The 524,155-nt window shown below is 33.0% G+C and overlaps 2 protein-coding genes across 2 annotated transcripts; both read left to right on the forward strand.

Moving 5' to 3' along the window:
- The first annotated feature begins 5,477 nt into the window (after positions 1–5,477).
- LOC126880548 (neuronal calcium sensor 2) lies at positions 5,478–442,641 on the forward strand. The gene is made up of 5 exons (XM_050644479.1): positions 5,478–5,788; positions 252,406–252,541; positions 350,633–350,776; positions 406,601–406,729; positions 440,569–442,641. Exons 2-5 carry the CDS (start codon positions 252,431–252,433, stop codon positions 440,743–440,745), a joined length of 561 nt encoding a protein of 186 aa, XP_050500436.1. The 5' UTR covers positions 5,478–5,788; positions 252,406–252,430; the 3' UTR covers positions 440,746–442,641.
- A 23,701-nt stretch (positions 442,642–466,342) lies between these two features.
- On the forward strand, positions 466,343–518,466 carry LOC126880547 (neurocalcin homolog). The gene is made up of 4 exons (XM_050644478.1): positions 466,343–469,662; positions 481,181–481,308; positions 483,111–483,418; positions 497,551–518,466. Exons 2-4 carry the CDS (start codon positions 481,239–481,241, stop codon positions 497,743–497,745), a joined length of 573 nt encoding a protein of 190 aa, XP_050500435.1. The 5' UTR covers positions 466,343–469,662; positions 481,181–481,238; the 3' UTR covers positions 497,746–518,466.
- Positions 518,467–524,155: the final 5,689 nt, after the last annotated feature.

Raw genomic sequence — 524,155 nt, forward strand, 5'->3', positions numbered from 1 at the left:
TACCGAGTTTCTTGGTATATATATTTTGTATTTGTCATTTAGTTTATTATTTTTAACAAAGTTATTTGCTGCTGATGCAGATTGAAATATTATTCCTAATTTGTTTTTACCTTTTTCTTTAACCTCTAAAACATCTTTAAGTTTTAATTGAAAAATATCTTTAGCAATTTTTAGATGATTATAGCGACCTACAGCATGCTCTTTTTCAATTCCTTCAATAATTACAATAAATGGCCCTATAGCAGAATTATTATAACTTAAATTAGTTAAAAAAGTCTCCGTTTTATTATTTGTATCTTTTTGTTCGGTTTTTTTATTCGTATCCATTAAGTTCATATCAACATCTTGACTATTAAAACCAGCAAAACCTTCAAGGTCAGGAGGGACTGTCCCCCCGGAATCCTCGGTCATTATTAATTACCTTAAATATTTTATACTCTTATCTAAGCGTGTTAAATACAAATGAAATTTAAGAATATAAATGTAATATACCAATAATATTAAAAAAGAAAAGGTTTATTAACAGAGGAAAGGTTAGTAGATCTCACCACAGGTTTCAAATTTGCCTCCTGATGCGAATCACATCCGTCACCTTTCACTGCCACCGAAAGAATCCTTCGTCTAATTTACTAACCGTTGCACGTCATCCGCGTCATAGCCTGTGACGTCGCATGATACCAACACGAAATATTTGGCGGTAGGTGTGTTCCTTTTTAGAATCATTTTGCCGAGTACACTGGAATTACAGCCACTAGACATATTTTATTATATACGCGTAGAAATAATATTTGAAGATTTCTATTAATGTTAACCTAAAGAAATACACAATAATATGTTTCATTTAATTTGTATAAATGGATTATATAGCGTTTTTATGAAGCACATTTGTTCGGAACACACTGTAACTGTAGTCGAACGAAGGTGACATTTTAGAATAAATTGGTAACATTTATTTGACAATTGCGGCGATGACACTTCATATTTGTTTATATTCTTTGTTATAAGTATCTGTTCTATTATATTTACTGTTTTTATTATTTACTTTACTATAAAAAGATCTCCTACTGTAAGAATATAAATTTCAAATAATTTTATCACGACTTGGGATAATCGAGGTATCTGACAACTTTTTTAGTTGTTATTGTAGACATATAAAAAGAAACCTATCGGCTTCTCCCAAGAGTTCGGAGCCGTTTTTTAACAATTATTAACAATGCAGTGCAAAAACGCTTGCACTGCAAATCTTAAAAGATTATAACTTAATTCTTGTTCTCTATTTCTTAAGTTTTTATTTATTTACATTGAATATTAATTTGTTTTGTTGTATAATCCACGTTTACAATAATTATGTGATCTATTCGATTTAAAATGGATTCAGGATTTTTTTATACTTTGGCAACTATGTCAACTTAGATCTCTGGCGTAGATAATGACGTGCAACGCTAAGTAAATTAGACGGACTGTACATAACTTGAAAGATTTAGCAACTAAACGCCATACTGTCTGTGTACGCATGCGCGTAGTATTATGAAATTTTACTCTCAATCGCGCCTAAAGAAGTATAACTTCAAAAAGAAGTATATCAAATACAGTTTTTGTACCAATCGTAACATTCGGATGTAAAAGTTGGACGCTCACTACCAGACTAAAGAAGAAACTGCAAAACCTTGCAATGAAGTATCTAAGAAGACTTCTAGGTGTGACCAGAATGGACAGAATACGGAATTAGGAAATAAGATAACGAAGTCCAACCAATAGAGAAGAAAATCGAAGATGCTAAGCTGAGATGATATGGCCACATGCTTAGGATGGATAAGGAAAGAACAATGAAACAAGTTTGGGAAGGGAGAAGAAAGTTGACAAGATCAAGGGAGCCCATGAAGACATGGGACGATGAAATCCTAGACAAGAGAAGAGTCACTAAAGAGCAAGCGAAGAACATGACAAGCAACAAGAAGAATTGAAGGAAGTTTGTATACGAAGCATAACAAGAGACTACACCCAACATCTTACGGTAGAAAGGTTAAACATTAAGAAATTACTGCGAAATATGGGTTTTTTATAATTATCTCGGTCAATTATTTGTGTATTTTAATTTAAAAACACAAAACTTAAATGAATTGTAAGGATCTATACAACTTTTATTTCAAACATTTTTCTCTAAAATGTATAAAAAAAAAATTTTATAGACAAAAATAAGTTTTTCACCCTTTATGATTGTTAAAAAAAAACAAAGCAAAATTAGCTGTACGTCTTCACGGATGTTTCATCAGTTACCCCTCAAATACCTTTTTGAACCTTCAAGTACGTGTGATTTTTACGTGAAATCAATTAGTCGAGGAAATGAAGCATTTTGGCTCGCAATTTTTTCGTCCAGCATGGATTTACTTAAATTTTTCACAGAAGATAGGGAATAGTCCAAGGATCATTTTCTATATCATGTCGCTGTACGCTAAAACCTTGGGGGTGGTTGCCACCCCATCTCGGGGGTGGGAATTTTTTATTAAATTTTAACCATGTAAATCGGTGTTAAACGTAATTCTAAGCAAAAAATGTATTTTACATTTTTTTCGTAAAACTAATATTTTTCGAGTTATTCGCGGTTGAAAGTAACAGTTTTTCGACAAAAAAATCCACTTTTTTAGAGAGTTTTTTGAGAATAACTCGAAAAATCTGCATTTTCGCATTCAAAAGGCCTAATTTTAGAAAAATTGGAGTTTAAAGGAAAATTGATTTTTTGCAATTTCGTATTTTTCACCATTTTTTTCAAAATATCTCCGAAAATACTAAAGATACTAAAAAAATGATAGACTACTAAATTGTAGCTTTTTTCATAGCTAAAATTTCTTTGTGCATAGATTTTCATTACAGTGAGATAGCGAGATATAGCTGTTTAAAATACATATCTATTTACGAGCAAACACCCCCTTATCGAGCCCTTTAAACCCACACCAATGAAAAACTAAGGGATCTTACGGATATTAATTTAGACAATCTTATAGTTCTTTAAAAATCCTACAAAATCATTTTTGAAAAAACTTTTTACCGCCAAAAATAAAGAAGCTATGATTATAAAACGATTTTTTTTTTTTCGAAAAATTCGAATAGTCCACTTATAGAGCATTTTCAATGCATATAATACCACAGAACTACATTGGGGTGCAAAATTAACCGGACACCTTAAAAATGGGCCTTTTTTGATGTCTCGAATTTCCTAAACTTGTTGTCAGATTTAAGTGATTTTTTAATATGTTATAGTCTTATTCTTTAACAATATCGATGTAATAATATTGTTGCTAAACAGGTAAATTTTCATTGTATACCGGGTGTACCAATAAAACTCTGTTTTTTTCTCAAATTTCGCATCACCCTGTGGAATATTCTAGCATTTCTAAAATACTCAAATTAAAACCCAACTATAGCCTCATGTTTTCTGAACATTCTGTTTTTTGCTTCATTCGCTTATGTTGGACCGTAAAAAAGTTAGGTACTTTAACAATTAGCCATGTTTTTCGTCAAAACATGGTGTTTTTAAATGAGTGCAAACTTTAAGGGGTAATTCTACATGAAAAAATAATGACAGTTTGCTTTATAAACCTATGTCCGCAAATGCTTCGTTTCTGAAATAGAGGGTGTTGAAGATGTTCTTACAAACTCAAGATTTATTTATTGCTTTAAAACCGGTTGAGATATGCAAATGAAATTTGGTGGGTTTTAAGACGTAGTTATTATACATTTTTTGACATACAAGTAAGAATTTAATATTCACCATTGGCGCGCATACGGGTAATATGAGCCGTCATATTACCCGTAGGCGCGCCAATGGTGAATATTAAATTCTTAATCGTATGTCAAAAAATGCACAATAACTGGTTCTTAAAACCTACCAAATTTCATTTGCATATATCAACCGGGTTTTGAGATATAAATAAATCGTCAGTGTTTAAGAAAAAGTTCAACACCCCCTATCTCGGAAACGAAGCATTTGCGGACATACCGTTTATAAAGCAAACTGTCATTATTTTTTCATGCAGAATTACCCCTTAAAGTTTGCCATACTGATTTAAAAACACCCTGTTTTGATGAAAAACATGGCTAGTTGTTAAAGCACCTAACTTTTTTATGGTTAAACGTAAGCGAATGAATCAAGAAACAAAATGTTGAGAAAACATGAGGCTATAGTTGGATTTTAATTTCAGTATTTTATTAGTGCTAGAATATTCCACAGGGTGATGCGAAATTTGAGAAAAAAACACAGTGTAATTGGTACACCCGGTATACAATGAAAATTTAGCTGTTTAGCAACAACACTATTGCAGCGATATTGTTAACGAATAGGGCTACAACATATTATAAAAATCACTGAAATCGGACGACAGGTTTAGGAAATTCGAGACATCAAAAAAGACCCATTTTTAAGGTGTCCGATTAATTTTGCACCCCAGTGTAGTTCGTATACTGGAAGATAACTAAAAACTATTAATTTGTATTTGTATTTGTACATATTTGTAAATTCGTATTTTTCTGTAAATAGATGTTTTTGTATTTCTTTAATTATACTTTTTTTCTGTATAGATCTATTAAATTATCTACTTATAAAAATTGCAATGTTATTAAGGGTGGTTTTTAAGGATTGAAATATGATATTATTTCCTTTAGCATAAAACAATCATTATTTAACCAATCAAAACCAAATTTTATCCATATTAAAGTTTACAATATTTGTATATAATTTTTGACAATAAGGGGTAGTTTATACCCCTAAAAATAATCAACGCCCTTGAGCATGATATAGAATATGAAGTACAGGGTGAGATGATCCTAATTTCAAATTTTTATGTAAGTAAATCGATTCAAGCCGAAATTATTATTTTAGGATAAGTCAATTTTTATATATAACTCGAACAAGGGTAGTTGTAAGGGTTGAAATATTATGATATTATATCTTAAAGCATAAAACAATGATTACGTAACTAATAAGAATGAAATGTTGACAATATTAAAGTTTAAAATGTTATTTTATAATTTTTTACAATTAGGGGTAGTTTTCACCCTTAAAAACCAAAAGCGTACAACGGCTGAATATAGAAAATGAACTAGAGGGTGAAATGAGCCTAATTCCAGATTTTTGTACAAATCGATGCTGAACGAAAAAATTGCGAGGTTTTGCCATTTTTTCAGTTTCATTTCCTCGACTAAATGATTTTTTCACAGATAGACTGGTCTAATAACAAATAATATCACATTTGTGGTGATTATTTTCCTTATATGCAACAAGAACTGTTCATGGAAAGAAAGTAAACGGGGCCTTCAGCAGGATTCGAAGAATAGAATAGAGCCCCAACACCGAACCGAACACAGAACACAACAATGATGGAGAAAATCCAGTAGGCGCGCGCGGCGTACCTCGCCTGCCTGCCAATATTGATCTTCGCTTGTTCGGCGTTCTCGACCACCTCAGGACCAGTCAAAGGACAGCGTCAGCAGAGTAGCCAACTGCGATACGCATACACACTCACCGGACCAACATAACAACAACATTACCGCGAATATTTTCCCGCAATGCTGCTGACAACCGTGTGCTTTTCCGCCAGCAGCTTTTGAGCATTTTTTCGCTGGAACTTGAGTGCGTGTCGAGGCGCTTGTGGTGTTGAGTTTGCTAAACCGGCGGATTTTGGACAATTTTTGACAGTGCAACAGTTGAACCCGAACTGGATCTTAGTGCCGTTCAGCGACACCGAAGAGGTTTTTGTGGTTTCGGCTCGGCACAGCTTTTAAAGTTTCTCTGGTAACTTATTTTTGTTGTCGACATTCGTGTTCTTTTTACGCTTAAATTTTTTATCGATTTCAAATGATTTATTTATAATTTTTTGTTGCTAAACATTACTAACGATTTAATGATCGTGATTTTTAATTTATTAATTCATAAATAAATATATGCTAATGAAAATGGATCAAGTCGGGACCAAAATCTATTGTCCAAAAACTATTATCATTACTACTAGCTCTATTTTGTTTTTCAGTTTACTATGTATTTCCATCTATATCGATAACAAAATAAATCAGTAAATGTGTCAAAGTATTTGATTTATTGGAAAAAACTAAAAATTTGATAAAAAATAAAAAAGACTAAACAAAACAAACATAGAACAGTCAGTGTCTATTGGAGAATAGTGAAATTAATGGATTTTTTAAAGGCCTACATCGATAATACAGTTTACCTATATACCTTTTATATTCAATACACGCAGTGCTATGATATACTGTATTATTTTTTTAATTGTGCATACATGCGCAAAACCCTGTAATCGGCGCTATGTCGAGAATAAAGTAATTTTGTCGTTTTTTATTTATATTTTCGTATTGGTTACAAGACAAGAAACATGGAATTAGTACAGATAAAGAAGCAGAAAAATAAACTCCGCTCGGTACTGGTACTGTGATAAATCCACGTATCTGAATTTTTTTTAGCTATTATAGGCCAACATAAAGAAAAGCTTTACGTTTTATACAGATATTTCTGCACCTTTTTTTAATTATCAACAATTTATTGTAAAAAATGCCATTTTTTCTATTTTTTGCGTACCATCAAAAGCTTAATATTTGAGATAAAATTATAAAGCCTTATCCTTTAAAAAATAAAAAAGCTTTAAAATGGCGATTGCTAAAAGTTGTAAAATTAATTTGTTGCTAAGAAAACTGCAGAATAAGGCAAAATCGTTAATTGTTTATAACTATACACTGCAGCTAAAATCGTTAATTGTTTATAACTATACACTGCAGCTTATATCAAATACCTATTCCATTTAAAAACCACATGAGTCATTGACTAATGTTGTTTCTGCGCGGATGCCAGTGTATGTGGCCTGACGTTTGACTACATGCAAAATCTTCAACTACCACTTATTTCTGTGTAGGAGACTTTTATTTACGTCATGTGACCTACAACGTCTTTGGAATTCATAATATTCAAAACGATCGAGGGGTAGGTTTTACACCTACTATGAGAGTCAAGCCCGAAATGGCCCCTATGCATTCGCTTCATTTCTTATGGATTATATCTTATATCAAGTCTGAAGAATATTTTTGAATTTAACAAGTGGTAGCCTAAACATTATAAAAAATCATCTTTGTCTACCGACTCAAAGCGCAGAAAACGAGAAAGGGATAGACAAATCACTTTCTAGATTTCAAAAAGTATCGGAAAATATTGATGGCTTTGTCACTAACAACTTTCAAATTAAAATACATGATAGAATTGCATTTTTACCATCAGTTCTGGCCTATCCGAATGGCAAAGTAAAATAAATTGAAGATATACGCAAGTTAATGGGCTACATACCAGAGGAAAAAGATCATTTTTTGAAGAGATTATGTAGTGGCCTAATTCTGATGCAATTAATGATAATTAACAATGCTGTTACTGTTGAAAAAGACAATAAAACTTCCAAAGAAGAATAATGGACTCAAGAAAAAAAAATTGCAAAAAATGTGTGATAAATAATGTACAAGATTGTCAAATAGTATATTAAAAATTATTTTAAAGCATTTTTCCCACGGCGCTTTAAAAACAGTTCTTTGCGATTAACTCAAAACTATAATCTCTGACTAATGTTGTTTTTGAAATGGTCGATTGAATTCGTTTAAAAGTTATTTTATTTGTTTATTAGAGAGGGCTGTACCGTCGCTCCCGTTAGCAAAATTATTCCGATTCGATTTTTTTGCACAAACTTACTCAAAAAGAGGTCCTTATAACAAATCCACAGGGTGCCAGGCGGTGCCGTGGTCGAAAAATTGCTTAAACGATTTTTGAAAAATTGTTTAAATAATTTTTTTAAACGAATTCACAAAATTTTTTTTTTCATTTAGAACAAATTTTTTTTAGATATCATTCTGATCTCTTGGTCTCTTGTCATTTTCTCTAAAATTGATTGTTGTAGAGTTATACGCGATTTAAAATTTGAAAAATGCAAAAATGGTCATTTTAAGGCTTAATAACTCGATTAAAAATTATATTATGAAAGTCAGAAAGTGATCAAATCAAAGTTTAAAATCCCTCCTTCAAGATCCTGAAGAAGTTTTTGTCATTATTTTATTACAAACCTGTTATTTTTATTTATTAACAATTAGCGCTATTTAATCATAATTTTTAATGGAGTTATTAAGCCTTGAAAATTGCTATTTTCGCATTTTTCAAACTTTAAATTACGTATAACTCGACACAAATTTTAAAAATCAGAAAATTTATTCTTCGAAGTGAAAAAATTATTTTTGTGAATTTGTTTAAAAAAATTGTTTTAACAATTTTTCGACCAAGGTACCCCCTGGAACCCTGTGGATTTGTTATAAGGACCTCTTTTTGAGTAAGTTCGTGCAAAAAAATATAATCGAAATAATTTCGCTTACAGGGGCGACGATACAGCCTGTACTATAGCGCTAATTGTTAATAATTAAAAATAACAGCGCTATAATAAAATAATAACAAAAATTTCTTCAGGATCTTGAAGGAGGGGTTTTAATCTTTGATCTGGTCACTTTTTGATTGTCATAATAATAATTTTTAATTGAGTTATTAAGCCTTAAAAATGGCCATTTTTGCATTTTTCAAATTTTAAATCGCGTATAACTCGACAACAATCAGTTTTAGAGAAAAATGACACAAACCTTTTTTGCTCAAAATGACCCAAGTTATCTAAAAAAAAAAAAAAAAAAAATTGTTCGAAACGAAAAATTTATTTTTGTGAATTTGTTTAAAAAAATTGTTCAATTTTTGGACCACGGCATGGCACCGCCTGGCACACTGTGGATTTGTTACAAGGACCTCTAAGTTTGTGCAAAAAAAAAACGAATCGGGGGGCGACGGTACAACCCCATCTATATTCCGGAGACCTTTTTCTTGGAATGACATTAGTCAGAATTTAATGAAGATACGGTAATTATTTTCTAATTAATATTGCTGTATGAACATAAAGCATTTAAAGAATAAAACTAAAGGTGGTGTTCAATATGACCACCTGGTCCTTGGAAACAGAAATCCATTCTGAATGAAAATTCATCTAAGGCTTTTCTAATCATTTCCAGAGAAATTAGTGCTATCTCTTTTGTAATTCTTTTAGTTTTTAGATAGTCTGTGACCAATTTACATACACGTTGCTGTTTAAATATCCCCATAAAAAATAATCTAGAGGTGTCAAAACTGGTGATCTTGCTGGACATTCGATAGCTCCTCCACTTGCAATCCAACGATCTTTAAATGTATTTTCGAAAAACTAACGGACGCTTCGAAGGCAATGATTAGGTGCTCCGTCTTGCTGAAACCAAATGGATCTATTCACGAGATGAGGATTTATATCATCAGGAAAGAGTCTGGCTAATTCTGGAATTCACTCTAATTCTAAAAATGCCCAGTATTCTTCAGCTGTTATGGTTCTATCTGCCATGTTCTATGTGCCTCCACCATCCAATGCGGATTTTCATCTGACCAGTATCTGCAGTTTTGTTTATTCATCGTGCCTATTATATGGAAAGTAGACTCATCGGAAAAATGGATTTAGTTAAAAAAAATTAGGATTAATGTTACGTCCATTTATAGACAAAGAGGCAGCGCTGAAAAATCTCTTTGAATTTACTAAAGCTAAATTTTTCACAGTTGATTACTGTGATTGTGTAGAGAAACATACTGCGGTCGGTCAAGCGAAACGTAGAACAGGGGTAACTGAGAGGGTATCAAAGTTGCTTTCCTACGAAGGTAATTATTTCCATTTACTAAGGCTGAAAATCAGTACACACATTCTAAATTAAATATAAATAAAAGTTATTATAGTCGGTCAGCTGTATGACGGGACAGAGCCGGTCGGTCGGCCCCAATAGTCGATTGAGGAAATGAAGCATTTTGGCTCGCAATTTTTTCGTCCAGCATGGATTTATTTGAAATTTTCATAGAAGGTAGGGAATAGTCCAAGGATCATTTTATATATCATGCCGCTATCATACACTAAAACCTTGGGGGTGGTTGCCACCCCATCTCGGGGGTGGGAATTTTTTATTGCATTTTAACCATGTAATTCGATGGAAAAAGTGATTCTAAGAACAAAATGTTTGTTACATTTTCTTCGTAAAACTAATATTTTTCGAGTTATTTGCGCTTGAAAATAACAGTTTTTCGACGAAAACATCGACTTTTTTAGAGGGTTTTTTGAGAATACCTCGAAAAATATGCATGATATCGAAATTGTATCTTTTAGTAACACAAACCAAATTCTTTTCCTCTAATATCTTTAAGACCAATACAAACCGAGATACGGCATGTTAAAGGTTAGCTTTTTTACTCAAACGCATAATTTGAAATATTCAAAGCCAAATAATGGAAAAAATTTGCATTTTTTGAGGAAAACTTAAATAATCTTTTTTCAAGTACACAATTAGACCTTTCAAGAAAAAATAATAAAAAGTTTCTAGAATGAAAATTAAGCGACTTATAATCAAAAAAATGTCGGTACCTGCTTTTCTCTACGAAAAAATCAGTGAAAACAACCCCCTAACTACCTTCCTAATTCAAAATTGGTCTTCACCTTTCTGTAGTTCCTTTTATATTATATTATATTATTAATACACTCAAGGAGTTTGACCTATTTAATATGCCTTTTTTGAAAAAATTGGAGTTTAAAGAAAAATTGATTTTTTGCAATTTGGTATTTTTCACCTTTTACTTCAAAATATCTCCGAAAATACTGAAGATACGAACAAAATTATAAACTACTAAATTGTAGCTTTTTTAATGACTAAAATTACCCTGTGCATAGATTTTCATTACAGTGAATAGTTAGCCAGATATAGCTGTTTTTTCGTCAAAAAGTCGATTTTTTCGTCGAAAACCTGTTATTTTCACGCGCGAATAACTCGAAAAATATTAGTTTTACGAAGAAAATGTAAAAAACATTTTTTTCTTAGAACCACTTTTTCCATCGAAATACATGGTTAAAATGTAATAAAAAATTCCCACCACCGAGATGGGGTGGCAACCACCCCCCAAGGTTTTAGCGTATGATAGCGGCTTGATATAGAAAATGATCCTTGGACTATTCCCTACCTTCTGTGAAAATTTCAAATAGATCCATGCTGGACGAAAAAATTGCGAGCCAAAATGCTTCATTTCCTCAATCGACTATTGGGGCCGACCGACCGGCTCTGTCCCGTCATACAGCTGACCGACTATAATAACTTTTATTTATATTTGATTTAGAATGTGTGTACTGATTTTCAGCCTTAGTAAATGGAAATAATTACCTTCATAGGAAAGCAACTTTGATACCCTCTCAGTAACCCCTGTTCTACGTTTCGCTTGACCGACCGCAGTATGTTTCTCTACACACTCACAGTAATCAACTGTGAAAAATCTAGCTTTAGTAAATTCAACCTATTAACAAATCTATTAACATTATATCACAGAACTCCATTCTGCCATCTGGATCGTCTTCATTCAGTTTCTGTGCCAATTCTGCTTTATAGGGATGCCATTTTTTTTATTAAGTATATACGAACAGTTGTTTGACTGATTTGATTTTCGGCTGCAATTATTCTAGTAGCCTTATGAATGAGGACCTTCAACTATAGACAAAAAATGTCAATTTTTGTTTCCTCGGCAATAAAAAACTGTAACATAAGATTATAAAATATATGGGTGGTCCTATTATTTAAAAATACGCACATTATCTGTATACAGTGTGGGCCAAAAAAAAACAGTCCATCTCGATATTTTGCAGTAGTTATTAGATTTTAAGGAAATGCCGAAACAGGTCGATTTTTTATCTAAAAGGGACACATTTTTACGGTACATACATCTGTCATTTGTCAACCCCCTCCCTTCCACTTCCCTATCCCTTATTTTTAAATAGGGAATAGGGGTCGTGTGCTAGCTCATTTGAAAGGTTATTCAATTCTCTATTCAGTAATACTAACATTCACATAATTATTTATACAGGGGCCAAGAAAAATTATTTTGAATTAAATGAATTGACACAAAAAAAATAATGTATGTAATTTATTTAACTCAAAATACATTCTACTGCTGACAGAAAACAGAAAAAAAGTTTATTTCATAAATAAACATTGTTTGTTGCTTAAATTAAATATTCAACATACCAAGAGGCAGATGGGTGGCAGCTTGAACATTGAAATTAATCAAAAAGCAACGTTTATTTATCAAAAATCATTTTTTTCTGATTTGTGACAGCAGTAGAATGTATTTTGAATTAAATAAATTACACACATTGTTCTTTTTGTGTCAATGAATTTAATTAAAATATTTTTTTCTTGGACACCCTGTATAAATAATTATGTTAATGTTTATATTACTGAATAGAGAATTAAATAATCTTTCAAATGAGCTAGCACGCGACTCCTATTCCCTATTTAAAAATAAGGGGCGAGGGAAGTGGAAGGGAGGGGGTTGACAAATGACAGATGTAGGTATGTAACATAAAAATGTGTCCCGCTTAAATCAAAAATACACCTGTTTCGGCATTTTTTTAAAATCTAATAACTACTGCCAAATATTGAGGTGGATTGTTTTCTTTGGCCCACACTGTATATTTCAGAAACTGTACATTTGTCAATGTCGAAAATATAAAATTTTAAATAGCTGGTATATCTAATATACGTAACCAACATTTTGTTACTTATCATACAGATATCTTTGTCACAGGTATCTTTGTTGATATACTTTTTGCACGCGCTGTATGTAACGGAGAATATTTTGAATAACGATAAATCGGTTACTGCGACAAATTTGTACTTGTTTGATCCAAGCAAGATCCAAACAAGATCCAAAAAAACAATTTATTTATTCATTCTATATTTATAAGTTGGTGTGAAAACAGTGCCATATAATAAATAACCGACAATATGAAAGAGTGGTAGAATGGAGTAATGTTTGTGTTACCGATATTACGCCAAACCGACCTATATTACGTCAAACTGACCTTGATTTTCCGTTAATTTGAAAAAATTGATGCTTTCGTCAAGTAATTGATGTAACTGTTGGGGATATGTGGAATAGTAATTTTTGTGTAAATAAAACAATAGAAATCGGTCTGCCAATGTGAATAACAATTATCATGTCCAACTATCTCTCTGTTGATATAATCATTTAATATATACATTGGCATATTTTTTGCTGTCTCTTAGAAGATGGTTGAATTTTTGTTTTAGTTTAAAATTTTAAAAGATAATAAAGCTACTACGTTAGTTACTAATACGTTACTGCGTATCACCTGTTGACTGTACTGTTGTCTATATCCCAACAGAGCAATTCCAAGTCCTCAACAATTCAAAGGAAATAAGTTTGAAAATACTGAAACACGCTGAAACCGTGATGCCCAATTGTACTTGTACAAACAATATTGCTGAGGTACCAAGAAATTTAGAAAAGAAGTCGGAAGTAGTTGAAAATCTTACAAAAAAATGCTCGAACCCTTGAAGATCAGTTAATGATAGTTTTGACAATTTTGAAAACAAATACATTCTGTTCATATTTTTAATGTCATCAAAAACTAGGAGGAGATGCTGAGAGACGAGCGGAATTTTGTTATAGAATTTTAGAGATGACAGACAATTTTTAAAAGCGATATTTTTTATATACCTAATTCCACGAATATACGACCCTCTTGGATTATCGCGACAACGATTATTTTGCTGTACAAAATATGAAAAACGAAAGTAAATTGCAAATTATATTGTTGTTTATTGGAGTAATTATTAGAGCAAAATACTTTCGTACTTCTTATGTTGCACACTAAAATATTCGTTGTCGCGATAATCCAAAACAGTCATATATTCGTGGAATACACCATAGCGATGATTGTCCATTTTTAAGTTAATGAATCAAATTATCAAAATTATAGAATTTTGAAAATTCGCATCTAAAATCCAAAATTGGTTCTACCCAAAAATTACAGATAGTAAAGCATTAAAAATACGAATTATTAAAGATTGGGCAAAAATACCGCCACGTGTTCTAGCTAATGTTAGACGAGAATTTTACAATCGAAATTAACATAAATTATTTTTTATTCATTTTAAATTAATCACGATTTTTAAGTAATCACGATACCAGTATTTTTATAGAAAGTAATAGGATAATAGAAAGAATAAAGATATTTCGGTAGGGTCTCCCAAGTAGCACCGAACGGATTTATTAAGTCTTTTAAGGATGCTTTAAAACTGTAGAATAAAACTAAAATTAAAACCAATTGGTTTTTAAGTATACCTTAAGGTTGCAATAAAACCGCTTTCAGCATAAAAGGGCCCACACTGAAAGAGGTCAATAAAACCAAAAATAAAAACCTTCATAAAAATTTAATTTCTTAAGCAACTGGTTTTAAAGCTTCTGTGAAGGTGCTTTTAAAACCATGTTAAAAGACACTTTAAGTGCAGGCAGTTTTATAGAAAACTTAAAAAGGTTTCTTAAATGGATACTTTTAAAGACAATTTACTATATTAAATGCTTCTTTAAACCCATATACTCCATATAGGCCAACAAATTTTTACATGTGTTATGATAGGTAGATACGTATTTGTAACCGTAATAAAAAGTACTTGGTTATTTCGGACTGTCAAGGTAGAAAAACACTTGCGCACCCAACTTTATTGATAATGTTAACAAAAATAGGTCTAAATAACTCACGCGCCCTAAAATTTCTGACTTTTTGAAATTAAAAAATAATAATAGTAAAACAATTTAAATCCGAAAAATATTAATTTAAAAGAAAAATAATTCTATCTACAATTTTAATGTTTTAATGTTATCTATTACGGCTTTCAGCATCTCCAGAAAGCAATATGGCCGGAAACCAAATAAAACTATTTAGTCTACCGACAGAGAATTGTTAAGATCAAATGGTTTTATTTTATACCTTTCCAAGAGCATGTATCCTACATAAAAGCAAGGTTGCCTTGTAATTAAAACCGTTTAGTTTTAATGCTGCTGTCAATAATGCCACTTGGTTTTAATGTGAATCTAACCTTAAAATGGAGGCGCCGTAGTGCTGTGTGTGTTGTATTCTTTGAAAAATAAGCCGTAATGACCAGGGCCTAGATTCCGTGCACTGTAAGATATCTACATGTCGCTTTCAATCGATATTTGAATATCAAAATATATGAATTTTTAGCTTTAACTGAATTATTTTCTAGTTTTGCTCTAGTTTATCAATTAGAGTATAACGTATCAAAACTAGAAAATAATTCAATTAAAGCTAAAAATTCAAATATTTTGATATTCAAATATCGATAGAAAGCGACATGTAGATATCTACAGTGTACGGAATCTAGGCCCTGTTCGTTTATATTTTAAGTACTTGCGACGTATTTCTTCCATACTAACTGTACTTCCACTTTTTACAACACACTACACCACTGTTTCGCTCTAAAACAAATGGCCGACCATTTTGGACATGAAAGAAGAGGGGATGAGTTTAGTTTTATTGTTTCTAACAAGAAGCAGTCTTCACGATAACCAAATTGATTCAGTTAAGAGCGTTTGGTTTTAATATAGCCTAATAATTGCTTTTAAGAAAGCAACTTTAAAGAAAACTAAAAAAATAGTTTTAAGGCATATATGTTTACTGACATAATAGTCTTGAGATCAAGTAGGTTTTAATATGTTTTTTTAGTCATATTAGGAGAATCTTTAAAACTGCAATGAAACTAAAAGGTCACAAACTAGAATCTAACAAAACCAAACAGTCCGGAAGCTCTTCATAAAACTGATTGGTTTTAAAGTGAAACTGATTAGTTTAAACCATTTTAAAACTACAATAAGACAAATTTTCTGTTGAGATTAATTAGTCTTATTTGATACTCTTATTAGATACTTTAAAACTAGTGACAAATGCTTAACAGTTTTAAAGTTCTGGCAGTATATGTGCAAGGTAACTTTAAAACCATTATCTTCTTATTTACCACAATAAAACCTTTATAAACCTTAAATAAAATTAAAATGTTTTTATTGTGCTTATAAACAATTGGGAAATGAACAACACATGACATGACAACACAATTTTTATCACAGAAGCTATGCAACATGCTCCATTGTTGTGCTTGGATCCGTTGTAAGGAATTAAGGCTTGGACTCTTTATCAACCATCAATGAAGAAACTGGAGGCATTTGAAATGGAGTACAGGGGCATTTCTTGAACAACGATACACGATACGGTTTTACTAGGAAACATTTAAGAAGACGAATTTTCTAGCATACAAATGAAATATTTCGGTCCTTACTCTGTCACTCTCTACTTGAACCCATATAAATTTTATTAGATTCAGCTCGTTGTGATTATGTAAACGTGTAACGTTGTTTAAAAAACAATTTCATCAATTACGTATTTTTTCATGTTTAATTCATATCATGCTGTTGTCGAATATATGTTTTAGTTTTATTGGATTCTATTTTAGTCGAGGAAATGAAACTGAAAAAATTTCAAAACCTCGCAATTTTTTCGTCCAGCATCGATTTATACAAAAATTTGGGATTAGGCTAATTTCACCCTCTAGTTTATTTTCTATATTGAGCCGTTGTACTAGGCTAGCGGCAGGCACCCCCAAAATGACCCAAAATATGAGTCACCTCTCAACATCCAAACGTACTAATATTTTTACAGATGCGCCCTGGTCTATAAGCGCTTTCGACAAAATTGATATAATCATCGGAGCTAATGGTCAATGTACTTATATAAAAAGAAGTACCACTACTTAGGGTCGTGTGAGTGACGTTATGTTAAACATTAGAAATTCTAAGTGTATTACAATGTGTAAATTAAATGCTTCAGTTGTCTCTTGTGCAACCCTGGATCAGGAAAAAAAGAAAAAACACGAAAACAGACACTAAAACGTTACAAACACATACAATTTTGTTCATGGCGTGGATTTTTTCAGCCAATCATTACGGTCGAGGAGAAATAGTTGAATCTCTAACCCTAACCACAACCTCTCTCTTGGTATAAAAGTAAGAATGCTGCGATGCTACGTCTTCTTTGATCTTTTTTGATCGCCAACATTCTCTACGGTTAGGCACATCAAGGAGAAGAAGTTGAAGCTTTCATGTTGTTTTTCTAATATTTTTATATCTCCCCATTGTTCTGACAGCCACAATTCCTTCGCGTCTTTGATTTTTTGTTTGACGTTCGCGATTGTTTGATACGAATTCAATATTCAAGGAACCTAACATCATCTAACATTAACTGAATAAACATCATAATGTGTATAGTCCAGGGCGCATCTGTTTTAAGATGGACGTTGAGAGGTGACTCATATTTTTTTGCAGAAATTGCTTGGAATTAACTCATATAATAATAATTGAGTTGTTCTCCCACCCAGAAAGGTCCGGAACATTGTTTAAATAATCAAAATGTCAAAAAATGAAGGAAAAATTCGACTTTTTTCTTCGTTTTTTGATTATAACTTTCAAAATATTCACGTCCGAGAAAAGTTGCACTAAAATAAAAGTTGCAAAATTAAATTTCCTACAGTACAGAATTGGTTAAAAATTTTAATAATAGTCTCCGTTGTTGCAAAATAGCAAGAATTGCGAAAAAAGATAAAAAACAAGTAGCCGCAATTTACGTTTTTCACCCATTTATGCTACACTTAAGACCTTCATATTTTACACAAAAAAACTTTATGATATAGTCAAACAATGCTTTAAATTTGATTAAGATCGGTTCAAAATATTTTGCAATCCATTTTCGCAAAAAAATTCATTTTTTCAAAATGTTGCAGGACTGAAAATAAATCAGATAGCAAGTTGACATTTTTTTACATATAGAAAAATACTGCACCTTTCATTTGCAATTTGTAAAATTAAAATCGATTAACTACTATGGCTCCAGGAATTTTTTTAAATAAACAATAATTTTTGGTGCTACGCGCAGGACAGCGGTGTTCGATTCACACAAGTTGATTTCCACCAAAATGTCTTCCAAGGAGTTGGGAGAGGCCTATGTCCAAACGTGGACGATAGAAGGCTAAGAAGAAGAAGAAGTCTTCCAATCTTTATCTAATATGTATATTATTTTCTTACTCTATATTTTGCTGTATTTTAATATTTTATTTCCACAAAAATCAAACTAATTTGATTATTGTTTGTGAAATATTGTTTAAACAATTGCATATGTTTAAAAATAATAAAATTTTATTCTATAAGTTAAAATATATGAACAAAGAAAGTTTTTGCTAAAAAAAGTGTTTTATCCAAGGACAGAGTATGTGTTTTATTTTGCAATAAACAAATTTATTTATTTATATCGAAATGTACTAAAAATTAAAATGTATCAATCATTATCAAAGGTCATTGGAATGCCCAATCGGACCAAACTATCCGCTGTCCTGCGCGTAGCACCAAAAATTAATGTTTATTTAAAAAAAATTCCTGACGCCGTGGTGGTTAACCGATTTTAATTTTGCAAATTGCAACTGAAAGGTACAGTATTCTTCTATGTGTAAAAAAAATTCAACTTATTGTCTGCTTTATTTTCAGTCCTGCAACATTTTGAAAAAATGAATTTTTTTTGCGAAAGCTGGATTGCAAAATTTATTTTGCAAAATCTTTTCACCCGATCTTAATGAAATTCACAGTATTGTTTTATTATGTTATAAAGTTTTTCTGGGTAAAATATGAAGGCCTCATAGACTAAGAGCCGCTATAGGTGAAATTTCTTAATCATTTTAGGTACGATTAGACAAGGCGAAAACGGCGGGTTCGAAGGGAAAAATATTCTCATGCGATTTTTTTGCATAATCACATTCGTGAAACATCCCAGAATAAGGTTCAAGAAGTCGCCCAAGTGAAAAGTGGGCCAATTTTTTTTTAACAATTTTTTTTTAATCAAATTGCAAGTATCAATATTTTTGGCCCGAGCAATTTTTTCTTTAATTTTTTGGACCATTCTGGACAAAAAAGGTCTCATAATTTTTCTCTAAAGTTGATCGTTTTCGACTTATAAGCAATTTAAAATTGAAAAAAACGAAAAATGGCGATTTTCAAGGCTTAATAACTCGGTTAGAAGTTATTATTATGAAAGTCAATATATGACTAAATCAAAGTTTGAAGCCCCCCCCCCCCCCTACAAGATCCTGAAGAAATTTTTGTCATTATTTTATGACTAAGCTGTTATTTTTAAGTAATAATAATAAGCGCCATTCACGTGTGCGGGGCTGTAAATGCTGAGTGCGAGAGAGAAGCTATTCCAGCAGTCCAATTGTGCATCTTACTCGCACTCTCATTTACAGCAGCGTCAATACGATACAACCACTCATTGTTATTAATTAAAAATAACAGCTTAGTAAATTAATGAAACAGATTTCTTCAGGATCATGTAACGGCGACTTTAAACTTTGATTTAGTCACTTTCTGACTTTCATAATAATAATTTTTGACCGAGTTATTAAGCCTTAAAAATGGCCATTTTCGCGTTTTTCAAATTTTAACTTGCTTCTAACTCCAAAAAGATCAACTTTAGAGAAAAATTATAAGAGACCTTTTTTGTCCAGAATGGTCCAAAAAATCTAAAAAAAAATTAGTCCGGGCCAAAATATTGATTTTTGCAATTTGATTAAAAAAAAATTGTTAAAAAAAATTGGCACACTTTTCTCGTGGGCGACTTCTTGAACCTTATTCTGGGATGTCTCACGAATGTGATTATGCAAAAATATCTCATGGGAATATTTTTCCCAAAGAACCCGCCGTTTCCGCCTTGTCTAGATGGAACCCTATAACTTAAATAGTAGAACCTAAAAGAAAACGAATGAACACTGTGCCGTCACTTTTCAGTGGCACATGCGTCGACAGTGGTGCATCAAACTTTCCACTTATAGACGGGATAAATAAATTAAAAGTTACCCTCCCTTACTAACAGAATAAATTTTTTTTATTTTTTAAAGTTCTATGTGATTAACACATAGGATTCAGCGTAATTTTAACCCACCACCCCCTTTTCCCGACCCCCACCATCAAAAACTTAACTTTTCGTTCTTTTTGGTGGGATTCAATCAATTTTAAAATTTCAAAAAATTCACACGCATAGCTGAGGCTTTTATAAAACATGACTATTTTTTATAGACCCATAGGTAGAGTGTACATAACCTCAGAAAATTAAAAGAAATTTTTTTTTCAAAAAAGCGTATAACTTTTTTTTGAGGAACAGCTGCAGGTCTAATTTTTTCTTAATCTTGTGTGTTTTATCAAACACTGTATTGTTAATTTTTTTCCGTAAGACCTTCAAATATCCGAAAAACTGTTTTTTGGGGTTTTGGGGGATTTTCCCTATTTTATAGACTTCATAATATATCAAATCAATTTTGTTTTTATAGGTTATATGTAACTTGAAATAACTGAGTCCTTTAGAATATTTAAAAATCAGAAAAACACGTTCAAACCCCCCAAAACCCCCTTAAAAACAGTTTTTTGGATTTTTGAAGGTGACCAGCGTTACAGAAAAATCTGGAAAAAATTAGAAATATAATGTTTGATAAAATACACAAGGCTAAGAAAAAATTAGATCTGCAGCTATCCCCAAAAAAAGTTATATACTTTTTTCCAAAAAAAATTTTTTTTAATTTTTTGAGGTTATGTACACTCAACCTACAGGTCTATAAAAAATAGACGTGTTTTATAAAAGCCTTAACTATGCGTTTGAATTTTTTGAAATTTTAAAATTGATTATATCCCACCAAAAAAAAACAAAATCGAAAAATAAAGTTTTTGATGGTGGGGGCAGGGAGAAGGGGGTGGTGGGTTAAAATTACAATGAATCTTATGTATTAATCACATAGAACTTAAAAAAATTAAAAAAAAATTCTGGTAATGAGGGAGGGTATTTTTTAATTTATGTATCCCGTCCATAGGTGGAAAGTTTGATGCGCCGCTGTAGACGCATGTGCCACTGAAAAGTGACGGCACAGTGCCCAAACGTTTTCTTTTAGGTTCTACTATTTAAGTTATACGCTGTGAGCTCGTACGTAGAGGGGATATTTACAAATTCGCGAGCGCCAGTAGTGACAAGTCTGTAAACCTTTACCGGAAATTTGACATAAATGTCAAAGTAATTAATTTAAAATTAAAATTAAAAACATTAATTATAAAAAATATTAGTTGGTCAAAGCTGTGGTATATATTTGTACCTTAAATATACTTACGTTTTAAATACTGAATTTAAGTTTTTTTAATGTTCCGTAATATGTAATTATAAATCAATCTATCAATCTTAGCACCATCTACACGATAATTGTGAAAGTATCCGAAGTAAGAAATTCATATTTTATCAATAGAACGTCAAAATGATTAGCAAAATCTTAAAAAAATCGATTACAATTTAGTTAATTTTTTGCGTTGTAAATATTAAACAATTAAATAATAAATTTAAAAAACCATACTGAAGTAAAAACTTCTTTTGTATATTGGTATAAAAAGTTTTATTAAAAAACATAAAAGTCCTCCAAAAGGATTTGCAAAACGTTTTCAATCTGAATCAGATCATCCTCAGTGCGTTCTGCTTCACAAAAGAAACTAGCAACTTATTTAGAAAGGTTACATCGATATAAATGGTTTACATAACAATTAAGTGATATTTGTAGCGACTCCAAGTCGATGTTACAAGATGAAATGCCAACTGGAGTTGGTCTGTGTCCATTGAACTGGCAAGAACCACGAGTTCTTAACGAGCAGGGAACCATGTTACCCTTTGAGCACTCCTAGCACATTTCATCTTGTAACATCGACTTGGAGTCGCTACAAATATCACTTAATTGTTATGTAAACCATTTATATCGATGTAACCTTTCTAAATAAGTTGCTAGTTTCTTTTGTGAAGCAGAACGCACTGAGGATGATCTGATTCAGATTGAAAACGTTTTGCAAATCCTTTTGGAGGACTTTTATGTTTTTTAATAAAACTTTTTATACCAATATACAAAAGAAGTTTTTACTTCAGTATGGTTTTTTAACTATGGTATACAGCCAGCTACGGGGACTTTCCCATTGATTTTGATTTTAATAAATTTAAAAGTTACCGGTGAAAGTTGAATTAGTAACCGCTAGGAGCGACACCAGCGAATCTCAGAGCGTATAGGGTCCCGTCGTGCCTAAAATGATTAAGAAATTTCACCTATAGCGGCTCTTAGTCTATCAGTGGAACATAAATGGTTGAAAAACGTAAAATGCGAATACTTGTTTTTTATGTTTTTTTTGCAATTATTGCTGCAACAAGGGTGACAATGTTTAAAATATTTAACTAATCCTATATTGTAGAAAATTTAATTACGCAACTTTTATGTCAGTGCAACTTTTCTCGGAAATGAATACTTTTAAAGTTATAATCAAGAAACGAAGAAAAAAAAATCGAATTTTTCCTTCATTTTTTGACATTTTGATTATTTACACAATGTTCCGTACCTTTTTGAATGGGAGGATAACTTAATTATTATGATATGAGTTATTTTCAAGCAATTTCTGCAAAAAAATACGAGTCACCTCTCAACGTCCAAATGTACTAATATTTTTACAGATGCGCGCACCCTGGTCTAGTAATATCAACATCATAATCAATCTAACATTAACTAAAAGAAAAACAAGAATTCTTAGTTTTGTTAATAAGCAAGGAAATAAACAAATAAAATAAGGAAGAAATGCTCAATAACTGAAATAGAATAAATAATATTACACAGATGTGTAAAAAATACGATTCTTTTCGATTCGATTTCGAAATTTTATTTGGTGCTTTATTTTAAATGCGAAACAAATCGAAGAGAACATGGCAGGAAAATCAAGCTGTGCAGAATAAAATTTATGTTGAAATTCAGATCTCGTTTTAATATACAGATATACTTGCAAAGAAAAAATATTCCCGCATTATTTAAGGAACCACTTACAGTTTTCCGCGTTTTTTACTTTGTCAGCTCTTCGAAATTCGTCTGTGAAACTTTCACTAATAACATCTTTATTCTTTTCACGTTGATTAGGACGTAGTTGACTGAGAAGGAGTAAATATTCTCGCTTTTTTGCCTTTCGATTGCAAAAATTCCCCTAACGTATTCTTTCCTTAATATATTCTTCTTTTTTGCGACATAATTCACTGTCAAAATTATCGTTCCTTACTTGTTATTAATGAAGACATTATCATGCATAATGGGCGCTAGGTAGAAGCATTTAGAAAATGAACTAAAAATGATTTTTTTATTGAAATTTTAATTGTTAAACATCAAATACACTTCTCCAAAAAATTAACGAACTGCTTGAATTTTTTATTTTTTTTATTTATTTATTAAACACCAATAAGATGCTTAAGAGCATTACAATCTGATCAAATAATGTGATCAATGAGCAACTTATTTCTAACCTAAATTACTACTAAAAAACTTAAGACTAAGGACAAACTCGATAGTACCCCTTAGGTTCTGTTAATATACAGTAATCCCTCGTTATCCGCGGACTCATCAACCGCGGTTTCATTTATCCGCGGTTGCGATATCTGTTGAATCATTAATGAGAATGTTTTATTATTTTTACATATTTTTTATAATTTGACCAGTCGCGTTAAATTACTCATGATACGCCACTGGCGCTTGTTCTTAGTAGTAATACTATGGCAATTAGTTTATAGTTTGGAAGGTTTAAAATACCGGCGAATGTAGACGCAGATCTCAGCGTCTTCATTTTTGTTGATATGATAATACTATTTCACAGATAAATATGCAATTTCATCATATTTCTTTCTATGTACTAATATACGTATCCAAATTGGGATTATATGTCATAATATGACATACAATATTATTTTTCTTTGGATCGTCGATCCCTCGCCAACCACGGTTTCACCAACCACACCTTTCTCTTCGGAACGTAACCCCCGTGGTTGAAGAGGGATTACTGTATTGCACAAATGTTAACTTGTACCATCACTTGCACCGTGTGCACTATTTTTCACTTAACTAACTCGAAGGGTTTCTTCCTCTTGAGTCTTCTAGCTAGATCCGTGTTGTCGAGGAGCTGGATGGCCTCAACATTGACGTGTTGAAGAAGTCGTTGTTTGTGACTCTTGGCAAATTTTTCTATGGTCTTGTTAACAGTATCCATGTCTAAGTCCCTATGAAGGTCACTGTTCCTATAGTACCATGGAGCGTTGACAATGCTCCTTAGCACTTTGTTTTGGAATCGTTGAATGATAATTAAATTTGTATTGCTAGCGCAGCCCCATAGCTGGATGCCAAATGTCCATATAGGTTTTATAATCTGCTTATACAAAAGTATTTTATTGTAGATCGAGAGAGTGGATTGTCTTCCCAATAGCCAATACATTTTTTTATACTTCATGTTAAGCTGTTCTTGTTTCTTTTTAACATGGGCCCTCCAGCGTAGCCTAGCGTCTAGTGTAATACCCAAATACTTTGCGGTATCGGCATATGGTATCTGAGTATTATTTACGTTAACAGGAATGTATTGATTTTTCTTGTTTGTAACTGCTTGAATAAATCAATTTTATTTGTAAACAGGCAACTATTATGCGAGTTATTGAGAAAAAAACAGCCGTCAATAAAGAAGTTCACCTGGTGTACGTAGACTTACAAAAAGTATATCACAGTGTGCCCCTCAGCAAACTATGGTCAACCTTACATCAAACCAGCATTAAACATGGTCTTATCAAAGCAGTCCAAAGTCTGTATAATGGAACGACTGCAAAAATTAAAACTGGATCAAGGATGTCTGAGGGATTTAAGGTCACGAAAGGATTGAAGCAGGGTTGTTGTATTTCGCCTACCCTTTTTAAAATTTATCTGGAACAAGCACTCTGGAAAACAAAATGTAATGGCATGGGAATCCCTCTCAATGACGAGACAACCCTATACACTTTATTTTTCGCTCATGACCAAATTCTGATTGCTCAGGATCATGACGACTTGAGTTAGATGACGCGGAAGCTAATAGAAGAATGTAACAAATGGGGTCTCGAAGTCAACATTATAGAAAACTGAAGCCATGTGTATTGGTGGGACAAAGCAGTCCATTACATTAGACGATGGGGTAGAAATTAAACACTGTGATGAATACAAGTACCTGGGCATGAAGATAACTCAAGATGGAACACTCGAGTCTGTTGACTAACAAGTGGGAAGTTGAAGAGTCAAGTGGGACAAAGCAATATTAGCCTAATAAAATAAAAAAAAGTCAAAATGTAAATTCGTACAGGTTAAAACAAATTTTATATCAAAGTTTAGGTGGGTACAAAAGATATTTTCAAGAAAGTATCCAAATCATACAAGGGGATCATTGTTTAAATAATTAAAAAGGGGTCATTTTTGCAAAAAAAAATACTTTTTTAACTGCTGAGGTAATCCACTTATCGATGATGGTCTATCGGATTTTTTTCTGCAAAGTTGAAGAGAAACTCTTTCACAAAAGACTTACTAAATTAAATTTGACCCCCTATTTATTTAAATAATTGTATATAAATCTTTAAAAACAAATTTGCAAAAAAATATTTTTACCGTTTTAAATAAGCACTATAAAATATCTTTTTTTATAGACTAAGTTGCGATATGTTACCAGTATTAAGCAAAAAAAAATTGGTCCAAAAATATTTAATATTTTTTGAGATATTCAATTTGTTTATTAAATGTTACTATATTTTCAATTGCAAAAACGCGGTTGTTGCCAAAGAAATATTCACCTGCTTAAGATCTCATTATTTTTATTTTTATGTATGTTTTCGATAAATGTAGTGATAAATTCAAATTTCAGTTAAACTCCCCCCTAAAATGGCATTTGAAAATTATTCAAATTTGTTTATAATTTGTTTTTTAATAACGTCGCGGGGATTAAGTATTGTGAAATGCCGTTTCGATAATTGGGTTCCTGGGAATTTTTTACTAATTAACAAAATTTTTTTGTCGTCTTTTCTTCTTCTTTTTTTCTTGGAGTTATATCATTTCGGGCCCTTTTAGGGTTAAATTTTATTAAGAATGTCGAATCTCTGAGTTGTAGATTCTAGACCTAAAAATATTAAGATTTAACTAAAATCTCTTAAATAAAATGTGGCTACTTACTGAGTTACAGGGTGTTTTATTTAAAAATTATTTTTACCAAGTACTTTAAAACTATTTGACGTATCCTTTTCATACTTGGCAGAAAGTGTAGCTATTATACACCCTACTGAATTGTGGTTAATAAACGTTTCTAGCTAGTGCCAGAGGCGTACGACAGGGGATAAGGGATGATTGACCCTTCCCAAATTCTACGCCACTGAGTGAATTACTATTTTAGCGGAATTTTTCGATTCTCCAATACTTTGTATGTAAATAACTTTATTGGTATCGATAAAGTCATCAGTTTGAGAGATATTGGAAGTTTAAAATTAATGAATGAATGAATCAAAATAACTATGCCGTTTCATTTTTAACGGCCAATATCTCGAAAACTAATGACTTAATCGTTACCAGTAAAGAGTATATTATTTACATAGAAAGTATTAGAGAATCGAAAAATTTCACTAAAATAGTAATTCCCTCAGTGGCGTAGAATTTGGGAAGGGTCAACCATTAACTATCCCCTGTCGTACGCCTCTGGTAGTAGCTAGAAACTTTTGTTTATCACAATTTAGTAGACTGTATAGTATCCACACTTTCTGCCAAGTATGATAAGGATACGTCAAATAGTTTGAAAGTACTTGGTAAAAATAATTTTTAAATTTTTAAATAAAACACCCTGTAACTCAGTAAGTAGCCACATTTTATTTAAGTGATTTTAGACCAATCTTAATATTTTTAGGTCTAGAATCTACAACTTAGAGATTCAACATTATTAATTAAACTTAACCCTAAAAGGGCCCGTAGTAATATAACTCCAAGAAAAAAAAAGAAGAGAAAAAAAGACAAAAAAAATTGTTAATTAGTGAAAAATTCCCAGGAATCCAATTATCGAAACGGTATTTCAAAATGCTTAATCCCCGCGACGTTATTAAAAAAACAAATTATAAACAAATTTTAATAATTTTCAAATTCCATTTTAGGGGGAAGTTTAATTGAAATTTGAATTTATCGGTACATTTATCGAAAATATACAAAAAAATAAAAATAATAAGATTTAATACAGGTGAATACTTCTTTGGAAACAACCGCGTTTTTGCAATTGAAAATAGAGTAACATTTAATATACAAATTCAATATCTCAAAAAATGTTAAATATTTTTCGACCAATTTTTTTTTGTTAATACTGATAACATAGTGCAACTTCTCCTGTAAAATAAGGTATTTTATAGTGCTTATTTAAAACGCTAAAAATAATTTTTTGCAAATTTGTTTTTAAAGATTTATGTATAATTATTTAAATAAATAGGGGGTCAAATTTAATTTTGTAAGTCTTATTTGAAAAATTTACCCTTCAACTTTGCAGAAAATAATCCTACATACCTTCATTAGTTATTGAATGACCTCGGCAGTTAAAAAAGTAAGTTTTTTTTGCAAAAATGACCCCTTTTTAATTATTTAAACAATGATCCCCTTGTATAATTTGGATACTTTCTTGAAAATATCTTTTGTACCCACCTAAACTTTGATATAAAATTTGTTTCAACCTGTACGAATTTACATTTTGATTTACATGTAGTGTAATTTTATTTTACTAGACTATATCTAAAACGAACAAACAACTCATATACAATACTATACTTAAAAGTGTAATCACATATGGCAGTGAAGTTTGGCCACTGAAACAAAGAACAGAGAAAAGGTTGCTAGTAACAGAAATGGACTTCTGGAGAAGAGCAGCAGGCAAATCAAGTAGAGATCTGATACCAAACGAGAGAATACGAGAAATGATGGGAGTCACACAGACAATAATTGATTACATAAAAACAAAACAACTAGTATGGTACGGCCATGTACAGAGAATGCCAGATGACAGGATCCCTAAACAGATTTTGGCATGGACACCGCAAGGAAGAAGAACAAGAGGAAGGCCAAGAAGAAGCTGGATGGAGCGAATTGAAAAAGAACTAGAGGAAAGAGAAATCGCTCCAGGTCTATGGTCAATAGTGATGAGCGAGACTGGTCTTGGTCTTGCGGTCTTGGTCTTGTTCTTGCAGCAAGACCAAGACCAAGACCAAGACCGCCTTTTGGTTGCACGACCAAGACCAAGCTTGCAAGAACAAGACCAAGACCAAGACCGAACCTTGCAAGGCCACGCAAGACCAAGACCAACCTGCAAGACTCTTGCACTTTTTTGAAAAAAATTGGTTTTTATTATTTAACTTTATTTTTTTAGTTCAATAATATATACTGACATTGTAAGAAACCTTAAACAATATCGAATTTTTTAAATACATAATATTTTGGTTATATTTTTAAGTCGTTTTGATTAAGTCAAACGGTTTGCATTTTCTCAACCTTCAAAGTGTCCAGAAGGCAAGTTTTCAAACGGCGATAGTTCAAGGACAATTGAAATTACTTGTAAGGCAAAAAAATGTAATTATAGATAGGGTAATCCATTTAAAAAAAATGCAATTAAAAACGGTTTTTATGTACCAGTAGTTTTCGCTTTTTTGTCTAATAAAAATACTGACACTTATTTCAATTCTTTTCGCATAATCGAGGAAAAATGTAGGTCGTTAAATTTAAAATTAATACAAAAAATATCATAATAGATTTTGAAAAGGGATTCACAATGCTGTGAAAGCATTGTGGCCTGAATAAAAAATAACTGGTTGTCGATTGTAATGTGTCAAGCTTGGTATCGCAAAATCCAAAGCTTAGGTTCAGTTTCTGAATAATGACAAAAATTCCGATACTGGGAAATTTTTAAAATAATTTTTTGGATTAATTTTTTACAATCAACGAAAGTTGGAAGTTGAATTATTTGTGAAAATCCCGGATGACAAACGCGTAAAGAATTTTACTGATTTCATAGTTGAAAACTATTTGGAAGAATCTAGGTTTTCCCCAGAAAGGGCCAGTACTACAAATAGTATGTGCCGCACTTGAAATGCATGCGCATCATTTCAGTGTGTTTTAAATTCTAGTTTTTACTACCCACATCCGAATATTTTCAACTTTTTAAATGTCATAATGGGTATTCAATCCAAAAATATGTGCAAAGAAAAAGTGCGAATAACTCGTGTTACGAGAGCAATGTAGTTTAAATAAAATTAAAGAACTGCAAGATAACAAATTACAGAATTAAGCGTTTATAACTCCCCATTAGGTTTAGTTATTATGTTATAGTATTAGGTCTATAAATAGGTATGGTAAATATGTACGTATTTACTAAAAAGTATGTTTTAGTTAGTTTATAAAAAAGTTAATTATATTAAATAATGATTAAATAGAGTAAAAAATGTTTGATTTTTGTGTTCTCTTAAAAAAATTTAATTTATGTTCTTAAATTTGACCCTCGTAGGATAAATACTACAGTGTTCGAGTGAAAGGAGCAGATCGTTATCTGTTAACAACTATAAACCGTTTATCCCTTTTCGTAAAATCCGTGAATTGAAGGTCCCCGACCATTTGTGGCACCTTTAGAGAAGCTCTTTTTCTTTAACATTTTATTAAAATACAGGGGCAATAAACAATAATCCAGACTCAAGACGTAGTCTGAAGGCAGGCGGCAGGATGCAAAACACAACGCGACACAACCGAAGGCCGGCAATTGCAACAAGGGTTGAAAATGCAGGTTTTTCCTACTGATAAACACTACCATTATAAAAATATACTCTAATCTCTTTATATAGAGAGAAATAATTAGGTCATTAGGTGAACGTATAATGTTAAAATTGGTATCCGTTTGAAACTACATTCTACATTCTGTTAAAATTTTAAAGCAAAAAATATAGTTTCATTCTTCACATCTTTATTTATTTCAATGTACATTTTATTCGAAATTGTTTGGTTCAAATTATTACTACCAAAAAAGCAAGACCAGCAAGACTCTTGCAGCAAGACCAAGAACAAGACCGGCTAGTGCAAGACCAAGACCAAGACCAAGACTGCCTTTAAGCTGCAAGACCAAGACCAAGCTTGTAAGAACAAGACCAAGACCAAGACTAGCCTGGTCTTGGTCTTGTTCTTGTTTTGCTCATCACTAATGGTCAAACAGAGAAGAATGGCGGTTAGGAGTCGGAAGGCGTTGGAAAACGCTGTAAACCGATAGTAGTAGTAATATTAGTAGAAGTAGTAGTAATAGTAGTATTTGTAAACAGGCAAAGAATAAAAATGAAACTTACCCAGATTTATTCTAGATTTTATTAGAAATTATAGCAATTTGTCAACCATCATCAGGTTGAAGTGCAACAGAAAAAAAAACGGAACATTCTAAGAAAATGATAGAAAGTAAAGAAAAGTAAACTAAAATATGAAAAAAGTTCTAATAACGAGTGTTTCCACCTCTACTACGTATAACAGCCTCACGCATCGTCGGCCCATACTTAAAATTAATTGCCGTGTTTTATTTTCGGAATGGGACGTTTCGGCGTCGCCGTTTCGGCGTCGGCCATTTCGGCGCCTGCCGGTTCGGCGCCCGCCGATTCGGCGCCCGCCGATTCGGCGCCGGCTGATTCGGCGACAGATACTTTGGCAAAGTGAGAGAGAAAAAAAATAGTTGTTAATGTATGATAGTCTGAAATTTTCTTTAACAAAAAATGTAGAGTCAGGAGAACAATTTTCGACATTTTAATTTTAGAAGATGTAAAATAATACCCGAAAGTTAGGTTTGGACCGAAGGGTTAGGTCTTCCTCCTTTGAAAATTGTACTGTATAATATATAATATATATAATATATTAATTTTTTAATTAATTATGTGCAATTAAATAGCTTACATTTACAAAAGTTGGAAAAAATAACATTTAATATATTTTTTTAGTGTGGTATAGATATAAATCAAGAGCCTCTTAAATTTCTAAAAAAGTAACGTAGGTATAATCTAATGTCTTACTAATAGACTCCAATGTAGGTATTTAGTCAACTAAAATAAAATCTCTGACGCCGAAATGGCCGACGCCGAAACGGCCTACGCCGAAACGGCTCTACGCCCAAACGGCCACGCCGAAATGGCCACGCCGAAACGGCGACGCCGAAATGTCCTAGACCCTTTTATTTTGGCCTAGTTTCCTCCAAATCTCGATCAGCCTCTTTCCCACTTCCTGTAAGTTGTTTGTTTGGATCGGTGTCGGTCTTAATCACTTACCACGGATATTCCTGAGATTTTAGATCGGATTTAAGTCTTGGCTACGTGCTGGGCCTTTCCAAAGTGTTAATTTCTATTTCTTCTAGATTCTAGATAATTTCTGACTGTCTGTGCAACGTGAAGTCTGGCATTATCTTGCCATAGTAAGTTGTCGCGGATATAAACGGTACTACATGTTGCTCCGGGATCTCGAATATGCAGGTAGGTACCTTTCAGCTCTAAGAGTTCCATTTTGTATGACCACTAGGTCCGTACGTGTGGTCAAAGATATAACGCCCCACACCATAATGGATCCTTCACCAAATAATGTGGTGTGAGAAGTTACACTGAGCGTATTATCGTTCTTTGGGTCGTGAACTTTGTATTCTACGTTATTATCAGGTTTTGATGCGTGAAATATTGGAAATCTTATTTTTCTACAACCACTATTCAAAATGCACTTTTCTGCTCAGTTTTATGTTAACAAAGTTGATATTTTCTCACAGTATAAAATATATGACATTTGTGCGCAGAAAAGTGACGTTTCTGTGCCGGAAAGTTCTTTTCTGCACAGTAGACTACCACATTCTGAGTAACGTTATACAGGGTGTAACAAAAATACAGATCATAAATTAAGTCACATATTCTGGGACCCAAAATAGTTCGAATAAACCTAACTTACCTTAGTACAAATATGCACAGAAAAAAAGTTATAGCCCTTTGAAGTTACAAAATAAAAATCGATTTTTTCGAATATATCGAAAACTATTAGAGATTTTTTATCGAAAATAGATATGTGGCATTCTTATGACAGGATCATCTTAAAGAAAAATTATAGTTCGATTTGTGCTCCCCATAAAAATTGTATGGGGGTTTTGTTCCCTTAAACCCCCCAAACTTTTCTGTACGTTTCAATTAAATTATTATTGTGATACTATTAGTTAAATTCAATATTTTTAAAACTTTTTTGGCTCTTCGTATTTTTTCGATAAGGCAGTTTTTATCGAGTTGCAGCTTCTTTTTTAATATGTTTACATAAAAATTTTATGGGTGTTTTGTTCCTTTAAACCCCCCAAATGTTTGTGTACGCTCCAATTAAACTATTACTGCGATACCATTAGTTAAACAAAATGTTTTTAAAACTTTTTTGCCTCTTTGTATTTTTTCGAGAAGGCACCTTTTATCGAGATATGGCTTCTTTTTTAATACGGTTCAAAATGTACCTAAAAATGTAAATCATACAATAATTTTTCATATTATTACCAAGTATCCATAATCATACTTAACCATATACAAATATGTGGTGGATTTGACAAATATTCAAAATATCTCGATAAAAACTGACTTTTCGAAAAAGTACTAAGAGCCAAAAAAGTTTTAGAAATATTGTGTTTAAGTAATGGTACTACAATAATAATTTAATTGGAACGTACACAAAAGTTTGGGGAGTTTAAAGGAACTAAACCTCCATAAAATTTTTATAGGGTGTCCAAATTTCCCTATAATTTTTTCTTGAGATGCTACTGTCATAAGAATGTTATATGTCCATTTTCAATAAAAAAACTTTAATAGTTTTCGATATATTGAAAAAAATCGATTTTCATTTTGTAACTTCAAAGGGTTGTAACTTTTTTTATATGCACATTTGTACTAAGGTAAGTTAGGTTCAATCAAACTATTTTTGGTCCCAGAATATGTGGTTAAATTTATGACCTGTATTTTCGTTACACCCTGTATATATTCTGTTTACATCTGTGGTTAAAGTGTAGACAAATATAACCTCTAAGACAATTATTATACTTAATTATCGAATAGAAATTAAATTTTGGATGTTACAACTGTTTTATTTTACAATTTTATTCTTAATAAATATTTTTTCTACGGCCGTGCTAAAAGAGCCACTTTCACGCACGCATTTCGTTTCCGAAAGTTGCACTTTCCTGCACGGCGTGCGTGAAAGTAAATTTTCCCGCACGTCGTGCGCGAAAGTAAAATACCTTGTAATATGGCATTATAGACCAGTAAGGATCTGTTTTTAGGTGAATGTGTGAGGTGGCATTCAGATTTTTGCGGATAAAGTTAGGTGATAACTTCGTTAATAATAATTGATTTATGCTCCTTCTCAAATATGCCCGGAACATTAATAAAAAAAATAAAATATTTAAAAATTTCAAAAAAATTCGTTTTTTTTTTTCTACTTTTTTTGCTTATAACTTTAAGGGCTGCACTCCACTTGCGATTGTAGTCGCGGCGACTAAAAAATCGCTGTCGCAGAAAATCTGGTGGGTGTGATGGGTGCCTCCATTTTCATTTTGGAACAAAGTCGTATAGGAATAAAACAAAGATAATTACATTTTCTATCAGATGCGATTGGTTAAAAATGCCTTAATTTATCACCCTTGCTGCAAAATAGCTATAAATATAAAATAAGGGGGCAAAACAAGCCTGTCCTTATTCAATGATTTTCCATCACTTGGAACCTTCCTAATTCGCTTAGAAAATTTTGTAATGTGCTAAAACCGTACACCAAATTTCATTAAAATTGACTAGATTTTGAATAATAATTTTGCAATCTAAACTTTTTTTAAAAAATTAAAATTTTTTAAAATCTTGCACAACAAAAACTAGAACATACAAAGATTTGTCAATTTTTTTACATATAAAGAAGCACTCCACCTACCTAATGCACTTTACAGAATTGAAATCGGATTGTTTAAGCAGCCTCAGCAATGTTTTAAAGTTATAAACAATTTTTTGGTTTATAAACAAATTAGTCCTGTGGCCAGGAGGGAGTGCTACGGGCTCCTTTATTTAGATGGACTTACCCAAAATTTTTATGTATTTTTTGATCCGTAGAACACTAATTTTTTGGGTAACAGTTGATCCGGATGTCGATAAGATTGTTATAAACAAAGAACTTGAGGAATTACATAACATCGATTTTTCGCAAAATAAAACATTTTTTTGTATTTCTTGGGTAATTCTAAGCAAAAATTGTTCTTACAAGTTTTTTCGTAGGATGCATAGTTTTCGAGATAAACGCAGTGGATTTTTCAAAAATTCGAAAAATTGCAATTTTTGAACGCGAATAACTTTTGATTAAAAAATAAAATAGCAATTCTGCTGACAGCATTTGAAAGTTTAAGTCAAATTATACCGGTTTTAATTATTTGGATTGCTAAAAATTAATTTTTTTTATTATTAAACAAAGCTATTTGTTTATAAGCCAAAAAATTGTTTATAAGTTTTAAAAATTGCTGAGGCCCCTTAAATAATCCGATTTTAATTCTGTAAAGTGTATTAGATAGGTAGAGCACCTCTTTATATGTAAAAAAAATAGACAACTTCTAAATGGTCTACTTTTTGTTCATAAAGATTTTAAAAAATTTGAACTTTTTTAAAAACATTTAGATTGCAAATTTATTATGCAAAATCTATTAGGTCGATTTTAAAGAAAATTGGTACACGGTTTAAGTATGTTACAAAGAATTTCCTAAGCGAATTACTAAGGTTCTAAGTGCCACCAAAGTGGTTAAAAACATTGAATAACAACAGGCGTATCTTGCCCCCTTATTTTGTATTTATTGCTATATTGCAGAAAAGGTAATACGTTAAGACATTTTCGACCAGTCGTATATCATACAAAATTCAATTATCTTTATTTTATTTCTCTACAACTTTGTTCCAAAACGAATCGTTTTAAAGTTATAAGCAAAGAAAGCAGAAAAAAATCGACGTTTTTCAAAATTTTTAAATATTTAAATTTTTTAATAATGTTCCGGGCATATTTGAGAAGGAGCATAAGTCAATTATTATTGCTGAAGGTGTCACCTAACTTTATCTGCAAAAATCCGAATGCCACCTTTCACATCCAAAATTAGACGTTTTTTCACAGATCCTTACTGGTGTATTATAATATATTATAATACATGCAATAAACAAATATTTAGATATTATTTACTAATTTATTTCAAATTTATCTTATTGTGTTCATGTTTTAATGAAATTAGCGCGATTATTTCATTCATAGGAGATTCTGACCAATACAAAGCTACAGAAATAAAAATTAAACTGATAATTTTTGATAATATCCCGTCGTCAAGTAAATTACGTCAGATGCCCTTCGTTGCTACGAAAAAATACATTTAGGGCCGGTTGTTCGAACGCTAATCAACCATGATCATTATCAAATATTTAATTACTGTCAATGTCAACTTTGTTTGGGTTGCTGAAAACATAATTAATTACAATTATGAGATTTATTATTAATTATGTTAATAATTATTGTTATATTAATTGATTATAGTCTCAGAATTGTAATTAATTATGTTTTAGCAACCCAAACAAAGTTGACATTGACAGTAATTAATTATTTGATAATGATCATTGTTGATTAGCGTTCGAACAACCGGCCCTTTGTGACATTAATGACAATTAATGTTAAAAATTATAAAAGTGATGACTTTCAACCGTCAAATATTTATAACAATTGTGTGTTTAATTGTACTAATTTGTACTTACATAAATAAATTACAATAAACTTTTGGTTTTGAACAGTTTTATTCATGAAATAATCGCAACAAATTGCACTCGATCTCTAAAATTATTATCGAATTTTAGAGCTATTGTGCAATTACTACTGATAATTCGATGAAATAAAATTATTTTGGCAAGATATTTAAAAGTCAGATCAGTAGACAATTACAATGGTTTGGAATCGTCGTCGTGGTAACCCATTATATTGAAAGTTTGGTTTTGACAACCTTGTCAAAGAATTAATTTGTGTACTTTCACTTCTAAATAAAAAATGATATAACTCTATTTTTTGTGGCTTTTTTCCAAACGTACGGCCCTAGAAAAAATATTGTTCCTAACTCATGCGGAAAGTGTTCCCCGCACTCGACTGTTTGCCCGAACTCCGCTATCGCGTCGTTCGGGTCAACGGCAGTCTCGTGCGTGAAAGTATTACTTTCCGCACTAGTTAGGAAAATAACTATTATAATTATCAATTAACCAATAAGGATTAAGCAACCCCACCAAGATACGTCGAATAAAGTAGGTTTGGTGTAAATCCGTGACTGCATAAATATAACGTCAAATGTGACATTATTTTGTAATAATTATTTAAAATAGTTTAAATTCAAACAAATTAAGGTAGTGCATAAATTTTTTAACTGATTTCTGTGTAATTTGTTTCGGTATAAGGAATTTAAATTGATTAGTATTAATTAAACAGTTTAAAATTTATAGGTTATTGTTATAATAAATCTTCGATTGGAAATTGTGATTTTTAGTTTTAGCAAAATATGTGGTTGTAGAAAAAGTATAGTGTGTAACACGTACAGAAAGGTAATTTCTCACTCGTTTGAATTGCGCGCAACTTTTCAAACTCGTGAGAAATTAGTACCTTTCTGCACTTGTTACACAATATACTATGTATTTTAAACGAAACTAAACATTATTATGTAATACAACAAAAATATGCAAGTTGCCTAAATAAATTCAAAATAAGTTGGAATAAAATAATTATTTAAATATAAATTAATAAGTATGTGACGGTTATAACGTTACAACATATCAAAACGTTACTTATTTAAAAAATACTCCTTGTAGTTAAAAAAGTTAAGTTCGCCAAAATTAATCATCAAAATAATTATACCTAGAACTTTTTTGTCGACTTTTTTGCAAGCTCTGTACCACGAAGACAATGTTAATAAACCCTAAAAATACTTGCGCAATATTTACTCGTGAATAATACACATTTTCCTCGAGCGGAATTTCCACGAGGACCCTCTACGATAAAAGAGCTCTTATTGTGGTCATGGAAGGGCTTTCCTTAACAAAGGAAACTAGCTCGGTCATCATACAAATATAGTGTTAATCCAAATGATACTGCGCGGTGGTTTATGCGAAAAGCGTATTTTACTCGTTTCCTGAAATTTTATTTTGTTTTTTTAATATATGACGAGAAAACGTGATTCATATTGTTCGGAAGCTATTTTCTTGTGACATTTTAATATTATTTAAAGTAGGAGGAGGAAAGTATGCTAAATTTGCAGTTACTCGAACGTTATGGGGACCTACTGGGTTGTGAAGAGTAGGTCCTAAAGCCAAAAAAAGTTAGGTTAAGTTTTCCATAAAGTGGGGGAATTTTCCATTTCCAACAATCATTTTGGTGTTTGGTGTCATTCGATAGGTTTTTCAAAAATATTGAATACGTGTATTTTTCAGTATTTCGATCTGATGTTCATTTCGCAAAATATCGCGGGGTTCGTATTTAAAATTATAAAGGACCTCGCAGAAACCTTATGGGAAATGGCTTTCTGTCAAATGCTCTGAAACGTTGGGTACTGGTAGTCCTTGATGTGTAGAACAAAAGACGCAATGGGCGCATAGCTCCAAAAAATCATGGTTTTAAGATATAAGCCTCTGAAGTTATAAGTACAGTGAGGACGTTTGAGTTGGAATAAATTCGTTTTCTCGAGAATGGGCGACTCTGGAGATAAATTACAAGTCAGGTCGATTTTTATTTTTAAATTATAATTTTTTGGCATATATATCATACTAGTGACGTCATCCATCTGGGCGTGATAGCGCAATCGATGATTTTCTTTAAATAAGAATAGGGGGTCGTGTGATAGCTCATTTGAAAGGTTAATCAATTCTATATTCAATAATATAAACATTAATATAAATATTTATATAGGGTGCCCAAAAATTTTTTTTTAATTAAATTAATTGAGAGAAAAAGAAAAATGTATAAATATAATTTATTTAATTCGAAATACATTTTACTGTTGTTCGAAAACAGGGAAAAATGTTTATTTGATAAATAAATATTGTTTTTCGCTTAAATTCAATATTAAAGGTGCCACCCACCTGCCTTTTAGCAGTTTGAACATTTAATTTAAGCGAAAAGCAATGTATATTTTTCAAATTAACATTTTTTCTATTTTTTGACAGCAGTAAAATGTATTTCGAATTAAATAAATTATATACATTCTTCTTTTTGTCTCAATTAGTTTAATTAAAAAAAAAATTGGGCACCCTGTATAAATAATTATGTTAATGTTTATATTAGTGAATAGAGAATTAAATAACCTTTCAAATGAGCTATCACACGACCCCTTTCGCTTAAATTAAATGTTCAAACTGCTTAGAGGCAGGTGGGTGGCAGCTTTAATATTGAATTTAAGCGAGAAACAATATTTATTTATCAAATAAACATTTTTTCCTGGTTTCGGACAACAGTAAAATGTATTTCGAATTAAATAAATTATATACATTCTTCTTTTTGTCTCAATTAATTTAATTCAAAAACATTTTTTGTGCACCCCGTATAAATAATATTGTTAATGTTTATATTATTGAATAGAGAATTTAATAACCTTTCAAATGAGCTATCACACGACCCCTATTCTTATTTAAAAAAATCACAATTCAAAAAATTACAATTTAAAAATAAAAATCGACCTGATCTGTAATTTATCTCCAGAGTCGCCCATTCTCGAGGAAATGAATTTTTTTAGTAAGTCTATATTTTATTTTTAATACGTTATGTAGAAGTAACTTCAGTTCGCCAATATCTAGAATATAACATTTATAAATTTCCGCGCAGTTGAATAACATCCGCCTCCATGATATTCATCGATATTTTATGTAGGTATATATTTTAGGTAGATGGTACCTTTTTTACCTATTATATCCGTTTAGTCAATAGTTACCTTAGAAACTCGCATGACAAGGCTGTGTGTATAGACCGATTATCGTCATATTGTATTTTTAGACTTATTTTCAGATATTGTATTCGTTTTAAAAGCAGGAAAATTCATTGAAAGCAAAATAGGTGTATGTATATTATAAAATAATCAAAGAAATATCGTATTTCGAAAATCACATAGATTTAATATTAGTTCAAATACAGAAAGTTTGATATTCGGGCAGTGAACGTTTCATCTAAAATAACAAACATGATAGTATATTCCTAAAATACAAGGACTATCCAGAAATTTCGTTACGTTTTGATCTGTATCCTCTGAGGGGCGGGACTAGCGCGGTCATCTTAGCATATTGGCGTTCCTCCGTTCAGTAGCTGTCCAGCCGTGCTAGCGCGAAGTCACTGTCTCTTCTCGTTATTTTACAACAGCTGTTTGAAATGTGTGCCGCGATCGAAAATCCCGCTAGTTGTGAGGTGCGATAATACAGTTCTTGTTGGCTAAAAACAACAAACCAATTGAAATTTGTGATCACTGAAGGTGGAGTGCGTCAATGGTGTATTAAATTCAAAAATGGCCGAAACAGTGTGCACGATGAAGATCGAAGTGGACGGCCAAATATTGTGACTGATGAACTTGTCTCTTGTATTCAAGTGGGATGTTTTTCCTCATCCGCCGTTTAGTCCGGATCTTGCACCTAGTGACTACCACCTGTTTTGAGCAATGAAGACCTGGCTTGCAACGCAGCGCTTTGATGACGATGTGCAGCTACGGGACGGCGTTGAATACCTGGTTTAAGTCTCAGGCGGCAGAATTTTATGACAATAGTATTTCAAAGCTATATGCCAGTATATGCTATATGCTATAAGCTCTTTCAAATGTCTATAATACATCTTTTTGTTGTACTTGTGTTTTTTTTCTATTCCAAAACGTAACATACTTTCTGGATAGCCTGCGTATTTTAATGTGCAAGTAGAAATTTCCAAGTACTTATATACTGTTTACACACTGCCACATGAAAGATATTTCTTCTGTTCTGCGTACTTCTCTATGATTGTAGCTATATTTAAAATGAAATAAAACGTTTTTCATGAAACCAGAAAATGAGGAAAAAAGAATCATTGACAGTAAGAATCAACTTGTCCCCGATTCTTAAGGCGCGTTTTCACGGTACACTTTGGATGATCATCCTGGATGAATCATCCAAAGTGAAAAATAAATGAATCGTGTAAACTTTTAATCATCGAAAATGATCATTCAAAATGAATATTGAACGAAGTTGAACCGAGTTCTACTTTTGTTCACTTTAGAGGATGCATCGCGGATGAATCATCCAAAGTGAACCATGTAAACATGCTTTTATTGCTGTGATTCATCGGCAGTGACTAGTGAAAGGCGGCAACAGGTCCACGTGGATGTTTATTGGCGCCTTTAAAGTGCGTAGTTGTTGTGTTTGTACGTTTTTAGATAGTTTTTTAACATGTTGATCTTCTGTAGACCATTCCTTTAACAATCACGTTGACGCCCCCATTTTTAGCGTCGATTTATCCACGGCTTACCCACCAACGTCGTTTTTTTCTAATCTTCTGTTTTTCAAGTACATGTCTAAGTTAATTTAAAAGACATTCACTTATTATGCCAATTCCAGCACGTACAGCTTCAGTCGGCACCATTTGTAAGTGAACAGACTAATTCAGTCTTGGTGATCCATGTAAACGATAATTACTTTCATCGTCGCAATCACTTTGGATGATTCATCCTAGATGATCATCCAAAGTGTACCGTGAAAACGCGCCTTTACTCTACGTACTGCTTGAGTATGAAATAAAAAAAACATTTTGGTCAATAACAGTTCGCTGAGCATTTGCGGACTTTTTGAAGTTGAGTAGGTACATGTCATTAATTTGATACTTCTCAACTCAACCCATTTTCCTAGATAAATGTCATTACGAGAGGTTTCACCTTATACTAAATATAAATGCTATGATCGCGTATGATAAGCATAAAAGGCATTATTATCCAATATAACTTTCATTTTGTACATCTAAGTAGTCTTCTTTTCTTCTTGCAGTGCTCTATCCTCAGTGAATGTTAAGGCGCGTTTTCACGGTACACTTTGGATGATCATCCCGGATGAATCATCCAAAGTGAAAAATAAATGAATCGTGTAAACTATTAATCATCGAAAATGATCATCCAAAATGAATATTGAACGAAGTTGAACCGAGTTCTACTTTTGTTCACTTTAGGGGATGCATCGCGGATGAATCATCTAAAGTGAACCATGTAAACATGCATTTGTTGATGTGATTCATCGGCAGTGACTAGTGAACGGCGGCAACAGGTCCACGTGGTTGTTTATTGTCGCATTTAAAGTGCGTAGTTGTTGTGTTTGTACGTTGTGTTTTGTTCTTAGATGGTTTTTTAACATGGCTTGATCTTTTGTAGACCATTCCTTTAAGAAACACGTTGACGCCCCATTTTGTAGCGTCGAATTATCCACGGCCTTACCCACCAACGTCGTTTTTTTCTAATCTTCTGTTTTTCAAGTGCATGTCTAAGTTCATTTAAAATATATTCACTTATTATGCCAATTCCAGCACGTACAACTTCAGTCGGCGCCATTTGTAAGTGAACAGACTAGGTCAGTCTTGGCGATCCATGTAAACGATAATTACTTTCATCGTCGTAATCACTTTGGATGATTCATCCGGGATGATCATCCAAAGTGTACCGTGAAAACGGGCCTTTAGCAATTACTCTAGCCCACAAAATCTTATCCACGGCTTCCCTGAATAATTTTAAAGAAAGTTCTTCCACGAAATACGTTGTCGACCTGGTCCCCCGTTTTCTTTCACTTTGCCCTGCATAATAAGTTGAAGAATATGATAGTTTTGGTTTTAGCATTCTAAAAATGATAATTTTTTTGTTGTCTCGTTAAAAGTAGTTGTTGTTGACCTATTCTTTGCTGTTCTTTTTGTTTGTTTGTTTTTGATTTAATACGATAATTTATAAAGTACCTAATGGATATATAATACATATTTATGTTTCACTATTTTACAAAAAAATGCGCAAATGTTCAAGCTTAAATTTGATGATTCGCCAAATGTACTCAAATGTGCTAATCTATATTGGGAGATATAATGGAAATTGGAAAACTACGTGATTATGTGTCAATCTAAATTGACTTCCACGAATAATTGGAAATAAAAATATTACAAACTGCGATATAGTATCGAAATGCCTCGCAACATTACAGGAATGGTGTGAGGTACTGAATTCGCTCTGCAGAGATTCACTTCTGACACATTCGGAATAGGAAACACACAACACAAAAATTCCTACTATACCTCACACTATTAACTGATTAAATCAACTTAATTTTTAATTAAAAAAGAAGAATTATTAGAAATAGTGGAAGTGTATACGAATCTCATAAAATTTTGTGGAGTTTATTTCTACAAAATATTGTTATTTTGTACAATAAATAATTTTCTCATTTGAAGAAAAATATGTAGTATGATTTTGAATAAATGTTAAAAATAAGCTATTAAATACTTGCAATGTTTGTTTTATTTTTATTTACACTTAGTTTACACAACGACGATTACTAGAATATTTAAGATGAGATCAGCATTTATACTATTCAAATCGTCATTAGAAATATAGAAACTAAAAGCAGGCATAAAATAAAATCTCTAAGTCTATGAGAATACAAAGTATACAAAGAACTAAATATTTATTAGGGATGTCATTGACCAATTATTTCGAAAAACTTTGTGAAGCTTTCGACCAAAATATTTGTGAAGAGGAGCTTTTTCTACTTAATGTAAAAGTTGAGCAAACACTAAAAACAATAATGACGAAAAAACGATATAAATAAAGATAACGATTGATTTTAATTACTATATTTTTTTTCAGGTAAGTGAATTGATTATAGCATCAATCGATAACTACTTAGCAGTAAGTATTATATTTTATATACCAGTAAATTTCACGGTTTATAAAACTTTGTTTAATTAATTAGTGGTTACTTAGTAAACAGTAAGACCTAGTAAACAGCAATATGTATCATCTATAGCAACTTTTACAATTATCATGTAATTAATTATCAATTATTATTAATTTAAAATGTTTGTTCTTCTTCCTTCCATGGTTTAGCAATTTGTTGCATGTTCCCGTATAAAAGGGTACCACCCCCCGTTAAGATAGGCAAAATGCCCTCACTCTCAGAATTTAATTTTTTTAATTTTTTTACGTTCTTTGGAATTAAAAAATGAGATAACTCGAATTTTTAGCTCGCCACCCCCCTTACCCCTCCCCCCATAGCCAAAAACGTAAATTTTTAGATTTAATTTTTGTTAGTTGGGTTGCAATTGATTTAAAAATTTCAAAAAATTCACACATGTAGCTGAGGCTTTTACAAAATATGTCCATTTTTTATGGACCCTTAGGTCGAGTGTACATAACCTCAAATTTTTTTTAATTTTTTTAAAACTATAACTTTTTTTTCGAGGGTGCTGCAGGTCCAATTTTTTTTGCATTTTGTGTATTTTATCAAAAGCTGTCTCTCTGATTTTTTCAGATTTTTCCGTCAGGTGCGCGATCTTGAAAAATCCGGAAAACTGTTTTTTAGGGGGGGTTTTGGGGATTTTCTCCATTTTATAGACTGCTACATAGATCAACTCAAGGTTTTGTTAATAGATGATGTATAATTTGAAATAACTGAGTATATTAGGTTATTCAAAAATTGGGCGAAACATTTTTAAAGCCCCCAAAAACCATGTTTGTTTAAAGTTTTGTAAGGATTTTTGCGGGTCTAATTACATGTTTTGAGGTCGATACAGCCTGAAATTTTTTTAAATTTTTTTTACGGTCTATATGATTTTAAAAAATTATAATTCACAGCAAATTTTAGCCCACTTCCCCTATTCCCCCTCCCCCACAGACAAAAATGTCAATTTTTCGATTTTATTTTTTTTTAAGTTGGTTTGCAATTAAATTATAAATGTTGTTCTGAAGCTATTTCTTTGTGGCATTTTTGTAATTAACTATTCTAAATGGGAAATAAGCCACAATTTAACTAAAAAATTATTTGATTTTCCATCTGTAATGCGATAGAGAGAATTCGATAATCTGTGAAGCACTGAAAAAATGGTTTGGACAGGGTTGGAAAAAACCCGGGTTTTTTTTTAAAGCCCAACCCGACGGGTTTTTTTTTGGGTTTTTTAGGGTTTTTTCGGGTTTTTTTGGGGATTTTCAGTTTTTTATTTAGATTTGATATATAGTTTCTGCTCTATCAAGTTTTACAAAAATTATGAATTTTATTGCAAAAATAATAAAATAACAAAATATGCTTACAAAATAAAGCAACTTGACATAAATAAATACATTTGGCATCACTGGCCATCAGTGCATCAGCACCTGCACTACGTCATTTGCCTCCACGCCAACAGCCGGATAATGGGGAATCACTGATATTTCTTCGGGGATTTATTTATATTATTTATTCAACCATTTCACCTTTTTGCAAATACTATGGATCCCAAATACATGGGAAGGCGACTTACAGGGGAAGAAGAGGAAACAGTCGAACAATGGGTTGCATCGAATCTTTCTGATGAGTTTTTGGCAGTGATGTTATCATTCAAGATTAAGGATACAGATATGTTCCCCGCAACACTTTTCAAAGAAGAACTTGTCAAAAAATTCTCAACAAAGAAATGGTGGAAGCTGATATCAATAAAAAATAAAAAAACAAATAAAATACCAGATGAATTTTGTATTTATATGTTATCTTTGTTCTCATGTCCAGCTTCATCTGCATCTATTGAGCGGATTTTTTCTTCATATGGATTAATATGGACTAAGCTTCGCAACAGATTTGGTGCCGATAGAGCTGCAAACTTGGTAAAAATATATAATCATTTAAGAACCGAGTCCTCGTCCTCGACCGAGTTTAACGAATAACGATTGGGAATTGGGAATGTGACAAAAATACAGATTCTGATTTTCCTAATATGCTTTGCTGATGCTTTGTTTAACAAGAAACTTGTTTATTTTTTTAACTTGTTTTATTAGTTTAGTTTCAGTTTCTCTCGTTTTGTATTCATCTACTACTTACTTCATGGTATTTATGCTAGTTTTTGTTTTTATTCAGAAATAAATATATGTATATGATGTTATCAATGATGTTCATTCAACTGAAAATTTGCTATTTTTGAAAAAACCCCAAAAAACCCAATAATAGTGGGTTTTATCAATTGAAAAAACCCGAAAAGGTTTTAAGATAAGATAAGATGGGGAAATTCTATGCCAACCCTGGTTTGGGACGATCTATATAAATAAGTCAGATTAAATTACATTATTAGAAGATTTTTTTATCAAGCAACATTTTTGTTTAATTTATTAATATTTTTTATTTTGACAACGACGTCCGTGGTGGACATCGAAACGTTAATAAAATCATTTTTTAGTGGCTTATTTCGCATTTAGAATAGTTAGTAATTATTAAATTATAAATTACAAAAAATTTACACTCACAGCTAAGGCTTTTACAGAACATCTATTTTTATGGACCCGAAGGTCGAGTGTACATATTATAACCTCATTTTTTTTGTTTTTTAATAGGTACGTATAACTTTTTTGGCGATGGCTGCTAATTTTTTTTGTGTTTTGTGTATTTTACAAACCATCTACGTTTGGCTCATAATGCAAATAGGCCACGCTGTATGCTTGTCCCGTTAGGTAAATTATTCCGATTAATTTTTTTGCACAAACTTACTCAAAAACTGGTCTTTATAACAAATCCACAAGGTGCCAGGCAGTACCGCGGTCGGAAAATTGTTTAAACATTTTTTTAAACGAATTAAAAAAATCAATTTTTTCACTTCGGACAAATTTGTTTTAGATTCTCTGGATCAAGCTGAGCAAAAAAGGTATCTTGTGATTTTTCTATAAAATTGACTGTTGTCGACTTACATGCAATTTCAAATTTGAAAAACGCGAAAATGGCCATTTTGGCCATAATGGATCGATTAAAAATTATTATTATGAAAGTCATAAAGTGACCAACTCAAAGTTTAAAGCCCCCCCTGCAATAGCTTAAAGAAATTTTTGTCATTATTTTATTACTATTATTTTTAATAATTAAAAATGAGCGCTAAGCATGTATTGAAGCGGCCGTCCGCGAGAGAAATATGTACAATATTCATTGGACGTTTTAAAAAAATGTCGATTGGAAGTCAAAAATACGTTTTAAAAAAATAAAAAAGGAATTTTGAGCTTATATTGTACACTCGACCTATACGGGTCTATAAAAAATAGATATGTTTTGTAGACGCCTCATAAAAATTTTAAATTAATTGCAACCTTAAACAAAAACAAAATAGAAAAATTGACGGTTTTGTGGGGGCAGGGGGAGGGGGTGGTGGGCTAAAAATGCGATTAGTCTTATTTTTTAATCACATATAACGTAAAAAAATGAAGAAAAAACTATTCAGGCTGTATCGATCTCAAAAAATATCATTAAGCCCGCAAAAACCCTTATATAACTTAAAAAACATGGTTTTTGGGGGGTTACAAGGTGTTTTGTCCAATTTTTGATACTCCTAAAATACTCATTTATTTCAAATTATACATAATCTATTAACAAAACCTTGAGTTGATCTATGTTGCAGTCAATAAAATGGAGAAAATCCCTATAAACCCCCTAAAAAACAGTTTTCCGGATTTTTCAAGATGGCGCACCTGACGGAAAAATCTGAAAAAATCAGAGAGATGGCTTTTGATAAAATATACAAAATCCAAAAAAAATGGACCTGCAGCCTCCTCAAAAAAAGTTATAGGTTTTAAAAAAGTTAAAAAAAAATTTTGAGGTTATGTACACTCGACCTAAGGGTCCATAAAAAATGACATGTTTTGTAAAAGCCTCAGCTACACGTGTGACTTTTTTGAAATTTTTAAATCAATTGCAACCCAACTAAAAAAAATTAAATCTAAAAATCTTCGTTAATGGCTGTGGGGGAGGGGCAAGGGGGTGGCGAGCTAAAAATCCGCGTTATCTCATTTTTTAATTGCCCAGAACGTAAAAAAAATTAAAAAAATTGAATTCGGAGAGTGAGGGAATTTTGCCTATCTTGGGGGTACCCTTTGGTCCCATCTTTTCAAGAAGCGTCCTTACACTCATTTCTTTTTGTACTGTTTGTACATACTTGTTTGAAAAATACAGATAACCGCAAAATTGCGGTCACGCACATGATAAAGGAGGAAGAAGATGACACCTGACGAACATAATGGATCATGTCGGTTGAAAATAATTATTTTCGTATTCAGACCATTCAATATTACTGAATAAAATGATATTGTTTGAATGTTCTGGTGCCTATAATTAAGGTTCAACAGTGGTTATACAGGGTGGTGAATTGGAAAACGGGCCATAGGAAACTCAATGTAAAATTCTAAACTGTTGAATTCCTGCTTCCCTAATTATTCTACATCAAAAGACGAAACTATTTGTACAGGATTGAAATCTTTATTGAAAACAATTGTTAAAATTGTTCTACGAATTAAACACATTCCAAAATTTTGTAAAATATAATAAATTTTATCAAAGTATTTGCCAAATTTAGGCCACACACATTGCAAGAATGTGTATAGCTTGCCCTCGGTCACAATGAAATTATTATATTAAGAATATTTTGAACTGTCAATATTTTTATTTTATCGTTTTTATTGTTTAAAAAACAATAAAGTCGAAAAGATGTCCTCATTTGAGGAGAACGTAGTAATAATAAAGATGTTTTATTCAGTCAATAGTTTGCGTACTGAAATAGTAACGTGTGGCCGTACTTTTACGCACTTACTTAGGTATGGCAAATGTATTCTATTTTTCAAAATTTTGGACTCTGTTTAAATCGTAGAACAATTTTAACTTTTGTTTTTAATGCAGATTTTAATCCTCTACAAATAGTTTCTCATGCCCGCTTTCCAATTCACCACCCGGTATATGACCTTTTAATAATTTCAACAACTTCTGCTACCTAGAACAAAGGTTCTGCAATTTTACATTAGTATCACAATTTTCAACATCAAAATATGATACGTTGTTGTCTCATACGATGCCGGTGTCCAAATCAGATGGTTGATCCTTTGATCCGCTCTCTTGGAATGGTTCGTCGTCATTTGATGCATCATGTACATGCTCTGCAAGCTCTTCTAATTCATATTCGGTTAATTTTCTTTTCCTGACCGTTTTTTATGACTAATGGGACACGGATATCCATTCAAAATTACAAGTGGGATGCATGCTTTTCAACAAAATGGTTTTTTGGGGGCTTGAACGTGTTTCGCCAAATTTGTGAATGTCTAAAAGGACTCAGTTACTTCAAATTATATATCCATCCATCTAATGTCGCTACAGCCCAAACCGGACCTTGGCCTCCTTCAGCAAGCTTCTCCAATCATCTCGGTTTACTGCTGTTGTTTTCCATGAACGCGTTTTTAGAAGGTTTTTGGCAACCTCATCTACTTCGTCTTCCCAACTGTTTTTTGGTCTTCCAACAGTTATTTTTCCTTGCATTCTTGCAATTAACAATTTTCTGGGGATTCTATTTTCATGCATGCGGACCACGTGTCCTGCCCACCGTAATGTCTGCAGTTTGGCGTATTGTGCTAGAGTTGGTTCGCTATATTGTTCGTATATTTCTTTATTATACCTAATTCGCCAGTTGTTATTTTCACTTATTGAGTCCAGTATCCTACGTAATATTTTTCTTTCAAACACGTCCAATGCATTAGCAGATTTCTGTGTCACAACCCATGTTTCACAACCATAACTTACTATGGGCCTGATTATTGTTTTATAGACCCGAAGTTTTGTTTTTTCGTGTACGTCTCACGATTTGAATATTAGTCCATTCTTTCACGGTTTTTGCCCTAAATTTTAAAGAACCGCTTGGATTGACATGAAATTTGGCATACGTATAGCTTACATGTCAAAGAAAAAAGTGATATTGTGCCGATGTGTGCTTTTGCCCTGGGGGTGACTTTCACCCCCTGTTGGGGGTGAAAAAATATAAGTCCAAAATAAGTCAGGAAATGGGTAAACTGACTAATTTTAAGTAACTTTTGTTCTATAGAGCTTTTTCGCTAAGTCAACACTTTTCGAGTTATTTGCGAGTGAATATGTACATTTTTCAACAAAATAACCACATTTTTAGACGGTTTTTCGCAAATACTCAAAAAGTAAGTATTTTGTCGAAAAAAACGTCCTTAGCAAAAATATAGCCTATAAAAAAGTAAAAAAAATGGTGTACACGTTAGGTCTCTGGATCTCGTAGAACCAGAGTTATAGCCAATGAAAAATAGATTCATATTCACCAAATTTCAAATAGAATATTTCGACGTGAAATATCCAAAAAATTAAGCACTTTTTGGGAAAAACCCATTATAACTTTTTTAAAGTATTTAAAAAAAGCTTTATTTCTGTTTTTACAAAAAGTTTATAGCATTAAATTTAAGCAAGTTACGCTCAAAATAAAGTTGGTTCCTTTTTGTTTTTGCAAAAAAAAGTCGGGAAGACCACCCCCTAATTAGCAACTTAAATGAAATTAATCGTTACCGCTCCACAAATTATTTTACTTATGTTGTGTTTATATGATCTGTAAGTTTCATCGATTTAAAGTGCTTATTTTTGAAAAAATTTGGTTTCAAAGTAAAATTTTTAAAAATTTAAATTTTGAAAAATATGCTTTTTTTCAAAATAACTTAAAAATTGTTAGAGATACCAAAAATCTCGAAAAACAAAAAAAGTCAGATTTGCTTTTCTGAATATCATGTATTTTTTTGTTTTTCTGTTAGACAAAAATTTATTGAGATTTGGTGTTTCTAAATTTGCATACATTCGTGATCAGTGACTCGTTCAACCCATTTTAACTACAGCCCTTTCAATAATAAGGACTTTGAACCGATGAAGCTTACAGATCATATAAACAATATATACACGAGTCAAGAAACTTGTGAAGTCGTAACGATTAAGTTCATTTAAGATACTAATTAGGGGGTGATTTTCTCGATTTTTTTACCAAAACCGAAAGGGACTAACTTTATTTTGAGCGTAACTTGTTTAATTTTGATGCTAGAATTTCTTTTTTTTTATAAAACAAAATGAAGCTTTTTTTAAACACTTTAAATAAGTTGTAATGAGTTTTCCTCTCCTCGAAATGTGCTTCATTTTTGGTTATTTCACGTTAAAGTATTCCATTTGGAATTTGACGAATATGAACCTATTTTTCATTAGCTATAACTCTGCTTCTACTAGGTGTAGAGACGTGACATATACACCATTTTTTAAAAATTTTTACAGGCTATATTTTTGCTAAGAATGTTTTTTCGACAAAATACTTACTGTTTGAGTTATTTGCGAAAAACCGTCTAAAAGCGTGGTTGTTTTGTTGAAAAAATGAACATATTCACTGCTAAATAACTCGAAAAGTATTGACTTAGTGAAAAAACTGTATAGAACGAAAGTTACTTAAAATTAGCCAGTTTATCCATTTCCTGACTTTCTTTGGACGAATATTTTTTCACCCCCAAGAGGGGGTGAAAACCACCCCCAGGGCAAAGGCACATATCGGCACAATATCACTTTTTTTCTTTGACTTGTTAGCTATGTGTATGCCATATTTCATGTCAATCCAAGCGGTTCTTTAAAATTTAGAGGTTTTGCAATATTTTACCGTTAAAGAACGGACTATATGTGACCCATCGCGAAATAGGCTTTATTTGCCAACGTAAGCCTTCTATTTATTTCCGGTTCTTCTTCATTGTTTGCGACCAGGTCAATTCGTAAGTACGTGAATCATAAATTATATATAATGTATAAAAACTCCTTTGATTTGATCTATTTTGAAGTCTATAAAATGGAAAAAATGCCCAAAATCCCTTAAAAAAAGTTTTACGGGTTCTGAAAAAAAATCTGGAAAAATCAAAGATGTAATGTTTCATAAAATACAGAAAATAAAAGAAAAATTAGACCTGTTTCCAGCTACAAAAAAAAAGTTATCGTACGTTTTTTTCTAAAAAAATGAATTTTTAGGTTATGAACAATTAACCTACGGGTCTATAAAAAATTAGCGTGTGAATTTTTTGAAATTTTTAAATGGGTTGCATTCCACTTAAAAACATTAAAAAATGAAAATGGCGTTTTTGGTTGGTGGCGTGGGGGAGGGAGTGGTTGGTTAAAATTGCGCTGAGTCTTACTTTTTAATAACATAGAACGTAAAAAAATGAAATTCTGGGAGTGAGGGCAAAAAATTCTTCCAGTTAAATACTTCTTGTCAGCGTATCCTTCATTTCAATTTGCTGATAAACATGCGACGTCAAGCAAGTTTCCAAATATTTCTCTAAGTTATCGCCTTCCTTATGGCTATCTTATTATCAGTCTAGACATTACTTGTAAAAGCCCTGAAGCTGTCCGTACAAATATTGATTAATTCAAGCTCCCGTTTCTAATTTACCCACTATTGCGTAAAAACTCCAATATAAATCGTGTAAATAAGTCTCAAGAAATTATTAGGATCGAATAAACAAGACGCAAATCACAATACATATTAATGAACACAAAAATTGCCTAAAGTATCCTCAAATTAGTACCCGTCTGTGTTTACACAAACAGTGACGCATTTACGAAAAATCGATATAAAAAATTAGAATTTATTAGTAAATGAGAATGTTTCTGTCTCTTCTAATTGAGTCGATATTATTCTGATTAATGACGAATGTCAAGAAATCATTGTTCGCATCGATATACAGGGTGGTTTTAAAGTAACAAATAAATTTCGTTAGCTATCAAACACAACCAAAATGAAGAATTGAAAAATCGCTGGAGATTAAAGAATCCACCCTAGGTATATTCATAGACATTGAGGGAGTTTAGCGTTTGCTAAAACATTCCCAACCATCACCCAACAGCTCAATGTCAGGAATATCCCCCTGGCCATGAGCGAATGGCTATTTAATATGCTCTCCAATAGAGCAATATGGCATGGTTACATCTCCAATACGCATGGTTACGATTGGATGTCCACAGGGGGAGTTTTGGATACCCTGGTTGACCAACTCAGCAAGAACAGTTTCTACACGATAGTCCTATGCAGACGACAGTCTTGCAAAGCGGTAAGTTTGAGAACACACTATGTGAGAGATTACAAGTTGCTCTCAGACTAATAGAAACTAGTGATGTAACGAATGTCATTTTTTGAACATTCGCGAATACGAATGCGAATATCTGCTACCGACATTCGCGAATGCGGATGCGAATGCGAATATTCAGTTTTTTTTTTAATTTGTTTCTATTTTTGTAATGTTTCCTACATTTATAATGAAAAGTTAATTGATATTTAGTGTAAATCAATCTGAATCTTAAGCTTTATTACATAATACCAAATAATAAAAAAAGTGAAGGCTGATAATGTGATTATACAAGTTCTATCTATCTATTGCCCTTCATTTGTCTAAAGTTAAACGTAGGCCTCCCCCTTATTTTTCCACTCTTCTCGATTCAGTGCTAATGCTGTCGATCTGGTTCCTGCGTATCTTTTTAGGTCATCCGACCATCTCGTCTGTGGTCTGCCCCTTCTTCTTTTGTAGTCCCAAGGTCTACAGTGAGTTATTGCTTCATTTCATCTTCCGTCTCTTTGTCTGCTGTTGTGTCCTGCATATTTCCATTTGAGAGTAGCTGCATGTTTGAGGTTAAGTTGCCTTTTCTTAATAAAAAAAAGATGAGAAGTGAATAGATTTTGATTTTATTAACCTAATATTAGCTTAAAATTATTTTTTTTCTGGTTTTCATATTCGCAAAACATTCGCACAAATTTCGCGAATGCGGATGCGAATGCGAATATGCCAAAACATGCGAATATTCGCGAATGCGAATGCGAATACGAATATTCGTTACATCACTAATAGAAACATGGTGTAGTTCTAGACTAAGTTCTCTGAAGAGGTGAAATACCTTGGTATCACCCTTGACAGGAAGTTAACAAGGAAACCTCACTCAGATAGTAGAGCTAAAAGAGCATATATATTGCCTATGAACAGTGTCGGCAAACGGTCAGACGCACTTGGGGCCTTTCGCCCAGGGTGGTCGCCTGGATCTACACTACTGTAATTAGGTCAATGCTAAATTACGGAGCTATTGCTTCGGTACCAAAAGTGCTACAGACAACAGCGATCAACAAACTAAACCATATTCAGCAGATCGTTTGCCTAAATATAACAGGTGCCATGAAAACAACACCAACAGCTGCAATGGAGTTGCTCATTGGCATCACCCCTTTAGACATATACATATATCAAAGAGGTGGCGTTGTTGACGATGATGCGATTGCGCTCAGCTGGTGTAAACCTAGGTGTAGGAATGCGAGAATTGAGCTGTCGTTTCTGGCGGGGTGAGCTGGAGGCACTACCGCTGCTACATGCAGACTATGGAGGCAACTCGATTAAACCTACGTTTGTCTTCTACAAACCCTACAAAATCAAAACAAGACAACATAGGGAGTCAAGCGTGGCAAATGCATATTGTATCTACATCGATGGCTCCAAAATAGAAGAAGGCTCAGGATGCGGGATATACTCCAGATCACTGAACCTTAGTATAAAATGGGGTATGGGCAAAAATGCCAGCGCAGTTCAGACTGAACTGGCTGGTATATCCATAGCGCTAAACATACCCGGAAAGATATAGATGGTAAAACCATAATAATCGGCACATACAGTAGACAACTCCTGCTAACCCTGAATAGACCACGTGTCATATCACGGCTAGCAATGGAGTGACATGAGTCACTAGCCCAAGCTTCAGATGGTAACAACATCATGTTTAGGTGGGTTAAAGGACACAACGGAAATAAAGGCAACCGCATTGCTGACCAGTTAGCTAGGAAAGCAGCCGACCTAAGAATCTTAGGACCTGGTGATCTTTTTGGCTGGTCAACTGCAACAATCACGGAAATTGTCAAATGTCACTCCCACACGCAAATTGTAAAAAGATGGGAAGTAGGGCCAGGATGTAGGCTTGCCAAGGTAGCACTAAGGAACCTTGGGAAGTCAGCATCAGAAAAGTACTTGAGAATGACCAGGAAAAACCTACGCTTGGCAGTTGGGTTTTTAACTCTTAAGCAAACACCTCCACATACTGGGGCTAGTAGACTGTGCAGGAAGTGTGAACGAGATGACGAAACTACCGAGCATACCCTATGTGAATGTCCGGAGTTATCGTCAATATGAGAGTATGCGTTCGGTGAGCCTTGGCCTACACCTGGCGAGATAGGGGAGATGTCCCCTGGCGATTTGTCCACCTTCCTGGAATGGCAGCATGGACAATGAGCTAAGGACGACAACCCTCTGGGAGGATACACAATCGGTCAATTGTGGCCTAAGTACCGTGGGACTTTACTCGCCCTCCCTACTCTACTGATACAGAGAAGTCTCAAGAAATTATTAGGATCTAATAAACAAGACGCAAATCACAATACATACATATTAATGAACACAAAAATTGCCTAAAGTATCCTCAAATTAATATCTGTCTGTGTTTGCACAAACACTGACGCATTTACAAAAATCGGTACAAAAAACTAGAATTTATTAGTAAATGAGAGTGTTTCTATCTCTTCTAATTGAGTCGATATCATTCTGATTGACGACGAATGTCAAGAAATCGTTTCAAGTGGTTCGCATCAATATAGAGGTTAGTTTTGAAGTAACAAATAAATTTAGTTAGCTATCAAACACAACCGAATGATTTTTACGAATGTCTGACAGAAATTCTTGGATTTTAGAATATTTTAAAATAAATGTTCGTAATATTGAAGGTTTAATATACGGGGTTTAATTGTGGATAAAAAAACATTTGAAAATTTATTTAGTTAGAATTTTTTAAATCTTTTCTTGGTTATTGCATTGTCTCCAGCTGAGTGAAGGCGGCTTTGGTCCCATAGCAAAGCTTTTTACAAACAAAGTCCCATAGCAACGTCTTTTTCAAACAAAAGAGGTTTTGGACGCTGTCCGATTTTATTCTTTGCTTGTCACATTAAACGACATATTTAGCCAGTATTTTTAATTAATCCAAACGAGTGGATCCCTACACAGAATAGTGATAATAGGTCTGCTCACCGTGGCTGTTCCAACCCTGTAACAAAGTTACAGTCAACTCTCCACCCTCAAATCGAAGGGAGCAGCCCAATTCGTTGGTCCTTCGAGCCGGATATTTTTTAATTGGGCATTCCATAAACATGGTTTCTGACTTAAGGTTAGAAGGAGCCATAAATCTTTCAATAATTCTACTCAAGTATATAAATCGGTCATCAGAAAGCCTTCTTCTTCTTCAACTGCCCTGTCCGTTGCGAACGTTGGCTATTAACATGGCAATTCTGATCTTGTTTGCGGCACTTCTGAATAGTTCGACTGATGTGAACCCAAACCACTTCCGCGGATTTTGGAGCCATGAGTGTCTTCTCCTGCCTGGCCCTCGCCTACTGTATATTTTCCCCTGGACAATCAAGTTTCCCCTAGATAAAGTTTCTTTTGTTTAATTGTGCTCACGATTTCTTTCTCTTTCTTTCTCTCTCAGAAAGCCTAAGTATGTGAATCTACCCACCACTTCACAGGTAGAGTTACTAACAGTGAATTGGGGACTGTTAGGTGTTGATCCATCATTTTGTTTTTTTTTTATTTGTTTGTAGGCTCGTATTTTGTGAGGCATTTGAGAAAGTGCCATAATATGTGAGGATTGGTTAAAGATGTTTCCTCTGTTGAGTCTTCTGGCGTCTCTAACCGCTTTTCCAAGACTATGTTGAAAAGGAGGCATGCCAGCGCTTCTCCCTGCTGCAGTACATGTGTTTGAAACGCTTGTGATTGTCTTGTGATTCACCCTGTATTTCTACTTTAATTTTTTTTTCCGAATTATAGACCGTACCAGTCTTATTAGTTTATCGGGCATGTAGAATTCGTCCATGGATTCATACAATTTACTGCATAGCACACTATCATAGGCTGATTTCATATTGCTGAAGAGCTGGTGGGTATCGATATTGATTTTTTTTGGTTTTTTTGGTATCTGCCTCATCACAAAAAATCTGGGTAGTTTCGATTCTGGTTCTGTTCGATTGACCAGACCTAAAACTACTTTGATATTCACCAAGAAGGTCCACTGAGTACGCACTTTTGCGAGCATATAGGAAAACTATTCTATTATTAACAATAAAATATAGTTGCTACAAAAAAAGAAACAGGTTTTTGATGGCAGCACATAAAAATATTTAAAATTCATTATTGCTTGTGCATCACTAATTTTTCTTCATTTTGTTGGCCTGTGTAATAATTGTTAAACCTAATATCATTTTATTATTATTTCATTCGGGTGCCTTCAAACGATAAAAATGACAGAATTCAATTTAAACCCAAAGAAATGTACTCAACTGTCAATCAAAGATAACTATCCCGATGACACATTTCAGATAACAAAGATGAAAATTTCACATTCGTTTCACGTCACACGCTGACACGTTCGACGCACGTCAAGGTATTATACGTATAATTTCAATAAAAATTGTTGAGTATAAAATTCAATCATCGACCTTATTCTTGTAGTTGCATTCATATATTTAGACCAGGGCATTTCGAACAAAAAACACCGGAATACATCGATTCTTAAATACAGTACCTTTCGACTGGCAACTTTTTGCATTGTGTTTAGGATAATGTCCTGATTCTTCTTCTTCATGTACCATGTCCTTTCAGAACGTTGGTTACCATCATAGCTATCTTAATTTTATTCACTGCCACCCTAAATAGCATGCTTGTATCAACATCATACCAATCTCGCAAGTTCTTCAACCATGAGGTTCTTCTTCGTCCTGGACTGCGTTTGCCTGCTATTTTTCCTTGCATGATATTTTGTAGCAACCTATATTTGGGACCTCTCATTACATGTCCGACATACTCAAGCTTTCTCTGCTTGATGATTTTTATGATCTCTAGACGGTTTTATATGCTTTTGTTTACTTATTACGAGTATTTTGGTTTTCCGTATGTTCAGATCCAGACCTGCCTCCCTACAACTCTCAACGACACTATCACGTAGTGTTTGTAGATCTTTTGACTAGAAGCTAGGAGTACTGTATCGTCCGCATATCGAAAATTCTTAATGACTTCACCGTTCACAAGTATTCCTTCTTGTTTTTCAGAAAGTGCTTTTCTGAAAATTCTTTCGGAGTAAACGTTGAAAAGCAGGGGTGACAAGAGGCATCCCTGCCGTACTCCTCTTTTAATATTAAGAGCCTGTGATTCCACACCATATACTAAAACTGATGTTGTTTGATTGCAATATAAATTTGCAATTATTAGAAGATCTCTGCCGTCCAAGCCAGTGTCTTTTAGAGCTTCGATCAATATAGAGTGCTTAACACGATCAAATGCTTTTTGGAAGTCAATAAAACAACAGTATGTCTACAGATATATCTCGACATCTTTGAGCAAGTACATTCATTCCAAACACTGCCTCTCTCGTTCCAAACCCGTTACGGAAACCAAACTGTGTGTCATCCAGGTATTCCTCGCATTTATTGTAGATAAGACCATGTATTACCTTCAGAAAAATTTTCAATAAGTGGTTTAACAAACTGATGGTTCTATAATCAGCAGGTTTTTGCTGTTATCTTCTTAGGTAGAGCTATAAACAGTGAATTAGACCAACCATTAGGTAGTTGTCCGCTGGTATAAATTGTATTGAAAACCGAATTTATAGCCTCTAAAACATTGCTATCATTTGTCCTGATTGTAGATAAAAAATAATAAAATAATAAAATATTCTTCCGCTATAACTTTTCCCATTCGTCATTCATTTTCAAACAAATTAAGTCAAAACATAAAGAGAAACGTACGCCGATGTGTGTAGTGTGTAGTATATATGAAACCAACAGGAAAGAGAAAATGTTTATATAATACGTACAGGATGATGAGAGGGAGGACCACTATAAAAATATACTGATAGAACAAAGACTAGAATCCAGCATTGATGGAGACGAACAAAAAACTATGATCACAGAGGAGGAAAAAATAGTCATAAGCTGAAGGACCATCATAAGTTGAAGAACAATAAAGCTGGAGGACCGGGAGTAACTGTGGCGGAGCTGATGAAAATATGGAACAGAGAAATTAAGAAGAATGATATGCCGAATATTGGAATATTGGAAGCGATCACAACCTAGTACTTAGAAAAATCAGAATAGAGCTACAAAGAAACATAAAAGAAGACCCTGTTGAATGTGAGACAAGAATAAAGGTAGAACAGCGACGAGACTTGTCAACACGATATCTATACCAGAGAAGACTGCAAAAAGTACTGAATGAAAACTACATTACACCGGATGAAGACATCGGAGAAAGTTGGAGGAAGATTAGAGATAATATCAAAATGGCAGCAACTGAAGCACTTGGAGAACGTAAGATAAGTAAACATATACGAAAGAAAAGGAGAACTCCATGGTTCTGTGAAGAAATAAAAATAAAATGCCAAGAAAAAAAGAAAATCTACCTAGAATATAAGTCCAAAAGAACGAGACAAACATATGAAGAATATAAAAGAGTACGAAATGAATTAAACTCAATAGTAAGAAGGAAGAAAACAGAACATTGGGAAGCATTTTCAAAAGAGATGGAGCACGACTTTTATGGGATGCAAAAGGAAATGTGGAAAATGATAAGAGGTCAAAGAGCAGAGATGAAGGAATTGATAGAAGTAAAACATATTGATACAAATACATGGACAACTTACCTAAAAAACCTTTATCAAACAGCTAATCACAAAGAACTGGAAACACCAGGATTAGAATCGGATGAGAAAACAGAAATTAAAGAGGAAGATATATATAAAGAACGCCTTAAAAAAGATGAAAAATCGAAAAGCTCCTGGGAAAGATGGAATAGCTAATGAACTTTTAAAATACGGAGGAGATAGACTTCACAAAGAACTGGATATCCTTATAAGTAAAATAATAAATACAGGAAGAATTCCAGAAGAATGGAGAACCACTCAAATAATAGTGTTATTTAAGAAAGGTGATAGGGCAGACCCCAGTAACTATAGAGGGATAAATTTACTGAGCACTATACTGAAACTCACAACGAAAATACTTATGGAGAAAATAATGGCGTGCATAAATATATCGGATGAACAACAAGGATTTAGAAGTGGAAGATCATGTAATGATGCAGTTTTTGTGATAAGGCAAATAGCGGAGAAATCATTAGAATATAACAAACCAGCCTTTTTCTGTTTCATAGACCTAGAGAAAGCGTTTGATAGAATCCAATTAAAAGATGTGATACACCTACTATATGAGAAAAATTTACCACTGGATATCATAAAACTGATAGAAAACATATAAGAAATAAAATAGAAATGAAAGTGAATGGAATAATAACAGAACCCATAGAAACAACCACAGGAATCAGGCAAGGAGATTCACTAAGCCCTCTACTGTTTAACATAATATTGGATGCAATAATAAAACAAGTGAAGAAAAAAAGAGGGTACAAAATGGGCAATATGGAGATAAAAATACTCTGTTACGCTGATGACACCGTGTTAGTAGCAGAGTGCGAAGACGACCTACAAAGATTATTGCACGAGTTCAACATTAACGCAAAAGAAATGAATATGAAAATATCAGCCCAAAAAACAAAAAGCTTAGTAATTGCCAAATAACCAATCATATGCAAATTGGTGTTAGACAATCAAATTATACAACAAGTAATGACTTTCAAATATCTGGGAATTAATCTAGACCAGGGCCCATCTGTAAAAATATTAGTACATTTGGACGTTGAGAGGTGACTCAAATTTTTTTGCAGAAATTGCTTGAAAATAAATCAAATAATAATGAGTTATCCTCCCTCTCAAAAAGGTCCGGAACATTGTTTAAAAAATCAATATGTCAAAAAATTAAGGAAAAATTCGATTTTTTCTTCGTTTTTTGATTATAACTTTAAAAGTATTTATTTCCGAGAAAAGTTGTACTAACATAAAAGTTGCGTAATTAAATTTCCTATAATATAGAATTAGTTACAAATTTAAAAAATAGTCACCCTTGTTGCAAAATAGCAATAATTGCGAAAAAATCATACAAAAACAAGTATTCGCATTTTACGTTTTTCAACCATTTATGCTACACTTAGGACCTTCATATTTCACCCAGAAAAACTTTATGATACACTAAAACAACACTAATAATTTCATTAAGATCGGTTCAATAGATTTTGCAAAATAAATTTAGCAATCTAGCTTTCGCAAAAAAAAAATCATTTTTTCAAAATATTACAGGACTGAAAATAAAGCAGATAGCAAGTTGACATTTTTTTTTGCGTATAGAACTGCAATGTACCTTTCATTTGCAATTTTGCAAAATTAAAGTCGATTAACACCACGGCGTCAGAAATTTTTTTAAATAAACATTAATTATTGGTGCTACGCGCAGGACTGCGGAATGTTTGCTCTGATTGGGCATTCCAATGACCTTTGATAATGATTGATACATTTTAATTTTTATTACATTTCGATATAAATAAATAAATTTGTTTATTGCAAAATAAAAACACATACTCTATCCTTTGAAATAACACTTTTATTAGCAAAAACTTTCTTTGTTCATATATTTTAACTTAGAGAATAAAAGTTTATTATTTTTAAACATAAGCAATTGTTTAAACAATATTTCAAAAACAATAATAAAATTAGTTTGATTTTTGTGGAATTAAAATATTAAAATACAACAAAATATAGAGTAAGAAAATAATATATTAGATAAGATTGGAAGAAATTTTGGTGGAAATCAACTTGTGTGAATCGAACACCGCTGTCCTGCGCGTAGCACCAAAAATTAATGTATATTTAAAAAATTTCCTGACTCCGTGGTAATTAATCGATGTTAATTTTTTAAATTGCAAATGAAAGGTACAGTACTCTTCTATAAGCAAAAAAAATTTCAACCTGCTACCTGCTTTATTTTCAGTCGTGTAACATTTTAAAAAAATGAATTTTTTTTGCGAAAGCTGGATTGCAAAATTTATTTTGCATGATCTATTGCACCGATCTTAATGAAATTTACAGTGTTGTTTTACTGTATCATAAAGTTTTTCTGGGTGAAATATGAAGGTCCTAAGTTTAGCATAAATGGTTGAAAAACGTAAAATGCAAATACTTGTTTTTGTATGGTTTTTTCACAATTATTGCTATTTTTCAACTAGGGTGACTATTTTTAAAATTTTTAACTAATCCTATGCTGTAGGAAATTTAATTATGCAACTTTTATGTCAGTACAACTTTTCTCTGAAATGAATAGTTTTAAAGTTATAATCAAAAAACGAAGAAAAAAGTTGAATTTTTCCTTCATTTTTTGACATTTTGATTATTTAAACAATGTTCCGGACCTTTTTGAGAGGGAGGATAACTCAAATATTATTATTTAATCTATTTTCAAGCAATTTCTACAAAAAAATTTGAGTCACCTCTCAACGTCCATCTCAAAACAGATGCGCCCTGGACTAATCTATCAGCCGACAACAATATCGAAGAAGAGGTAAAAGACCAAATAATTAAAGCCAGTAGAACGGCCGGATTCCTAAACGACACCATTTGGAAAAACAAACACCTAAGATTGGAAACAAAGGCCCGAATATATGTCAGTTATTAGGCCAGTTATGACTTACACGGCCGAAACAAGACCAGATATAAGCAAAACACGAAGACTACAGAATAGGGTAAGAAGTGAGGAATTCTGACGCATATGTGGGGTAGACAATATAAATACCTGGGTAAAGAACAGAAAAGAAGAGTGGAATGAGCACATAAGCAGGATGTCTGAATCAAGGATAGTAAGAATAGCCAGGGACAAGTCACCGTTAGGCAGGAGAAGTATAGGATGCCCAAGGAAAAGATGGAATGACAAAGGGGCAGAATGAAAGGCACCGTTGAAGAAAAACAGGCAGTACTGCCTATATAAAAGAAGAAGAAGATATGCCGAATCATGGAAAGAGCAATAAATGGAGAGGACATTCCTAAGCAATGGCAGGAAACCTAATATAACATCGATATATAAGAAAGGAATTAGAAAAGAATGCGAAACTACCGGGGGAATAAGCGTCATCGCTACAATGGGAAGACAGTACGGCAGGATATGTCATCTGGAGTTTTCCGCACGAAATTGATACAAACAGATTACTCGGGTGGTTTTTGGGTTCGCTGAACACGAATACATTATCAGAACCGATCTCCGGAGCACCTGGTACGTGCATAGCAGTAACTCTGAGCAATATAGGTACGGTCGGTTCTGATTGCTTATTCATGATCAGTGACCCCAAAAACCCCCGAATAACAAAATATTGCCTTTAATATAGTGATTTTAACGTGTTTATGCACTTTTGGATGCATTTTATGCAGTTATGTATAATACAAGTCTATGCACCAACAGCTGACAAACCAGATGAAGAAATTGAGCAATTCTACAGCGAAATTAAACAAATTCTCCGGAGCACAAAAAAACATGAAGCTACAATTATTATGGGAGACTTCAACTCAAAAGTTGGTGCCGAAATCACACAAGATATAACCGGAAAGTATGGACTTGGAGAAAGGAACGAAAGAGGACAAAGACTAATACAGTTCTGCCAAGAAGAGAAATGCATTATAGCAAATACTTTGTTTCAGCAACCTAAAAGACGACTATATACCTGGAAATCTCCAGCTGATCAAGAGGGAAAGATAGTCAGAAATCAAATTGACTACATTATCATTAATAGAAGGTTTAGAAACAGTATTACATCTGCAAAAACATACCCAAGTGCAGACGCAGCAACTAACCATAATCTGCTCTGTGCTGGATTCAAACTAAAACTAAAAAGAATAAAAGCCCCCACAACGCAAAAGAAACATAATACTCGACTCCTAAGAAATGCCGTAATAGCAGATGAGTTCGGAAATAAGATAAATCGTGAGATTAAAAAACAGTTAGAAAGATCTGAACAAGAAAATATCTGTCAAAATCTAGATGTCATGAATTCCGCCATGGTCACCATAGCAAACGAAGTTTTGAAACCAGAAAAAGACCCAATAAAGAAAAAGGATTGGATGACCGATAAAATACTAGACCTTATTCAACAAAGAAGAAATTGGAAAAACAAAGACGAGATTCGGTATAGAGAGATATATCGACAAATAAGATACGAGGTTAAGCGAGCAAAAGAGGACTGGATGGAACAAAGATGTCGTGAAATGGAAGAACTACAAAGAAAACATGACGAGTTTAATATACATAAAAAGCTTAAAGAAATTACCTACACTCAGAGAAAAAGAACTCCTCACTTTATGAGAAACTCGAAAGGTAACATAATTCTCGACTTGGATGAAAAAAAGGAAGAATGGACTGACTATATAAAAGAGCTCTTCCTGGATACGAGACCACCACTTAACACCACAAAGTATACGAATACTGGTCCTAGCATTTTAAAAGCGGAAGTAGAGAAAGCCATCAAACAGAGCAAAAATGGGAAATCTCCAGGCCCTGACCAAATACCATCAGACTGGCTCAAACTTCTGGATGACGACAATGTCTCACAATTAACAAACATTTATAACCATATATACGAGACTGGAATGATGCCACAGATATGGTTGGAGTCTACATTTATTCCACTCCCAAAAAAACCTAATACATCATCATGTAAAGACTTTAGACTAATTAGTCTCGTGAGCCACTCTTTCAAGCTACTTCTTAAGATAATTCTTAATAGAGTCAAGCAGAAATGTGAAGAGACAATGGGAAACAAACAATTCGGTTTCAGAGAAGGATTGGGAACAAGGGAAGCTTTGTTCTCAATGTTAACATTACTTCAACGATCATGGGAAGTACAGAAACCAATTTACGTCTGCTTTATAGATTTTGAGAAGGCGTTTGATAGAGTTCAACATGATAGGTTGTTTGAATATCTAGAAATGATTGGAATAGATGATAAAGATCTGAGACTTTTACAACATCTATATTGGAATCAAGAAGCTTCTATTCTGGTAGACGGCAAAGAAACAGACAAAATTTGCAGTCAGAGAGGTGTCAGACAGGGTTGTGTGTTATCCCCAACTTTGTTTAACGTATACTCAGAAATAATTTTTAATGAAGCCTTGGAAGGACAATGTGGAGTTCGAATCGGGGGAGAAACTATTAACAACATCAGATATGCAGACGACACCGCGATCATGGCTGAAAATATCGAAGATCTTTAATTTCTTATTGATCAAGTCACTAGAGAATGCTCCAATAACGGACTTAACATAAATGCAACAAAGACAAAGTTACTTGTGGTTAGTAAACAAGACGTCGGCCCTATGCAACTAATTGTCAGTGATGAGTCAATAACAAAAGTTAACCATTTTAAATACCTAGGATGTTGGATAAACGAGACACTAAATCCGGATGAAGAAATTAAAACTCGTATAGAAATTGCAAGAGGAGCATTTATGAAACTTAGATCTATTCTGAGTAACTCTCAGCTGAATTTACAACTAAGAATCAAGTTCCTAAAATGTTATGTGTATCCTGTATTACTATATGGATGTGAAACCTGGATCATGAAGGTTAACATGATGAACAAATTAGAAGCCTTTGAGATGTGGTCGTATCGTAGAATGCTCAGAATATCTTGGGTTCAACGCATTTCAAACAGAGAAGTCTTAAACAGAGTAGGTCAAGGCGAAGGTGATTTAATGAAGATGATAAAAAAGAGAAAACTTGAATATCTGGGGCATATAATGAGAGGTAGCAGATAAGGATGCTGCAGTTAATACTCAATGGAAAGATCGACGGAAAAAGAGGAATTGGTCGAAACAAAAATTCATGGCTCCGAAACCTTCGTCAATGGACTGGCTTATCAGCAGATCAATTGTTACATGCCGCACAAGATCGAGAACGATATCGGCAAATTGTTATGGAAGCTACCCACGCCTAAAAATTTGGGCACGGTACTTAAAGAAGAAGAAGATGTATTTCCATTTATTTTTCAATTGTAGACGTTTTTCCTGACGTCATCCCGAACACAATGCAAAAAGTTGTAAGTCGATAGTGGTAGGGGAGCAAAGTATGCTAAATTTGCAGTCACTGGAGCGTTATGGGGACCTATTGGATTGTGATTATTAGGTCCTAAAACAAAAAGTTAAGTAAAATTTTCAATTTTAGTGGGGACTTTCCATTTTTTAATTTAATTTTCCATTTCCAGCAATCGTTTTTCCCGATTATAGTATTTCCCGAATAAAAGTTGCTTATTTTTACGTAAAGAATCCAAATCGGCAATAAAAATTTGGGGGTCTTATTTAAGATTTTAAAGTAACCCCCACCCCACCTCCGTGGGGGGTCGTGTTTGGTACCATTCGATAGATTTTTCGAAAACATTTTGAAAGTGTATTATGCAGTTTTCCGATCTGATGTTCATTTTGCGAAATATCACGGGGTTTGTATTTAAAACTTTAAATTTACCCCCCACCCCTCTCCGAGAGGGGTCCTGTTTAGTACCATTCGATAGATTTTTGAAAAATATTGAAGACGTATTTTTTAGTTTTTCGATCTGATGTTCATTTCGCGCAATATTCGCTTTTTTTTGTGAAACTTTTTGACCCACCCATTTCCTTACGCCCCGCTCAAATCCTCATATTTTTTAAATATACCCTCTTTTGCATGTACATACTTAACTTACCTTATCTTAATCTGACAATTTCGAGTATTTTTAAGGATAGATTTTTTTTTCGGGCCCCCCTTAACGAATTTCCCTGTGTTAAGAGCCAATATATGGTAGAGGTACATCTGCAGGGTACCAAGTTTCTCTCCATATGATAGTCTGACACGCTCGAGTAACTGCAAAAATCCCCGCTTGGGCTCCCCTACCCTAGGGACGTTATGGAGTCAGTATCTAAAAATCGACTGATTTTTTCCTAAATCCCCTGGTCTAATTACACTTTTTAGCATTCCATTGATTTCGAAAATAAAACAACGCAATTTCGATTTACATAGATCTCCCTCCCATCAACACAGTTTTTCAGAGACAGCCACATATTTATTGATATATCTGCTCTGGGCGAAAGGATAAAAATTCAACATAAATATATCTGGCGAATGAAAGCTTTATGCTTTTGAATTTTGTGATATATATCAAATGCTGCGGATTTAACGAGATTGATCCGATTATTGGTGGGTTTCATTTTTCAACTCTAGAGCACTCGTCGATCTCTTCTCTCTCGTGAGAGGTCGGTGGGTTAAATCTCTTTAGAATCGGATGAGATTATTATTGCGCGTTCAAAATGAAACACTATATAGCTATAGTTGATCCATTTTATCTTTGCCCAAACGTCATGATTCATTTTTAAACAACTTGAATCAAAACATTAAGTGCAACGTACGTCGATGTGTAACATCATTGATATGTACTGTCAATGTAATAATTAGGAAATGTCTATTATCCCGGTGAACGTATTTTATAAAGTTATTTTATTGAAGTGTCTAATATTTTTTCACAAATGCAAATAGACCAGATAACACGACAAATACGCTAATGTCATTGTCATTGAAAATTGTAAATGTCAAAATTCATAGTAAACAAGGTATCAAAGACATGCCGTATTGTTTATCTTTGTTTAAATTATTGTGATTTCTATGGACAAACGGCTTAATGTTGCGATACTAGGTTCAGTGGGTAAAAAGAGACCTCATATAAAAAGTAATTCGTGAATAATTTCATGCATGGGCAAAGGTAGAGTAACAGAACTAATAACACTACGTACACTAATAACAGAACGTACTATATTGTGGGTTAACCCATTATAGACCAGCGTCCTATTTGAAGGACATTGCAAATTTCATTTTTTTTTTCAACCCTCAAAATTTGATTAGATATTTACCATATTCATATACTTACTTTCAGCTGTAGTAAACTGAATTATTATATAAAATCAATGGGAAAGCCTTAATAGTTGGCTGTATACTGTGTATACCATAGTTTGAAAAACTCATACAGAAGTAAAAACTTCAAATTGTATTCTGGTATAAAATTGTTTATAAAAACTATCTAAAAAGTCGTCCAAATGGATTGCAAAACGTTTTCGTTCTAATTCAGAACATATTCAGTGCATTCTGCAGAGTAGTTTGAAACGGAGTTGGTCTGTGCCCATTGAACTGGCAAGTACCTAGCATTTTCGAGCAGGGAAGCAGGTTGCCCTTTAGGCATGTATTCTATTATATCTAACAACATCGACTTGTTAGTCTAAGAGCTAGTGAACCCTCCGACTAACGGTCGTCCTGTAAGGCTAGAAATTTTTCTAGTGATAATTCATAGCACACCAAGGCTAAAAACCATGACATGACCTGGCAGGCATCAGCGGTGCACGTGTATCTACCAGGTGAATCGAAAAGTGCAAATTTAGGGGGTAAAATAAACTTTCTCCTGTAAGGTTTTGTCTGTTCTCCTGTATGTGTTTGAGTAAGTCATTTAGAAGAAATGTGTACAATGACAGGCGATTCTGAAGAGCATAAGACTTTGCCAGGCGTGGGGAAAGATTAGGGGTTTTTCCTAAAATTATTCTTTTTGCATCGAACAATTTTTTTTTTTAGGTTTTTTGAATCATTCCAAACAGAAAAGGTTTTTAGTGATTTTTCTTTTCCCCTTTGTTTTTTTAATTGCTATTCAAGCGGGCGCGACACTGTAGTATAAGTGAGGACGTTTCAGTTTGCATAAATTCATTATCTCGAGAATGGACAAATTTCAAGAGAAATCCTCAGACAAGTCGATTTTTATTTTTAAATTAGAACTTTTTGGCATATATATAATACTAGTGACGTCATCCATCTGAGCGTGATGACGTAATCGATGATTTTTTTTAAATGAGAGTAGGGGTTGTGTGATAGCTCATTTGAAATGTTATTTAATTCTCTATTCACTAATATAAACATTAACATAATTATTTATAAAGGGTGTACAAAAATATTTTTTTTATTAAATTAACTTTGATTAAATTTGACAAATATAAGAAAATTTTTTTGTGTACACCCTGTATAAATAAATATGTTAATGTTTATATTACTAAATAGAGAATTAAATAACCTTTCAAATGAGCTATCACACAACCTCTACTCTTATTTAAAAAAATCATCGATTACGTCATCACGCCCAGGTGGATGACGTCACTAGTATTATATATATGCCAAAATGTCCTAATTCAAAAATAAAAATCGACCTGTCTGAGGATTTTTCTTGAAATTTGCCCATTCTCGAGATAATGAATTTATGCAAACTCAAACGTCCTCACTTATACTACAGTGTCGCGCCCGCTTGATTAGTAATTAAACAAACAAAGGGGTTTTTGATATTTTATTGCAAAAAACTCTTCGGGATTTCATCAATCAATGTTTACAGAATATCTACGTACCTTGGCAACATTGAAATTTTTAGATAAATGTCCGATTTAGGGTTAAAATGGCCGATTTCGCAATTTTCAAAATTTTCAATCGCTTATATAACAAAAACTATTAACTTAAGAGAAAAATCACTAAAGACTTTTTCTGTTTGGAATGATTCAAAAAAGCTAAAAAAAATTGTTCGATGCAAAAAGAATAATTTTTATTAACAACCCGTAATCTTTCCCCTCGCCTGGCAAGGTCTTATGCTCTTCAGAATCGCCTGTCATTGTACACATTTCTTCTAAATGACTTACTCAAACACATACTTAAATTTAAATCTTACAGGAGAAAGTTTATTTTACTCCCTAAATTTGCACTTTTCGATTCACTTGGTAGATACACGTGCACCGCTGAGGCCTGCCAGGTCATGGTTTTTAGCCTTGGTGTGCTATGAATTATCACTAGACAAATTTCTAGCCTTACAGGACGACCGTTAGTCGGAGGGTTCACTAGCTCTTAGACTATGTAGTCAACATATTCTATTAATATATAATACATGTTACCTAATGTATAATATATGTTACAATGTTAAACCATATATTATGGGGTTACCACTTTAAATAGTGTGCTAGTTTCAAACTACTCTGCAGAATGCACTGAAGATGTTCTGAATTAGAACGAAAACGTTTTGCAATCCATTTGGATGACTTCTTAGATAGTTTTAATAAACAATTTTATACCAGAATACAATTTGAAGTTTTTACTTCTGTATGAGTTGTTTGAATTATTATAGTTATTGTTGTATTAGGGCCGGCGTAGCTCAGGCGGTAGTATGCTTGACTCGCATGCTGGTAGGCCGGGGTTCGAAACCCAGAGCCGGCGAGGACAGCTAGACATTTTTAAAAATGTCTGTCCCTGAATAAAATGAATACCTTGTTGCCTTGGCCTTGTTACCTTCGTTGTATACCGTAGGCCCTAGGTATAGCAGACTACCCTGCTATAATCCCAAAGCCGCGTCAGTGGTATAAAAGGGGAGACTATTATTATTATTGTTGTTACCAATTATATTACCAATATCAACATTGGGACAAAGGGTGCCTAACCTCCGTCAGATAGGCATGAGGCCTTACTCCCAAATTTAAATTTTTTGAAGTTATACTTCTTTACCGGCGATAGAGGGTGATTTTTTTATATGTTAAAACCTATCAGCCCGGCGCATGCGCATTATAACTTTGTTCTGATTGGATGTTCAAATGACATGTCAAAAATTATCCGATATGGCAGCTGTGGTTTGGAGGTAAAGGTAAAGGTAAACAAATGTATAATATATTAGTTTTATTGTTGTGAGGACAGAAACAAAAAAGTTTATAATATTGTAGTGACTTTTAAATAGTTTTTAAAAGCAACAGGTACGTAATGATTGTTAATGTATCATGGGTATAAACCTACCTATTTGATCTGCCAAAATACATAGTATGTAATACTTTTATTTATATAATTTGATTACCATCAAAATTTCTATCAATATTCACCTAATATATTGTTTTTTCACTCTATGTTTTGTTGTATTTTTTCAATTCTAAATCATTTCAATTCAAAATTAAAATAATTTGATCAATTTTCAAAATATCAAAATATCACAAGTTTAATCCGTTTAGTTAGTCGATCTTCGTAAATAATGACACATAGTGTCCGTGGCTAAGCGGAGAAGGCGAATGAATTCCAATACCAACCGCTCTTATCAGCGCTGGTTCGAGTCCCAATAGAAACTTTCTTTTTTGTTTTTTTTAATACATTTTATGATTGTAAGTATTAGTGTTACCCAAGTGCAAGACCAAGACGAGACTTAGAGAGTCTTGGTCTTGGTCTTGCGACAGTACACCTGGTCTTGGTCTTGGTATTGCGCTCCAGGTCTTGGTCTTGGTCTTGCAGCAAGAGTCTTGCAAGTCTCGCAGTTGCCCATTAGCCTATTACATATCTTAGAACTAGAACAACGTAACAGGGTAGGTCAATTTTAAGCTTTAATATCACAGCCATAGTAAAGACCAACCAAATTAATAAATATCTAAACAACTGACACCGGGTGGGGTTTGAACCTACGATCTAAGCGATCCGTGTCTATATTCCAACTAACCAAAGTTTATTAGGAACTTACGTATTTTTTCGAGTATTTGCCATTGACAATGTGTGATTTAAAAAGAATTCAATTCAGTCACAGATGTGCACAATATGAAGGGTCAGATGGAAAAAGGATGAATGTCCATTTTTGGTCATTTTGAGATTGTTGTGCAATCTGGTAGCTTAGAAAGGATACTTTCAACCTGTGAATAGACAAGGGGAAATAAATATGATAATCGTCTTAAAATCACGTCACAAGATTCGACACAAGGGGTAAAAACAATGAATATGTAACTTTATTTCTCATTTTACCGAAAATGCTTGCAGATAGACATTCATCGTTCTTTCCCCTGGCCCTTCATATGTTAACGCCAGTTCTCATTTTGGTACCGAATACCAAACTGAGAATAATACACTTCTCCAAGAAATAAAGGCACCTCCTTAAAAATGTGTCATTTTTGATGTCTCGAATTTCCTAAACCTGTTGTCTGATTTAAGTGATTTTTTAATATTATATAGCCTTATTCGTTAACAATATCGTTGGAATAATATTGTTGCTAGAAGTTAAATTGTCGTTGTATAGGTACCCGATAACTTATCGGTACTAATGAGTGTACCAATCAAACTGTGTTTTTTTCTCAAAGTTAGCATCATCGTGTGGAATATTCTAGCATTTATAAAATACTGAAATTAAAACCAAACTACAGTCTGATATTTTTTTAACATTTTGTTTTTTCATTCGCTAATGTTGGATAACAGTAAAGTTGGGTATTTTAACAACTGGCCATGTTTTTCATCAATACAGGGTGTTTTTAAATAAGTATGGCAAATTTTAAGGGGTAATTCTAAACAAACGGGTCGTTTAACCCGTATGCGCGCTAATGGTGAATATTAAATTCTTAATTGTATGTCAAAATGCGTAATAACTACCTCTTAAAACCCACCAAATTTCATTTGCATATATCAACCGGTTTTAGAGCAATAAATCGTCAGTTTGTAAGAAAAATTTTAACACCCCCTATTTCGGAAACGAAGCATTTGCGAACATACACTTATAAAGCAAACTGTCAAATTATTTTTCGTGCAGAATTGCCCCTTAAAGTTTGCCATACTTATTTAAAAACAACCTGTATTGACGAAAAACATGGCTAGTTGAAAAAGTACCTAACTTTTTATTATCCAACATAAGCGAATAAATCAAAAAAACAAAATGTTAAGAAAATAGGAGGCTATAGTTGGGTTTTAATTTCAATATTTTATAAATGCTAGAATATTCCACAGGGTGATGCGAACTTTGAGAAAAAAATACAGTTTGATTGGTACACCCGGTGTACAATGACAAATTTACCTGTCTAGAAACAATATTATGACAGCGATATTTATACAGAATAAGGCTATATTATTATCAAACATTGAAATCAAATAAATAAAAAATCAAATTATCAACCACTTAAATCGAACAAGTAATAATAATAATAATAAGTTTAGGAAATTTGAGAGACCAAAAATGACCCGTTTCTTGGAATAGTGTATATCAACCAAAGAGCATAACAAAAGAACAGTCGATTGATAAAACAAATGACCAATTTAATTTAACTACCTACAGAAAAAACTGCTATAAATGGCCTTTTGTTTTCAATGTATTTCACTGTAAATATTTCTTTGTTGAATGCCTCGTAGACTAAATTTTTGGGTATTTGGTTACACGGTATTATATAGCCGGCACGGCATTATCTGTTATAGTCTGTCTCCTTATCGTAATCACACTCAGCAGAAAAAATATACATAATAGTCTTATTATTCTATATCTATCGATATGATTTTTGTGTGTTTAAATTCGTAGAAAACTAATTAAGGAAAAAAATGAACTACTTATTGTAGGTATATTTTTTATCAGCATATGACATATTTTTAAAAAGTTTTGATACATTATAGGTCTGGATCCAGCGTATGGAAAAAAAATTGATTAATACCAAGCTGAAAATTTGTTAATAGCTTAACGGTGTCTAGTCGGATAAACTTTGATATATGGGAACACTGGAACAGGTTAAAAATTTGGAACGGTCAGACCACGAAAACGGCACATTTATTTTGTCCGACAGAATAGACTTGAACTCTCCGAACAGAGATTAAACTCTCATGCAAAAATCAGACTGCTGTTTATCACCTGTCATAATTCCTGTCACTTGACATATTCTACATGTTCCACTCATTAAAACGCCCATTTGGTGATAAATAGCAGTCTGATCTTTGCATGAGAGTTTAATCTCTGTTCGGAGAGTTTAAGTCTGTTCTGTCGGACAAAATACATGTGCCGTTTTCGTGTTCTGACCGTTAAAAATTTTTAACCTGTTCCACAATTAAAACTTCCCCTGTTCCAGTGTTCCCATATATCAAAGTTTGTCCGACTAGACACCCTTAAGCTATTAACAAACTTTCAGCTTGCTATTAATCAACTTTTGTTCATACGCGGGATCCAGACCTATTAATTTATGAATGGAGGGCGGCTATTCTCAAAACCTGAACAATTAATTTCAGAGCGAAGAATTTATGTTTGTTTATGATATTGTTCGTAAGGCGCATAAGTCCAATTTTACAAATTTTTTTACTTCTCATAGAGTACCTACCTAAGAATATACTCGAACTAATATACTTCATAAAACGACCCCCATTTCTAATTGCAAGGCGCAAGAGTCTTGCAGGCTTAGTCTTGTTCTTGCTCAAATCTTGCACGGTAAGTCTTGGTCTTGGTCTTGTTCAAATTAGGCGGTCTTGGTCTTGGTCTTAGTCTTGCGAAAACGCAAGAACAAGACCAAGACTGATTTTGGGCAACACTAGTAAGTATATTTATTATATAATTGTATTTTCAGAAAATACGTATTTAGTTAAAAAAATTTTCGACAATTAATGTTCAGACATCATTTGTGGCTTGTTTAATGTGTTTGTGTGTGTTTTATTTTTTTATTATTTTAATTTTTGGCACTGTTTTAATAAAAATGTTTGAGAAGTAGTAAGTATAAATTAGTTTATTATTTAAACAAAATATATATAAAAAGTATATTAATTTCGTTGAAATCATAATAATAGAAGTATAACTTCTTACGTGCGTACAAAGTACACACACATTAATTATTTATATGGGAAATAAGCCACAATTAAAATGAAAAAACTACACACACATTCTTTTTTTCATTTTGTTACGTTCTATCTCTATACGATTAAAAAATAAATCTCCCACACACTAAAAGTCCATCACCATTATTCGTCCTCCCACTCCCAAAACGTCATTTTTTTTGTTTTTGTTTTTTTTTTTCGGTGGGTTGTTAATTCTGTGGATTAAAAATTTTTATATAACTTTTTTGGAGGTGGTCGCAATTTTTTTTATTTTGTGTATTTTATCAGAAAATATGTTTCTTGATTTTTTTTCAGATTTTTCCGTAAGGTACACTACCTGCATATCCCAAAACCTTTAAAAAAAAACCAGTTTTTCAGGTTTTTAAAGGTTTTGGGATATTTTCTCCATTTTATAGACTTCAAAATGGATCAAGTCAAGGTTTTTTTATAGGTTGTATATGATTTGAAATATCCGAGTTTTTTAGGACATTCAAACATTTGGCGAAACACCTTTAAACCCCCTAAAAACATGTGTTTCAGTTTTAGTCGGCCACTGTCTCCTACCCTCTTGAACGCCATTTTTTCGTTTTTTATTGATTTTTTTCTATGAGTTTCAATCAATTTAAAAATTTCAAAAAATTTACACGCATAGTTTGAGGCTTTTATAAAACTTTACTTTCTATTACCAGAGAACGGCACTTCTCGCCAGTGGCGCACAATACCCCTACATTGAAAATTGGGGCAAATTCCATCTTAAAGTTAAGGAAAAGACTCGCCATCCATATGCCAACTCTCTATTTTGGTCCAAGGGTGTGGATTTTACGGCCCTTCCCATTTAGGGTCTCTTTTTCGTTCTCGTCCCCATTTTTTATAGACCCGTAGGTTGAGTGTACATAACCTAAAAATACATTTTTCTTTTTTGAAAAAAAAATGTATAACTTTTTTTGGAGATTGCTGCTCTTCGCGCATGCGAGCGCCAAAAAATTGATGCCTTTGAGATGTGGTGCTGGAGAAGAATGTTGCGCGTACCTGGGATAGCTCATAGGACAAACGTTTCCATTCTAAACCGACTCGAGATTAAAAAAAGGCTGCCCACAATATGTCTGCAACGGATTCTGCAATTCTTAGGTCACGTGGTTCGCAGAGTTGACGACAGTTTGGAGAGATTAATTGTTTCTGGAAACGTTCCGGGGAGAAGATCAAGAGGACGATCACCAACTAGATGGTCCGACCAAATAAAGAATTCGAAGCTCTTAGAGCAGCTGAAGATAGAGACAAATGGAAAAACACGTTAGGGATATTGGAAGAAATCACGATCCTCAGTAATAGGTCTGGATCCCGCGTATGAAAAAAAAGTTGATTAATAGCAAGCTGAAAATTTGTTAATAGCTTAAGGGTGTCTAGTCGGACAAACTTTGATATATGGGAACACTGGAACAGGGGCAGTTTTAATTGTGGAACAGGCTAAAAATTCGGAACGGTCAGACCACGAAAACGGCACATTTATTTTGTCCGACAGAACACACTTAAACTCTCCGAACAGAGATTAAACCCTCATGCAAAAATCAGACTGCTATTTATCACCAAATGGGCGTGTAAATGGGCGTGTTAATGAGTGGAACATGTAGAATATGTCAAATGACAGGAATTATGACAGGTGATAAATAGCAGTCTGATTTTTGCATGAGAGTTTAATATCTGTTCGGAGAGTTTAAGTCTGTTCTGTCGGACAAAATAAATGTGCCGTTTTCGTGGTCTAACCGTTCCAAATTTTTAACCTGTTCCACAATTAAAACTGCCCCTGTTCCAGTGTTCCCATATATCAAAGTTTATCCGACTAGACACCCTTAAGCTATTAACAAATTTTCAGCTTGCTATTAATCAACTTTTTTTTCATACGCGGGATCCAGACCTATAATGGGGAAACGCCAAGCGAGAGATCAGGGCCCGGATTACGTACACTCGATACGCATCGTATCCGCCATGTTTCCCCATAGTGCCTTACGGGAAAACATGGCGGATACGATTCGTATCGAGTGTTCGTAATCCCTATGCAGGTTTAATTTTTTTAAATCTGTGTATTTTATCAAAAAAACTGTTTTTTGGTGGTTTTAGGGGATTTTCTCCATTTTATAGACTTCAAAATAGACCAGATTAAAGTTTTTTATAGGTTATAAATAATTTGAAGTAAATTAGTCCTTTAGGACATTCAAGAATTGAGGGCGAAACACCTTTAAACCCCCAAAAAACCATGTTCTTCAAAACAAATTTTCAAAGTGAATTTTTTCGACTCAGTATTTATTGTTTAAGTACAGTGGAACTCCGATAAGTCGGCCCCCGATAACCCGGAAGTCCGGCTAACCCGGACCGATTTTCATCAGACAAACATTTCAACTATAAAAATGTATGTAATATAATATTTGAGAGATAATGTGTATTTATGTAATTTGAACTATACGATGACTCATGGCACACGGCGGCAGAGCGACGTTCATTGACTCGGATTATTGGAAACAACAGGCACCTGTATTCCTTTATTTATTTCAAACTGTCTTAGCATTATTTAAAAAAGACTAAAAGACTATGTAAAAAATTATTTTTTAAACAATGGTCTTAGTCTTCACTGTTCTTAAATAACATAACATCGTTCCAATTGTGACCGTATTGTGTGTAGTACAGTCGTATTGTTCGCTTCCGTTCTGTAATCGTGCTTCAGATAGGTTTGTGTTTGCGTGCTTTTTTTGTCTACGTAATGGCAACAAAACGTAAAAATGTTGTAGTGACAATGGAAAAGAAACTAGAAGCATTAGGTAGGATTGATAAAGACGAATCTTTAAAACAATTGCAGCATTATATGGTGTCGAAGAATTTTGTTTCAAAATGATAACAAAAGACAGTTTGGACAATCGGGGCAAAGCTAATAAAGCTTAAAATGAGACTCTCAGGCTGAACTGCTTATCCCTTTCAGTCACCATGTTTGTTTAAACGAACATCAACTTTTAAGCTCCAACGATAGCTAATTCCCATTTTTTCGTTGAATCACCGTGATCGTCTCAACGAACATCGTATCTGTACGTTGTACTAGGCATAATAATGTTTACGGGCGAAATTTGTTATTTATAAATTTTTAAAGAAATCATATATACATATTTCAACCTCCAAGTTTTAAATTTTTATCTTTGCCAACAAAAACTCATGTCTGAAAGGGTTATGTTGAAGAGACTGCGGGATCGTACAGCACGCAACCGGCAGACGAAATTTACACAACCGAAACTGACTGAGTTTTTTACCAAGAAATGAACAATACTCTATACAATATACAACTATACGTAATTTAGATGTGTACTGTGCATATATATTTCATGTTATTTCAATTATAACGGAGTTTATCTGTAAGTATACCGTATTTTATTCATTTTTACCATATTCTCCCGCTAACCCGGATTTTCGATAACCCGGATCGGCCGCGGTCCCGATTAATCCGAGTTATCGAGGTTCCACTGTACTTCAATTATTTATGAACTCATTCACCATTGTCACGTGATCAATAATCTATTTGACACAAACAGTATTAATTCGTAACCTATAGCTCTCCATTGTACTGCATCATTCCCACGATAACTTGTCGCTGTCGCTATAACCATTACGAGGCCATATAGTTTCCATTAATACGTTTTGCAAATTCCTCTAATATATTCCATAGGATTGAATTAGTTGTTATCTTTATAGTCCAGGAGCCAGCTTGATCATTGTGGCCTTTTCAATTGTGATGGTTTTCACATTTTCCGAGTTATTCAGAACCTTTACCAAAAATTCTTCCGCTTTAAGATTTTCTTGAATATATTAGTCCGAGTAATCTATAAATCAAATTTGAAGAAAATTAAACTAACGAATAAAATATCAAATGAATAAAATCAAAAGATTACGACACTTATATTATAAATATATATTATATTAATATATATTATATTAATATAATAAATTATAATTATATATATAATATAATATATTAAATAATATTACTTATATTATAAATTATTACTTAGGACTACTTATTTTGAAATACTTACTACATATTTATAAAATAAAGTAATACTTGCATTTTTTTATATTCTAAAAAGAAACTTAGTTTTTCATGTATTTTTCTCATTTAGTACAAAAAATTGAAGTAAAATTTAAATGGAATGAAAAGAATCTGCGCGTACTTTTTCGCTGCGAGCCGATCTTGCGCCTCAGAGCGCGCTATTACAATAACGATATTTTGGCAAAAATAAACATACGAACATTTTCCCAAGCTCAAAATATTCCTTTTGACTCCTTTTATCATTACTGTTAATTATTCAAGTATAAATGTTTTTTGCTCTTTGCTTAAAACCCTTATAAACCAATTATTTTACAATATTTTTAAGAAAATTACAACTTTAAACGGGTATAATGTTAACACAAATAAAGATACAATAATTAAAAATATTTTGTTATAAAGTCTATAAAAGGTTTGTTCCAACACGACCGAGAACCGTCACGAAACGGTAACGCTCCTGCGCAGTAAACAAAATCCGTTCCAACAAAAATATGATCGTCATCGGATCGTCCTTCCCACTGTTCCAACAAGAATTGTGATCTTTCGGTGACGGTTTCGTGATGATCATTTCAGTAATCGGGCAAATGCATGTGCTGGTTGGATTCACTGGCGCACTAGGATTTTAATTCTTTAAATTTTTTGAGCCTTTGATCGACTAAAAGCACACAAGCTGTCGCCAAAAAAATGACAAATATATGATAATGATAGATAAATCAGTTATCAGTCAGATAACCGTTCCAACATCGGTTTCCAAATTACCGTCATGGGACGATAACTGAGCGATACAATTACGAACATGCGCACAACAAACGGTACAAGTAGTTTCGTGACGGTTTCTGCACCGTCCAAAAGTCCATGTTGGAACAAACCTAAAGTAAACTTTAAAATGAGACTTTGTAAAGCTCATTTCCATGCGTCCAAGCCGAGTTAGAATTTGTAAAAGCTTCGAGAAATACTTATTTTGCACTTATTTTACAATATATTGAGTTCTAATTATTCGATTAAAGTTTAAAAAAAAAGAAATAAAGTATTAAACGCCATTTTCTTTATTTTTATTCAAGGAACAAATTTTATTTGAAAATTTTTTATAACTCTTTTAGTTTACGAGCTAGATCCTTATAAAGAATTAAATTGTTTATAACAATTGTTTGACCACTCGGATCGAAATCCACCCTCGAAATTCGTAATCAGCAGCCAAAAATACATTAAAAGAACTTTGGTAGACCATCAGAATTGAAAAGGCCACGATAGCCCCTAGACTATATAATATAGAGTCCAGTTCGTAATTCGCCATTTATATACAGTTTGGGTTATTTAGAAACTTAGTTAAAATAATTCAGAATCCATTATGCAGATATGAGATGGATATAATTTGAATTCCATAGGGGAAGAATTTACTAATTAATCCTTACCTCAATGTTTTGGAAAGTTGAGTGGAAAATCTATAATAGGCCTGGATCACGCGTACCAAAAAAAGTTGATTAATAGCAAGCTGAAAATTTGTTAATAGCTTAACGGTGTCTAGTCGGACAAACTTTGAAGTATGGGAACACTGGAACAGGGGAAGTTTTAATTATGGAACAGGTTAAAAATTTTGAACGCCATACTACGAAAATGTCCCATGTATTTTGTCGGACAGAACTTCCAATTGATTTCTTAAGCTTTCATTAAGGTACTAGTACACTTTAGAAGACCAAAAATAATCATTTTTTTCAAGAATTTTTTTCCCAGTACCTTTATTAAAAATGAACCTAAAACTTTTTACATATTATATTAATATCCAACTCTTAGAGAGTACAAAAAATATATATTTTTTCATTCATACACGTACACTAATATTGTACATTGTACAGGGCGCTAAACTCGAGGCCTCGAAAAATGATGGCGGACAGTTAATCTCAGGATTGGGATATCTGAAACAAAAAAATCGTACTGCATTTGAAAAAGAAAGGTTTCTTACGTGACAATTTACCACAATTTGGCCAAAAAATAAAAAATAAATATTTTTTAACCATGAAAAACTGAAGAAAAACGTGCGGTTTTTTCACAAAAATTTTTCAAATTTTCGTAAAATCTTTTTTTTTGCGAAATTTTTCCTTTTTGCGAAATTGTTCCCTAAAAATTTCGCAAACCTTTTTTGTTTCAGAGATCCCAATCCTGAGATTAACTGTCCGCCATCGGAACTAGTTTTTTTCGAGGCCTCGACTTTGGTGCCCTCTACAATATTAGTGTACGTGCATAAATGAAAAAAGATATGTTTTTTGTGTTCTCTAAGAGTTAGATGTTAATATATAAAAAGTTGTATGTTCATTTTTAATAAAGGTTCTGAGAAAAAAATCTTGAAAAAATGCTTATTTTTGGTCTTAAGTGTACTAGTACCTTAAAATCTCATGCAAAAATCAGGCTGCTATTTATCACTTGTCATAATTCCTGTCATTTGACATGTTCTACGTGTCGGTCTTATTAAAATGCACAGTTGGTGATAAATACCAGTCTGATTTTTGCACCAGAGTTTAACGAAAGGGTAACAAATCAATTGGAAGTTCTGTCCGATAAAATACGTGGGATGTTTTCGTAGTATGTATGACGTTCCAAATTTTTAACCTGTTCCACAACTAAAACTCCCCCTGTTCCAGTGTTCCCATACATCAAAGTTTGTCCGACTAGATACCGTTAAGCTATTAACAAAATTTCAGCTTGCTATTAATCAAATTTTTTTAGTACGCTGGATCCAGGCCTATAAGTCCGCTTATAGTGAGATCAAACTTCGATAAAAGTTACGACTAAGGGATTGGTTGAGCAGGCTTGCAATTTTATTCAAACTATTGTCGGTTTTTTGTAGGTTTCTGGACAAAAAACGTAGTCATTTGAGTTTATTATGATTACCAGCAGCTGTTACAGGTGTAATGATCGTATTTTTACAGAAAATATTCTAAAAATAAAAGCATTACGACGGTAGGCGCAAGATCTTGGTTCAATGCTTTTTAAATGCATTCATTTTTTTTCGAATACTGAGAAAATTAATAAGTATTTCTGAAAACTTTAAACGCAGACTGGGCCTCGATGTTTGACCCTTCGCTTCATTATCGAACGTATTCGCTTCGCATCTGTTTAGTATACGAAACGAATACGTTCGATAACGAAGCGAAGGGTCAAAAATCGAGGCCCTGAAAGATTACTTTATTACCGAGGGTCGAAAGTGCCTGAAAACTTCTATAATGTTTATTTTAATAAGTTAGATTTTTGCATCAGAATTTAATGAAAGGGTAACAAATCAATTGGAAGTTCTGTCCGATAAAATACTTGGGACGTTTTCGTAGTATGACGTTCCAAATTTTTAATCTGTTCCACAAATTAAAACCAGTTCCGGTGTTCCCATACATCAAAGTTTGTCCGACTAGATATCGTTAAGCTATTAACAAAATTTCAGCTTGCTATTAATCAACTTTTTTTTAGTACGCGGGATCCAGGCCTATAAGTCCGCTTATAGTGAGATCAAACTTCGATAAAAGTTATGATTAAGGGATTAGTTGAGCAGGCTTGCAATTTTATTGGAATTATTGTCGGTGTTTTGTAGGTTTCTGGACAAAAAACCTACTCATTTGAGTTTATTATGATTACCAGCAGCTGTTACAGGTGTAATGATCGTATTTTTACAGAAATTATTCTAAAAATAAAAGCATTACCACGGTTGGCGCAAGATCTTGGTTCAATGCTATTTAAATGCATTCATTTTTTTTAATCGTGAGAAAACTAAGTATTTTTGAAAAATATAAACGCAGAATGAAAGATTACATTATTACCGAGGGTCGAAAGTGCCTGAAAACTCTATAATGTTTATTTTAATAAGTTAGAGGAGTGAAAAAAAAAAAGAGAAAATTTAGTGTGATTTTTAATTTCAATGGTTCACTAACCTTTCGGTAAGTATGTCGAAAATAAGACACCCTTCAGGGCACAGAATGTGATAATGAAACAGCTTTCGGATAGGTGGTAAAAAACAGTGATATGGAAATTGATGAGATGAATTTCAAAATGCAGGCTCGACGATTAGCCATACAAAAACCTTTATAAAAAGAAAAATACTTCTAAGGTTGTTAAAAAAATAATTAAACTTACTACAGATTGCGGTTTTTTTACTAATAAAACTCTATAAATTTACTCGTGGGCCATGTTGGCTTGCTGAACTAAGAATCACCAATTAAAAATCAGCTAACATTAACATTCCAAAGGGAGTACAGCTGAGTTACCAATGACAGCTCAGTTACTAGAGGTATTAAACCAATGATTTCATTTCATTTTCATGCATTAACATAATTACCCAGATATTTTTAATTATAGGGAGAGATTTTAATTATAGGGGAAAATTTTAAGTTCAGGAAAAATGAAACGCTACATAGTGTCAAGCACTGTTAAAACAAAATATTAGTTTGATCAAATCTTGTGCAACAGTCATAAAATCCACGGACTAAACTGAAAAACTTTTATTTCACCTTTTTAACGATTCCGAAAAAGTCAATCATGTATTTTTAAACTTAATAAAAAAGAGAAACGAGAAATATTTTCTCGGCATAGTGAAAATATCAACGGAAGCATTAAATATGTAATTGAATTGATAAACAAGGTTTTCGAATTAGGGTCTAAATCACTATATCTCTGAAAGCGAATCAAAGGGAGACGCTTGCTAAGCTTCTCCCTTTCTAATGTTACGGACTCTAATTTGAGAATTAAATTTAGTTAGTTTCTAATTTTCTACTAGAACTTTGTCGACAAGTTGGTAATTAAATGAGGACTCTAAACAGTCACATTTGCTTCAATAGACGGAATCGTCAATAAAATCTCTAGGGACTTGATTCAAAATTGTTCAAGAGGAGACTATTTCTTATTAATTTTCCAATTTGGGAAAATTCTCTGAATAGGGACAATCTAAGGACGAGTATAAAATTGTATAAAAACGGAATTAAAAAGTTTACACTATAAACGTTTTGATTTTGTGAGTGATTTTACCAGGAATATAATACAATAAAGAGTTTATTTTAATGTTTCAACACCCGAAAATTATTTATTTAATTAACAAAATGTAACAAAAAACACCATTCATTTTTACATCTACCAGCAATAAATGTTCAACAAAACATAAGACTAGAATACGATTCCGATGTACACTCACATTGTACCTCGTCCTCGAGGTTTATATATTTTATAGCTGAATTATAAACAATTCTTGTACACAAAATGAAATTTCACCAGTTGAATGTAATGGTCGTATCATCATCAACTGTGTATGTGTAATAATAGAATACTTTCCTCGTACTTTTAATATCACATCGCCACATAATGTTTTAATATAACCGGAGCTACCACCCGTCGGGTAATTGGTGCGGTGGCGGTAAACAATAAATACGCGATCAATAATACACTTCCCATTCCCAACATACATCCAGGTTGTTCGGTGTTTTTGATATGTAGCAAAATTGAAAAGCGCACGGCTCTCCCAGAGAATTTATATATATTTACTTTGGGAAATTTATCCCTCTCAACTCAGGAAATAGAGGTCCTTCGGCATTCGGATATGATGTATTGAACGTGTTAATTGATTTAATTTTTGAGTATGTTTAACAAAAGAAGCGGGGACATTTGTAATTTGAGGTCATTTCCATATATTCAAGCTGTGATTCGGAATGGATTTTTGCATTCGGCTCTTGTAAATGACAATTTTTCTACGTTAACTTTGTTCTGTATAAGGTAAAATTTTTTATTTCTACTCTTATACAGTATGTCCAAATGTCCATGGATGCTGAGAGGGTGTTCAAAAGGAGAAATTTTATTATTTTTAGCGAAAAATGTCGTTCTTGTTCAAGGAGTTAATTGTTGAGTTAAAGGCAATTTTATTAAGATTATGTATTCTAAGAATAAGAGGTAAATTTCAAAAGATTCAGTTGTGAACATACACGCACCATCAGTGGAAAAGAGTGCAGAAATGAAAGAGGAAATTTATGGTGATTTGGAGCACTTCCCATAAAATTAAATATACTTGTGTTTCTGTGTTTATAGTACGTACTTGTGAACAGGTAAAATTATGGGTTCATATGAAACAACACTCTCACCAAAGAAAACAAAAAAAATCTTTCGCAGCTTTCGCAACAACAACAATACGAGATGTCTTCAAATTACCGGCAGGATTAGAATACATACTGAAGAAATATGGAACTGGATTAAAGTACATAGAATGTTCAATAACAAAAACACTGGAAAAGAGACCACTACACTGTTACGGTCATGTTTAAATAACTATCAAGGTCATAGGTGGCCAAAAAGGGTGTCTAATGGAAAACTTTATAAAGAAGACAGAGACATCTATGTGACGGAAAGCATATATAGGGAATGTGATGATGGAGAGAGATTTCAGAGAAGACAACTGAGATTATTGAAACGGCGAATTCATAATGGGAAAATGCCGAAGAAGAAGAAGAGAACTAATGTGTTTTTTCATTAATTCTAAGCCAAAGGAATATATTATGACAAACTGGATATTTATTTAACTTTATATAACTGTTATTTAGGAAATATTATATACTAATATTCCGAAAACATCATTTTATTACCTCTATCTATTTAGCAACATGTGTTTCATGTAAAGCATAACATTTCCAAACTTCTTAATAATTTGTTTACACAAAAAAGCAGACTTAGAATCTCGGAGATGATCTGAAATTTTCCCGAGTTTATTTCTGGACGAATCTCACTCACTAATTTTATGGATGTTATTAATTCATTTCGACTAATAAACAAAATGATAATAAGCTCATTTATCGCTAATTATGACTTGACGGAAAATAAACTCTGCACGTTCTATAAATAAAGAAAAGGAAAGTGTTGTATTTATGTTCTGATCACCGACGATTTTGTAGAAGTGTCTGGTGTTTTCTGGTTACGGCAATCTAGAAATGTATGCTTGCCTTCTGGATCTGGTTGATTGACCTTTTCATTATGACGTCTTCTTCGTCAGGTTTCCTTCATTTATAGCAGTAATTGCTATGTTAAACTTATTAGGTAGTATTCAACGCCTAACAAAAATATTTGATGACATACATACATGGTGTTTCATTAATAATTGTCCATATAGCAACTGGAGAAACCTTAGCACAAAATACGAAGATTTAACCTAAAACACTTAAATAAAATGTGGTTCCTTACTGAGTTACAGGGTGTTTTATCTAAAAATTTAAAAACTATTTTTGCTCAACATTTTAAAACTATTCGACGTATCCTTTTCATACTTGGCAGAAAGTGCCACTACTATACACTTTACTAAATTGTGATAAACAAACGTTTCTAGCTACTACCAGAGGCGTACGACAGGGGATAGTAAATGGTTGACCCTTCTCAAATTCTACGCCACTGGAAGCATTACTGTTTTAGTGCAGTTTCTAGATTGCCCAATACTTTCTACGTAAATAATATACTCTTCATTGGTAACGATAAAGTCATTAGTTTTCGAGATATTTGAAGATAAATATGAAACGGCACAGTTATTTTGATTACATTATGATATGATTCATATCATTAAAATTTAAAAATTATTTGTACCCAGTACTTTAAAACTATTTTACGTATCCTTATCATACTTGGCAGAAAGTGTAAGTACTGTACACCCTACTAAATTAAGATAAATAAACGTTTCTAGCTACTACCAGAGGCGTACGACAGGGGATAGTGGCTGGTTGAGCCTTCCCAAATTCTACGTCACTGACAAAATTGCTATTTTAGTGTATTTTTTTGATTTTCCAATCCTTTCTATGTAAATAATATAGTCTTCTTTCGTTACGATAAAATGATTAGTTTTCAAGATATTTGAAATTAAAAATGAATCGACACAATACATTAATCAAAATAACCGTATGGTTTCATTTTTAACTTGAAAGATCTTGAAATCTAATGACTTTATCGTTACGAATAAAGAGTACACTATTTTTATAGAAAATATTGGAGAATCCAAAAATTGAACTAAAGTAGCAATTCCGCCAGTGGCGTAGAATTTGGAAAGGGTCAACCATTCACTTTCCCCCGTCGTACGCCTCTGGTAATAGCCAGAAGCGTTTGTTTAATATAATTTAGCAGTTTGTACAGTACCTATACTTCCTGCCAAGTATGAAAAGTATACGTCGAATAGTTTTAAAATGCTGAGCAAAAATAGTTTTTAAATTTTTAGGTAAAACACCCTGTAACTCAGTAAGGAACCACATTTTATTTAAGTGTTTTAGGTTAAATCTTCGTATTTTGTGCTAACGTTTCTCCAGTTACTATATGGACAATTATTAATGAAACACCCTGTATGTGTTTAAGCGGAGTAATACCAAGAACATGTTTGAAGTCGACCATCAGCTTAGTGAGCCATATTTTAAAATTATTTTTGCTAAGAAAAAATCAGCCGTACAGTTTGGTTTTCGGAATGCAGTGGGTACGAGAGAGGCTCTCTTTAGTATACAAGTGCTATTTTAACGATGTAGAGACGTAAATTGCGATATTTATGCATGCTTCATTGATTACCATAAAGCATTCGATACAGTAAAGCACTACAAGCTGATGAGATATTAACCAATATTGGAATATGATGCCACAAAGAAACAGCTTTAGAACAATATAACGAAGAATGTATCAATAACATAAGATACGCACACGACGCGGTGGTATTCGCTGACAGTTCTGAAACCCTCCAGGGGTTAATGAACAGAATCACAGAAGTAAGTCAGGATATGGACTTTCAACATTAAGAAGAAACAGCAATTTGGACGAATCAATGTGCACGATCAACAACCTACCTTGGTACAAACGTCAATGAAAATTGGACCATTCCTAGAATTTAAATTTAGGATAGAGAAAGCAATATCTGCATTTCAAAACATGGCTAATCTATCAGGGTTGAAAAAAACATGTTTTTTTTTATTTTATACAAAACAAACGTTTTTTTTTGTTTTAAACGGTTTTTTTTTTGTTTTAAACATGTTTTATTTTTCGTTTTTATATTACGTGTTTTAAACAAATAAAACGTAGAAAAAAACATTGTTTAAATCATATTTCTTAAAATGAGAAGGATCTGTTTGAGGAATTAGGCAGCACAGATACATATATAATAACTTATGGCTGTTCAGCCCATATTATGAACTTACTCGCCCACGATATAGAAGTGCCAGGAATAAAGAACACTGTCAAAAAATTGCAAATATTTCAGAAATGTATATTTTGCTAGAGCAAAATTCCGAGAAGCTGGTGATTCTGCTCTTGTATTGCATTAGGATGTTCGTTGGAATACTTTATCGGAATGCTTAGAAAGTTAGTTGAAAAACTGGCCAATATTATTTCACATTTGCTCTAAACAATAGAATAAGTATTAAAAAAATTGGAAAAAAATACTTTGTAAAAGGTATAATTTTTTTTATTAAAATCTCTTAAAAGTGCTACATCACATGGCAACCAGGATAATGCCCTGAGGTAATGTATTGAAATTTCCCAACACGTGGGATCCAAATTGAGTTGTTTACATTTCAATGACTTAATGGCAACTGAATGCGAAATGAGTGATGTTTCGGAAAAAACCCCTTTTTTCAGAAACATCACTCATTTCGCATTCAGTTGCCATTAAGTCATTGAAATGTAAACAACTCAATTTGGATCCCACGTGTTGGGAAATTTCAATACATTACCTCAGGGCATTATCATGGTTGCCATGTGACCATCACAGGGCTTTTTATTGAAGTATGCAATTTTAAGGCATCTATATTAATGTAAAGGGTTTTTACCCGGATATTTTTCTTTTGTGGCTCAGCTAGCATCCAGTTTATCTAACACTGATGATGATTTTTTATAAAAATCGAAAACGTTTTGTTGTGATGTAGCTCTTTTAAGGGATTTTAATAAAAAAAAATTTATACTTTTTACAAAGGATTTTTTTCCAATTTTGTGATTGATTGTATACAGCCAACTACAGGAAAAACATTTTCTTTTCCTTGTGGATTTTTTAGAATAAGTATTGATAAAGATGTAACAAAGCTTGTAAATGATACAAAGTTAAAGGCAAATGCCAAAGACTAGGTATTTATAAAAATTAAAGTAAATTGCAGTGCAGGGACAAAGTCCAAACAAATACTTGCACTAAAGGAGAGGCTACAGAGATATGGCTAGAACTTCTGGAAGCATTCGAGACTAAACATGCAAATGGCGAATTTTTGGTAAATGATATGAATAAAGTAAAGGAGCTTATGAAATGGCTTTGATCCTCGCTCATTTCTTGACAAGTTTGGTTGCTCATCGCTTTAGTGGAAATAAATTTAGTCAAGAGCAAATAAAAACTGGTACGGAATATGTAGAAACTTCACTTCACATCCAGAAGCATTGCCAATTATTATTAATTACCAGGCAAAGTGTGTACCCTTTAATCCATATATATTTTCTAAACATCTAATGTACAACCATTGGCATGGTGGCGTTCTATGGTCATACAACATAAAAAAACTCTTCTTATCATACGCTTTAGTCAATTCCAAACTATGTAACCAGCTAGGCAATGTCAAAGCTGCTAAGTTGGTTTCAATTTTTAAAGATTCTATAAGTGATCACGTGGCTGATAAAATTGATGACTTAGATTACAAGATTACTATGAGACTAAAACAATTTGAGAAAATTATTAACTCTCGTATGCAAAATGTTTTGAGTTTTCCAATTTTTGTTGTGTTCCCATTATTAATAAATAAAAATATATTTGTTACAAAATCTGTATAATAATATGTATAAGATTTTTTTTCATATTTATGTATTATTCACAAAAAAAAAAATAAAAAAAAACGCTTGTTTAATTTACGTGTTTTAAACATGTTTAAAACAGTTGTTTAAAACAAAATGTTTAAAACAAAACAACCCTGTAATCTATTTTATATTTATTATTAATATTATTTATCTACATAGCATGATTTATCAATACCCATTAAAATCAAGTTACTACGATGTTATATCTTTCCTAGTGTTGTTATTTCCTCACCTGCAGGAAAATTGAGTCTTTCGCGATGTGGCTTTATCCTCGAATCCTGAAGATATCTTATACCGACCACGTTACTAATTAGGGTGTTTTATTAAGAAATACCCAAAAAAACAGAGCTGTTAACCTCAACAAAAATGGCCAAAATCGAATACTTCGGTCACATCATAAAAAACAGCGAGAGATATGAACTGCTGCAACTAATCTTACAGGAAAAAGTAGAAGGAAACGATGCTGTCCTGGCTGAAAAAATCTACGTACCCGGTTCAACACAACAACCACATATCTTTTCAGAGCAGCAGTATGCAAAGTACAGATTGCCATGATGGTCGCCAACATATGAAACGGATAAGCACTACAAAAAGAAGAAGAACCTTACTAGAGATAAAAAAAACCAAACATGAAGTAAAAACCACTTCTATGTAATTGGAATAATTATTAAAAATTTTAAAAATCCCAATGGATTGAAAAAATGTGTCCAATAACGTTTTCGGACCTATCGGTCCATCATCAGTGAATTCGAATACTTGCTAAATAGCCCCAGAACCAAACAATGGTTGAAATTATAATTCAATCTACATTATGTTATAGTGATATTGAACAGGCTAGACGCCGATGTTAAAAGATATAACCTCCGGGAACATGGTGAAAGGTTACATCTTTTAACATCGGCGTTTAGCTTGTTCAATATCACTACAACATAATGTAGATCGAATTATAATTTCAACCATTGTTTGGTTTGGGGCTATTTAGCAAGTATTCGAATTCACTGATGATGGACCGATAGGTCCGAAAACGTTCTTAATTGGACACATTTTTTCAATCCATTGGGATTTTTAAAATTTTTAATAAATATACCAATTACATAGAAGTGGTTTTTACTTCATGTTTGAGTTTTTTTAACTATATATACAGCCAACCTAGGGAACTACCCTTTTTAGATTACTAGATAAAATATATTTCTAAAGAGTTTAAATGAGCTTCAACCAAACTACTCTTTTAAATATCTCAACCAGGGCATTCTGCTCTTCTTGATCTTGATATTTATTATAGATAAGTATCAAGATATATATCAGATCAGGATATATATCAGTGGATATATATTTTTGCGCCCTGCACCCTGTAGATACAACCGTAATGTTAATTTTATAATTTTATTTTGATTTCTTTGACCATAGGATTTTAGTTATTCTACTCTACATTGCAGGGATCAGGGATCATAATTTATTGAATCACTTCATCTTTTAAATTTAAACAAATAAACATTTTATTTAAATTTAAAATAGGTTACAAAAAGCAAAGAAAGGAACTTACCTTTTCTAGTGCACTAATATTTTTTCCTTTAGCGAGTACGAACGGCAAAGGCAAACTAACTTAACGCTGTAAAGGATAAACGGATAATGCTGCGGGCCGGCGGGCGGGTCGAAGCTTGTAGGATCATGAAAAGTATCTATTTCTCAGGTCCTGAGTAAGTATCTAAGATACTTTTTTGTATCTAAGATACTTTTTTGTATCTAAGATACTTTTTTGTATCTAAGATACTTTTAGTATCTAAAGATACTTTTAAAGATAAAAGATACTAGATACTTTAAGAAGTATCTAAAGTAAAAGTAACTTTTAAATGAACCAAAAAGTATCTTAAATAAAAGTATCTAAGATACTTTTAGTATCTTAGATACTTTTTTTATCTTTTTACTAAAGATACTTTCAGCTCTGTGCTCTAGTTTCTTCTTTTTTGTTTGTGTTTTCACATTTCTCGTCTTCTCTATGTGACCCAAATTAATATTGAAAGGGTACCTCTTATTAAGATAGGCAAAATGCTCTTAACCTCAGAATGAATTCATTTTTTTATATTTTTTTTACATTCCAAGTAAAATAGTTATTTTCCTAACTAGTGCGGAAAGTCATACTTTTCCGCACGCGATTGCAGTTTGCCGAACGACGCGAAGCAGAGTTCGGCAAGCAGTCGAGTGCGGAAAAGAGACTTTCCGCAAGAGTTAGGAACAATATTTTTTCTACGAGCGTTTAAAAAATGACCAAATCTTAATCAATTAATTGAATTAATATGAAAATACACAAATTAATTCTTCGACAAGGTTGTCAAAACTAAACTTTCAATATAATTGGTTACCATTACGACGATCTTGGTTTCCATGACGATTCAAAACCACTGTTATTGTCTACTGATTTGACTTTCGAATATTATGTCAATAGTTATTTATGTACCAAGTCAGTAAAGTTACTCTTTATGGAACGAGTCTGATATTATGAGCAGAGCGAGCCTAGCGAGCGAGGCTAATAACAGACGAGTTCGATAAAGAGTCTTTACTGACGTGGTGCATACAAAATTTTATCGCCAACAATTTGATATTGGTTTTAACACTTTCTTACAATTTACAATTTAAAAACTTTTTAAATTTTAGACGTCATAATAATTTCATGACAGTGATGACACATAACTTTTACAAGATGGCCGCTTTCGATTTTTAATCGATAGTTATCAATATTGAATAATTACTAAATCGGTAAAGTTTTAATTAATTTTATATGAATATAATTACAAAATACTACAGAATTTTCCTTTTTGACATAATCTATAATTGATAATATCGCCAATTGTGTACAATATTTTTAATAATTAAAGTAAATAAATTTTAAGTTCACTCAAATACTCGCCATTCGATTACTGCCATCGACCACTTACATTCAATCTCTAACGCGAGAATTTTACTGCCACCGTTGCATTTGGTTGTCTTTTTAAAGACAGATATGCTATGATTTTTGTGGCGGATATTCTTAAGTTGGGTTGATTTCATGTAATCAAATTAACTATCTTTTAGTAAAGTCGTCCCAGGAACGCAACTCATCAATATTGGCAATATCATTTTAAAGTCTTCTACTTTAAAATGTATAATACATGTCTGAATTGCCGCTATAAATGAGTTAGATTAAATAAATTATTAGAAGAATTTTTTACTAAGCAACAACATGTTTGTTTAATTTATTATTATTTTGTATTTTGACAACGACACCCAACTTGGGTGTCGAAACGTTAATAAAATCATTTTTTTGGGTAAAATTGTGGCTTATTTCCCATTGAAAATAGTTGATTATACAAATGCCACAAGGAAATATCTTCAGAACAACAATAATGAGCAATAAATTACAGCAAAAGTTTTGACATTTTTGTGGTTTGAAAGAAGTTAGAATTTTTAAATATCAAAGTTCTGAAAATTGTAAAATAGAAATGAATTCCAGTGACGAAGAGTTACAGTTTTTTTATTTGTTTATCGTTGATAAAATATTGTATGAAACTGTGCGTGAAGTACTTTTTGCGAACTTACGCGATGTATAGCACTCGCGCCGCTGTCGCTCGTGCTCTAAACATCGCCTGCGTTCGCAAAAAGCATACTTCACGAACTGTTTCATAAATAACTATTTCCGTATCATATTTAAAAACAAACAAATTTAAGAAAATTGCAATATGCAGTTGTAACTTTTAAAACTAAGCATAAAAGCCTTCTTTCTTCTTATTCAAATAAACTTACGTCTCACATACATAGATTTCAAAGATTTAGGCGGCCAAAATTATTTTTGGGGTAATTTTGGTTCTACGTTCAATTAAATTAAAGGAAAAGTAAATATTTTCTACAACAAACATATTTTATCATGTTAAAAAAAAAACAGTATAGTTACAAAACACAAATGAATGAAAACTCGAATTAACAATAAAAAAATATATTAATAATCATTATCTTCCAGTTCAGACGCCTCCACTGACTCTGTGTTTGGGTCAGCAGGTAATAAAAGTTCAATCGTTTCAGATAGAAATGCTTTGCGTGAAGGTTTTTTTATTTGGCTCGAGCAACTAATGAAGGGATCTGAACTCAATAAAAGTCTATAATATATATCTAAGTTACACTCTTCCCTAGAAAACTTTCTTGCAAAATTTAACCGGTATGATCGGAAATGCTTGTTCCGGGCTTCTGCAGCTTCTTCTGATAGCTGTCCTATTGGAAGTAGCGAACTTTTTATGATTTGGCTTCCATGTATCAATAGCTTGTGCATGGTTGGCGTCATTGGGTGCCAGCCATACAGTTCCACGTACAATTTTGCTGTTTCGTACGCATACGTATCATATATTTCAGCATCTATTTTGTGACCACTTGAAATAGTTTCTAAAATAACCTTGAATCTGTAAATCAGATCAAAGCTAATACCTGTAATGTCTGAAGCCAATTCTGGGTTTTCAAAAAATCTGCGGCTTGTGTTGCCATCATTGGTGTTGCCAAAGTTGGCCTTTGGCTGTCAACGAGTAGTCCGGTTTCATTCCGAAACCTCTCCTGAATTTCCGACTTCTTTTGAGCTTCTAATGCCTTTTCTTCTTCACTTTTTCTTTCCCTGTATTTTTTAACAGGTAGTTTATATGCAAGGTGTATAATACTTTCAAAAATACGAATCCGCGCGTGTAATATTGACAAACCAAATTCTAAAGCTTGAGTGTTTACAGTATTTTTCATTGACAAATCATTAAACTTCTTCGAGGTAGCTCCACAAATGTAGCACTGCGATGTTGACTTTGTGTCTGTGGCTGCGTTGCACACCTTACCGTCAATCATACTCATTTTGAGTTGGTGCCCGAACGAAAACTCTTCTTCATTTAACGTAACAACTGTATAGTTCAGTTGTTTAATAGACTCCTGCACATATTTTATTTCTTCTTTAGTTACATCCGTTGTTTCTTTCACAAATCTAAATCGAATTGGCCGGCAAAACTTTGACGAAGAAGGGGTTGGATTTTGCCATATAATTTTACTGCCGTTTTTTCCACAAACAATGCGCAAAGGTACAAAGGAACTCATAAAAATGTTTGCATCTGAATCAGTATCATTATTGAAACTTTGTTTAAATTTGGATTGTTGGGCACCGTCACAACCCCATTTGCAAATTATCATTAAAGACTTCCTCTCTTGCTCGTTAAGTCGAATTAGCACATCTTCTAGGTATTTTGATAATCGTGTTACGGTTAGATCCATTAGGCACTGTAGGTTACTCTCTGCGCAGGTAGACGTAATTTTTAGGGATTCTTTCGGCGGATAGCACTCTTGTTTAGCTTTCAAAACAAGATCATAGCAAGGGAAATGTTTTGGATTTGTTGCTCTTACTATCTCATACTGCCGTCTTGATAGATCAGCTTCAACTAACATCTTGAGTGCTTGCAGAGGCGTCAATGGAGGTAGCTCATCCTTGTCGCAAACTTTACTGTAGGCTTTTCTATATTTACTGGCCCGTGTTGGTGAGTTCGTAATATCTTTAAGCAATTTTGAGGCGGTCCTATGTCCTGTTGTCTGCAACACAGATTTAGCAGCGTGGACAATAACTTCATTACCTACGGAGGCTCTTATTTCTTCCGTTTTCCTTCGTTTACTACGCTCACTTAATTCCCCAAAAGACTTGGGTGGTCGACCTTGAGTGGTCGACCTTGAGTGAAGGCTGTTTCAATGGGAATCTCGAATGTTCCCTCTAACCACGATTGGTTTTTTTTTAGGAAAACATCTAGGTGTTTATTCGATTTTGCCCATCGTTGCTTAATTTGTGATTTTATATTAGAATATCTTTGTTTGAAGACATCTTTAGCCTCTTGGTTGTGCCCATAACGCATTAGGAGAAAATTCTCATAATAGTCAAGTTTTTCATTTAATGTTGGTAAATTTTGACTTTGTAGTTGGTCAAATATATATTGACGAGTCACTACTTTAGTACCCGATGCAGTAGGTAGACCTGAAACAAATGAAAAACTAGTTTGATACAAAATAACGCAAACTCAATATTTTGAAATATTTGACATAGAGCATTTCAAAAGGGCTTAACTCAAAAAAGCGCGAATTTGCGCGGCTGTTTTTTATAGAATTACTTAGTTACATATGTCAAGTATATATTATAATAAAAATTATGACAGGGACGGACTAAGAAGTACTTTAAAACAGTTATTGAATATAAATTTATGTAAAAAAATACATTATGAACAGGGTGATGTTTGTCGTGTTCAAAATTAATGATAGATAATGTGAACTGAGTTATTGTGTTTTCAAAAACAATAGTTCTTACCTGTATTATCGTAATCCATCACAATTAAAACGAAACAATTAGCTTGAAATGAATAATGCACTTAAGAAAGTTATAAGTTTAGGAGAGCGTCGAAAACTAACACATACACACTCGTTCACTGTCGAATTCGAATGACCGCAGGCCAACTCCTGCGCTTCGGTCGTGAGTGGAGGGGATGATATATCGTAGCTGCAACTGTTGGCTCACCGGAACGGTTGATAGCTTACCGTTATTTCGACTTTTTAAAAATGACTTTTGGCCGCCTAAATGGCTAAAATCTATGTATGTGCGTCTGTAGCCCCAATGAAATTGCCTTGGGATATTTATTAAGACTTTTAATAAATCCCTGGTAGACTCAACCGAGTTTTTATTTTTAGATATTATAATACACTCTTGAGTTCGTTTTTCATTTAAAAACAAGTAGTTTCGGGAATTGCGTTAGTATCTTATTCCAGTAGGAAATTGTAAAGAAAATGGGAAATGCGGAGATGGAGAAATTAATCTAATAAGAAAGGAACGTTTAGAATACCAACGATTGAAATCGGAGATGTAATGCCGTTAGGAGAACGCTCTGATAAAAGGAAATATTCAAGCATGCTTACCGTTTTGATCTGTAATGGAGTAATCCAATTAGGTAGCTCTAGGTGAAAGTCGGTACAAAGTTTAAACGCGAGTACAATATTTCCTAGGTTTCTTCGGGATATGTTGGAAATATGCTGTATTCCGTATGTGTATTCTAATGGGAAATTAATGTAAAATTTTTATGCTATGACCCAACATGAGTAATTAGGCTATGGGGTCTCTGGACCACAATAGTATTTTTTCCCAGATCTAGGGATTTTTCCCTATATGTGATATACAGGGTGTTTCATTGGGAAAGTAACATACGTTAACTGTAGAAAGAGGACACTTAGGCGGTCTCAAAAATACCATACTTAATGGGTCTTACTCCATTAATAATAAAGATACTGGGTGTTTTATCTATTTTGCCATTTTCTTAATTGGTTCATAACTTTTTAACCACACTATATATTTATTTTATATTTGGCACGCAAATATCATTTAAGGTGTACAATAAACTAATTTATTTACGATTGTAAAAAATCCAGGTCCGGATTAAAAAATATTGGAAAAATGTTCCGACCCAAAAACAACACCCTGTACATTAAATTTTTATAAAATAGATTTTTCAGTTGAAAAGAGGATGAAAAACTAAATTTAGTGGTATACTTTGAATTTTCAGCAAAATGATTTTTCTGGTCAAATTTTGAATTTGAATTCTGAAATTATGTGAATTGCGAGAGCTCTAAGTAGAAAAAAGTTGAAATACAGCTTACAACTTGTCAATCGCACTACATATTGATTTTATAATTAACACGCGAATATTCTTTTAGGTGTCCAATCAATTAATTTATTTACAATTATAAAAAATCCAGGTCCGGATTAAAAAATATTGTATAAATATTCCGACCCAAAAAAATACCCTGTATATTAAAATTTTTTCAAATGGATTTTGCATTTGAAAAGAATATGAAAAACTAAATTTAGTGGTATACTTTGAATTTTCGGCAAAATTATTTTTCTGGTAAAATTTTGAACTTGAATTCGGAAATTATGTGCATTGCGAAACTCCAAGTAAAATAAATTAAAATATGACTTAATTTTAATTAATACCATTATTTAATCTAAATTGGTAAAATATTAACATTTGCACACATAACAATAATTTTTTATGGTGGTAATTTTGAATAAGTGCTTCAGTTTTGAATAGTTATTATACTGCAAATTTTCGCTGTTTGTTATAATTTTTAGATACTTTGTTGATTAAATTGATGTATTCTTTATTGACCCCTTATTATTTATTCATTATTTAAAGATGAATATTCGCCATAAACTATTTGTCACACATAATTAAAAAACACTGAAATGTTAACATTTTACCAATTTAGATTAAATAATGGTATTAATTAAAATTAAGTCGCATTTTAATTTTTTCTGCTTAGAGCTCTCACAATTGACATAATTTCAGAATTCAAATTCAAAGTATACCACTAAATTTAGTTTTTCATCATCTTTCCAAATGCAAAATCCATTTAAAAAAAATTTAATATACAGGGTATTTTTTTGGGTCGGAACATTTATACAGTATTTTTTAATACGGACCTGGATTTTTTATAAAATTTTAAGTAAATTAATTGATTGGGTACCTAAAAGAATATTCGCGTGTTAAATATAAAATCAATATACAGTGCGGTTGACAAGTTGTAAGCTGTATTTCAATTTTTTTCTACTTAGAGCTCTCGCAATTCACATAATTTCAGAATTCAAACTCAAAATTTGACCAGAAAAATCATTTTGCCGAAAACTCAAAGTATACCACCAAATTTAGTTTTTCATCCTCTTTTCAACTGAAAAATCGATTTTAAAAAAATTTAATGTACAGGGTGTTGTTTTTGGGTCGGAACATTTTTCCAATATTTTTTAATCCGGACCTGGATTTTCTACAATTGTAAATGAATTAATTTATTGTACACCTTAAATGATATTTGCGTGCCAAATATAAAATAAATATACAGTGTGGTTAAAAAGTTATGAACCAATAAAGAAAATGGCAAAATAGATAAAACACCCAGTATCTTTGTTATTAATGGAGTAAGACCCATTAAGTATGGTATTTTTGAGATCGCCTAAGTGTCCTATTTCTACAGTTAACGTATGTTACTTTCCCAATGAAACACCCTGTATAATTTGAAGTAACTGATTCCTTTAAGACACTGAAAAATTAGGCGAAGCATTTTTGTTGAATAGAATTTTAACAGAATAGAATTTTAAGAGTGATAGCTCAGTGGCTATAATTCTTGTTTGATTATTTTTCTAACTACATAGGTACTATACATTGGTACGACGTACGACTTATGGTATTAAGTGGACTACAAATTTTTAGTCTGTTATTTTGTAAACTGCTATCACGGAGACCGATTGCAAGATTGTTGGGGGACACTTCAAGACCTTTAGATATTTTTCACTATGGTTCATTTTTTAAAAGTAAAATTTATTTATTAAGGAGTAAACTTAAACGACAGATTCGCACCCAATAATGCCACTAAAAAAATCACGGTTCTTAGACATTACTACGGTTGCCTAAATCGACTAACCAATGAACATTAAGGGTGCGATTACGTCACGAGAGTGTACTGTCATTTGAATCGTAATATGATTTTTTTCGAATCCTGAGAAAACCAAGTATTTTAGAAAAATTTAAACGCAGGATGAAAGATTACATTATTACTGAGGGCGGAAAGCCCCTTAGAATAAACAAGCAGTTTCTATTGAATGAAATATTTGAAATTAAATATCACACTTCTCTTTTATTTTCAACCCAGTATTTATTAAAACAAACATTATAGAAGTTTTCAGGGACTTTCGGCCCTCGGTAATAATGTAGTCTTTCATTCTGAGTTTAAATTTTTCAAAAATATTTATTAGTTTTCTCAGAATTAGAAAAAAATTAATACAATTAAAACAAAAATGAATAACCATTTTCAATTTCGTTGCAAAACGAAAATACAGCCGAACCATATTCTAGTCCAATCAGAGAGTGCAGCAAGCACCTCTACCGGCTTCGAAACTTATTAGTCTCTCATCAGGAGGCACATATGCTGCTCTCCCCGATCCAACCAAAACAAACCCCAGCGTGCAGTACCGGTACCATTAGAGTGAAAACTTAGTCTTGTTGTAGCAGTTGCCGCTAGGGCATCTATGCCATTTCGTTCGTTGCAGTCCGGTACTGCACGCTGGGGTTTGTTTTGGTTGGATCGGGGAGAGCAGCATATGTGCCTCCTGATGAGAGACTAATAAGTTTCGAAACCGGTAGAGGTGCTTGATGCACTCTCTGATTGGACTAGAATATTGTTCGGCTGTGCTTTCCTTTTGCAACGAAATTGAAAATGGTTATTCATTTTTGATTTACATTTACTCTGATTGGAGTACAAATGGAACCATCATCATCATCAATGGTGCTACAGCCCTATGAAAGAGCCTCGACCTTCCCAAGTCTATTACGCCAGTCAGTCCTATCCATTGCCAACCGTTGCCAGTTTGCTGCGCCTATTTTTCTCCCATCCTCATCTACACCATCTTTCCATCTAAGTTTTGGCCTACCCCTATTTCTACTTTCCAAAGGTTGTGACATAAGGATTCTTCTAGGAGGGTTGTTATGCTGTGATCTTGCTAGATGTCCTGCATATCTTAGTCGTCCTATTCTTATAAGAGATACTACGTCTTTTCCACCAAATATATGTTTATATCTGTGGTATACCTCGTAGTTGTACCTCCTCCAAATACCATTTTCACAGATGCCACCGAATATGCCTCTCAGGATCCTTCGTTCAAATATAAGCAGAAGGTTTTCATCTGCCTTGGAGATGGTCCATGTCTCCGATCCATATGTCAACACTGGTTGTATAAGGGTTTTGTATATGGTTATTTTTGTTTTTTGGCTTAAGTTTCTGCTTCTCATATGTCTACTCAGTCCAAAATAGCATTTGTTCGCTAGGATTATCCTTCGCTTGATTTCTTCTGTCATGACGTTTTCCTTGGTGATCAGGGAGCCTAAGTATGTGAATTTGTCCACCACTTCAAAGGTAGAGTTATCAACAGAGAATTGGTGACCGATGTTTATGGCTCTATTGTTGGGTGTTGATGCCACCATCTTAGTTTTCTCCTCGTTTACTGTCAGGCCCATATTTTTTGAGGCATTTGAGAAGGTGGTATACATTTCTTCTAGTTTGCGTGTTGTGCGGGCAACTAGGTCCACGTCATCGGCATATGCCAAAATTTGGGATGATTTATTAAAAATATTTCCTCTGTTGTCTATTCGGGCATCTCTGACCGCCTTTTCCAGAGCTATGTTGAAGAGGAGACACGCCAGCGCATCTCCCTGTCGCAGCCCAATATTCGTTTCAAACGTCTGTGATTGTTCGCCCTGTATTTCGACTTTGCAAACGACTTTACGCATTGTAGCCTTAACCAATCTTATCAGTTTGTCAGGGATGTGGAATTCATCCATGGCTTCATACAATTTATTTCTTAGGACGCTATCATAGGCCGATTTAAAATCTACGAAAAGATGGTATGTGTCGATATTGAATTAATTGGTTTTTTCCAGTATTTGTCTTAGCACAAAGATCTGGTCTGTTGTTGATCGACCAGGCCTAAAACCACTTTGATATTCTCCAAGAAGCTCCTCTGAATATGCACTTAGGCGACCATATAAGATGCTCGAAAATATTTTGTAAGCTGTATTAAGGAGGGTTATTCCCCTATAGTTTCTACATTCCAATTGATCACCCTTTTTGTGAAGCGGGCAAACGATTCCAAGACACCACTCTTCCGGGATTTGTTCCTCATTCCAGGCTCTTAGTATTATTTTATATATTTGATTAGTCAGGGTAGCACCTCCATATTTAATAAGTTCCGCGGATATACCATCACTTCCTGGAGATTTATTATTTCTTAGGTGTTTTATTACATCCCGTACTTCTTGAATTGATGGAGGCTCTAATGATGTATTGTTGGTTGCTCTTGGGTTCGGTTGATTTGGATCTTCTACTTCGATGGTAAGTAGTTCTTTATAGTGTTCTCGTAAGGTAAGGGAACCATTCTCGTTGGAACTTTACCGCGCTGAGCAGATGGGACGTGAATTGTAAATTGCAGAATTCCCTTATCTTCCTTAGTCTGAGCATCCGTATGGCTTGCATATTGTAGAAGCCTCGGAGGTGTAACCAGAGAAGGTTCCCATTGTTTTCATTCTGTAGTGGTGTGCATTATGTTGTTTTATATGCCATTAGAGTGAAAACTTAATCTTGACAATTAAAACACATTGAGAATTTTGACATGCGTCAAAATTTTGCATTAACTCAATGTAAAATTCTAAACTGTTGAATTCCAGCTTCCCTAATTATTTTACATCAAAAGACATTAGAAACTATTTGTAGAGGATTGAAATCTGTATTGAAAACAACCGTTAAAATTGGTCTACGTAATTAAACATATTCCAAAATTTTGTAAAAATGTAATACATTTTAGTTTTCAGCCCAAACTTAGGCCACACACAATGCAATAATGTTCACATTTTTGAACTGTCAATATTTTTATTTTATCATCTATTGTTTAAAAACAATACAGTTGACAAGATACCTTCAGTTGCGGAGAAAGTTTAATAATAAAAAATTTTTATTCAGTCAATGGTGTGAGCACTGTCAGTTAAATAGCAACGTGTGGCCTAACTTTTACACGCATACCTATTGTGGCAAATGTATATTTTTCAAAATTTTTGAATGCATTTAAATCGTAGAACAATTTTAACTTTTGATTTTAATACAGATTTTAATTCTCTACAAGTATTCTCTCATGACTTTTGATGTAAAATAATTAGGGAAGCAGGAATTCAACAATTTAGAATTTTACATTGAGTTTCCTATGGCCCTTTTTACGATTCACCACCCGGTATAAGATAAAATGTGTACTATTTGTCTTATTATTTCATAATAACACAAATAATACACATATATACACAATAACACACATTCAATGATCGAAAATCATTTAAAAGTATGGGAATGTGAACTCTTGTGACGTAAAGTCAAAAATATAAGTCTCCCCACCACCGTCGGTCAAGGCAACCGTAATAAAGTCTAATAACTGTCTAAAAAAATAACCAAATCCATCTTCTTTTTTTGGTTGATCATGTCGGTCTTCGATGGTAATTCATAAATATTATATTATACTAATATGTCGCTAAAAAGTTCTAAAAACAACAAACTGTTTTTTAAATAAACGCAGACTAAAATTCTAAAAATTAAGGAAATATGGCAGAAACACAAAAAAGCGGCGATATAACTTAATTAACCTATGAATTTTAAATGTCATTAGTGTCAAAATTTCATAAATATCAATAGTGACAAATTTTTATAATTTAGTGGAGTAAACTTGCCTGTGGTTGGACCAATTACAAACAAGCATTACGGCGCGAAAGATGCTGTAGCAAATTTTACTCCATTCTCAGAGCGCGCGATGTTAATACAACTGAAAGATAAGAAGAACATAATAAACATCATACAAGTGTACGCTCCTACAGCAGACAAAGACGAAGAGGAAATAGAACAATTCTATAATAACTTAGAAGAGGTGATGAGAACAACAAAGAGACAACACATTAACATAGTAATGGGCGATCTGAACGCCGAGGTAGGTCAGGGTAAAGTTGGAGAAAATGTCGGTGAATACGGCTTAGGTAATAGAAATGAAAGGGGTGATCGTTTAGTTCAGTTTTGTCAAAGCGAAGATTTAATAATAACTAATACATTATTTAAATTACCCCCAAGGAGACTGTATACGTGGATGTCACCTCAACACACACAAGAAAAAGTAATCAGAAACCAAATAGATTACATAATGGTGACAAAAAGATACCGTAATGCCGTGAAATCTACTAAAACTTACCCTGGAACTGATATCGGTTCGGATCATAATCCAGTAGTATCTGTGTTAGAAGCTAGACCAAAGAAAATGAGAAAAACCATCATCCCAGCGTTAGACTTAAGTCAGCTTAAAAGTGAACACCGACGACAAACAGTGCGCGAAGAAATCAACACCGGCCTCAGTGTAGCAGAAAACCAAATCTGCAGAACAGACAACATAGATGAAAAACTGAAGTATATAAACACTATAATAAGAACTACGGGAAAGAAACACCTAACCGAATCTCCAAAGAAACATAAGGTGTGGATGACACGAGACATACTAGAACTAATGGATGAAAGACGCAAATTGAAGAATAATTCAGAAAAATACAGAGAGGTTGATAAGAACATAAAGCAAATAATAAAGAAGGCCAAAGAATCATGGATTAAAGAACAATGTGTAGAAATGGAAGACTATGAAAGAAAGTATGACACATTCAATATACATAAAAAAGTAAAAGAACTTACAGGAACCCAAAGAAGACATCAAATAAGTTTGCTTAAGGACAAAGACGGAAATATTATTATAGACTTAACAGAAAAAATTAATAGATGAAGTGAATACATAAGAGAATTGTTTGAGGACAACAGAAATAACATTGACAAGGTAAATGGTGAAACAGGGCCTGAAATCCTAAAATGTGAAGTAGAAATGGCACTTAGAAGTTCCAAAACTGGAAAGACAAATGGACCCGATGAGGTTCCTACTGAATTACTAAAGCTCTTGAATGATGAATCAATAGGTATAATATTGCACTTATTTAACACAGTATACAATACTGGTATTATACCTCAAGAGTGGCTGCTGTCTACATTCGTTACACTGCCAAAGAAATCTAATGCAAAAGAATGTTCAGAACATGGAACAATACCTTTAATGAGCCATCTACTAAAGATATTTCTAAAAATCATCCACAGGTTTATCAAAAGTTGGAGTCAGATATTAGTAATACACAGACGGGGTTCAGAAAAGGACTAGGTACTCGAGAAGCTCTCTTCGGTTTGAATGTTCTTACAAAAAGATGCCCAGACGTTAATCAAGAAGTACATGCATGTTTTATCGATTTTGAAAAAGCGTTTGACAGAGTACGCCACGATAGGCTAAGAGACATTCTTGAAAAAGAAAAGACATAGATAATAAAGTTCTGTGAATAATTCTCAACTTATATTGGAATCAGAAAGCTAACATCAAAATAGAAAACGAGGTATCAAAAGCAATAGAAATAGAGGTATCAAAAGCAATAGAAATACGTAGAGGAGTAAGACAGGGATGCATTTTGTCACCACTGCTATTTAATGTATATAGTGAAAGCATCTGTCAGGAAGCCCTTTTGCAAGCAAATGAAGGAATCGTAATCAATGGAGAGGTTGTAAATAATATTCGATACGCAGACGACACTGTACTAGTTGCAAGAACAGTAGAAGAATTACAACGATTACTTACAAACATAAATATTGCTTGCAACAATTATGGCATAAACATTAATATCAAAAAAACCAAGTATATGGTCTTCAGTAAAATCATGACACAACCAGCACATATTAGTATAAACGGCATTCAAGTTGAAAAAGTATCAAGTTATAAATACTTAGGAACTTTAATAAACGAAACTGGAGACCAAAACAATGAAATAAAAAGACGTATCGAAATTTCCAGGGCCACCTTCATAAAGATGAGAAAATTCTTTTGCAACAGAGATATAAGCATCCCTCTACGATTAAGAATGCTAAGAGGCTACGTATTTAACACGCCGTATTTAATACGGTGTAGAGGCCTGGACTCTCAAACAGAACAACATAAAAAATATTGAAAGTTTCGAGATGTGGTGCTACCGTCGAATGCTGAAGATAAGTTGGGTTGAAAGAATCACAAATCTTGAAGTAATACGAAGGATAGGAAGAGACCCAGAAATTTTGTTAACGATAAAACGAAGAAAACTCGAGTATTTGGGTCGCCTGATGAGAGGTCATAAATACGCATTACTTCAAAATATAATGCAAGGAAAAATAGAAGGAAAACGGAATCCAGGCCGTAGAAGAATGTCGTGGATGCGGAATTTGAGAGAGTGGTTTGGCTGCACCACTAATGAACTTTTTAGGTCAGCTGTAAACAAAGTCAGGGTAGCCTTGATGATTTCCAATCTCCGATAGGAGTGGCACAAGAAGAAGAAGAATTACGGCGCGGTAAATTTGAATTACTCCTCCTATTTAAAAAACGAGGTGTAGTTTCTAAGTAGAGTAATTTCTAAGTGACGCGAATCTTGTTGTATACACTGTCATCATTAAGCTATAACTATGGCTGCGCATTATAAACATCTGCATAAAATTAGAATTTGGTGAAATATAAATTTAATCCAAAATAAACTAAAGGATTTATTACCTCTTAAATCACTCTAGAATTAAATTAGTAGTTAGTCTATTCGTTAGATTAAGCGAAGCAAACTATCATTTATTTTCCCGTAATAAACTTAACTTAAACTGGATTTCAGAAAATAGTATTTTCAAAAATAGCAAAAAATTCGTTTGAAAAATGAAAAAAATCTCCGTAAGAAAGATTTAAATTATGAGAGTCTGAGCTCTGAGATGGGACTTGAAAGCTGGACATTGAAGAAAAACACACAATAAGCTATAGTCATTTAAAATGTGGAGTTACAAAAGGATGCTTAAACAGCATGGACACAGAAGAATACAAACACGGAAGTATTGCAAGAAATGGGCACAGAATACGAAATAATAAATACACTAAAAATAACAAAGTTACAATGGGTCTATGAAATAAAAAGAAGTATTTGCTTTTACTTCCTCGTATTTAAGTATTTACTTAATAGTAATTGAATAAAGCATTAAAGAAATGACTTTATTCAATTAGTATTAAGTAAATACTTAAATACTTGTCAGTAGAGAGTTATTGCCAACGTCTTTTAAGTCGGCCTGTAATAAAATATCCTTTATTTTGACATATAAGCATGCGCAGTATTGCGTCTTTTATTTTTGTCCTTTAATGTATTTAATATGCCGCCTGCATTTAAGGAAAATTAGAGGACACCCTTCTTTTAATAAAAGTTCCTTTATTTTGACATAACGTGTGAAAAATGTGAAGAAAGGTCTAACTTCACTTGTATTTTGAATTTATCTTGTCACTTCTTTGGATTGATAATATTTATCTATTGTGGAATTGATATTTGATTTTGATTAAACTTTCATCATTAAAGTAGTATGTTGGGTTTTATTTATTAAAAATAACACTAAGTAATATTCTCAGATATAGATTATTGATGTTTTGACCCAAAGGAATATAAAAAAGAACATTTTATTGAAGCTTGAGTGATTACAAAAAGTTGTAAAAAGGAATATTATGTAAATAATTTTTAAAGTGTTACTAATTACAATGATCAGACATAGAATATCATTAACTCATTTATACTCAATATATTTTACATTTTTGTATAGAAATAAATATTTATTATAGATATAAGAGGTAATTTCGATAAATTTTAATGAAGGTTAGGATTTGTTAAAATTCTAGATTCAAAATAGAGTTCAATTCAACAGATATATATATATATATATATATATATATATATATATATATATATATATATACGGAATTCTGAGGTTATTGGGATATGCAGCGGTGAAATAAGTGTACTCTTTTAACTAAGTTTCAAGCTTTCGAAAATGTTTATTTTCATCATCAGGAATAACTGAAATAAAGTGCTACTGTTAGTACAGCATCCTCGAAAACATATAGTACAAGGTGTAAAGGTTTAAAAACTTACGTTATTGAGATTTGCTTTCCGTGGATGTTATACTCACAGGTGACAAATTCACGCACCACTCATTGATTGAGTCAAATATTAAAAAATACATGGTGTAAAAGACCAAATTGACAAATTATTTTCTACACTAACACATAAGAAAAAGACAATTAAAAAGATTTACATGCCACGTGTGCCGGCAAGTGTGAAATGTGAGGTTAGAAGTCAATGTCATTCCTGGACATACGCAAATGACACCACTTCTTCTTTTTTCTTTGTCTTATGTAGTACTAATACTTTAAGAATACACATCCAAAAATTTACCAGAGTTTTGTTTGAAGTTAAAAAACCAAAATTATAAATAATTTACATTTCAATGTACTGAAAGCTGGAAACTTTACAATGAATCAGTTGATAAGACATCATTGAAATGAGGATAGTTGTCCAAACATAATAGATATGAGTAAATAGAGCTTAATTGATTTATGTCACTCCTTTTGTTCATTGCATTAGAATTCTGCGAAATGAAAGCCATCTCTAAGAACAGTCTTTTAGTATAGTTGGATTCAGAAGCTAAAACTCTGACCGATTCGTAATTCATTTTGTGATGTTCTTTATTAACATGTTCGGCAAGAGCAGATCTTTCAGGATATAATCTGCTATCACTGCGGTGACTAACTAAACGACTACCTAAATTGCGTGCGGTTTGTCCAACATATACCAAATTACAGTTGTTACAGGGAATCTGGTAGACAACGTTAGAACAATCCCTAATGTCACTCTTGTCCTTAACCTTTGAAAATATAGATCTTGAAGTTAAAGATGTTTTAAAGGCTATTTTCAAGTTAGGGATGTCTTTAAACAGTCTAGCCAGTCTGGGTGTTATGCCTTTAACGTATTTTAAAGAAGTATATAAACAATTGGCATTTTGTTCTCCGCTTGTAACAGTAATTTGCAACTCATTATTATGGCGTATTATGTCAGGGGTCAAACTGAATAATATCTTGGTGACTAGGTGTCTTGGATAAGAGTTGTCGATAAAAAGGTTAGACAGGATTCTCAGGTTCTTCTGATGGCAAGAAGGATCACTGATAGCTATGATTCTAGCCTTCATTTGCTTAATTAAATTGATTTTTATTGAGTGTCGATGATATGACCAATAGTTAAGAAAACGTCCAGAACTATGAGGTTTTCTATGCCAGTCAATTCTCAGGGAGTTGTTATGGGTTCTAATGAACCGGGTATCAAGAAAGGGGACTGAGCATAGATCATCCTCATGTTCAATTGTGAACTGTAATAGAGGGTCATAACTATTGAATACTTGCAAAATTTCAGCTGATCTATTGCTAGGAATAGCGAGGATTAAGTCATCCACATACTTTTTAACAAAAGGAATATAGAAGGACAATTCTGGGATCACCATATCCAGTAAATGATCCATCACATAACAGGCCAGAATGGGAGAGATAGTACCTCCCATAGGAGTCCCTTGTGTTTGTCTAAACACAGTATTATTAAATGTGAAGTAGGTGTTGTTAAAAAGAAAGGAAATGAGTTTTTTGAAAGATTCCAAGCTAATATTGCAATGAGAACTAATAAAATTCCAATTGTTTTCAACAGCTATTAAGGCTGCATCTAGATGTACATTAGTGAACAAAGAGACTACATCCAGACTGATAATAACATAGCCTTCAGGTAACTGATAGTTGTTAAAGCTGTTAAAGACATCAAAAGAACTTTTTACGTCATATTCATTAGAGACATATGCATTGGTCAAAATCTCAGTCAAAAAAGATGCTAATAAATTAGTAGGTGAACCAATGCATGCAACAATGGGACGTACCGAAAGCTGTGGTTTATGAATCTTAGGTAAAGCGTAAAATTTGGGTATGACACCCTTATACCCTGTTAATTTTTTCTTTGTATCATCATCTATTTGTCCCGAACTGCATAATTCCTTGATGAGGTTATTGCATTTAGTTTGAACAGTATTAGTTGGATCTCTGTTCAATCTCTCATATATATTATCAGAATTTAGCAATTCGAGACATAAATCTAAGTATCTCTGCTTCTCCAGAACTACAGTTACATTACATTTGTCAGAAGGCATGACAATAATGTTAGTGTTTTCACTAAGAAACTTACGAGTTTTATGTAACATAGCTCTGTAGAAGTTAAAGCCACTCTTACTGTTATTTTTATGTACATAATCAGTAATGATGTACGTAGATTTAGCTACTAGTACGTCCCTCAGTTGTGCATCCGTGACAGAGTGCATAATTGTTTCAACGTCAGCCAACATATCCCTGATAGGGATATCTTTCCCTACAATAGGTTCTATACTGAACTTTGGACCCAAAGACAAAAATCTAGAAATATCATCGGGTAAAGTTACATTGGAAAGGTTCTTAATCCAACCCGGTTTTGTCTTTAGTTTCAAGTTCAGTTCTTGATTAAATAATCTATTATATTTGTTAGTATTTACTAATTTGGTTTTATGAAAAGTTTTGTTATATAAAACTTGTTGTTTACTAGAAAAGTTGTTAAAAATGAATTCAGAAGTAAAGTCAATGATGTCTCTTTTGAGTTTAGATAAATTAGACTCTAAATTGTGAATGACTTTAATGCAATTAGAAATTTCTAAATTCAAAATTCTGTTTTCTAACCTGGTAAATTGTAAAGCATCCTTGTTCCACTGGATGTCCTGTCTTTGTAATAATTTTGTGATGGATGAAGTGGAGTGTATGATGTGTGTAGGTGAAATGTTTGATGATCTACATCTTAATAAAAAACATCTTTTATTGTATTCTCTTGCCAATTTTTGTTTAGTCTTTGACCAATCCTTGAGTGCCCGTACAGCGAGGTCACCATAGCGATATGCGATGTTCTGATAGAATCCCATGCCTTAAAAAGAAAAGGAAAAGAAGTCTTTGCTGACAACGTAGAAAACGGAATTCTGAGGTTATTGGGATATGCAGCGGTGAAATAAGTGTACTCTTTTAACTAAGTTTCAAGCTTTCGAAAATGTTTATTTTCATCATCAGGAATAACTGAAATAAAGTGCTACTGTTAGTACAGCATCCTCGAAAACATATAGTACAAGGTGTAAAGGTTTAAAAACTTACGTTATTGAGATTTGCTTTCCGTGGATGTTATACTCACAGGTGACAAATTCACGCACCACTCATTGATTGAGTCAAATATTAAAAAATACATGGTGTAAAAGACCAAATTGACAAATTATTTTCTACACTAACACATAAGAAAAAGACAATTAAAAAGATTTACATGCCACGTGTGCCGGCAAGTGTGAAATGTGAGGTTAGAAGTCAATGTCATTCCTGGACATACGCAAATGACACCACTTCTTCTTTTTTCTTTGTCTTATGTAGTACTAATACTTTAAGAATACACATCCAAAAATTTACCAGAGTTTTGTTTGAAGTTAAAAAACCAATTGTATTCTTAAAGTATTAGTACTACATAAGACAAAGAAAAAAGAAGAAGTGGTGTCATTTGCGTATGTCCAGGAATGACATTGACTTCTAACCTCACATTTCACACTTGCCGGCACACGTGGCATGTAAATCTTTTTAATTGTCTTTTTCTTATGTGTTAGTGTAGAAAATAATTTGTCAATTTGGTCTTTTACACCATGTATTTTTTAATATTTGACTCAATCAATGAGTGGTGCGTGAATTTGTCACCTGTGAGTATAACATCCACGGAAAGCAAATCTCAATAACGTAAGTTTTTAAACCTTTACACCTTGTACTATATGTTTTCGAGGATGCTGTACTAACAGTAGCACTTTATTTCAGTTATTCCTGATGATGAAAATAAACATTTTCGAAAGCTTGAAACTTAGTTAAAAGAGTACACTTATTTCACCGCTGCATATCCCAATAACCTCAGAATTCCGTTTTCTACGTTGTCAGCAAAGACTTCTTTTCCTTTTCTTTTTAAGGCATGGGATTCTATCAGAACATCGCATATCGCTATGGTGACCTCGCTGTACGGGCACTCAAGGATTGGTCAAAGACTAAACAAAAATTGGCAAGAGAATACAATAAAAGATGTTTTTTATTAAGATGTAGATCATCAAACATTTCACCTACACACATCATACACTCCACTTCATCCATCACAAAATTATTACAAAGACAGGACATCCAGTGGAACAAGGATGCTTTACAATTTACCAGGTTAGAAAACAGAATTTTGAATTTAGAAATTTCTAATTGCATTAAAGTCATTCACAATTTAGAGTCTAATTTATCTAAACTCAAAAGAGACATCATTGACTTTACTTCTGAATTCATTTTTAACAACTTTTCTAGTAAACAACAAGTTTTATATAACAAAACTTTTCATAAAACCAAATTAGTAAATACTAACAAATATAATAGATTATTTAATCAAGAACTGAACTTGAAACTAAAGACAAAACCGGGTTGGATTAAGAACCTTTCCAATGTAACTTTACCCGATGATATTTCTAGATTTTTGTCTTTGGGTCCAAAGTTCAGTATAGAACCTATTGTAGGGAAAGATATCCCTATCAGGGATATGTTGGCTGACGTTGAAACAATTATGCACTCTGTCACGGATGCACAACTGAGGGACGTACTAGTAGCTAAATCTACGTACATCATTACTGATTATGTACATAAAAATAACAGTAAGAGTGGCTTTAACTTCTACAGAGCTATGTTACATAAAACTCGTAAGTTTCTTAGTGAAAACACTAACATTATTGTCATGCCTTCTGACAAATGTAATGTAACTGTAGTTCTGGAGAAGCAGAGATACTTAGATTTATGTCTCGAATTGCTAAATTCTGATAATATATATGAGAGATTGAACAGAGATCCAACTAATACTGTTCAAACTAAATGCAATAACCTCATCAAGGAATTATGCAGTTCGGGACAAATAGATGATGATACAAAGAAAAAATTAACAGGGTATAAGGGTGTCATACCCAAATTTTACGCTTTACCTAAGATTCATAAACCACAGCTTTCGGTACGTCCCATTGTTGCATGCATTGGTTCACCTACTAATTTATTAGCATCTTTTTTGACTGAGATTTTGACCAATGCATATGTCTCTAATGAATATGACGTAAAAAGTTCTTTTGATGTCTTTAACAGCTTTAACAACTATCAGTTACCTGAAGGCTATGTTATTATCAGTCTGGATGTAGTCTCTTTGTTCACTAATGTACATCTAGATGCAGCCTTAATAGCTGTTGAAAACAATTGGAATTTTATTAGTTCTCATTGCAATATTAGCTTGGAATCTTTCAAAAAACTCATTTCCTTTCTTTTTAACAACACCTACTTCACATTTAATAATACTGTGTTTAGACAAACACAAGGGACTCCTATGGGAGGTACTATCTCTCCCATTCTGGCCTGTTATGTGATGGATCATTTACTGGATATGGTGATCCCAGAATTGTCCTTCTATATTCCTTTTGTTAAAAAGTATGTGGATGACTTAATCCTCGCTATTCCTAGCAATAGATCAGCTGAAATTTTGCAAGTATTCAATAGTTATGACCCTCTATTACAGTTCACAATTGAACATGAGGATGATCTATGCTCAGTCCCCTTTCTTGATACCCGGTTCATTAGAACCCATAACAACTCCCTGAGAATTGACTGGCATAGAAAACCTCATAGTTCTGGACGTTTTCTTAACTATTGGTCATATCATCGACACTCAATAAAAATCAATTTAATTAAGCAAATGAAGGCTAGAATCATAGCTATCAGTGATCCTTCTTGCCATCAGAAGAACCTGAGAATCCTGTCTAACCTTTTTATCGACAACTCTTATCCAAGACACCTAGTCACCAAGATATTATTCAGTTTGACCCCTGACATAATACGCCATAATAATGAGTTGCAAATTACTGTTACAAGCGGAGAACAAAATGCCAATTGTTTATATACTTCTTTAAAATACGTTAAAGGCATAACACCCAGACTGGCTAGACTGTTTAAAGACATCCCTAACTTGAAAATAGCCTTTAAAACATCTTTAACTTCAAGATCTATATTTTCAAAGGTTAAGGACAAGAGTGACATTAGGGATTGTTCTAACGTTGTCTACCAGATTCCCTGTAACAACTGTAATTTGGTATATGTTGGACAAACCGCACGCAATTTAGGTAGTCGTTTAGTTAGTCACCGCAGTGATAGCAGATTATATCCTGAAAGATCTGCTCTTGCCGAACATGTTAATAAAGAACATCACAAAATGAATTACGAATCGGTCAGAGTTTTAGCTTCTGAATCCAACTATACTAAAAGACTGTTCTTAGAGATGGCTTTCATTTCGCAGAATTCTAATGCAATGAACAAAAGGAGTGACATAAATCAATTAAGCTCTATTTACTCATATCTATTATGTTTGGACAACTATCCTCATTTCAATGATGTCTTATCAACTGATTCATTGTAAAGTTTCCAGCTTTCAGTACATTGAAATGTAAATTATTTATAATTTTGGTTTTTTAACTTCAAACAAAACTCTGGTAAATTTTTGGATGTGTATTCTTAAAGTATTAGTACTACATAAGACAAAGAAAAAAGAAGAAGTGGTGTCATTTGCGTATGTCCAGGAATGACATTGACTTCTAACCTCACATTTCACACTTGCCGGCACACGTGGCATGTAAATCTTTTTAATTGTCTTTTTCTTATGTGTTAGTGTAGAAAATAATTTGTCAATTTGGTCTTTTACACCATGTATTTTTTAATATTTGACTCAATCAATGAGTGGTGCGTGAATTTGTCACCTGTGAGTATAACATCCACGGAAAGCAAATCTCAATAACGTAAGTTTTTAAACCTTTACACCTTGTACTATATGTTTTCGAGGATGCTGTACTAACAGTAGCACTTTATTTCAGTTATTCCTGATGATGAAAATAAACATTTTCGAAAGCTTGAAACTTAGTTAAAAGAGTACACTTATTTCACCGCTGCATATCCCAATAACCTCAGAATTCCGTTTTCTACGTTGTCAGCAAAGACTTCTTTTCCTTTTATATATATATATATATATATATATATATATATATATATATATATATATATATATATATATATATATATCCTCTTAACATTGCGGACTCGGTATTAAGGTTTTGACCATACACAACGGACTCGAGCGATTTACGGCCTCAATATACGGAGTCCGTAATTTTTTTCATGTATTTCTTTTAACTGGTTGTCATTTTCTACCAAAGTTTTGTTGAATGAGAAACTAGAGAGCTCTACCTACAAAACAAAAATGTTACAAATCTTGTTGGTGTCTTAGAATTCCTGTAAATCTTAAAACAAAATGAGTCCGTAACGTCGCTTATAGTTCAGCCATTTGCCGTTGGAGGTCGCTTTTATGTGTATATTCAATGTGTATATCCTTCATGTGTTAAACTATAATACGACATTATGGCCTCAACTTAGCTGGCAACACTGTTGCTTGAATATTGAATCATTCTATCCCGCATATTTTACAATCGTCTTGCTTACAGGTGATTTACTGGTATTGTTCATTTTTATGTGTTAGAAAATGTATTGAATTGCATTAGGTATATTTTATTTTATTAATAGTCATACGCGAGGATATTTTGTTTCACAGAAATCTTCCACGATTCTTTAAATTTTCATTAACACATGTATTAAGGTAGGTATGTATATATGTTTGTAATTCAGAATATAACTATCGCTGTTACATAAATAAAAATAAATATTGTTTTCGCCCATTCTAAAAAAATGTGAAAACGTTGAATTTATGCATGTCTGTCTGTCTGTCTATAAACACAACTTCTTCCCGTCATTAGACCAGATAGAAGGATAATAAATGAGGCTAAATGCAATGTTGAATGAAAGCTTATAACCTAAGGATGGTATTAATCAATCAATCAGCCAATCGCGTCCACTGCTGGACGTAGGCCTCCCTCAGTTCTTTACAGTATTCTCTACACTGGGCCTCTTATACCCAGTTTCCTGCAATGTCGTCGGTCCATCTAGTCGGTGGTCGTCCTCGACTTCTTTTATAGTTTCTGTGCCTCCATTCCATGATTCGTTGTGTCCACCGTCCATCTTGTGTTCTAGCTAAGTGCCCTGCCCAGTTCCACTTAAGCGTCGTATCGTTTTCGATGACGTCTTGAACTCCTGATCTTTGCCTGATTTGTTGGTTTGTTATGTGGTCTCGAAGGCTCACGTTCAGCATTGCACGTTCCATGGCTCGTTGTGTGACTCTGATGTTATTTGCTGATTTTTGCGTCAGTGCTAAAGTCTCTGCTTCATAAGTTTGTACTGGCAAAACACATTGGTTATAAACCTTTCGCTTAATACACCTAGGAATTGAGCTTTTTAGAATATGGCTTACTTTGCAAAATGCTGCCCATGTAAGGCCTAATCGCCTCTGTGTGGATAGTATTAAATGTGGTAAATTTGCCCTTGCACTTCCGGTTTTATAGTTACAACCGGAAGTACTGTTATAAAGTCACCGAAATAGTCCACGCGATATATTATTCGACGCACCTTAGCAAGATGAGAACAAATTAATATATACTTCCGGTTTCATGCCTGTCCGTCCGTCAGTCTGTCTGTCGGCGAATATAACTCCTCCGTTATTAAAATAAATAGAGTGACAAATGAGGTGTCGAATGGGAATTTCTAACCCAAAAATTTTATTAGAGGTATATTAGAAATTTGATTTCCGACTTCCGGTTTTACAGTTGAAACCGGAAATATTGTTTTAAAATCGCTGAAATAGTACAAGCGAAATATTAGTTGACAGGCCTTAGCAAGACGAAAACTAATATATACTTCCGGTTTCATGCATGTTTGTCCGTCCGTAAACACAACTTCTTCGTCATTATACTAGGTAGAATGACAAATGAGGTGTCAAAAGAAAGTTTATAACCAAGGAAGGTACTAAAGGGGGTAGAAATTTGACCAAGGATTTCTGGTTTTAGAAATGAAACCGAAAATACTGCTTTAACATCGTCAGAATAGTACAAGCCATATATTATTCGACGCGCCTTAGTAAGACGAGAACAAATATATATTTCCGGTTTCGTGACTGTCTGTCCGCGAATATAACTCTTCCGTTATTAATACCGATAGAATGACAAATGAGATATCGAATGAAAGCTTGTAACCCAAGGGTGGTATTAAAGATGAGAAATTTGACGCCCGACTTTCGGATTTAGAGTTGGAAGCGGAAGTACCATTTTAAAGTCACCTAAATAGTATAAGCGATATATTATTCGGCGTGCCTTAGCAAGATGAAAACCAATGTATATTTTTGATTCTTACATCATTTCCGATTAAATAATTCTAACCGGAAAGTGCCATATTATAGTTGCAGAAATAGTACATTGTGACATAGCAATCGAAGCGTATTGAAAAGTCGAGCATGAATTTTTAGTTCAGGTTTGGAAGTCATTTCAGGTTAAACAGTTATGACCGAAAGTTTAGTAAAAATTTCTCAAAATTAGTGAAATCGTATATCAATCGACGGACGCAAAGTTACACGAATAGTTCAAATATCGACTTCCGGTTCTACTTTCGGTCACTTTGGATGAAAACCTAGGATTTACGAATTCCAATTACTTGTTTTGAATAGTAAGAAGAATAATCGCAAAAACACTATTGGACAGATAAATGAGTAATGAGATTAGACACATATGCAGAATAAACAACATCAAAGAATGAGTGCAAAAAAGAAGAAGAGAATGGAATAGGCTTACCAGTAAAATGTAAGAAGACAGAATAGTTAGAATAATACGGGATAAATAGCATTTCAAAAAGAAGCACATATCTACCACGAAAGAGACGAGATGATAATATTTCATTTGAGTAGGAGGCACAGCCGAAGAAAAACAGGCATTTTGCCTATTAGGTAAATGACGGATTTGCTTGAAAATATGGATTTAGGTTCCTTTTCCCCTTTACTTCAGTTTTGGACGTGAGCCCAGGGTTGCTTTTACTTGAAGGGTGAAAGCCACCCCTTCTCAAAAATGGATAAACTGACTAATTCTAAGCAACTTTTGTTTTATTGGATCTTTTCACGTTTAAGATAATACTTTTTCAGTTATTTGCGAGTGAAACTGTCCATGTTTCAACAAAAAAAAACACAAATTTATAGACGGTTTTTCACAAATAACTCAAAAAGTAAGTATTTTATCCAAAAAAATATTCTTAGCAAAAATGTAGCTTATAAAATCATGAAAAAATAGAATATGAATTAAGTCTGTAAACCCCGTAGAAGCAGAGTTATGAAAAGTAGGTTCTTAGTCGTCAAATTCCAAATTGAATATGTCAACGTTAAATAACCAAAAAATTAAGGACTTTTCAGGGAAAACTCATCAAAATTTTTTAAAAGTGTTTAATAAAAGCTTTGTTTTTGATTTTTATAACAGTTTTTAGCACCAAAATTAAGCAAGTGACGCGACGCTCAAAATAAAGTTGTTCCCTTTTAGTGGAGTCACTGAAGGTGGATATGAGCTATTACCTCCGATTTCGTTGAACCTCCATCGATTTGTATGAAAATTTGTGAGTAGTTAGAGGATATCTCAAGGAACAAAGGTGACATGGTGCCAACTTGCGCTTTTACCCTGGGGTGGATGTCACCCCTTCTCGGGGGTGAAAATTATTTTATTCAAAATAACCCCATAATTCGATAGAGGAACAAATTCTAAGCAACATTTGTTATATAAAGTTATTAAAATAAATGTAAACTTTTTGAGTTATTAAAGATCATAGATTTTAATTTTTCTTGAGAAAAATACATGTTTTTAACCGATTTTTCATCAATAGCTCAAAAACTATAAGATTTTGCAAAAAAGTTATTATTACCAATATTGAAGCTAATAAAAAACGGAATAAACTCCTTACTAGAAAAACCTTTTAGTGTTAACTAAAAGTGAGTTATAGGTAATTGAATGTATATTTTTTTCGGCGAGTAAAAAATCTAAGTGTTCAAGCTGAAATAACGGAAAAATGATGCATTTTATAACATAAACTTATTAAACATTTGTCAAAGTACTTAAAAATATCTATCAAATGAGCCCCGAACATGTTGATGGCATTAAAATTTATGCTCCAAAATTTTTTCAAAATTTATCTTTTAAAAATGTTTCCAAAAAATGTTATGTTTTTTTTAATACCTCCGTCCACTTTTACGATATCATGTTCACCTAAAAACCGTTTGAAAGTTAGTTTGAAGGGCTATTTCACCACGTAAAACTTAATCTTTTATACCTCTTACTTTTTTAAAATAAAAGGTTAATTCAAGATTTAAACGTTTCTATCTCGGCTATTTTTTACCCTATAGAAATAGTAAAATATTTGACAGAAAAAACTAAAATTTGGTTCTATATAAAATTATATCTTTTTTTCAAAAATATGCATTCTAAACCGGTCAAAATTATTGAAATCATTACTTATGCTAATATAAAGAATTTCTTGTAAGGATTATTATAAATTTTAATTTTTGTGGAAATGGATTTTTTTTTTAAATTCCAAGGGGTTCTCTTATTTTCATAATAACTTGCTTAATTTTGACGCTATTAACTTATTCTTAAGCTCATTTGATAGGTATTGCGAAGTATTTTGACAAATATTTAGCAGGTATATTTTATACATTGCATCGTTTTCCCGTTATTTAAGCTTGAATACTTAGATTTGACTACTCGTCGAAACATGTATGATCTTTAAGTTTCACCCACCGGTTCAAAGTGCTTATTTTTGAAAAGATAAAATAAAAAAACAAACTGATAAAATAAAAAAACAAACTTCGAAATGTTGAAAAAAAATGCTTTTTTTTAAAAATTATATTAAAAAGTGTTAGTCATAAGAAAGGAAAAATTTAGAAAAGTAAATAAAAGTTTTGAGTTTTCTGCATATTTTCCCAAAAAGTGCTTCATTTTTTGGTTATTTCACGTTGAAATACTCGATTTGTAATTTGAGTCTACAGACTTCATGAATGTACCGTTTTCTATTTTTTATAAGCTATATATTTGCTAATATTATTTTTTTTACAAATTATTTAGTTGTTGAGTTATTTACGAAAAACCGTCTAAAATCGTGGTTCTTTTCGTTGAAAAATTAACATTTTCACTCACAAATAACTGAAAAGTATTAACTTAGAGCAAAAATTCTATAGCACAAGAGTTGCTTAAAATTTGCTAATTTATCCATTTCCGTACATTTTTTGAACGTACGTTTTTTCGCCTACAAGATTTCATCTCCCAAGTAAAAGCAACCAATGGCACAAGTTCAGAAGTAAAGTTGAGTACTTATAAGAGGAACCTATATCCAAATTTTTGTGAAATTTTATCGCCGTATTTCACGTTAATTCATCGCCGTATTTCATTTTACTGACCTATATACAGGTTGTCCCGAAAAGATTGGTCATAAATTATACCACACATTCTGGAGTCAAAAATAGTTCGATTAAACCTAACTTACCTTAGCACAAATGTGCTCATAAAAAGTTACAGCCCTTTGAAGTTACAAAATGAAAATCGATTTTTTTCAATATATCGAAAACTATTAAAGATTTTTTATTGAAAGTGGACATGTATCATTCTTATGGCAGGATCATCTTAAAACAAAATTATAGTGAGATTTGTCCACCCCATAAAAATTTTATGGGGGTTTTGATCCCTTAAACGGCCCCCCAAACTTTTGTGTACGTTCCAATTAATTCATTATTAGTTAAACACAACGTTTTTAAAACGTTTTTTGCCTTTTAGTATTTTTTCGATAAGCGAGTTTTTATCGAGATGCGGCTTCGTTTTAATGTATTTACATAAATATTTTATGGGAGTTTTGTACCTTTAAACCCCCCAAATGTTTGTGTACGTTCCAATTAAACTATTATTGTGGTACCATTAGTTAAACACAGTGTTTTTAAAACTTTTTTGCCCTTAGTCTTTTTTTGATAAGTCACCTTTTATCGAGATGTGGCTTCTTTTTTTAAAATATACCTAAAAATGTAAATTATTGTAACAAATGTAAATATAGTAACAAATTTTCAGATTATTAACAGGTCTCTATAATCGTACTTAGACATATACAAATATGTGGTGGATTCGATAAATATTCAAAATATCTCGATAAACACTGGATTATCAAAAAAGTCTTACGAGGCAAAAATTTTTTAAAAACAGTGTGTTTAACTAATGGTGCCACACTAATAATTGGAACGTACACAAAAGTTTGGGGGGTTTAGGGGAACAAACCCCCCATAAAATTTTTATGGGGTACACAAATTTTACTATATTTTTTATTTAAGATGCTGCTGCCATAAGAATGCCACATGTCCATTTTCAATGAAAAATCTCTAAGAGTTTTCGATATATGAAAAAAAATTTATTTTCATTTTGCAACTTCAAAGGGCTGTAACTTTTTTTGTGTGCTTTATTTATATAGGTAAGTGAGGTTCAATCAACCTATTTTTGACCCCAGAATCTGTGGTATAATTTATGACCAATCTTTTTGGGACACCCTGTATAAAAAATAAATTTAATAAAAATTCAAGAAATTTGCTTTCTAGGTGTATATTAACTACGAATCTAATTATATTCTATATTACCTAATTATCTAATATAAAGTTAGATTCTATATATTTATGTATTATCGTTGAGAAATTAAACGAATGAACAACGTGAAATATTAAAAAAGTATTACATTGACCCAACCAAAATTATTATATTTCTTTCAATACATATTATCGTGTTCAGATTATTTTTAGAAGTCATTAAAATATTTTACCAGTAAAGTTATAAGCGTTTGTTTAAAAATACAGACTATTAAATTATTATACTTTTGTCGATTTTAAAACCATATGTTCCGATTTCATGTATCCCATTACTTAAACAATCGCGAAATAGGAAATAACTTCGTTGAAATCACAAAGGGGAAACCCCAAATTATCTAAATACACAGTGAGCGAATTGACAACACTGTTTGAGTCTATAATGTTGTGTATATGAGGCCGCAACACCACAATACTGTTTAAAATTATACTCATGAGGCTGCAAAAGTAAGAAATCGTAATGAGTTTATAATGATAACGGAACCAAAAAGACAAGTATATATTAATTTTCATCTTATCAAAATAGAAATTTGGGCATTAAGAATGTTTTGTCACTAGATTAAATATATTAGATTATTAAAATATTATATACACCTCTAAATAGGAGAGGCTGTACGGTTGCGGTATGGATTGAGTCCTTAAGAATAGTAGGATGTAATATATATATATATATATATATATATATATATATATATATATATATATATATATATATATATATATATATATAGGTATAAAGGTTCAAGTATTTATTTTTGAAAATTTAATCTTTTATAGATTAGAATCTATAAAGTTTTTAATCACAAGTATTAATACACTTTCATTTTCATGCCATCTTCTTCTTTTGGTTCCTATCCGTTTCGAATGTTGGAAATCATATTAGCAATCATAACCTTGCTAGCTGCGATTTGAAACAGTTCCATTGATATTCTCCCTCTACTGGGTCTTCGCTTACCTTTGACTGTACCTTGCAATATGTACTGCAGCAGGGAGTAACGGTGCTGATTTCTCATATGTGTCCCAGATACTGCAGTTTTATGCGTTTAATGGTAAACACAATCTCCAATTCTTTCCTCATTCCTCCTTGTTCGTGATCCATTTCATGCCATCAGTATTTGTTAATTTAAACACTGCCAAAAAAATTAATAAAAAACCACCATAAAGCTTAATTCTTCTATTAGGTATATTTTTGTCTATCAGGAAGTTTATCTGACAGATTAGATATTAGAGATCTTTTCATTTCCAGATAACTAATTATTGGGAAGTTTATATAACAGTATCCTTAGTATCTATCTTTTCAGCTCCCTATAACTAGTTAACGGGAAGTTTGTCTCTGTCAGATATCTGTTAGTATCTAATCTGTCAGATAAACTTCCTGATAACTAGTTATCCAGAGGTAAAAAGAGAGGGCCACAATGGATCGTAATGAACATATTTTAAACGATAAAAGATCAAACACCAATAGCATGTATATATTTATAAATTTAATGTTTAAAACCTGCTAATGATCATAAAATACTTAATATCAGTCATCAATATAATATTTATATTTATTTATACATTTATTAACAAACTGCAGTCCAATAAAAATAAAATTAGTTTAAGCTCTTTAAATGTCAAACAATATTTTTAAACAAACACACACAATTTAGTTGCACTAGATTGGCTCCTGGTTGAAAATGTACTGCCACAGCTTCTAATATATCAATATCAACAGCACACTCATTTTCCAGTATTTCAACGTTTTCTCTATTATCTACTGCAATATTATAATGTAGAACTGAACAAGCTGATATTATTCTTTGAACAAAAGGTAACTTGCATCTCATTACATATGTTAAAATGGGAAATCTCTTCAAAATACCAAATGTCCTTTCAATAACAATTCTTGAAGGGATTTGTGATTGATTATAAAACACAACTTCTGTCTGAATATTCTGCAATTGTGTCATTAGGTAGTTGTAGTTGAGGACTGGATATCCAATATTCCCTAATAATATATTCTCCAGAAATTCCCCATTATTTATACCCATAATGCAAAAGTATTTAAAAACTCCTAAAATAGTATTTCCAATTGCACTTCCATATTATTGAACAATGAGTATTATGGGTAGGGCTTCCAATCCCGCAGCCTGAGTTCAATCTCGGTATTTGCGGGACTACGAATTTTCAATCCCGCGGGATCTCGGTATTTGCGGGATCCCGCATAATGAAAATAGTCATATTTATATAAGGCAAATAAAACAGTAAATTATTCAACTAACTCCACATTTATTTAAGTATTACTATTAGTATGAGATTAAAACTGTTTTTTCTTCACAAAAAACAGTAACAAATACTGCAAAACAAAAAATCTATCTTCTTCAAAAAATACACCAACGAAATTTTAAAAATCAACCAAAAAACCCATTTTCAACTGAAAATTAATGTAGTTTACTAATTTAGTTGCTATATTACTTAGCTATAAGAAGTTATTAGTATTTAGCTAAAGCTTTCAATTAAAAATGTTTGCAAAGGAAACACAACATATTGGATGGTATGAATAAAAATGGAGTATAAACTCCGAGTACGTTCTCATGAGTATGAGAATAAAGTAAAAGTTTATACTACATTTCATATGAATAAAAATATGTTGATGTGATGAGTTTCTACTCACCGTACCTAAGAGTAGATACTACCGCGTGGAGTATGTACTTACTCTAAAATTTGGAGTATAAACTACATTCTCATTTTTATTCATACGAACCAATATCTAAATCAAAACTGTCATCTGCCAAAATCCTGTGTATTTTAGACACAATATAGCCAGCAGCAGAAAATGTCCTTTCGGCTTCCATACGTCGACGGCATTCCTTTTTAGGCTTTATATGTAAATGAAAGATATTTTCCCATTGACTCCCAAGATTCATAGAGAGTCATTTCTATTTTAATAATGGACTCAAGTGTATTAGCTCGAGATGGCGACGGGCAAATAAATATTACATGCTGACGATATGGTTAACTCTAACTCCTGTTGCAATGTAAGATCAAGATCGGAACCCGATGATGGAACCTCTACATTGTTTCAAGTGCTTCTTACTTGATCAGCCTCTTCGTCATCATTGCTCTCAGATGAATTTAAAAGGCTGAAGTTCATTCCAGTTACAAAATCATTAATTTCTTTTCGAAGTAAACTTTTCGGTGGGAGATGAAAAGTTTCATCGTCACACTACGCTTGGTAACTACGAGGCTTTTGGAGATAAATCAGTAGTGCAGTCACATTTATACGTCGCGTCGTTGTAAAATATGGCGCAAAGACAAAGCTAATTCTGAAGCTAACCTTGAATAATTTTTTCCAGTTTTCTAATAATTTTGAGCAGCAGCAATGTACACTTTTTTCAGTCCCGCAAATCCCGCGGATCCTGTAATCCCGCATCACGCGGGATTGGAGAATGACACGGGATCCCGCAATACCGAGATCTCGGTATTGCGGGATTGGAAGCCCTAATTATGGGATATATTATGTTGTTCTCTAAATATCTTTAAATGACAAAATAATTAAATTTAACGTTTTACTCTTTTCAATTATCTTATTTTAATTTTTATCAACAAATGGAATTTTATAGGTTATTTTTATATTTACAAAAATATTTCATGTCCATTTGTCAAAATAAAAGATTCTTTAACTGCGTTAGCAATACCACTCTTTTAGACCCGTCATATATTTGTCCTTTATTAAAGTATCCTCTAATAAAGGATCCTTTATTTGCCGGTGGCAATAACTCTCTAGTAAAAGCAAATACTTCTTTTTATTCAATATTTACATGTAATCTGCCGGATAAACTTCCCGATAACTATTTATTTGGAGGTGAAAAGACTGGGCCTAAACCTAGATTTAGGGAAGGTGGTGGCAAATCTAGCCCAATTTAGAACAAAAACTGGATTTTTTAGTCGAAATTCTTTATGGGATAGTGCAAATATGTAGTACTAATCCCGTTATATGGTAGCAAGGTTTATGTACATCGCAGCCACTTATGCCAATTGCCTCCCGAATTTTAAATGAACCTCCATATTCCGCCTCTTCAGAAAGAAACTGGTCTTTACACGGCCTCATATATACCAGAGATGTAGAAAAAGTATGTACTCGTTACAAAGTACTCGTTACTTACGAATACCGAAAGTAACGATTACTATACAAAGAGGCAAATCGTTACTTTGAATACTTTGATTACTCTGATTACTTCGTACTAATCGTATCAGAGCGAGTAACGACTATTGTATCTACTTTGATTACTTCGTACCAATCGTATCAGAGCTAGTAACGACTATTGTATCTACAACCAGTACAGTTGATTACTTTCTACCAACCGTATCGCAGCGAGTAACGGACGGGACCGGTATTTTACGAGTGTTATCGAATATCGTTATCGGGATGAAGCGTTTTAAGGGTGTGAGGGTGAGGACTGAGAAATACGATTTTCGATATGATTACCGGTACCTACTCAAATACAAAAGTAACAAAAGTAATCATAGTAATCAAATCATTTTTATCCCTTAAACAGATCGGTGAAGGTCGTTGTTTAATCGGAATACCTCTATACAAAATACCTACCTACTAAGAAATACGATTCTCGATATGATTACCGGTACTGAAATACAAAACTAACAAATAGGTCTGGATCCCGCGTATGCAAAAAAAGTTGATTAATAGAAATCTGAAAATTTGTTAATAGCTTAAGGGTGTCTAGTCGGACAAACTTTGATATATGGGAACACTGGAACAGGGGAAGTTTTAATTGTGGAACAGGTTTAAAATTTGGAACGGTCAGACCACGAAAACGTCACATGTATTTTGTCCGACAGGACTTCCAATTGATTTGTTACCCTTTCATTAAACTCTCATGCAAAAATCAGACTGCTATTTATCACCTGTCATTTGACATATTCTACGTGTTCCACTCATTATAATTCCCATTTGGTGATAAATAGCAGCCTGATTTTTGCATGAGAGTTTAATGAAAGGGTAACAAATCAATTGTAAGTTCTGTCGGACAAAATACATGTGACGTTTTCGTGGTCTGACCGTTCCAAATTTTTAACCTGTTCCACAATTAAAACTTCCCCTGTTCCAGTGTTCCTATATATCAAAGTTTGTCCGACTAGACACCCTTAAGCTATTAACAAATATTCAGTTTGCTATTAATCATTTTTTTTATACGCGGGATCCAGACCTAAAAGGTAATCATAGTAATCAAATCATTTTTATCCCTTAAACAGATTAGTGAAGGTCGAATGATTACCGGTACTGGTACACAAATACAACAGTAACAAAAGTAATCATAGTAATCAAAGTAACGAATACTGTAAATAATTACTTTATACAAAAGTAATGATTTGTAACGAATACTCGAAAGTAAATATAATCAACACCACTACCAAGCAGATGAAGCTGCGGTCTATATCTACAGTGGCCGGTAAGCATTTTGCCACATATAAGAGCAAATTGTAACTATTTCCTGCGTAGGATCTGGCGGCCATTTTTATTTATAAACAATTAAGTGTCAAAAAATGGCATTTTTCCCTTTTTTTTTCAAATCAATGGAAAGCAGTGAAGCTTATGGTTTTCTTAGTACAAATGTCTTTGAGATTATGGAAAAAGCTTTAAAATGACGTATTACAAAGTTTGATATACTCATTTATTGTTAATATAATTGCGAAAAAAGGTCGGCATTGCAAAAAAATTAATTTCGCAATTTCTATTGTAAAAATTAGTATACAGCTTTGAAATTTTTGTCATATAAGGGTTCTTTGGTGCTTAATATGTGATAAAAATTTCAAAGCGATTCATTCAATTGTTTAAATTTTATTCAAATTGTTTATCCCAGAGAGCATTTTTTTTGCAATAACGTAAGTCAGAAAAAAATGACGTTAGAACCATTCCACAGGTGTCAAATGAAAGTGCATGAGCTATGTTTTCAACTTAGTTTAAAAAAAGCGAATAAAACATGTATTTATTAGTAATAAATAATTATGCAAAAGTATCATAAATCTTTCCTTATAAATTTTTTATTTTTTTACATAAGAAATTATACATATTTATTACAATTTTTTATGAATTATGATATAAATAAAATTACTTGGTAGTTGTGCACTTAAAACAGGGTAAAAAAGTTAATTTTTTTGGAAAAAGTTATCCAAAAAGTTTATAAGGAAAGATTTACGATACTTTTGCATAATTATTTATTACTAATAAATGCATTTTTTATTCGCTTTTTTTAAACCAATTTGAAAACATAGCTCATGCTCTTCCATTTGACACCTGTGGAATGGTTCTAACATCATTTTTTTCTGACTTATACTATTGCAAAAAAAATGCTCTCTGAGATAAACAATTCGAATAAAATTTAAACAATGGAATGAATCGCTTTGAAATTTTTATCACATATTAAGCACCAAAGAACCCTCATTTGACAAAAATTTCAAACCTGTACACTAATTTTTACAACAGTTATTGCGAAAATCATTTTTTTTTTGCAACCCCGACCTTTTTTCGCAATTATATTAACAATAAATGAGTATATCAAACTTTGTAATATGTCATTTTAAAGCTTTTTCCCTAATCTCAAAGATATTTGTACTAAAAAACTCATAAGTTTCACTGTTTTCCATTGATTTGAAAAAAAAAGGGGAAAATGTCATTTTTTGACAGTTAATTGTTTATAAATAAAAATGGCCGCCAGATCCTACGCAGGAAATAGTTACAATTTGTTCCTATAGGTATTACTTGTCGAAAAAACGCTTCAGTACCCTGGCTGCTGAAGTGTCACGAACAGGGTATATTTTTGTCTTATTACCCTGGCCTATTACGATACTAGACCAGATCCACTTTTAAAAGAGACTGACAAAAATCATGTTGTTTGTGTTATCCGTTCAGGATGGTGAAGCGGAGAACGAGTCTGAATCAGATGCTTGGTCTGAAGATTCAGATTCAGACTCAGATAAAAATATATCACTGAGCAATTTGGTTAAATTATAATGTGCTTTCTACCTTTGAAGTTTCAGTTTTGACACTTACAATTAAAGTCTCTTAGTTTAACTACACTTAAATCTCAATTAAAAAATATTTTCAAATTTTCCCATTTTTTCCAATTTTTCCAATGGTCTGGAAAAAACGGAAAAAAACCTGTTTTTTCCCAATTTTTCCTGTTTTTTTCCGATAGGTTAATTCTCTAAGCACGACGTCGATGTAAGATCGTCTTGGCTGAGACCGATCTCGAGATCGGTCTTGGGTACTGACTATAAATACGGGGCTTAGAGAGATATTCTCCACTACTTACGTATACTTATTCTGACGGATATGCGTAAACATAAAATCTAATGTTGCGATTTAATAAATCTTAATTGATTTTAGTTGTACACGAACTATACATTTTAATTACTTTTTTTTATTTCAGGTAAGCGAATTGATTATAGCAGCAATCAATAACCACTTAGTAGTAAGTATGATATATTATAAATGTATCACTAAATACAACTTTTTATGTATGGCTTGTTCAACAGTACAGTCGTAAAAATGAAAGAATACCCATGAACGAACATATAAAACACGCTGTATTTTCCTGTCACCGTGTCACAAAGAAAATTGTCCAGTGCAAGTACATGTAACAATAATTATTACATGTACTTGCGCTGGCCAATTTTTTGTGTGACACGGTGACAGGAAAATACAGCGTGTTTTATATGTTCGTTCATGGGTATTCTTTCATTTTCCCTACTGTAAATGGTTTGAATTCAATTAGTGCGGTCGTAAATATTATTAAATTTATCTGACCTGGCCCATTGTTAAGACCCACCCGGAGCGATAAGCCACCGAGGTAGACAGAGTTGGTCTTTTGCAATTAACACTGACTAGGCGGTACTCCCATAATAAAGCCTAAAATAAATTTTACCTGAAACCGGGCGTTTTATACTATTATCGGTTAATCCGGGCTGTTTATAGTGGTAACTAATTGAACTTAACCATTTACTGTTTAACATACCATAAGTATTTACATATTTTTTTCAATTTTTCAATTTAACAAACATTAGTTCGTCGACGATTATTCTTACATAAAACTATATGAAGATAATAAACTGTTATTCTATAATAATTTTAAGAATTATTATGTTACTTACCAATAATTTAACAATTATGTTTCGTCTCTCCACACTTATTTTTTTCTTTCGGTGTTTTATTAATTATTTCGTTTCTTATTTAGTTTAATTAACATGCGTGTTTGTCTTTAGTATACGGAACTAATACGGTCGTGTGGACACCCCCCTAATATACGTTTATTCGGCCTGCACACCAGGCGCGGATCTAGAAATTCATAATAAGGGGGTCAGACTTACCTCAAATATTATATTTTCCAGATTTAGCCATACCTACGACTCACACTTACTCTAACGATAAAATACACTGTATTTATAATCCCAGATACCTACAGTATCAAAAAGATTGAGCTCTGATGGGACTCTTTCCGTATTACCAAGCCGTAGTTGCAAGTAAAATAAAACGGAATACTCATAAATACAAATACATTTAAATCATTATGAATATACACAATTTTAAATAAGAAGTGACAAATGTGACAAAAATCTTTATCTAAGATTGGGAATAATATAACAATAAAGACAAATATAATGGTTGTTACAAGCTGTGAATAAAGTAACTATAAACCAGATTTACGGAAAGCAATACATAACGCTACACAATTTGTGATACCGGGAACAGTTTGGTTTAACAATAAACATAAAGAAAACAAAACTAAGTTATCCTAGTTTATTTAAGCAAACTTACGGTTATCAGTAAGAAATGTAAAGTCATAACAAGAATCCAGATAAAAAATGAAGATATTGAACAAGTAGACAAAATGAAATACTTAGGAGTCTGGATTAAGGAAAATATAAATACGCAATCAGAAATTTAATCAAGAATAGACCAATCAAGAGCAGCCTTTTTGAAGATAAGGAAATTGCTCAGTATGAGCATTGTTTATCTACACAATACAATGGTCTAGTTATACAGTGGTATGAGTAACCAAAGACTCAAACTGCAACTCCTATATCGAGGGGGAAAATGTCCACTCTATTCTTCTTTTAAGGTACTGAAGCTTGGACTGCTAATGTTGACATAATGAGAAAGTTGAAGACTTTTGAGACGTGCCTTTTTAGAAAAATTTTGAAAATACCATGGACTGATCATATTATGAACGAAACTGTAAGATAGCCACGGGATTAACCACATAAGCTGGAATTGCCTTGACTGTCCCGACTCTAATGTCTTTGGAAATTTGTATTCACTTTCGGGAACCCAAGGATTAGTTAGGACACGATATTTTTAGTCGTCACTGGACTTCTCGTTACCCACAAAGCAACCGATATCGTTATAATTAGTGGCTGCCGAATCTGTATCACACGTAACTGATTCTGGTGAAAATACATTTACACCAATACTACAGTTTCCGACAGCTGACGTTAACGTAGGCCTACTATCACCATCGGCAACATTAGTAGACGGAGGACTTACTTGAGAACGTGGCTTCTTTATGAACTGCATTATGTCGGTTTGAATCTTTCGTTTGAACATATTCACTATTAATAATTAATGAATAATTATTAGTCAACGCTAGCAAACACAATTCACGACTATTAATCTCACTGGTCACTTTTTTCCAGCTGGAGGTATAAAGATTAACGTTTCTACCCTCAATGAGTAGGTACGCGCCCCTGGGTTATCTAGTAAAATTCAAATGTTTATCTTTATTGTACCTACCGCAAATTTGAAACGTGACTTTTCATGAGATAAGGTTTATACCCAGTGTAATGTATTTGCATTTTAAGATATCATTTCTGTTATTCTTTGAATTGAGAAAAATATTTCCGTTGTTTATGGCTCCATCGGTACACAAACAAATACGCCTTCAATTTATTTTTCAGAAAAGGCTGTTTTTATTAGATTTTATTGCTTCTTTCAATAATTCTTTGGAAGCGGTTGTCGTTTAATTTAGTGTACTACTGATGGCTTAAAGTTTAGAGTTGACAGAAAAAAATAATAAATAATAAAAACATACTTATAGACTAAATACAATAGGGGGTCTATAGACCCTTTGACCCCCCCCTGTATCGGCGCCTGCTGCACACTACACACAGTTTTATATATTACGCCACTCAAGTGCAAGAACGGATTCCACAGCCCTGCGAGCTGGAGAGAAAAAGAAGAAGGTAGCGTAAAATCATAATTTTCATACACACTATTCAAATACATTTTAACTACTTATTTCGACATAAAATATAAAACCAGCACCGCTTTAAATAAATATTTGACAGATGTAAACTCTTTTAGTTGTTTAATTAAACTTGTACATAATATGATATGAGTAAAGAAGAATGGACAAGATAAGAAAAAATTTAAGAAGTGAATATACTAAGAAGAATCTTAAATTCACTTTTGACGGAGTAGTCAGAGACAATTTGGAAATGTTTATCTATAATGGGTGTTTATCTAATAAGGATATTAGCTGTAATCTTTAAGAAATATAAAAAATGCTTGTAAAAGGACAGTGGACTGACAGAGTAAAAAATTTAGGATCAGAACATCTAACGCCAAAAAAACAGTGAGAAGAGGAACATGTTAAAATTCATTGCTGATTATATTTAGAATGACACAGTTAATAAACGAGCGAAACCGTTATATTATATAGGGTGCTGTAATCTTGAGGGAGACAGTGTCACAAATAAAGAAGTCTGGCGAAGACTTTCAAAAAAACACAACTGAATAATGAAATCAAGACGACAACTACAATACAGTGACCGAGTGATGAGAGGAACAAAATACCAACTTCTACAGAATTTTTGTGCAAGGAGATATTTTAGGAAAGGGTGGCATTGGAAGGCGATGAATGTGATAGCTGAACAAGCTGAGGGAGTAGTTTAATAGCAGTTTTTAGAGAAGTTGTAAGGAGAATACAAATAGTCATGATGATCGGCAACCTTCGGAAGAAGACGGCACCTTAAGAAGAATCTTGAAAGTCGATATTAATATTGTTTTACCGTTACAATTGTATCGATTGTTGATCTACCTTTTATGAAACTAGTTTTATATTCACTATTTCATTTTCGTATATGCTAAGCTTGTTCTTTCTTAGGGACAATATTCTGTAATTTTTATTTGACATATTGTTCATCTTTTGGACGAATTCGATTCGAGTTTTTTTACGTATTTTTGTCCCACACCGTATAAGAAATACACTAAAGAAATGTAAATTAGAAAAATATTCTCTAAAATGATCATTTCGTTTCTCAACATAAATTATTACGGACTTTTTCGAATCTTTTTGATGCGATGCTTACTTTTTCTTCTCTGACGTGCATTTCACACCGTGAGACAAGCCGGAAATTTCATTTTTCATATCAGACGTTGCAAATGCCATATCTTATTTCTTATCCTCATTATTCTCCGTCGAGCATCTTCCACAGATACTTGAAAATCGAAATACTCACCTATTTCTCTACTCTACGTTTTAGCCAGTCAACAAGCATGTTTTTGTGGCGCAGGATATTTTCTTGAGCTGCAAGAACGCTATAACGCGGAAAATACAAAGTTCTACGAAAAAGTAGAAACAAAAATGTTTATTAGCACTTTTTGTGTAGAATGAACGGTTCTCTCAGTTATAATGTTTGAAGCGACCGGAGATTTTGAATCATTTTGCCGCATATGTCTACATATAATAATTATCTATAAAGCTGTAACTGTGGTACTTAGGCAAAACCCGATATGTCAAAAAATTTTAATGCCAATATGTACATTCAGGGATAAAGAATATGATGACAAAACCCTACATGGCTAAACGCATCCATGTAACCAGTACCTACATGATAAAATTAGTTTCCGATATGTCCACTATTACAACAACACCACGAACTTTTAAACTCATCTGCTGCAAAATCACGGTTTTTGACATATTGGGTTTTGCCTTATAGGTCTGGATCCCGCGTATGAAAAAAATGTTGATTAATAGCAAGCTGAAAATTTGTTAATAGCTTAAGGGTGTCTAGTCGGATAAACTTTGATATATGGGAACACTGGAACAGGAGCAGTTTTAATTGTGGAACAGGTTAAAAATTTGGAACGGTCAGACCACGAAAACGGCACATTTATTTTGTCCGACAGAATAGACTTAAACTCTCCGAACAGAGATTAAACTCTCATGCAAAAAGCAGACTGCTATTTATCACCTGTCATAATTCCTGTCATTTGACATATTCTACATGTTCCACTCATTAAAACGCCCATTTGGTGATAAATAGCAGTCTGAATTTTGCATGAGAGTTTAACCTCTGTTCGGAGAGTTTAAGTCTGTTCTGTCGGACAAAATACATGTGCCGTTTTCGTAGTCTGACCGTTCCAAATTTTTAACCTGTTCCACAATTAAAACTGCCCCTGTTCCAGTGTTCCCATATATCAAAGTTTATCCGACTAGACACCCTTAAGCTATTAACAAATTTTCAGCTTGCTATTAATCAACTTCTTTTTCATACGCGGGATCCAGACCTATTAGCACCACAGTGATAAATTAAACGTTGCGCGATTTTTGTCATTTTTTTATGATTCTTTACAAACGGAAATAAGATCAATAAAATTTATCACTTCCATTGACCATTCGCTATTTAATTTCCATTGATAGAACTTAATTTTCAAAACCTATAACATAAAATTTAGATTTTCAGTTTGGCAGCCAATATGGGGTATTTGAAATATGCCTAAAAACGCTGAATTTAAACTTTCACATTACAAATATGATCTCACGTCACGGGAAATGTCTCCACGAAAAAGACGTTGGGTGGAATTTGTAGTAGTTCAGAGAAATAAGGAAAAAAATATCCTGTTGGCGACACAACCCCCTCCAGGCCGAAACCAAATTTTTTGAGTAGTATGGACATCTATAATAATAACCTATATGTTTCCTGCAGCCGATTTTGATGATATACATAGTTATAAACAAATAAAAAAAATTTTTTTAATGACTATTCGTGTATTGTTCCCGCGAATGCATATGTCTGCAAATTTTCATTCATTTGCATTGGAGAAAAGGCAGTCAAATTAACGTCAGAAGATTTGACGCAAACTATTGAACTAAATAAAAGCGTTTAATGAAGATCAAAAAACGGTAAATTTTCGCTTTTTTCGTCTATTACCAAAAAGTAAAGCATTTTAAACAAATTTGAGAGTAAGAAACTCATAAATCGTATAAAAAACTTCAATATGGCGTTCGCTAAATATATCTATCCTTATTGGTTGCTTAGAAAATTGCAAAATAAATCATAAATTTTGAGTTTTTATAAATATTCATAACTTATGTAAAAATTAACTTAGAACCTTCTTATTAAAGGGAATGCTGAGACTTCGGGTGCTTAAATCATACCCTAAATTTCAAAGTAATTAGTCAAATACTTTAAAAGTTATTTAATTTGTTTATCCCAAATTAATTTTTTTTGCAACACTGTAAGTCAGAAAATGATGAAGATACAGTAATATTTTGGAGAGTATGAAAGAAGAAAATTTACACTATTAATTGAATTTAAAAAAAATGCCAAAAAATAATTCCAAATATTGCAAAATTATTTTGCAAGAACATGTGAATTAAAAAGGCTAACTTCGTCCCTAATTATCCTAGGGCAATTGTTTTTTTTAAATGTGTATAAAAATTTAGTCTTTCTAAATATGAAAAAATAATTTTTCTACGGGTAACGGTTAAAAAGTTAACGGTTAAAAAAATTGTTTATAAGTAACCAAAAAATCGAGATGTTTTGCAAAATAATTTTACAGTGTTTAAATTTACTGTTTGCCATTTTTTTTTAATTAAGTTAATAGTATAAATGTTCTCCTTTCATAAACTGTCCGAAGTATTAATGTAAGCACATAATTTTCTGACTTATAGTGTTGCAAAAAAATGAATTTGGGATAAACAAATTAAATAACTTTTAAACTATTTGACCAATTGATTTTAGATTTAAAATATAAGTTAAGCACAAGAAGTCTAAGCATTCCGTATAATAAGAAGGTTCTAACTTAATTTTTACATAAGTTATGAACATTTATAAAATCTCAAAATTTTTGATTTATTTTGCAATTTTATAAGCAACAAATAAGGATCGACATATTCAGCGAACGCCATATTGACGTTTTTATATGATTTATGAGTTTCTTATTCTCTTTGTTTAGAATGCTTCACTTTTTAGTAATAGACGAAAAGAGCGAAAATTTACCGTTTTTTGATTTTCAGTTGTTTATAACTAGGTATACCATTAAAATCGGCTGCAGGAAACATATTATAGGTTATTAATATAGATGTCCATACTACTCAAAAATTTTGTTTTCTGCCTGGAGGGGGATGTGTTACGAGAAAAATCTTATTTCTCTGGACTATAGCTAAAGTTGGGTAATTTCGAAAAACGTACTTGTGTAATCAAAAAGAAGCAGTTTTAAACGTTTAAATTTGATGTTATAGGTATAGGTTTTGAAGATACGGCTCTTAAAATGAAAATTCCATAGTGACCGGTCAGTGGAGGTAATAAATTTTATTGATCCCATGAGAATTTAAAAAAATGGCAAAAATCGCGCAACCTTTATTTATTTTACAGCTTTATAGAAACTGACTTCTTGTACGACAAAATGCAAAAATTGCATACGAAAACTGCACTCCTCGCCTTTAAAAAAACATTTTGATTTTTGTCGATAGGACACTCAGATCAACAGATATCGAATTTTTACCGCCGAGTTGATACACATTTTATTTACAAAATTGATTTTGTGCCCGTAACTGACATTCGATCGGATAACTCAGTGCGACTAGCGGCTGACTCGCACTTCACTTCGCCGTGAGGTATGTGAGTTCAAGCCCAAGCCAGGCCATCGGAAAAACAAAAAGGCTAACGCGTCAGTATAAAATTCTAAATATGAATCTGGCGCTTAGACTGGAATATGCGGGCATCTGATCGGAATATGAGGGAGCAGTACGGCAAGGGATAGGGGCTTGCGGCTCGGTGATACTCTCCCATAGATCCCTACCGGAAGGGCGTTGACGTCTAAAAATACCGGTGTATATGTATAACTGACATTCAAAATCGCCGGTCGCTTTAAGCGTTGTTTATGATAGAACGGTTCATTCTACGTAAAAAGTGCTCATAAACATTTTTGTTCAAATCAATTATCTCAGCTACATTTTTTGTTGGAAACATTTTTTTCTACGGCGCACAGATTTCTGGTAAATCGATATTTTCCGTTTTCCTCCCTATGAGGCAGGGCTTTTGTAGAAGCCCGGGGTAGGATTTGGCAAACTTTTTTGTGGTTCCACAATTGACATTCTCAGCAAAATTTAAACTTTTCGTATGATTTTTAGACGTCTTATCTCTGATGACTAGACTATTAGAACAATAAGTAAGATATTGCGAGCGATCTATCTAGGAGAGCACATTCTGAGCACGTACATAATTAAAGCGTTAACCTGTATAATCCTGACACGTCAGCTTGAACATTTCCACACCGTTGTTGCCATATATCGAAACTAACCTACGAAACGAAATTCATATTTTTTATTAATACCATTTTATTAGTATTCAATGCATACACGAAACTTTTTATTTGGAATAAATCCATCTCTGTAATACACGCAAGATCCTTTGACCTTATCAGATGTAAATGACATCAAAGAAGATGCCGAATTTCGCTCAGGGACTTTTATCCTACCTCCCACGTCCTTGTCTACTTTCTCGAGGACCTTCAAAGAATCAAGAAACAGCAGGGGGAAGGTCAGCAGTTGACAACCGCTCGGGAATTTCTTTTTGCCGAAAACATGCTTGATATCAATTCGAGATGAGAGGGAGATCGGGTCAAAGGCTGGTATTTAATTTTTGGCGTTTACCCTAACGCGGAGATGATAATATTCACAATAATACACTGTTAAAATATTATAATACTATAGATATACGTTTCGATTCAATTCGAGTCTCTTATCATACTCTTACACGTGTTTCTGGGTCTACGTGTCATCAGAGAGGCTTGTAGAAGACTGAATTAAACCAGAACGCACCACCTCTGGTTGGAAATTATAGTGAAACTAGTAATGACGGAGGATCCAATCAATTGTCATAATATATAGGCACTTAACTGAATTTTTTCTGCTGCATATACATATATTTGACCATATATTAGATTTTAACATTAAAACGACCTCTTTAAAACGTTAAAAACTTGACATTTTAAATAATTTCTTTACTGATGGACAAACTTTGATAATTTGTCAACGTTTTTCATGCCTGCCTTGCTTTTGGGCTTCTCATTACGCTATCTGTAAATATTTTTTCTACGGCCGTGCTAAAACAGCCACTTTTTCTACAACCACTATTTAAAGTGCACTTTTCTGCACAGTTTTATGTTAACAAAGTTGATATTTTCTCACAGTATAAGATTTATGACATTAGTGTGCAGAAAAGTGACATTTCTGTGGCGGAAAGTTCTTTTCTGCACAGTACCATTACATTCCACAATAAAATCATAGATATAATTATAACATGTTTAGATGAAATGGTTTTATTTAAGATATTAGATTTGATAGTGCTTTTCAAAAAAGAACCGATTCAACTCATGCCCGAGAAACTGCAAAATTTACTACTTTAACACATTATTTTTGAACCCATTTGGTATTTTACAAATGACTACCTCATTCTGAGTAACGTTATTATATTCTGTTTACATCTGTGGTTAAAGTGTAAACAAATTTATATAACCTGTAAAACAATTATTATACTTAATTATCGAATAGAAATTAAATTATGGATGTTACCACTGTTTTAATATAATTAATCCTTATTGGATAATTTATCAATTATCCAATAAGGATTTAGCAACCTCAGCAAGATACGTCGAATGAAGTAGGTCTGGTGGAAATCCGTGAATGCATACTAGCCCAGTAAATGAACGGGAAATTCGGCGATACCGTGTAATTTTCAGGGGCAACTCCGAATTGCATGAAAATTTGGGTATAGGTTCTACTTACCCTCCACTTCAAAGTTGAAATTGTGCCGTTGGTTGCTTTTACTTGGGGGGTGACAATCACCCCTTCTCGGGGGTGAAAAAACAAGTTCAAGATAAGACCGGAAATGGATAAATTGAGTGTTTTTAAGCAACTTTTGTTCTATAGAGTTTTTTACAAGTCAATACTTTTCGAGTTATTTGCCATTGAAAATGTTGATTTTTCGACAAAAAAACTACGTCTTCAGACGGTTTTTTGCAAACAACTCAAAAAGTAAATATTTTATCGAAAAAAATATCCTCAGCAAAAGTGTAGCTTATAAAAAACTCAAAAAAATGGTGTATCAGTAAAGTATATCAATCAAATAAAAACAAAGTTGTAGCTCATGAAAAATACGTTCTTATTCGTCTAATTCCAAATCGAATATTTCAAGGTGAAATCACCGAAAAATTAAGCACTTTTCGGGAAAAACCCATTTAAACTTTTTTAAAGTGTTTATAAAAAGCTTTGTTTTAATTGTTAAACAAAAGTTTTAGCATTAAAAATAAGCGAGTTACGCTCAAAATAAAGTTGGCCCTCTTTTTTTTGTAAATAATCATGAAAATCTCGCCGTGTTTAGCTCCCCAAATGAAATTAATCGCTACCGCTTTACAAACAATTTACTTACCTATCTATTTTTTATATGATCTGTCAGTCTGACCGGTTTAAAGAGTTTATTATTGAAAGGGTTATAAGAGAAATATAGGAGAAAGCTTGAATGGGTCACTAATCACGAGTGTATGCAAATTTTGAACAGCCATATCTTAACCAATTTTTGACTTACGGAGAAACAAAATGAAACTAGCATATTTATAATAGCAAAACCTACATTTTTTTACTCTTTAAGATTTTTCTTATCACTAATACTTTTTAAGTTATTTTGAAAAAATAAAATTTTTCAAAAAATTTTAGAAATTTTTTTTACTATAAAACCAAATGTTTTCAAAAATAAGCACTTCAAACCAATCAAACTTACATATCATATAAAAAATACACATACAGTTAAAATAGATGGTAAAGCCAAACGATTAATTTCATTTAGGGTGCTAAATAGAGGGACGTTTTCACGATTTTTTTTACCAAAAAAAAAGGGGCCAAATTTTTTTCAGTGTAACTCGTTTATTTTTGATGTTGTAAACTTTTGTAAAAAACAACTAATAAGCTTTTTTTCGATACTTTAAAAATGTTAATATGGTTTTCCTGAAAAACGCTTCTTTCTTCGATGATTTCGCGTTGAATTATTCGATTTGGAATTAGACGAATAAGAACGTATTTTTCATGAGCTACAACTTTGCTTCTACTCAATTTGTAGACTTTACTGGTACACCATTTTTTCGTTTTTTTATAGGCTACACTTTTGCTAAAAATATTTTTTTCGATAAAATATTTACTTTTTGAGTTATTTGGGAAAAACGGTCTGAAAACGTAGTTTTTTTTGTCGAAAAATCAACATTTTAAATCGCGAATAACTCGAAAAGTATTGATTTACGTAAAAAACTTTATATAACAAAAGGTGCTTAAAATAAGTCAATTTATCCATTTCCGGCCTTATTTTAAACACGCGTTTTTCACCCCCCGAGAAGGGGTAAATGTCACCCCCCAAGTAAAAGCAACCAACGGCACAAATTCAACTTTGAAGTGGAGGGTAAGTAGAACCTAAATCCAAATTTTCATGCAATTCGGAGTTGCCCCTGGAAATTACACTCCAAAACGGTCATTTATTGGGCTATACATATAACGTCAAATGTGACAATATTTTATACTTACTTAAGCCGTCCTCTTGTACACCTGGTTCCAAAAAAAACTGATACGACTCTTGAAGCGTATTTTGTAGAAAATTGAGCAGTGTATTTTGAAGAATAAATACTTAATATTTACATACTGTCAATGTCACTGCCAAATCTTAAAATTTGTCAGATAGCTTATTCTGTTCCACGGTTATTAGACTTTATTATTAATCTTTATTATTAATACTTTCTCCGCAACTGAGAGTATCTTATCAACTGGGTTTTTTTTTAACAATAGATGATAAAATAAAAATATTGACAGTTCAAAAATGTGAACATTATTGCATTGTGTGTGGCCTAAGTTTGGGCTGAAAACTGAAATGTTACATTTTTACAAAATGTAACATTTGTAATGAATGTAACTGAAATGAAAAATTACATTTTTACAAAATTTTGGAATATGTTTAATTACGTAGACCAATTTTAACAGTTGTTTTCAATACAGATTTCAATCCTCTACAAATAGTTTCTAATGTCTTCTGATGTCAAATAATTAGGGAAGCTGGAATTTAACAGTTTAGAATTTTACATTGAGTTAATGCAAAATTGTGACGCATGTCAAAATTCTCAATGTATTTTAATTGTATTCATTTTCTTCGAATCCTGAGAAAACTAATAACTATTTTTGAAAAATTTAAACTCAGAATGAAAGACTACATTATTACCGAGGGCTGAAAGTCCCTGAAAACTTCTATAATATTTATTTTAATAAGTTACAGGGCTGAATTGAATATTAATTTGTTTTGTTGTATAATCCACGTTTACAATAATTATGTGATCTATTTGATGTAAAAAGTATCATTTAGATAGTTAATATAAAAGTTTAGATAGATTTAAAATAATATAAACATTTAGACCTTAATAATTAGTACAATTTATGAATTAACATAATAGTAATCAGTTGTTTGTTGTTTGTTTATTTTATTATTTGTATGTCATAATAAATGTCAGATCAATCAAATACACTGCTCAACATGATCAAATCTTACTAAGAGTCGTATCAGTTTTTTTAGGAACCGGCTGTACCTTATGGCGCCGAAGAAATTATTTTGTAATTTATTTAAAATAGTTTAAATTCAAACAAATTAAGGCAGTGCATTAATTTTTTAACTGATTTCTGTGTAATTTGTTTAGGTATACGGAATTTAAATTGATTAGTATTAATTAAATACAGTTTAAAATTTATAATTTATTATTATAATAAATCGTCGTTTGGAAATTGTGATTTTAATTTTTAGCAAAACCTGTGGTTGTAGAAAAAGTATAGTGTGTAACACGTGCAGAAGGTAATTTCTCACTCGTTCGAATTGCGGTACGAGCGCAAGCGAGTTTTCAAACTCGTGAGAAATTAGTACCTTTCTGCACTTGTTGCACAATATACTATTCCCGCACGCATTTCGTTTCCGAAAGTCGCACTTTCCCGCACGGCGTGCGGGAAAGTAGAATACCTTGAAATATGGCATTATAATATATTATAACACATGCAAAAAACAAATATTTAGATATTACTTACTAATTATTTATTTCAAATTTATCTTATTGTGTTCATGTTTTAATGAAATTAACGCGATTATTTCATTCATAGGAGATTCTGACCAATAGAAAGCTACAGAAATAAAAATTAAACTGATAATTTTTGATAATTTCCCGTCGTCAAGTAGATTAGATGCTCAGATGCCCTTCGTTGCTATGAAAAAATACATTCAGTGACATTAATGACAATTAATGTTTTAAAAATTATAAAAGTGATGACTTTCAACCGTCAAAGATTTATAACAACTGTGTGTTTAATTGTACTAATTTGTACTTACATAAATAAAATACAATAAAATTTTGGTTTTGAACAGTTTTATTCATGAAATAATCGCAACAAATTGCACTCGATCTCTAAAATTAATATAGAATTTTAGAGCTCTTGTGCAATTACTACTGATAATTCGTTGAAATAGAATTATTTTGACATAATATTCAAAAGTCAAATCAGTAGGCAATCACAATGGTTTTGAATCGTCGTAATGGAAACCAATATCGTCGTCATGGTAACCAATTTTATTGAAAGTTTCGTTTTGACAACCTTGTCGAAGAACGTATTTTGCGTATTTTCACTCCTAAATAAAAATTGATATATGTAACTCTATTTGTTGTGGCTTTTTTCCAAACGTACGGCCCTAGAAAAAATATTGTTCCTAACTCATGCGGAAAGTGTCTTCCCCGCACTCGACTGCTTGCCCGAACTCCGCTATCGCGTCGTTCGGGTCAACGAAAGTCTCGTGCGGGAAAGTATCACTTTCCGCACTAGTTAGGAAAACAACTACATTTTTTTACCAAAATTAGTATTTTTCTGATTTTTTCTTTGTTTGTTTCATAAGTTTGTCTTCTGTATAATACGAGATACTAAAATGCTAAGTTAGCACATATTTTATTATTTTGTATTTTTAAATTTTTTGTTGTATTTGTTTTTTATTTTAAGTAAATGAAACTTCTTAATTTACATTACCCGCTACTTGCAAAACATTTTATGCGAAGTTAATTTTTTGAAATATTTGTTTGACGTAATAAAAACATAATTCCTTCAAAAAGGTCCCGGGCCCTGAAAATTGTAAATAAATTTTAAGCTGAAACTTGATAACTACTCTTGAAGGATCCTTTTAAGTTAATTAATTTTGTATTCCCCTTTTCAGAAATCATCTGCCTTAATTTTGTGACAAATTTAATGCTAAATACCGTGTTTCAGTAACAAGCTGTATATATTATAGCCAGAGTGGTTCTGTATCATAAACAAGAATAAAAAAACCGCTAAACGCCTTAAGAGGAAACAGTAGCGATCAACAGGTGGCGAAAACGCGTTCCAAGATTGCGGCTGTAATTATGAATATTTTTTCGAGATATTTGGCACACGTATTCGTAATATAATAAAGAATGGCGGTACAGAGCCCAATTTGAAAAATATATTATTATGTGGAAATTACCGCCATTAAGAAGCACAACAAAATACACTTTCTTCAAATAAATTTTTTTATCCGATGCCTAGATTTTGTGTCATTTTGGAACTACTAATGAAATAAAAAATAAAGTAGTTCCAAAATGACACAAAATCTAGGCATCGGATAAAAAAGTTTATTTGAAGAAAGTGTATTTTTTTGTTCTTCTTAATGGCGGTACAGGCTCGTTTTTTTAATATTGTATTTAATTACAGAGCAATTTCCACATATTAATATATTTTTCAAATTGGGCTCTGTACCGCCATTCTTTATTATATTACGAATACGTGTGCCAAACATTTCGAAAAAATATTCAAATTACAGCCGCAATCTTGGAACGCGTTTTTGCTACCTGTTGATCGCTACTGTATCACCTTAAAAATGAGTGGCGCATACAATATTCCAGCTACAAAAGATCTGATATGAATATTACGTGGCGCGAAAATGTATTTTCATTTTGATGTAAAACAAAATTATAGTTTTATTTTAAAAGATTTTTTCATAATATTTGCTAAATTTGAAGTAAATGCGCCACAAAAGAGTAACTTTGATACAGTTTGAATTTTGAAACTCTTTTGTGGCGCGTTTACTTCAAATTTAGCAAATATTATGGAAAAATCTTTTAAAATAAAACTAGAATTTTGTTTTACATCAAAATGAAAATACATTTTCGCCACGTAATATTTATATCAGATCTTTTGTAGCTGGAATATTGTATGCGCCACCGGTTTTTTATTCTTGTATCAGGAGTTTTTCAAAGTTATTTATAAATTAAATGTATGAAGTTGAATGCAATGTTCCTCTATTACTCGTTAAGCTTTATAAATGGTGACCTTTGTTGCATTATCTCCCAAATGATCTAGTGTCCATCGAATGTACACTAGATTTTTTTCTATTCGAAATAGATTGAAAAAAAATCTTCGAAAATTTAAAACAGATCAAATTTAGCGTCGTAATCACTGCAACTACATAAACCATTTCGGGAATAATCGTTAATTGGATTATACTTTTGTAGCTTAATAACTTCTAAAAGGCTTAACCGATTTTGATCAGTAAACATGAGTTTGAAACGTATTTACCAGTAGTATCTGATATATCTAAGGTCAAGTATGATAACTGAAGCTATTACAGGAATTATTGAGCTTGAGAAACCGTTTTTTCCGTAGGAAATAGATTTGATCATACTTATGAAGCCTATAACTTAAAAATTCGAATTTTCCCGGATATGACGTATACACCGTTAGATTCGTCTAGAGTCCTTCTACAAACGCTCAGCTATTGGCGCAATTCGTAGGTTGAAATTTTGAGGAATTGTCAAAAAACCAAAATTTTCAAAGTATAGTTTTTTAGTTTTTCGGCTATACTGTGTATGTCTGATCCTGGCTGCTTAGACACCATTTGAAAGCTTAACTCAACACTATTGATTTGGTGTATTTGCGGTTCTCCTGTCTCTTCTTAATCCGAAGATATATACCCCCAAAAAATATGCCGTTTTGTACCTACCAAGTCCTATAGCTGGCTTATGGGTGATCAAAAGTCACAAACTACACCGGTTCTGAATCGGCCCTGACGCCCTCTTCAAACCTAGAAAAAAAAATTCAAATCGGTTTAACTTTTAAACACACATACACACATCGCGTGTAGGGGGGTGTTGGTGTGCGCCACTGGCGAGAACTGCCGTTCTCTGCTAATAAATTTGAAATTGATAATAAACTTTTTTGAGCATTATATAATTTTTTTTGCTATTGAAACACTGATGTGCCCTTCGCTCCACCATGGAGGTATACGATTTACATACACATAAAAATTTTGAATTTTCCTGACTTTGAACCGCAGCCTGGACCAACAAAGAAAATTAATAAACAATATTTATTAATATAAACAATTTTTATTTTCCACAAATTGAAAAGGCTCAGATGCAGAATTCACCATTATAATAAAATTAAAATGGTAAATAGGTTATTTAAATCTGAAACTTTTCTTGTTGAAAGTTCTTTCTGGTACATCCTTAATCTGCGACTTTTACAATTTATAAGACCGCACTTCAGTCTTTTATACACTCCTTCACCACCTCCCTCTATTTCCTTCTGTCCAATGCTAGTTCTTTCCATCTCTCAATGTTACTTTTCTTCAAGTCTTCATACACACTGTCCTTCCATCTTTTCCTTGGCCTGCCTTTCCTCCTCTTTTGTATTGGTCTTCGTGAGAGTACTATTTTTGGCATTCGTTTATTTCCCATTCTCTCGATGTGCCCCAAGTATCGTATTCTCTGTGCTTTGATCGTCGTCGTGATCGTTGACTCTTGATATAGTTCTTCCAATTCTTTTTTGGTTCTTCTCCACTGACCTTCTATTTTCACACCTCCATATACATATACATATTGCTCTTTGCATTTTTCTCGACGACGACGACGAATATAGAAAACAAAAAGGACTCTAGTATATGCAATAACATTCCGTTTTCATTCGTCTAGGAAAAGGACAGAAAGAAACTTCCTAGTACTCAAATCTGAGTAAAGATAGAAAAGCAAAAGATGGTTTTGCTTGTTTTTGATTCAGAGGGATGCACAATCGCTGGACAGCTGTTTCCACCATTGCAGGCTTCCTCAACAGCGCTAGCGTGCACACCTTAGAGGTCAACAAGCAAAACCATCTTTTACTTTTTTTTGGCCACCCTGTATAAATAATTGTTAATATTTATATAAGTGAATAGAGAATTGAATAACCTTTCGAATGATCCATCACACGACCTCTATTCTCATTTAAAAAGAATCATCGATTGCGTCGACGTCACTAGTATGATATACAGGGTGTCCCAGACTAACTTACCCACGCTATATCTCTTAAACGAATAGAGATTTTCGAATGGGACAAAAGGTGATATATTCTACTTGTATTACACTTTAATATGGCGTACAAAAAAATCATCCCCTAAATAATCATCCCTTAGTTACAACCCCTAACTTTAATTTTTTTAATAGCATCTTGTATATTTTTTTATAGTTTTGGATGTGGTCTTCTATCGTCTATTCAACACATTTTCTAAAAATAAAATCGGTTCGTAAATAACCAAGAAAATATCAGTTTAGTTTTGTTAATTATGTGTCCCCGACTAAGTTATCAAGGCTATATTTCATAAACGAATAGAGATTTTCGAATGGGACAAAAACTGATCTATTACATTTGTAATACACTTTAATATGGCGTAGAAAAAAATATCCCCTAAATATTCATCCCTTAGTTACAACCCCTAACTTTATGTTTTTTAAATAGCACCCTGTAAGTTAGGGATCAATATTTAGGGGATGAATTTTTTCTACGCCATATGAAAGTGTATTATTACAAATGAAATAGATCAGTTTTTGTGTCATTCGAAAATCTCTATTCGTTTAAGAAATATAGCCTGGAAAAATTAGTCTGGGACACACAATTTAATAAAAATAAACTGATAGTTTCTAGGTTATTTACGAACCGATTTTATTTTCAAATAATGTGTTGAATAGACGATAAAATACCACATTCAAAACTATAAAAAATATACAGGGTGCTATTAAAAAAATAAAAGTTAGGGGTTGTACCTAAGGGATGATTATTTAGGGGATGATTTTTTTGTACGCCATATTAAAGTGTATTATAAGTAGAATATATCACCTTTTGTCTAATTCGAAAATCTCTATTAAGAGATATAGCGTGGGTAAATTAGTCTGGGACACCCTGTATATCCAAAAAAATTATAATTTAAAAATAAAAATCGACCTGATTCGGAATTTATCTCCAAAGTCGCCCATTCTTGAGAAAATAACTGATTTATTCCAACTCAAACGTCCTCACTGTATAACTTCAGAGGTTTATATCTTAAAACCATAATATTTTTTAGCTATGGGCCCATTGAGTATTTTGTTCTAAACATCAAAAGGACTACCAGAATCTAAAGTTTCTGGCTGCATTTGACAAAGAGCCACTTCCCATAAGGTTTCTCCGGGGTCCTTTTCAAAATTCAAAATTTTTCAAGTTTCAAAAATTGGAAAAAAGTCAAAAACTTAGTTTTTTTTAGGTATAACTTTTTTATTTTCCATTTTACGATAAAAAGTAATAGGGATAAAGGTGTAGACAATTCAGTTTGCTACAAATAATATCACATAAAATTTTCTGTGGGGTTGCTAGTTTACGAGATAGAGCGCTAGAACTCTTTACACCCCTTTTTCCAAGATGGTGTCAGAAGGACAAGGGTGGCAATCGCACAAATTTGAACTGAAGCTTATACTTTCCCTTCCAGCACATCAAAAATATAAAATGCTTCCTCTCAAAAATGGATGCTAACAATATATTCTATTCTTGCGCTGAACATTATTATTATTATCAAAATTCTAGCTTATCGACTGTTGTCATTTATGTTGTCATTTACGATATGATGCTATTATACTATTTATACTTCACAAGTTTCCTGACTTCTTTGTCTGTAAATCGACGTATACCGCAGTTTCCTCTAATCTCATATTTCTGAATCTACGTGAAAACTCTACTAAAATTTGACATCTACAGACAAAGCGTTCTACAGACAAGTTATAAATATTAAATCGATACTAAGTAGGTATATATCAGCAAGCATTTATATCCATTCGAACATCATATTATTACGACGACGACGGTTCGTTATTGATTTAAGTTTACAAATAGAAACAATCAAGAGAAAACACATACAATTTGCTTGACGCAGACATGTACGGTTAGGACGTAAACCAATCATTATCACGGGATAAAAATAAATTATAATTTCACTTAAAATTATACTTTACAATGATTACCGTAAGAAGCCTATATTATTAAAGGTATTTTTGTTGTGCAGTTAAGTTAAAGGATGCGACTAATTGATGGTATGTTGTTTATGTAACTATTACCGCTATAATAAAATTCACTACAAAATCAAGGTATAATGTGCAATAATAAAATTCACTACAAAATCAAGGTATAATGTGCAAAGTAGAGTAAACGCAAGACCAATATCAAATATTTTAGGAACCTGACCGACAAGTCACCAAAAAGGTTCAAAAACGAAAAAAATTTAATATAACTAAATATAGTCAACACCACTTCAGCTTTTCTATTATTCCCTATAGTCCAGAAACCACTGCGCATCCGCTAGGAAAAATATTCCGATTCGGATTTTTTGCACAATTTTATCCAAAAAGGACCCCTTGTAACAAATTTGCATGTTGCCAGGACCAAAAGTGGGTCAAAAATTTTTTAAACGTTTTTTTTTTTGTTTTTTTCCCAACATTATTATTTTTGCATGAAACAAAGTTTTTTTAGGTTTCTTGGATCATTACAAACAGAAAAGGTCTTTAGTGACTTTTCTCTAAAGTGGATAGTTTTTGACATATAAGCGATTAAAAATTGAAAAATTGCGAAGTCGGCCATTTTTAACCTTCAAAACTATGTGAAAAACTTAAAATTTGAATGTTGCCAAGGTAGGTAGATATTCTTTAAACATCAATTGATGAAATCCCGAAGAGTTTTTTGCAATACTGTATTCAAAACTCCTTTGTTTTTTAATTTCTAATCACGCGTTTGCGACACTATTTTCCACGGTTGTGTTTACAGTATGGTGCAAATGAAAGAAATAAATTCTTCATTTCGTAAACCAGCGACTTTAAGGAAAAAACCTGAAACAGGTCGATTTTTATTTTTAAGTTATGATATTGTAGCATTTATGGTATACTAGTGACATCATCCATCTGGGCGTGATGACGTAATCGATGATTTTTTTAATGAGAATAGGGATCGTGTGGTAGCTTATTTGAAATGTTCTTCAATTCTCTATTCAGTAATGTAAACATTTACATAATTATTTATACAGGGTGTCCAAAAAATTTTTATTAAATTAAATTACATATTTGACAAAAAAAGAATGTTTATATTACTGAATAGAGAATTGAAGAACCTTTCAAATGAGCTAGCACACGACCCCTATTCTCATTTAAAAAAATCATCGATTACGTCATCACGCCCAGATGTATGACGTCACTAGTATGTATACCATATATGCCACAATATCCTAACTTAAAAATAAAAATCGACCTGTTTCGGGGTTTTGCCTTAAAGTCGCCGGTTTACGAAATAACGAATTTATTCCTTTCATTTGCACCATACTGTCGGTGGAAAATAGTGTCGCGCACGCTTGATTAGCAATTAAAAAACAAAGGAGTTTTGAATATTGTATTGCAAAAAACTCTTCGGGATTTCATCAGTCGATGTTTAAAGAATATCTACCTACCTTGGCAACATTCAAATTTTCAGTTTTTCACATAGTTTTTGAGGGTTAAAAATGGCCGATTTCGCAATTTTTCAATTTTTAATCGCTTATATGCCAAAAACTATCCACTTTAGAGAAATGTCACTAAAGACCTTTTCTGTTTGGAATGATTCAAAAAACATAAAAAAAAATTGTTACATGCAAAAAAAATTAGGAAAAAAACAAAAAAAAAAACGTTTAAAAAATTTTTGACCCACTTTTGGTCCTGGCAACATGCACATTTTGTTAACCTTCCGATGACCAACCTTGTTTTGTTACACGGATGACCAAGGGGGGGAAAAATGACCCCAGGTCAAAAATGTCAAAAATGACAAATAAGAAAAAAATAAAGTTTTTTTTTTAATTTTTAATTTTTTTTTTGGTATGGACTTTATGTCATTCAGCCAGTCACAAAATGAGTATTAGTGTCATGTGTAGTGTGTATTTGAGTAAGTGTCTTCTTACTTTGCAAAGTCGACGTCATTAGCGTAAAACTACTTGTAATTACACATAATAGACGCTATTTTACTAAACAACAACTTCAGAATATATTTTTTATTCGTAAAATATAGGGAATTTTTTTATTTCAAAATATGAGGATATCTAGAATGATATTAAAGTCAAATAAAAAAATAATGAGTTAAAAATTAAAAATACTTTTGAATTTATTAAAGAAAAACATACGCTGGGGTCACAATTTCCCCCGCTTGGTCATCCGAAGGTTAAAAGGGGTCCTTTTTGAGTAAGATTGTGCAAAAAATCCGAATCGGAATATTTTTCCTAGCGGATGCGCAGTGGCTTTCTGGCCTACTAATCATGTGCATGAATTTTTTTTGATAAATCGGCCTGTATAGCCGTCTATCGATATTAACAGTTCTGTCTGATCTGATACATCCAGTGTATCATATTGTCTTAAAGAAACTCGATATTGAGCAAGCCTAAAAGTGAAACTGATACAAAATTGATTGTTTGCTATAGCTAAGTATATCCGTTTTCGTTAAAGTCACAATACAAGATCAACAAACCCTTTTAGTGTTAAGAAAACGAAATAGCTGAAATTTAATATGACACTCTAAGTGTAAATATTGCTCAATATGACAGTAGTAAATTTCCGCTGTTCAGTAATGGTGTTCTTTAACAATTTTCTTTTGGAGTATTTACTTGTATTTTGTATCATTTATATTGTAATATATAATTGTAGATACTATTTTGACTTCCAGTGTGGGTATCCAAATGACAAGTCATTTTGTTTAAAAAAAATTAAAAGATCCTATAGTCGAGGAAATGAAGCATTTTGGCTCGCAATTTTTTCGTCCACTATGGATTTACTTGAAATTTTCACAGAAGGTAGGGAATAGTCCAAGGATCATTTTCTATATCATGCCGCTGTACGCTAAAACCTTGCCACCCCATCTCGGTGGCGGGAATTTTTTATTACTTTTTAACCATGTAAATCGATGTAAAAAGTAATTCTAAGAAAAAAGTGTGTTTTACATTTTCTTCGTAAAACTAATATTTTTCGAGTTATTCGCGCTTGAAAGTAACAGTTTTTCGATCAAAAAATCGACTTTTTTAAAGGGTTTTTGAGAATACCTCGAAAAATATGCATTTAATCAAAAAAAAACTGTAGATATCAAAATGTATCTTTTAGTAACACAAACCAAATTATTTTTCTGTAATATCTTTAAGACCAATACAAACCGAGATACGGCATGTTAAAAGTTAGCTTTTTTCGTCAAATGCATTTTTCGAGGAAAACTTAAATAATATTTTTTCAAGTATACAGTTAGGCATTTTAAAAAATAATAATTAAAAGTTTCTAGCCTGAAAATTAAGCGACTTATGATCTAAAAAAAGGTCGCTACCTGCTTTTCTCTATGAAAAAATTAGTGAAAACAACCCCCTAACTACCCTCCTAATTAAAAGTTGGTCTTCACTTTTCTGTAATTCATTTTATATTTGTATTATCAATACACCCAAGAAGTTTGACCTATTGAAAAGGGCTAATTTTAGAAAAATTTTAGTTTAAAGAAAAATTAATTTTTTGGAATTTCTCATTTTTTACCTTTTACTTCAAAATATCTCCGAAAATACAGGAGATACGAAAAAAATAATACACTACTAAATTGTAGCTTTTTTAATAAGTAAAATTCCCTTTTGCATAGATTTTCATTACAGTGCAATAGTTAGCGAGATATAGCTATTTAAAACCTCTATTTACGAGCAAACACCCCCTTATTCGAGCCCTTTAAACCCACCCTAATTAAAAACTAAGGGATCTTACGGAATTTGGTTTACACAGTCTTATAACTCTTCAAAACTCCTACAAAGTCATTTTTGAAGAAACTTTTTATCGCCAAAAATGAAGAAGCTATGTTTATAAAACGAATTTATTTTTTTGAAAAATTCGGATAGTCCGCTTATGGATAATTTTCAATGTATGTATAATACCACAGAAAAGATTCGTATACTGGAAGATGACTTGAAAACTATTTGTATTTGCACATATTTGTAAATTCGTATTTTTGTGTAAATAAATGTTTTTGTAATTCTTTAATTCTACTTCCTTTTCTGTATAATCTATTAAAATATCTACTTGTAAAAACTGTAATGTTATTAAGGGTGGTTTTTAAGGGTTGAAATATTATGGTATTATATCCTAAAGTATAAAACAATCATTATTTAACCAATCAAAACCAAATTTTACCCATATTAAAGTTTACAATGTTTTTATATAATTTTTGACAATAAGGGGTAGTTTACACCCCTAAAAATAATCAACGCCCTTAAGCATGATATAGAATAGGAAGTACAGGGTGAGATTATCCTAATCCCAAATTTTTATGTAAATCGATGCAAGCCGAAATTATTCTTTTAGGATAAGTAAATTTTTTATATATAGCTCCAACAAGGGTGGTTTTACGGGTTGAAATATTATGAAAGTATATCTTAAAGCATAAAACAATCATTATGTAACTAATAAGAACCAAATATTGACAATAATAAAGTTTAAAATGTTATTTTATAATTTTTTACAATTAGGGGTAGTTTTCGCCCTTAAAAAACCAAAAGCGTACAACGGCTCAATATAGAAAATGAACTAGAGGGTATAGTAAGCCTTATTCAAAATTTTTGTACAAATCGATGCTGGACGAAAAAATTGCGAGGTTTTGCAATTTTTTCAGTTTCATTTCCTCGACTAACATTTTTGTTAAAAAAATACGTGTTTACCATTGATTCGAAAACCCAATGCGCTATTTACTATAAAGAAGGGTTATATCAAAAGATTTATATTTCAAAAGAATCTTTGGCCTTCGGCTTAAATGGGGCTGATGATTTTATGTCTACCGTAGTGTCTTCCGGTATTTTTGTATACCTTTTAAAACTAGGAAACTAGGACATAATTACGAGGTAGTTATTGTGTTAAAGGGAAATTATTTTAAATATTTTCCGTGAAAAAAGATCACATAGGTACCTACATACATGAGAAAATCTACTCTTTATTAATGGGTTATTGATTGAAATATTTCAGTACTTTTTATATACACGTTATGGTACCTGGTAGCCAACAATAAAAAATAAAATGCAAAGCTGGTGAATTCGAGGACTGAAGAAATACTAAAAATGAAAATGGAGGTGAATATAAATAAAACAAAAACAATGATAGTTAATCAAAAAACAATAAGTAGATTAAATGTAACGAAACAATATTAGAAAAATATCAATATACGAATATCTGAGAAAAAAATAGAGAAAATAAATCTACACGTTTATACTACTCAACAATTACTTAATACAACAATAATAGGACACAAAGATATATGTATAAATGGAAGTCAAGAGAAAAATTCACAATACGATAACATTGTCAATAATAACTTACGCAAGCGAAAATTGTGACAATTCGCAAAAAACAAAGAATCAAAAATCAACGCAATCGAAATAAACATTTTAGAAAAATATACAGAAGAACAAAATGGGCAGGATCACAAATGAAGATATCAGATAAATGGCAAAGCAGAAACATATTAGTGTAAAGAGAAGTAAATGTTCTGGTTCGGACATATTCATAGAATGAAACCAGAGGCAAATATTAGAATTGGGAAGTAGAAGGAAAATGAGAAGGGGAAGACCCAGAAGGAAATGGATAGATCGGATGGATGAAATAGGAAGGAATAAAGTGAAAACTATTGAAAAATTAAGAGGAAACAGTAGCGATCAACAGGTAGCCAAAACGCGTTCCAAGATTGCGGCTATAATTTTGAATATTTTTTCGAGATATTTGGCACACGTATTCGTAATATAATAAAGAATGGCGGTACAGAGCCCAATTTGAAATAATATATTAATATGTGGAAATCACTCTGTAATTAAATACAATATTAAAAAACGAGCCTGTACCGCCATTAAGAAGAATAAAAAAATACACTTTCTTCAAATAAACTTTTTTATCCGATGCCTAGATTTTGTGTCATTTTGGAACTACTAATGAAATAAAACATTTTATTAGTTAGAAAATGACACAAAATCTAGGTATCGGATAAAAAAGTTTATTTGAAGAAAGTGTATTTTTTGTTCTTCTTAATGGCGGTACAGGCTCGTTTTTTTAATATTTTATTTAATTAAATAGTAATTTCCACATATTAATATATTTTTCAAATTGGGCTCTGTACCGCCATCCTTTATTATATTACGAATATGTGTGCCAAATATCTCGAAAAAATATTCAAAATTACAGCCGCAATCTTGGAACGCGTTTTTGCTACCTGTTGATAGCTACTGTATCACCTTAAGAGAAAACAGTAGCGATCAACAGGTAGCGAAAACGCGTTCCAAGATTGCGGCTGTAATTTTGAATATTTTTTCGAGATATTTGGCACACGTATTCGTAATATAATAAAGAACGGCGGTACAGAGCCTAATTTGAAAAATATATTAATATGTGGACATTACTCTGTAATTAAATACAATATTTAAAAAACGAGCCTGTACCGCTATTAAGAAGAACAAAAAATACACTTTCTTCAAATAAACTTTTTTATCCGATGCCTAGATTTTGTGTCATTTTGGAACTACTAAATTTTTTTATTTCATTAGTATGTAGTTCCAAAATGACACAAAATCTAGGCATCGGATAAAAAAGTTTATTTGAAGAAAGTGTATTTTTTTGTTCTTCTTAATAGCGGTACAGGCTCGTTTTTTTTAATATTGTATTTAATTACAGAGTAATTTCCACATATTAATATATTTTTCAAATTGGGCTCTGTACCGCCATTCTTTATTATATTACGAATACGTGTGCCAAATATCTCGAAAAAATATTCAAAATTATAGCCGAAATCTTGGAACGCGTTTTGGCTACCTGTTGATCGCTACTGTATCACCTTAAAGTCAGTGACTAAAAATAGAAGTGCATGGAACAATTAGTAAAGGAAGAATGGGAATCTCAATGCGACGCCCGAGAGGTCAAAAGGATATGATAACAAGAAGATATTTTGAAAATGAACTTTCTTCTTAGCCTTCTATCGTCCATTTTTGAACATAAGCATCTACAACTCAAAACGTTAGTAAGAAATTATTTATTTTTTAAATTGCAGTGTAATTCCAAAAGACGTTGATACTATAGACTCTAGGAGAAAACAGGTTTTTAATAAATATTATAGTAGAGGAGGAAAGTATGCTAAATGTGCAGTCACTCGAGCGTTATGGGGACCTATTGGGTTGTGAAGATTAGGTCCCAAAACCAAAAAAAGTTAAGTTTTCCATTGTCTTTTTAATTTCAATTTTTTAATTTAATTTTCAATTTCCCACAATCGTTTTTTCCGATTATAGTGCCATCTATCCATAAATCGAAAAAATGTCTCGAATAAAAGTTACTTATTTTTACGTAATGAATCCAAATCTGCAATAAAAAAATAAGGGGTCCTATTTAAGATTATAAAGTAACCCCCCAGCCCACCTCCGTGGGAGGTCGTTTTTGGTGACATTCGATAGATTTTTCAAAAATATTGAATAAGTGTATTTTTCCGTTTTTCGATCTGATGTTTATTTCGCGAAATATCACGGGGTTTGTATTTAAAATTTTAAATTTACCCCCCACCCCTCTCCGTGGGTAGTCGTGTTTGGTATCATTCGATAGATTTTTGAAACATATTGTGCAGGTATTTTTTAGTTTTTCGATCTGTCGTTCATTTCGCGAAATTTTCGCTTTTTTCTTGTGAAACTTATTCGCCTATTTCCTTACGCCCCGCTCAAATCGCCAGATTTTTTAAATATACACAGTTTTGCATGTGACCTTCTCTTATCCATACCTTCTCTTAATCTGACGATTTCGAGTTTTTCTAAGAATAGATTTTTTTTCGGACCCTCCTTAACGAATTCCTCTGTATTAAGAGCCAATATATTGTAGAGGTACATTTACAGAGTACAAGGTTTCTCCCCATGTGATAATCTGACACGCTCGAGTAACTGCAAAAATCCCCGCTTGGGCTCCCCTACCATAATGTTTTATAGTTTCTCTTGGTTATCCTATTTTTAAATAATCTGTGGAGGTATAAATTCGCTCAACGATTTTTATAATATAACCATCTCAAAGGAGAATGTAAACATAGAAACATCGGTTGTAAACCCAGCAGGCAGGTATTTTAATTAATGGAACGTTTACAAACTTTTAGCATGCTTCAAAGTAACAAAATAGTTTCGAAATACCGAATTCTAAAAATGTAAATACCAATAAAGTTTTTGTGGGCATAAACTCATTGTGAAATCTTAAAAATATTTCTTTCATGAATTATTGACGTTCTTATATTAGGAGCGCAAAATTTTGGGACAATGCTTTTTAAATGCATTATTTTTTTTCGAATCTTGAGAAAACTAATAAGTATTATGTACTTCATTATTACTGAGGGCCGAACGTACCTGAAAACTTCAATAATGTTTATTTCAATATGTTCAGGGCAGTGGCGTAGCTGACAGGCCCGCAGGGCCCGCAAGGCGGGGGGGGGGGCGACGTTAGGAGGGGCCCCTTAAAGCCTTCAAGCTTAATACTTCTACTTTCTTTAAATTGGGGACCAAAACATATTTTTCTAATAAGCATCAAAATAGGGAATTTGGGAGGAAGTAATGAAGAGGGAAATTGACGTACCTAATAACTCTTACTCTTTCTGGGTGTAATTTAGCGATTCGTGGACATGTTGGTAGTTTAGATGAAAGTGAATCCCAAAAAGTTAATTTTTGTCGATGGTTCTTTTACTAGCTAAATATGATCCTGTTTTAGCTAAATTTACCGATAAAAACAATAACTTAAACAAATTACATGAGCCCCCAAATACAAAACGAAGTTATAAATTTACTGGCTTAAGAAACTGAAAACAAAGTGATTAATTTAATTTAAAAAAGTTGTTTTTATTCAATAATAATTCTTGATGCCACTCAAGATATTTCCAAAGACGATCAGCTTAGTTTTATTTTCCGGTATGTAAAAATAGCAGAAGTTGTTTGGGATTTATTCGCATATTAGACCAAAGTGCAGAAGGTACTGTAAATGTGTACTGTAAATTTTAAAATTTATACAATCAAAGCACCTTTCCGTATACAATTGATGAGGAAAGGGGTATGGTGGGGCAAGTGTTATGAGCGGTGTAGATGTATGTTACCGTTAAAACCCGATTTCAGTTAAAACCCGAATTTACTAGGAAAAACTAGTTTTAACTACGCGCTTTAGACAATAATTCTAGTTTTAACTAGTCAAAACTACATTAGACTGCTAAATTCAGTTAAAACTGGAAATCTTCAACAAATTTCAATATTATGTACCTGCTGAAGACATTTTTGACATAATTGAAGCTATTGCTATTGGTTATGGAGGTTGGGATAGGTTGAAGACTAAAACCGCCAGAAAATACGCAAAAATAACAGTTGATATGTTCAATAATTTTATATTAATGTGTGAAACCTGCCAACGGAAGAAGAGTAGAGCGAAGAGGGGTCTTGTGTCGAAACCTACATTGCAATCAAAAATGAATAGTCGCTGTTAGGTAGATTTGATCGACATGCAATCACAAAAGGATCACGGGTACAAGTTTATTATGGTTTATTAAGACCATTTAACAAAATTTGTTTTGTTGAGACCATTACAACGTAAGAGGGCGGAAGAAGTTGTTTATCAATTTTATTAACGGATATATTCTTGACTTTTGGCGCACCATGCATTTGGCCGAGAGTTCGGTAATGCAGTTATAAATGAGGTAATGTTATACTGGCCTGAGAAAAAATTAGTTGATGGAAAACCAAGGCACAGAGTCAGAGTCAAGGTTCAGTCGAGCGAGCTAACCAAGATATCAAGAAAATGTTAGCAGCCTGGATGCAAGACAATAATACAACAACGTAGTCAAAAAGATTTGAGTTTTTTATGTTTACGATCTTGTCCAGAGTATTTTACGTTTTGGAGAAATTATTTTCAAACAACCGGGATAGCAAATTATTTACCGAGTTTTCGTTGAATCTGGAAATTACTGAAAAGTTTAGTAAAAACTAGTTTTGACTGAAATATGCTTAGTCTCAACTAGAATTAACTGAAAATATTTGATAGTACCTAAAAGTTTTCACTAGTTAAAACTAGAATTGTCTAAAACCCACAGTTAAAACTAGTTTTTTCTAGTAAATTCGGGTTTTAACTGAAATCGGGTTTCTACTGTAACATATACAGGGTGTCCGGAAAAGATTGGTCATAAATTATACCACAGATTGTGGGGTCAAAAATAGGTTGATTAAACCTCACTTACCTATATACAATAGTGCACACAAAAAAAGTTACAGCCCTTTGAAGTTACAAAATGAAAATCGATTTTTTTTAATATATTGAAAACTCCTAGAGGTTTTTTATTGAAAATGGACATGGGAAATTTTTATCGTAGCAACATCTTAAAAAAAAATTATAGTGAAATTTGTGTACCCCATAAAAATTTTATGGGGGTTTTGTTCCCTTAAACCCCCCTAAACTTTTATGTACGTTCTAATTAAATTATTATTGTGGCACCATTAGTTAACAAAATATTTTTAAAACTTTTTTGCCTCTTAGTACTTTTTTGATAAGCCAGTGTTTATCGAGATATTTTGAATATTTGTCGAATCCACCACCTATTTGTATATGGTTAAGTATGATTATAGACACCTGTTAATAATCTGAAAATTTATTTATAACTTAAATTTTTTGGTATATTTTGAAAAAGAAGCCACATCTCGATAAAAGTTGACTTATCAAAAAAAAGACTAAGAGACAAAAAAGTTTTAAAAACACTGTGTTTAACATATGGTACCACAACAATAGTATAATTGGAACGTACATAAACATTTGGGGGGTTTAAAGGAACAAAACCCCCATAAATTTTTTATGTAAATATAGCAAAAAAGTAGCCGCATCTCGATAAAAACTGGCTTATCGAAAAAATACTAAGAGGCAAAAAAGTTTTAGAAACGTTGTGTTCAACTAATGATACCACAATAATGAATGAATTGGAACGTACACAAAGGTTTGGGGGGGTTCAAAGGAACAAAATCCCCATAAATTTTTTATGGGGTGGACAAATTTCACTATAATTTTGTTTTAAAGTGGGCCTGCCATAAGAATGATACATGCCCGTTTTCAATAAAAAATCTTTGAGAGTTTTCGATATATTGAAAAAAATCGATTTTCATTTTGTAACTTCAAAGGGCTGTAACTTTTTTTATGAGGACATTTGTACGAAGGTAAGTTAGGTTCAACCGAACTATTTTTGACCCCAGAATGTGTGGTATAATTTATGACCATTCTTTTCGGGACACCCTGTATATTACCACTATTCAGGCGTACCGGGTGATCAGTTAAGGGTAGCGAGCGGCCATATCTCATAAGATATTGGTCGTATAGAATTGAGAAAAAAAAAATCATGGTAAAAGTCGCCAAGAGAAATTGCTGGAAATTATTTTCGAGTTTATCAAACGTCCGCTAGAGGGCGTAACAACCAACACAAAGTAGAAAAATGGGATTTTTATAGAATTTTGTCCAATGAAAGTTTATCGATGATATCATTTTCATATTAACAGACCATTTCCCTACATTTTTTGTCTAAAACGTTTTGTTCTATCTATCAAAATAAAGCGGTGGGGGAAGTTCAATTGTTTTTTTAAACAAACCAAGATTTCTTCCGTTTCTTTTGACCGATTTTAGAAAACTTAGGCTCATATGAAAGAGCATAATTTGCACTACAAAACTCTTATTTGGTTTTTAATTTTTGACGTTTTCTGTCGCCGCTAGATGGCGTTAACTGAAATGGTAGCAAATTTTTGAGTTTTTTTCAAAAAAAACAAATGTAATGATATATTAATTTTTATATATTTTAAAAGAGGATAAATTTCTCTATAATTTAATGAAAATAATTTATTATCTACCTTTTTTTGAACCGTTGATATTGACCAAAATATAATTTTATTACATTAAAAAATGGCACGCCACTGTTTTTTATCAAAATAAAAATCAGTTTTGTAATCTCTTATTAGTTGCTAACAAAAAGAAACTCTTGACTTTTTTTCGTTAGACAAACGGTTTTGGATTGAAAAAATAAAATAGGTTTACATACTGATAATTATAAGGTTCAAAATTATTTTTAAATATTACATCTCACAATAATAAAATTATTACCTATTATTTTTATCATTAATAATTATTTAATTAGCGAGAGAATGCATTAGTTCATAATTTATTAATAATAATTATTATTATTTCATAAATTAAATTAAAAATCAAACTTAACTAACATCGCATTTAAGCGAAGCAGGCCATGATCTACGAAACTGAAAATAAAATGAAAGAAAACACCAAATTGTCAATCACGCTGATATTTATTTTGACAGTTCCTGCCATTGACATCTAATTTAATGTTATGTAAAAAGTATTTTTACAACAAATCATGCCTTTTACGAATGAAGAAGCCTTTGATATGTTGAGAATTTATTTTCAATGTTTTGAAAATGCGGCGATTGCTTCTAGGCAGTATGCACTGCGTTATCCCCTCCGTAGACGGCATTCGAGAATGGTTTTTCGTCGTTTAGCCTTACGTTTAAGGCAACATGGCCAAGTGCAACCAACTCCAACTTTGAGAAGAAATCGTAGAGTAAGAAGAGAAGATAACATTATAAATGTGTTGGCTTATATTCATGCAGACCCCCATTTAAGCATAAGAGAGATCTCCAGATATTTAGGAATATCCTATGGCTCAGTGCAAAAAATATTAATGGATTTTAAAATGCATCCGTATCACGTCGTGATTCATCAATCCTTAAAAGAGACTGACTTTGAACGTAGGCTCGATTACAGCTACTGGCTTAGAGACTTCATTAGGGAAAACCGTCTTATTTTGTCACAAATATTATGGACAGATGAAGCATCGTTTAGCAGTAATGGCAAGGTAAATCTGCATAACATGCATTACTGGTCGGACACTAATCCACACTGGTTACGTGAAGATTATCAGCAGGGTCGATGGAGCGTTAACGTCTGGTGCGGTGTTATTAATGGTACTATTATCGGTCCGCACATATTTAATGGCAATCTAACCGGTGACATGTATTTGAACTTTTTATTGAACGATTTACCAGGACTCTTAGAAAACGTGCCTTTAGAAGTAAGAAGAAACATGTGGTTTCAACAAGACGGATGCCCGGCACATTATTCTCGAAATGTGCAAGATTTTATGAACAGGCATTTTCCTAACCGTTGGATTGGTAGAGGCAGCCTATTTTTCTGGCCACCACGGTCCCCTGATTTAACCTGCCTTGATTTTTATCTATGGGGCCGAATAAAGGATTTAGTGTATAAAACTCGACCAACTACTCGAGAAGACATGATAGTCCGAATTCAAAACGCGATAAATATTATACCAAGAGCGGAAATTGAGGCAGCTGTCAACTCCACCCAGAACAGATTGGACCAGTGCATTCAAAATAACGGACAACATTTTGAACATTTACGACAAAATTATTAATTTAGTTTTAACGTTTATTTTTAAAGTTCTGTGTTCTTGTTTTTAGTGTTACTGCTCTTGCTGTTGTTGGACAGTTTTATTAAGATTTTTTTCCAAATATGTAAATTAGTATGTTTCGAGATATGGGCGCCCCATGTAAACATATCTTATTTTTTCAATCCAAAACCGTTTGTCTAACGAAAAAAAGTCAAGAGGTTCTTTTTGTTAGCAACTCATAAGAGATTATGAAACTGATTTTTATTTTGATAAAAAACAGTGGCGTGACATTTTTTAATGTAATAAAATTATATTTTGGTCAATATCAACGGTTCAAAAAAAGGTAGATAATAAATTATTTTCATTAAATTATAGAGAAATTTATCCTCTTTTAAAATATATAAAAATTAATATATCATTACATTTGTTTTTTTTGAAAAAAGCTCAAAAATTTGCTACCATTTCAGTTAACGCCATCTAGCGGCGACAGCAAACGTCAAAAATTAAAAACCAAATAAGCGTTTTGTAGTGCAAATTATGCTCTTTTATATGAGCCTAAGTTTGCTAAAATCGGTCAAAAGAAACGGAAGAAATCTTGGTTTGTTTAAAAAAACAATTGAACTTCTCCCACCGCTTTATTTTGATAGATAGAACAAAACGTTTTAGACAAAAAATGTAGGGAAATGGTCTGTTAATATGAAAATGATATCATCGATAAACTTTCATTAGACAAAATTCTATGAAAATCGCATTTTTCTACTATGTGTTGGTTGTTACGCCCTCTAGCGGACGTTTGACAAACTCGAAAATAATTTCCAGCAATTTCTCTTGGCGACTTTTATCATGATTTTTTTTTCTCAATTCTATACGACCAATATCTTATGAGATATGGCCGCTCGCTACCCTTAACTGATCACCCGGTACAAAGGCGCATAACTGTGTTCATTTTGCATCCCATAATCTGAACCTAGTGTTAAATGATGCCTTTGCTGGTGTACAGGAGTTTTTTTACGATATAATTAAGAGATTATATGTTTTTTGTGCAAGTATTAAAAGATGGGATGTACTATGTACTATTATGACTTTGAATTTATCGCGTTTACAAACACGTAAAAAGGTTATGTGAAACCCGGTGGTCATCTAGGCATGATGCTGTTATGGCTTTGCGTCGAGCTTTCTGACAATTAATGAAATCTTTAACGAAAATTTCACTGCTATCAAAAAACTGAAAAATTAGAAGCTAATGCATTATTAGAGCATATGAATAATTTTTAATTTGCGGTTAACATTACTATTCAATCTAAAATACTTAATAACTTTATTCATCTAACATCAAAACTTTTGCAATCTAAAACGGCAGAGTTAACCTTTAACTTTTTGAAAAAACTCGTGATAATCTTCGAGAAATGAGAAATTCGTTTTCCGAAATTCTATCAGAAGCAGCAGGAATAGCAGAATATTGGGGATTATACAGGAATTTAAAAATAAATGGATAAAACGTATAAAACAATTTATGATGAGCTCAGCTGCGACGAAAAAATAACTTGTAGCAAAAAAGTTTTGAAGTTAATGTTTTCAATCTAAATTTAGATATAGTATTGCGACAACTTACTAATAGGTTTGTCGGATTAAGAGACATGAAGGTATATATGTTTTCATGTCTATTCCCAAAAACTCTATTAACACTAACTGATGAAGACTTATTAAAGAAAGGCCAAATATTGTTATTTACACATATTTTAGTAATTATACTGTTATCATTTGTCGTTATGTTTATAGTACGGGGGCCCACAAAAATTGTCGCGGGGAGGCCTCGCAATCTTCAGCTACGCCACTGGTTCAGGGGTGAAAAAGAAGAGAAAATTGAGCGTGATTTTTAATTTCAAATATCTCATTTAAAATAAACTTTTTGTTTATTCTAAGAGACTTTCAGCCCTCGGTAATAATGTAATTTTTCATTCTGCGTTAAAATTTTTCAAAAATATTGATTAGTTTTTTTTAGAATTTTGCGCCTACTCTCTTATTATTTAAAGTGACAAATACAAATGTACAGCCACAAATTTTATTTTAACGTTAACGTTTGACGTTTCGATTTCAACTTCGAAAACATTTCATAGCTTTTTTTTCGTTAACAAGTTTTTTTAACCACTATCCAAGTTTCATCACAAACAGTTTAATTAGATTTCGATTAGTGAGCAGCAGCTGCCTCTAATCCAATAACAATACCCTCTAACCCTGAATAGACCCTTTTATTTGCTCGTTTTGTGCAAAAAATTGATTTTATATTCACATTGTGGACCACTTTCTCCGCACAATAACATATGAACCCAATATGTTGCCACGGCATTACTTCGATAAGACATAAAACAAAGGGAAAACCCCTAAATCTTCCCCTAAATTCCAAAATTTCCTTCTTTGTTTCCACTTTTTCGTTCCCTAGGTAATATATAAAGCCAAGTTTCTATAGAGAAATATGGAATCCCGATACTACACTAAACAAACTGAAAATTGAAATCTATAAATCACGCAAGAGGTTTTTCTTTTTTTGTTTTATAAAAATACGGAGGTAGATTTTTTGGGAATCTAAAGACGGTTTCTCAGAAGGAAGCTTATTATGAACGTGGCAATATGTGGTATCTTATTATTTAGTTTATTTCACATGAATTCGTATTTTGATGAAAACTGTTTTTTATATGCCTGTATCCCACACACAAAAAAAATTAATCAACAGCAAGCTGAAAATTTGTAAATAGCAAAACGGTTTCTAGTCGGACAAACTTTAATGTACGGGAACACTGGAACAGGGGAAGATTTAATTGTGGAACAGGTTACAGGTTTCGAACATCAGACTAAGAAAGCGTCCCTTGTATTTTGTTTACAGAACTTCCAATTGATTTGTTACCCTTTCATTAAACTCTCATGCAAAAATCAGCCTGCTATTTACCACCAATATAATTCCTGTCATTTTATATGTTCTACGTGTCGGACTTATTAAAATGCCCAACATATTTGTCCGACAAACATTTTTTCATATATTATATAAAGTTTGCTGTTGAATAAACTTAAAAACAACCTGCTAGTTTTCAGAATCATAAATTTCCATAATTAAAATCACGTTCCACAATTAAAACTTCCCCTGTTCCAGTATTCCCATACACAAAAATTTGTCCGACTAGACACCGTTAAACTATTAACAAATGTTCAGCTTACTACTATTCAACTTTATTTTGGTACGCGGGATTCAGGCCTATTATACTTTTTTGCACGATTGATCATTTTTGACTGTTTACCGTGACAGATTTTACGTCAGTAGGTGACATTTACTAGCAACTCGACGGTAAGTAATCCAACTCGACGGTAAGTACTCCAACTCGACGCGACGGTAAGTAATTCACTTACCGTCGAGTTAAAAAATCTCTTAATTTTAATTTATTTTTTGAAAGAATAAAGAAAACTAACGAATTATTTATTAATATTGAAACTTATGGTACAATTTGTTAAATTATTTTGCAGAATTTCTAAATATGGAACTTTATCGTCTGGTTTATTAACGACTGTAAAAGTACGCTGGATGTTCGTTTTTGTATTGGGTACTTTTACAATCATTAAACCATCGGTTTGTTGGATGTCATTCATAGTAATATTATGTAATTCTTCTCTTCTACAGGCACCAGATATTCCCAATATCATTGCGACCTACAAATTATGAAAAAATCTTCATTAGAGAATTTCTTTTACCTAAACTAGCTTATATTACCTTGTGAACTAGAAATTCTTCATCCGGTGCTTCCATCAGAAATTTTTCAAATTGCTCCCGTGTAAAAATGCTGGCTTTCTTAGGCCTATAGCCAACATTTTTTCTCTTCAAATACGCGATCAAAGTCGAAAACTTGGAAATATCAATGCCATCATAAAGAAAAACGGTGGATTTAATCATTGAATATTCTGCCCAGAGGCTTCCAGGAGCTTTCAACTGCATATGTCTTTGAACGAAATATGCCAATAGAGTCTTTTCTTCGATTCTTAAATTCTTGCCATCGCACCATTTTTTAAAACTTTGGTAGGTATTTTGATAACGGATTTTGGATTTTTAGGGAACTTGCACATTTTTTTTTGTTACATAATAATGTTCAGTTTTGTTTAAAAATGAGATTTCCAAAATTTCACGCTTCAAAAACTCGTAATAACTTAGAAATACATATTTAAAGTCTTCTGCGGTATAAAATAGTTCATACGACCCGTGACGTCACATAGTTTTACATTAGTTATTATTATGGTTATATTTCGCTGTGTCTAGGTACACTCTAACGTGTACGCAAATAAAAAAGTTAGGTACACGCGAATTAAACTTGATCAAGCCAGTGACTGTAATTTTGGTACATGCTATTTTGATATGTTTAGTGTTTGTTTGATAGAAAAATACTTGTTAAGGGAAGGGAAGCAGAACTATTTAGATGTTTCAAACTTAATTGTAATAAATCAATGTATATATAAAAGTATATATTTAGGTTAGCAAAATAAATATATGTATTTAGTTGATATGACACCTACAAAATATTGCTAAAATAAGTTTTATACGTAAGTTAATTATTATAATCAACTATTCTAAATGGGAAATAAGCCACAATTTAACTAAAAAATTTATTTTATTAACGTTTCGACGTCCAAATCGGATGTCATTGTCAAAATACAAAAATTAGTCAGATTAAATAAATTATTAGAAAAATTTTTTACTAAGCAACACCATTTTTGTTTAATTTAATAATATTTTGTATTTTGACAACGACGTCCGATTTAGACGTCGAAACGTTAATAAAATTATTTTTTGGTTAAATTGTGGCTTAGTTCCCATTTAGAATAGTTGATTACAAAAATGCCACAAGGATAATAGCTTCAGAACAAGTTAGTTATTATTGTGAAAGCTTTAGGCCTTCTTTTTATTTTAATCTTTTACGGTAATACATACTATTTCATTTGTAACATATATATTAATTTATAGTCTCTTATCTTTTTCGTACTGTTTTAAAATGTTCTTAAACTCATTAAAAGAACTAAATAATTGTCCACACTCCGTAGTTAATTTAAAAACAAATACTAAACAAATAAAAAATAAGAAATCACTGACACTCTAACTTTTTTATTTGCGTACACGGTAACGTATACCTAGACACAACCTTATATTTAGGTATATTCTTCTTCTCCTTCTTTAGTTTATTGGCCTCCACCTACTTGGGTATTTGGCAAGCTCATCGTCGTGGAATAAGTCAAAAATATTTATATTCTAATGACATTTATCGTATGTCATTGTAATAATATATACCAGTTTGTTAAAATTGTAGTTTTATACTATTTTTGAAGGAAAGGAACAAAGGTTTACTATTGAAAATAAAACCATTTTGTAAAAGTACGAATTTTTCTATGAATAGTTCAAACGATCAAAAACACTTGTAACGTCACATAAATGTATTTTCTACTGACGTTTATAACGTCTAATTTAAAATTCTGTTTACTTTATTGGAAAAATGTAAATGTAAAGCCAAGTGACGTCACGAAGCGTTTTGGACCACCTGTTTTAATTTGAATTTTTAATCGTCTTTAGGGGCCAAACGAAAGACAAACAAAACTTTTTTATCTTTGATACATGTTTTAAATTATGTTGTGTTGTGATTTATAACATTTTTTTCGAATTTAAAAATTTATGCAAGTTCCCTATTGCGGAACACCCTTCTTCCCAAGCCCGTTCAATTTCTTCAAATTCACTTTCGCTCATATTTTAATTTATAATAATCAAAATTGTACTTAAAATTATTGACAACTAAATAAAAACTTAATTCTCCATTGTTGTTATGCACCCTAGTTACTACCTAACAACCAAAGTATCTATCTTGATAAAATGAATGAAACTAGTCAATATGACGAAAATGTTTAATTTTATAATTTATAATGGTATCAATCGTGCAAAAAACGTTATAAGCATGTCGAACGTTAAGGGTAACCGATCTCAGACAATAAGCCCATGGTCAGGGGGCATCCCCCCACCGACAATGTAACTATATATTGTCATCCAAAGTATACAAAATGTAATTTGCTCCCCCCTAAAAATTTTTATATGGGCACCCATCCAAAAACCAGCTTAGAGCTGATATTATATGACATACAATATAGTAAAAAAATAAAAACAGAATTGCAAATTACAACGAATTACTTTGCAAAACATTCGAATCATAATTTGCCTTGTTTAGGACGAATGTCGACATTTATTTAAAATCGGTATTGTATCGGCAAAGTTAACTTTTTAACTACTTTTTGTTTAAGTTTTACATGATTAATTTTTAGGGACTAAACAAAATAAAAATGTTCTGTATCTCATGAAAAATAAATACAATTTACGAAACGAATTCCAAAAACAAAACAAAGCTGTAGGAAAAAGAGGAGGAAAATTCTAATTGTGTTTTCCTCTGAACTGAGCTGAGAGCTTTTAAAATTAGTTTTCTTCTCGCGCGTGATGAAAATACCAGAAAGAATATAAAATTCCGTTGTTTAAGTTAAAAAATAAAATTTTATTACTAGAAGTGTTTTATTTATGTGCTGTATTTAACGGTGCATATTTACGCGTTCACGACCGAAACTACCAATATATTATATGTGCAGTGTGTCCCGGACAAAAAAGATTATAATACGAGGCTTGTTTTTTTTAGTTTTGCATATAGCCGCTTAGAGGGCGCCACCAATAAAACCTTCCAGCACAAATGTAACCCCAATAAATATATTGCTCGAAAATGTTCTCGGCTAAGATCCATTTTTCGACCGACTTCCTAATTTTAAAAATTCACTGTATCTACACGACTTGTTTATGTAGCATCACATCAGTCAACTATTTCCCGCTGGTATTGCGAATTTCAACGTGGTCGTCCAGTCCCAGCGACGAATCCAGGCCAGGTCCACCCAAAACAGCAGTCACACAACAAAACATTGATGCGGTTCGTCAGCTAATTAAGGATGACGTCAGCTAATTAAGTAACATACCGGGAGATAGAGGCATCTTTGGGAATTGCAAAGACCTTAATCCAAAAGAACATAAAGAACTGGGTGTTACGACGTTGGTTTCCCGTTAGATCCCTCATTTGCTCACAGAAAAGCGAAAAGCGGTTCGTGTCAATTGGTGTCGAAAAATGTTGGGACGTTTTAACAAAGGAAACTCAAGAAACGTTTATTAGCATTGTTAGTGGCGATGAATCTGGATTTACTCCTACATACCGGATAATAAACGCCAATCCGCTTTGTGGATGTTTCACGATGAAGAAATCCCAACAAAAGTGATCCGTTCTCGAAGTGTGTCAAAGAAAACGGTCGCAACTTCTATGTCAAAATCTAGTTTTGTGTTTACGAGAATAACCGTTTGTTTACGAGAAGTTATGGAGAAACTCCGAAAAAGCAACGCACAACGGCGAATCATCCTGCATCAGGACAGTGCAATTGTTCACAATGACCAAAAAACAATAGAGTTTTTGGAACTTCAAAACATCGAATTGTTAAACCATCCACCGTATAGCCCCGACCTAAATCCCAACGACTTCTTCACGTTCCCAAAGATCAAAAATTCAATGATTTCGCGGCGATTCCAGTCGTCAGAAGAAGCCATTGATGTCTTTAAAAAAATGATATTGTAGGTGTAAACTGAAAACTGGAATAACTGTTTTATCAATTGGTTTGAACGTATGCAAAAGTGTATCAATCTTGGTGGGACGTATTTTGAAAAGCAATAGAGTATGTACTGTAAGCCTATATTTTGTCTTTAAGGCGTAATGCAAAACCAAAAAGACAACCATCGTACTACTGGATAGCCGTTACTGCGTGCAAGTTAAAAAAAAACATATTTTTTATAATCTGTGCTTCGAAACAAAAACAACAGCTATACAACTGGTTAAAAATAATGAGATTGGATAAAAGTCATGGGCAAATTGCAGAATAGGTTTAATAGAAATTTAAAAAAAGAAACGCAAAGCCGTGAGCCCACGGAATGTGGAGCAATGCTCTTCGCCAGTTCACAGTGGCAAAGAGAAATAGAACATTTTCCTTTTCACTATGTCTTTACCGTTTAAGCCAAACCATTTACACTCCGATGATTTGGAATATGAGATTTCAATCAGGGACGTTGAGGTTCCATCAACGATTGAAGGTAAGGTAGAAATTCTTAGAGGACTGCTGGCACAGGAGACTGGAAATAGGAGTTTCTTTGACATAAAAGTGGAACTTCCTTTCAAGGACGACTATAGTGCTGCTAGTAGCACCTTAACACAATTAAGCGGGACAGTCGATAAATTTTCTGGTGCAGCAAGTACTCCAGCCTATCAAGAGCTTTCCGATCGTCTCCCTTTCAGGAAGGATTTATCGCCTAAATGCAACAACTGAAGACGAAAACAAATTGAAAAAGGAACTACGCAGTAAGCTTCTCCTTCTAGAAGACTCTTTAGTTGAAATGTCACCTCAATCTTTAACAGAATCCCTACTTCGACATCGGGGAGGTAAACGTTTATTACGGCAAAAGCTGGAAGGCAGTCTTTCCAAAACTGGACTGAGCTTGTTACAGCACTTCGAAGTACTTACCTACCAGAAGACTACGAAAGGAACTTTTGGGAACAAATAAGGACAACTAAACAAGGTCTCAGAGAACCAGTTAGTACCTTTATTGCTAATTTTGAAGCTCTATTTCACCAGCTTTCTACCAAAGTGCCAGAAGAAACTATGGTCGCAGAGATCAGACGTGGTCTCTTGCCAGATTATGTAAAGGCATTAGTCTTGCATGATGTTCCAACAGTGGCAGAGTTAGTTAAGTACAACCGTAAAGTCGAGTCAGCCCTCTCTCTTACTTCTTCGACATCACAGCAGAATATCTTTCCCAAAAAACAACGTGAAACTAATTCCATGCAAGTAACGTGCTGGAATTGTGGAAGAATAGGACACTCTTACTCTACTTGCCGATCGCAGAGAGTTTTGTTTTGGGTGTGGAGAACAAGGTGTCGTGAAAAGTAACTGCACTTTCTGTTCAAAAAACGAACAGTCTGGCATCAACAGCAACACGTCAGAAGATCCTTCTTCCAACAGGGAACCACAGGAAAAAGGAAAGAACATCCCTGGAAAATGTTTCCAGAAAAATTCAGAATCCTAAACAATCCACATACCAATAACGTACCTAAATCTTCTTTGCCTATACCTAATACTTCTTTACCGAAATTGCCTAAATTTGATGTTAATTTATCTGTATCTTCAAAAGACAATTTATCTCCTATATCTTTAGAAACAAATATATCTTCCAATGCAAATTTCGCAGATAGTCATTATCATCATCCAGCCTTCTGCATCCAAAGTTGAACATACGCCTCCCTTAATTTCTTCCAGTTCTGTCGGTCTTGGGCTTCCTGCCCTCAGCAACCCTTTTGACGTCATCTGTCCATCGTGTAGGTGGTCTACCTCTACTTCTTCTGTCTGCTGAAAAACACTGAAATACTGAAAGAAAAAGAGAGCAAGGTTGGCGCGCCACGTTACTGTGAAATTAATGAATATTTACTGTTTAATAAATTCACTCGACCTATCCCAAAATGTGGTCCGACCATTCCGATTAAGCGTGTATCCTCGAGTATCGAGTATTTGCTTTAGTTTAATCTGTTTTACGCCACCAGTGCTGCCTGGCGGTCAAAATTTTAGTAAGTTGGTTAACGCATACAATAAAAATTCCAGCACAACTTTGTTGGACCACTCCATAGTGTAAGTACCATGGCACTGATCGTACCAGCCCCTAACCGCATCGGAAGTGTTAGAATTGTAAGTACCTGCTGTGTATCATCTTCTGACTTTTTTTGAACCGTGTTGATTTATCGACAAATGACGAAAACACGAATATTGAGGGAAAACACGGTATTTCGGGTTGCGTTGGTTCCCGTCTTTAGCTTTTGTCTTTTTCTATTTTTCTTCCTCAACTGTAAACCGATGAAGAGCGCTGTATCACGTTCCTTTGGATCGCGGCTTAAGGATGAACTGAATTAGACTAATTATGGAAGGCCTGATATTGGTAAATCGGTCAATAGACATAATGGGAATAAGCGAAATCAGATGGACGAACTCTGGGGAATATAACACTAGTGATCATCACATATATTATTCAGGTAATCCCAGCGGAAGACACGAAACTGGAGTGGGTATTATATTAAATTAAGAAACTGCCAGACGTGTTAAACACTTTGTACCCATGTTGGAAAGAATGCTCCTCCTTAAACTTAACATCTACTCAATTATTATAGGCCCCTATATAGCTGACTATAATGGATTATCCAACATCTTAAAAAACCTTCTTAAAAAGAATTTAACTGTCATTATGGGTGATTATAATGCCAAGATTGGTAGAGGATAATCGGGAGAATTCATAGGACAGTTTGGGCTTGGATAAAGAAATTAGCGAGGAGACCGATTGGGTGGGTTTGTAGCAGAAGAAGAGTTTGGGACAGTTACTTCAAACTCCCATATAGATCATATACATAGTAATCACCTCAAAATACTCCAGGTCGCGTAGTAAGAATTCAAATAGAATCGCATTATGATTAATACAAGATACCAGATAACATCAGTCAATACACACTTAGGTGACTCGGGAGCCGATATCAAGTCTGACCATAGCCCACTGATTGGTAAAATTAGTCTCAAGATAAAGAAGATTCGACATGAAAGACCAACACAAAAAGAGTGTAAAATAGTATATACAGACATCATAAAAAACACGGTTATACAAATAAAGTAAATTTTGATATTGAAAAGTTGCATAGAGTTTAACAAAACTCTAGAGAAATTTCTGAAATCATAAAAAGTGAAGAAAAATCGTGTGAAAAAATGTACAACATTGTTTATGTTGCACTACAGCGATTGCAACATAAACGCGATTCATTCAATATGCACAAAAAAGTTACAGAAGCTGCAAGCTTATACAAGCCTAGAAAAGTGGTAGGAGATAACCCTTGAAAGAAATATATGGACGTAATTTTTGCAGATGAAGGACAGAATACCATTGAAGATAAGGCAGAATACATATCACTGATAATTGGTCCTTCACTATTTATAAAAAGGTTAGTGTGTGGTTTATATCTCTCTCCCTTTGAGTTGTTTCAGTAATTTTTAAGCTCCTTAGTATTTGCTCGTTGTCGTATCTTCTCTTCTTTCTTCTGCATATTGTGCCTGCCTTTTTTCATTTTTCTTAAAATCTTTTGCTCCTTTCTCGTGTTCTTCTTTGAATACACTGCACATGTAACTAGTTCATTTCTTGCTTGTTTACATTCTTTGTCACAAAAAAAAGTTCATTAATAGCAAGCTGAAAATTTGTTAATAGCTTAACGGTGTCTAGTCGGACAAACTTTGATGTATGGGAACACTGAAACAGGGGAAGTTTTAATTGTGGAACAGTTTAAAAATTTGGAACGTCAGATTACGAAAACGTCCCATGTATTTTGTCGGACAGCACATCCAATTGATTTGTTACCCTTTCATTAAACTCTCATGCAAAAATCAGACTGCTATAACTAACCAACATGATTCCTGTCATTTGACATGTTCTTCGTGTTCCACTCATTAAAATGCCCAGTTGGTGATAAGCACCAGCCTGATTTTTGCATGAGAGTTTAATGAAATGGTAACAAATCAATTGGAAGGTCTGTCCGACAAAATACATGGAACGTTTTAGTAGTTTGACGTTCCAAATTTTTAACCTGTTCCACAATTAAAACTTCCCCTGTTCCAGTATTCCCATACATCAAAGTTTGTCTGACTAGACACCGTTAAGCTATTAACAAATTTTCAACTTGCTATTAATCAACTTTTTTTTGGTACGCGGGATCCAGGTCTAATAGTTTTATATATTTGTACGTCTTGTTATAGTCCAGGGCGTATCTGTTTTGAGATGGACGTTGAGAGGTGACTCAAATTTTTTTGCAGAGATTGCTTGAAAATAAATCAAATAATAATATTTGAGTTATCCTCCCTCTCAAAAAGGTCCGGAACATTGTTTAAATAATCAAAATGTCAAAAATTAAAGGAAAAATTCAAATTTTTTCTTCGTTTTTTGATTATAACTTTAAAAGTATTCATTTCCAAGAAAAGTTGTGCTGACATAAAAGTTGCGTAATTAAATTTCCTACAATATAGAATTAGCTAAAAATTTTAAAAATAGTCACCCAAGTTGCAAAATAGCAATAATTGCGAAAAAACCATACAAAAACAAGTATTCGCATTTTACGTTTTTCAACCATTTATGCTACACTTAGGACCTTCATATTTCACCTAGAAAAACTTTATGATACAGTAATATAATACTGTAAATTTCATTAAGATCGGTTCAATAAATTTGGCAAAATAAATTTTGCAATCCAGCTTTCGCAAACAAAATTCATTTTTTCAAAATGTTACAGGACTGAAAATAAAGCAGATAGCAAGTTGAATTTTTTTTTGCTTATATAAGCGTACTGTACCTTTCATTTGCAATTTTCAAAATTAAAATCTATTAATTACCATGGCGTCAGAAAATTTTTGAAATAAACAATAATTTTTGGTGCTGCGCGCAGGACAGCGGTGTTCGATTCACACAAGTTGATTTCCACCAAAATTTCTTCCAATCTTTATCTAATATATTATTTTCTTACTCTATATTTTGTTGTATTTTAATATTTTAATTCCACAAAAATCAAACTAATTTTATTATTGTTTGTGAAATATTGTTTAAACAATTGCATATGTTTAAAAATAATAAACTTTTATTATTTAAGTTAAAATATATGAACAAAGAAAGTTTTTGCTAATAAAAGTGTTATTTCAAAAGTTAGAGGATGTGTTTTTATTTTGCAATAAACAAATTTATTTATTTATATCGAAATGTGATGTAAATTAAAATGTCATCATCATCATTCTCTTTGTAATGTAAATTAAAATGTATCAATCATTATCAAAGGTCATTGGAATGCCCAATCAGAGCAAACTATCCGCTGTCCTGCGCGTAGCACCAATAATTAATGTTTATTTAAAAAAATTCCTGACGCCGAGGTGTTAATCGATTTTAATTTTTCAAAATTGCAGATGAAAGGTACACTTCTATGTGCAAAAAAATGTTCAACTTGCTATCTGCTTTATTTTCAGTCCTGTAACATTTTGAAAAAATGAATTTTTTTTACGAAAGCTGGATTGCAAAATCTATTGAACCGATCTTAATGAAATTTAGAGTATTGTTTTATTGTATCATAGAGTTTTTCAGAGTGAAACATGAAGGTCCTAAGTGTAGCATAAATGGTTGAAAAACGTAGAATGCGAATACTTGTTTTTGTATGTTTTTTTCACAATTATTGCTATTTTGCAACAAGGGTGACTATTTTTTAAATTTTTAACCAATTCTGTATTATAGGAAATTTAATTACGCAACTTTTACGTCAGTACAACTTTTCTCGGAAATGAATAGTTTTAAAGTTATAATCAAAAAACCAAGAAAAAAATCGAATTTTTCCTTAATTTTTTAACATTTTGATTATTTAAACAATGTTCCGGACCTTTTTGAGAGGGAGGATAACTCAAATATTATTATTTGATTTATTTTGAAGCAATTTCTGCAAAAAAATTTGAGTCACCTCTCAACGTCCAAATGTACTAATATTTTTACAGATGCGTCCTGGTCTATTAGTTGTCTCGATTTTATAAGGTTTTGAAGGGCATAAAGACATCTGTTGCCGGTTTGTATCCTATTGTTTATTTCTTGTGATCCGTTATTGTTTTCAGTTATTGTTGTTCAAAGATTCTTAAAATCTCTAACGCGCTCAAAGTTAAAGTCATCGATGGTGATGTTCTGACCGATCTTGTCTCTGTATTGGTTATTGCGGATAATATACATTCTAGAGTACAAGGTTATTCTAGAGTAAAATTTATTAAAAACAAGAATTATTATTGCATATCTTAATTTGGAGACGTACGTTATAACAAAATGCAGAAAATATTTTTGGTGTAAGAATAAACATTTTAAACTACATATTTACAAAAACGAGTGACTGCTTTGTTTGTTATTCTTAAAAAGATTTATGCTCTGTTAATAAAAGAAGTTGTTATTAAAGTATCAATTGTTTTGTTCTGTTTTAATTTTAAAATACGACGAAACGTAAATTGACTGCATTGAAAATAGCTCACAGAACTGCCGAACTTATTTTTTATTGGGAGTATCAGATGATAAAAGGTTTAAAAATATAAAATATTGTAGTGTATAAAACTCAATTTATCTTCAATTATTAGCATTTGGATTTCGTAATTTTTCTTGATTCTATAATTCTTGGTAAACCTTGTTTTGTCATTCTTTTTATTGCTGTTTCGAATGCCTTGAGGTAAGTTTGGTTTTATTCTCTCCGTGAGGTAGCAGTAATTATGAATGATGTGTCCAAGACTCTTTGCAGAAGAATAGATCACATGCCATAAGTCAGTTAAAAAAATATCCGTAGGGGCGCTTACATCGAGGTTTGGTATTAAATCATAACCTCATATTATTCAGATATACATTTCAATACATTTTTGTGGATTTTCAGCCATAGTTCCACAGAGTTTAAAATTTGTGAAATTAGTGAGTTACCTATGCTGTACCTGTGCTTTGTCAATAAATAACTATTTTTTTTTATTTTCTGTTTCATAGTTAACCAATATCATAACACAAATTAAATCTTGTTTAAGACTTATATTTTCCATTTTTCTGAATGGAAAAAAAGCAAAAACCATCTTTTGCTTTTATATTTTCCAAGTTTAAAATAAATTAGTTGATAAATAGTAAGGAGTCCCAAGTCCCAAAATATTATAGTATGTGAAACTAATAAAAAATAAATGCTGTCCCACCAGGAATTCAATTGATCAATAAATATGTAGATCTATACCTAAATAGCAAAATAATTTTCACAAAGTGTTACTTATTCTATTTTTAAAATTATTATATTATATTATATTTATATTATATTATTTATATTTTATTATATTTATATTTATATTTATATTTATATTTATATTTATATTTATATTTATATTTATATTTATATTTATATTTATATTTATATTTATATTTATATTTATATTTATATTTATATTTATATTTATATTTATATTTATATTATATCATATATTATATTGCATTTTATTTTATTAACAACATCAGAATATGCCGACGACACCGCGGTCATGGCTGACGAAGATCTTCAATTCCTTATAGATCGAATCACTAGAGAATGCTCCAATAACGGACTTAGCATAAATACAACAAAAGCAAAGTTACTTGTGGTTAGCAAACAAGACGTCGGTCCTATGCAACTAATTGTCAGTAATGAACCGATAATAAAAGGTTAACCATTTTAAATACCTAGGATGTTGGATAAACGAGACACTAAATCCGGATGAAGAAATTAAAACTCGTATAGAAATTGCAAGAGGAGCATTTATGAAACTTAGATCTACTCTGAGCAACTCTCAGATGAATTTACAACTAAGAATCAAGTTCCGAAAATGTTATGTGTATCCTGTATTACTATATGGATGTGAAACCTGGATCATGAAGGTTAACATGATGAACAAATTAGAAGCCTTCGAGATGTGGTCATATCGTAGAATGCTCAGAATATCTTGGGTTCAACGCATTTCAAACAGAGAAGTCTTAAACAGAGTAGGTCAAGGCGAAGGTGACTTAATCAAGATAATAAAAAAGAGAAAACCTGAATATCTCGGGCATATAATGTGAGGTAGCAGATACAGGATGCTGCAGTTAATAGTCAATGGAAATATCGACGGAAAAAGTGGAATTGGTAGGAAGAAATATTCATGGCTCCGAAACCTTCGTCAATGGACTGGCTTATCAGCTGATCAACTATTACATGCCGCACAAGATCAAGAACTATATCCGCAAACTGTCATGGAAGCTGCCCACGCCTAAAATTTGGGCACTGTACTTAAAGAAGATGAAGTAGAAGTATTTTATTTTTTTTTGCCAATCCTATCATATTTTCAACAATGATTCTACGATTGGCAATGGCCCTTGTTTTTATGATTTCTTCTTCTGTTAACTCAGCTATTTTTTTTAATGAAAGTATATTTAAATGTGTTCCCTTTTCCTCTAAAATATCTGATATATCAAAACCCCTGTCCGCTAAAACATCTCCTTCTTCAATAATTCCTAAAATTCCGCATTCTACTGTAATTTTTCTATCTGAAATTCTGCCTCCATAAACATCAGATACATTAGGTATATAATTTTTACTTTTTCAGAACATGTTGTCAGTATTTTAAAGGTATTGGTTCCATAATAATATGAATAGGTTGCCTGTTGTATAATAAGGTCATTGCTTTGGTCTATTGGAATTTCGGTACGGTACAGGCAGTCCAGAATAATTTTGTACTGGTCTTCTGAAGACACAAAATTGCAAGACAACTAAGAAACGAGTACCAAAGAATGTAAATAAATGGCAGAATAAAATAAGGTTATGTTTTAATACCAAACCCTGACGCCAGCGCCACCTACATGCATGTGATCTATTATTCGTAGAGAATGCCGGAACTACTATGTTCAAGGACTAACTCCAGACTGTCCCGTTCCTTAAGTGCTATAAAAAGCTCTATGTCGATGACCATTTTATTGATAAGACTCATAGTCTCAGATACGATATAAGGTCGATTTGCACCGATCTGTTTAATGCATAAATATTATTGGATATGTAATTTAGCATGTTAACACTTACAAAAAACAAGGGTTGCCCGGTCTAATCTTGTTCTACCTATAATTAATTAATAGTTAAAAAATGACATTGTTTTTGTAAATTTAAGAAAAATTTCGACCCGGGCAGATATAATTTCAGATTTTTAAGGTCATTCTAAACAAAAAAGGTCTTTCGTATTTTTTTTCTTAAGTTGATCGTTTTCTAGTTATAAACAATTTAAAACTGAAAAAAGAACGAAAGATGACGATTTTCAAGGCTCAAAAACGTAAGCATAAAATATCATTTTTGAAATTACGAAGTACCTAAACCTTATTCTAGTTCAAACCTTATTCTATCAGTTCTTGATAAGTCTTTTGGACTTATTTCATTGTGAAATATTGTTTTTTAATTGTTAATGCCCGTCTTCCCATGAGAAATTTTTCTCATTAACAATTAAAAAAATATGTTTTAGAATAAAACATTAAAATTCATATCGAGACCTGATAGAAAAAGGTTTGAACTTGAATTTATGTACTTGATGATTACAAAAATGATATTTTTTACTTGTGTTTTTGAGCCTTGAAAATTGTCATTAGACTAAGAGCCGCTATAGGTGAAAATTCTTGAATCATTTTAGGCACGACGGGACCCTATAACTTAAATAGTAGAACCTAAAAGAAAACGTTTGAACACTGTGCCGTCACTTTTCAGTGGCACATGCGTCTACAGTGGCGCATCAAACTTTCCACTTATGGACGGGATACATAAATTAAAAAATACCCTCCCTAATTACCAGAATTTAATTTTTTTCATTTTTTTAAGTTTTATGTGATTAAGACATAAGATTCATCGTAATTTTAACCCACCACCCCCTTCTCCCTGCCCCCACCATCAAAAACTTTATTTTTCGATTTTATTTTTTTTTTTTTTGGTGGGATGCAATCAATTTTAAAATTTCAAAAAATTTACACGCATAGTTAAGGGTTTTATAAAACACGTCTATTTTTATAGACCTGTAGGTTGAGTGTACATAACCTCAAAAAAATTTTTAAATTTTTTTTTGAAAAAAAGTATAAACCTAACTTTTTTTTGGGGATAGCTGCAGATCTAATTTTTTCTTAGTCTTGTGTATTTTATCAAACACTATATTTCTAATTTTTTTCAGATTTTTCTGTAACGTTGGTCACCTTCAAAAATCCAAAAAAACTGTTTTTTAAAGGGGTTTTGGGGGGTTTGAACGTGTTTTCTGATTTTTAAATATTCTAAAGAACTCAGTTACTTCAAGTTACATATAACCTATAAAAACAAAATTGATTTGATATATTATGAAGTCTATAAAATAGGGAAAATCCCCGAAAACCCCCCAAAAAACAGTTTTTTTGAATTTTTGAAGGTGGGGAGACTTACGGAAAAATCTGAAAAAAATTTAAAATATAGTGTTTGATAAAACACACAAGATTAAGAAAAAATTAAACCGGCAGCTATTCCTCAAAAAAAGTTATACGCTTTTTTGAAAAAAAAAAAATTCTTTTAATTTTTTGAGGTTTTGTACACTCTACCTATGGGTCTATAAATAATAGGCATGTTTTATAAAAGCCTCAACTATGCGTGTGAATTTTTTTAAATTTTAAAATTGATTGCATCCCAATAAAAAAAAATAAAAACGAAAAATGAAGTTTTTGATGGTGGGGGCAGGGGGAAGGGGGTGGTGGGTTAAAATCACGATGAATCCTATGTGTTAATCACATAGAACTTAAAAAAATAAAAAAAATTTAATTCTGTTAGTAAGTTCTGTTAACTTTTAATTTATTTATCCCGTCCTAAGTGGAAAGTTTGATGCGCCACTGTCGACGCATGTGCCACTGAAAAGTGACGGCACAGTGTTCAAACGTTTTCTTTTAAGGTTCTACTATTTAAGTTATAGGGTCCCATCGTGCCTAAAATGATTAAGAAATTTCACCTATAGCGGCTCTTAGTCTCTTTCGTTATTTTTTCAGTTTTAAATTGTTTATAACTTGAACACGATCAATTTTAGAGAAAAATTACAAAAAAAGACCTTTTTTGTTTAGAATTACCCAAAAAATCTGATATAATATCTGCCCGAGTCGATTTTTTTGTAAATTCATAAAAAAATGTCATTTTTTCATTATTAATTAACCCTCCGTTAGTCGCTATCGGTGTCATACACCGACGACAGAATTATTCATTCGGGATTTACAAAATAACTGTTTTTTTCTATCGCCACTTTCTGTACCTCTTCCTATCAACTAACCTCGTGTTAGTGTACATTCTTACCTACTTGGGTACAGTTGTGCGAGTTTTATAGCTATTTTCGGTGCAAGACTCCGTAGCGACTAACGGTGTGGTTATTACTTTATTGGCATAACTTGCAGTTCAGGTAAAGATTTAGCATTTTATTATTGCATTTTATCGGTAAGTTTTGGTCAAGTCTTATTTATAGATGTCCTTTGAAGCCGAACAAAAACGTTGGAATGGAATTATGGGAAATGGTTCTAATTGTCGGTCTCTGACACCGTAGCGACTCTTGATGCTCCGTTTATCCTAGCGACTAACGGAGGGTTAATTATAATTAGAACAAGATTAGATCGTTGTTCTGAAGCTATTTTCTTTGGTATTTTTGCGATTAACTAGTTTTGATGGGTAATTAACTAATTAACCATAATTAACTACCGAGTTCTACTCGGTAGAACGCAGTAGGATGTGGTTACCCATACTAAAAGAGGAAGTCAATAGAAAGAAAATACCTGGATTAGTAAGTCAATAACATATCGAGTTAGTACATATTTTATATTTTAGTATTGTTGATATATCTATGTATTATTAATATTATTTATAATTTAAAATAACATATTGTACATATTAAGGTCAGAATTTGGTATTAGTTTTGAGAGTAAACTAAAGTGAGACTTAATACTTACGATGTCAGGATAGTATTACGAGGTTTTTTCCTGGTTTTCCCTCGTGATTTACTATGGAATCTCTAGCGCGAGAATTTTACTGTCACCATTGCATGTGGTTGTCTTTTTAAAGATAGATCACATGTTTGATTTTTTTTTGTGACGGATATTCTTGAGTTGGGGTTGATTTCATGTAATCGAATGAACTATCTTTCAGTAAAGTCGTCCCAGGAACGCAACTCATAAATATTGGCAATATAATTTTAAAGTCTTATACTTTAAAATGTATAATATGTCTGAATTGCCGATATAAATGAGTCAGATTAAATAAATTATTAGAAGAATTTTTTTACTAAGCAACAACATTTTTGTTTAATTCATTAATATTTTTTGTATTTTGACAACGACACCCGATTTGGGCGTCGAAACGTTAATAAAATCATTTTTTAGAAAAATTGTGGCTTATTTCCCATCAAAACTAGTTAATTAAGATTAGATCGGGCAACTCTTGTTTTTTGTAATTGTTAACATGCTAAATTACATATCCAATAGTTTTTATCCATTAAACAGATCGGTGCAAATCGACCTTATATCGGATCCTCTACTGTCATTAACCTGGAGAAATATTACTTGCTGCTTTCTCCGAACAAAGATCAAAATGGTGCAATCTCCTGGAAAACGTGATCGTAACACAAAATAGTAGACCTTGTTAAAAACCATTTTAGAACCTTAGCCAAGACCCCACTGAAAGAGCTAACAGTTTATTAAAACTCCCATCTTCTTACAAATGGGAAAGCACATGGAAGAACAAAGAAGGAAAAACTATAAATGAGAGAGCATGGAACTAATCAGTTCTACAAATCCCTGGTATTAGCTATTTACGTGAATCAACGACGTTATTACTGAAAGATCTGGGGTAACTACAGTCTCAAAAAAGGTTCAACAACCAAGACTGCTCCAGCGGTAACCGGGGCGACCAGACGTGATAACGAAGAAATATGTGAAAGGTGAGGTATCGGAATGTCCTTCGACATACTTGAAAGGAGACAGTTATCGTGGTTCGGACATATGGCGAGAATGAGCGAAGGTAGAACTGTAAAGAGGCAGGCCAGCAAGAACGCGGATATTGGAAAGGCTTGCGCAAAAAGAAATATTGAGTGGAGAGAGGCAGAGACACTAGCTACTGACTGAAAGGCATAGAGACGTCTGATTTCTCCACTCACCTCGACACCGTAAGGTATAAGAGGACGTCTTAAGTAAGTACCAAGACTACAATGGTCACGTCAGATGTAGAAATTAGTACTGTGTAGGACGAAGGATAGAGCTGTTAGAGCTGTTAGAAGTTGAGGACAAGAGGTAGAAGAAAATCAAGGAGATGAAAGGACTGTGTGACAGACCAGATGAGAGGGAAAGGCAAATGAAGAAGACATGATGGACAGAAATGAGTGGTCTAGAAGAGTAAGGAATAGTGACATGTGAAAATGGAAAAGCTGAGCAAGAAGGTTGTTTTGGTTGCCCTAATACTTCTGTCTCTGTTGGAATTTTCTTTCACCCTCTTTGCAATTTGTTGTATAATTTAGGTTTAAAGTCATTTCCATTCTTGTATCCACTCTTTAACACGTTGACGGACAGAACGTCTATAGACGTCTCATTTCCATTGATGTAATGTGACAGAACGTCTAGACGACATTTTTAAAATAACGAGTTGTGACAAAAAATCGGTGTAAAAAATGTCACATTACATGTACAGTTACTTATAAAATGTGACACGACGACGTCCATGGTGGTCGTCCACATGTTTACAAAATCTTTTAAAAAACTCATTGTTTCCATAAACTATAAGCCGTAGTTTTCTATTCAACTTTGCAAAATACATAATATAGTGTCACAACACTTGCTTAAACATTTGACGCACTGTCCATCGACGTAAATAACATTTTCAGAATTTCCTAGTTCCTTGTTCAGAATTCCCTAGTTCTCAAATTTGTCTTGTTCTTTCTTCTTAAAGTCTTGACTGTTCTTGTATTTCTAATGTATTTTTAGTTTTGTTTGTGCCCACCTTTAGCGTACTGTTTTTGTTTTTGTCTTTCAATATTGAAAGAAAAATAGGGTTTATTATAAAAATACAGCTCTTCGTTATTTTGTAGTAATCTAGCACACTTCAAGTAAGTATATTTTTTTGACTTAAATAGAGGTAAATCTAGTTTATTCCGAATAACTTTTATTGAAAATATTTTTGTATACTTATGTTAAACCGAAACATTGGTAACGTACAAATTTTGTACACCCTGTATAATCAAGCTTGTAGGTTCGCGTTCTCGAAACAATTTCATTAAGTGAAACGTGTTGATTTAAATGGAACGATGTTTGGGTTTATTAATGTTATTAACAGAGCCGAAATTATTCCTGGCAAAATATGCCTAACATAACTTAGGTGAAACAATTCGTTATTACAATTTTGCAGTGACGTAACAAGAATATTTACATTTATATTATATGTTACTAAAAGTTATAGTTTGTTGTATATATTGGTAATACACTAGTTCCAACATTATTTTCATCCTGTATTCCTTCTCTCAATAATTGTTGTACCCAGCTCTTTATATTCTCAGTTTCGATATTGTAGGTTTCTTCTCTACATTCCCTCCTCTATATCCTATTTAAACGATGTTCGAGGTGTTTCTACTGATAGGAGCCAATTCTGTAATTTTTTCTTCTAATCTAAGAAAGATCCAAAGTAAGCGCGGTCCTGGTAGAAGTAGAATATCCTGGCTGAAAAATCAAAGACTATAGTACGGAAAATCGACTACATCAGTGCTGCTGTCAATATGGTCACGATAGCAAATATGGTAGCCAACATGATATCCAACAAACGCTAACGGTCATGAAACTAGAAGAAAAATAAGTTCTTCTAATGTCTTGAATCATCTCTATTGTCATATTCATATCATACTACATAATCGAATACTTACTTTTTTTTGCTTTACATAATCGAATACATCGGAGTTCATGTTCATGATGTAATGTTTATTTTAATTCATTTAAAGTTTTCTAAAACTAAAACACATTGTCCTTATACATAGCTCGGCTCTTTTTTCGGAAGTCTTTCAAGAATACACTGGAACTCTGGCGACGCCGACGTCGGGACAGCCGCAAACAAGGGCGTAATATTGGCCCCTCCTTAAGAGATGTTTCCACCTGGAACATCTTTGTCAGCACTGGAACTGGATGCTTTTATCGGCAACTGAATACTCTTTTAGAACTCCGTTGTACAAACGAGACAAGGGACGGTTTTCGCTCCGTATCGGAAACCATGCGAATTGCAACCGACTAGAACCTGGACTTCGGTGTCTTAAAACATTTCCTCCACTATATTTCGGACAGCCTTCCAATCCAATTGGCGGCACTCTAGCTTTGGCATGGCTAATTTTTGCGCGTTGGACTCCAGCACGTGCTCCATCAATTGAAGTAATGTTTCCCATACATCTGGGTAGGTGGGTTAGTCATGGCTAGTATCTTTTGTTATCAGATAGAAAAGGTAACGTGTTGTTGGAATTTCAAAGCTTTTCCGGGAACTGGTAATTGGCACTGAAGGTCCGCAACCGGCTTTATCGAAATGCCTCCCACTTTTTCAGGTAAATATTTTCATACAAGAAATGCCTCCCAGGTACAATCGAAATGCCTCCGTTTCGTTTAGGCTGATATTTTGTCTATTTTTAATCTCTGTATATTGACACAATGTTGCCAAATCATAATTTAAATAGGTACTATCTATCTATTTTGATTTTTCTAATTCTTAATGCAGTGTACATAAAATATATTAACATTAATATTTCACAGTACGACATATTTCTTTTTAGAAAAGAAAATTGTTACCCGACATTGGGCTGAGCACTCTTCATCCTTGCAAAGAACCACAAACCCATGCGAAAGTTTTCATTCCAAGTATAATTCTTCTTTCTACTGCCCTATTCCTAACATTAATAATTTTATTGATATAATTTTAGATTTTCAAATAAAATACCTACATTAAAATGTCTGTTTCGACACCAAAAAATAATTGTTACGGAAAGTACAGAAAAAATAAATTTTCTTATAAATGAAAAAAAAATTAGAATTAAGAGAATGTAAAATAAATAGATTATAATTTGTCAAAGTAGTATCATATAAATTTAAGAAAAATATTTCGTAATTTTATATTTCTATACACATTTTGTAATATTTTCCAAATAAGTTTTTTTGTGATGTTATTTTTAATAAATATATAAAATACTTATTATGTTTTTGTAATGAAAATAAAATAAATTAAATAACAAAATACCAATTTTGCCAAAAATTTACAAAGGGACGAAGATGTGGCAACGTCTCACCTTCAGATAAGGATTAGAAGCATGTAATTTATTTAGAGCTTGGGAGGCAATTCGTATATGACCATTTTAGCGACAGGTAAGAAACCCTTCTTCGGGAGGCATTTCATATGCGCCCTCTGCAACTCGATCAAACTTCCTTCGAAAGATGGATGCCAATCTTTGAGCATCTTTAATACTGGCCGGAATGGTGTGGGCCAATACTACTAGATTTTATTTTTCTCCATTGGTATCACCATGTCTTACTTTACCTCTATATGCCTCTTTTTCCTCAAACATGAGGTCACGTACTTCTTGGGCCTGGTTTCCTTCCACTTCTTCATCTACGTCGTGGTCTCTTTCGAATGGCACCAGCCAGTTATGGTGTAACATTATCGGGTTTTCCCTTGGAATCTTGCTTATTCGGTAGATGACATCGTCAATCTTCTTCATTATGAAGTACGGACCCTGCCAGAACTGCTACAACTTAAGAGAGCTATTGTTTCGCTTTTTTAGATTTAGAGCCAGACTTTGTCATTCTTCCTAAAAGTCACTTCTCGACTTGGGTATCGTACCGTTTCTTCATTCTATCGCTAGCGATATGAAGATGGAAACGGACCGACCCTTGTGTGTATCGTCCATTCTTCATTTGTAATTCATTTACATGATCTTCACTAGCTTCTTCTCCAGGTCGAGATCCAAACTCTAGATCACAAGGTAGTCGCATTACGCAAATAGGAATTTTATTAGAAAAGGGAAAAACTGTTAATATGCAAATATTAAACAAGATAAATGGTTGTATTGAAACGACAGCGTGTCAGATCCTAGTGATGTAGAATGCATAAGTAATGAATTCTTGACTTTCCTGAGATGTTCAATTAAAGACATTCGTATACTGTTGAGTATAAATCCATTCAAAAAATATTCTTTGAAATTATGTATCGATCTACATAAATCCGGAAACTCAAGATGAAATTATTTGAGTCGATCAAACAAAGCTTTGGACAACGATTGTTGCAGTTTCATTGCATTAATGCAGTTTGAACACATTAAATAACGGTATTATTAGTACATTCTTTCACGGTTTTTGCTGTAAATTTTAAAGAACCGCTTGTATAGACATGAAATTTGGCATAGGCATAGCTAACATGTCAAACAAAAAAAGTGATATGGTGCCGATGTGTGCTTTTGCCCTAGGGGTGAGTTTCACCCCATCTCGGGGGTGAAAAAATATATGTCCAAGATAAGTCCGCAAATGGATAAACTGACTAATTCTAAGCAACTTTTGTTCTATAGAGTTTTTGTTCATGTAAGTGAATATGTTCATTTTTCAACAAAATAACAACGTTTTTAGACGGTTTTTCGCAAATAACTCAAAAGGTAGGCATTTTGTCGAAAAAAATATTCTTACCACAACTATAACCTATAAAAAATTGAAAAAAACGGTGTATATATTAGGTCTCTATACCTAGCAAAAGCAGAGTTATAGCTAAAGAAAAATAGGTTCATATTCAAAAAATTCCAAATAGAATAATTCAATGTGAAATATCCAAATAATGAAGCATTCTTGGGGAAAACACATTACAACTTTTTTAAAGTGTTTAAAAAAAGCTTTATTTTTGTTTTTATAAAAAAAATTTCTAGCATCAAATGTAACCAAATTACGCTCAAAATAAAGTAGATACCTTTTGTTTTGGCAAAAAAATCAGGAAGATCACCCCCAATTAGCAACTTAATTGAAATTAATCGTTACCTCTTCACAAGTTACTTTACTTATGTTGTGTTCATTATAATCTGTAAGTTTCATCGATTCAAAGTGCTTATTTTTGAAAAAATTTAGTTTTAGAGTAAAATTTTTAAAAATTTTAATTTAAAAAATGCTTTTTTTTTCAAAATAACTTAAAAATTGTTAGAGATACCAAAAATCTTAAACAATAAAAAAAGTCTTTTTTAAATATTATGTATTTTTTTGTTTTTCTGTAAGACAAAAATTGTTTAAGATTCGGTGTTTCTAAATTTGCATACACTCGTGATAAGTGACTCGTTCAAGCCCTTTTAAGTACAGCTCTTTCAAAAATAAGGACTTTGAATCGATGAAACTTGCAGATCATATTATGATCAATACATACGCGAGTAAAAAACTTGTGAAGTGGTAACAATTAAGTTCATTTGAAATGCTAATTAGGGGGTGATTTTCCCGATTTCTTACCAAAAAAAAGGACTAACTTTATTTTGAGCGTAACGTGTTTACTTTTGATGCTAAAATTTTTTTTTAAAAGACAAAAATAAGCATTTTTTAAACACTTTAAAAAAGGTAAAACGAGTTTTCCCCAACAAAGTGCTTTGTTTTTTTAGGTTATGGTACGTTAAAATATTTGATTTGGAATTTGACGAATATGAACCTATTTTTCATTAGCTATAACTCTGCTTCTACCAGGTATAGTGACCTAATGTACACCATGTTTTTCACTTTTTTACGTGCTATATTTTTGATGAGAATTTTTTTTTCGGCAAAATACTTACTTTTTGAATTATTTGCGAAAAACCGTCTAAAAACGTGGTTATTTTGTTGAAAAATGAACATGCAAATAACTCGAAAAGTATTAACTTGGTGAAAAAGCTTTATAGAACAAAAGTTGCTTAGAATTAGTCATTTTATCCATTTCCGGACTTATTTGGAACATATATTTTTCACCCCTAGGGCAAAAGCACACATCGGCACAATATCAGTTTTTTTCTTTGACTTGTTAGCTATGTGTATGCCAAATGTGATGTCAATCCAAGCTGTTCTTTAAAATTTAGAGGTTTTGCAATATTTTACCTTTAAAGAACGTACTATATACAGGTGTAACAAAAATACAGGTCATAAATTTAATCACATATTCTGGGACCAAAATAGTTTGATTGAACAAAAATCGATTTTTTCCAATATATCGAAAACTATTTGAGATATTTTATCGAAAATGGACATGTGGCATTCTTATAGCAGTAGTATCCTAACAAAAAATTATAGTGAATTTTAGACACCCCATAAAAGTTTTATGGGGGTTTTGTTCCTTTAAACCCCTCCCAAACTTTTGTGTACGTTCCAATTTAATTATTATTTTAGTACCATTAGTTAAACACAATGTTTTACAAACTTTTTTGACTCTTAGTACTTTTTCGAAAAGTCGAGTTTTTATCGAGATATTTTGAATATTTGTCAAATCCACCACATATTTGTATATGGTTAACTACGATTATGGAGACAGTAATAATATGAAAATTTATTTATGATTTTCATTTTTAGGTATATTTTGAACCATATTAAAAAAGAAGCCACATCTCGATAAAAGGTGCCTTATCGTAAAAATACAAAGAGGCAAAAAAGTTTTAAAAACACTGTGTTTAACTAATGGTACCGCAGTAACAGTTTAATTGGAACGTACACAAACATTTGGGGGGTTTAAAGGAACAAAACCCCCATAAAATTTTTATGTAAACATATTAAAAAAGAAGCCGCAACTCGATAAAAACTGCCTGATCGAAAAAATATTAAGAGCCAAAAAAGTTTTAAAAATATTTAAGTTAACTAATGGTATCACAATAATAATTTAATTGGAACGTACACAAAAGTTTGGGGGGGTTTAAGGGAACAAAACCCCCATGAAATTTTTATGGGGTGCACAAATTTCACTATAATTTTTCTTTAAGATGTTCCTGCCATAAGATTGCCACATGTCCATTTTCGTTAAAAAATCTTTAATAGTTTTCGATATATTTGAAAAAATCGATTTTCATTTTGTAACTTCAAAAGGCTATAACTTTTTTTTATGTACACATTAGTACTAAGGTAAGTTAGGTTCATTCGAACTATTTTTATTCCCAGAATATGTGATTTAATTTATGACCTGTATTTTTGTTACACCCTGTATATTTCCCATCAATATAATTTTTTTATAAGAAACGTTTTATTTCGGCAGTTTTATTGTGGGTTAAGCCCACTGCTTTTTAATATAATAATGGACGAAATAATAGAAGCAGTGCGTAAAGGTTATGGTTACAGAATGGGGAACAAAGAAATCCAAATATTATGTTATGCAGACGACGCCGCAATAATCGCCGAGACAGAAGACGATCTCCAAAGATTAACACACACCTTCAATACAACAGCCAAGAAATAAAATATAATATCAGCATAAAAAACCAAATGTATGACAACATCTAAATACACACTACGATGTAAAATCGAAATTGATGGGAAAATAATTAAGCAGGAAGCAAGGTTCAGATATCTGGGAATAGATATAACCAGTTACGGAGATGTTGAAGAGGAAGTACGACAACAAAGCTTAAAAGCAAGTAAAGCGGCGGGGACTCTTAACGACACAATCTGGAAGAACGAACACCTAAGACAAGACACAAAAGCAAGAATCTATAAAGCAGCAATTGGACCTATATTGACATACACGGGGGAGACAAGACCTGACATATCTAAAACGAGACGACTACTAGAAACAACAGAGATGAAAATACTTCGACGAATATCAGGGAAAAGTCTGTTGGATAGGGAGAGAAGCGAAAACATAAGAAGATCATGCAATGTAGAAGACATAAATGGATGGGTGACAAAACGGAAACAGGAGTGGAACGAACACATTAGTAGAATGGCAGAGGATAGGATAGTACGAATAGCACGAGATAAGTCACCAAATGGACGAAGAAGTATTGGCAGACCAAGAAAAAGGTGGTGCGATAACCTAAACCATTTAGGAGGCTAATATTGAAGAAGAAACAGGCTTTAAAGCCTACATACAAGAAGGACGAAGAAGAAGTTTCATCGTAAAATAATCAATCAATTATGATCTAATTCTTCAGTTAAGTGCCCATTAGTCGTAAGAATTAATATAATAAACACTAGACTACACCTTTAAACATACAGATTATTGCCAGTAATAACCCTAAACCTAGATATTTTTATACAGTTTTCCATTTCCCATTCATTGCTTTTAGTCGAATTACAGAAAATTACCTCTAGTTAACGATGAGCCGAACATAACTGGACCTTTAGTGTCCAATAAACCATGATTAATCACTAATCTCCTACAAAGGGGCCGTCTAATCATGCAATACACGGAGCATTATTCCGGAAACTAGACCATATAGATATTTGTTGTGATTTAAAATGATACGAGGATCGTTCGGAAACTACAGAAAGCACACGCAAGTTTTTTTCGACAACATTTTCATTAGAGTTCGTCCATGATAGTTAGGTCAGTACGCAGTCCCACTGTTATCTGACCATATACAGGGTGTCCAGAAACTCTACCGACAAACGAAGACAGGAGATTCCTCAGATAATTTTAGGACAATTTAACCCAATTCACCTAGTCCGAAAATGCTTCCTAAGGAAGCTAGAGCTCTTTGAAGATGGCGTCATGTAATTAGTTTTTCTTAAATACCTCCAGAACGCTTCTACTTAGAAAAATGAAAATTGGTGTACATAGTTACTTTCCAGAAATGAATCGATTCCATCCATTACGAATTTCAAGTACCGGTCATAGGCGTCCTTTTTGGGTAGGGCAACGGTTATTTTATCGCCTAACTTTTTTGTCTTTAATTTTTAAGCATTTTTGACTCTGAATTATTAAATTGTGAGGTATTCTAGTACTAAAAGGTACTCTTACTTTAAGTCGATAGGATACACCGTTTTCTAGAAAAATCGATTTGAAAATTTTTCGTTCTTTGAATTTCAAAAAAGAAGATTAAAAAAAAATTATTTGGAAAGATGAAAACTGGTACATTTATTTATATTCCAGAGATTAATCGATTTCATTAATGGCGAATTTCTAGTTCCGGTCATAGGCGTCTGTTTTGGGTAGGTCAACAGTCATTTTATAGCATAACTTTATTATCTTTAATTTTTAAGTATTTTTGACACTAGATTATTCAATTATGAGAAATTCGAGTACTAAAAGTTACTCTTGCTTTAAGTTGGTAAAATACATCGTTTTTTTTTTTATTTTTTTCAACTTTTTTTTTTCAAATTCCCAAAACCAAAAACTTTCAAATCGATTTTTCTAGAAAACGGTGTGTCCTACCGACTTAAAGTAAGAGTACCTTTTAGTACTAGAATACCTTTCAATTTAATAATCCAGTATCCAAAAATGCTTAAAAGTTAAAGACAAAAAAGTTAGGCGATAAAATAACCGTTGCCCTACCCAAAACGGGCGCCTATGACCGGTACAAGAAATTCGCAATAGATGGAATCGACTCATTTCTGGAAAGTAAATATGTATACAAATTTTCGTTTTTCTAAATGGAAGCGTTCTGGAGGTATTTAAGAAAAACTAATTACATGGCGCCATCTTCAAAGAGCTCTAGCTCCCTTAGGAAGCATTTTCGGACTAGGAGAATTGGGTTAAATTGTCTTAAAATTATCTGAGGAATCTCCTGTCTTCGTTTGTCGGTAGAGTTTCTGGACACCCTGTATAATAATGATATCTCTCCATACAGTAGAACCCCGATTATCCGTGCTCCTCGGGACTCGGGACCGGACGTTGCCACGGATAATTGAAATGCACGGATAATCCAAACATTTATTTCTCACATATAATACATATATGTACGTATATATATATATATATATATATATATATATATATATATATATATATATATATATATATATACATATGGTTCAAGTGGAAATCGGTGGGACTGCGCATTTTATCAATGAAATTCGATATGTCTCAGATACTCCAGAAGCCGCTAACGATAAAATTTTTTAACATCGCATTAATCATTGTAAATTAGTGGACGGATATTAGTACAGTGAAAATAATAAGACGAGAACTGGACGATAATGATTATAAAGAATAAATTTTAAAGTTTTTTCTCCTTTAATGGCAAAAAAGCAAAGCTCATTAGCAGAATCCAATTCAAAATTATTTTGCAATCATATTTGAAACATTATTTGGTTGAAAAATCTCATTTTTGTTGGCACAAAAATATATTAATTTGTCTGGACTAAATTACAGTTCTGTTCATCTTAAAAAGGATATGTTACTATCAACATTCACACAGTGTTGCCAAACTGAATTTTGTTATTTTGGGTGTAAATTTTTTCCACCGATCTCCGAGGGTACACCATAAAAAGATAACAGAAAAAATAAATCTTTCATTAAGAGTCTCATTCTCGGCGTATAGGGTTTAAGTCGAGTGATTTACGGTGACGCTACTTTGATAAAACCGCAATTTGAGTAATAGAAAGTCATAGCACGGATAATTCGCCGCCCGGATAATCCGCACACGGATAATCAGGGTTCTACTGTATATGTATTATCATACAATAGAGCAAAGAGAGCCGCAGGTTGCCTGAATGAAACAATATGGAGAAATAAAAATACCGGAATTGAAATGAAAGAAAGAATTTTCAAAACTGTCATCGGACCAATCATGACATACGTGGCAGAAACATGATCCACGATCTGACAGAAAGCAAAAAGATGTTAGAAACAGCAGAGTTGAATACCACTCGAAAATCCGATGGTAAGACATGGACAGAGCTAAGGTGGAGAATGTTGATAACTGGGTAAGAAGCAGAAGAGTAGAATGGAACAATTACATAGCCAAATAATAACACATAAAGTAGTAAGGAAGACCACGAAACCATGAAACGACAACTTACTAGATGCACATTAAAAAAACAGACAGAGTCTCGTCTAAACAAAAAGAAGAAGAAGAAATTTCAGTCAAATTCACTCGCCATGTTATTGGAAGACGATGGAAGCAGCAAAAGTTCCTATGCTGCCGGGACATAAATTTGAAATTAAGAACGAAAGTATTAGGTGCTATGTTTTCTCCGTACTACTGCACGGCATGGAAGCTTGGACACTGAAAAAGATAAACATCAAAAACATTGAGGCATTCGAGATGTGGTGCTACAGGAGAATGTGGAAAATACCATGGACAGATAGAGTGACAAATCAAGATGTTTTGCTGAAGATGGGGAAGGAATGTGAAGTCATAAAAACAATACAAATGAGAAAACTCAAATATCTAGGCCGCATAATGAGAGGCGAAAAGTACTCCCTGCTAAGACTCATAATCCAAGGAAAAATCTCGGGAAAAAGAAATGTGGGACGTAGAAGGATTTCCTGGTTGCGAAATTTAAGGGAGTGGTACGGGTGCAGTTCAATACAATTGTTCAGAGCTGCAACCAACAAAGTTAAAATTGCTCTGATGGTAGCCAACCTCCGATAGGAGACAGTACTGCAAGTAGAAGAAGGAAGCACAGGGCCGGATTTAAGGGGTGGCAGGCTGGGCAGCTGCCTGGGGCCCCCACAAAGCCTCAAACGGAAAAATAGCAGCAAATTATTCACATAGAATTATTTTTCTTTTATACAAACACTTGTGCCGTCCACTCTCTAAATTTAGTTGCAAAAGCTGCAGCTGAGTGTTGTTCTGCTGCTACAGCATTATCTGATTTCTTAAAAGAACTATATGTATTTTCACTTCCTCTACATATAGATACAACTTGTTAATCAAATGTTTAAAAGCTGCATCTTTAAGCGACAGCAACGCAGACCGTGGCAGAAATATTATTGTTCCTAAAAGAGTAAATACTACTAGATGGTTAGCCAGAAGTAATACCGCAAAAGCACTAGTTAAAGATTATAATCAGACTAAAATAGACTTATCCAAAATTTCAGAAGAAACAATTTAAAACTCGTAGCGATACAAATTGTTTGTATATTCGAATGTGCTTACTGTAAAAAGGAATATTTGCAATATTTTGGAATGAAATCTTAGAGAAAACAAACAGTCCAAGTCGTATTCTTCAAGATCCAAATATTGCCCTTAATTCAGGAGTGGCAGCACTTAGATCACAGTTATACAGAATTTATACAGTCAAGACGTGACAATTTCAAAACATATGAGACGCGAGGCGCGATGGTACGCGGAAGTCAAGACTATTCGACACATAGAAAATGACTACGGAATATTCGACTGACTCCACTGGATTATGGAACATCTCAAGAGACTGAAATGCCAACGTCAGAGAAATTTAGGACTCATTTTATCGCTATTATAGATCACCTCATTACCTCTTTAAGTCAGAAGCTTTCTGCATATAAATGCATTCATTCCAATTTTGGATTTTTACATCATTTAGATATATTTTGGTCATGCATATAATATGTACAATATTTTGGCCATGTTATGCGACACCCAGAGAGATATAATGTACTTCATTTAATAATACAAGGCAAGGTAGACGGAAGAAGAGAGGACGGTCGAAGAAGAACGTCATGGCTTAAAAACCTGACAGAATGGTTTAACACAGGGGTTCCCAAACTGGGGGGCGTAAGGACATGTCAGGGGGGCGCGAGACAAGTCGAAAATTAAATTAAATTCAGGTGCCTACCTAGTCTTTCTAAAATTCTAAATTAACCATGATGTTTAGAAAATTAAAACAAACCAGTGTAACATCTGACTTTACTACATAAATTTGAAATCGAAGGCTTGAATGAATGGAATGTGAGCCGTTCAATGTGGGAATAGCGCGCATAATTTGACAACCGAGCGTTTCCAAGCACTGCCTCCCTCCTTTCCTCCTAACCGCCAGACGCAGGCCAGCTAACCGCAGACACAGTCTTATCAATTGTGACTGTGACTCAGTGTTTGAGATACCTTGGCGTAGCCTGCACTTGTTTTTGCATTATAAAAGCGTACGTGTTGTGAAATTTTAATTGTGATAGTTGACTTTTATTGATTTCGTTGATTTGAGTGAGGGAAGATAATTGTAGTCAAGATGAGCTCAGCAAAGAAACGCAAGTATAATGATGATTATATCAAATATGGGTTTATTTGTATGCTAAAGATAATGTCGAACATGCTCAGTGTGTAATTTGCTACGAAGTATTAAGTAATGATGCAATGAGACCTAATCGTCTTGAAAGACATTTGTCATCCAAACATAACCCTTTTAAGGACAAACCAAAGGAATTTTTTGCTACAAAATCTGAAAATTTAAAACGCATGAAGTTAGATAGTACTGGTTCTACTGCTCAGTCATCTGAAAAAGTTCTTGAAGCTTCATATGAGCTATCACTTCTGATTGCTAAAGAAAAGAAGAGCCATATTATTGGAGAGACGCTTGTTAAACCGTGTTTGTTAAAGGCAGCTGATATTATTCTTGGAACGCAGAGTAAGCAAAAGTTATCTCAAATACGTCTTTCTGACAATACCGTGAAACGTCGCATTGATGATATGGCCGAAGACATACAAAACCAGGTAGTTGATGCAGTAAAACAATCGCCATATTTTGCTATTCAGCTAGACGAGAGTACCGACATAGCACAATGTTCTCAGTTAATTGTTTATGTTCGGTATGTTGAAAATGATAGAGTGAAAGAGGAGCTACTCTTTTCTACAGAGTTGGAGACCACGACAAAAGCTATTGATGTTATGAAAGCAGTGTCAGACTTTTTTGACAAACAGGAAATCTCTTGGCAAAAACTAATCGGTGTATGTACGGATGGCGCGCCTTCAATGCTTGGTTCTCGCTCAGGATTTGTACAATTAGTAAGAGAGAAAAATGCTGATGTGACTGGGATACATTGTGTTATACATCGACAAGCCTTGGCAGCAAAAGAACTCTTTCAAATGAATGCAATGCTGTCTTAAAGTTGTGTATTAAAGTAGTGAATTACATAAAAAAAACAGTGCGTTGAATACTCGACTGTTTAAAACTATTTGTGAAGATTTAGGAAGTGATCACAAAACACTGCTATTTCATACAGAAGTACGATGGTTCTCAAAAGGAAACATGTTAGCAAGATTATTTGACCTTCGAGATGAAGTAATCACCTTCTTGGAACAGCAAAAGCAAAATGAACTAAGCGTGGCCTTCAAAAAAAGTTGTACCCAAGTAATATTGGCTTATTTGTCAGACATCTTTGACTCGTTGAACAGCCTTAACTTAAAACTGCAGGGTGGAGACTCAAATATAGTTACTCATCGTGATGCGATTAATATGTATATTGAGAAACTGCAACTTTGGAGGCGTAAAATATCAGCAAACCCCTGCAATTATTCGAGTTTTCCTAAAGTAGAGTCAATGTCAGAAGAAACACGCTTCAGAGATATTTATGAAGGATCAAGTTTGAAAATCCAAATATCAAACCATTTGGAGAGCCTAATTGAAGAGTTCCAGAAATACTTTCCAAACACTTGTGACGATAGTATTTTCAGAATGTCAACCGACCCATTCCATGTCAACATAGACTCCTTGCCTGAATCACTTCAAGAAGATGCTTTGCAAATAAAACACGATTCCTCTGCCAAATACAACTTTAATATAATGGACAAACCTTCATTTTGGTTAAAATATTTCAAAGTGTATCCTAATGTATCACGGGAAGCTCTTCGTTTATATTTGCCTTTTTCAAGTACCTATTTGTGCGAAAAAGCATTTTCAACACTTGTGGCAATTAAAACAAAGTATCGAAATAAACTTGATGCTGCTAGTGACTTGCGTTGTGCACTTACTAAAACTCAGCCACGAATAGGCATACTAGTAAAGAAAATGCAAGCCCATCCATCTCATTAACCAACCTAATCTATTTTTTCTTTTATTAATAATTTTTGTATTTTATTAAAACTGATATTGTGGCAGTATGTATATATAAATAAATGTTTTGTTTTTTATGTAACACTTATTTGATTTTGTTTTGTTCCCAGGCATATACAATTTATTGTTAAGGGGTGGGGGGCGCGAGAAACTTTCATTTCAACAAAAGGGGGCGTGGTACAAAAAAGTTTGGGAACCCCTGGTTTAACAGATCCTCTACATCCCTTTTTCGAGCTGCCGTGAACAAAATTACTATAGCCAATTTGATAGCCAATGCTCGATAATTAAGCACGGCGCATGAAGAAGAAGACATCATTTAGCTTCAGAGCTATCAGAGGTACTGATATCTGTAGCAATGGTTTAGATGAAATCCTAGGTGTCGAACTAATACAATTTGTAGAATTTTCCAAAGAGCTCATTAAATATAAGCAAAGAACTTTAAATGTACCGATTGCTAGAAGAAAAGAATGTGAATGATGCGTTTCCAAATGTTGAGGTGATACTTCGCTTATATTTTTCTGATACCAACTAACTGTAGTGGGGAGAGGTAATTCTCAAAACTTAGGTTAATTAAAAATTTACTTCGGTCTATGATGGGCCAAGAGCCTTTGAATCATCTCTCTATAATGAGTATTGAACACGATGTCTTAAAGCAGTAAGACATGTCAGACATATTCAAGGAATGTTCAAGTAAAAATCAAGTATATTCAAATGGGAAATAAGCCACAATTTTACCTAAAAATGATTTTATTAACGTTTCGACTCCCAAGTCGGGTGTCGTTGTCAAAATACAAAATAATATTAAATAAACAAAAATGTTGTTGCTTAGTAAAAAATTCTTCTAATAATTTATTTAATCTGACTCATTTATATCGGCAATTCAGACACGTATTATACATTTTAAAGTAGACGACTTTAAAAATGGTATTGCCAATATTGATGAGTTGCGTTCCTGGGACGACTTTACTAAAAGATAGTTCATTCGATTACATGAAATCAATCGCAACTCAAGAATAGCCGCCACAAAAAAATCATAGCATGTGATCTGTCTTTAAAAAGACAACCAAATGCAACGGTGGTACTGAAATTCTCGCGTTAGAGATTCCATAGTAAATCACGAGGGAAAACCAGGAAAAACCTCGTGATACTATCCCGATATCGCAAGTATTTGGGTTTACATTTAGTGTACTCTCAAAACTAATACCAAATTCTGACTTGATATTTTAAATTTTAAATAATACTAAAATACTAAATATGTACTAACTCGATATGTTACTGATTTACTAATTGTGGTATTTTCTTTCTATTGACTTCCTCCTTTGAATGATTCAGAATCAAAAATTCCTCCACATCTGACTTGTGTCGCAAATTCCTCGGTAGAATGCAGTAGGATGTGGTTACCCATACTAAAGGAGGAAGTCAATAGAAAGAAAATACCACAATTAGTAAATCAGTAACATATCGAGTTAGTACATATTTAGTATTTTAGTATTATTTAAAATTTAAAATATCAAGTCAGAATTTGGTATTAGTTTTGAGAGTAAACTAAATGTAAACCCAAATACTTGCGATATCGGGATAGTATCACGAGGTTTTTCCTGGTTTTCCCTCGTGATTTACTATGGAATCTCTAACGCGAGAATTTCAGTACCACCGTTGCATTTGGTTGTCTTTTTAAAGACCGATCACATGCTATGATTTTTTTGTGGCGGCTATTCTTGAGTTGGGATTGATTTCATGTAATCGAATGAACTATCTTTTAGTAAAGTCGTCCCAGGAACGCAACTCATCAATATTGGCAATATCATTTTTAAAGTCGTCTACTTTAAAATGTATAATACGTGTCTGAATTGCCGATATAAATGAGTCAGATTAAATAAATTATTAGAAGAATTTTTTACTAAGCAACAACATTTTTGTTTATTTAGTATTATTTTGTATTTTGACAACGACACCCGACTTGGGCGTCGAAACGTTAATAAAATCATTTTTAGGTAAAATTGTGGCTTATTTCCCATTTGAATATACTTGATTATAAAAATGCCCCAAGAAAATAGCTTCAGAACAACTTCAAGTAAAAAATCTCGAAAAGTATCCGGACTTCAACCCTACATCCTACTGTTTATTTTTAATATTTTACTGTAACAAATTTTAATTTTAAATTTTACTGTATTTAAAAATATAGATAGTTATAAAAATAGATCAACATTTTTTTAATGGTAGGACGTAGGGCCCCCACAACAATTCTGCCCAGGGGCCTCCACTGACTTAAATCCGGCTCTGAGGAAGCAGACACTTTTTAATGATAATTTGTTATTGCCTACAGGGGAATCCATACTAAATAAGAGTATAGCTCCTCATGACTCACCCTGTATATCAGCACCCCATGGTCTAAATTGCAAGAAAAATAAAAAATCTTCTCGAAGTGAATCGTTAGTGAACTTGGAATTGCTTAAACTGAAATTATCGCACCTGTCACAATGGAATGGCCGATATGTAACGAGTCACGAGTCGATTTACGAGTCAGAGGTATTATAGTGGCGGGCGACGAGATTCCGTCACGACGTCGGCGACGTCCTGCGGAGGAGTTTTGAACCTTCGAAAAGGTATTCGTGTTTAGAATACGTAAAACGAATCGATCACGTTTCACATAAATAATTCATAGAATTACACCAATTTTGAGGCTTGATATCGAGGTATAGGTGGATTTTCTATACAGGCGGCAAATGCGCCCCACCGACGCTAGTGAAATTGCCGTCTCAAATCGTAGAATTATCAAATTGTTCTTTAGATAGAACGACTTTTGCTTTACTCATTAATACGACGTCATTTTTTATTCTTTGAATACCATTTGAACAGCATCTTGAATAGCTAGGTATCAAATTTTTTGTGTTAGTCCTGTCGCCAGGGGGAGTACAACGGCCTCCTTAATTCAGATGGACTTACCCAAGTTTTTTTATGTATTTTGACCCGTAGAACACGAATTTTTTGGGCAACAGTTGATCCGGATGTCGATAAGATTGTTATAAACAAAGAACTTGAGGAATGTTATAACAGCGATTTTTCGCAAAACAAACTTTTTTTGTATTTTTTGGGTGATTCTCAGCAAAAAATGGTCTTACAAGTTTTTTCGTAGAATGCATAGTTTTCGAGATAAACGCGGTTGAACTTTCAAAAAATCGAAAAATTGCAATTTTTGAACCCGAATAACTTTTGATTAAAAAATAAAATAGCAATTCTGCTTACTGCATTTGAAAGTTCAAGTCAAATTCTATCGGCTTCGATTATTTGCATTACTAAAAATTAAGTTTTTATTTTATAAACAAAGCCATAAACACATAGTGTTTCCCGTGCCCAATTCATGCGTTTTAATGTACGTAATCTACGTAGAAATTCTGTATGCGCGGCTACTAGTTCGATTTCAAATGAGAAATGCATTGAAAACATCATTCAATCACTATGTGTTTATAGCTTTGTTTGACAATAAAAAAATTAATTTTTAGCAATGAAAGTAATCAAAACCGATAGAATTTGACTTGAACTTTCAAATGCGGTAAGCAGAATTGCTATTTTATTTTTCATTCAAAAGTTATTCGGGTTCAAAAATTGCAATTTTTCGATTTTTTGAAAGTTCAACCGCGTTTATGTCGAAAACTATGCATCCTACGAAAAAACATGTAAGAACATTTTTTGCTTAGAATGACCCAAAAAATACAAAAAAATGTTTTGTTTTGCGAAAAATCGCTGTTACGTGATTCCTCAAGTTCTTTGTTTATAACAATCTTATCGACATCCGGATCGACTGTTACCCAAAAAATTCCTGTTCTACGGGTCAAAATACATAAAAAAAACTTGGGTTTGAATCTGAATTAAGGAGGCCGTTGTACCCCCACTGGCGACAGGACTATGTCTGTTATGGAGATTTTCGACTTTTGTTTGTGTTTTCTAGAACTTGAAAAACAAAAACAAGAAACAAACCCAAATCATTTGTTTCCATCAAGCGGGCTACATTATGATCGAGTTTTGTTCCTTTTTCGGCCCTTTGTCACTGGTTATCACAAAAATCGTTAAACAAAATATTGTACTAATTAAAAAAAAAAACCGAAGAGCGTCTATGCTAATTTTGCAGACGGGACCTTATGCCCTGACGCCGGGACCGACTCCACGAGCTTCAGTATGACGCGGCTACGCTCTGCGACCAGTGGTATCTTGTGCGTATTCATACCGATAATAATAATATAGTACTTATGGATAATCTATCATTTCAACAAAAAGTTGCTTTGATATTGGCATTGCGCCGTCGACGAAGGCTTAAAAAGCAACGAAAATGGTGGATTCATCCTTCACTAGTACATAGAAAGACAGAGGGAAAATTTGTTCTTTTACACAACAAACTAAAAGAATATCCTGATAAGTTCTTTGAGTATTACAGGATGTCATTGTCTTCTTTCAATTTTTTACTACGTGAAATAGAAGATGTTATAAGAAAACAGGACACAACAGGAAAGTACATCATGTGAAACCTCATTTAAAAGCTTTTGAAATACTGATTACAAAAATGTATAATACTTTAATCCTTTTTGAAAGCGTAGGTTCAAAATTTCGATCGAATTCTATTTAAATGCATTCATTTTTTTCGAATCCTGAGAAATAAGTCATCATCATCATCACTGGCTCGACTGCCCTTTCTGGGTCTTGGCCTGTTCCAGGATTCTTCTCCACTCTGATCTGTTTCGTACTTTTTTTTCTCCAGTTTTTTATTTTTAAGGTTATTATATCATTTTCTATTTGTTCTAAATATCTCAGCTTCGGTCTTCCTCTTGTTCTTTTTCCTACTGGCATCTGTTTGAATATTTTGTTTGGTATTTCGCCTTCTTCCATTCTTTCTACATGTCCCATCCAACGCAGCCGTCCTATTTTAATAAATGTTATGATATCCGGATCCTGGTATATTTTGTATAGTTCAAAGTTGTACCTTCTTCGCCAAATTCCGTTTTCTTTTGTGCCCTTATATATGTGTCGCAAGATTTTTCTTTCAAAGGTGGCTAGCAATGTTTCCTCTCTTTTAGTGAGTGTCCAGGTTTCTGAGCCGTATGTGAGTACCGGTCTTATTAAGGGTTTGTATATTTGGCATTTTGTTTTCTATGCGACGTTATCTGATCTTAGTTGCCGAATTAAGCCATGGTAACTTTTATTGGCAATAAATATTCGCCTCTTCACTTCCTCTGCTACGTTATTATCAGACGTGACTAGGGATCCCAAGTATGTAAAGTTTTTTACCCCCTCAATGTTGTATTCTCCTATTGTTATATTTTGTGGCTGCCTTATTCCTGTGTTTTTACTTACCTGCATATATTTTGTTTTGTTCTGGTTGATTTTAAGGCCACTATTTTGTGCAGCTCGTTCTATTTGATTGAATGCCTCTATCATTTCTCTTCTTGATCTTGCGATTATGTCAACATCATCTGCAAATGCTAGTATTTGCACGCTTTTATTTAATTATTTTATTAAATATTACAGTATTATCGAGGGTCAAAAGCCCCTGAGAACTTCTATCATGTTTATTTTAATAAGTCACAGGGGTGAAAAAAAAGAGAAAATATAGTCTGATTTTTAATTTCAAATATATCATTCAAATGAAACTTCTTGTTTATTCTAAGGACTTTCAGCCCTCCTTATTAATGTATATTTCATTCTGCGTATAAATTTTTCAAAAATACTTATTGGTTTTCTCAGGATTTGAAAAAAAAAATGAATGCGTTTAAAAAGACTTCGATCGAAATTTTGCGCCTACGGTCTCAAATACGATTAAAGTATTATCCATTTTTGTAATCAGTATTTCAAAAGCTTTTAAATGAGGTGTCACATGATGTATTTCCCATTTAAAAAAAAGAATGTGTGTGTACTTTGTACGCACGTAAGAAGTTATACTTCTATTATATGATTATATGATTATAAACGAAATTAATATACTTTTTATTTATATTTTATTTAAATATTAAATTAATTTATACTTAATACTTCTCAAACATTTTTATTAAAACAGTGCCAAAAATTAAAATAATAAAAAAATAAAACACACACAAACACATTAAAAATGCCACAAATGATTTCTGAACATTAATTGTCGGAAAAATTTTTAACTAAATACGTATTTTCTGAAAATAAAATTATATAATAAATATACTTACAATCATAAAATGTATAAAAAAAAATAAAAGTTTCTATTGGGATTCGAACCAACTTACCACGCGGCTGGTATTTGCGTTGTATTGGGATTCACCCGCATTAAAACTGCACCACAGAGGCAGCTTGTCATTATGTGCGAAGATCGTCTAACTAAACAGATTAACCTTTTGACATTTTTAACTTATGTAAATCAAATTATTTTGATTTTGAATTGAAATGATTTAGAATTGAAAAAATATAACAAAACATAGGGTAAGAAGACAATATATTAGGTGAATATTGATAGAAATTTGATGGTAATCAAATTATGTAAAAAAAAGTATTACATACTACTTATGTATTTTGGTAGGTTCAAGGTAGGTATCGGAGCCCGTATAACGACTAATAAATTTCGCAATCACTTGCGTCGTGCAAAGTGGCTATGTTCAAATATCATAACAAAATTTGATCAACTATTTATAAAACACTTACCAGTGAAATATTCTTTAGCTTTGAATAAGCGAGATCTGCGGCACTCATACTAGGCACAGTTTGATGAGCTTTCACATTGGCATGCAACAATCATCTCTTCTATGTAAATAAGTCCAAAAATATAATATGAAAACTATTTAAAAAGGCAGTATAACCATTAACTAACTTTTTGTTTGTTGTTTCTCTTCCTACAAATTTTAAAACGCAACAAGCATACATTATAACCAAACCATGCACAGTCCCACAGCTGTGCCACAGCTGCCATATTGGATAATTTTTGTCATGTCATTTGAACATCCAATCAGAACAAAGTTATAATGCGCATGCGCCCGGTCGCTAGGTTTTCCCATATAAAATTTCACCGTCATTACGCCCGTAAAGAAGTATAACTTCAAAAATCAAAGTTATGCCTGTCACTTGAAGAGGGATCGCGTAAAGTTCGAAATATTGATGCTATAATATACTATGATTATTTTAAAAATCGACCTGTCACAGCGTTTTGCTTATGTGCTAAAATAAATAAGTTAGTAAGGGGGGTAACACTTATTCCAGCGCACTGTATGTACCTATTACATTTTATATTTGATTATCATAAATGCATAACCAATAAAATACTTACAAATTAAAAGCTATTAAAAGGTAATTAAAAGGATTACGATGCCCGGGATTCAATTCGATTATCTAAATATTTTGATCCTCCTTAATTTAGATATATGGGACTCAATTTACCTACGTCCCTGTAAATTACTGTAAAAATAGGTCTGGACTTATCCATCTGCGACATGACCTTGACGACGCGTCTTTTACCGATCTTGAGCGATAGTTTACAGCATCGTGGAGCCGCCCAGTATTATCGCTGTTGGTTTCATTTATCACTCTTCATCTTACCGCTACTGCTAGCGTCAATTTTGCGCCCGTGAAGCCGTAGCCTTAGGACTGCCACATTTGTCAACATAGCCGTCTTTGGTATTTTTAGTGTACGTCTGTGCAGCTACATTTCAAAGTTCAATTTCTACCTTCAAACGTTTGTCTATGCTTCGACACCGTATAAGAGGACTGACCAAAGTTAACGTTTACTAGATGGAAACTCAGTTATCATTTCTCGAAATTTAGTACCTAGAATTTTGGTATTTTACTATATCAACATTCGATCTTCTCTGCTTTTTCCTCACGATTCTCCCTGAAAAACATAACCTCAATTAAGCAGTGCAATCACAATTCCATCAAAATTTATTAGAAACGTGTATAATCAGGGCCTTAACTTAACCTTAGCTCAGTCAGCAATTAGTATCGGTAAACAATAAAGTACGCTTCTCGCTTGCTCAAAGGATTTTGATCAAATGTTCTATAAACAAAGCTGGGGAACTAAGTAAAATATATGTAGCTGTGTTGTAGTTAACTGAAGCATCCGGAAACTATAGTAAATACAGCAGATAATTAAATTATTCGCATTTGTAAGCATATATAAATGTTTGGTATAAACAGTAAAATTATTTTACTAGTTAATTAGAATACGGTAATAACGTAGAAGAGATACGAGTTTGCTATTAAACGAATTTATACAATCAGCAATTCACTTTTCTATCAACTTTGATTACGAATAAACTAATCAAGCTACCACTTATAACTTCAGATACAAGGTACACAATAACTAAGTATTATTTTTATGAGGATGTCACATATTTGAAGAAGTTGCATATTTATTCTTGTCCCATTGTCGTTTAATCTTCCATGTTCTGATTTTACTGTACCTTCTCTCCTATTTTCCTGTTTTCTAACCTTATCGATAAAGCTTTTATAACTGAAAAACAACTCGGCACATGAAAAAACACGACGAAAACGTCCTAGTGAGTAGGAAATAAGGTGAAACAATCGGCGGAAATTTAAATCCAAAAAACCTCTCGCCATTTTCGCTGTGAGTACACAAACTGTTTCCAACCAATTGCTACTCTGAGAAACTTTTTAGGGTACCATTATTTTGCAACCTGTTTGAAATTATCGCTAAAGTAAGGTATCATTTTCTTCGATTGGTCAAAACCCCAAACCCCAGTACAGGAATTTAATTAATCTCTACGCTTATGTTAATCTCAAAGCCGATGCCGCACTGCAGAAAGATTGGTAGGATGGTGGATGGTAGATACCTGCCTGGCGACCATCCAGCTACTTATACCACAAATAACAAAACGACGACGGTAGCCGAAGTGGCCTCCCACTACCATCTAATCATCCGGTGGTTCGCCAGGCCAAATCAGTCGTGTTTGATATTCCGGGTAGCCTGGCTATGGAGGAAAGCGTAATAAGTGTTGTGTATAAAAGAAGGGCCATTTGGGACCCAGCAGACCCACTATTTGACGAAACATGGCTTATAATATATATTTTATTTATTCTTTGCGCTATTTGGGATGTTCTGACGCGCTTGAGTAACAACAAAAATCCCCGCTTGTGCTCCCCTACGCTCACACGCTCATACTCATACACTCGTACGCCAATTTCTAATCCGAATGTTCGCACGATTCGATTGGATATTGGAGAGAACTGAATAATTTTAAATGCCCACCAATTAAATATTTATATGTAAATATGGATAGGGTGAGAAAGGAGAAAGTCTTAAAATCTTTAATACTGAAAGAGAATTGCTTGACTTGGTGAAGTTAAGAAAAATGGGATACATGGGTCGTATCCTGAGAGGGAAAAGCTATGCAATCCCTAAACTGATTATCCAGGGAAAGATTGAGGGCAAGATAGGTGTAGGTCGTGGCTGTGGAATATAAAAAACTGGGCAGGCATAAATAACACTGGCGAGCTCTGTCATGGCGCGAAGGATAGACGGCTGGCCTTGTGGCTCGGGGAAAAAAAGATTTATCTCGGGATTGTGACAAATCCAGGTATCTCAATTTTTTAGTTATTAAGTATGCCTATATTAAAACCTATACGTTTTCTGTAGATATTTCGGCGCCTTTTTTAGTTATTAACAATTTAGTGTGTTGGAAAGGGTCGATAATAAATTAATAACACTTATATGAATAAAAAATATGTAATATAAACCTGAGTATAATAGTTCGTTTTTATCGCATTCTTACGAGTATTCGGTCAACTTCGGAATGCTGTAAAACCCAGATAAATTAAAGAAATTAAACGAAAACCTAATGAACACTATTCTTTGAAAAACCTTCTATTCTATAGTCCGTCTAGAATCTAGAAAGTATCCGGAATTTTATATTTTTCGTAATTTTAATAGATTTCCTTTCTGTAACATTTTAAGCCAAAAGTAATGAATGCATCAAGTGGGCTGTGCCGATAGGTTATGGACAAAATCGCATGACAACACCATCTGTCAAATATTGTTGTTTGTAAACAGACGTTAAGATTTGTGAAATAATGTCGCAAGTAGAAAAAAGAAAAAGTGGTGGAATATTTGTATAGACAGGGTGTCCGAAACGTTAAAAAATTAGTGCAATTGACTGAACTCGGAAAAGTGCAGTGTATGAGACAATAAAGAAGATAAAAAATGGCATAGATATGAGACATAGAACAGTTTCGGGTAGACCGCGTAAGATTCGCGGAAACAATTTAAATGCTTTAGTGGCTTTAGGACGACAAAATCTGCGTCTAGGGTTTCAAAAATTAGCGAACAGATTTGGAAATCAACGAAGAATAAAAGTGTGCCCGGAAACTGTCCGCATGTCACTGAAAAAGCAAGACTACATATCAAGGAATCCAAAAAAATTCCCTACAATGACACCTCTGCAAAGGCAACGAAGAATAGATTTTTGTCAACGTTTTCGAGAAGATAATTTTATAAGGTCCTTATATCTGACGAAAGTTGTTTCCAGCTTGGTGCAAATCATCTAAAAGTCCTATCAAGATAAATTGTTACCGTTAAAATTTCCAAATTTCCCACTAAAATAATGGTTTGGAGAGCAATATCTCAGCGTGATGCTACACCTCTCTGTATAGTTAATGGTACTGTTGATAGTGCGGCATATTGTGACATCCTAAATGGTTTTCTTCTTGAAACGGCTTAAGTTTTATATCCAGAGGGGTGGTGTTTTCAGCAAGATAATGCAAGATGCCATACATTTGCTTATACTCAAGCTTGGATGCAAGAAAACGAATTGGCAACAATTCCGTGGCCAGCTGCATCTCCAGATCTTAGACCCATTGAAAACATATGGGGACTGATGAAGATTGAAGTGCAACGAGCAGTGCCACGAGATAAATAAGGGTTGATTCGGTCAGTTTTACAGGCCTGGAACACCATTACCGAAAAGTATGGCCTTGGTCTAGTTTCGGGTGTACCTGGACGTTTAGTTAAGTGTTTAGATTTAAATAGAGGTTGTAGATGTAAATGAGATGAATTATTTGTTGAAATTTTTTATTTCAAGTGATAGAAATAAATACCGTAAAATTATAATTCTGTTTTCTTTTTTCCGGATACTTTCTAGACGGACTATATATTATTGCTTTAATGTCATTTTATTGTAAAATGATTAGAAAAAAATTTATAAGGTTCGAAAGAAAATGTGTTCAGTTTCATTTGGTTTATATAACAATTTAACTTGCTACACATTATATTTTATAAAATTTTCTTTACCCTAGTCTAGGGTTGCTAATTTATAAAATATATCTCGATAACCATTTGGTTCCTTTTACCCAATATGACGGCCGGAATGGCGATCCCACACATTTGACCCCCCCTCCCCAACACATCAATGCATGCCAAGGCGTAGCATGTAACATTTCAGGACTATTTATTATATTATTAATAAAAATGAATTTGTTTTCAACTCCTACTTAAAATAGGCATTTCATTAAAGGTGGCGTGTTATTTAAATACAAAATGTGAACACGCACGTTTGTATAAATAAATATCTGTTTGGATCAAATTTTAAATACTCATACTTTACAATCCTTTTTAATAGGCCTGGATCCCGTGTACCAAAAAAAGTTAATAAATAGGAAGCTGAAAATTTGTTAATAGCTTAACGGTGTCTAGTTAGACAAACTTTGATGTACGGGAACACTGGAACAGGCGAAGTTTTAATTGTGGAAAAGGTTAAAAATTTGGAACATCAGACTATGTACGTCTGTACATAGTCTATGTAAAACGTCCCATGTATTTTGTCGAACAGAACTTCCAGTTGATATGTTGCCCTTTCATTAAACTCTCATGCAAAAATCAGACTGCTATTTATCATCAACATAATTCTTGTCATTTGACATGTTCCACGTTCCACGTGTGGGACTTATTAAAATGCCCAGTTGGTGATAAACACCAGTCTGGTTTTTTCATCTGAATTTAATGAAAGGGCAACAAATCAACTGGAAGTTCTGTCCGACAAAATACATGGGACGTTTTCGTGGTCTGACGTTCCAAATTTTTAACCTGTTCCACAATTAAAACTTCCCCTGTTCCAGTGTTCCCATATATCACAGTGTGTCCGAGTAGACACCGTTAAGCTATTAACAAATTTTCAGTTTGCTATTAATCAACTTTTTTTTGGTACGCGGTATCCAGGCCTATAACCTCATATTGTTGTATTTTATTTTTTTATATACTAAAAAATAAATGTTAAATCAATAACACTTATCTGGTATTTGATAAATGATGTACTATGTATAGTATTATTCTTGCACAAATTGTTATACAAGATGTGTAATCAGTAAAATTTACAAATTTTAACCGCATTTGCCAAAGTAAATCATAACGCATAAAAATGTATGTCTATATACCATTTTTAATCTTAATGGATTAGATAGAGGCTTATTATACAACAATTCTTACTGCATTTTTACATTATTGATTTCGTATGCATTTCACTGTGTTGGCTGCCATTCTTTCTACATGTCCCAACCATCTGATCCTTTGCGACTTGACCAACCTGGTGATGGTAGGTTATTTGTTCAAAGCCATTAACTCGTTGTTGGTTCTTCTCTCCCACCCGTCTTCTGTCTTCTTTCCTCCGAATATATATCTTAATATTTTCTTTTCCCATCTTTCTATAGAGATCCTTGGACAATGTATGTATAAGAAGGATAATTATATTATTCCAAAAAATACTCTCCCTTCTTAAAAGAAATCTATTTTGAATTCATTTAGGTCCTTAAACTGCCAAATTGTTTATTCCCTAGGAAGGAAATGAAAATATCAAAACCTCGCAATTTTTTCGTCCAGCATCGATTTGTACAAAAATTTGGGATTAGCCTCATTTCACCTTCTTGTTCATTTTCTATATTGAGCCGGTGTACACTTTTGGTTTTATAAGGGTGGAAACTACCCCTAATTGTAAAAAATTATAAAATAATATTTTAAACTTTAATATTGTCAATGTTTGGTACTTATTAGTTAGATAATGATTGTTTTATGCTTTAAGATATAATATCATAATATTTCAACCCTTAAAACACCCCTTGTTGGAGCTATATATAAAAAATTTACTTATCCTAAAAAATAATTTTGGCTTGCATCGATTTACATAAAAATTTGGGATTAGGATCATCCCACCCTGCACGTCATATTCTATTCTATATCATGCTCAAGGGCGTTGATTATTTTTAGGGGTGTAAACTACCCCTTATTGTCAAAAATTATATAAAAACATTGTAAATTTAATATGGGTAAAATTTGGTTTTGATTGGTTAAATAATGATTGTTTTATGCTTTAGGATATAATATCATAATATTTCAACCCTTAAAAACTACTCTTAATAACAATGCAATTTTTATAAGTAGATAATTTAATAGATCTAGACAGAAAAAAGTAGAATTAAGAATTACAAAAACATTTATTTACACAAAAATACGAATTTACAAATATGTACAAATTAATACAAATACGAACCGGTTTTTTAGTCATCTTCTAGTATACGAACCGGTTCTGTGGTATTATATACAAAGAAAATGTTCTATAAGCGGACTATTCGAATTTTTCGAAAAAAAAAATTCGTTTTATAAACATAGCTCCTTCAATTTTGGCGATAAAAAGTTTTTTCAAAAATTATTTTGTATGATTTTTGAAGATCTATAAGACTGTGGAAATTAAATTCCGTAAGATCCCTTATTTTTTAATTGGGGTGGGTTTAAAGGGCTCGAATAAGGGGGTATTTGCTCGTAAATAAAGGTTTTAAACAGCTATATCTCGCTAACTATTTACTGTAATGAAAATTTGTGCACAAAAAAATTTTAGTTATTAAAAAAGCTACAATTTAGTAATCTATAATTTTTTTCGTATCTCCAGTATTTTCGGAGATATTTTGAAGAAAAAGGTGAAAAATACAAAATTGCAAAAATCAATTTTTCTTTAAACTCCAATTTTTCTAAAATTAGCACTTTTGAATAGGTCAAACTTTTTGGGTGTATTGATAATACTAATATAAAAGCAATTACAGAAAGGTGAAGACCAATTTTTAATTAGCAGGGTAGTTAGGGGGTTATTTTCTCTGATTTTTTCGTAGAGAAAAGCAGGTACCGACCTTTTTTGATCATAAGTCGCTCAATTTTATGCCAGAAACTTTTTATTTTTTTTTAAAGGTCTAATTGTATACTTGAAAAAAGTTAATTTAAGATTTCCTCGAAAAATTCAAAGTTTTTCCGTTATTTGGCTTTGAATATTTCAAATTATGCATTTGACGAAAAAAGCTAACCTTTAACATGCCGTATCTCGGTTTGTATTGGTCGTAAAGATATTATAGAAAAAGAATTTGATTTGTGTGTGTTACTAAAAAAAAAAACAATTTTGATATCTACAATTTTTTTTTATTAAATGCACAGTTTTCCAGTTATTCTCAAAAACCCTCTAAAAAAATCAATTTTTTCGTGGAAGAACTGTTACTTTCAACAGCGAATAACTCGAAAAATATTAGTTTTACGAAGAAAATGTAAAAAACATTTTTTTCTTAGAATTACTTTTTACATCGATTTACATGGTTAAAATGCATTAAAAAATTCCCACCCCCCGAGATGGGGTGGCAACCACCCCCAAGGTTTTAGCGTACAGCGGCATGATATAGAAAATGATCCTTGGACTATTCCCTACCTTCTGTGAACATTTCAAGTAAATTCATGCTGGACGAAAAAATTGCGAACTAAAATGCTTCATTTGCTGGACTACATCTTGTCTCAAATCTACAAACAACATAGTCCAGAAAAACTTTACCTTCGTAACAAGTTGTCTGTATCTCCTTTAAAAAGATTTCGCAATTTAGTCTATTTCTCAATATTATTGCCAAGATTTTATATAGTGGAGTCACTGAAGGTTTTCACCTCCGATTTCGTTGAACCTTCATAGATTTTCATGAAAATTGGTGAGTAGTTAGAAGATACTTCAAGGAACAAAGGTGACATGATGCAAACTTGCGCTTTTACCCTGGGGGTGGATGCCACCCCTTCTCGGGTGAACTTTTTTTTATTAAAAATAATACCAGAAATCGATAGAGGGGCAACTTCTAAGCAAAATTTATTATATAAAGTTATTAACATAAATCAATACTTTTTGAGTTATTAAATATCAAAGATTTTATTTTTTCTTAAAAAAATGCATGTTTTAAAGCTGTTTTTCACGTATTCATCAAAAACTATAAGCTTTTGTAAAAAAGCTATTATTACCAAAATTAAAGATAATAAAAAATTTAATACACTCCCCACTTAAAGAACTAAGCTAATGTTATTTCAAAGTGAGTTATGGGTAATTGAATGTATATTTTTTTCGACGAGTACTCAAATCTAAGTATTCAAGCTTACATAACGGGAAAACGATGCATTTTATAGAATATACTTGTTAAGCACTTGCCAAAGTACTTCGGAATACCTATCAAATGAGCTCCAGTAGAAGTTAATAGCATCAAAATTAAGCAAGTTATGATGAAATTAAGAGAACCCTTTCGGTTTTTTAGGAAAAAGTGAAAAATAAAACATCACCATTTCCACAAAAATTAATATTTGCAGTAATCCTCACAAGAATTTCTTTAGGTTAACATAGTTAATGATTTCAACAATTTTGACCGGTTTAGAATGCATATTTTTGAGAAAGAAGGTATAATTTACAAAAATTAGAATTTTTTAAATTATCGTACTTTTCATTTTCTTTTGATAATAACTCCAAAAATACTCAATATACGTAAAAAATGATATATAACTAAATTTTAGATTCTGCAGTTCCAAATACTTTATCCATTTTACTATTTCCGTAGAATAAAAAATAACCGAGATAGAAACGTTTAAAATTTCAATTTTCCTGCGAGAACCATGTAACCGGGGCCATTTAACCTTTTATTTTTAAAAACGTAAGAGGTTTAAAAGACTAATTTCGACGTTTTTTAATAGCTCTTAGAATCAACTTTTAACTAGTTTTTAGGTGAACCTGTTATCTTAAAAATTAACGGAGTTATTTACAAAAAAAACAATAGGTAACATTTTTTGGAAAAAATTTTATAAGATACATTGTGAAACATTTTTGGTGAATAAATTTTAATGCTATCAACTTGTTCTAGGGCTTATTTGATAGATATTTCTATGAACTTTGACAAATGTTTAATAAGTTTATGTTATAAAATGCATCATTTTCCTGGTATTTAACCTTGAATACTTAGATTTTTGTACTCGACGAAAGTAATATACATTCAATTACCTATAACTCACTTTTAGTTAACATTGAAAGGATTTTCTAGTAAGGAGTTTATTTGATTTTTTATTAGCATCAATTTTAATAATAATAACTTGTTTCTAAAAACTTATAGTTTTTGAGTTATTTATGAAAAATCGGTTAAAAACATGCATTTTTCTCACGAAAAATAAAAATCTTTGATCTTTAATACCTCAAAAAGTATGATTTATTTTAATAACTTTATGTAACAAATTTTGCTTATAATTTGTCCCTCTATCGAATTGTGGGGTTATTTTTAATAAAATAATTTTCACCCCCGAGGAGGGGTGGCATCCACCCCCAGGGTAAAAGCGCAAGTTGGCACCATGTCACCTTTGTTCCTTGAGATATCCTCTAACCACTCACCAATTTTCATACAAATCGATGGAGGTTCAACGAAATCGGAGGTAATAGCTCATATCCACCTTCAGTGACTGCACTAATATAGGTATACGGTATCTAGTAAGACTATACCTCTATAGTTGTCAGGCTTTAGTTTGTCTCCTTCATTATGCAGCAGGCGTGTGCCACTATTAGTTGATATATCCTTGTCTGCGGTCGATATCCACAAAACTTGATTATTTCTATGCATAAATATGTCGTTTTCTCAATGACTTCTAATATTTTTAATTTCTGGTATTGCTGTCCCCACATCGTCCTCTGCAGGCTGCCTTTCAACTATCTCATCTTCTTTAACTGCCCAGTTGACTATTGCTTCGCGCTCTATAGTCCAGAGAAATAAGGTTTTTCTCGTGACACATCCCCCTCCAGGCCGAAACCAAATTTTTTGAGTAGTATGGACATCTATATTATTAACCTATATGTTTCCTGCAGCCGATTTTGATGATATACATAGTTATAAACAAATGAAGATCAAAAAACGGTAAATTAAAACGGTAAATTATCGCTTTTTTCGTCTATTACCAAAAAGTTAAGCACTTTAAACAAATTTGAGAGTAAGAAACTCATAAATCGTATAAAAAACTTCAATATGGCATTCGCTGAATATGTCCAACCTTATTGGTTGCTTAGAAAATTGCAAAATAAATCATAAATATTGAGTTTTTATAAATATTCGTAACTTAGGTAAAAATTAACTTAGAATCTTCTTATTACGCGGAATGCCGAAACTTCTTGTACTTAAATTATATTTTAAATTTCAAAGCAATTGGTCAAATAGTTTAAAAGTTATTTAATTTATTTTTCCCAAATTCATTTTTTTTGCAACACTATAAGTCAGAAAATTATGAGATTACAATAATACTTCGGACAGTTTATTAAAGAAGAACATTTATACTATTACCTTAATTAAAAATAAATGACAAAAAATAATTTTAAACAGCGTAAAATTATTTTGCAAAAACATGTCCATTTTTTGCTTACTTATAAACAATTAGAATAACTTTTTAACCGTTACCCGTAGAAAAATTATTTTTTCATATTTAGAAAGACTGAATTTTTATACACATTTAGAAAGAAAAACAACTGTTCTAGGACATTTAGGGACAAAGTTAGCCCCCCCATTTTTTAATTCACATGTTTTTGCAAAATTATTTTGCAATATCTATAATTATTTTTTGTCATTTTTTTTTAAATTAAATTAATACTGTAAATTTTCTTCTTTCATAAACTATCCAAAATATTACTGTAACTTCATCATTTTCTGACTTACAGTGTTGCAAAAAAAATTAATTTTGGATAAACAAATTAAATAACTTTTAAACTATTTGACCAATTGCTTTGGAATTTAGGGTGTAATTTAAGCACCATAAGTGTCAGCATTCCATGTAATAAGAAGGTTCTAAGTTAATTTTTACATAAGTTATGAATATTTATAAAAACTCAAAATGTATGATTTATGTGGCAATTTTCTAAGTAACCAATAAGGATAGACATATTCAGCGAACGCCATATTGAAGTTTTTTATACGGTTTATGAGTTTATTACTCTCAAATTTGTTTAAAATGCCCAATTTTTTAGTAAGAGACGAAAAAAGCGAAAATTTACCGTTTTTTGATCTTCATTTGTTTATAACTATGTATATCATCAAAATCGGCTGCAGGAAACATATAGGTTATTATTATAGATGACCATATTACTCGAAAAATTTGGTTTCAGCCTGGAGGGGGATGTGTCACCAACACGATATTTTTTTTCCTTATTTCTCTGAACTATCTACCTCACCATTTAATAAACCTTCGAATTGTTTTTCAACTCCCACATTATTTCTACCGTATTAGAGGCTGTCCATTAATCACGTGAGGCGTTCCATAAAAAATCACGAAACATCACAAGGGAGAGGGGGTCTAGTAATAATATCACGTGTATTTATTTTTTAAGGAAAATGCCCGAAACTCAACTGAAAAATGGCGTTACATGTATTTATTTTTTCGTCAAATGCACACAAAAATCGAAAGTGGCATGGTGTGACTGATAAAAAAAATCATTTCTCATTCTTATATTATATAAACCAACAACACATTAATTTTCTTTGGTTCCACCCAAATTTCTGTAGCGACAACGGGATACTTTACATGGTAATTATTTTAAGTGTCTAAAATAAGAAAGGACTCTTACGATTTCTTTTGTTTTGAATGCACCACCAGATGTTTCCACTTAGGAATACTGGTCAGGACTCTGCCATCTTCGATATCTGATAAATTGGTAAAGTGGTGGGAGTTATTCTGTTGTTTTGGCACTGAATATCTACGAATCTATGTAAGAATCGGAGGCACATTTCTTCTTGGATCTTAACAATAGAGTATTTGACATATTCAAACATATGTTTATTGTTACAAAATTTTGTACAGGGTTATCAAAATATTATACTATTCTATTAACAAACTCAATATTTTAGCTCATGTATCAATACTTACCATATCTCCAAAACTATTTACTGCCGCACTTGAAGACATCTTTAAATCATTAAATTGGGAAACAAAGGGACTCTCGATAAATGGAAAGTATTTAAACCACCTAAGATATGCAGATGACGTGGTACTAATAGCCGACAGCTGGAAAGAACTGAAGGTGATGATCGATGAGCTTCATAGAGAATCCTTAAAAAAAGGACTAAAAATGAACTTGAGCAAAACTAAGCTAATGTCTAACAAAGATGATCAACCAACGATAACCATCCAAGGAACAAAAGTGGAACATGTAAAAGAATATATATATCTAGGTCAGAATATCAAGGTAAACAAAGAAAATCAAACTACCGAAATAAGCAGACGAGTAAGAATGGGCTGCATTCGGAAAACTCTCATATATACTAAAAGACAAAAAGATACCACAATACCTTCGAACCAAAGTGTTCGATTCTTGTATCCTTCCCGTTCTCACTTACGGAGCTCAAACCTGGACATTCACAAAAATGAACATGGACAAGATTAGAAAAACTCAAAGAGCCATGGAACGACAGATGCTTGGTATCTCACTAATAGATCGGCAAACAAACGAAGCAACCCGAAACAAAACAAAAGTAAGGGATGCCGTGGAACAAGCGGCTAAATTAAAATGGAAATGGGCTGGACACAACGAACGTCTCGAAAATGGTAGATGGAGCAAGGAAGTTGGAAACTGGCGACCGTACGAAGCGAAGAGACCAAGAGGAAGACCTCAAATGCGCTGGAGCGATGACATCAGAAGAGTCGCAGGACCAATGTGGAAACGCCTCACACACAACAGAGATGAATGGCGAGAAATGGGAGAGGCCTTTATTCGACATTTCGAATAGAAAAAAGGCTATAAAAAAAAATCAATACTTCAAAAGTATTGCCCATGCCCTACACAACTTTGTCGAGCATGATCTAGAGCAAAGAGCAATATTTATCTTTACAAATGCACCTGGTATAAGCGCGTTCAATCGCGTTGAGAGAAGAATGGCGCCTTTCAGCCGGGAATTATCTGGGACTTACACTTTCGCATGATTCTTATGAAACCCATTTGGATGAACAAGCGAGAACAAAAGATCATGACCTTGATAAAAAGAACTTTCAGAACGCTGGTGCAGTTCTCTCAGAAGTATGGAGTAATATGGTTATTGAAGGCCATGGCGTCGTAGCAGAGTATGTCAAGCCAGATAACATTGTTGAAAGTTTTATTCCAGATCTGTCTTCCCAGCAGTGGTATAGCGAGCATGTGTGAGAAAGTCAATATTAGTTTTAGGTATATAATATGCGGAGTTCTATACGATTCATTCTTTCGGAACGCTTCGTTATACCTCCTTACCCGATTTTGCAGTCGTCCGGTGGCCTATATATTCCAGAGCCTCAAGAGCATGATAACAAGATCCATCATGCTCCATTTCTTCTGCGACGGTCTCTCGAAATTACTCCAAGGTATGAAGGCTTCGGCAAATTGATTTATGACCTGTATTGCCCTAGCCTGCAGGAGGATCATCAGATACTTTTTAAAGAACATGTCAGCGGTGTGCACTGGACTTCTGTATAAAGAAAAAAGCTAAAGCGCATGTGAATACTTGTCACAAGCAACTGAATCTGAGCAATAACACTCTAGAGATGCACAATGTTCGTCCTTCCTGCATCCTCACGCGACGATCGAACGGTAGATCGAGAGAGATTCTCTAAATAGTGCGCGAAAATAATGACGCCGCGCCGAGTGGCTTGATGAAATTGATGTTGATCTTCAACAAAGCACTGTGCCAACAACTGATTTGCTAGATGTTTATCCAGTTATTGGTGTTGAAGAAAGTCTTGCCCATTAGTGATCCGAGGATACCGTACATTAAATAATTTTTATGTCTAATACTTTTAGTATTTAATACTAATTTAGTACAAAAATGTTTTTCGAATTTTTTTCATTATTTTTGTCAGTCAAAAACAACCTGCAATCTTTCTGTATACCTCTAAACGTTATTATTGTAGTCTTTAATTTTTTATAAAAAAATTAGATGATACTTATCTACCTACTATTATTACGTGTATTTTATAGATATTAAAAAATAGATTTTTTGTATATCCTAAAAAATACACGTGATATAAGGGGGGGGGGTAAGTCTTAAACCTCACCATGTATCACCAATGGGGAGGGGGGATTAAAAATGCCAAAAAAACATCACGTGATTAATGGACGGCCCCTTACTAATTAAATTTCCGGTTTGCCTCCCATGTAACTAAAGCAGTGACTTCGGTAATCTTTATCCATCTTCCTAACTTCTTGATAGAACAACCCCATCTCCTTGTTTTTTAAATTTCCTTCTATCTCTTTTAATTTCAACTCTTTTTCTTTTTACACAGAGCGTGCAGTTTCCCTCGAATTATTCTATATTTTTGTTTGTTATAACCTCTGTTATCTGTTATTAATTGTTGTCTGGTCTTCTTCTTTGTCTTTGCTGTTGCGTGATAAAATTTTATTGTGCTCCATTTTGTATTTTCTCTAATAAATAGTTAGTACTCTTTGTAAAAGCTTTTTTGAATCATTGTTAAAACTCCCACTTTTATTACAGATAATAAATAGCCTCAGATTTTCTTGCAACCAGTATCCTATGGTAATAACATCTCTCTCTTTGTTAGGACGTTCTTTATGTGCGTCCTATTGTTAGCTTGTGATATTATTATTATTATCTCAACAACATGTTCATCCACCATCTTGAAAGTTTTCTTGAAAAAAAAATTCCTTCTTCTTCTTCTTCCTTCTTGTATGTAGGATTTAAAGCCTGTTTCTTCTTCAATATTAGCCTCCTAAATTGTTTAGGTTATCGCACCATCTTTTTCTTGGTCTGCCAATACTTCTTCATCCATTTGGTGACTTATCTCTTGCTATTCGTACTATCCTATCCTCTGCCATTCTACTAATGTGTTCGTTCTACTCCTGTTTCCGTTTTGTCACCCATCCATTTATGTCTTCTATATTGCATGATCTTCTTATGTTTTCGCTTCTCTCCCTATCCAACAGACTTTTCCCTGATATTCGTTGAGTATTTTCATCTCTGTTGTTTCTAGTAGTCGTCTCGTTTTAGATGTGTCAGGCCTTGTCTCCGCCGTGTATGTTAATATAGGTCTAATTGCTGCTTTATAGATTCTTGCTTTTGTGTCTTGTCTTGGCGTTTGTTCTTCCAGATTGCCAGATTGTGTCATTAAGAGATCTCGCCGCTTTACTTGCTTTTAAGCTTTGTTGTCGTACTTTCTCTTCAACATCTCCGTAACTGGTTATATCTATTCCCAGATATCTAAACCTTGCTTCCTGCTTTATTATTTTCCCATCAATTTAGATTTTACATCGTAGTGGGTATTTAGATGTTGTCATTTGTTTTTTTCTGCTGATATTATCATATTGTATTTCTTGGCTGTTTTATTGAAGATGTGTGTTAAAAAAATCCCTAAGGATAAATTATCGTGCTATAATATTTAAAATAAATAGTAAAAATCAATGTATTGCTTTTCGATTAACGTACAAACCTTGCCTTTGGTTTCATCTTGGGTGAGCAATAAAGATATCTGATTTTTTCCGTGCAAAATCTTATTCACGTGCTATTTTCGCTTCCCCAAAATAAATGTCTGTGAAAACGCCGTTATAAATCATTTCAACCTTACTAATGTTTATTTTAGCGCCAAAAGCGTCGACAGGCGCTTGAACGTACACAGTTTTGCGAAAAGTTGTTTTCGTTAAATTGAGTTTTCCATTAATTACGAACACAATACCTTACCAAGCACACATTCAAAAGAAAATTCATACGGATATAGGCTTTGCGAGAATGACAACTCTACTCCAGTCAATAAGAGCAAAAATAGAATAATATTCTACCCCCGATTTCTATCCTCTATGCATGGATTTTGATGAAATATTGGAAATAGGCTCTACTTACATTCTAATTAAAAGTTCACCCTATGCCGATATAAATGCGTATTATTTTTTAGGGGTGAAAACTACCCCTTTTTGCCAAAATTGAATAAAACTAGTTGTAATAGGGGAGCGGCAGCAACCCCTAAAATGTTATAACGACCACGAAAATCAACTTTCAGGTGAATGACTGATTTTGTCATTATTTATGTTTTCGAGTTCGCTGAATCCGAATATAAAATTTATTTTTATCTAAAATTGGTGGAACATGTTCAAAAATCAAATTTTATGTAAAAATGCGAAAAATCAATTTAGATGATTTTTCAACTTTAACTCGCTGTATCTTTGGTTGCTGTAAATATTTCCTTTCGAAAATTTTATTGTATTATCTTTGAAGTATTTAATTAACAATGATATTTGTCCGAGATGTTTAAACAAATTAAAAGAGGAGTTGTTAATTTTTAGACATTTTGTCGTCAGATTTCGTTAGTTATGTTTACTTAAAAAAGTGGGGTGACAAAATTTTTAGTTTATAATTTTAGCCAACACAGCCGTAAAACATAAGTCATGAAGAAGTTTTCTGGAAAATTTCTTTATCATTTTATAGACAAGTGGCACTCCAAAAAAAAACACGCTTATTTCTCGAGATACTGACCACGGTCTGGTGAATGGCTAATCTTGGTCATACTTTATGTTTCTGATGGTGCTGAAAACGAAAATGAGGTTTATTTTGAATTTTAAGTGGGGGAGCATTGTCAAAATCGCAATTTTACCCTAAAAATAAAAAAATGAAATCACGTGTTTCTTAAAATTAAAAGTTGATCATTTTTTTTTTCTATAAAACATTTTGTTTTTTGTACTCTATATTTTAACATAAACTTGATTAAAAAGCTAAATTTTAAATGTTGTCACTCAACTGTTGCGATTAAACTTTGCAATTCAGGAATCTTCACCTTTTACTTTAAAAAATTCATAACTTTTATTATAATAAGACTAAAAGATTGAAACAGGCCCCACACTGTGAACTTGAAACACGTTATTATCTAATTTAATATAGCTTCAACTTTTTTTGTTGGAATATCTTCTACAACTCAAAAGTAGACAATACAAGACAAAATTTAAATCCGCTAAGCGTCCCTTTTTGAAAAAACGATTTTTTCTAAAAAATATATAAATTTCTGAAATGTTTGAAGAATTTCTTGAACCCTCCCGCATATCCTCCACCCGTTGCATTTTTTTTTAATTTGCAAACTAGTGGATAAAAGAAAAAATTAGGTATGTATTTGTTTATACAGGGTGGGCCAAAGAAAAGAGTCGACTTCGATATTTGGCAGTAGTTATTAGATTTTAAGGAAATGCCGAAACAGGTAGATTTTTATTTTTAAATTACAATTTTTTGACACATATTTCATATTAGTGACGTCATCTATCTGGGCGTGATGACGTAATCGATGATTTTTTAAATGAGAATAGGGGTCGTGTGGTAGCTCATTTGAAAGGGTGTTCAATTCTCGATTCAGTAATACAAACAATAATATCATTATTTATACATGGTGGCCAAAAAAAATTTTTTTGAATTAAATTAACGCAAAAAGAAGAATGTATGTAATTTATTTAACTCAAAATACATTTTATTGCTGTCGAAAAATAAAAGAAAGATGTTTATTGGGCAAATAAACATTGCTGTTCGCTTAAATTAAATATTACAACTGTCAAAAGAGGTAGGTGGGAGGCTGTTTGTGATTTAATTTAAGCGAAAAAAAAAATGTTTATTTGTGAAATAAACATTTTTTTCTATTTTCTGACAGCAGTACAATGTATTTTGAGTTAAATAAATTAACAGTACATTCTTCTTTTTTCGTCAATTAATTAATTCAAACAATATTTTTTTCTCACCCTGTATAAATAATGATATCAATGTTTACATTACTGAATAGAGAATTGAACACCCTTTCAAATGTGCTGCCACACGACCCCTATTTCCATTTAAAAAAATCATCGATTACGTCATCACGCTCTGGTGGATGACGTCACTAGTATGAAATATATGCGAAAAAATTGCAATATAAAAATAAAACTCGATCTGTTTCGGCATTTTTTTTTAAATCGAAAACTACTGCCAAATATCGAGGTGGACTCTTTTCTTTGGCCCACCCTGTATTTATATATTGCTGTGTTCATGTACTATTAATATAGAAGTTTAAATAAACGTTTCTTTCATTTTTCAAACGATTACAACGATAGTTATTGCAAAATATTTATGTAAAATGTTACTTTTCATAAATTTATATTTTTTTTAGAAAAAATCGATTTTTTCAAAAAGGGACGCTTAGCGGATTTAAAAATTAATAAATGAATATAGTTTCTGTCCTTGTGGGATCGGTACTCACCGGAGGGACCGCAGACGTTCGGATACAATTAGCGTCTCTTTGCAAAGACAATGACGTCGACTTTGCAAAGTAACAAGACACTTACTCAACACACACACTACACATGACACTAGGTACCTAACTGTTCAAAATTACCTTACCTACCATGCCAATGGCCATTAGTTGTCAAGGCATTAGCTAAATAAAAAAAAAATTGTCTTGTATTGTCTATTTTTGAGTTGTAGAAGATATCAACAAAAAAAGTTGAAGCTATATTAAATTAGATAATAACGTGTTTTAAGCTCACCGTGCCCATTGTCATCAGAAAGGTGAGAAATATATACTATAAAAATTTCAGAAAATTTTTTTAAAATAGATCAGAGTTGTAGCGAGTTGAACGCAAACAAACGTTATTTCATTTTTTTCCATTTTTAGGGTAAAGTTGTGATTTTGACAATGTTTCCTCACATAAAATTTAAAATAAAACTCATTTTCGTTTTCAGCCCCATCAAAAACATAAAGTATAACCAAAAATTTGCCATTTACCACACCGTGGTCAGTATCTCGAGAAATAAGCGTTTTTTTGGGAGAGTGCCACAACTTTTTTCCTATTGCATATTTTGACTTGAAATTTTCCAGAAAACTTCTTCATGACTTATGACTTATGTTTTCCTGCTGTGTTGGCTAAAATTATAAACTAAAATGTTTGTCACCCCACTTTTTTAAGTAAACATGTAACTAACGAAATCTGACCAGACGACAAAATGTTTAAAAATTAACAACTCCTCTTTTAATTTTTTTAAACATTTCGGACAAATTTCATTGTGATCTAAATACTTCAAAGATGATACAGTAAAATTTTCAAAAGGAAATATTTACAGCGCCCAAAGATACAGCGAGTTAAATCTGAAAAATCATCAAAATTGATATTTCGCATTAATGCTTAAAATTTTATTTTTGAACATGTTCCACCAATTCTAGATAAAAATAAACTTCATATTCGGATTCAGCGACCTCGAAAACATACAGAATGACCAAAATTTGCCATTCACCTATCATAGTCGCCTTTTCGATTTCTAAGCCTCAAATTAGGGGTGTGCCGCTCGCCTATAATGTAAATCAAATTACTGTATACGCTTTAATAGCTGTTAATTAAGTTAAATGAAGGTCTTTTTATACTTTAAGACATTATTGTTGGTTGGCTAAATAATTTAACCCTTATAAACGCTTATAAATTTGTCAGAGGTTAGAGCACTGTGTAACATTACAAAAAAGCTCGATCTTTCTATAGGTGCATGACGCGCTGCATCCTTTTTTTGCAATTTCTAAAAGTTATTTCTAGTAAATCCTACGACGCAGGTGATTTATACATTTTTGTGGGCTGCAAATATCCATTAGCATTATGCCATCCCCAATCCCCAATCAGTTGGATTGAGAGGTTTATCGCCTAGCCAAATTTGAATTTGATAATAAACTCTTAATATGCTCGTCCAAAGCATCTAATGTAGACACGAGTGACGCCAATTTTACAGCATTGCTTTTTATCAGCAGTTTTGAAAAGTAAGTACTCAGTATATCTAGATTCCATTCACTTATGCTCCAAAATTAAGAGCCAAGTTTTTGGTTTTCTTTTGCAATCACTCCAGTCATTTTAAAGATACAATATCCATTCAAAAACCATTTTAAAGCAAGTTTGAAGGATTATAAAACCACATTGATCACATAAATTAAAATCTTTAATTTTAAAAGGTAACGGATTAAGGGGTGCAAGATATGTTATCAACCTAACTTAAAGTAGTGATATCTCTAGAACATAACATAATAGGTCTGGATCCCGCGTATGAAAAAAAAGTTGATTAATAGCAAGCTGAAAATTTGTTAATAGCTTAAGGGTGTCTAGTCGGATAAACTTTGATATATGGGAACACTGTAACAGGGGCAGTTTTAATTGTGGAACAGGTTAAAAATTTGGAACGGTCAGACCACGAAAACGGCACATGTATTTTGTCCGACAAAACAGACTTAAACTCTTCGAACAGAGATTAAACTCTCATGCAAAAAGCAGACTGTTATTTATCACCAAATGGGCGTTTTAATGAGTGGAACATGTAGAATATGTCAAATGACAGGAATTATGACAGGTGATAAATAGCAGTCTGATTTTTGCATGACAGTTTAATCTCTGTTCGGAGAGTTTAAGTCTGTTCTGTCGGACAAAATAAATGTGCCGTTTTCGTGGTGTGACCGTTCCAGTTTTTTAACCTGTTCCACAATTAAAACTGCCCCTGTTCCAGTGTTCCCATTTATCAAAGTTTATCCGACTAGACACTCTTAAGTTAATAACAAATTTTCAGCTTGCTATTAATCAACTTTTTTCTCATACGCGGGATCCAGACCTATAACAGAAAAACATTAAAATTGTTGTCAAAAAAACCCTACGTTTTTGAACTGATTCGATTTTTCGTATCTCTATTCATTTTCGAGTTACACGAGATTTAGAAAATTTAAAAATGCGCTCTATAATTTGAACTTTTTTTTTCAAAAACAAGGAATTTAAAACAGTCCAACTTTTTGAGCATAGAAATAACATTAAAAATAAATGGTATTGTAGAGGGAATACGATGTACAATGTACATATTTTGAATTCTGGTGGAGGCGAGCTTAAATGTACTGCTCATTTTTTCTTAAGGCCGGCCGTTGTATGAAAGAGAGGTCCCCAAATGCCGGCGCAACAGAGAGAAAAGATTCTTTCCCGAGAGATGCTGCCTCTATCGGAGAAATAACGCAATAGATATCTAAGCGAGGCCGCAAACGGCAGAATTTTTAGTAAGTCGATAGTTTAGTTAAGTACAGAGAGTATGCAGGTGCGGCCTCGCTAAGATGACTCGAAATCGTTTTATATATCAGGTGCGAACTTTTAATTTTTTAGTAGGCGGTTTAAGGACGGGGTCTCGCTGAAAATTTTACTTGGATAAATACTGTGCTCGTATCTCGTGGTAAAATCTAAACCAAAAGTATTGGAGAAATCTATTTTAGTCCATGTGGTGAGACCGCTCCCGTCTGGGAAAATTTCTGATTCGGTTTCTTTGTGGATTCCTATTCAAACATGTCCCCTCTAAACAAATCTGAAGGGTGCCGGGCGGAATTTTTGGGCAGAAACTGTTTAAACAATTTTTATAAACAAATAGAAAAGATCACGTTTTTTTGCCCCGGAACATATATTTTTAAGTTTAGTGGGTCATTCTAAACAAGAAAGGTATCTTGTAATTTTTTTCAAAAATTGATAGTTTTCGAGTTATAGGCGATTTAAAATCTGAAAAGTGCGAAAATGCTCATTTACGAGGCCTAAAAACTCATATTTAAATTAGAACTTTTGAGGTTGCCAGATTCTTAAATTGAAGTTTAAACATTCAGCTTGAAGATTCTAAAGAGTGATTGTGTCTAACCCTAATTTAAACCGTCGTGTTTTAATTGTTAAATATACATGTCCATCCGATTTTTTTGTCGGTGCGGCGCGCTCTATTTCAAAAATCTCCAGTTTTCCTCCAAAAAATATTTTTTCTAGATTTTTTGGGACATTTTAAATAAAATAAGTTTCTTGACATTTTTCTCAAAAGTTAACAGTTTTAAAGTTATAAGCGATTTAAAATCCAAAAATGCGTTTTGGCATTTTTCGGATTTAAATCGCTTATAACTTTAAAACCATTAACTTTGGAGAAAAATGTCAAGAAACTTATTTTATTTAGAATATCACAAAAAATCTAGAAAAAATATTATTTGGAGGAAACTAGAAGATTTTTGAAATAGAGCTCGCCGTACCGGCAAAAAAATCGGATAAACATGCATATAACAACTAAAAAAAAACGGTATAAATTAAGGTTAGACGCGATCACTCATATGTGGACCATATAGAACAATTTGGTGTTGCAGGAAAACTTTTACTTCGGATGTCTGGGTTAGGCCTTTTTTGGACCAATTATAACATACTACCTCCGTAACTTTGGAACCGTTCATTTTAGAAGGGTTATGCATAGGACCTTTTTTGTTTCAAATTTAATGTAGAACAATTTTGTATAGAAGGTTGTTCCTGCTAAATCGCATAGTTTTAGAAATATTGACGAAAAACGTAAAAATCTACGAATTTACCGATTTCTCCCCCCTCTCCCCCCCAAACCCGACGCTCAAAATGGTGTGACTTTTTTCTGAACATTATGTGGACCATATAGAACAATTTGGTGTTGGAGGATAACTTTCACTTTGGATGTCTGGGTATGGGTCTAACTATACCATACTATATTCCCTAAAATAAAATGTTTCATCATAACGGCTGACCTGAGTAAAAATCACTTATTTATAAGTTAAATTTGAATTATAGGCTTGGATCTCGCGTACAAAAAAGAAGTTGATTAATAACAAGCTGAAAATTTTTAACTTAACTGTGTCTAGTCGGACAAACTTTGATGTACGGGAACACTGAAACAGGCGAAGCTTTAATTGTGGAACAGGTTAAAAATTTGGAACATCAGACTACGAAAACGTTCCATGTATTTTGTCTGACAGAACTTCCAACTGATTTGTTACGATTTCATTAAACTCTTATGCAAAAATCAGACTGGTATTATCACCAACTGGGCATTTTAATAAGTTTAACACGAAGAACATGTCAAATGGCAGGAATTATATTTTTGATAAATAGCAATATGATTTTTGCATGAGAGTTTAATGAAACAGTAACAAATCAATTGGAAGTTCTGTTCGAAAAAATACATGGAGCGTTTTCGTAATCTGACGTTCCAAATTTTTAAACTGTTCTACAATTAAAACTTCTCCTATTCTTCTCCTGAAAAAACTTCTCCTGAAAACTTAGTGAAAACAGAGAAAATTTAGTGAATTGCAAATATTTAATTCAAAAGAAACTTTTTATTTATTCTAAGGGACTGTCGGCCCTCGGCAATAACGTTTTCTTTCATTCTGCGTTTAATTTTTTTAAAAATACTTATTAGTTTTCTCAGTATTCGAAAAAAATGAACACATTTAAAACACAGAAAAATTTTGAGAGGCGACATTTTGCGTCTTTCCCCTTAAATTTTTTTGCAACATGAATGAAGCACCCTGTGTATTAAATTAAAAATATACATTCAAGTAAATAAACAATAATATTTTGTTATATCAAAGTTTTCAAACAAATTTTATATAGGGTGTCTGCATAACTAGCAACCATATGGTTTCATATTAATTTTATTAATTATTAATTTTAATTATTATTAATACATTATTAATTTTACGGGAAAAGGTAATACCCAAGTTAAATACATAATCATAATTCATAGAGTATGTGTTTACTTAAGGGTAATTATCATTAGAGTAAAAGATTCACTTTATAGGAATAAAACTGCTAAGTTGCGTTATGGGTACTAATTTATGTTTCTAGTCGTCAAGGAGTGTGATTTGATGTTTGATTTTCATATGGCAAGCGTAATTCAATCTATCTACATACTTCAAAGAAAAAAATTAGGAAGGGACAATAAAATGTAATATATTTTAGACGGAGTACGTTCAACATTTCAGGACGGGAATAATAATCATTTTTTCAGTAATAACACAATATTTGATTTTTGAGATTTCTCTAGCTGTTCATGAAATAAATAAAATTGTATATAAAAATGATTATCTCATTTAAAATAAATATTTCTTATTTACCAATCCTTCGGTTTGGCGCCCCATTGGGGTTACGCACGCGTGCACCGCACGCGTTGCACGCCCGGTTACGGGGCCCTGATATTATTCCAAGTACGCAATAATGAACCACCCGCATCCCTCAAAACGGTATTACTCTCTATACAGTACCGAAATTTCCAAAGGAAAGTTTCAAACGGGCCATACCGCTCCTGAATTTTGCACATGTATATAATATTTTTCGTAGCGCCATCTTATACATAATGGCTACATTAACAGAGCTTAGATTCTTACAGATTCCTATACTGTATTCGTATTATATGTCGAATATTTACGTTTCACATGCCAATTTCTATTAATTTCAGAAAGTTATTTTAAAAGTACACCACGCAAAAAGTACTTTATTAATTCACATTTTTTTAACGTTATATCCTTCCATTACTTCTACTGTAGTGCTAAACGGAATTTTATCATGAAATTCATTTAAATACTTAAGTAATTTAGATATAAACGCTCTTATATTTATTGAGAAAAAAGCAAAACTTTCACATTTTTTTATAAACAATACACAACAGGTAGGATAACAAAAATATGGCTGGAACTAGCGACATATATTGTTAGTAGGTTAAGCATTTTTCGGTATACATATATGCTCTAGATTATGAGTGGTGTACTTTATAAAGGTGATGGGATCGGCTATACTTATAACATTACCAATGGCCGGCCTTAAAATATGTGAGTGAACAATCTATTCTGCACCGTATCTCGCTTACTTTGAATGCAATCTACATTTAACAGAACTCTTTTCAACCACTACAAAAAGTGTTGGTAGCATTATACCCGTAAAATCGATCATTCACAAAAAAGTCCCTTTTCACCTACTATATCTCGCTTTGTGTTGCAACTAGAAGATTTGTGAAGAAACGAATTTTTGTTTTTCATAACCTACAAAAATATTTTTGGTGTCCGAAAAGGTGTCATTTTTCAACGAAAATGGCAAATTTTCAATCACGAATTACTCGAAAAGTATTGAGTTTAAAAAAATTTTACATTTTTCGCTTTAAATTAGGCCTTTTAATGACCCGGGGTTATTTGGACCCAAAAATTCTACCTCCAAGATGATGGTACCAAGGAGATGGGAACCACCTCCAAAATAAAAGCATATTTTGGCATAGAGCAGATTTTGTTTCTTGAGCTATTTCCTAGGACGGAATTCGGAGCAAAATACCCTCATTGACTGCACTAACAGTTTCTTTTGAATCTACGGAAAGTTGTTTTCGTTAAATTGAGTTTTCTCCATTAATTAGGAACACAACACCTTACCAAGCACACATTCAAAAGAAAATTCATACGGATATAGGCTTTTCGAGAATGGCACATCAGTGTGGCGGCTAATTTTCACCCTTCTGAGGTCACGTTTGTTTTGAAGTGCTCCCTGGCGAAACAAAAACTAAGCCGATCTCGCAATTTAACTTTTCCAATTTGTTTTCCTTTACCTATAAGACCAGGTAAAGTAATTTCCAAGTTAAATTCAATTTTGGAAAACACTTTGATATTTGAATTAATTAATTGTTAACATAAACATATTTCGATAAACGTAATAGTCTGGGCAAATTATCGAAAAAAGGGCTATTTTTGTGAAAAGTTATATACCAGGTATTTTATTGCTGGAATCGAATCTTAAGATTGCATATTAGTAATATAGGTATGCAAACTCTGCAGAAAGTGCACTTTTTTTTAAATATTGCTCTGTAAATCCGAAGATGTTTTAAACCAAAAACTCCCAAATAAAAGTTCATCGTAATTTAATTCTGCACAGAGATTTTTTCCAACAAGATCTTTAATTTTTAACTAAAATTTTAGGGAAGTAATTATTTATTAATAATTAAATAACTCAGCGACATATAAACTTCTTTGTAGCAGAATATATTTCCGAAAGCCGGCGACAATCTAACAAATAGTTTAGCAACAATTAACTTGTTAATTAAATATTTACGGTCGCAATAATAACCAGAATAATAATGATACACCAGTGTACTTTTTAAGAATCAAAGAGCTTCATAACTGGAAATCTCCTGGACCAGACGGAGTTCAGAACTTCTGGCTTAAAAAGTTTTGGAGTATTCATGAGTGCTTATCAAAATTAATTAATCATGTTATTTCTAATCCGCAGGAAATACCATCATTTCTAACTCAGGGAACTACTTATTTAATACCCAAGGATCAAAATAACACCCAAGATCCATCCAAGTACCGCCCAATTACTTGTCTTCCAACTTTGTATAAATTGATCACATCCTGTGTAACACGGCGTATCTACCAACACTGTGCTCTAAACAATATCATAGAGCCTCAACAGAAAGGATGCGCTAAGGGTTCCATGGGTTGCAAAGAACAACTTATCATCGACTCAGTCATTTCTAACCAGGCATTCACTAAAAAAAGGAACATTTTTACTGCTTTTATTGACTATAAAAAGGCCTTTGATTCAGTTCCACATGAATGGCTAATATGTAGATATATTGAAAATATACAAAGTCGATGATAACATAGTGACCTTTTTAAGGCATATAATGAGAGATTGGAAGACTAAAATTCACCTCCAAATACCTGGTGAAAACAATATCGAAACCGAAATCGCAATCAACCGGGGCCTGTTTCAAGGAGACTCGTTGAGTCCATTGTGGTTCTGTTTAGCTTTGAACCCCCTTTCCCAGCTATTAAACTCCACTGACTCAGGTTTTAGCATTAAAAAACAATAATACTGTGGTAGCGAAGCTCAATCATCTGTTGTATATGGATGATTTGAAATTAATGGCTTCCACTGGAGAACACCTAGAAGAGATGCTAAAAACTGTAGAAACATTCTCTAATGATATTAGTATGCAGTTCGGTCTAGACAAGTGCCGTGTTTTGAATATCGTCAGAGGAAAGGTACAGCCCGGTGGATTCGATATGCAAAATAGCCAGAACATCGAGGCCGTGGGCGATAACGATATGTACAAATATCTTGGAGTAAAGCAGGTGCGGAAAATTGACCATAAGCAAATGAAAACTGAGATAACTACTGAGTTTATAAGAAGGGTAAACAGCTGCTTCGTTCACAGCTTAACAGTAAAAATTTGTTTAAGGCACTAAACACCTACGCTTGTTCCGCGCTTAGCTATTCATTTGGTATTGTTAAGTGAACAAAAACGGATATAGAAAATCTTCAGCGAAAAGTACGAACACACCTCACAAAGGCACAAAAACACCACCCTAAAAGTGCAGTAGAACGAACGACATTACCCCGGTATTTAGGAGGAAGAGGACTTATGGATATAGGTGAGCAATTAAATAAACAGATTGCTAAGTTAAGAACTTACTTTCAGATGCAGGCTGAGACATCTACTCTACACCGCGCAATTTGCGCAGTGGATGACACAACACCGATCAAACTGAGGGAACCAGAGATACGCATAAACCACCTTACTAAGGACGAAAAACTGCGCACCTGGATGGGTAAACCTCTGCACGGGCGACATCCCAATGAGGTCAGCCAAGACTATGTCGACAATACAGCGTCGAACTATTGGTTGACATCAGGAAAGATGTTCCCTGAAACGGAGGGTTCATTACTGGCCATTCCGGATCAGGTTATACCAACCAGAAATTACCTGAAATATATCGTCAAAGACCCTCAGGTTCAAAACGACAGATGCCGATATGGATGTCAAACCCAAGAAACCATCCAACATATTACAGGGGGCTGCCAGGCATTTAATGCAACTGAATACAAGGAACGGCATGACGCAGTGGGAAAAATCCTTCATCAAGAGATAGCTATCAAGCTGGGACTTCTCCAAACGGACCATCTCCCATATTATCAATACGTTCCTGAGAGTATGCTTGAGGATGGCAACTACAAGCTATACTGGGACCGCACTGTGCTCACAGACCAAACAGTGGCACATAATAGACCAGATCTCGTACTAGTAATAAATTAACAAGACAAACAACACTAATTGATGTGGCGATATCTATCAACAATAATCTACGTAGTAAATTTACTGAAAAGATCGCCAAGTATAGTGATCTGGAAATTCAAATACGGAGACAATGGAGAATGAAAAGTACCCAGACAATACCGATTATTATGTCTACTACTGGAGTCATTCCGAAGACCCTCCTCGAAAGCATAAAAAAACTGGGTCTCAATGAACAAAGCTGTACTACTCGCGACGGCCAGAAGCGTACGAAAATTTTTGGGAGATACACCTGCATTCCAAGTCACCTAGGGCTCGATAACGCGGAAAGAGTCCCACCAGAGCTCAATCATTTTGATACCTTAGGTATCTGGGATGAGTCAGTTTTTTCCCTTAGAGGGAGTGTGAGCCGTATGGCTAAATCTGATGATACACCAGAATAACTATGATTTTCGTATAATAAGGCACTATACCTATCTAAAGTACTTTACAGAATTGAAATTGGATAATTTGAGCGGCCTCAACAATGTTTTAAAGTTATAAACAATTTTTTGGTTTATAAACAAAAAATATATTATCTCTGCAACTTTGATTAGGATTTGCTGCAAGTAATTTTAAGGTAAATTCTATTTTGGAAAACACTTCGATATTTGAATTAATTAATTGTTAACGTAAACATATTTCGATAAACGTAATCGATTTTATGAATTACGCCATGACAGTTGAATCGTCAAGATTCTTCCTTAATTCCTTTTAATGAAAATTTTAATAAAGGTACCAATAAATAAAACCAACTATCCTTTGAGGGTGTTACAGACAGTGCCGGATTTACCACTAGGCCGACTAGGCCGCGGCCTAGGGCCGCAAGCAAAAGGGGCCGCAGCGTTTTGTAAAAAACCTTTTTTGGTAAAAAAAATGTGTAAAAAAAGCCGTGTCCGAATATGGACACGGCTTTCCGCATTCTACTATGCATGATGACATCTAATGCATCTGGAGAAAGATCATTCAGCGTGTTGAAAAGAATCAAAAATTGACGAAGATTCTAGATTGTCTAGTTTGGTTAGTTTTGTTTCAAATGCTAAGAGCTTTTTCAAGCTTTAAACTTTCAGGCCATCGGTACATAATACTCAAATATTTTACGGCTATCCCAATTTTTACGGCTATTCTGTCTTTACACGGCAAATTTCGTGTAGTAAAATTCTCACTGGTATGGATATATAAATATTACTACTTGACATTGTCATCATTAACTTTAAAGATATGCCTTTTGAATGTTCTTGGATAACTGTTACTTGTATAATTGCAAATTATTAATTCAGTGATTGTAATAATTTATATACTGTACAACAAAAACTAATACTCAATCGAGAAAAGAGAAAAAGTGTTAAAGTGATTTTTTAATAATATATTGTTACTAGGGAACACTTACAATTTGTGAACATCTTTAACAATATAATACTTGGATCACAGAATATATCCTGGATCGTCCATAAATAACAAACAATTCACTTTTTATTAAGTTCACGTCTTGAATCAATTATTTATGAAATACACTATCAATATTATTTAATCAACAACTCTAAATATTCCCGATGCCACGTCAAATATTTAAAATTGTCACTGTCTTGTCATCATATTCTATTTGACTCAGTGCGTTGTATGACAAAGATAGCGATTGTTCGATTTGGAAAATATCACCACGGACGTAGTGTCCATTTTTTTCAAATTATGAAAAAAGTAATAAATATTTTTAAAAAATTTAAACGCAGAATGAAAGACTAAATTATTATCGAGGGCCGAAAGTCCCTTAGAATAAATAAAAAGTTTATTTTTAAAGAGATATTTGAAATTAAAAATCAAACGACATTTTCTCTTAGTTTTTCACTCCCGTAACTTATTAAAGTAAACATTACAGAAGTTTTCAGGGACTTTAGGCCCTCGGTAAGAAGGTAATCTTTCATTCTGCGTTTAAATTTTTGAAAAATACTTATTAGTTTTCTCAGGATTTGAAAAAAATGAATCCCATTTAAAAAGCATTAGAGCCGAAACTACGTACCCATCCCCTTAAAAAAGCTAGAAAAGTGAGTGTTTAGAGTGTAGATATGAGATTTATTATGAGTATGGAGTGGAGTGAGTGTCAATGTTAATCACTAATCCAACTTTATCCAAATTAAGAACATGACATTGACGTTTTTCAGTATAAGAGAATAATGTGACAATTTAACGATCTAAAAGTTTTTCTTAATATCTTTATTTTTCAGTAACGTAGCCTATTTGCTTGTTCTTTTACTTATAATGTCTTTTCAACTCTGCTTTTTTAGTCTTTTGCTGTCATCTGTATCTACTTTTCCCCCGGATGAAACAAATAATAACAAATGCTATTTAATTTTAACAAGGCAGAGGCGCAAAATGTCGCCTGACAAAATGTTCAATGTGATTTACCAATGTACCTACTTTTTGTAGTACCAATAATGTACCAATTTTCAAAAGTAAAATTAAAATAAACGTTATGTATTAATATTATGTGCTTTATGCTTTAATTACATAATCCTGAAGTTATCGGGGGCCGCTCGGGGTAATTTGGCCTAGGGCCGCAAGTATCCTAAATCCGGCACTGGTTACAGAAGAGCAATTAAATATTCATTAATTATACTTAATGTTCGTGTTGGAATAAAAAACTATTTACGGTGATATTAAAATACAAATACTGAAAGAAAATAGATTAATTTGGGTGAACTCTAGTTAAAAAAGTGAAATAAAACATTGAATATCATAGATACATTTAATTATAAATCATTAAAACGTACAAAGTTCAATTATGCGACGTGACCAAAGATATAAAAACAAATATTTTAAAGCAATTTGATCAGGAATATATAAAAATTAAAGAAAATAATAAAGTCTTAAAATACCGAATTGAAATTATTTGTTTTAAAGTCAATATTATGAAAATTTTAATGTAAAATGAATAATGTTAAATTGTTTTCATTTATTTGTATTTTTAGTAGTAAGTGTTATCACCTCTAGTCCTTATGCAAGCTTTAATTTGGGTAAACATGCTCCTAATCAAATTGTTAATATTTTATTGTTGTACTTTGTTCCATTTTTCAAGAGCAGCTTTTACTAGCCATGCGGTGTTTTGTGGATTATCCGGGCGAGCTATAATTTTTGTTTAAGCATATATCACAAACGCTCTATAGGGTTAAGGTCGGGTGAGTGAGCAGGCCACCCCATAACAGTGACATCTTCTGCTTCAAGAAAGCTTGTAGTCAATCTGCTAGTATGTGGAAGTATACCATAATGCATGAAAATTAAATGTTCTCCCATTGCACCTCTTCAGAGCCTAACTACAGATTCTAGAATCAAATCAACTTATCTGCGAGCTGTTAAAGTTGGTTGGATGAAAATTAAATGAGTTTCCACCGATCATAATGCCTTCCCAGAACATGACACATCCTCTTTTGTATCTGTGACCAAATCTGTCAGTTTCAGTTCTTGCTGGTCTTCCTCGCCCTCTAAGCACGCGAATTTCTTGGTCATCTGTTTTGAAACAAATCTTGGTTTCGTCTGAAAATAGCACATTTTGCCAATTTTCAATTTTTCTGTTTTGGTGTTGTAGATACCAATTTAGGCGATTAATCTTGAGCTGTCTGAATAAATCGGGAACCCATAACTGTTTCCTGCTATATAATCCTTCACCACGAATCTCTAGAGATCGAAGAACGGCCAAATTGTCTTGGGCCTTTGGATTGATAGATCGCTTAGACGTGTGGTTACCGTCCATTGTATACCTCTTGTGTAGGAGTCTCGTTTGGAGAGGTTAAAAAAATGTTTAAAGTTGTGTTCCATTCATCCGATTCCATTATTACTCTCGCAGTATTGATGTGGTCTTTGCAAGAGGATTCTGGTCTAAAGCCTGCTTAATTATAGTCCAGGAACTGAAGCTTTTCACCTCGCAATTTTTACAGAATAGGTCGATTTGCTTGAAAATTTGAGAATAAGTAGTGGATAGTCCAAGGATCAAAATATATATGATGCCGAAAGGCGCTTTTACCATGGGGGTGGTTGCCACCCCATCTCGGGGGTGAAATTTTTTTATTATATTTTGACCGCAAAAGTTGATAAAAACATTCATTCTAAGCAAAAAATGTTCTATACATTTTTTTGATAAAATTAATAGTTTTCGATTTATTCGCTATAGTTCAGAGAAATAAGGAAAAAAAATATCGTGTTGGTGACACAACCCCCTCCAGGCCGAAACCAAATTTTTCGAGTAATATGGTCATCTATAATAATAACCTAGATGTTTCCTGCAGCCGATTTTTATGATATACATAGTTATAAACAAATGAAGATCAAAAAACGGTAAATTTTCGCTTTTTTCGTCTACTACTAAAAAATTGGGCATTTTAAACAAATTTCAGAGTAATAAACTCATAAACCGTAAAAAAAAACTTCAATATGGCGTTCGCTGAATATGTCTATCCTTATTGGTTGCTTAGAAAATTGCCAAATAAATCATAAATTTTGAGTTTTTATAAATATTCATAACTTATTTAAAAATGAACTTAGAACCTTCTTATTACACGAAATTCTGAGACTTATGGTGCTTAAATCATACCCTAAATTTCAAAGCAATTGGTCAAACAGTTTAAAAGTTATTTAATTTGTTTATCCAAAATTAATTTTTTTTTGCAACACTGTAAGTCAGAAAATGATGAAGTTACAGTAATATTTTGGATAGTTTATGAAAGAAGAAAATTTACACTATTTATTTAAATTAAAAAAAAAATGACAAAAAATAATTATAAATATTGCAAAAAACATGTGAATTAAAAAATGGGGGGGCTAACTTTGTCCCTAAATGTCCTAGAACAGTTGTTTTTCTTTCTAATTGTGTATAAAAATTCAGTCTTTCTAAATGTGAAAAAATAATTTTTCTACGGGTAACGGTTAAAAAGTTATTCTAATTGTTTATAAGTAAGAAAAAAATCGACATGTTTTTGCAAAATAATTTTACACTGTTTAAAATTATTTTTTGTCATTTATTTTTAATTAAGGTAATAGTATAAATGTTCTTCTTTCATAAACTGTCTGAAGTATTATTGTAACCTCGTAATTTTCTGACTTATATTGTTGCAAAAAAATGAATTTGGGATAAACAAACTAAATAACTTTTAAACTATTCGACCAATTGCTTTGAAATTTAAAATATAATTTAAGTACAAAAAGTCTCGGCATTCCGTGTAAAAAGAAGATTCTAAGTTAATTTTTACCTAAGTTATGAATATTTATAAAAACTCAAAATTTATTATTTATTTTGCAATTTTCTAAGCAACCAATAAGGATGGACATATTCAGCGAATGCCATATTGAAGTTTTTTATACGATTTATGAGTTTCTTACTCTCAAATTTGTTTAAAGTGCTTAACTTTTTGGTAATAGACGAAAAAAGCGATAATTTGCCTTTTTTCGATCTTCATTTGTTTATAACTATGTATATCATCAAAATCGGCTGCAGGAAACATATAGGTTAATAATATAGATGTCCATACTACTCAAAAAATTTGGTTTCGGCCTGGAGGGCGATGTGTCACGGGAAAAATCTTATTTCTCTGGACTACTAACGAAAGTGTTAGTTTTATATCTAAGAAATCAATGTTTTTCGGTATAGGTACTCATTTACAATTCACTCAATTTGTGCCGCAGAAAAAAATTTTTCAAACCAAGTTCTTGGAAATTAAATAATCTACAATTTCATATTGAACCATTTTTTCGTATCACTGATGCTAATCTTTCTATTCTGAAGAAAATGACATTTTTTACCAAACTACAAAAATTCGTTATTCGCTTTTAACTCCAGTTTTTTTAAAACTGTGTGTGTGTGTGTGTGTGTGTGTGTGTGTGTGTGTGTGTGTGTGTGTTTTATGTTTTATTGGCACTGGTTTTCACAACCAACTGGCCAGTCAATTTCATAATTGTTTTTAGACTATAACTTATCACTAACTCTGGGGAGTAATGTGTAGTGTGTGTGTGTGTTGAGTAAGTGTCTTGTTACTTTGCAAAGTCGACATCATTGTCTTTGCAAAGAGACGCTAATTGTATCCGAACGTCTGCGGTCCCTCCGGTGAATACCGATCCCACAAGGACAGAAACTATTTTCATTTATTAATTTATGATAAACGAAAAATTTCTAACCCTGGTGAGATTCGAACTCACGACCTTTTCGGTTTTTTCGATCCATAGGCAGGCGCTCTTACCACTGAGCCACGGAGGGGTTTTTTTTAAACTAATCATTATAAGCCAGTCAAACGTCTAGAATCTATTAATAATACATAAATAAAGAAGAATGAATGAGACCAATGATTAAAAACACCTCTAGCTTACATTATTATGCTTCCAATTGGATTTCCCCTTTTTTTAAAATTATTGATTTTTTAACCGTAACTTTTTAATTTTTTATCTTAGAAAGTGATAAAGAATTTTATAGGTTTTTATGAGATCTATAAGGCTATTAATATTACATCTTTTTAAAATCCTCAGTCTCAAAAAGAGGTGACTTTGAAAGGGTTGGTAAAGGTGGTTTTTGCATGTTATTACAAGTTTTAATTTTCAATAGCTCACTCAATTTTTGCCGTAAGAAAAATTTTTGCAAACCATGTTCTTGGGAATTAAATAAACTACAATTTCATATTTAAACATTTTTTCGTATCTCTGATGCTAATCTTTCTATTCCGAAGAAAAGGGCATTTTTTACTAAACTACAAAAATTAATTATTCGCTTTTAACTCCATTTTATTAAAAACTAATACTTTTAAGCCGGTCAAACTTCTAGAAGCTATTAATAATACATAAATAAAGAAGGTCAAATAGGGTCAATGACTAATGTTAATTAGGCTGGTGATAAGGGGGTTGTTTCCGATAAATTTTTTGCTGAAAAAAAATAGGGACTGACATTCTTTTCATTATAAGTTACTTAATTTTTGAGCTAGAGACTTTTTTTTATTTCTAGAGATAGATATTTTTAAATATGTACTTTAAATTAGTTTCAACGAGTTATCCTCGAAAAATGCATAGTTTTCCCGTCGTTTGACTTTGAATCTACAATATTTAGCATTTGACGAAGAAGAACTAACATATAAAAAAGTATAGCTCGATTACTATTGGTTGTAAATAAAATTTAAAAACCAGATTTGTATATTTTTTTAAAATACATTTTATTAAGCAAAGTTGTTTTGATAAAACGAAAACTTTTTGAGTTATTAGTAGAAAACTGATTAAAAACATTGATTTTTTCGATATAAAACTAACACTTTCGATAGCGAATAAATGGAAAAGTATTGATTTTATCAAAAAAATGTATAGAACGTTTTTTGCTTAGAATAAATGTTTTTACCAACTTTTGCGGTCTAAATATAATAAAAAATTTCCACCCCCAGATGGGGTGGCAACCACCCCCATGGTAAAAGCGCCTTTCGACATCATAATATAGATTTTGATCCTTGGACTATCCACTACTTATTCTCAAATGTTCAAGCAAATCGATCCATTCTGTAAAAATTGTGAGGTTGTGTTCTATTGCAAGCTTCATTACTTTGACTGTTAGCTCAATATTCTACTTTGTAACCAAGGTTAGTCCTCTCCAATTTTTACAGTGTTAGATTGACCTTTTTTTTAAGCTTAATAATGTTACCTTTCTTCCAGCCCACTGGAATGCAGTTTGTTTTCCACACCTCTCGGATTATGGGGCAAAAGTTCATAAGTTAGATGAGGATCAGTTTTTAGTATTTTGTCAGGAACATTGTCGATTTCCGGAGACTTGTTTCTCAGAGATTTGATAGCTTTTGTTGAGTAAAGTAAATTTAGAGGTCAAAATAATTTTTTAATGGACAATTTTATTGGATATTATTATTTCGTTATTTACTGAACATGTAAATACATTTTTAAATCCCTCTAAAACATTCTGCTCAACTTCTAGCACTAAATCTTGCTAAAGCAACAAAGTTTAAACACAAACTGTAGAAACGAGAAGTACGTGACGGAATACTTTAATGGCCAATTTGGAATTTAAGACACTTTTCGCTAACAAGTTCGACTCTGTATGTAATGTCACTACATGCATTCCCGCAGTTCCGTAATTTATTGCTTTTGTCTTTAAGCGGCTGTAATTACATTAAGAGCTAATTAAGGGGATTTTGTAATGAAATGGTGACCGAAAACTGGATTTACTGGCAGTAATTTTTTAAAAGGCCATATAGAAAACACGGCGTGAAACTATGTAAATACATCCTAGAGAAACTACTTTGCAATATACGGAGTAGAACAAGTTTTTGCACTGTTTCTTTGCTAATTAGAAAAGTTACAACTCTTGCATATCTTAAAATATAAACTTTATAATTTTAAGCTGGAATTATAATCTCATCAACGTGCGCAGCAGCATTTTTAACTAAAAACTAATTTTTTCTGCAGCCGTCCTGGAAACTTAAACTATATGATTTATTAAATTTTTTCTTTTGAAAGTTCCACTTTACACACATCGTACCCGAAGCAATTATTTTCGGGGTGATTTTTTTCCCTTTTGGAACGATTTTGAGTACGCATGTTTTGTCCGATTTAGTAGATATTTTAGTTATTTTTCCAGGATTCTTGAGCTATCTTTTATGAGTAGAGCTGTAGCTCCAGGTTCATAAAGGTATCTTAAATTCCACGTGCAAATTTTCAAATCATTGTTTTTATTTGGTTTGTGAGTTCCTCGTAGGTTAAACAGTCTGGCTTCTTTCTTTAGAGCTTTCATAATATGGGTTTTTTACAGGATTAGATAGTTAGTCCAATGCTAAACACCCTTTCGGAGGACCATTTCCCCCATTCGCGTTAGTTCCGATCCAACTTTCCACCCGGGTTGTTTACCGGATCTCCAATTGGGGTTGTTCGATTTCACAGGGGGCACCATCGTGAAGGTGAGTAGAAGAGGCTAATGGAGTAAACTGGAACTAACCCCATGTTTTCGCATTCCTTTCGAATTACACTCCACTTCCACCCCCTTCTTTCATTAATTAGTTTAAAATCTAACAGCTCTGATTGGAGTCTTTAATTTTTTACAAAGCCGTATCCTTTTTCTGTCTTTATGCCCTTCAAAACCTTATAAAATCAAAACAACTAACAAGACGTACGAAGATACAAATGTATAAAACAATCATACGACCCGTTGTGATGTATGGAAGCGAAACGTGGACGATAACAAAGGCAAACGAAGAGAGACTACTTGTTTGGGAAAGAAAAATCCTAAGAATGATCTTTGGGCCTGTGCTGGATGAAGCATCAGGACAATATATATGATGAGAACTAAAAACTTTACCCAGACGCCAACATCATAAAAGAAATAAAGTCCAGAAGACTCCAATGGGCAGGATACCTCAGAAGACATTCTGACCAAAGAACGGTAAGACTGGTATGGGAGGAAGTTCCAACTGGAAGAAGACCACGCGAACGCCCTCGACTTCGGTGGCGAGATAATATAGCAGGAGACCTGAAAGTTATGGGCGTGGAGAATTGGATTGAGGTTGCTCAAGATAGAGAAGAATGGAAGCATGTTGTCGAGTCGGCTAAAACCCACGAAGGGTTGTAACGCCACGGAGTAGTAGTAGTCCATTGAAATGTTACATTTAGGGTTGCGTTTCTTAGAGGAGTCAATTTTATTTTTTTAATATGTAGGGGGGTTCAGTAGAAGCTTAAGTTAAAGTTTTTGGGGTCGCTGCCCTTGTCCCCCGGCCGCCATCTGTAAAAAAGGGGTGCAAAGGGATTTCGCGCTGTATCTCCTAAACCAGCAACCATACAGAAAATTTAATTACACATAAAATATAGCAAATTAAATTTTATACAATTTTATATGTATGACTTTTTATCCTCAAGTGACCAACAAAAAAGTTATAAACAAAAATAAGAGAAAATTTTGTAAGAAGTTTCCTTTTGGATGTTATAACTTTTTTCCGTTCATTTTACAATAAAATAGCATCATAGCGATTTTATAGAGGATTTTTCGACGAACAATTTCCATCATAAAGTTGTTTAATTTTATTTACCTATCTAGGTTTTACAGCGCTCCAAACTTGACCAGATTGTCGAATTCTTGTAGGAATACAATAAAAACAAAACCTTGGGCTTACTTTTCTATCTAAATATTTATTTATTGTGATTTTAACATTCCTATGCTATTATTAAGCTATTTTCGACCCTTTTCCCGGCGCCCTATGAGGTAGAATCTGGAGGCGCGTTTTTTGTGTGGTATCCCCAACAGGCCTAATCCACGGACAATTTCTAGACAAAATAATATTATTTATTATTATATGTTGAAAAAGATCTATCATAGTTATTATTTTTTCACTTTTTTTTCGATGGTCCAGGCTGCGAGTCAAGATCTGAATCAGTATCCGAGGTGAATTTTTGTGGTATAATGAGAGTTAGAGTTGGCGTCATTGTCGGTAATTCATCTTAGACCAGGGCGCATTTGTAAAAATATTAGTACATTTGGACGTTGAGAGGTGACTCAAATTTTTTTTTTCAGAAATTGCTTGAAAATAACTCAAATAATAATATTTGAGTTATCCTCCCTCTCAAAAAGATCCGGAACATTGTTTAAATAATCAAAATGTCAAAAAATTTAGGAAAAACTCGATTTTTTCTTGGTTTTATGAATATAACTTTAAAAGTATTAATTTCCGAGAAACGTTGTACTAACATAAAAGTTGCGTAATTAAATTGCTTATAATATAGAATTGGTTAAAAATTTAAAAAATAGTCACCCTTGTTGCAAAATAGCAATAATTGCGAAAAAACCATACAAAAACAAGTATTCGCATTTTACGTTTTTCAACCATTTATGCTACATGTAGAAATTTATATTTTACCCAGAAAAACTTTATGATATAGTAAAATAGTACTTTAAATTTCATCAAGATCGGTTCACTAGATTTTGCAAAATAAATTTTTCAATCCAGCTTTCCCAAAAAAAATCATTTTTTCAAAATGTTACAGGACTGAAAATAAAGCAGATAGCAAGTTTAATTTTTTTGCGTATAGAAGTATACTGTACCTTTCATCTGCAATTTGCAAAATTAAAATTGATTAACTACCACGGCGTCAGGAATTTTTTTAAATAAACATTAATTATTGGTTCTACGCGCAGGACAGCGGATAGTTTGCTCTGATTAGGCATTCCAATGACCTTTGATAATGATTGATACATTTTAATTTTTATTACATTTCGATATAAATAAATAAATTTGTTTATTGCAAAATAAAAACACATACTCTATCTTTTGAAATAACACTTTTTTAGCAAAAATTTTCTTTGTTCATATATTTTAACTTAGAAACTAAAAGTTTATTATTTTTAAACATATGCAATTGTTTAAACAATATTTCACAAACAATAATAAAATTAGTTTGATTTTTGTGGAATTAAAATATTAAAATATAACAAAGTATAGAGTAAGAACATAATATATTAGATAAACATTGGAAGACATTTTGGTGGAAATCAACTTGTGTGAATCGAACATCGCTGTCCTGCGCGAGCACCAAAAATTAATGATTATTTAAAAAATTTCCTGATGCCGTGGTAACTAATCGATTTTAATTTCGCAAATTGCAAATGAAAGGTACAGTACACTGCTATAAGCAAAAAAAATTCAACTGGTTATCTGCTTTATTTTCAGTCCTGCAGCATTTAAAAAAATGAATTTTTTTTACGAAAGCTGGATTGCAAAATTTATTCTGCAAAATCTATTAAACCGATCTTAATGAAATTTACAGTGTTGTTTTACTATATCATAAAGTTTTTCTGGGTAAAATAAAAGGTCCTACGTGTAGCATAAATTGTTGAAAAACGTAAAATGCGAATACTTGTTTTTGTATGGTTTTTTCGCAATTATTGCTATTTTGTAACAAGGGTGACTATTTTTTAAATTGTTAACCAATTCTATATTGTAGGAAATTTAATTACGCAACTTTTATATTAGTACAACTTTTCTCGAAAATGAATACTTTTAAAGTTATATTCAAAAAACGAAGAAAAAAATCGAATTGTCCCTTCATTTTTTGACATTTTGATTATTTAAACAATGTTCCGGACCTTTTTGAGAGGGAGGATAACTCAAATATTATTATTTGAGTTATTTTCAACCAATTTCTGCAAAAAAATTTGAGTCACCTCTCAACGTCCATCTCAAAACAGATGCGCCCTGGACTATCTACCAATTCATTTTCTTCAATAATAATGTTGATATGTCCACGATGTTGTTGCAACTTTCACCACCACAATAGAGGCACACTGCTGAACATTTTTGAGGTCTGCTTTTCGGCAACCACATGCACTTCCAGTTTCCATTGCACCTGCTAAAGATGAATTTCATAAGCTCGGGGGTACTGGAGGCTTGGAAGTTTGGATTGGTATCCAAAATTTTCCATGCTTTTTTCAGCCCCATTTTTATGGATCACAATGTTTACGGAGCCATGACTAAATCTGGTGATACACTTGGAGTACACCCGTGGAAACGGGCTGCATCTTGTGTTGGAGGAAGTGAGAAGAGACTAAATACATTTTTTGTCACTGTTTTAGCGAATCGTTTGTATCTCAGAGTTTCCAGAGATTCGTCTTTATTTCCGCCATTTAAAGAGACGAAAAACGTTCGCCGACAACAGTGAGTAAAAATGGCTCGACTTTCCCACTGACAAATAACACAAGCCTACATTTTTATTTTCATGAAAAAGTGTTTTAAGTTTGATAGGTGTCCTATAGTAAATAGGATGTGCTGATCACGAATTTGTGCTTAGTTTTTTTCCAGCACGTCAGGTTTTCAAGAAAAGTGTGTTTGAAATTTTTCATAGAAACTGCCAAAAATACTGATTAAAAATATTTATTGAAACTTTATTTAATACAAAGTTACGCTGCAAAATTGAGTTATTTATACACAAACAATGCAGTATAACCTACGTTATACAATCGTTGGTTTTTTTGAAAAAAATCGTTTTTCTTTTTCCTTGAAAACTGCGTTTTGTAGTTTTCTTCCCTCTTTAAGGTCCAGAAGTAATCAGCCATAATTATTATTTCCCATCTTCCTTGGTAATGTCTTTCCATCTCCTTTATATGTTGATGGAATCTCTCTCCCTGCTCTTCTTCTGTCAACGTGGGAATCCAGAAAATGAAGCTTGACACTCATATTGCATCCCAGTTTTTATAATTTTCGACCATGTTGGCTACAATTTGTTTATAGTTTGGGGACTTGTTGTTTCCAAGGAAACAGTCTACGACTGCTACGAAAGAACTTCATGCTTCAGATTGATCCTGGGCCATTGTATTCTGGAACAATCAGTCCGATTTTAAGGTTCGAATTTCAGGGCCTACAAAAATTCCTTCTTAAAGTTTAGCTTAATGCAGAAAATTTGTCGCTCGTTATTTAAAGCAGTCAACTTATTTATTTAAAGCTTTGACAAACTACTTCATCAATTCTAACTTTATGTGAAGAGGAGGAAAAGGAACTCATTGGGTCAACTAGAGTATCACGCTGCACATTTTTTGTGGCCATTCTTTCTTAACGTAAGCTAAATATTTCGTGCTCGTGCTCCCACTCACACAAAAAACACGGATACTTTGTGAATCCAGACTTCTGACTCAAAAGCATGGATATTATTTTGAGATCTGATAGAGATGCCAACAATATCCGTTATAATTTATTTTATTTCAGAACAGCTGAAGGTTCTCATATTATGTTTCTTTGAGATGCACAGAGTGAGCAACAGGTACTGAGGCATAAGTATTACCATTGTGCAACAAGACACCCTTCATACTTCTCTTAGAACAATCAATAAATAACCGCCATGATATGGAATCGTAATCAGCACCCAGTTTCTCGACTACTTCAGGAATATTAATACAATACACCAGTGAGCCTGATAAAAATAGCTTGATAAAAATATTCCACGAAATCTTTTTCGCGATGCCTATACCACGAAAACGTGGTACCTGGAGCCAATACATTTTTATCCTTCAGTCGTGATTCTTAGATTTGTGCAGCATCCTTCGATAGGCCCAAGTCTCTCACTAAGTCATTTAGTTCAGCTTGGATGAACTTTGGAGGTTGTTCTATATCTTGAATATTGAATTCGTCTTCATCGGATTTTTCGTTTTAAATTTCATCTGATGATTGCTGTTGGATGGTGTGAAGAAAAGGTGGGGGAATGAGGAATTCAATTTACGAGATATCAGTGAGGTACTTGTTTGCGCTAGTATATAATATCTCAAGGTTTTTTTTAATTTTTTGAAACATTTTGACTTAATGGGCAGTGTTGCTATTCAAATAAAATTCACATATTGTATTAAAATATTTTCTATCGATCTATCAAGTATTTTAAAGACATAATTTTAATGCAATACAAAATATCAATAAGGTACTTGTTTGAGCTAGTACATAATATCTCACAGGATTTTTTAATTTTGTGAAAAATTTTGACGTGATGGGCTTAAACCGAATTCATATTCAGAATTAGCTAAGGACACTTGTCAAACTGAAAATACCAAAAATCATGTCGGCCTGTGTAATCTTCCCTAGAGGTTTCTTACAAATAAAATAACCACCACTCATGATGCGCTCTTACAAAAAAACACAAAATGCTTATTTAATCACAAAAATATAAATTTTACCAACAAGACTCTCAATAGTATTATCTATAAAACTCAAAATACTTTTCAACAATTTTTAATACGACTGCATGTGGACAAATAGGTAGCACAACTGTAAGAATAAGTTAAGTAGAGGGGGACCGACTGCTGTGCCACCTAGGATAAATTATAATAATAAAAGTAATAGCAAGCAGATATTCAGTTCGGTACGGAAGAAAAATAACCTAACTGCAAATTTTGTCAGTTCCTGTTTATTGCGCAATTAACTTTTAAAATACTATGTAAAGATGATACAAAGAGACCGAACTGTAAAAATGTGTTAAGCCACTATAGGGTAGTTGCGTCGATACTGAAACACGCGCTATGTAGACCTTGTTTCAGATGCATAATGACGCAACTGTAGATAGGGTTGAAAATGGGGCGATTAAATTAAGATAATGAAATTCGAATCAATATCGATGAAAATAAAAGCCATCGTTTTCAAAAAACAAACGCCATACCGATGCTCCTGGACGATTACTCTTCATTTAATCCCTATTTTAAATATTTAAAAATCGTTTTTTTTTGTTCTTCTGAAGAATTTTGCATTTTTCGGTTGCGTCATTCTTCTTCTGGACTGGCGACTTTGTCCTCAAACAACTTCTTGAGCCTTTTCTATATATGCTTAGCGTTCTAAGTTTTATAGTGGGGAGAAAGGTCACAAATAGATTAATAATAGCATAGGAATGTTAAAATCTTAATAAATTGTATGAATAAAAAAATATTAATATAGAAAAGTAAGGGTAACATTTTGTTTTTATTGTATCCCTATGAGCATTCGAGAATCTGGTTAAGTTTGGAGCGCTGTAAAACCTAGATAAATAAATAGAATTAAACACCTTTATAGTCGAAATTGTTCGCTGAAAAACCCTCTACAAAATTGCTATATTGATATTTTATTGTATAATGAACTGCAAAAAAGTTATAACCTCCAAAATGAAAATTTTGGAAAACGAAAAAATTTTTACTTATTTTTGTTTATATCTTTTTTGTTGGTCACTTGACGATAAAAAGTAATAGAAACAAAATTGTAGAAAATTTAATTTGCTACATTTTATGTTTTATTAGATTTTCCGCAGGGTTGGTAGTTTACGAGATAAACCGCGAAACCCCTTTGCACCCCTTTTCCAAGATGGCGGCCGCGGGACAAGGATGGCGACCCCAAAAACTTGAACTTAAGCTTCTACTGATCCCCCTTACATATTAAAAAAAATAAAATTGACTCCTCTAACAAATGCAAGGTATGGTCTAAAAAATGTAACATTTTAATGGACTATTAGTAGTAGTATCCTTTTTCATATCGGGTTTCATTGCCAGACTCCACTAATGCCTGATCCAAGTGTATTATTGAAGATGACGTCTATCTTATTTTTTGAACGGTTGTCAAGTCAAATCTCAGTTATTCCTGCCTTCCATACTTGGTGGAGGTGCGCGTTTAAACATCACGTAACATATTTTGACTGAAAGCTACTATCTTAACCTTTCACTATGCATAAAATATTCGCCATTACATGGCTGTTTTTTAAAACTAAAGATGTTTTTAACAGAGCACAATCTGTGGGAGTATGGAACTGGGAGGAACAACAAATCAAGTTGAACCCCATTATCAACATTTGTGAAGTTTGCCCAGTGAAGTTTGTAATTGTTATTGGAGATGTTAATTCAGTCGTGAAGCTTGCATCGTATCTACACGATAAATCACAAAATACCATTTTGTAAGATATTCATAGTATTATAACAACGACCCTTCAAAACACAAAATACACATTGACTTATTTGAATTTAATGATGCGTCAAATATTTATGTACAAGAATTTTTATCTCTGTTAACCATGTCGGTGGTCGTTACATGATCAGTGTTTTATTATTGTTTGTAAATATAGAATGACGCAAATAAATTTTAAATTGATCATTACAATTTCAGATTTCTTCTTGCGATAACAATGACAATGTATGTATTGTGACAGTGAATAAGCTGTCCAATTTTAGTCAGCGTTTATAGTTTTTATATCGGGACATATATAGAAATATTTGCATGGTAATAGTGTTTAGAATGCTCTAAATTAGGCCAGTATAGAAAAAAAAAATGAGCTGAAAAAATCTTATACAAGGTTTTTGAAGATTCTAATGTCCAAAACTTTGGAATTTTCTAATATTTCATTTTTTTATTGATTTTTAAACGCTTTTCTTTACTTCAATACTTTGCATCAAATCTTTATACGTTAATTTGACTGACTTTTCTTGAATGCAAATGAATGAAAATTTGCAGACATATGCATTCGTGGGAACAATACACGAAGAGTCAATACATTTTTTTCCTGTTTATTAATTGTTTAAATAAAAAAAAACGATTTTAATGGAAAATGCTTAAATTCTGTTTTTTACAATGTAGAAACTTGAAACTTTTTACGTTAATTGTTTACGTTATGTTTAGAAATAAACAATAAAGTTTAAAATTTTGAACGCTCATATATTTGTTCATATATAAATAGGCGTTTATTAGTGTCAAATTTCAATACGATACGAAACAAAACTTCAACCAAAACTCGAATTCAAAAAATTCGTGTTTTTATCGTAGTCTTAGAAAAAACCACCGGTAGAGACGTTTTGTGCTACAATTAACATTAGAATTCGTTTTGTCGTATTAATTAATTAAACGCTTTTCTTTAGTTCAATCGTTTGGGTCAAATCTTTGGACGTTAATTTGACTGCCTTTTCTTCAATGCAAATGACTAAAAATTTGCAGACATATGCATTCGCGGGAACAATACACGAATAGTTAATAAAACATTTTTTTCTTTATTAATTGTTTAAGTAAAAAAATGATTTTAACAGAAAATGCTTAAATTCTCTTGTTTTTTACAATAAAGAAACTTGAAACTTTTACAGATTGTAGCTAATTATATGAACTATACATAATTTCACTTTTTACGTTAATTGTTTACATTATGCTTTATAAATAAACAATAAAGTTTTAAATTTTTTGCCGATTCCGACTACTTTTCATGTTTGTACATCATATGTTTTATACATATTTTAATAAACATGACGTTATATTTTAATGTTTGAAAAGTGTAAGACTAAAAAGCAAAAAATTAAAAAATTTGAAAAAATATTTTTAAGAAACGCTTTTCTTTAGTTACGAGTGACTAAAATTAAACATAAAAAAATCAACCAAAAAGCAAAAAATAAAAAAAATTGAAAAAATCTAACACATTCGTTAAAGAAAAGCGTGGGGCAAAAACCGTTTATTCGATGAAGACGCGCCACGCTTTTCTTTGACGAATGTGCTAGATTTTTTCAATTTTTTTTATTTTTTGCTTTTTAGTTGATTTTTGGATTGAGGAACTGTTTAATGATGAAAGGCCCGCGCTTGAAATTAACGAAGTAGTTACAGGACCTGACATAACTATGGACGAAATTGAACAAGCAATAAGATTAGCAAAGACCAGAAAAGCGACGGGACCAGACGAAATACCGAATGAAATAATAAAGCTCTTCGAAAATTCAGGTAAAAGATCTCTCCTTCATCTTTTTAATAAAGTTTATCAAACTGGCTATATACCAACGGATTGGCTGCTGTCGACTTTTGTGACGATACCTAAAAAAGCAAACGCGAAAAGATGTAGTGACTACCGAACCATTAGCTTGATGAGTCATGTTTTAAAGATATTTCTACGAATTTTGCACTCTAGGATGTACCAAAAAATAGAAGAACAGCTTGGTGATACACAGTTTGGATTCCGCAATAACCTTGGGACCAGAGAAGCACTGTTTAGTATTCAGGTTATGGTACAGAGATGCAGAGATGTCGGACATCCGGTTTATATGTGTTTCATTGACTTTGAGAAGGCCTTTGATCGGGTAAAACATACGGAAATGATTGCTATTCTTCAGAAAGTGGGTATTGATGATAAAGACCTACGCATTATCAAAAATCTTTACTGGCATCAACGTGCAAACATCAGGATTGGCTGGGACACGTCTGAAGAACTTCAAATACGAAGAGGAGTAAGGCAGGGCTGCATTTTGTCCCCACTAATATTTAACATCTATTCTGAGTTTGTTTTCAATAAAGCAGTGGATAATGCTCAATGTGGTATCAAAATGAATGGCGTCAATATTAATAATTTGAGATATGCGGATGACACGGTGTTAATTGCGAGCAATTATTAAGAACTTCAACATCTGATTAATAGGATTACCACAACGTGTGATGAATATGGACTCAAGCTAAACACCGCAAAGACCAAGGTGATGGTTGTCAGTAAGACGCCAATACAACCGGAAGTAGTAACAGCTTATGGTGAACAATTAGAAAGAACTAACAGTATCACCTACCTTGGTTGTAATCTAAATGAGAACTGGGACATGAGCAAAGAAATTAGAATACGTATAGAGAAGGCCAGAGCTGCATTCTTTAAGATAAAGAAACTTTTATGTGGAAACAACATTACTTTGAATCTTAAAATTAGATTAGTGAGATGTTATGTGTTCTCTACTCTTTTGTACGGTATCGAAGGTTGGACTTTAACAGATACTCTTCTCAAGAAATTGGAAGCCTTTGAAATTTGGGTATACCGAAGAATCCTACGAATAAGTTGGGTGGATAGAGTTCGTAACGAAGTTGTTTTGCACCGGATGGGAAAAGTCACAGAAGTCGTCAGAACAGTTAAAAATCGAAAACTTGAATATTTTGGCCATGTTATGCGACACCCAGAGAGATATAATATACTCCATTTAATAATACAAGGCAAGGTAGACGGAAGAAGAGGGCCAGGTCGAAGAAGAACGTCATGGCTTAAAAACCTGAGAGAATGGTATAACAGATCCTCTGCATCCCTTTTCCGAGCTGCCGTTAACAAAATTACTATAGCCAATTTGATAGCCAACGTTCGATAATCGAGCACGGCACATGAAGAAGAAGAAGTTGATTTTTTTATAATATGTTTAATTTTAGTCACTCGTAACTAAAGAAAAGCGTTTCTTAAAAATATTTTTTTCATATTTTTTTATATAATTTATAAGCTCTTCTGAATAGTTAAACATAATTTTGCTTTAGTTCTGATGAATACTAAATAAATCTTAAAACCAGATAAACGATATGCAAAAAAAATGATTTAATCTCTTAATTTTCGAGCAGCATCTTTTAGTTCTCGAAGTGTAATAGGGGGATTATTTCGCTTCTTGATGCATGTTTTGAGAATATCTCAAACATGTTCCACGATGTTCATGTCGGAGGAAATCTAGGGCTACTGTAATGTGGATATTCCTTGTTCTTCCAGAAAATTTTGCACTGCTGCTCTTCGATGAGGAGGTGCGTTGTCATGCATAAACCCAAATCCATCAAATACTGCCCCTTGGAATAGACGCACTACATGATTTAAAACTTCCTCGATGTATATAGCCCCAGTGACTCTCCTCTCCAGAACTTCTCAGAACTCATAATACCACCCCAAACCATAATACTCCCACCTTCAAATAAGGCACGCGGTTGGGCTGTTTCTAGTCGGGCTTGTCGTCCTGGGGCCCTCCAAACCAGTGTTCTTCGCGAATCAGAAACCAAGCCAATTTTTGATTTATCAGAGAACATCGCGATATTCCAGTTATTACCATGATGTACCATTTCTCTAGCCAGTCTAGCCCATTGCAACCTTGCCATTTTGTGTTGGTAGGTTAGTTTGGGAACACGTAAGGGTTTTCTACGATACAAATTCACCGCACTTAGTATGCGTGTTTTGTTTGCCGTGAAATATTCTGTTCTTGAAGCCTAGCAATTTCTCTGGATATACCACTTGTAGATTCCAGACGATTCTGGTCTTGTGCTGCTGTTGTACATCGACTTCTGCCACTTCTGGGGAGATCCTTCACGTCATTTGTATCGTCGTTTTTTTTTAATTTTCGATACAGCACTTTGAGTAACATGAACAATATTCGCGATATCACTTTCAATAAAGCCCTTAAAATTTAAATGTGATCAAATCAAATGTGATAAATAAAGATTGAAATAATCTAAATACGCTAATCAGTTGAATGTTTGAAAAATTCTAGATACAATGAATATCAACAACAGTTTTAAAATCACCATAGACGTAGATATATTATTTGTATGTATTCCAAACCTTTGGACATGTGTGTAAAAGGTATACGAGGGACAGCTGATGACAAATCCGTGAAGCTGACTTTGCTTTGTTTTTTTTTATCAATCATAACGAGTGAAAAAAACCTAATTTGGTATGGGGATGAACATGGGAAAGACCATTCAGTACACGGTCGGAGAATAACGGGGCAGCGATTTATCAATTCTAAATAGCTGGTCGGTTTGGCTTTTAATTCAATAGGTTAAAACCCGATTGGTCTCCAGGCAATATCTTTTGGCCACCAACTTAGTCTTCAGATCAGTTCTCAGTAGACTGTCTTTTGCAAGCAAGCAAGCAATTTGATTTAACCCAGCCTGTGAGATATGTTCCCCCCTTAGAAAAAGACATTCGGGTGTAACAATTCATTGGAGCGGGGTGTATTAACCCGTGTATTACAGGAGTCACTCCACCTCGCTCCAATGCTCCAGACCATCTCTTTCTCCCTATAGCACTCTGATGCGCTATAAGGGCACAACTATCAGCCAAATGCTCTTCACGTGGGAATTCTGGGTAAGGAGTTCAACGTAGTGCCTTAATCGATTGCAAAATTCAGGCCAGCGTGAAGAGCTTTATTCCTGTTATCCTCTAATGACTTATCCGCGAACTAAAATTGCTTGCTCAGGCCCCAAGTCACTGAACCGAGCTGGGCGTGGTTCAGTGACTTGGTGCTAAAGGGTGACTGTTTTCTGTTACAGCGATCGCTCCTTTTATGTTATTCCGGCAACCCATTCCCTCGCCTTCGTTGGTAGTAGTGGAAAATAGTGGGAAAGCGCATCGCTGGTGCGTTGGTGACGCGAAGCGGATGCGCTACCGTTACAAAATTAACAGGAAAATTTCTCTAATTGTACAAAAAATTCTTAGACTGTTTTTTTTTAAACAAGCACACACTATATATTCTTATTTTTTTTGCAGGTGTTAGACCTTCAAGGTCTGAACCATGGGGTGTTTCGGTAGTAAGGACAAATTGTCCAAGGAGGACATGGATTTTCTTAAATCGCACACTAGATATGACGAGAGCACAATTAAAGAATGGTATAAAGGCTTTAAGGTAAGATTTTTTATATTGCTACATAATAGTAAACTTGCATAAAATTTTAAATTCGAAAAAAAGGTTATAAATCACAACAGAACATAATTTAAAACGTTTCAAACGTGTATCAAAGATAAAAAAGTTTTTTTGTCTTTTTTTTGGCCCCTAAAGACAATTAAAAATTCAAATTATAGCAGGCAGCCCAAAACGCGTCGTGACGTCATCCGGTTATATGTTTACATTCTGCACCAACAAAGTAAACAAAATTGTATATAATTTTAAACTAGACATTATAAACGTCAGTAGAAAATACAGTTATGTGACGTCACAAGTGTTTTTGATCGTTTGAACTATTCATAGAAAACTTGTACTTTTACAAAATGGTTTTTATTTTCCATAGTAAACCTTCTTTCCTTTCCTTCAAAAACTGTATCAAACTACAATCTCAACAAACTGGTATATATTATTACAATGACATACGATAAATGTCATTAGAATATAAATGTTTTTCCCTTATTCCGCGACGATGAGCTGGCCAAATACCCAAGTAGGTGGAGGCCAATAAACTAAAGAAGGAGAAGAAGAATATACCTAAATATAACCATGATCATAACTATATAATAAAACCATGTGGCGTCACGGGTCGTTTGAACTATTTTATACCGCAGAAGACTTTAAATTGGTATTTCCAAGTTATTACGAGTTTTTAAAGCGTGAAATTTTGGAAATCTCATTTTTAAACAAAACTGAACATTATTATGTAATAAAAAAAATGTGCAAGTTCTATATTGTATTCACAACATAAATAATAGTTATTTATGTACCAAGACAGTAAAGTGACTCTTTATCGAACGAGTCTTGATATTACGAGAAGAGCGAGCGTAGCGAGCGATGCGAGTAACAGACGAGGTCGATAAAGAGTCTTTACTGACGTGGTGCATATAAAATTTTATCTCCAACATAATTTAATTGGAAATAAACTTGGAATTTGAACTCGCACCTTAAAGTTGACTACGTAAGAGTTTGGGCTCTGTAATAATTTAAAAATTATATAAAATTTATAAATAAATTGAATAAAAACCTGTCGTTTATTTAACTTCTTTAAAATCTCAATATAACACTACACATTTTTTTTAATTTGATTAACTTCATTATTTCATAAAATTAATCATCTTTAATTTTAATAATCCCTGAATGAACAACTGGAAAATGAAGTACTAAAAGCTTGACAGCTTGGATAATGCCAAAATATATTTTATCTACAATTTCACTTTCTACAATAATTTGATATTGGTTTTAACACTTACTTGCAATTTACAATTTAAGAACTTTTTAAAATTTAGACGTCATAATAATTTCATGACAGTGATGACAGATAACTTTTGCAGTATGGCCGCTTTCGATTTTTAATCGATAGTTATCAGTATTGAATAATTACTAAATCGGTAAAGTTTTGATTTATTTTATATTAATATATTTACAAAATACTACAGAATTTCACTTTTTGACATAAATTTAATTGTTGATAACGCAAATGGTGTACAATATTTTTAGTAATTAAGTAAATAAATTTTAAGTTCACTCAAATTCTCGCCATTCGATTACTGCCATCGACCTCTTACATTCAATCTGGGTTAATTTGATTAATCGCGGCAGGTAAAGTAAAATTCTTCTTTCAGTACAATAAAGTGTTACTTTACTGCCGCAAATGAGGGAAGTGAGTACAATAATGAATGACTTTAGTGAGGGTTGGCGATAATATATATTTTTTAAAGTAATCACAATGTTTATCGAATTTTGGAAATACTCGGCAACATCTATGATTAGAACGTTTTAAATTAAATTGATACTATATTTGAAACATGGTATAAAGTATAAAGGAATGTTTTTAACACAACAATTTGTTTATTTGAAAATATTGGACACAATATATAAACACAAATTAAAGTTACTAACTAGATAAACCTTGTTGGCGTAAATAACGTTTCAGTTGGCGCATTTTATCGCTTTAATTGAATAATGAACTTTTGTATACATTGGAATCGGCACTAACTCAATTATAAAGTTTTTGTACATCATGTATTCGAACTACCATGGGAAAAAGAATAAATATATACCTATGATGACCATACCAGAGACTTGCATTTGAAAAATTCTTCGTTTTGGCTGATGAATGTGTAGACCTTGAACATGGCCGAACCATCTTAACCTATGCTCTCTAATTTTGGCATAAGTTGGTGCCACCCGTAGACTTACTCTGGTATACTCATTCCTTATCCTTTTTGGACATTCTACACGTTCAACTAAGCTATCTTATTTCCGCTACATGCATTATTCTTTTTAACTGCCCAACAGTCAGTTCCGTACATCATAGTTTGTCTTATGACAGTTTTATAGAATTTTTTCTCCTGTTCTGGATCTTCCCTTATATAAGCAATTGAAGTAGGTCGTATCTCTCACCATGCATGACATGCCCAAGTTATTGCCGCGTTAGTGTTTTGATGATTTCCATTATTTTGTTAACACTTCTCATGACTTGGTTATTCGTTACATTCTCGGTCTATGATATCTTCAGGATTCTTTTATATACAAGGTGTTTGGTAAAGAATGGGCCATAGCTCAACCTTAGATTAAAATAGTTCGATTTAAGCTAACTTACCTTAGTACAAAAGCTGACAATAACCGAATTACAGGGTGTTAAAGTTAAACTTTTATTTTATTTATTCTTGAATATTTCCTAACAGGTATGGAATAATAACACGAAATTTGGTAAGCGGGGGTTTTTTTAGACAAAAAATATAAATTCGCCACGAAAAATGATGTATTATCCAGAGGGCGCCACATACGCCTTTCAGAGCTCATTTAATAGGTTCAATTTTTTTATTACTTACTCTATATCTTTTTTGAATCAAAACTTTTATTCTCTTAATATTTTTACTTAAAAAGGTACATTAGATTCATCTCACTAAACTCAACCGTTTTCGAGATAAACGCATTTTAAGTCTGCGAGGCAACATAATTTTTTGCATAATATCATTGTAGCTACACCCGAAAAATAACTTAAAATCATAAAAGTTTCCAAAAATGTATCGCAAATTTCTTTAAATGGAGTTTGCGATGCAATGACATAAATATGAGAACTGGCACAATTATTATGGTTTCAAGTTGATTTTTGGGGTGTAACTACAATGATATTAAGCAAAAAAATTATGTTGTATCGCAGATTTAAAATGCGTCTATCTCGAAAAGAGTTGAGTTTAGCGAGATGAATGTAGTATACCTTTTTTAAATAAAAATATTAAGAGAATAAAAATTTTGACTCAAAAAGTATATAGAGTGGGGGATAAAAAAATTGACCGTGTTAAACGAGCGTTGAAAGATGTATGTGGCGCTATCTGGGTAATACATCATTTTTGGTGGCGAATTTAGATTTCTCATCTCAACTTTGACGTCATTTATTGCATCTGTCGATAAGATGTGAGTTAGTATCTCACCTTTTTTTATTGCATCTTTGGCCAGCTCATCCACTTTCTCATTACCCAGTATACCGGCATGCCCTTTTACCCATATAAATACTACTTCCACTTTAGACAAATTATTTTTTATATTACATAAAATTTTTGATTTGTATGAACTAAAATCAGTATTTTCAATTGAATATATTGCAGATCTGGAGTCTGTTATTATCACAGCTTTTTCAATATTATTCTCTTTGATCCATTCTAGAGCTTTTTCGATGGCTATAATCTCAGCTGTAAAAATACTACTAATACTAGATAATTTGTAATTATTATGCTGATGGGTATTTTGCACATACATAGCACATCCTACTCCTGTTTGATTTTTAGAACCGTCTGTATAAATTACTGTGTAATCCACAAAGTCGCTCAGTATAGATTTTACTAAAATATTATTTAAATGATTTGATTCTGTATATTTAGGAATTATGATTCTGGGTTTTTTTATCAAAGTTTTATACGGAAATGTTTGTTCGTTCTTTTTTCTATTACAACTCTGATTTCTTTGGAGAAATCGCTTGTGTGATAAATTATTATTGTACCAAGATAGTTGTAGTTTTCTACCTGTTGAAAAGTTGTTCAATAGTTGCTCAAAAGTTGCAAGAAATATTGGTTATGAACCAGGAGCGTCATTTGAAATTTTGATTGGAGGGGGGGCAAGCATTATATATACAATACATTATAGATGATGTAATGACGAAAATTGATGTATTTTTTGTAAATTTCAGTCATTTTCAGGGCCAGGGGGGCAAGTGCCCCCCCTGCCCCTATTAAATGACGCCCCTGTTATGAACACTCGTGTTTGGTTCTGTAGTAACTTTCAGCCATTTCCAAATTTCCAGTCCAAGTCAAAAATTCATCAGCATATCACAAAATTGATTACCGAATTTACTACAGAAATTATTTTTTTTTGGGATCTCGTCTTACATTGTATTAAGCATCTCGTGGAAAATAAACTACAAACTATAAAACAGTTCAAAATCCTTTTCACAATACAATTTCTTTATCACGCCAACTTTACAGACCTGGATCCCGCGTCCAAAAAAAAGTTGATTAATAGCAAGCTGAAAATTTGTTAATAGCTTAACTGTGTCTAGTCGGACAGACTTTGATGTATGGGAACACTGGAACAGGGAAAGTTTTAATTGTGGAACAGGTTAAAAATTTGGAACGTCAGACTACGAAAACATTCCATGTATTTTGTCGGACAGAACTTCCAATTGATTTGTTACCATTTCATTAAACCCTCATGCAAAAATCAGACTGGTGTTTATCACCAACTGGGCATTTTAATGAGTGAAACACGAAGAACATGTCAAATGACAGGAACCATGTTGGTTAGTAATAACAGTCTGATTTTTGCATGAGAGTTTAATGAAAGTTCCGAAAATGTTTTGTCCGACAAAATACCTCTGGCGTTTTCGTAATCTGACGTTCCAAATTTTTAAACTGTTCCACAATTAAAACTTCCCCTGTTCCAGTGTTCCCGTACATCAAAGTTTGTCCGACTAGACACCGTTAAGTTATTAACAAATTTTCAGCTTGCTATTAATCAACTTTTTTTTGGTACGCGGGATCCAGGTCTATTAAGTTTGAAAAAAGTTTAATAAGAAAGTTCGATTTTTAGTTTGTCGTAGCCTATTATAATAGTATCGATTAACTGACCTCAAACATGAAAAAGTTCCTCATTTTTATCTCGAAATCAAACTAATTTGACCATTAACATGTTAATCCTGTCCTACAACTACCAATTAAATAACAATATGGGCCGTTATTCATTTTTGCCGTAACTACTTTTCTGATATTATTGTACTATTTATAATATGAACAAAATTTTCGTGCATAAGGTTGATGTAATAGCCGGTTTTAACGTATCTGTCATCGAATATTTAGTTTTTTGGTAAAATAATAATAACAAACAATTAACTTGTCATAAGTTGAATCAAAATTATAGGTTGTTTGAGGAAAACGTGTTGCTAAAAGATAAGAAAATATTGACAAAGGATATTGCACTTAAGGTTGATTGCGTTAGTCATTTTCTATTCGCCAGATTTGGCTGCTTCTGACTCGTATCCATCATAAATCATCTTTGATAAACCAGACAGCTTAACTAACTATGGTTTTATTGTTTGTAGCATTTATATATATTATCGGCTTACAACGTTCTCCGTCTTCCGATACCCGTTCGCCATTCCTCTCTGTCCACACATTGATCTACTTGTAGACCTCTTTCATCCATGGCTTTGTTTATTCCTGCCTGTCAACTTTTCCTCGGTCTACCTCTTCTTCTTCTACCTTGCGGTCTCTAGTTTTGTACTTGTTTTGGGATTCTGTCTTCGTGCATTCTTTGTACGTGTACGTGACCAAACCATCGTAGTTGTATTTCGTTGATTTCGTCATTTATTGTATGTATGACCTTCATTATTTCTCGTATCCGTTCATTGGTAACATGTTCTCTTCTTGATCTTCCTGTAGCTCTTCTCCAGAAATCGATTTCGGTGACCTTCTAACATTTGTTTTGATTTTTCCTTCATAGACCATACTTCGCAGCTGTATGTTATAATGCTTTTCACTACGGCGTTATAGATCTTTTTCTTGTTTTGGTTGTTTATCTGCTTGTCCCAGAGTACTGAGTTTAGGAGCGTAATTGCTTTCCTGTCCTGAGTATTTCGTTCTTTAATGGACCCGTCCAGTGTTCCATCATTCGGGATTTTCATACCCAGGTATTTATATTCGTTACATTTACTGATTGTTTCTGCTCCTTCTAGTATCAAGTCCTGCTGCGTTCCACCGATATTTATATATTTGGTTTTTCGTATGTTGATCTCTACTCCCCATTTCCTGTATTCCTCTATTAGCTTTCTTGTCATGTAACAAATATCATCGTAGTCTTGTGCATTAGTATTTGGTCGCCTACGAAACAAAGAGTATATTATAGTGTATGGTCATTTAGTGGGAGTCCCATGTTCTTGCATTTCCGTTTCCAATTTTTAAGAGCTTGTTCCAAATATATTTTAAATAGTGTTGGAGAGAGGAAGCATCCTTGTTTGAGCCCTTCATTTGTCAGAAATCCTTCGGTGAGTTTGTTTCATTGTTTAATTCTCGTGGTCGTGTTATAAAATTTTTTAATTATTTTTATGATTTCTATGTTTATATTTGTATTCTTCATTGCCTCCCATAACTTTACCAAAGGTACACTGTCGTATGCCTTTTTCAGATCAATATATACGAAATGAATCTCTTGGTTAACCGCTGTTTTCTTTTCCATGACTTGTGTGATTGCAAAAAGGTGATCAATTGTAGATCTTCTGGCTCTAAATCCTGCTTGTTCTTCTGCTTCTATTTCTTTGTATTCGTCTTCTGTGTGTGTGTCGGTTTTTTAAGATGCTTCCGTATATTTTGCTGATTGTTGGGGTAACGGAAATACCCCTGTAGTTATCACATTGTTTTCGATCTCATATTTTTGTATATTGCTGACATATACGATAATTTCCATTCTTGTGGGACTTCTTTGTTGTCGATGCATCTTTGTAGTAGTTTCCTTATCAACTCAGCTGGGATCCCCCAGGTCCTGGTGCTTTACCGTTTTTTAGTTCGGTACATACTTTCTTTATTTTATTGGTGGAAAGCCTTATTAGAGATCCTGTTACTCCTACTGTGTCCTGGGATGGTTCTGATGTTTCGAATTCCTTTCTTTTTTCTATCAGTAGGTCGCTGAATACTCCTTTCACTCATTCGGTGATATTGCAGTTTGTAGTATTTGATCTACTTTAATCGGGACCTGAGGATGCTGTGTAAATTTTAGACAGCGAAACCGGTCGTCAATTGCAAATAAAAGATTTTGAGAACGTCTTTCTTTCATTACTAAATTAGTATGAACTCACACGTGCAACTCATTCATTATTCTTTTGGATTGAATTTGGGGTTACTATGCAAATCTTATTTTGAATGATGACTTTTACATTTCATTTATAATAGTGTACCGATAATTCGTACCAATTTTTAGCGCTAAGCATTGATTAAAAACTACTACATCGTGTTGTAGGTGAATGTAGAATCAATGCTTTAAGTGCATTTTTGTAACCTTCTCCCTATTTTTTGGGCCAACTTGACCGGGCTATTATTAGGCAATTTAGACTGATAATGACCCTTTTGGAAATTTTTGGAAGACCTCCGTAAATTAAATCAACAAAGTTTTTTCAACGGACGCTCTTTGTTTTCTTCTTCTTTTTAGTTATAGTACAGTGAAATAAGCAAAATAATAAGTTCGAGGCCGTGGCAAATGCAGATACCTGAAAATTTTTGGTTATTACAGGCCTATATTTATAAAGAAAGCCTATACGTTCTCTGCAAATATTTCGGCGTCTTTTTTAATTATTAACAATTTACTGTGAAAAAACGTAATTTTTTCGATTTTTTGTTTACCATTGAAAAGCTTAATATTTGATGAATCGATCTGAAATTTTGAGGATTTATTGGGTACCACAATACCACAATTTTAGGAGCAATAACAAATATTTAGTTTGATTTTTACAATACTTATACACAATTAACGATTTTACCATTTTTTGCAGTTTTCGAAGCAACAAATTACTTTTACAACTTTTTTACGTTTTAAAAGATAAAGTTGTGTAATTTTACCTTACGTATTAAGATTTTTAATGGTAAACAAAATATCGAAACAATGGCATTTTTTGCACTAAATTGTTAATAATTAAAAAATACCCCGGAATCTGCAGAAAACGATAAATACTTAGCCTTCAAAAGAAAAACGAAAATTTTGGAAAAAAGGTGATTTATTTCTGAACGTAGTCGATACACTTGACCCAGCGACGCTTCACTTTCTGTAAGGAGGTATGCAGAGTAGGCTTTTTCAAGTTTGGAAACAAAAAGAAGTCGTACAGGGCCAAATCTGGAGAATATATTAGATGGAACAGCAGTTTGTAGCCCAATTCGACTAATTTGGCCATGACGATGGCGAAGGTGTGAGCTGGGAACGTTGTCATGGTGGATGAGTATTTTTTCTTTCCCAATTGGGGCTGTTCTTTTCTGAAATTAGGCGCCGAATCGGGCCAATAATGCGGCATAGTAAAGCCCTGTGATCGTTTTGCCCTTTTCCAGGAAGTGGATATAGATCACACCTTGTGAATCCCAGAAAATGGTGGCCATCATTTTTCCGAGCGATTAGACAGACTTCGTCCTCCTCGGAGCACGTTAGCAGGGTGAGGTTCACGGTGTCGACTGCTCCCTGGTCTCTGGTGGGTACCATTGGAACCATGTTTCGTCGACGGTTATGAAACAACGTAGAAACACATTTGGATTACCCTTAAACAGCATCAGGAATTGCTCTGAAGTGGTCTCATGGTTACGTTGATTGTTCGGAGTTAAAAATACAGCTTCTTTATGCCCAAAATTTCATGCAGGTTATGAACAATGAGATCTTTTGAGATGCTTACAGTCTCAGCTATCTCATTCACCTTCAGTCGGCGGTCTGCCAATACGAAGTTGTGGAGTTCTTTCACGTTAACCTCAGTGGTAGCCTTTTCGGGACACCTGTGAGTGACTTATCAAAAACCGACGTGCCACTACGTTGAAACTCGTTAAACCAATTTTTGACGGTTTCCATCCAAGGAGAAAAATCACCGTTTACAGCAATCAAGCGCTTTTTGATTTCGCTGTGGGAATTCCCTTCTAAAAACAAGAGTCGAATCACCGACTAATATCATCACCGACTTTTTTCATTTTTCTAAAATGCCCAAACACGTCCGCTTACACACGCGTTCAAAACAAAACTATGAGTCCAGATTTGGCTGTTATTTTGGCACAGGCCATCTACAAGAATGTATTACACGTTGATGGTAGATTTCTCTTGCGATAGTGGCGCCATCGGGCGGAGGGGCTAGGTACTTATCGGACCACCGTATATGTAGGTTTTCTTCATATAATAACTAAAAGAAACATCAGATACCTGGATTTGTCACAGTCCCTAGAGAAATCTTATTTCCTCGAGTTATTATCTTTTCTCCGTAATTAACTGCCTTGTTTCATTAGAATTTTTAGTTCCTTTCCTTTTGTCAGTGATTACAGAAATATTATGTCAAGTCTCTAGTGGCTTGTTAGTATCGATAACACATCAATTGAAAAACATCGACATCTTTAGTTTTTGTCCACCAAGTAAAACAACATTGGCACATTGTAAGCATTAAGTAACGCATACGAAAAATACCTTGTAAAATTGCCAAGCGTGCAATAATCTAGTTAATTTCCTTTTTATTTTCACTTAATATTCACACCGAGTTCCAAATCTAAGTGTGATATAATTTTATTGCACAACCTGACATATACACGCCAAGTCTTACAAATAAGAATTACACCCGTTCTATACGTGAATATGTACGAGTAAAAACTTGAAAGTCAAATTATGCAAATATGGATGTATTACCATATTTCAAGACCTGAATACGATATTAGGGTTTAAGGGTACGAGTTATTTTTTTTTGTTTGTGAGTGTTGAATTGGTGTTGTTTTTCAGAGTAGAGGTAATCTTAATTTTAAGACAGACAAAAAACAAAATTGCCTAAATTTACAAGGGTAAAGGTAATTTATCAGGTATAGTCCGTTCTTTAACGGTAAAATATTGCAAAACCTCTAAGTTTTAAAGAACCGCTTGTATTGACATGCAATTTGGCATACACATAGCTAACAAGTCAAAGAAAAAAAGTGATATTGTGCCGATATGTGCTTTTGCCTTGGGGGTGGTTTTCACCCCCTCTTGAGGGTGAAAAAATATCCGTCCAAAGAAAGTCAGGAAATGGGTAAACTGGCTAATTTTAAGTAACTTTTGTTCTATAGAGTTTTTTCACTAAGTCAATACTTTTCGAGATATTTGGCAGTGAATATGTTCATTTTTTCAACAAAATAACCACGCTTTTAGACGGTTTTTCTCAAATAACTCAAATAGTAAGTATTTTGTCGAAAAAACATTTAGAGCAAAAATATAGCCTATAGAAATTTAAAAAGATGGTGTATATATCACGTCTCTACACCTAGTAGAAGCCGAGTTATAGCTAATGAAAAATAGGTTCATATTCGTCAAATTCCAAATGGAATACTTTAACTTTTTTTCGTAAAATTAATAATAAAAAAGGTTCCCATATGTTTCCAACTCAAGTAGACACGCTGTATATTATGTGATTGATAAATTTCATTAAATAGCTTTGCCAGGACATCGATGTACTCATGCTCTATTATCTTAACCATGTCGATAAGCAGTTGATCTGACCCAGGGCATTTTACGTTTCGTGTGTTCTTTAATGCATACAGTACTTCTTCTATTGTAATTTCTTCACGTATTTCTTTTTCTTCTAACGATATGTATTGTAGTGATGTTGAAAAAGTAACTATTCGTTACAAAGCACTCGTTACTTACGAATACCGAAAGTAACGATTTCTATACAGAGAGGCAAATCGTTACTTTTATTACTCTGATTACTTCGTTACTTCGTACCAATCGTATCAGAGCGAGTAACGACTATTGTATCTACTTTGATTACTCTGATTACTTCGTACTTCGTGAATGTCGTTATTATATCGGAATGCCTATACAAAATACCTACCTACTGAGAAGTACGATTCTCGATATGATTACCGGTACTCAAATACAAAAGTAATCATAGTAGTCAAATCATTTCTATCTCTTAAACAGATTGGTGAAGGTCGTTGTTATATCGGAATACCTATACAGACCTACCTACTGAGAAATACGATTCTCGACATGATTACCGGTACTCAAATACAAAAGTAACAAAAGTAATCATAGTAATCACATCATTTTTATCCCTTAAACAGATCGGTGAAGGTCGTTGTTATATCAGAATACCTATACAAAGTACCTACCTACTGAGAAATACGATTCTCGATATGATTACCGGTACTCAAATAAAAAAGTAATCATAGTAATCAAATCATTTTTATCCCTTAAACAAATCGGTGAAGGTCGTTGTTATATCGGAATACCTATACAAAATACCTATCTACTGAGAAATACGATTCTCGATATGATTACCGGTACTGAAATACAAAAGTTATCATAGTAATCAAAGTAACGAATACTGTAAATGATTACTTTATAAAAAATACCTATCTACTGAGAAATACGATTTTCGATATGATTACCGGTACTCAAATACAGAAGTAACAAAAGTAATCATAGTAATTAAAGTAACGAATACTGTAAAGGATTACTTTATACAAAAGTAACGATTTGTAACGAATACTCGAAAGTAACTATAATCAACATCACTAATGTATTGTAGGTTTCCTCTTCCGCCTTTTAACAGTTCTTCGATATGTTCTTTCCATTTGGTTTAGAATGAGGCTCTTGCTCTCTAGGTTTATTTTGTATTTTGTTTGGTCTTGCTTTTTATTTCATCTTCTGAAATTAATTAATTCTATTATTTTTTTTTTCATTCCATTTTTTGGGTCAATCAGTTCTGGCTGGGATTTTCATTTTTGATTCAGAGGCTTTCCTTTTTATTTGAAAGAACTATTAGTATAGAACTAAATGATACATTATTTAGCAGTATAATACCAATCGATGCTTCGCTCAGTTTAATATTGATAATGTAAATATTTTTAATATAATCTACCTCACATATTTATTTTACATGTACTTTAAAAAAATGACAGACAATCGATCATTTATTTTAAATCAGCAATAAGTATATTTTTCTAAAAAGCTGTTTAGTTTTCGTTTATTATTAGATTTTATTTATTATTCGAAATCCATTTTTAAACCTGCATATTCCATACAATAATTAATTAAACAAAGTCTTTTACTTGTTCTTAACAATGTAATTTTGTACATAACCTAACAATAAGACTACACACAGAAAGTTGGGGGCCAATGTGTCAAACGAAACTGCAACTAACGTTGGTAGCCAATTGTTCTACATCAGACTAGTTGTCTCAGGTTTAGGTACGTGTTATCTTGATCGCAAAGTAAAAATGAGTTTTGGAAGGGACAAGTGCTGGCCTCTACAGATTTTGCCCATAACTTATATAGATGATTAACATTAGTAAAAAAAGTTATTTTGCGTTTAGTTCTTTATTCCTCGTACAGAGAAAGACACATTTAATGAAATACTAAACAAAACGTTTGCATTTTAAACTAAATTGCTCAAGGCTTAAAATTTGTTTTGTTCTTTTAGACACAGTGACGATCTGATGCTCTACATTTGTCGCCTGTCACAAAAGTTTCTGGTTTTTCTTCTTGCGCTGTCTTTACATTTAGAACTTCCCTTTTTTCGTACAAGAACACAAGGAATAGAAATCCACTAATATCTCGACTTAACAAGAAGACAATGAGATTTCATCCACCTTTCTTCTATTTCCTTCTCTTCTGAGCTACAGTGCTAAGTGAAGTTCCCTTCTCAAGTTGCTATGCCACTGGTAGGAAAATAATTTCTACTTTCATAAATCCTACCGAGTAACTTTCCCGAGCAAATTCCCCAGAAATCCCGGGTATAATGCATTCAAAAGATGTATAGAAATTTCGAAGTTGCAAGTTGTTTTTAGGCAGCAAGCCAGCGTAACTTGCGTATTTCTTGTGAAAAAGGATCTTGTCCTTGTCCACGCATTTATTGTTGAGAGTTTTCAAATCTCGCGTATTTTATATAATTATTGTTTGCCTAGCTTATAGTTTAAAAGCTACACGTTTCACAAAGGGTTATTATTAAATAAGTTTAATGTAACAGTGCTCTCGTGTGGTGTGTCGCGGATTAGTGTAAATTGGACATTAAATCGGCAGTTTAAATATAAGAACTTTACGTTAAAGCTTTGAGCAGATCTTAATGTAGTTATAGTAACAATGTAGGTGATTAAATTAAATATTTGTTATTGCTTGTATTCTTTATTTCCCTCGTTAGTGGGTGTCCTTCTAAGTGTAATTTATTACATTGCTGAATACGCTATAAATGGTAATAATATCGCCATCCTAATTTATTATTTATCTTTCTAGATTTTTGTTGAACAAATCTTTCATTTATCTTTGCCATTTTTGATGGTCATTTGACTGGATTTTGAACCTTTTTTCTGCAAGTGAAATCTCACTTTATTTCTTCAATTATTTATTCCTCGTATAGGGAAAGACCCATTTAACGAAATACTAAATAAAAAAATGTTTCAATTTTAAACTAAATTGCTCAAGGCTTAAAATTTGTTTTGTCCTTTCAGACTTCAGTGACGATCTGATGCTCGACATTTTGTGCCTGTCGCAAAAAGTTTCCGGTTTTTCTTCTTGCGCTGTCTTTACATTTAGAACATCCCCTTTTTTCGTTCAAGAACGCAAGGAATAGTAATCCAATAATATCTCGATTTAACAAGAACACAATGAAATTTCATGCACCTTCCTTCTGTTTCCTTCTCTTCTGAGCTTCTGACAAAGCTACGATTTCTAATTGAAGTTCCCTTTTCAAGCTGTCATCAGCGTCGGCATGTCTCGTTCGTCTCTGCGAGAGTGCTTTTGTTAGGAGAGACAAAAGGGCCTATTCCAGAATATATCTCTCGCCATTATATTTTCTCTCACAATAAATAACACAATTACCATGCGTCGCGCATTGAGAAAGGTGACAATGCAATGGCGTTCGTGACAATGCGATACGGCGTTTAACTTGAAAGGTAAGCGGAGAGAAAAATGGCCCTTGGTCGATTTTAGGTCTGTCCAATGGCAATATCAATAAAGCTATTCGCTAAATTTATCGTTACAGATCCTAGATAAAATTATTCTATTGTTACCATATGAATACGAAATTAACTACTTAGTTGTTATTTATGCAACAACGTTTTGAGTTAAGTTAAAATACCTTTGGCAGATAACTGTCTCGATAACTTTTAACGTTAATTCCGTCAACCCTTTCCCTTCCACTTCCCCCACCCCTTATTTTTAAATAGGGAATAGGGGTCGTGTGCTAGCTCATTTGAAAGGTTATTCAATTCTCTATTCAGTAATATCAACACTAACATCATTATTTATATAGAGTGTCCAAGAAAAAAATATTTTAATTAAATTAATTGACACAAAAAGAAGAATGTATGTAATTTATTTAATTCAAAATACATTCTATTGCTGTCACAAAACAGAAAAAAATGTTTTTTGCTTAATTTCAATGTTCAAGCTGCCACCCATCTGCTTCTTAGTAGGTTGAATATTGAATTTAAGCAATAATGTTTATTTATCAAATAAACATTTTTTCTGTTTTCTGTCCGCAGTAGAATGTATTCTGAGTTAAATAAATTACAGACATTCTTCTTTTTTATCAATTAATTTAATTCAAAATAATTTTTCTTGGACACCCTGTGTAAATGATTATGTCAATGTTGATATTACTGAATAGAGAATTGAATAACCTTTCAAATGAGCTAGCACACGACCACTATTCCCTATTTCAAAATAAGGGATGGGGGAAGTGGAAGGGAGGGGGTTGACAAATGACAGATATATGTACCATAAAAATATGTCCCCCTTAGATCAAAAATTGACCTGTTTTTTATTTCCTTAAAACCTGATAAATACTGCCAAATATAGAGGTGGACTCTTTTCTTTGGCCCACTCTGTATATATATATAGGGTGAGGCAGATAACTGGCCTATTAGAAATATCTCGAGAACTAAATGCAACAGAATCATGAAAATTGGAGTAAAGGGGTTTTGAAGGATGATCTATTAAATGAAAATATTTTCATCTCTTTTGCTTATAACTTCGTTTTTTTTAATGGAACACCCTGTATATTTTTACATTTATGGATTCTCTTCGATGTCTTCTTTCTTAAAATATGAGGTTTTGTAATATTATACAGGGTATTTTAAAAGATAATTACGTTTTTTTATTAATTTCGTAGCAACATTCACACCCTGTAGAATTGTAGTAGTTTGACATCTAAAACTCTACTTACGTTCAAATGAGTTTTAATATACTCTACTATTGTTAAGAATAATTAGTATAGCTAAATTTTTAATTTTAGTATACAGGGTTGGTCGAAACTCGGAATGAGTATTTTCTGATTTTTCTTAAATGGAACACCCTGTATTTTTGTATTGTAATGAATTTATATTTTATGGTACTTTTTTATTTCTTAAGCATTCCCTATACCTAACTGCTTTAATTTGCGAGTTATTGGTGATTCAAGCTAAATATTAATTGCAACAAAAAATACGTAAAATTGATTAGGTTGGCCGTGAAAATACTCAATTACAAATATTTTTCAGAAATAAATACATATTAATCCATACTGGTCCTTAAAATTACCAATAATGGTTTAGCTATCAAAATACCTACGTAGTTAAGATTGTTGGTGCGATTAACAATTAAGCACAAATTAAAACAGTTAGGTATAGGAAATGCTTAAGAAATAAAAAGGACCATAAAATATCATTTCATTACAATACAAGAATACAGGGTGTTCCATTTAAGAAAACTCAGAAAATACGCATTCCGAGTTTCGACCAACTCTGTATACTACTACAATTCTACAAGGTGTTAATTTTGCTACGAAATTAATAAAAAAAACTTAATTATCTTTTAAAATACCCTGTATAAGATTACAAAACCTCATTTTAAGAAAGAAGACATCGAAGAGAATCCAAAAATGTAAAAATATACAGGGTGTTCCATTTAAAAAACGAAGTTATAAGCAACTTCCGGTATAACCGGAAGTTGCAAAGAGATGAAAATATTTTCATTTAATAGATCATCCTTCAAAACCCCTTTATTCCAATTTTCATGATTCTGTTGCCTTTAGTTCTTGAGATATTTCTAATAGGCCCTTTATTTGCCTCACCCTGTACAGTACTGCATATATTAAACTCTTATTATTTTATACTGTAAAGAAGCCACTTTGTGTAAAACATGCCAATATCATTAAATATAGTATACTGAAGGTATTATTAGTTTTATATTTCAAATAAAAAAATGTTCAAATAGCTTTTTTATCGAGTAGAAAACCATTTGCTAATAAACTTCGCACTTTAATTATATCGATTGAAACGAACATTATACGCTTTACTATTTTTTTTTGTGGCGTTCCATTTTTCCCTGACATTTCAGTTACCCTCAAATTTTAACTCATTTTCATATTAAAACTAGCGCTTTCCGCAAATTGCATATTTTAAAGGTCGACTAACGTTGGCTAGTGCTGCACTATTACATTTTGCATAGAATTTGGTTAGATACACACGTAGCTACACGGTGATTTATTAAGAATCCAATAATAGAAGCGGCTATAGGAATACAAAAGGCCAATTTGTTTCTAATAAGCCTTCCGGGCATATAAATTAACGTACTCCGGTGCACTTGATGGAGTTGCGTCTTTATTTCAGATTTGCTAATTTCCGATTAAATGTTCAGAATGCTAGAAGAGCTATTAGTCCAGGGTAATAAGGTTTTTTCCATGACACTTCAACAGCCAGGGCACTGAAGCGTTTTTTTCCACAGGTAATACCTATAAGAACAAATTGTAACTATTTCCTGCGTAGGATCTGGCGGCCATTTTTATTTATAAACAATTTAGTGTCAAAAAACTGCATTTTTTCCTTTTTTTTTTTTCAAATTAATGGAAAACAGTAAGACATGGTTTTCTTAGTACAAATACTTTCGAGACAATGGAAAAAGCTTTAAAATGACGTATTACAAAGTATAATACTCATTTATTTTTAATATAATTGCGAAAAAAGGGCGAAATTTCAAAAAAAATTAATTTCTCAATAACTATTGTAAAAATAACTGTACAGCTTTGAAATTTTTGTCAAATGAGGGTTATTTGGTGCTTAATATATGACAAGAATTTCAAAGCGATTCATTAAATTCTTTAGATTTTATTCAAATTGTTTATCCCAGAGAGCTTTTCTTTGCAATAACATAAGTCAGAAAAAAATAATGTTAGAACCATCCTATAGGAGTGAAATGAAAGAGCATGAGCTAAATTTTTAAATTGGTTTAAAAAAAGTAAATAAAAAATGCATTTATTCTTCTTCTTTGAGTGCCTCTCCTATCGGAGATTGGATATCATTAGGGCGATTCTAATTTTATTTACTGCTGTTTTGAACAATTCGTTAGTGGTACAGCCAAACCACTCTCTCAAATTTCTCATCCAGGACATTCTTCTACGGTCTGGATTTCTTCGTCCTTGGATTTTTCCTTGCATTATATTTTGTAGGAATGTGTACTTTTGTCCCCTCATCAGGTGGCCTAAGTATTCAAGTTTTCTCTTTTTTATATTCAGTAGAACTTCTGGCTCGTTATTTATTCTGCGTATTACTTCTTCATTTGTAATTTTATCCACCCAACTTATTCTTAGTATACGGCGCCGGCGGTAGCACCACATCTCAAAACTTTCAAGATTTTTAATATTCCTCTGTTTAAGAGTCCATGACTCAACACCGTAGAGCAAAGTACTGAATACATAGCATTTTAACATTCTAGTTCGTAGATGAATACTAATATCACGATTACAAAATAATTTTTTCATTTTTATAAAAGTAGACCTGGCAATTTCAATACGTCTTTTTATCTCGTGATTTTGGTCACCTGTTTCATTGATAAGGGTTCCCAAGTATTTGTATTCGTTTACTTTTTCAAGTTGGGTACCGTTTATTGTGATACTAGTGTCATTTATTGGATTCTTACTGAAGGTCATATATTTGGTTTTTTTGACGTTCATCCTTATGCCGTAGTTATTACATATCTCATTCATACTTTCAACTAGATGTTGTAGATGTTGCGCTGTTCTTGCCATTATCACAGTATCGTCAGCATATCGAATGTTATTGATAACTTCTCCATTGACTATTATCCCTTCGTTTGCATATGAGAGAGCTTCTTGGCATATTTGTTCGCTGTAGATATTAAACAAGAACGGTGACAATATACAACCCTGTCGTACCTCTCTACGTATTTCTATTTCGTCCGATGTTTGGTCTTCTATTTTTATATTAGCTCGCTGATTCCAGTACAGATTTAATATTATTTGTATGTCTCTGGTGTCAATGTTCTTACTCTTCAGGATTTCTTTGAGTTTACTGTGGCGTACTTTGTCAAAGGCCTTTTCAAAGTGTATAAAGCAGGCGTGTACCTCTTGGTTAACATCTAGGCATCTCTGTGTTAGAACGTTCAAGGCAAAGAGAGCATCCCTTGTACCTAATCCTTTTCTGAATCCCATCTGTGTATCGTTAATATCGATTTCTAGTTTTTGATAGATTCGGTTGTGGATGACTCTAAGAAATATTTTAAGCAGGTGACTCATCAAGGAGATTGTTCGATGATCTGAACATTGCATTGCCTTAGTTTTCTTCGGTATGGTGACAAACGTAGACAGCAACCATTCTTGCGGTATTATACCAGTACTGTATATTGTATTGAATATATGCAATATTATGGTTACGGATTTATCATTCAAAAGCTTCAGCAGTTCTGTAGGGATTTCATCAGGTCCGTTTGCTTTTCCATTTTTAGCGTTTCTTATTGCGTATTCTACTTCTTCTTTCAATATGTCTGGCCCAGTTGCATTGATTATCTGAGTTAAGTTGTTTCTATCGTCTTCAAATAATTCATTCAGGTATTCTGTCCATCTTTTTATTTTATTCTCTAGATCTACAATAAGATTTCCATCTTTGTCTTTAAGTTTACCTATTTGGCATTTCTTTATGCTTCCTGTTATCTCTTTTACTTTTTTGTGCATATTGAACGCATCGTACTTTTTCTCATAGGTTTCCATTTCTTCCCACTGTTCTTTAATCCACGCCTCTTTGGCTTCTTTTATTCTCTTTTTTATGTGTTTGTTTATTTCTTTGTATTTGTCTAGGTAATTCTTCATCTTTCTTCTTTGTTCCATCAAGTCTAGTATGTCCTGTGTCATCCACCCCTTGTTCTTTGTTGTCGTTTTTGTCAGATGTTTCTTTCCTGCTGTTTGTATAGCTGTATTTATGTACTTTAATTTTTGGTTAACGTTATCTGTATGCATTTATTAGTATTAAATAATTATGCAAAGGTATGGTCAATTTTTCCTTATACACTTTTTATTTTTTTTTATATAATAAATTGTATTTATTACAATTTGCCATCAATTGTCATATACATATCATTACTTGGTAGTTGTGCACCTAAAACACGGTAAAAAATAGATTTTTTTTGAAAATTTATTCAAAAAGTTTATAAGGAAAAATTGACGATACTTCTGCATACTTATTAATGTATTACTAATACATAAGTGCATTTTTATTCACTTTTTAAACCAATTTGAAAGTTTAGCTCATGCTCTTTCATTTGACACCAATAGAATGGTCCTAAAGTCATTTCTTTCTGACTTATGTTATTGCAAAAAAAGCTCTCTGGGATAAACAATTTGAATAAAATTTAAACAATTAAATGAATCGCCTTGTCACAAATTTTTATCACATATTAAGCACCAAAGAAACCTCATTTGACAAAAATTTCAAAGCTGTACACTTATTTTTTACAATAGTTATTGCGAAATTAACTCTTTTGCAATTTCGACCTTTTTTCGCAATTATATTAACAATAAATGAGTACATATTATATCAAAATTTGTAATATGCCATTTTAAAGCTTTTTCCATTCTCTTAAAGATGTTTGTACTAAGAAAACCATAAGTCTTACTTTTTTCCATTAATTTGAAAAAAAGGGAAAAAAGGCCGTTTTTGACACTAAATTGTTTATAAATAAAAATGGCCGCCCATTCGCGCTTAGCTTGCCATACTTAATTCACAATAAAGAAGGAAATTTCCCTGATTAATTTGGAGAAATTCGTAGTCATTTGCCGCCGCCGGCATATTCCATTTTATTTTCATCGGGATACGTTTCATTTCTCTCATCCAGTAGAGCACTTTTCTGAAATTAAGCACGCCCAAAGGCACACACAGCCTGCTGCGAGTCTATAACTATCGAAGAAGTAAAATGGTTAAAGATAATGATAACTACGTTCAACACACATAGCCATTGGGTAGGATAGGGATTTGTCGATTTCGCTCAGCTCGCCAATTCGACAGGGTTCGGAAGGCTTCGGAATACGTTTAGCGCGCCTATTCCGATGGTTACCACACAGAGAATAAACTAGTGGATTTCTGTTCGGTCTTTTATACTGTCGGAGACGATATATGACAAAAGTATACTATCGTCACACAAGGGACATCCACAACACTCCCCATTTATACTCAATGTATAAAAAAGAACAGTCAATAGGTACCAAACTATCGAACATCACATTAGAAAATAATGAAATCATCATGCCCTGCGACCATTACACATACCTAGGAATCGTTTTTGACACAACGGGGAAAGATGATGAAGAAATAAAGAGAAGAATAAAACAATCCAGAAAAACAACAGGTTGTCTAAACAGCGTACTGTGGAGTAATGAAATAGGAAAAAGAAGAAAACACAATATCTACGAATCTCTTATTAATAGCAGTCTATTGTACGGAGCAGAAACTTGGCGGATAACCGAAAACAACAGAAGAAAACTGGAGGCAGTAGAAATGGACGCTTTTAGAAGATCAGTAGGAGTGTCACGCAGAGAGATAATACGTAATGATGAGATAAGACAGCGAATGGGGGTTGACGGCTCTCTAACAACAGACATAGAAAGAAAACAGCTGCTATGGTACGGACACGTCCAGAGGATGGATAACTCAAGACTTCCTAAAATAATTATGCAGTGGATACCACCAAACCGCAGAAAGAGAGGAAGACCCAAGAAATCTTGGAGAGAGGGAGTAACGAAGGCGATGAGCGCAAGAGATCTTAGAGAGGGCCAATGGGATGATAGAGTGTCATGGAAATTAGGCATCGGACAACGTCGCAAGACGTTTTAAAACCGATTTATATATATATATATATATATATATATATATATATATATATATACATATATATATATATATATATATATATATATATATATATATATATATATATATATATAAAGGAAAGGATCAATGGGAAAGCAGCTGAATAATGTAGCCAAGAGTACTCTTTTTTTCAAATATCAGATATTTCGGTATTTATTTGATACCATCATCAGTGATAGCTAAAAGATTGTTTTGGTGAGCTACATTACAAAATATAAATTGAAAATTTCGACTTACAAAATTGAGAATGTGGCTATGTTGTTAAAAAATATGTAGAATTTTGTAAGTCGAAATTTTCAATTTATATTTTGTAATGTAGCTCACCAAAACAATCTTTTAGCTATCACTGATGATGGTATCAAATAAATACCGAAATATCTGATATTTGAAAAAAAGAGTACTCTTGGCTCCATTATTCAGCTGCTTTCCCATTGATCCTTTCCTTTGTGTATTCAATTGTTCAGCTGTGATCAAGACTTGGATATATATATATATATATATATATATATATATATATATATATATATATATAAAACATAACAGAACAAAGGATTAGGGGAACTATAATAGCAATACTAAATTTCTAGTTGAAAACTTCCATTTCCATCTCTCAACGTGGAATATCTTGAGCAATTGTTTCGCTCTTAGCTTGCCATACTTAATTCACAATAAAGAAGGAATTTTCCCTGATTAATTTGGAGAAATTCGTAGTCATTTGCCGCCGCCGGCATATTCCATTTCATTTTCATTCTGGGAAAACACGTTTTTCCTTTCAGAGGAGGTTACTTATCAAACTGACATAATATGTAGAATAGATATTTGCAAGACTTATATGATAAATTTGAACTACATATTTTCTTTATTCCTTCCTGTTACAGCTTGTGTAACGTATCGATAATAGTATATTGTACAACAAGAGAAAAAAAAAGACATATTTCTCACGAGCGCAGAAGTTTGTTGGCACGAGCCGAGGCACGAGGCGAGTGCCGCAAATCAAGCGAGAGAGAAATATGTCATTTTCTCTCGTGTTGTACACTGTACTTTTTCTATGGATGCGTTTTTGTCAAGAGTTCAAATTTCAAAATTAAATAATTTAAGTGGCTTTAGGTACATTATATGCCTAAATTGAAATAAAATACATATATACACATAGGTATTTAATATTCTTAATATTTATATACTTTATTTATTTAAAATTATAATTCACAGTTGAATAGTCTTAAAAGGTAATTTTTTGATAAGTTTTGACAAGTTTGAACACATTTTGTTTGACATAAATAATTGTGTTTGTATTGTGCATTTTACCATGGAAATGGCGATCCTATGTATGTAAACCGGCGGTGAACCCGTGAGAAAAAATATTTCTCACTGCAATGGCCGACTTTTCTCACTGCCTGAGAAATTGTTCGTTTTGATTGTATGTAAGTAGTGAGAGAAATTGCACATTGTATAGCATCCATAGAAAAAACATATTTCTTTCTGAATACCGCTCTGTACATATGTTTTCTCGGTACTCATATTTCTTTTTTAAATACGTCTCTGTAATATATTATATGTAAATTTATCTTCACCGCAAAAATGATCGATTTTCGTTAAATGTTCAAGTTTTTACCTCCGAGACCGTTTCATAATAATGGGCGCCTAACCATCGCGACTGTCGCCCCAAAATCAAACAATTGAAATGATCCTCTGACACATTCGTATAAAAAATTAGACATTTTTTTATTTATCTAATTCTCAAAATGCTAGTTTGTACGTGAGTACTGTAGGTTAAAATTCCTTTTGTGGAAATAAAGAAACAATTCTAGCCATACATCTGTATTTTTTATCGTTCTATTTTTACTAAATGGTTCTTCAATAGTCAGTCATAAAAACATTTTATTACTTTTTGTAATTAAGTTTGGTTCTCTTATGTTGAGGACAAGGACATCCACAATATTCCCAATTTATATTCAATTTATAAAACACAATAGGACAAAGCATTAGGGGAACTATAATACTAATACTAAATTTCTAGTTGAAAACTTCCATTTCCATCTCTCAACGTGAGCAATTGTTTCGCGCTTAGCTTGCCATACTTAATTCACAATAAAGAAGGAAATTTCCCTGATTAATTTGGAGAAATTCGTAGTCATTTGCCGCCACCGGCATATTCCATTTCATTTTCATCGGGATACGTTTCATTTCTCTCATCCAGTAGAGCACTTTTCCGAAATTAAGCACGCCCAAAGGCACACAGCCTGCTCCGAGTCTATAATGGAGACGATCGAAGAAGTAAATTGGCGAACTCCTAAATTCGGGTCAAATTAAATCTACCCCTTTGGGTTGTCGGGACCTGTCCGTTTAGGGGACATAAAAAATATGAACATGAGCTTTCTCATATTATTATTATCCTGGATGCGATATTTTTCTCTGAAATATAATATAATGCTGTAATTTGTAATTAAACGTAACTTGTTTGTTATGTTTATGTTGATTTTGTTCATTTGTTAACTTTCTGTTTTGTTTTACTATTTTTCTTTTAAAAATAGTTGCCGTTTATTCTTCTGTTAAATAAATATTCTATTTAGAATAAAGTAAAGAATATTTCATTTTGAAATCTACATTAATTGCATTTTTAAATACAACTGGCCTTTATTGAAGATCCACGATTTCTTATACACCCATTGACATGGCTGGTAGAGCTTCACGATACGATACAATATCGATACTTTTTAAGTATTGGGTATTGTATTGGTTATGCCAATGAAGTATCGTATCGTATATCGATATCGGCAATATTTTCCTATAAAAATATCGTATCGATACGATATCGATACAATACTCGATAAAATGTCGTACTCGATAAAAATGATTTACGTTTTATAGTTATGGAGCTAGTTATATGTTATAGTTATGTTTAAATTTAACGCAAACGTTAAAAATAACTTCGGTAATTCATCACACGGCTGAATGTCATCATTAACTTTAAAGAGATGGGTTTTGAATGTTCTTGGATAACTGTTATTTGTATAATTGCAAATTATTAATTCAGTTAATAAATGTGATAATGTTTTCACTAACTATGTATTCAGTGATTGTAATAATTTATATGTACAACAAAAACTAATACTCGATCGAGAAAAGAATAAAAGTGTTAAAGTGATTTTTTAATAATATATTGTTACTGTGGAACGCTTACAATTTTGAACATCTTTAACAAAAAAAGTACTTGGATCACAGAATATATTCTGATGTATTCTCTGCTTGGATCTTCCATAAATAATAAACAATAAATAACTTTTTATTAAGTTCACGTCTTAAATCAATTATTTATCAAATACACTATCAATATTATTTAATCAACAACTCGAACTTATTCCCGATGCCATGTCAAATATTTAAAAATGTCACTATCTTGTCATCGTATTCTATTTGACTCAGTGAATTGTATGACAAAGATAGCGAATGTTCGATTTGGAAAATATCACCACGGACATGGTGTCCATTTTTTTCGAATCCTGAAAAAACTAATAAATATTTTTTAAAAATTTAAACGCAGAATGAAAGTCTGAATTATTATCGAGGGCCGAAAGTCCCTTAGAATAAATAAAAAGTTTCTTTTGAATGAGATATTTTAAATTAAAAATCACACTACATTTTCGCTTCGTTTATCACTCCTGTAACTTATTAAAATAAACATTACAGAAGTTTTCAGGGACTTTCGGCCCTCGGTAAGAACGTAATCTTTCATTCTGCGTTTAAATTTTTCAAAAATACTTATTAGTTTTATCAGGATTCGAAAAAAATGAATCCGCATTTGAAAAGCATTGCATCGGAAAATACGTACCCATCCCCTTAAAGAACATATTTTATTCGTTAGTACCAGCGCTGCTTCAGAAAAATGCCGCTCGACTGGTACGGACGTCGCACGTGGCGTCGCTTGGACACACAAAATATCCCTAGCCAACCGAGATAAAACTGTAAAAATACTACTATATGATTTCCACCATAATAAAATATTTATCTCTGGTCCAGGTCTTGGAGATTGCAAGTAGTTTTCAATTTCCTTTTCAAAAACATCGATATCATCTGATGATTTTAAAAATAAAATATCGAAATTAATTGACTATTGGGTTCATAGTCCTTCTCACTCGCACCAATGGAGAGCATACTTGCTTGTGGATCTTATAACTATTTTTTCTTCTTTACTTGCCATCTCCGCGACGAAGGTTGGCAATTATCATTGCTATTCTCACTTTTGATTTCACTACAGCCCGAAAGAGTACAGTTGAGCTGCATCCAAACCATTCTCTGAGATTTCTCAGCCAGGACATTTTTCTCCTACCTATGCTGCGCCTTCCTTGAATCTTTCCCTGCATAATTAATTTTAGGAGTTCATATCTGTCACCACGTGTTAAATTATTATAAATTAACTCTTATAATGTTTTAACTTTATAATAGGCCTTGCAGCACTCTCGTGGCTTTTATTTTTTTTCTCAACATCGATATTCTCGATAATATGGAGGCAATCGTATCGACAATACAAGAGTTTTGTATTGATTTCAGATAATGAGTATCGTATCGACATTAATATTGCTAAGTATGTATTTTATCGGTATCGTACTGATTTTCTATAAGATATAACTACAATATCGATATTTTTATCGAATATCGTGAAGCTCTAATGCCTGAGCATCATTCTTATGAGCTGATCGATGTCCTGTTGGGGTATCTCATTCCAGGCTACTGCAATCTCGTGAGTAAGACCTGATAAAGTTTGTGGACGGAGATGCAAATTCAAGAGTCTGCGACCTATCATGTTCCAATCGTGTTCACTTGAAGACAGATCAGGCGATCGTCGTGGCCAAGGTAAATGGTTGATGTGAAGTGGATCCATGAAGGCACTAACGATTGTCTGGTAACATGTGGTCTGGCATTGTCTTGCTGAAAAATAGGGTTTTGGTTGGTGTAAAGCTATGGAATAATATGGTGATCCACTACCTACCTGAATAGAGCGTCGCGTCGTCGGGCTGAAGTTTTGCCTCCGCTACCATAAGTTGGTCCTTCCGGAAATTTCTCTTATCAATAGACTTAAATCGCTCGTATAATAGCAATGTCCTACTAATTTCACAATCTTAGTATAGGTAGCAATAGACGCAGAGAGACTGCGCAGTAAAATCTCTAAATTGAAGAATGTCACCGAAGAGCAACAGCATCAATATTTAGCATTATATTAACCTTGAAACGCAAAAGGCGATAGACTACCCCAGCTAATTGAAATAATATTCGAAAATAATACTTCAACCAACTTATCGTTCACCCCAGCCTAGCTCAGTCTCTCAGGGTGTGTGTTCGTCTTGTCCTAATCTTAGAAATGAACCATGAAAATTTAGAATAAAGCAAACAAAACATATACTTTAACCAATCATGTTTATTGTTCAATAAAGATACAGGGTGTTTCATTGGGAAACGGAAATACTTTAATGGTGAATAGAGGTCACCAAGGCGGTTCTAGGTATACTAAATTTTTTGCCCTACGGACTTTTATATCTGAGTTACAGGGTGTTTTATCGATTTTGCTCATTTCTTTCCTAAGCCATAACTTTAGAACCACCCTGTATATTTTTTTAATATTTGGTACACGTATCTCTCATTCAAAACCCAAACGACCGACATACTAACCACAAGAAAAATCCAGGTCCGTATTAACAAAAAATTATAAAATAATTGTGACCTTAAAACAACACCCTGTATATTGAAATTTTGAAAATCTGTTTCCGTATTTGAAAAGCGCACAAAAAACTAAGTCTAATAGTTGGCTTCGATTTTTCGGCCAGACAACTTTTTGACTTTAATTTTGAAATTATATGGAATTTTTTTAAGAACTCCACATTAAAAAGCAGGTATTAGTAACTTTTTATTATAAATTATTAAATTTATTTAATAAATACTCATTTTAAAATGAATCAATATTTATTTACCACATTGAAAAGACCCAATTATTAATCACAAGAAAAATCCAGGTCCGGATTAACAAAAAAAAAATAATTGTGACCTTGAAACAACACCCTCTATATTGACATTTTCAAAAATTGTTTGCACATTTGAAAATACCACAAAAATCCGAGTTTATAGATTCACTTTGATTTTTTGTGCAAAAATTTATTAACTTTAATGTTGAATTAAATACATTAAAATTTATAAGAACCCTGACATTAATAAGCAGGTTTTTAAAGCACTTTTATTAATAAATCATTCAAGTTAATGAATAAATACTAATTTTAAAAATAATCAGTTATTATTTAAAGCATTAGAAGGACTTCTTACTAATCACAAGAAAGGTCCAGGTCCGTATTAACAACAAAATACAAAGTAATTCTGACGTTGAAAAAACACCCTGTATATTGAAATTTTTAAAATACGTTTGCACACCTGAAGAGACCACGAAAAACTAAGTTAAATGTCCTACTTTAATTTTTTGTGCAGACAATTTAATGACATTATGTACTTTTGAAATTATATCGAGATTTTTATTATGAGTTCCCAGAGTTCTTAATAATTTCGACATAATTTCAAAATTAAATTCATTAAATTGCCTGGCCAAAAAATTGAAGCTAACGATTAAACTTAGTTTTTTGTGCTCTTTTCATACCTATATGCAAACGGATTTTGAAAATTTCAATATACAGGGTGTTGTTTTAAGGTTACAATTACTTTATATTGTTTTGTTAATCCGGACCTGGATTTATGTTGTGATTTGTAAGTGGGTCATTCGAATGTCGTAAATAAGTATTGATTATTTTTAAAATGGGTATTTATTCAATAACTTTAATAATTTATTGTTAAAAGTGCTTTAAAAATCTGCTTTTTAATTTCAGTGTTCTTAAAATTATCAATATATTTAATTTCAAAATTAAAGTCATTAAATTTCCTTCACGAAAAATTAAATCAAACCGATAAACTCAGATTTTTGTGGTCTTCTCAAATGGGCAAACAAATTTTGAAAATTTCAATATACAGGGTGTTGTTTAAAGATCACAATTATTTTATTTTTTTTTTGTTAATCTGGTCCTGGATTTTTCTTGTGATTAATAATTGGGTCGTTCCAATGTGGTAAATAAGTATTGATTAATTTTAAAATAAGTATTTATTCAATAGCTTTAATAATTTATAATTAAAAGTTAATAATACCTTCTTCCTAATGTCAGAGTTTATAAAAAATTCAATATAATTTTAAAATTAAAGTCTTAAAATTGTCTGGCCGAAAAATTAAAGCGAACGATTAGACTTAGTTTTTTGTGCTCTTTTCAAATATGCAAACAGGTTTTCAGAATTTCAATATACAGGGTGTTGTTTTAAGGTCACAATTACTTTATAATTTTTTGTTAATCCGGACCTGGATTTTTCTTGTGTTTAGTACGTCGGTCGTTTGGGTTTTAGATGAGACACATGTGTACCAAATATCAAAAAAATATACAGGGTGGTTCTAAAGTTATGGCTTAGGAAAGAAATTGGCAAAATCGATCAAACACCCTCTAACTCGGTTATAAAAGTCGGTAGGGCAAAAAATGTAGTACACCTAGAACCGCCTCGGTGACCTCTATTCACAATTAAAGTATTTCCGTTTCCCAATGAAACACCCTGTATAATAAAAATGTGACTTATTAAGTGCGTTAACATATATATTCAAATTCTTGCCAAAAACTAACAATTCTGGATTATACTTATGGCTTTTGGTATCTGATAGTAACTTCTTGATGTCGAATGGTACTGCTGTTGACTTCTTGTAGACCTGGGCAGATGTTCGGCCCTAGGCCCCTGCAGCTGAAGATGTTGGGTGCTGTAGTCTGGATGTCATGGTCTCATTCTTCGCCTTAAAGTTGCATCACCGGTGATGTGTGAGGCTTAGGTTCCCAAAGAGGGAAAGGTTGATTTCTTTCCAAAAACTGTAAGATAAAGACACATATCAATCATCAAGAAGAAAAACCAAAAACAAGTCTTTGCCAAACAATCGTAAAAAGTAGTTATTGGCAAAGGAATAAAATAAAATTAATACTGACGGGACTAGTCAAATAATTTGATTACTAAACGTGCATATATGTAAATTAAAAAGATATATTTAAAACTAAAATATCAGAACACATGCTTTGACATTGGAGGTTAGGTATAAGAAAAAATTATTATAAAAAGCTGTTATAAGAAACTAGATATGCATGGAATATAATGAGGAATATAATGATTGTAATAATTAGAATTTTTAGTATTCTTACCCAAGAGAAAGGTCGTCTACTGAATAAAAATGATTTATTTCCAAGCTCCCTTGGCTTTTATGAGTTTACCACCACCATTTTGAGAATTGAGAGACGAAGTGTCACTATCATGACAGTAGGGCGTAGGAGGTGGCAGGCATGTTCCGTATTAAAAGACAGATATCTACACAGTAAGAATATACAGAGAGAGTCTGTAATTTGGAATAAATTCAATATCTCAAATACTAATTGTTCTTTTGAAAAATGCTCAGACCCGTCGATTAGTATTTCAAATTGTCCTTTTTGACATACAATAATAATGTATACAGGGTGTCCCAATTTAGAGATATGACGTCATCGTTGATTTTCTTAAATGGCAACACTGTCATTTTGATAGCTATTTTAATAGTGTGTGTAAAGTTATACACAACTGCAAAATATCAAATTTTTATTCTCAACCATTTACAAGATAATAGAAAATAACAAAGTTATGTCTGTACTTTAAAATAAATCAATAATTAAAATACTAATTGTTTTTTTGAAAAATGCTCAGACCCGTCGATTAGTATTTCAAATTTTCATTTTTGGCATACAATAATAATGTATACAGGGTATCCCAATTTAGAGATATGACGTCATCGTTGATTTTCTTAAATGGCAACACTGTCATTTTGATTGTTATTTTGATAGGGTGTGTAAAGTTATACACAACTGCAAAATTTCAAATTTTTGTTCCCTATCATTTACAAGATAATAAAAAATAACAAACTTATGAAAAACAAGTAATCAAATAATAATTGAATTTAATTATTTCAAATAAGCAAATGCTCATAACGTTGCCCATTGACAATTTGACAATAATTGAGGGCAACATTATGAGTATTTGCTTAATTGAAATAATTAAATTCAATTATTATTTGATTACTTGTTTTTCATAACTTTGTTATTTTTTATTATCTTGTAAATGATAGGGAACAAAATTTGAAATTTTGCAGTTGTGTATAACTTTACACACCCTATCAAAATAACTATCAAAATGACAGTATTGCCATTTAAGAAAATCAACGAAGACGTCATATCTCTAAATTGGGACACCCTGTATACATTATGATTGTATGTCAAAATTGACAGTTTGAAATACTAATCGACGGGTCAGCATTTTTCAAAAAAACAATTATTATTTTAATTATTGAATTTATTCCAAATTACAGATAAAACTTTGTTATTTTCTATTATCTTTTAAAGGGTAGAGAATAAAAATTTGATATTTTGCAGTTGTGTATAACTTTACACACCCTATCAAAATAGCTATCAAAATGACAGTGCTGCCATTTAAGAAAATCAACGATGACGTCATATCTCTAAATTGGGACGCCCTGTATACATTATAATTATATGTCAAAAAGGACAATTTGAAATACTAATCGACGAGTCTGAGCAGTTGTCAAAGAAGCAATTAGTATTTGAAACGGTTGAAAAGTTTACATACCTGGGAGTAGAAATATATGCCGACGGATCAGAAGATGGAGAAATAAGGAAGAGAATAACGCAGGCAAACAGAGCTTATTTTGCCCTCTCCCATATATTTCGGTCAAAAAGTGTCCACCGAAATACAAAGATGAGAATCTATAAAACCTTAATTCGACCAATAACATGCTATGGCAGTGAAGTCTGGGTGCTGAAAGAAACATCCAAAAACAAACTCGACACATTCGAAAGGAAAGTACTTAAGAGAATATTAGGACCTGTGAGGGAAAACGGAATCTTCAGAAGTCGATACAACAACGAGCTTTATCAACTTTATAAGGAAACGCCCCTGTCAGACTTCATTAGATTACAAAGATTGCAATGGGCCGGACATGTGATAAGAATGGGAGAGGATAGGCTACCAAAACGAGCACTGAATGCTAGAATGCAAGGAAAGAGACCGGTTGGGAAGCCACGAAAGCGCTGGGAAGACACAGTAAACAGCGACGCACAAGCCCTTTTAGGAGTCCGTGTATGGAGAAGAGCAGCCACAGACAGGCAAGGGTGGAGGCAAAAAATAAAGGAGGCCAAGGCTCAATTTGGACTGTAGTGCCGTGGAAGAAGAGAAGAGAAGAAGAATTAGTATTTGAGATATTGAATTTATTCCAAATTACAGACTCTCTCTGTATATGAAGTACGTTCCTTATGATGATTTAGATTTTAGATGAAAATAGAGATAGGAAATAGAGGATAATAAAAGAGGGCGCCAACGAGTTTTTAACGAAGAAAACAGGTAAAACAAATGGAAGAAAATGATTGTTAATGAAATATTAAAGAAAATAAAGTAAAATAATTATTTAAAAATAAAATATCAAATATTTGTAACGTTACAACCTTCAAATCAAAGCACGAAATGTTTTTTAAAGAAATATATTATAGTTCAACTCTAATTTTTTACGTTTATGTGCCATAATTTCAAAATTACTATAATTTTTTAATAGTGTCATAAACTAGATTCTAGTTTTACAATATTAATATCTTGGCCCGTTACCAAGAACTACTTAATTTTATTTGCACATCGTCGCTTAATCATCACATTAATACTTAAAAACATAACCGTTCTGCTTTATGGGATAGATGGGGATGATGGTCCCTCTTTTTACGGCCGTTGGGGATGCTGGCAGCCTGCAATAATCCGTAATTTATGGCCTCGTGATATTTAACAGTGTAATCAATTTAGTTTTTGCTGGCGTCAAAGAAGCTCTAAAAATATGATTTCCGTGTATAAAGTGTGATATAATCGAGATTATTTTTCATCTTGGAAAAGTATGAAATGTAATTAGACTGAACAATCTCGCTCTAAACTAGAAACTGTCAGAAAATTCGCTGATGTTTTAAATTCTGATGTAAAATGCGAGACGATTGCAGTATCATGAAATGTTTTTCTAAATCCAATATAATTAGACGAGTTTTTTAAAATGTCACATCTGTAGTTACATTACTCTTAGGAAGGAGAATATGTGAAAGATAAGAAGGAGCCTCCTCAAGGAATGGGATCCAAATTTGGATTAGGTTGAGGAACAAATTTTGTAAATGTCGGAGTGCCGGGTTGCTAAATTCCTAGGCAGAATTCCACGATTAGTAAGTGAATAACATATCGAGAATACATCATTTGCAATCAACTAGTCTAAATGGGAAATAAACCACAATTTTTCTAAAAAATGATTTTATTAACGTTTCGACGTCCACATCGGATGTCGTTGTCAAAATACAAAATATTAATAAATTAAACAAAAATGTTGTTGCTTACAGCTAGACAACTGCTAAGCTAAATGATCTTTCAACAGCCATAGCCCGTAATATTCGGTTCGTAAAGTGCCAATTCGTTTAGAAACAGATTCTGAAACTAATTCCAAATTCCCTTAATCTATTTATGTGGAGAGATCATTTAGCAGTTGTCTAGCTGTAACATGTTGTGGATGGAAAGTCTGTAGATGTAAATAACGTTTATCTGCTGAGTTCCTGCACCTGGGAAATCCTGAAACTGATCTTCTTGTCTATCCTCCACTTTCTCTATACCTTCTAAAAGCACTTGAAACGCTGGATTGGTGGATTTCCATAACATCAGCAAGATATTGCTGCGATCGGTCATCTCTAATTAAAGCTACAATTTGGACTGCTCGTTCTGACGTTATAAACTTACGTGCAGAGAAATCGGCCCACTTAAAAATTTGGCCATTTTTGATGTCTCATATTTCCCAAACCTGTTGGCCGATTTAGGTGAATTTTTAACAGGCTATAGCCTGATTCTTTAACAATACCACTGTAATAATATTGTTGCTAAAAAGTTAAATTTTCATTGTCTACTGGGTGTACCAATCAAACTGTGTTTTTTTCTCAAAGTTCGCATCACCCTGTGGAATATTCTAGCATTTATAAAATACTGAAACTAGAACCCAACTATAGCCTCATGTTTTCTCAACATTCTGTTTTTTGAATCATTCGTTTGTGTTGGATAATAAAAAAGTTAGGTACTTTAACAACTAGACATGTTCTTTATCAATACACGGTGTTTCTAAATAAGTGCAACAAACTTTAAGGGATAATTCTGCATGAAAAAATAATAACAGTTGGCTTGATAAACGTATGTCCGCTAATAGCCTAATAAAATAAAAAAAAGTCAAAATGTAAATTCGTACAGGTTGAAACAAATTTTATATCAAAGTTTAGGTGGGTACAAAAGATATTTTCAAGAAAGTATCCAAATCATACAAGGGGATCATTGTTTAAATAATTAAAAAGGGGTCATTTTTGCAAAAAAAATATTTTTTTAACTGCTGAGGTCATTCAATTACTAATGAAGGTCAGCAGGATTACTTTCTGTAAAGTTGAAGGGCAAATCTTTCACATAAGACTTACTAAATTAAATTTGACCCCCTATTTATTTAAATAATTGTATATAAAACTTTAAAAACAAATTTGCAAAAAATTATTTTTAGCGTTTTAAATAAACACTATAAAATATCTTTTTTTATAGACAAAGTTGCGCTATGTTACTAGTATGAAGCAAAAAAAAATTGGTCGAAAAATATTTAATATTTTTTGAGATATTGAATTTGTTTATTAAATGTTACTATATTTTCAATTGCAAAAACGCGGTTGTTGCCAAAAAAATATTCACCTGAATAAGATCTGAATATTTTGATTTTTATCTATATTTTCGATAAATGTATTGATAAATTCAAATTTCAACGAAACTCCCCCCTAAAATGGCATTTAAAAATTATTCAAATTTGTTTATAATTTGTTTTTTTTTAATAACGTCGCAGGGACTAAGTATTTTGAAATGTCGTTTCGATAATTGGGTTCCTGGGAATTTTTTACTAATTAACAAAATTTTTTTGACGTTTTTTCTTCTTCTTTTTTTTCTTGGAGTTATATTACTACGGGCCCTTTTAGGGTTAAATTTCATTAAGAATGTCGAATCTCTGAGTTGTAGATTCTAGATCTAAAAATATTAAGATTTAACTAAAATCTCTTAAATAAAATGTGGCTACTTACTGAGTTACAGGGTGTTTTACTTAAAAATTTAAAAATTATTGTTACCAAGTACTTTAAAACTATTTGACCTATCCTTATCATACTCGCCAGAAAGTGTGGATATTATACACCCTACTAAATTGTGATTAGTAAACGTTTCTAGCTAGTGCCAGAGGCGTACGACAGGGGATAGTGAATGATTAACCCTTCCCAAATTCTACGCCACTGGGTGAATTACTATTTTAGCGAAATTTTTCGATTTTGCGAAGTACTTTGTATGTAAATAACTTTATTGGTATCGATAAAGTCATCAGTTTGCGAGATATTGGAAGTTTAAAATGAATGAATGAATGAATCACAATAACTATGCCGTTTCATGTTTAACGTCCAATATCTCGAAAACTAATGACTTAATTGTTGCCAGTAGAGAGTATGTTATTTACATATAAAGTATTGGAGAATCAAAAAATTTCGCTAAAATAGTAATTCCCTCAGTGGCGTAGAATTTGGGAAGGGTTAATCATTAACTATCCTCTGTCGTACGCCTCTGGTAGTAGCTAGAAACTTTTATTTATCACAATTTAGTAGACTGTAGAGTACCCACACTTTCTGCCAAGTATGATAAGGATACGTCAAATAGTTTGAAAGTACTTGGTAAAAATAATTTTTAAATTTTTAAATAAAACACCCTATAACTCAGTAAGTAGCCACATTTTATTTAAGTGATTTTAGACCAATCTTAATATTTTTAGGTCTAGAATCTACAACTTAGAGATTCAACATTCTTAATGAAATTTAACCCTAAAAAGGCCCGTAGTAATATAACTCCAAGAAAAAAAAGAAGAGGAAAAAAGACAAAAAAATTTGTTAATTAGTGAAAAATTCCCAGGAACCCAATTATCGAAACGGCATTTCAAAATATTTAACCCCCGCGACGTTATTAAAAAAACAAATTATAAACAAATTTGAATAATGTTTAAATGCCATTTTAGGGGGAAGTTTAATTGAAATATGAATGTATCAATACATTTATCGAAAATATACATAAAAATAAAAATAATATGATTTAATACAGGTGAATCTTTCTTTGGCAACAACCGCGTTTTTGCAAATGAAAATAGATTAACATTTAATAAACAAATTCAATATCACAAAAAATATTAAATATTTTTGGACCAATTTTTTTTCTTTTAATACTGATAACATAGCGCAACTTCTTCTGGAAAATAATATAATTTATAGTGCTTAGTTAAAACGCTAAAAATAATTTTTTGCAAATTTGCTTTTAAAGTTTTATGTATAATTATTTAAATAAATAGGGGGTCAAATTTAATTTAGTAAGTCTTATGTGAAATACTTGCCCTTCAACTTTGCAGAAATCAATCCTGTAGACCTTCATTAGTAATTGAATGACCTCAGCAGTCAAAAAAGTAATTTTTTTGCAAAAATGACCCCTTTTTAATTATTTAAACAATGATCCCCTTGTATGATTTGGATACTTTCTTGAAAATATCTTTTGTACCCACCTAAACTTTGATATAAAATTTGTTTCAACCTGTACGAATTTACATTTTGATTTACATGTAGTGTAATTTTATTTTACTAGACTATGTTTCGTTTCCGAGATACGGGTTGTTGAATTTTTTCTTACAAACTAACGATTTATTGTATTGCTTTAAAACCGGTTGAGATATGCTAATGAAATTTGGTGGGTTTTAAGACGTAGTTATTGTTCATTTTTTGACATACAATTAAGAATTTAATATTCACCATTAGTGCTCATACGTGTAATATGACCGATCATATTACCTATAGGCACGCTAATGGTGAATATAAAATTCTTAATTTTATGTCAAAAAAATCTGCAATAACCTCTTTTTTTTTTTTTTTTTTTTTTTTTTTTTTTTTTTTTTTTTTTTTTTTTTTTGGCTTGGACTATGGTCATTCAGCCAGTCTCAATCAAAAGTAAATGTATTAAAGATATTGCCAATTAGTGAAACTTGGTTATTATAATATTATTACAATTTTTTACTTCTTATTTACCTACTCATTACAGCTAATGTACATACTATGTTAATAAATATAAATATATTATATTACTTAATGTTTATCAAGAACACATAGTGTATACATTTTACAAATAAAAATATTAATCTTAATATTAAAATAAATGCATTCTTTTTTGTATTTTATTTTAGTTTTTTTTTGTTTTGTTTTTTGTTTTGTTTTTTTTTTGTCACCACGATAGGATGTCAACCCGGTTCATCCCCGCGGAGGTTTAAATCCTCTTAGTGATTTTTTCTTTAATATATATATTTTTTTAATTATTATTTTTTTTTTATTCTTTTTTGTTTCATGTTTTTAGTTTTTTTTAATTAATTTTTTTTTTAATTTTTTTTTCTTTTTATTTTTTTTTATATTTTTTTAAACATATTTTACAAATACTTATAACTAATTACAATAATATTTTACTATCCGACAAGAAAGATACCAAACAGTCAAAAATTTTCTTTTTATTCAGTGACAGAATAAAGAGAATATTTACAGCGAGTGGGATGTTCTGGTCTATAATTCTTTTAATTAGGTGATTGGTTAGGTGTTTATGCTTTTTGCATTCAAAAAATATGTGGTTCAAGTCACTTTTAACCTCACAATCTTGACAAATATTCGAATCTAATATGTTTATTTTAAATAAATGTGCGGGATAACATGCATGTCCAAATCTAATTCTACTTATAGTGGATATGTATTTGCGAGGGAGGGTGAAATTCTTATACCAAGGTTTTTCTGGAATAATCGGTTGTATCAAACTGTATTGTGTTGTTGAAATGTTACAGTATCTTTCCCAGTGTGTTTTCCAGCTCTTCATCTGTTCAGTTCTTAAACAAGCAAAAGCATCTAGAATGCAGGGCTGATATTTGGTTACTGTTCCATGGATGAGGGAATTTTTAGCTAATTGGTCTACATGCTCATTATGTGTAAGTCCTGAATGTGCTTTGATCCACATAAGTTTTATTTTTGGGGTGTGTTTATTAATTTCAAATAAGATTTTTTTATTAAAAAAATGTATGGATTAGAAGTACTACAAGGTAGGTGAGGTGTTTGAATAGCAGTAAGCACAGATAATGAATCAGATAAAATTACTGCGGAATTATAGGATGCCAACTTGAAATAAATTAAAGCCTCATATACCGCCGCAGCCTCGGCAGTAAAAATGGAGAAATTTGAGGGCAGTTTAAACATTTTTTCTATAAATTTATCTGGAATATAAAAGGCACAACCAGTACCATTTGAACTTTTGGATGCATCTGTATAAATACAAACAGATTTTGACCAATTTGTAAGGTAGTTGTTTAAAACAATACTGTTTAATAAAGAGTGCTCATGATAACTGGGTTGTATAATATCTACTTGATTTAGTAACTCAAAGAAATCTTCGAAATCTATCACTTTATTTGCAACTGCAAGTTCAGTATTATTATCCGCAGTGTTTCGAAATGCGTCACATAACGGTGGCGAATTTTTGTGAGCCCAATATTTATTTGTTAAATCAAAATAATTTAAAGTACTAATTTCTTTATATAAACAAGTGTTGTAACATCGGATCTTAAGAAGAAATTTTTGACTGAGATATTCCCTTCTGAATTTAGTCGGCGGTTCCATTGTTTCAACATAGAGTGGTTCAATAGGGGTAGATCTCATAGCACCTATGCAACAGCGCAATACTGTGTTTAGAAAAACATCTATGCGACCTAAAATATTTTTACTAGCCGATCCATACAGTACTGAGCCATAATCTATAATAGATCTGATATATGAACGATAAAATAAAAGACATGTTTCAACATCTGCACTCCACCAAGTTTTTGCAATTGATTTAAGAAAATTTAGTGCTTTACTGCATCTATCAAGCATAAAATCAACGTGCAGTTTCCAGGTCAATTTGGTATCCAGAATCATACCCAGATATTTTACTGATTTACAAACAGGAAAGTAATCATCATTTAATTGTATTTGTTCTCTTTGAGGTAGATTGTGTCTAGTGAATATACAAATGTTAGACTTGTTGTTTGCTAACTTAAAACCATTTTTTTTTAACCACTCACGGCAATGTTCATGGATATTTTCCAATGTGTTTAAGCCATCATTATATTTTTTAGATTCAGTATAAATACAAAAGTCATCAGCATATTGTATTATATTAAACGAAATATTGTCGATACTAATATTATGAAAATCAGCTGTGTAAAGATTAAATAGAAAAGGACTTAAAACTGACTCCTGTGGGAGACCTGAGCTATTAAAACGTGGTCCAATGAGTTTATTATTTTCAACCCTGATATATATTTTCCTGTTTTTGTAGAAATTGACAATATTTTGAGCTAGAAGAGAAAGTATTTCGAATCGATGAATCATTTTGTCTTTTAGCATATCTAAATTAACACAGTCATATGCACCTTCAATATCCAAACATAACATTGGTACATATGTATTTCGAGAATATGCATTTTGAATATGAGTTACAATAGTAGCGAGGGCATCCATAGTACCACATCCTTGTCTGTAGCCGTACTGAGAATTTGGAAGTAGTTTTTTCTCATTTATCCACCATTCAAGTCTTACTTTCAGTATCCTTTCTAAAAGTTTGAGAATACAAGACATAAGTGAAATTGGTCTGTATGATTGTGCCAGATTCGGATCTTTGTTTGGTTTTAAAATTGGAATGACAATGACTTCTTTAAATTCTTCCGTACCTGCATATAGGACTTCATTAAATATTTCCAATAAAAGGTCTTTAGCGATTGCAGGAAGCATATTAATCATAGGGTACTTAATATGGTCATAGCCAGGACTTGTGCTAGGACGATTATTTAAGGTATAACTTAGTTCAGTTAGTCTAATAGGTTGAAATAAAAAATGATTTTTGTCAGTATCGATTTTCTTAGATTCATTAGGCATAGATGTTGCTGTTGGTGGGGCTATTTTGTCAAAAAACTCTTCTATCCAATCAACAATAACCTCTTAAAGCAATAACCTCTTAAAACCTAATAAATTTCATTTGCATATTTCAACTGGTTTTAAAGCAATAAATAAATCGTCAGTTTGTAAGAAAAAATCCAACATCCCGTACCTCGGAAACGAAAGATTTGCGGACATACGTTTATAAAGAAAACTGTCATTATTTTTTCATGCAGAATTACCCCTTAAAGTTTGTCGCACTTGTTTAGAAACACCGTGTATTGATGAAGAACATGTCTAGTTGTTAACGTATCTAACTTTTTTATTATCCAGCATAAACGAATGAATCAAAAAGCAGAATGTTAAGAAAACCTGATGCTATAGTAGGGTTTTAATTTCAGTATTTTATAAATGCTAGAATATTCCACAGGGTGATTCAAAATTTGAGAAAAAAACACAGTTCGATTGGTACACCCGGTATACAATGAAAATTTACCTTTTTAGCAACAATATATTATTACAGTGGTATTGTTAAAGAATCAGGCTATAACATGTTCAAAAAATCACTTAAATCGGCTAACAGGTTTAGGAAATATGAGATATCAAAAATGACCAAATTTTTAAGTGGGCCGATTTCTATGCACGTAAGTTTATTACTCATTTTTTGTAAGAGCGCACTTTCCCATTGAAAACTCAAGCAGACATAGTACACAGATCAAATTGTCGAACACAAATAAATGTCAGAAATAAGTATTCTCCTTTAACAACGTTTTGTTAACTGTTTTTTTATTTCGGCAAAAACACGCTTCAATTTGAAATGTTATGGGTTTGTAGATACCTAAAAGAGACGATAGACGAGCATTTAGTATGGTATAACTAGATCCAAACCCAGAAATCTAAAGTGAAAGTTATCCTCCAACACCAAATTGTTCTATATGGTCCACATAATGTTCAGAAAAAAGTCACACCATTTTGAGCGTCGGGTTTGGGGGAAAGAGGGGGGAGAAATCGGTAAATTCATAGTTTTTTTTTCGTCAATATTTCTAAAACTATGCGGTTTAGCATGAACAACCTTCTATACAAAAATGTTAAACATTAAATTTGAAACAAAAACGCTGGACGGAAGGGCCGCCCGAGAACTTTATCGTACCGATATATTATCGTTATCGTACTAGATACTGGCATTCTATAAAAATAACAAAGTTACTCGTTATTTTGATATTTTAGAAACACCTTGTATACTTAAAAATATTTTATGGTTCTACGCATCATTAATTCCTGCATTTGAGAGAATGTTCGGGGACACACTATAGATTATTGCATACCTAAATCAATAGACTATTAGTCATATTTTCATTTCAAATTAATTCATTTTTCTGAGAAATTAATAGTTTACAATATTTGTATTTTACTGCATGGATTTTAATGAAATTTTGGGAGTAGCCCAAAGCCCAATCTCCTAATTCAAAGTCTATCCTATATACTATATACTATGGCGCTTTTATCATGGGGGCGGTTCCCACCACTTCTCGGGGATAGAACATTTTTATTTTCGAACTGCATGGAGCAAAAGGAAGAATTTTAAGAAAAGTTAAAAATGCGCTCTATAATTTGATCTTATTTTTTTCACCCGTCCAACTGTTTGAAAATAGAAATAACACTATATTAAGAGGTATTGCAAAAGAAAAACAATGCATTTAAATTCTGGTGGATGATGGGTTAAATGTATGTACTTCTTATTTTTCCTTAAAGTACATTAGTCATATATTCTTTTGCACCATATCTCGCTTAGTTTGAATGTAACCGACATTTTAACGGTGCTCGTTTTAAATGCCTTTTCAAACACTACAAAAGCATGAGTACTTTGGGCATGCACCAAAAAAACAAACTCTTTTTACCTACCATATCTCTTTTTGTATTATAAATAGAAAATTTACGAAGGAACGAATCTCTTTATTATTTATAATCTAAAAAAATTTATATACTGTTTTTAGTTTGATGCATAGTTTTTAAGGTATTCACAAAAAACCGTCCGAAAACGTGTCATTTTTAAATGAAAATGGCCAATTTTCAACTACATAACTCAAAAAGTATTGAGTTCTCAAAAAAAAGTATAGATCAGTTTTTGCTTAAAAATAGGTTCTCTAGCCACCTCCATGCTTATTTTGACCAACAAATTTTCCACCCCCTTGAAGGGGTGGGAATTGCCCCAAGATAAAAGCGCCATATTATATAGGGTAGATTTTGTTTCTTGAGCTATTCCCTACTTACTGTGAAAATATCAAGTACATCGATGTAGTAGGATGCAATTCGGAGCCAAATACCCTCATTGACTGCCCTATAATAATGCTCTGCTATGATCGCGTGAGAGGGGACATACACAAGATTCTAGCAAAATTTCTATTTTCTGTAACTTTCGAGTTTTTGAGCTACAGTAACGAGTTTTATGACATTGGAAAGGTAATTTTGTATTCTTTCAAAATATGTAAAAACATACAGGGTGTATCTAAAAAATTAAGATTTTCTTTTCATTTCCGGTTCAACCGGAAGCCATATTGTGGATAAAATTTATTGAACTAATAGATAATAAAGTACTCTGTATGTCTGCCAAATTTCAAATTATAGTTTCTATTACAGAGGAAGTTACGGGCACTCGAATATTTTTTTATAAAAAATTTATAACTCCCCTCCTATGAGGAGATAAGAAATCTGACTAATGTTATTGAATTAACCGATAAGATATCAAAACCTTATCAAAAAATAAAAAAATTCCTTGGAGCCATTTTTGAGAAAATCTAGTTCAAAGTTATGTCAAATTTTGACCCCTTAAATATAGGCAACCCATAACTTTTTCTGAAAAACGATAATATTCTTGTTATAGGCCCATCTTTAGGCTATATAAATGTTTTTTCAAATTAAATTTATCTTAAACAAGTTTTTAGATTGGTAGGGAAATGTATCGGGTGGGAGGTCGGCCATGCTGGCCGCCATTTTGGATTTGGAAATGTCAAATTCCGTATTTCTATTCACCTATCGATAAGCTAACTTTATGTTAAATTTCATTCGTTTCGGTCAAAATTTGCAAAAATGGGCCCCAAATAACCCCCCTATTTCGGCCCCCCTTTGAGAGGTTTTTTTCAAAAGCTTAGTTTCTCGACAAAATTCTCTTAAACTTATTCATACCAAATTTCATCGAAATCGGTCCGGTAGTTTTTGCTGGGCGGTGGCGACATACGTACGTACATACGTACGTACATACGTACGTACAGACATACGTACAGACATACGTACATACTTCCGACATGTTTTTTTATTTGCTTTTTACACTCAGGGGGACTCAAAACGTCAAAAAAAAGTGAAATCTGAAAAAAAAATTTTTGCACGTTCCTATAACTTTATCTATTATACTCATACTACGTATGTAGTACGATAAAGTAAAAAGGCTCTATGCATAATCCTTTTAAAATGAACGGTTCCAAAGTTACGGAGGTTGTACAGTACAATTGGTCCAAAAAAGGCCTAACCCAGACATTAAAAGTAAAAGTTTTCCTACAACACCAAATTGTTCTATATGGTCCAGATATTGTTCAGTAAAAAGTTACACCGTCTTGAGCGTCCGGTTTTGGGGGGGAGATGGGGGAGAAATCGGTCTATTAGTAGTTTTTTTATGTCTTTCGTCAATATTTCTAAAAATATGCTTTAGCGTAAACAATGTTCTATATAAAAATGTTCTACATCAAATTTAAAACAAAAAAGGTCCTATACATAATTGTTATAAAATCAACGATTCCAGAGTTACGGAGGGTGAAAGTGGAGGCTTTCGATACTTTTTATATTTTTTGGGCAATTTATAATATTTTTACTGATTGAAAGAAATTTTCTTTAATAGGATTTGCTATTTCAGTGGCCGAAGGTATGTTAGTGATAAGCCCTTGAAGAAACGTCAACCTCACCACCCAAAATCATCATTAATTGCCCAAAAAATATAAAGAGTATCGAAAACCTCCACATTTCACCCTCCGTAACTCTGGAACCGTTGATTTTATAACAATTATGTATAGGTACATTTTTGTTTTAGATTTTATGTAGAACGTTTTTGTATAGAACATTGTTTACGCTTAAACATAGTTTTACGAAAAACGTAAAGAAACTACTAATTTACCGACTTCTCCCCCATCTCCCCCCAAACAGGACGCTCAAAATGGTGTAACTTTTTACTGAACAATATGTGGACCATGTAGAACAATTTGGTGTTGGAGGAAAACTTTTACTTTGGATGTCTGGGTTAGGCCTTTTTTTGGACCAATTATACTATAATACCTCCGTAACTTTGGAACCGTTCATTTTAGAAGGATTATGTATAGGACCTTTTTTATTTCAAATTTAATGTAGAACATTTTTGTATAGAAGGTTGTTCATGCTAAACCTCATAGTTTTAGAAATATAGACGAAAAACGTAAAAAACTACGAATTTACCTACTTCTCCCCCCTCTCCCCCAAACCCGACGCTCAAAAAGGTGTGATTTTTTCTGAACATTATATGGACCATATAGAACAATTTGGTGTTGGAGGATAACTTTCACTTTGGATGTCTGGGTTATGTCATTTTGTGAATCAATTGTATCATACTAATTATAACATTCTGCTAAAAATTAAAAATTATTTTTAAACTTTTTTTCCGTTTCAAAAATTATGCGATACTTTTTGCGTTTAGTGTATTTTAGTTGGGAATCAAGTTTATTTGACGTTTCGATTTCCACTGGGAAAAAATTTCCGAAATGGAGATCGAAACGTGAAATAAACTTTTTCAAGCTTGTGGCTTACTCCCAAGTAAAATAGTAAATTGTATAATATGCTACTACTACTTTCAGAACAATATTTAATATCAACACTGCGCACAACCGTTAGAAATATATAACGTACCTCTAATAAGGGGCGCACTACCACGGTGGCGGTGGTTTTAAAAGCCCGATACCCTTCTAAAGTGTCCAAAATTAAATTAGAATTGTGCCTTTGCGAGCGATTCCCTAAACGTCCCGTAGACTGAGATCTCTAGCCTCAGTTATCTATGCTTGAGCGAAAACCGTCCTTAAATAAACCACAAGCCTTAATAAGGTACACGTTCAGCGCTTTTACTTTAATTAGGGAAAGTCTGTCCCAGAACGTCGATTTAACATTAGTTCGCCATTATTCGAGAATAAAGGCCACAGGCTTGCAGCAATTTATAAGGAAATAACGGAATTTTAGTGTGTTAAACGACTCCTAGATGGTCAGTAGGCTTCGCAATATACCTACATATTATTACTGAAAAATGATTGTATAATATACAAATACAAGAATAAAAAACCGCTAAACGCCGTAAAAATGAGTGGCGCATAAATACAATATTCCAGCTACAAAAGAGCTGATATGAGTATTACGTGGCGCGAAAACCACAACATCATACCAAAATTCCAATACGGATTCCAGTCAGGTAAATTTACTCAACATGCATTAATAGATTTCACAACTAAAGTTACTCAAACCATCAACGATGGTTCATTCGCCATAGCTACATTCCTGGATGTGCAGAAGGCTTTCGATCAGGTCTGGCACGACGGACGTGTTCGGAAACTTCTGGACATCGGGCTACCATTACAATTTACCAAAATTGTACAATCATACCTCCACAACCGAACTGTCAGAGTAAAAGTAAGCGATCAAAAGTCTACCCCCTTCACTCCACAAGCTGGAGTTCCCCAGGGTTCAGTCCTAGCACCACTGTTGTCACCATCTACAACAGCGATATCACAAACCAAAATATCCCAGGCACTCGGCTGTTTCTCTATGCAGACGACACGGCTCTACTCACGACAACCTCTCGATACAACCCATTACTCATCCACAGAAGAGCCCAGGCTCTGTTGGACGTGGTCGGGGACTGGTGTTGTAAGTGGAGAGTCACGCTGAACGTGAACAAAACAACAACAATTGTGTTTCGCGCCCCTTCTGTGTCACAAAGAATCATAAAAAATGAAGACGACCAATATCCACTGAGATTGTTGGGAGAAAGGCTTGTTCTTAGCCCGACTGCGACCTACTTGGGAGTACTGTTCACCAGGACTCTTAACTGGGACGCAGATCTAAAGGCAACTTTGGATAGGGTGAGGAACAGGGCCAGACTTCTCAACCCTCTCTCTGGACGAATTGGCAAGACACACAAGAAGACTCTCATACACACTTACAAGACCTTTATTCGACCCGTCATTGAGTACAAATCATGCCTCTAATCTCTTTGCGCTAGAGCAAAAAAAAGAGAGGTTGTTGCGAGTGGAACGTAGAATCTTGCGTAGATGCAACTACGAGCACTGGAGATATCCCTCAAACGAAATCCATAACATCTCAAACATCCCCAAAATCACTGAGAGAATAAACTCTCTGAACAGGAACTTCACAATCAAAGTAATCAACGGTCCCCCCTCCGACACACAAGAATCTCTCAAATGTTCCTGTTCATCTTCCGGCCACGTATTCTACCGAAAGCCCAAACGCAAAAAGATTCATCTACCGTCTGCTCTAATGCAAACATGCATTGACGAACTCCCAGTAGAATACGAAAACATCCTCGAGGCTACCCCGTTAGCCTTCCGTGCCCACCTATAACACATCCTCTTCCCTATCCCGAACAGGGAGAAGTTGGTTTTTTGCGGTTTCCCAACTTCATTGCACAATTATACCTGTTCGTCCCAAGAAAATAGCCGCAACTATTTTCAGCACTCGAACGCTCACTGTCCACGATGCGCTCAAAAGCCACCTCCTGACCGCCGACGAGGGACGCAGGTTCGCCTGTCGTTGTACAAGGGTTTCTAGGGAGACTAGTCGAGAGCAAAGCACGGACAGTACACGTAAATGTCTATGGAACCAACAACAACTCCATCAAACTTTCTTCTCTGTTGCCTTTTTAGCCTTCTGGACACCACCGTCCGGCATAACCCAGGAAACCAGAAACACCAGGACACGACACTTGCCCCAGTGTGTTTTTCGGACTGTTTGCTTTTGCGGCCACATTTTACATTCACTACAAACCCTGAAGAGGACTAAATCCTAAACGGGGACACTCATTGATAGCATTTCTACATAGCAATTTATTCTATACACGCAAATCAAACAATGAGAAGAAGGCGCGAAAATGTATTTTCATTTTTATGGAAAATAAAATTCTAGTTTTATTTTGAAAGGTTTTTCCATAATATTTGCTAAATTTGAAGTAAAGCGCGCCACAAAAGAGTAACTTTGATACAGTTTGCATTTTGAGGCTCTTTTGTGGCGCGTTTTACTTCAAATTCAGCAAATATTATTGAAAAAATCTTACAAAATAAAATTAAAATTTTATTTTCCATCAAAATGAAAATACATTTTCGCGCCACGTAATATTCATATCAGCTCTTTTGTAGCTGGAATATTGTATGCGCCACTCACTTTTACGGCGTTTAGCGGTTTTTTATTCTTGTATCAGTTTTTTATAGTTAGGTTGTTAAGTTTTTTATAAATTAAATGTATGAAGTTGAATGTAATGTTTCTTGATTACATGTTAAGCATTATAAATGGTCGCCTTTGTCGCATTCTCTCCCAAATGATCTAGTAGTTACGACACCAGACTTGTGATAAGATAATCCGAGTTCATATCCCAGCCATCCTAATAATTATGGCCGGCAAATGAACTTGGATTGCACGATCAATCTTAGCGTCGTAACCACTACAATTACATAAACCATTTCGGCGATAATGGTTAAATGGATTATACTTTTGGAGCTCTATTACTTCTGAACGGCTTAACCGATTTGGATCATTAAACATGAGTTTGAAACGTATTGACAAGTATTATCTGATGCATCCAAGGTCAAGTATGATAACTGAAGGTATTACACGAATTATTGAACTTAAAAAACCGTTTTTCCCGTAAGAAATAGATTTGATCGTACTTATGAAGCCTATAACTTAAAAATTCGAATTTTCCCATATATGAGGTATACACACCGTTAGACGCGTCTAGAGTCCTACAAACGCTCAGTTATTGGCGTAATTCGTAGGTTGAAATTTTGAGTAATTGTCAAAAACCAAAATTTTCAAAGTTTAGTTTTTCAGTTTTTCGGCTATACTGAGCCCTGTGTATGTCTGATCCTAACCACTTAGGCACCATTTGAAAGCTTAACTCAACGCTATTGATTTGGTGTATTTGCGGTTTTCCTGTCTCTACTTGAACCTTGTCTCCCATTTAACAAAGCAGTCTGATGTTCACGTTCACAATACGCGATACTCTCACTATTTACGAACAAATCGCTCTAGATTGCGTCTTTCAGATAAAAATTGTCTTAATTATAACTACTACAATATTTTACCAAAAGATATTAAACAGCTAAGCTGTAACAGTTTCAAAAAAGTAATAAAAAGGTATCTGTTGAAACATTGCTTTTATTGCTCGGAAGAATATATGACTCATTGCAGAACATCTACTGAAATGCTTACCGTGACACAAAATATTTTTTGTTAATCTATATTCTTGTTTGTGATACATATTTATAAGTTGTGTTTTATATTTCTGTTTTATATACCTTGTGATTTTATATACCTTGTAATTTTTATATTCCTTATTTTGACTTTGTAATTTTGACTTGCTACAAACAATTTTTTTTTGTAAAGTAGTTAAATAAATCTATCTATCTATCTATCTAACCTAAGATATATACGCCCAAAAAATATGCAATTTTGCATCTACCAAGCCCTATAGCTGGCTTATGGGTGGCCAAAAGTCACAAACTACACCGGTTCTGAATCGGCCCTGACCCCCCTCTTGAAACACAGAAAACAAATTCAGTCGGTGTAACTTTTCCACACACATACATACATAGGTACATATCCACAAACATTTTCCCCTTTTTAAATAAAAATTGAGTCATACTTCTGAGGTCGGTAACTTTTGAATGATATAACCGATTTTCAAAATTTGACATGCGTTGGAAAGGTAATGATCAGTACTATCAGAAGCCGCACAGACCGGAGGTAAATTATTGAAATTTTTATGAGTTTTGGGGACGAGAACGAAAAACAGACCCTAAATGGGAAGGGCCGTAAAATCCACATCCTTGGACCAAAATAGAGATTTGACATATGGATGGGCGAGTCTTTTCCTAAATTTTAAGATGGGATTTGGTCCGATTTTCAATTCAGTCAGATTTAGAAAAATCGAAAACTTCGTGTATATATAGTGTCGCATGTAGGGGTAGGTATTGTGCGCCACTGACGAGAACTGCTGTTCTCTGGTAATTATTGTGTTGTTCAATATAAAACTACAGAATAATTTAGCAACACAAATCTTTATATTTTTATTTTGTCATTCATTTGTGAGTCCCCTGTTTTCATGTTTCGAGTCATGTTTTTGCTATTGCCTTCGTGATGAAATTCTGTCAGGTACTATCCATTCCTACCTAATTCTCACCGAAATACCTCCCCAAATTAAAAAACCACGCCGAAATTTTTAACGAAAAGTATATTCTCGTTTACACTGTAATATTACCATCGTGTTTTCATTGCGGTTCGCTTTTGTCTAGTTATCCATCGATTTACACAAAACCGCCACATTAGCATGATTTATCTTTTATCGAGGTAATCATCTCTAGACCTGTCCATTAAAGCTTCACAAAAAAGTATTTTGGAGTTCGCCAACGGCTTAGTCATCTGGACGTCATTATGGTAGGATTGATGATTTTTAATTAAAAGTTGGGGAGCCATCAAAGCCCTGCGTTTCCTTTGAACTTCCCTGCTAAATATTTGGCTACCCGTATTGTATACGACGGTTAAACAACATATCAATCAAAAATTGACAGTACAAAAATAAACCTTCTTTTTATAATCAATATGTGTCCAGTAGTGCAGAAATTAAACACGGATTAATTTTGATATCTTAGCAGAGTGCGTGAGTGTATTTCACATTAATTATGACATACATGTTAACTTTATTCTTTTCTGTATACCTTTAATACCACAAATTCTAACACAAATTGTGGTATGAAGCGAAAATGAGCCTTAAAAATGAACTTAGCCTATATTTAGTCGCCCTTCAATGATATACTAGTCGACAGAGAAACAAAAAATGAAATTATTAGGACCACTGATAGAACAAGAAGTTTAAACTAACGTACGCAGTATGCAAAACTATTACAAATTGGACAAACTATTTTTGAATAAGTTTCTATACACTTGAAATTGAACCCCTTTAACGTTTAATTCCCAAGCCTACCCTTTCTTATTTCACGAATATCTTGCTGTCCTGAGCTCGATGTCATAATCATATTCTTTTGTCGCTCTAGGCACATTACCACTTAACCTTCTAGATCACTGTACTACAATAATTAGTTATGTATCAAGTCAGTAAAATGACTCTTTATCGAACGAGTCTGATATTACGAGAAGAGCGAGGCGAGTAACAGACGAGTTCGATAAGGAGTCTTTACTGACGTGGTGCATACAAAATTTTATCGCCAACATATATTTTTTTAATTTAATGTCGTCCGAACCACTGGGGTTATAAACGACAACAATGGAAAATGCATATTAAAAATAAAAAGAGATTATAATATTAAGTAAATACATAATGTACTAACAAAAAGTATACCTGAAAAATTTGTGATACAATTAAATGTCTTTTATTCCTATTTCCGTTAAAACTGTATTATGATATATTGTTGATATTTGTATTGTCTCTAAGAAGCTCAGATACGGTCGGAAAAATGAAAAAATACCCATGAACGATCATATCAAGCACATATTTTGGATTTGCTGCCTTTTTCTATAAATAACAAACGAGAGAGATAGATTATTAAGTGTTGTCTACAAAGCAAAAACGTTATCCAAGACATATGCAGTTACATATTTATAATTGATAGAGTGAGACGGCGATACAATTGTTCAACGTAGTTATATTAATTTAGTAGAAAATTTAAATTCACACTTGACTATTTCTGTACTTCTAATGTCATTCTTAGAAAAACATTCAACATGAGTAGAGATAATGATTGTATAAACTACCATTCGAGTAATCGTGCTGCTCAACTATAGTATGACTGATTCGATTTCTGTCACTTTGACAGTGAAACTGGGTAGGTTCGGTAGAGTTTATAAATTTTAATAATCAGTCGTATTTACTTGAATAAATTCAGTTCTTTTAAGAGCTATTTTGATATTATATTGTATTTTTAGTTTGGTAAGTATTTGTAAGTAATCATTTGTAAGTAATCAAATTTGTAAGTATGTAATCATCTGTCAATATGGTTAACTTCTGTCTATGAGTTCGCCAAACGTGTACATATTATTCTGACTTTTCAATCATAGTGTATGAAATTACAGATTAGTATATTTTTACGAATGTACATTTATTTGCAGATAATGTCTGGAAAATGATCTGGATACCTAATGATCTGAATTTTTTTTTATTTAGCTAATGCCTCGACAACTAATGGCCATTGGCATGGTAGGTACGGTAATTTTGAACAGTTAGGTACCTAGTGTCATGTGTAGTGTGTGTGTTGAGTAAGTGTCTTGTTACTTTGCAAAGTCGACGTCATTGTCTTTGCAAAGAGACGCTAATTGTATCCGAACGTCTGCGGATATAATGATCTGAATTAATTAAGTTTACTTTCATTTTAATCACTTAGGGCCGGTTGTTCGAACGCTAATCAACAATGATCACTATCAAATATTTAATTACTGTCACAACTGTCAATGTCAACTTTGGTTGGGTTGCTGAAAACGCATATGATTATAAATTATGAGATTAGTTAATCAATTAACATAACAATTATTAACATAATTGATTAACTAATTTCATAATTGTTCATCAATAATTATGTTTTCAGCAATCCAATCAAAGTTGACATTGACAGTTGTGACAGTAATTAAATATTTGATAATGATCATTTTTGATTAGCTTTCGAACAACCGGCCCTAAATGCAGCTGACATAAACGACATTTTTTAAATTCGTGTCACACAACGCAAAAGTCTAAGGATATTTTAATAATTTGACAATAGCAATGACAGAAATTTCATGACCATATAAATTTGCTTGTACTATAATTGTTGATACAGACAGTCACTTCTTATCAAAAAAAAAATTGTAAAACTGATAGCAATACGTGTTTTAGAATGTTTTTTATAAGGGACAAAAAATCGACATTTTTATGTTTTGTTTATTTTTAATTTTAGTCACTTTATACCATTCTTGCTTAATAGGTGAATTAAAGATATTGTCTTTTTACCATGCAACGACAACATTTAACGTTGGACGAGATGAATAGAGCCGTGGGCCTCCTTCAAGCTGGTATGCGACAAACTCAAGTTGCTGACCAGCTGGGTGTCTCCCAAAGCGTCGTAAGTCGTTTGTGGCGTCGGTTTAGAGACACTGGTAGTCCATCCGAGCAACATCCAGGACGTGATCGCTCTACAACCGTCGCTCAAGACCGATATTTAATTTTAAATGCCAGAAGGCAGCCAACAATCACAGCACCCGAGCTGGTTAATGAATTACAGCTTGCACATAATGTAACAATTAGCAGCAGTACTGTGAGAAATCGTCTCCATAATGCCAATCTTCGTAGTCGGCGACCAATGAGATGTCCACCTCTATCTAGAGGCAATCGCGCTGCAAGATAAACTTGGTGTCAAAAGTTTCAGAATTGGACTGACAATGACTGGGCCACAGTTTTGTTTAGTAACGAGTCTAGATATGGATTTCATCCAGATTCTCGTCGGACAAGAGTTTGGAGGCGACCCGACCCGGAAATGGAGAACGATTACGACATCTTCAAGAAGTGTATGCATACAGAGGTGGTACTGGTATGGGGCAGAATCATGATTGACGGAAGAACTGATCTCATTTTCCCACGTGGCTTTCTCAGAAGTCAGCAATATTTAGACACTATTCTTGAACCTGTTGTGCGCCCGTTTGCTGCTGCTGTGGGAGAAAATTGTTTACTTTATGCGTGATAACGCTCGACCACATGTTGCGCATATTGTAACAAACTGCACAATCCCCGGAATTGAATCCCATTGAGCATGTATGGGACATGCTCCAACGAAGAATTACCACATATGAGCAATATCTACAATGAGTTTCAATTAAAAGAGCTTCTGAGAGAACAATGGACACAACTACCTCAAGCAGACATTAACAATGTGATTCGGAGCATGAAAAGAAGATGTAGAACTGTGATAAACCAACGTGGTGGCCATACTTTATTTTAAGTTTATATTTCGTATTTTTGACATTTTATGGTGTTATGTGAAACATGGGTGATTTGCAATATATTTTTTCTGCTCCAATTTTCTGTTTTTTTTTACAATTTATAGTTTTTGACATATTAAACAACAATTTAAACTACAAATTTTGTATTACTTTTTTTAAGTTGATTACAGATAAACAAAATACGTCTATTTATAAAAATATCCCTAGACTTTTGCGTTGTGTGTATTTACACTGGTAACTTTAACATGGAGAAATTCATAATAGTATATTTGCTTACTCATTATTTTTGTATTATTAATCTATATCAATTATGGCCGGTTGCATCAAGAGATCTTAAGCTTAATTCGAGAATATCATAAGATTAATATAATATAATTATAATATTTTACAATAAGAATATCATATTATAATACTAGATATAATTGATAATAAGGTAAGAATCTAAAATTATGGTGCAACGTAAGTGATACTCAATGAGGCCCTATTTATAAGTAGATCTCCTCTAAGCTGGAGCTTAAGATCTGTTGGTGCAACCAGGCATTAATTAATTACCGTAGTAATAGTAACATTTATCACCAATAAATATATATTATCAGAAAAAGAATAAAATCACAAACATTTTTTGACACATTCTTACGTAGCGAAAAATCGTACGGTGGGGTAGTAGTCACATCCGTTTATTTTCAGTATTAACTTAGTTTAGACTTGGTTTTGACTAGAAATGTTTTGATTTTATTCGTATACATATCATCTATGACGCATGGGTATTCTTTCATTTTTCCGACTGTATGTCCTAGACCTGGATCCCGCGTAAGAAAGAAAAGTTGATTAATAGCAAGCTGAAAATTTGTTAATAGCTTAACGGTGTCTAGTCGGACAAACTTTGATGCACGGGAACACTGGAACAGGGGAAGTTTTAACTGTGGAGCATGATAAACGTGTCGTCCTGACAAGTTTATGATTGTGAAAAATAGCAAGTTGTTTTTAAGTTTATTCGATAGCCAACGTTATGTAATATATGCGAAAATGTTTGTCCGACAAAAATGTTGGGCATTTTAACGAGTCCGACACGTAGAACATGTCACATCACAGGAATAATGTTGGTGATGAATAGCAGTCTGATTTTTGCATGAGAGTTTAATGAAAGGTTACAAAAGCAATTGGAAGTTCTGTCCGACAAAATTAATGGGAAGTTTTCGTAGTCGGACATTCTAAACAGGTAAGATATAGACAAAAATTCTGGTGATAAATAGCTTTCCGACAAAGACGAAATTTAATTAAGTAAATTATTCCTTACCAAGAATGACTGTTGTCGGAAAAAAATAAGGGGTAGATTTTGTAGTCGGACAATTTAAAAAAATAATTTTTGAAATTTAAATAAGGGGTGATTATTCTATGTCAAAAGTACCTGCAATCAATTACAATCAATATCTTTCGATTTATGTCAACATCATTTAGATACCTCACTGTAATACATTTATAGTAGATCAGGCAAATTATATTATGGATTGAGTGGTCTAGCTATCTTTGTCTGCTACATGCGCGGGATCGCTTGGTTAAAAGAGATAGATAGACCACCTATCGGCTTTTTGCACTGTATTCCCTGTCTACCCTTATGTCTATGAATACATTTCCATTTAAGAAAAACTGTCACTTTTGACAATAATTCATAATAAATTGCAATCGTAACTTCAAATTTAAACTAATCGATTTATTTTGGCAGCAAAGTATTTCTTGCCATGTGACGTATTAATTACATTATTATTTCATTTGTAGAAAGTTGAGAAAAATTACGTTATACAATTTTAGTAATAATTTATTTAGGTACCCTTTTTAATAAAGCAAAGCATTATAGCACGAAGAATGATATTCAATAGAACTTTCACAATTATCTGGCAACTGAACCTCATTGAATTGATGACCAAGTATTTTACTAACTTTGTAAAATGTTCGAAAATTACTCAAAAATGTTCCGTTGAATGGTTTCACTTTTGATTTGGCGACTTAAAATTTAAACTGTTGACACTCAAAAATAGACACAAAAACACTCCATAGTTAATATAAATTTTAATTTCCAACACACGTGGCAAACAGAAACTCAGAGACCATGTCCTTTCAAATACTACTTTGTATAGCACAAAGTGTCACACTGACAAATGCAGCCTTCTAATACATACTTCTAAGCATAATGTGTCATATTTACGTCTATTCTTATAAGCACCGAAGTTTTAGACTCTTCACATTTTTCAATGTCGTTTACAGGGTTAAGATTTGAGTATGGAAAAAAATGTATACAACGTTTTTTGTAGGAAATTTTCCGTACCTTCTGATGCACCTAATTAGAAAACCCTAAGAGATTGCTTTCACATGTTCTTTGACATTTTTTATTGTCATTTTGAGAATATCTAGAACAAACTCCACCCAAAAAAATAATTGTTTTGCAATATATTATACATGCATTGATACTTACCTCACTGTTTTTGGAGTGTGCATGTATATATATATGCACATGCAAATATGTGAATATAAATAATAATATACAACTAAAATAGCTTTATCAATATGTGACCAAGTCATTCTGAAAAAATGTTTTTTATTTATTTCCTTCGATTTGCCCAAACTTTTTGTCCGACATATAACTTTTTGCGTTACAAAATATAATTTGTACATAAACAAATCAAAATTAGCTTGCTATTTATCACCAACATTTTTGTCTATATCTTACATGTTTAGAATGTCCGACTAGGAAAATTCCCTATTCATTTTGTCCGACAGAACTTCCAATTGCTTTTTTAACCTTTCATTAAACTCTCATGCAAAAATCAGACTGCTATTCATCACCAACGTAGTTCCTGTGATGTGACATGTTCTACGTGTCGGACTTGTTAATATGCCCAACCTTTTTGTCGGACAAACATTTTTTCATATATTATATAACGTTGGCTATTGAATAAACTTAAAAACAACTTGCTATTTTTCACCATCATAAACTTGTCAGGACGACACGTTTATCATGCTCCACCGTTAAAACTTCCCCTGTTTCAGTGTTCCCGTGCATCAATGTTTGTCCGACTAGACACCGTTAAGCTACTAACAAATTTTCAGCTTGCTATTAATCAACTTTTTTTTCTTACGCGGGATCCAGGTCTATCCCTGGGAAGGTTGAGTTTACTTCTCGTTTGCTGGTATATTTGACAATCGGTTAAGATATGTTTTATTGATATAAAATAATATTTGCCAACATAGTTTGATATTGGTTTTAACACTTACTTGCAATTTACAATTTAAGAACTTTTCAAATTTTAGACGTCATAATAAATAATTTCATGATAGTGATGACAGATAACTTGCAAGATGGCCGCTTTTGATTTTTAATCGATAGTTTCTTAATATTGAATATAAAGTAAAGTTTTAATTTATTTTATATGAATATAATTACAAAATACTACAGAATTTCACTTTTTGACATAAATTTAATGGATAATATAGCAAATTGCGTACAATATTTTTAATAATTAAAGTAAATACATTTTAAGTCCACTCAAATACTCGCCATTCGATTACTGCCATCGGCCACTTACATTCAATCTCGGTTAATTTTATTAATCGCGGCAGGTAAAGTAAAATTCTTCTTTCAGTACAATAAAGTGCTACTTTACTGCCGCAAATGAGGGTAAATGAGTACAATAATGAATGACTTTATTGACGGTTGGCGATAAAAACCATTTCAGAGCTGCATAATCAGTTCAAAGAATACACTTTTGGGCAAAATATAGAAATATGGGGTCGACAATCATCAGATCATGTATTGCTGCCAATTTTAACTGGATTTGGACAGTGCCGGACACAGTATAAGACAAAATGAAGACCGGTGGAGCAAAATTCTTATAAATTGGAGACCGTGGGAATATAAACGAAGCAGAAGAAGGTACCAAATGAGATGGGCATATCAAGAAGCTCGTGGGCTCTAGGTGGATAACTGTAGCGACAGACAGAGAATAATAGAAAAGGATTGGGAAGGCCTATGTCCAAAGATGGACCGAAGAAGGCTAATTAGATAGATATATAGATGGACAGTGGACAGGCTATTTTAGTAAATTCGATAATAATCACATATTAACCAGAACTCCACCGCAGTCGGTCCCAAGCCCTAACAGAGTAAATGCAATGGAAATTATGTTTCGGAGAAGAAGCTGCAGATGAACACTAATTGACATAGTAAGAAATGAACGAATTAGAGAACTAATGAATGTGAAGGAGACACTAAATGACGAAATAGAAAAAAAAATTATTCTGATATAAACATATGTGTTCTGTGGAACTCAAGGTTTAATTAAATTGCTGTTAATGTGAGATGAGGGAGCGGGTGCTACCAAGAGCGCTAGCGGCTTCAGTTGCAGACAAGATCAAAAGTGAAGTAGAAAAACAGGTCTGGGCAATGCGTTTAATCTCTTGAACCCGGAGATGTAGTTGGGGCTACTCTTATCGCAAAAGTTTCTTAATTTTTGAGCGATTGGTTGGCGAGTTCTTCTAATTTGATTCATACTATCGGCAATAAGGATGATGTCACGAGGATGCCTTTAGAAGGATGGGCCGGTGGAGGAACAGTAGCTGGTAGGAAAATTTCCAATTTAAGATTTGCTGATGACACTACACTTATAGCAGCAAATGAGGAAGAAATGTTTCCTGCGAAGAATTAAGTACGAAAGCAATAAAGTTGGTCTGAAAATCAAAAAGCTAAGACAAAAATAATGGTGGTAGACGGATTCGACACTATTCAACTGACTAACATGTTACGGGAATACCGGATAGTAAACACCTTTGTCTATCTCGAGTCTAGTATAACTGACGATGGTAACTGTGTAGCAGAAGTTCGGAGACGTATTGGTATGGCAAAAAATGCGATGAGTCGCCTAACTAAAGTTTGTAATGACAGATCTATCTCTCAAAATATCAAGATGAGACTGGTAAATGCCCTTGTAGTCTCAATATTTCTATAAGGGGCAGAGACTTGGACTCTTCGCGCACGCGAGCGAAAAAAAATTGATACCTTTGAGATGTGGTGCTGGAGAAGAATACTGCACATACCTTGGACAGCTCATAGTACAAACGTTTCTATTCTGAACCAACTCAAAATTAAAAGAAGGCTGTCCACATATGTCTGCAACGAATTCTGCAATTCTTCGGTCACGTGGTTCTCAGAGGTGACGATAGTTTGGAGAGATTAATTGTTTCTGGAAACGTTCCATGGAGAAGATCAAGAGGACGATCACCAACTAGATGGTTCGACCAAATAAAGAATTCAGCTGGAAACTCATTCTGCGAAGATCTTAGAGCAGCTGAAGATAGAGACCAATGGAAAAAAAATTGTTAGTTAGGAATATTGGAAGAAATCACGATCCTCAGTAATGGGGAAACAACAAGAGCGAGATCGGCAATAAGATGAGGTTGTCGATACGATGAAGAAATAATTTCCATTTAATATTTATTTCATATTTCTTATATAAACTTGAAACTGCAATACCAATATCAGTGCATTAATAATCATATTGTTCTAATAGGGGAGTGCAAGTAGAACGAAAACATGCATTGTTTCGGAAAAATTCAAACAAGCTTATATTTTTCTAAAACTTTTTTTGTTAGTTTATATACTTGTTAAAGTAAAAAGTTCTACTCGCAGATTTTTCCGCCAATTGTTTATTAATTGTTTAAACAATAACAATTGTTTTGTATAAATAATTTTAAAAATATCGTTAAATTCATCATTTAACTTTGATCAAATATGTTTCTATTTTGTTTTTGATTATGCTGAATCCGAATATGGTATTGCAATTTGAAAATTCTTATACAGAAGCTCTTATACAGTATGTCTGCGTAGCTTGGAACCACATGGAAAACTTTTTTATTATCAATTTTACGAAAAAAAAATATTCTTCATAAAATGCTCTGGATAGTCAAAAATCTAAAACTCAAGCATCAGATATCAAATTTTATCAATTTTATACGTGTTATGTCAAAAATATGAATTTCGTTAAAGAGTAAAGTACCTTTATATTCCAGAATATCAAAAAATGATATTATGAAAAGTTGTTTGAAATTAAAAACTATGTTTAAATATACAATTACATCATTCTAATCGAAAAAAATTTTTGAATTTTTTCTCAAATTACGGATACTCATCATCATTTTATTACAATTATGAGAACTATTTTATTATCACTTTTACGAAAAAAAAAGTTATTCTTCATAAAATGCTCTCCCTGGTCTACAATCTAAGATAAAACCATCAGATATAAAAATTTTATAAATTTTATACGAGATATGTAAAAAATATGAATTTTTCTTAAGAGTTAAGTGCCTTTATTATTTATAATATTTTAATTAGAAGAATGTAATTGAACACTTAAATAAAATTTTTAATTCCAAACAACTTTTCTTAACAATTTTCGATATTGTGAAATGTAAAGGTACTTTACTCTTGCGTGAAATTCATATTTTTTGACATATCTCGTATAAAATTAATTAAATTTGACATTTGATGATTGCATCTTAGATTATATATGATGCAGAGTATTTTATAAAGAATATCTTTTTTTTCGTAAAACTGATCATAAAAAAGTTATCACTAGGTTCCAAGTTACGCAGACATACTGTATAAGAGCTAAAAAAATTTTTTTGCTGAACATTTATTATTGTTGAAGCTATTATTAAATGTATTTTAGGTAAGTTTTACAGAAAAAAGTTTTGATCATTTGGTATAAACATTTTTTTAGCTTGTAATTTTCGGTTTTTGTATTACATTTTTGTTATCTTTATTAATTTTCTCAAAAAGAAATAGTGTATTTCATTTCTAAAGTAAAATAATTTAGTGCATTTTAAAGATCGCATCCTAAGCTTTAAAAAAGCACTTATAAAACTGTAATAGATCTGTTCAAACTTGAGTAATACCGTCTTAAAGTGGTGGTAATTCTATAAAACTACGAAGATTTCAAAAATTTTTTGAGACTCATATCATTTGAATTAAATTTTTGAGATTTTTTTGAATGAAACATCATTTAGTAAGATGCTTGAAAGGTAAGTGCAAAATTGTGAGTTTTTTAAGAAAAATTGTATTAGTTACACATTTTTAAATCATTTTTAAACAAAATTCATATAAGGCTCACTTTCCGTCCACACCGTACTTATGCCCATACATTTTATTTCTTATTATTACAACCATAAGATAGCTTAAGTATTCTTCTTTCATGTTCAATTTGGAAAATTTCATTTGATCTATTAGTTAAAGAATTGCATTAAAATAACTCAACCGTGCACTTCTCCGTACGCTAGTTTACAGTGCGCCAATGTTTGTGAGAAGGGTGACTTTAGCGTTATAAATAAAAAATTATAGAAGATACAGATTTAATTTTAGAAAATTATTTATATAAGGTTTTTTTTATAAAACTTTCTGAATTTTTCAATGATCAAGTAAGTTTTTTTCTAAAATTTATATTTTCGGAGTTATTAAAAAAAAACATCTAATTTCGTAGTTCATTTGTTTAATAAAAAAATGAAGCACCCACTTCTCGAGTAGAACTTTTTGATATGTTGTTTATTAAACATTTTTTAATGAAATTACAAAAAGTTCTGTCTTGTTTGATTTTTTCCGAAGTGAAAATCTATATGCACTCCCCTATAATATAACTGTGATTATTTTTAAGTTCAATTTACTTTTAGTTTTTGTAGCACTGAATTATTGTTTTCATTAAATTTTGGATGGACATTTGGATGCTGTATTTATGTCACTGGTCTGTCGGACAGTTAATCTCTAGCATAAACCGCGGACGCGCTAGCTAGTTTTCCTGTCACATCCCCACAAATTAAACCTAATTTGTAATTCAGATTTATTTGCATATTCATCGCTATTTTAATTATAACTCAATATGTTACATGCTCGATAACTACAGTTATTGGTATTTATGTGATTTTAAACTTTGTAGATACTAATATTCCGGTAATTCAATTAGCAGATATTAAAGTTCGGACGAGTATTCTTTATTACATCGTATTTTCATTGATATTTCGAGGTTATGAATTTATGTATATGAGTTTATTTACAACTGCAGTAAAAGTTTATTGGAAAATTTTAGAAGAGCAGAAATATATTAGAATTTAAATTGAGACAAAAACGTAAATAGATTTGATGGCTGAAAAAAGAACGCACAATTGGGGACAAAAAAAGAACACAGTGAGACGGACGAGTTAATATGAAGACAAAGATGAATACATATTATCTCAAAGATGGATGCAAAAGGGAGTGACCGAGGAGGGGAAACAAAGCTTTTTATCGATTACGCACGGAGCGTTTGTTTTAATTTTATTTAGGTATTTTATTCTATTTCATTTAATTTTATTTTATTTATTTTTTTTATTTTATTTATTTTATTTATTTTATTTATTTTATTTATTTTATTTATTTTATTTATTTTATTTATTTTATTTATTTTATTTATTTTATTTTATTTATTTTATTCATTTTATTTATTTTATTTTAGTTTATTTTAATAAGAAATCCGTATGGGATTGCATTTACTACTCCACGTAGAGTGTGGTCCCGCAAAAAAAAATGCAAAGAATGGAACTTTTTCTTTAAATTTTTTTTAACTACTTGAATATAACTAACATTCTTCATATTCCGACTAGGAAATCTTTATAGTATGACAAAAACGAGTGCTAAATTTCGTTAGGAAGAATTTATTAGGTTTTCCAAAAACATTGCACATATGTAAAATTATCTGGGCCTAAAATGAGCACTTTAAATAGCCGAAACACAGTTTTTATATATAAATAAAGGCTCAAGCTTTCAAACGTACTTTAAAAAATTGAAATCGGTCAACTAGGCGAATCTAGGGAATTTTTTAAAGTGATAAACAATTTTTTGGCAAGTTTTACACAAATTAATTTCAACATTTGTACACTTACGGAACTTTGGAAAAAAAAAAGTAAAAAAAAAGAATATGAATCGTCCGGATTCGAACTCGGGACCTCTCGATCTGTGGTCGAATGCTCTACCAACGAAGCCATCGTCGCTCTGTTTACGTAACATATCGGACATAATTACAAGTCACGGTGATAAATAGATCAAGTGAAGTATAAATATGTTATCATAGAGACTTATTATCTTACTCCCAAGGAAGACAAATCCAAAGACACCAAAAATTATAATAAATAATACAGGGTGTTAGTAAATAAGTATGAAAAATTTTAAATGCTAATTCTACATGAAAAATTAATGCCAGTTTGCTCTATAAACATATGTCCGCAAATGCTTAGTTTCGGAGATACGGGGTGTTGAAATTTTTATTTCAAACTGCCAATTTATTTATTGCTCTAAGACCAGTTGAGCTATGAAAATGAAATTTGGTGAGTATTAGGAAGTAGTTATTACGAATTTTTTGACATACAATTTAGAATTTTGTATTCATCATTGGCGCGCCTACGGGCAGTGGTCTGAATTTTTTTAAAGGAAAAAATAGTACGCCACTGAGATATTTCGAATTAAAAATTATTTTTAAATTCCACGTCTAATTTATGATAAAAAACCTATCTTGCCTTTTTTTCATATGATGCAGCGTTTTTATGCAGAACAATAAAACATCTTGGCGCGTATTTTTCATTTCTTAATACATCATCAAGAACTATCCAATATAATAATACTAAACTAGAACAATAACAGAAAATATTACTAATAAGATTTCAACTAGGTGCAAAGCTGCAAGAAATGTTTAAAATGATCTCCTTTACAGATAACAGAAGAATTTTATATTCATCATTGGCGCGCGTACGGGTAATGGTCTGAATTTTTTGAAGAAAAAAATAGTACGCCACTGAGATATGTCAAACTAAATATCATTTTTGAATTCCTCGTTCAATTTACGACAAAAAATCTTTCTTGCCGTTTTTTCATACGAGGCGCCGTTTTTATACAAAAAAATAAAACATCTTAACGCTTATCAAGTATTTGAGGTAGTTTCCATATGCATAGAAACTTGTTCAAATACTTTGTAAACGTTAAGATGTTTAATTTTTTTGCATAAAAACAGCGCCGCATATGAAAAAAAGGCACGAAAGATTTTTTGTCGTAAATTGAACGAGGAATTCAAAAATGATTTTTAGTTTGACATATCTCAATGGCGTACTATTTTCTTCTTCAAAAAATTCAGACCATTACCCGTACGCGCGCCAGTGATGAATATAAAATTCTTCTGTTACCTGTAAAGGAGATCATTTTAAACATTTCTTGCAGCTTTGCACCTAGTTGAAATGGTATTAGTAATATTTTCTGTTATTGTTCTAGTTTAGTAGGTATTATTATATTGGACAGTTCTTGATGATGTATTAAAAAATGAAAAATATGCGCCAAAATGTTTTATTTTTCTGCATAAAAACGGTGCATCATATGAAAAAAAGACAAGAAAGGTTTTTTATCATAAATTAGACGTGGAATTTAAAAATAATTTCTAATTCGAAATATCTCAGTGGCGTACTATTTTTTTCTTTAAAATAATTCAGACCATTGCCCGTAGGCGCGCCAATGATGAATACAAAATTCTTAATTTTATGTTATAAAATTTATAATAACTATCTCCTAAAACTCACCAAATTTCATTTTCATAGCTCAACTGGTCTTAGAGCAATAAATAAATTGGCAGTTTGAAATAAAAAATTTCAACACCCCGTATCTCCGAAACTAAGCATTTCCGGACATATGTTTATAGAGCAAACTGGCATTAATTTTTCATGTAGAATTAGCCCTTAAAATTTTTCATACTTATTTACTAACACCCTGTATATTTTCTAAAAACACTAATATATTATTTTAATAACTTATATGCGCTGATACATACATAACGTGAAAGATTAGCAACGAACTCCATACTGTCTATGTGCGCATGCGCCCAGAATAATAAAAATTCACTCTCAATCGCGCCTAAAGAAGTATAACTTCAAAAAACAATGCATCCGGTTTATGTTGCCGAGATGTCAAAGCTTAAAATTGGCACACATTTGCCACCTAAGCGTAAGTGATAGAATGCATAAAAAAGTCAAAAAAGTCGCTCGAAGTGCATGGGAGGTAGGGTCGAAGTAGTCCCTCAACGCGCAGAGCAAAAAGTGAATGGGTGAGTTCAAAATCACAACGAGCTCTAAAAAGTTTCTCTGCTTCCTGTCATCCGATTATGATCTTTTTTCTTAATAGTCCAGGGCGCATCTGTTTTGAGATGGACGTTGAGAGGTGACTCAAATTTTTTTGCAGAAATTGCTTAAAAATAAATCAAATAATAATATTTGAGTTATCCTCCCTCTCAAAAAGGTCCGGAGCATTGTTTAAATAATCAAAATGTCAAAAAATTAAGGAAAAATTCGATTTTTTTCTTCGTTTTTTGATTATAACTTTAAAAATATTCATTTCCGAGAAAAGTTGTACTGACATAAAAGTTGCGTAATTAAATTTTCTACAGTATGGAATTAATTAAAAATTTAAAAAATAGTCACCCTAGTTGCAAAATAGCAATAATTGCGAAAAAAAAACATACAAAAACAAGTATTCGCATTTTACGTTTTTCAACCATTTATGCTACACTTAGGACCTTCATATTTCACCCAGAAAAACTTTATGATACAGTATAACAATACTCTAAATTTCATTAAGATCGGTTTAATACATTTTGCAAAATAAATTTTGCAATCCAGCTTTCGCAAAAAAAATTCATTTTTTCAAAATGTTACAGGACTAAAATTAAAGCAGATAGCAAGTTGAATTTTTTTTTGCTTATAGAAGTATACTGTACATTTCATTTAAAATTTGCAAAATTAAAATCGATTAATTACCACGGCGTCAGGAAATTTTTTAAATAAACAATAATTTTTGGTGCTACGCGCAGGACAGCGGTGTTCGATTCACACAAGATGATTTCCACCAAAATTTCTTCCAATCTTTATCTAATATATTATTTTCTTAATCTATATTTTGTTGTATTTTAATATTTTAATTCCACAGACATCAAACTAATTTTATTATTGTTTGTGAAATATTATTTAAACAATTGCATATGTTTAAAAATAATAAACTTTTATTTTTTAAGTTAAAATATATGAACAAAGAAAGTTTTTGCTAATAAAAGTATTATTTCCAAGGATAGAGTATGTGTTTTTATTTTGCAATAAACAAATTTATTTATTTATATCAAAATTTAATAAAAATTAAAATGTATCAATTATTATCAAAGGTCATTGGAATGCCCAATCAGAGGAAACTATCCGCTGTCATGCGCGTAGCACCAATAATTAATGTTTATTTAAAAAAATTCCTGACGCCGTGGTGTTAATCGATTTTAATTTTGCGAAATTGCAAATGAAAGGTACAGTAGACTTCTATACGCAAAAAAAAATTCAACTTGCTATCTGCTTTACTTTCAGTCCTGTAACATTTTCAAAAAATGAATTCTTTTTACGGAAGCTGGATTGCCAAATTTATTTTGCAGAATTTATTGAACCGATCTTAATGAAATTTACAATAATATTTTACTGTATCATAAAGTTTTTGTGGGTGAAATATGATGGTCCTAAGTGTAGCATAAATGATTGAAAAACGTAAAATGCGAATACCTGTTTTTGTATGGTTTTTTCGCAATTATTGCTATTTTGCAACAAGGGTGACTATTTTTTAAATTTGTAACCAATTCTATATTGTAAAAAATTTAATTATGCAACTTTTATGTCAATACAACTTTTCTCGGAAATGAATACTTTTAAAGTTATAATCAAAAAACGAAGAAAAAAATCGAATTTTTCCTTTATTTTTTGACATTTTGATTATTTAAACAATGTTCCGGACCTTTTTGAGAGGGAGGATAACTCAAATATTATTATTTGATTTATTTTCAAGCAATTTCTGCAAAAAAATTTGAGTCACCTCTCAACGTCCAAAATATTTTTACAGATGCGTCCTGGTCTATAATCGATGTCTCGGACGGAAAGGATTTCAAATGTAATGTTTTCAAACACTTATTTTAATTGCAAAGCGGGTGGTTTTTTAAGAAGCGTCTTTCAAAACTCTTATAAGTAGGTATACAACTTTTTAAATTGATATAATATGTGTAAACGTCGCGAAGTTAATTTATTTATTTTTAAGCCAAAAATTTTTTAGGTTCTCCTCGTTCACTGATTTCAATTTTTCAGTGAAAAATGAATAACCATTTTCAATTGGCTTGCAAATTGTAGAAGCCTCGGAGGTGTAACCAGAGAAGGTTCCCATTGTTTTCATTCTGGTGGGATATGTTATATGCCATATGCCATTAGAGTGAAAACTTAGTCTTTTTCAAAGTGAATTTGAAGAGCTTATTTTGGGTTCATCATAAGTTTGCAAAGTTGCAATTTTTTTGCGGACCTTGGATTGCAAAATTATTATGCAAAAACTGTTAAACCGATCCTAATGTCTAGCATACATTGCAGTCGTACTATAAATTTTTGCTAGGCGGAATATTAATGCCGCAAGCTATGTTTTAGGGCCCGTTCACATGAGAGGCGCTTAACAACTATTACATACATTTTACATGAGACCGTTCACATGTTAACGCGCATTTTAGGTCACTAAAGCGCGCTTTAGCTTGTGAACGGTCTCAAGTAAAATGTATGTAGTTGTAATCGCGCGTTATCAAAACGCGCGTTAAGCGCCTCTCATGTAAACGTGTTCTAAGGGGTCGAAAAATTCAAAAAAAAATTATTTTTTGCACTTTTTATTCCCAATCATGGCTCTTTCTTAAACAATAAACATTAAATGTTCAATTTCTAGCTATAGTCCGTCCCACTTTGACTTTACAGTATAGGGAACATATAGACTACAGGCCCATGTCAAAAATGGATGGGTCATATGAACCACCAGGTGACGTGTATAGGACGATATAAGAGCATAAAATAATAAGATTCAGCACTATGCCGTCACTTGTAAGCAGTCCAACTGAGTGCTGGTGAGAATTCAAAAGTGCAGGTAGAGTGGGTACATTTTGGTCATACATTTTTGTACGGCATTTTTACCATCGATAGATCCATGAAAAATAATAAGAAAGCGCGCAGTGCCGTAAAAAAATGGTGAGCCACAAAGTTGGTAATTTTTTTTGATTTTCTGAAAATTTCCAGGGTAAATTTGGTCAATACAACTTCTAATCCATTATTCCGCAACGCCGTACAAAAATCATGCGACAAGGGGAAAAATCGAGGGTTGCAATCCCCTCTCTTTCCGTGGTCTGGGGGGTGATTTGAAACAACATAAAATTAATTGATTTTGAAAGTATTTTATGCATAGATAACATTATTTTACATACCGTACATTTTCGTGGGTCCAAAGGTTTGTAGAAAAAAAAAGCTCAAGGAAAAATCCACAGAATGAAATGTAAGAAAAATCCATATAACGAAATGTAAGGTGAAATTTATGACGATATTTTTTTATACGGCATTTAGATAGTTCATTTGTACTCAATGGAATAATTTATAAAAAGTTAATCCCGTAAAAATCTGAAACTTCCTATTGATAAAAAAGTAATAACAATATTAAATAAATATTTGTAATTTATATTTATCGCTTAAGGAGTAACGTTCTCTTACGACTTACGACGGCGACGTTTAGCATTTGTAGGTATATCTCCTATAATACTGTACTGTGTGCTAAGCAGTCGTTTTCTAGTAGTATAATTTCTTAAAAAATAGTTGTTTTATTTATTCACATCATTACAATGAAACAAATCAATTATATACATGTATCAATAATGTTTGAAGTATATATTAAACCAAAAAGTATACCAAACTGGTAATACTGGGATTTACAGTTTCCATTCTTGGATATTATATACCTGCACACCCTTTCACTTCAGTTAGACGTCATAATCATTTTATCATATTATCAATAATTGTTCTCTTCAAAAATATGTTAATACCGTACATTATCAAATTAATGACCATAAAGTACTACACCTTGAAAATAGTAGCGTCATTTTCATTAGCCTAAAAGATATGGTCTGCATTAAAATGTACGGCATCATTTTTTCCTAATTTATTTATCTTAATACTATTTACAACAAAGGATAAATGTAGAAAATTGCTATATTTTATTAATCTATGAATATTTAAACTTTTGCAATAATTTAAAAAATTTCTGTTTTTGTATTTCTCTATAATTTTTTTTAGAACAGTTTCTTTTGAACGGCAATACTATATAACAATTGTATTTTACAATATCATGTTAAAAACAAAGTTGCCGTACAGAATCAAATGATTTTTTTAGCTTTATAGATCAAGTATACCGTGAAATTAACATAATTATTAATATACATTCAAATGAACAATAATTTTTTGACGGCATTATTTTTAATAGTACTTTTGAGTGGTAGATAATATTTTGGAACCGAAGCCGTACTTTTTCAAATCACCCCCCGGACCATGGAAAGAGAGGGGATTGCAACCCTCGATTTTTCCCCCTTGTCGCATGATTTTTGTACGGCGTTGCGGAATAATGGATTAGAAGTTGTATGGAAACAGTATGAAACTGATGCCGTACAGAACGAAATGACCAAATTTACCCTGGAAATTGTCAGAAAATAAAAAAAAATTACCACCTTTGTGGCTCTCCATTTTTGTACGGCACTTGGCGCTTTCTTATTATTTTTCATGGATCTATCGATGGTAAAAATGCCGTACAAAAATATATGACCAAAATGTACCCACTCTACCTGCACTTTTGAATTCGCACCAGCACTCAGTTGGACTGCTTACAAGTGACGGCATAGTGCTGAATCTTATTATTTTATGCTCTTATATCGTCCTATATACGTCACCTGGTGGTTCATATGACCCATCCATTTTTGACATGGGCCTGTAGTCTAAGAGTTTTTAGCGCGGTGATGCCGATTTTATCAAAAAGAATTTGTAATCGAACATTAGAGAGATTAAAAAATTAAAACTGTGTTACAAAACTGTCTTGACTTTTCTATGATCTTTTAGACATTAATGTTTAATTTTGGTTTACTTTATTTATTTTTAATAAATTACAACTAAACAAATGAAAAACACTAAATTTATATCTGTTATTTTACAAACTATGATATTTAATTTATTTATTATACCAAATCTACTAATTTATCTAATTACAAATTCAAAAATACCGCGCCCGTTACATATCAAAGTACACCGACGGTTTCAAATTCACCACTAAACTCTAATTCCAAAAATGTCTATTTATATAGTTATATATGTTTTACATTACTATCAGTTTTTTTTTAACTAATAATTATAACTTAAAATTTGCTTATATCTTTATATCATTATTTTATACACTGTTAACTAACTTCTTTCCCAATCTATCGAGTTACTAAAGTAGTCTCACTACATTTGATTAATGTCCTTTTGACATATTTCAAATTAATTTACGTTTCAAATTAATTTTTTAGAAAGAATTTTTATGTTTTTTATAAGTATGCTAGTTATTTTGTAAACCACGAGCAGTAAGTTTTTTATTTTTCTAGTTTTCATCTAAATTTAAACATTTGTATTTTTAGATTGTCTTGATAAAGGAAATAAATTGTCCGAAAGCTCGACAAAAGTTCAAAATGTTTCACTTCTAATCAGCCCAAAACACATTGACTGCATTCCCCAAAATTATTCATTTTATATAGTTATGTACAATTAGTCTACTGATTTCCAGAAACATCGAAAGGTAAATATTATTTTAGACCAGGGCGCATCTGTAAAAATATTAGTACATTTGGACGTTGAGAGGTGACTCAAATTTTTTTGCAGAAATTGTTTGAAAATAAATCAAATAATAATATTTGAGTTATCCTCCCTCTCAAAAAGGTCCGGAACATTGTTTAAATAATCAAAATGTCAAAAAATTAAGGAAAAATTCGATTTTTTTCTTCGTTTTTTGATTATAACTTTAAAAGTATTCATTTCCGAGAAAAGTTGTACTAACATAAAAGTTGCGTAATTAAATTTCCTACAATATAAAATTAGTTAAGACTTTAAAAAATAGTCACCCCTGTTGAAAAATAGCAATAACTGCGAAAAAAACCATACAAAAACAAGTATTCGCATTTTACGTTTTTCAATAATTTATGCTACACCTAGGATCTTCATATTTCACCCAGAAAAACTTTATGATACAGTAAAACAATACTGCAAATTTTATTAAGATCGGTTCAATAGATTTTGCTAAATAAAATTTCAATCCAGCTTTCTTAAAAAAAGTTCATTTTTTCAAAATGTTACAGGACTAAAAATAAAGCAGATAGCAAGTTGAAATTTTTTTTGCGTATAGAAGTGTACTGTACCCTTCATTTGCAATTTTGCGAAATTAAAATCGATTGACACTACGGCGTCAGGAATTTTTTTATATAAACATTAATTATTGGTGCTATGCGCAGGACAGCGTATAGTTTGCTCTGATTGGGCATTCCAATCACCTTTGATAATGATTGATACATTTTAATTTTTATTACATTTCGATATAAATAAATAAATTTGTTTATTGCAAAATAAAAAAAACATACTCTATCCTTTGAAATAACACTTCTATTAGCAAAAACTTTCTTTGTTCATATATTTTAACTTAAAAAAGAAAAGTTTATTATTTTTAAACATATGCAATTGTTTAAACAATATTTCTCAAACAATAATAAAATTAGTTTGATTTTTGTGGAATTAAAATATTAAAATACAACAAAATATAGAGTAAGAAAATAATATATTAGATAAAGATTGGAAGAAATTTTGGTGGAAATCAACTTGTGTGAATCGAAACACCGCTGTCCTGCGCGTAGCACCAAAAATTAATGTTTATTAAAAAAATTTCCTGACGCCGTGGTAATTAATCGATTATAATTTTGCAAATTTCAAATGAAAGGTACAGTACACTTCTATAAGCAAAAAAAAATTCAACTTGCTATCTGCTTTATTTTCACTCCTGTAACATTTTGAAAAAATGCATTTTTTTGGGAAAGCTGGATTGCAAAATTTATTTTGCAAAATCTATTGAACCGATCTTTATTAAATTTGCAGTATTGTTTTACTGTATCATAAAGTTTTTCTGGGTGAAATATGAAGGTCCTAAGTATAGCATAAATGGTTGAAAAACGTAAAATGCGAATACTTGTTTGTGTATGGTTTTTTCGCAATTATTGCTATTTTGCAACTAGGGTGACTATTTTTTAAATTTTTAACCAATTCTATATTGTAGAAAATTTAATTACGCAACTTTTATGTTAGTACAACTTTTCTCGGAAATGAATACTTTTAAAGTTATAATCAAAAAACGGAGAAAAAAATCGAATTTTTCCTTAATTTTTTGACATTTTGATTATTTAAACAATATTCCGGAACTTTTTGAGAGGGAGGATAACTCAAATAGTATTATATGATTTATTTTCAAGCAATTTCTGCAAAAAAATTTGAGTCACCTCTCAACGTCCATCTCAAAACAGATGCGCCCTGGCCTATTTACAGAGCAATAAAAAAGGTTTATCGATGGCCTTCTAGATACGCCGATTGTAAACAAGTTTCTCTCGCCCACAGAAAGGGTCTCAGACAGTTCGCCGCCAGAAGCTTCCGGAATTGACAGGGCCGGCCTGGGACCGTGACAACTGTTTTAAAAAGACAATTCTACAATTTTAGGATTCTTTTGCGTAGTAATAACTATAGTATATCAAATAAACTTAAACGTCTACGAATCCTAAAATTGTAGATTGTCTTTCTAAAACAGTTTTAATTTAATCTCTCTAATGTTCGATTACAAATTCTTTTTGATAAAATCGGCACCACCGCGCTAAAAACTCTCATAAGGACTGCATTGCCTATGTTCCCTATACTGTAAGTAAAGTCAAGGTGGGACAGACATTAGTCACATATGTATTATGTAAAAATGCAAAACGAAATTTTTACTTTGTATTTTTTTGTAGGGGCAACATCTCTCAAGTTATAAGCGAAAATATGGGCGCAAAAGGCAAAAATTTAGAATTCATTTTTTTCACTATTAAAAATATCATTTTTATTAAGTTCTGTAAAATTCTCTAGACACGTAGATTTTTACAGAAACGACTGATAAAAGCTTGGCACGGCATATCTTTTTATGTCTATATAAAATATTAATGATATATAAAGGTCTATCTGTGTCCCATTTTGTCGGTTATCGCACTTTTCTTTTACGTGAGAGGATACTGCAGATAAACACCGATCATAAAGACTGAATATCAAAGTGATAACCCATCTGCCTTCTATTCTCCATTTAGATCCAGGTTTAGGGTTGAGGGCGACTGTCGCCGATATCTATAGTAGATATTTTATATCGAGTTGTTTATACGTATCGATCTAAGCGATACGTAGCTTTTGGAGTCGTAAATGTTGCGGATGTTTATCCCTGTATATATTTAGAGTGTTTTTTCCATTAACGGAAACGAAATTCTTTTTATGATTTTTAAAGTGAAAATGTCCATAGGTTTTCTTGAGAAACATATACTTTTTTATATGGAGAAAATATTGGTGTCAATAAATCAGTTAATAATGCTATGTAAATATGTAAAGCTTACATTTGCCTCAAATTTTGTACATAGGTTTCTCGAGGTCCAAAGAAGAGCACTATTGAGCTTGAGCAAGGCGCCTTTTTCTTTTATTCGTATTCTATGCCTTGTATTTTGTTGTTCGTGAAGAAAAAGTTCTAGTGTTAAAATTTAGTACGTAGTGTCTGACTGGGATTCAAAATTCAAGATTCATAGACCATGTAATTGTCTATAAACACCTAGGTTACCAGAATCGCACAGGAAAAGATAACCACACCTTTGAGCTTCTCCGTCGTATAAGAATGGCTTGGGTAGCCTTCGGCATTGGACCACATTCTCAAATCATCCGACATACCGACATATCTTAAAATAAAAACCTTTAATCAGTGTGTTTTGCCAGGGTTGACTTACGAAGCGAAAACGAACGTTGACCATGGCAAGGAGAACAGTGCAAAAGATCCGTGTGTCTCAAAGGGCGATGGAGCGTGCTATTGTAACGGTTCGATACGTTACGAAAGTATTTTTGAACTCTTAAATTATTTTTATAATTTATTTTTGTTAATCTCTTTTAAATCCTCTATGTTTTTCGTAAATAACCACTTACATGACGTCACACTTCGGCGTCTACGGAACATACTTGTTGAATCGTTCCTTGACGTCTAATTCGTGTTCCGTGGTCGTTTGACGTTCTCCTCTTTGGACGAGAGAGGAATGATCGACACTTGGCTCGTGGCTGTAAGTGAGGTCGGTACCATAAAATGGCGGATGATTTTTATTTAAATTATTTTATTCAGCATTAAGCAATTTTAAAGTGAAAAGTTACCGCCAATGGTTGTCTGGAGTAAGGAGACATGTGTGTAACACAACTCCTCTTGGAACTCAAATAAAAATCACCCGGTAAAATTATTTTTTATAATAATTTTTTAGTTAGCCTTGGGATGTTTTTTTGTTATGGAATATTTGAAATATTAGTTTCATTGTTAAATTTCCTTAGTAAACCCATTAAGTGAAGTATGTAACTTATTTCGATCTTTATTGAATATTCAGTAAGGGAAATTATAGGTAAGTATATTAATGTGTTTTTGGCTAGACATAACCAAACATTTATGAAGTCCTCAATTCGTATGGGTCATTTCCCCCCTACATAATACTACTGCAAAAGTATTTTATTACTACAGCTTCTCCAATGAGAAGCTATTTTCTTTCTATTATCATTTTTGGTTCCATTAGCTAAAATTTTATTTCTTTTTTCTACTTCTGTTGGAGTTTATCATTCTCTTTACTTTCACTCCAACAGAAGTTCCTCTTTTTTGTTACACTATGTTAGGCGTTTCACTGCACGACAAGATCCCAAACCGCCAGCTCCAATGAAAATCGGATGATGTTGTAAAGAGAATAGCAAAACTAAAGTTAAACTGGTAACGTGGCTCGAATGACAGGTAACAGATGGACAAAGCGGATACTGGAATAGAGACCAAGAGATGATACCTATCGAAGCAGAAGTCGTCCACCAACACGTTGGACTGATGATCTAAAACGTTGTCTAGGAATTGGATACAGGAGGCACAATATCGAAACAGATGTAAAATTATGAGAGAGAGAGAGAGTCCAGCAGTGGGCAAGCGAAGATTGAATGATGACCTGACTTAAAGTAAGAATGAATTTTGAGTTTTATTTTTCTTCTCTTATTCTTGCTCTTTTTCCTTGCCTCAACAATATCATCAAGCGCATCTAGAACAACTGGATTCAAGGTGCTCAAATCGGAAGAAATGGAATTATATAGGTACGGGAGGCCGATTTTTAGTCGTGGATTCAAAATGGCTACTGATGATGGATACGCTTGCTAAATAAATCGTTGGTGGTATGGGAAGTGGCAATAGATATTGTTATTCGGGTCATCTTAAAATGACCTTTCTTTTTCTTGAAGGAAAAGTCTTAGCGCCTTGAAACTAAACACATACACACACCTAAACTTTGAAATCACCATGTATTTCAAAGTAATAATTATTTCATTTGAAAAAACTTGTTATTGTTGCGAAGAATAAAGGTTTTTATTGAAAATAAACAAATCGATAAGACAATCAGATAGTACAGCTCGGTACGGTATAGGTTATTTGCTTGAGTTGCAAATAGAACAAAAATAAATAAACTAACTTTTGTGTCCAAAAACAAAAATATGCCTGATGTGGGGTTATAGAACTTACAACGAGGAAAGATTATATTGGTCTTGTGGAGAAAGTAATATTCTCAGAGGGACATAACTGTAGAGCTAGGCGTAATACAGGGCGTTCTGTCCAAAACCTATGCTAGATAGCAGGAAGTAGGAAAGCTCAAAAATAAAGCAAGGGAAAGTCGCCAAAAGTAATAACGGCTCTCCAAGATCATTTAATTGTCCAATCAGCTGGAAGACACCCAACCATTTCTCACCTGCAGCTCCAGAGGCAGCTTTTGAAAGCTACAGGTGTAACTGTTTCCGTTGAAACGATAAGAAGAAGAGTTCATATGAAGAATTATACAGCAGAAGACAGTTATGGGTTCCCGAGTTATCCAGGCAGCACAAGATTGATCGCCTAAATTGGTGTCTTCACCACCAAAACTGGAACATTGGGAATTGACAAAATGTGCTATTTTCAAAAAAGGGATTTGTGTAAACCAAGATGACCCATGAAATCGTGTACTTAGAGGTTGAGGAAGACAAGCAAGAACGAAAACTGTCAGATCTGTTCACAAATATACAAGGGGAAGTGTAATGTTCTGGAGAGGAATTGTGATCCGTAAAAAAACTCCTTTAATTTTCATCCAATTAACTTTAACTGCTCACAGGTATGTTGATAACCAGTAGTCAGGCTCTGGAGAGGTGCAACAGAAGAAAATTTAATTTTATTGCATGATAATGGACCTCTACATACCATTAGAATGACTAGAGATATCATTGAAGAAGAAGGTATTCCTTGTTTGGAGTGGCCTGCTTGCTCACCCGAGCTTAATCCTATAGAGTATTTGTGGGATATGCTTAAAAAAATTATAGCTCGCCGGGATAATCCACAAAACACCGCACGACTAGTACAAGCTGCTCTTTAAGGATGGAGCAACCTACCACAACAAAATGTTGATAATTTGATTAGGAGCGTGCCCACGCAAACTGAAGCTTGCATAAGGACTAGAGGTAATAACACTGACTACCACAAAATACAAAAAAAATAATTAAAAACAATTTAAACATTATTCGTTTTACATTGAAATTTTGTATGCTATTGACTTTAAAACAACTACTTTCAATTTGTTTGTTACATACTTTATTGTTTTATTTAATTGTTTTGTATTTGTTGTTAAATTGCTTTAAAATAAATATTGTTTGACTTTGTGTGTTTGTTTTTTTAAATTCGCACGAAATTGAAAGTAAGAACTATCAGATGATTCCATATAAGTTCGGGTGTGTGTAGGTGACAATTGTTACAAAGATGAACCCTATTTAATTTTTGAGTCAATAAGTAATTTTCTAAATGGTGCGTTTTGGCCTTAAATAATTTAAACATTCTATCGACCCGACTCCTTGTCTTAAGACAAAGACAATGAGATACCATCTCGCCCAAGCTATTCAACCAAGCGCTAGAAGATGCGTTCAAACAACTACACTGGTATGGCTTGGGTATAAACATAGACGGGCAATATCTGAATCACTTATGCTTATGATATGCTGATGCTATTGTATTAATAACAGAAAGAAGTGAAGAATTACAAAGAATGATGGAAGAACTAGATAGAGAATCGACAAAGATAGGACTGAAGATGAATTACAGTAAAACAAAAACCATAACCAATCAACAAGAAGAACTAATAATTATAGTGGCACAAACAAGAATAGAACAAGTAAAAGAGTATATATACATATATCTAGGACAAATCACTAGATTAAATAAAGAAAATCAAACCGAAGAAATAAAGAGAAGAATAAGATTGGCCTGGGCATCATTCGGAAAACTGTCTTATATTCTAAAGAACACAAAATACCCGCAATACCTATAAACAAGAGTATCCAATCAATGTATACTCCCTGTTCTAATATATGGCTCTCAGACATGGACGTTTACGAAAGAAAATATGGAAAAAATATCAAAGACAGAAAGATCCATGGAAAGACAAATGCTGAACATTAAACTATCAGACAGGAAAAGAAACGAATGGATCCGTAACAAAACAAAAGTGAAAGATGTCTCTACCCAAGTAGCAAAGCTTAAATGGAAGTTCGTCGGACACACCCTACGGCAGAAGGATGAAAGATGGACTAAGATGATTATACATTGGAGACCGTGGAACCACAAACGAAAAAGGGAAAGGCCACAGACCTGAAGAAACACACTGGGTTAAATTGGATGCAAATTGCCCAAGATAGAGAGGCGTGGGAGCAGGGTTGGAAAAAACCCGGGTTTTTTTTAAAAGCCCAACCCGACGGGTTTTTTTGGGTTTTTTTTTAGGTTTTTTTGGGGATTTTCAGTTTTTTATTTAGATTTGATATATAGTTTCTGCTCTATCAAAAGTTTTACAAAAATTATTAATTTTATTGCAAAAATAATAAAATAACAAAATATGCTTACAAAATAAAGCAACTTGACATAAATAAATACATTTGGCATCACTGGCCATCAGTGCATCAGCACCTGCACTACGTCATTTGCCTCCACGCCAACAGCTGGATAATTGTGAAAGCTCTAGACAGATTCCAAAGCGATTCTGTAAACATTTCTGATGCAGTAGAAAAAATATGGAAAGATGCCCTCGACCATGATTTGTTACAGTCATACATACAAGAAATAAAAAAGAGATATGACTTTGCCATTCAACCATTTCACCTTTTTGCAAATACTATGGATCCCAAATACAGGGGAAGAAGAGGAAACAGTCGAACAATGGGTTGCATCGAATCTTTCTGATGAGTTTTTGGCAGTGATGTTATCATTCAAGATTAAGGATACAGATATGTTCCCCGCAACACTTTTCAAAGAAGAACTTGTCAAAAAATTCTGAACAAAGAAATGCTGGAAGCTGATATCAATAAAAAATAAAAAAAACAAATAAAATACCAGATGAATTTTGTATTTACGTGTTATCTTTGTTTTTATGTCCAGCTTCATCTGCATCTATTGAGCGGATTTTTTCTTCATATGGATTAATATGGACTAAGCTTCGCAACAGATTAGGTGCGATATAGCTGCAAACTTGGTAAAAATATATAATCATTTAAGAACCGAGTCCTCGTCCTCGACCGAGTCTAACGAATGGGAATTGGGAATGTGACAAAAATACAGATTCTGATTTTCCTGATAACTAATATGCTTTGCTGATGCTTTGTTTAACAAGAAACTTGTTTATTTTTTATTTGTCTATATACCATGTTTAAAATAAGTGTTTTATTAGTTTAGTTTCAGTTTCTGTCGTTTTGTATTCACCTACTACTTACTTCATGGTATTTATGCTAGTTTTTGGTTTTATTCAGAAATAAATATATGTATATGACTTTCATTCAACTGAAAATTTGCTATTTTTGAAGAAACCCCAAAAAGCCCAATAATAGTGGGTTTTATCAATTGAAAATACCCGAAAAAACCCACTGGGTTTTATAAGATGGGGAAATTCTATGCCAACCCTGCGTGGGAGAAGGAAGAGGAGGCCTATATCCACGGATGGATGTTTTGGGGCTGATTAGATAGATAGAGATCGACCCGACTGCATGAAGGATAGAGGTTTTGATTAACGAGGTCCATAAAACTCAAAAAACTTCTCAGCTACCTGATAGGGTCAAAATATCCAACAGGAGGCTTTTTTACCTTATTTTCTGGACTGCTAGAAATTATTACTTTAAGTTATAACCGTAAAACCTTTCTCAGAACCAATGTAGTTAATATAATATTCAAAGAAGTTCCCAAACTTCAGAAAGGTAATTCATTTAAACGGTGTTATATAAGTTTAATTATATAGTCGTCATGTAATTTTGAAGTTTACACCTAACCACTTACGACTCACCATCGATCGACAGTTACTACAAAAATAAAAATAAAAACAAATCAATAATCAATTACTTATTTAAAACATTAAGTTCTCTGCCCCACTAAAGAAAATTTAAAGGACGATGCACCACGTATTAGGTAACATGAATAAAAGCGACCGCTTGTTTTCCTTGTTAATTTGTGTGTTAAAATCCCCTAATAGGATTTTGGCGTCTTCCCTCGGTATTTTTTATGTGGAGTATAAACAGCGAAACGTACGTCTTGTCGAATCGAAAAAATTAAATTCGCTTATTGACAAAACGTACAAGAAAACGTAGCGTGAAAACGGGCCTTTAACCCGGCACCTGCCACGTGGGGTGCTACCAGCACCCCATAACACATTTTTATCAAATATTTGGTATTTCAAGTTTAGTAACCGAGCTGTGCGTCATAGTAGCTTTCTATAATATTATATAGCATATATGTGTTAGTGTTTGAAGTGGTTATTTAGTGTCATTCTGAACTTATAGCTGTAAAGTCGAATTGGGGTGTCATCATCTGGCACTTTAGGTTTTAATTTTTTTTTTGTATTTTTGATAAACAGGTCAAATTTACATTTTTTATTGAAATAACTGATTTAAATTATTAATATAGACTCTATACTCACTAAATCTTAATTTTTTTAGATATTTTACTTGACTTCATTTATTATGGCTTGGTACTTGCTAATTTGCTTATAACACCTTTTTCATTTTATTTTTTAACTTTTATAACATATTAGTTTCTAATAAGTTAAAAAAACATGTTTATTTATATTCTTGTGTTACTCAACACATTATTTTGTTTTTTAAACAAGTAGATCACAGAAAATTTTTAAGGGGTGCTGTGAGCACCCCACGTGGCAGTTGGCGCCTTGCAAAGCCACGTGGCAGGTGCCGGGTTAAGTCGCCAGACTTAAAACCGTACTACACAACCGAAGTACGTGCTACTGACCTGAAGGATCTACTACTAAACATAGCGTCAGCCGTAGTGCCCTATTGTTTGATAATCTTCTTGAAAATTATCAAATTTTATTTGATAAAAGAATGATCCCAATTATTAATAAAAAAATATGAAAAAAAAGTTTTTAGGAAACGCTTTTCTTTAGTTCCGGGTGAATAAAATTATAGATATTAAAAAATCAACTAAAAAGCAAAAAATAAAAAAAATTGAAAAAATCCAACACATTCGTCAAAGAAAAGCGTGGGGCGTCTTCATCGAATAAACGGTTTTCGCCCCACGCTTTTCTTTAACGAATGTGTTGGATTTTTTCAATTTTTTTTATTTTTTGCTTTTTAGTTGATTTTTTAATATCTATAATTTTAGTCACCCGGAACTAAAGAAAAGCGTTTCCTAAAAACTTTTTTTTCATATTTTTTTATTTTTTACTTTTTAGTCTTACACTTTTCAAACATTAAAATATATCGTCATGTTTATTAAAATATGTATATAAAACATATGATATACAAACATAAAAAGTAGTCGGAATCGGCAAAAAATTTGAAACTTCATTGTTTATTTGTGAAGCATAACGTAAACAATTAACGTAAAAAGTGAAATTATGTATTTATAGTTCATATCATTAGCTACAATCCGTAAAAATTTCAAATTTCTAGATTGTAAAAAACAAGAGAATTTAAGCATTTTCCATTAAAATCGTTTTTTTTTTAAACAATTATTAAACATAAACAAATTTTTTTTATTGACTATTCGTGTATTGTTCCCGCGAATGCATATGTCTGCAAATTTTCATTCATTTGCATTGATGAAAAGGCAGGCAAATTGACCTCTAAAGATTTGACGCAAACTATTGAACTAAAGAAAAGCGTTTAAAAAAAGAAGAATGTGTGTAACTTATTAAATTTAAATTAAAATACATTTTACTGCTGTCATAAACCAGACAAAAATGTTTATATCACAAATAATCATTGCCTTTCGCTTAAATTGAATGTTAAAAGTTCCAAGAGGCAGGTGGCTGGCGGGAGCTGGCTTGTATATTTAATTTAATCGAAAAGCAATGTTTATTTCTGTAATACACATTTTTTCTGTTTACGGGCAACTGTAAAATGTATTCTGAGTTAAATAAATTACATACATTCTTTTTTTTTGTCAAATAATTTAATTAAAAAATTATTTTTGGACACTCTGTACAAATAATTATATAAATTTTTACATTACTGAATAAAGAATTGAATTGCCTTTCAAATGAGCTATCGCATGTCCCCTATTCTCATTTAAAAAAATCATCGATTACGTCATCGCGCCCAGATGGATGACGTCACTAGTATGACATATATGCCAAAATATCGTAATTTCAAAATAAAAATCGACCTCTTTCGAGATTTTTCCTTAAAGTCGCCTTTTTACGAAATAACGAATTTATTCCTTTCATTTGCATCGTACTGTATAAACAAACATATGAGTGTTCAAAATTTAAAACTTTATTGTTTATTTATGACGCATAACGTAAAAAATTAACGTAAAAAGTGAAATTATGTATAGGTTATATCATTATAGTATTTTTACTACAAAAACGTTATCACGTAGGTCAAAATTTTTGACGTAAGAGAACTGTCAAAACATTAGAATGTTATTTTTCATTATTGCCGTGTTTATAATAAACATAGCAATAATGAAAAGTCACATTCTAATGTTTTGACAGTTCTCTTACGTCAAAAATTTTGACCTACGTAATAACGTTTTTGTAGTAAAAATACTATAGTTACAATCCGTAAAAGTTTCAAGTTTCTACATTGTAAAAAACAAGAGAATTTAGGCATTTTTCCATTAAAATCGTTTTTTTTATTTAAACAATTAATAAACATAAACAAAAATTTTTTGTTGTCTATTCGTGTATTGTTCCAGCGAATGTATATGTCTGCAAATTTTCATTCATTTGAATGGAAGAAAAGGTAGTCAAATTAACATCCAAAGATTTGACGCAATCTATTGAACTAAATAAAAGCGTTTAAAAATCATCGATTACGTCATCGCGCCCAGAAGGATGACGTCACTAGTATGACATATATGCCAAAATATCGTAATTTAAAAATAAAATCGACCTCTTTCGGGATTTTTCCTTAACCCTGGATTGCTACACTTATTTTCTAAACTCAATCTGCTACATCGAGGTACAGTGGTACCCCAAATAAAATCGACCTAAAATATTTATATATGTATGTTTTAAGAACTTATGACAAAAACAATCTTAAGATAACATGCTAAGAATTTATTTTTTATACAAAAATATTTTATTATATTATTATTCACAAGTTTATTTTCATATTTTCTACACCCACTACTGCAAATTGGTGTAACTTACAAACAAGGTTGGGGTACAAGTGTACCCCAGGTAGCATTCCAGGGTTCAGGTCGCCTTTTTACGAAATAACGAATTTATTCCTTTCACTTGCATTGTACTGTATAAACAAATATATGAGTGTTCAAAATTTAAAACTTTATTGTTTATTTATGACGCATAACGTAAAAAATTAACGTAAAAAGTGAAATTATGTATAGGTTATATCATTAGCTACCATCCGTAAAAGTTTCAAGTTTCTACATTGTAAAAAACAAGAGAATTTAGGCCTTTTTCCATTAAAATCGTTTTTTTTTATTTAAACAATTAATAAACATAAACAAAAATTTTTTGTTGTCTATTCGTGTATTGTCACTGCGAATGCATATGTCTGCAAATTTTCATTCATTTGCATGGAAGAAAAGGTAGTCAAATTAACATCTAAAGATTTGACGCAATCTATTGAACTAAATAAAAGCGTTTAAAAATGAAAAAGAAGCTGCATTGAATAAATTAACTGCTGCCGTTAATGAAATAATCGAAAAAACCTAGATTCAAAACAGATTTTGAAGAAATTCAACAACATGAAAACAAAAGTTAAAAAAATTGTTAACGTAAAAAAAACTGGTAACAAAAAAATCGGACTAACTGACTGACAAAGAAAATTCTATGAGTTATGGAGCATTGGAGAAAATCCAGTCCTGCACAAGGTACCAGGCGCTTGTCAAGCCCTTGTAAAAGAGGAGATTGGGGTTTCATCACAAAAAAAATAATGATGAAAACGTTTTTTAGCTCCAATTCTTGTTGCCAAAAACTAACAGGCAGAGCTCCCAGATAGCCTAGTGCGAAGGAGGAGTCGCTGATTGAACTACAGAAGATCTGCTTACGAAAACAAATTGAAGCAGCCGAAGCTCAAATTTCTTGTGCTCGAGCTCAACAGTCTTCGGCATAATCAAAACGCTTGGACATGTCGATTTTTAAAATAATTATAGTATATTATAGCATCAATGTTTCGAACTTTACGCGATCCCTCTTCAGGTGACAGTCATAACTTTGATTTTTTTAAATGGGAAAGTAGGTACATCATGTGACACCTCATTTAAAAGCTTTTGAAATACTGATTATAAAAATTTATAATACTTGTGCAAAATTTCGGTCCACTCATGTTTAAATGCTTTCATTTTTTTAATCCTTAGAAAACTAATAAGAATTTTTTAAATGTTACACGCAGAATGAAAGATTATATTACCGAGGGCCGAAAGTCCCTAAAAACTTCTATTAGTATAGTATAGTTGATCCAAAAGATGGCATAACCCAGACATCCAAAGTGAAAGTTATCCTTCAACACCAAATTGTTCTATATGCTTCACACAATGTCCAGAAAAAAGTCACATCATTTTGAGCGTCGGGTTTGGGAGGGAGAGGGGGGAGAAATCGGTAAATTCGTAGTTTTTTAAGTTTTTCGCCAATATTTCTAAAACTATGCGTTTAGCATGAACAACCCTCTATACAAAATTGTTCTACATTAAATTTGAAATAAAAAAGGTTATATGCATAATCTTTCTAAAATGAATGGTTCCAAAGTTACGGAGTTAGTATAGTATAACTGGTCCAAAAAAAGGCCTAACCCAAACATCCAAAGTAAAAGTTTTCCTCCAACACCAAAATGTTCTATATGGTCCACATATTGTTCAGTAAAAAGTTACACCATTTTGAGCGTCCGGTTTGGGGGGGAAATGGGGGAGAAGTCGGTAAATTAGTAGTTTTTTTACGTTTTTGGTCAATATTTCTAAAACTATGCTTTAGCGTAAGGAATGTTCTATAGAAAAATGTTCTGCATAAAATTTAAAACAAAAAAGGTTCTATACATAATTGTTATAAAATCAACGGTTCCAGAGTTACGGAGGGTGAAAATCGAGGTTTTCGATACTTTTTATATTTTTTGGGCAATATTTATGATATAACTATACCAAAAACCCAGACATCCAAAGTGAAAGTTATCCTCCAACACCAAATTGTTCTATATGGTCCACATAATGTTCAGAAAAAAATCACACCATTTTGAGCGTCGGGTTTGGGGGGGGGGGGAGAGGGGGGAGAAATCGTTAAATATAAAAAGTATCGAAAACCTCTACTTTTCACCCTCCGTAACTCTGGAACCGTTGATTTTATAACAATTATGTATAAAACCTTTTTTGTTTTAAATTTTATGCAGAACATTTTTCTATAGAACATTCCTTACGCTAAAGCATAGTTTTAGAAATATTGACGAAAAACGTAAAGAAACTACTAATTTACCGACTTCTCCCCCATCTCCCCCCCAAACCGGACGCTCAAAATGGTGTAACTTTTTACTGAACAATATGTGGACCATATAGAACAATTTGGTGGTGAAGGAAAACTTTTACTTTGGATGTCTGAGTTAGGCCTTTTTTTGGACCAATTATACTATACTACCTCCGTAACTTTGGAACCGTTCATTTTAGAAGGGTTATGCATAGGGCCTTTTTTATTTCAAATTTAATGTAGAACAATTTTGTGTAGAGGGTTGTTCATGCTAAACCGCTTAGTTTTAGAAATATTGACGAAAAACGTAAAAAACTACGAATTTGCAGATTTCTCCCCCCTCTCCCCCCCAAACCCGACGCTCAAAATGGTGTGACTTTTTTCTGAACGTTTTGTGGACCATATAGAATAATTTGGTGTTGGAGGATAACTTTCACTTTGGATGTCTGGGTTTGGGTCTAACTATACCATACTATATATTGTTTATTTAAATAAGTTACAGGGGTGAAAACGAAGAGAAAATTTAGTATGATTTTTAATTTCAAATAAATCATTCAAAAGAAACTTTTTGTTTATTCTAAGTCTAAGGGACTTTTGGCCCTCGGTAATAATGTAATCTTTCATTCTGCGTTTAAATTTTTCAAAAATACTAAATTAGTTTTCTCAGGATTTGAAAAAAAAATGAATACATTTAAAAGCATTTGACCGAAATTTTGCCCAAGTATTATACATTTTTGTAATCAGTATTTCAGAAGCTTTTAAATGGGGTGTCACATAATGTACTTTCCCATTTAAAAAATCATAGTTATGACTGTCACCTGAAGAGGGATTGCGTAAAGTTCGAATCATTGATGCTATAATATACTATGATATATTATTTTAAAAATTGACCTCTACGAGCGTTTTGATTATATACTATAAATAAATGAGTTAATATAGGAGGTAATAGTTAATATTCCAGCGCACTGTATGAATAAAACTGCACGATTCATGATAATCACCTAAATATTTTACGATAAATATCGTCATTTTATCTTCTTCCTGGTTTGTAGATTTTTCTACGACAAACATTCATAAATGCTGCAATTTTTTAACAAAAAACACATACGCCGAAGTCGTTCAACCACCAACTTCACCTAATCTGAAGCAAATTCTACTAAACTAGCAAATACTTCAAAAGCGTAGTACATCCTTCTATGTATCTGGTACATAGTAGCAGATGCTACGGAGGAAAGCAAATTCTTTGTAAGTGTAGCAAATTCTTCAAAAATGTAGTACGTACTTGAAGCATTAGCAGCTACTACGTTTTATGCATTCCACCCAATGGCAGTGTCTCCTGCTACTAGAGACAGATAGAAATTATAAAAATTAATTCAAAAATAAAATTCGAAATATATTTTAGAAATTTGAAATTAAATTTAAACACAGATTAGACATGTTACATTAAATTGAAACATGTAGTAGCAGATATTCACAAGCAGTACCGGCGCTAGGGTATAAGTCGCCCGCCTGCAAAACTAGCATAGGCGCCCTTTAGTATATTTAAATTAATATTTTGTATCGCACCAGCAGAAAAAAGCTCATTTTGCGCCCCCCAAACAGGAGCGCCCGCCTGCAGTGCATCCCGTGCAGGCCCGTTATCGCCGGCCCTGATTCACAAGAGGATAAAGGAATTCAAGGAAAATCTTATATATCAACTAATGAAGTGATGGATCAGTTACCTTCCATATTTATAGTTTCAATTTACATGTGTGTATATTTTATTCTTAATGTGCTTTATACAAATTTGAGCGTAGGCAACTCGTCTGCATACGCGTTTATTGATTACAAATATTTCTCGAACTTTAAATCGTTCTTTCGGCTAGATTTGCATATAATTGAACATTTATTAAATAATTCTTGGCTCGTACATTTGGTCTAGTCGCATATACTGAATGATGCAGTAAATAATTGTTCAGTACGTGCAACTATTGAGGCTGTTTCTAATCAAAGGGGACTGACGACAGAGACAGAGACATGTGGGTCAAGTCAAGTGGTTTGCATTCCTATTAGTATAAAATAGTACGGAGTACTTGCGTATATCGACAGGTGAAAGTACTTTTGAGTAATAAGAAATATTTATGGCGTCATTAAAATGGTATATGTACAGACAAGGCCAATTTAATGATTTGATAATAAATGCTCCAGATTTTCAACCATAATGGGTACAAAGATGGCATTTTTAGCAATATCAAATTTTTTTTCTCAAAATAGTAAACATTGTAATTAATTATCTACTTTATAAGGTGGAAGACGTCTAGAATACTCTAAAATAAAATATATAATACTAAATACAATTACGAATTTTATCCATATAATCCAATCAAATAAAATTCATTAAAATACTCGTAAATCATTTAGTATTAGGTTTCAAATTAGGACCTTTTCCTAATCAAAGTTGAGGTGAAAAGAAATCAATTTTTCATTAAAGTATCTCTTATAATTACACAAGAGCTCTAAAATTACGAATTATTATCCCAGTGACACTTTGACAGTTTTAATTAAATTATGTCAAATTGTCGAGAGGATAATTAAGCCTGAATCCCGCGTACCAAAAAAGTTGATTAATAGCAATAGCCCAATAAATGACCGTTTTGGAGTGTAATTTTCAGGGGCAACTCCGAATTGCATGAAAATTTGGATTTAGGTTCTACTTACACTCCACTTCAAAGTTGAATTTGTGCCGTTGGTTGCATTTACTTATGGGGTGACAGTCACCCCTTCTCCAGGGGTGAAAAACGCGTGTTTAAAATAAGCCCGTAAATGGATAAATTGACAGATTATAAGCAACTTTCGTTCTATAAAGTTTTTTACGTAAGGATACATTTTGAGTTATTCGCGATTGTAAAATATTGATTTTTCGACAAAAAAACTACGTTTTCAGACCGTTTTTCGCCAATAACTCAAAAAGTAAATATTTTATCGACAAAAATATTCTTAGCAAAAGTGTAGCTTATAAAAAAACGAAAAAAAATGGTGTATCAGCAAAGTCTATAAATTGAGTAAAAGCAAAGTTGTAGCTCATGAAAAATACGTTCTTATTCCTGCGAAATGACCGAAAAATTAAGCACTTTTCGGGAAAAGCTTATTTACATTTTTAAAGTATCTAAAAAAAGCTTTACATTTGTTTCTTGCAAAAATTTCTAGCGTCAAAAATAAACGAGTTACACTGAAAAAAATGTTGGCCCCTTTTTTTGGTAAAAAAAAAACGTGAAAACCTTCTATTTAGCACCCTAAATAAAATTATTCGTTACCACTTTACCATTTATTTTAACTGCATGTACATTGTTTATAATATAATGATCATATTATGATCTGTAAGTTTGATGGGTTTAAAGTTATTATTAAAAAAAAAATGGGTTTTAAAGTAAAAAAAAAAAATTCTAAAAATTTTTGAAAAATTTCCTTTTTTCAAAATAACTTAAAAAGTATTAGTGATACGAAAAATCTTAAAGAGTAAAAAATGTAAGTTTTGCTATTATAAATATGCTAGTTTTATTTTGTTTTTCCGTGAGACAAAAATTGATTAATATATGGCTGTTCAAAATTATGTGGCTGTTAAATATGTGACCTGTTCAAGCTTTTTCAACTATAACCTTTTCAAAAATGAGCTCTTTAAACGGCGAGACTGACAGATCATATAAAAGATAGATAAGTAAGTAAATAGTTTGTTAAGCGGTAGCGATTAATTTCATTTGGGGAGCTAATTACGGGGAGATTTTACTGGGAACATTACGGGGAACTTTATTTTGAGCGTGACACGCTTATTTTCAATGCTAGAAACTTTTGTGAACAATTAAAATAAAGCTTTTTATAAACACTTTAAAAAAGTTTAAACAGGTTTTTCCCGAAAAGTGCTTAATTTTTCAGGGATTTCACCTTGAAATATTCGATTTGGAATTAGACGAATAACAACGTATTTTTCATGAGCTACAACTATGTTTTTAGTCGATTGATAGACTTTACTGATACACCATTTTTTTTCGGTTTTTTATAAGCCACACTTTTGCTAAGGATATTTTTTCGATCAAATATTTACTTTTTGAGTTATTTGCGAAAAACCGTCTGAAAACATAGTTTTTTTGTCGAAAAATAAACATTTTCAATCGCAAATAAGTCGAAATGTATTGGCTAACATAAAAAACTCTATAGAACAAAAAATGCTTAAAATCAGTCAATTTATCCATTTACGGTCTTACCTTGAACGTATGTTTTTTCACCCCCGAGAGCCCCCCCCCCCCCAAGTAAAAGCAACCAACGGCACAATTTCAACTTTGAAGTGGAGGGTAAGAAGAACATAAATCCAAATTTTCATGCAATTCGGAGTTGACCCTGAAAATTACACGGTATCGCCGTATTTCTCGTTAATTTACTGGGCTACAAGCTGAAAATTTGTTAATAGCTTAACGGTGTCTAGTCGGAAAAATTTTGATGTACGGGAACACTGGCACAGGGGAAGTTTTAATTGTGGAACAGTTTAAAAATTTGGATCGTCAGATTTCGAAAACGTCCCATGTATTTTGTCGGACAGAACTTCCAATTGATTTATTACCGTTTCATTAAACTCTCATGCAAAAACCAGACTGCTATTTATCACCAATATAATTCCTGTCATTTGACAGGTTGGTGATAAATACCATTCTGATTTTTGCATGAGAGTTTAATGAAATGGTAACAAATCAATTGGAAGTTCCGTCCGACAAAATACACTGAACGTTTTCGTAGTCTGACGTTCCAAATTTTAACCTGTTCCACAATTAAAACTTCCCCTGTTCCAGTATTCCCATACATTAAAGTTTGTCCGACTAGACACCGTTAAGCTATTAATAAATTTTCAGCTTGCTATTTATCAACTTTTTTTTGGTACGCGGGATCCAGGTCTAAATACAAATCGGTAATTTTAAGAGGTCGGTCGAGTTCGGTAAGATTATTTCATGAATAAAACCGTTCAAAACAAAAATTTCATTGTGACTTATTTATTAAACACACGTGTTCAGTTTGTCACTGAATGTTTGTGCGCTGTTACATACATTTAAATGTACAGAGTGATTCAAGCCAGACTAGAATAGTCCGTAAGCTTTATTTTTAACGGGACCCCCTGTATATTCTTATATTTTTAAAAGCTCCTTAACAACCTGACCTCTACGAACTATATTATGTAGGTTCTACTATGAATTATACAGGGTGAAATTTTTAAATTATACAGTGACGAAACTACTTATGGAATAAAATTGTTTTTGTCCTGATTTTCAAAAACTTGAAAAAACGCTGAAACACGTTAATTTTTAAATCAATCGTGGGCTTTTTAAACATACATTTCAAAGTATATGGTGATTCGCGAAAGTCTAGCATAGTCATAATCTGTATTTTTAATGAAACACCCTTTATATTTTTATCTTTTAAGAAGCTACTTAACAACATCATGTCCAAAACGTTTATTATGTAGGTTCTATTATGAATACGAATTATGAAATTTTGAAATTATGGATATTTTTCGTTAAGCCATTAAGTACCTACATAACATTTTGAAATTAATAATTTATCACGTTTTAAATATTGGTATATTTTTTTAATGCATCTATTAATTTTCTAAACTAAGTATCAATAGGGACATTAGATTTTGTATTTAATTTCTTGAGGAAAATATATACATAATTTCAAAATTTCACCTTGTATTGTTGATAATCATAATAAACCCCACATTATAAACTTTTTTTCAGATGAAGTCGTTAAGTAGCTTCTAAAAAGTTAAGTAGCTTCTAAAAACATAAAAAATATACATGGTGCTTTGTTAAAAGTAACGATGGTTGACTATGTTAGTTTGGCGTGAATCACTCTGTACATTTATTTGTTTAAAAACTGCACATTTGAAATTAATTTATATTGATTATTTCTCCTTTTTAATTTAATATGTACCTATAATTTTTATATGTTCTTTCTTTTATAATGGATTTCATCCTATTACTATTTTTAAGTCTCAAAAATTATGGCCCTTACTTTTATAACAAGGGAATTGTTTAAAATTTCCCATTCCCGATAAAAGAAAGCCACGTACAGTCGGAAAAATGAAAGAATACCCAAGAACGATCACATCAATCACTTCTTTTGTATTTGCTGTCTTTTTCTATAAATAACAAACGTTTGTTATAGCAAAATATAGCAAATGAAGAGTGGATATATATTGTTATATTCCTATTTGATAGGAGAATTAAAATTTATAATTATAAGCAAAATTCAAATTAATATAAAAGATCTTCAATTTTCTCAACCACGGGCATGTAAATTTAGAACAACCTGTATACAACAAATTATTATATTTAGTTTTTAAGAAAGTGATTCGAAGAAGCGTACGAAACTCGGTAACAATGCGCCTAAGATAAACAAGTTTGAGTGACGCGGGCCATTATAGTGTTCGCGGAAGATTCGATCATTAGCCTAGACTAAATAAGACTCAGTGAAATAGATAATAGGTCATTAAGTTTTGTAAAAAGTAGAAAGTAATTTTAAATTGGGAAATGATTATTTTTCTTGAAATCCATTAAACATATTTAGAAAGATTAAAAGTTGGTATTGAGGAATACGGCGAATTAGAATTTGTGGTGGAATGTTGATTTTTGAATCTGGAAGGGATATTGAGAAAGTAGGGAAATGAATGAGGAGAGATCAGAATGTTTTGAGCTGTAGAGAGGTGAAGTCCACTGGTGGACGGTAGTGTACGAAGAGTGAAAACGCCGGTATAGTTCCGTGAGTGTTGAGTACCCATCGGAACGAGAGGTAGGCCGAGTTGAGAGAAAAGAATCTCCTTGAGCAAAGAGTGTCCCGGTGGCTGATTGAAGTGGTTCGAAAAAGGTAGAACACGGCATCACGAGAAAAGCAAGAACGAGAGCTGTACGAGGTTGTTTTCAAAGGAGAACATTACTGGAGGCCAGGACGAGTTTTTCATCGCAACCAAGGGTAGGAGGAAACGGGTTTTGTGTGAGGACATTCGCAGTTCACCAGATAAAGGTCAGTCTCATTTGTCAAGACATGAATGTATGGGTTTTTGTATTAAATACCACATTAAAAATTGAAGAACATAATCGCTAATATCAGAAGATTTTCATCAAACTTAAATCAATTTGTTGCTAATAAATCCTAATAGTTTCATTATTAATAAAAGTTTTAAATTGGAAACCAAAAGGAAATAAGATTCCCATTTTTAAATGTTTGTAGTAAATAAATATAAGATCTAACAAATATTAAGCAGTAATTGCCATTTATATAAAATAAACAAAATTTTGATTTATAATTGTAATCCATATGTGTGTATTATTTTATTTTTTTTCCTATCCCGATTAGGAACCACTGAGAAATACTTAGAAGTCACGAAAGTGAGTAAGTAATTTTATAATTCGCCCTGAGATTGAAAGCATATTGATATGTGATCTGGTTGATTAATTAGATATCACTAATGCATTAATTAAATTAAATTACATATAAGAATATCATCACATATAAATAAATAAGATCACAACAAAAATGTCGTCCAACGTGGTAAGCACTGAAAAGTATTTCTAGTGGCAAATTTGAAGGATAGAAAGAGAAAAGCCGGTAGTTGGAAATGTATATGCCTGTGGTAAAAAGTGAGATACTTACAGTTGATAACATAAAAATTTAGATCTCTTTAGGTACAAATTTTACATAACTGATTTAATACTTTATTTTTACGATATTTACATTTGATATATTTATGAACAATTTATAATATTTGGGTGAGAAAAAGTCGTTTTGGTAACATACTAGTAAAATTTCATATTTGGCGGGGATAGTACTTCTTGAAATCAAATGTCTGTGACAAGAAGCCAAAGCAAAGACAACAAAAAACAAAAAGGACATTCAAATCAAGAGGATAAGTCAGACCAAGAAGATAGTTTAGACACGACAATCATGGCATCAGAACAGCAAGAATTATCAGGAATAGATAAATTATTACAAATGATGCAACTCCAGTCACAAAGAATGGAACAGAAAATGGATGAAACACAACAAAAACTGGATGACAATCAAAGAGAAACAAAACAAGCAATGGATGAAGCAAAAAGGACAATGGATAAAAATCAAGAAGAAACATCAAAGAAAATGGATAAAGTGGATCAAAAAATGGATGAAACACAACAAAAATTGGATCAAAAAATGGATGAAACACAACAAAAAATTAAACAAGCAATAGAAGAGAACAACAAGAAAATGTAGGAACGCATAGGAAAGTATGAAAAGGAAGTAAAAGGATGTTTGACAATGATCAAGAACGATATGGGACAACAAGAGACAGAGATTAAAGAAATCAAAATCAAAATAAAGGAGATAACTAATTGCCAGAAAAAGGAAATAGAAAATTTGGAAAACAAGTTTGAAAACGCTATTCAAGCAGACAGAGAAGAAATGGAAAGAAAGATTGCGGAAATCAATATTCAACAAAATGTAGGAGAAAGAAGAGAAATGGTTATACATAGCACAGATGACGTGAAAATAAGGTTTGGCGGGGATGTAAGAAGATTACACCCAGTGCCGTTCATAAATAGCCTGAAAAAGAAAATACAACACATCGGAAATTTCGAAACAGCAAAAGAAACTATCAGAAACCATCTCAAATATGAAGCAAGCCTATGGTTCGATAGTAAAGAAGAAGAATTCGGCAATTGGCAACAATTTGAACAAAAATTTTTGAATTATTTCTGGGGAAAAGTCCAACAATTGGAAATTAACAAGGAATTGCAATATGGGAAATACAATGATAGGATGGGGGTATCAGAAAGGACATATGCTTTACAAATTTACAATAATGCAAAACATTTACAATATAATTACTCATCGGAACAATTAGTCGAACTGATTGCAAGACATTGCGAAGAAACGCTGGAAGACCATATCACATTGCAAAACTACAAAGACATAGATAGTCTATGCCAATTCTTACGAATAAGAGAATCACGTTTAAGAGAAAGAAAATCAAGAAGGTCGCGAGAAGATTACAGGCCCCGAGAGACACAGGATTACAGAGAGAGAAATCAAAATAGGAGAGACTATACAAGACGAGAATTTAATCCCAGAAGGGAAAACGAAAATAGAGACAACGGAAGAGGAAATTATGAACAAAGAAATAGGCAATGGAATGAGGACAGAAATCGAGAATACCAGAGTAGAAACATCACACGCTCAAATCAAGAAAACAGAAATAATGGTAGACAAAATGAACAGGGATATCGAGAAAACCGAAACAGATCCGACAGACCAAGAGAAAATAGAAGAGAGGTAAATAATACCCAGACAGAAGAATATGACAGAGAGAGAAATTATGACGAAAATATAAACAACGATGAGCAACCCGCGGTTTTTTCACGACGGCGCTTACTAAAAATAAAAAAACAAACAGGAATTTTTTGTCACCCCAAGGAGTTTATTAAATTGGCAGGAAACAACGAAAAGAAAAATGGAGTTAATTTAAAATTTGTGGATGGATTTATCAACGAGAAACCAATTAAAATTATGATAGATACTGGATCGGAAATGACATTGGTCAACAGAAAACTAATAGAAGAAGTTAACTTAACAAATTTAATTTACAAAATACCTAGGGTAAATTTAGTGGGCGCAAACAAACGGACATTGGCAACTATAAATGAAGGCATACGAGTAATGGTACGACTGGGTAAGAATATGTATGCACTACAATGTGTAATAATGCCAAATATGTCACATGACATGATAGTAGGAGTTGACGAATTGGCAGAAAAACATGTAGTGATAGATTTTAAAAATAATACGACTAAACTAACAGAAGAAAAAGAAAAAGAACAGGACAAGGAACAGGAGAAACAAAATACGGACGGATCAGGTAAAGAACAAACAGTGGAAATGAATTTGGCAACGAAGCAAGGACAAAGAAGAAAAGGGAGAAAAAGTCAGAAAAAGATAAAAGAAAATGAAACCTGTGGCTCCTCAAAAGAAGAGTTGAGCCCACAAGAAGAAAAATTGAGAGTATCAAAAGCAAAAGAAACCTGGGATTCCTCAAAAGAAGAGACGAGCTCAGGAGAAGAAGAAATAAAGCTAACAAATGAAAGTGAAAAGAATATGATTGAAACAGTGGTATTTGAAGAGGAGGTATATGCAAACGAGGATGCAGAATGCACGGTAAACATATGTGAAGAATCTGAGGAAAAAGACAGAAAATTGATATGTGGAGAAGGGAAAGAAAAAGAATTGCGGTTGATGTTAAGAAACTACGAAAATTTGATCAATGAGGAAAACAGAGTGGCGAAAAAGTACGAACATTCATTTGAGGTGAAAAACTTGGGAAATTTTCGATCAAAGACTTACCCGATTCCATACAAGTATCGACAAGAGATTAAAATAAGGAAATATACAGGGAGTTGGTTTTGCCTCGAGAAAATTTATTTAAAAATGCAGATAACTTTTATCGAATACAAAGGCGGGGATTTGTTATATTCCTATTTGATAGGAGAATTAAAATTTATAATTATAAGCAAAATTCAAATTAATATAAAAGATCTTCAATTTTCTCAACCACGGGCATGTAAATTTAGAACAACCTGTATACAACAAATTATTATATTTAGTTTTTAAGAAAGTGATTCGAAGAAGCGTACGAAACTCGGTAACAATGCGCCTAAGATAAACAAGTTTGAGTGACGCGGGCCATTATAGTGTTCGCGGAAGATTCGATCATTAGCCTACACTAAATAAGACTCAGTGAAATAGATAATAGGTCATTAAGTTTTGTAAAAAGTAGAAAGTAATTTTAAATTGGGAAATGATTATTTTTCTTGAAATCCATTAAACATATTTAGAAAGATTAAAAGTTGGTATTGAGGAATACGGCGAATTAGAATTTGTGGTGGGATGTTGATTTTTGAATCTGGAAGGGATATTGAGAAAGTAGGGAAATGAATGAGGAGGAGAGATCAGAATGTTTTGAGCTGTAGAGAGGTGAAGTCCAGTGGTGGACGGTAGTGTACGAAGAGTGAAAACGCCGGTATAGTTCCGTGAGTGTTGAGTACCCATCGGAACGAGAGGTAGGCCGAGTTGAGAGAAAAGAATCTTCTTGAGCAAAGAGTGTCCCGGTGGCTGATTGAAGTGGTTCGAAAAAGGTAGAACACGGCATCACGAGAAAAGCAAGAACGAGAGCTGTACGAGGTTGTTTTCAAAGGAGAACATTACTGGAGGCCAGGACGAGTTTTTCATCGCAACCAAGGGTAGGAGGAAACGGGTTTTGTGTGAGGACATTCGCAGTTCACCAGATAAAGGTCAGTCTCATTTGTCAAGACATGAATGTATGGGTTTTTGTATTAAATACCACATTAAAAATTGAAGAACATAATCGCTAATATCAGAAGATTTTCATCAAACTTAAATCAATTTGTTGCTAATAAATCCTAATAGTTTCATTATTAATAAAAGTTTTAAATTGGAAACCAAAAGGAAATAAGATTCACATTTTTAAATGTTTGTAGTAAATAAATATAAGATCTAACAAATATTAAGCAGTAATTGCCATTTATATAAAATAAACAAAATTTTGATTTATAATTGTAATCCATATGTGTGTATTATTTTATTTTTTTTCCTATCCCGATTAGGAACCACTGAGAAATACTCAGAAGTCACGAAAGTAAGTAAGTAATTTTATAATTCGCCCTGAGATTGAAAGCATATTGATATGTGATCTGGTTGATTAATTAGATTATCACTAATGCATTAATTAAATTAAATTACATATAAGAATATCATCACATATAAATAAATAAGATCACAACAATATATAACGGGCCAAGTGACAAAAATCAATATTTCTGATTTTTTACATTATAATGGTCTATGGAACAATACCGTTAACCTGTATTATGAGCCAAGTGACAGTTGCAGTGGAAACAGCTCTAAATAAATTCAACAGATAGCGTCCGCCGTTAAGTATAGTGTTCCGTTTCCTGATAAAAACTAATTTTCTTCATTATGAATTTTTGTCACATGGCCCGTTATATATCTCCACTCTTCAAATACAAAATAAGTGATTGATGTGATCGTTCATGGGTATTCTTTCATTTTTCCGACTGTATATTAGGATGGTGCGAAAAAAGTCAAGTTGATAATTCCGTATCGCTATAGTGCGGAAAAGTTGCGATTGATAATTACAAGAAAAACAAAAAACAATTATTCAAATCGGACTTTATCTTCCGATCCCGCAAGGGACCCAAAGATTATCAAAAAAAAATAAAATTTTACCTTTTTTCAAAAATTTTTATTTATCCTTCGAGTACGTTTTATGTATCGCTATAGTAAAATTTATTTACATTTTGCATGGTTGAGTACTAAAAAAAATTGATTTACGCATTTAACGGATATATTCCGACCCCGCAAGGTCAATCAAAATCTATAAAAATTTGAAATTTTTGATGAATTTGAAAAATTAAAAAACATTTAGTTATCTCATTTTTTTGTTACATTGTGAAGCTCTTCGCTTGTTCTTGTTTAGATATTGTATGGCAATATTTAATCAACCCAGATCTCAAAACGAGGGGGGTGGTTGCACTTCTAGCTCCACACGGACCCTTCTCTGCAACCAACCAATGAGTGTGTGTTTTTTACATTATTTACATATGTACATTTCTTTTTTATCTGTTTGTGTCCAGCTCTCAAACACCAACTTTGCATTGTGATTTCTTGGTAAAATCTGGCAGCATGGACCTTGATTTAAGTGTTGTCCTGATGCATCTATCTCTTGATTGAGGCCCACATACATTAGCATAAGACGATGCTTCCGTGGATAACTTTAGACACCGCTCTCAGCTGGCTTGTGGCAGGGATAGTTTTGTACATTCCAGTCTGACATATCGCCAGATATAATACAAGGAGTTATATCTTCATTTGAAACTCTTCGATGAAGTGGTGGAGAAGATAGTTTTGCAACATTCCAGTCTATTATTTTAGTTTAGTCCAGTTCTTCAAAATTTCAAGTAGTAGGGAGAAAGGAAACACATTAGAGAGCTAAGGCCAAGGAGAGTGTTAAAAGCCGGACAGACTAAAGCAAGGGCAAAAGTATTAGAAATTTCATCCCTCCTACTTTAAATTTTCAAGCACAGGACTACACTGAAATAATAGACTGGAATGTTACAAAACTATCTTCTCCATCAATTCTTCGAAGAGTTTCAAATGAAGATATAACTTATTGCATTACATCGGGAGACATACCAGACTGGAATGTACAAAACTATCCCTGCCACATGCAAGCTGACGAGCGGTGTCTAAAGTTGCCCACGGAAGCATCATCTAATGCTGATGTATGTTGTGGGCCCCAATCATCAGATATATTCATCAGGAAAACATTTAAATCAAGGTCGATGCTGCCAGATTTTACCAAGAAATCACAATACAAAGTTGATGTTTAAGAGCTGGACACTAAACAGATGAAAAAGAAATGTACATATGTAAATAATGTAAAAAACACACATTCATTGGTTGGTTGAAGAGAGGGGTGCGTGTGGAACCTTGCGGGATCGGAAGATATTCATTAAATGCGTAAATCTATTTTTGTATTACTCTACCATGCAAACTGTAAATAAATTTTACTATAGCGATAAATAAACCGTACACGAAGGATGAATAAAATTTTTTTGAAAAAAGGTAAAATTTCATTTTTTTCATAATCTTTAGGCCTATTGCGGGATCGGAAGATAAAGTCCGATTTGAATAATTCTTTTTTTGTTTTTCTTGTAATTACCAATCGCAACTTTTCCGCACTATAGCGACACGGAATTATCGACTTGACTTTTTTCGCACCACCCTACTGTATATATGTACTTCTAAATATACCTATTACAAAAAAAAGTGTAACACTCTCTTTTTATTGTTTTTATTATTAAGCAACTGAACCATTACTGTTGACAAACTTAAGTAATTTTCCCATTTTTGTTGCAGCAAGACTGTCCCAACGGCCGACTCACACCCGCCAAATTTGTAGACATGTACAAGATGTTCTTCCCATCAGGTAACGCAGAAGAATTCTGCGACCACGTATTTAGGACATTTGATATGGACAAAAATGGATATATAGATTTTAAAGTAAGTTCTTAGAAATATAATTAAAATAAATTTTAAGTAATTTGTTATTATAATATACAGTATGTCCCTGTAAGTTGTATCCATATGGAAAACTTTTTTATTATTAATTTTACGAAAAAAAGTTATTCTTTATAAAAAGTTCTGCATGGTCCAAAACCCAAGATTCAACCATCAGATATCAAATTTTATGATTGTTATACGAGGTATGTCAAAAAGTTTGAATTTCGCTCAACAGTAAAGTAGCTTTATTTTTCACAATATTGAAAATTGCTATTATGAAAAGTTGTTTGTAATTATAAACTATATTCTAATATGCAATTACGTCCTTCTAATTGAAATTTTTTTTTTGAAAAATTATGGATAACTAGCATTATTTTCTGTTATTTCATAAGTGTGTATTATTTTCATCTTATGTATTTGGTTATTATTCTAGCGACTTTCTTGGGTGTGAATCTGTCTTTTTAGTTTACTCCTCCTGGTTAAAAAATAAACTATAGTGACAATCGATTTAGCGTATAAAAATACCATGAAAAAGATTACAAACTTGCTGTAGATAACGCATTTCGAGCTTTTCGGCTAATAAACAATTATTTTGTTTCCCATTGTTTTCAGTCTGGTAGGATGTAGAGTAACATTATGTTGTTTTTTATGCCATTAGATTGAAAACTCAGTCTTTTGCTAGGAGTTGCCGCTAGGGCATCTATGCCATTTCGTTGGTTGCAATCCGTGACTGCACGCCGGGGTTTGTTTTGTTTGGATCAGGGAGAGCAGCATATGTGCCTCCTGATGAGAGACTAATAAGTTTCGAAACCGGTAGAGGTGCTTGCTGCACTCTCTGATTGGACTAGAATATGATGCTGCTGTATTTTCGTTTTACAACGAAATTGAAAATGGTTATTCATCTTTGAATTATTTTGTTATTAACAAAATAAGAACACATTTTGAGTAATCGCGACTAGTCGCATTCGATTAAGCAACCAAAATTACACCAGAGAAGACCTTAACACTATCAATTTATTTACAGAGCTTTTAATACTTCCTGAAAAACACCTGATTTTTAATCTCTCTCTTTCATTAAGCAGTTCTATTATTATGCCATCATCCTCTATAAGGTCACAGAATTTTAACCCTTCCATCTTTGTATATTTTAGAAACTGTTTGCTTAATTCGTAAACATCTACATGTCTTTCCACCAAGACCTAATCATGACTACTTCACGAGAAATTCTACGTTTAACGTCTATATGCCGACCCCGTCCTCTGAGTTAGTAAAGAAATCTATATTATATTCCGCAAAAAAACTTTACAACCATCTCCCTCTACAACTTAAATCTGCAGTATCTTTCCCCAAATTCCGTAAACTGACAAAAGCCTAAGCCTACCTATCTGAAAGACCATATTATTCAGTAGAAGATTTTCTTAATCAATAACTAAGAAATTACAGTACCCTTTGCACAAGTAGTATTTTTATTATCATGTTTTTGTCTATATTTGGGTGTCATATGCAGCAGCTTAACTTTTAAACTTATTAATTACTAGGTAGACTATGCATTTGCAATTTACTTAAATTTTGCAATTGATTACTTCTGTTTAACTTCATTATTGTTATTATTGTAAACATATTGACGATTTATGTAATTTTAGTAAATTGGATTGTTATTGTTTTGTTTTCTTGACTTTTTATAAGCTTTGTCGATAAAATTGTACAATTTTTCATGAGAATAAAGCATATTTCTATTCTATTCTATTCTATTCTAAGGAAATTTTCATTCTCATTTGTGTTTTGCCCATTCAGTAGTTCACCAAAATGTCTCTCACATATACCCATCGCAGATTCTTTTTTACTCGTGAGTGTTCCATCTTCTTTTTTCATGTATGAATTGTAATTCTGGTATCCCCTTTCAGTTTTTTTAACTTCTTATTAAAACGATCGTATGTATTTTTTTTGTGAAATTTTTCGGCTATTTCTTTAGTGATAGTCCTTACATAAATTTTAGATATGTCTCAATCATAATATAGACCTTCAGAAAGAAAATTCTCTGGTATTTGTTTATGTGAATCATCCCTTTAATAATATTAATGTAAGAGCTGTTATAAACTATGTCAATTTTTGAAGTTATACTTCACCGTCATCGTTATGTGTAATTATGTATATCCGAAACGTAAATAACACGTGCCGTCATAGCCTAGTTCAGTGTTGTCCAACCTCAGGCACGTGGGCCGCATGCGGCCCGAGGCTCGTTAAACTGCGGCCCCCACAAACACATTTCAAAAATATTGCCATTGATAACTTTTACCTGTTCCAACCCTGTCTAACTTTCCGTAATCTTAAGAAAGTAGTTAACCTTGAACACCCACTCCCGATGAGCGGGCAGTTAGCTTCAGTCAGCTGCACGTGTCGTGTTGAATTAACAGTGGCGAATAAATTGAATGTTAAATTCAGAATGAGTAGTGCCAAAAAACGCAAAATTTTCGAAGAGAATCGTACGTTCCAAGGAAAATGGGAAAATCAATATTTCTTCATCGAATTAAAAGTCAAACCTCAGTGCATTATTTGTTGTCAAGTACTCGCGGTATCAAAAGAATACAATATTAGTAGGCATTATGAAACCCAGCACAAAACAAAATACGACAAATATCAAGGTGAAGCTCGCAATACTCTTGTAAAAGAACTTAAAGCTAAATTGAATAAACAGAGCTCAGCGACACCAAAAATTCATCTCTTTCTTGGAGGAATTAAATACTGAATATAAGGACGTTCCCCCACATTCAGAGATACGCTGGTTGAGTGCAGGTAAATGCCTTAGAGTTTTTTTTTTCTTTAAGAAAAGAGATCTTACTGTTTTTTTAAAAGGAAATTGTTATTAATACGGTCGTATTTATAACAAAGCTTAAGAACAAAACATTTCTTCATGAGCTGGCATTTCTAACAGTTATTACCTCTCACTTGAACACATTAAACCTACAACTCCAGGGGAAAAATAAGACAGTATTACAGTTGGTTGATCAAATTGAGACATTTCGCAAAAAAAGCTTGATCTTCTCGAGAACTGCATGAAAATAAACGACCTCACACATTTTCCTGGGCGTTTCGAAATAAATCAAGAAGAAACCATGGTCGATTTCTCGAGGTTTGCAAAAGTTCTTACAGAAATAAAAAGAGAATTCGATTAAATATTTTCGGAATTTGATGCACTAAAACCCGATCTTGAGCTTTTTAACAATCCAATGGGAGTCAACATCCAGAACCAATCAGCAGAATACCAATACCAATTAGTGCTGTGCGAATTACAGTCCGATTCGTTTTTTCAAGTAAAGAAAAATGAAGATATTAGTACCTTTTGGGAGTTAGTCTGCAAGGATCGTTTTCCTAAACTTCGTAACTTTGCGTTGAAACTAAATTCAATGTTTGGTAGTACGTATATATGTGAAAGTACATTTTCTGCTTTGAAGCATATTAAATCTAAAACACGTAATCGCATGGAAAACGATTCTCTGGAAGCGTGTATTAGACTCACTACGACTAGCATAGATATTACAGGCCATAAATAATACAGGTAACACAAATACAGGCCATAAATTAAATCACATATTCTGGGAACAAAAATAGTTCGAATGAACCTAACTTACCTTAGTACTAATATGCACACAAAAAAAGTTACAGCCCTTTGAAATAACAAAATGAAAATCGATTTTTTAACGAAAATGGACATGTGGCAATCTTAGGGCAGGAACATCTTAAATAAAAATTAAAGTGAAATTTGTTCACCCCATAAAAATTGTATGGGGGTTTTGTTCCCTTAAATCCCCCAAACTTTTGTGTACATTCCAATTAAATTATTATTGCGGTACCATTAGTTAAATTCAATATTTTAAAAACTTTTTGGCTCTTAGTATTTTTTCGATCAGGCAGTTTTTATCGAGTTACGTCTTCTTTTTTAATATGTTTACATCCACTTTTTATGGGAGTTTTGTTCCTTTAAACCCCCCAAATGTTTGTGTACGTTCCAATTAAACTATTACTGCGATACCATTAGTTAAACACCGTGTTTTTAAAACTTTTTTGTCTCTTTGTATTTTTACGATAAGGCACCTTTTATCGAGATGTGGCTTCTTTTTTAATATGGTTCAAAATATACCTAAAAATGTAAATCATAAATAAATTTTCATATTATTACTTAAGTCTCCATAATCGTACTTACCATACATATACAAATATGTGGTGGATTTGACAAATATTCAAAATATCTCGATAAAAACTCGACTTTTCGAAAAATTACTAAGAGGCAAGAAAGTTTTTAAAACATTGTGTTTAACTAATGGTACTACAATAATAGTTAAATTGGAACGTACACAAAAGTTTGGGGGGGTTTAAAGGAACAAAATCCCCATAATACTTTTATGGGGTGTCTAAAATTCACTATAATTTTTTCTTAAGATACTACTGCAATAAGAATGCCACTTGTTCATTTTCAATAAAATATCTCAAATAGTTTTAGATATATTGGAAACAATCGATTTTTATTTTGTAACTTCAAAGGGCTGTAACTTTTTTTATGTGCACATTTGTACTAAGGTAAGTTAGGTTCAATCAAACTATTTTGGGCCCAGAATATGTGATTAAATTTATGACTTGTATTTTTGTTACACCCTGTAGATGTGCAAAAGTTAGTAGAGGATAAACCCTTGCCTCAAATATCCCATTGATTTTTTATTTTATGTTAAATTTTAAACATAACATGTAAATTGTAAACCATAATAAAATACTTGTAAATAATATTTCGTTTGTATATTATCTTTTAAAATAAACTTTTTTTGAATGAGTCGAGTTCTCTGGCCCTTCATTATAATTTCAAATTGAATACGGCCCGCAACGTCTAAAAGGTTGGACCACACTGGCCTAGTTGGTAGAGCATTGGACCAGAGATCGAGAGATCGCGAGATAGCGGGTTCAAATCCCGGATGATTCATTTTTTTTTTAATTTTTGGCATTGTTAAGTTTTTGTTAATTTTTGGTAATTATTGTTAATTTTTTGTATTGTAACTGTTAAGTATATTTATTTCGTTGAAATTATATAATAGAAGTATAACTTCTTACGTGCGTACAAAGTACACACACGTTCTTTTTTATTATTGATGACAAAGTTACATACCGATTAGATACTTTTATATTACAAGCCATATCATCCACGGACTCTTTTGCCTATATTCCTATGACAGAGAATTTAGAGAAGCTCGACTACACTCTGGCAGATTGAAGTTTCCCCGAATTTTCCCACGAGCTCGCGAGTTTTCGCTTCAAAGAAATTATTCAAAAAGAATCAAGTTAATACAGCGGGTAATTCAATTTTAAAAATGTGGCCATTCTTTTGTTCCAATTACAATTTGTCTGGATTAAACCAGAAGGACAGAAAAGGGGAAAGACGGATTGTATTAAACCCTTCGCCTGTAGCAAAAGAGATCCTCGGGAATTGTTTAGCCTCATACCGAAAAAAAGGGGGAAATAAAGAAATGTAAAATGTCAAATGCATTCCATTTCCGACAGCAGAATAGCTGGAAAATGTTACATAATAATCTCCTTGAATAGCTACTGTTTTATCCTTGAGCTGATGAGAATTATTTTATCTAGAATTGAGTGAAATATAATGCCGGACAAAAAAACTACACAATTGAATTTTATGGTGCATCTGCAGCAGAAACTAATTAATTAGAATTCGAAAAATACTGAAAACTGAAACAAAGAACAATGGCTTAATACAAAAATCAATAACGGTATGTATTTCAGATATACAGAAAATGTTTACGCAATTGATTACATTACAAAATTTTACCTACTTAAGGTGGCTACAGACTATGCATGTATTCGTGATGCGCGATGAGTTAATTACGGCAGTTCACGAATAGTGTGTAGGGTCTTGTTCGTTAAAAATCGATTCGTAATAGTAATTTACGTAACAAGTTCCGAAAGTGATACGAGACGAGTAGGAAGTTTACAGGGCGAGCCGTAGTCGAGTCCTGGAATCCTGCGAGTCTCGTAAAATCACTTTTGGATCGTGTTACGTACAATATTTTTTCTGCAGCAGTTTTGTATGTTAAAATGAATATATGGATAAACTTTTCTTATGGACTTTTATTAAACACTTTAAAGTTACTCTCGTGAATTAAACATTAGAAAAATCTACTTATGAATATTAATAACACAATTATAACAATTACTCACATTGATATTGTAGGAATATTAACAGAAATGGCAGTATTGAAATTAGCGTTAGACGTGTCAGTATATATATCAATCGGTTTTAAAACGTCTTGCGACGTTGTCCAATGCCTAATTTCCACGACACTCTATCATCCCATTGGCCCTCTCTAAGATCTCTTGCGCTCATCGCCTTCGTTACTCCCTCTCTCCAAGATTTCTTGGGTCTTCCTCTCTTTCTGCGGTTTGGTGGTACCCATTGCATAATTATTTTAGGGAGTCTTGAGTTATCCATCCTCTGGACGTGTCCGTACCATATCAGCTGTTTTCTTTCTATGTCTGTTGTTAGAAAGCCGTCAACCCCCATTCGCTGTCTTATCTCATCATTACGTATTCTCTTTCTGCGTGACACTCCTACTGATCTTCTAAAAGCGTCCATTTCTACTGCCTCCAGTTTTCTTCTGTTGTTTTCGGTTTCCGCCAAGTTTCTGCTCCGTACAATAGACTGCTTTTAATAAGAGATTCGTAGATATTGTGTTTTCTTCTTTTTCCTATTTCATGGTACGTGTCAGTACTTTTACTATTTTTTGAGATATTAATTTTCTTGCGGCCATTTTCACACACACACGAGTCTTATAAATGACAAGCGTTGTCATAATAAAAAGTTGATGTTATTGTCAAAGCCGTTACCTAGCTACTCAAAATCGTCCCGAAAGTGAAAAAATTAGTCCCGAAAGTAGTTACTTTCGGTACGAGTTGTGTAAAATGGTACTTTCGATTTAATAAATCATACCGAAAGTTTTATTTTCGGAACGGCTGCAGAAAAACAACATTATTGGTGTGTGCACAGTAAAGACGAGTTGACATTACTAGTGAATAACGAACGTGGCTCACGCTTACGTATTTTGCCGTGCTATTGTTAGATATTTTATTATCTATTTTCAAACTCGAGCAGTACATTTGTATATATCTATGCATTCCATAAATACAAATGTACTGCTCAAGTTTGAAAATAGATAATAAAATATCTAACAATAGCACGGGAAGAATACGTAAGCGTGAGCCACGTTCGTTATTCACTAGTAATGTCAACCCGCCTTAAAGGTTGATTCGTGGCGATTCATGATGCGCGATGTTCGTTGTAGTTCGTTGTAGTTCGTCGTAGTTCGCAGATAGAGCTTACAGACTATGCCTTTGTTCACGATTCGTATGCACGATGCCTGATTTATCCAAGTTCGTAGCAGTTTCAAATTAGTTCACGGTTGGTTGTAATATACCTTGTTTTTGTCATAGAACTTCCATCCACAAGAACTATGTCAGTAAGGGCATTAAAACTCATACCAGCCCAAACTATAACTGAGCCTCCTCGATAGGTTATTCTGTCAGCAATATTGCATAGAGCAAATCAGTGGCGGCTCGTGGTAATTTAAAATGGGTGTTCAATTAAGGAATGTAATTATAGACACGGTAAATAAAAGCCGCGGGCAATTGCGGCACAGGCGAAAAATTTTGGGGCCTCGCCCTTTTTTGTCTAAAGGACACCGCACACATCTTATGGAATATATATTGTCACTCAAGTTCAATAAAACTTACATAAATAGATTTGTCTCAATTTAACGGTCATTTCGTATCATTGCGTTAACTCTTAATTATGATTAATTACAAAATTTTACACAATCGATAAGACCGGATAAAATGTAACGATTTTTTTTAACTTTGTCGTTAAAGTCTGTTTTATATTGATTTTCTATAATCAGAATCTAATAATTGGCGAACATCAATATTGCCAATATCTGAGAGTTGCATTTCATTTTTTAAATGAATTTGGATAAATCCCGAACGCCCGTTTTTGTCCACTCTGAAGAAATAGTTTCATTTTTCGAAAGTACTAAACATGGAAAACAAAACAAAGAATGTAGTCTATCACACACGCACAACCACGAAGTTTTTTATCTTGTTCAACTTTAAAGCAACGTTTAAACTTTTTGTTTTTTATAGCACATTCTTGTACCAAGTTTGCATTTTCTTTTATAAAATCCACTGAATAAGGCTCCATCATAAAACTATTAATATTGTATTTAAGATTTAACCGTATTTAACTAGAACCCACAACAGAAAATTCCAAACTGTGAACCGAAACCAGAGAACGTTCTCTGCCGAAACGCACCACTGGTCTCTGGGTGCACTGCACAAATCCTTACTGTTTTAGATAGGCGAAATGCTCTTTCACCGATTTTAAGATTTCTCTTTCTAATACAGGCGTAGGTTAGTACTGGCTGCTTCAATCTGAATTCTGCACCAGAGCACAAGTATCTGCACTTGTCACGTGCATCCAGCGGCGCGGCGTAGAGCAAATAAATATGATTACTAAATAAAGTTATATTTTAATTTAATGATTCTATAAAATTTAAAAAATATTTTAATATTTATGAGATTTAAAAAACTGTATTTTAATTAACTTTTATTGGGTGTTCACTGCACAAGTGAACCAATGGAGAAACCGCCCCTGGAGCAAATCGTTCTACTTGTCTTCTCCAGGTTCTTTCGCGACGGTCTGGTGATCTTAAGCAAAACCTTAACTTATCCGAGAATAAAAATTACTTTAATCTGCGTCATTATAATTTTCCTGTTCCCTTGCAAAAGCAGCATCGAGCTTCTCGATGCTCCACGGATATCTGTGGACACATAACTGGTCTACTGGATAATAAATTCGCTTCATAAAGTCGTCAACGATCTGTCCACTTTTCCGCATCTACATTTCGGACTTCGTTCAGGAGATTTGTAGATTTGCGATTTTACAACAGCACACATCGTTTTCCTTCTGGTTATGAATTGGTATTTAATAGCATGGTATTGAATACTATGACTGCAAATGAACGTTGAGAAAACCAAGTTCATGATTATTTCTAAGCAACACACAGTAGGAAGACTAGATATCGAGGGAAAACAAATAGAAATAGTGAATAATTACAAATATCTGCGAACCTGGGTAAATGAAAACAATGACCAAGGTAGAGAAATCAGGACACGTATTGAAATTGCAAGAAAAGCGTGTAAAAAAATGAAAAAAGTTTGTTAATCGAGACCTTCCACTGGAGCTGAGGATTAGCGCCTTAACGTGCTATGATGCTACGTGTTCTCGTAGCATGTTGAATTGTTGTATGGAATGGAAAGCTGGACACCAAAAGTAGACAATATAAAGACATTGGAAGCATTTGAGATGTGGTGCAATAGAAGGATTTTGAAAATACCATGGATTCAACGAGTTACGAATGTAGAAGTGTTAACGTACTAGTACACTTTAGAAGACCAAAAATAATAATTTTTTTTAAGAATTTTTTTCTCGGAACCTTTATTAAAAATGAACATAAAACTTTTTACATATTAATATCTAACTCTTAGAGAGTACAAAAAATATATCCTTTTTCATTTATGCACGTACACTAATATTGTAGAGGGCGCAAAAGTCGAGGTATCGAAAAATGATGGCGGACAGTCAATCTCAGGATTGGGATATATGAAATAAGAAAAGCATACTACATTTGAAAAAGGAAGTTTTCTTACGTGACAATTTACCACAATTTGACCAAAAAATAAAAAATAAATTTTTTTAGCCATGAAAAACTGAATAAAAATAGGCGATTTTTTCACAAAATTTTTTCAAATTTCCCTAAAATCTTTTTTTTGCGGAGTTTTTCACTATCGGTGGTAAATTGTCACGTAAGAAACCTTCCTTTTTCAAATGCCGTACGAGTTTTTTGTTTCAGAGATCCCAATCCTGAGATTAACTGTCCGCCATCGGAACTAGTTTTTTTCGAGGCCTCGACTTTGACGCCCTCTATAATGCATAATGCTTACACGTGCATAAATAAAAAAAGATATATTTTTTGTATTCTCTAAGAGTTAGATATTAATATGTAATGAGCTTTATGTTCACTTTAAGTAAAGGTTCTGAGAAAAAAAATCTTGAAAAACTGCTTATTTTTGGTCTTCTGAAGTGTACTAGTTAAGAAGGCTACAAAAGGATTGCGAGGTGAAAAGAACATCAAAACAAGAATGCTGGAATATTTTGGCAACGTTACCAGAGGTGCGAGAGTAGATCAGTAGATCTTTTCAGAGCAGCCGCCAATAAGGTACGGATAGCTGTGATGATAGCCAACCGCCGCGCTGATAGGAAAAGGAACCACAAGAAGAAGAAGGATGATAATATATGCATGTTTCTGTCTCTCGGCTTCATCAGCCATCCGAGTAGAATACGAACACATAACCAGAAGGGAATCGATGTGTCTTGGAAATTCGCAGTTTCAGTGAAAAGCACAAAAGCGCCATCTACTCAATGCAATTTTGTTCCTTTTTCTGGCTCTCGAATCTTATTTTTCGTTTGTCTTTTGTCTCCCGAGCTTACTTAGTCGGTGCTCTATTCTATTCTTCTTTCATTCTCCTCCTCTATTCCTTTCTTTACCTTATTCCAAATTTTATTATTATTATTATTATTATTATTAACATTCAATAAGAATAGAGGATTAGAATCCTATTATACTCTAAAAGCTAAACAAATTTTGGTACTTAGCTGTTTTACACTTATGCTGATTTACATATAATTAAATTAAAAATACAATCAATTATTATCGAGTCTATTCTTAAAACTATTTGTACTAGGAGCCATAGCGACATAAGCCGGTAATGAATTCCAAGCATAAACAACCCTATTTGATAAAAAGTTTAACCTGATGTTTGTTCTGCAGAGTTCTCTTCTTAGCTTTCTGGGATGGCCTCTTAACCGCTCATCTGTATTTATTGTAAAGAAATTTCTGAGTGAAGAAGTTTCGTAATGAAATGAATTGAATGTTGTAATTAAGTCGCCTCTAAGTCTGCGGGCGGATAATGGAACTAAATCCATGATCCTTAAACGATCTTCATATGAGGGACGCACCAATGAATACGGGATCCGTGTTACTCGTCGCTGTACATTTTCCAGCATATTTACATCACGCTGAAGAACCGGACACCACACTGAATTAGCAAATTCACTTCGACCATCTTTGGGCCAATGGCCAGTGGCCAATTTTTCGGTGTTGGGCAATGAAGAATTAAGAAACAGGTTTTTGAATAAAAGGAGAAGAAAGAAGAGTCATATTGTTTTCAAAAGTGTAAAAAATGTAAGTATACATTGAAAATATGTAAATTAAAGCTTAATTGAAGCTAAAATTTTATTGTTTGCTTTTGTTTGCCTTCCTTTAACCAATTAGCAACTATCCGTAGTTTCCGTTATCCGCTACAAACTACAACCCCACAAATAAGCACCATCGAAAAACGGAAGTTGAGTGTATATTAACCATAATAGCAATAAAACGGGATATTACTCTTGAAATATAAGCACAATATTCCGTGACCGACCTAACCAATTTATTTTCCGTTGCGTATCGAAGCAATGCTGATTTGTTAATCATGCACAAATACCCATACTAATTAACGGAATTAGCCCCTATAATTAGTTCCAATTTCCTAATTCCCTTTATCTATTTACAGCTCCACGCTCCAACTTACTTGGTATTCTATTGAGATGCCCTGGAGGGCTGTATACGATGCTGTATCAGGGAAAACACCAATACACGTTAAGAAAATTACGAATAATGGGTTGGAAATGAAGTTTGTTTTGTAGATTTAACGGAATTTACAAATCCTGAACTGCGATCGTTGAACAGCTCGACACAATGGGCTCAAGCAATTTAAAGAACCGAGTCTGTTCAAGTATCTGTTGGTAATAAACCACTGAAAAACACATTTTTTGTCCCATATATTCTTTCCATTATTAAGTAAAAAGTTTTCTTTTTTTTTTCTCTGAAAAGTTATATTTCAGCATCATATTAATGTGAATATGATGAATAATTAATAATTAATACATTCAATATTATTATTATATGAAAAGGAGCTTTACCTATCTGAAGCCAAAATCTCTATCATCAGATGTTATTTGTTTTCTACGTTATTATATGGAGCAGAGGCTTGGACACTGGACACTTTGTTGCTTCTTTAGGAAAGATCGAGGCATTCGAGATGTGGAGTTACCGATGAATCTTAAGCATTGTGACTAATGTTGATGGCCTACGTATTATGGGCAAGAGATGCGAGATTATTAACACAATCAAAGAGCGCAAATTAAGATATCTTGGCCATGTTATAGTTATGCAAAATTAACAGAGATATAGCTTTTTGCAACTCATTCTTTAGAGCAAGGGATTTGGAAAGAAAGGACCAGGGACAAGAAGGATATCTTGACTTCAAAACATGGTTCAATAAGTGGAAAAAGTGGTTCAACAATAAGTCTCCTCCTCCTCAGTCGTTTCCTCATTGCTGAGTGTCTTAATTCCCTATAATACGAGCAACTATCTCTTTCCATCGGCTTCTGTCCTGAGCTTCCCTCATGGATTCAGAGAATGTTTTTCCACTGGCTTTCTGTACTTGATCCGTCCATCGAGTAGGTGAGCGACCTCTACTTCTGCGCCCTTCAACGTTTCCCGAAATTATAAGTCTCTCAAAATTATCATCACTTCTTCTTGCAATATGGCCGAAAAATTTTAAAACGGTGGAGAGGCAAATAGAGGAAAGTCGAGTCTGAATATTAAGCTCTTGGAGGATTGACTGATTTGTTCTGTGTTCCGTCCATGAGATCCAAAGCATTCTTCTCCAGCACCACTTTCCTGTACCAATCCTTTTTCTGTCGTCCGATTTCATGGTCGATGTTTCGGATCCGTAATTAAATATGTATGGGAAAAATTAAGGCACGTGTGTACTAATCTTATTTTGGTGTTCTTCGACAAGGAGCGATCTTTCCAGATTTTCGATAATCGACTCATAGCGTTTTTGGCCATGCCTATTCTCCTACGTATTTCTGTTTCACAAGATCCTGTATTACTGATGTAGGATTATAGATAATTGAACTCGTTAACCACTTCAAACTGGTCTAAGGCTCCTGTTGTCTGAAGAGAATTTGAATAATCTACTATCATAATTTTTGTTTTTTGTTTATTGATCTTGAGACCACATCTATTGCTTTCGGCTTCCACTAGCTGCAGCAGGCTGGACATTTCTTCTTCGGATGCAGTTATTAATGTTGTATCATCTGCATATCTGAGATTTGAGATCTTCTTTCCTGCAATAGAAATACCGCCATTCCATTTGTCGAGTGCTTTTCTCATTATACATATATTCCCCATAGAAATTAAAAAGATTTGGAGATAGAATACATCCTTGTCGGACTCCTCTACCTATTTTAAAAGGATCGGACTTATGGTTTTCAAATCTTATTCTGGTTTCACTGTTCTCATATAGGCTTTTCACCAGAGCTGACAGATGATCAGGAACCCCCATCTCATGTAGAACTTTCCACAAAACTGTCCAGTCTACACAGTCAAATACCTTCTGATAATCCAGAAAGCAGATGATCATCGGAATTTTGAATTCTCGTGCTTTCTCAATGAGTTGTCACATATTAAGAATTTGCTCCCTTGTGCCTTTACCCTTCACGAAGCCTGCCTGTTCTTGTGGTATTTGTCTATCCAGGTATGTCTACATGCGAGACTTGATGATTCTCAATAGAATTTTATTTGGGTGTGAAATTAGTCAAATGGTTCGGTAGTTACTACATTTTGTGGTTACGCCTTTCTTATGAATGGGAGTAAATAGTGCGGTACACCAATCACTGGGCCATTTGCCGATTTTCCATACATGATTGCACAGTCTCCACATTAATTGGAGACCATGTGCAAGATCTACTGATCTGCAACTATACTACTCTCGCACCTCTGGTAACGTGTCTCAAATATTGTAGCATTCTTGTTTTGATGTTCTATAAAAGTTCTGCAAGTTCTCAATAAGTCTACAACCGAACTATTCCGAATAGCAGCAAGCAAAGTTAGGATAGCCATGCTGATCGCCACTATCCGGAACGGAAGGCCATCAGGATCATCAGGCACTTCTTATTCCGCAATAATCGGTTTTCCCGGGTTTGTTTTGTCCGAGTTATAACCGGTTTTTGAAGTTATACTTCTTTACGCGCGATATGAGGGTGAATTTTTATATGTTAAAACCTACAATCCGGGTGCATGCGCATTATAACTTTGTTCTGATTGGATGTTCAAATGACATGTCAAAAATTATTCAATATGTCGACTGTGGCAAAGCTGTGGTTTGATTATTTATGGTTGTTGCGTTTTGAAATTTGTGTGAAAAGAAACAACAAACAAAAGTTAGTTAGTAGTTATACTGCCTTTTTAAATAGTTTTCATATATATTTTTGGACTTTTGGACTATTTTGGACAAGAAAAACTCATTCTAATTTGGTAAGTAGTTTTTATTATAATCATATTGTAATTATACATTTGGATTAGGTTGGAATAAATTTATTTTCTCAAGAATGGGGATTTTAGAGAGAAATCCGAAATTAGGTCCGATTTTTATTTTTAAATTATGATTTTTTGGCGTAGATTTATTTATCTAGTAGGTATGTAGTGCTTTGATTTACATGCTTAATTTGATTACCAACAAAAGTTCTACCAATCTTCATCTAATATATTGTTTTCTTACTGTTTTGTTATATTTTAATATTTTCTTCCACAAATATCAAACTACATAATTTGATTTAAATTCAGAATAACTGTCAAACAGTAAAACGTTCAGTTGCCCTATTTTTCCACATGACAAATAATGAGTAATTGGATGAGTGAGTCTAGGCTTCGATTACGAATCAAAGCGTCCCCAAATTCGCGGGTTCGAATGCCGATGCAAGTTTTTATTTTTTTATTTTTTTATGCATTTTATGATTGTAAGTATATTTATTATATAATTTTTTTTTCAGAAAATGCGTATTTAAAATTTTTGCCAACAATTATTATCGTTCAGAAATCATTTTTTCTTTGTGGCATTTTTCAATGTGTTTGTGTGCGTTTTATTCTATTATTTTTTTAAATTTTTGGTATTGTCTTTTGGTATTTTTGTAAATTTTTGGAAAGTAGTAAGTATTAAAATTAGTTTAATATTTAAATAAAATATAAATAAACTGTTTAAAGTACATTATATCAATTTCGTTAAAATCACATAATATGTAATAGAAGTATAACTTCTTACGTGTGTACAAAGTACACACACATTCTTTTTTCTTTTTAAACTAAAAACCGGATAAGTTATCTCTGGAAAAAATAATGAATTCAGAAAAAAAATGGGGAAATTTTTCGCCTCAGCGTGCGCGAAGAAATAATTCTAAGCTGATTCAAACCAAACCATTTTGACAAACTCATATTTAATTGATCTCTATTTTCGATCCCAATTGGATAGTTTCCAGTTTCCCCTTCCCCATCCCACTTGGTAGTATGCAATACACGTCGACGCCGTTTTTACAGGGTGCGCCAAACCTCTGGTCTTCTTTGATTAGGGCTAAACTATGAGATATACAAAAAAATGTTTATAACAAAACTAATGTGTATCAAAGAGGTCTATAATTTAAAATTATTTTCAATTATACAGGGTGAGTCAGAATGACGGTATGAACCAAAGTTGTATTTTTTTAAATGGAACACCCTGTATATTAAATCATTTTTAAATATATTATTTAAAAATATGAAAAATTTGTATAAGGTCTTATAGGCCTAAAGTTAATAATTTTCGAAATATTTACATTTTTATTGAGAAAAATGGTAATATTTATAGGGTGGTGGATTATGTTTCCAAGGAAATAAAAATTTAGGTGATAAGTCAAAGTTTTTGAAATATAGTGTTATTTTTAAATAATTTAATATTTTTTACTTTTAGCCATAAAATATACAGTGTGATCACTATTTGCAAATACAAAATTTTCTCATTTTTTTTAAATGGGACACCCTGTATATTAGTTTTGCGTTTTGTAGTAAATATTACAACCTTTCTTTTGGTATAAGGTTGTATGTACCTAGCCTGTTTCGTTTTGTAGATATTTTAAAAAAACTATAGATTTTACGTTTTTGCGGATTTTTTATTTAAAAATTTTTTTGCAAAAAAAATAATTATAATCTTGTTTTAAAAACATACACTAAAATATAAAATATGAAAATAAAAACGTAATTAAAGATTAAAATAAATCGTATGCTAGTATAATTCAATTGAATTTAAAAACTTTAAATTATTTTACAAAAAATATTTTACCATATTAATGAATACATAAATTAGTTACTAAATTAAATAAACAACCAAATTTTAAATCAATCGTAGTAATTCTTCTACCGCAGCAACTTTCCTGTACCAAATTAATTGTTAGTTATATTGTATTTACGATTAAGATCAGTTAATAACTTTTTAATTTACCTACATCTTGAGAACGTATAAAGTATGCTTTGAAACAAATGAACGTTATGGAAGTATATTAAGAAGTAAATAGTATCTATGTACCTACTCGTGTCAAAAAAGCTGGTAATAATTTCTAATGGTTTCGCCCAAAACAAATGTCATATCCAAAAATTTTTTGGTTAAAAAATTAAAATTTAAAATATAAAAAATTGTTACAAAAATTTCAACTTCAAAATTATTACCAGTTTTTGTGACACCAGTAAATACTATTTATATTAAGAAATAATTTGGCTGATACATTTAACATTCATTTGTTTCAAAGCATACTTTATAATAATTTTTATATTCTCAAGATGTATGTAAGTAAATTTAAAAGGTAAATTAAAAGTTTAACTAAATACAATTTAACTAACAATTAATTTGCTACAGGAAAGTTGCTGTAGTAGAAAAATTACTACGGTTGATTTAAAATTTGGTTGTTTATTTAATTTAGTAACTAATTTATGCATTCATTAATATGGTAAAACATTTTTTGTAAAATAATTTAAAGTTATTAAATTCAATTGAATTGTACTAGCATACGATTTATTTTAATCTTTAATTACGTTTTTATTTTCATATTTTATATTTTAGTGTATGTTTCTAAAACCAGATTATAATTATTTTTTTTGCAAAAAAATTTTTAAATAAAAAATCCGCAAAAACGTAAAATCTATAGTTTTTTTAAAATATCTACAAAACGAAACATGCTAGGTACATACAACCTTATACCAAAAGAAAGGTTGTAATATTTACTACAAAACGCAAAATTAATATACAGGGTGTCCCATTTAAAAAAAATGAGAAAATTTTGTATTTGCAAATAGTGATCACACTGTATATTTTATGGTTAAAAGTAAAAAATATTAAATTATTTAAAAATAACACTATATTTTAAAAACTTTGACCTATCACCTAAATTTTTATTTCCTTGGAAACATAATCCACAGCCCTATAAATATTACCATTTTTCTCAATAAAAATGTAAATATTTCGAAAATTATTAACTTTAGGCCTATAAGACCTTATACAAATTTTTCATATTTTTAAATAATATATTCAAAAATGATTTAATATACAAGGTGTTCCATTTAAAAAAATAAAACTTTGATTCATACCGTCGTTCTGACTCACCCTGTATAATTGAAAATAATTTTAAATTATAGACCTCTTTGATACACATTAGTTTTGTTATAAACATTTTTTTGTATATCTCATAGTTTAGCCGTAATTAAAGAAGACCAGAGGTTTGGCGCACCCTGTATATCGATTGATTATATATATTTCGATATATTCTTTCGGTAGTATCGATATCGAGAATATTGATAACGATTCGAATGGAGTATCATAAACTCAAGTGAAGTATAAATGTAACATTGCAACGTATTGGGTATTTGCTATTGATTAAAAAAAACAAATAACTGTTTTTGGAATAACCGGTTATAACTGTCAGGTTAAACCGTAAGCAAAAAAAACCAGTACAACCGAAAACCGGTGTTTTATCAACAACGGTCATTAATAGTTATAAGCCTGTTTAAATAAAAAAAGTTTTGCCACTTGGGTCGAAAACTCTTCTTCCTTTTTTCAGTTTTATATCCAAAAAGTAACTTCTATTCATGGTGTTCATCCGGTGTAAAATGAACACAATACCTTCGTTATATTTCTAATTGGACTTTTCTCTAACCCGACACAAAATTCGATACAACTTTAAATTTTCCGGTCTGCTCCCCCGACAAGAGAATTAGGAATTAGGAACTAATTAAACAAGACTAACAGTGCGCTAACGATGGGTGTTTCCAGGCGCCGCGGATCAACCATAAATTAAAATCCCGGGATTCGGGATGAAGCAGAAATCCAGGGATTGACGGACAAGAAAGGCGGAACTGAACCGGACCGTTTTACCTGCCGCAATTGATTGCAACACTCGATTTCTACAACGAAACAAATAAATAACTCGATGTTTATTGGCCGTTCCTTTGTGATAGGTGTGATATGTTATACTTTTATACCTTTTCTAGTTCAGTAATTGGTTTCCTGTACAATGTTTATTATGCCATTAGTTCAGTTTGTTTAAAACTACTATGTTTGGGTTCCACGTGACTTTCGAGAGAGATTTTCCTTGATTTGAAGTTGTCTTGGGTGCAAAAATTTACAAAATTTGGCGGAGGCTTCTGTTAATAAGTACTTCTCATAACCTTAGAGAAGGACAGATTGTACATAGGGTTTGAAAACGTTGATTTGCCGATAGATTTTCCAAAATATACTAAATGCCCCATAGAAGCACTTGAGGTCGTGTTGGTTTTACCTCCTCTACACATTCTTGGATTACACGAAGCATGATAGCCGCTTAATGCCTCAACTGCGCTGGGAAGTGGTTGGACTGGTTATTATGACATTTGGACTAAGACCGCCAAATACTGTCTTTTCATGATTGATGACGTCATGGTTTCCCTGTTTAAATTGACACCACTTTCTGTGTTCACTTGACTGGTCGTAATGAGTTGGTAGAACGAGGACCACCAGTGCTACCTGGCAGTGAGCACAAATTGGTCCAGGATGGACGGGTAATCCAAAACATGTAATGAGGCAGACACTAGTAGGGAGAAGGTCAAAGGGAAGACCCAAACTTAGATACATGGAACAAGATCTGAAAACACGTAAGATTACCAACTGGAAAAACAAAGCAAGGAACAGAACAGAATGGCGGAAAATCCTAGAACAAGCCAGGACCCAAAAAGGGTTGTCGAGCTACTGATGATTATGATGATGGACAGGTAGCCTCCATATGGACAGGATAGATGGACAGAAACATCCCTTAATATTCTCAGTCCAGGCGCTGGAATATAAGGACATGCCATTGGATTTGAATCAAGTCTGATGTCTCTCGGTTCCTGTGCATCTTTCTTTCAGGTGGAGATTTTTGTGACTTTAATCTATGTTCAGGAAATGAGATATGACTTATCTTGACAGGATCATCTCTATATGATCTAAAAGTCATGCAGTTGTAATAGTCCTGGACACACCCAGAGTTAGCTCCATCTGGTTTTGGAGCATTAACGGGCTCTAGCTACGGCTTCGTTGACCAACTAGGTTGACCAACTTGATATGGGTACTGGTCTCGTCCACCCTGCTTTTGGGATGCGAACCTGTGACAAGCGCTCTTTAGTATTTGGTAAGGTATGCTATAGGATCACTCGTGAAGATACCATGACTCGGGTTAGTGAACGGGTAGAGACTAGGCTCAATATAGCAGGGCCTTCCAAGAATGTCACAATTCAACTCTTCTTACTTTACAGTTCGAGAAACGCACCTACATCTATGTACTTGAATCAGTAGATAACGAAAACATCCCTTAATATTCTCTGTTAGTGCACAGCACTGGCCTACCAGAGGTGACAATACTTTGGTTCGACCTTCATACCGCCGTGGTTGCCGTGCCGGGATTACTTTAGAATCGTTGGACCTCTAGATATACCGAAGACCGAGTCATCTAAAGCCCAGTCCAGATTATACCGAGTGATAAAATTGGAAACTTCTGCTTCGAGGAAACTACCCAAACCCCAGTATTATGGCGAATATTCTCGGAAACTTTCCAATGTTCGGGACTATTCGCTTGAAAATATTCTCGTCTCACATCACTAATCCAATCCAAACCAAATCTCTTCTCTATACACCCCCCATACTCGCATGACATAGTACTCATAAGCAATAATATAGAGGAACTACTATACATGCTAAAGGAGCTTAAGGGGATAGGCGCAAAATCTTGGTCCAACGCTATTTAAATGCATTCATTTTTTTTCGAATCCTGAGAAAACTAATATCTAAGTATTATTGAAAAATTTAAACGTAGAATGAAAGATTCCGTTATTACTGGGGGCCGAAAGTCCCTGAAAACTTGTATAATGTTTATTTTAATAAGTTACATGGACAAAAAAAGAGAAACTTTAGTGTGATTTTTAATTTCAAATATTTTATTAAAAAAAAACTTTTTGTTTATTATAAGGGACTTTCGGCCTTATGTAATAATGTAATCTTTCATTCTGCCTTTACATTTTTTAAAAATATTTATTAGTTTTCGCAGGATTCGAAAAAAATAAATGCGGTTAAGTAGCATTGGACCAAGATTTTATGTGCGAAAGTCGGTTTAAAAAGGAGTTTAAATAAAACAAAAGTCATGACAGATCAAAATATTACAATAGTCTTAGAGGGAGGTGAGATCGAAAGTGTCGGAACAAAATCAAAATTCAGCAACGACAAAATTGAAAAGAAAACAATGTAGCGTAGCATAAACAAAAATTTACTACTTTTTTTTACTTACTATTTGCAAATTTTTAATTGCTACAAAATTATGAAACATAATAATAATGATGTAATTTAAAAACACAAAGAATCAAAAATTTACCCTCGATCACAATCCTAAGCTTTGGGATACACAAGGATACGCGTCATTTTAATTAATCCTCGCTGTCAGGCCGCGAACTCTTGAACTTCATAATTTTTCGACTGGTCTAAAATTTTCCACGATAAGCCCTTGAAACGATAATAACCAGACAGCAATGAATATTAATCCTTTACCGAGTTTCTAGCAGGCTCCTAAACATAAACATGTTGTCATTCAGGCCCGGAGCCTCCCTTGCGGCTACTAACTACATCATTTTACGTAACATTGATATGTCTGCTTTAGCTCGTAAAAGATAATAATGTTGCGGTGTAGTTAAAAGTTTGCCTGTGTCAGTTTGTCAGTTTTTGATCAACTCTCTGGCTGGGAATAAACCACAATTTGTGACGGGTAGCTCTGTTCAAACACCAGACCCAGTAAGACACAAGTTTTATTTAATAGACCTGGATCCCTCGTACCAAAAAAAGTTGATTAACTGCAAGCTGAAAATTTGTTAATAGCTCAACGGTGTCTAGTCGGACAAACTTTGATGTATGGGAACACTCAAAGAGGGGAAGTTTTAATTGTGGAACAGGTTAAAAATTTGGAACGTCAGACTACGAAAACGTTCCATGCATTTTGTCGGACAGAACTTATAATTGATTTGTAACCATTTCATTAAACTCTCATGCAAAAATCAGACTGGTAGTTATCACCAACTGGGCATTTTAATGAGTGGAATACGAAGATCATGTCAAATGACAGGAATCATGTTGGTTAGTAATAGCACTCTGATTTTTGCATGAAAGTAATGAAAGGGTAATAAATCAATTGGATGTTCTGTCCTACAAAATACATGGAACGTTTTCGTAATCTGACGTTCCAAATTTTTAATCTGTTCCACAATTAAAACTTCCCCTCTTCGAGTGTTCCCATACATCAAAGTTTGTCCGACTAGACACCGTTAAGCTATTAACAAATTTTCAGCTTGCTATTAATCAAATTTTTTTGGTACGCTTGATCCAGGCCCATAAAGGGGTTTATGGTTTAAAATTTTTGAAATTTTCTATTTTTTTATTATTTTAATCAAATAAATAACCTTAAGAATACTCTCTGAAAATTTCAGATTGATCGGATCAAAATTACCGGAAATACAGCATGTTAAATATCCCTACCTTCGACTCGCTTTGCAGACGCTTCGCGCAAGCGTAGTGAGAAAAATTCAACAGCTGTTTTCCTTCTCTTTGGTAAATTACTCCGCGATTCAAAAACATATTCCGGTGTGCATCACTTTATGATTTGGCAGACAAAAAGAAATTGAAAATAAAAGTTGTCAAACTAACGCGGTTTCCTCAAAACTGCGTTTTTAAAAGACGGTGGGCATTAACTGAAAAATTAGAAAAATTGAAGAAATAATCTTCTGTGTAAAAGGTATATTCATTTAAATACCCCAATAAAGGGCTACATTAAAAGACAGAACGTTTTCGCTCTAAAGAGAGCATCATCAGTGTTCTAATCAAGCTATATATGCTAATCCTCCAAAAATACATGGGTTAAAACCCTTAAAATGCCGACCAAAAGTCTTACATTGGCATATTATATATCAAACCCTGGCGATGGGTGAAATTTAAACAAGATATACCTCAAAGCATCATATGACTATACCACATGTATGTGGGTGGTTGAGTTGATTTCTCTGTCTTCACAAAGAGAAAGGTAAAAGCCAACTGACTTGAGCCAAAAGCCAAATTACTTGACCGCTCCAGTTGAATTTTTGCATAAGTTTTCTTTAGAGATTTCGTGAGGTAACGCTGTCAAGTTATTTTTTTGTTTTGACTTCTGAGTGATACCAAAAACTCAAAAATCATTCAAACTAAAAAAAATCTCAACGGCGTTACCCCGAGAAACATAAAATATTTTTGAATTTTTTGTTTCACATGATCCAACGACGAGTTCTGATATCCACCGCAAAATCCATTTTTTTATGTGTCTGTAAAAATTTGCCACCATTGCGCGTTGTCGTGTTTTTGAATATTTTGGCTTTCAATTTTTTTTTGAATATTCTTTGAATTTATACTGAATATATTTACCCACAAGGAAGAATTTCCTGTCGTTTTTCCTTTGAGTCGTCTTTCACCTCTTTTAACATAATGACCTAATTAATTGTTACCTAGTAACCCACTTACCACGTGTGGGAGTCATATGTTGTCCTAAGGTCATATCCATGGGATTTTATATCCATCCTTTGGATTTTACTATGTTTATACACATATAAGACTTTTAGTCTATTTGTTAAATGGTTTTTACCTTTGTATTTTTGGGTGGCTCACCGTGTTCTTGTAACACTGATGATGCTCTTGTTACAGAGCGAAAACGTTTTGTTTCTATGTTTGTAGTCCTATAGGGGCTTTTTAAACTAATATACGTTTTACCAGGACAAACATTTTTTATTAAATTTTACTTGAATATATTTATTTAATTTAAAAATAAAATAATTGTATCATAGTTTCCAAAAAAAATTACAAAAATGTGCTTGAAATGTTGATTTCAAACCATACCCCCCTTCCTAAATAAAAGTGTATTCATATAAATAAACAACAAAATAAAATCAACTTCTTTTTACCAAAAAATAATATTTTCATTTTCGTTGGTGGTTGATAAAGCCAAGATCCAGTGTTGGTTATCTGCGAACAAAATACAGTTAATTGACGTGACAAACCCGATGCGTTATTAGTTACATATACACACATCAAACTAGGAGAGTCGGTCGGTGCGGGAATGGTGATGGGACAAGACAATCAATACTCGGCTCGGTAAGGAACGGCTCAGCGATTAATCAGTACTTAATCGCTGCGACAGGACGTTTTGGCTACAACTCAATACGTTAAGAGTCCGGTTCGCCTCCAGGCAATATCTTTCGGGAAGTTGAGTTGTTACCGAATAAATTATCTAGTAGAACTGCCTTCCCATTGCAGCGAAGCTTCTTTTATATCATTCCGGCGATCCACCTTCTATCTTTTGCCAGTGGTAGTGGAAAGTAATGGGAGCGCGTGTGTACGCAGCGCTGGTACGTCGGTGCGCAAGTCAGATGCGCTATCGTTACAAGTTTAACAAGCTAACTAAACTTTAACAAGTTAAACATGTTGTCATTCAGTCCCGGAGCCTTTCTTGCGGCTACTAACTACATCATTTTACTTAACATGGATATGTCTGCTTTTGGCCGTAAAAGATAATAATGTTTGCGGTGTAGTTAAAAGTTTGCCTGTGTCAGTTTGTCAGTTGATCAACTCTCTTTCTCTCTCTGTCTGGGAATAAACTACAATTATAAAATAGAGTCTTTTAAAGTTTCAGCTTCTAGATCGGAAAAAGTTCTCATATAGTTTTTTTAATTAAAGAATCTTGTTGAAAACTGTTTTGTTACCTTGGAAACTTAATTTTCCTCTTCCAGTACTTGTTCGATGAGTTTTCTATGAAGTTGCAATTAACTTTGGGATAAAATACATTTTGTAAGCTACAGTGGCCTTAGACTGCACTGAATTTGATCAAAAATTTACAACCTATCGGACGCTTTATTACACGAACGGGACACCCTCAAAAAAGCGCTTAGTTTTCGAGATACTGACCACGGAGGGGTGAATGGCTAATTTTATTCATACTTTATATTTTCGAGGGTGCTGAAAACGAAAATGAAGTTTATTTTGAATTTTATGTGGGGGAACATTGTCAAAATCACAATTTTACCTCGCTACAACTCTGTTCGATTTTAATATTTGTTTCTGAAATTTTTACAGTATATAGCTCTAACATTTCTGAAGACAACGATACCTGTTTCAAGCTTTTATTTTTATCCTAATAAAGGTTATGAATTTTTCAAATGATAAGGTGCGGATTTGTGCATTGCAAAGTTTAATCGCAAAAGTTGTGTAACGAAGTTTAAAATTTAGCTTCTTAATCACGTTTATGTTAAAGTAGAGAGTACAAAGAAGTTTTCTGGTAAGTTTTAGATCAAAATGTTTTATAGAAAAAAAAATAGTGCAACTTTTAATGTCGACATTAGAAATCCCCAATATAACGCTTATTTTTCGAGATACTGACTATAGGTCTTAGACTATGTTTTTGACCGTGATGAAAACGAAAATGAAATTTATTTTAAATTTTAGTTGGGGGAATATTGTCAAAATTGCAACTGTACCCTAAAAATAAAAAAAAAATAAATTTTTTTTGCGTTTAGCTCGCTACAACTATGGTACGTTTTAATATTTTTTTCTAAAGTTTGTACACTATATATCGCTCACTTTTTTGAAGACAATGATTTCTGTTAGTCTTATTCTAGTAAAAGTTATGAATCTTTTAAAGTACAAGGTGCAGATTCGTGAATTGCAAAGTTTAATCTCAAAATTTGACTGACAAAATTTGAAATATAGATTTTAAATCAAATTCAAAAATAAAAAATGAGTACAAAGAAGTTTTCTAGAAAGTTTTGGATCAAAATGTTTTATATATAAAACAAATGGTCCAACGTTTAACATCTACGTTATAAATCCCCAAAATAACGCCACTTTTTCGATATACTGATCATTGGTGGTGAATGGCTAATTTTGGTCTTACTTTATGTTGTTGATGGTGCTGAAAACGAAAACCAAGTTTATTTTGAATTTTAGTTTGGGGAAAATTGTCAAAATCGCAATTTTCCCTAAAAATAAAAAAAAAGTTAAACCACGTTTTTCTTAAAATATTTGAATTTATGAATATTTATATTTATGAATTTATTGAATATATTAAAATCATTTGAATTTGAATAAACAATTATAAACTAAATGAATATATAAAATGGGGAAAATTCCCTTTATTGCACTGAAATTGTATTTTTTTATAATTTACTGTTAATGTAAAACTTCAGAGGTACCTATTGAATGGAATCATAATGTTTTAATAGTTTTAGATATTGTAATCCAGTACCTAACGTAATCAGATGCTCTTAAGGGAAAAAATACTAGTTTTGATACATAAATCTTTAGTTGAATATCTTTTTCACCATGGTTTACATGTTAGGAGGAATTTATAATAATGTACTACATGCATTATCCCCAATTCAAAATTATTATATACCTACTCAAAATCATTTAAAAAAGTAAATTGTATTCAACCCATTATTAATATGCAATATACCTAGGATATTTGAATGATTTATGCCCGGTTGCACCAACACATCTTAAGCTTAAGTCGAGAATATCATAACAATTAACTTAATATAATTATAATATATTACAATAAGAATACCATAATATAATAATAGATATAATTGATAATAAGGTAAGAATCTAAAATTATGGTGCAACGTAAGTGATACTCAAGGAGGCCCTATTTATAAGTAGAGCTTAGCTAATCTGGAACTTAAGATCTGTTGGTGCAACCAGGCATTAGTCCCATATATACACAAGAAAGAAGCTACTTCTGCTTTAATTAAGTAGGTATGTAGTAATGCTATTCTACTGCATAATATATTTAATTGCAATTATATTCTATGATTTTTGTAACTCTACAGGTATCTACCACATTTTTTAAAGAATATATGAAATAAATAGTCATTAAAAATCCAAACGTATTTTTTTTTAAATATACATATTTTCAATACATTCCTACTTTCCGAGTTCATTTCAATGAGTGAAGTGAATGAATTTGAATGCAGCATTCTGGGTGACGTCACTCCCGCCATTAGATTCTCGACGCTGATTGGTGGAAAGTTACCATGCAACCTGTCTATTTATGAACCTTGGATTTTGACAATGTTCCGTCACATAAAATTCAAAATAAACCTTTTTTTATTGTCAGCACCATCGAAAACATAAAATAAGACCAAAATTAGCCATTTACCTCCCATGGTCAGTATCTCAAAAAATAAGCGTTATTTTGGGCATGTATAACGTCTATATTAAAAGTTGCGCCATTTTTTTCTATTAAACATTTGTAACTAAAACTTTCCAGAAAACTTTTTTGTACTCTATGTTTTAACATAAACGTGATTAAAAAGATAAATTTTAAATTTTGCCTCTTAACTTTTGCGATTAAACTTTGCAATTTACTAATCTGCATCTTGTACTTAAAAATTCATAACTTTTACTAGAATAAGACTAAAATCTTAAAACAGATACCGTTGTCTCCAAAAAAGTGAGCAACATATATGTAGTGTACAAACCTTAGACAAAATATTAAAATCGACCAGAGTTGTAGCGAGTTAAACGCAAAAAACGTGATTTCACTTTTTTTTATTTTATTGGTAAAATTGCGATTTTGACAATATTCCCCCACCTAAAATTTAAAATAAATTTCATTTTCGTTTTCAGCACCGTCAAAACATAATCTAAGACCAAAATTAGCCATTCACCACCCATGGTCAGTATCTCGAAAAATAATCGTTATATTGGGGATTTCTAATGTCGATAATAAAAGTTACACTATTTTTTTTCTATAAAACATTTTGATCTAAAATTTTCCAGAAAACTTCTTTGTACTCTCTATTTTAACATAAACGTGATTAAAAGGCTAAATTAAATTTCGTCACTCAACTTTTGCGATTAAACTTTGCAATGCACAAATCCGCACCTTTTCCTTTGAAAAATTCATAACCTTTATCAGAATTAAAATTAAAGCTTAAAATTGGCATCGTTGTCTTCAGAAATGATATAGCTATATACTGTATAGAGCTATATACTGTAAAAATGTCAGAAAAAAATATTAAAATTGAACAGAGTTGTAGCGAGGTAAACGCAAAATAACTTTCTGATTTCTTTTTTTTTTATTTTTAGGGTAAAATTTGCCATTTTGACAATGTTCCCCACATAAAATTCAATATAAACCTCATTTTCGTTTTCAGCACCTTCAAAAATATAAAGTATGAATAAAATTAGCCATTCACCTCTCCGTGGTCAGTACCTGGTCATTTTAGGGGTATCTCCCGCTCGCCTATTATTGGTTTCAACAAGGTCGGGCGCAATTACACTAAGAAGCCACTAGAGACTTATGAGCCTGTAGTTCTTGAATTTTCAAAATCATTGTGTGACCTCCATGGAGATAATGTTAGCCTAAGGCTGAAACTGAATCGAAATTGAGGATGGAAATATAGCGTTTGTAGATCTCATTTTGGATTATTCGATTGGTTGCATTAAACAAAAGCAAGACACAAAAGGATGGATAAATCTGTCATCTCTCTATTGTTGATGAAATAATTCAGATTAAATAAATTGCAGTGTAACAAAAACATAATTAATAATCCATTTTAAATACTCAGCATCTGTAGATTTGATTTTTTTAATTACAAATGGGACAAATCATAGCATAACATCTATCCACTTAGTCCGTCCCGTTTGGTATGTACTCTAAACTCTAAAGTTAATTCACCGCTGCCCTTTCGACTCGTTGATTTCGAAATAGAATGCTATGCAGGCATTTTAGCATTATACGAAAGTTGTGGGATCTTCTTAACTCTTGACTCTAATTTGTTTTGAGTTAGCTTCGGCGGGTTTTCCTTTGAAATCCGCAAAACATAAGTGACTGCTAAAACTTTATTCGATTTTAACTTTAACTTTAAAAAATCTGCGATTTCTCCTTCTTCTTCGAGTTCCGCTTCTATAGGAAATTGGAATTCATTCTGGTAATTATAATTTTAAATGTTGACTCGATTCAAGTTCTCTGTTAACCCAGATATGACAATATTAAAAGGCACCGCTAGGAAAATATTCCAATATGCGGTTCAGAGAACCTGCATGAAACAAGTCTTTAGAGTTAGAGTATTTAGTATTAGAGTACAAAGACTCGTTTCATACAGGTTTTAACCATACTACGGTATAAATAATTTTATTTTGTACCGAGAACTACGGACGTTTTGGTGTAAATTTGTCTTCTTGCATAACCTCATTGATAACAGGTAGACCTAGAAATAGCGCTATCGGGGGTAGTGCTGCCCAAATTCGGTCTTGGTCTTGCAGTCTCGGTCTTGTTCTTGCGTTTTCGCAAGACCAAGACCGCCTAATTTTAGCAAGACTAAGACCAAGACTTACCGTGCAAGACTTAAGCAAGGACAAGACTAAGCCTGCGAGACTCTTGCGTCTTGCAGTTAGAATTGAGGGTCGTTTTAGGGAGTATATAGGAGAATAAAATATTTGGCACAAGCTTTCCTAGCCGACGATTTCTTCGCTCTGAACTTAATGGTCCAGGTTTTTGGTACGAGTGTACCAATTACACTGTGTTTTTTTTCTCAAAGTTCGCATCACCCTGTGGAATATTCTAGCATTTATAAAATACTGAAATTAAAACCCAACTATAGACTATAGCCTCATATTTTCTTAACATTCTGTTTTTTGATTCATTCGCTTATGTTGGATAATAAAAGACTTAGGTACTTTTTTAACTAGCCATGTTTTTCATCAATACAGTGTGTTTTTAAATAAGTATGGTAACCTTACAAGTTAATTCGGCACGAAAAATAATGACAGTTTGATTTATAAACATAGGTATGTCCTATTACAGGTAAAATTCAACAGCTACACTTTGTACTTGGTGAGTTTTTCCATGAACACAATTATTGGATATTGAGAAGTTAATGAATTTATCTCCATTAAGTATCATGACGTTGGGATTCAAAATGAAATAGGTAATGAATACATTGTTAATAAACAATTAAGTAAATAAGTTTATACAAAACAGTTGCCTCTATACAAAATCACATGTGATAGAAACAGAAGTAATGTTATTGTTAAAATATCAACATCTATTTTATACATACAAATGTATACAAAATTTTGCTGACTTACAACTACTAAAGATCTATCAAAAATAACAGTCTATTGTTTAAAAAGGAACAATAAGTTTCGTTCTTTGAAAATAAATGCCATTATTTCGGCCTTCGGCGTTTATGACAGCCACAAAAGTCGCCTGCTTAATCGCAAAATAGATAATGTTATTTACCCATTATGTAAGCGAAGGCTATCTGTTACAAAGAAATTTAAACTCATATTTTTTTAATCAATCGCCGAACAGATAATGCACACAAGTAATATACAGTTTCAACAATACATTATAACACACAAGTCGCCTGCTTAATCTCAAAATAAATTATGTAAGATATTTGCTACAAAGAAATAATTTAAACTCATTTCTTTAATCAATCACCGAATAGATGATGAACACAAAAATAATAAACAGTTATGTTTAATAATGTATTGTTTGAAAGATAACTAAGTATGTATTACCGATTCGGCACTCCAGATTGTAAGGAAAAATTCACTAAGTTCAATAATAAGTTTTAATTGAGTTTTACCCTCAAACCGAAATTCACAATCATGCACTAAGTGAAGTATACCATAAATTATCTCTGCAATTAGAATAGAGCCCCAGGTGATTTCTCCAGGGCTGGACAGTACCGTATTGGGTTCAAATTGATGAAAATGTCAAAATCTCAAAAAAGTGCACTTAGTGAGTTTTACCTCTAATAGGAAGGTATGTCCTCAAATGATTCGTTTCGGAAATAGGAGTATTAAAATTTTTCTTACAAACTGATGAATTATTTATTGCTCTAAAACCTGTTGATATATGCAAATGAAATTTGGTGAGTTTTATGAGGTAGTTATTTTTGACAAGCAATTAAAAATTTAATATTCACCATTGGCGTGCATACGTAACATGACTCGTTTGTTTAGAATTACCCCTTCAATTTGCCATACTTATTTAAAAACACCCTGTATTAATGAAAAATATGGCTAGTTATTAAAATACCTAACTTTTTTGTTATACAACATAAGCGAATGAATCAAAAACAGAATGTTAAGAAAACATTAGACTATAGTTGGGTTTTAATTTCAGTATTTTATATGCTAGAATATTCCACAAAATGATGCGAACTTTGAGAAAATAACACAGTTTGATTGGTATACCCGGTATTCGGTATACAATGACAGTTTACCTGTCTAGAAACAATATTGTTCCAGCGATATTTTTAAAGAATAAGGCTCTATAGCCTTATATATAAGGCTAACAAGTGAGATATTGAAGAGTAAGTTTCACTCTGCTTGTGAAGCAGCTGACGTGCCATCAAATCTGAATACCATACTGGACTGTCCGACCCAACGTAGTGGATAAAAATGAGAACTGGCATTAACATATTGTGCAGATCTGTCACCGAATTAAATGCTTTTCAAATCACAGATAGTGAATAGCAAATACACTAAAAAATGCACAGGTTTCTAATAAACTTTAGTTAGTTAGAATATGGGCACGGATCGCTTACATCGTGAGTTCAAACCCCACCCGGTGTCAGATATTTATTAATTTGGTTGGTTTTTACTATGGCTATGATATTCAATCTTAAAATGTACCTACTCTGTTACGTTGTTCTAAGATATGCAATATGCTAATGGGCAACTGCGAGACTTGCAAGACTCTCGCTGCAAGACCAAGACCAAGACCGGGAGCGCAATACCAAGACCAAGACCAAGACCTGGTGTACTGGCGCAAGACCAAGACCAAGACTATCTAAGTCTCGTCTTGGTCTTGCATTTGGGCAACACTAATCGTGAGGCGTTTTACATGTCTGCTCTAATGGGATCAAGGAAAGACTATCTACTAAGATACTGGGGGGTCGAAATGGGGCTAGTAGAAGGAACAGACACATAAAGCTTCATGCATACGACAGCTCATTTTTTGTGCGGTGGCGGGTCGTAGATTCGTTGGGAGGGGTAGGAGGGTTTAAAGAAGACTAACTACATAACCAAATAAGCAAAGGATACTTACACAGACTTGAGGACTTTCCTACTATTTAAACAAATTGGGACGCCGTTTGAAAAATCCTCAAATTCTCATATCGAGTACTTACTGGAAACCAACTGGGGGACATTCATCGTAGATTCCTCGTTGGGGTTATACTGGGCTATCATTTACCTTTTTTGGCTTCTATGCCATTACATTTTCTTCTATTCTAAAACTTAATTCGCTTGTATTAGTTATCTGTTAATAATTTTCTTAAAGAAAGAGGTTACAGAAATAAAAATGTGTACATTTTATAATGTTTATTTAAACCTTTATACCTTATTATTGATACTTTGAGAATAAACACATTCTCAAACAAGAAATGAATAATAAAAACAAATACATGATTTTACAATTCTTAACCTTATTTTTAGCAGTGTACCAAAACAAAAATTTGACTTATTGCTGTCAAAAGTCACTGCCATTAAATTTACTTTACATAAAACTTTCCGAGAATCCATGTTGAAAACAAATTATTTAAATATTTAAAACCTTTACCAAATTAATATCCACTTGTGAATTTATTTAAAATAAACATTATTCATACCTCGTTAAAACAAAATCCTTGTCACATGTCACACTTGAAACTTAAAAATTTTCCATTCGAGATTTGGGGGAGGGAAGACATTCAATTTTAAACCATACAGGAAACAGGAATTCTTACTGGAACATGAACAAATCCATAACATCATCATAAAAATAGCAACAGCTACCAAAGGACAGGAACCACGCACTTTTTTACCGGCGAAACAAAACTGCGTCACACTGTTTCACATGAATATATCCAAACTAATTGCTGTGAAACTATTGTAATAATATTCCTTGACAAGTTACAAATCCTTTAGTTCTACTACCATAACAATAAAACCATTTTAAAGCCGGCAAAGTGCGACTTTCTGCGAGTCTGTTAGTTGAGTTCTACCAAAAAGATGCTTAAACTTCAAACATGCTTTCCGAACTAAACTTTATTTTCAGCGGCGTACCTTGCCTTTCGAAAATTCTCTTCGTGCGCTGAGCCGAAGCATTTCTCGACCGATATATTAACCAATCGCCAACTACAACTCAAGGATCTTTCAAAATTCAGACCAATGATATCAAACGATGCTTCGCGCTCTAAGCTTAAGGGAAATATACTGGGACTTTTTGAGGATTCATTCTAGAATAAGGAATGTTTTCACAATAACTATTTACGTAGTTAGTAAATGCTACACAAATAAATAGGAAATTTCCTAACGTTTACAATGTTGTGAAATACTTTGAAATATTTCAAACAGGAGCGGCTTAGGAAATTTTAAAGATATTTAAACTCGCCAAAATAATAGAAAAATAGATATTTTTCTTGGGATAGGATATAAAATTAATGGATATTTTTTATAAAACATTGTAGTAGAAATCCATCTGCTACAATCGGGGGATGGCAGGAGACAGATTTAAATCAAAATGAACGCGTATATTTTCTATTCTTAATTATAATTTTGTTGGTTACGCTCCTGAATATTTCAATTTAACTGAATCCAAACCATTCACGGAGATTGTTTATCCACGAGATTTTATGTCCGCTAATATACTCATTCTTAATTGTATCCTTTTGGGTCGTTCCACTCATTCCTCTAAGCATTCTTATTTCCGCCACATGCATCCGTTGTTCCCTTTTTCCTTTCAGCTACATTGGAATTTTTCTGTCACACAATACACCACTTGCTTTCTTCCACTGCATCCATCCAAACTTACATGTACTGCATATATGTATTTCTATCTATTTTCCAATTACTCTGTAATACCCATCCTAGGTACTTCATATCCATTCAAGGCTAATTTCATTTTTAAACTCCATCTTTAAATGAACATTAAAGCTAAGTTTTAAAGCTTTTCATAAAAAGCACAAATCATAAAAAGGGTTAAACAAGGACGTGTTCTGTCGCCCCTGCTGTTTAATCTTTACTCCGAGTTTCTATTTAAAAAGCCACTGGACGATTCCAGGGATGGAGTCAAGGTGAATGGCGTAAATATCAACAGCATCAGATACGCCGGTGATACTTGGGTCTACAACGATTCATTGACAAGACTAACTCGACCTGTGAGCAATTTGGTGCAAACATTAAAAAACCAAAGTGATGCCAGTCCAAAAAAAAAAACAAAACGTACCTCAACCTTGCAGAATAAATCTGCACATTTATTAAGATCGAGAATAGAACAGGCCAGAAAATCTTTCGAAAAAATAAAAAAAACTTTATGAATCTCGAAATTCGACTACGTTTATCAAAATGCTACTTCTGGTCGACTCTTCTCTATGAAGTTGAGATATGGACCCTTAAAACATCAACCGTAAATAAATGGCCTTTGAAATGTGGATTTACCGGACAATCAATTTCATGGACTTCGCAAGTTTCAAACGAAAAAGTGCTGCATAGAATAGGCAAGGAAAGACAACTTTTCAGCACAGTGAAAGTTAGAAAAATATCATACCTAGGCCACATAATGAGAAATAATAAGTACCAATATGCTCAACTTAAAATGAAAGGAAAGATCGAGATAAAGAGATTAGTGATGTTGATTATAGTTACTTTCGAGTATTCGTTACAAATCGATACTTTTGTATAAAGTAATCATTTACAGTATTCGTTACTTTGATTACTATGATTACTTTTGTTACTTTTGTATTTGAGTACCGGTAATCATATCGAGAATCGTATTTCTCAGTAGTTAGGTATTTTATATAGGTATTCCGATACAGGGTGAGTCATGAGGAACTGTACATATTCCTACCTCGTATAGAGGCCCCTATGGGGAATAACAAATGACCATTAAAAAGTGTCTGCTCCCATTGTTTAATAATATACAGGGCGAGTTTTGCATTTTTACAGAAATTTATATTCGTCATAATTTTTGAACGGTCAGATCGATGTGTCTCTTATTTTGGTCAATCGTTACACTATTACCACCTAATCAACTGATTTATTCAAACTAGAAAAGAATCAGGTCCGGCTTTAAAAAATTAGTTCGTTTGGGTCTTAGAAAAAATTTCACCCTGTGTACGCTTTTTGAAAACTAATATGAATTTTACAGATTAGACAAATAGGCAATTAAAATGGCATTTTTATTTTTTCCCCACACGATTACTTAATTTTTTATTAAAAAATCAAATTTGTCAAAATCGCAATTTTACCATAAAAATAAAAAAAATTAAACAACGTTTTTCTTAAAATTAAAAGTTTCACCATTTTTTTTCTATAACACGTCTAGATCTAAAACTCCCCATAACACTTCTCTTTGGACTCTATAGTTTAACATAGACGTGATCAAATAGATAAATTTTAAATTTTTCACTTAATTTTTGCGATTTAACTTTGCAATTCACGAAGCTACACCTTTTATTTTTAAAAATTCGTAACTTTTACGAGAAGAAGACTGAAAATCTACAACAATTGTCATAGTCTTCACAATGGTAAGAGATATGTGCTGTAAAAATTTCAGAAAAAAAAATTTTAAATGGAATGTTGTAGCGAGTTAAACCGTGATTTCATCTTTTTTTTTCATTTTTAGGTTAAAATTCCAATTTTGACAAATTTGATTTTTTAATAAAAAATTAAGTAATCGTGTAGGGAAAAAATAAATATGCCATTTTAATTGCCTATTTGTCTAATTTGTAAAATTCATATTAGAGTTTTCAAAAAGCGTATACAGCGTGAAATTTTTTCTAAGACCCAAACGAACTAATTTTTTAAAGCCGGACCTGATTTTTTTCTAGTTTGAATAAATCAGTTGATTGAGTGGTAACATAAATCAAATATTTGTTAAAAAAAATTAATTTTTGTAATAAAAGTTAATTTTTTTAAATCTATGGTTTACTTTACAAACTTTTAATTCATAGTCAAATTTGATTTTTTTATAAAAAATTAAGTAATCGTGTGGGGAAAAAAAATAAATATGCCATTTTAATTGTCTACTTGTCTAATTTGTAAAATTCATATTAGAGTTTTCAAAAAGCGTAAGTTGGACCTGATTTTTTTCTAGTTTGAATAAATCAGTTGATTAGGTGGTAATAGTGTAACGATTGACAAAAATAAGAGACACATCGATCTGACCGTTCAAAAATTATGACGAATATAAATTTCTGTCAAAATGCGAAACTCGCCCTGTATATTATTAAACAAGGGGAGCAGACACTTTTTAATGGTCATTTGTTATTCCCCATAGGAGCCTCTATACGAGGTAGGAGTGTGTACAGTTCCTCATGACTCACCCTGTATAACAACGACCTTCACCGATCTGTTTAAGGGATAAAAATGATTTGATTACTATGATTACTTTTGTATTTTGAGTACCGGTAATCATATCGAGAATCGTATTTCTCAGTAGGTAGGTTTGTATTGGTATTCCGATATAACAACGACCTTCGCCAATCTGTTTAAGGGATAAAAATGATTTGATTACTATGATTACTTTTGTTACTTTTGCATTGGAGTACCGGTAATCATATCGAGAATCGTATTTCTCAGTAGGTAGGTATTTTGTATAGGTATTCCGATATAATAACGACCTTCACGAAGTACGAAGTAATCAGAGTAATCAAAGTAGATACAATAGTCGTTACTCGCTCTGTTACGATTGGTACGAAGTAATCAGAGTAATGAAAGTAACGATTTGCCTCTCTGTATACTAATCGTTACTTTCGGTATTCGTAAGTAACGAGTACTTTGTAACGAATAGTTACTTTTTCAACATCACTAAAAGAGATTACTAGGAAGGAAGAGACTATCGTGGCTCAGACACATCCGACAATGGACAGGTCTAAATTTTGAAGAGATAATAAGAATAGCTGAAGACAGAGAAGAGTTTGCAATTGTAGTAGCCAACCCTCATTGAGAAGAGGACACTTTAAGAAGAATAATCTTTAAAAGACCTCCTTTGCATGACACGACATTTGCTTTTCGTACGGCATAATTTTATTTCATACTTTATTTACAAACTGTCCTTGAGTCACCTTATTAATGAATTCACGAATCACTTCTTTCTAGTGATCTTCAATTAACCTAAATATACCTTTCAATTTCCCTTAAAGGGTCGATTTCCTTACTTATAGTGGCCCTGTCATAATCAGGATGACGTTTATGAAAAATTATGAAACTTCTGCGTGGTGTAAGTGTAAAAATCTAATAATGAACTAGATGGAAAGTTTGTAACCAACCGTGAAAAATGTAACTTTCAATCAAAAACCAATAAATCCTACTTACAATTTCCTCCATGTAATCAGTTTGTGACATTTTTTCCATCGTTAAAAAACTTTCAACGGCATTGGTGAAAAATTTATTAGTTTCATGCGAACTGGCAATTTCGCCAGAAGAAAATGTAACATGAAATATCATTAAAGAATAGGTTATTAGACCAGTGAACAGACATTTTCTGTTAAATTAATGAATACGGTGATTTCTGTACCGTCAAAATAACATACTTCCACAATTTGGACTTTTTTGTACAGTACTAAAAATACTACAAGTATACTCTTTCATATCTTGCTTACCGACAGACCAATGGGCAATTTTAAAATTGTCCAAATGAAGCTCAGCAATGGACTGCCACAGGGATCTGTTTTAACACCCTTACTGTTTAATTCATACAGCGTACATTTGGGTACGTTGACGACCGGGTCATTGCAGCAAGACATAATAACATGGATGTTACAAACATGGTTACAGAAACAATACTAACAGATGCCCTTGCAATTATGAGTAATATTTCCGCAAATGGAGGCTACGGCCTAATGCAACGAATGCCGAAGTTTTCTGTTTCCATCTAAATGATGCTCAAGCCAACAAAATACTCTTCTTTCACTTTGAAAACTCCTCACTCACAACTTAACACCAAAATATCTTCTAATAACTTTTAAAAGACTTTAAGTTTTAACACCTACAGAGAACTGCAGCAAAACTAAAAACGCAAAATAACATAATCCAAAAGCTACATGGCACTACATCGGGTTCTTCAACCTCCTACTCATATCATCCGCTCTTGGACTTGTGTACTCAGCAGTTGAGTATGTTTTCCCGGTATGGCTCAATAGCAAACACCATTGCTGACACAATAGGGAACTTGCACTAAAAATTTTTTTTGCATAAAATTGTTAATTTATGTTTTAAAATGTTATATTCAAAATATTACGTCTTAACAATGAATAGTGTACGTACAACATATGGTCAAAGTTCCGCACCTAAAATTTCCGTTTCAAACAACTTCAAAAGCGAGAGCTGGGGTCTGACGTCACAGGCCACTCGTATCGTTTGCCCATTCGGTGGGCTATTGCATTTAATGCAGTTTGCCCATAGATAAATAATATAGTTGAAATATCTTGTTTTGCTCTGTGGCAAAAATGATTTTTTCTGTGACAGGCAAAATACAGTATAGCCCGAAATAAACAGTACTGAAACTGAAACATAGGTTTCTCTTTCTGCACGCTGTCATACGAAAATTAACTTGTATAGACCTGCCAAGTAATTCTTAGCAATTACTAATAATCAGTAATTGTTAAGAATTACTTGGCAGGTCTATACAAGGTAATTTGGGTATGACAGCGTGCAGAAAGAAAAACCTATGTTTCAGTTTCAGTACTGTTTATTTCGGGCTATACTGTATTAACATTTTATCTCTGTTGACATGTATCAAAAAGTTCTTTTTTATGAAATTACTTTTGTCGTTTCTTGTGTTGAAGAACAAAGAAGAAACAAGTAACTTAAAAATAAACCAAAATTTTAGTAATAAAAGTAAGAGTAACTAAAAAGTATTGGTGCTACTATAGTATGCGGTCTACAGTCGGGTTTCTACTATAGCTTGCGGTCTACCGAGGGATGCGGTGTAAGTACGAGCTGAGATGATAAAGATATTAATTTGTAAAATTACAATATTGATTCTTCTTATTTATGCGTATTGTTAACTTTGTAAAGAAGGATTTTGTTGGCTATGTACACGTTCTATCGGTATGTCTGCTAATCACCATAATCTTTTCTCAGAAGGCTTTGAACACAATAATGAAAGGCTCCAGTAGGTACTAATAAACATTACAATAAAATATAATCTTTATTATAATGCAAATTACACCGTAATCTTTTCCAGGATATACGAAATCCTTCGATTAGAGGTAGGTAGATCAAACCCACGGGGTAAACCGTGTACTATAATATAATGGTACCAAACTATTGTTATAAACGGTTTAAACATGCTTATTAATAACTCTTACATATTTGCCTTGACACCTCGCATTTCTCCAATAGAATAGCTTTCACTACTTTTTATAAAAGTTGCCACCATGAAGACATCAACGGTAAATAAGTTAGTCAGATTGACCTGTTGAAAAACCCTCTTCCGTCATATTATGCGTTTTAAACTCTTTACAAAGTAGCACTCAACTTTATCAATTTCAGTTTAAAACTAAGCTGATTGGAGAACTACTTATTACAATATATAAGATGAACATAAATAATACCTAGGAATTTTCCATTAAAGACGATTAAAATGTAATATACCCGTGATACCTACCCTAATCGCGTTGTTTCCGACTGCTAGGCCCGTTGACCGTGGCCCGTGACGTCGAACCAATAGAAGGGCGTTCAAGAGCCTCCTAAGATATTTGAATTTTATAGCATTTTCAAAGCGTCGTAATTAGCGTACGGGTTAAAAATATTTGTTTTTTCGCATGCAAGCGTTTTAAGATCATGTTACCTTATGTTTTTTAATATCATTTTAATATTTAAAAATGTATGCAAGTTCCCTATTAGACCATCATCAAACTATTGACTTCCCATTCTGAGTCACATCCCACCGCCGAAACTACGAAGAAGTCAGTCTCTTCTCATTTCGTCAGAATATAGAAAAATGCAGATTAACCATGAACTACCCATCCATAATAAAAAGCATGATATTACTACGGTTTCCTCACTGGAAACAGGTGGCGCAAAATAGACAACACTGGATTGAATTGGGGGAGGCCTATGTCCAAAGTTGGATTACTGAAGGCTGAAGAAGACTACGGTCCGTATATCCTCCATTGCTAAAGGCCACCTCCTTACATCAGGAACATTTTGAACCTCTTCAACGCCTGAAGAAGACGATAGGAGAGCGACTCACCACAGGAAGTACACCAAATGGCCTGTATTGATCAGAACCGACCGACACACTTTGAATTGCCCCGCAATACACGGACAATTCTGAACATTTGCAGCCTATGCCGATGATATCAGAATTATGTCTCGCAGAATGGAAGAGGTGACAGCAATATACTCACAATTAAAACAGGGGCGGTACGCAGCGAATGTACCAAAATGCCTTTCAAGTGAGTTTGCGAACAAACCAATTTTGTACCAAAATTGAAAGCCTTACACATTACACACATTCTTATTTCACATTCAGCAATATCATTAATACTCAAATTTTAAGTATGTCGACTTGTTTCATTGATAGTCAAATTTTAAGTACGTCGACTGTTAAGTAGAGCAACTTAGAATATCTGGGCCACATCATGAGAAATCAACAGCGCTATAGTCTACAGCAGTTTATATTGCAAGGAAAGGTACTATACAGAAGGGTTCCAGACAGCTGAAGAATTTTCGGCCTCTAATATCTAGGTAGAAAGTAGTTTTCACTATCTACCCCTGGACTATTAAAAAAAGAACAAAAATGCGTACAGCATTGTCAAACTTATCGTTCTTAAAGAAACAGCAGCTAACTTTTGGAAGGGTTTTATCGGTAAATCCACTAAACGCTTTAAGGCTTAAGTATAGTCCTTTAACTGCTTCTTCTACTGCTGCCTTGACAGGTCTATTAAAGTGAAATTTATAAGGGCTCAAAATAAAATCGTATAGACATAATAGTTTTGCTAGTAGATTTTTGAGCTTGGCGGAAAGGTGACGGGACTATTTTAACGTTTTATGTTCGACGGAGTTATCGAATACATACAAAATACGGTTGTGTACACGCAAAAATCTCATTGTAATTTCCCCCATCAACGTGTTTATTATTAACCTTTGAGTTATATAAATGATGTAGAGTATATTTCAGCATTCTTGACCTATATACCTGTGGCTTGCCAAAAATACATTCAGATACACACTAGACGTAATTTCATCGTTGTCAGCTACTATTCCATCTATCATTGGATGTAAGCCTCCCTTAGGTAGGTCCATTCGTTTCTTTTAGTCCTTTGTTTCATCTATTTATGAGCAGCAGTTGGTTTAATATGATCGATATATCCTATTTGGTCTGCTAGAGGTTCTCTTTAGGCTCTTGGTTGCCTCGATTATCCTTATTAGGTATGTGATCTTGTAGCTTGATGTTGAGCATTCTACATTTGCTCTGTTAGGACTGACAGTGTCTACTGGTCCAAAGTTTTTGACTTGCAAATTGTTTGGTATGTTCAATTTAAAAACTGCTTATAGTCAGCCAATAGTGTTCCCCAAAATCGGTCTTGATCTTGCAGTCTTGGTCTTGTTCTTGCGTTTTCGCAAGACCAAGACCGCCTAATTTTAGCAAGACCAAGACTTACCGTGCAAGATTTGAGAAAGAACAAGACTAAGCCTGCGAGACTCTTGGGTCTTTTTTCAAGCAAAAAGCAAAAAAAATTTTTAAAAGCAAAAAAATGTATAACAAAAATTTGGAAAATTGAACTTATGCGCATTACGAACCATACCATAAACAAACATAACGAATCAAAATATCCATTCAAAGAACACTTGACCCATTTGACACGTACTTAGAGGTCATTATTACAATGTAAAAATAAAATGTTTTGTACATCCTTTCCCAGCAGACGACTACTTCGCTCTGAAATTAATTGTCCAGGTTTTGAGAATAGCCGCCCTCTAAACATAAAATAATATTCTTGCTTTGCGACGCCGACAGTAATATCGTATCGAAACTTTTTAAAAATATGTCACCATAGCTGATAAAAAATATACCTAATAAGTAATTAATTTTTTTCCTTATTAGTTTTCTAGAAATCTAAACACCACAAATCTGATCGATATAATAGAAATACTATTATGTATATTGTTACTACTGAGTGTGCGATGATCTTTCATTAAACAAAATTTTATGAAAAAGCGCCGCTAATATTTAAAACGGGCTCCACACTCTCGGCGAAGTTACTCCGCCAAAGTTGACCGAAGTCCGAAGTGCCTCTCTACACACTCGTTCTACTTCGCGAGGAACACATTCAAGCGGTGCGATACCGACAAAGATCCCTTTGACGCGCCAGACCGACAGATTTCGGAAGTAGAACGAAGTTAGGCAAAGTTACACAAGGTGGTCGTCTACACTCTCGTACTTGTTAAACCTCGATCGACTTCGGCGAGAGTGTGGACGGCGTTTAAAATTTGGTTGGTCTTTACTCTGGCTATGATATTCAAGCCTAAAATAATGTACCTACTCTGTTACGTTGTTCTAAGATATACAATAAGTTAATGGGCAAATCCGAGACTTGCAAGCCTCTTGCTGCAAGACCAAGATCAGGAGGGCAATACCAATACCAAGACCAGGTGTACTGACGCAAGACTAAGACTGTTGTCTTGCGTCAAGTCAAGTCTTGTCTTGGTCTTGCATTTGGGCAACACTATCAACCAATACTTCCTAGGCTAGGGAATCTTCTGAGAGCTTCTGTTCAAATCGACCCAATTGAAAATATTTTATTATTAATTGGATACATTTATTGCAAGGAACTTGCAACTTCTCTAAACCTTTCAAAAAAAATTATCTTGCTCTGCAACCGGGTCTCTATAGTTTTTAGTACCCCTTCATCGTAACAAAATGTAAGATTTTTTACACCTTTTTTAGTTGAGGAAAGATACGATAGTTGGACAAAGTGATATTTAGTGAATAAGTGGGGTGTTAGAGTAATTCGAACACTAATACATTTGGACAATTATCTGCGTCTTCGTTCCATAACTTTTTTGTGTAGAGTGATCACTAACGCCGATAGTAACTTCTAGTTATCATTGCATCCTTATCCGCAATCATAACTCTTTTTCTTTGGGTGCCATATTAGCTCCCCCTAATTTGGCAATTACATTGGCCAATTGTTCACGGTCTTCATCTAATCAGAATAGTTGTTCGGCCATACCATCTTTTTTCCACCAATTCCTCTGTAGCCCTCGATTTTACCTTTCATGATAAGCTGAAAAGCTTATCAGAGAGGCTGTGCCTCTCTCAGAAAATCCGAAAAAAGTTAAGATATTTTAGAAAAAAGTAATTATCCACCAGAATTTTACAATCCAATACCAATTTTAAAAAAACCCAAACTATACCTAACAATAATAATAGTAATGCCATCAACTCAAACAAATACTACATATCCCTATCATACATTAATGGATTTTCCGAAGAAATGTCAAAAATTTTGGTAAAATAATAATATGACACCAATGCTGGACGTAAATCGTGTAAAGTCTAAAACATCCGGCAAATATTTTTCAAAACTTAAACTGAATGTTACGAAGGGTCAACAGCCCGAAGTTGTTTATAAAGTAAATTGTAAAGACTGCAATTCAACATATATTGGGCAAACACACCAAGTGTGTTGTAGAATACACACCAAGTGTGTTGTAGAATATGTAGAAGGGTTGTTTCACACAAACACAGCGTACAAACTAATAAATTAAACACTACAGCCTTGGGCAAACATTCTATAAAAAATAACCATGCTTTTGACTTTAAAAATGTACAGATTTTAGGAAAAAAACAGAACTGCAACAAAAGATGTACCTATATTGGAGATTATTCACATAAAGAAAGATCGTAATTACAAGACCGATACCAAAAATCTCTCCAACATATATCACAACTTAATAAATTGAGTTTGTTTTGTAAATGCACCATTGGCAGACCCTGAACCGGCTGTAGTTGGAATTGGAAATATTTGCCATGTGGCTTTATGGTCAAATATTATTTCGCATTCCAACACAGACTAACAACAAGTGCAGACGTAAATATAAAGTATATTATGTATCCCTACTTTTTCTGTCTTTACACGGCAAATTACGTGAAGTAAAATTCACACTGGTATGGATATGTAAACATTACTAGAATGTCATTCTACTTGACAATGTTATCATTAACTTAAAGAGATTGCTTTTGAATGTTTTTGGATAACTGTTATTTGTATAATTGCAAATTATTAATTCAGTTAATAAATGTGATAATTTTTTTACTAACTATGTATTCAGTGATTGTAATAATTTATATGTACATCAAAAACTAATACTCAATCGAGAAAAAAGGAAAAGTGTTATAATAGTGTTGAAAAGTGTTGTAATAATACATAAATAAAAAAGCCCAAATAAGATCAATAACTAATTTTAATTAGGGTGGTGATTAGGGGGTTGCTTTGCTTGCGATCACTTTTTCGCTGAAAAAAATGAGGACTGACATTCTTTTCATTATAAGTCACTTAATTTTTGAGCTAGAGACTTTTTTCATTTCTAGAGATAGATATTTTTAAGTACTTTAAATAGACCAGGGTAGAAAAATAAAAACGGGAAAAAAATCAATACAGGTATTTGAAGGTTCTAAATCGTAGGGAGTATATAGTTAATTAAAAATACATACAGAGGTACTCGTAAATCGACCTCATTTTTTTATAAAAAAATGCCAAAGTCAGAAAATATTGTTTTTTGCCTATAGCATTTTTAGTATCATATTTACAGCAAAAGTTGTATTATGAAAGTTGTGTATCACAAAAAAACGATTAATTTAAATTTTTACAAGTTAAAATCCATCAAGAATTAACCGAGATAATTGCAAAAAACCACGTTTTTTGCACTATTTTGGAAATGTTAATAACTTTTACTAAATAGGTTGTAAGGAACTTATTGTACCTTGATCATAAGGTAATTAAGTGCCTTTATTAGTTTACAAAATCTCAAGAAGATCTGTTTGTTAGTTTACAAGTTATGTTAAATGTTTATCCCAGACATCGAATGTTTAAACAATCATTGTTGCCCAAGGAGTGTTTTCAGAGCTTTTTGGCAAAGTGCAATGACTACTTAAAGACTCAAAGTAATAAGAAAATTAAAAAAAATAATATATTTGTTTTTTAAATGTTGTTAAACAAGTCGATAAAAAAATGGTAAGTTTTTTCTTAATAAACAATTAGAATATCTTTGCCATTTTTTCTGATAAATAATTATAATTGATTGTGTCAAAAATCTGGTAAAAAAATGCACATTAAAATGAAAAAAATAACTTTCTAGGACCAATAATAGCCAAGTTATACTTTTTTTTTTGAAAAATCACATCTCTATTGTTTATAAATATTAAGAGTTGAAATTTTTACAGCATGGTAATAAATATGTATATTTTATATGACAATTGATAAGTACCAAATATCTTCTATTTAAAACGAGTAATAACCCTGTAAAATCAAGTTACTCACGCTTACTGAGCTGGGACCGTGTGATATGGAAGAATGTCGGAGTTCAGTTTCTCTAGTCGAGATTTTGCTATAGAAAGTTCAATTTGGAGCGCTTGAAAAATTTTATAATATCTCAGCTTCCAGAGAACGTAGAGCCTTCAATTTTTTTTTAAATTGGGGTAACTCGACGAAAGAATAACAACTAGCTAATTTTCATTGACCGGAAAAATCGGAAAATTCTGGAAAATGGATTTTTTTATTCAACATTCTATTTACAACGTTAACAGTAATATATTTTGATAAACATTTTCATAAAATATTATAAATTTGTGAATAAATATTAAAATATAATTATGGTATGTACCTATATATTTATTTATATACAGGGTTGTTCATTTTATTCGCCTCAGTGTTTGTACGGAAAACGACTTGATTTAAAAAAAATTCTTCATAGAAATATACAAAGCCATTAACACTACAATCTAAAAATAATATGAATTATACAGGGTGCTTCAAAAAAGAGTGGTATGTCAAAGATATATTTTTTATGGAACACCCTACACCTGATGAAATTTTTGAATTGCTCAAATTGAAACAATATGCCAGCTGCTAGCTAGACTATACCTAAGTACAGGGTGTTTTAATTCATTTAAATTTTTAGAAAAATGTAAAATTTTAGAAAAAAATAAATATTTACGAATCTAAGAATTGTTGACAATTATTTCTTGGATCTTCATAATAGACTATTTCGCATATTTAAACAGATGTTTATTGTAACAAAATTTATAATTACTTAGGTCCAATTTCACCAACAACAAATAAATCAATGAATGCTATTCGTCCAATAAAATGTATTAGATGTTTAAGTTTATATTTTGTTTCAATATAATTTTAATATATCAAAGTGAAACTGGCGAATTTACTTTCTTCTAAATATTTACAGTCAGATTAACTTGCCAATTTAGTCAAAGAGTAAGTATTTTTTTGATAAATAAATAAAATAAGTCTTATTTGACGTTAGTAAAATGGAGATATGTCAGTTTATTGGTCGAATAACTTTAATCATAAAATAAACTACTATTCGTCGTTGGTGAAACCGGCCATTGATCGTACATTTTAAGATTTAAAAACTAATTGGAAACAAAAACATTCTCAAATTAAGAAAAAATGTATATGTATAGATTATAATTATTGATCTTCGTTAATTATACACAGTTTATGTACAGATTTATTAATTTCTTAAACATTATCCCTAATTTTTTTAAACAAATCTTCTTCAACTTCACTTTTGTCATCTATAATTACTGTCAAGAGGTTGTAGCATCTTTTTTCATCAGTATCATATTTGCAATTTATACAAAGCTCGGTACAATTGATTTATTTTAAGAAATTATGGATAATGTGGAAGAAATTGATGAACCTGTACAAAAACTGTGTAGAATTAACGAAGATCAATAATTATAATCTATACATTTTTTTTTTCAATTTGAGAACGTTTTTGTTTTCAATTAATTTTTAAACCTGAAATTGTACGATCATGTAATTATAAATTTTGTTACAATAAAAATCTGCTTAAATATGCTAAATAGTCTATTATGAAGGTCCAAAAAAAATTTGTCACCGATTTTTAGATTTGTAAATACCTGTTTATTTTTTTTTTCTAAAACATTACATTTTTTTTTAAATTGAAATAAATCAAAACACCCTGCACTTAGGTATAGTCTAGCTTATTGTTTAAGGGCAAATTCAAAAATTTCATCAGGTGTAGGGTGTTCCATAGAAAATATGTCTTTGATATACCACTCTTTTTTAAAGCACCCTGTATAATTCATATTATTTTTAAATTGTAGTGTTAATGGCCCTGTATATTTCTATGAAGAATTTTTTTTTAATCAATTCGTTTTCCGTACAGACACCGAGGCGAATAAAATGAACAACCCTGTATACATACTATAATTATATTTTAATATTTATTCACAAATTTATAATTTTTTATGAAAATATTTATCAAAATGTATTAGTGCTAACGTTGTAAATTAATGTTGAATAAAAAATACATTTTCCAGAATTTTCCGATTTTTTCGGCCAATGAAAATTAGCTAGTTGGTATACTTTCGTCGAGTTACCCCAAAAAAAATTAAAGGCTCTACGTTGTCTGGAAGGTGAGATATTGTAAAATTTTTCAAGCGCTCCAAATTGAACTTTCTATAGCAAAATCTCGACTAGAGAAACTGAACTCCGACATTCTTCCATATCACACGGTCCCAGCTCAGTCAGCGTGAGTAACTTGACTTTAAAGGGTTATTACTCGTTTTATATAGAAGATAGTTCGTACTTATCAATTGTCATAAAATATAGATATTTATTACCATGCTCTAAAAATTTCAACTCTTAATATTTATAAACAATAGAGATGTGATTTTTCAAAAAAAAAGTATAACTTGGCTATTATAGGTCCTAGAAAGTTTTTTTTCATTTTAATGTACATTTTTTTACCAGCTTTTTGACACATCCAATTATAATTATTTATCAGAAAAAATGACAAAGATATTCTAATTGTTTATAAGGAAAAAACTTACCATTTTTTTATCGACTTGTTTAACAACATTTAAAAAATAAATATATTATTTTTTTTAACTTACTTAGGACTTTGAGTTTTTAAGTAGTCATTGCACTTTGCCAAAAAGCTCTGAAAACACTCCTTGGGCAACAATGATTGTTTAAATATTCGATGTCTGGGATAAACATTTAATATAACTTGTAAACTAACAAACAGATCTTCTTGAGATTTTGTAAACTATGCTAAACTAATATTTTCTGACTTTGGTCTTTGTTTATAAAAAAATGAGGTCGATTTACGAGTACCTCTGTATGTATTATTAATAAACTATATCCCCCTACGATTTAGCACCTTCAAATACCTGTATTGATTTTTACCCTGAAATCGCTCATATTTATTTTTCTACCCTGGTGTATTGTGGAGAAACACAAAACACAAAAACACATACTTAATATGTGTTTTTGTAGATACACATTAAAACTAGTTTTGACCCTATAATGAGGTATGTTTTTGTTTATGTTTTCAGTTTTGTTAAATGTTTTTGTTTTTAATTAATTTTTAAATCTAAAAATGTACGATTAAATAATTATAAATATTATTACAATAAATATCTGTTCCAATATGCTGAATAGTCTATTATAAAGATCCAAGAAAAAATTTGTCACGGATTCTTAGATTCGTAGATATTAATTTTTTTTTCTTAAACCCTACATTCTTATAAAAATTGAAATAAATCAAAACACCATGTACTTACGTGTAGGAAACCCTTATAAAAATATAGCTTATTTTTTTAAGGAAAATTCAAAAATGGCTCACGAGTAGGGTGTTCCATAAGAGAAAATATAACTTTAATATACCCCTCTTTTTTGAAGCACCCTGTATAATTTTCATTAGTTTTAGATTGTAGTGTTAATTGCCCTGTAAATTGCTGTCAAGAATATTTTTTTAAATATCAAGTCGTTTTCCGTACAGAGACCGAGGCAAATACGATGAACCACCCTGTATATATATATAAAGATATATATACTGTACATTTATTATTTATTTACAAATTTATATGAAAATATTTATTGAAATATATTAGTGTTAACGTTGTAAATGAATGTTGAATAAAAAAGTCCATTTTCCAGAATTTCCCGATTTTTCCGGTGAATGGAAATTAGCTAGTCGTTATTATTTCGTCCAGTTACCCCAATTTAAAAAAAAAATGAAGGCTCTACGTTCTCTGGAAGCGGAGTTATTGTAAAAATTTTCAAGTGCTCCAATTTGAACTTTCAATACCAAAATCTCGAAGCGCGAAAGCGGACTCAGAGATCCTTCCCCATCACACGGTCCCAGTTAAGTCAGCTCGAGTACCTTCATTTTAAAGGGTTATTACTCATTTTAAATACAAGATATACTGTAGTTATTAATTGCAATGTAAAATATAGATGTCTATTATGATTTTTTGCAAATTTCGACTCTTAATATTTATAAACAATACAGATATGATTTTTCAAAAAAAAAAAGTATAAGTTGGGTATTATTGGTCATAGAAAGTTTATTTTTAGTTTTTAATGTGTGTTTTTTTACAACTTTTCTGATACAACTAATTATAATTATTTGTCGTGAAAAATAACAAAGTTATTCTAAATGTTTATAAGGAAAAAACTCGCTATTTATTAAACGACTTGTTTAAGAGCATTTAAATAATAAATGTATCATTTTTTTTTAATTTCTTAGTAGTTTGAGTCTTTAAAAACTCATTCCACTTGGCTAAAAAGCTCTGAAAATACCCCTTGGGCAACAATAGATGTTTAAACATTCAATGTTTTGGATAAACAAATAACGTAACTCGTAAACTAACAAAACGATCTTCTTGATACTTTGCACTCTAGTAAGGGCACATAATATCCTCATAATTAAGGTACAATATGTTCCTTAGGTCATATTTAGTAAAAGTTATTAACATTTACAAAATAGTGCAAAAAATGTGGTTTTTTGCAATTATCTCGGTTAATTATTTATCAATTTTAACTAATCAAAATTAAAATTAATTGTTTTTTTTATGATACACAACTTTCATAATACAACTTTTGCTGTAAACATGATACAAAAAATGCTACAGGCAAAAAACCATATTTTCTGACTTTAGCCTTTGTTTATAAAAAACTGAGGTTGATTTGCGAGTACCTCTGTATGTATTTTTAATTAACTATGTCCCCCCTACGATTTAGCACCTTCAAATACCTGTATTGATTTTTACCCTGAAATCGCTCATTTTTATTTATCTGCCCTGGCGTAAAATTAGTTTGAACAAGTTGTCCTCGAAAAATGCATAGTTTTCCCGTCTTTTTACTTTGAAACTACAATATTTAGCATTTGACGAAGAAGAGCCAACATATAATAAAGTATAGATCGATTACTATTGGTCTTAAAGAAAATTTTAAAAAACAGTTTTGTTTATTTTTTCAAAAGGTACATTTTGGTAAGTAAAGTTGTTTTGATAAAACGAAAACTTTTGGAGTTTCTAGTAGAAAACTTATTAAAAACATTCATTTTTTCGATATAAAACTAAGACTTTCGATAGGGAATAAATCGAAAACTATCAATTTTATCAAAAAAATGTATAGAACGTTTTTTACGTTTTTACCAACTTTTGTGATTAAAATATAATATAAAATTTCCACCCCGAGATGGGGTGGCAACCACCCCTATGGTAAAAGCGCCTTTCGGCATGATATAGATTTTGATGCTTGGACTATCCACTACTTATTCTCAAATTTCCAAGCAAATCGATCCATTCTGTAAAAATTACGAGGTTTTGTCCTATTTTAAGCTTCATTACTTGGACTATTACATATGTTTATAAAGCAAACGGTCATTATTTTTCCATGCAGAATTACCCCTTAAAGTTTTTCGTATTTATTTAGAAACACCCTGAATTAATGAAGTACAGGGCTAGTTGTTATAGTACCTAACTTTTTAATTATCCCACATAAGCGAATGAATGAAAATACAGAATGTTAAGAAAACCTGAGGCTATGGTTGGGTTTTAATTTCAGTATTTATTTTATAAATGCTAGGATATTCCACAGGGTGTTCCGAACTTTTCGAAAAAAAAAAACACAGTTTGATTGGTACACCCGGTATACAATGGTATACAATGGCAATTTCCTGTCTAGCAACAATATTATTACGGAGATATTTTCAAAGAATAAGTCTATAATATATTAAAAAAATCACTTAAATCGAACAACAGGTTTAGGAAATATGAGCCATTAAAAATGACCTATTTTGTGGGGTGCCCGCGTTTTTCGTGCCGGTGAGTGTAGATTTGGAAAATATTACCACGGACATTGTGTTAATTTTTTTCGAATGCTGAAAAAACCAATAAATATTTTTGAAAAATTTAAACGCAGAATGAAAGACAAAATTATTACCGAGGGCCGAAAGTCACTTAGAATAAATAAAAAGTTTATTTTGAATGAGATACTTGAAATTAAAATCACACTAAATTTTCTCTTAGTTTTTCACTTCTGTAACTTATTAAAATAAACATTATAAAAGTTGTCAGGGACTTTTCACCCTTGATAATACACAGAATATGTCATTCTGTGTTTAAATTTTTCAAAAATACTTATTAGTTTTTTCAGGATTCGAAAAAAATGAATCCCCATTTGAATAGCATTGCAGCCGAAAATACGTACCCATTTCCTTAAAGTGCTTATTGAAAATGGCAAATAGCTGAAATGTTTAAGCAAAAAAATTTTTTTTTTATTTACAGCAGACCAAAAAACTCCAGAATTAAAAAAGTTTTTATTTTTATATATACTTAATTTATTCCCATGACAATATTTAAAGATTCACTTACTTGTAATTAATGTCTATATTTAATTAGAAAGGCTTAATAGAGTAATAATTTAGTATTAAATAGAGTTTTGGGGATCGATATTTAATAAATGACATTTGCTTGCCTTCTCCATGAGGGATGAGGCGTCTAATGAACGAAGTTATGGAGTCAATTATCGCTGATGTTTTACTCCGATAACTTCATGCTTTTATATAACAACTTAATCTTGTGGCTATATTAATTTATGTGTTATCAGTTTATTAAAAAAGTTTCGTTAATAGGCACGACGAAAGAGAAATTATTTTGTTTTAAATAATTCATTAGGCAAATATTCAAAGTGCATATTTTGCAGGTCAAAACATGTTGGTGCAGGTCTGCACCAACAAATAAACGATTGCATTGGATTGCCCGTTTATTTTAAAATATAATTGTCAAAAAACTGTTAAATTAAAAACAGAAATTTTAACGATTCTCCCAAAAAATATTAAATTTTAACCTTTTTCGAAAGAAAAGTGTTCTGTTATTATATCTGTTTTTAATTGACAGTTTTTTGACAATTATTATATTTTAAAATAAACGGGCAATCCAATTCAAAAAATCAATCTTTTATTTGTTGGTGCAACCAAATACTATTGACTGTAATATATACAAGCCTTGACATTTCCCATTACATTTGAGGAAGCAAAAAATAGCGCCATCTAGGCGGTCTACGGTGATAGCCAGAGCAATCTAACCTTACATTATTATTATTACTAGTATTTTTATATAAGTGTTTGAACTATTTTTATTTTAATTTAATTTAGCAAAATTACCTCATTATTCAAAAATTTATAAAATTAAATTTGAATGTTTACGTCAAATTTTACATTTTCAAAACGTAGTTTTACTTCAAGCCGACAGTGGCCCTAGCGCGCTAGTCGCAACGTGCTTCCAGATTTCTGTGGGAGTTGGATGTATTACAGTCAATAGTATTTGGTGCAACTGGACATAATTATTTAGATCTAATTGTTTTAACCAATGTCTCTTCAAATCTTATTTTGGTCTGTAGCAAAAATAACAGTATTAAAATATGTTGACCGTTGTTTATTAGGAAAAACTTTTAGCTATCTTTTGTCAACTCCATTTTTGCTTCGTTATCTGGAAGTATGTTTATCCGTCTCTATTGAAAACAAGTTTTAAGTAACTTATCCACCAAACCTTTATCTCGATATACTGTCAAAACAGCTTGTTAGTAAAATGACAGTTTGGCCCAATTATTCTTATCTATATCTCTGTATATCTCTGAGCCTGGTATTCCCTACGTCCGGTCATGGACGGGGAGTGATAAAAACTGCCATTTTTGACTCTTATTTGTTAATAACTAAGTTTCTCGTCCCAACTGTGATTGGCATTTTTGTATTTATAATTTATTAGGTATATAGTACCCAAAAAATCCATTTGCAACCTGGCTGCTCAAGTGTCCCGACAAAAACCTTATTTCTCTGGACTACTTACACTTGGAACCTTCCTAATTCGCTTAGAAAATTTTTGTAATGATAATAGTTTTGCAATCTAAACTTATTTTAAAAAAATTTTAAATCTTGCACAACCAAAACTAGAACATACAAAGATTTGTCAATTTTTTTACATATAAAGAAGCACTCCACCTATCTAATGCACTTTACAGAATTGAAATCGGATTATTTAAGCAGCCTCAGCAATGTTTTAAAATTATAAACAATTTTTTGGCTTATAAACAAATTAGTGCTGTGTCCAGGAGGGGGTGCTACATGCTCCTTTATTTAGATGGACTTACCCAAGTTTTTTTTATGTATTTTGACCTGTAGAACACGAATTTTTTGGGTAACAGGTGATCCGGATGTCGATAAGATTGTTATAAACAAAGAACTTGAGGAATTACATAACATCGATTTTTCGCAAAATAAAACATTTTTTTGTATATCTTGGGTAATTCTAAGCAAAAAATGTTCTTACAGTTTTTTGTAGGATGGATAGTTTTCGAGATAAACGCGGTGGAACATTCAAAAAATCAAAAAATTGCAATTTTTGAACGAGAATAACTTTTGATTAAAAAATAAAATAGCAATTCTGCTGACAGCATTTGAAAGTTTAAGTCAAATTATACCGGTTTTAATTATTTGCATTGCTAAACATTAATTTTTTTATTATTAAACAAAGCTATCCGCAGACGTTCGGATACAATTAGCGTCTCTTTGCAAAGACAATGACGTCGACTTTGCAAAGTAACAAGACACTTACTCAACACACACACTACACATGACACAATGACACAAGGTACCTAACTGTTCAAAATTACCGTACTTACCATGCCAATGGCCATTAGTTGTCGAGGCATTAGCTAAATTAAAAAAAAAAAATCAAAGCTATTTATTTATAAGCCAAAAAATTGTTTATAATTTTAAAACATTGCTGAGGCCCCTTAAATAATCCGATTTTTTTTAAGATGAAATTTTGGCTGTTAGAAAGTTAGGAAAAATTAAAACATGTGGTTACTTACTTTAGATCCAAAGTAGTTGGAACTAGCTGCATAGTTAGGTCAAAAGACCTTCATATTACAATAATTAGGCCATTTCGGCTACAACAATGTCGACAATAAGTCGATTTTTAAAGAATTTAAAAATGTAGTGGTACTATAGTGTGGTCTTCGTCTTGGCTTCAAACTGACAGACTGAAATATGACATTGAACGAATATTGACAAGACCTTCTAGGTAGGGAATTTTATGTGTATGCAGTTATTTTATATTTTAGGAATGGAAAAAAATATTTTTTACTTAAATAAATGAATTTAATTAGCTATTAAATAAATGCGTGAGAATAAACACTTTGAATTAATAACAACATAAAATTATTTATGATAATTTTATGACGATTGAAAGCGAAAATTTTGCCAACAAGGTAATGACGTCACTTGTTCGAAAAGAAGAACAGAATAAAGAGAAATAAACTAAAGAATAATAAAAGGAAGTTTATTGAATGATAAATATAAGGTAAAAGAATTAGTGAATAAAGGAATCTTTTCCTTTATATTTTAAGTTATAAGAATTTTCTAAGCGAATTACTAAGGTTCTAAGTGCCACCAAAGTGGTTAAGAAACATTGAATAACAACAGGCGTATTTTGCCCCCTTATTTTGTATTTATTGCTATATTGCAGAAAAGGTAATTACCTTAAGACATTTTTTGACCAGTCCTATATCATACAAAATTCAATTATCTTTATTTTATTTCTCTACGACTTTGTTCCAAAACGAACCGTTTTAAAGTTATAAGCAAAGACAGCAGAAAAAAAATCGATGTTTTTCGAAATTTTTAAATATTTTAATTTTTTTATTAATGTTCCGGGCATATCTGAGAAGGAGCATAAGTCAATTATTATTACTGAAGGTGTCACCTAACTTTATCTGCAAAAATCCGAATACCACCTCTCACATCCAAAATACACGTTTTTTTTACAGATTAGTTCTGGTCTACAATGTTTCTACAAATATTATTTTGGTCTGTAATAAAAAAACAATATCAAAATATATTGAGCGTCTTCTATTAAGAAAAACTTTTCGTTATCTTTTGTTGGCTCCATTTTTGCTTCGTTATCTCGAAGTATGTTTATCCGTCTCTATAGAAAATAACTTTTAAGTAACTTATCCACCAAACTTTTATCTCGATATACTGTCAAAACAGCTTGTCAGTAAAATGACAGTTTGGCCCAATTATTCTTATCTATGTCTCTGTATATCTCTGAGCCTGGTATTCCCTACGTCCACACGAGATCTGATAAAATATTGAAGCAGTCGAAAAGAGTCCTCTTTTTCCTTTTCCAAAACTTTCAGGTTCCTTTTTTAATGTTGCAAGAATTCCTGCTGGGTCTTTTTTGCTTATTTCGCCGTACTATAACTGTTTAGATATACTTGTTTAACCAATGCTTCTACAAATATTATTTTGGTCTGTATTAAAAAAACAGTATCAAAATATATTGAGCGTTTTCTATTAAGAAAAACTTTTCGTTATCTTTTGTTGGCTCCATTTTTGCTTCGTTATCTCGAAGTATGTTTATCCGTCCCTATAGAAAACAACTTTTAAGTAACTTATCCACCAAACTTTTATCTCGATATACTGTCAAAACAGCTTGTTAGTAAAATAACAATTTGACCCAATTCTCATCTATATCTCTGTATATCTCTGAGCCTGGTATTCCCTACGTCCACACGAGATCTGATAAAATATTGAAGCAGTCGAAAAGAGTCCTCTTTTTCCTTTTAAAAAGTTTCATGTTCCTTTTTTATGTTGCAGGAATTCCTGCTGGCGATCGATGTGACATCGAGCGGCACGCCGGAGGAAAAACTAAAATGGGCCTTCCGCATGTACGACGTCGACGGCAACGGCGTCATAGACATTCAGGAGATGACCAAGATCGTTCAGGTGAGTAGTTTCCATTAATCTTTATCTCCCTTTCTCCCTCCTTATTTATTACGGACCGACCGGATCTGTAAAAGGGTTTATTAAAGTGATTGAAACATTTAAGCATTTTAAAAGTTAGTGGGCGTAAATCGTATTGTAAAACAATGTTTGTTATACAGGGTGGCCGAAAAAACAAAGATATTATCAGGAACTACGACAACATTTTTGAAAACGACAGGTTGATTGTGATTAAAGGGGACACAATTTTCCGATATTTTAGATTATTTTAATGTATAAACATTTTCAATTTCTTTGCAACACGAAAATGCAGCAGCTGCATAATACTCTGGTTAAATCGGAGAGTGCAGGAAGAGTCTATACCGCTTTCGGATGTAGCTTTCCCCCTCATCAGTAGTCCCATATCCTCTTCTCTCCGATTTCCCCAGGCATCACACTTTGGGCCCTTCCGAATTGCAAAGAACGAAATGTTACGGATGTACTAGAGCCACTATATAGACTATATTTCCTACTATTTATTTTCCAACAGCATATGTCTATCACCCACCCACCCAAGTTGTTTTAAAAAAATAGTATATTACTTTATGAGGCGGAGAAGCATGACTTTTCTTGATATGACGCCCGATATGACGCGCCTCACTTCGTTCGGCGCGTAATATCGAGCAAGTCAAGAAAAGTCGCTTCTTTGCCGAATAAAGTATACTATTTTTTCTTCAAACGTAGCAATTTTCAACCATAAATAGTACACGGGTCACTCTTTACGACGAACTTCAGCAACACTTTTAATTGATGGAGGCGGAAATCTAGAATGCCTCAAACGACAAGGGGGCTGGAAATCAAGCACGGTTGCCGAAGGATATATAGAGGATTCAATCAGAAATAAGAACGATAATGCTCAAAAAATTTTAAACCCTCATGATTCGCCAACATCGGGAATGATTGCTGAAAGTTGTGCTCGACCATCAGTATCATCAACAATTACCAATGCGTATCAAGAGTCGGGAACATTTTTGCACGGTTTCAATTTTGAAAATGCCTCATTAACTAATTGTACTTTTAATATTACTATAAATAAAAATGATGTTTAATTGTTGTTAATGACATTTGTCTTGTTGCTTTGTGACATGTTTCATATTGTTGCCATGACAACATTTTTCCCTCCGCCGTAAAGAAATGGGAAAAAAAACTGCTGCCGGCTGATACATCAAACTTTGACAGGATCAAGTTAGATAAGTAATGTCATCATTATTTGACGTTTGAAGAAAAATTTATTTTTTCCTAACTGTAATGAAAATTAAGAAGTAACCTAGGGGAAATTAATCACAACTAAGTGGCTAATTTTTTGGTATAGGTTTTATTTAAGGGCAATTGCCCATTTTTTAATTTTTAAAAAAAAAACCCCTTTTTATACCATCTGAACCGCCTATGCTAGAGTAAAAAAACTTTCAACGATTATCCACGTAATGGTGTTATTTACAAATTTCTATAATGCACCCCCATTTTTTTTCCGGAACCACCCCAAAAAAATGAGAATTAATAAAGAAAGTGATTTTCTTAGAATCCTTCACACACCATGCCCTTTATTAAAATGCTTCATTCATATATCATTTTGTGCACCTTTTTATTACCCATGCATGAACATCAAAAGCGATTTCTTAATGCAACCCCTGTAGCCAAAAAAAATAAATAAAGGAGGGGTTGAAAAATTTTTTTTTGCTTTTTGACCCATATGGACATATGCTCCATCAATAGGGTTTTTCATAAATATATATGATTATTGCAACATCCCTTCGGAAACTACCCCTATCCTTGAAAATCAACTGCAGAAACTACCCCTATCCCTTGGAGAGCATGTTTTGACGATTTTCTCATTAACTCACCATTTTTTTTTTAAACAAAACTTATACAGAATTAAAGACGACTATTTTCTCTACAAATAAGGTCCTCTGTATTTTTTTCGTATAAGCAACCGTTACGGCACAGTGGCGCCGTATTCATTTTATGGATAACTTATTTATGGAAAATGAAAGAACACACTGTCTGCTACACATTATGACCTATGCATATTTTATTTTCTTTGCACTCTAAAGCCACAGTGGCGGCCCAAAATCAATTTTTGATTATTTTTTTTATTAATTCTCCTTTTTTTTGGGTGGTTCCGGGGAAACTATGTTAGGCATTATACAAATTTGTAATTAACACTAGTATATGGATAATTGCTCAAAGTTTTTTTATTCTAGCATAGGCGGTTCAGATGGTATAAAAAGGGTTTTTTTTTTAAATGTAACACCCTGTAAATAAAAAATTTGCAATTGCTCTTAAATGAAACCTATACCAAAAAATCAGCCACTTACTTGTGATTAATTGCATGACAGTTAGGGAAAAATAATTTTTGTTAAAAACATCTTTTTTAAAAATTTGTCAATTTTGGGGCGCCACCCCCGCTAAACGGTGGGTGATAGACATATGCTGTCGGGAAATAAATAGTAGGAAATATAGTCCTCTTCATTTTACTATTAAGTAAATTTTTTGCAAAACTTACAGGAAGGGCTACGTTTCGCAAAAACCCTAAATTACCCCCTATAAAGGGATGAAAAGGGGGGTTCCGGGGCGAAATATTTTAAGAAAAAGTTAGTCTCATAAGAAGCACCTGTTGGAAATTCCATAAAATTGATTTGGTTGTTTAAATAGTTCGAAATCATATCCCTTTTTCCGCTACCCCTGTGTTCCTCTTATCGATATCTCGGAAAGGAATGTGAGATCGGTGGAGCGGGTACCACACTTGAACCCGAGTTTTTTCCCCTATGGCATAAGAAAAACAGAATGAGATGCATCCAACACTCGAATGGGTACAGACGTGTAATAGTTAGCGAATTCGTTCGTTTGTTTTTTCGATCGTTGTGTCTCTAGACAGACGCAAAATAGTGTCGACTTCGTCGATGATGTCCTGATTGTAAGTACCTTGTATTTTTACCTTGTATTTTTGTTGTTACCTATATATTTCCTTTGTTTCGTTTTTTGAAATGTTTACCAATCAGATTAATCTGAATATGTGTACATTGTATTGCGCCTATTGAGAAAAGTCCACTTTCTTTCCATATTTATTAGCTATTCGAAGGCATTAGCAGGGGTTGTAATTAGTATTTTTATTGTTTGTTTTGATTTTATTACTTGTTTCGTTCAATACCTGCTATTAGTGAAGTAACAGCACCCCTTGATTTACCAGAAAAAAATAAAACCGAACTTATGTCCATTTTGCGAGGTTCAACCTCTGTTTCCTACACTATTTGTTTTTTTTTTATAGTCTCTAAAAACACATGATGAGATCTGAGTACCCCGTAAAGCGGGGTTACTTTGCACCATTTATTATTATTTTTTTTTTCTTAGAGTGGATATAAAGTTACTTGAAAGAAGATCTGAACTTTTTATTATATGCATCTATTGAAGAGGTCGTAATATAGCTTTTATTTTAGCTATTTTTTAGCTATATTGCATAATTAAAAGAAAAACCTAGTTTTATTAGTGGTGCAAAGTATACCCTAGAAGAGTCATACTTTGCACCATTCGATATTTTAATAATATTTGGCTACAAGATACTTGCTGGTGCATAGTAATCCTACAGGGTTTTAAACTTTGCACCAATTAAATGCAAAAAAATGTTTATTGGCCAATTTTTTGAATTTAAACCTACCTACATTTATAAAAGAAACATAAAAGGAAAAAATATTGCTACATTTTAAATGAATAACCTTTATTATAACGACAATAGTGAAAATACAAAGTTTGAAACTAATCCCACCACAATTTGTCGCATTCTGGAACAATGTACAATCCTCGTCTAGAAATTTTTTTGGGAGGTTTTATGGCACCAATCACATTGTCCCACGAATACCATATTTCCTCGCGCCTTTCTGGCCATTTCCAAGACTTTAACGATTTTGCCATGGCATTGATCATCGCTCCATCATTTTCTATTGCTGTTATTACGCCGGGGTAAACATGATCTTCATAGAAAAATAAAACGTACTCACCAATATTTTTTTTAACAACATTTAATTCAGAGTTTTTAACTTTTTCAGCAATATTCCTTCCAAGAGAACCAGAGGCGAGTTTTTCATTAAATTCGCTTTCTTCTTCCATCTCTTGCACCTCATTTATTTCATCGTCTGATGAATCCCTGCCTAGTGGAAAGTGGTCGTCCAAAACATTGTCCTCCTGTGAATCATCTACGATTTCTGGTTCAACAGCTTTATGAGGTGTGGAAGTAGATGCTTCAGTTAGATCTTTTAAAGTAATTTCAGAATGGGCAATACTTTGTCCTGCCGGAACAGCTATTTTCTTTTTCTTCCCACGTGTCTTAAACTTTGTGGCTTCCTTTCTTTTATCTTCTAAATACTGAATGAAAGTGTTCTCGATATCCGACGAACTTGATTTATTATTTGTTGAATCACTATCAGTTATCACATTAGATCGCTTAGTTGTTTTTAACCGCTCCAAGAGCGGTGCTACATCACAAGGAACGATACCACATTTCTTAAATCCGGACTTTAATATCTGATCGCCATTTTTTTGTATTTTTTCGATTAATGACCGTAAAAGCGTTGGAAAATGCTGTTTCTCAAGTACATTTGATCTACTGCCTACATGAGTTTCCTTATATTGAGATAAAATTTCCCTCCAGGCCTTTTTCATTGGAGCAAAGAATGCAACATCTAACGGTTGTGTAACGGGGGTGCTATTCGGAGGCAAACATATAAAATGAATGTCGCGTTTTCGACACAAATCCAGGACTTCAACATTAATATGAGAAGACAAATTGTCTCCTAAAACGACCTTCTTTCCCTGAATTTTTTTAAGCCTGGGCAATAGAATAGTGTTAAACCAATTTGCAAATGTCTGTGATTCGAACCAACCAGAGGCAGTACTTGCATAACGTGTACCAGGGGGGCCATTTTCAGTCCAGGTGTCCCACAAATGCTTGGATTTGTACACCACATAAGGAGGTAGTAGCTCATCAGCTGCATTTCCACACATCATAAGAGAAATGCTACTTTTTGAAGAGTTACAAATTCGTTCAGGATATTTAACCCCACGTTTAGTTAATACCTTTTTTTTTCCGGGATCATCTGTTAAGTTAGTCTCATCATAATTAAAAATAGCATGTGGCTCCACACCAGTTATGGTTTGTCTTAAATTTTCAATGTATTCAGTCATTTGGTCTGCATTGAGCGCTGCTCTGCTTCGTTTAATGTTTGAGGCTATCCTTGCAGTAAGGTCCTTATGACGACTTAAAAATGATTTGACCCAATCGATACCTGGAGTATTATCCTTAAAGCGAGTAATATTTTTTCCTTGACGATTTAAATAGCTCTTTATTATTTGCCGCAATTCCATCCCAGTAACAGGAAAACCAGCATCACTAAGGCTCTGAATACATTGTACGAAGCACCTTTCCTCTTCGTACGAGAATATTGTTGGGTATCCTGGTGTTCCAGCGTGTACTCCTTTTAATTTATAAAATATAGTTCTCCTTGGGATTTTAAAGGTTTCAGCTGCAACTCTTGTGCTCATGCCATCTTTTATGGCTGACAAACATGCCTTCAGATCTTCTTCTGTGTAGTCTGCATATTTGCGAGATCCCAGTTTCCTTTTATAATGTCTGGGCATTTCCTGAAACAATTTTTATATTTAACTTTTATTCCTGGGGATACTTTGCACCACTTGCAAGTTGGCGGTGCAAAGTATACCCAATTTCACGTCTAAGTGCACATGTCAACAATGTTTTTTTTTGTTAGTGCTATCCTGGTTTAAAACCGTTATTTTAACAATTAAAAATCGCAGTCGGTTATGGTATATATCATTAGATGTGTACTTACCAATTTTTGACCGCTGTGACTGTCTGTACTGTATGATTTTGCAAAGCCAGAAAATAATAAATTTTTAAGGTTGATATTTGAATCGTTGCTGATGAATAACTGACGACCGCAGGGACAATCGCGCGCGTCTTACTGATGTATTGCGATGTTGCCTATGTGTTCTAAAGGTAGTACAAATATCTAAAGAAAATTGAGCGTAGATTTACACAAAATATACTTTTACACGTTCGGTGCAAAGTTACCCTGCTCAGTGCAAAGTAAACCCGTTTTGTAGTTGGTTTTGAAATCCATCTTGCTAGTTACCTATATGGCTTTAACTTCTGTTATAGTATCCATTTTGGACGCAATGTGCCTCTTAACGGATTGTTTCCACTCATGAGACTTATATTTTCGATCTCATCTCGCCAACGAGCCATCCCCAACGTATATTTTCACCCTCTTCCTTTACTTTTTTTCCATTTATCCCACACACTAACACTAGTATCAGTCAGCTGTTTATTGCGTATAATAGCGAGAAATGGCGTGATTAATCATTTTATTTCTCTGCTCGCAAGTATTGTCCAGGAAGTTTTAAGATACATTGGACATAAAACCATCGAGATTAAAGACGGCGTGGAAATAAACCTACTTTCCCAACCGTCTTGTGTATGGGATATAAGGCATTTTAGTGCATAACACATTATTGTATAAATAATATAGAAACGTCGAGAAGATCCATTAATATGAAAACCATTTCAAATAAAATCCGTTGGGTAAAAGAAGCATTCAGTTTTTCAAAGCATTCTTGTACTAGAATAAACTCGGACGTATTGAACTTAGCTGGTTGATTAATAGTCCAAGTAATGAAGCTTAAAATAGGACAAAACCTCGCAATTTTTACAGAATGGATAGATTTGCTTGAAAATTTGAGAATAAGTAGTAGATAGTCCAAGGATCAAAATCTATATCATGCCAAAAGGCGTTTTTACCATGGGGGTGGTTGTCACTTCATCTTGGGGGTCGAAATTTTTTATTATATTTTTTGCACGATTGATCATTTTTGACTGTTTACCGTGACAGATTTTACGTCAGTAGGTGACATTTACTAGCAACTCGACGGTAAGTAATCCAACTCGACGGTAAGTACTCCAACTTGACGGTAAGTAATTCACTTACCGTCGAGTTAAAAAATCTCTTAATTTTAATTTATTTTTTTAAAGAATAAAGAAAACTAACGAATTATTTATTAATATTGAAACTTATGGTACAATTTGTTAAATTATTTGTGAACTAGAAATTCTTCATCCGGTGCTTCCATCAGAAATTTTTCAAATTGCTCCCGTGTAAAAATGCTCGCTTTCTTAGGCCTATAGCCAACATTTTTTCTCTTCAAATACGCGATCAAAGTTGAAAACTTGGAAATATCAATGCCATCATAAAGAAAAACGGTGGATTTAATCATTGAATATTCTGCCCAGAGGCTTCCAGGAGCTTTCAACTGCATATGTCTTTGAACGAAATATGCCAATAGAGTCTTTTCTTCGATTCTTAAATTCTTGCCGTCGCACCATTTTTTAAAACTTTGGTAGGTATTTTGATAACGGATTTTGGATTTTTCGGGAATAATTGCGGAACACCCTTCTTCCCAAGCCCGTTCAATTTCTTCAAATTCACTTTCGCTCATATTTTAATTTATAATAATCAAAATTGTACTTAAAATTATTGACAACTAAATAAAAACTCAATTCTCCATTGTTGTTATGCACCCTAGTTACCACCTAACAACCAAAGTATCTATCTTGATAAAATGAATGAAACTAGTCAATATGACGAAAATGTTTAATTTTATAATTTATAATGGTATCAATCGTGCAAAAAACGTTATAAGCATGTCGAACGTTAACGGTAACCGATCTCAGACAATAATTGGAGTCGCCGCTCCTCCTCCAAACAATTGTCTTCGATCGGTATAAAACCAAAATATTGTTCGCAAAAGTTGGTAACAACGTTCATTCTAAGCAAAAATGTTCTATACATTTTTTTGGTAAAATTGATAGTTTTTCGATTTATTCGCTATCGAAAGTGTTAGTTTTATATCGAAAAATCAGTGTTTTTAATAAGATTTCTGCTAATAACTCCAAAAGTTTTCGTTTTATCAAAACAACTTTACTTACCAAAATGTACGTTTTGAAAAAATAAACAAAACCGTTTTTTTTTTTAATTTTCTTTAAGACCAATAGTAATCGAGCTATACTTTATTATATGTTGGCTCTTCTTCGTCAAATGCTAAATATTGTAGTTTCAAAGTCAAAAGACTGGAAAACTATGCATTTTTCGAGGACAACTTGTTCAAACTAATTTAAAGTACTTAAAAGTATCTATCTCTAGAAATAAAAAAAGTCTCTAGCTCAAAAATTAAGTGACTTATAATGAAAAGAATGTCAGTCCTCATTTTTTTCAGCGAAAAAGTGATCGCAAGCAACCCCCTAATCACCACCCTAATTAAAATTAATCACTAACCTTATTTGGTCATTTTTATTTATATATTATTAATAGGTTCTAAAAGTTTGACAGGCATAGAATGATTAGTTTAAAAAAAATGGAGTTAAAAGCGAATAACGAATTTTTGTAGTTTGGAAAAAAATGGCTTTTTCTTCAGAATAACAAGATTAGCATTAGAGATACGAAAAAATGTTTAAATCTGAAATTGTAGCTTATTTGATTCCCAAGAATTTGGTTTGCAAATATTTTTTTATGGCAAAAATTGAGTGAGCTATTGATAATTAAAACTTATAATAACATACAAAAAACACCTTTACCAACCCTTTCATAGTCACCTCTTTTTGCGACTGAGGATTTTAAAGAGATTTAATATTAATAAGCTTATATATCTTGTAAAAGCCTACAAAATTTTGTTTTACCAAACTTTCTAAGATAAAAAATAAAAAAGTTACTGTTAAAAATTTGGAAGCATAATAATGTAAGTTAGCTGTGATTTTTGTCATTGGCCCTATTCATTCTTATTTATCTATGTATTATTAATAGATTCTAGAACTTTGACTGGCTTAGAATGGTTAGTTTTTAAAATACTGGAGTTAAAGCGAATAACGAATTTGTGTAGTTTAGTAAAAAATGCCATTTTCTTAATATAATGTTTCAATATAAAATTGTAGGTTATTTAATTCACGAGAACTTGGTTTGAAAAAAATTTTTCTACGGCAAAAATTGAGTGAATCGTAAATGAGTACATATATCGAAAAATATTGATTTTTTCTATACAAAACTAACACTTTCGATAGCGAATAAATCTAAAAGTATTAATTTTATTAAAAAAATGTGTAGAACATTTTTTGCTTAGAATTAATGTTTCTATCAACTTTTGTGATCAAAATATGATGAAAAATTTCCACCCCCGAGATAAAACGCCTTTCGAAATCATATAGATTTTGATCCTTGGACTATCCACTACTTATTCTCAAATTTTCAAGCAAATCGATCCATTTTGCAAAAATTGCGACGTGAAAAGCTTCGGTTCCTGGCCTATAATTAAAATCGCGAGCAGTGGAATACAGTATAAAATGGTAAATATGGACGAACAGTTTGGCGTATTCATAAATTATTATATGGTACAACGAAAACAGACACTTACAAATATCTGGGACACGAGATCAAAATAAGCACAGACAATCAAACGCATGAAATACAGGGCAAATAGGCCTTACATGGGCAGCATTTTGCAAATCAAGCCATATTCTAAAAATTCCACAAGGAAAAAGTTTTCCTGTCAGTTTGCGTCAGTGTTAAAGTCTCTGCTCCATAAGTTTGAACAGACAAAACACATTGGTTATTAACCTTTCGCGTGAGACACACGGGAATTGAACTTTTTAGAATATAAAAAAACAGTAAATCCTTTATAAAAGGTATATTTAAAATCCCTAAAAAGGGCTACATCACAATCAGAACTAGTTTTCGACTGGTTTACCAGTGATCATCAGTGCTTACGTGAAGTTTACATGCTAACCACCAAGATATAATTATACGTGGTCCGTTAAGGAAACATCGGTTAAAGATGCCAATTAAAACATTACCTAGGGCAGCGGTTCTCAAACTTTTTTAGTCGCGGTACCCTTGTAGGGTTAAAAATATTTCGAGGCACACCAACCCTTGAAGCGATTTGGGAAACGACAAAAAATGAAAAAAATTCTGAAGCTCATTTGATTTCAATATAAACTTTATTTCAGATCAATAAAATACAGTACATTTGATATTCAAATATTCTTACTTAATGGGATGAATGAAACTATTTCGATGATGTTTTCATTATATCCCTTTATAATTATGGGAATCTTTGTAAGTTTGACCCTCAAATCCCTTGATGCTTGTAGTTTGCTTTTGTATTTGTTTTTAATGTAAGCATATGCAGAGAAAGAAGACTCACAGAGATAAGTCGATGTGAAGCACACAAGTTTTTTCACTGCAACCGTACCAACAACATTATTTTCCACCGGTGGGACCGCAGACGTTCGGATACAATTATCGTCTCTTTGCAAAGACAATGACGACGACTTTGCAAACTAACGAGACGCTTACTCAACACACACTACACATGACACTAGGTACCTAACTGCAAAAATTCACTGTACCTACCATGCCAATGACCATTAGTTGTCGAGGCATTAGCTAAATATAAAAAACATTATTTTCTGAATATACTTGCATCCAGAACTCTTCTTGGCTTCCTTCACGGTAATTGAGTACACAGCTATATAAGTCATCTGAGTCAATGCCAGGAAAATAGTTTACAATACTTTCTTCCAAACCTTACAAATGAGCAATAACAATTTCAAAGAAGTTCGTTTGAAGATTGATTTCATTTGTTATAACAAATTCCTGTGATCGAGAGAAATTTTTGAGGTTCCTCTTTTCAACACATGCTTTGAAAAATGTAACTTTTTTATACAAGGCTTTGATTTTATCTAATTGTGCTCCTCCTTTGCCTTGAAGCGAAGTGGTGGTATTTCGAAGATATATGAATGATATCCCAATTTTAGCAGCCAATTGACAGCAGCAATAGATTGAAGTGATCCATATCCATATCTTCAGCGGTGAGCTTTAAAAGGCGTGCTTGAAGCGAACGGCTCTTCACATGGTTAATTATTTTCACAGAACCATCCAATACGTCTTTCAAACCTTGCGGCATCTTTTTAGTTGTCAAAGAATGGCGGTGTAAGATTCAATGACTGCTGGAGGCATTTTCTGCCACTACGTTTATTCTAGACACCGCGCCTCTAATTTTACCAACCATTGCAGCCGCTCCATCACTGCAAATATCCACACATTTACTCCACTCTATACCATTTTTTTTATATACTCGTGGATAGGCTTGAAAATTTTTCACCAGTGGCATAACTTTTAAGCTCTTTACACATTAGGAGTTCTTCTTCTATTTTCATCCCGAATGAAAACCGCACAAACACAAGCAGAACAACAAGTCCAGCAACGTCGGTACTTTCATCAAGCTGTAAACTGAAGAATTCACAAGTTTTTAATGTATTTATAAGCTCTCTCTCTACAAAGTCTGAAATAGTGTGAATTCTCTTGCTTATAGTGCTGTTTGACATCTGCACATTATCAGTCCTCTTGGTCATATCTGGATCTAACATGCATTGTACGTCGTCACTTTTCTTCTGCAGTTATATCTAAAACTTCAACTTTTAAATCTAACTGTACTCACTTATCGGCTGCAAGAATTAAACTGTGGAATAGTAATAGCGTTGATTGAGGTATTGGACGGTGTATTAATATTAATATTTCAATCAACGGTAATAGTGTGGAATGAATGCAGGTAGCAGTTGCGTCGGTCGAATTCGGATGTTTGTTTCTCGGTCGCCATCGAGAATAGGGCTTTTTATTCACAATCATTTGTTTCGAGCTTCTGTCATATGTCGTATAATCTTTGTATATTAAAATTATACACAGATTATACAACATATGACAGAAGCTCGAAATACATGACAATCGATGAAAAGCCCTATACACAAGTACACAAAAAAGTCAATATGTTTCGATTGGACAGTGGCGTAGCGGCCGGTTGATCGACTTTTCTCAAATGTTCCACGTCACCCTTGGCAAATGCTTGAGGCATCCCAGGGTGCCGCGTCACCCACTTTGAGAACCTCTGACCTAGGGCATAATGGTAAAATAAAATAAAATATTTCTAACATCCATGTTTTAATTGGCATTTTTAACCGATGTTTCCTTAACGGACCACGTATATGGGGCTTTGACCCACATATTTTTGTAAAATTATATCTTGGTGGTTAGAATGTAAACTTCACGTAAGCACTGATGATGACTGGTAAACCAGTCGAAAACTAGTTCTGATTGTGATGTAGCCCTCTTTAGGGATTTTAAATATACCTTTTATAAAGGATTTACTGTTTTTTTTATATTCTAAAAAGTTCAATTCCCGTGTGTCTCTCGCGAAAGGTTTATAACCAATGTGTTTTGTCTGTTCAAACTTATGGAGCAGAGACTTTAACACTGACGCAAAAATCCGCAAATAAACTCAAGAGTTACACAACGAGCCATGGAACGTGCAATACTGAATGTGAGCCTTCGAGACCGCATAACAAACCAACAAATCAGGCAAAGATCAGGAGTTCAAGACGCCATCGAGAGAGCTATGACGCTTAAGTGAAACTGGGCAGGGCACTTAGCTAGAACACAAGATAGACGGTGGACACGACGAATCATGGAATCTCTCTCTCTTGTCGTTTCCCCATTACTGAGGTCCTAAGGATATTCCTAACAATGTTTCTCCATTGGTCTCTATCTTCAGCTGCTCTAAGAGCTCGCAGAATGAGTTTTCAGCTGAATGCTTTATTTGGTCAGACCATCTAGTTGGTGATCGTCCTCTTGATCTTCTCCCCGGAACGTTTCCAGAAACAATTAATCTCTCCAAACTGTCGTCACCTCTGCGAACCACGTGACCAAATAATTGCAGAATTCGTTGCAGACATATTGTGGACAGCCTTTTTTTAATATTGAGTTGGTTTAGAATGGGAACGTTTGTCCTATGAGCTGTCCAAGGTATGCGCAGCATTCTTCTCCAGCACCACATCTCAAAGGCATCAATTTTTTGGCGCTCTCATGCGCGAAGGGTCCAAGTCTCTGCTCCGTATAGAAATATTGAGAATACAAGGGCATTCACCAGTCCCATCTTGATATTTTGAGAGATAGGTCTGTCTTTTAAAACTTTAGTTAGGCGACTCATCGCATTTTTGCCATACCAATACGTCTCCGAACTTCTGCTTCACAGTTGCCATCGTTAGTTATACTAGACCCGAGAAAGATAAAGGTGTTTACTATCTGGTATTCCTGTAACATGTTAGTCAGTTGAATAGTGTCGAATCTGTCGACCACCATTATTTTTGTCTTAGCTTTATTGATTTTCAGACCAACTTTATTGCTTTCGTACTCAACTCTTCGCAGAAGATCAAACATTTCTTGCTCATTTGCTGCCATAAGTTTAATGTCATCAGCAAATCTTAAATTGGAGATTTTCCTACCAGCTACCGCCACTCCACCGGCCCATCCTTCTAAAACCATTCTCATGACATGTTCACCGTAAATGTTAAATAAGTCAGGTGACAACACGCATCCTTGGTCTTGAATTGGTTTGAGAACTTCTGATCTAGTCGTACTGTCGCTATATTAGACTGGTACAGATTTTTAATAAGTGTCACCAGGTGCATTGGTGCGCCCATTTCTATTAAAATTGACCACAGATTTATCCAGCTTACACAATCAAATGCCTTTTGGTAGTCAACGAAGCATACAATCATAGGTAGTAGAATCTTGGAATGGAGACCCAGAAACTATAAAAGAAGCCGAGGACGACCACGGACTAGATGGACCGACGACGTAAAAAGAGTAGCGGGAATCTGGCTACAAACAGGCCAGTGTAGAGAACACTAGAAAGAACTGAGGGAGGCCTATGTCGTGCAGTGGACGCGATTGGCTGACAACGAAACATTCATGACGATAATGATGAAAACGAAAACACTTACCTCTTTTGTTGAAATGTATTAATTGGCAGGTATTCAGCATCGAAGCTCATTTTTGGCAGGTACAAGATCGGCATCGCTTGGCATCACGACGCTAAGGCAGGACTCTTCCGCATTTAACTAGAGACGTGCTCACCTGGAAGAATGGTGCAGCTCAGTTGTCCTGTAACGACTTATTGCGAGAGATGTGCCCTTTTAATGGTGACAAAACCCCTTAATATCAATAGAAAAATATCGAAAGTCTGTTCAGATTGTTACATTGGTACATTGTTGGAAAATTGAGCAATCCAAAGGAATGTGACAAGACAATTAAATGTTAGTCTCCAATACTAGAGAGAGGTACCTCTAGGAATAATTAAAACGATCGAAAACATCTACCAGAACAACACAATAAATTTAACATAACTGCCAGAAAATTTAACATGTTAATTTCCTCAAAAAAGACAAAATGCATGGTTATAACAGCAGATCCAATAAGATGTAAATTGGATCTGGAAGGTCAGATAATAGAACAAGTGATGGAGTTTAAATACCTAAGCATCACACTATCTAGCTGCGGAAGGCTCGAAACAGAAGTGGAAGATCAAGTGAATAGAGCAAACAGAGCCGCAGGTTGCGTGAATGACACAATATGGAGAAATAAAATTATCGGAAAAGAAATGAAAGGCAGAATTTACAAAACAGTCATCAGACCAATAATGACATACGCGGCAGAAACACGACCCGACACAGAGAGGACAAAAAGATTGCTCGAAATAGGGGAGATGAAAACCCTTCGAAAAATCGATGGTAAGACTCTATGGGACAGAGCTAGAAGTACAGATATACGACGGAGATGCAAGGTGGATAACATTAATAACTGGGTAAGAAACAGAAGAATAGAATGGAATGACCACATAAACCGAATGACAACAAATAGGGGAGTCAGGACAGCGAGAGACGGTTCCCCAATAGGAAGACGATCAGTGGGAAGACCACGAAAACGATGGAACGACGACTTTCTAGAGGCACATTGAAAAAACAGACAGAGTCATGTCTTTACAAAAAGACGAAGAAGAAGAATTGTACGGATAACTAATGAGACCGGATCTCATCAACGGCTACCCGGCACGGGTGCAAAAAGGAAGATAACAATCATAGTCTGGGCTAAATAGCAAAATACAAGAAAAAGGTATTTACCAGCAATTTTATTGCTGGAATCGAATCTTAAGCGTCGTTTAAACACAACGATAAGTCACAGCAACTAGTTGTGATGACAAGTTGAAACGCTGTTTAGACGCTGCGATTCAATGCGATACCACCTTCAACCCAACTCCAACTTTGATAAGTTGTGCGATGCACCGTTTACACACAATGATAAGTTGCAACAACTCGATTGACCTTGATAAGTTGTTTGATTTATCGCTGTGTTTAAACGATCCTTTATGATTGTATATGTTAATAATATAAGTATGCAAAGTCCGCAGATAGTGTGCTACTTTTTTTATAAACAAAATGGCGCCCGAAAATCGTGGTTTTTTTTTCAATTTTTGCTCTATAACTCGTGTATATAGACGTGTTTTTCCCGATTTACTTCGACGAAAATTTTCCCCGGAAAGTGCGGGTTTTTCCAACAAAATTTTTAATTTTCAACTAAAATTTTAGATAAGTAATTGTTTATCAATCATTAAATCACTTGGTACTATAAAAGCTCTTTTTGTATAGATAATAATTCCAGAAGCCGATGGAAATTGAATGAACAGTTTAGCAACAATTGAATTGTTAATTAAATTGTTGTTTATATATTTGCCGTAAATACCGGTCAACTTTGACCGGTTGTATCTCAGGAACCACTCATCACAATTAAACGTTTTTTTCTTTTAAAAGAAGCGTCCTGCCGTTTTTTGTCAATACCGTTTTCATGATTTAATTTAATTTAATATTTCCCGAGATATTCTATTTATTTATAAGCCAAAAAATTGTTTATAATTTTAAAATATTCCTGAGGCCGCTTAAATAGTCCAATTTCAATTCTGTAAAGTACATTAGATAGGTACAGTGTTTTTTTATACAAAAATCATAGTTATTCTTATGTATCATAATTATTGTGGTTATTATAGCGACCGTAAATTTTTAATTATCAATTCAATTGTTGCTAAACTGTTCATTCAATTTCCATCGGCTTCTGGAATTATCTATACGAAAAGAGCTTTTATATTATCAAGCTATTTAATTATTGATAAACAATTACTTATCTAAAATTTTAGTTGAAAAAGATTTTGTTGGAAAAACCCTCATTTTCCTGGGAAAATTTTCGTCGAAGTAAATCGGGAAAAACACGTCTCTATGCAGAATTTAATTACGTTGAATTTTTATTTGGGTGTTTTTGGTGTAAAGTTAGAATCTTTGGAGTTATAGAGCAAAAATTGGAAAAAAACACGATTTTTGGGCGCCATCTTGTTTATAAAAAAAGTAGCACACTATCTGCGGACTTCGCATACCTATATTATTAATATATACAATACAATCATAAGATTCGATTCCAGCAATAAAATTGCTGGTAAATAGCTTTTCCCAAAAATGGCCTATTCTCCGATAATATGCCTAGACTATTTGGGCAATTATTGATATAACTGTAACTGATGGCACATCGAAATTTTCGATACATTTATTCTTTTCTCAAATTTTTCCTTCTTTTCTTCTCAAAAGCAAGTGACTCAATGCACAATAATTTGAATTTGATAGCAATAAGAAAAAACTAAAAAAATCAAAAATTTCATATAGTTTGTGGGTAGACCGTTGTCTCTGATGCAGTGTATTTAAACAAATTAATACTAAATACTTTTCCAAGCAGATCCATTTAAATAAAAACCATTTCAAGTAAAATCTATTAATATGAAAGAAGCATCCAGTTTTCCAAATCATTCTTGTATTAAGCGTCAAACTTTATATTTTTGGCTCTAAACCTAAACTGTTACCCGGACGTCGAATAAAATATCACACATTTTGTGTTTTTATCGAATTTGACGCTCGCGTCGCCTCGAACTCCATTAATCCATCCTTCATGATAATACATGTCTGCATGACTCTATATTCGTCGACATTTTTCCATTAAATGGTTTAAATTTCGAAAGAACTAGTGTAGGTAACAGTTGGATTTAAAACACACTAAATTCACATAAAAAAACGACCTAATAATCTCTCCATTATCGTAGATAATACAGTTTTAATTGAATGCGGTATAAATGCTGCATTGCACTAAATCCGACACATCGAATTGTTAAATAAATGGCGTTAGAATACATTTGGCTAATTTTATTTTAGCTACATCGGCAAAAAATTCTTAATTAACTATTCCAATTATAAGCAAATTATTATCAGTTAATTTGATAAATTATTCAGTTATGTGAATATAATAAATAATAGTTGCTATATATAAATCATCACACAAAATTTGCTGTTATTTGCAATAATTCTCAGTTCACAGCTACTCCCCCACGCCAGCTATTTTAGAACCGGCACGGTAGTAAGAGCTATACCGTTACGGGACCAAAAAAATAAAATTTCCTTAGATCTCCTGAAAAACTATGCATTTCACAAAATCTGGCAACAACGCCTTCCGTAAAAGCCCATGGTCGCTGAATACGGGTATGATATCGACGATGATACTTGGGCCCAGGGTGGGTCTGCACACTCCAGTATACTGCCTAAGGATCTGTTGGTTCTTCTAGAAACTTCTGTTATTTATTATAGACTGGCTTCACGCATACTGACCCAGCATATCGAACTTCACTTCATACTGACCCAGCGCAAAATGAATTTAGATAAAAAATATTGCTTTTTATAGAGAAAATGTTCAAAAAGGCGATACTTCTGTGTGGCCGAAAAAATTGATAAAACTATTAAACCGGGAGATATTGACAAAAGTTCAACCACGATTTTCTGAGTCCTGCCCTTTGCAATACTGGAAGGTTAGAGAGGGTACTTACAATTTGTGAAAAAATCCACGGGTTTCTTGTGACATTTTTCTGTGAAAATTTTCCATGATTTTCCATGAAAGAAAATGGGGAGTTGCGATGAATTTTTGAGTCCTGCTTTATCCTAGAATGACAGGATACCTTCGATTTTTTGAAGACAACTTTTTGGGCAGGAGTGTTGCAAAATGACTAAGGGAGTATATAGATATACAAACATGTAATGAAAATAATGAAATTTTCATAATTTTGAGTAGTGCCAACTTAATAAATTAAACATATTTTTTTCAAAATGACCAAAAAAAATGTCGGCATGACGTCTCCTAATGTTTAACTGCACTTGGAAAATTCTGTGGAAAATTTTTACCCTGGTTCCGTGATTTTCTGAGTCATAAAATAAATTTTACTATAAAATAAATAATTTAAATAGACATTATTCAAAATGGCAGGATGTTTAGTTACACCTTTTTTACTATACACAGTTCGTGGAAAGTTACACGATTTTGTCGATTACGAATTTGTCGTGTCGATTACGAGTCATGCCATTTTGCACATATCTCAAGAATGCTAATATAAATATATTTACAAAGAGGCAGGATGATTGTATAGTTATTTCGTATATAAAAATAAAAATTTTTGTCTGTAAAATTATTGCAGGCTGTTATACAGACATATTCATGTCACCACAATTTTCTTAGTCATGTCGAGTATGGTTAAAAAACACTAATCTAACACCGTTTACAACGTAACAGGATAACCGCAAAGATATTTAACACACAAAAATTAATTTTTATATCGTTAAAACAATCGTACGGTATTAAATATTATTTTTGTGAGTAAACTTTCAAATCTAATACCAAACTGTAACATCTTTATTTTAAGTTATTAGATCATATTTTTATCTAAGTAGGAAACGCAATGAAAGTAATTAGGAAGAAAATCAATAATGTTTACAATTTATTGGTTATAGTAGGGAATGTACCTATTATATTATACAGGGTGTTTAGAAACTCTCCTAACAAACGAAGACCGTAGATTCCTCAGATAATTTTAAGAAAATTTAACTCAATTCACCTAGTCAGAAAAGGCTTCCTAAGGATAGCGTCTTGTAATTAGTTTTTTTAAAATAGCTCCAGAACGCTTTTATTTAAAAAAATGAAAACTGGTACACATATTTACCTTCCAGAGATAAATCGATTCCATCAATTGTCAATTTTTAGTACCGGTCATAGGCGTCCGTTTTGGGTAGGGATAGGGAAACGGATATTTTATCGCATAACTTTTTTGTTTTTAACTTTTAAGCACTTTTGACACTGGAATATTAAATTCTGGGGTATTCTTGTGCTAAAAGGTACTCTTGCTTTAAGACGATAGGCTACGCCGTGTTCTAGAAAAATCGATTTGAAATTTTTTTCCTTTTTTGAATTTGAAAAAAAAAATTTAAAAACTATTTAGAAAAACGAAAACTGGTACGTTTATTTCTCTCCCAGAGATGAATCGATTTTATCAATTGTGAATTTCTAGTACTGGTCATATGCGTCCGTCTTTGGTAGATCAACGGATATTTTATCTCATAACATATTGGTCTTTACTTTTTAAGCATTTTTGACAGTAGAGTATTAAATTATGAGGTATTCTAGTACTAAAAGTTACTCTTGCCTCAAGTAGGTAAATACACTGTTTTTTTTTAATTTTTCTTTTCAAATTAAAAAAACAAAAAATTTTAAAATCGTTTTTTCTAGAAAACGGTAATCTAGTGTCAAAAATGCTTAAAAGTTATGCGATAAAATAACCGTTGCCCTACCCAAAACGGACTCCTATGACCAGTACTAGAGATTCGCAATTGATGGAATCGATTTATCTCTGGAAGATAAAAACGCGGACCAGTTTTTGTCTTTCGAAATGGAAGCGCTCTGGAGATATTTAAAAACATCTAATTACAAGGCGCCATCTTCAAAGAGCCCTAGCTCCCTAGGAAGCGTTATCGGATTAGGTAAATTGTGTTAAATTGTCTTAAAATTATCTGAGGAATCTTAAAATTGTATACAGGGTGTTCCATCTAAAAAACATAAGTTTTTGTCACCCTGTCAATACGGGTAGCCCTGTATATAAGAAAATATTTTGAAATTGTGGTCCTATCTGTGCCCCACGTTTTACCTAAATAACTTTTTTTCGCATCTCTTACGACAAACGAGTAATTGAACTTTGTCACACTAATGCCCCACCCTGTATAAGAAATAACTATAAACTCATCCTGCCTCTTTGTAAATAGACTTATATTAACATTCTTCAAACATATGTATGCACAATGGCATGACTCAGAAAATCATGGAATTTTTCACAAATGTTCTTACAAGTCTAGGACTCCTGCCGTCTTACTAGAACCCTTTAACCTTCCTGCCGAGTACCGAAAAAGTATTGATTGCATTTGAGTATTATACCTTTTAAAATTTTCCGCACAATTTTCCAATGGACAAGTATACCTACTTAAACACTAGGAGACGTCATGCCAACATTTTTTTATCATTTTGAAATAAATATGTTTAATCTATTTAGTTGGCACGACCCAGAAAATCATGAAAATTTCATTATTTTTCTTACATGTTTGTATACATATATACTCGTGTTAGCCGGTTTGTAACCATCCTGCCCAAAAAATTTTCTTTATAAAACCAATGGTGTCCTGTCATTCTACGGATATAGCAGGTCTCAGAAATTCATCGCAAATCCCTGTTTTTATTTTTTGGGAAAATCTAATTTTTACAGGAAAATGTCACAGGAAATTTGTGGATGTTTCCACAAATTGTAAGTACCTCGTCTGCCTTTCCAGTATTGCAAAAGGCAGGACTCAGAAAATCGTGGCTGAACTTCTGTATAATATCTCCCGGTCTAATCAGGGTGGTCCAAAACAGGATATTTTTCGGCACTTATTTGAGAGATTAACGTCTATATCTACAAAAAACTACTGACACCTTTATAAAAATTTTTTTATAAAATATAATAAAATAGCGAAATTTGGATATTATGTAACGTATCGAAAATTTGACATGTTGCAATACAATCATTCCAGTCGGAGTTCTTAGTTCAGTTCTTACTTATCCTTAAAAAATCGCAAAAATGCTTTTATCTAGCTAGATTAATATAAACTTCCTTAAACATCAGCTTCTACAGCGTGTCTACTTGAGTTGGAAACATATGGGAAACTTTTTTATTATTAATGTTACGAAAAAAAGTTATTCTTTATAAAAAGTTCTGCATGCCCCAAAACCTAAGATTCAATTATCAGATATCAAATTTTCTCAATATTATACGAGGTATGTCAAAAAATATGAATTTCGGCTAAGGGTAAAGTACCTTCATTTCTCTCAATATCGAAAATTCTTATGATAAAAAGTTGTTTGGAATTAAAAACTAAGATGAAATATGCAATTACATGCTTCTTATTGAAAAAAAAAATATTTTTCTCCAATTTATGGATACCCAACATCGTTTTTAATTATTACAAATATCATAACTCGTTTATTATTCATTTTACGAAAAAAAGTTATTCTTCATAAAAAACTTTGCATGGTCTAAAATCTAAGACACAACCATGATATATCAACTTTTATTAATTTTATACGAGGTGTGTCAAAAAATATGAAATTCGCTCAATATTATAGCACCTTTATATTTCACAGTATTTCAATTAGAAGGATGTAATTGCATATTGACACATAGTTTTTAATGCTAAACAACTTTTTTAATAACCGTTTTCAATATTGTGAAAAATAAAGGTACTTTACTCTTGAGTGAAATTCATATTTTTTGACATAACTCGTATAAAATTAATAAAATGTCATATCTGTTGGTTGAATCTTCGGTCTTAAGACATACAGAGATTTTTATAAAGAATACCTTTTTTTCGTAAAAGTAATAATAAAAGAGTTATCGTATGTGTATAGTGTAGGAAACAAAGGTTGAACCTTGCAAAATGGACACAAGTCCGGTTCTATTTTTTTTCTGGTATATCAAGGGGTGCTTATTATAAGACTAACGTTTTCTGAAAAAATTTCGCCCCGGAACCTCCCTTTTCACCCCTTTAAAGGGGGTAATTTGTGGTTTTTGCAAAACGTAGCCCTTCCTGTAACTTTTACAAAAAATTTCTTTTATAGAAATATGAAGAGAACTATATTTTCTACGATTTATTTCCAACACCATCTCTCTATCATCCACCGTTTAGCGGGGGTGGCGCCCTAAAGTTGACAAGTTTTTAAAAAAGATGTTTTTAAAAAAAATATATTTGTCCCTAACTGTAACGGAAATTAAGAAGAAATCCTGCGGCAAATATTCACAAAAAATTGACTGATTTTTTGGTATAGGTTTTACTTAAGGGTAATTGCCCTTTTTTTAATTACAGGGTGTTACATTTTAAAAAACCTCTTTTTATACCATCTGAACCGTTTATGCTAGAGTAAAAAGACTTTCAGCGATTACCCATGTACTGGTGCTATTTACAAATTTGTATAATGCACCCCCATTTTTCCCCTGAAACAACCCCCAAAAAAAGAAGAATTAATAAATAAATTGATTTTCTTGGAATCCTTCACACACAATGCCCTTTATTAATATGCTTCATATATCATTTTGTGGACGTTATTATTACCCATGCATGGACACCAAAAGCAATTTCCTAGTGCAACCCCTGTAGCAAAAAAAAATAAATAAAATGGGGGGTTGAATTTTTTTTTTGTTTTTGCTTTTTGATCCATATGGGCATATGCTTCATCAATAGTGCTTTTCAAAAATATATATGGTTATTGCAGCATCTCTGTTTATCCTTGAAAATATACTGCAGAAACTACCCCTATCCCTTGGCGAGCGTGTTTTTACGATTTTCTCATTACCTATGTATTCTTTTTAAACAAAACTTATACAAGGTTAAAGACCACTATTTACTCTAAAAATTATGTCCTATTCATTTTTTCGTATAAGCAACCGTTACGGCACAGTGGCGCCGTAAACCTCATATATGCTTTGGCGGGCTCCAGTTTTTGTTTTTTTTTTCGTCATCTGTTCGTTTTATTGATAAAGTACTTATGCAAAATAAAACAACACAGTGTAACCTACAAATTATGACTTATGCACATTTTACATTCTTTGCTCCCCAAAGCCACAGTGGTGGCCCAAAATAAATTTTTGCATATTTTCGCCACCTACATGCATTTTATTGCATTAATGCTACCTTAACAGCACAATATTTACCCTTAGGTGGTCGCTACGCAGTGGCGGATCCAGGGAGGGGTGATGGGGGTGATCACCTCCCCCCCTCTCAAACCAAGTGATATTATATTCAAAGATTATAAAAATATTCATTTATTTTTATAGAAATTTAACCAATTGGCACCCCCCTCTTAACGATGCTGGATCCGCAACTGTCGCTAAAGCATAAAAAGTCATTCTTATAAAAATAATATTAATATAAGTATTTCTATAAAAATAAATGAATATTTTTATAATCTTCAAATATAATATCACTTGGTTTGAGAGGGGTGGGGGTGATCGCCCCATCACCCCTCCCCGGATCCGTCACTGCTTAGCGACCACTTAGGGGTGAATATTGTGCTATTAAGGTAGCATTAACGCAATAAAATGCGTGTAGGTGGCGAAAATATGAAAAAATTTATTTTGGGTCACCACTGTAGCTTTGGGAAGCAAAGAATGTAAAATGTGCATAGGTCATGATTTGTAGGTTACACTGTGTTGTTTTATTTTACGTAAGTACTTTTTCAATAAAACAAACAGATGACGAAAAAATAAACAAAAACTGGAGCCCGTCAAAGCATATATGAGGTTTACGGCGCCACTGTGCCGTAACGGTTGCTTAAAGGAAAAAAATGAATAGGACCTAATGTTTAGAGTAAATAGTGGTCTTTAACCTTGTGTAAGTTTTGTTTAAAAAAAAATGAATAGGTAATGAGAAAATCGTAAAAACATGCTGGATAAGGTATAGGGGTAGTTTCTGCAGTATATTTTCAAGGATAGGGGTGGTTTGCGCAGGGATGTTGCAATAACCATATATATTTTTGAAAAGCACTATTGATGAAGCATATGCCCATATGGATCAAAAAGCAAAAAACAAAAAAAAAATTTCAACCCCCCATTTTATTTATTGTTTTTGGCTACAGGGGTTGCCCTAGGAAATCGCTTTTAGTGTCCATGCATGGGTAATAATAACTTGCACAAAATGATATATGAAGCATATTAATGAAGGGCATTGTGTGTGAAGGATTCCAAGAAAATCTCTTTATTTATTAATTGTTCTTTTTTTTGGGTGGTTCCGGGGAAAAAATGGGGGTGCATTATACAAATTTGTAAATAACACCGGTACATGGGTAATCGCTGAAAGTCTTTTTACTGTAGCATAAACGGTTCAGATGGTATAAAAAGGGGTTTTTTAAAATGTAACACCCTGTAATTAAAAAAAGGGCAATTACCCTTAAGTGAAACCTATACCAAAAAATCAATCATCTATTTATGAATAATCTCCGCAGCATTTCTTTTTAATTTCCGTTACAGTAAGGGAAAAATATATTTTTTTTAAAAACATCTTTTTTAAAAACTTGTCAACTTTGGGGCGCCACCCTTACTAAACGGTGGATGATAGAGAGATGCTGTCGGAAATAAATCGTAGAAAATATAGTCCTCTTCATATTTCTAAAAAAGAAATTTTTTGTAAAAGGTACAGGAAGGGCTACGTTCTGCAAAAACCATAAATTACCCCCTTTAAAGGGGTGAAAAGGGGGGTTCCGGGGCGAAATTTTTTCAGAAAAAGTTAGTCTTATAATAAGCACCCCTTGATATGCCAGAAAAAAAATAAAACCGGACTTGTGTCCATTTTGCAAGGTTCAACCTACGAAGTTAGTATCAATAAATTTGAGAAAAATTTGGAAAATATTTTTTTCCATTTAGAAGCATGTAATTACATATTTGAGCTTGGTTTTTATTTCCAAACAACTTTTCATAATAAGAATTTTCGATATTGAGAGAAATAAAGGTACTTTACCCTTAGCCGAAATTCATATTTTTTGACATACCTCGTATAATATTGAGAAAATTTGATATCTGATAATTGAATCTTAGGTTTTGGGGCATGCAGAACTTTTTATAAAGAATAACTTTTTTTCGTAAAATTAATAATAAAAAAGTTTCCCATATGTTTCCAACTCAAGTAGACACGCTGTATAAAGCTAACAAATCTAAGTTTCCAATGTAAACTAATCTACAATGTATAAATATGTAAGTTTTCAAGTGAATATATCCTAGAAAGTTCAATTTTAAACTGCTGGAATCTCGATGCTACGCCACTAACGATCTCTTCACCCTTTGCCCCACTTTGCCCCACTCGAACAACGAGCACACAAATTGAGTTTGATGAGAGAATTAATGGACTGGGAAAATCCAAGATATTTTTATTAAAGCTGCAAACAGGCCTTTTTATTATACTTTGTTCCGGCTCGAGTAAAGAGAACGAAAGGGTTGGGAAAATATCAAATTCATTAAGCGATAGGTCAGTGAATAACGGGATTATAAAGGTTTTTGCTTTCGTTTTGCTTTCTGTAATTGTCGTGTTTGATCAAAAGCTTAGAGTCAAGGTTTTGGTGCGTGGGAGATATATAAGATCGATTAAAACTAAAAATATGTTTATACGAAACTTTTATGCAAAACTAACGCATCATTTTTTTCCTTTTGCTATTATTTTTAATAAATCTCAGTTCCGATCTCCTCCTCCACGCAAGCTAGGATTGGCACAGTAGTAAATACTATTGGCACACTATACCCTTCCGGGACCAAACATAGTTTCCCTAGGCCTCTTGAAAAAATGGGCATTTCACATCTGGCAACAGCGCCTTCCATTTGTTTTGAGCCTATGTGTTAGGAGTTAGAGCGAGATAAAAAATCAATTTTTCCTCAGATTCTAGAGAAATTTTGAAGAAATCTAACGTCTTTTTTGACCATTTTTGTGGTGGGGGTAGAACGGCTTTTTGTGGCTTAAGAAAGGCTACCGTTATGGGAACACAAAAATTAAATTTCCCTAGATTTCCTGAAAAACTGGGTATTTCACATCTGGCAACAGCGCCTTCCATGAGCCTATGTATTAGAGCGAGATAGAAAATCAATTTTTCCCCAAATTCAAGGAAAATTTTGAAAAAAATCCAAAGTCCAAACTGGTCGTTTTCGACGCTTTTTATGGTGGGGGTAGAAGTGCTTTTTGTGGCTTAGTAAAGGGACCATTACGGGGCCACAAAAATTAAACTTTCCTAGATTTCCTGAAAAACTAGGTATTTCACATCTGGCTACAGCGCCTTCCATGAGCCTATGTATTAGAGCGAGATAGAAAATCAATTTTTCCCCAGATTCTAGGGAACTTTTGAAAAAAAAAATCTCCAAGGTCCAAAATGGTCATTTTTGTCGCTTTTTGTGGTGGGGGTAGAACGGCTTTTTGTGGCTTAGTAAAGGGACTACACCGTTACGGGACCCCAAAAATAAAATTTTCCTGGAAAAACTGGGCATTTCACAACATTTGGCAATAGCGCCTTCTATAAGAGCCTATGTTTTAGAACGAGATAGAAAATAAATTGTCCCCAGATTCTAGGAAATATATAAATTATCAGACAGGGAAAATCCAAGATATTTTTATTAAAGCTGCAAACAGGCCTTTTTATTATACTTTGTTCCGGCTCGGGTAAAGAGAACGAAAGGGTTGGGAAAATATCAAATTCATTAAGCGATAGGTCAGTGGATATCGGGATTATGAAGGTTTTTTGGTTTCGTTTTGCTCTATGTAATTGTCGTGTTTGATCAAAAGCTTTGAGGCAAGGTTTTTGCGTGGGAGTTGTATAAGAGCAATTAAAACTAAAAATATGTTTATGAATTTGTGGAAACATTAATACACCTCGCCTAATTTACATAACAACGCCCATACATAAAGAGCCACTCTTTTAAACTGTTTTCTACTAGTGTATTAGTAAAATAATGTTCACTCCTTATGTGGTGTGATCAAAATGATTATATTATGTACAGTGATGAGCGCGCTTATAACCGGCAAAAAAACGCAAAAGATAGAAAACATAATACATTGTGCAATAAAAAGGGATGAAACTAGTAGAGGTGGAAATTATCGATATAAACGTAGAAATTAACATTACATTACATAGTTTCCCACCTTTAGACCTCTGTGACAGGAGTATTTGTCACAATGACAATTGTCATTCTTCTCCGATACGGAGGATTAAAATTTTTTAAAAATCGATTTTCGTTTGAAAAGAGGATGAAAAACTAAATATAGTGGTATACTTTGTATTTTAGGCAAGATGATTTTTCTGGTAAAATTTTGAATTGGAATTCTGAAATTCTGCGAATTGCGAGAGCTCCAAGTAGAAAAAAATTAAAATGCGGCTTAATTTTAATAAGTACCATTATTTAATCTAAATTGGTGAAATGTTACAGTTTTAGTGTTTTTTTTAATTTGTGTGAGTGACAAATAGTTTATACCGAATATTCATCTTAGTCCTGTCGCCAGAGGGGGGGGGGGTACAACGACCTCCTTAATTCAGATGGACTTACCCAAGTTTTTTTTATGTATTTTGACCCGTAGAACACTAATTTTGGGTAACAGTTGATCCGGATGTCGATAAGTTTGTTGACAAAGAACTTGAGGAATTACATAACAGCGATTTTTCGCAAAACAAACATTTTTTTGTATTTTTTGGGTGATTCTCAGCAAAAAATGATCTTAAAAGTTTTTTCGTAGGATGCATAGTTTTAGAGATAAACGCGGTTGAACTTTCAAAAAATCGAAAAACTGCAATTTTTGAACCCGAATAACTTTTGATTAAAAAATAAAATAGCAATTCTGCTTACTGCATTTGAAAGTTCAAGTTAAATTCTATCGGTTTTGAATATTTGCATTGCTAAAAAATAAGTTTTTATTTGTTAAACAAAGCCATAAACACATAGTGTTTCCCGTGCCCAATTCATGCGTTTTAATGTACGTAATCTACATAGAAATTGTGTGTATGCGCGCCTACTCATTCGATTTCAAATGGGAAATGCATTGAAAACATCATTCAATCACTATGTGCTTATAGCTTTGTTTAACAATAAAAACAATTAATTTTTAGCAATGAAAGTAATCAAAACCGATAGAATTTGACTTGAACTTTCAAATGCGGTAAGCAGAATTGCTATTTCATTTTTTCAATCAAAAGTTATTCGGGTTCAAAAATTGCAATTTTTCGATTTTTTGAAAGTTCAACCGCGCTTATGTCGAAAACTATCCTACGAAAAAACTTGTAAAAACATTTTTTGCTTAGAATGACCCAAAAAATACAAAACAACGTTTTGTTTTGCGAAAAATCGCTGTTATGTGATTCCTCAAGTTCTTTGTTTATAACAATCTTATCGACATCCGGATCGACTGTTACCCAAAAAATTCGTGTTCTACGGGTCAAAGTACATAAAAAAAACTTGGGTAAGTCCATCTGAATTGAGGAGGCCGTTGTACCCCCACTGGCGACAGGACTATCTTTATATAAGGAATAAATAATAGAGTCAATAAAAATATCAACACTTTAATCAATACAAATAATCAACACAAAAAATCACTTTAATCAACAAAGTATCTAAAAATTAAAACAAAACAGCGGAAAATTGCAGGATAATAACTATTCAAAACTAAAGTACTTATTGAAAATTACCATCATGAAAAATTATTGTTATGTGTCAAAACGTTAATATTTTACCAATTTAGATTAAATAATGGTATTAATTAAAATTAAGTCATTTTTCTTCATTCGAGCTTTGCAACTCACATAATTTCAGAATTCAAATTCAAAATTTTACCATAAAAATTATGTTACCGAAAATTCAAAGTACCCCACTAAATTTAGTTTTTCATCCAGTTTTCAAATGCAAAATCCATTTTAAAAAAATATGATATACAGGGTGTTTTTTTGGATTGGAACATTTTTCCAAATCTTTTTAATCCTGCCCTGGATTTTTTATAATTGTAAATAAATTAATTGGTTTGACACTTAAGAATATTAGCGTGTTAAATATAAAATAAATATACAGTGTGGTTAACAAGTTGTAAGTCATATTTCAATATTTTTCTACTTCAAGCTCTTGCAATTCACATAATTTCAGAATTCAAATTCAAAATTTTACCAGAAAAGTCATTTTGCCGAAAATTCAAAGTATACCACTAAATTTAGTTTTTCATCCTATTTTCAAATGCAAAATCCATTTTAAGAAATTTAATGTACAGGGTGTTGTTTTGGCATCGGAATATTTTTCCAATATTTTTTAATCCGGACCTGGATTTTTTACAATTGTAAATAAATTAATTGATTGTTCACCTTAAAGAATATTTGCATGCCAAATATAAAATAAATATACCGTGTGGTTAAAAAGTTATGAACCAAATAAGAAAATGGCAAAATAGATAAAACACCCAGTATCGTTGTTATTAATGAAGTAGGACCCATTAAGTATGGTATTTTTGAGATCGCTTAAGTGTAATCTTTCTACAGTTAAGGTATGTTACTTTCCCAATGAAACACCCTGTATTGGGTACGAATTATTTATGTTAGTAAGTTTTTTTGTGTTTAATTTATAATTAATGGTGAGCTACCTTACAACAGACAAGTTGCGACTCTAAAATAATTGACAAAACAAATAATTTTATTATTCGGATGATTATTACAAAGAGATCAATAATCGACTGTACTATTTCATCTCAAATTTTATTACTGCCTTATATGAGACATAACCCTGTAATGTAATTCCGTAGTGCATATTAAACTGTAACAGTTTAAGTTGCCAAGCATCAAAGTATGATGTAAAAAGGATCGTAAACTCCCATTTCTATTAAGTTTTCTAAAATGCACATTGTGCAGACATTGCTGCATTTACGACTACAGTAAATTGAGATGATCCGAAATTCAATGAACATTCACATGGATTTTCATGATAGTGTTTCCTAGTTCGAAGTTATGTGGGCCATAAATTAAATAGAACGGCATATTTGAGCTTTCTCTTCACCACGTCTATCTGGAAGTTATGTGCTCAACATAATAAATTTCGTGCTTGCAGATTGCAGATTAAAAAAATATTGCATTTTGACACATGCGACGTTTGCAAATGCATTTGTTAATTAGTTTAAAGATAGACCAGGGCATTTAGCACAAAACAAATTGATTTTTAAATACAGGGTGGGGCATTAGTGTCACAAAGTCCAATTACTCGTTTGTCGTAAGAGATACGAAAAAAAGTTATTGAGGTAAAAGTTGGGGCACTGATACGACCATAATTTAAAAATATTTTGAAATATACAGGGGCGTGCGTATCGACAGGGTAACACAAACTTATGTTTTTTTAAATGGAACACCCTGTATATTTTTACATTTTTGGATTTTCTTCAATGTTTCCTTTCTTAAAATATAGAGTTTTGTAATATTATACGGGGTAGTTTAAAAGATAATTACGTTTTTTTGTTAATTTCGTAGCTACATTTACACCCTGTAGAATTGTAGTGATTTGACATCAAATTTTTATTTTATGTTTAAACGATTTTTAATATAATCTACTATTGTTAAACAGTAACAGTATAGCGAAATGTTTAATTTTGTATACAGGGTTGGTCGAAACTCGGAATGAGTATTTTCTGAGTTTTTTTCAATAGAACACCCTGTATTTTAGTATTGTAATAAAATGATATTTTATGGTACTTTTTTATTTCTTAAGCATTCCCTGTACCTAAGTGCTTGAATTTGTAAGTTATTCGTGATTATTTAAGCCAAACATTAATTGTAACAAAAATTACGTGAAATTTTATTAGGTGGCCGTGAATAATCATAATCTAAACTAAATTTACAATCAAGATGCAGTAGAAATAAACAAACCAAGACACGTTAAATGCTACTAGGAGCACTACCCAATCATAATTTACAATGTATAAACTTTGGAAATCACGATTTGGGATTTACAATATATACATTGTAAATTATAATTCGGGAGAGCTCTTAGTAGCATTTAACGTGTCTTGGTTTGTTTATTTCTACTGCATTTTGATTATAAATTTAGTATAGCCTGATCCTTAATTTATTAATATTGGATGAGATATCCAAATAAATTCGCAGTTAATTAAGATTGTTGGTGCGCAAAATATTAATAAAAACTGTAACGATATGATACCTCGGCAAGCGATGAGTTGCAATACCATAGACGACCGAAGGAGTGTCAGTGTTTGCGCATTCCTTCTTCATAGCACCGCTGGGGGAAATCGAAGGAGTAGTGGCAGCGAGAGCATATTTAAGGCGAACCAGGAAAATGAGAAGATGAGTCGTGGGTAGCGTATTGAACTAACCATGACTCAACAGCTGCTGCTCGCGTATTGAACGAGCTTTAGCTGGCTTGGCAAAGATGCACCGTTTGTGAGGTGGAACTATGCCTAGGTAGACGCCACCGTAGTGGCGTGGGGTCTTGCCACGATCGTTATTGCAGTAGGCGGTAGTAGCGAGGAATGATCTCCGGATCGGAATATAGGGCTATGTTGATTTAACGTAGCGACATTGTTATTGTATATATGGTTTATCGTATTATGTTAATGTTGCTATTATGATCGGATGACTGTAATAAAATTTAATATTATTTTTCCTTTGCAGAAGATGGAATTATATTTTATTTTATTTGTTTTGAACTGTATATAATTATCTTTAATATATTTACTTGTTTTTTAACTTGTGTTTTACTCAGTCTGTCGTCCTTAGAAGAACTACACGTTACAAAACATACAATATTCTACCTAGTCGGCTATGACACTAAATTTGCTTAAAAAATTGACATTATACTATTTTTATAGTTCCAGTTGCTTTGTTACCATTACTAATATGAATTTTTCTAATGAGGAACTGATTATACCCCATTCCACGAATATACGACCCTCTTGGATTATCGCGACAACGAATATTTTACTGTGCAAAATATGAAGAACAAACGTAAATTGCAAATTATATTGTTGTTTATTGGAGTAATTATTAGAGCAAAAGACTTTCGTACTTCTTATGTTGCACACTAAAATATTCGTTGTCGCGATAATTCAAAACAGTCGTATATTCGTGGAATACACCATAATAAGATTTTTGTGCTAGTGGAGTATATTGGTCGTCCGCTATAACTTTTCCCATGCGTCACAGTTCATTTTCAAACAAATTAAGTCAAAACATAAAGTGAAACGTACGCCGATGTGTGTAGTATATAGTATACGGTATACAAAATGTATATACACATCGACGTTCGTTTTACTTTATGTTTTGACTTAATTTGTTTGAAAATGAATCGTGACGCATGGGAAAAGTTGTAGCGGACGAACAATAACAAAAATGTGCTACTAGCAATAAGAATTTTTCATCATAAATTCCCTGATAGGCGACAACCAAGAAGAGAAACGTTTGAAAATATACTAGAACGGTTTCAATGAACTGGACACTTAGATTATGATAAATCTGATAAAACAAAAACTATTGTAAATGAAGAAAACAGAAATTAAATGTAATCCTTAGTGTCACTGAGGATCTGCATATTAGTACAACCGTTCTTACAATCTAAGTATCTAGTCTGTTGAGACCGTTTTAGTATACTTTCAAAGTTTCTCTTCTTATTTGTCGTCTATCATAGAATTGCTGATAATAATTGATCGCAGTTGCTCATTTTTGTTATACTCTACTAACAAAGCCATTTTAATCAGTTCCTCATTAGAAAAATTAATGTTAGTAATGGTAACAAATCAACTGAAACTATATAAATAGTATAATGTCAAATGTTTAAGCCTACTGACATTCAGTACTAATGGTACTGAAAACATCGTCAGACATATAAAAGCTAATCGGATAAGATGGGCAGGTCATGTAGCAAGATCAGAGGAAGACAGAGTGCTAAAGACAGTGTTCTTCGAGAGACCAGACGGTAGAAGATCAGTGGGCCGTCCCAGAAAAAGATGGAAGGATGATGTTGAAACCGATCTATCTAGGATTGGGGTACAACAATGGCAAATCGAAGCGCAAGATCGCAGACGATGGAGGGCCATAGTGGATGCGGCGAAGACTCACCCCGAGTTGTAAAGCCAGTCAAGAAGAAGAAGAAGAAGAAATGTTTAAGCCAATTTTGTGTCATAGCCAACTAGGGTGAATTTTGTATGTGTGATTAATATTTCAAGCACCAACAACCTTAACTACGAATGTATTTGGATATCTCATCCAATATTAATAAACAAAGAATCAGGCTATATTATTAAGTATTTTTTTCTTCGAAAAATTATTTTGGATTGGATATTTTCACGGCCGCCTAATAAAATTTCACGCAATTTTTGTTGCAATTATTGTTTGGCTTAAAGAATCACGAATAACTTAAAAATTAAAGCATTTAGGTATAAGGAATGCTTAAGAAATAAAAAAGTACCAGAAAATATCATTTCATTACAATACTTAAATACAGGCTGTTCCATTTAAGAAATCTCAGAAAATACTCATTCCGAATTTCGACCCACTCTGTACTCTAAAATTAAACATTTCGCTATATTGTTAATGTTTAACAATAGTAGACTATATTAAAAATCGCTTGAACATAAAATAGAATTTTGATGTCGAGTCACTACAATTCTACGGGGTGTAAATATTGCTACGAAATTAACAAAAAAAAACGTAATTATCTTTTAAACCACCTCCTATAATATTACAAAACCCTATATCAAAATCAACCGAACTACTGTTGCCACTTGCAGGATAGTCTTCAAATATTGTAACAGATTGCAAACTATGTAGATAAGTTAAAAACTGATTTTTAAGATTCAGTTTTCCTTCAGTTTTCTTGAAACTAACATATTTCTCTAATAAACTACCATCATTAAACGTTTGTCATTGTTTCAGGCAATATACGACATGTTGGGAGCATGTTCCTCCAACAGGCCAGCTGACTCCGCCGAAGAAAGGGCCAAAAACATTTTCGCCAAGATGGACGAAAACAACGACGGACAACTAACACAAGATGAATTCCTCAAAGGGTGTCTACAAGATGAAGAATTGTCGAAAATGCTCGCACCCTAATGCGTTTAGATCATCATAAAAAAAGAAAATTCCTACCGTCTTATAGGTCCACACATACAACCTTTGATATTTTTGTGTCCTGACAGAAAAAAAAAAGACTTTTATGTCAGATGATTTTTTTACCACGGCGCATCTTCATGTGAATTTGGGAGTTTAAGCAGTGAAAATAACAAACAAACAAAAACATCACATGCATCGATGAAAATGTTTTGAGAATTTTAGGAGATAGTGATCTGTATATTGTTTAATTTTTATGTTCCGCATCTCTATCTTTCTTGTATAACCAGCTTAGCTCTTTTGCCCAGCTTTAAAGAAAACAGTATATTTTTATTACGGATTGGTAGGCCTATCCTGAAAATTTCAGCCGGTGGTGCGCATACACGGAATTTGTCCCATTAAATGATTGTTATTTATCAGAGACAATATTTTTAATACAGGGGAACATTTTGACCAAATTTAAGTCGCGGTATTATATGTAAAAATGATTTTTTAATGGTAAAGCATCTTATTTTTTGTCTATAGCTTTTCGTGGAATGATAATAGTCAGCATCACATACCGAGTGATGAATCCTGACACGGCCCATAGAAAACTTACTGCGAAATTTTAAACTGTTGAATTCCTGCTTTTATAATTATTTTACCTCAAAAGTCTTGAGATTGGAATATGCATTGAAATCAAATGTTCTACAATTTAAACACATTCCTTTTTCAAAAATGTAATACATTTGCCAGAGTACAGTTGCATTCCAACATGTCGAAATTAAATCAATATGGCGGCTGGGAGGGAAACATAAATGTTTTGGGAAACTGATATACATAAATGTACTATCAGTTCTTAATGCATTTTAGATTTTTAGTTGCGTTTCTTTGTAATTTTTTTTTGTACAAGGACGAATTTAACATTTTCACTAGAAGAATTAATTAAAAAAGATAAATATGTATGTCTAATTTCTGTTTTGTTTTGAAGTGTGAAATGCGAAGTATTCATGGTAAAGTTCAATTTTATCGGTTACCATCAGTGCTACATTTTAAGCATAAAACAACTTAATAAGTTATCCTCTGAGAGACAAAAATCATGGTTAAATGTTATAAAACGTCCTATAAAAATGTTATATGTATAACTAACTATGTCCATGTTATGTACTTACGATTGAAAAACTGTCTCCAATGTAGGTTAACTCCAGACACCTTGAGGGAAAATAGACCAATATTATTTATTTTGCCCATCTTTTGCTTGTACCCACTAGCAGGGCTGGATTTACATATGGACTGAATGGGCAAGTGCCCAGGGCGGCAGAATTCAGGAGCGGTAAATTTAGGTAAAAAGTAAAAAATGGCGAGGTGGAGGGCGGCAAACTGTGGATAGCCCAGGGCGGCAAATCTCCAAATCCGCCTCTGCCTTCTAGCAACATCTGTATTGTATTGTCTACCAACAACTTTCGAAAATATTCGCTCATGCTTATTTGCTTCACTGCATATATTTCACTGCTTAAAACTAAATAAAGTCGTTCAAGTATTTCTACAACTAAAAACTACACAAATCTACAACAAAATGTTCGGAAAATACAACTAAAAAACTGTTAACGGTGAAAAACTTAGGAAACAATGTGGTACAAAAATATAAATAAATACATTGTTGACGTTTGTCTCCCAGAGTTGCCATAAACGTCAAAGTCTTGGAATGCCCTATTATTGTAAAATACAGGCCATACGTAATGCAGAATGTGTATAACGGGTTGCGTTCGGTAACAATGAAGTTAGATATTAACATAAATCAAATTGATTCTACCACCACCACAATCAGCTAATAGGGCTTTTCATTCACAGTCATTTGTTTCGAGCTTCTGTCATGTGTCACATAATATTAGTATATCTACGTCATACGTTATTGAGATACAAGATACGTCATACGTCAATGATACAAACCAAAGACGTATGACGTAGATATATTAATATTATGTGAAACATGACAGAAGCTCGAAACAAATGACAATCGATGAAAAGCCCTATAAAGTAGCTGAGCTTCTTCGCAAACAGTGCCCGGTGTATTGTTTGGGATGCGGTAACTTAAGAAATTTAACAATTAATCTACAATATGCTGTGTTTGCTGGATTTAATGACAAATATTTCTTGTATAAAGAAATATGATTTTCTCCGATGACCAGAAAGATTCTTTCTATATTAGGAATTGGGAATTTTAATTACTAAGGCTACGGCTCCACGGGCGGGAAATTGACGCTAGCAGTAGCAGTAAAATGAACTTAAGGTTCCGCGGAACGGAATGGGAATAGCCGAACTGAACCGACTACGCACAAGTCCTGTAGTCGGTACAGTTCGGCTATCCCTATTCCGTTCCGCGGAACCTTAAGTTCATTTTACTGCTACTGCTAGCGTCAATTTCCCGCCCGTGGAGCCTTAGCCTAACGCGGTTATACACTAAGCATCAAAATTAACGCACCACCTTAAAAATGGGACATTTTTGATGTCTCGTATTTCCTAAACATCTTGTCAGATTTGAGTGATTTTTTTAGTATATTATAGCTTTATTAGTCAAGAATATCGATGTAGTAATATTATTTCTAAAGAGGTAAGTGTCATTGTATACCGAGTGTAACAATGATAGTGTGTTTTTTCCTCAAAGTTTGGAACAACCTGTGGAATATTCTAGCGGCTAGCGTATATAAAATACTGAAACTAAAACTCAACTGTAGCCTTAGGCTTTCTTAACATTTTGTTTTTTGATTCATTCGCTTACGTTGGATAATAAAAAAGTTAGGTACTTTGACAACTAGTAATGATATTCATCAATACAGGGTGTTTCTAAATGAGTGCGACAAACTTTAAAGGGTAATTCTGCATGAAAAAATAATGACCGTTTGCTTTATAAACATATGTCCGCAAATGCTTAGTTTCCGAGATACGGGATGTTGAATTTTTTCTTACAAACTGACGATTTATTTATTGCTCTAAAACTGGTTGAACTATGCAAATGAAATTTGGTAGGTTTTAAGAGGTAGTTGCGCATTTTTTGACATACAATTAGGAATTTTATATTCACCATTGGCGTGCATACGGGTATAAATATTTTAGATACATCCCGTATGCACGCCAATGGTGGATATAAAAATCTTAATTGTATGTCAAAAAATGTGCAATAACTACCTCTAAACCCTACTAAATTTCATTTGCATATCTCAACCGGTTTTAGAGCAATAAATAAATCGTCAGTTTGTAAGAAAAAATTCAACATCCCGTATTTCAGAAACGAAGCATTTGTGGACATATGCTTATAAAGCAAACGGTCAATATTTTTCATGCAGAATTACCCCTTAAAGTTTGTCGCACTTATGTAGAAACACCCTGTAGTGATGAATAACATTTCTAGTTGTTAAAGTACCTAACTTTTTTATTATCCCACATAATCCAATGAAATAGAAAGCATAATGTTAAAAAAGCCTAAGGCTACAGTTGAGTTTTAATTTCAATATTTTATATAAGCCAGAATATTCCACAGGGTGTTCCAAACTTTGAGGAAAAAACACACTATCATTGTTACACCAGGTATACAATGACACTTACATGTTTAGCAATAATATTATTACATCGATATTCTTGAAGAATAAAGCTATAATATACTAAAAAAGTCACTAAAATCGGACAACAGGTTTAGGAAATACGAGACCTCAAAAATGTCCCATTTTTAAGGTGGTGCATTCATTTTGATGCTTAGCACTTTAAACTCATTTTACAAAACCAAAAGTTTAGTTTTCGTGACGGCTACAAAAAAAAATATTGACAATTCAAATATTGTTAATATCTAACTTCACTGTGACCAAACGCAACAAGTTATACTATATGTTGTGACCTAACTTTTATAACACTATTCTGGCAGATGTATTATAGTTTTGTAAAATTTTGGAATGTGTAACTCATAGAACAATTTTAATATTTTAATTTTTATAATTAGGGAAGCAGAAATTCAACAGTTTAGAATTTCAAATTGAGCTTTCTATGGCCCGTTTGACGGTTCAACATTGAGCATATTCATCAGTGACTGGTGAATAGGGCTTTTCATCGATTGTCATTTGCCATGTGTCACATAATATTAATATATCTACGTCATACGTCTTTGGTTTGGATCATTGGTATATACCAATAACGTACGACGTAGATATATTAATATTATGTGACATGAAAGAAGCTCGAAACAAATGACTGTGAATGAAAAGCCCTATAGGATAGGCTCCAAGTAAGTAATTGTAACCAAGTATTAGGAAGGGAATAAGATGGATAAAACTCCATAGAAATTGTTGTACAAATTGTTCCCCTGGGTAATTATTGTCTACGTTTTTATGACATTGATGTTGGGAGTTTTAAAAACGCAATGGAAAATTCCCTAGCCTGCGCAATCACTCCTCGTTTATTAAAAATAAAATGACTGCCATGAAGTTGAGATGTGTAATAAACCATTTTAATTCTTTATAGTGTTTAACTAAACAAAAGAGTAAATAACTAAATGTGATAAAATACGTTTTATCTCCTATCAGGATGGGCGATAAAACGCTTTAATTAGAGCAGTAAAACTTGCACAAAATATGATGTTCAATAGAGTGGTTCAAAATAAATCGATATTCTTTAGATTTTAATCAATTTATCTTTTGTCCAATCATTTTTTCACGTTCTTGTGATGAAAAAATTAGATCCTAAAGTTTCAGTCCTTAAAAATTTTTTTAAAGGTCTCGTAACATTATTTTTTCCAGAAATCGTGTTATTTTTCGTTTTCTTGGCTAAAAGAAATAAAAAGGTCCATATTTCACTTATTTTAGTGTTTTTATTTTTTCCGTGTTTGAATATCATTAAGTATATTCAAATGGGAAATAAGCCACAATTTTACCTAAAAATGATTTTATTAATTTTATGGAATTTTATTCACTATGGAATCTCTAACGCGAGAATTTCAGTGCCACCGTTGCATTTGGTTGTCTTTTTAAAGACAGATCACATGCTATGATTTTTTGTGGCGGATATTCTTGAGTTGGGATTGATTTCATGTAATCGAATGAACTATCTTTTAGTAAAGTCGTCCCAGGAACGCAACTCATCAATATTGGCAATATCATTTTAAAGTCGTCTACTTTAAAATGTATAATACGTGTCTGAATTGCCGATATAAATGAGTCAGATTAAATAAATTATTAGAAGAATTTTTTACTAAGCAACAACATTTTTGTTTATTTAGTATTATTTTGTATTTTGACAACGACACCCGACTTGGGCGTCGAAACGTTAATAAAATCATTTTTAGGTAAAATTGTGGCTTATTTCCCATTTGAATAGACTTGATTATAAAAATGCCACAAGAAAATAGCTTCAGAACAACATTGAATATCATTAAACTAAATGAAAAAATGTAGTCACTTAAATACGCAAAATATGATTTTTTTATTTCTTTTACTTGAGAAAACAAAAAATAACGAGATTTTTGGAAAAAAAATTGAGCGACCTCTAGAAAAAAATTTTAAGGACTGATACTTTCAGGATCTTATTTTTGCATCACAAGGAAACGAAAAAAATATCGGACAAAAGAAAAAAATATAACCATTTATTTTGAACCACTCTAATGTTCGATCATCTTAAAGTTGTTTTTATTAAGTTTTATCTTAAGATACGTTATTACTAGATACTCGTGTTTGAATGATATTCCTTACAAGGCATTTATAAATTTTACATAAGTTATATTTGTACATACACATTTACCATTACTAGATTGTTAATTGTTTACGGATGGTGATGTTCCCAATGAAAATAGTAATTCTTATTTGTTTTAACTCAGTAACAACCATTATTAAATTCATCAAATCATTAAATCGGTGTATTGATGTACAATAATATAATTACTTTACTAGGATTTTCCAACTATTCATATACAATTAATTTTTTAATGATTAATGATACCGCAGTCACATACTAGAATTTATAAGCCATTCCTTAACTGTGGGAACTATAATTATAGGTTCTCTGCTGGTTTGCTTAGGCTTTTTTACTGATAAAAATTTCATTCTAGGTATTTCATGTTTATTTTCCTAGTTATTGTAACTTTTATCTTGCTATGCATCTGTGTTGTAGTTTCAAATTTATAGGCACTACATGCTCAGACATGTTCTTCTTCTTTAGTGCCGTTTTCGTATTCAGACGTTGGTCGTCATTATGTTTACAATTTTCTGAAACCTTTCTCTATCGGCTGTTGCGCGAAATAATTCTTCTACTGCAGAACCACGCTATTGCCTAATATTACGCAGCCATGAAAGTTTCTTTGGATCAATGCATCTCTTTCTCTCCACTATTTTTTGTATTATAAGGCGAAATAGACGGTGTTTAGATTCCCTAATTTGATGGTCGGTTGAGTCTGTTTTTCTTCTTTTTATGATGTTTATGAGCAGACGTGCTGAATCCATCATCTTCATTGGAAATGTGCGAAACCGACAGTATTTTTAGGATCCGTTGATAACACCAACATTCCTATGCTTCTAATTTGTTTAATGTCCATGTCTCACACCATATATAAGAAAACCTGGAACACACGCGATATATCAGAATTAACTAAAAGCAGAATATTTAAAAATTATTGTATTAAGAATATATTATGGTATAGCGCAGAATATTATAAATAAACCGTTAAGAAAAATTCTAAAGATATACTAGCCTGATAAAATGACAAACGCAAAACTATGGAGAAGTACAAACCAAGAGAAAATGATCACGATTAAAAGAAGGAAATGGAAATAGATTGGAGATACACTAAAGAAAGACCAAAATAATATAACCAGACAGATATTCGAATACCGACCAGACGGAACAAGAAGAAGAGGAAGACCGGATAATAGGTGGAGAAGAACTGTAACAAGAGATCATGAAAGAATTGGCCTGATATCGAGAGTGGTCAAAGAAAGAGCTAGAAATAGAGAGGAATGAAAAAAATTTATAAGAGAAAATTTCGAAGGAATACAACAGAAGAGGATACCCTGATCCAGCCAATCAGCTATCTTTCACCTTTAGCTAAGAAACGCAAGAGCGCTGCATAAGGAGGAAAGGCAGTAGAGACAGAGAGATAAAGAGATTTCAGGTGCCACAGAGTGGCTCCAGCAATCACATCGACGATTATTCCTTTCACTATCTGAAAGATAAACTGAAACCATATTCATCAAGTAACCCGGCTATATTTTCCCGTAAAGCCTCCCTTACTTTTCATTTTTTTTAAGGTATTGAAATCATTGCTGAGTGTGAGGACATTACAAGAAGAAAGAACGATGCATATAAACAGATGCAGCACAGGAAAACCCGAGAAAAACAACAAAAATATAAAGACCTTAGAAGAGAAGAGAAGTGCATTCATAGAAGAAAAAAGAGAACTTATGAAAATAGAATACTAGAAGAACTTGAGGATTAAAACAGGAAAATCAAACAAGAAAATTCTATAAAACTCTGAATAATGCAAGAAAGGAATTCAAATCAAGGCTAAGACTATGTAAGGATAAGGAGGGGCACATACTCAATACAAAAGAAGAAACATTGAAAAGGTGGGTGGAACACTATAAAGAACTACTTACCATCGAAGTAGAAGATCCAAATCAACCGAACCCAAGAGCAACCAACAATACACCATTAGAGCCTCCATCAATTCAAGAAGTACGGGATGTAATAAAACACCTAAGAAATAATAAATCTCTAGGAAGTGATGGTATATCCGCGGAACTTATTAAATATGGAGGTGCTACCCTGACTAATCAAATATATAAAATAATACTAAGAGCCTGGTGAGGAACAAATCCCGGAAGAGTGGTGTCTTGGAATCGTTTGCCCGCTACACAAAAAGGGTGATCAATTGGAATGTAGAAACTATAGGGAAATAACCCTCCTTAATACAGCTTACAAAATATTTTCGAGCATCTTATATGGTCGCCTAAGTGCATATTCAGAGGAGCTTCTTGGAGAATATCAAAGTGGTTTTAGGCCTGGTCGATCAACAACAGACCAGATCTTTGTGCTAAGACAAATACTGGAAAAAACCAATGAATTCAATATCGACACATACCATCTTTTCGTAGATTTTAAATCGGCCTATGATAGTGTCCTAAGAAATAAATTGTATGAAGCCATGGATGAATTCCACATCCCTGACAAACTGATAAGATTGGTTAAGGCTACAATGCGTAAAGTCGTTTGCAAAGTCGAAATACAGGGCGAACAATCACAGGCGTTTGAAACGAATATTGGGCTGCGACAGGGAGATGCGCTGGCGTGTCTCCTCTTCAACATAGCTCTGGAAAGGCGGTCAGACATGCCCGAATAGACAACAGAGGAAATATTTTTAATAAATCATCCCAAATTTTGGCATATGCCGATGACGTGGACCTAGTTGCCCGCACAACACGCAAACTAGAAGAAATGTATACCACCTTCTCAAATGCCTCAAAAAATATGGGCCTGACAGTAAACGAGGAGAAAACTAAGATGGTGGCATCAACACCCAACAATAGAGCCATAAACATCGGTCACCAATTCTCTGTTGATAACTCTACCTTTGAAGGGGTGGACAAATTCACATACTTAGGCTCCCTGATCACCAAGGAAAACGTCATGACAGAAGAAATCAAGCGAAGGATAATCCTAGCGAACAAATGCTATTTTGGACTGAGTAGACATATGAGAAGCAGAAACTTAAGCCAAAAAACAAAAATAACCATATACAAAACCCTTATACAACCAGTGTTGACATATGGATCGGAGACATGGACCATCTCCAAGGCAGATGAAAACCTTCTGCTTATATTTGAACGAAGGACCTGAGAGGCACATTCGGTGGCATCTGTGAAAATGGTATTTGGAGGAGGAGGTACAACTACGAGGTATACCACAGATATAAACATATATTTGGTGGAAAAGACGTAGTATCTCTTATAAGAATAGGACGACTAAGATATGCAGGACATCTAGCAAGATCACAGCATAACAACCCTCCTAGAAGAATCCTTATGTCACAACCTGTGGGAAGTAGAAATAGGTGTAGGCCAAAACTTAGATGAAAAGATGGTGTAGATGAGGATGGGAGATAAATAGGCGCAGCAAACTGGCAACGGTTGGCAATGGATAGGACTGACTGGCGTAATAGACTTGGGAAGGTCGAGGCTCTTTCATATGGCTGTAGCACCATTGATGATGATGATTGAAATCATTGTGGACGTCCAATCGTCAGTAGGATCGCCCAATTCTATTTAGCCTCCACTCTCTGAATAACTACGTCGATTCCCCAAAGTCTAAACTTTGCTGACCTTGTAGCCCGAAAGATTGCCACGCCTTTTTACAGCATGTGATAAAATTGTTTCTTTCAATAGCTTCACATGCTTAAATATTTTAATAACGATTGCTATTAAAAAAACTACGTAATGAGATTACTGCACTAAACAAACTCAAATAAATCGCCAGAGAAAACGCGTCTGTTCCCCTAAACAACCCACTCAGAAGTGAAACTTTTTGATTGAGAAAGTTGCTAGTCCGAAACCATTTGTAGCCAACTTTCTAACCCATTATTTTAAAAATGAGTTCTTAAAAAAATTATGGGAGAAATTATGTGTGTCCAATTGGGCGTTTCAAATTTACCTCGCGCGGGTTTGTCGATATAATTTCTATAGTACTTGCCCAAGGACGGAAATTCATGGTCTGCTTTTATAAGTTATCGAAGGTATTTTAAAAAATGTAAAGCGCGTAAACACTGTTATAAAAACAAAAAAAATGTTATAATTTTATTGGGAACATCCTACAGGTGGTAGATAAGTTGTTTTTAACCTAACGATATTATAGTCGAAGAGCACAATTGTATCATTTAGACTTTAGTTGTCATGTTAGTTTATATAGTTTTTGCTATGATATGGCAATCAAATCCCAGTGTGAGATCAACCTATTTAAAAAAAGAGAGAATAAAAAAGTCAATTAATATAAGAATAAATGTGATCCCCTATAGCATTTAGTAGTAATAGAGAATCATGTCAGAAATGTCAGCGAAATGATGACAATCTAGCGATCGTATTGGAACGGATTAATAGGAATAGCTGTAATGTTTCTTAAGAAAAAAGTGCGGTAAGTACTTAATCTTTTTGTCATTTTTTCTGCTGATATTAGCCATTCCATTGCTACTGTCTGCCACAATTTTGTGTCAGTATTGATCCGTGATAGAAGTATACCTACCACAACATTGGAAAAATTACAGCAAGATGTTATATATAATTTTGTGTCGGGTAGTTTTTTCAGGACAACAGACTCAATAAAACGCAAGTTAAAATAAAATAAATGTATTGAGGATATTTATATACAGTTTGTGAGTATATACAAACTCGTAACCCATTACACTTCAGTGTGATCACAATCAAACATCAACACATAGCTACCCATCCGCCAGCTCCGGGTCGGAGATGGCAGCTACCGCTCACCGCGGTTACAGTTCCGGCGAAACGCCTCTTCTCTACAAAGCAGTTTCACCTCGGCAGAGTTCCGATTCATTCCATCACATAACTGCCGCTGGTCGGCCGCCTGCTGGCAGCCGCTGGTTGAGTTCCTTTCAATTCAGTACATTGATGAGAACTGATTTCGTGATTCTCGTTTCTCTTCTTAAATACACTCTCGGTAGCCATCACTTCTTGATTCCATCGGAGAGGTGGTACGTAGTGGGGCTGCGCGTGTATCAAAGCGCATACGGTTCTCTTCTGACGAGCTGTGGAATGCCGGGCGGAAGGATATCGTTACAATTTTCATTGGAGAATTTCTTTATCCATTAATTGTAACTTTTTAAGTAATATATGGACATTTAAAAATAGTTAGACATTTAAATTAGAGAGTAAAAGTCTACTATTCTACGAAGACAGAATAGAGACCAATAGAGTTCTTATTAAGATAATTGCTCAGAAGACATTTCATGAGACGATCGGTATCGTAGGCGCTCTACCATTGAGCGTATGTACTGCATCGCCCGTCCTGAAACTAGCTTCCTGTTGGTCCAAGAGTCGAAGTTCCAGACTGGGGTGTCATGTTGCCATGCCATAAGATATGTGTAGTACTGGACCAGACCATCCTGCTTCTTCAGGATTACAGGATGCTTCTGCAGGGATCATTCAGCCTTCTGCGTCCAAAGTTGAACATAGACTTTCCCTAATTTCTCCCAGGTATGTCTCTAAACTTCCTGCAGCCAATTCTCACCAATTCTTTTGGCGTCGTCTGTCTATTGTGTACCTGGTCTACCTCTGCTTCTTACGTCTGATCGTGGGCTCCACACTGTAACCGTCATGGATACTTAAGCTATGATATGCGCTCCATGACATCTGTGACGCCTGTCATTTCCTCGTTTCCAACCCTCTCTCTTCTACTTTCGCTCTCAGGTCATCATCAGGGGCATTTCGACAAAAAGAGGGAAGTTATCCAAAAATGTCGTAGACATTTAATTAAAATTAAAACAAATAACACACTGGACAAAGATCAAACATATTGAAATATTTTTGGCTCGGCTATATTCTTCAAAGATTTGAGGTACATTAATGATGGATCATCCATGCACCATTGCGGGTCCGCGAGAAGGAATTACCAGCAAGGCGAAATAGTTGCCTGATGCTAATCGATAGATAGGTAGAACGGTGCTCGAAGGTGAAGATATGATATAAGAACTGCTTTTAGTTTCGAACATTATGAAATAAAACAATGTTGGAGCTACTGTATGACGAGCAGCTTCAAACTCTTGAAGAGTTGGAAGTGTCGCTCGAAATGGACCCTCTAACCTCAGTGGCTTCTAATGAGCCAGCTGGCTAAGGTTGACTTCTTCTTGGACGCCGACTATGATCATCTAGCTGGTGGACTTGTACTGACTGACAGCAAGTCTCGGCTCAAAAACCATCTCCATTTATGTGTTGAACGGTTTGTTCGTATATAAATACAGGGACAGAACAACGAATCTTGGTACTGTGAACACTTATGCCGCACTTTGACATACTTCTTCCACTTCCTCGTCCGGTATTTGTCATGTCTATTACTACTCTACTACATGCTCGCAGCTTCTAAAAGAACCTGTTATACGGTAATCTACTATAATTCCTTATTACTCGGAAGAAGAGAAGCTTAGGAAGACACCACACTTGTCTCACTGGATGGTAATATTGGATTTGTATCACTAAGAGCCGTTTTACATGACCGAGATTTACTTCGAAACTGACGCTGATAAGTACCATGAAAAATTATCTAATAAAAATATTAGATGTAAAACACAAGATTTACCCTGAAATTTCCCATGATAATTTTCAATATAAAAATTTAGAACCTGTTCTATATTCTAGAAAGTTTTCAGAGTAAACTGCGCGAGTTTCTGCGCAGAACGTTGAATAACGCGGTGGTATTTACGATTACGATAACATAACCTTTATAATATGACACAAAACACAACACGTACGTTGTTTTTTCAGTGAAGTATCTTTGCTGTAAGCTGTAAGAAAATTTATAGTTGGCTTTTGTCACAGTTTTTGCTGTAAATTATGTCCATGTGGAATGGAGATCCGGTTACTCTTCTTATAGAAGAATATAGGAAATTATTTTTGCTCAAGAATTTACTTCCCTGCCCAAATATATTACTAAAAAATAAACAAATGAAAGTTGTAACTTATAACCTAAAAATGTCATTTCACATTTCTTCTTTTTTTATGTTACCTCTAACCAGTGATACATCACTGCCTCTAACTTAGTTTTATTTTATCAGTGGCCTTTTATTTATAACAAAATTCTATTTAATGTCAGTCACATTACACACTACGCGTGCGTTTCACAACAATTATGTTAAGATTTAACTGTAGGTCTAAAACAAGGAACAATGGAAAAATTGTATTATTTTACTACATAAATTTTCGTTATTATTCTTGAAATAATTTTCGAAGTAAATCTCGGTCATGTAAAACGGCTCTAAAAAACTAAAAACTTCCAACCGTCAAAGAGGGCGTGGCAATACACTCCGGTTATTATGGCCTGCTCTACGATATTAATAATCTTTTATTACTCGAAGAGAAGATAAGCTTCAGAAGATACCACATGTGTCGTACTGGATGGTAATGTTGGATTCGTATAATTAAAATCTTCCAACCATCAGATTGTCTCCACTCCTTCTTCCGGTACCTATCTTATCCATGACTCGTACATTATCACAGCTTTTTCCTGTTTTCCCTTTAGACTTTTTTCTTTCATCGCTCTCAGAATCACAGTATTTACGAAGTTTTAGCTTTTCCCCACTACGGAGTATACAGAAAGAATTATTTAGGACTAAATGCCCACACTGAAGACTAACCTCTTTTAAAGTCACTTATTTTAAATTATTTTTTTTAACTATACATATCTTTTAAATCAACTTAACAAACAAATATTGCACATGATGTGGTATCAAGTTACAGTTTTGATGATTTATTGTGTAACAATAATAGTATAAAGATGTAAGTTGATCTTGAAAAATACAAAGTCCAAAAATGAGAATCTACACAACTGGAAAAGCTACCAGAATTTGCTTATAGATAAAAATAGTGAGTTTTACATAAATAAAAACGTTTTATTGAAAACCTATGTTGCAATAACATTGAGCCTGTTATTTTTTTCCAATGTTAAATATTTGAATCTTATTTCGTTTCTGGCTCACCAGCTTATGTAAACCTGATGCGTTTTTAACCTTTTCCCTGGTTAATGTTAATGTCGATATTTTGCTATTCATTGTTTATTAGATATTCATCCATGGTAACTGGACTGTCAATCGGTATATTCTCATTTTTTACAGAGTTTTAAAAATCTATTGGGTTATTCTTATGAAAAAGTGAAACGCACAACAGTAACATAGTAGATACATAATAATACATCCCTGCCTAACTCCTTTGCTGATTTCAATTTCTGAACTGATTCTAACTTCTCACTAACTACATTCAAATTATAATTGCAATGCCTACCAGGGGGTTGGCGGGGGACAACAACTTCTAAAAATATGTTGGTTAGGTAAAACCACCTTTTGAATGTTTGCTACTCGGGATTTCCTGGGTACAAACATCATCTGAAGGTAAAAATTATTTTACTGCCAGATGCGTAACAACCCTTTGATAAATTTCTTACAGGAATTCATCCAATTACAATGTGTGCTCTTTGATGTCAGTAAGGTTTTGTTATTATTTTTAGTCCCTTTTGTCTATGTTCTTTCTTAAATTGGACTAATTTTTCGTGTGTTACTATGTCAAAAGCTCAGAATAGGATGTCGAGCATATACCATTTGACATGTCTGTTTTCCTTTTTGCACTACAGAAATTGGCAAGTGCACTTTCTTATATTATATATGTAAAAAAATGGACCAGTTTGGCAGAGGGTATGCGCATTTAAACTACAAAAAGCAAAACATGAATTTTAGATGTTTTTAATATGGATGTATATGTACTTTACATTTTAAGCATATCATATACGTATAGTAAATACTCTTAGTAGGTATTCTCAACTGTCCGAATTTTCAACTATTTTCTATGTACCCTCTGTATCAGATTTTGGGAACAGTTAATCGAATATTTATAGCTACATATCGTGTAACGGAAACTAGGTAAGTCGATTAGAATATTAAAATTATTGGTAATTTGACAAATACGTGGTGTTACAAATGACAAGGATCAAATTAATAGGTGAATGAGAGTGTTAATTGTTTAATTTTATTATCTACCGCCCATTCTAACGCCGGTTTTTGAAATGTTCAGTTGAATATATTGTTTTAAGCACACATTACTTTTGACAGGTGCAGGTGCCAAAACACTCGCTTCTAATTATGTGAATGATATCGACGAAGATGATGATGTAAAAAGGTACCTCGAAACTCCATGTCAACTATCTCTTCCTCTGACGACATTTATTCTGACAGAGGTACGACAATAAATAAAATACTAAATCCTAAGAAAGCTCCTGGCTATGCTTTGATAAGAGGACATGGCCATGATTTGATAACAAGAGAATTACTCCAGAAGCTACCGTGGAAAGCAGTGGTGTTATTAACAGTAATATACAACAGCATACTACGTTTGCCTACAATTTCCAAGCCCGCAATACAAGCAAATTTACACCGCCCTATAAGCATACTCCCAATAATGTCAAAAGTATTGGAAAGGTTTCTTCTTCTTAAGGTGCCTTCTCCATTACTGAAGGCTGGCTATAACTACAGCAAATGGCTCTCTATTTTGAGCTGTTCTTAGTATCGAATGTGTGGCCATGCCTGTCCAGTCTCTTACGTTCTTCAACCAGGAGCATTAATAGAAAGACTACTATTATATAAAATCGAGGAACACTCAACCATTCAACAATGGCACAGAATAGTAAATGTAATTAAAATAAGACTCGAAGATAAAAAACTATACCTTATTCTAAAATTTTATCTTACCGTTACTTCTAAGTCAAAATTGAAGACAGCTACTCAAATTACCACTTCATACAATTTGGCGTACCTCAGGGTAGGGCTCTCGACCCATTTCTGCATCTGAAATTTACAGCTGACTTTTCTTTTTCTGATTTACAGCTATTGCAATTTATTTCCTGTGGTCGACCACGTGGTTGGGGAAAATCCTCCTGAACAAGGCGGACAAGAAAAATTTTAGTAAAGCCAAAAAAACAAGAAACCTAGTGATAGCAACAGCATAAGTTTGAAAGGTTTCCTTGCCATAGAAGAATTACAAATATAAAAAAATAAGTTAACAAATGGCAAAGATTAAATCAATATAATTATTATTAAAATAAATTAGTTAAAATGATTTAAATAAAGATCCTAAATGCATATATGCTTCGTAAAGTTAAAAATAAAACGTGGCTTGAAGATTGTGTATAAAAACGACGAAGAATATTAGTGAAATATTAAATATAAAGAAATTATCAAGTACAAATAATATGAAAGGATATGAAAGAGATTTAAATAATATAAATGACTTTTTGGACTGAAACATCACTTTAAAGATAAAAGATATACATAAAACATAAAACAAGATCTTACTTCTGCAAATAACGTAACTTGACGTGCAGTGAAGCTGACATGACAGAATTTCAGTATTGTATTAAGTATTCTTCTTCTTCTTCAGGTGCCATCTCCGCTACGGAGGTTGGCAATCATCATAGCTATTTTAATTTTTGAGGCAGTAGCTCTAAATAGTTGTTTCGAGCTGCATCCAAACCACTCTCTCAGGTTCTTCAACCATGAAATTCGTCTTCTTCCGATGCTTCTTCTGCCATCTATCTTTCCCTGCATTATGAGTCGCAGGATACCATACTTCTCGCCCCGCAGCACATGTCCGAGATACTGTAGCTTCTTTTCTTTAATTGTAAGTTCAGTATTAAGTATTATCAACAGACAAATAGATACGGGGTATAGAATCGAAACAAGTGGAAATTAAAATTGAAGCATAACGATTTGACAGAATATTTAGTAGAGAGAATAGTTAAGCAACTATTTTTAGAATAAAAATAGTAAAACAAAACCGAAAGTTTTGTTATCTGAAGTGACGTGATATGAACGTAGATTGCAAACAATCAGGTCAAGATATATATGGAGAATGATACCCCTGCTATCAATAATAAATAGCTTTTGTTTTATAGTTATAGAATACCTATAAATACATATTTTACAACGTGCCGTTAAACGGAGCGTTATAAAGCGAATTTTATTGTTTTGTCAATTACCATTTTTATTGGTATACCGGTAGAAATAACTGAATTAACGCAACACAATCGACCAGGGACTCAATTTTGTACCGTCATTATTCTCTGTAAATAAAATGTGTATCAAGTAACAAAAGCAAAACAATCACTATTTTAACTTTAGTGTAACTTTCAGATCTATAGTTAGTTCTTGTTTTTTTTTGTAATTAAGTGCAATGAAGTAAGTAGAACTAATAAATTGGTAAAGTAAGAAGAATTCTTGCACTTTTTATAGATGCTTTTCCCTTTTGTCCTTGCTTTTTGTAACACTTCGTATACACTAAAAACACGTTTCTATAAAGACATTTAACACTTTTATAACTCTTGAGATTTTTAATATAATATTAAATAATAAATCAATAATTAAGGAGTGAAAATATGTGAGTAAATAAGTACACTAATTACTTCGGTTCTGGCACATCTTAAAGACTGAAACAGATTCACTTATATTACACCAATATAGTTTGTTACATGTTGGTGTCTTAGGCTTAATTTAAACAAAAAATTTTATCTCTTAAACCTCTTCCTCATTCCTTGAGCCCTGGACAGGGCGTGGTGACACTCTAAATATTGTTAACTTGTAACACAAATTATATTTGGCAACCCTGTCAGCCACTGACATGGGATGATATATGTCAACGGCTGTCACTATTCATTCGATACTATACATTCATTCAAGGATGCCAGGTCTGGGGAATTTTCCCCAGAATTGGGGAAAATTGATAAACTTTGGGGACTGGGGAAAAACTTTTTTAAAATGACTAATATCTGGGGAAATCAAACTGACTAAAATATGTTATTAAATTTTGTAAAAAATAGTTATTTTAGAAAGTCCAGTAATTATGTGAATATTAAATGTTTTACAACGACAAGATCGTGGTGACTGATTCCACATATAGACCACACTCAATGCAGTTTGGTGAATTGTGACTACCGCGAATAATGATATTCCTTGGGGTTCCCTAAACAAAACCGTTCTTCAGCGGTTACGAGTATGGGCAGTAACGAATAATGTGTAACTGCGCATACATTTTCGTTATTGCGCATGCGCGTAACGTTTCAAGAGCGGGTTTTGTATCGAGTTAGAATAAATCTTATAATTTTGAGGAATTCTGTTGAAAATCTGGCAACTTTTAAAACACAATCTGGGGAAATAAATTTTTTGGGCTTGGCAACGCTGCATTCATTCATTAGACTGGCAGCTGTGGTATAGACATAACGTGTATAACCTATTAAGTTACTGTAACTTATTATTCTTTTTTCGGTAATTACATATACCGCTCACAGTGATGTGCTTTCTTTATTTTATTTCAACCTAGAGTTGCATTTAATTTACAGTGTAGTTGAAGTACGAAACACGGAAATAGTCCCTTATCATCGTGTACTCACACCCTCTTAACATCCCTTATAATATGGCGTCCAACGTGGAGTGCCCGCCCAGTGTGGAGTAGTGCCCACGTTGGGCGCCCAACAAAATTTGGATTTTACTTAATGTTATATACTCACTGTTCGTACTATCTAATAATTTTGTATATAATTCTTCTTCATGTTATCGGTGTCTATTCTCTAATAGAGCATTTGTTCATTTGTATACTATCACTGCTATGTAATTGTGGAAGCGGAAAATTATTGTTCTGTTGAAATTAGGGGCCATAAGTAAAAATTTAATTTTCGAATAGCAATTTCAAAATAAAAATCGACATAATATGAGCGTATTCCTCTATCTTTGTCTACTACGCAGATATATGCTTTTCAGATACCATGTACATTTCCACAATCTAATAAACATCTTATTCTTATTATACTGTGGCAATTGATGCCGTTCCATGCCAATATTCGCCATTCAAACGGCCCTTCTTTAATATTAAATGTTGCCTCCAAGCCACTTGTCTTGATGATAAAGGATGGCGGACGTAAATCATCCCGAAACTTGTTAAGAAAAAGGAGCGAAAGAGTGAGAAAAAGAAAAAGTTGTTACAGCTAACCAGATCTGTATGAATTATTGCTTGCCGACTCAGAAGTTAGCGTTCGTTGCCTTTTGATATAACTGGAAATGTTGTCTGTATAATAAGGGATCGTTTAGAAAAAAAACTTTATTCATAATAAAAATTTTCATGAATATTTTATTGCAATCAAAATAAAATAGATCTACCAATTTTTTTAGTGGTGCTATTTTGCTAACTAAAGAAATGTTATAACGATTGAATCATTTGTGGATCATGTGCTCATCACGTCTAAAATAAATAGCAATGATGATTGGGGTAAATATTCTTTTACTGTTTGTACAGCATTCATAAAACAGAACTACAAGCAGTTCTGTTAAAAGCTTTTTGTCGAATTTAGAACCACTATTAAAAAGTTAAGGTGTAAGACAAGGGAGCAATTCTTCTTAGTCGTTAACTTGATGCATGTATCGTGATATCATGTATCGTGATATCATGAAGCTATTAGCTGATTTTCCAATGTTCTTTCATTTCTCTGTGTTTTATTGTTCTCTTCATCTTCTGCCATTCTAGCACATGAGGAAAATTGTATTAATCGCAGACAACTTACAAGACACAACTTCTATGGCACACTCGCTTAAAAAACTCTGTGATAGCAGGATTCAAAATAAACTTTGAGAAAACTAAACTTATATTAAATCTCGTAATGAGCGGAAATATAACTATTGACAATAATCTCTCTCTTGTCATTTCACCAATGGAGTGATCTCATTACTGAGGATCGTGATTTCTTCCAATATTTCTAACAATTTTTTCCCATTGGTTTCTATCTTCAGCTGCTCTAGGAGCTTCGCAGAATTATTCCTCACCAGGTGTTGGCTTGCTCGAAAGGATAGGCCTTCACTATGGCAACACAGGTACTGCGGGGAGGGGGAGCACCACGGGTTGGCACTCGTGCCCCCTCAACTGGAGACGGACTCGCAGGGGGATTGGTTCTTCCTAGATAGGATAGTTTTCTTCTCCTGATGTAGAGAATCTCTTCATGCTGCCTGCTCTCTCCAAATGGGGCATTGTTTAGACTCTGCATCGGGGAGAACCCCAGACTTCACACCCTGGGGGGATGTCTCGTTAGCCATTCGTGTTGACACGACATCCTTGAGGGCGGGGGCTCCGGTGTCTTCATGGGTTTCGCCGGGCTTCTAATCCCACCCTGCCGCGCAGATGCGTTAACCCTTGAGTGGGAAACGCGTGCGGCGGGGCCGCTCGTATACCGGAAGATCGTATACTGAATAGAGTCATAGTTCCCCTTGGAAAGATAATCCAAGGCGTAGCGCCGCACACCAATTCTTGCTAGGCTCCGGTAGGTTTCGTAAGGGGAACTGAGGAGGCAATGGTGTAACGGGTCGTCCCCGAGGAGGAGTGGCCGGTATTGCGGGCAAGTAGCAAGTACAGGGGGTGACCGCATCCGTCTCTAAAAAAGACTTTCGAACTCACGACGGGGGACCTGCGGATAACTTCGGGTATTTAGCGGGTATTGGGGGGATTACCATCCTCCCAAGCCCCCCGGTGCGGTCGTAACTATGACTCTCTTAATGCAGAATGGTCGGACCATCTAGTTGGTGATCGTCCTCTTGATCTCCCGGAACGTTTCCAGAAACAGTTAATATCTCCAAACTATCGTCACCTCTGCGAACCATGTGACCAAACAATTGCAGAATTCGTTGCAGACATATTGTGGACAGCCTTTTTTAACCTCGAATTGGTTTAGAATGGAAACGTTTGTCCTAAGAGCTGTCTAAGGTATGCGCAGCATTCTCCTCCAGAACGACATCTCAAAGGCATCAATTTTTTGGCGCTCGCGTGTGCGAAGAATCCAAGTCTCTGCCCCGTATAGAAATATTGAGAATACAAGGGCATTCATCAGTATCATATTGATATTTTGAGAGATATATCTGTCTTTCCAAACTTTAGTTAGGCGACTCATCGCATTGTTTGCCATACGAATACGTCTCCGAACTTCTGCTTCACATTTACCATCGTTAGTTATACTACACCCTAGATAGAGAAAGCTGTTTACTATCTGGTATTCCTGTAACATGTTAGTCATTTGATAGTGTGGAATCTGTCGACCGCCATTAATTTTGTCTTAGCTTTATTGATTTTCAGACAAACTTTATTGATTTCGTACTCAACTTTTCGCAGATCAAACATTTCTTGCTCATTTGCTACTATAAGTGTAGTGTCATCAGCAAATCTTAAATTGGAGATTTTCCTACCAGCTACTGTTACTCCACCGGCCCATCCTTCTAAAGCCATCCTCATGACATGCTCACCTTAAATGTTGAATAAGTCATGTGTCTCTCAAGTGATAGGTTTATAACCAATGTGTTTTGCCCTTACAAACTTATGGATCAGAGATGTTAACACCAACTCAAAAATCCGAAAATAAACTCGTTATACAACGAGCCACGGAACATGCAAGGCAAAGATTAAGCGTTCAAGAGGTCATCGAAAGAATCACGACGTTAAGTGGAACTGAGCAAGCCACTTACCTTGAACACAAGATGGGCGATGGACGAATTATGGAATGGAGTCCCGAATCATGGAATGGAGTAGAATACTATATTTTAGTTACTTTTCTAAAATTTGTCTATGTGCGTGTGTTTGGTGTATATTTGACTTTCCGGTAGTGAATCCGCATTCTTCTTCTTGATGAGCCTATCCGTGACGAATGTTGGCGATTATCATGGCAATATTCATTATCTGCAGCAACGCGGAAAAGCTGCACATATGTTGTGTTGAACCAGGTTCTGAGGTTCTTTAACCAGGATGTTCTTCTTCTTCCTGGACCTCGCTTTCTATATATTTTTTCTTGCAGGATTCATGTAATCCGCATTGGTAATGTCCAATACAGTAAAACCTCGATATAACGGACCTCTATTTAACGGACTTCGGATATAACGGACAAAAAATCCGTTCAAATGTAAAAAAAGTTTGAATTAAAAAAATATGAAAAATCGAATTCTTGAAGAAGAATCAGCAAGGACAGGATCAATAATTGGTTTCTTTTTAAGAAATTGTACCTTTAATGAGAAAATTTCAAGGGAAGAAACTGAGAATACCACCGGAAGAGGTGAAATTTTATTGATTGTAGACAACGCTCCTGCTCATCCCTCTGAAAATATTCTACGTTCAGAAGAAGGCAACATTTGCTGTTATAAACAACAAATTACTCTGTATTTTTGCTGTACTTTTTTCTCTCAAAAAATACAACAGCGCTTATTCGACTCATGGATCAGGGAGTAACTTGGGAAACCAAACGAATAAAATTCTCATGGTTTTTAGATGAAGTAATGGTTGTATTGCACGATCAAGATATTGCAGAGGATACAAGAGGGCAGCATAATTTTAGAGAGGTAATTAGAAAAAAAAACAGCAAACTTCAAAAGTGCAGCCAAAACTTGATTCCTTTTTCAAAGCAGAATTACCGAAAGCAGGCGCGTCAATATCAAACAGTAACGCCACTTCACGAGTAAGACAATTAAATACAATTTGTTTGTGGTTTGTCTTTTTTATTTATATTTAAGTACAGTGCACATATTTTCATAAAAAGTTTTTTGATTTATTTGAAGCCTATTTTTATATAACGGACTTTCGGTTTTAACGGACACACCATCCCCCCAATTAGTCCGTTATATCGAGGTTTTACTGTAATATCATTTGTAATAAGTACAGTGGAGCCCCGATAAGTCGGCTCCCGATAACCCGGAAGTATGGCTAACTCGGACCGATTTTTATCAGACAAACATTTCAACAATAAAAATGTATGTAATATAATATTTGAGAGATAATGGGTATTTGTGTAATTTGAACTACATATACGATAGTAAAAATGACTCATGCCACACGACGTTCATTGTCGTGTTATCGGAAACAATAGGCACCTGTAGTATCCTTTATTTATTTCAAACTGTCTTAGCATTGTTTAAAAAAGACTACAAGACTATTAAAAAAATCTTTTTTAAACAATGGTCTAGTGTTCACTGTTATGAAATAACATAACATCGTTGCGATTGAGACCGTATTGTGTGTAGTACAGTCGTATTGTTCGCTTCCGTTCTGTAATCGTTCGTAAATCTATTCAAATTTTGTGTTTGCGTGTTTTTTTGTCTACGTTATGGCAACAAAACGTAAAAATGTTGTAGTGACAATGGAAAAGAAACTAGAAGCATTAGGTAGAATTGATAAAGGCGTAATTGATAAGAAATTAAGATTTGTACTGAGCATATATATTTCATGTTATTTCAATTATAACGGAGTTTATCTGTAAGTATACCGTATTTTATTAATTTTTACCATTTTCTCCGGCTAACCCGGATTTTCGATAACCCAGATCGGCCGCGGTCCCGATTAATCCGAGTTAACGAGGTTCCACTGTATGTCAAAAGGTATGTTGTTGAATATGTATTTTATGCAGATAATAACAGAGTAATGGCTTGCAATTAAGTTTATTACTATTTTTATGCAGCGGACAACTTATGCCCTTGAGCTACTCGCCTGGTATCAATTCTTGCTACCGTATAAGTACTGTTAGTTTATGGACTACTGCCAAAATATAATCACCACCTTTCTTAAGTCCACTTTACATCAGCAATAAATTGAACAAGAAATTGACAAAGTTATTCAAGGCCAAATTTGCGTGTACAAAATGTATGGTTTGTAAAAGAAAATGAAGGAATTTGATGAAATAGAACAATTGGATATGTTTTATTTTGTCAAATTTCTTTATTTTCTTTTTATTCACGGCAAAATTGGATGTACAATTGTGTTTTGTATAAGTCAAATTTGACCTTGAATAACTTGTGAATTTCTTGTTCAATTATTGTTGATGTAAAGTGGACTTTATACATTTCAGAGCAGATTTCGTCGATTCCTGGAGCTTTATTATTTTTATGTTGTTGCATGACATTTGACACCTCTTCTCTTAGTGGTGCTTTACAATTTGTCAATCCGTTATTCGTCAGTATTTTTTAATATAATATAAATAAACTTTTAACTGAAGTGAATTTGTTAAAAACTGAGTAATAACACTAGAGCCATCTGTTTGACGTCTAATAAACTGCTATTTTCGCGGTTTTACTTGGTAATTATATACATAATAGGATACTCTCAAATAAATCTTTTAGCGACCGGTAGTTTGGTAACTGGATTATTCTTTAATATTTCTTGTTTTTCCTACTGGACAGAAGACATTATTTGTAACCCACCAATGACGAATCGTCTAGTCACGAAACAGTCAGCAATGTTTTAGTCCTTTTGACGTGACAGTGTTTAATTAACTTCTGTTAATTGTTGGCCGAGACAATTTTTTGTAAAAGTTTATTATATTTATTTAATAAACACGTCTTATGTAAAAAAATCGATGCAAGTGCGAGTCCGTTATTCAAATGTCCTTGACAAAGTGTTTGTATGCTAAGCACTCGCGTTCTGCACGTAAGAAGAACCCTTTTTGATCGATGTTCACAGTTTTCATGCAAATTGTACCCTGCTTAAACATTGTACCTATAGGGTGATGTGCAGAAAGTTTTTAACCCGTCAAAAGTTTTAAGTAAAGTTTTTGAAGAAAACTTGGATACAAGGATACGACAAAAAAATGAGACGTGTCTCCGAAACTACGCTGTTCTTACGATTAGTTGAGAATATTCAAAAAACAAAAACCTATGTAACGGAGCGAATACTAGCAGGCAACAAAACATACTGGAGATGCCATATGCTAATGAAGGACAAGGACTTATCGAGAAATACAAAACTGACAATATACAGAGTTGCAATCCGACCAGTTGTTACGTACGTAGCTGAAACGTGTTTCACAGAAAAATATGAAGAAAATTTGAGAATATTCGAAAGGAAAATCCTCAGACAGATAATGGGCCCGATAAGAATGGACAACGAAGAATGAACCATGAACTAAGAGACATAATGAAGGGAGAAGATATAGTTAGATTTATTAATGCTCAGAGACTAAGATGGCTAGGACACATGGAGAGAATGAAAAACGACCTGATTAAGAAGTTTACCGGGTGGAAACCAGAAACTGAAAGACCAAGGGAAAGAGCTAGAGAGAGATGGGAGGACCAGGTCATGAGATATCAAAATTCTGAAAGTGAGAAACTGGAGGGAACTATGCACATATCGAAATGAGTGGAAGAAAATTGTAACGAAAGCCAAGTCACAGAATAAACTTTGACAACACACAAGTGGCATGCGGAGTGATTCACCGCAATAAGCGAATCAGAGAGCTCTAATTAAGACCAGTAAACATTCCATCCGGAATGAATAGCCTTGATGATGATGATGATATAACTGCTGGCACTTGCTGCCAATTTTGATAACAAATCAAAACTGGTTCAAAACCCCGTTCTTCACTTAAAGATCTTACTTACTTACTTACTCCGTGGCGTTACAACCCTTCGTGGGTTTTAGCCGACTCGCAACATGCCTCCACTCTTCTCTGTCTTGAGCAACCTCTATCCATTTCTCCACGCCCATAGCTTTCAGCTCTCCTGCTATATTTTCTCGCCATCGGAGTCGAAGGTGTTCGCGTGGTCTTCTTCCAGTTGGGATTTCCTCCTATACCAGCCTTACTGTTCTTTGGTCAGAATGACTTCTGAGGTGTCCTGCCCATTGGAGTCTTCTGGACTTTATTTCTTTTATGATGTTGGCGTCTGGGTAAAGTTCTTCGAGCTCTTTGTTAGTTGTTATCCTATATTGTCCTGCTGATTCATCAAGCACAGGCCCAAAGATCTTCATTTGGAAAAAATGGATTTTTCTACACGTAGTCTCTCCTCGTTTGCCTTTGTTATCGTCCACGTTGTGCTTCCCTACATCAAAACGGATCGTATGATTGTTTTATATACTTTGTACAATAAAACGAAGAAAATTCGAATATCTGGGTCACCTGATGAGAGGACGTAAATACGCATTACTTCAAAATATAATGCAAGGCAAAATAGAAGGAAAACGCAATCCAGGCCGTAGAAGAATGCCATGGTTGCGGAATTTGAGAGAGTGGTTTGGCTGCACCACTAATTAACTTTTTAAGTCAACTGTAAACAAGATCAGCATAGACTTGATGATTTCCAATCTCCGATAGGAGTGGCACAAGAAGAAGAAGATCTTTGTACGTCTTGTTAGTTTTGAAGGGCATAAAGGGCTTGTGATCTGTTATTGTCTTCTTTTATTGTTGTTCCAAGATTACGTCGTTCGATGACGATTCGTTGTTTAAAAATTAGTTTAACGCGTTTCAACGTGGTTGCACGTCGGCATTTGATGTCCCTTCCATGTGCCCGGAAGGGGTGCATGGGAGGGACATCAAAATGGCCATGCGAAAAGGGCTACCACGGAAGATAACGTGAAAAAAATCCACGATCTCGTATTGGTAAATCGCCGACTGAACGTACGCGAGGTAGCAGAGAGAATAAGCATCTCAAAATACTGTATGGGTGAAACAGAAAGCTGTCAGCGTGTCAGCTGTCACCGTGAGACCACTTCAGAGCAGGGTCACAGTATAAAGAGGGACAGTAGAACCACTCTCCGAAAAATTGGAAGTAAAATCTGCAGTCGCGCATGGAGACCGCGCAATGTTGGCAGTCGCTTTTGCCCCACTCTCGCATTGCTATTCGCATATAAACGTACGGCTTTTAACAGGGAAAACCCGCATCCACCACTACCACTGGTGAATTACCAATTACGTACTGCCGGTATTACTTCTTGAGATCAAAGCGCCGACAGAAGAGTGATTTTACTCTGGAACTCTATATACTGTGGCAGGGTCTTAGGCTATTCAAGCGTAATCCGAAGGAGGTTCTACGTTGTTTTATAACCGTCGACGAAACATGGATAAACTGGTACACACAGAGCCCAAGAAACAGTCGAAACAGTGAACGTCAATCCGCGAACGTGCTTGTGACTGTGCTATCGGCCGGAAAGGTGATATATGAAAGGTGTGATATGCATGGACTTTCTACGATAGAGTAAACCTGTCACAGGACTCTACTATACCGAATTATTGGGCCGATTCGACGCCGAATTGCAGAAAAAACGGCCCACTTTGATGAAGAAAAAGTGCTCTACCACCATGACAACGCACCAGCTCACACCTCCGCCGTTGCCATGGCCAAATTGGTCGAATTGGTCTACGAACTGCTTCCCATCCACCGTTATCTACAGATTTGACCCTGTACGACTTATATTTGTTTCCAAACTTGAAAAAGTCACTCGCCGAGCAGAAATTTAAGTCAAATGAGGATCATCGCCGCCATGGAAGCCAATTTCACATACCTCGAGAATACTTATTTTTCAGACATATTAAAGAAGTTGAAGCATGGCTGGATCAAATGTTCGAGCTAAAATAAGACTATGTTTAGAAATAAATCACCACTTTTCACAGAATCTTTGTTTTTCTTTTGTAGTTTCGTTAGTAACCAAGAAATTGAGATTCGTCGAGGTGTGCGTCAGGGTTGTGTGCTTTCTCCACTACTGTTCAATATATATAGCGAAACAATATGTCAGGAAGCGCTCCTAGAGCAAAACATTGGTATGAACAGTAACGGAGAGTTAATTAAGAATATACGACGATGACACGCTAATAGTAACAGATAACCTAGCAAATTTACAGTATTTTTTTTAAATAATAAACTCTTTATTACAGAGACAAAATAAAGAAGTACAAGTACCAAATATAACAATATAGGAAAAAAAAAGAAATCTCTGTAAAAGGGACAAGAGAACAACATAGCACAACACGAATGCTGTGCCTGCTGATCAAAGCTCTGGCCTTTTTTTAACAATTAAAGAACATTTTCTGCTGGCATATATAAATCAAATATATAACAGTTATATTACAGTAATTAAATTTAAATAATAGAAATAAAATAAAAAAGAAACAATACAGGTGATAGGACATGAAAAGTAATGTTTATAGGGTATTATGTGCTGACTCAAGAAGATGTAATTTCATTTTTCTTTTGAATGAGTTAATAGCTGGATATTTGCTGGAAAACATAAACACTGATACCAACAAGTATCAAAACAAAACAAAACTGAACATCAAAAAGTCTAAATTTATGATTGTAACAAAGAAGCTATACACCAATGTGAATTTTACCATAAATAATAAGCAAGTTGACAAGCAACAAGCAATATTTAGGTGTTTGGTTCACTGATACTTATGACCAGACAAGAGAAATTAAGAATCGAATAGAAATAGCGAGACAATCATTATTTATCAAAATGAAAAAGTTCCTAGACAGCCGGGACATAAATCTAAACTTAAGAACGAAAATGTTAAGGTGCTGTTTTCTCCGTTCTGCTGTACGGCGTGGAAGCTTGGACACTGAAAAAGATAGATATCAAAAATATTGAGGCATTTTAGATCTGGTGCTACAGGAGAATGTGGAAAATACCATGGACAGATAGTGACAAATCAAGATGTTTTGCTGAAGATGGGGAAGGAATGTGAAGTCATAAAAACAATACAAATGAGAAAACTCGAATATCTAGGCCACATAATGAGAGGGGAAAAGTACTCCCTGCTAAGGCTCATAATCCAAGGAAAAATCTCGGGAAAGAGAAATGTGTGACGGTTGCGAAATTTAAGGGAGTGGTACGGGTGCAGTTCAATACAATTGTTCAGAGCTGCAGCCAATAAGATTGCTGTGATGGTAGCCAACCACCGATAGGGGACGGTCCTGCAAGAAGAAGAAGAAGTAACGAAGGTATCGCTTAGGGGTATTTTAAATAAAAAAGAATTCGTGTGCCTCCTGTATGATATCTGATCTTTTACCCTGTATAATTGCATGCATCTCTTTAACACTTCCACCTTGAACGCAATGTCCAGCACAATTTGAGTCGGCGAAGTAGCTTTGAGTAGTCCCGACTTTTCTAACCGAAGTTTCTTTTCCAACGGCGCTTTTCGACCGTCGATTTTTTGCCATTTTCTCGCGTGATCTGCTCCAAATTATGTTCGCGGTTGGAAAAGCGCTCGGGAAATAATTTTCACGAGGTTAAACGTCATTTGGCGGATTTATTTTTGTTAGTTTTTCTTCTCCGAACGAATTGGTGGCCAGACACGGGTTTCGGGCTTCGTTGTAAAAAGTGCTGCGGTCGAGAAATGGTTAAATCTTTCGGGATTGAAACGTTCGCTGTAAGTATTCTCATAAAGTAATGCTGACACCTTCTAAAAGATAATTAAAACATTTTTTATACAGGCGGTACAAATTATTAGAGGCTCGTGGTATCTTGGATTTTTTTTAAGTTTTAAAACTTCAAAATGTATTCTATATTGTTTTCCAATTTATAGTTGTTCGGGAAATAAGTATATATTTATTTATTTATCTTTTGATTTCTCAATTTTTACTGTCCTGAGTAACTACAATAGCATAATAGTATCACCGCACATAACATTTAAGGACTTTCTTGCGCGAATGTGTATCGACAGGTTTCTGTTACATAAAACCGGTTTCCGGTTTATGAAAGTCTTCGGTTATCTCTTCATTAGAATCACAATTTACATTTAACCAGCTGCCAAGGTATCTTTCCAACTGCCATCCACTTTGTCTTTGAAATGATAATTTTAAGGCCTCTCCGATAAATTGCTTCACTAATACGGTTGTATCGTCAGCGTATCTGATAGTCTTGATTACTTCTCTGATAGTTTTTAAGTAGTAGTAGGATAATGGTCAAGTCCAGCTGCCCGCAGGCAATCAAACATTGTCAGATGTTGTACTCAGTCGAATGCCTTCTAGAAGTAGGTGAAAGAAACATAAACGTTCTTTCAGAACTCACAATTTTTTTAGAAGAGAAACATACAAAATAGTATCCCTTTAGTCTATCACTCTAGACTCTAGACCATTTCTAAATCCAAATAGCTTATTACCTCTTTAACTTTCACACAGAAGGAAATACTCTTCTTCTTAGAGTGCCTGTCCGTTCCGAACGTTGGCGATCATTCTGGATGTGATGATTGTGTTGGTTGTTATACGGAATAGTTGTGTTGAGGTCTTTCTATACCATGCTCTCAGGTTAGCAAGCCAGGATATTCTTCTTCGTCCTGGGTTCCTCTTTCCTTCATTTTTACCTTGCAAAATGCATTTTAGTAGCTCGTATCTGCCTTGATTTCTCATTAAATGTTCCAAGTACTGCAGCTTACGGCCCTTAACGATGTTGACCAAATCTGCGGTTGTGTTCATCCTCCGTAGCACTTCTTCATCGGTGACTTTGTTTGTCCATTATATCTTCAGGATTCTTCTGGACAACCGTAGCTCAAAAGCCTGAAGTTTTGATAGAATTTCCGCTTTCAATGTCCACGTTTCCACTTCGTATAGAAGCACTGAGTACACGTAACATTTCAGGAGCCTTATTTTGGTTTCTAGGATGAGGTCATGGCTCTTGAACACAGAGCTCATAGTCAAGAATGCACTTTTTACCTTTCCGATGCGACATCAAATCCCTTGGGTATTGTCCCACGACTCATTGATTATAGTTCCCAAGTAGTTGTATTGTGAGACACGTTCAATTATCATTTGGTTCACATACAGATTTGCTCCAGTTATGTTTCCCTTGCTGATGATCATTAGCTTTGTTTTGCTGGTGTTTATATCCAGTCCATATGTTCTACTTGTTTCCGTTATTTTGTTAATTAAACAATACTCGGTTTTGTATAATTTTTCGTTAAAAGTATCTAAAGTGTGTGGCTGATTAAACTGATTAGTCTGGGTTGAAACGTGGCTTTGGGATTATAGCAAGGCAGTCTGCTAGCTCTAGAGCCTGCAGTATACAACCGCCTATTATCACCACTGGTTTTACCCAAGGTACTCACTTTATTCAGACTAAGTCGATCTGGGGCCTGTAAATATTTAAAAAGATCTATATGTTCTGTGTGAAAGTCAGACATCCTACTACCTGAGCTATCCGGCCCAACTAATTAATTGAAGTTGTTAATAATGATTGAATTTGTGTTGTGTTCCTTTGTAACATGTCTTTAGCTATTCCTAACAAACTTATTATTTCAATGCACTTACTGCAAAAATGACACACTTGACTGTTTAATTCACGCACAACTGTAGTACAATGATAAAAATGTCAGTGGAAAGCACAAAAAATAATTCGTATGGTCTATCAACTCGCTAGACATTAAGAATAGATGGAGTTGCATAACTTTTACAAATTACTTTTGACTCACATATTTTCATAACTTTAAACCAATTGAAATGTGACAAAAAGTCGATCACACGTGATAGATTTCCCACAAACTAGGTGGGTATTTAGTGATGATTGTAGAGGAGTGGAAATTTTTCGATGACAGTGCTTAGCTATACATATACTTAAAATAGGGTAATAGAAAGTAACAAAGATATGAGCAAACCCAGTTCTTCTTATTTTTTTAGTGCGGGCTTCATTCGTAAAAAAAGGTTCCCTATACCTCTGAGAAAGTGTGAGGGCGTGCTGAGAGAAATCTGGCAACACTGCCGTACACATCAACTCTCCCTCTCTCTTACCCCACCAGTTTCGCCACGCTGCATTGCTCAGTGTCGGCCCAGTAGCTTTCGAAGATGGATGTCTCGGTCGCTGTTGCCGTCATCAATGTGAAATTCGTGCTGTGAAACGTTTTTTAAATGCAAAATGGATTTCACTTATTGTCATTCATCGTCATGTAATCAAAGATTATGGGTAAAAGTGTATATCTGTTCAACATGTTCGCAAGTGGTGTAGAGAATTCAGTGAAGATCAGAGTGGAAGGCCTTTAGATTCATCGTGAATTTCCGTAGGCTTTCACTGAATGCTCTACACCATTTGCCAACATGTTGAACAGATATGCACTTTTACCCATAAAATTCGATTAACTGAAGATGAATGTCAATAGGTGAAATTCGCTTTGCATTTAAAAACGTATCACTTTTATTAGCATGTATTTCACATTGGCAGTGACAGCGATCGGGAGCTCCATCTTCGAAGGCTGCTAAGCCGACACTGAACAATGCAGCCAGGCGAAAGTGGTGGGGTAAGAGACAGGAAAAGTTGATGTGTAATGCGTGTTGCTAGATTTCTCCCAGTACGTCGCACTCTTTCTCAGCAGCATAGGGAACCTTTTTCTACGGATCACTCTCGTACATGTATATGTCGTAAGCATTCTCGTAAGCAATTTTTCAGTTACATTTGGTACCCAAAATCTGTCTACTACTTTCTGTACTTTCATGTATCAGGGAACATTACTATAAGCAGCTTTCCGGAGCAACTTTGCCAATCGGGCCAATCGAGTTGTTAATAAACTGAATGCAAAGCTTACACATTTTAAATATCTTCAATATTAGTCTTTGATAGCAAGTTAAATACATAAATTAAAGCTTTTATTTATTAAGTGGGTATGATCCTCCCTGAAACAGCTAGTCACCTTCTGTTTTCTAAATTACTCTGCGATTCAAAAACATATTCCTTTATGCATCACTTTACGATTCTACAAGCAAAAAAGAAACAAAAAATAAAAGTTGTCAAAACAGCTTTTTTCGAAGTCGGTGAACGTTGTAACTCCAAAACTACTTGACCGTTTTACTTGAATTTTTGCATATGTTTTTTTTTGGCATTTCATGAGGTAACGCTGTCGAGATATTTTTTGTTTTATGCTTATTTTTTGTTTAACAATAATAAATATGTTGATTGTCACCTATTTTTTACAACATATATCATTATTTTGACTTCTGAGTGCCACCAAAAACTCAAAAATCGTTAATACTAAAATAGAGCATTACCTCAATAAACTGATAAGCTAATAAAATCTTCATTAATTTTTTGTTTCACATGATCCAATGAGGAGTTATGATGTCCACCGCAAAATCCATTTTTTTTTTGGAGATGTCTACAAAAACTTGCCCACTGTTGGCTTATTTTTCAATATTTTGCCTTGAAATTTTTTTGGATAGTCTTTGAATTGTGCTGAATATAAATATATATATTTAATTTAAAAATAAAATAATTCTACCATAGTTTAAAAAAATCTTAACATCGAAGTAAAAACTTCTGTTGTAATTGGTATAAGTATTTAATTAAAAATCCAAATAATTTTCCAAACCAACGTTTTAGGACATGCCAGTCCATCTTCAGTGAATTTTGAAGTACTTGTACTAATAACCGCATAACCAAACCCTACTTAGGTTTCAATTGTTGATTACATACTTAAAAGTATTAAATTAAACAATTTGAAGTCTATGAAAATAGATAAATCTATCCGGGAACTGCATCTGTCTCTACTCGAAAAGGCAATCACATCTGTATTGGACTGCAATAGCCTGCCTGCCAACAGTTGGCAACCTTAGTTCTGTAAAATGAATATTAGATATTGCCTCTTCTTGAAGAATGTGTAAATTTTGCATCACTTTGTTGGCAACCGATCCCGTCTCAAGTTTCACTTTCACTTCTACGTGTATTCATGATCATGACTTTACGCGTATTTTTCTACTTGCACATATTGTACGATACTCTTAATGTAATGTTTACTCTAGCTGTTAAACAAATAGAATCTAAGAATAAGAATAATTGTAAAGGACACAGGACGTACTGTACATGAAAGCGCCCTTGGTTCTAAATAGCAACTAATAGTCTATTTACTCACGGTTTTTGATCAAAATTTTAAAGATCAGCTTGGATTGGCATGAAATTTGGCACACACGTAGCTAACATGTCAAAGAAAAAAAGTGATATTATGACGATGTGTGCTTTTGCCCTGGAAGTGAGTCTCACCCCCTTTTGGGGGTGAAAAATATACGTTCAAAATAAGTCCGGAAATGGTTAAACTGACTAATTCTAAGCAACTTGTGTTCTATTGATTTTTGTCACTAAGTCAATACTTTTCGAGTTATTTGCTAGTGAATATGTTCATTTTTCAACAAAAATACCACGGTTGCGAAAATGCCAACGAAAATATCGTATTAATTTAATGACCTTTCTCATATTCGAGATAATTGGAAGCTGCAAAGGGACAAATGGCTGAACATGTGCATAAAGTAGTAGAAGATGCGATAAATTATATTAAGATCGTATAAATAGAAATACTCGTATCGTTATGTTACAAAGTTGTAACACTAACTTTTTGACTTATTTGCGAAAAACCGTCCAAAAACGTGTTTTTTGAAAAATACCATATTCACTCACAAATAACTCCAAAAGTATTACCTCGGTGGAAACACCCCATAGATACACAACAAAAGTTGCTTAGAAGTAGTTAATTTATTCATTTCCGGACTTATTTTGAACGTATGTTTTTTCACCCCCCGAGAAGAGGTGATACTCACCCCCAGGGCAATAGCACACATCGGCACAATATCACTTTTTTTTCCTTTGGCATGTTAGTTATGCGTATTCCAAATTTCCTGTTAATCCAAGCGCTTCTTTAAAATTCAGAGGTTTTGTAATATTTTACCGTGAGTAAATGGACTATCTAAAAAGCAACTAATTGCGTCGCTAGCGAAAACCTTTGAAAATTCAAATTTAAGGGGATAACTGTGCATAATTACAAGGCAGGGCTGGGTAGGCGAACAGTGTATATATAAAGGTTCTTTAGTGTGTATCGCAGCTTAGCGACTGTCAAGAGTGGCAGCAGTTTTAATTAGTTATAAAAGTTGGTTCGGTCACAAAAATATGCTAGATGCAAATGAGAATCCTATTCGGTTTTGTTTTGATGTTATTGCTGTCAGCTCCTAAACAAACAACCTTCCATACAAAAAGTTACTCGTAGTAATGATGACGGTTAGTTCTTTCAGAACAACAGAATCAGTAAAATACAGGTTAAAATAAAATAAATGTATTCTTGTTATTCATATACAAAGTAAAATTAAATGGATAAAATAAAACAATGTCCCGTCTTCGCTCCGCTCCCGAAGAATGCTTCCTTGGTGGACGTCTGCAAAAGAAAAAGAAAATTGTATTTACTACTATTAAAATAAAATGCAATTAATGTAATACAAGAAGCAATTACGCACAGACCCACATCTCATTTTACTTCAATCCAGTGTAAGCGCACATACTCTCACAATCAAAATATCAATAACTATACAGACACCCATACAACTCAGGATCGGAGATGGCAGCAACCGTTCGCTACACGGTTCACGGATTTCGTTTAGTTACCAACGAAGCGTCTCTTCACTACAGAGTTCCTTCGCCCAGATTGGCTTACCAGTTCAGGACACTAGTTGGCCAGGCTAGAGTCTAGTGGGAGTGTGTTGGAATTAATACGCGCTCGGTTCCTTGCCGGTGGTGCGTTGAGAGGCCCATCGTTACATAATATATAAAGTGACTCGTACGAGCTCAAATGGACAGTTATTAGCTAGTTGGGTGAAACATGCATTTGTTTTTAATTTAAATTTTCCTTAATTTGACTAAAAAGTTTGCCCCGACTTTTCTTAGTGTCACGTTTTTACTTAATTTTTGAATGACTTTAAACATATTTAGTTTTTATTTTAATTTTCTTACACTTTTTTTTTAACTTATTTATACTAAACTATTAACACTAAAACATAGATTATATGATACATTTATTAAATTCCAGACTTAATCGCGTACAATCAATTCCGAATTATTATTCAAAACTTTTCGATACCATTTTTTTAAACTCATACTGAATGGACGATTTACAATGAATGGAATGATTTACAATGATTCTACTTATGCCGACTCTGTCTTTGTACAAAGATCAAGTAATCCCTACAGACTACGCGGTGTCACTCGATCATTCTATGCACTTTGGTAGTGGATAGACTGGCCAGGACCGGTTCGCGTGCGGTTGGAAATCGTAACATTAGCTAACAGGATTCGTTTCCTAAGGTTATCTAAAAGCAGATTCAAATTTAAGTATACGCACAACCATGAGTAATTTGTTATACGCAGTTACAAGACCTTTATAAGTACTGTTTGCTTAATATTTGTGTTTTGGTAGGTTTAAAATAATATATTTTCTATGTACATTGGTTTTAATAACTATTCAAGGTCTATTTTAAGGTTTGTCAGGTGCATTTTGATTATTTTTGAGGTTTTATTTTTCTCCTTTGTACCTGCAGCTTTAGCTATTTTATATAGGCTAATGATCTTCACCAAGCCTTGAAAGGAGATTGGTATGTATTGTTGCTGATACTGAATATGCATATGTGTGTGGAAGGCCAAATTTGAATTAAATGTCAGAAGTGCCATCTAGACGAACGTATAAAAACTAACCCATAAAACTACCAAGGGAAGTGAGACAAGGAGACATTATCTCGCCCAAATTATTTAGATACGATGCTGGTGGACTATCTACAGAGCATTGACTAGACCCGTAGTAACCTATGGTTGTGAAACCCGGGTAATGACGAAAAAGATGAAGCCCAACTCAGGACATTCGAGAGAAAATTACTGAGAAAAGTACATGGTCCAGTGGAAGAGGAAGACTGTAGATGGAGAATTAGGTGAAACAACGAGGTTAATGAATTGAATGAAGGTTGTGATATTCTAAGATTTGTGAAAAGTCAAAGAAAGTCATGGCTGGGATATGTCCAGAGACAAGATGGTGCTAAAACAACACAAAATATTACAATGGAAGCTGTTCAATCTCAAATTAATCCCTTAATTTGTAATCTCACATTATTCTTTACTTCTTAAACTTTTATAGTTTCACCGTGTATAATTGAAACATTGGGAAAATATATCGAGTAATATTTTAATTATTAGAGTCCAGTGAACCTTTTGCAACCTAAATAAATTGCCAAATCGTGTTATTTCCAATTGTACTTCCTAGTACATGTTGCAATAGTTTCCTTAATTAAACTGTAGTTGTAAGCTTTCAAAAGATTTCAAAGTTCGTTGCTGTTGTCATGCAACTTATTGATGAATTGTATATTTTGACGAGATTATAAATTAGCCAAAGGGACTATTTTGGGTCGCAGTCTATTATAGAAAGTTACCTGAACAACATCTGCAGTGTAATACTCAGTAGCTGTCAATAAAACCATATTTTTACTCCATAGTTCCAATATTTATTTACCATCGTCGATCGAGAAGAAGCGGACAAAGGGGCATTACAAAACAATTCGATCCTGATATTTACATCGAATTATCCATTTGGTCCTTCGAGCCGGATCTTCTAGATCGACGATGGTAAATAAATGTAGGAAGTATGGACTAAAAGTATGGTTTTATTGGCAGCTACTGAGTATTACACTATAGATGTTGTTCATGTAACTTTCTATAATAGACTGCGACCCAAAATAGTCCCTTTGGCTAATTTATAATCTCGTCAAAATATACAATTCATCAATAATTTCGATAGCAAAGCGAAAATGGGAAGCTCTAGAACGAGATGGTTGGATGACGTGGAAGACGATCTGAAAACTATAAACATAAGACAATGGAGAAGAAGGGCACAAGAGAGATCTGAATGGAAGGGCATAGCCAGACAGGCAAATAACCATCCAGGATTATGATGCCGAAAGAAGAAGAAGATAACTGGTGACTGCGGAGAATTCTAGAGATGATTCACAGGCAGATGTCAAAAGAGATGGGTAGACGACATAAGAACAGTGTCAGACAAACAATGGATGAAATCAGCTCGGGACAAAGAAAGGTAAAGGCAAATTGGTAGAAATCTATATCCTGTACAACACAAAAAGGCTACAATATTAAGCACCATATGCAAAACAGTTGAAAGTAATAAATACTGCTCAAAGGATCATTAAAGTCAATCATTAACCAAGAAAATATGATAAAAAAACAAAGCTAAACATTTATTATAATTTTCTTGTATCATATATGTACTCAGTTCAATCGCAGATCAGAAAAGAAACTGCTGGCAACAAAATGGAATTTTTAAAAGATCAGTATCAAAATCAGCACAGCGAAAACACGCAGGTATCAGCTCACTCATTGTAGGCTTCCTTACTGGACATGTACCAATTAAGGGAGACCTGAATACTGAAGCATTTGTATTTTACCAAAACCAATGTCTGGTAAAATATATTGTTTTAATCTTACCTGTAGGCAAACTTAAAAAAAAATCAAAAGATTCGTTCGTCGTTTCATAATTTTTTCTATTGTAATCTGCTACTTATGTAAATCATTTCTTGGACGTTAGTCGAAAATACATATATGTAACTTAAACGTTTTTTGTTAATATAATAAAAATCAAATTGTACAAAAAATTTAATTTTCTTACAGATACTTTCAATATTATCAAGGGTTAATACACGTTGTAGTCAAGGCGAATTCACAAACAGCCATTATATGTTTAAATATTTGATGATCTATTTTATTCTTTTATAAGTTCGATCAAGGTTCTTATAATAATTTAAAAACCAATAAATAAGGTCTGATGTTAAACAGCATCAGAAGTGATGAAATCTTGAATATATTCTTTTCAGAGCTCATCAATGTTCTGCACCCAATCTTCAATTATTATTATGAACTATTTTGTTTGTTGCCTCTATAAACATTCCATAATCCAAATCCATCATATCAGTTGCTTTCATTCGTTTATCATTAGAAAATCAAATCAAACGATTTTAAATATTCGGTCTCATTCCAAATAAAACACTTCACCTTCATCCCCATATAAGATTTTTGGTCCTTCATCGACAATCATTTATAAATAAACAAATCTATGGTCAATTTGATAGTACAAAGATGAATACTTAAATAAGGCATATAGGAACAAAACAATCAACAATAAATTGTCACTTGTCACAATAAATTTATGGGTATTATATGACTTCTTCATAGGGAGAAGAAAGCCAAGGTGCAATATGTGAAGTTTTCACACTGAGAATGAGAATATAAGTTTGCTTGTAGAAAAGAACCTTTGATATTATCGAATATAAATCATATAAAAACAGTTGGTGGATACACTTTGGCCAGACAAGAAACTTTAACCCTTAAAATAATTAAAAAATACATAAGGTTGCGAGCTTTTTTGCACCTTTCCGGTAGAGAATTGAATTTTTTAATAAGTATTATTGAATGTTGATATGTTCTATATTTTTGTGATACGAGAATATTTTTTCAAAGGCTTTTGATCAAATCTAATGACAAAAATCGAATGTAATTGTAGTGTTTAAGAGGCCCGAAGCAGTTTTTAGGGTAAAAATATTATAATTAACACATATTGATGGCAGATATCTTTGGATTTTTATCACTAAATATTATGACAATTAAATGATATACATATTTAACTCTGTAGTTTATTTTTTCAATTATATTTGTTGCTATTTATGAACGACAATGCTCTATTCCAAATTATGCTTAGTATTACTCACAATTATAATACAGGTACAAAAAATTAAAAAACAATGTTGATTTTAAACTTTTAACCCTCTGGATGTCATCACCTGAGTCGCTTAAGGCTTCTTTGCTGATGTTTCTATATCTAAGATTAGAACTAATGAAAAATCTTTGTTTAGAGCGTTGTTGGTCAAATATAACAACACTTCGTATCCGGCTCGAAGGACCAATGACAAATGGCGACGCTTAAAATGTCTGTCGGAGAATGGGGAAGAAGAATGCTGGGAAATCGCAGATATATATATATAAATATTTATTTGTAATTGGCGACTTCTACAATATTATTATTCTTTCAACAAAGTAGTGAAGCTTCTTGGTCAATACATATATCAGTTTTTGAATTATTGTTAGTCGTCATCAGATACCAATAAAAATTTATATCTATGTGTTTTTTCTACAATTTTGTTTTTAATATTATTTTTAACTTTTACTATTTTTAATAAAATTTTACATTACTTTTGGCTCGTAACTTTTTCCTCATTTTTATTTTTCCCTTTTGGGCATGAATCTATTTATTAGGTATACTCGTAGTTCTGATACATTTCACTTTTCAAGAATTCTGCATTTTTCACATAGATTATACTCATAATATGGTAGATGGTTATGGAACCTATTAAAGGCATGGACTCCCTCGAACCCTTCTGGGTATAGCTCATTCAATTGCCACTTTTGTGACATTCTTTCCATGTGCGGTGTTTTTGTAACTGGGCTCTCTGCATCTCTTGTAGTAGACAGATTCCATGTGCATCCTTTCCTATATGCCACTATCGTGGTTCTTTGACGGCTTCGTTCCCAAATATGTCCGATATTTACAGCAATTTGTAGAGTTCTGGGGTCTTCTTCATAAGGCAGTGAATAAAAGTTTTTTGTTTAAATGTGTCCTGTATTCTGTAGCTCCTCAGTTAGTCTTCTTCAATGATCGTTGTTTTGATGTTTTTCCATGTGCTATCTTTCTTACCTTGACTTTGTTGATCTACAGCAAAGGTAAAACTCGTAAGAGCATCCTAGTCATTGCATTGTTCGTGCTTATACGCCACAATTCTTCTTCGTGAGTTTGAATCCAAATTTTCCTCTTTGATCAGTGTTATTTCTGTGTAGGGTATTTCTTAACATGATATGCTTGATCTCCGGTAGGAAGTCAAGCAAAGTCCTCTTCTTCTAGCAATAGTCAAAATATATCAACGTCTTCATAGCAATTTTTAGTCTTTGTGAATAATATGACTGGGGTCTGCTACATCCTATCTAAATTTTTTCTAAACGTATCATCGAGCCAGAACTTTTTTTTGAAGAAGTTTTTTTATTGTGACAATGTTTAGTGTGTTTTTTTTTGTAATTTTTATACTAATATTTACTTGTATTGATTTTAGGGAACCCGCAGGAATTTAAATTGGGGTTTAAGGGTTGGTAGATAGAACTAAATTAGTTATGGGGAAACAGAATAGTAAACTTAAACCTGAAGTACTTGAAGATCTCAAACAAAATACGGAGTTCTCAGGTGAGTTTTGTTAATGTATTTAGTTTGAATCTACATAATTTTAATCTATAGAGTTTTTCTATCACCTATGTGGTAGGGGAGCCCAAGCGGGGATTTTTGCAGTTACTTGAGCGCGTCAGATTATCATAATGGGGGGAAACCTGGTACCCTGCCGAAGTACCTATATCATATATTGGCTCTTAACACAGGGGAGTTCGTTAAGGGGGGCCCGAAAAAAAAATCTATCCAAAAACTCCAAATTGTCAGATTAAGATAAGGTAAGTTAAGTACATACAAAAGAGTGTATATTTCAAAAATCTGACGATTTGAGCCGGGCGTAAGGAAATGGGTGAGTCCCAAAGTTTCACAAGAAAAAAGCGAATATTTCGCGAAATGAACGACAGATCGAAAAACTAAAAAATATGTGCTCAATATTTTTTAAAAATCTGTCGAATGATACCAAACACGACTTCCCACGGAGAGGGGTGGGGGGTGAATTTAATATTTTAAATACGAATCCCGCGATATTTCGCGAAATGAACATCAGATCGAAAAACTGTAAAAGCACTTATTCAATATTTTTGAAAAATCAATCGAATGGCATCAAACACGACCCCCCACGGAAGTGGGGTGGGGGGTTACTTTAAAATCTTAAATAAGAGGCCCCATTTTTTATTGCATATTTGGATTCCTTACGTAAAAATAAGTAACTTTTATTCGAAACAATTTTTCGAATTATGGATAAATGGCGTTATAATCGGAAAAAACGATTGTTTTTTCTCTTGTGATCTTGTAAAATGGAAAACTTGTTTTGGTTTTAGGACCTACTCTTCACAACCCAATAGGTCCCCATCGCGCTCGAGTGACTGCACATTTAGCATACTTTGCTCCCCTACAAATGGTTTGTGGCAGTCAAATACAAATATCACATTTTTTATCTATTTACCTACAGCTCTACGAAGATCGGTTTACCACATTAAAAGATGGTTGTGAGGGATTTTCTGGGGTATTTTGCCTCTGGCGTATTTCTTTTGTGTTCAGCAGTACTCAACCAGTATTATCGAACTCCATTTTTCTTGATATCGTCTTTCCATACTTAAATATCTTAATATAATCGTTCTTCATGGTTATCACTAACATTTCCAGAGTTTTAACGGAAAAGTGCCAAGTGGGAATCAAGGAAATGGATTTTAAGAGATATGTTGCAGACCAAATCACTGTAGGCTTTCAGTGGATTGTTGACATAGTCCTTGTAGCTGTCGTCTTTATAGTTTCCCAATGAGTGTTTGACCACATTTTTGTAACAGGTTCATGTTCTATTTTTTTTCTGAATCATTAAGTCTGCTTTCGAAATTGTTGTCTTTTATTAAATATCTTATTTGTAGACCTGCAAAGATGCCCTCTTTCATTTCATGCTAAAGTAACATATTTTTATACTAAATTAGACGAGGCTCAGTGGCTACCTTAAAACTAGGATCTTGCATATCATATTTTTCTTCTTGATCTGGGTTTTCTGTATGAGATTGTTGGAAATGTTGATTCAAATCTAAACACACATTAATTTTCTTCTCTGCCACAAACGTAACAACACTTTTTGAAACATTCTTAAGTTTTTCGACTCGTAGAAATAAGTATTTACTTCCATGGGTTATCATAATTAGTATCTTTTTGAAGTTGCGAATGAAGCCTGATAAATTCCGATTTGTGTTATCAGATCATAAACATTGCAACAATTGAAATATCACTGTAAAACATGTAAAAACAATTGTTTCGTGCTTAGTATACTAATATTTCCGCTTATATCTATATGAATTGTATTCCAGATGCCGAGATCCAAGAGTGGTACAAGGGATTCCTAAAAGACTGTCCGAGCGGTCATCTCTCCGTCGACGAATTCAAAAAGATCTACGGCAACTTCTTCCCGTACGGCGACGCCTCCAAATTCGCCGAGCACGTTTTCCGCACATTCGATGCCAACGGGGATGGCACCATCGATTTCCGGGAGTTTCTTTGCGCTCTCTCTGTAACCTCCAGGGGTAAACTCGAGCAGAAATTGAAGTGGGCCTTCTCCATGTACGACCTCGACGGCAACGGCTACATCTCCAGACAGGAGATGTTGGAAATTGTTACGGTGAGTTGAATGACACTTGACATGTGTATCAACATTTATACGTGTTCGTTTTTTTCCTCATAGTGGAGTCAATGTTGTTTTTACTTCGGAAAAAGTCGAACAAGATGGAACTTTTCATAAAATCTTTAAGACATGTATATATAATAAGCAACATATCAAAAAGTTCTATTCCAAAAGTGGTCGTTGGTAATAAAGTAATCTTTCATTCGGCGTTTAAATTTTTCAAAAATACTTATTATTACATAGTTTTTCAAGATTAAAAAAATGAATACATTTAAATAGCATTGGACCAAGATTTTGCGTTTACCCCCTTAATTAATAACTTTATCATTACTGTATACCAGCATCTGTTATTACTTCATAATTTTCAAATCAAATTTTTCCGAAAACGGCATACCGTATCGAGTTTTACCAAGAGTACCTTTTTGGGCACCATAGTATTTGCGGACAGCCTAGAAGACCTAGAAGTACTCATGAACAAAATCACTTATTACAGTCAACAATATGGACTCAATATAAACGTAAAGATGACAAAGCTTATGATTATGAAACGAAAAAAGCGGCGATGGACTACCCCAGCTAATTGAAATAATAGTCGAAAATATTACCTCAATCATCAAAGATAGCCATCGTTCTCACCCTTAGCTTAGCTCAGTCTCTCAAGGTGTGTTTTCGTCTTGTCCTAATCTTAGAAATGAACTATGAAAGTTTGGAATGAAAGCAAACAAAACAATATTTTTAACTAATCATGTTTATTTTTCATAAAAATATAATAAAAATATGACTTGTAAAATGCATTAACAAATATATTCAAATTTTTGCCAAAAACTAACAATTCTGGATTATACTTATAGACCAATCAAGTTAGTAAAAAATAAGCCGTTTTTCGACATAATTGAAAAGACGAGGTTTGACAGTTGAAATGTGTAGTATGAGATATTACAAAAGGGCTACCATCTTGGGATTCATCAATTTTTTAGTGGAACAATTTTTAAATAAACAATCAAAACGGCAAACTTAGTTTTGTGCTCATAACTTAAAAACTTGTTTATTTAGAGATTTGACGTTCACAGGTAACTTTTTTAGAATAAAAAGATACATCGAATGAGATACGCTAAATAAAAATCGGTTAATAAACAAAAAAGTTATTGCAAAACAGACGACAAAATCATTGTTTTTTAATATTGTTAATAACAATTTTATTGTTTATTAGAATATGTTTAAATATACCTAAACTTGAGGGCATTATGGTGTTTGAATGGAGTGCAAAAAATGGTCCAGATCTGTTTAATAGTTTTCGCAAAATTGAATTTGTTTATAAATTTTTTTGAAAAACGAGCTAATTTCTGAGGCTGGTCCAATTAATATAGCTGAATGTATCTCAATAATCCGGAGCTCATTTCCTTCGTTAAGATGTATACTAACAGCCTATGAAAAAACAAGTAAAAAAAAATTACATATACGTACACAAAATTATTTGTTAATAAATAGCAGTTTTTAAGCTTATAAACAATTACAATAATTTCGTAGAAATTTGATTAAATTAAATGGCAATAAAAAATACGGAAAGCTGGTTAAAATACACAACTTCTAAAAAAAATTTTAGGTCGTACGGCCCTTGGGGTCTGATATAGCCCCTTTTTTTGAAAAAATCACTGTTACGTTAGTTAACAACACTAAGATCTGAAATTAACCAATATTTTAAAAGAAAAGTCAAAGTTTTTAAAGTTTTTAGCAAGAAAAAATGTTAAAAATTGTTTAAACAGTAGTGTTATAAACACAAAGTATTTTGCGTTCCGACTAAAGTAAAAAATAGCGGGCGTAGTCGACTGACGGAATAGTGGGCGCGGTTGGCGACCGGCAGCAACTCCTAAAATTACGTTATACCGACCACAAAAGTCAGCTTTAAAGTGAATAACAAATTTTCGTCATTCCTTATGTTTTCGAGGTCTCCGAATCCGAATATGGAGTTTATTTTTTTCTAGAATTAGTGGAACATGTTCAAAAATCAAATTTTATGCCAAAATGCGATAAATCAATTTTGATGATTTTTCAATTTTAACTCACTGTATTTTTGGTCGCTGTAAATATTTCCTTTTGAAAATTTTACTGTGCTATCTTTGAAGCATTTAGATAACAATGAGATTTGTCCAAAATGATTAAACACATTAAAAGAGAAGTTGTTAGTTTTTAAACATTTTGTCGTCAGATTTCGTTAGTTTCATGCTTACTTAAAAAAGTTGAGTGACAAACTTTTAAGTTTATAATTTTAACTAACACAGAAATAAAATATAATTCATGAAGAAGTTTTCCAAAAAAATTTAATTTAAAATATGCAATAGGAAAAATGTTATGTGACTTTATAGACGAGCGGCACACTGGCACACCCCAAAAAAAGCTTATTTCTCGAGATACTGATACTAATTTTGGTAATAGGTACTTTATATTTTTGATGGTGCTGAAAACGAAAATTAGGGTTGTTTTGAAAAAATGCCCCTTTTTTTGAAAAAATCACTGTTAACTGTAATTAACAACACTAAGATCTGAAATTAACCAATATTTTATAAGAAAAGTCAAAGTTTTTAACAAAGTTTTTAGCAAGAAAAAATGTTAAAAATTGTTAAAACGGTAGTGTTATAAACAAAAAGTATTTTGCGTTGCGACTAAAGTAAAAAAAAATAATGGGCGTAGCCGAATGAGAATAAATTCGCGGACTACCATTCGCTAGCGCTAGACCGTTGCAGCCCATTTTTAACATTGACAGTATACCGGATTTGAAGCTTAATATTATATTTATATATTTTGGTAGAAACTTGCATTTTATGAATATTATTATCTTGCACATTTATTTAGTAAAATTATATTTTAAATAAATAAATTTAAAAAATGACAATAAAAAGGCCACTTAAAAAAGGTTTATACATCCCATTAGCTGCTTTGTTTTGGATAATTTTGCAATGAAAATAAGATAAAAATTATTATTTTAATGTGGTACCATAGGTACGATTGGTAGGTATAGGCCATTTTTTATTCTCTATTTTGAATCCGTGTGTAGACCAGGCTGTATCGTCGACCCCGTTAGGTAAATTATTCCGATTCTTATTTTTTGCACAAACTTACTCAAAAAAAAGTTCCTTATAACAAATCCAAAGGGTACCAAGAGCTACCGCGGCCGGAAAATTATTTAAACAATTTTTTCATTAGTTTTCTGTTAACTTATAAAAGTTGGGTGACAAACTGTTTAGTTTATAATTTTAATCAAGGCAGCATTAGGTCCTGAAGAAGTTTTCTGGAAAATTTCAAGTCAAAATATGCAACAGAAAAAAAGTTACGCGACCTTATAGACGAGTGGTACTCCCCAAAAAAAAAACGCTCATTTCTCGAGATATCAACCACACTGTGGTGAATGGCTAATTTTGGTCTTACTTTATGTTTTTCATGGTGCTAAAAACGAAAATGAGTTTTATTTTGAATTTTAGATGGGGAAACATTGTCAAAATCGAAATTTTACCCTAAAAATAAAAAAAATTAAATCACGTTTTTCTTAAAATTAAAAGTTACACCACCTTTTTTCTATAAAACATTTTGTTCTCTGTACTCTAGATTTTAACATAAAATTAATTGAACAGCTAAATTTCAAATTTTGTCACTCAACTTTTGCGATTAAACTTTGCAATTCAAGAATCTGCACCTTTTACTTCAAACAATTTATAACTTTCTTTGTAGCAAGACAGACATATTGAAGCAGGTCCCATTGTCTTCAGAATGGTGAGAAATATATACTATAAAAATTTCAGAAAAAAATATTACAATGGAACTGAGTTGTAGCAAGTTAAACGCAAAAAACGTGATTTTTATTTTTAGGGTAAAGTTGCGATTTTGATAATGTTCCCCCACGTAAAATTCAAAACAACCCTAATTTTCGTTTTCAGCACCATCAAAAATATAAAGTACCTATTACCAAAATTAGTATCAGTATCTCGAGAAATAAGCTTTTTTTGGGGTGTGCCAGTGTGCCGCTCGTCTATAAAGTCACATAACATTTTTCCTATTGCATATTTTAAATTAAATTTTTTTGGAAAACTTCTTCATGAATTATATTTTATTTCTGTGTTAGTTAAAATTATCAACTAAAAAGTTTGTCACTCAACTTTTTTAAGTAAGCATGAAACTAACGAAATCTGACGACAAAATGTTTAAAAATTAACAACTTGTCTTTTAATGTGTTTAATGATTTTGGACAAATCTCATTGTTATCTAAATGCTTCAAAGATAACACAGAGTAAAATTTTCAAAAGGAAATATTTACAGCGACCAAAAATACAGTGAGTTAAAATTGAAAAATCATCAAAATTGATTTATCGCATTTTGGCATAAAATTTTATTTTTGAACATCCACTAATTCTAGAAAAAAATAAACTCCATATTCGGATTCGGAGACATCGAAAACATAAGGAATGACGAAAATTTGTTATTCACTTTAAAGTTGATTTTTGTGGTCGGTATAACGTAATTTATATAAACCGCGCCCACTATTCAGTCAGTCGACTACGCCCGCTATTTTTTACTTTAGTCGGAACGCAAAATACTTTTTGTTTATAACACTACTGTTTAAACAATTTTTAACATTTTTTCTTGCTAAAAACTTTGTTAAAAACTTTGACTTTTCTTATAAAATATTGGTTAATTTCAGATCTTAGTGTTGTTAATTTACGTAACAGTGATTTTTTCAAAAAAAAGGGGCTATCTCAGACCCCAAGGGTCGTACGACCTAAAATTTTTTTTTACAAGTTGTGTATTTTAACCAGCTTTCCGTATTTTTTATTGCCATTTAATTTGATCTAATTTCTACGAAATTATTGTAATTGTTTATAAGCTTAAAAACTGCTATTTATTAACAAATAATTTTGTGTACGTATATGTAATTTTTTTTTACTTTTTTTTTCATACGCTGTTAGTATACATCTTAACGAAGGAAATGAGCCCCGGATTATTGAGATACATTCAGCCATATTAACTGGACCAGCCTCAGAAATTAGCTCGTTTTTCAAAAAATTTTATAAACAAATTCAATTTTGCGAAAACTATTTAACAGATCTGGACAATTTTCTGCACACCATTCAAACACCATAATGCCCTCAATTTTAGTTATATTAAAACATATTCTAATAAACAATAAAATTGTTATTAACAATATTCAAAAACAGTGATTTTGTCTTCCGCTTTGCAATAACTTTTTTGTTTATTAACCGATTTTCATTTAGCGTATCTCATTCGATGTATCTTTTTTTTTCTGAAAAAGTTATCTGTGGACGTCAAATTTCTAAATAAACAAGTTTTTAAGTTATGAGCAAAAAACTAAGTTTGACGTTTTGATTGTTTATTTAAAAAATGTTCCACTAAAAAATTGATGAATCCCAAGATGGTAGTCTTTTTGTAATATCTCATACTACACATTTCAACTGTCAAACCTCGTTTTTTCCGTTATGTCTAGAAAAAACATAACTTGATTGGCCTATTATGGCTTTTGGTATCTGATAGTAACTTCTTGATGTCGAATGGTACTGCTGTAGACTTCTTATAGACCTGGGCAGATGTTCGGCCCTAGATCCCTGCAGCTGAAGATGTTGGATGCTGTAGTCTTCTTCTTGTAGTTTCATGGCCTCCACCTCTTAGGTACTTGGTCAGTGGATGCTGTAGTCTGGATGTCATGGTCTCACGTTGTTATTTCGCCGTAGTTGCATCACCGGTGACGTTGGCTTTAAGCTGGAGGCCCCCGGAGGGAGAAAAGTTGATTCTTATCCCAAAAACTATAAGATAGAGACACATATCAATCATCAAGAAGAAAAACCAAAATGTACCTGTGCCAAATAGTATTCAAAGAGTAGTAGATGGCCAAAAATTTGATTTACACATGCATATTAATAGATGAAAAGAAATATAGAAACCAAACACATGGTTGAACATTTGAAGGTTAGGTATAAAAATATTAGAAAAAATTATTATAAAAAAGCTGTATGAAAAACTCACCCCAAGAGAATATTAATTGTTGATGGAAAATAACTCTGATATTCGAATTACATGCCTATTTAAGGAATATTTTTTCCCTTCCATTTTGTATTTTCGAGTAGGGATGAAGTGACACTGTCATTGAAAATGACATTTGAAATGACGACCAAGTACTATGAAGTAGCAGGCATGTTCCGTATTGAAAGACAATTATTTACAGAGTAAGAATATACAGGGTACGTTCAGTATGTTCAATCGATGATTGAAATGAAAAGAGATATAGTAAATAGAAGATAATAAAAGAAGATAATAAAAGAGGATAATAAAAGAGGATAATAAAGTAGGATAATAAAAGAGGGCGCCAACGAGTTTTTAACGAAAAAAACTGGTAAAACAAATAGAAGAAAATTATTATTAATGAAATATTAAAGAAAATAAAGTAAAATAATTATTTAAAAATAAAATATCAAAGATGTGACGTTTGTAACGTTACAATTATTATCAAGAAAAAGATAACAGAAGGTCAACTCTACATCAACCAAACTCCTGTTGAAAGAGTGAGACACTATAACTACCTCGGCACCATAATAAATGAAGAATGGACCAACAACCAAGAAATAAGAGCGCGCATCGGAAAAGCTAGATCAACCTTCAACCGCATGGGGGCCTTTTTCAAGAGCCACAACCTTTGTCTAGGTATAAAAGTAAGAATGCTAATATGCTACGTCTTCTTTGTTCTTTTTTATGGTGTTAAATCATGGACATTGAACGAAGATATGTGCAAAAAATTGGAAGCATTTGAGATGTGGCTATATCGGAGAAATCTTAAAATCCCATGGACTGATCGGGTCACAAATGAGGAGGTCCTTAGAAGAATGGGGAAGAATCGAGAGGCACTAACCACCATCAAATCTCGAAAGTTGGAATACTTTGGACAAATTATCCGAAATGAATCCAGATATGCCCTCCTATAAGCCATCCTACAAGGAAAAATATTTGGAAAGCGAGGTCCAGGAAGAAGAAGAACATCCTAGTTAAAGAAACTCAGAACCTGGTTTTCAACACATCTCTGCAGTTTTTCCGCGTTGCTACAGATAAAGTGAAGATTGCCATGATGATCGCCAACATTCGTCACGGATAGGCACATCAAGAAGGCCTTTTTGATATAAAATTGTATGATGTTTAAGTTCACTTCTAATTTTGATTAATAATTCTACCCTTAAGGGGGGGTACCTATGGTTTGAAATATTTAATTTTTTTTTATTATTTCAAATAAAAGTGCATACTTTCAAAAATCCTCCCTGAAAATTTCAGATTGATCGAAGTAAAATTACCAGAGATACAGCGTGTTGAATATCCCTACCTTCGACCCGCTTTGCCGCGGCTTCGAGCCAGCATGCTTGAGAGTAGTGAGAAACAGTAAACAACTGTTCGCCTTCTCTTTTGTAGATTACTCCGCGATTCAAAAAACATATTCCAAGGTGCATCACTTCGCGATTTGGCACAAAAATAAGAAGATGAAGATGCAGTTGTCAAAAATTTAAACCCATTTTTCTCAAAACTGCTTTTTAAAATGCGGTGGACATTGTAACAGAAAAACTACTTAACCGATCTACATGAAATTTTGCATAGATTTTCTTTAGGCATTTCATGAGGTAACAACGTCGAGATATTTTTCGTTTTGTGCTTATTTTTCGTTCAACAATAATAAATTTGTTGATTTTCACAAAATTTTTACCAAAAATTTCGTATTTTTGACTTCTGAGTGATACCAAAAATTCAAAAATCATTAAAAATAAAAAAACTTGACGTTTTTACCTCGTGAAACTCATAAGCTAATTAAATCTTTTTGAATTTTTTATTTCGTTTGATCCATTGACAAGTTCTGATGTCCACCGCATAATCCATTTTTTTGAGCTGCCCGTCAAAATGTGTCGCCAATGGCTTATTTTTCAATATTTTGGATTGCATTTTTTTATAAATATTCTTTGAATTGTACTTAATATGTTTATGTAATTTAAAAATAAAATAATTTTACCATAGCTTCGCATAGCGAAAAAAATTCACAAAAATGTGCTTTACCCCCCCCCCCCCTTAAAAAAATTATGTTGGATAATACTTGGTAGGAAGCTTGTATTTAACTTGCGTTCTCTATGGGAGACAGATATCAAAATAAATTCGTATGATGTATCCGCTTCTAAAACATATTTATTATTCGTCTAAAATTTCATTACAATGTTGCCAGTAGTTTCGGCAAAATCGTAAAAAAATTGTAATTTTTTTTTCAACACCCGTTATCTTGAAAACTGATGGCGTTACAAAAATTTTTTACCAAGCAAACCCCAATTATTGTTCAGTTTTTTTACCTGTCCTAGAGACGGTGATACCTTTTTTTGAAACACACTCTATTTCTTCTGTCATATCCTGTCTCCTAATTACTCTATATCGGAGACTTACATACACCCACCGGCACAAAACTCCGACACCCAAAATTTTTTATTAAGTTTAATAATCTATATCTTTATTATTTGTACTCCGATTTTCAAGATTCTTGCATCAGTTTGTAGGTATGTACATGGTACATGTATTGATGTCATTTGTTATTATTCCGGTAATAGAAAATTTTTGCTTAGATGACATTATACGGGGGTGAATGAAAGTGTTTGTTTTTCTCCTAACTTTAAAAAATTCTGTCAAAAAATTGGAGAGCTGATTTTGTTTCATAGTCCTGTCATATTTTCCCGGAGGCATCACCAACATTTTGTTTTTTGAATTATCCGAATATCTCTTTTCTCGTAAGAGCTGTAAATAAAAACACTGTTTTGAAGGTTTATTTAATTAAAAATATCAAACGCACTAAAATTAACAAAACAAAACAAAATTAACAACAAAACAATTCAATAGCGGGTATGTCCACTTCTTGCAGCAACGACTGCTCGCAATCTGTTTAACATCGAATAAAGATGTGTTATCCTTGCCTGGGGAATAACCCGATATTGCTCTACCAGGGCCATAACTGTACCAAATTTTCTGGAGGGCTAGGATGACGGCGAATAGCTTTTTTAGTTCATCTTACAAATGCTCAATAGGATTGAGATGCTCTTACAAGAATAGAGATATTCGGATAATTCAAAAAAAAACAAATTTTTTGTGATGCCTCCGGGATAATATGACAGGACTATGAAACAAAATCTACTATTCCATTTTTCCACAGCATTTTTTAAAGTTAGGAGAAAATACAACGCTTCCATTCACCCCTGCATAATGCCATGCAAGCAAATTTTTTTTATTACCGGCATAATACCAAACGATATTACATGTACCTACAAACTGGTGCAAGAATCTTGAAAATCGGAGCACAAATAATAAAGTTATAAAATGCCAAACTTAATCAACAATTTAGGGTGGCGGAATTTTGTGCCGATGAGTGTAAAATAGGTATATAAAAACTACGAAATAACATTTTATTTTTATTTCGTTTATAACAACTCTACGCAATATTTTACTGCTCGTTTTATATACGGGTTGAAATTTGAATCGGTCTCATTAATATTAATCTTCTACTTACGGACGAAAGTCCATGTAAATGTTGACCAATTTCGTAATTATTCACCCTCGGGTTATGCCTATATATACCCTTGGTAACCAAAATCATATGCGAGTCACCCTTGAGAATCAAATCACGAAACTTAAACATTGAAATATCGGCATGATTACTTTTATTATTTATGTGACCGTGGGAATGTGCTGAGTAATTAATTATATCGCTAAAAATAATTTGAATTTAGGTATATATTTATATGGCATGGAATCATGGAATTATATTTAGAAGACAAGGAACGGATGATAGTTAAAGGCAACGTAGCGGGCAAAAGATCCAGACTAGAGGAAGATCTCCATCGCGATGGTCAGACCAAACCAAGTAAAGGACATGACTGATTACTCATTCTCCGAAGCAAAATAACACGCACAGCTGAGAGATAATTGGACAGAAATAGTCAAACAAATTACTTGACGACACTACATCTTTACGAAGGAGAAAATATAGAGGATGACTGAGGACTTTATATTATTTATACATCTTCTCCTTCAGTGCCTTATTCGGTCCGTATGTTGGCGATCATCAAGGCTATCATTGTTTTGTTGACTGCTTTGCGAAACAGCTCCGCGGAGGTTATCCCAAACCATTGTCGGAGGGTTTTCAACCACGAGATACGACGGCGTCCCGGTCCTCTCCTGCCAAATACTTTGCCCTGCATGACGAGTTGAAGAACTCGATATTTTTCTTCGTTCCGCATAACGTGGCCAAGGTACTCAAGCTTACGTTGTTTTACTAAATTAAGCTCTTCTTTTTCTTTTGTCATGCGCTGGTTGACCTCAATGTTGGTGACATGGTCCACATAAGATATTTTTAGTATCCTCCTGTAGATCCACATCTCGAAGGCTTCAATCCGCTTTTCAGTGGCTTGCGTCAGTGTCCAGGCTTCAACTCCATACAGTAAAACTGGAAGAACGTAGCACCTCACTATCCGCATCTTGGTTCCCAAACTGAGTTTACTGCAGCACAGCAAGGATCTCAGCTTGATAAATGTAGACCGTGCCATTTCAATTCTGGATCTAATCTCTTGAGCGTGGTCCCATTGTGAGTTGAGGGTAGTTCCGAGGTAAGTGAATCTGTCGACTCTCTGGATCTCTTCGCTATCTGCCATTAGTGCCCCGGGATCTAAATTTACATGGCTGACAACCATGAATTTAGTTTGCTTAATATTAAGGTTCAGTCCGTATGTTACGCTCAAAGTTCTCACACGGTCTAGTAAGGCCTGTAGATCATTTAGGCTGGTTGCTAGTAATACAGTGTCATCGGCGTAGCGGATATTATTGATGTATTCACCGTTCACTCGGATTCCTATCTCTAGGTTTGTGAGGGCTTCAGTAAAAATTTCCTCAGAGTATATATTGAAAAGAGTCGGCGAGAGCACACAGCCCTGCCTTACTCCTCTCATGATCTTCACTTGGTCGGTCAACTGGTCTTCGACCTTGACTTGAGCACGCTGGTTCCAGTATAAATTCATGATGAATTTATACATATAAATTCAAATTATTTTTAGCTTTACGATGAGCTTCATAAAAAGGAGGTCAAATTATAGAGCCGTCATTACAGTTTTTATTTTAAAGTCGATTTGCTAATCTGAGACACACTTGCCTAGTGACGTTGGTAATTTTTTTTTGGGAAGTTAGGTTGCTAGACGTGACTGGATATTACTACACAACCAAACATACCTGCTCATAGCCAATATTATTAACAGTAAACAGACATAAATAACATAATAATAATAATAATATCGTATGGCATTTTTGCCGGGGAGATCCTTTCGGATAGTTCCAGCGCCAATTACATCTTTAACCCTGTTTAAAGTAACTAGTGTCGATGTACACTAGCCCAGGGGGACCGACGGCTTAACGTACTCTCCGAGGCACGGTGAGGCGGCTCGTGTCATTATTGGAAATGAAAATGGTTTGTCTCTGGCAGGGATCGAACCCACGTCTACTGGCGTATGAGGCCAGCGTTTATGCCGTTACCCACGGCCGCTCACATAATAAATAACATAAACCTGACGCCAATCAATAATTATTTCTTTACGCCATTATAATGTATTGATAACAAATGAGAAAATTATTTATTGTACAAAATAAAAACATTTTGTAGAAATAAATTCCACAAAATTTTATGAGTTTAGTATACACTACCACTATTTCCAATAATTCTTCTTTTTTTAATGAAAGATTGAGTTAATTTGTGCAGTTAATAGTGTGAGGTAAGAATTTTACTGCTGTACCTATCTTTCCTATTCCGAATGTGTGTTGTATGTTTCCTATTCCGAATGTGTCAAAATGAATCTCGGCTTGTCAGCTCAGTCAATTTTCTTGTCAGATTTAATAATTGACAATTGACAATTAAATTAATGGGTTATTTTTGTATTTACTTTACAATTTGTGGCTTAATTATTATAGTGGTGTTACGTTTTTAATCAGATTTAATCACAATTTTAAGTAATTTTATTAACCTTCTCTCCGTTTTATGAGTAGAATTTTTAGTTTACACTAAGCGTTGGATCATCCCGTGCTGTGTTTCTCCACATGTAATAAAACAGTATATATATATATATATATATATATATATATAATGGATCCTGAAACAGTTTATTCCAATAGACGAGTGTGTCATCAACATTTCGGGCCTATATATTCTTCGGAAGTTTGTAAAAGATTATAATGTATTTATCTAAAAAATCTTCCTACAAGATATTATTTCAAAAATTGAACATTGATTTATTACAAAAAAAAAATGCTTTCACACGACACATGGCAGTAGTGTTTAGCATTTTTAAAACAAATTGGAATATTTGAAGTTTTCTGTAAAACTATGATTTTTGTTTATATTGGTATTTCAGCCCCGATTACAACACTACCTACTACCATAACTTTAGACAGAACTTAACCCATTAGCGCCCAGCGTTACTATATGGTAACGTAAAACACATGATTTTTAAAAATTCTGCGGTATGTCCATAGAACTAGTCAGCCACATATTTTGAAAACTATGGTTTCTAGGAATGCTTCAGGCACGAATAAAACGTAACGGATTCGTATTTTAGTCTTCTCTCAACCGTCGAGAGATAATCATATGAAGTGTGGTTTAAGTTTATAGAAAAAGATGGACGTCTGTTTTGCGTAAGCCAGTTTTGATAGTCTTCTAGTAACTATATTTGCATATTTAAAAAAAAACTAGGTTTATTATACCCGAACTTATTATAAATTGTTGTATTTTATCAACAATTAAATGTAGCGAATTTGGTAGGAATAGTCAAAGTACGCCGTTACCATATGGTTGCGGTGGGCGCTTACGGAGTCATAATCTTATTTTTTTTTAGTCGTGGATTTTCGTTAGCAGAAGCGATAGTGTTACTGGTGCGATATAAAGATAACTCTGTTGTTACAATGGCATCTACGAGTTGTAGTGGTTCAGCATTGGGCACGGTAAGAAGATTTTCTCGTGAAGAAAAACGCCACATTCAACTAAGTCTGTACTGTACCATATGGTATTGCTGAATACAATAAAAATATGGGGGTACCGATTTGATGGATCAAAGTGTTTCAACATACCAATACTGATGGCCAATTGTAACATGGTTGTTAGATGTTGTAGTCCATAATTCATGGAATATATATATATAAAAAAAAATAAAAAAAGATATATCCTTGCTATCGTTTAGGAGAGAATTGGCCCAAGTTCTTCTCGCAAGATATGGAAGTCCTCCCTTATACACAGGAAGACCTAGTTTACATAGACAGAACTTGCCAGATTTCGTTTTGATCGCTTCGACCATTTCGTTACACCAAGCAGTAGAAGGCGATGTGCCGGTGATGGATGTACAACATCTGGACGAACAATGTGTCAAAAATGCAACGTTGGATTGTGTGTTAATTGTTTTATACGATACCACACCAGACGATGAAAATATTCTCAAATAATTATTTAAAAATTAAAAATATTAATTTTATCAATCCTAAAAATTCCTTAAGCGCCCAGCGTTACCATATGGTAACACCATATAATTTTTGTAAAAAAAAAGACATGAAACCGAAATACTAGTTTTTTTGGATTAAATTATTAAAATTTTCATCTAATTAACCCTAAAATAAACATTTTCAAATAAAAAAAACTTGGGCGCTAATGGGTTAAGACTGAGTATTTTTTATGTAGATGGAACTTTTAAGTTATAGTATAATTATTGAATAAAACATTGAATTTTCTTTCTGTTGTTTTCATTTCCTGCGAAATTTCGTCAAAAATCCCGCAAAATTTATAGTTTGAAATTCCAGCGTAACTATAATTTGTCAATTTAGTTGCCTTTCCAATCAAGAGATGGCGATAATTCGATACGAAAGATTAAGATGGTCGTGGAACGTCTAGAGTATGTATGGTTTGTCATGTTAGCTATTATGGTAGCCAAATTTCATGTCAATGCATACGGTTCTTTAAAATACCGTGATGTAGCCATACGCTAAATAAAAATAATGCTGTGATTTTAGTACTTCAGTTGTTATTGTTGTTGTTGCAGGCTATCTACAAGATGGTTGGATCTGTGATGAAGATGCCCGAAGACGAGAGCACCCCCGAAAAACGCACCGACAAAATCTTCCGACAGATGGACCGCAACAAAGACGGCAAGTTAAGCCTTGAGGAATTCATAGAGGGCGCTAAGAGCGATCCGTCTATAGTGCGACTGTTGCAGTGTGATCCGCAGGCGCAGTAGTCGCCCAAGTCATACTCACCAAAAAATACAAGGACTTCTATTTTTGTTTTTATTTGTTCTTTAACTAAAACCGTAAAAGGTGTAGATGGGCCACGTGCGCATCACGTGTTCAAATACCTTGTGTAACAGTAATAATATGTCCGTGTTTACTGACACGTGTAACTGACTTTTGATATTGTGTGTTAATTGATATTTGAAGAGGTAATGCCAAGCTACGTTTGTAGTTTTATAAAGTTTAATATAGAGCTAACAATAAAATATACAATAAGTTGAAGCTGTGAATTATGGTTTCTAATAAGAAATATGAACCCCAAATGCTTTTTCTGGAGTATTGCCCGTTTTGTCGCTACTTACTCACTCACTACGATGTGATACCCGATAAGTAATCTCAGTTAGTCGAAGTTTTCAGCTTTTAGTATTTTCTTGTTAGTTCTACCTTGAAACAAATGTTCTTGTACTTAAGATATTTCGGATTTTCTGATAGTCTACCCCTTATATGGTTTACCTAGTTGTGTACATCAACCACTCTTGTGTGATCGCGGGGATTATACGGCAATGTCCCGGTTTTTAGTGTTTGTACAATTTTTAAACGATGTTGCTGCAGTTTTTACTGAATAACCAATTAATCAAGGTATAGTTTTCTTACTACAAAAATACTCTTACGTCATTCAAGATTTCTAACGTCAGAATACGATTTTAACGCCAGAACATTAGAGTATAACTTTTCATCATGGTCATGTTTCTTGTACAGTGAAGCTAGGCATCATTGCTCTTATCAGAGATATTTTTCTTTGTTGTTGTTTATTTTACAAATAATATCTATAATTATTATTTACTGTAAGATGTCAATCGGTTTTCATTACTTGCCGAAATATATTAATTAACAACAGTATTTGTACAGTAAACAAGAACAAAAAAAAAGATATCTCTGACAAGTAATGGTGCCTAACTTCTCACTGTACGAGGACATGGCCATGATGAAAAGTCCTATTTTGGCAACGCTCTGACGTCAGAAATCCTGAATGACAGCGTATTTTTGTAGTAAAAAACCATATGTTACTATTTAAACGAATATAATATAGTAAAATATTTTTTCATGTTTGTCCAATAAAGTAAAAAATAAAAATTACCAATTCTAATCGAAGATGGTCGATTATTTCGTTCGCACCTGTGGTACATTTAATAGAATCTGTATTTTCTTCTATTGCTATTATTTTGCAGTATTATTTCTCTCAAGACATCGAAACAAATCATAACGACTATAGCTTGTGGAATTTAAATTCGCCCCTTATTGGGTATTTAAATGCTTGCACAGAATGACATTTATTACTTGACATTTTTATGATAAACAAAAGCTCATAACCTCAAAACGTTAAGTTTCCCGCCATGTAGCAAGAACACAAAGTTCTTAATGGGTGCGTTCGGACGACCACAGCGGCTGGACAGCTGAGCCAGCAGTAGCTGTCAGACGTCACCGCTGGAAGTCAGCCGCTGAGAGATTTACTAAGCTTTCCCTATCACGGCTGGATACAACCACTCAGCCGATTTCTTCTGACAGCCAGCCGCTATGGTCGTCCGAACGCACCCAATGGCTTCAGTGTTTCCAGCTGCATCTTTAAACTACGACTCACTTCAAGTTTTTCGAAGCAACGCTTTCAGTCCCTCTGAATAATTACGCATCTCAACATTCGTTAAGTATTACTTTTTCTATGTGTGGAATCTCATTGTTTAATTTTAATTTTCATAAAAGTTCCCAAAAAAATCTACAAAACGACGATTGACAAAAATGTCAATTATCAAGTCTAAATTGTCATTGAAAAAGTAGTTCATTTTTATTAAGTTGTCATTTTGTGGAAGTGGTTTGGGAAATATACCCAAAGATATTATTTAATTTTCACAATCTACTTTAATTAATATTGCTTTCTGTGGTTCTACAGGTGTTTTTAGGTCTGCAAACTGTATAAATCCTTTAAATTTGAAAGTACTGTTACAGATGCTTTGACAAATGAGTTTGACAATGGATCAATTGTCTTTGAATTTGAAATTCAAAAGAAGTTCCACACATTGAATAAGTGTACGAATATAATTGAATTTTAAACGATATTGTCAAAGAACAGATGTGTTAAGGAAATAATTGTTTGGATAGAGAATCCACATTACACTGACTTGTCAAAGCATCTCTTCAGAGAATCAACCGTCCAGTATTAAATCATCTCTAATTACCTACTCATCGCTTAAAAGAATCTCATTTTTTACTAGGAACTTAGTTGTCTCATATATATCTTGTCTCGTATGATTTACAAAAAAAAACTTATTTACAAATAAAAATCAGGTTGAACTATGCAATACGTCTCAATACTTTTTACTATTTTAGTTGGCGAAAATAAGATTTCAACTATTTATTTTCAATTAATAAATAATGTTCAAATGAAATATCTGAACATGAAGTTAAACATAGTCCGCGATGCTTATAAATGATGACTGTCAAGGATAAGCAAATACGAACTAAGTGGATTCAGAATTATTATATTTTCGACCTCTTTAATAGGGTGTTGACGTAATGACAGGTGACAGATGACATGTCTGTCAACACCAATGATACTATTGTGAAAACCATGTCCTGTCTCAAACTAATTTTTATTTTCTTGTTAGCATATTGAAATCTTTTCAACGAATCTCTAATGTCTGACCTACAAGAAGGACTTAATATTGTATCTGATAACATTTATTTCACATACTAGGGTGTTCTAGTAGCTCAAACTGGAACTGGAAAGATTCCAGTCTATCTGATGTTTTTACTCTGTCTACTATGTTGACAGATGTGCGCTGCGCGCGCATTCATACCTGACCTCAATTTGCATGTGTCAACCTCAAAATTTCTGTAAATTCCAATGATTTTTATTTGTTTTGGTTATGTAAGACTGTAATTATTGTATACGCGAATTTTGAAAAAATAATTTGTTTTAATTTGGTGTTACCTCGCAGAACGAAAAACTGTAAAATAATTTAAAAAATTATTAAAACGGGGTTTTCAGTAAAAAATCGCACATCGAGTGATTTATAGGTATTTAAAAAACCGTGGATTGTTACCTCCTCCTCGCATAGTTTTAGTAATATATATTTAAACTTTAAATTATAGTGTTAATAAGCTGTTTTTGAGCAAAAGTCTTTTTCTCGGAAACGTCAGTTAAATAAATCCGTCGATGTTTATATTTTAACGTACTTAATCTTCTTGTAGCACTAAAGAAGGTCTAGAAAGTGTAGATTTATATTAAATGACTGCATATATAAGGACCATTTTTTTCTGAATCAGTGACAAACTGTTATTAAGATTAATTGAAGTAAATAGGCTCAAAGTAACGTATTAAAATTCTTCCATAGATATGAGAAAATTGAAGCAGTGATATTAAGTCTCTGGATATAAAGAATGTTCGAAACACTACATTTTAGTTATCACAGCTTAAATTATGTATTGATGTGTAATTGCTGTAATTTTTACGGGAAGAAATAGCGATTCGCTCCAAAAATATCGGTATTTTTAGTTATCTGCCACCTCTAGACTTTGGAGTTGCATGGAAAAATTTCTTTGCATAGGAACCATAAAGAACTCAAACGTACTTGAGGTGGAGCACAACGAAAAATACCGATATTTTGTAGTAAGCTGTTATAAGGTATCTAATAAATATTTGTATTCAGATTCACAATTTTATGATGAAAAATCGTTTAATTTTCTTGATAGCGTAGGATATTTGTGATAGATATACAACGCGCAGATGTACCGTTAAAAGAAACTTACAGATTCAGCCTATCATAGTAGTTTATAATGTGCAGTCAGAATAAGCTATAAAATCATATCTAGCAGTTTAAATAAATAAAGAAATAATAATGTTGTGTTTTCTTAGTGTACGCTATCCACGGTGCCTCGGATTTTAATTTGTGTAAAGATCTTAGACGTCTTAACACATTTGTATGGTATTTACAATTTATAATATAACGTTTAAAAGTTGTAGTACTGTTAAATGCTACCGTATTAATAGGAAAAATGGACTGATTTATACAGGATGATTCGAAACAATTGGATATTAGTTAATCTACATATTCTATATCATGTAGATTTTGCCTTTTTCAATAGACCTTGACCACTTTTCACCATTGATTTGACTATTTTTTCGTCCCTGATATGTAGAATTGGACCCATGTTGCATTAAAAGTCATATATCTTCAACATTGGGTTGAATTTAAAACCAACTGTTTTTTGTCACATCTACAGATTTATTTACATTGAAATTTCACTGTCATCGTATTTTAGATGACAGAGGTCACAACCAAGGATAATTGTTTTCACTTAACGCCATCTATCGGAGACTGGACTAATCGTACATGAACCAAAAATTCATTGTGGTCAATATCGTATAATTTGTAAAGTGTTCCTATATCACTGACGTATTTACGTCATAGTTTGAACAAGAAAAACTTGTTATCAGACTTTATTTTACCATCTGTCTCTTTCACCTTTCTTTTACCTTGCTAGGATATGAGATCTCTTGATTAGTTGATATGTAATACGCGATCAGATAAACATTGTTTAAAATCATAAAAATTGCTGAATTTAACTTTGAACAATATATTTCAGTATGTATTATTGAAGTTATACTTCTTTAGGCGCGATTGGGAGTTAATTTTTATTATTCTGTGCGCATGCGCACACAGACAGTATGGCGTTAGTTGCTAAATCTTTCAAGTTATGTATAAATATATCAGTGCAAAAAAAGGTGTGAAAAGAATATATTAGTGTTTTTAGTAAATATATTTATTATAATTTTTGTGTCTTTGGATTTGTCTTCCTCGGGAGTAAGATAAGTATTATTAAAACATTTATATTTTTATTATACTTCACTTCGTCTGTTTGTTACCGTGAATTGTCATTATGTCCGAGTCTATGTACACAGAGACGTCGTAGCGTTATTGATATACAATTCGACTAGAGATCGAGAGGTCTTGGGTTCAAATCCGGACCGTTCTTATTCTTTTTTTTAATTTTTGGAAAGTGGTAAGCATTAAAATTGGTTTAATATTTAAATAAAATAAAAATAATATGTTTAAAGTATATTTATTTCGTTGAAATCATATAATAGAAGTATAACTTCTTACGTGCGTACAAAGTACACACACATTCTTTTTTGTTTGACAAATCGGTCATTAAGTAAAAAAACTAAGTATTTTCCGCTAACACCGGTAAGTAAAATAATATCCATTTTATATCACTCACCCTGTATAAACAGTTCATCATGTTTAATAAACTCGAATAGATGCCCATATTTCGTACGACTAACATAGTGTAGCAGGTTTTATAAGAGAACTAACCTTCTTCGGGGGTTAACATATCTACAGAGTTCAAGACCAACTGGATCTGCCTAATAGGGTTGATTTTTTGAAAACTTTTTTAATTCGTCGGATCTATTTAACTGGCTTTCATATTGTAGCTTGTGTGCCAGAAAAATCAGTTTTTTGGTATAGTTAAAGTTTTCAGATCAGTCTGATCAGTGTTTATACAATCTGTAGGCTTGATTTATAGGCCTGGATCCCGCGTACCAAAAAAAGTTGATTAATAGCAAGCTGAAAATGTGTTAATAGCTTAACGGTGTCTAGTCGGACAAACTTTGATGTATGGGAGTAGTGGAACAGGGGAAGTTTTAATTGTGGAACGTGATTTTAATTGTGGAACGTGTCATCCTGACAAGTTTATGATTGAGAAAACTAGCAGGTTGTTTTTAAGTTTATTCAATAGAAAACTTTATACAGGGTGTCCCCGAAAATAGTGCGTTCCTTTAAGTTATGGATATAATACACAATTTAGAACAAAACAGTCCTATAACATTTTTTTTAAGTTAACCGTTTCCAAGAAAAAAATTACATTGTTCTCCATATAAGTTAATTTTTATTTTCATAAATTTGAATGACATGGCAACGTAGCCTAGAAGAACTTGCTGTAACTGTGGAAATTTAACCTAATAACCCCTTGTTTATTTACTTTGAGGTGTGATTTTTGGGGTTGTTGACATCGTAGGTACCTACCTGCAAAATAATGGATATTTGTTTGGTTGATATTTACATTATTTTACCTACCAGTTGCAAATGACCTACAAACCTACTTTTTTAATCTTTAGATTTTTCCGTTGCGCGTTGTTGCCAGACTTCAATTTGCATATCAAAAATGTATTTTCGTTTTTTGGTCAAACGGACCAATTCAGAAAAAAATGTTATGACTTTTTTGCTCTACATTGTGCCTTCTACCTGTACCTTTAAGGAACGCACTATTTTCGGGGACACCCTGTATAATATACAGTGCGGTGGAATAAGTGTTGCCCCCCCTGTTAACTTGTTTATTTTAAGAATATAAGCAAAACGCTCAGACAGGTCGATTTTTAAACTAACCATAGTATATTATAGCATCAACGTTTCGAACTTTACGCGATCCCTCTTCAGGTGACAGGCATAACTTTGATTTTTTTAAATGGTAAAGTACATCATGTGACACCTCATTTAAAAGCTCTTAAAATACTGATTTCAAAAATGTATAACACTTTAATTCTTTTTGAGATCGTAAGCGCAAAATTTCGGTCGAACTCTTTTTAAACGCATTTATTTTTTTCGAATTCTGAGAAAACTAATAAGTATTTTTGAAAAATTTAAACGCAGAATGAAAGATTAGATTATTGCCGATGGCTGACAGTCCCTTAGAATAAACAAAAAGTTTCTTTTGAATTATTTAAAAATATATATTATTATATCTTATAAAGATATATTTGAAATTAAAAATCACACTAAATTTTCTCTTTTTTCATCACTGTGACCTATTAAAATAAACATTATTTGAGGGATTTTGGACCATCGAGAATACTGTAATATTTCATTCTGCGTTTAAATTTTTCAAAAATATTTATTAGTTTTTTCAGGATTGGAAAAAAATGATTGCATTTAGAAAGAATTCGACCAAAATTTTGCGCCTACGCTCTCAAACAGGATTAAAGTATTATACATTTTTGAAATCAGTATTTTAAGAGCTTTTAAATGAGGTGTCACATGATGTACTTTCCCATTTAAAAAAATCAAAGTTATGGCTGTCACCTGAAGAGGTATCGCGTAAAGTTCGAAACGTTGATGCTATAATATACTATGGTTAGTTTAAAAATCGACCTCTCCGAGCGTTTTGCATATATTCTTAAGATAAACAAGTTAACAGGGGGGGGGCAACCCGCCGCACTGTATGAAAAAATGTTTGTCCGACAAATATGTTGGGCATTTTAATAAGACCAACACGTAGAACATGTAAAATGACAGGAATTATGTTGGTGATAAATAGCAGTCTGATCTTTGTATGAGAGTTTAATGAAAGGGTAACAAATCAATTGAAAGTTCTGTCCGACAAAATACATGGGACGTCTTCGTAGTCTGACGTTCGAAATCTGTAACCTATTCCACAATTAAAACTTCCCCTGTTCCAGTCTTCCCGTACATCAAAGTTTGTCCGACTAGACACCGTTAAGCTATTATAATAACAAATTTTCAGCTTGCTATTAATCAATTTTTTTGGTACGCGCGGGATCCAGCCATAATTTGTATAAAATACGAATTTAATTTTAAATAAAAAAACATTTCGTAAACAGCGAGAAAACGAGATTCTTAAAAAATGTATCAGAAAAATCAACTTTTTTTCAATAAAAAAGGTTTTTCTATTATTTTGTTTGTTTTAATCCTGATGTAAAAGTAGCGTCTGCCTCACAGAACTGTTTTGTATATCTTTCTTCTCGCCTTTCTTTAGTTTCACCTTCTCCTGTCACCTACTCCACTACTAACAAAACTCAACTTTACTAGTCTATGTATTTTGATCTTAACTATCTTTTTCTTCTTTGGGTGCCATATTTGGCCGTCCTTATGTTGGCAATTACATTGGGGAGATGTTCGACACTGCGTATTTCCATCCAATCACAGATGTTCTTGAGCCATGATATCTGCTTCCTTCGAATTCATCTGTGGCCCTCGAGTTTACCTTTCTCCGACCATTCCCGGTCTGTAACAATTTATCTGCTGATAAGACGAAGGTTTCGAAGCCATGAATATTTCTCCCTACCAATTCCCCTTTTCCCTCAATCTTTCCGTTGAGTATTAACTGCAGTATTCAGTATCTGCTACCTCTCATGATATGCCCCAGATACTTACTTAAGCCGTCCTCTTGTACCTTACGGTGTCGAGGTAAGTGGAGAAATCAGACGTCTCGATGCCTTTCGGTCAGTAGCTAGTCTTTCTGCTTCTCTCCCAACTAATATTTCTTTTTACGCAAGCCTTTCCAATATTTGCGTTCCACGTTCTTGCTGGCCTGCCTCTTCCTCGTTTGTTGTCAGATGTCGCTTTCCATACCCTCTTTACAGTTCTACCTTCACTCATTCTCGCCATATGTCCGAACCACGATAACTGTTTCGTTTCAAGTCTGTCTAAGGTCCTTCCAATACCGCACCTTTCACGTATGTCTTCATTTCTTATACGATCACGTCTGGTCACCCCGGATACCGCACGTAAATATCCCATTTCGCATGCTTGAATTTTACTACGGATTTGTCGTTCACTGTCTACAAGCCATGATATCTGCTTCCTTCGAATTCATCTGTGGTCCTCGAGTTTACCTTTCTCCGGCCATTTCCGGCCTGTAACAATTTATCTGCTGATAAGACGAAGATTTCGAAGCCATCAATATTTCTTCCTATCAATTCCCCTTTTTCCTCAATCTTTCCCCTTGAGTATTAACTGCAGTATCCAGTATTTGCTACCTCTCATTATACGCCCTAGATATTCAAATTTTTTCTTTTTATCGTCTTTGTTAAGTCACCTTCGCCATTACCTATTCTGTTTACGACTTATATTTTTGAAATGTGTTGGACTCGTGATATTTTGAGCATTCTACGATATGACCACATCTCGAAGGCTTCTAATTTGTTCATCATATTAACCTATTTGATCCAGGTTCCACATCCATATAGTAATACAGGATACACATAACATTCTAGGAACTTGATTCTAAGTTACAAGGTCAGCTGAGAATTGCACAGTACAGGACAAAGTTTCGTAAATGCACCTCTTGCAATTTATATACGCATTTTAATTTCTTCATCAGGATTTAATGTCTCGTTTATCCAACATCCTAGGTATTTAAAATGGTTAATCAGTTCCATAGGGCCAACGTGTTGTTTACTAACCACAAGTAACTTTGTTTTTGATGTATTTATGCCAAGTCCGTTATTGGAGCATTCTCTGGTGACTCGATCTATAAGAAATTGAAGATTTACGATACTGTAACGAAAGAAAACTCTTCACCGACCCCACACCTGACACCACTGTAATAAAACGAGCGATTTCGTATTTATATACGACTGTATTAATTTATTTATACAAGTTTTCTTTACAAATCTCTAGCTTCAACTAAACTCTATTTACAAAATATATTCCTATTTATAGCCCAGCCGTTATTCTGGAACAATCCACGCTCATCTCTAGGTATCAGCTCGGCCCGCCTACCTGAGGTACGTTCTCGAACACCGTTCTTTACCTCCACCGCCGCCTCGAACATTCGATTACGTCATTCTTACACATCTCGATTTGTGTACTGTTATACGGGGGGCCGGTCAAGAGTTCTCTTTCGTTATAATACTTTCAGCCATGATCGCTGTGTCATCTGCATATCTGATGTTGTTAATAGTTTCTCCCCTAACTCGAACTCCATATTGCCCTTCTAAGGTTTCGTTAAATATTATTTCGGAGACATGTTAAACAAAGTTGGGGATAACACACACCTTGTCTGACACCTCTTTGAATTAAAATTTTTTCTGTTTCTTTACCGTCTACCAGAACAGAAGCTTCTTGATTCCAATATAGTTGGAAAAGTCTCAGATCTTTATCATCTATTCCAGTCACTCCTAGATACTCGCCTATCATGTTGAACCCTATCAAACGTCTTTTCAAAATCTATAAAGCAGACGTAAATTGGTTTGTGTAAATAAATTATATAATAACTTTTTTACACGAATAAAGATATACAGAACATTTTTATGTAATTTCGTTTTAAGCTTTATATATTTAAGCAAATACGAACGTTATTGCCAGGAACGAAGTGTATAGGATACATAGTTTATATAATAATTATTATAAAATCAATATTCTGGCTCATCTGATACACAAGCTATATACTTAACTTTTACTGAACTATTAAGATCCTATAACTTTACTCTCTCTATATTATTGTAACCAGAATAATCTTATTCAAGTATCACTTAAATGTTACAGTTTTCAAAGTTTTTAATGTGATTCGAGGGAAGTTATTATGTAGATGGTCTATTTTAATCTGGTTTTCCTATAAATATATAGTTGTTATATCGATGGTAAATGGTGCTTATGTACGGGGATATGACGGTATCAAATGCTTTAAGATGTCTACGTATTTCTTTATGATTTCTTAACAACTTTTCTGTCGAAAATGACAAATTTAGATTATTGCAGCACGAATGCCAAACCATAACTTATTAAATAAATTCTTTATAATTGGACGTTTCCCGTTTAAGTTATAAATTGTTTTCAAAACACAATTTTTGAGTCAAAACTCTTCTGTTTTGTTATATTGGACAATCTTCTTGTTGGTACATAAGTTCTGTATCAACCACACATCTTTCTATGTTATCATTTAAAAGTTCTCCACAATGTCTTCGTTATTTCTTCAGTAGTGTACTCTTTAATCACATCTGATGAAAGCTTCCAAATATTGCTGCAAATGCTGCACAAATAGAGACAACAGGAGAATTGTTGTAAATCCTGCCCAAATTCAACGGATGCTCCATCGACAAAAGCATACCTCCATCTCACCTTACAACGGATATGGTAACATTATTTACCTTCCATTAGGTCTTCGACCTGCCACTGCCTAATGAGCGTCAAATACAGGGCAAAACATATCTGAGTGGTAACCAAAAATATAAATTTTTACCGATTATTTCGGCCATTAGAAAGATTACCGACAGAGTTTTGTGTAAGACCATCAGTAGGAGTTTGTACTTAACATATTACTTACTTGTAACATGGATAAACTCTCCCTACTCTGTTTTTGTCTAGGAATATATTTTATCTATTGGTATGGCCATTTTTTGCCCTTATGCAATGACTTTCCACCCGAATACTGCGCCATGCATCACAGTGAGTTATCTCAGTACAATATGTCACCGTATGATTAGTCAGTTATGGTTTGCACAACTTTTAGACAACGGTTCTGGTAATTTGCCGATTGCGCATGGTGTAATTGTGAAAATAAAAGCTTCTACCATCTTCTCAGTTAATCTGCAGGTGTATATAGGTACCAATAGGGTGTTTTTTTTATTGGATATTGAAACGCGTCGTGTCGGAATGAAAACTTCCCCAGTCAATCTGTACTAGACACTAGCGATCATAGGTTCTAGTACTAGCGACCTCAGGTTCATAATTCAGACCGAAACTATGATACATATTCTTTTTCTCATGAGCATCTTTCAGTGCGTCACAGTTTTTCGATTTCTTTCTAACGCATTAAATTGTATGTGACAGAAAAAAGGCACGTCTGGGATTAGAGACATTTATTCTAGTTGTCGATAGATGGCGCTATAATCGAAAAAAATTATTTACGAATTATATAATATATCTACGAATATACCGGAGGGACCGCAGACGTTCGGAAACAATTAGCGTCTCTTTGCAAAGACAATGACGTCGACTTTGCAAAGTAACAAGACACTTACTCAACACACACTACACATTACTCCCCTGACTTAGTGATAAGTTATACAATTACGTGGCTAAAGGTTCTAGTTCTAAACCAAAGCCAAAATCAGAGAAAAAAAATCTACGAATATAATCTGTACAATTTATAAGACTATACAAATCAAAGAAAATACCATTTTATAAATGCAATAAACACAATTGATTTGTTTTTATGCCAAATTGCAAATAAAATGTGACAATTGTCAGATTTAACTAAAATGTCATGTTATAATAAATGTTATAAATGTGTATTATCACGGACTTACCTTTTTTTTCTATCATTTTTGACGCACTGAAAAATTCTCATGAAAAGGACTTTATATCACTATTTTTGTTAAAAGAGATTGTAATTCAGGTTCTCTCTATATTAGACAGACATTAAGGGAACCTAATGCAATTTTTTTTCTTCCTTTATGATGACGAAGTTAATGCATGTAAGTTATTATTTATGTTGTTATGTAGTTTGAGTTTATATCTTTTTATGTATTTTGGTGCTTGTCTAATTTGGAATGTTTGAAAACGACTTCAATCTGAAAACCGAAACACCCTATAAAGCATTTATTTTGTACTGTGTGGTTTATCTCAACGAAATATTTATTAAAATATATCACAAGCAAATAGTTATCAATAAAGTACAATACACTTTCATAAGACTAAAGGCGGGTTCTCACTTGTCAGTTTCGCTGATGCAGTCCTAAGTGATTCAGTGATACTGAACAAATAATGAACGTGAGAACACATTTTCATATTAAATGTTCAGTACATTCATACTTTCAGGTTAAGTGAAAACCAATTCTACTTTTTATCATTTTGACTGATCATTCTTTCATGATGGTATTGGTATTTTGTATTTTGGGAGAAATTTTTTACAGATTCTCTTGAAATAGGGAACTTGCACATTTTTTTTATTACATAATAATGTTCACCTTTGTATAACAATAAGATTTCCAAAATTTCACGCTTTAAAACCTGATAATAACTTAGAAGTACAAATTTAAAGTCTTCTGTATTTTAAAATAGTTCAAACGACCCGTGACGTCACATAGTTCTTCTTCTTCTTCTTCCTTTATTGGGTTATATCCCTCGGGATAATTCGCCCAGCTTACACCAGGGAACGTCACATAGATTTAATATATAGTTATGATTATGGTTATATTTAGGTATATTCTTCTTCTGCTTCTTTAGTTTATTGGCCTACACCTACTTGGGCATTTGGCCAGCTCATCATCACGGATTAAGGGAAAAATATTTATATTCTAATGACATTTATCGTATGTCATTGTAATAATATATACCACTTTGTTGAGATTGGAGTTTGATATAGTTATTGAAGGAAAGGAAAGAAGGTTTACTATGGAAAATAAAACCATTTTGTAAAAGTACACATTTTCTATGGATAGTTCAAACAATCAAAAACACTTGTAACGTCACATAACTGTATTTTCTACTGACGTTTATAATATCTAATTTAAAATTATATACAATTTTATACAATTATATACAAATTTGTTTACTTTGTTGGTGCAAAATGTAAAGATATAACCCGATGACGTCACGACGCGTTTTGGGCTGCCTGGTATAATTTGAATTTTTAATCATCTTTAGGGGCCAAACGAAAGGCAAACAATTTTTTTTTATCTTTGATACATGTTTTAAATTATGTTCTGTTGTGATTTATAACATTTTTTTCGAATTTAAAATTTTATGCAAGTTCCCTATTTGTCTTTGTTCATTCTTAAGTGGTTTGTATATAAATCATAATCTTCCAAAGCTAACTTTTTCGATATAGTTTCACTAGCACCTCGTTTATTTCTGCGCAATATCCAGGACCTGGCCTACCATCTACGACGTTTTCTTTTTTTTTTTTATTCACTAGAATATTCTGTAATTCATTTACTAATAATTGTAAACATACTTCGCGAACAGCTGGTCTCAATTTTTTTGGAATCATTTTCACCCACCACCACGATATAAAATGTTTTGACTATTTGCATACTGAATGTAGCAAAACATGAAACGTGTAAATACAAACGTCGCTTTTTATTTTTCATTATTAATGAATCAGTCAGACTGCGTCAGCGAAACTGACAAGTGAGAACCCGCCTTAAATTACTATGAAAAACCTACAGAATGTTGAGTTTTTATTATAAAATACGAATTATACTTTCAATGTACTCAAAACTATTGCTTAGAGTGAAAAATACGTAGACAATTTAAAACCAAACACTATATTCTCCTGAGTTGTATCGCCTGTCCCCTTTTCCACCCATTTCTTGTAATATTTTAACGTAGTGAGAAATCCAAAACCAATTTTATTAATGGACCTTCCATACTTTTTATGTGAATATGTATATGTAGGTACATTGGAATTCTTCTACTGTGCACTTTAGTTCAAACCTTTAACTAACGGATATGTTCGATTAGTAAAACGAAGGCTCTTAGGTAGAAAACAGGATTTGTACAGTTCGAATAAATCTAAGACCGGCCACTCACTATGAGGTCACCCTGACAGGTACACCTAAACAGTTAGATCTGTCAGGTCAGGTGTATCTGATAGTGTGTGCCTTTCGATGTCAGATCATCTGAGAGATTAATTATTCCCGAGACACACTATCAGGTATACCTGACGGGTCTAACTATTCAGGTGTACATGTCAGGTGTACCTGATAGTGAGTGACCGGCCTAAGATCACGGGATTGTTCTGTTATCATTGGCAAACAGTTATGATTCACCGTTCTCTTCGAACAGAAATTTCAATTTTAGTAAGAAGATATAGTCACAAGTGTTTCATTTTTCATTAATGCCATAATTGCACTGCCATATATATTTTATTATCTCAGATAAAAAGTGGCAAACACATTATAAGAATTTTTGACATGTTTATTATTGATTTGTTTAAGCTTGTACAGAAATTTTGCAATATATTGCTCAAATCAAAATTTCATATTTATTATTCACTTTTTTAATATTATATTATGTGTGAACCTACATTATTCTCCTATATATTATTATTACTCCTATATATTAGAAAACTACATTCCCAATGTATTGTCTGTGAAATCCTACAAGATTTAAAAGTGGCGCGTTTCCAGAGTTCGGCAGTTATACAAGAAGCCATTGAAGCATACCTGGTAGATTTGTTTTTGTTTTGTTTTCAAATCCGCTGGTACGGAACTATTACCACTTCTATGAGTACCTGAGTGTTCAAAACTGGAGCATTGTTACGATAGTTTTAAATATTTATAATTTCTTCGATGTCTATCTTTATATTAACTGTTTCGGCAAACAAGGCAGTATAAACTTCTTCCAAGCATCTATATACAGCGGATATAACATCAGGATATCTGAGATGCTACACTAGATGGATAAGCAATAATAAAGGGTTCTCTCTGCAGTATTTACCCTAGTCTCAGTGGGCGTAGCAAGTGTAATGGTCGTCGTGTGTGGTTTATCTTTCTAGATCTCTCTGAAATCTCCATAGGTCACTTTTTTTAATTCGTGCATTAGTCGTTTATACATTTCTGTGATTTTTGCATCCAGAAACACTTTCTTGATGGTCCTTCAGTGCGTGACAACTCCACATTATATACCCTTTCTTTATTTTAATCACCAAGTCTTTGGCCTTAACCCCCAGACTTCACCGGTTAAACGGGTCCATAAATTTTTCTGAGGAATTTTCTCTCCAACTTTCTGAGCGCTTCTTCTTTTGCTCTTCTTTTGCCCTTCGTGCGACGAGGATTATTCCTGTTTGTCTGCCTCTTATTCTGTTTCAGTTGTTGTTGACTGTACAGTGTCTTTCCATCTTTTCGGCGGCCTTCCAACGGGTCTTCTGCTATACAACTTGATGTTTTTACAGATGTTCGCTAATCTATCTGGTTTCATTCGGTCTACATGTTCGTTCCAGTTTTTCTTTCTTGTTTTTATCCACCTGTTAATATTTTGAATTTTTCATCGTTCTCGTATTCTTCTGTTGCTTTGTCTGTCTCTTAATGTTATGCCCGCTATTGATCTTAATACTTTTATTTCAATATTGTTGATTTGTTGTTTCGTGTTTCTTGTATCGGTCCTTGTCTCCGCTGCATATGTTAGGATAGGTCTTACTGTTGTCTTGTATACTTTTATTTTGCTTTCCGTGGTCAGATATTTGTTTCTCCATACGGTTTTTCGGAGGCAACCACTTACTCTTGCTGCTTTTGTTGCTTGTGTTGTGGTCTCTATTCTTATATTCCTGTCACTAGTGATCTCTACTCCTAGGTAATTGAATATCATTACTTTTTCTACAATTTTGCCGTCTATTTCTAACTTGCATCTACGCGGCTCTTATACATTTAGTTTTTTCTACTGATATTCTCATATGAAGTTTGTTTGCTGTGATATTGAAAGTGTGCCTTTGTAGATCATCCTCGTTATCAGCAATTAGGACTGTATCATCGGCATAGCATAGTATCGTGATTTTATGCGCTCCCATGTGGTATCCATGTCGTTTTCTTACTTCACGAAATATTTGATTCATCACCATATTGAATAACAATATTGAATAACAATGAGCTGAGCGAATCTCCTTGGCGGATTCCTCCTTTTAGTTCTATGCGTTCTGTTTCTCCTGTTGACATTATAAATCTGGTCTTGTTGTCCTTGTTAATTTCTTTAATTAGTCTTAACATAAGAGTATTAATTAGTCTATGACATATTTAAATCTAAGTAAATATACCGACTTATTGCTCAGTGGTGAGTCTAAATGTATCCTGAATTTTTAAAGATTTTTTGTGATTGAGCCAAAAATAAAACTTTAGTACCGAATCGACTTGATATTAAAGACCACTAAGACAACAAACCACAGAGAAAACAACTTGATGAAGTAATTAGAATCCTAAATTTTATAAGTTTAAACGCATAATGATTAATTTACTTTAGAAAGAATCTTCTGTTAGCTTAAAAACGTGTAACAAAACTTAAGGAATACTATTTTACTTGATTAAGAGCAATTTTCAAATACATTCTTTTCAGATTTTTTCTTTAAACTTTAAAACACTTGTATTTGTGGTTGCATTAGAAAACTTTACAAATCCTGTCGACTGCGCCTTATCGACCTTTGATATAAATACAGTATGGCCAACTGCAGAAAACCTAAGAATTACTATTTCGCAAAAAACGAAGAATCTACATTTTAGTAGGTGCTTGTTTTTTAGATATTAATCTGTAAGAAGTTAAGAATTAGATTTTTACTTTTAAAAAACATTACAGAAAAAATCATCGCAAACAAGTCATAGGTTTTTACAAAAAAAAAATCTACAAGAATTTGATATCGGTTTACTACTCGAAATATTTTATTGGTTGTTTTAAATGATTTTTTCCGTAATTCGAAATAAAGTACTTATTTTGTACCGCGGGAAGTGCTACAGGAATATTTTCTAGTTTCTAATTTTCAGAGGGAAAACCTACAATTTGTTATATTATGCTTTTCCAAATTCAATATTATCTGAAAATGTCTTGTAACATTTTTTCGGGGTACTTAACTCGAAGACTAATGGTTATTAGCAAGAATTGAGGACTGTCTAATACAGTTCTAATATTTTACACTAATTTATATGTGGTAAAACCTTATTCCAGTGGTTTCCAACTTGAGGAGCGCCCCTGCAAAAAGATTATTAAATGGGAGTTGTAGCTGCTACCAAAACATCATCTTCGAAGACAAGAAAAGGTCACATCACAGTTAGATGATCTAATCCATACCAAGTCCAAATTTTTGGCAGTCTTGTTTCTAGTCTGCATTTGATCAAGTTCGTCCAATTCCTTATTTTATGTTTCTGGTCCAGAACATTTGTTTTATGTCCATTCTGTTACCTTCTTTATTACCTGATGATCTTCTGCATCTTCTTCCAATAGCACTGCATCTCAAAATAGCCCTTGGCCTCCTGTAATTTCTGCCTCGAATATAAGCTACGTGGTATTGTTTGTATCTAACTTCCGACACCTTCAGGTTTTTTTCAGTAAGGGTTTTCATTTCTGCTGTTTCCAGTATTCTTTATTCTTTTTGTCCTCACTGTGTCAGGTCGTGTTTCTGCCGCGTATGTCATTATTGGTCGGATGACTGTTTTGTAAATTCTGCCTTTAATTTCCCGATATTTTTATTTCCTCATATTGTTTCATTCAGGCAACTTGCGGCTCTGTTTGCTCTATTCACTTGATCTTCCTCTTCTGTTTCGAGCTTTTCATAGCTGGATAGTGTGATGCCTAGATATTTCAACTCCATCACTTGATCTATTATCTGAATCTCCAGCTCTCAGTTACATCTTAGTAGATTTGCTGTTATAAACCAAGCATTTTGACTTTTTTTGGGGATATTAACGTGTTAAATTTTCTGGCGGTTATATTAAAATAGTGCAGCATACATTGTAAATCATTTTCACTTTGAGAGATTAGTATTGCATCGTCTACATAGCTGATTATTTGAAGTTTTCATTCATTTGGTATTCTTTTTTAGCTCTTACTTTTTGTATTACTTCATCCATGATCACGTTTAACAATAGAGAGCTCAGGAAGTCTCTCGTCCTATACAATTACCAGCTTCAATAGGGCTTTTCATCGATTGTCATTTGTTTCGAGCTTCTGTCATGTGTCACATTATATTAATATATCTACGCCATACGTCTTTCCTTTGTATCATTGGTATATACCAATAACGTACGACGTAGATATATTAATATTATGTGACACATGACAGAAGCTCGAAACAAATGACTGTGAATGAAAAGCCCTATTGGCTACTCGTTTCTTTACTTCTTTTGCAGTATCATGTAGGATTGAAAATAAGATCCCCAAGCTATTTAAATGTCTGAACTCTTTCTATGATTTGGTTGTTTATTTTTAACTATGCTTGCCTATAATGTCTTCTGATAATTATGATCTAATCAATATGCTTAGATATTTAATGTTGTGTGCTTAGAGTGCTTAGAATTGTTGTTCCATGATGTGATATATATTCAGTCCCAAATATGTGGGTGTCATAATAATTTTGATAAAATGGAGGAGCAGTGTAACTAAAAGGTTGGAAACCACATCTTTTCTCAGTTTGAAAAATAAAAAGCATCTACGCAAAATATGCAAATATTGAAAATGCTGTTGATTCGACATAGATATTTATTATTGTTGTAGTGTAGAGGATCTCATATATTACTATCTAACGACAGTGCCTTTTGTTGCATCTTCTACTGCCATTAAGCTTATTTGCACTTAAATGCTACCGTTAATACTGAAATGTTTATATGTTAAAGACTGTTTAAGACTGTTAGGTTACACTTCTACTCCTTTAGAAAATGTCTAGCTTATTTTTTATTCTCATTACTTTAGGTTTTATTAAATAAAACTTAATTATTATCGTTATTCGACTCAATGAGAAGAAATTATTGTTGGGAATTGAACTGTGGTCTTAAAATATCTGGTTTCCAAAATGGTATGTGGGGAAACAGAAATATTTGAGGTTAGTTTACTAAAATTAGGTTTAAATTCGATTCCCACAGTCCTCCATTTAAATTTTAAACGAGAATATGGATTACATTTACAGGGCCGGATTTACATTAATATTTCTGGCGCCTCACGACTTGATATCCAGTTACCACTAGGCCAGTGCCTTGTCGGCCTAGTGGTAAATCCGGCCCTGTATATTTTTTTACTCTTTAAAATAAACCGAGTTTTTTTGAAAATGTCAAATAGGAAAAAGACGACAATTTCCTGATGCCGTTTGTATTCTTAGAAACATGTATTTGTTTGTATTCCATATAGTACCTAGATATAGGCCTAAAGTACATTTCCAATAGGCATTAGCCCATGAGAGGGATAAGGCAGAGGAAACACTCGACCCTGGCTGCAGAGTATACCTGGTGCAGACAAGGGGACTCTTGTGAGCCTTTAGGCTACTCTAAGCTAGTATAGGAATGCCCAGAGGAATTCGGTAGACAGGATCGGAAAACAACATCTCTTACTGAGAAAACACCTGGTCAAACACAAGGTAAACTGTATATTGGACAGATGTGCTAATAGGGCTGAAGTACCGCGGAAAATAAGCAGAAAGCAACTCAAGATCATCACAGGCTTTCTTAGTAGACATACGCCGATCAAAGGACAGCTGCATACAATAAGGCTGGTTAATAGAACAGTCAACCATGTCTTGCGTGACTGCGAGGCATTAGATCGCAGGCGATAAACGCTTTTTGGAGTCTACCAAGTGACTCCAAAAAGATATAGCAGTCATCTACTAGACCTGTACAAGCTGCTACAAGGTACCAGAATCCTAGAATAGGTATCACGAATGAATGGAACATGTACAATAAGCCTATTGACTGCATTAAAAAAAAAAAGAAAAAGGCCACAGAAGAAAAATCCTAGAAACTTTAGATGATTTTATAAGCTGCTCATACATATTCTTAATAGAATGTTTTATTCAGTATTATCAATTAGTAAAGTCTCAATAAAACCCGATATATTTCGGTCTAATTTTAGAGTTGTTCTAGTGAGATATTTACATAATATTTCGAGAATGCTAGATATGTATATCTATTTATATTTTGAATATTTGCATATTTTGTCGATTTTTTTAAAAGAAACGTCTAAAAGTCATATTACAACGTGAAAGTGGCCTAATAACTAACAAAACCTCGGTCGAAAATGCAATAGATCTAGTCGTTTTTTAGTTGATCAAAATTAGTTTTTGTACTGCAGGCCGTCCAATGGGCCTTGGGCACAAAAAAGTGTATGTGCTAGCACACACCGAACATGTCTTTCTTGATCTTCCCTAAGTCTTGCGCGAACATAGTTTTCATTATCAAATGAACTTACTTGTCTACTACATGTAATACCAAAATAAATTTGCTGATGCATCAATCAAATGTTTATTATTGTATTTTATTTACTATCCTCTAAATACTCCCATCTTCCTGTCCCAAACCAGAAGCCTTATAACTATGAGCCCCTTCCCATATCAGTTAGCCCAATGTAGATTGAAAAAAAAACCCAATTTTACAGAACAAAAACAAAAGTCAAGCATACCTAAACTTTGAAAGTTTTAATTCATCGATAATTTTTGGATTTCCAGAAGTAAAAAAAATGTTTTAAATTAATAAAAACGATTAATTAAACAGAATAACAACAAATTAAAAGAAAAATCATCGCTTTTACAAAGCTTTGGCAATACTCTGGTGCAAATTAATCCCATATTTCTTGCAAGGCTTGATTCAATTCTTTGACGGACCTAGCAGGATGTTTCTTCAATGTTTTTTTTTATTTGGCGCCACAAAGAGGCACGAAAGTTTCTCTCGGGGACAAGTCGGGACTGTTAGAAACATATTCCAGAAGTATTATACCATGATCTCCAATCGAGTTTAAACTCTTTTGTGAGGTATGGCAACCTACGTCATCTCGTTGGAAGACAAAATCTTCAAAATCATCTTTCACTCATTTTAACTTGTTGAAATGACTTTGTGCCACAATCGGTAAGAGATTATTTAAAACCTTCAAATATTATTTGCCATATTTAAAATTCCATCAATAAAATGAAACTTTTCCACTCATTTCGCTGACATGCTGCCCCAGACCATGATAAACGTAGGAAATTTGACATTTCTGTTAAGATAGTAAGGCTAAAAAGCTTTATTTTTCCTGAGAATAACTCGACTCCTACTGTCTCCAACTCGACTCCAACACATACTTCAAATATGGATTCGTCACTCCATATAGTGAATTTGTCCACCATCGATGCTCTTTTGACCATTTTAACCTATCTTTCTTGTGTTGTACTCGTAATGTTAAGACTGGATTTTCATTAGTTTGAGATAGAATGAAAATTTTCAAAAACAATTCGTATTGGTTTTTTTCAACTTTATCAATTACTTTGTAAATAGCAAATCTTAACTTGTGGGCCTTTCGGTGACATGCTGATCTAGAAACGTGTCTTCTAACCAGCTTACTCAACACAACACTTAAATCTAGATAAATTGCACGTCGTTTTTTCACTATAATGCGTCTTAATACCCTTCGATCTGCTTCGTTTATTTTACTTTTTTACATTTACAGGTTTTCTGATGACAAAACCTGAAGCTTTGTATCTTCCAACTATGTTTCTTACCCTATACTGTGACAATTGAAACTATTTGCGATTTCCGAACTGGATTTTCCAGAATTAAAAAATCTATTGATGATGGAACAAATAATGTTCTCATCCATAACTTTACCTCCACTCATTCCCATCGATAATTTTATCTCGACAAACAGCAATAAGTTTAATAATGTCACAAAATATTTTTGATATTAATTGACAATTGTTTTTATATAATTTCCACAGCTAGCTCTGATTTTAAGATAATCATGAATAAATCAATGTATGTTACAATAAAAAAACATAAGGGTAATGTTTTCAGTAAATGTTAATAAAAAAATGCAATAATAATTAATATGGAAACTTATAAATAAAAATATGTAGATTATCATTTGTCGATGGTAATCGCCATAAACTGCAAATTCCAAAGGTGGGCCAACTGAAATGGGAAGGGGCTCATAAATAGGTAAGGAAGGAAGATTAATCTAGGGTAACTCCTCGCTCAAATTATACAGCCAATTAAGAGGCGAAAGCTTGAATATGTCGGTCATATATAATAAGAGACCCTCGATATAGCCTGCTTCGAGGGCAAAATAAAAGGTAAAAGAGATGTAGGAAGAAGAAAATCCTGGTTACGAAATCTAAGGGAATGGTTTAGTCTGAGCTCTAACCAACTATACAGGGTGTCCAGAAACTCTACCGACAAACGAAGACAGGAGATTCCTCAGATAATTTTAAGACAGTTTAACTCAATTCATTTAGTCCGAGAATGCTTTCTAAAGGAGCTAGAGCTATTTGAAGATGGCGTGTGGTAATTAGTTTTTCTTAAATATCTCCAGAACGCTTCTATTTAGAAAAACGAAAATTGACACACATATTTATCTTAAAGAGGTAAATCGATTCCATCCATTGCAAATTTCTAGTACCGGCCATAGGCGTCTATTTTGGGTAGGGCAACAATTATATTATCGCATAACTTTTTTGTTTTTAATTTATAAACATTTTTGAGTCTGGATTTTTAAGATGTAAGGTATTATGGTACTAAAACGTACTCTTACTTTAAGTCGATAGGATACACCGTTTTCCAGAAAAATCGATTTGAAAAATTTTCGTTTTTTGAATATCAAAAAAAAAACTATTTAGAAAAACAAAAACTGGTACGTTTATTTACATATATTACAGAGATGAGTCGATTTCATTAATTGCGAATTTCTACTACCGGTCATATTCGTCCGTTTTGGGTAGGTCAACGGTTATTTTATCGCATAACTTTTTTGTCTTTAATTTTTAAGAATTTTTTACACTAGATTATTAAATTATGAGGTATTCTAGCACTAAAAGTTACTCTTACTTTAAGTTGGTAAAATAGAGTTTTTTTTTTGAAATTTTTTAAAATTTTTTTTCCAAATTCAGGAAATTAAAAATTTTCAAATCGATTTTTCTAGAAAACGGTGTGTCCTACCGACTTAAAGTAAGAGTACGTTTTAGTACTAAAATACCTCACAATTTAATAATCCAGTAATAAAAATGCATAAAACTTAAAGACAAAAAAGTTACACGATAAATAACCGATGCCCCAGCCAAAACGGACGCCTATGACTGGTACTAGAAATTCACAATGGATGGAATCGATTTATCTCTGTAAAATAAATAGGTGTACCAATTTTAGTTTTTGTAACTAGAAGCGTTCTGGAGGTATTTAAGAAAAACTAATTACAAGACGTCATCTTCGAAGAGCTCTAGCTCCCTTAGGAAGCATTTTCGGACTAGATGAATTAGGTTAAAATGTCTTAAAATTATCTGAGGAACCTGCTGTCTTCTTGAGTTTCTGGACACCCTGTATAGATCTGAGGTAAGTAAAATAAGAACTGCCATGTTGATATAAAACTTTCGATAGAAAATGGAACCTTAAGACGAAGAACACCTGCGTTAAGCTGGCCCGGTTGATAGTACCCTGTAAGGGGCCCAATATCCAGGGTTGCGGAGGAACTCCACAATATAAACGTACAGAAGATAACCATTACCCCATTCCTGGAATGGGGGATGGTTATCTCTATTTGAACTGAATAATTTTCGTGAGAAGCAATTCCTTCTTGTTGGTCAACAGCTTCCGGTGGAGGAAGTAACAAGAGCAACGTCGCTATTTTATATTTACTGAAAATGGATGTCAGAGACACATCTCAACTAAACCACGGGGCTTCCTACGTCTTCATGCCGCGAAACCCCGTGACGCACCGAATAGTAGTAAAAAATAATGAAGATCGGTACCTGGAATGTTAACACTATGTATGAAGCACGGAAAATATACAATGTAATACATGAGACGCAGTGACTTAAAGTCATTATAATAGACGGAGAGGCAGCGCTGAAAAATCTCTTTGAATTTACTAAAGCTAGATTTTTCACAGTTGATTACTGTGACTGTGTAGAGAAACATACTGCGGTCGGTCAAGCGAAACGTAGAACAGGGGTTACTGAGAGGGTATCAAAGTTGCTTTCCTACGAAGGTAATTAAATCCATTTACTGAAAATCAGTACACACATTCTAAATTAAATATAAATAAAAGGTATTATAGTCGGTCAACTGTATGACGGGACAGAGCCGGTCGGTCGGCCCTAATAGTCGATTGAGGAAATGAAGCATTTTGGCTCGCAATTTTTGAAGATATTCTTCTTTAGTGGCGAATCGATTGAGGGTAAAATTTGATTGATCCGCGCGCATGCGCACACCGACAGTATGGTATTAGTTGTTATACGGGCTCTGATTGGTTGTTGAAATTTTGAAATGATCTGTCAATAATTTACATAATCTGATTACGAACAAACTTTGTACAAATCTTCATCTCATATATCGTTTTCTTACTCTATATTTTGTTGTATTTTATTTCGACAAAAATCAAACTAATAATTTTATTAGATTCATATAAATTTATGGTGTAAACGTTTAGTTTGTGTATATTCCCACATGACGTATACGAGAGTTTGGTGCAGTTTGAAATGGCGTCAACTTTCGTACAGCGCGGTAGACGTGAAGTGGGTTCAAGCCCCCAAGAAAGTTATTATTTTTTTTTATAGATTTTATGATTGTAAGTATATTATTATATAATTTTTGAAGATATTCTTCTTTTTTGAAAGTGGTAGATAAGAAAGTTAGTTTGTTTTTTAAATAAAATAAGTACAAATAACCTTTTAAGTATATTTACTTCGTTTAAATTACCTATTATATAATAGAAGAATATCTTCTTACGTGCGTACAAAATACACACACATTCTTTTTTCGTCCAGCATGGATTTACTTGAAATTTTCAAAGAAGGTAGGGAATAGTCCAAGGATCATTTTCTATATCATGCCGCTATGATACGCTAAAACCTTGAGGGTGGTTGCCACCCCATCTCGGGGGTGGGAATTTTTTATTACATTTTACCCATGTAATTCGATGGAAACAGTTATTCTAAGAAAAAAATGTTTTTTACATTTTCTTCGTAAAACTAATATTTTTCGAGTTATTCGCACTTGAAATAACAGTTTTTCGACGAAAAAATCGACATTTTTAGATGGTTTTTTTGAGAATACCTCGAAAAATATGCATTTAATCAAAAAAACTGTAGATATTAAAATTGTATCTTTTAGTAACGCAAACCAAATTCTTTTCCAATAATATCTTTAAGACCAATACAAACCGAGATGTGGCATGTTAAAGGTTAGCTTTTTTCGTCAGATGCATAATTTGAAATATTCAAAGCCAAATATCGGAAAAATTTGCATTTTTCGAGGAAAACTTAAATAATCTTTTTTCAAGTATACAATTGGACCTTTTAAAAAAAAGATAATAAAAAGTTTTCAGCATGAACATTAAGCGACTTATAATCAAAAAAATGTTGGTACCTGCTTTTCTCTACGAAAAAATCAGTGAAAACAACCCCCTAACTACCTTCCTAATTCAAAATTGGTCTTCACCTTTCTGTAGTTTCTTTTATATTTATATTATCAATACACTCAAGGAGTTTGACCTATTTAAAATGCCTAATTTTGGAAAAATTGGAGTTTAAAGAAAAATTGATTTTTTGCAATTTGGTATTTTTCACCTTTTACTTCAAAATATCTCCGAAAATACTGAAGATACGAAAAATATTATAAACTACTAAATTGTAGCTTTTTTAACGACTAAAATTAACCTGTGCATAGATTTTCATTACAGTGAACAGTTAGCCAGATATAGCTGTTTAAAACCTCTATTTACAGCAAACACCCCCTTATTCGATCCCTTTAAACTCGCCCCAATTAAAAACTAAGGGATCTTACGGAATTTAATTTACACAGTCTTATAGCCCTTTAAAAATCCTACAAAATCATTTTTGAAGAAACTTTTTAACGCCAAAAATATATAGAATATTTTTTGAGGTATTCTCAAAATCCCTCTTAAAAAGTCGATTTTTTCGTCGAAAAACTGTTATTTTCAAGCGCGAATAACTCGAAAAATATTAGTT

The sequence above is a fragment of the Diabrotica virgifera genome, chromosome 2, assembly GCF_917563875.1.
Source record: "Diabrotica virgifera virgifera chromosome 2, PGI_DIABVI_V3a".
Lineage (NCBI taxonomy): Eukaryota > Metazoa > Arthropoda > Insecta > Coleoptera > Chrysomelidae > Diabrotica > Diabrotica virgifera.

Excerpts from the sequence above, each read along its gene's own strand:
- LOC126880548 (XM_050644479.1), top strand. The coding sequence starts at position 252,431 with ATGGGGTGTTTCGGTAGTAAGGACAAATTGTCCAAGGAGGACATGGAT. Across the intron at positions 252,542-350,632 it reads AATGGTATAAAGGCTTTAAG|CAAGACTGTCCCAACGGCCG; the intron begins GTAAGATTTTTT and ends TTTTTGTTGCAG. Across the intron at positions 406,730-440,568 it reads AGATGACCAAGATCGTTCAG|GCAATATACGACATGTTGGG; the intron begins GTGAGTAGTTTC and ends TCATTGTTTCAG.
- LOC126880547 (XM_050644478.1), top strand. The coding sequence starts at position 481,239 with ATGGGGAAACAGAATAGTAAACTTAAACCTGAAGTACTTGAAGATCTC. Across the intron at positions 481,309-483,110 it reads ACAAAATACGGAGTTCTCAG|ATGCCGAGATCCAAGAGTGG; the intron begins GTGAGTTTTGTT and ends ATTGTATTCCAG. Across the intron at positions 483,419-497,550 it reads AGATGTTGGAAATTGTTACG|GCTATCTACAAGATGGTTGG; the intron begins GTGAGTTGAATG and ends TTGTTGTTGCAG.